Source organism: Ranitomeya variabilis, chromosome 5 (assembly GCF_051348905.1).
Source record: "Ranitomeya variabilis isolate aRanVar5 chromosome 5, aRanVar5.hap1, whole genome shotgun sequence".
In the NCBI taxonomy this organism is placed as follows: domain Eukaryota; kingdom Metazoa; phylum Chordata; class Amphibia; order Anura; family Dendrobatidae; genus Ranitomeya; species Ranitomeya variabilis.
The window spans coordinates 490,276,890-490,777,445 of NC_135236.1; the positions used below are offsets into that span (position 1 = coordinate 490,276,890).

The 500,556-nt window shown below is 45.2% G+C and overlaps 1 protein-coding gene across 2 annotated transcripts; it reads left to right on the forward strand.

Annotated features, from left to right (window-relative positions):
• The first annotated feature begins 33,681 nt into the window (after positions 1–33,681).
• ANO4 (anoctamin 4) lies at positions 33,682–428,210 on the forward strand. Of its 2 annotated transcripts, XM_077265595.1 has the most exons (29): positions 33,682–34,298; positions 104,633–104,713; positions 109,643–109,897; positions 230,428–230,628; positions 232,260–232,396; positions 259,437–259,601; positions 261,376–261,476; positions 273,357–273,401; positions 276,001–276,132; positions 326,014–326,120; positions 338,134–338,189; positions 338,355–338,476; positions 341,401–341,535; positions 359,219–359,315; positions 372,102–372,162; positions 372,285–372,367; positions 374,113–374,253; positions 375,226–375,390; positions 378,969–379,005; positions 382,291–382,402; positions 383,350–383,407; positions 389,274–389,371; positions 389,699–389,841; positions 396,603–396,755; positions 397,804–397,951; positions 398,549–398,668; positions 398,807–398,912; positions 403,233–403,435; positions 427,645–428,210. In XM_077265595.1, the coding sequence occupies exons 1-28, from the start codon at positions 34,070–34,072 to the stop codon at positions 403,422–403,424; spliced, it is 3,480 nt and encodes a 1,159-aa protein (XP_077121710.1). In that variant the 5' UTR covers positions 33,682–34,069; the 3' UTR covers positions 403,425–403,435; positions 427,645–428,210. The 2 variants fall into 2 exon arrangements, with proteins under 2 accessions (XP_077121710.1, XP_077121711.1); XM_077265596.1 differs by lacking the exons at positions 33,682–34,298; positions 104,633–104,713; positions 109,643–109,897 and adding an exon at positions 189,513–189,917.
• The last annotated feature ends 72,346 nt before the right edge of the window (positions 428,211–500,556 follow it).

Consider the following 500,556-nt stretch of genomic DNA (forward strand, 5'->3'; position numbering starts at 1 on the left):
TTTTCTACATTTACCCAAGGAGTTATGCGTCACACATCATTTTTTATGTTAAACTTTATAATGGAAAAACCTCCCACTTATTGTAGGGTATGAAGTGCGTTCATCCTCATCTCCTATATCTTGTAGAGACGGAGCAATGAGATGCTGCTCTTGTAGCGTATACTGTACACCTTTATTTCAAGCATGTACAAAATATTTGACAGAGTATCATGTTTGTGTATTAGAAATTTGTGAGATTTCAAATTAACCACACATGTATAATGTATAATATCTGCAACACAGGGATAGTTAGATAAATATGTTGAGGCGGTAGGCCAGTCTGAAGAAAAGCGTTTTTAGGGCACTCTTAAAACTATGGGTATTGGGGATTAATTGAATTGTACTGCGTAGTGCATTCATACTTACCTTCTAAATGGAAATAATCTTCCGTGGATGTTGACAGCGCACTCCTGTATTCCAGATAATTAGAGATGAGCAAAACTGAGCTGTAAAGTTCGGGGTTTGTACCTGACAGCTAATATCCAGTGCTGAAACTCCGAACACAGACTTCTCGTGGAGGTCCATTTTACAGTTCAGGACTTGGACCAAGGTTGGTTGAACTAGACAAAATCAAAATTCCATGGGTTGGCTTATCCCTACTGATATTACATCCCGACTTATCCAATGCCTAATTATATACCCAATCAAGATTGATCACAGTTTCTTGAGTTCATTCTCCATTTAAAGTCTTTCTCCTTTTCACCTTATCTAATCACTTACCCCTTCTTCAGCATTGTCACTTTATAATATACAGTATATCCAGCTCTGGCAAAAATTAAGAGTACAATGCAAATTTTTCATTTTGTCTGATTTTTCTCTTTATAGGTATATTTTTGAGTAAAATGTAAATTGTTCTTTTATTCTATAAACTACTGACAACATGTCTCTGAAGTTCCAAGCAATACATTTTGTATTTATTTTCTGAAAATGAGAAATGGTCAAAATAACAAAAAAATGCATTGCGTGCAGACCTCAAATAATGCAAAAAACAAACAAACAAGTTCATAATCATTTAGAAACAATAATACCAATGTTTTAAGTCAGGAAGAGTTCAGAAATCAATATTTTGTGGAATAACCATGATTTTTACAGCTTTCATGCGTCTTGGCATGCTTTCCACCAGTCTTTCACACTGATTTTGGGTGACCTTATGCCACTCCTGGTGCAAAAATTTAAGCAGTTCTTCTTTGCTTGATGGCTTGGGACTATCCATTTTCCTCTTGATTACATTCCGCAGGCTTTCAATGGGGTTCAGGTCCAGAGATTGGGCTGGCCATGGCATGGATTTGATGTGGTGGTCTTTCATCTACACCTTGATTGACCTAGCTGTGTGGCATGGTGCATTGTCCTGCTGGAAAAAAACAGTCCTCAGAGTTGGGGAACATTGCCTGAGCAGAAGGAATCAACTGTTTTTCCAGGATAACCTTGTATGCGGCTTGATTCATACGTCCTTTGCAAAGAACATCCTGCCCAATTCCAGCCTTGCTGAAGCATCCCCAGATCATCACCAATCCTCCACCAAATTTTACAGTGGGTGCAAGACACTGGTTTGTACACCTCTCCAGGTCTCCGTCTAACCATTAGATGACCAGATGCTTCATCAAGGCTGGAATTGGGCAGGACGAAGGACGTTTGAATCAAGCTGCATACAAGATTATCCTGGAAAAAGAGTTAAGAGCTTAATAAAGGCTAAGTTTTATATATCCTAACCCGCTGATACCCTAGCCTAGCCTATAGATCAGGCAAAGAAAATACAAATGTCCATAGCAGGGCTTTGCTTTGCCAGGCCTGTGAGCACACAAGCTGGGGTATTGTCCCAGCTCGGTCTGGAGCCAAACACACAGGATAACTTCTCCCTCCCAACACACTGACCATGTGCCAAATGACAGCCTTGATTATATAGGCTGTTAACCACACCCAGAGGTGAGGTATGTGGGTAGCCAGACCCGCCCATCTCTTACAGTTAACCACAACCCGGTGCCAGGTGCACCAAATAAACCTCCTAGTGCTTATGTGCACTAGAGAAAATACTCCAGGTTACATCACAGAGAGCAGCCATCTCTGTGACACATACTTCCCATCGACCATGCGGCCATTAGACTCCTTACAATATATATATATTTATTTATATATATATATATATATTATATATATATATATATATATATATATATATATATATATATATATATATATAAAGAGTGAAAACCAGCAATAGGCAAAAGCGTACCCGGGTGTCGTGCTTTCAAGGCAACCACAAAATCTCAATATAGAAGATGAAAAAGGCTCACATCCCTGAGACGAAACGTCGCCATTTTGGGCTATTAAATAGCACTTTTTTCACCTTTAACCGGTGTGCTGCCTCCATTTTTTATTATATATATATATATCTAAATATCAATTAAAGAAAATTTGGCAGCACTACCAAAAAAAAGAAAATTCTGATTTTTTTATGATTTATATATAGATATATATACAGTACAGACCAAAAGTTTGGACACACCTTCTCATTTAAAGATTTTTCTGTATTTTCATGATTATGAAAATTGTACATTCACACTGAAGGCATCAAAACCATGAATTAACACATGTGGAATTATATACTTAACAAAAAAGTGTGAAACAACTGAAAATATGTCTTATATTTTAGGTTCTTCAAAGTAGCCACCTTTTGATTTGATGATTGCTTTGCACACTCTTGGCATTCTCTTGATGAGCCTCAAGAGGTAGTCACCGGAAATGGCTTTCAATTCACAGGTGTGCCCAGTCAGGTTTAATAAGTGGGATTTCTTGCCTTATAAATGGGGTTGGGACCATCAGTTGTGTTGAGCAGAAGTCTGGTGGATACATAGCTGATAGTCCTACTGGATAGACTGTTAGAATTTTTATTATGGAAAGAAAAAAGCAGCTAAGTAAAGAAAAACGAGTGGCCATCATTACTTTAAGAAATAAAGGTCAGTCAGTCCAAAAAATTGGGAAAACTTTGAAAGTGTCCCCAAGTGCAGTTGCAAATACCATCAAGCGCTACAAAGAAACTGGCTCACATGAGGACCGCCCCAGGAAAGGAAGACCAAGAGTCACCTCTGCTTCTGAGGATAAGTTTATCCGAGTCACCAGCCTCAGAAATCGCAGGTTAACAACAGCTCAGATTAGAGACCAGGTCAATGCCAAAATGAGTTCTAGCAGCAGAAACATCTCTACAACAACTGTTAAGAGGAGACAAGGAATGGACATTAGGAATGAACATTAGACCAGTGGAAATCTGTGCTTTGGTCTGATGAGTCCAAATTTGAGATCTTCGGTTCCAACCACCATGTCTTTGTGCGACGCAGAAAAGATGAACGGATGGACTCTACATGCCTGCTTCCCAGTGTGAAGCATGGAGGAGGTGTGATGGTGTGGGGGTGCTTTGCTGGTGACCCTGTTGGGGATTTATTAAAAATTGAAGGCATACTGAACCAACATGGCTACCACAGCATCTTGCAGCTTCGTGCTTTTCCATCCGGTTTGCGTTTAGATGGACCATCATTTATTTTTCAACAGGACAATGACCCCAAACACACTTCCAGGCTGTGTAAGGGCTATTTGATCAAGAAGGAGAGTGATGGGGTGCTACCCTAGATGACCTGGCCTCCACAGTCACCAGACCTGAACCCAATCGAGATGGTTTGGGGTGAGCTGGACCGAGAGTGAAGGCAAAAGGGCCAACAAGTGCTAAGCATCTCTGGGAACTCCTTCAAGATTGTTGGAAGACCATTTCCAGTGACTACCTCTTGAAGCTCATCAAGAGAATGCCAAGAGTGTGCAAAGCAGTCATCATAGCAAAAGGTGGCTACATTGAAGAACCTAGAATATAAGACATATTTTCAGTTGTTTCACACTTTTTTGTTAACCCATTATCTACCAGTGTCCTTTTTTTGGGACGCTTAATCTTTACCTTCTAGCAACTAAGATTTTATAATTTTTATAATTAGGTCCAATTTTTTGTGTTGTGTTTGTAATATGAATGTTTTCAAAATAGGAAATCATGTCATTGTCATTTTTAATTGAATATTGAGACCCACTTTTCTGAAAAATCTGTACTTGAAAAAATTTAGCAAATTATGTTTCTGATTCATTAGGACCCAAATCATTAAAAATCTGTCATAAAAAAAAAAGAAAGAAAATTGCTAATTTGGCAAGTAATGGGTCAAGTATATAATTCCACATGTGTTAATTCATAGTTTTGATGCCGTCAGCGTGAATTTACAATTTTCAGTCATGAAAATACAGAAAAATCTTTAAAGGAGAAGGTCTGTCCAAACTTTTGGTCTGTACTGTGTATATATATATATATATATATATATATATATATATGTATATATATACATATATATATATATATATATATATATATATATATATATATATATACACTGCTCAAAAAAATAATGGGAACACTAAACTACCACATCCTAGAGATATCACTGAATGAAATATTTTGGTTGCGAATCCTTATTCATTACATAGTGGACAGTGTTGAGAACAATAAAACATAAAAATGATCAATGTAAATCAAAAGGAATATCCTATGGAGGTCTGGATTTGGAATGATACTCAAAATCAAAGTAGAAAATCAAATTACAGGCTGATCCAACTTCAGTGGAAATGTCTCAAGACAAGGAAATGATGTTCAGTTGTGTGTTTGTTGCCTCCATGTGCATGTATGACCTCCCTACAACACCTGGACATGCTCCTGATGAGGCGGTGGATGGTCTCCTGAGGGATCTCCTCCCAGATCTGGACTAAAGCATCCTCCAAGTCCTGGACAGTCTATGGTGCAATGTGACGTTGGTGGATGGTGCGAGACATGATATCCCAGATGTGTTCAATCGGATTCAAGTCTGGGAAACAGGTGGGCCAGTCCATAGCTTCAATGCCTTCATCTTGCAGGAACTGCTGACACACTCCAGCCACTGAGGTCTGGCATTGTCGTGCATTAGGAGGAACGCAGGGCAAACCGCACAAGCATATGGTCTCACAAGGGGTCCGAGGATCTCATCTCGGTACCTAATGGTAGTAAGGCCACCTCTGGCGAGCACATGGAGGGCTGTGCGGCCTCCAAAGAAATGCCACCCCACACCATTACTGACCCACTGCCAAGCCGGTCATGCTGAAGGATGTTGCAGGCAGCAAATCGCTCTCCACGGTGTCTCCAGACCCTGTCACGTCTGTCACATGTGCTCAGTGTGAACCTGCTTTCATCTGTGAAGACCACAGGGCGCCAGTGGCGAATTTGCCAATCCTGGTTTTCTGTGGCACATGCCAATCATTCTGCACGGTGTTGGGCTGTGAGCACAACTCCCATTTGTGGACGTTGGGCACTCAGACCATCCTCATGTAGCCAGTTTCTAACCGTTTGTGCAGACACATGCACATTTGTGCCCTGCTGGAGATCATTTTGCAGGGCTCTTGCAGTGCTCCTCCTGTTCCTCCTTGCACAAAGGCTGAGGTAGCGGTCCTACTGCTGGGTTGTTGCCCTCCTATGGGCCCCTCCACGTCTTCTGGTGTACTGGCCTGTCTCCTGGTAGCGCCTCTAGCCTCTGGACACTACGATGACAGACACAGCAAACCTTCTTGCCACAGCTCGCAATGATGTGCCATCCTGGATGAGCTGCACTACCTGAGCCACTTGTGTTGGTTGTAGAGTCCATATCATGCTACCACGAGTGTAAAAGCGCAACCAACATTCATAAGTGACCAAAACATCAGCCAGAAAGCATTGGTACTGAAATGTAGTCTGTGGTCCCCACCTGCAGAACCACTTCTTTATTGAGTGTGTCTTGATAATTGCCAATAATTTCCATCTGTTATCTATTCCACTTGCACAATAGCATGTGAAATTAATTGTCAAACAGTGTTGCTTCATAAGTGGACAGTTTGATTTCACAGAAGTTTGATTTACTTGGAGTTATATTCTGCTGTTTAAGTGTTCCCTTTATTTATTTGAGCAGTGTAAATATATATATATATACAGTATATATATATATATATATATATATATATATATATATACTGTACAGACCAAAGGTTTGGACACGCCTTCTGATTTAAAGATTTTTCTGTATTTTCATGACTATGAAAATTGTACATTCACACTGAAGGTATCAAAACTATGAATTAACACATGTGGAATTAAATACTTAACAAAAAAGTGTGAAACAACTGACATTATGTCTTATATTCTAGGTTCTTCAAAGCAGCCACATTTTGCTTTGATGACTGCTTTGCACACTCTTGACATTCTCTTGATGAGCTTTAGGTTGTCACCGGGAATGGTTTTCAATTCACAGGTGTGCCCAGTCAGGTTTAATAAGTGGGATTTCTTGCCTTATAAATGGGGTTGGGACCATCAGTTGTGTTGTGCAGAAGTCTGGTGGATACACAGCTGATAGTCCTACTGAAAAGACTGTTAGAATTTGTATTATGGCAAGAAAAAAGCAGCTAAGTAAAGAAAAATGAGTGGCCATCATTACTTTAAGAAATGAAGGTCAGTCAGTCCAAAAAATTGGGCAAACTTTGAAAGTGTCCCCAAGTGCAGTGGCAAAAACCATCAAGCGCTACAAAGAAACTGGCTCACATGAGGACCGCCCCAGGAAAGGAAGACCAAGAGTCACCTCTGCTTCTGAGGATAAGTTTATCCAAGTTACCAGCCTCAGAAATCGCAGGTTAACAGCAGCTCAGATTAGAGACCAGGTCAATGCCACACAGAATTCTAGCAGCAGACACATCTCTACAACAACTGTTAAGAGGAGACTTTGTGCAGCAGGCCTTCATGGTAAAATAGCTGCTAGGAAACCACTGCTAAGGACAGGCAACAAGCGAATAGATTTGTTTGGGCTAAAGAACACAAGGAATGGACATTAGACCAGTGGGAATCTGTGCTTTGGTCTGATGAGTCAAAATTTGAGATCTTTGGTTCCAACCACTGTGTCTTTGTACGATGCAGAAAAGGTGAACGGATAGACTCTAGATGCCTGGTTCCCACCGTGAAGCATGGAGGAGGAGGTGTGATGGTGTGGGGGTGCTTTGCTGGTGACACCGTTGGGGGTTTATTCAAAATTGAAGGCATCCTGAAGCAGCATGGCTACCACAGCATCTTGCAGCAGCATGCTATTCCATCCGGTTTGCGTTCAGTTGGACGTTAATTTATTTTTCAACAGGACAATGACCCCAAACACACCTCCAGGCTGTGTAAGGCCTATTTGACCAAGAGGGAGAGTGATGGGGTGCTACACCAGATGACCGGGCCTCCACAGTCACCAGACCTGAACCCAATCGAGATGGTTTGGGGTGAGCTGGATCGCAGAGTGAAGGCAAAAGGGCCAACAAGTGCTAAGCATCTCTGGGAACTCCTTCAAGATTGTTGGAAGACCATTCCCGGTGACTACCTCTTGAAGCTCATCAAGAGAATGCCAAGAGTGTGCAAAGCAGTCATCAAAGCAAAAGGTGGCTACTTTGAAGAACCTAGAATATAAGACATAATTTCAGTTGTTTCACACTTTTTTGTTAAGTATATAATTCCACATGTGTTAATTCATAGTTTTGATGCCTTCAGTGTGAATGTACAATTTTCATAGTCACATAGTCATGAAAATACAGAAAAATCTTTAAATGAGAAGGTGTGTCCAAACCTTTGGTCTGTACTGTGTATATATACACTCACCGGCCACTTTATTAGGTACACCTGTCCAACTTCTTGTTAACACTTAATTTCTAATCAGCCAATCACATGGCGGCAACTCAGTGCATTTAGGCATGTAGACATGGTCAAGACAATCTCCTGCAGTTCAAACCGAGCATCAGTATGGGGAAGAAAGGTGATTTGAGTGCCTTTGAACGTGGCATGGTTGTTGGTGCCAGAAGGGCTGGTCTGAGTATTTCAGAAACTGCTGATCTACTGGGATTTTCACGCACAACCATCTCTAGGGTTTACAGAGAATGGTCCGAAAAAGAAAAAAAATCCAGTGAGCGGCAGTTCTGTGGGCGGAAATGCCTTGTTGATGCCAGAGGTCAGAGGAGAATGGGCAGACTGGTTCGAGCTGATAGAAAGGCAACAGTGACTCAAATCGCCACCCGTTACAACCAAGGTAGGCCTAAGAGCATCTCTGAATGCACAGTGCGTCGAACTTTGAGGCAGATGGGCTACAGCAGCAGAAGACCACACCGGGTACCACTCCTTTCAGCTAAGAACAGGAAACTGAGGCTACAATTTGTACAAGCTCATCGAATTTGGACAGCAGAAGATTGGAAAAACGTTGCTTGGTCTGATGAGTCTCGATTTCTGCTGCGACATTCGGATGGTAGGGTCAGAATTTGGCGTAAACAACATGAAAGCATGGATCCATCCTGCCTTGTATGGAGCATCTTTGGGATGTGCAGCCGACAAATCTGCGGCAACTGTGTGATGCCATCATGTCAATATGGACCAAAATCTCTGAGGAATGCTTCCAGCACCTTGTTGAATCTATGCCACGAAGAATTGAGGCAGTTCTGAAGGCAAAAGGGGGTCCAACCCGTTACTAGCATGGTGTACCTAATAAAGTGGCCGGTGAGTGTATATATATATATATATATATATATATATATATATACCAATTGCCTAGCACTCTGAAGGTGAAAATAGTGGAGGTCCACAAAGCAGGACAAAGCTATAAGAATATAGCAAAGCATTTTCAAGTTGCCCTTTCCTCAGTTCGAAATGTAATTAAGAAATGGCAGTTAACAGGAACAATGGAGTCAAGATAAGGTCTGGAAGACCAAACAAAATTTCAGTGAGAAGTGAGAACTGCATGTAGGATTGCTAGAGAGGCAAGCTGAAGGTTTTACAATTCCCCTCATAGTCCCCTTAACATCATTGAAAATCTGTGGCTAGATCTCAAAATAGCAGTGCATGCAAGAGGATCCAGGAATTTCACAGAACTGGATGAATTTTCCAAGGAAGAATGGATGAAAATCTCTCAAACAAGAATTGAAAGACTCTTGGCTGGCTGCAAAAAGCTTTTACAAGCTATCATACTTTCAAATGGGGGTGTTACTAGGTATTAACCATGCAGGGTGCCCAAACCTTTCCATAGGCCCATTTTCCTTTTTGTCATTTTTTAAGTGTAAAATATGACTATATATATATATATATATATATATATATATATATATATATATATATAGCTATCTATCTATATTTTTTATTTTTTTATTTTCCCAAAATACAAAGGAAATGTGTCATATTCAGAGATCATTGAATCTTAACCTTGATTGACTGTTCACAATATCAGTAATTTTGACCAGGGGTGCCCAAACATTTACATGCCACTGCATATATTATGAAACATAAGTGAGGTACACTAATTTTTATACCTCAAGAAATTGGTATCACTTTACATTTGTTCAGACCATGCCTAATATTTCGTTGTGTGCTTATCTTACAGCATCATAATATACATTAGTTTGATACATGGTGTGTCAACATGTTATCCCACAATACTTAACTGTTATCAATATATACTCTTTAATATTAATTCAAATGTATTGGTATTTGCATACAAATCCCCTATTTATAAATACAACTGCATATGTACTATTAAAATAAGACATTGATAGGCTCCATTAGTTTCAAATACTCCAGTGGTATAACGAGTATGTGCATTGTGTGGTGCTCATGCAGTGCCCCAGAGTCCTGGTTGTTGCAGTACTGACGCTCCGCCGCTAAGGGGAGTGATAGTACATCTGATGGCACTTAAGGAGTTCACCTGACCAGGTATCACAGTCACACTTTACACTTCACATTCTGGCCACCAGGGGGAGCAAAGGGTTCTATGTATTAGGCCACTCCTCACAATCTGGTAAAACTGGTGGCTGGATAGGAAGTTAGTGAGAAGCTGACTGGGTTGGAACCAGGCAACATCCTGTGGCAAAGGGTGTTGCAGGGGAAGATTCAGGGGGTCTCTGTCAGGGGTGGGATCCTGACAGTGGCCTAGCGAACAGAACAGAAGGTTACGGAGCCGCGCCTGCACTTGAATGCGGTGCCATCCTAAGAAAGGAAAAGAAGCGAGGTTTACTGTGGAGAAGTGAGAAACGAGATCGCAGCAAAAAGGAGATAAAACCAGGAGGAGTCGTGCCGTAAGATCGAGGCAACATCCTACTGAGGCGCGTAGCCGGTAGCCGGAACGCCGAGGAAGTATTAGACTCCAAGCAATACTTCAAACAGCGGTAGGACAGTTAATTTTAGGTTGGCTGTCTCACCTAAATCACCTAAGCAGACATAGGGGGCAATTGTGGGAGTGGGGCGACGCTAGGGTCCCGGAAGAACTCCAGGCCTACCCGTCATACGGGTGCGTCCTATCCATATCATCTGGGGGACAGAGAAGAACATCAGAATAGATACGAGTTGTGAGAAAGAAGAACATCAGAAACAGACACAACAGTTGTGAGGACTATTGTTGTGAATTTACCTTTTGGCTCCCTCTAGTGGCTACTAGTGTTTTTACTCTGGGTATGTCTATCATCCCTTGTATGCTCACCTGGGTTGTTAGGTCAGGGGTGTTGCTATATTAGCTCCCTGGACCTTCAGTTCAATGCCTGGCAACGTTGATATCAGAGCTAATCTGTAGTGCTCTTGTCTACTGATCCTGGTTCCTGCTTGATTAAGCTAAGTCTGCTTTCTTGCTTTTTGCTATTGTTTTTGTTTGCATTTTTGTCCAGCTTGTACATATCTGTATCCTATCCTTGCTGGAAGCTCTAGGGAGGCTGGAGTTCTCCCCCCGGGCCGTTAGACGGTTCGGGGGTTCTTGAATCTCCAGTGTGGATTTTTGTAGGGTTTTTGTTGACCATATAAGTTATCTTACTACATTCTGCTATTAGTGAGTGGGCCTCTCTTTGCTAAACCTAGTTCATTTCTGTGTTTGTCATTTCCTCTTACCTCACCGTTATTATTTGTGGGGGGCTTGTATCCAACTTTTGGGGTCTATTCTCTGGAGGCAAGAGAGGTCTTTGTTTTCCTCTTCTAGGGGTAGTTAGTCCTCCGGCTGGCGCGAGACATCTAGCGACCAACGTAGGCATGTTCCCCGGCTACTTCTAGTGTTGGCGTTAGGAGTAGATATATGGTCAACCCAGTTACCACTGCCCTATGAGCTGGATTTTTGTACTTCGCAGACTTGCTGATATCTCTGAGACCCTCGCCATTGGGGTCATAACAGTTTGCCAGGACAGTATTAAATGTTAAATGCATTGCAGAAGCGGGATTATAAGAAAGAAAGTTCTGAGTTTTTTTTTCTCTCTCTCATTTTTTTTTTTCTTTTCCCCTTTACCTCTGAGTGGCTTGTGATTGCTGCAGACATGAATGTCCAGACCTTGATTACAAGTGTGGACCAGCTTGCTGCTCATGTGCAGGGCATACAAGATTATGTTACCAGAAATCCTATGTCAGAACCTAAGATACCGATTCCTGAACTGTTTTCCGGAGACCGATTTAAGTTTAGAAATTTCAGGAATAATTGTAAATTGTTTTTGTCCCTGAGACCCTGTTCCTCTGGAGACTCCGCTCAGCAAGTGAAGATTGTTATTTCTTTTTTACGGGGCGACCCTCAGGATTGGGCTTTCTCGCTGGCGCCAGGAGATCCGGCATTGGCTGATATTGATGCGTTTTTTCTGGCGCTCGGTTTGCTTTATGAGGAACCCAATCTTGAGATTCAGGCAGAAAAAGCCTTGCTGGCTATGTCTCAGGGCCAGGACGAGGCTGAAGTGTATTGCCAAAAATTTCGGAAATGGTCCGTGCTGACCCAGTGGAACGAGTGTGCATTGGCTGCAAATTTTAGAAATGGTCTTTCTGAAGCCATTAAGAATGTGATGGTGGGTTTTCCCATTCCCACAGGTCTGAATGATTCTATGGCCCTGGCTATTCAAATCGACCGGCGGTTGCGGGAGCGCAAAACCGCAAATTCCCTCATGGTATTGTCTGAACAGGCACCTGAATTAATGCAATGTGATAGAATCCTGACTAGAAATGAGCGGAAAATTCATAGACGCCAGAATGGCTTGTGTTACTACTGTGGTGATTCTACACGTTATCTCAGCATGCTCTAAACGTCTTACTAAGGTTGTTAGTCCGGTCGTCATTGGTAATTTGCAACCTAAATTTATTCTATCTGTAACTTTGATTTGCTCACTGTCATCGTATTCTGTCATGGCGTTTGTGGACTCAGGTGCGGCCCTGAGCCTTATGGATCTGTCATTTGCCAAGCGCTGCGGTTTTGTTCTTGAGCCATTGGAGAATCCTATCCCTCTTAGGGGTATTGATTCTACGCCATTGGCAAAAAATAAACTGCAGTTTTGGACACAGGTTACCATGTGCATGACTCCCGAACATCGGGAGGTAATACGTTTTCTTGTTCTGCATAAAATGCATGATTTGGTTGTTTTGGGTTTGCCATGGTTACAGACCCATAATCCAGTCTTGGACTGGAAGGCTATGTCAGTGTCAAGTTGGGGCTGCCATGGAATTCATGGAGATTCCCTGCCCTTGTCTATTGCTTCTTCTACGCCTTCGGAAGTTCCGGCGTATTTGTCTGATTATCAGGATGTCTTCAGCGAGTCTAAGTCCAGTGCACTGCCTCCTCATAGGGAATGTGACTGTGCAATAGATTTGATCCCTGGCAGTAAGTTTCCTAAGGGGAGACTGTTTAATCTGTCGGTACCTGAACATACCGCGATGCGTTCATATATCAAGGAGTCTCTTGAGAAGGGGCATATCCGTCCTTCTTCTTCACCTCTTGGTGCGGGATTCTTTTTTGTGGCCAAAAAGGACGGATCTTTGAGGCCTTGTATTGACTATCGGCTTTTAAATAAGATCACTGTCAAATTTCAGTATCCTTTGCCGTTGTTGTCAGATTTGTTTGCCCGGATTAAAGGTGCCAAGTGGTTCACCAAGATAGACCTTCGTGGTGCGTACAACCTTGTGCGCATTAGGCAGGGCGATGAATGGAAAACCGCATTCAATACGCCCGAAGGTCATTTTGAGTACTTGGTGATGCCATTTGGGCTCTCTAATGCACCTTCAGTTTTTCAGTCCTTCATGCATGACATTTTCCGTAAGTATCTGGATAAATTTTTGATTGTTTATCTGGATGATATTCTGTTTTTTTCTGATGATTGGGACTCGCATGTGGAGCAGGTCAGGATGGTTTTTGAGATTTTGCGTGAAAATTCTTTGTTTGTAAAGAGCTCAAAGTGTCTCTTTGGTGTACAGAAGGTTCCCTTTTTGGGGTTCATTTTTTCCCCTTCTGCTGTGGAGATGGATCCAGTCAAGGTCCGAGCTATTCATGATTGGACTCAACCCTCGTCAGTTAAGAGTCTTCAGAAGTTCTTGGGTTTTGCTAACTTCTACCGTCGTTTTATCGCAAATTTCTCTAGCGTTGTTAAACCGCTGACGGATATGACCAAGAAAGGCTCTGATGTAGCTAACTGGGCTCCTGCTGCCGTGGAGGCTTTCCAGGAGTTGAAACGCCGGTTTACTTCGGCGCCTGTTTTGTGCCAGCCTGATGTCTCACTTCCCTTTCAGGTTGAGGTGGATGCTTCGGAGATTGGGGCAGGGGCCGTTTTGTCGCAGAGAGGCCCTGGTTGCTCTACTATGAGACCTTGTGCCTTTTTCTCTAGGAAGTTTTCGCCGGCAGAGCGAAATTATGATGTGGGCAATCGGGAGTTATTGGCCATGAAGTGGGCATTTGAGGAGTGGCGTCATTGGCTCGAGGGTGCTAAGCATCGGGTGGTGGTCTTGACTGATCACAAAAATTTGATGTATCTCGAGTCTGCTAAACGCCTGAATCCTAGACAGGCCCGCTGGTCATTGTTTTTCTCCCGTTTTGACTTTGTGGTCTCGTATTTACCAGGTTCTAAGAATGTGAAGGCCGATGCTCTGTCTAGGAGCTTTGTGCCTGATGCTCCTGGAGTCGCTGAACCTGAGGGTATTCTTAAGGAAGGAGTTATCTTGTCAGCGATTTCTCCAGATCTGCGACGTGTGTTGCAGAGATTTCAGGCTGATAGGCCTGACTCTTGTCCACCTGACAGATTGTTTGTGCCCGCTAAATGGACCAGCAGAGTTATTTCCGAGGTTCATTCCTCAGTGTTGGCAGGGCACCCGGGAATTTTTGGCACCAGAGATCTGGTGGCCAGGTCCTTTTGGTGGCCTTCCTTGTCAAGGGATGTGCGGTCATTTGTGCAGTCCTGCGGTACTTGTGCTCGAGCTAAGCCTTGCTGTTCTCGTGCCAGCGGGTTGCTCTTGCCCTTGCCTGTCCCGAAGAGACCTTGGACACACATCTCTATGGATTTCATTTCGGATCTCCCGGTGTCTAGAGGCATGTCTGTCATTTGGGTGATATGTGATCGTTTCTCCAAGATGGTCCATCTGGTTCCTTTGCCTAAGCTACCTTCCTCTGCTGATCTGGTTCCTGTGTTCTTCCAGAACGTGGTTCGTTTGCACGGCATTCCTGAGAATATTGTGTCGGACAGAGGATCCCAGTTTGTTTCCAGGTTCTGGCGATCCTTTTGTGGTAGGATGGGCATTGATTTGTCGTTTTCGTCCGCTTTTCATCCACAGACTAACGGACAAACGGAACGAACTAATCAGACTCTGGAGGCGTATTTGAGGTGTTTTGTCTCTTCTGATCAGGATGATTGGGTGACCTTCTTGCCGTTGGCTGAATTTGCCCTTAATAATCGGGCTAGTTCTGCCACCTTGGTTTCGCCATTTTTCTGCAACTCCGGTTTCCATCCTCGTTTTTCCTCGGGACATGTGGAGCCTTCTGACTGTCCTGGAGTGGATTCTGTGGTGGATAGGTTGCAGCGGATCTGGAATCATGTGGTGGACAACTTGAAGTTGTCACAGGAGAAGGCTCAGCGTTTTGCCAATCGCCGCCGCGGTGTGGGTCCCTGACTTCGTGTTGGGGATTTGGTATGGCTGTCTTCTCGATTTGTTCCTATGAAGGTCTCCTCTCCCAAATTTAAGCCTCGATTCATTGGTCCTTACAAGATATTGGAGATCCTTAATCCTGTATCCTTTCGCCTGGATCTTCCGGTGTCGTTTGCCATTCACAACGTATTTCATAGGTCCTTGTTGCGGCGGTACGTTGTGCCTGTGGTTCCTTCTGCTGAGCCTCCTGCTCCGGTGTTGGTTGAGGGCGAGTTGGAGTACGTGGTGGAGAAGATCTTGGATTCTTGTCTCTCCAGGCGGAGGCTTCAGTACCTGGTCAAGTGGAAGGGCTATGGTCAGGAAGATAATTCCTGGGTGGTCGCCTCTGATGTGCATGCGGCCGATTTAGTTCGCGCCTTTCACGCCGCTCATCCTGATCGCCCTGGTGGTCTTGGTGAGGGTTCGGTGACCCCTCACTAAGGGGGGGGTACTGTTGTGAATTTACCTTTTGGCTCCCTCTAGTGGCTACTAGTGTTTTTACTCTGGGTATGTCTATCATCCCTTGTATGCTCACCTGGGTCGTTAGGTCAGGGGTGTTGCTATATTAGCTCCCTGGACCTTCAGTTCAATGCCTGGCAACGTTGATATCAGAGCTAATCTGTAGTGCTCTTGTCTACTGATCCTGGTTCCTGCTTGATTAAGCTAAGTCTGCTTTCTTGCTTTTTGCTATTGTTTTTGTTTGCATTTTTGTCCAGCTTGTACATATCTGTATCCTATCCTTGCTGGAAGCTCTAGGGAGGCTGGAGTTCTCCCCCCGGGCCGTTAGACGGTTCGGGGGTTCTTGAATCTCCAGTGTGGATTTTTGTAGGGTTTTTGTTGACCATATAAGTTATCTTACTACATTCTGCTATTTGTGAGTGGGCCTCTCTTTGCTAAACCTAGTTCATTTCTGTGTTTGTCATTTCCTCTTACCTCACCGTTATTATTTGTGGGGGGCTTGTATCCAACTTTTGGGGTCTATTCTCTGGAGGCAAGAGAGGTCTTTGTTTTCCTCTTCTAGGGGTAGTTAGTCCTCCGGCTGGCGCGAGACATCTAGCGACCAACGTAGGCATGTTCCCCGGCTACTTCTAGTGTTGGCGTTAGGAGTAGATATATGGTCAACCCAGTTACCACTGCCCTATGAGCTGGATTTTTGTACTTCGCAGACTTGCTGATATCTCTGAGACCCTCGCCATTGGGGTCATAACAGACTATCCCGTGATGCTCAGCAGGGAGGTACTACAACACACAGGCGCTAGAAGGTAGGCACTGATTTCCACCTGCAAAGGAAACTCTGGACGTGCCATCGGACCGGCCGGTCTCAGCCAGCCCTGTTAGCAGTACTCTGGATTTAGGATCCTGAAGCCTTCAGTAAAGAGGTAAAGAGACTGCAACCCTGTGTCCTCATTATTCATCGCGACCTGCACCACGCACCATCATCCCACCTTTCATTGGACGCCCCTTAGCAGGGTCACGGACCGGGTCTAGCCACCGTGACAACCCCAGAACTGAGACAGAGAGGCCCCGTGGCCCTGCGTCTGGGGGTGCTCCACTCACCTCACTTACTTAACTGCTTACCTCATTGACTTCTGAGTGCATGACAAATAATGACTGACGCCCTTTGGTTTCCAGTAGTGGCACTGATAGCTTGGGTTCCAGCACTGGAACTGGAAGTCACATGTTACGATATGAGGTGAAGCAAATACATCATGCACTGATTACATATAACGCAACCAGAGATCATCGGATTAAACATCCTCTGCATCACATAATCAGCTTTGACTTGTCTTGATTGGATGTCCCACAGTGTTAGAACACACCAGCATCTCCCTCCCTGACATGCCCCTTGAAGAACCAGATAAAATGAGCTTAGTGTTGGAGGGACTATGGGCCTGACATTCACGCATAACACTAGCATCTCTTTCACAACGAGTACAGAACTACTGGATCGAGTCTTGACAGTAGTAAGAGATGCAGTTGAATCGATTTGATACTTGCAATCAGTGTACTTCTAGCTCTATTAGCCAATTGGCTCTGTTACTCTCTTGCCCTGGATCCTGTGTTGAACCTTGCTCCCATCATCTGTGGCCGCCTCTATTTGTAGTAGTCAATTCTGCGATTCTCAGATAATTTGTCAAATTACTTTGACGTCATCACCTTAGACCTCTACTGCTCAGGTAGAGATCAGGGCTTTATGTAGTAATGTTTCATTTGCCTCAAGTTTGTCAGATTTTGTCTACTTTACTTGGTTGAACTACAGCCAGGTGTCTATTCATCCACTTCTGCTAGTCCGGACTTCCAAGCTTCAACCAGCATTATTTGTAAGCTCAGATCAAATTACTAGGTGGTGTCCAAAACCAAAAAATTAAGCCAGAGCATATGTTAGTATAATTGCAAAGCATAGGTGTGCATTTGTTAGGGGCACAGGGAGGTAGTCATGGGTGAGGGGCTGCTGTTTTCCCATACTCTGGCTCCCTACAAGCAAATAATTTCCCATCTGTAGTGTGGTTTGTGTAAAGTGGATAACACTCACATTTGGTCCTGAAGACAGATGCAGCTATACAGTCAGTTAATTACTCCTTATTCATTTTCAACAGTTCAACTTTAATCAGAAGTTCAGTCTTAGTTATGGATACAGCACAATATGTTAGATTGGTAACATTTCCTTCAGCCTGCGCTTTCCCTTTCACTGCTGGCATTCCTTGCCCCTGGGATGTTCCGCCCAGCACCGCAGCTTCCCAGATTCCTGACCCAATTTCTGTCTGTGAATCCCCGTCCATTTTCCTGTTTAGGGATGAAAGCAAGGCTGGCTCCTCCATACCTTTTTCAGGCCATTTTCCTCGGACTTTACAGGATGGACAACTGAAATTTTGCGGCCATTCTCATGCTGCATTTTCCCTTTCTTTCTTTAATATCCATGAGACCTTAAGCTTAACCGCTGCTTCAATAGCTCTTATCTGATAACATCACCCCTATCTCCAACTCAATTTATGGAGGTGGGGGAGAAGGCAATGATGGGAGTGGTGAAGAGGGCAATGATGGGGGTGGAGAAGACGGCAATGATGGAGGTCTGGGAGAAGGAAATGATGGGAGTGGTGTAGAGGGCAATGTTGGGGGTGGGGGAGAAGGCAATGATGGAGGTGTGGGAGAGGGCAATAATGGAGGTGGTGGGGAGGACAATGATGGAGGTGGGGAGAAGGCAATGATGGGGTGGGATAGCAGGAAATGATGGTTATGGAGGAGAAGGAAATGATGGCGGTGGGGGAAAGGGCAAAGATGGAGGTGGTGGGGGTGAACAATGATTGGGATGGCGGAGAGGGCAATTATGGAGGTGATGGAGAAGGCAATGATTGGGGTGACGGAGAAGGCAATGATGGTGGAGGTGGAGAGGGCAATGATGGAGGTGGGGGAGAAGGTAATGATGAAGGTTGGGGAGAAGGCAATGATGGGAGTGGTGGAGTGGGCAATGATGGGGGTGGGGGAGAAGGCAATGATGGAGGTGGGGAGAAGGCAATGATGAAGGTAGGGGAGAAAGCAGTGATGGACATGGTGGAGAACAATGATGGGATGTGTATATGTGAAAACATACCTCGCACATGAGGCTCTAGCACAGCTTTGGCACAAAGGCATGAGACCATCAACAGAACATTGCACCATGCACTTACCTGTGCTGGCTCCATACCTGCTAAAAAAACAGGGGGAGCTGGTAACGCCAAGAGCCCATCATGAAGAGAAGCGGCGTCCCATCAGGAATGCTGCATTGCTGTCAATGATTTTCTCTCCTGCCCCATGAGATCCAGGAAACCAGCCTGTTGCCTGTCTCGTTCCGCACTTTCTACCGTGGAACGCAAGGCGACCTTATGCCCCGGTGCCCTGCTCTGACGTCAGCTGAGGTGCGACAGCCTTCTCCACCATGCGTCCTCTTTGCCGCTTCTCCCCACACACCCTGAAGGCCCGCTGCCCCAGCAGTGGCGCCTCAGGATACCACGCCAGCCGAGGTAGGGAACCCCCACTGCCTGGATCAGTCTGGCCTGGAAACAGAAGTAGCGATGGCTTGCCAGCCGGTGCTGGAGCAGAGTGCCTCCGCTGCGGGAGGAAGCGGCTCCACCCAGGAGCCTCGCCTGCTCACTGGTCTCTGTGGCTGAGGGACCCCCGCAGGAGGGTATCAGCCCCGGGCTCAGCTCCGGCATTCTCTGGAGAAGATTCTGGGAGAGGCAACATGCGGCTTTTTTTTTATCACGCTGCACCCTTTTGCAGCTTGCAGGCTGACACTTCAGGAGGGGGAGCGCCACTGTCCCCGCATCCACAGAGGGACCCCCCTGGATGTTTATCGCTGCTGCAGCATCTTACCCAAGGAGGTTGCCGCAAACTCCATGCCACCTCCCCCACACACCCTAGAGGCCCACTAGCCCCAGCGCTGGCGCTTCGGGTCACCACAAGAGCCGAGGCAGGGGGACCCCTGCTGCCTGAGTCAGACTGATTGGCCCCGGAATCCAATGACGTCTTCCTGTCGGTAAGCTGTAGGTCTCCTATCAAGGACAGGAAACCAACTGATGCGGGAGAGAGGTACCGCCTTTTCATCTGTAGGTTTCCTGTCCTTGGTGGGCGGATCCCCTCTCTCCGTGGTGCCGTCATGGGGGACAGAGAAAACGGCTCTATTTAGATTAGACGTCAGCAGTAAGTGCCTGGATGTAAATATTATTCTGTATCTGCACTGTGTGACTTGGAGTGAAAATGTTATCTGTAAAATCAATTATTCTATATTCTCACATTTGTGTGAAATGTCTGTGTGCTTCCAGATTTTTTTATCAGATGGCACTCGGATTCGTAGAGTTTTATAGGTCCATTCACACATCCGTGAAAATCACCGATCTGAGAATGAGATCCGTGAGGGTCAGAGAATGTTCTGTTCTGATCCAATTTTGAGGATCAGAATAGGACATGCTCAATACATCTGTAAAAGCGGGCAGCACAAGGACACTGCACATGGATACAGGAATGTAGCCTTATTATGTATAGCACAGTCCCTTAGTATATGGTGGACTCACTTATTATGTATAGCACCTTCCTAAGTTGCATAGTTTCCTTTTATATTATGTATAACTCCCTTAGTATATAGTGTACTCACTCATTATGTATAGCATAGTCCCTTAGTATACAATGTACTCCATTATTATTGTTACCTCGGCTCCCGTTGCTCCGCCTTCTGCCGCCGGGTCGCTTGCTCTCCCCGCTGCGTCCTCTTCACTCCGGGGCTCGGTGCTGGCATCCCGGCGTGCGTCCTCTCTTCGCTTGGGTGCGCGCTCCTGTGGCTTGCGCAGGCGCACTAAGGTCTGACCGCTCGCGCTCTCTCTCTCTTCTCTTCCTGCGTGACCTGACCCGGCAGTACTCCTGGCCTATCGGTGTCCGGCGTCAGGTATTTCAGGCCCTCCTTCCTTAGTGGAGGCGCCTGATTATCGAGTTTCTTTATCATAGTTAAGTCGCATAGTTTCTCCTGTGCTTCTCCAGTCATTTTCTGTTTAACCCCTTGTTCTTCTTTTGTCTTCCCTCAGTTCCTGCTCCCGTGTTCCTTCGTTCCAGTGTCCTCCGTTCCTCAGTCCAGTTCTCATCTTCCCTTCTGTGTCTTCCCTCAGGTTTCTGACTCTACTGGTCCTCAGCTCCCATTCCTCTATCCCTGGTTTTCCCTCTTCTCCTTCCCTCTTGTTATTTCTCCTCGGTTCTCCCTTTTGCCTGTTCTTTGAGCCGATCCCTGGTCCTGGCCTCCGTGGTTCTTGAGGTCCCTGTGCTTGCCTCCTAACAGTCCCTGTATAGGGGTTGGTCCCATTCTGGAGTGCTCGCTCGGGGGAGGTTCGGTTCCACGGTCCAGTGGATCCACTCCTTGTACCCTTTGCCTTCGGCGTAACAATTATGTATAGCACAGTCCCTTAGTATATAGTGTACTCACTTATGTATAGCACAGTCTCGTAGTGTATAGTGTTCTCACTTATTATGTATGGCACAGTCCCTTAGTATATAGTGTACTCAAAGAGAGAAAGTATATTTCTAGATCATTAGGATTAGTATCTACAAAAGCTCACTAGAAAAACTAATACCATAAAAATTCAAGTTTATTATCCAAAATATTCAAAAAACCAAACATTGAAACTATAGACTTTAAAAACAACACCAAGCTACTCCAAAATGCAGACCTATTTTAATTAGCCAAACAATTATACAGGAAAGTGTGGGGATATATACAGATGTTTTCACCCTAATTACCCCTCCTTACACCCTACCTGTCAGCGGAGGTTGGCACCCTCTTGGACCCAATATGGAGCCCTCCTCGGCGGCTAACCCTGGTAGCCCTAATAGATCCCTTATTGATTCAATAACAAACGGGCATTACCAAAGACAATCGCTGAGGGACCGCAAGATACGGGTGATTTTTACAAACCCCAATTCCAGTCAGACCATATCATAAGAAAAAGTGCGGCGCAACACATTCAAAGATAATCAATTAAGGTTAAGCAATATGTTAATATGAACCTCAGTAAGGCACATCCAAGATATATAAGTATAGCGACATGTCCTCCTAGAACCATAGAAAATAAACACATTGCACCATGCCCAGAAAAAATATAGGTCCACATATATAGTGATAAAATCCAGTAAATACTGGCAAACTTATCTGCACTTATATCCTGATAGCATTAGCCTCCACGCATTTCTCTCCCATGATATAGTTCCTCAGGAGGCATATGGGAAATTCCGTCTGTATAAATCACATCAGAGATGAATGTAGCACCTGGTTGCAGGTGTATATAGTGTACTCACTCATTATGTATAGCACAGTTCCTTAGTATATAGTGTGCTCACTTATTATGTATAGCGCAGTCATTTAGTGTATAGTGTACTCACTTATTATGTATAGCACAGTGGTTTAGTATATAGTGTACTCACTTATTATGTATAGCACAGTCACTTATTATATATAGTGCCTTCCTTAGTTACATAGTTTCCTCCTTTATTATATATAACACCATCACCTATTACGTGCCATCCTCTCATGTATGGTGTCGTCCCTTATTATATAGCTTCTTCTGCTGTTATGTACAGCACTGTCTCTTACATAATGTTATTTTTGTTATTCACAGCGCCTCTTTTATAAGATAGTCCTCTCTTTTTAGATGTAAATGACTGCTGATGGAGCAGCATTTTAACAGAACACCAGAACATTAGCTCCTCCATCAGAAAAGAAGCTTACCCATGTTCCATCAGCAGTCATTGCATTACATATCTAAGAAGAGAGGACGGAATGTAATAAACAGGGCTCTATATAATCTGATATGTAAGGGACGGTTCTGTACATAACAAGAGAGGCAACTGTGTAATTAGGGACGGCAATATACATAATAAATAAATAATATATACAGTGGGTACGGAAGGCATTCAGACTCCTTTAACTTTTTCACTCTTTGTTTCATTGCAGCCATTTGGTAAATTCAAAAAAGTACATTTTTTCACATTAATGTACACTCTGCACCCCATCTTGATTGAACAAAAGCAGAAATGTAGTAATTTTTGCAAATTTAATAAAAAAGAAAAACAGAAATATCACATGGTCATAAGTATTCAGACCCTTTGCTCTGTATTGAGTAGAAGCACACTTTTGAGCTAGTACAGCCATGAGTCTTCTTGGGAATGATGCAACAAGTTTTTCACACTTGGATTTGGGGATCCTCTGCCATTCTTCCTTGCAGATCCTCTCTACAATCCAATCTACACCTTGAGGGCTTTTCATTTTTTAGTTTTGTCACTTTCTGATACACTTTGACTGTGTAGCGCCCCCACTGCCGCAGGGCCGAGGGGTACCCGGTACCGGGCCTCTGAGTCTCTGCTCTGGGGTTGTCACGGTGGCTAGACCCGGTTCCGTGACCCTGCTGAGGGGCGCACAGTGATAGATGTGGATGATGGTGGTAGTGGTGCGGTGTAGTGCCGGTCGCAGTCAATAACGAGGACACAAGGTTGCAGTCTCTTTACCTCTTTACTGAAGGTCTCCAAGTCCTCAATCCGGAATACGGTTAACCGGGCTGCGCAAGTCCGGCCGGTCCGATGGCACCTCCAGAGTTCCCTTTGCAGGTGGAAATCTGTGCCTTCCTGCTAGCGCTATGTGTTGTGGTCCTCCCCTGCTGAGCTTACGGGATAGTCCCCACAACTGTTGTGTCTGTTTCTCGTGTTCCCTCACAACTCGATTAGATGATCTTCTGCTAATCTTCCGTCCCTCCCAGGTTTTATGGTTGGGACGCACCCGTATGACGGGTAGGCTCGGAGCTCTTCCGGGACCCTAGAGTCGCCCCTCTCCAAAGGTTGCCCCCTATGTCTGCGTAGGTGATTTAGGTGAGACAGCCCGCCTGTGACTGACTGTCCTGCCATTGGTTTGAAGTATGGCTTAGAGCTCTGTACCTCCTCGGCATTCCGGCCGCCGGTTGTTTACGCCTCAGTAGGATGTTGCCTCGATCTTACAGCACGACTCCTACTGGTATTCTCCTTCTTGCTTTGATCTCGTTTCTCACTCAGCACAATAAATTTCGCTTCTTGTCCTTTCTTAGGGCACCGCCGCTATGAAGTGCAGGCGCGGTCCCGTAGCTTTCTCTCTGTTTGCCAGGCCTCTGTCAGGATCCCACCCCTGACAGGGACCCTACCGAATCTTCCCCTGCAACACCCTCTGCCACAAGGTGTTGCCTGGTTCCAACCCAGTCAGCGTTCTCCCTAACTTCCTGCCTAACCCCCAGTTTTACCAGACTGTGAGGAGTGGCCTAATGAATAGTACCCTTAGCTCCCCCTGGAGGCCAGACTGTGAAATGTATTGGTGTATGTGATACCTGGTCAGATGAACTCCTTCAGTGCCATCAGACGTACCATAGCCCCCCTTAGCGGCGGAGCCACAGTACTGCAACGACCAGGACTCTGGGGCGCTGCACTCCCCCCCGGTTAAATCCAGTACTCCTGGACTGGGAAGAAAACAACAATACATGTCAGCAAAAAGACATACAATTTTGAAAATGCAAGTACAAGTCAACTTTGTAACAGAGCTTCCCTTTATGGGAGGTGAGGACACTTGAACGTTACAAACATGGTTAAATACTTTTTTTTAAAATAACTTTTCTATAAATAACTTTTCTTACCCAACCGGGTATTCTACTAAGTGCAAAATTTTGAACAACAATCCAACTTTGCCTTTAAGGACGTACTCGCTAAATCCACTAAAGACCTTCTTATATCACATATAAGGCTAATTAACTTTTATGCATTCTCCTTCTTTAAATCTGCAGGACCGCCTGTCCTAACTGCTCCAGACCTACTGCCTCTCCTTTCTGTTACAGGACCGCCCCTTTCCGCCCGGGCCTACTGTCCTTCCACTACTATACACAGTATAGAACATATCATTTTTCTTTCAGTTTAAGATCACTGAGCCATCCCTATATGGCTCCTAAGAGGACTCACCACTAACCCCTACGGGTTCACTTCCTGTCCTCATTCTTCTATTAACATTATTGAACATTTCTTGCAATCAACTAGTTAGTTACATTTAACTTTCACATATCAACATCATCAATACTTTCTTTTCAAGACATTATCGCCATTCAACCATCTTAAGGCAACACTGTTCATAAGTGCAGGATGTGAACATCCCCTTTAAGAGGGGACCAAGTCTCTATGAGGTAGTGCAACTTCTCAAGCCGCAAGTCCGTATGCAGCAAGGACTCCAGTGCAGGTTCCAAGAACCGTATCTTCGCAAAGAGTCCGCCTTTTATGTAAAACCAGTAGAGAGCACCTTTAAGAAGGTGCAAACTATATACAAGGAGTTTGTATCATGCATTGTTCATGATTCAGCAGTTCTTTGATAACTTGTGCAAAACGTAGAAAACAAACAAAAAGCAATAGGGATCCCGGGTCAACAAAGGGATCCCTTTAAGAATAACCCTAGACGGGTTTTAGCAGCAAAACAGTGAAAACAATTAACTATGTACATATTCAGGTTTCCGAGGTTTAGTTGGACGGCTTCCAGGGCTGCACCTGGCACTTAACCCTTCTTGGCCTGGGGAAAGTGAGGTCCAGGGTTACACCCAGTGCTGGACAAACACCGTTAATCCATCTTTCATGTACGGTTAAATCATGCGCAGCGATGGAGGTCTGCGCAGCTTGAGTATGGGCATTTACTGCAGCAGAGGTAGCGGCTGCTGCAAGATCAGTCACTGGAATGGAGTCAGCAGTTGTGGCACTAGCAGTCACTGGAGTGGTGTCGGTCGTCAGGGCAGGGTCGTCCTTCATACCTGCTTCAGATGCGGTTCCTCCGGTGCCGATCTGCTAAGTCCCCACTGGGATCTGGAACGCTGGTTGCAGGGCCTTGCGCTGCGGCGTTATCATCTCTGCTCGCAGCATCTCGCTTTCCGGCAGGGCCTTGCTTTCTGGCTCTGGAGCGCTGTAACTTCCTTCTTGCTCCGGACCAGACGAGGCTGCCGACAGACGTCTGGCGAGGCTCCCGATGATGGTCTTCTTCCACCCGGCCTCAGTGCTCAGCTGCGTCTGCAGGAGTTGGTGGACCAGCTCATCCGCTTCGGTCTGCAGGAGGTCAGCGTCAACTGTGGAGGTCTGGCTGCGGTGCCTCTCCAGGTAGCTGGGGGAGTCCTCGGCTCTGACCCCACGCTCCGGCTCTGGGCGGCTGGCCATGGCGTCCTCCATGTCGCTGACTTCTTCTTCCTGGTCCTTTTCCCGCTCTCTCCTTCGTGGGCGGTTTCGCTTTCATTGTCTCCGCCCCCCATTGAGGATCAGTAGGCGGATCTCGGCTGCTGACGGACACGTCCTCAAGGGGCAGAAATATTTAGACTGGGCGGCCATTGTCTTTCGCGCTCCCCAGCTTGTCTACGCCCACTCCACGCCCTTCTTCTTCTCCTGCGCTCTCATTAGCGCTGTAATGGCGGCGGTTTTGGCGGGAACTTCTGGCGGCAAGTGGCAATACACAGTCTTTGCAATAAGTCACAGTCCAAGTACAATAAATCACAGTTCCAAGGCACACATGACCTGATTCTTCAGGCTTAAGTAGATCCTGTTCGTGACGCCAAGTTTGTAGCGCCCCCACTGCCGCAGGGCCGAGGGGTACCCGGTACCGGGCCTCTGAGTCTCTGCTCTGGGGTTGTCACGGTGGCTAGACCCGGTTCCGTGACCCTGCCGAGGGGCGCACAGTGATAGATGTGGATGATGGTGGTAGTGGTGCGGTGTAGTGCCGGTCGCAGTCAATAACGAGGACACAAGGTTGCAGTCTCTTTACCTCTTTACTGAAGTTCTCCAAGTCCTCAATCCGGAATACGGTTAACCGGGCTGCGCAAGTCCGGCCAGTCCGATGGCACCTCCAGAGTTCCCTTTGCAGGTGGAAATCTGTGCCTTCCTGCTAGCGCTGTGTTGTGGTCCTCCCCTGCTGAGCTTACGGGATAGTCCCCACAACTGTTGTGTCTGTTTCTCGTGTTCCCTCACAACTCGATTAGATGATCTTCTGCTAATCTTCCGTCCCTCCCAGGTGTTATGGTTGGGACGCACCCGTATGACGGGTAGGCTCGGAGCTCTTCCGGGACCCTAGAGTCGCCCCTCTCCAAAGGTTGCCCCCTATGTCTGCGTAGGTGATTTAGGTGAGACAGCCCGCCTGTGACTGACTGTCCTGCCGTTGGTTTGAAGTATGGCTTAGAGCTCTGTACCTCCTCAGCGTTCCGGCCGCTGGTTGTTTACGCCTCAGTAGGATGTTGCCTCGATCTTACAGCACGACTCCTACTGGTATTCTCCTTCTTGCTTTGATCTCGTTTCTCACTCAGCACAATAAATCTCGCTTCTTGTCCTTTCTTAGGGCACCGCCGCTATGAAGTGCAGGCACGGTCCCGTAGCTTTCTCTCTGTTTGCCAGGCCTCTGTCAGGATCCCACCCCTGACAGGGACCCTACCGAATCTTCCCCTGCAACACCCTCTGCCACAAGGTGTTGCCTGGTTCCAACCCAGTCAGCGTTCTCCCTAACTTCCTGCCTAACCCCCAGTTTTACCAGACTGTGAGGAGTGGCCTAATGAATAGTACCCTTAGCTCCCCCTGGAGGCCAGACTGTGAAATGTATTGGTGTATGTGATACCTGGTCAGATGAACTCCTTCAGTGCCATCAGACGTACCATAGCCCCCCTTAGCGGCGGAGCCACAGTACTGCAACGACCAGGACTCTGGGGCGCTGCAACTGGTCGTCTGACCAGATGGCTCAGTGGGAATCATCTTGTTTTCAAAACTGCTTCAAAAATCTGCCTCAACCACCTTCTCAGAAACCTTGCTTCGATTCCTGCTTTCTATCAGGACTCCATAGATGTCTTCTCCAAGCATGGGGTCAAAAAGAACAGCAGGAAAGACTTAACTAAACCTGAATGTATCTTTGCTTCTACCTCCTCATTTTGCAACTTTCCATCTGCAGGGAGTCCTCTGGCTCTCAACAGGTCCTCTTCTACAGTCAAACAGTTCCTCCTTCTGATCCAATCATGGAGTATAAAACTAATCAAGTTCTGGACTGTGAAATGACTCCTGGTCTTAAGGAAAGATTCTGGGTGCCTAAAAAGGACATAGCTGCTCCTATCCTGCTCAAAAGATATCACACTAAGTATCCTCTTTCTGCTGTCACTGACTCTTCTCAGAGGGGCCCTAAGAGTGGGGGTACGCTTACACACCTGTACACACCTTTATCCCAGGGTTCCGCTCATTTCTCCAGGATCCTCTGTTGCGCTCAAAGTTGGATTTTGCAGGTTGCCTGGTGTGAATCAATTACATCATCTCCCTAGACCTATTTAAGGCCCATTGACACACACACATCTGTGTCTTGGGATTGAGACTCCAGTGTTCATTCCTTTGACTTGCTCCATTATCTGTTCTCCTGTGTTTCAACTCGCATCCATTCCTAGTGGATTTCACACCTGTCGTCTGCTCCTGAGCTTCCAGTTCGTCCTAGCTCCTACTATTCCATGTGTCTTCTGGACGTTGCACGAATGTCTAGGGTCCATGTGCTCATCCGGACCAGAGGCTTAGCTGATCCACCTCACCTGGTGAGAGGTTAGAGATAGATTTGTTTGATCTAGTTGACTCAAATAATAACTTCAAAGCTTTTAAAATGGCTGCTATAACCTAGCTACTTCATAAACTGTGCTACAAAAGGAAGACAAAATTAAGAGCATTATTTACTGACACTGGAGAAACAAAGCACCCAGTGATAAAAAAGAAGGGTTTTCCGTGGTTTATTTTCCAGTAAATATATATCTTACAGAAGACCTCTATCAGGCTGCAATTTTTCCTTATAGATAACAGCCAGAAAATGGAGGAAAGCAGGAGATATATTCTACCCTATGTTTAAGATGGGTTTTGGGTTCAGTAATGTGACTGCGGCCATTTTAAAAACCCTAATAATTGCCCCATAAACAAGACAAGAGTAAATAGCTTATTAAAGGTATTTATCAATTTATCTACAATTATGTATTGTTCTATTTCATTTATTAGTTTTCTTTACTTCCCAGAGAACCTCTTTAACAGAGATATCTCAGATTTTTCCACTACCAATAAAATATTATTAAGTTATTGACTGCCTCTCTGTCAGAAAGCAATGCTGTAAATAAAAGTGTTTCACAATTTTTAGAGGCCAGTTTATAGTTATTGTAGTTATGGAACTTACAGCAAAGCTTTTTAAAGCATTGATTTTATTGATCTAGTTTCCTCAGATATGTGCAGAAGAAATGTTCCAGAAGCATAAAAAGAGGAGAGCGGGGTTCACACAAGTGTTTTTGTTCAGCTGACCAGAATTACTACAATATATTTCTTCTAGTTATTTAAATGTAGGAACCCACTGGTATTTTTTCATTTAAAGAAAACAAGAGGAAATAAAGTAATATTTAAATAATCACGTTTTTACTTTGAACATATTTTTAAAGGGGTGTCATGTCCCATGATTTGGAAATCATACAGACAGTAATGCATAATCTTTGCGTTGTTATATATTCCTGTTTTGTGGCTAAACAATAAGATGTTCTTTTTCTGAAACGCTGTGTTACTTCTACACCAGATGTAATGGTACATACACCTTACAAAAAGTTCAACTTTTGTCTCGTCAGTCCACAGAGTATTGTCCCAAAAGTCTTGGGGATCATGAAGATGTTTTCTGGCAAAACTGAGACGAGCCTTTATGTTGTTATTGCTCTGCAGTGGTCATCGTCTTGGAACTCTGCCATGCAGACCATTTTTGCCCAGTCTCTTTCTTATAGTGGAGTCATAGACATTGACCTTAACTGAGGCAAGTGAGGCCTGCAGTTCTTTGGATCTTGTTGTGGGGTCTTGTGTGACCTCTTTAATGAGTCATTGCTGCGCTCTTAGGGTAGCTTTGGTTGGCCGGCCACTCCTGGGAAGGTTCACCACTTTTCAATGTTTTCACCATTAGTGGATAATGGCTCACTGTGGTTCACTGGAGTCCCAAAGCTTTACAAATGGCTTTCTGACTTTTTCCAGACTGATAGATCTCAATTACCGTATTTTTCAGACTATAAGACGCACCGGACCATAAGACGCACCTAGGTTTTAGAGGAGGAAATTAGGAAAAAAAACTGAAGCAAAAAATGTGGTCAATTCTGTACTTAAAATCACCTATTCTGGTAAATATGGTCCCCTCATCCCTATCCTGGTATGCATGGCCCTCATCCCCATCCTTTTATGCATGGCCCCATCCTTATTCTGGTATGCATGGCCCCATCCTTATTCTGGTATGATTGGCACCATCCTAGTCCTGGTATGCATGGTCCCATTCTTATTCTGATATGATTGATTGGCCCCATCCAGTTCCTGGTATGATTGACTGGCCCCATCCAGTTCCTGGTATGATTGACTGGCCCCATCCTGTTCCTGGTATGATAGCTTTGCCCCATCTTGTTCCTGGTATGATTGATTGGCCCCATCCCATTCCTAGTCTGATTGATTGGCCCCATCCTGTTCCTGGTATGATTGATTGGCCCCATCCCATTCCTGGTATGATTGATTGGCCCCATCCAGTTCCTGGTATGATTGATTGGCCCCATCCAGTTCCTGGTATGATTGATTGTCCCCATCCAGTTCCTGGTATGATTGTCTGGCCCCATCCAGTTCCTGGTATGATTGACTGGCCCCATCTAGTTCCTGGTATGATTGGCCCCATTCCCTTGCTGGTATGATTGGCCCCATCCCAGTCCTGGTATCCATGGCCCTATCAGAAAAGATTAAAAAACAAACCTTTACTCTTACCTTCCTCCACTCCCTCGCAGTTGCAGTGTCCGGCTCCGGTGCCAGCAGCTGCTTAATGCTTGTAAGCAGCCCATGGCAGGGACATCAAGCGCTGCTCACAAGCAGAGCACACCTGCCAGAATACTCACCCGGACTGTTCATCAAAGATCACGGTGAGTATCCATTCCTCTTCAGTAGAGCACACTGTCAGCTGTATGCTTCCTGTTGCTGCAGCGGTCACTTGTGCCGATACTTAAGAGAAATTAATATTCAGATCGGCACACTGAATTTGCAGAATGGGCAAAACAAAAATTGGAACAGGACCCTCAGTTTACACAGAACATTATGTTCAGTGATAAGGCAAACTTTTTTGGGTGGGCCATTTATATGGATACACCTAAATCAAATGGGAATGGTGACAGTTTCCTTGCGTAGGGTGTCTTGCATTGAAATCTGCTGCAATGACCCGAGTGCTGCATTCACCAGACATCAACACAATTTCTATCTGCTTCTCACGTGTTAACCTCTACGACATGTGAATGGCTGTAAACAAAGACAAACTTGTAAATAACTCATGAAAGAATAAAGATACAATAAAACCAAGCACACCATTGTTTTTCTTGTGAAATTCTCAATAAGTTTGATGTGTCACATGACCCTCTTCCCATTGGAAAAAATAATATCCAAAATGGCCAACTTCAAAATGGCCGCCATGGTCACCACCAATCTTGAAAAGTTTTCCCCCTCCCATATACTAATGTGCCACAAACAGGAAGTTGATATCACCAACCATTCCCATTTTATTTAGGTGTATCCATATGCATGGCCCACCCTGTATTTATACTTTTTGGTGATTGCTTGTTTTTTTGCATACCCCTTTCTCTCTTATTTTTCATGATAACTTTTGTATGCATAAGGCTTATCCCTTTTTCTTGCAATTTTTTGGGTGGTGCACACTTTTTATCTTTTTCAACCATTGATCACATCTGGGACGTTATTGGTTGGCAATTGCAAAGGGAGCTGCTAGCAGCAGATATTATTTATTTGTGTTCCCAAGTGCAGTTAGTATGGCAGAACATTCCTCAGACAACCTCGTCTATAGCAGACAACATATGTAAGTGAATTTATGTCCGCGCGTGGCTCTCATACTCGATATTGAATAAATCGAGATGTTTTGAAAATGTTGTTTCCATGTTTTTCATCATTTGCATATCATTAACATGTCTATCAATCCAGTGATTTCCATAATTCCATGACTTTTACTTCTTGATGTTGAAATTTCAATGTTGAGGACAATATATATTAGAAAAAATACCGATATCCTGTAACTTTCACTGTGACCACTAAGGGTGCTTTCACATTGCACTTTTCTGCATGTTCGTGGGTCCCGTCTGGGTTTGCACTGAACCCTTCCACAAAACGGGATTTGGACGTATACGCTGATGGGGCCATAGACCATAATGGTGTCAGCAGAGCAAATATGCGCCACCTCTGTGCTTCTCTATTAAGATATACTGTACTTTTTGTACCCACCTAATCAGAGTGCCTGAGTCCTCTTCTCCCTTGTGCTCAGTTGCCCAGCACATGCGGTGCAATGCACTGATGCCATGGCGCCAGCATGCCAACTTCATATATGCCGTAGGCCTAAATGAGCCTACAAGATGAAGACAGCCTATGGCTCCAGAGTCCAACTATCAAGTTGACAACAATACAGTTCAAAGTGGTGCTTGCCCAAAGACCCAGTGTTACTCCCCTGCCTCTGCTCAGCAGGGCTTCGCTACCTTCCCCTATTGCCATTGTCCTCTGCTGTGCTCCACGACGGGTTTTACAAGTGTCCTAGCGTGTTTACAAGACATCATCTTCCTAGGCCTCCAATGTCCAGTATTTGGTGTGCTCCACTATTTGTGTTCCAACTCTGATACTGCATACATACAGCTCAGCAGGTAGCACTGCCACCTCTGCATTTATTCATCAGTTCCAGCAAACGTCTGCTGTTCATGTTGCATTCAGCCTTGCCTAGCTTCACTTCATCTGTTCTACTGGTCCTGAAGTTCCTGCTTGTGCCAAATCCTCACTTTCCACATGCCTGCCTGCCTGGTATGTAACAGTATGTCACACCCTGGCCCTCTGTCACATAAACACATTGTCCCTTCAGTGGTGCACTTGGTGGTCCACTTACTAGTACATCAACAACTTTACTCAGTTCGTCCAGTTCAGTCACAGAAACAGCATAAGGTTCCTTGCAGAACATCAGCATTCCATTCCCTGTACTGTCCCTCACTTCTCCAGGAATATCACAGGGTCGTACCATCAACTTCGTCACCGCAGCTTCCTTACTGGTCAGACTAACTTGCTTCAGGAGTTTCTCGTCCATTTCACACCTGACGTTTAGGGTAGTTCCCATGAAATTAGCTGATTCCATTTTGATGCTGCCCTGTATTCCTCCACCACTGTGTGACTGTCAGCTCATAAGTGCTGGACAACTGAGCTCTTCCACTTAAACGTTGCAGGACTCAACTGTCCTGTCTGGGCTTTCAGCCCCTACTGACTAACTCCAGGTAGCTCCCCAACTACAGTTGGCCCCTCCTACCTAGCTAAATCCTATTGGTCTAACTTATTCCTATCTTGCTCTATTGTGCCCCCCATAGTGGGCTAAATCCTACTCTTTCCCTCTATCCACTTGACACATTAACATCTGTACATTGCATTACACATTATGACAGCATTATAAAACATATCAAATCTACATGGCATACCACAGTATCACATATCAGATATATCCTCCTTGCAGGGACATGGGCAAGGAGTGTGGGGCATGAACTAGCCTCCATACCCTCTGATAGGTACACCAACAACACCGGTCAATGTGCTCACCCTGACCTGGGGCTTAGTGGATCCACCTCACTAGGTGAGCCTAACACTCAGCCAGAAGTTTGGGGCTTGAGCATTTCCACAGAACTTTGGCACAAGTGACACCACTGCTATTGTTTATTTCTTTTGAATTTTGCGCCCCTAACAATTTTGTACTGCCCGTGTGTCCACTGTGTTCAAGCTTTTAGGGGGTTTAGCCAACTTGACTATAGGGAAACTGTTTTACCAAGCCACTCATTCCACCGTGATAGCTAGATATCATTGCAGGGATACAGAGATCTACATGAATACTACTGCTACAGAGGCAATACCTATACATATCTACATACTTACATTACAAGAACTATTTATAGAATCAAATCATGTTAATCTACTTTTCTCATTTATGTCCATGAATGCTAAATCCTCCCCACACGGTCAGCACCAGCATAGAGCACCTCAGCCGTGTGAAATAAACACCACCCATTTCTGTTCTTCCCACCCTGGATCGTGTGCACCAGCTCGAGAGACAGAGAACTCACAACTTCTCAGCATCAGGATCTTGGATGAAATAAGGAATTTGATCTATTAACAACAATTTTTGCAGTTAAGGAATTATTCATTCTAGAGAAGGACATTTTTCAATGCCAAGGGAATTGTCATTGTGGAATTTGGATTGTAAATTTCATTTGGGAGAGTAAAACTGTACAAAGGCAGCGAGGAAACGAAATGTGATCCAGTGCAGAAGGCTTCTACCCTGGCAGCGTAACCTGGCACAAGACAATTTTATAGGGGAGGAAGAATAATCGTGTACTGTTCTGTGGACTGGGAAGCACTTATGATAACGAAGTCCCTGTCCGGAGGGAACTTGTCCTGGTAAAGTGTCACTAGGTCTGGCAGCATGTGGCAGTCATGCAGAGCTCGCACAAGAGAAAGCTAAGAGCTAAATGCAGCCCGCTGCATGAGTTCGGTGGAGGGGCTTTGGAGCTCAGACACTACAAGTCCATCGATACAAAGAATTCATTAGGTGATGCCGGGGATATTAATTCCAACTCCTGCCGTCCAGAAACAGCTGCATCTATGCCAGCCAGCCCAGCGAGGACCTACAGCAGAGGCAGGGGGTCTCCCCTCACTGGATATGGTAAATGTCATTTCATTCCACTGTATTATGATGGAAAGATGGTCTCGTTACCTATTCTGTAAATCCTGCATTTCTGCAGCAGGAGGTTTTTAGGTCATATTGAGCAGATTGTTATTAGCAGGGGAAATCTGCTAAGGATCTTAAAGTTACACTTGCCCATGGTTTGCATTGAACACTTATAAACCTTTCCATCCTGTGCGGGTCCTTCTACAGTATGCTACAATCCCAGAATGAGGCGGTTGGAATACAGCAATGTAATGACAATACTGTTGCAAATGTGGATTGTGAAAGTTCTAACCATCTTGTAGACATGACTATGGTAATCCATTTTCTGGAACGTGCTAATTAAGTAATAACTTTGGAATGAACAGCCATTTCAACGTTTTTGGCTGCTGAGTGGATTAAAAGCAGACTTAGCGCATAGTTTATCTATTTTCCATTAATTGAATATGATATATAGCCATTTGGGAAGGAGGCTGAATGTAGTGTTCTTCAATTGGGTTAGGGACAGGAAAAGTAACAACGTTCTTCTCTTTAGAGAGTCCTCAATGTGTTTATAATGTGTTTATTGATAAAATATACATTTTTATTGGCTTAAGTAATTCTTTGCTATGTATGGAGAAAATATTTTCAAATTTGCATGTTTTTACATTTCCTTTTGGATACTAGATCCATATATGTATATTATATCCTGAACAGACAGCGTACTTATTAGTGAACATATTCTTGTTTTCATGGTTATATTGGCTTAAAACTTAAGCATTTGTGTAATTATCTGTGTGTTTTATTGTTAATCAGAACATTTATCGGAATTGTTATATAGCATCTAATAAAGCTTAGATCCAAGATATGGAAAAAGCTAATCCTTAGGTTTTCACTTCAGCATATCGTATGTTCCATAAGGGGGTCAATCCATGTAATTTTACATAAAAAACAAATAATGGGCATCTACTAAACTGGTGCCACTTTGTATGATGTTGCCTTGTATTCTGTATTTGCTGGCATGAAGGAGTCTGTATGCTCTGATAGTTCTGGGTCTTCTATGAGTATGACTGTTCCTTTAGGTTTAATCAGTCAAATAATTTCATTTACACTGTATATATATATATATATATAGGACTGATCACCGTACTTCTAAATCCCAAATTAGCAAGAATAAAATGAAAGGTATACTAAATAATTTTGCACAAAACTATGAATGAATCTGCTTCACTCCTCCTGCCCCATAGCATTGCACTTACTATCGAATTTTACCCATTATGGGCTCCCCATAAGGGGGTTTTACACTATTTCAAAATTGTATCTCAAAATTGAAAAATAACATATTTAGCAATGCACATACCTTACCAATTCCAGTCCTGTCCCTCTTTGCTGATCTCATGCATCCTTTACTCCTTCTGATGTCCATCAGTCCACACTAGGTTAATGCCATCACTGACCCCACTGATGATATTCTGGCAATAGGGATGTCATCACTGTGGCCAATGATTGGTTCCCATTGCCACTTGACATGGTGTCACAATCAATATCCTGATGAGGTGTAAGTAGATGGACATACTCCCCACATTCCCCCTTGAAGACATGTGTATTAACTTAAAGTATCTTATTCTTGATGTGCAATGTGTATTATGACATGTGTTATTAGTAATAGGTTGTATTTTGCCTGATAGTAGGGATAGTCAGGGTGATGTTTGAGGCTAGCCCAGAGTGGAAGGGGCTAAGATGAAGGGAAAGAGACAGTTTTCTCAGAGGAAGTTATTTAGGGCCCAGCATATGCCAGAAGTACACCTATGGTCTGACTCGTCAGCAGGGCCACATGACGTGGGTGTCCCTGAGGTAAGTGGAGACCGAGACAAGGGTTAGAGAGATCCGGAGTAAAGAAAGGACAAGTGATTGAAGGTCAGAACTGTAGATGAGTTCTGGGACAGGGCGCCTAGCAGAACGGACTTGAGTTTATAACTCAAACAGGAAATGGGCCAGGACAGAACAGAGAACATGAGATGAAGAGAGTGCCCTGGGTGAGAGTTTCAGCAAGTTGAGAAGCTATGTACTGGCTATTTTGGCAAACTAGTTTCCCTAAAGGGATTTTCACACCAATAAAGTACATTTTAATGAATAAATCTTGGTATAAAAAAGACCACACTTGGATATGTTAAAAAAATGTTCCTGTGCTGAGATAATCTTATAAATGTGCCCCTGCTGTGTACTGTGTAATGGCTGTGTCTGACCGTGCAGGAACATGGTTTTCACATACCAAAACTCCCTGGAAGGGGTGGAAGCAACAGAGTATATAGACAGGACAGCATGGGATCACAGCTGATTCTTTATGGGAGGTAAAACATTTCACTGTCTGTTTTTAAGGAATGGTTTACCTCACAGAAAGAATCAGTTGTGATCCCATGCTGTCCTGACTGTATACTCTTTCGCTTTCTCCCCTGCCCAGCAGCTGTGGTATATGAAAACCATGTTCCAATATGGTAAGACATGGCCGTTACACAGTACAGACCAGGGGTGCATTAATAAGATTGTCTCAGCACAGGAACATTTTTTTAAACACATCCAATTGTGGAACATATGCTTATTCTAAGATCAACTTCAAAAACTGACTATTCTCTTGCCTAAAACATAATATACAGTACAGTGATGAGCGAGTGTGCTCGCTACTCGAGATTTCCGAGCATGCTTGGGTGTTCTCCGAGTATCTTGGGCGTGCTCGTAGATTATGTTTGTGTCTCCGCAGCTGTATGATTTGTGGCTGCTAGACAGCCTGAATACATGTGGGGATTCCCTAACAAACAGGCAATCCCTGTATGTGTCCAGGTTGTCTAACAGCCACAAATCATGCAGCTGTGGGAACACAAACATAATCTACGAGCACGCCCAAGATACTCGGAGAACACCCGAGCATGCTCGGAAATCTCGAGTAACGAGCACACTCGCTCATCACTAATAATATATAATAATGTATGGTAAACCTGATTCAAACACAGCATTATGCAATGTTTTTGTTGCCTATTAAAGGGGGTATCTGGAACTTTGTAAAAAACAAAAACGTACCTAAGCACCAACAGGCAGGTAATTGCAATTTACCTGCCTGTTTTGCACAGATTGCTCCTGCCAGGGATTCAGAAGCCTCTGCTGATGTCACGTCTACAGAGTGGAGGCTTCTTTTCCGCTACACTCTGGCGATGGGACGGAACTTCCAATGTCATTCTGATTGACAGCCGGATCCCCGCTGCCTAACTGGGAGAGCCGGCTCTAATTCAGAATGAAGCCGAAATTCCCGCCCCATCATGTCAGCAAAGGACTACATGACAGCAGGTTTGCTAGTACCTTAGTGATAATCCCTGCTAATAAAACTGTGATTTTATAAAAATTACACTAAGCAGTGAGTGATATATCACTGGAATCAGGTTCTTTGCCCCTTCTTAGCTTCTTAACACTGCAAAGGGAGTACATAAAATGGCTACTCTGACCAAGATGGCAGACCCTTTTATATTGCTGCCCTATAGCCCTACCTCTGACCCCTCCTCCCAAAGACCTGACCCCAGCTCCACCTCTGTACCAGTCTGTTAACCCCCAATCTTCCAAATGTCTCTCCAGCTCCCTTTATTCCCACATCAACCCTGTCATGTTGGCCTCCTTTCAAGGCCAGGGGCCCAGTATGGCCTCTCTTGACAATGGCACCTGTCAAAAGTTGTATATAACAGGCAGGAAGTGAATAGTTAGCCTTTGAAGTTGATGTATTGGAAGTAGGAAAAATGGGCAGGCATGAGTATCTGGGTGACTTTGACAAGGACCAAAATATTATGACTGGACACATCACCTTCAAAATGGCCGTGTTCCAAGGAAATGACTAAGTCATAGACGCTGAAATTCAGTGAAGACTCACTGATGTGTGTCTAATCCTTGAAGATGACAACTAGTAGCTTACAGATTCCTCCTCACATGGGCAAGACCTAAAAGCTTTACGTGGATGAGGCTGTGTATCTGCAGCCAGAAGTGAAGAGGAGCCGAGGACCAGGGCCGGACTGACCATCTGGCAATTGTGGCAAATGCCAGAAGGGCCTGTCTGGTCATGGGCCACCTTGTCTGCTATATTGTTAACAGAATCGGTGTTCTCAAGACACCCATACTGTTAAGAGTTGTGATGGAGATATCATTAAAAATATTCATCTTGTAGTAAATCTTGAATTCTTCCATGCAGGGTAATATTAGTAATATATCCCATCTGGTGCTTCCGGATGGGTATAGCATGGGCCTACGTGATTTCAAATGCCAGGTCTAAATTTTAGCCCCAGTCCGTACCTGACGTGATGTCACAAATCTCCCCCCATGGGAATATCCTATGCATGATGTCACAAATCCCCCCGTGAGAACATTCTATGCATGATGTCACAAATCCTCCCGTGGGAACATTCTATGCGTGATGTCACAAATCTCCCCCGTGGGAACATTCTATGCGTGATGTCACAAATCCCCTCGTGGGAACATTCTATGCATGATGTCAAAAGTCCCCCCCATAGAAACATTCAATGCGTGATGTCACAAATATCACCTGTGGAAACATTCTATGCGTGATGTCAAAAATCCCCCCCGTGGGAACATTCTATGCTTGATGTCACAAATCCCCCCCGTGGGAGCATTCTATACGTGATGTCACAAATCCCCCCGTGGGAACATTCTATGTGTGATGTCACAAATCCCCCCCGTGAGAACATTCTATGCGTGATGTCACAAATCCCCCCGTGGGAACATTCTTTGCGTAATGTCAAAAATCCCCCCGTGGGAACATTCTATGCGTGATGTCACAAATCCCCCCCGTGGGAACATTCTATGCATGATGTCACAAATATCGCCTGTGAGAACATTCTATGCGTGATGTCACAAATCCCCCCATGGGAACATTCTTTGCGTGATGTCAAAAATCCCCCCGTGGGAACATTCTATGCGTGATGTCACAAATCCCCCCCCGTGGCAACATTCTATGCATGATGTCACAAATCCCCCATGGGAACATTCTATTCGTGATGTCACAAATCCCCCCATGGGAACATTCTATTCGTGATGTCACAAATCCCCCCCCATGGGAACATCCTATGCGTGATGTCACAAATCCCCCTGTGAGAACATTCTATGCGTGATGTCAGAAATCCCCCCATGGGAACATTCTATTTGTGATGCCACAAATCCCCCCGTGAGAACATTCTATGTGTGATGTCACAAATCCCCCCGTGGGAACATTCTATGCGTGATGTCACAAATCCCCCCCGTGGGAACATTCTATGCATGATGTCACAAATATCACCTGTGGAAACATTCTATGCCTGATGTCAAAAATCCCCCCTGAGGGAACATTCTATGCGTGATGTCACAAACATACCCCCCGTGGGAACATTCTATACGTGATGTCACAAATCTCTCCCGTGAGAACATTCTATGCGTGATGTCACAAATCCCCCCATGGGAACATTCTTTGCGTGATGTCAAAAATCCCCCCGTGGGAACATTCTATGCGTGATGTCACAAATCCCCCCCGTGGCAACATTCTATGCATGATGTCACAAATCCCCCATGGGAACATTCTATTCGTGATGTCACAAATCCCCCCATGGGAACATTCTATTCGTGATGTCACAAATCCCCCCTTATGGGAACATCCTATGCGTGATGTCACAAATCCCCCTGTGAGAACATTCTATGCGTGATGTCAGAAATCCCCCCATGGGAACATTCTATTTGTGATGCCACAAATCCCCCCCGTGAGAACATTCTATGTGTGATGTCACAAATTCCCCTGTGGGAACATTCTATGCGTGATGTCACAACCCCCCGTGGGAACATTCTATGCGTGATGTCACAACCCCCCGTGGGAATATTCTATACGTGATGTCACAAATCCCTCCTGTGGGAACATTCTATGCGTGATGTCACAACCCCCCGTGGGAACATTCTATACGTGATGTCACAAATCCCTCCCGTGGGAACATTCTATGCGCAATGTCACAAATCCCCGCCGTGGGAACATTCTATGCATGATGTCACAAATCCCCCATGGGAACATTCTATTCGTGATGTCACAAATCCCCTCCATGGGAACATCCTATGCGTGATGTCACAAATCCCCCCGTGAGAACATTCTATGCGTGATGTCACAAATCCCCCGCGGGAACATTCTATGCATGATGTCACAAATCTCCCCCGTGGGAACATTCTATGTGTGATGTCACAAATCCCCTCGTGGGAACATTCTATGCATGATGTCAAAAATCCCCCCAGTAGGAACATTCTATGCTTGATGTCACAAATCCCCCCCATGGGAGCATTCTATACGTGATGTCACAAATCCCCCCGTGGGAACATTCTATGTGTGGTGTCACAAATCCCCCCGTGAGAACATTCTATGCGTGATGTCACAAATCCCCCATGGGAACATTCTATGCATGATGTCACAAATATCGCCTGTGGAAACATTCTATGCCTGATGTCAAAAATCCCCCCTGAGGGAACATTCTATGCGTGATGTCACAAACATACCCCCCATGGGAACATTCTATACGTGATGTCTCAAATCCCTCCCGTGGGAACATTCTATGCGTGATGTCACAAATCCCCCCGTGGGAACATTCTATGCATGATGTCACAAATCCCCCCCATGAGAACATTCTATGCGTGATATGACAAATCCCCCTGTGGGAACATTCTATGCGTGATGTCACAACCCCCCGTGGGAACATTCTATGCGTGATGTCACAAACATCCCCCCGTGGGAACATTCTATACGTGATGTCACAAATTCCCCCGTGAGAACATTCTATGCGCAATGTCACAAATCCCCGCCGTGGGAACATTCTATGCATGATGTCACAAATCCCCCATGGGAACATTCTATTCGTGATGTCACAAATCCCCTCCATGAGAACATCCTATGCGTGATGTCACAAATCCCCCCGTGAGAACATTCTATGCGTGATGTCACAAATCCCCCCGTGGGAACATTCTATGAGTGATGTCACAAATTTCCCCCGTGGGAACATTCTATGCGTGATGTCACAAATCCCCCCAGTAGGAACATTCAATGCTTGATGTCACAAATCCCCCCTGTGGGAGCATTCTATACGTGATGTCACAAATCCCCCCATGGGAACATGCTATGTGTGGTGTCACAAATCCCCCCCGTGAGAACATTCTATGCGTGATGTCACAAATCCCCCATGGGAACATTCTATGCATGATGTCACAAATATCGCCTGTGGAAAAATTCTATGCCTGATGTCAAAAATCCCCCCTGAGGGAACATTCTATGCGTGATGTCACAAACATACCCCCGTGGGAACATTCTATACGTGATGTCACAAATCCCTCCCGTGGGAACATTCTATGCGTGATGTCACAAATCCCCCCATGGGAACATTCTATGCATGATGTCACAAATCCCCCCATGAGAACATTCTATGCGTGATGTCACAAATCCCCCTGTGGGAACATTCTATGCGTGATGTCACAACCCTCCGTGGGAACATTCTATGCGTGATGTCACAAACATCCCCCCGTGGGAACATTCTATACATGATGTCACAAATCCCCCCGTGAGAACATTCTATGCGTGATGTCACAAATCCCCCGTGGGAACATTCTATGCGTGATGTCACAAATCTCCCCCGTGGGAACATTCTATGCGTGATGTCACAAATCCCCTCGTGGGAACATTCTATGCGTGATGTCAAAAATCCCCCCTGTAGAAACATTCCATGTGTGATGTCACAAATATCACCTGTGGAAACATTCTATGAAAGATGTCAAAAATCCCCCCGTGGGAACATTCTATGCTTGATGTCACAAATCCCCCCCGTGGGAGCATTCTATACGTGATGTCACAAATCCCCCCGTGGGAACATTCTATGTGTGATGTCACAAATCCCCCCCGTGAGAACATTCTATGCGTGATGTCACAAACCCCCCCTTGGGAACATTCTTTGCGTGATGTCAAAAATCCCCCCGTGGGAACATTCTATGCGTGATGTCACAAATCCCCCCAGTGGGAAAATTCTATGCGTGATGTCACAAAATCACCCCATGGGAACATTCTATGCGTGATGTCACAAATTCCTCCTGTGAGAACACTCTATGCGTGATGTCACAAATCCCCCCAGTGGGAAAATTCTATGCGTGATGTCACAAATTCACCCCATGGGAACATTCTATGCGTGGTCACAAATTCCTCCTGTGGGAACTCTCTATGCGTGATGTCACAAATCCCCCCAGTGGGAAAATTCTATGCGTGACGTCACAAATTCACCCCATGGGAACATTCTATGCATGATGTCACAAATTCCTCCTGTGGGAACACTCTATGCGTGATGACACCGCCTGTGTATCTCAATTTTTACTGCATCTAATCCAGTTAATAGTTTGGGGCCTAGGAGCAGTGTCTGCACGTCAGCAGAGTAGCCCGCCTGTGAAACTAACTATATCGCCTGTGTATCTCAATTTTTACTGCATCTAATCCAGTTAATAGTTTTGGGCCTAGGAGCAGTATCTGCACGTCAGCAGAGTAGCCTGCCAGTGAAACAAACTATACCGCCTGTGTATCTCAATTTTTACTGCATCTAATCCAGTTAATAGTTTTGGGCCTAGGAGGAGTGTCTGCACGTCAGCAGAGTAGCCCGCCTGTGAAATATACTATACCACCTGTGTATCTCAATTTTTACTGCATCTAATCCAGTTAATAGTTTTGGGCCTAGGAGCAGTGTCTGCACGTCAGCAGAGTAGCCCGCCTGTGAAACTAACTATACCGCCTGTGTATCTCAATTTTTACTGCATCTAATCCAGTTAATAGTTTTGGGCCTAGGAGCAGTGTCTGCACGTCAGCAGAGTAGCCCGCTTGTGAAACTAACTATACCGCCTGTGTATCTCTATTTTTACTGCATCCAATCCAGTTAATAGTTTTGGGCCTAGGAGCAGTGTCGGCACGTCAGCAGAGTAGCCCGCCTGTGAAACAAACTATACCGCCTGTGTATCTCAATTTTTACTGCATCTAATCCAGTTAATAGTTTTGGGCCTAGGAGCAGTGTCTGCACGTCAGCAGAGTAGCCTGCCTGTGAAACAAACTATACCGCCTGTGTTTCTCAATTTCTACTGCATCTAATCCAGTTAATAGTTTTGGGCTAGCAGCAGTGTCTGCACGTCAGCAGAGTAGCCCTTCTGTCAAACTAACTATACCACCTATGTATCTCAATTTTTACTGCATCTAATCCAGTTAATAGTTTTGGGCCTTGGAGCAGTGTTTGCACGTCAGCAGAGTAGCCCGCCTGTGAAACAAACTATACCGCCTGTGTATCTCAATTTTTACTGCATCTAATCCAGTTAATAGTTTTGGGCCTAGGAGCAGTGTCTGCACGTCAGCAGAGTAGCCTGCTAGTGAAACAAACTATACCGCCTGTGTATCTCAATTTTTACTGCATCTAATCCAGTTAATAGTTTTGGGCCTAGGAGCAGTGTCTGCACGTCAGCAGAGTAGCCCGCCTGTGAAACTAACTATACCGCCTGTGTATCTCAATTTTTACTGCATCTAATCCAGTTAATAGTTTTGGGCCTAGGAGCAGTGTCTGCACGTCAGCAGAGTAGCCCGCTTGTGAAACTAACTATACCGCCTGTGTATCTCTATTTTTACTGCATCCAATCCAGTTAATAGTTTTGGGCCTAGGAGCAGTGTCGGCACGTCAGCAGAGTAGCCCGCCTGTGAAACAAACTATACCGCCTGTGTATCTCAATTTTTACTGCATCTAATCCAGTTAATAGTTTTGGGCCTAGGAGCAGTGTCTGCACGTCAGCAGAGTAGCCTGCCTGTGAAACAAACTATACCGCCTGTGTTTCTCAATTTCTACTGCATCTAATCCAGTTAATAGTTTTGGGCTAGCAGCAGTGTCTGCACGTCAGCAGAGTAGCCCTTCTGTCAAACTAACTATACCACCTATGTATCTCAATTTTTACTGCATCTAATCCAGTTAATAGTTTTGGGCCTTGGAGCAGTGTTTGCACGTCAGCAGAGTAGCCCGCCTGTGAAACAAACTATACCGCCTGTGTATCTCAATTTTTACTGCATCTAATCCAGTTAATAGTTTTGGGCCTAGGAGCAGTGTCTGCACGTCAGCAGAGTAGCCTGCTAGTGAAACAAACTATACCGCCTGTGTATCTCAATTTTTACTGCATCTAATCCAGTTAATAGTTTTGGGCCTAGGAGGAGTGTCTGCACGTCAGCAGAGTAGCCCGCCTGTGAAATATACTATACCACCTGTGTATCTCAATTTTTACTGCATCTAATCCAGTTAATAGTTTTGGGCCTAGGAGCAGTGTCTGCACGTCAGCAGAGTAGCCCGCCTGTGAAACTAACTATACCGCCTGTGTATCTCAATTTTTACTGCATCTAATCCAGTTAATAGTTTTGGGCCTAGGAGCAGTGTCTGCACGTCAGCAGAGTAGCCCGCTTGTGAAACTAACTATACCGCCTGTGTATCTCTATTTTTACTGCATCCAATCCAGTTAATAGTTTTGGGCCTAGGAGCAGTGTCGGCACGTCAGCAGAGTAGCCCGCCTGTGAAACTAACTATACCGCCTGTGTATCTCAATTTTTACTGCATCTAATCCAGTTAATAGTTTAGGGCCTAGGAGCAGTGTCTGCATGTCAGCAGAGTAGCCCGCCTGTGAAACTAACTATACCGCCTGTGTATCTCTATTTTTACTGCATCTAATCCAGTTAATAGTTTTGGGCCTAGGAGCAGCGTCTGCACGTCAGCAGAGTAGCCCGCCTGTGAAACAAACTATACCGCCTGTGTATCTCAATTTTTACTGCATCTAATCCAGTTAATAGTTTTGGGCCTAGGAGCAGTGTCTGCACGTCAGCAGAGTAGCCTGCCTGTGAAACAAACTATACCGCCTGTGTTTCTCAATTTTTACTGCATCTAATCCAGTTAATAGTTTTGGGCTAGCAGCAGTGTCTGCACGTCAGCAGAGTAGCCCTTCTGTCAAACTAACTATACCACCTATGTATCTCAATTTTTACTGCATCTAATCCAGTTAATAGTTTTGGGCCTTGGAGCAGTGTTTGCACGTCAGCAGAGTAGCCCGCCTGTGAAACAAACTATACCGCCTGTGTATCTCAATTTTTACTGCATCTAATCCAGTTAATAGTTTTGGGCCTAGGAGCAGTGTCTGCACGTCAGCAGAGTAGCCTGCCTGTGAAACAAACTATACCGCCTGTGTTTCTCAATTTTTACTGCATCTAATCCAGTTAATAGTTTTGGGCCTAGCAGCAGTGTCTGCACGTCAGCAGAGTAGCCCTTCTGTCAAACTAACTATACCACCTATGTATCTCAATTTTTACTGCATCTAATCCAGTTAATAGTTTTGGGCCTTGGAGCAGTGTTTGCACGTCAGCAGAGTAGCCCGCCTGTGAATCAAACTATACCGCCTATGTATCTCAATTTTTACTGCATCTAATCCAGTTAATAGTTTTGGGCCTAGGAGCAGTGTCTGCACGTCAGCAGAGTAGCCCGCCTGTGAAACTAACTATACCGCCTGTGTATCTCTATTTTTACTGCATCTAATCCAGTTAATAGTTTTGGGCCTAGGAGCAGTGTCTGCACGTCAGCAGAGTAGCCCGCCTGTGAAACAAACTATACCGCCTGTGTATCTCAATTTTTACTGCATCTAATCCAGTTAATAGTTTTGGGCCTAGGAGCAGTGTCTGTACGTCAGCAGAGTAGCCCGCCTGTGAAACAAACTATACCGCCTGTGTATCTCAATTTTTACTGCATCTAATCCAGTTAATAGTTTTGGGCCTAGCAGCAGTGTCTGCACATCAGCAGAGTAGCCCTTCTGTCAAACTAACTATACCACCTATGTATCTCAATTTTTACTGCATCTAATCCAGTTAATAGTTTTGGGCCTAGGAACAGTGTTTGCACGTCAGCAGAGTAGCCCCCATGTGAAACAAACTAAACCGCCTGTGTATCTCAATTTTTACTGCATCTAATCCAGTTAATAGTTTTGGGCCTAGGAGCAGTGTCTGCACGTCAGCAGAGTAGCCCGCCTGTGAAACTAACTATATCGCCTGTGTATCTCTATTTTTACTGCATCTAATCCAGTTAATAGTTTTGGGCCTAGGAGCAGTGTCTGCACGTCAGCAGAGTAGCCTGCCTGTGAAACTAACTATACCGCCTGTGTATCTCTATTTTTATTGCATCTAATCCAGTTAATAGTTTTGGGCCTAGGAGCAGTCTGCACTGTCCGATGAGCCCCGGTGCAATACGTTATGACGTATAGCCTGGGCCAACGAGCTCAAGAGGTGGGGCAAATCACGCTGCAGGAGTGGTCTCAGATCAGGGACCTATGCACCCTTCTGCACAGTTTTGAAATAACAACGAAGATGTTTAGTGCTGATGATGCAATTATCAGCATGACCATTCCAGTGCTGGTGGAGCACACCTTACACAGTGTTCGGAGTCAGGTGGTGGAACAAGAGGAGGAGGAGGAACAGGAGGAGTTGTATGCGGAAGGGATCATACAGTATCTCCAAGGTCAAGAAGGTTGGCAGCACCAAGGCGGCAGGCATTGGAGGCTGGGGGAGAGGGATTACCGAGGGCGCATGGTAGCAGCCAAACTGTTGCGGAAGGTGCAGGAGGAGAGGAAGAAGTGGAGGATGAACTGGCGCTGGGCATGGAATACTCATCAGATGAGGGAGACCTTGATCAAATTTCTGTTGTGCGAGGTTGGGGGGAGAGAGCAGACGATGGAAGCATGATTCTCACCTCGCCACCACCAAGACAACAAGGACTTGGTCCTCCTGGATGCGCAAGGCACATGAGTACCTTCTTGCTGCACTACCTGCAACATGACCCTCGGATTGTCAGAATGCCGACTACTAGGTTGCCACACTCTTAGATCCCCGGTACAAAAGCAAATTTGGCGAAATAATTCCTGCCATAGAAAGGGATTCACGCATGCAGGAGTATCAGCAGAGATTGTTACAGAATCTAACATCTGCTTTTCCACAAAACACCAGTGGTGCGCGTAGTCAATCTCTGAGTTTTAACTTGCCAACCGTGGGACTATCGAGTCATCACTCTAACCGTAACAGTAACATCGTATCTGGTGGTAAAAGCAATTTTTTCCAATCATTTCAAGATTTTTTTAGACCATCCTTTGCAAGGCCACAGGAGACAAGAAGTCTGACGCACAGCCAACGCCTAGAGAGGATGGTACAAGAGTATCTCCAAGTTAACATCGATGCCATGACTGTGGAACTGGACCCTTGCTCATTTTGGGCTTCCAATCTTGAAAAATGGCCTGAGCTCGCCACTCATGCCTTGGAGATCTTGTCGTGCTCCGCAGCCAGCATTCTCTCTGAACATGTGTTCAGCGCTGCTGGTGGTGTGCTGACAGATAAGCGCACGCGGCTGTCCAGTGACAATGTAGACAGACCAACGTTCATCAAGATGAACAAATCCTGGATCCGCAAGGACTTTTCTACCCCTGTGTCATCTTGGGGAGACTAAAAGCTTGATGATTTTTGAAAATCACCTCACCAACCAGTTTGAAAAACTCTGGCGAAATTGATGCCACTTAAGTGGTGTCTGTGGCCGAATTTTTTAAAAAAATGGAGACTCTTTTATTTAGTCCCCTTGTTGAGTTTTACATGACGTTGCCATCGTCAATTCCAGGTGGGTGGGGTCGTCTGCAGAGTTGTTTACTCATACTATGGCCTGGGATTCAGAGGTCTGCTCCAAAGCTTCAGTGTCTGCTAGTCAGCAGAGTAGCCCAGCCACCCACCGTCTGTTTACCTAAGTACTATTTTTAACGGCATCTGGTCCAGGAAATCCTTTTTGGCCTAGTAGAATTTAGTGCTACTCAGCAGCGTACCCCACCCATGAAGCAAGCTACACCGCCTGTTTACCTAACAAATATTTTGTAACGGCATCTAGCCCAGGAAATCTTTTTGGGCCTAGTAGAATTTAGTGCTACTCAGCAGCGTACCCCACCCATGAAGCAAGCTACACCGCCTGTTTACCTAACTACTATTTTGTAACGGCATCTAGCCCAGGAAATCCTTTTGGGCCTAGTAGAATTTGGTGCTACTCAGCAGCGTACCCCACCCATGAAGTAAGCTACACCGCCTGTTTACCTAAGTACTATTTTGTTATGGCATCTAGCCCTGGAAATCCTTTTGGGCCTAGTAAAATTTAGTGCTACTCAGCAGCGTACCCCACCCATGAAGCAAGCTACACCGCCTGTTTATCTAACTACTATTTTGTAACGGCATCTAGCCCAGGAAATCTTTTTGGGCCTAGTAGAATTTAGTGCTACTCAGCAGCGTACCTGTTATGTTTGGCTGGTGGTTAGGAGCACTAGAAATGACCAGATGAGCAAACTAGCAATACAGGACGAGCTCTGGGAAGTGGGAGCTCTGCTGACCGCAACCCCTAATCCTATCACAACTAGAAATAGCTGTGGAGCGTTCCTGACTCTGCCTAGATGCCTCTTCACAGCCTAAGAGCTAACTACCCCTAAAGACAGAAAATACAGCCTACCTTGCCTCAGAGAAATTCCCCAAAGAAATAGGCAGCCCCCACATATATTGACTGTGAGTTAAGATGGAAGTCACAAACATAGGAATGAAATAGATTTCAGCATAGGAGGCCAGACTAACTAAACAGACAGAGGTAGAAAAGGTATCTTTGCGATCAGCATAAAAAAACTAACAAAAAACCACGCAGAGTGTGCAAAAGAAACCACCGCACCGACTCACGGCGCAGTGGTGCCACTCTGCATCCCAGAGCTTCCAGCTAACAAGATTAAATCATAATAGCAAGCTGGACAAAAACACAATGGTAACAAATAAGCTAGCAGGGACTTAGCTTTTGCTGAAATAGACAGGTCATCAGAAAGATCCAAGAGCACTGAACCAGTACTAGGACATTGACAGCTGGCATCAAGTAAAGATCTGAGTGGAGTTAAATAGAGCAGCCAGCCAAGGCCTGAACGAGATCAGCTGGAGAAGGAATCTCAGAACCAGCAGCTCCACTCACAGCCACCAGAGGGAGTCCATGAACAGAACTCACAGAAGTACCATTCATAACCACAGGAGGGAGCTCGAGAACCGAATTCACAACAGTACCCCCCCCTTGAGGAGGGGTCACCGAACCCTAACCAGAGCCTCCAGGCCGCTCCGGACGAGCCAAATGAAAGGCACGAACAAGATCGGCAGCATGAACATCAGAGGCATCTACCCAGGAATTATCCTCCTGACCATAACCTTTCCACTTGACTAGGTACTGAAGTTTCCGTCTCGAAATACGAGAATCCAAAATCTTCTCCACCACATACTCCAACTCCCCCTCAACCAACACCGGGGCAGGAGGATCAACGGAGGGAACCATAGGAGCCACATATCTCCGCAACAACGACCTATGGAACACATTATGGATGGCGAAAGAAGCTGGAAGGTCCAAACGAAATGACACAGGATTAATAATTTCAGAAATCTTATAAGGACCAATGAAACGGGGCTTAAACTTAGGAGACGAAACCTTCATAGGAACAAAACGAGACGACAACCAAACCAAATCCCCAACACGAAGTCGGGGACCAACACAGCGACGGCGGTTAGCGAAACGTTGAGCCTTCTCCTGGGACAATGTCAAATTGTCCACTACGTGAGTCCAAATTTGCTGCAACCTGTCCACCACGGAATCCACACCAGGACAGTCCGAAGGCTCAACCTGCCCTGAAGAAAAACGAGGGTGGAAACCAGAATTACAGAAAAAGGGCAAAACCAAAGTGGCCGAGCTGGCCCGATTATTAAGGGCGAACTCAGCCAAAGGCAAGAAGGACACCCAATCGTCCTGATCAGCAGAAACAAAGCATCTCAGATACGTTTCCAAAGTCTGATTGGTTCGTTCGGTTTGGCCATTTGTCTGAGGATGAAAAGCTGAAGAAAAAGACAAATCAATGCCCATCTTAGCACAAAAGGACCGCCAAAATCTTGAAACAAACTGGGAACCTCTGTCCGACACGATGTTCTCCGGAATGCCATGTAAACGAACCACATGCTGGAAAAACAATGGAACCAAATCAGAGGAGGAAGGCAATTTAGGCAAAGGTACCAAATGGACCATCTTAGAGAAGCGATCACAAACCACCCAGATAACTGACATCCTCTGAGAGACAGGGAGATCCGAAATAAAATCCATGGAAATATGCGTCCAGGGCCTTTTCGGGACCGGCAAGGGCAAAAGCAACCCACTGGCACGAGAACAACAGGGCTTAGCCCGAGCACAAGTCCCACAGGACTGCACAAAAGAACGCACATCTCGTGACAAGGAAGGCCACCAAAAGGATCTAGCCACCAAATCTCTGGTACCAAAGATTCCAGGATGACCAGCCAACACCGAACAATGAACCTCAGAGATAACTCTACTAGTCCATCTATCAGGGACAAACAGCTTCTCCGCTGGGCAACGGTCAGGTTTATCAGCCTGAAACTCCTGCAGCACCCGCCGCAAATCAGGGGAGATGGCAGACAAAATTACCCCCTCTTTGAGAATACCAGCCGGCTCAGGAACTCCCGGAGAATCAGGCACAAAACTCCTTGAAAGGGCATCAGCCTTCACATTCTTAGAACCCGGAAGGTACGAAACCACAAAATTGAAGCGGGAGAAAAACAGCGACCATCGAGCCTGTCTATTATTCAACTGCTTAGCAGACTCGAGATAAGTCAGATTCTTGTGATCCGTCAAGACCACCACGCGATGTTTGGCTCCTTCAAGCCAATGTTGCCACTCCTCAAACGCCCACTTCATAGCCAACAACTCTCGATTACCCACATCATAATTGCGCTCAGCAGGCGAAAACTTTCTGGAAAAGAAAGCACATGGTTTCATCACAGAGCCATCAGAACCTCTTTGAGACAAAACAGCCCCTGCTCCAATCTCAGAAGCATCCACCTCGACCTGAAACGGGAGCGAAACATCTGGCTGACACAACACAGGGGCAGAAGAAAAACGACGCTTCAGCTCCTGAAAAGCCTCAACGGCCGCAGAGGACCAATTGACCACATCAGCACCTTTCTTGGTCAAATCAGTCAATGGTTTAACAACATTAGAAAAATTAGCGATGAAGCGACGGTAAAAATTAGCAAAGCCCAGAAATTTCTGAAGGCTCTTCACAGAAGTAGGCTGAGTCCAATCATAAATGGCCTGAACTTTAACAGGGTCCATCTCGATAGTAGAAGGGGAAAAAATGAAGCCCAAAAATGAAACCTTCTGAACTCCAAAGAGACATTTAGACCCCTTCACAAACAAGGAATGAGCATGAAGGACCTGGAACACCATTCTGACCTGCTTCACATGAGACTCCCAATCGTCCGAAAAGACCAAAATATCATCCAAATATACAATCATGAATCTATCCAGATACTTTTGGAAGATGTCATGCATAAAGGACTGAAACACAGATGGAGCATTAGAAAGCCCGAATGGCATCACCAAGTACTCAAAATGGCCCTCGGGCGTATTAAATGCTGTTTTCCATTCATCGCCCTGTTTAATACGCACAAGGTTATACGCCCCTCGAAGATCTATCTTGGTGAACCAGCTAGCCCCCTTAATCCGAGCAAACAAATCAGACAGTAGCGGCAAAGGGTACTGAAATTTGACGGTGATTTTATTAAGAAGGCGGTAATCTATACAAGGTCTCAGAGAACCATCCTTCTTGGCCACAAAAAAGAACCCTGCTCCCAATGGTGACGACGACGGGCGAATATGCCCTTTCTCCAAGGACTCCTTTATATAACTCCGCAGCAGCGTGTTCTGGCACAGATAAATTGAACAGTCGGCCCTTCGGAAACTTACTACCAGGAATCAAATTAATAGCACAATCGCAATCCCTATGAGGAGGTAGGGCACTGGATTTGGGCTCATCAAATACATCCCGGTAATCTGACAAGAACTCAGGGACTTCAGAAGGATGGGAAGACGAAATAGACAACAATGGGACATCCCCATGTACCCCTTGACAACCCCAACTGGACACAGACATCGATTTCCAATCCAATACAGGATTATGGACCTGTAGCCATGGCAAACCCAAAACGACCACATCATGCAGATTATGCAACACCAAAAAGCGAATATCCTCCTGATGTGCAGGAGCCATGCACATGGTCAATTGAGTCCAGTACTGAGGCTTATTCTTGGCCAAAGGTGTAGCATCAATTCCTCTCAATGGAATAGGATACTGCAAGGGCTCCAAGAAAAAACCACAGCGCCTGGCAAACTCCAAGTCCATCAAATTCAGGGCAGCGCCTGAATCCACAAATGCCATAACAGAATAGGACGACAAAGAGCAAATCAGAGTAACGGACAAAATAAATTTTGGCTGTACAGTACCAATAGCGGCAGACCTAGCGAACCGTTTAGAGCGCTTAGGACAATCAGAGATAGTATGAGTGGAGTCACCACAGTAAAAACACAGCCCATTCTGACGTCTGTATTCTTGCCGTTCAGCTCTGGTCAAGGTCCTATCCCATTGCATAGGCTCAAGCTTCTGCTCAGAAAACACCACCAAATGGTGCACATTTTTGCGCTCACGTAAGCGTCGATCGATCTGAATGGCCAAGGACATAGACTCATTCAGACCAGCAGGCGTGGGGAATCCCACCATAACATCCTTAAGGGCTTCAGAAAGACCCTTTCTGAAAATTGCCGCCAGGGCACACTCATTCCACTGAGTAAGCACAGACAACTTTCTGAACTTCTGACAATATACCTCCGCTTCATCCTGACCCTGACACAAAGCCAGCAAAATGTTCTCTGCCTGATCCACTGAATCTGGTTCATCATAAAGCAATCCAAGCGCCAGAAAAAACGCATCTACATTACGCAATGCAGGATCTCCTGGCGCAAGGGAAAATGCCCAGTCTTGAGGGTCGCCACGTAGCAAAGAAATAATGATTTTTACTTGCTGAATGGGGTCACCAGAGGAGCGGGGTTTCAAAGCAAAAAACAGTCTACAATTATTTTTGAAATTCAGGAACTTAGATCTATGCCCAGAAAACAAATCAGGAATTGGAATTCTGGGTTATAAAATCGGGTTCTGAACTACATAATCTTGAATGCTTTGTACCCTTGCAGTGAGTTGATCCACACAAGAGGACAGACCTTGAATGTCCATATCTACACCTGTGTCCTGAACCACCCAGAGGTTAAGGGGAAAAGAAATACAAAACACACTGCAGAGAGAAAAAAAATGGTCTCAGAACTTCTCTTATCCCTCTATTGAGATGCATTAACACTTTGCAGGCCAGCTGTACTGTTATGTTTGGCTGGTGGTTAGGAGCACTAGAAATGACCAGATGAGCAAACTAGCAATACAGGACGAGCTCTGGGAAGTGGGAGCTCTGCTGACCGCAACCCCTAATCCTATCACAACAACTAGAAATAGCCGTGGAGCGTTCCTGACTCTGCCTAGACGCCTCTTCACAGCCTAAGAGCTAACTACCCCTAAAGACAGAAAATACAGCCTACCTTGCCTCAGAGAAATTCCCCAAAGAAATAGGCAGCCCCCACATATATTGACTGTGAGTTAAGATGGAAGTCACAAACACAGGAATGAAATAGATTTCAGCATAGGAGGCCAGACTAACTAAACAGACAGAGGTAAAAAAGGTATCTTTGCGGTCAGCATAAAAAAACTAACAAAAAACCACGCAGAGTGTGCAAAAGAAACCACCGCACCGACTCACGGCGCGGTGGTGCCACTCTGCATCCCAGAGCTTCCAGCTAACAAGATTAAATCATAATAGCAAGCTGGACAAAAACACAATGGTAACAAATAAGCTAGCAGGGACTTAGCTTTTGCTGAAATAGACAGGTCATCAGAAAGATCCAAGAGCACTGAACCAGTACTAGGACATTGACAGCTGGCATCAAGTAAAGATCTGAGTGGAGTTAAATAGAGCAGCCAGCCAAGGCCTGAACGAGATCAGCTGGAGATGGAATCTCAGAACCAGCAGCTCCACTCACAGCCACCAGAGGAAGTCCATGAACAGAACTCACAGAAGTACCATTCATAACCACAGGAGGGAGCTCGAGAACCGAATTCACAACACGTACCCCACCCATGAAGCAAGCTACACCGCCTGTTTACCTTAGTACTATTTTGTTACGGCATCTAGCCCTGGAAATCCTTTTGGGCCTAGTAGAATTTGGTGCTACTCAGCAGCGTACTTCACCCATGAAGCAAGCTACACCGCCTGTTTACCTAACTATTATTTTGTAACGGCATCTAGCCTGGGAAATCCTTCTGGGCCTAGTAGAATTTAGTGCTACTCAGCAGCGTACCACACCCATGAAGCAAGCTACACCGCCTGATTACCTAACTACTATTTTGTAACGGCATCTGGCCCATGAAATCCTTTTGGGCCTAGTAGCAATTTCTGCTACTCAGCAGAGTACCCCACACATAAAGCAAACTACACCGCCTTCTTTCTTTCTCAATCTAACCCCTCGGCTCTGGGGTGTCCACACTCCCTCCAGCTCTCTCCTTCTCACAGGTGGACTACCGCGTGTTTTCACACTGTGGCGAATCTTTTGGGCCCAGGCATAAGAAGTCGTCGTGGTAATGGATAATTTGTGCCGCCTTATAAACGTCCATGACGACCCATTCGAGGAAGCACCTAAACGCCTCAAATAGTGAGCAGGATATGGAGCACTCCATGGGCAAACAGCGATCTATGTAGTATGCTCCTTCACAGAAGCAGCCCAATGGGAGGGCACTATTCGGATGCACAGGTAGTAACCGGAACGCCCCCTCAATGTCTGTTTTGGCCATTAGGGCGCCCCTTACCAACCTCTTGACCCACCTGATTGCCTCGTCAAAGGAGGTACAGTGCAGAGTACTGTACTTGGTTCCGCGTCGATGTTGTCGTTTACTGACCTGCCCCTCCACAAAAGGTGGATTAGTCTGAATGTATTGGGTTCATTTTTTGGCACAACTCCCAACGGGGGTACCACTACGTCTTCTAAGGAAAGTGTTCTGAATGGACACGCCGCCATTCTACCTAAAGATATTTCTTTTTTTTGTCAAGACGTCTGGGTGTTGGTAGAGTGAGTTTAGATTTTTACTCCAGCCTTTCTTGATTTTAGAAGGGCATGACATGCCTATATCTGTGTCTCCTCCTCTTTTACTCCTCCACTTCTTTTCTTTTCGCATGACTATATGTAGTTGTGACTTTTCCATGTGTTTCTTGTGTCTTCTGAGCAGTTTGTCAGCTTTTGGACACCTCTTAAGGTGTTTTCTATGTGTTTTCCATGTGTTTGTATGTGTTTGTGTTTGCCTGCCATTGGTTTCAATGGGGTTCGATGGTGTTCGTCGAACCGAACCCGAACACTAGGGAGGTGGCTCATCTCTAGTTACAACCCCACCCCATGGGAACATTCTATGCGTGATGTCACAACCCCTCCGCGGGAACATTCTATGCGTGATGTCACAAATCCCCCCGTGGGAACATTCTATTTGTCATGTCACAAATCCCGCCCCCGTGTATACATTCTATGTGTGATGTCACAAATCCACCCTGTAGGAACATTCTATGCATGATGTCACACATCCCCCCTGGAAACATTCTATTTGTGATATCACAAATCCCCCTGTGGGAACATTCTATGTGTGATGTCACAAATATCGCCTGTGAGAACATTCTATGGGTGATGTCACAAATTCCCCCCGTGGGAACATTCTATGTGTGATGTCACAAATATCGCCTGTGAAAACATTCTATGGGTGATGTCACAAATTCCCCCCGTGGGAACATTCTATGCGTGATGTCACAACACCCCCATGGAAACATTCCATGTGTTATGTCACAACCCCACCCCGTGGGAACATTCTATGCGTGATGTCAAAACCACCCTCCATGGAAACATTCTATGCCTGATGTCACAACCCCCCATGGGAACATTCTATTTGTGATGTCACAAATCCCCTTAGGAACATTCTATGCGTGATGTCACAAATCCGCCCTGTGGGAACTTTCTAGGCGCGATGTCACAAATCCCCTCCTGGAAACATTCTATGCGTGATGTCACAAATCCCCCCATGGGGTATTCTATGCGTGGTGTCACAAATCCACCCCGTGGGAACATTCTGTGCGTCATGTGACAAATCCCCCCTGTGGGAATATTCTATGCGTGATGTCACAAATATCACCTGTGGGAACATTCTATGCGTGATGTCACATCCCCCTGTGGGAACATTCTATGCGTGAGGTCACAATTCCCCCCCCCCGCGGGAACATTCTATGTGTGACGTCATAAATTCCCCCGTGGGAACATTCTATGTGTGATGTCACAAATCCCCCCGTGAGAATATTCTATGCATGATGTCACAAATCCCCCATGGGAACATTCTTTGCGTGATGTCAAAAATCCCCCCCCGTGGGAACATTCTATACGTGATGTCACAAATATCGCCTGTGGAAACATTCTATGCGTGATGTCACAAACATACACCCCATGGGCACATTCTATACGTGATGTCACAAATCTCTCCCGTGGGAACATTCTATGCATGATGTCACAAATCCCCCCCGTGAGAACATTCTATGCATGATGTCACAAATCCCCCTGTGGAAACATTCTATGCGTGATGTCACAAATATCGCCTTTGGAAACATTCTATGCCTGAAGTAAAAAATTTCCCCCGTAGGAACATTCTATGCGTGATGTCACAAATCCCCCTTGGGAACATTCTATTCGTGATGTCACAAATCCCCCCCCCGTGGAAACATTCTATGCGTGATGTCACAAATCCCCCCTGGGAACATTCTATGTGTGATGTCACAAATCTCCCCAGTGGGAACATTCTATGCGTGATGTCACAAATCCACCCCGTGGGAACATTCTATGCGTGATGTCACAAATCCCCATGTGGGAATATTCTATGCGTGATGTCACAACCACCCCTGTGGGAACATTTTATGCATGATGTCACAACCACCCCTGTGGGAACATTTTATGCATGATTTCACAACCAAGCCCCGTGGGAGCATTCTATGCGTGATGTCACAATCACCCCCCCGTGGGAACATTCTATGCATGATGTCACAAATCCCCCCAGTGGGAACATTCTAAACATTCTATGCGTGATGTCACAAATCTCCCGTGGGAAAATTCTATGCGTGATGTCACAAATTCACCCCATGGGAACATTCTATGCGTGTTGTCACAAATTCCTCCTGTGGGAACACTCTATGCGTGATGTCACAAATCCCCCAGAGGGAACATTCTATGCTTGATGTCACAAATATCGAATGTGAGAACATTCTATGCGTGATGTCACAAATCCACCCCCTTGGGAACATTCTATGCGTGATGTCACAACCCCCCTCTGTGGCAACATTCTATGCGTGATGTCATAACCCCCCTCCATGGGAACATTCTAGGCGCGATGTCACAAATTTCCCCTGTAGGAACATTCTATGCATGATGTCACAACCCCCCTCTGTGGGAACATTCTAAGTGTGATGTCACAACCCCCCTCTGTGGGAACATTCTATGCATGATGTCACAACCCCCCGTGGGAACATTCTATGCGTTATGTTACAACCCCGCTCCATGGGAACATTCTATGCGTGATGTCACAACCCCCCCGCGGGAACATTCTATGCATGATGTCACAAATCCCCCCGTGGGAACATTCTATTTGTCATGTCACAAATCCCGCCCCGTGTATACATTCTATGTGTGATGTCACAAATCCTCCCTGTAGGAACATTTTATGCGTGATGTCACAAATCCCCCCTGGAAACATTCTATTTGTGATGTCACAAATCCCCCTAGTGGGAACATTCTATGTGTGATGTCACAACCCCCCTCCATGGGAACATTCTATGCATGATGTCACAACCCCCCGTGGGAACATTCTATTTGTGATGTCAAGAATCCCCCCGTGGGAACATTCTATGTTTGATGTCACAAATCCGCTCTGTGGGAACTTTCTATGCGCGATGTCACAAATCCCCTCCCGGAAACATTCTATGCGTGATGTCACAAATCCCCCCGGGAACATTCTATGTGTGATGTCACAAATCCCCCCATGGGAATATTCTATGCGTGATGTCACAAATCCCCCCTGTGGGAATATTCTATGCGTGATGTCACAAATATCGCCTGTAAGAGCATTCTATGCGTGATGTCACAAATCCAACAACATGGGAACATTCTACGCGTGAAGTCACAAATCCCCTCCGTGGGAACATTCTATGCGTCATGTCACAAATCCCCCCTGTGGGAACATTCTATGCGTGATGTCACAAATATCACCTGTGGGAACATTCTATGAGTGATGTCACATACCCCCGTGGGAACATTCTATGCGTGAGGTCACAATTCCCCCCCCCCCTGCGGGAACATTCTTTGCGTGATGTCACAAATCCACCCCTTGGGAACATTCTATGCGTGATGTCACAAATCCCTCCAGTGGGAACATTCTGAGCATGATGTCACAAATCCCTCCAGTTGGAACACTCTATGTGTGATGTCACAACCCCCTCATGGGAACATTCTATGCGTGATGTCACAACCCCCCATGGGAAAATGCTATGCGTGATGTCACAAATCCCCCCTGTGGGAACATTCTATGCGTGATGTCACAAATACCCCCCCGTGGGAACAATCTATGCATCATGTCACAAATCCCCCCAGTGGGAACATTCTATGCGTCATGTCACAAATTCCCCCTGTGGGAACATTCTATGCGTCATGTCACAAATTCCCCCTGTGGGAACATTCTATGCGTGATATCACAAATATCGCCTGTAAGAGCATTCTATGCGTGATGTCACAAATCCACCACCGTGAGAACATTCTATGCGTGATGCAGGGCCGGACTGGCCATCTGCCAATTCTGGCAAATGCCAGGAGGGCCTGTCTGGTCTTGGGTCACCTTATCTGCTACGTTGTTAACAGTATGGGTGTTCTCAAGACACCCATACTGTTAAGAGTTGTGACGGAGATATCATTAGAAATATTGATCTTGCAGTAAATCTTGAATTCTTCCATGCAGGGTAATATTAGTAATATGGGTTGGGGATGGGGATAGCATGGGCCTATGTGATTTCAAATGCCAGAGCTAAATTTTAGCCCCAGTCCGTGCCTGCCGAGGACCACAAGTGCATTGATACGCCTATAGTGCACCTGGGAGCCTAATTTGCATAGGATTAAGACATGAATTCTGGTGCAACAGCCCCAAATAAAAGCTGAATATGTATTGTTGGAAATGTCTTTCTTTGCCCAATTTTGCAGTTCTTCATTTTTCCTAGGCGTATTCTTACTGACTAATCTATTAGTGCCAGATACCACAGGACTCCTTCAAAGGTCTTATGGACCCTATACCTCTATGTGCCAGAAATGTTTGTTTTTTTAGCCGGAGGGGCATATACACAATATTAAGGAAGTTGCTTTAAAGTAATGGCTGATCGGGTATATTAGATAACTTCTCAGAATGTAATATAGAGTCTATAACATTTAGGCTTCAAGCATATATTTTTAATTACGTGTCTATTATTGGGTATAGACTTTTGGCCTGTGGAAAGAATAGTTCAGAGCTCAGACAATTTTATGTGAGTCAGACAGACAACAGAGAAATTCCACAATCGATTAAATGAACTTGATATCTATCTTTGTTACCGGGACACATTTCTGCTGCTGTTGCTGTAGTGCCAGTGACAATTGTGCCCTTGATGCTTAATATCCTTGCTGACAAGCACTTATTAAAGAACGGCACTGGACTGTACTTAATTCTTTGTATTTTACTTGTCAGATACTTATATTATATGCTTTCATGGACTGAAGAAAGTTAAGGTACCGTCACACTCAGCGACGCTGCAGCAATATACTATAACGAGCCGATCGCTGGAGCGTCGCTGTTTAGGTCGCTGTAGAGATGTCAAACACAGCAGCTCCAGAACGATGCATGAGCGATCCAGTGACGTAACGGCGACTCACTTATCGTTCTCACAGGTCGTTAGCTCCATGTAAAACATTGCTGGCATCGTTGATTTTGCTGTCAAACACGACGATTCACGCCGATCTAACGACCAAATAAAGTTCTGAACTTTCAGCTATGACCAACGATATCACAGCGGGATCCAGATCGCTGCTGCGTGTCAAACACAACGAGATCGCTATCCAGGACGCTGCAACGTCACAGATCGTTGTCGTTCTCGTTGTTAAGTCGCTCAGTGTGAAGGTACCTTAATGTCCCTAATTGTCCTGAAAGCTCAATCTCAGTGGATAAAGTTACAGATAAGCAAGTAATTGGATCATTTGGGGCACCTCTAAATGCCAACTCTTTATAGAAAGCTATTGAAGAGTTAGCTAGTGATATTCGGCAGTATAAATATTTCATTCGTACGGTATGTGTACTGCTGGCACATTTTTAGCTGAAGTTGTGTTTATGTATACTGCACATAGTATAGTGCGTGCGGCATTAATATTGCATGGATATACAGTAGTTGCAGTGAAACTCAACTGCAAAAAAACATCACTGTGAGTTCTGTGATAATTTCATATGTGTCCTATGTTTGTACAAACAGGCAGCAAAAGGAAATCTGAACTGCAATGCCTTTATCTGTATTTGGGGAGAGCTAGTATATTATTAGTTAGTATATTATTGTAGTATATTATTAATTAGTACCGTGTATTATTGTAGTATATTATTAGTATATTATTGTAGTATATTATTAGTATACTAGATGGTGGCCCGATTCTAACATATCGGGTATTCTAGAATATGTAGGTAGTATATAGCACAGGCTACGTACTATATTTCACAGTGACGTAGTATATAACACAATCGACGTAGTATATAACATAGCTACGTAGTATATAACAGAGCTTCGTAGTATATAACACAGCCACATAGCATATAACATAGCCCCACGTAGTGTATTGAACAGGTATGTAGTATATTGGTCAGCCACGTAGTATATAGCAGAGCCACGTAGTATATTGCACAGGCACGTAGTATATAACACAGTCACGTAGTGTATTGCACAGCTATGTAGTATATTGGTCAGCGACGTAGTATATAGCAGAGCCACGTAGTATATTGTAGAGGCACGTAGTATATTGCATAGCTACGTAGTATATTGCACAGTCGACATAGTATATAACAGAACCGACACAGCCACATAGTATATTGCACAGCTACGTAGTATATAACACAGAGTACGTAGTATATTGCACAGCCACGTAGTATATTGGACAGTCACATTGTATATTGCACAGTCACTTTGTACACTATGTTCCAAATTATTATGCAACTGATATTTTTATCGGATTTTCCTAAATGGTTGGTGCAAATGACAGTCAGTCTAATAAAAGTCATCACCCGTTAGATTATACATCGAATTTTATTGAAGAAACCTCCCAGTGATAACAGCATAATCTCCAAAATGAATAAAAACTCAAAATGCACTGTTCCAAATTATTAGGCACAGTAGAATTTCTAAACATTTGATATGTTTTAAAGAACTGAAAATGCTCATTTGTGGAATTTGCAGCATTAGGAGGTCACATTCACTGAACAAAAAAGCTATTTAACTCCAAAACATCCTAACAGGCCAAGTTACATGGTAACATAGGAACCCTTCTTTGATATCACCTTCACAATTCTTGCATCCATTGAACTTGTAAAGGTACCGTCTCACAGTGGCACTTTGATCGCTACGACGGCACGATCCGTGACGTTCCAGCGATATCCATACGATATCGCTGTGTCTGACATGCAGCAGCGATCAGGGACCCCGCTGAGAATCGTACGTCGTAGCAGATCGTTTGGAACTTTATTTCGTCGCTGGATCTCCCGCTGTCATCTCTGGATTGGTGTGTGTGACACCGATCCAGCGATGTGTTCGCTTGTAACCAGGGTAAACACACAGGGCCGCGCTTAGTAACCCGATGTTTACCCTGGTTACCATCGTAAATGTAAAAAAAACCCAGACAGTACATACTTACATTCCGGTGTCACGTCCCTCGCCGTCTGCATCCCGCACTGACTGTGAGCGCTGGCCGTAAAGTGAAAGCAGAGCACAGCAGTGATGTCACCGCAGTGCTGTGCCTTACGGCCAGCACTCACAGTCAGTGCGGGAAGCAGACGCCGGGGGACGTGACACCGGAATGTATGTACTGTTTGTTTTTTTTTACATTTACGATGGTAACCAGGGTAAACATCGGGTTACTAAGCGCGGCCCTGCGCTTAGTAACCCGATGTTTACCCTGGTTACCCGGGGACTTCGGCATCGTTGGTCGCTGGAGAGCTGTCTGTGTGACAGCTCCCCAGCGACCACACAACGACTTACCAACGATCACGGCCAGGTCGTATCGCTGGTCGTGATCGTTGGTAAATCGTTTAGTGTAACGGTAACCTAAGTTTTTGGAGAGTTTCTGCTTGTATTTCTTTGCATGAAGTCAGAATAGCCTCCCAGAGCTGCTGTTTTGATGTGAACGGCCTCCCACCCTCATAGATCTTTTGCTTGATGATACTCCAAAGGTTCTCTATAGGGTTGTGGTCAGGGGAAGATGGCGGCCACACCATGAGTTTATCTCCTTTTATGCCCATAGCAGCCAATGAGGTATTATTTGCAGCATGAGATGGTGCTTTGTCATGCATGAAGATGATTTTGCTCCCGAAGGCACGTTTCTGCTTTTTATACTTGGAGGAAAGTTGTCAGTCAGAAACTCTATACAGTATACTTTTCAGAGGTCATTTTCACACCTTCAGGAACCTTAAAGGGCCCTACCAGCTGTTTCTCCATGATTCCAGCCCAAAATATGACTCTTCCACCTCCTTGCTGATGTTGCAGCCTTGTTGGGACATGGTGGCCATCCACCAACCATCCACTACTCCATCCATCTGGACCATCCAGGGTTGCTCGACACTCAACAGTAAACAAGACTGTTTGGAAATTAGTCTTCATGTATGTGTGGGCCCAATGCAACCATTTCTGCTTGTGAACACTGTTTAGGGGTGGCCGAATAGTAGGTTTATGCACCACAGCAAGTCTTTGAAGGATCCTCCACCTTGAGGTTCGAGGGACTCCAGAGGCACCAGAAGCTTCAAATATCTTTTTGCTGCTTTGTAATGGTATTTTGGCAGCTGCTCTCTTAATCCAATGAACTTGCCTGGCAGAAATCTTCCTCATTATGCCTTTATCTGCATAAACACATCTGTGCTCATAAACAGCCACAAATCTCTTAACACTACGATGATCACGCCTAAGTTTTCGGGAAATTTCTAATTTTTTCATCCCTTCAACAAGACATTGCACTATTTGATGCTTTTTGGCAGCAGAGAGATCCTTTTTCTTTCACATGTTACTTGAAAATTTTGACCTGCTTAATAATGTGGAACATCATTTTTAAGTAGTTTTCCTTTAATTAGAATCACCTGGAAAACCAATTATCACATGTGTTTAAGATTGATTTCAGTGATACATTGAGCCCTGAGACACAATATCATCCACGAGTTTATTTGAAAAACAAAACAATTAAATCTTTATGACACTTAAATCCAATTTGCATAATAATTTGGAACACAGTGTATACTGCCCAGCTACATAGTATATAGCACAGAGATGTAGTGTATAGCAGAGCCCACGCAGTATGTAACACAGCCCACGTAGTATATAGCAATGTGGGCACTATATGCGTGGTTAAAAAAGACTTAAAATAAAAAACAAACATATACTCACCTTCCGAAAGCCCCTAGAAGTCCTGGCGCCTGTGTACAGTGCACGCAGCAGCTTCCGATCCCAGGGTTGGTATGAGCGCAGGACCTGTGATGACATCACTGTCACATGATGGTGATGTCATGACAGGTCCTTCTCGCATAGCATCCTTGGCACCGGAACCAGCCGCTTGCACTGTCGATGACTGCCGCAACGTCGGAAGGTGAGAATAACCTTTTTTATTATTATTATTATTTGCAACATTAGATCTTTTTACTATTGATGCTGCATATGCAGCATCAATTGTAAAAGTTGGGGACACACAGGGTTAATAGCAGCGTTAACGGAGTACGTTACCTGCGGCATAACACGGTCCGTTACCGCTGACATTAACCCTGTGTGAGCGGTGACTGGAGGGGAGTATGCGGGCGCCGGGCACTGACTGCAGGGGAGTAGGGAGGGGCTAATCGGACTGTGCCCGTCGCTGATTGGTCGCGGCAGCCATGACAGGCAGCTGGCGAGACCAATCAGCGACGCGGGATTTCTGTGACGGAAGTTACAGACAGAAAGTCAGAAGGACAGACAGAAAGACGGAAGTACCCCTTAGACAATTATACAGTATATATAGATTATTGTAGTATATTATTAGTGCATTATTGAAGTATATTATTAGTTAGTATATTATTGTTGTATATTATTAGTATATTATTGTAGTAAATTATTAGTTAGTATATTATTTTAGTATATTATTAGTTAATATGTTATTGTACTACAGTGGGGAAAAAAAGTATTTAGTCAGCCACCAATTGTGCAAGTTTTCCCACTTAAAAAGATGAGAGAGGCCTGTAATTGTCATCATAGGTAGACCACAACTATGAGAGTCAAAATGAGAAAACAAATCCAGAAGATTACCTTGTCTGATTTGGCAAGATTTATTTTGCAAATTATAGTGGAAAATAAGTAATTGGTCATTAACAAAAGTTCATCTCAATATTTTGTTATATATCCTTTGTTGGCAATGACAGGAGTCAAGCATTTCTGTAAGTCTTCACAAGGTTGGCACGCACTGTTGGTGGTATGTTGGCCCATTCCTCCATGCAGATCTCCTCTAGAGCAGTGATGTTTTGGGCCTCTCGCTGGGAACTCGGACTTTCAACTCCCTCCAAAGGTTTTCTATGGGGTTGTGATCTGGAGACAGGCTAGGCCACTCCAGGACCTTCATATGCTTCTTAGGCTTTTTTCACACTTGAGTAGGGCAGAGCTGCGGAGGGCTACGTAGCTCTTCCTTTAAGCTCTGCCCACTGCCGCACCTCTTGCATTCAGCTCCTCTTACGTCGGCATGTGGCCTGCGTACCTATCTTTAACATTGGGTACGCAGGCCGTGGAATTGTATGCGGATGCGAGCTGCGTCGAACGCAACATGTTCCATTTTGTTGCTGTCGGCGCAGCGTCAAAACGACGCATGCGGAGGCATCCGCATACAATAGCATGGCCTGCATACCCAATTTTAAAGATAGTTATGCAGGTAGCATGCCGACTTAGGCAGAGCTGAATGGGAGATGTGCAGCAGTGGGCGGGGCTTAACGGAGGAACTATGCAGCCCTCTGCAGCTCTGCCCTACGCAAGTTTGAAACCAGCCTTATGAAGCCACTCCTTCATTGCCCATCCAAGTTTCATCTTCAATGCCCTTGCTGATGGAAGGAGGTTTGCACTCAAAATCTCATGATATATGGCCCCATTCATTCTTTCATGTACACAGATCAGTTATCCTGGTCCCTTTGCAGAAAAACAGCCCCATAGCATGATGTTGCTATCCCCATGCATCACAGAAGGTATGGTGTTCTTTGGATGCAACTAAGCATTCTGTCTCCTCCATACACGACGAGTTTTGTTTCTACCAGACGGTTCTAGTTTGGTTTCATCAGACCATATGACATTCTCCCAATATGCTTCTGGATAATCCAAATGCTCTCTAGTAAACTTCAGACAGGCCTGGACATGTACTGGCTTAAGCAGGGGACACGTCTGGCACTGGAGGATCTGAGTCCCTGGCGGCATAGTGTGTTACTGATGGTAGGAAATAGAAAAAAATCCAGCTCAACGAGGTGGTGAAAAAGCAAAGTCTTGGTACTTTATTCACTTCATATAAAAAAATAGAGGATAAAACAACAGCACAATATAATTAAAAATACTATCTACGTGTTTCTGGTGACATAGCACCCTTAGTCATGACTAAGGGTGCTATGTCACCAGAAACGCGTAGATAGTGTTTTTAATTATATTGTGCTGTTGTTTTATCCTCTATTTTTTGATATGAAGTGAATAAAGTACCAAGACTTTGCTTTTTCACCACCTCGTTGAGCTGGATTTTTTTCTATTTCCTGCATTCCTCATGCCTTGACACAGTGTTTCCGTGCTTCGAGCCTCCAGGGACTACAACTATGGTGAGCTGGATTTTTTCTTTTGTCTTCACAGTTACTGATGGTAGCCTTTGTTACAGTGGTCCCAGTTCTATGCAGGTCATTCACTAAGTCCTCCTGTGTGGTTCTGGGATTTTTGCTCTCCGTTCTTGTGATCATTTTGACCCCAAGAGGTGAGATATTGCATGGAGCCCCAGATCGAGGGAGATTATCAGTGGTCTTGTATGTCTTCCATTTTCTTATTATTGCTTCCACAGTTGATTTCATCTCATCAAGCTGCTTGCCTATTGCAGGTTCAGTCTTCCCAGCCTGGTGCAGAGCTACAATTTTGTTTCTGGTGTCCTTCTACAGCTCTTTGGTCTTCACCATAGTGGAGTTTGGAGTGTGACTGTTTAAGGTTGTGGGCAGGTGTCTTTTATACTGATAACAAGTTCAAACAGGTGCCATTAATACAGGTAATGAGTGGAGGACAGAGGAGCCTCTTAAAGTAGAAGTTACAGGTCTGTGAGAGCCAGAAATCTTGCATGTTTTTAGGTGACCAAATACTTATTTTCCACCATAATTTGCTAAATAAATCTTGCCAAATCAGACAAAGTGATTTTCTGGATTTGCTTTCTCATTTGACTCTCATAGTTGTGGTCTACCTATGATGTCAATTTTCAGGCCTCTCTCATCTTTATAAGTGGGAGAACTTGCACAATTGGTGGCTGACTAAATACTTTTTTTCCACACTGTAAATTATTAGTTAGAATATTATTGTAGTAGTGTTCTGTAGTGTTAGTAGCAGGGGGCTTTAATTATACACAATGCACTGAAGACAGAAAGCCCGATGCATCATTTGTGGGGGGGTTTAAGTCACTATTCTATTTTTAACTTGTGGTATTCGATGAGTGTTTTGTGTGAAATCATTAAAATGCTGCTCATGGTTTATATATTTTGCACAAAGTCAAAACAGTTTCTTTTTCTGGTTTTATTTTTGCAATTTTCTTAGTGCAAAAAGTGGCACATTATACAAAAAGTTGTAAAAGTGGCTAGTGTAAAAGCAATCACTGGAAGAGGGGACTAGTGTACAGTTTTGAAATTTTTTTAGACTTTTTGAAAAGTCACAAATAATGATCAGGCAAAAACACCCGGAAACGCTAAATCGAGCTTACAATGGTGAACTAAAAAAGACACAGACAGATATAAAATAGACTTAAAAAAGGCACAAATGGAAGGATCAATGTGGTGCAAACAATAAAAAGGAAGAAAGCACAAAAAATTGTCAAAAAACAGATGCAAATGCAATTACGAATAGCCTTTTTTCAACTAAACACATAAAAAACTGTAAGATCAAAGTGAAAAAAATGCATTACTTATATTAAAATGCTTTCAGCTCTTCTTGTGCATTACAGACCTCAGACCACAGCTCTCCATTAATGTCTAGGATATATTGCCTCAGATAAATTGATGCATCTGTATAGACCAAGAACAACAACAGCAAGTGCACTTTAATTCAGCAGATGCTATCACAGTCTAGAATCATCTACACATTAACACACATTTAATATTTATTATATATCTGCTACAAATTGGAAATATACACTGCTCAAAAAAATAAAGAGAACACTTAAACAACAGAATATAAGTCCAAGTAAATCAAACTTCTATGAAATCAAACTGTCCACTTAGGAAGCAACACTGTTTGACAATCAATTTCACATGCTGTTGTGCAAATGGAATAGACAACAGATGGAAATTTTTGGCAATTATTAAGACACACTCAATAAAGGAGTGGTTCTGCAGGTGGGGACCACAGACCACATCTCAGTACCAATGGTTTCTGGCTGATGTTTTGGTCACTTTTGAATGTTGGTTGTGCTTTCACACTCGTGGTAGCATGAGACGGACTCTACAACCCACACAAGTGGCTCAGATAGTGCAGCTCATCCAGGATGGCACCTCAATGCGAGCTGTGGCAAGAAGGTTTGCTGTGTCTGTAAGCATAGTGTCCAGAGGCAGGAGGAGCTACCAGGAGGCAGGCCAGTACACCAGGAGATGTCGAGGGGGCTGTAGGAGCACAACAACCCAGTAGCAGGACCCCTACCTCAGCCTTTGTGCAAGGAGGAACAGGAGGAGCACTACCAGAGCCCTGCAAAATGACATCCAGCAGGCCACAAATGTGCACGTGTCTACACAAATGGTTAGAAACTGACTCCATGAGGATGGTCTGATTGCCCGACGTCCACAGTTGGGGGTTGTGCTCACAGCCCAACACCGTGCAGGATGTTTGGCATTTGCCACAGAACACCAGGATTGGCACTAGCACCTTGTGCTCTTCACAGATTAAAGCAGGTTCACACTGAGCACATGTGACAGATGAGACAGAGTCTGGAGACGCCGTGGAGAGCGATCTGCCTGCAACATCCTTCAGCATGACCGGTTTGGCAGTGGGTCAGTAATGGTGTGGGGTGGCATTTCTTTGGAGGGCTGCACAGCCCTTCATGTGCTTTCTAGAGGTAGCCTGACTGCCATTAGGTACCGAGATGAGATCCTCAGACCCCTTGTGAGACTATATGCTGGTGCGGTTGGCCCTGGGTTCCTCCTAATGCGGTACAATGCCAGACCTCATGTGGCTGGAGTGTGTCAGCAGTTCCTGCAAGATGAAGGCATTAAAGCTATGGACTGGCCCGCCCACTCCCCAGACCTGAATCCGATTGAACACATCTGGGACATCATGTCTTGAACCATCCATCAACGTCATGTTGCACCACAGACTGTCCAGGAGTTGGCGGATGTTTTCGTCCAGGTCTGAGAGGAGATCCCTCAGGAGACCATCCACCGCCTCATCAGGAGCATGCCCAAGCATTGTAGGGAGATCATACAGGCATGTGGAGGCCACACACACTACTGAGCATCATTTCCTTGTCTTGAAGCATTTCTACTGAAGTTGGATCAGCCTGTAACTTCATTTTCCACTTTGATTTTGAGCCTCATTCCAACTCCAGACATCTGTGGGATATTATTTGTGATTTACGTTGATCATTTTTTAGTTTTTTTGTTCTCAACACATTCCACTATGTAATGAATAAAGATTTAAAACTGGAATATTTCATTCAGTGAAATCTAGGATGTGGGATTTTAGTGTTCCCTTTATTTTTTTGAGCAGTGTAATTTAACAGTACCTTGTGCAGGGCACATTGTAAAGCAAACACTAAGATCAAAGATCTGTTTTAGTAAATACTCGTATCCCATAAGAAATCACAATGTTACAGTATTTTGTCTTAGAACACTGTTTTGTACCATTTCTGTATTTAATAAAATCCAGGGGTAGATTAAGGGTAGATTAAGGGTAGCTAGAGCACTGTCAATTTAGAGTGCATGGCACCCCCCATCACCTGATGTATCATGTTTTTCTAAGGTCATGTGATGATGGAAGGTCATATGATGAGCACACATGTGCTCTGGTTCACATTTGCAGATGCAAGGAGACAGAGAAAGTGACGCTTATAGCGTGTTGCATCAAATTTTATCCCTTATGTACAGTGCTATACAGAACAATAGAGGATGCTATGTAATAATGGACGGTGCTACACATAAAAAGAGGGGATGCTATAAGATAAGGGATAGCTCTACACCAGGAATGTCAAACTCAACTACACAGAGAACCAAAATTAAAAGGTTGGAGAAAGTCGAAGGCAAACCTTGATGTTTATAAAAAAAATGTCTACAATTGAGGAATATTAAGATTAACTTTTTCATATGGAACAAACTTAAAATTCTTGTTCCACAAAAAAAGTTTAATGGCGCACAGGCTAGAGTTTTACATATGTGCTCCACACATAACAAGAGTGAAAGCTATGTTATAAGAGATAGCTCTACACATATGCAGATGCAAGGAGACAGAATGCTGCACATATAGCATGTTTCTCCAAATTGTATCCCTTATGTAAAGTGCTATACGTAACAACAGAGGATGCTATGTAATAAAGGTTTTAGCTATACACAGCAAGAGGGGATACTATGTATTAATGGGCAGTACTATACATACCAAGAGAAGATGCTATATAAGGGACAATGCTATATATAACAATGGAGCATGCTTTGTCAAAAAGGGCTAGTGCTATACATAACATAAAGGAATGCTATGTAATAAGGGACAGCACTATAAATAACCAGAGAGGATGATGCATAATAAGCGACAGTGAGTGCTATGCTTAACAAGAGGTCATGCTATGTAATAAGGGGCAATGCTAAACATAACTAGAGGAAATGTGTCATGCACAGTGTGGAAGACTAAATGCAACATGAGGGGAAGAGGAGAAGGAAGCCCAAATGCTAGGGAAAGGGGGAGTCGAGACCTCTAGGCACATCTAATAGCTCCCAGCCTCCCCTACCATCCCTATATTGGTTCCACACCAATCGCCGAGCAGGAACCTAAGCCCTGCATATCCCTAGAGCTAGGCCCTAAATAGGGAAAGGGAGGGGGAGGAGCGCTGGTCAGTCCCTACTGTACTCTAAAGAGAAGAAGGGAGACAAACAAGGGGGAAGCAACTTAACGCGTCCTCCAACAGTACTAGAGAGGAAGTTAGCTGACTACTATTGCTCCAAGCATTCACAAGGGAAAATCTGAATATCACTGGCAACTCTCTGAAGCAGACTGGGAGTCCATAAACACCCAGGTACACGTGTGTTAATTAGAGTTGGAGGGAAGTTGCCACTGGGTCCAAAAGTCAGAAGGATTAAGAAGGCGTCTGCAATGCGACCTTCAGCAGCCAGATGCAGAGTGACTGCCTGTAGCATCTGACACACCCGTGACAGTACCCTCCTTTCTGCGAGTGGCCTCCAGACATTCAGGACCTGGTTTCTCAGGATAAGAGGTGTGGAATGAACTAACCAGCCTGGGGGCTTTCACCTCAGATGTTGAAGCCCACATCCCTTCCTCTGGGCCATAACCCTTCCCGTGCACCAGTTATTGTAGGGAATGACATTGCATGTTGCTACTACTAGTCTGCTGATCAGCTAAGTGGACTTTGTCCTTTTGTTTTGTATCTTTTGTCCAGTTTGCAGTTTTGTTATTCTCTGTAGCTGGAAGCTCTTGTGGGCTGAAATTGCCACTCCTGTGTCATGAGTTGACACAGGAGTCTTAAAGTAATTTCAGGATGGTTTTTTGATAGGGTTTTCAGTTGACCGTGAAGTCCTCTTTTGTATCCTTCTGCTATCTAGTAAGTGGACCTCTCTTTGCTAAATCTACCTTCATACTGTGTATGTCTTTTCCTCTAAACTCACCGTCATTACATGTGGGGGGCTGCTATCATCTTTTGGGGTATTTCCCTAGAGGTAAGCCAGGTCTGTTCCTTCCTCTACCAGGGGTAGTTAGTCCTCCGGCTGGCGTGTGGCATCTAGGGTTAATCAGGTATGCTCCCTGGCTACTATTAGTTGTGTGGTAGATTTAGCTCACGGTCAGCTCGAGATTCCATCACCCAGAGCTCGTCCGTTATTTTTGTGTTTTGATGTTTCCCTGCCATTGGGAATCATGACAGTATGACCGGCCCGTGTTAAAGTTACTGGCAGAAGAAAGGAGAGAAAAAGAAGTCTGTAGAGTTTTTTTTTTTTTTTCTTCCTATGTTTGCTCCATAGTTGGATCAGTTGTATTTCAGCTCTAATTACAGCCTTTGCCTTTCTCTCCTTCTAATCCTTGAATGGCTCTGATCTCACCTGTTTAAAGATGGATCCTCAGAGCTTGGCTGCAGGTTTAAATAATCTTGCTACTAAGGTTCAAAATTTACAAGAATTTGTTATACATACTCCGATGTCTGAACCTAAGATTCCTACACCAGAGGTGTTTTCCGGAGATAGATCTCGGTTTCTGAATTTCAAATATAATTGTAAATTATTCCTTTCTCTTAGACCTCACTCCTCTGGAGATCCTGTCCAGCAGGTTAAGATTGTGATTTCTTTGCTGCGAGGTGACCCTCAAAACTGGGCATTTTCATTGACACCAGGGGATCCTGCGTTGCTCAATGTGGATGCCTTTTTTCTGGCTTTAGGCTTGCTTTATGAGGAACCTAATTTGGAGATTCAAGCTGAAAAAGCTTTGATAGCCCTATCTCAAGGGCAAGATGAAGCTGAGATATACTGCCAAAAGTTTCGTAAATGGTCTGTGCTTACTCAGTGGAATGAGTGCGCCCTAGCGGCAAATTTCAGAGAGGGCCTCTCTGATGCCGTTAAGGATGTTATGGTCGGGTTCCCTGCGCCTACAGGTCTGAATGAGTCCATGACAATGGCTATTCAGATTGATCGGCGTTTGCGGGAGCGCAAGCCTGTGCACCATTTGGCGGTATCTTCTGAAAAGTCGCCAGAGAATATGCAATGTGACAGAACTCTGTCCAGAAGCGAGCGGCAGAATTACAGGCGTAAAAATGGGTTGTGTTTCTATTGTGGTGATTCTGCTCATGTTATATCAGCATGCTCTAAACGCACAAAGAAGGCTGACAAGTCTATTTGCACTTTACAGTCTAAATTTATTCTGTCTGTAACCTTGATTTGTTCATTATCAGTTATTACTGTGGATGCCTATGTGGACTCTGGCGCCGCCCTGAGTCTTATGGATTGGTCCTTTGCCAGGCGCTGTGGGTTTGATTTAGAGCCACTGGAAGTCCCTATACCTCTGAAGGGTATTGATTCTACCCCTTTGGCTAGTAATAAACCACAATTCTGGACGCAAGTGACTATGCGTATGACTCCAGACCATCAGGAGGTGATTCGCTTCCTTGTGTTGTACAATTTACATGATGTTTTAGTGCTTGGATTACCATGGTTACAATCTCATAACCCAGTCCTTGACTGGAAAACAATGTCTGTGATAAGCTGGGGATGTCGGGGGGCTCATGGGGATGTACCTTTGGTTTCCATTTCGTCATCTACTCCCTCTGAGATTCCAGCATTTTTGTCTGATTATCGTGATGTTTTTGAAGAGCCTAAGATTGGTTCTGTCTGCTGTCTCCCCAGACTTGCGACGTGCTTTGCAAGAATTTCAGGCAGATAGACCTGATCGTTGTCCACCTGGTAGACTGTTTGTTCCTGATGATTGGACCAGTAGAGTCATCTCGGAAGTTCATTCTTCTACTCTGGCAGGTCATCCTGGAATTTTTGGTACTAGAGATTTGGTGGCTAGGTCCTTCTGGTGGCCTTCCCTGTCTCGAGATGTGCGTGTTTTTGTGCAGTCTTGTGATGTTTGTGCTCGGGCCAAGCCTTGTTGTTCTAGGGCTAGTGGGTTATTGTTGCCCTTGCCTATTCCGAAGAGGCCTTGGACGCACATCTCTATGGACTTTATTTCTGATCTCCCTGTTTCTCAGAAGATGTCTGTCATCTGGGTGGTGTGTGACCGTTTTTCTAAAATGGTCCATTTGGTGCCATTGCCTAAGTTGCCTTCCTGAATTGGTCCCTCTGTTTTTTCAAAATGTGGTTCGCCTGCATGGGATTCCGGAAAACATCGTTTCTGACAGGGGAACCCAGTTCGTGTCTAGATTTTGGCGGACATTCTGTTCCAGGTTGGGAATTGATTTGTCTTTTTCGTCTGCATTCCATCCTCAGACTAATGGCCAGACGGAGCGAGCTAATCAAACTTTGGAGACTTATTTGAGGTGTTTTGTGTCTGCGGATCAGGATGACTGGGTTGCCTTTTTGCCGTTGGCAGAGTTTGCTCTTAATAATCGGGCTAGTTCTGCCACTTTGGTTTCCCCTTTCTTTTGCAATTCAGGGTTTCACCCTCGTTTTTCATCTGGTCAGGTGGAATCTTCGGATTGTCCGGGAGTTGATGCTGTGGTGGATCGGTTGCATCGGATTTGGGGACAAGTGGTGGACAATTTGAAGTTGTCCCAGGAGAGGACTCAGCAGTTTGCTAACCGCCGGCGTCGTGTTGGTCCTCGCCTTCGTGTTGGGGACTTGGTGTGGTTGTCTTCCCGTTTTGTCCCTATGAGGGTTTCTTCTCCTAAGTTTAAGCCCCGGTTCATCGGTCCTTATAGGATTTTGGAGATTCTTAACCCTGTATCCTTTCGTTTGGACCTCCCGGCATCTTTCGCTATCCATAATGTATTCCATCGGTCGTTGTTGCGGAGGTATGAGGTACCGGTGGTTCCTTCTACTGAACCTCCTGCTCCTGTGCTGGTAGGGGGTGAATTGGAGTACGTTGTGGAGAAGATCCTGGACTCCCGTATTTCCAGACGGAGACTTCAGTATCTGGTTAAATGGAAGGGCTATGGTCAAGAAGATAATTCTTGGGTAACTGCCTCTGATGTTCATGCCTCGGATTTGGTTTGTGCCTTTCATAGGGCTCATCCAGATCGTCCTGGTGGTTCTCGTGAGGGTTCGGTGCCCCCTCCTTAAGGGGGGGGTACTGTTGTGAATCCGCTTTTGGGCTCCCCTGGTGGTTGCTGGTGGTACTGGTGACTTGTGTGTCTTTGCTGTCTCAGTTCACCTGCTCCCATCAGTGTTTGGGAGTTTCCTATTTAGCCTTGCTCTCCAGTCATTTCCTTGCCGGTCATCATTGTAACCAGAGCCTTCGGTTGCATGTTCCTGCTACTAGTCTGCTGATCAGCTAAGTGGACTTTGTCCTTTTGTTTTGTATCTTTTGTCCAGTTTGCAGTTTTGTTATTCTCTGTAGCTGGAAGCTCTTGTGGGCTGAAATTGCCACTCCTGTGTCATGAGTTGACACAGGAGTCTTAAAGTAATTTCAGGATGGTTTTTTGATAGGGTTTTCAGTTGACCGTGAAGTCCTCTTTTGTATCCTTCTGCTATCTAGTAAGTGGACCTCTCTTTGCTAAATCTACCTTCATACTGTGTATGTCTTTTCCTCTAAACTCACCGTCATTACATGTGGGGGGCTGCTATCATCTTTTGGGGTATTTCCCTAGAGGTAAGCCAGGTCTGTTCCTTCCTCTACCAGGGGTAGTTAGTCCTCCGGCTGGCGCGTGGCATCTAGGGTTAATCAGGTATGCTCCCTGGCTACTATTAGTTGTGTGGTAGATTTAGCTCACGGTCAGCTCGAGATTCCATCACCCAGAGCTCGTCCGTTATTTTTGTGTTTTGATGTTTCCCTGCCATTGGGAATCATGACAGGTAAGTCTCCAAATTCTGATTAACACGCTCAGTCTGTCCATTCGACTGGGGGTGGAAGGCAGAGGAAAAGGACAGCTGCACCATCAGTCGGGAACAGAACACTCTCCAGAACTTGGAAACAAATTGGGTTTCCCGATCTGACAACACATCGGAGGTAACCCCGTGAAGCTTCACAATCTCATTTATAAACACCTGAGCAAGAATCTTGGCATTCGGAAGTGTCGGTAATGTGACAAAATGAACCATCTTACTGAACTTATCTACAGCCACCAAAACCACAGTCTTGCCTGCAGATACCAGTAGGTCAGTAATAAAATCCATGAACAAGTGCGTCCATGGCCTGCTAGGAATAGGTAGTGGAAGAAGAGTACCAAATGGACGGGTATGTGATACCTTAGAACGCGCGCAGATACTACAAGCAGATATGTGTTCAACCTCATCCAGATGCAATCACGGCCACCAAAATCAACAAGAAATGAGGTCCGCAGTTGCCTTATCACCTGGATGGCCAGCATGCACAGAGTTGGGAGGTTCCTTAATTACCTTGTGATGCAGATTAGATGGTACAAGTGCAGCGCCCCAGAGTCCTGGTCGTTGCAGTACTGTGGCTCCGCCACTAAGGGGAGCCATGGTGCGTTCGATGGCACTGAAGGAGTTCCTCCAATCAGGTATCACAGACACCAATATGTTTCACAGCTGGGCCTCCGGGGGGAGCTAAGGGTGCTATTCATTAGGCCACTCCCCACCATAGTGGGTAAACTGGGGGTCAGGCAGGAAGTTAGCAGAGAAAGCTGACTGGATCGAACGAAGCAACACCTAGTGAGAGAGGGTGTTGTGGAGGAAGAGACAGTAGGGTCTCTGCCAGGGGTGGGATCCTGGCAGAGGCTTGGCATTGAAAGAACGTAACGGGACCGTGCCTGCTCAGAATAGCGGCGGTGCCCTAAGAAAGGATTAGAAGCGAGATAGATTGTGCTGAGTGAGATACGAAATCAAGCAGAAGGAGAATACCAGCAGGGGTTTTGTTGAAAGAGGCAGCACCTTGCTGAGGCGCATTACCGGTGGCCGGAACGCCGAGGGAGTGGAATAATATACAGCTTTAAGCCATACTCCAAACAGCGGCAGGACAGTCAGTCTCAGGCGGGCTGTCTACCACATATCACCTATGAAGTCTTGGGGGGCAATTGCGGGAGAGGGGCGTCTCTAGGGTCCCGGAAGAACTCCAGGCCTACCTGACAAACGGGTGCCGTTCTTACTGTAACATCAGGAAGGGACGGAAGATTAGCAGAAGATCAGTTAATCAAGTTGTGAGGGAACTTAAGAAACAGACACAACAGTTGTGGGGTACTTTCCGTAAGCACAGCAGGGAAGGACTACAACACAAAGCGCTAAGAAGGAAGGCACTGATTTCCACCTGTGAGGAGAACTCTGGAAGTGCCATTGGACCGGCCGGACTTGCGCAGCCTGGTGGACCGGATTCTGGACTGAGGACCGAGAGATCTCCAGTAAAGAGGTAAAGAGACTGCAACCTGGTGTCCTCGTTATTTACCGCGACCTGCACCCCACAACTGCACCGCTATACCACCGTTAACAGCACCTATTTGCAACGGACGTCCCCCACTGACAGACAGGGCCACGGACCGGGTCTAGCCACCGTGACAACCCCAGGACTGAGATCCCAGAGGCCCGGCTCCGGGTACCCCTCGGCCCTGCGGCGGTGTGGGGGCGCTCCAAATCTTGGCGTCACGAACAGGATCTACTTAAGCCTGAAGAATCAGGTCATGTGTGCCTAGAGACTGTGATTTACTGTACTTGAACCGTACTTTATTGAAAAGACTGTGTGTTGTGCCACTTGCCGCCAAAATCCGCCGCCATTGCAGCGCTGAGGAGAGCGCAGGAAGAGAAGAGGGGCGTGGAGTGGGCGTAGACAAGTTGGAGAGCGCGAACAGCAATGGCCGCCCAGTCTAAATATTTCTGCACGGTGAGGACGTGTCCGTCAGCAGCAGAGATCCGCCTCCTAATTCTTAATGGGGGGCGGAGGCAGAGAAAACGAAACCGCTCCCGAAGGAGAGAGCGGGAAAAAGACCAGGAAGTGACCCGCGTGGAGGACGCTATGGCCAGCAGCTCCGAACCCGACAGTGGGGTTGAAGTGGAAGTCTCCCCCGACTACCCGGATGAGCCCAGTAGCCCGTCCTCCGTGGATAACACCAGATTCCTGAGAGCTGAGATGGAGGACTTATATAACCAGCTCCTCCAACTGAATGTGAGAGTCCAGGCTCCGCACCCGGTGGAGCCGGTAGAGGGTTCCCGGACATCGGAGTTCTCACCGGAAAAACCAGCGGGACCTGCTACGGAAAGTGAACTCGTACCAGTTGGTGAGTCCGCCGATCCTGCCCCGCCAGCCGAGGGTGTGTTAGTGGGTCCTGTAGCGGCACCACCTCTCCCGGGAACCCATAGACTCCAGCGCCTGCTACCATGGGAGGAAGCCACGGGCATGGAACACCGTATGCGAGCCCCTACTCCCTTGCTGTGTGAGGTCCACGCGGAGCGCACGGTGTGCCGCTGGGTGAACCCCGGATCCAATCTTATGGGGTTCCCCGGGGTGGAGACCCAGAAGGGGGAGATGGTACAGGCCCTAAGCTGGGCGGAATACCAAATCCAGCTAGAACATCGGTGGCGAGAGGAGGAGAAAGTACATCAGGCTGGGCGGGAGGCTCACCATCAAAAGGATTTGGCGGTCAAGGATCGGGCCCGCAAGGACCCCACCACTCACCAGGCCCCGCGCAGGCAGGGCATCGTCACCACCTTTAAGCTCCGAGGAGGCTGGGGCTTTATTAAGGAACCGGGGCTATATGCGGAGATCTTTGTCAACCGACGGGATGTTGAGTCACACCTTAGAGAGGGCCACCCCGATCGGGACCTCTACCCGGGGGACAGCGTTACTTACACCCGGCATTTTGGGGAAAAGGGGTGGTTTGCTCTGAACGTCTACAAGAAAGAGAAACCAGCCCCTGTAGCCAAGGTGCCACCGTGTGATCGATCCGTAACCACCCCGGTCGCCCCCACCTGTCTGATCACAGAACCTGCGATCTGCCGCATGACCCCCGCAACCACCGTAGTGGCCAAGGAAGTGCCTTTTCAAGTGACCGATGTTCCTGATGTACCAGCGCAGAAAGACGTGGGAACGCAGACCCTCATCACCGCACACGATCTGGTTGTGCAACAGACCCGCACCCATGGGGTGTACCTGGCCGCGGGAGTGAATCTGGAACCTGACCTGCCTGTATTGCAGGGGTTCCCCCGCCAGGTGGCGCCTCGTGGGGGATTCTGAATTGAATGCTCTTTTATTGCTTCTAAAATGTAAATAGTTACTGTTTGTTCTTTAAGTTGCTGCTAAACCCGTCCAGGGTAAACTTTAAAAAGGTGACCCCTTTGTTGACCCGGGGTCACTATTGTTGTTTTCTTGAAGTTTTGCACAAAGTTACACAAACTGCGAAATCATGGACTGTGCATGATTTGAACTTTCTTGTAAATAGTTTGCACCTTCTTAAAGGTGCTTCCTACTGGTTTTGTTTAAAGACATTTTGCGAAGATACCATTCCGGAGCCTTTGCATGGACTGGTAGGCTGAGAAGAAGAGCTACCCCAGAAAGACTTGATCTCCTCTTAAAGGGGAGGTTAGAATTGAACTTGAAAGTGATACTGTTTTAGAACAGTAATGTCAAGATAATGCTTTGAAGGAAATGTAACTGTTTTTCATGGAAAAGTTATGTGTGTTTAATTTGTTTAAAATGTGAGACCTAGATAATGTTCTTTGAAGAGAAAGATGCAGAAAGCCCGTAGGGGTAGATGTAGAGTTCCGTTTAACTGAAAGTAAAGAAGTAATAACGAAGGTGAGGATAGAAGGTAAACCCTGCGTCCCCATAGAAAGTTAGTTCGTTACTAAGGACAGAAAGTAGACCCGTAGGGGTTAGTGAGTGAGTCCTTATAGGAGCCAAGCAGAGTGTGCTCCATGCTCTCAAATTGAAAGGAATGTTATGTCTATACTATGTATAGTAGAGAAAGGCAGTAGGCCCTGGCTGAACGGGGCGGTCCTGTAAAAGAAAGGAGAGGCAGTAGGTCTGGTGCCATAGGGACAGGCGGTCCTGCAGGTTCAAAGTAGGAGAATGTGAAGTTACCTTGCCCTGTAATGTGATTATAGGAAGGCCTTTGATAAACTAAGAGTGTATGTTTCTTAAAGGCAATGTTAATTTATTGTTCCAGCATTTGTACTTAGTAGAATACCCGGTTGGGTAATGAGAGTTAATTGTAGCCTGTTGCTATGATATTTGATTATGTTTTGTAACGTTAAAGTGTCCTCACCTCCCATAAAGGGAAGCCTGTTCAAGTATGCTTATTGTTTTGCACTCAACAAATTTGTATGTCTTTTTGCTAACCTGTATTGTTGTTTTCTTCCCAGTCCCGGAGTACTGTGTTTAACCAGGGGGGAGTGCAGCGCCCCAGAGTCCTGGTCATTGCAGTACTGTGGCTCCGCCACTAAGGGGAGCCATGGTGCGTTCGTTGGCACTGAAGGAGTTCCTCCAATCAGGTATCACAGACACCAATATGTTTCACAGCTGGGCCTCCGGGGGGAGCTAAGGGTGCTATTCATTAGGCCACTCCCCACCATAGTGGGTAAACTGGGGGTCAGGCAGGAAGTTAGCAGAGAAAGCTGACTGGATCGAACGAAGCAACACCTAGTGAGAGAGGGTGTTGTGGAGGAAGAGACAGTAGGGTCTCTGCCAGGGGTGGGATCCTGGCAGAGGCTTGGCATTGAAAGAACGTAACGGGACCGTGCCTGCTCAGAATAGCGGCGGTGCCCTAAGAAAGGATTAGAAGCGAGATAGATTGTGCTGAGTGAGAAACGAAATCAAGCAGAAGGAGAATACCAGCAGGGGTTTTGTTGAAAGAGGCAGCACCTTGCTGAGGCGCATTACCGGTGGCCGGAACGCCGAGGGAGTGGAATAATATACAGCTTTAAGCCATACTCCAAACAGCGGCAGGACAGTCAGTCTCAGGCGGGCTGTCTACCACATATCACCTATGAAGTCTTGGGGGGCAATTGCGGGAGAGGGGCGTCTCTAGGGTCCCGGAAGAACTCCAGGCCTACCTGACAAACGGGTGCCGTTCTTACTGTAACATCAGGAAGGGACGGAAGATTAGCAGAAGATCAGTTAATCAAGTTGTGAGGGAACTTAAGAAACAGACACAACAGTTGTGGGGTACTTTCCGTAAGCACAGCAGGGAAGGACTACAACACAAAGCGCTAAGAAGGAAGGCACTGATTTCCACCTGTGAGGAGAACTCTGGAAGTGCCATTGGACCGGCCGGACTTGCGCAGCCTGGTGGACCGGATTCTGGACTGAGGACCGAGAGATCTCCAGTAAAGAGGTAAAGAGACTGCAACCTGGTGTCCTCGTTATTTACCGCGACCTGCACCCCACAACTGCACCGCTATACCACCGTTAACAGCACCTATTTGCAACGGACGTCCCCCACTGACAGACAGGGCCACGGACCGGGTCTAGCCACCGTGACAACCCCAGGACTGAGATCCCAGAGGCCCGGCTCTGGGTACCCCTCGGCCCTGCGGCGGTGTGGGGGCGCTCCACAAGTAACCTTCCTGAAGGGCAGGAGGTCGGGGCGTCTCCCTGGGCCTCCAACACCTCATTCACCAAATAACACTACATTATAAATACCACTTAATAAAACTTAACTTTTAATACTCTAATAAAATATGCATAATAACACCACAAAAATGTCACCCCAACACAAAGTCTGTATTAAATAATATGAGTGAAGGAAAGAGGAGAGAGCAAACCCTATTGTATAACTAATGTCTCCCTACCTACCAGCAGAGGTTAGCACCCTCAATCCTGCGCAATGGTGCCCCCGCTCATCGGTGGCTGTCCTTCCCTCTCCCTAAATGCCCCTATCAAGATAAATAGGATGCAAAGATTTTCAGTAAAGTACCATATGTAATCAGGTCAATGTGATACCTTACTCCTGAAATACCATATGGTACATGAAATATATCAGAGAGAGGTTAAGCCAGTAAAAAGAGACAGCTTAGGAAAGAGATTCAAGGGTATCCAAGGAATGGAACAAATAAAATGTCCCTTTTTTCCACAAAAAAAACACACTCCCTTCTTTTTGCGAATCTTTCGGGAAATGTACAATGCAGAGGCACTCCCTAATTGCATGGGTTCCTCCATCTTCCCCAAAACTGGTTCTCTGCTAGACCGCTCACTTGGCAAAGGGGCAATACCCCGAAAAAGAGGCTCAGGAGAAGGTGGTCTTACCCACCTATCCTTTTTTTTTTTTTTTTTTCCAGTTTAATATTTATTTTATTTTCAAAAAGTGACACATAACAACAAAAACATAAATTATTTCCATTACAAATTATAATTACATTAAAAAAAAATAATAATAATAAAAAAAATTTTTTAACAGCTATGTTAAGACAAATAATATTTACTCACAGTCCAGGTTTGCCAAATCTTTGCTACCTTTTTTCTCCTAGTGCGAGACTGAGACAACATTAATTCATATTTACAGTTCACATTCAGCTTTTCGGTCAGCTCTTTTAGGGTTGGAGGAAAGGTCTCCTTCCATTTTCTAGCCAACAGTATCCGAGCCGCTATCAATATATGTGATATCAACCCTCTAATTTGTTTAGGAAATATTTCCAAACCAATGTGTAAAATCGCCATTGAGGGAGTAATTTGTGCCATTACCCCCGTAATCTCCATAATCAGCTTCAACACACCGCCCCAGAAGGATAAAAGCTTCGGGCACAAGTACCAGATATGTCTCTGGTTGCCTACTAGTCCACATCCTCGCCAACATAAATGGGAGGATTGCGGATTAAATTTTGCAATTCTCTCTGGGGATAGATACCATCTCATTTGAGTTTTCTTTAATTGTTCCACGTGATTTATACACGATGACACTCTCTTAACCTCCTTTATGCTATTTCCCCATAGTTTTAATTCTAATACCTCCCCTAACTCTAGTTCCCATTTTTTCATATAGGGCAGTTTAATCTCTTCCACTGGATTAATTAACCCCTTCATGACCCAGCCTATTTTGGCCTTAATGACCTTGCCGTTTTTTGCAATTCTGACCAGTGTCCCTTTATGAGGTAATAACTCGGGAACGCTTCAACGGATCCTAGCGATTCTGAGATTGTTTTTTCGTGACATATTGGGCTTCATGTTAGTGGTAAATTTAGGTCGATAATTTCTGCGTTTATTTGTGAAAAAAATGGAAATTTGGTGAAAATTTTGAAAATTTTGCAATTTTCACATTTTGAATTTTTATTCTGTTAAACCAGAGAGTTATGTGACACAAAATAGTTAATAAATAACATTTCCCAGATGTCTACTTTACATCAGCACAATTTTGGAAACAACATTTTTTTTTGCTAGGAAGTTATAAGGGTTAAAATTTGACCAGTGATTTCTCATTTTTACAACAAAATTTACAAAACCATTTTTTTTAGGGACCACCTCACATTTGAAGTCAATTTGAGGGTTCTATATGGCTGAAAATACCCAAAAGTGACACCATTCTAAAAACTGCACCCCTCAAGGTGCTCAAAACCACATTCAAGAAGTTTATTAACCCTTCAGGTGTTTCACAGCAGCAGAAGCAACATGGAAGGAAAAAATGAACATTTAACTTTTTAGTCACAAAAATGATCTTTTAGCAACAATTTTTTTATTTTCCCAAGGGTAAAAGGAGAAACTGGACCACGAAAGTTGTTGTCCAATTTGTTCTGAGTACGCTGATACCTCATATGTGGGGGTAAACCACTGTTTGGGCGCACGGCAGAATTCGGAAGGGAAGGAGCGCCATTTGACTTTTTGAATGAAAAATTGGCTCCAATCTTTAGCGGACACCATGTCGCGTTTGGAGAGCCCCCGTGTGCCTAAACATTGGAGCTCCCCCACAAGTGACCCCATTTTGGAAACTAGACGCCCCAAGGAACTTATCTAGATGCATAGTGAGCACTTTAAACCCCCAGGTGCTTCACAAATTGATCCGTAAAAATGAAAAAGTACTTTTTTTTCACAAAAAAATTATTTTAGCCTCAATTTTTTAATTTTCCCATGGGCAACAGGATAAAATGGATCCTAAAATTTGTTGGGCAATTTCTCCTGAGTACACTGATACCTCACATGTGGGGGTAAACCACTGTTTGGGCACATGGTAAGTCTCGGAAGGGAAGGAGCGCCATTTGACTTTTTGAATGAAAAATTATCTCCATCGTTAGCGGACACCATGTCGCGTTTGGAGAGCCCCATGTGTGCCTAAACATTGGAGCTCCTCCACAAGTGACCCCATTTTGGAAAGGAGACCCCCCAAGGAACTTATCTAGATGCATAGTGAGCACTTTAAACCCTCAGGTGCTTCACAAATTGATCCGTAAAAATGAAAAAGTACTTTTTTTTCACAAAAAAATTCTTTTAGCCTCAATTTTTTAATTTTCACATGGTGCTTCACAGAAGTTTATAACGCAGAGCCGTGAAAATAAAAAATAATTTTTCTTTCCTCAAAAATGATTTTTAGCCCAGAATTTTTTATTTTCCCAAGGGTAACAGGAGAAATTGGACCCCAAATGTTGTTGTCCAGTTTGTCCTGAGTACGATGATACCCCATATGTGGGGGTAAACCACTGTTTGGGTGCACGGCAGGGCTTGGAAGGGAAGGCACGCCATTTGGCTTTTTGAATGGAAAATTAGCTCCATTTTGGAAACTAGACCTCCCAAGGAACTAATCTAGATGTGTGGTGAGCACTTTGAACCCCCAAGTGCTTCACAGAAGTTTATAACGCAGAGCCATGAAAATAAAAAATAATTTTTCTTTTATCAAAAAAATTTTTTTAGCCCTGAATTTTTTATTTTCCCAAGGGTAACAGGGGAAATTTGACCCCAATATGTGTTGTCCAGTTTCTCCTGAGTACGCTGATACCCCATATGTGGGGGTAAACCACTGTTTGGGCACACGTCGGGGTTCGGAAGGGAAGTAGTGACGTTTTGAAATGCAGACTTTGATGGAATGCTCTGCGGGCATCACGTTGCGTTTGCAGAGCCCCTGATGTGCCTAAACAGTAGAAACCCCCGACAAGTGACCCCATTTTGGAAACTAGACCCCCAAATGAACTTATCTAGATGTGTGATGAGCAGTTTGAACCCCTAAGTGCTTCACAGAAGTTTATAACGCAGAGCCGTGAAAATAATAAATACGTTTTCTTTCCTCAAAAAAAAATTTTTTAGCCCTGATTTTTTTATTTTCCCAAGGGTAACAGGAGAAATTTGACCCCAAGAGTTGTTGTCCAGTTTCTCCTGAGTATGCTGATACCCCATATGTGGGGGTAAACCACTGTTTGGGCACATGCCGGGGCTTGGAAGTGAAGTAGTGATGTTTTGAAATGCAGACTTTGATGGAATGCTCTGCGGGCGTCACGTTGCGTTTGCAGAGCCCCTGATGTGCCTAAACAGTAGAAACCCCCCACAAGTGACCCCATTTTGGAAACTAAACCCCCAAGGGAACTTATCTAGATGTGTGGTGAGCACTTTGAACCCCTAAGTGCTTCACAGAAGTTTATAACGCAGAGCCGTGAAAATAATAAATACATTTTCTTTCCTCAAAAAAAAATTTTTAGCCCTGATTTTTTTTATTTTCCCAAGGGTAACAGGAGAAATTTGACCCCAAGAGTTGTTGTCCAGTTTCTCCTGAGTACGGTGATACCCCATATGTGGGGGTAAACCACTGTTTGGGCACATGCCGGAGCTCGGAAGTGAAGTAGTGACGTTTTGAAATGCAGACTTTGATGGAATGCTCTGCGGGCATCATGTTGCGTTTGCAGAGCCCCTGATGTGCCTAAACAGTAGAAACTCCCCACAAGTGACCACATTTTGGAAACTAAACCCCCAAGGGAACTTATCTAGATGTGTGGTGAGCACTTTGAACCCCCAAGTGCTTCACAGAAGTTTATAACGCAGAGCCGTGAAAATAAAAAATCATTTTTCTTTCCTCAAAAATAATTTTTTAGCCCGCAATTTTTTATTTTCCCAAGGGTTACAGGAGAAATTGGACCCCAAAAGTTGTTGATCAGTTTCTCCTGAGTACGCTGGTACCCCATATGTGGGGGTAAAGCACTGTTTGGGCACACGTCGGGGCTCGGAAGGGAGAGAGCACCATTTTACTTTTTCAACGCAAGATTGGCTGGAATCAATGGTGGCGCCGTGTCGCGTTTGGAGACCCCCTGATGTGCCTAAAAAGTGGAAACCCCTCAATTCTAACTCCAACACTAACCCCAACACACCCCTAACTCTAATCCCAACCCTAACCACAACCCTAACCCCAACACACCCCTAACCCTAGTATTACCCCTAATTCCAACCCTAAGGCTATGTGCTCACGTTGCGGATTTGTGTGGATTTTTCCGCAGTTTTTGAAAAATCTGCACGTAAAACGCACTGCGCTTTACCTGCGGATTTTCCGCGGATTTCCAGTGTTTTTTGTGTGGATTTCACTTGCGGATTCCTATTATGGAGCAGGTGTAAAACGCTGCGGAATTGCACAAAGAATTGACATGCTGCGGAAAATACAACGCAGCGTTTCCGCGCTGTATTTTCCGCACCATGGGCACAGCGGATTTGGTTTTCCATAGGTTTACGTGGTACTGTAAACGTGATGGAAAACTGATACGAATCCGCAGCGACCAATCCGCTGCGGATCCGCAGCCAAATCCGCACCGTGTGCACATAGCCTAATTCTAACCCTAATTCCAACCCTAACCCTAATTCTAACCCTAATTCTAACCCTAATTCTAACCCTAGCCCTAAGTGCAACCCTAGCCCTAAGTGCAACCCTAGCCCTAAGTGCAACCCTAGCCCTAAGTGCAACCCTAAGTGCAACCCTAAGTGCAACCCTAGCCCTAAGTGCAACCCTAAGTGCAACCCTAAGTGCAACCCTAGCCCTAAGTGCAACCCTAAGTGCAACCCTAGCCCTAAGTGCAACCCTAAGTGCAACCCTAAGTGCAACCCTAAGTGCAACCCTAGCCCTAAGTGCAACCCTAAGTGCAACCCTAAGTGCAATCCTAAGTGCAACCCTAGCCCTAAGTGCAACCCTAAGTGCAACCCTAAGTGCAACCCTAGCCATAAGTGCAACCCTAAGTGCAACCCTAAGTGCAACCCTAGCCCTAAGTGCAACCCTAAGTGCAACCCTAAGTGCAACCCTAGCCCTAAGTGCAACCCTAAGTGCAACCCTAGCCCTAAGTGCAACCCTAAGTGCAACCCTAAGTGCAACCCTAGCCCTAAGTGCAATCCTAAGTGCAACCCTAAGTGCAACCCTAAGTGCAACCCTAGCCCTAAGTGCAACCCTAAGTGCAACCCTAAGTGCAACCCTAGCCCTAAGTGCAACCCTAAGTGCAACCCTAAGTGCAACCCTAAGTGCAACCCTAGCCCTAAGTGCAACCCTAAGTGCAACCCTAAGTGCAACCCTAGCCCTAAGTGCAACCCTAAGTGCAACCCTAAGTGCAACCCTAGCCCTAAGTGCAACCCTAAGTGCAACCCTACCCCTAACCCTACCCCTAACCCTACCCCTAATGGAAAAACAAAAATAATTATATTTTCTGTATTTTATTATTGTCCCTACCTATGGGGGTGATAAAGGGGTGATTTATTTACTATTTTTTTTATTTTGATCGCTGTGATAGAACTTATCACAGCGACCAAAATGTGCAGGAACGAATCTGCCGGCTGGCAGATTCGTCGGGCGCACTGCGCATGCGCCCGCCATTTTCCAAGATGGCGGCGCCCATGAAGCAGACGGCCGGACACCGGGAGGGACATCGGAGCTAGGTAAGTATGGGGGGGGGTGGGACCGGAACACGGGGGGGGGGATCGGAGGACCTGGGGAGCGGACAGGAGGACCGGGGGAGCCGACAGGAGGGAGGAGGGGAGCGGAACGGAGATCGGGGCAAAAAGGACGACTGGGGAGGCGATCGGTGGGGTGGGGTGGGGGCAGATCGGGGTCTCCAGCCATGGCAGATGCTATTGCAGCATCGGCCATGGCTGGATTGTAATATTTCACCATTTTCATAGGTGAAATATTACAAATCGCTCTGATTGGCAGTTTCACTTTCAACAGCCAATCAGAGCGATCGTAGCCACGGGGGGGTGAAGCCACCCCCCCTGGGCTAAAGTACCACTCCCCCTGTCTCTGCAGATCGGGTAAAATGGGAGTTAACCCCTTCACCCGATCTGCAGGGACGCGATCATTCTGTGACACAGCATATGCGTCACAGGTCGGATTGGCACCGACTTTCATGACGCATACGCTGTGTCACAGGTCGGGAAGGGGTTAAAGCTCTATAAAACACTGATATTCCTTTTATAATTGGACCGGATGTTACTATAAGTTTGTCCGGGCAGTTCTGGAAAAATTTGGGTTGGGAGGATCAATTCTCGCAGCTATTTTAGCTATATATGCGGCCCCTTCGGAACCTTTTTACATAACAAACGGGACGCGACAGGGCTGCCCCCTGTCCCCAATAATTTTGTCCTATGTATGGAACCACTGGCGGAAAGGATTAGGATTTCGCCTTTAATTTCAGGGGTAATGGTAGGAAAGGAAGCTCATAAAATAAGTCTTTATGCGGATGATATTATTATTTCTTGTGTGAACATCAAACAGTCCTTATCGACAGTCTTAGAGGAGCTGAAGGAATTCAGTGAGATATCGTTCTACAAATTAAACCTGAATAAATCATCAATTCTCCCGGTGGCAATATCAATAGAGTCCATACAAGATATGAAGAAATTATTTTCATTTCAGTGGTTAAAAGAAGGAATTCCGTACTTAGGGATAATGTTGACAACTACAGATCAGATAATAAAAGTAAATTTTACAAATCTACATACACAAATTAAAATTTTACTAGAAGATATGCATAAAATCACCACTTCTTGGATAGCCCGTATTAATGCTTTCAAAATGATAGCCTTACCAAAGATTTTGTATTATTTTAGGACCCTCCCCCTAAATATACCAAAAAAATATATTCATGATTTACAACTATTAGTTAGTAAATACATATGGGCATATAAGAAACCACGCGTAGCAAGGGCGTCACTATATCTACCTATGGAAGCAGGGGGGATGGGAGTTCCGGATCTAATGGCATATTATAGAGCCTCAATATTAGTGGGTTTAAAAGAATGGTGGCAGATGACTGGAAACCATAGATGGATGCAGATAGAAAAATTTTATTCTAGACGGGGTTCCACGCGTCTGGCGCTAGAGACAGAGTTAATTCAAACCGGACCCACCTCCCCCTTATTGCCAACAATGCAGGCGGCAATCCGGTTATGGAGACTGTTATTGCCCTCGCTGCTAGGGATACCATGTGAAACATTATCAATATATGCCATTGAGCCCCATATTCCTTATTTAAACCTCCAACAATGGCGAGGGGCAGGTATACAAACTTTAGCAGACATAATGGAAATCACTGGAGTTATCCCTTTTGATCAAGTGGCTAATAAATATATTGGAATACGAAAATATTTTTATCAGTATTTACAAATTAGGAATTTTCTAAATAAAATTGTAATAGCGAGACACTCTGGTACTACGGGAGAGGGAAAGATGGGAAAACTTACCCACCTATCCTGAAGGCATCTATCAACACGTATAGCCAACGTATACATATTAGTCCAAATCTATTCAACATAACATCACGTTCCACTATACACTGTACCGTGTATGACCAAACTATCCAAGATACTGGACACACAAGGAATGTATAAGGATTAAAACTTTATTTATAATACAAAATTCAACATTAATTCCAAAAATTGATGAAGATGCCTCTTGTCAAAGAAACAGGTCTAATTCAGAAACCACACATGGTACATATGAAAATGATCACTGCACAATCCTAAAGATAACTCCTCTAAGTTCTCTGGGCCAGATATATAATTGCCATTGCTGTATTATTCTAAAGTGCTGATATGCATCAAATAAATAAGCATGGATACTCAAATGACCCCAAAGAAGAAGGCTACAAAGTGCCTAAGTGCATGTAAACATGTAAACATTTGCCAGCCCATTATAATTCTAAAGTGCTGATGTGCATCCAGTAAATAGGCATAAACAATCAAATAATTCCAAAATAGAAGGCTACAAACTGCCTAAGTGCATGTGAACATGTAAACATTTACCAGCCTATAGAGGCAATAGGATCAGATAAAATGCCAAAATTTATTCTTACCAAGGTGGAGAACCAAATTGAAACCTGCTTTCTACCCCAAGAAAGTAGAAAGTAGGCACTTTGTAGCCTTCTATTTTGGGGTTATCAGATTGTTTATGCCTATTTACTGGATGCACATCAGCACTTTAGAACTATAATGGGCTGGCAAATGTTTACATGCACTTAGGCACTTTGTAGCCTTCTTCTTTGGGGTCATTTGAGTATCCATGCTTATTTATTTGATGCATATCAGCACTTTAGAAGTATAATATATAGTGTTGAGCATTCTGATACCGCAAGTATCGGGTATCGGCCGATATTCGCGGTATCGGAATTCCGATACCGAGTTCTGATACTATCAGTATATCGAATACCGGAATCGGAAGTTCCCATAATGCAAAGAGCAAGTTTCATTTAATTCAGCCAATGAGGAATCAGTAGAAGTGTGGGCACATCCTGTTCTGCATGTTAGGCATGTAACTACTGGCATGGCTGTGATTGGCTGCTGAAATGATGTCATGATGCACTATAAAAGTCGCTGCCGCCATTTTGGGTTCACTCTGCTGTGAATTCAGTTAGGGACAGGACACTGTGTTCTGACTGAGGGCCAGTTTTGAGATAGCGATTTGTTTTTGCCTTGTTTTTGCCTTGTAGTGCTGTTCACGGCTGTCTGCAAGGTCTGTGTGTGTGTGCAGCTCACTCTGTAGTCTGGTCTGCAGCCACCGCTGGTTGTAGTCAGCTCAGGGTGCATCACTGCCTCATACTGTTCCATTGTCCTTTTTTCAAATAGTGCAGCCTGCTGCACATTTTTTCAAATGTATCCTATTAGTGGCTTTCCATCCAAATCTTGCTAGATTGTGGAAAAACACTATATAGGATTACATAGAGGAGCTTTTTTGCTGCTGAGGATGATGAAGAAGAAAGTGTGAGAGAAGTTAAAAAGAAGGTGAAGAGCATGGAAGTAGTGAAACATAAATATCTTCCAGTGTTTCCAATGCTGTCTGTGTGACAGAACGAGAAACACTGTTTCTGATCGGCCGTAACTTTACATGTCCCAGCAACCAGCTCACACTGAGATGAGCATGCGACGAGCTTAATGATGACACCGTGAGTCATACGCAGGCTCGTTCTCAGTGTGAGCTTGTTGCCAGGGTGAGCAGCAACATTTTTATCACCGCTTTGCAATGCAACAAGATGTATCAGAGTTGAGGATCCTTGTGGGACATCAGCATTATGGATTATCACCGGACTGGTGAGTATAACTTAGATTTTTTATTTTTACATTAATAAATGGGTGAAAGAAAGTTATTGTGGGGGAGTGTTTTTTTTTTTCAATTAAAGGGCTTTTTTCTATGTGTATCTTTATTAATTTTCACTACAGTGTTAGTATTGGGGGTGTCAGATAGACACCTCTCCATTACTAACCCCTGGGATTGATGTCTGCTCAGAGGATATAAAAGAGCTGGCATCAACCCCTAAACCTTTATCCCAATTGCTAACACAACAGAGAAAGTGGAAAGAGCCGAGGCTAAGAGCCAGAATTGGCACATCTACAGCGGCTGAGGGCCGGTATTTTTTAGTCTGGAAGGGCCAATATCCATGGCTCCTTCCCAGCCTATTAATATTAGCCTGTAGATGTCTGTTTAGCCTTTGCTGGTTATTAAATATAGGGGGACCCCACATCATTTTTTGGTGGGTCCCACCATTTTAATAACCAGTAAAGGATATGCAGACAGCTGTGAGCTGTTATTAATAGGCTGGCAACCTTTATAGATATTTGCCCCTTCCCAGAATAATAACATTAGCTCACAGCTGTTTACTTTGCCATGGCTGCTTATTCAAAATAGGCAACATTGTTTTTTTATTTTTTTATTTAGTAATTATGAAATTTATTTTTTTAAAAGGCATGGGTTCCACCCTATTTTTAAAACTATCTAAGGGAAAGAAGATAGCTGAGGGCTGCAGCCTCCATCTACCTGCTTTTCCTTGGCTTGTTATAAAAAATACTGGGTAACCCACACTGTCTTTTGAATTAATAAAAAAAAACAGCATGGGGTCCACCATATTTTTAATAACCAGCTAAGGGAAAGCAGACAGTTAAGGGCTACTACAGCCCCCCTCAGTTGTCTGCTTTCTCTTGGCTGGTTATCAAAAATTGGGGAGAACCCAAGCCTTTCTTATTATCAAATTAAATAAATGTAAAAAAATAGTGTGGAGTCTCCTTAATTTTAATAACCAGCTAAGGGGAAGCAGTTTGCTTTCCCTTGGCTGGTTATCAAAAATGTAGAGGGACTGCACAATGTTTTTTATTTATTTATCTATTTTTTTTAAAATAAATTGGTGAACAAGATAGTGTGGGGAAGTCTTTATTTAAAAAAAAAGTATATTTTCCTGTGTTTTTTTTAAACTATTCGCTTTCTTTGTTAGTAATGGGGGTGTCCAATAGACGTCATCCCATTATTAACCTATGGGCTTTATGTTAGCTGTAAATTCACAGCTGACATCAACCCCAAAATGTTACAATGTTTGCCACGACACCAGGGCAAGCGTGAAAAACCGGGAAAAGAGCCAGATTTATGCTGGGGTGGCTCTGGGCTGCTATTTTTAGGTTGGGAAGGGCAAAATAAGCATGGGCCTTCCAGCCTGAGAATATCAGCCCCCAGTGTCTGCTTTACATTGGTTGTTTATGAAAATTGGGGGGGTGGGGAATCCCACTTGTTTTTTTATGCTTATTATTTTTTTATAAGTAATTAATAAAAAAAGGAGTGTTTCTGAATATCAGTGCTATAAAATAGTGGTCGTAAGGGTTAGAATACTGCAATAGGAAGGATAATGGAGGCAAGAGCAGGACAATTGCCCTGTAAACAAAAGGGGATAGAGAAATGACTTAAAATAACAGAGACTTAAAAAAATTTGAAAATATAGAACCATGAGGCAGTGGTCCAAGTGGAGGAGGGGTGGAGGTGGACGTGATGGTGTAGGTGGAAGAGAGGGAGGGAGGCCAACACTTTTCACTTTTTTTTGGCAAATGATTTAAAATAACACAGGCAAAAAAATAAATAAAACAAACTGAACCATGAGGCAGAGATCCAAGCAGAGGAGGGGGTGAGGGTGGATGTGGTGGTGTACGTGGACGATGGGGGAGAGGGCTAACACTGTTTTATTGTTTGTTATATTTAAATTTGAGAACGCACCAAAATGAAGCAAATGCAAAATAGAGTGTAACCATGTTTCCATGCAGCTGGTGTATTTGCCTAGTCAGTCAAAGGAAAGGATAAGTCTTGATTCATTTTTATAAATGCTAGCTTCCCCTCATTGTCTGTGGACAGGCAGATGCGCCTGTCTGTGATGACACCACCTGCGGTGCTAAAGACACACTCTGACATGACACTTGCTGCAGGGCAGGTCAGCACCTCCAAGGCATAAAGGGCACGCTCTGGCCATGTGTCCAATTTGGACACCCACTAGGTAAATGGGGCAGACCCATCAGTTGGAAGGAGATATGTGTAGACGCATACTCTTCCACTATGTTGTGGAAATGCTGTCTCCTGCTGATACAGGCAGCATCACATGATGGCCATGCTATACCCTGCTTTTCGAGGTAGTAGCGGTGACCCAGCTGAGTTGGTGACTTCCTCCACTGCCTCTGCCTTGTTCTTCGCTGAGCCACCGCTGGTAGGTGGGAAAGCCGTTAGTAGTTTCTCTACCAGCACGTGCTTGTATTGATGCATTTTTGAATCCCACTACAGTGACGGAAGCAATGTTGTCCTTGTAGCAGGGATCCAGCAGGGTGTCCATCCAGTAATCTGCACTGGTGACAATATGGGCAACTTGGCTGTCATTGTGCTGACACTGCAGCATCTATTGCCCAGAGGCAACGACAAGCTGTCCTCGGTGGAAGGTGTATCATTTGGGTCTTCTGTATCCTCCCTGCCATGCTCCAGTGATGCCCTTGAGCTGCTCTGAGAGTCATCCTGCTGTGAACATGGCTGTGCCTCCTCCTCCTCCAAAACTGTCCCCTGGCTGGACACTTGTGTACTTGGCCGCTGTTGGTAGAACAACCCACACTCCAAGCCTTGCCTGGATGACAGGCCTGAAAATGTTGAAAATGGTCCCTGTTCCTAATGCTCCTCTTCTTCCTGTGCCACTTCCTCATGCATCATTGCTTGAAGTGTTGATTCTAGCAGGCAAACAAGTTGCATCATAATGCGGATGATGGTGTCATCAGCGCTGGTCATGTTGCTGGAATATTCAAAGCCTGCTGCTGCTCACATAGCCTCTCCAGAATATACAGGGTGGAGTTCTACCTTGTTAGTATGTCGCATATGAGGCGATGAGCAGGAAGACACAAGTGACACTCCAATGCAGATGGTTTCAATGTGACCTAACACAGTCTTTGGATCCAGTCTAATTTCGAGTTTCGTGGTATTCATCACTGGCACTGTCACTCGGGTAAACCCACCAGTAGGAATCGTAAGCACAGTTTCACCTTGAAATAGGCCTTCTGGAAGTTCAGAGGAGTCTTTTGGCACAAACAGTGCCAAAACAATCAGTCTCTTCTGGACTTTTCTTCCTGGTTCCATCCGGACTCCACACCTTACTCCCACTATTTGGTTTGCAGGGATGATGGTTGGGTGCAGGCCTACCTTGACTTCTTTCAGGTCCATTGTATTCTGTGCTTTCTTTACTCTATGAATCACATTTTCTGCCACAGCGTTGGGTATGGCGAACGATGTGGCAATTGCATCCACCATCAGTGTCCCTGACTTGTGTTTCGTGATGACCTCATTGATTACATTATAATAGGATCCTCTGCCACATTCTGATCACTGGTCACAAGAAAAGGTACCAAAAGCTTGATGGTGTTGCTGTTCTTTGTGGCCCTGAGTTGTTAAGTCACTTCCACCCAGCCTATGAAAGGAAATTTGGTCTGGTTGACGGCTTTGCCGTGGAGTTCCACTGGTCCTAAGAGCTCCTTTAGCGACTGAAGGCATGTACTGTATGTGGCAGGTGCCTCCTTCTCCATTCTTCATTTAAAAAGCTTGTTTGGGCTCCTGTGTCCCACAGTGCCTTTACCAGGAGTCCATCTAGCTGGCACTTTATATAGCACCGTTCATCGATTAGGCTGATGAGGCTATGTTTACTGACTGAGGAATCCTCCTCCCAGGAGTATAACGTTAGACCTCTGCACTGGGCTTTAAGTAACTGATGCCCCTGTGACTCTTGCAGCTGTTGTAGACGGGAACACACTTGGGGATAGTGCTGACGCAACTGTTTTACCTCATGCACCATTCTGGGGGTTGGTGGGATTTGGATTTGCTTCTGGGGCTTCCTCTGTGTCACGGTTACCAGTCGCCCCGCACTGGCAACCTCCTGTCTTTTAAACCAAACGACCGGGACCATTGTTATTCCTTGGCATAATGTCCTTCCTTACCACATCTTACACAGTGGACACATACCGCACTCTGATTTGATGAATGGCACGCCTCACAAACCGGGTATCTTCTGTTTTGTAACACACTCCTGGGTCTGAGAGATACAGATTCTGGCCTGGAACGAATCAACTCTTTCACCTCCATCAGCTCAGCTCGCAGTTCTCCTATTACTTCTTCCCAGTCAGCTCTGACTGTCCTCCCTTTTGTTGGTGGTTTAAGGTTCACTCTCAGTGGTGGTACTGGAGGGACTTCATTATGATCTTTGGACTGGCAACCGGGGGTCTACAACTTCAGCTAACTCATTTTGGTGGTTTTAGGAGCCGAGCCCTTCTTTAACTTCTGTTCGCTCTCTGACTCTAAACTAGCTGCCTCATTCATTTTTTCAATGAGGACTTTGTCCAGAATGCCAGGATCTTCTAGATACTGTTTCAGCTGTAACATAATATCTTTGCAGATTAAGACTGTTCCCAATGATCTCAAGAAGTTTTTCTGGACTATACCAGCATCAAACATCTCATCCTCCCTTACATCTCTGCATGCCAAGAACAGTCTATCCTTAAGTTTAATCGCTCTGAACAAGAAACTTTGGGGTGATTCATTATTGTTCTGTGAGATGTTAATGAGTCGGTGGAACAATTATGAAGGACTCTTTTCTGTATAGTGTCCTTTTAAAATCATCTTCAACTGTGGTAGGGTCAATTGACTTTTCATCTCCAGCATACTGCAGAGGTTCAGTCCTGAGCTGATCGCTTTCACCACCCCCTCAATGATCTCATCTGGCTGGTAGCCTTTCAATAATCCTGCATCGATCTGGTGCAACAAGTTCATATAAGACAGTTTCTCTTTCTGCTCACACTCTCCAATCAGTCCCAGGATTTTGATCTCTTTCCTTATGGTGATTTGTGGTGTTGGAGAGTACTGTTTTCCTGATTTATCAAACCTAAGCAGGTTAACCCCTTCACCCCCAAGGGTGGTTTGCACGCTAATGACCGGGCCAATTTTTACAATTCTGACCACTGTCCCTTTATGAGGTTATAACTCTGGAACGCTTCAACGGATCTTGGCGATTCTGACATTGTTTTCTCGTGACATATTGTACTTCATGTTAGTGGTAAAATTTCTTCGATATAACTTGCGTTTATTTGTGAAAAAAACGAATATTTGGCGAAAATTTTGAAAATTTCGCAATTTTCCAACTTTGAATTTTTATGCCCTTAAATCACAGACATATGTCACACAAAATACTTAATAAATAACATTTCCCACATGTCTACTTTACATCAGCACAATTTTGGAACCAAAATTTTTTTTTGTGACGGAGTTATAAGGGTTAAAAGTTGACCAGCAATTTCTCATTTTTACAACACCATTTTTTTTTAGGGACCACATCTCATTTGAAGTCATTTTGACGGGTCTATATGATAGAAAATACCCAAGTGTGACACCATTCTAAAAACTGCACCCCTCAAGGTACTCAAAACCACTTTCAAGAAGTTTATTAACCCTTCAGGTGTTTCACAGGAATTTTTGGAATGTTTAAATAAAAATGAACATTTAACTTTTTTTCACACAAAATTTATTTCAGCTCCAATTTGTTTTATTTTACCAAGGGTAACAGGAGAAAATAGACCCCAAAAGTTGTTGTACAATTTGTCCTGAGTACGCTGATACCCCATATGTGGGGGTAAACCACAGTTTGGGCGCATGGCAGAGCTTGGAAGCAAAGGAGCGCCATTTGACTTTTCAATGCAAAATTGACTGGAATTGAGATGGGACGCCATGTTGCATTTGGAGAGCCCCTGATGTGCCTAAACATTGAAACCCCTAACAAGTGACACCATTTTGGAAAGTAGACCCCCTAAGGAACTTATCTAGATGTGTGGTGAGCACTTTGACCCAACAAGTGCTTTACAGAAGTTTATAATGCAGAGCCGTAAAAATAAAAAATCATATTTTTTCACAAAAATGATCTTTTCACCCCCAATTTTTTATTTTCCCAAGGGTGAGAGAAGAAATTGGACCCCAAAAATTGTTGTGCAATTTGTCCTGAGTACGCTGATACCCCATATGTGGGTGTAAACCATTGTTTGGGCGCAGGGCAGAGCTCGGAAGGGAAGGAGCGCCATTTGACTTTTCAATGCAAAATTGACTGGAATTGAGATGGGACGCCATGTTGCATTTAGAGAGCCCTTGATGTGCCTAAACATTGAAACCCCTAACAAGTGACACCATTTTGGAAAGTAGACCCCCTAAGGAACTTATCTAGATGTGTGGTGAGCACTTTGACCCAACAAGTGCTTTACAGAAGTTTATAATGCAGAGCCGTAAAAATAAAAAATCATATTTTTTCACAAAAATGATCTTTTCACCCCCAATTTTTTATTTTCCCAAGGGTAAGAGAAGAAATTGGACCCCAAAAATTGTTGTGCAATTTGTCCTGAGTACACTGATACCCCATATGTGGGTGTAAACCATTGTTTGGGCGCAGGGCAGAGCTCAGAAGGGAAGGAGCGCCATTTGACTTTTCAATGCAAAATTGACTGGAATTGAGATGGGACGCAATGTTGCGTTTGGAGAGCCCCTAATGTGCCTAAACATTGAAACCCCCCATGAGTGACACCATTTTGGAAAGTAGACCCCTTAAGGAACTTATCTAGATGTGTGTTGAGCACTTTGACCCAACAAGTGCTTCACAGAAGTTTATAATGCAGAGCCGTAAAAATAAAAAATCATATTTTTTCACAAAAATGATCTTTTCACCCCCATTTTTTTATTTCCCCAAGGGTAAGAGAAGAAATTAGACCACAAAAGTTGTTGTGCAATTTGTCCTGAGTACGACGATACCCCATATGTGGGTGTAAACCATTATTTGGGCGCATAGCAGAGCTCAGAAGGGAAGAAGCGCTATTTTACTTTTCAATGCAAAATTGACTGGAATTAAGATGGGATGCCATGTTGCGTTTGGAGAGCCCCTGATGTGCCTAAACATTAAACCCCCCCACAAGTGACACCATTTTGGAAAGTAGACCCCCTAAGGAACTTATCTAGATGTGTTTTGAGAGCTTTGAACCCCCAAGTGTTTCACTACAGTTTATAACGCAGAGCCGTGAAAATAAAAATTATTTTTTTTTTTCACAAAAATGATTTTTTAGCCCCCAGTTTTGTATTTTCACAAGGGTATCAGGATAAATTGGACCCCAAAAGTTGTTGTCCAATTTGTCTGGAGTACGCTGATACCCCATTTGTGGGGGGGGACCACTGTTTGGGCGCATGACAGAGCTCGGAAGGGAAGGAGCGCCATTTGGAATGCAGACTTAAATGGATTGGTCTGCAGGCGTCACGTTGCATTTGCAGAGCCCCTGATGTACCCAAACAGTACAAACCCCCCACAAGTGACCCCATATTGGAAACTAGACCCCCCAAGGAACTTATCTAGATGTGTTGTGAGAACTTTGAACCCCCAAGTGTTTCACTACAGTTTATAACGCAGAGCCGTGAAAATAATTTATTTATTTTTTTTCACAAAAATGAAATTTAGCCCCCAGTTTTGTATTTTCACAAGGGTATCAGGATAAATTGGACCCTAAAAGTTGTTGTCCAATTTGTCCTGAGTACGCTGATACCCCCTATGTGGGGGGGAACCACTGTTTGGGCGCATGACAGAGCTCGGAAGGGAAGGAGCGCCATTTGGAATGCAGACTTAAATGGATTGGTCTGCAGGCGTCACGTTGCATTTGCAGAGCCCCTGATGTACCCAAACAGTACAAACCCCCCACAAGTGACCCCATATTGGAAACTAGACCCCCCAAGGAACTTATCTAGATGTGTTGTGAGAACTTTGAACCCCCAAGTGTTTCACTACAGTTTACAACGCAGAGCCGTGAAAATAAAACATATTTTTTTTCCCACAAAAATGATTTTTAGCCCCCCAAATTTTTATTTTCCCAAGGATAACAAGAGAACTTGGACCCCAGAAGTTGTTGTTCAATTTGTCCCGAGTACGCTGATAACACATATGTTGGGGTAAACCCCTTTTTGGACGCACGGGAGAGCTCGGAAGGGAAGGAGCACTGTTTTACTTTTTCAACGCAGAATTGGCTGGAATTGAGATTGGACGCCATGTCGCGTTTGGAGAGCCCCTGATGTGCCTGAACAGTGGAAACTCCCCAGTTCTACCTGAAACCCTACCCCTAACCTCACCCCTAACCGTTTACTGAACATTTTCTGACAGTCATAAGTGCCACGTATATAAGTGCCACGTATATAAGTGCCACTTATTTAAGAGCCACGTATTTAAGAGCCACGTATTTAAGTGCCACGTATTTAAGTGCCACGTATTTAAGTGCCACGTATTTCAGTGCCACGATATTTCAGTGCCACGTATTTCAGTGCCACGTATTTCAGTGCCACGTATTTCAGGCACTGAAAAATACGTGGCACGTAAATACTTCAGTGCCACGATATTTCAGTGCCACGATATTTCAGTGCCACGTATTTCAGTGCCACGTATTTCAGTGCCACGTAAATACGTGGCACGTAAATACGTGGCACTGAAATACGTGGCACTGAAATACGTGGCACTTAAATACGTGGCACTTAAATACGTGGCACTTAAATACGTGGCAGTTAAATACGTGGCACTTAAATACGTGGCACTTATATACGTGGCCTCTGAAATATCGTGGCACTTATATACGTATATACGTATATAAACGTATATTTCAGTGCCACGTATTTCAGTGCCACGTATTTCAGGTTAGGGGTAGGGTTAGGGTTTTTTGTTTTTTTCTTGTTTTCTTGTGTTTTTCTATAAAAACGCATGCGTTTTACCGCGTTTACATGCATTTTTTCACACATGTGGTTTTTTTAAAAAACGCATGCAGATAAAAACGCAAGTGTGAAACCAGACTAAAAGATGCTTTTTATAGCAAAAAAGTTTTTGCGTCTCCACATTTTGAGACCTATAATTTTTCCACATTTTGGTCCACAGAGTCATGTGAGGTCTTGTTTTTTGCGGGACGAGTTGACGTTTTTATTGGTAACATTTTCGGACACGTGACCATTTTTTATCACTTTTTATTCCGATTTTTGTGAGGCAGAATAACCAAAAACCAGCTATTCATGAATTTCTTTTGGGAGAGGTGTTTATACCGTTCTGCGCTTGGTAAAATTGATAAAGCAGTTTTATTCGTCGGGTCAGTACGATTACAGCGATACCTCATTTATATCATTTTTTTATGTTTTGACGCTTTTATACGATAAAAACTATTTTATAGAAAAAATAATTATTTTGGCATCGCTTTATTCTGAGGACTATAACTTTTTTATTTTTTTGCTGATGATGCTGTATGGCGGCTCGTTTTTTGCGGGACAAGATGACGTTTTCAGCGGTAACATGGTTATTTATATCCGTCTTTTTGATCGCGTGTTATTCCACTTTTTGTTCGGCGGTATGGTAATAAAGCGTTGTTTTTTGCCTCGTTTTTTTTTTTTTTTCCTTACGGTGTTTACTGAAGGGGTTAACTAGTGGGCCAGTTTTATAGGTTGGGTCGTTACGGACGCGGCGATACTAAATATGTGTACTTTTATTGTTTTTGTTTGTTTTTTTTAGATAAAGAAATGTATTTATGGGAATAATATTTTTTTTTTTATTATTATTTATTTAGGAATTTTTTTTTTTTTTTTTACACATGTGGAATTTTTTTTTTTTACTTTTTTACTTTGTCCCAGGGGGGGACATCACAGATCGCAGATCTGATAGTGTGCACAGCACTCTATCAGATCTGCGATCATACTTTCATCGGAGCAGGCTGCAGCTTTCATCTGCAGCCTGCTCCGACCCGGAAGTGCTCCCTGCAGGACCCGGATACAGCCCCTCGGCCATTTTGGATCCGGGGCCTGCAGGGAGAAGACGTTCGGTACGAGGTGAGTACATCACCTTGTACCGATCGTCTCAGGGAAGCACGCAGGGAGCCCCCTCCCTGCGCGATGCTTCCCTGTACCACCGGTACACCGCGATCATGTTTGATCGCGGTGTGCCGGGGGTTAATGTGCCGGGGGCGGTCCGTGACCGCTCCTGGCACATAGTGCCGGATGTCAGCTGCGATATGCAGCCGACACCCGGCCGCGATCGGCCGCGCTCCCCCCGTGAGCACGGCCGATCGCGTATGACGTACTATCCCGTCGGCGGTCATGGGGGCCCACCCCACCTCGACGGGATAGTACGTCAAATGTCGGGAAGGGGTTAAAGGTTCTGTCAGAGTTTGTCACTCGTTCAAAGAGTTGGGTAGATTTCTGCAGGGCTGTTGTTAAGGCTTTGAATTGTTCTTTCAATTCCTGTAGTTCTTTCTGCGGAAGGAGATTGTCACTCTTGGTAATTGGTGCTGCCCCTCCATCTTCCAACTTCAACCCGGTTAGAAACTGTGTTAGTGTAGCGCCCCAGGGTCCTGGTCGTTGCAGTAATGTCATTCTTCCACCAGGGGGAGTGATGTTACGTCTGAAGGCAATAAAGGAGATCTCTTTACCAGGTATCACAAACCACACAACACACTTCACACTCCAGCCCACCAGGGGGAGCTACGTTCCTATTACTAGGGCACTCCTCACAATTAGGTAAAACTGGTGGTCTGGATAGGAAGTTAGGCAGAAGCTGACTGGGCTTCACCCAGGCAGCACCCTGTCAGGCCGACAGCGGGAAAGGAAGAACATCTAAGAGCTGCAGACAGAGTGGGTCCCTGACAGGGGTGGGATCCTGTCAGAGGCCTAGACAGAAGGCCATGGAGCTGCGCCTGCCCGACGTGCGGCAGCATCCTAGGAAAGAGACATTAGAAGAGAATTATATTGCGGAGGGTGAGAAACAAAGTCATAGCAAAAAGGAGAGGAAACCAGAAGGAGTTCTGCCCTGTAAAAGGCTGCCTCCTTCTGAGGCGCAGGATCTGGTAGCCGGAACACCGAGGGAGTAATCGTCTCCAAGCTTTGCTCCAGAGACCGGCAGGACAGCTAATTCCATATTGGTTGCCCGACCCATATCCAGGAGGCACGGTGGCAACTTGTGGGGGCCGGGGGGTGATAGAGTCCCTGTAAAAAGCCTCAGGCCACCAGTCATATGGGTTTGTCCTATCCATTCTATCAGGGGGACAGAGAGAAAGACATAACATCTAGAACATCTACATCAGTTGTGAGGACCTTACTGAGACGCTCAGCAGGGAGGTACTACAACACCCAGGTGCTAGAGGAAGGCTACTGATTTCCACCTGGATAAGGGGACTCTGGATTTGCCTTCAGACCAGCCGGACTCTGCCTACCCTTTGGTCTGTACCCTGGACTGTGGATGCTGAAGCCGTCAGTAAAGGTAAAGAGACTGCAACTTTGTGTCCTCCTTCTTCACTGCGCCTCACACCATCCACCATCTACACTCTGGGAAGCCCTGGGGATACACTTCACCTGTGGGAAGGTATACCATCTAGCTGCCATCACATCACCCCAGCGGACCCCTAAGCAGCGTCGGTCACCCTGACCGAATACCACAGGTGGCGTCACGAACATTATCCCTTTAAATACCTTTCCCCCATTTACAACGGACATCCCTAGGGCCACGGACCGGGTCAGCCACCGTGACATCCCCACTGAGAACTGAAGGACCCGTTGCCGAGTACCCCACAGCCCTACTGGGGGCGCTCCATTAGCTTCTGGAGGAACGTCCTCATGACATCTTCAGCTTCTTTGTCCCCTAGCTCATCCATCTGTGTATTAAAGGGGGCTACAAGTTGTCTGCGGGAGCGTGCTTTAGAGATCTGTTCTTCTGACATCTTTATATGTTCTGCTGCTGTTCTCAATTCTTCACATGTTAACTGAAGAAGCAGTTCACTGATCCTGCCCATTTGTATTTCCACATCCATTGCTGATATTGAGTTTTCTTTAGGGCTGGTCCCCTTTAACTGGTGTAGTTGAGTTGAGTTGCTGTGCTGCTTTAGGGCTGGTCTCCTTTAACTAGTGTAGCAGAGTTGAGTTGAGGTACTGTGCTGCTTTAGGAATGGTCCTCTTTAACTGATGCAGCAGAGTTGAGGTGCTGTGCTGATTTAGGGCTGGTCCCCTTTAACTAGTGTAGCAGAGTTGAGTTGAGGTACTGTGCTGCTTTATTTTCCAATCACTTTGCCCTCTTTTCCCTCTACATGCTAATTTCCACTCAGAATACCCCATACGGGCCACCAATGGTACATGCATGCCGCTAGGTTCAGATAGGGGTGGAACAGGTCTCATGAATTCTTTGGAACTCTGGGGGAACCGTTATTCAGGGCAACAATGTACTGCAGCTTCCTCAAGCACAAGATGGATCCACTTGCTCACACAGATACAATTGATAGAGTCCTCATGAACAGATGAACAGTGTAGTTTAATGTCACAGCACATTCAGTACAATTCAAGTCTCTTAGGTACAGGCTTCATAAACAGTACAGCTGCTTCTTAGAGGCACATTGACTAACAGTCTCTTTTGATAGCACAGTTCAGCACAGATCAATACTCTTTACAAAAGCACAGGAGTATACAGCATTCCTTCTACCACAGTGCAATGGAGGAGGGAGGGGGGATTTGCTGAGGGAGATGATCTCGGTGACACAATTTCTTCCAATAACTATCTTCCTGTTCCTGATAGACTTTCTCCACTAGCAGTACAGGGGGTTAGCCCAACTCCACTCTGTAATGGAATCATGTGTCCCTATGGTTCACTTGCCTGAACTATTGTGAGAGAGAGACCACACAACACTCATTCCTTTCGCTGCTGCCCGAACAGTAAACAAGTCTCCCACAATCCCCCTGGGGCGCTGCTAACCACTCCCTGACTCCTGTGACTGTGTTAACCTCTCTAGTTGCTGGATGCTTTTGAAGCAACAGCAGTTAGCACTATTTCTGCATGTCACATAAAACAGATCTTTCTATCTGATTCATGCTACTCGTAGTTGGGTTACCTTTAAAAGAAGTCAAATATACTGGAAATTTTACAAAATATATGACCATAAATAATCTGTGTAGCATAAAGGAACCCTATTAACATCCACGAAGATCCTCAGTTTATTTTATATAAAGCATTTCTGTTATTCCAGCAGAAAAGAAGCACTGACCTGCCTGTTGTGAGTCATTCTGGCTAGACATGTACTCCAGGTGAAATTTATGGCTGCACACACTTGTGATGGTTTATTGCTGAACAAATGACCCACTAGAGATGGCAAAATTGCAAAATCGTTTTACTTGTTTTATCTTTCAGTTTCTCATGATATGTTTCATATTTTACAGAGACAGATCCTAATAGTGGCAGCTACAATAATCTGTCCAGTGGGACGAGCTACTACAGCTGTGTCAGTCAGATCACTATAGGTAAGTAGCAATGTCATAAAAAGCAAAACAAGAGAAGAAAAGATCACTACGTTCTCACAAATATATTTTAAAACAACACATAAATAGACTAATAAATAAGGTTTTACAGTAATAAGTGTACTTATGTATTATGGTGGAAAATTTGTCTAACATAAAAGACAAGAATTAACATAGTGAAGAGCCATTAAAGAGGACCTTTCACCAGTTTTAGCATGTTAAACTGTCCCCATCATGAAATAGTGGCTGCAGAACTGAGTAACTTTTATTTTTTAACTTCTCATTAACATTGTAAAGATACTAGCTTGCAAATTTTAGGTTATAATTGATGATGTATTCAACTTGGCATCCCCAGAGATTTGTAAATTGAGTGTTACTAGTGATTTGTCTGTTGGGCATATACTTTTATCCTATGCGTGACTTTGACCGATTGTAAGCAGGGGAAAAAAGAACACGCCCTCAGAAGCTCAGAAAAACATACCTGTTTCCTGTGAGATGTAATTATAGACAGTTCTGCTATCAACCCTGATTTTTCCAACTATTGTATACTGTAGAGCAGAGCTGAGTGTGATTACAAACACTTCCAGCTTTAATCTCACAGCAGTCAGTGTGGGGAGAAGGGCAGAGCTAACAAGTGCTATGAGAGTGGCTCTGCAGCTTAAGAGGTGTTTATAATGAGACTCAACTCAGCTCAACTTTCCCTCCTCCCACAATGACTGCAGTGAGATAAAAGATGAAAGTGTTTATAATCACAATCAGCTCTACTGCATTTCCACCACCATCGTACCATAGTACCATGAAATGAAAGCTGCTTTAGGTGCTTGTAATTATACTCCGCTGTTTTATATTGCACATTGGGCTTATCATAAATTATAACCAAAACTTTACAAGCTAACATTTCCACAATGGAGAGGAGAAATGAAAAAATAAAACAGGTGTTTTATTGATCTGAGTGACTGCTATTCTATGATGTGTCCAGTTTAACATGCTCAAACAGGTGAAAGGTCCTCTTTAGATCCCATATTTTACAGTGGGGCAAAAAAGTATTTAGTCAGTCAGCAATAGTGCAAGTTCCACCACTTAAAAAGATGAGAGGTGTCTGTAATTTACATCATAGGTAGACCTCAACTATGGGAGACAAACTGAGAAAAAAAAATCCTGAAAATCACATTGTCTGTTTTTTTTATCATTTTACTTGCATATTATGGTGGAAAATAAGTATTTGGTCAGAAACAAAATTTCATCTCAATACTTTGTAATATATCCTTTGTTGGCAATGACAGAGGTCAAACGTTTTCTGTAAGTCTTCACAAGGTTGCCACACACTGTTGTTGGTATGTTGGCCCATTCCTCCATGCAGATCTCCTCTAGAGCAGTGATATTTTTGGCTTTTCGCTTGGCAACACTGACTTTCAACTCCCTCCAAAGGTTTTCTATAGGGTTGAGATCTGGAGACTGGCTAGGCCACTCCAGGACCTTGAAATGCTTCTTACGAAGCCACTCCTTCGTTGCCCTGGCGGTGTGCTTTGGATCAATGTCATGTTGAAAGACCCAGCCACATTTCATCTTCAATGCCCTTGCTGATGGAAGGAGGTTTGCACTCAAAATCTCACGATACATGGCCCCATTCATTCTTTCATGTACCCGGATCAGTCGTCCTGGCCCCTTTGCAGAGAAACAGCCCCAAAGCATGATGTTTCCACCACCATGCTTTACAGTAGGTATGGTGTTTGATGGATGCAACTCAGTATTCTTTTTCCTCCAAACACGACAAGTTGTGTTTCTACCAAACAGTTCCAGTTTGGTTTCATCAGACCATAGCACATTCTCCCAAAACTCCTCTGGATCATCCAAATGCTCTCTAGCAAACTTCAGACGGGCCCGGACATGTACTGGCTTAAGCAGTGGGACACGTCTGGCACTGCAGGATCTGAGTCCATGGTGGCGTAGTGTGTTACTTATGGTAGGCCTTGTTACATCGGTCCCAGCTCTCTGCAGTTCATTCACTAGGTCCCCCTGCGTGGTTCTGGGATTTTTGCTCACCGTTCTTGTGATCTTTCTGACCCCACGGGGTGGGATTTTGCGTGGAGCCCCACATCGAGGGAGATTATCAGTGGTCTTGAATGTCTTCCATTTTCTAATTATTGCTCCCACTATTGATTTCTTCACTCCAAGCTGGTTGGCTATTGCAGATTCAGTCTTCCCAGCCTGGTGCAGGGCTACAATTTTGTTTCTGGTGTCCTTTGACAGCTCTTTGGTCTTCACCATAGTGGAGTTTGGAGTCAGACTGTTTGAGGGTGTGCACAGGTGTCTTTTTATACTGATAACAAGTGTAAACCGGATGCCATTACTACAGGTAATGAGTGGAGGAAAGAGGAGACTCTTAAAGAAGAAGTTACAGGTCTGTGAGAGCCAGAAATCTTGATTGTTTGTTTCTGACCAAATACTTATTTTCCACCATAATATGCAAATAAAATGATAAAAAAACAGACAATGTGATTTTCAGGATTTTTTTTTCTCAGTTTGTCTCCCATAGTTGAGGTCTACCTATGATGTAAATTACAGACGCCTCTCATCTTTTTAAGTGGTGGAACTTGCACTATTGCTGACTGACTAAATACTTTTTTGCCCCACTGTATATATAGTCCATCCACCCACCTAGGTATTTCCGAGAGCATGATAAATAAAAAATATGATATGCAATTTTCTCTACTGTATACTGCTTAGCCTTTAGCCAGGGAATTGGGTTTTTCTTCTTTTCCCACTGCAGTTGCTACATGCTGAGATTTACTTTGGAAACAACTTGATAATCTTGTAAGTATAATTGACTGCTGTTATCCTGCTTCGATCCCATTACCATGACTACCGCATCCCATATTCACTAATACCATCGACGAGGAGTCACCTGAAACAAAATCTGGAAAAGTCTCTACACAATTTCCCAATCTCTGACATGTTCTAAAGATGTTAGGAATTAATAATGATAGGGGCCCTGGGAGCTTACAGCCCCAAATATTGCTAAAACAAGGGGATAGTGCTGCCCTTCTGCATAAAGTACCTGTTTGCAGGTGTTAATAGAATCTCCTAAGCTCGTATGCAAAATTTGTAACTAGCTCCCATTTACCATGTGCCATTTATAAAGGTGTATACTTATAGTAGATAGCTTTATTTTCCAGCTCCCGGTAACATTGCTTTGTGTGCACACCCTACTGTTTTTTGGGCAAAGCAAGCAGAGCATTAATACAGCTAAGTGTCCCATAAAAAGCAACAACATTGTGGTGAGGAGAAGGTCTGGAACTGACTATTCCATGTTCTTCACAATTTTAGATTGGAGCCAAAATTTGATAAAAATGAAATCTTCAGGTTTAATGTAACTGTAGTTTTTTGGTCCGTTATACATCTACAGTATGGTATACACTTCACAGTTCAAAAACACCACAACTATAGAGATAAAATGACTTTTTATTGCTTAGACAGAAGCTCCTGAGTTATTTTAACACAGCACCCTCAGGCTGCATTTACACGGACCAATGGCAGCCATTTAACAACCGTTGATTTGGTACATGTAAGCAGCTTGGTGGTCTTTTCATAGCACTTTCATATTTACACAGTCTGACGTACATACAATCTTTCTGTGCATGTAGAATATCAAGCTCAAAGAAGTTGTCCACTACTTGGACAACGTCTTCTCACACCCCTCGCTTGGCCTCGATAAATAAAACCTATACTCACCTCCCATGACGACGCCGTTCCCGCCGTTCTATACTCGCTCTCCCTGGGGCTCTTGTGTGGTGTTGTGACATGGGATGCCGGCGTCCATCAGTGCTGGTGTCACTGCCTCCGCCTTCGGACAAATCGAACATGAAGAAGAAGTCTGGTATCAGCTGCAGCCGGGACTTCATGATCGATTTGTTCGAAGGCAGAGACAGTGATCCAGCACTGATTGGGCACCAGCATCACGTGTCACAACACTGCACAACAGCCTTAGGGAGAGCGACCACTGGCACGGGAGGTGAGTATAAGTTTTTTTATGGAAGCAAAACATTTTGATCAAGAAGTGGTTGTCATAGTAGTGGGCAACCCCTTTAAAAATTATTTCACCTGAAGATCGGGTATCTTGCTTGTTCATTGGGTGATTGACAGATTGGTTACACCAGCCGATAATTAGGAAATAAGCATTCCTTTGAGCACACTTTCTTGATTATCGGCCACTAGAAATGCACACTTAAAGAGCAAAGACTGATAATTATTATTTAATTATTAATTTGTCTTTGTAAAGTTCTGAATCTTTGCAATGTGCTCCGATATTTTATCCTGCATTGTTTGCTCCCAAACTTCATGCTTAAAGTGCTGTTTCAGCTGCGTTGTTCATCCTCTTTAGAGTAGTTATTTTGAACTGCAGGTCTAGCAAATATCTGTACACCAATGTGAGCTACTTTGCTCTAGTCTTCCATGATCAGGCACTATTTACAAACTCTCATCCTTGCCTTGGCATGGAGGAAGGGATCAGAAAAGCTCACACTGGAGTACGAATATTTCCTAGACCTGCCGTTCAAAAAGTTACTCTAAAGAGCATGAACAAGGCAGCTGAAACACTCCCTTTAGCATGGTGCTTGGGAGAAAAGGATGCATGATTGATAAGGTAATTTAGTATGTTACAAAGATTCATTAATTTGCAAAGCCTGATCAACAACTAAAATAAAAATGTTGACATAGTGAATAGCTTGTTTGTGGATTGCGAACTTTAGAAAGTTGAAAAATTGCCCTATAGAGAAGATAAAATGGTAAAATAAAAATATCAAACTCATACTATCAAACTGTTTCCCAAGTGTTCATACAGTAGAATGTGAAACATGTGACATTAATGAATATATGAATGACATGGAACTATAGATGAACTGCATTTTTTTCATCAGCTTTCCTATATTCTAGGTTTTGAAGTTAATGGACCAGTTGCGATAGGAATATCACATTGGAAACCTCCCTGTGTTCACAATGATGCATACCATCCATACGAACAATCCCAGCATAATTGTGAAGTCCCAACAGCTCCAGTGTCTTGCTCCTTCCTTGCACAGATGGATGTATCAGCATCTTTATCTTGTCCAACATCTCTGTCCATTATTCCTGCGGTCTCTCACAGCAGCAGTCAAGAAACCCTAAATCAGGACTCAGAAGCCAATCAGGGTAAGGCATTATAGATGCAATATGGCATAAAAAGTGAAACTATTAGAGATGAGGTGAAGGTGTTGCCCACATTTAGGTGTTCCCAGAAACAAATATAATATACAGTGGCTTGCAAAAGTATTCACACCCCAGACCTCCACAACTCTTGCCTTGGCATTTTTTTAAGATTTGCTACCTCACAATCTGGAATTTCTGTTTTTTTTTAGGTTTATATTGGTTCACGTAAAGAACATGCCTACAACTGTGAACATTTGATTTTCTTTTTACTGTGAAATAAACAACAAATAAGACAAAATAAAGGAAAACTTTAGTGTGCATAACTATTCACCCCCCTAAAGTCAGTACTTTTTACGGCAATTATAGCTGCAGGTCGCTTTGGATAAGTCTCTATGAGCGTTCCACATCTTGCCATTGGGACTTTTGCCCATTTCTCAAGGCAAAACTGCTCTAGTTCTTTGAAGTTATGTAGTTTACTCTAGTGAACAGCAATCTTCAAGTCTAACCACAAATTCTCAATTGGATTAAGGTCTGGGCTGTGGCTAGGTCACGCCAAAACATTAACACGTTTCCCCTTAAACCACTCCAGTGTTACTTTAGCAGTATGCTTTGGGTCATTGTCTTGTTGGAAGGTGAAACTCCGCCCCAGTCTCAAATTACTGACAGACTGAAACATGTTTTGCTGACGAATATCCATGTATTTCGCACAATTAATCTTCCCCTCAACTCGGACCATTTTCACTGTCCCTGCTGCTGAAAAACATCTCTACAGCATGATGCTGCCACCACCATGTTTCACTATGGGGAAAATAGGCATAGCTTCCCTTCATGACACAGATGCTGCTGCCACTTTCTATAATGCCACAATAACAGCAACACTTGACTTGGCCACCCCCCTCACGCATAGCAAAACTCGTACAATCAACAGGCAGACCTGGCTGACCACCCTGACCAAAGAACTGAGACGGGCTTCCAGGGTCGCTGAGCGGAGATGGAAGCGATCCCGCTCTGCCGACCACTTCATTGCATACAAACAGTCCCTCGCCAGCTTCAAATCCACGCTCACTGCCGCAAAACAAACTTACTTCTCATCTCTCATATCCTCCCTGTCTCACAACCCTAAAGAGCTTTTCAACACTTTCAATACTTTACTCCGTCCCCCAGCACCTCCCCCCTCTCCTCTCATTTCTGCTGAAGACTTTGCCTCTTTCTTTAAGCAGAAGATTGATACGATCAGAGAAAGTTTTGGCCCGCAGCCCCCAAAGCTCCTCTTAGCTGCTCAACCCTGTTCCTCCAAAACCAGCTTCTCCACCATGACAGAAGATGATGAGCTCTCCACCCTCCTGTCAAGATCGCATCTCACCACTTGCACTCTTGACCCGCTCCCATCCCACATCATCCCTAACTTCGCCACAGTCTTCATCCCAACCCTAAGACACCTCTTCAACCTCTCACTTACAACTGGTGTCTTCCCCTCATCCTTCAAGCATGCCTCGATCACACCCATCCTCAAAAAGCCCTCCCTCGACCCATCCTCTGTGTCTAGGTATCGCCCAATGTCTCTTCTCCCTTATGCCTCAAAACTACTGGAACAGCATGTCCATCTTGAACTGTCCTCCTTTCTCTCCTCCTGCTCCCTCTTTGTCCGGTTACAATCTGGCTTTCAACTGCATCACTCAACTGAAACTGCCCTTACTAAAGACACCAACGACCTACTAACCGCCAAGAGCAAGTGACACCAATCTGTCCTCCTTCTCCTGGATCTGTCTTCTGCTTTTGACACTGTTGACCATTCCCTCCTGCTACAGATTCTCTCATCCCTTGGCATCACAGACTTGGCCCTATCCTGGATCTCGTCATATCTAACAGACCGAATATTCAGTGTCTCCCTCTCCCACACCACCTCCTCACCTCGCCTTCTGTCTGTTGGTGTTCCCCAAGGCTCAGTCCTAGGGCCCCTGCTCTTCTCCATCTACACCTTCAGCCTGGGACAGCTCATAGAATCGCACGGTTTGCAGTATCATCTCTACACCGATGACACGCAGATCTACTTATCTGGACCCGACCTCACGTCCTTACTGACCAAAATCCCACAATGTCTGTCTGCTATTTCAGCTTTCTTTTCTGCTCACACACAAATCGGATCACAAAAATATTTAATCCTTTAACGACCGCCAATATGCCTTTTAACGGCGTCAGTTAAGGGTACTTATTCCTCGGCACTGCTTTTTAACGGAACTGAGAAATATGGTTCTAGCACCCTCCAGCGTCACAAATTCTCCACGGTCTTGGCTACTGGGGATAGCTGAGATCCCAGAGAACATGATTCAGGTTGTTTTTTAATGTTCCCAGTGTTGCGATCACCGTTATTCATGGAATAATGGCGACTGCAAAAAAAAGTGCAATTTCCTATTTAATTCTGTCTCCTCTGATATGATCTAGCACATCAGAGGAGAGAAATTGGATCCCCCGAGCCCCCCCCAGTACCTCCAGCACTTCCTGCATCCCCCAGTGATGTTCCCCAACAATTGGTGTCTTCTTCTGGGAAAAAAATGGAGGGCACATGCGCAGTGATCTGCTGGCCGGCACCCGACAACAATAGGAGATTTCTCCTATTGGTTCATTTTTATCACTGTGATAGACCCTATCACAGTGATCAAAATAAATAAACAGTAAAACAAACCGCCCTTTATCACCCCCCTAGGTAAAAATAATAAAATTTTTGAAAAAATTATTTCGATTTTTCCATTAGGGTTAGGGTTGGAGTTAGAGCTAGGGTTAGGGTTATGGCAAGGGTTTGGGTTGGGGTTACAGCTAGAGTCTAGGGTTGGGCTCAGGTTAGGGTTGGAAGCTTGGGTTAGAGCTAGTGTTAGGGATGGGCTAGGGTTACGGTTGGGGATAGGGTTAGAGTTGGGCTAGGGTTAGGGTTGGGTCTAGGGTTAGGGCTGGGCTAGGGTTAATGTTGGGCTAGGGTTAGGGTTGGGGCTAGGGTTGGGGTTAGGCTTGTGTTGGGGTTAGGGTTATGGTTAGGGTTGGGATTAGGGGTATGTTGGGGTTAAGGTTTGGGTTTGGGCTGTGTTAGGGTTGGAGTTAGAATTGGGGAGGTTTCCGCTGTTCAGGTACGTCAAGGGGTCTCCAAATGCGACATGGCGCCCACCATTGATTCCAGCCAATTTTGCGTTCACAAATTTAAACGGTGCTCCCTCCCTTCTGAGCCCTGCCATGCAGCCAAACAGTGGATTTCCCCCACATATGGGATATCTGCGTACTCAGGAGAAATTGCACAACACATTTTGTGGTCTATTTTTTCCTGATACCCTTGTGAAAATAAAAAAGTTTGGTTCAAAAGTAATTTTTTTGTGGAAAAAGTAAAATGTTCATTTTTTTCTTCCACATTGCTTTAGTTCTCGTGAAGCACCTGAAGGGTTAATAAACTTCTTGAATGTGGTTTTATGCACCTTGATGGGTGCAGTTTTTAGAATGGTGTCACTTTTGGGTATTTTCTATTATATTGACCCCCCAAACTCACTTCAAATGTGAGGTAGTCCCTAAAAAAATCGTTTTGTAAATTTTGTTGGAAAAATGAGAAATCGCTGGTCAACTTTTAACCCTTATAACGACCTAACTAAAAGAAATTACAGTATATACTCGAGTATAAGCCGAGATTTTCAGCCCACTTTTTTGGGCTGAAAGTCCCTCTCTCGGCTTATACTCGAGTCATACCCAGGGGTCGGCAGGGGAGGGGGAGCGGGGGCTGTCTAATAATACTCACCTGCTCCTGGTGCAGTCCCTGCAGGTCCCTGCTTCCCGGCGCTGCAGTTTCTTCCTGTAGTGAGCGGTCACATGGTACCGCTCATTACAGTAATGAATATGCGGCTCCACCTCCCATAGGGGTGGAGCCGCATATTCATTACTATACTGAGCGGTAACGGTGACCGCTCACTACAGGAAGAAAATGCGGCTCCGGGGAACAGACGTGCAGCGACGGCGTCAGGAGCAGATGAGTGTGACGGGGGCAGTGCGCGATATTCACCTGCTCCTCGTTCCACCGTCGGCGCCGCTGTGTCTTCCGCAGTGACGCTCAGGTCAGAGGGCGCGGTGACGCGATTAGTGCACGCCGCCCTCTGCCTGATCGTTGGTGCAGAGGATGGGAAGACACAGCGGCGGTCGTAGGTGGAACGGGGAGCAGGTGACTATAGCAAGTGCCGGGGGCCGGAGAGGTGAGTAAGTAATTTTTTAATTTTTTTAAATCGCAGCAACAGCATATGGGGCAAATATCTGTATGGAGCATCTTATGTGGCCATGTGCAGCATGATATGGGGGCAAATATCTGTATGGGGCATCTTATGTGGCCATGTGTAGCATGATATGGGGCAAATATCTGTATGGGGCATCTGTATGTGGCCATGTGCAGCATTATATGGGGCAATTATCTGTATGGAGCATCCTATGTGGCCATGTGCAGCATGATATGGGGGCAAATATCTGTATGGGGCATCTTATGTGGCCATGTGCAGCATGATATGGGGGCAAATATCTGTATGGGGCATCTGTATGTGGCCATGTGCAGCATTATATGGGGCAAATATCTGTATGGAGCATCTTATGTGGCCATGTGCAGCATGATATGGGGGCAAATATCTGTATGGGGCATCTGTATGGGGCCATGTGCAGCATTATATGGGGCCATGTGCAGCATGATATGGGGGCAAATATCTGTATGGAGCATCTTATGGGGCCATAATCCACATTTGTGGAGCATTATACGGGGCAAATGTCTGTATGGAGCATTTTATGGGGTCATAATCAACATTTGTGCAGCATTATATGGGGCATATTTTAATATGAAGCATCTTATGGAGCCCATCATAAACTGTATGGAGCATTATATGGGGCTCCTGATTCAATATGGATATTCAAAAACACTTAAACTACTGATGTCTCAATTAATTTTACTTTTATTGGTATCTATTTTTACTTTTGAAATTTACCAGTGGCTGCTGCATTTTCCACCCTAGGCTTATACTCGAGTCATTAAATTTTCCCAGTTTTTTGTGGCAAAATTAGGGGGGTTGGGTTATACTCGGGTCAGCTTATACTCGAGTATATACGGTATGTTTCCAAGATTTTGCTGATGTAAAGTAGACATGTGGGAAATGTTACTTATTAACTATTTTGTGCTATATGACTCCCTGATTTAAGGGCATAAAAATTAAAAGTTTGAAAATTACTAAATTTTTTAAATTTTTGCCAATCTCCCTTTTTTCATAAATAAACACAACTCATATCGAAGAAATTTTACCACTACCGTGAAGTACAATATGTCATGAAAAAACAGTCTCAAAATCAGTGGGATCTGTTGAAGCGTTCCAGAGCTATAACCTTATAAAGTGACAGTGGTCAGAATTGTAAAAATTTGCTTGGGGATTAAGTACAAAATTGGCTTTGTCACTAAGGGGTTATACCAGTAGTATAGCTACCAGGGGGGCAGAGTGGACCATCGCCCTGGGCCATGCGCTCTGAGGGGGCCCACCCAGAGTTACGCTACTGTAACTGCATGGTCGCGCTGCGTGCGCCAATACAGTTACATTCTGCGGCAGAGCAGGGAGAATCAATCTCCCTGCATTGCTGCCAGGCTGCTATGCGGCCCATGAGCAGGTGGTGGGGGGCCCGATGCCAGCAGTGGGTCCCCCACTCGTCATCACAGGTTCAGCTGTATCGGCAACTAGCCGATACAGCTGACAGCATTGACGAGTGATGCTCCCTCTCCCATCATCCTCCTGTCAGCGTTTGACGTCACCGACACTGACAGGGGGTTGTGATGATGTCACTACTTGGCGCCCGCGGTCTGGAGACGTGCGGGCGCTCAGAGCAATGGAGGAACCAGGAGGAAGAGAGGTGAGTATTGGATTTTTTTTTAATGGGGATGCATCATGTTATAAGTCTGCCTATGGAGGTGCATTATACTATACAGGCTGCCTACTGGGGTGCAATATACTATACAGGCTGCCTATGGGGGTGCAATATACTATACAGGCTTCATATGGGAGTGCAATATACTATATGGGCTGCCTATTGGGGTGCAATATACTATACAGGCTGCCTATGGGGGTGCAATATACTATACAGTCTGCCTATTGGGGTGCAATATACTATACAGGCTGCCTATGGGGGTGCATTAGACTATACAGGCTATCTATGGGGGTGCAATATACTATACAGGCTTACAGGCTGCCTACAGGGGTGCATTATGCTATACAGGCTGCCTATGGGGGTGCAATATACTATACAGGCTGCCTATTTGGTGCATTACACTATCCAGGCTGCCTATGGGGGTGCATTATACTATACAGGCTGCTTATGGGGGTGCATTATACTATACAGGCTGCCTATGGGGGTGCATTATACTATACAGGCTGCCTATTGGATGCATTACACTATAGAGGCTGCCTATGGGGTGCTTTATATTAGGGGCTGCATTATACTATAGAGGCTTCTTATGGGAGTGCATTATATTAGGGGCTGCATTACACTATAGAGGCTTCCTATGGGGGTGCATTATATTAGGGGCTGCATTACAGTATAGAGGTTTCCAATGGGGGTGCATTATATTAGGGGCTGCATTACACTATAGAGGCTGCCTATTGGAAGTGCATTATACTATAGTGGCTGCCTATGGGGAGTGCATTATACTATACTGAGGATTGTCTGGTGTATTATACTGTACTAGATTGTGGCCCGATTCTAACGCATTGGGTATTCTAGAATATGCATGTCCCCGTAGTATATGGACAATGATGATTCCAGAATTCACGGCAGACTGTGCCCGTCGCTGATTGGTCGAGGCAACCTTTATGACATCATCGTCGCCATGGCAACCATTATGACATCTACGTCGATACTGTGCCCGTGGCTGATTGGTCGAGGCCCAGGCGGCCTCGACCAATCAGAGATGCGGGATTTCCAGGACAGACAGAAAAACCCTTAGACAATCTGGAGACTATCTAGGGGGTCATCATACAGTGTGGAGATTAGTGTTAGAGCTATCAAACCATTTGGGGGATACTAAGGGGTCAGTATATATATGCAGTGAGGGGGCATTAGTCTGTATAAGAGAGCATCATATTGTGTAAAGGGGAGCTTTAAAGGGGGGAGACTCAGGACATTATTAAATGTAAAGTGGGCACTTATTGTTATAAAGGAACCTTCAGGTTACTGTGACTGTCAAAGGAACACACAGAGGGCAATATTGCTTTTTAGGGGACAAAATGTGGTCACTGTTTTCTAGGGCACTTGCACCGGGCATTACTATATTATAGAGGGTTGCTTTAGAATTTAGAAGGCACAGAGAAGCACACAGCAGGTGCAGTAATAGGGACACATACGGCAGCAGCGGCTCAGTATTGGGGTATCAGCAAGATGAGCAGTTTGTGCAGGTTGGGAATAGTCCCATTGGTGACAGAGCTGAAAATGTGAGAAGTGAAATGTGCCTTTGTTGTAATCTCTGTAGCAGAGTCGTGACTGGAAGACGTTGTCATGTTGGTCTGGGCCAGATGGAAAAGACGGGAAAAGTGAATGATTCCATCAGATAGAACATTAGTAGTGATGAGCGAGTGTACTCGTTGCTCGAGTTTTCCTAAGCACGCTCGGGTGACCTCCGAGTATTTATGACCATAGCTCCCAACCGTCCCTCATTGTGCGGGACTGTCCCGGATTTGATGCTTTGCCCCGCAGTCCTGCACAGGACGCTCTGATCCCGCAGACAGCAGGAAACGTGAACCGACACGCCCCCTTGTGTTAAGCCACGCTCCTGTGTTAAACCAAGTCCTGGGTCACCTCCCGACTGACCAACCCCCCCCGCCCCCCTCCCCCCGGCCGAACCTGCCTGCCTCCCTCCCACCCGCCCTCCTTGAAGACAATACTCACCTTACTCCAGCGATGCCTGGTCTCGGCGTACACAGCTCGTCCTGAATGAGTGGTCACGTGGTACCGCTCATTAAGGTCATGAATATGCGCATATTCATGATCTTAATGAGCGGTATCACGTGACCGCTCACGCAGGATGAAGGTGCTGCGCCGGGAGTTGGGACAGAGCGAGAGGGATGTTGGCGCAGCTGTGCAGTGTGGCACAGGTGAGTATGGGATGGGGGGATGGGGGGATCTGGGGATGAAGGAGGATAAGCCGGCGCGCCATGCAAGATGGGAGCGGGGGCGGGGGCGGGGGAGGGGGGGTTGGGTGGAGAGATAAGCCATGCATTCAGGGGGAATATGAGCCATGCATCCAGGGGGGAATATGAGCCATGCATTCAGGGTGGGGGGGAATATGAGCCATGCATACAGGGGGGGAATATGAGCCATGCATACAGGGGGGGGGGAATATGAGCCATGCATACAGGAGGGGGGAATATGAGCCATGCATACGGGGGGGGGGGAATATGAGCCATGCATACGGGGGGGAATATGAGCCATGCATACAGGGGGGGGAATGTGAGCCATGCATTCAGGGGGGGGAATATGAGCCATGCATACAGGGGGGAATATGAGCCATGCATACAGGGGGGGAATATGAGCATTGCATACAGGGGGGGGAATATGAGCCATGCATACAGGGGGGGAATATGAGCCATGCATAAAGGAGGGGGAATATGAGCCATGCATACAGGAAGGGGGGATATGAGCCATGTATATAGGATGGGAGGGAGATGAGCCATGCATACAGGAGGGGGGGTCATTATACAGTATTGAGCATCATGTGGGATCATTATACAGTATGGAGAACTGTGTGTGGCCATTATACAGTATTGAGCATCATGTGTGGTCGTTATACAGTATGGAGCATCATGTGCGGTCATTATACAATATAGAGCATCATGTGCAGTCATTATACAGTATGGAGCATCATGTGCAGTCATTATACAGTATGGAGCATCATATGCGGTCATTATACAGTATGGAGCATCATGTGCGGTGATTATACAGTATGGAGTATCATGTGCGGTCATTATACAGTATGGAGTATCATGTGTGGCCATTATATAGTATGGAGTATCATGTGAGGCCATTATACAATATGGAGTATCATGTGTGGCCATTATACAGTATGGAGCATCATGTGGGGTCATTATACAGTATGGAGCATCATGTGCGGTCATTATACAGTATGGAGCATCATGTGCGGTGATTATACAGTATGGAGCATCATGTGCAGTCATTATACAGTATGGAGTATCATGTGTGGCGATTATACAGTATGGAGCATCATGTGCAGCCAATATACAGTATGGAGCATCATATGCGGTCATTATACAGTATGGAGCATCATGTGCGGTGATTATACAGTATGGAGCATCATGTGCGGTCATTATACAGTATGGAGTATCATGTGTGGCGATTATACAGTATGGAGCATCATGTGCAGCCAATATACAGTATGGAGCATCATGTGCAGTCATTATACAGTATGGAGCATCATGTGCGGTCATTATACAGTATGGAGTATCATGTGTGGCCATTATACAGTATGGAGTATCATGTGCAGCCAATATACAGTATGGAGCATCATGTGCAGTCATTATACAGTATGGAGCATCATGTGCGGTCATTATACAGTATGGAGCATCATGTGCAGTCATTATACAGTATGGAGCATCATGTGCGGTCATTATACAGTATGGAGTATCATGTGTGGCCATTATACAGTATGGAGTATCATGTGCAGCCAATATACAGTATGGAGCATCATGTGCAGTCATTATACAGTATGGAGCATCATGTGCGGTCATTATACAGTATGGAGCATCATGTGCGGTCATTATACAGTCTGGAGCATCATGTGTGGCCATTATACAGTATGGAGCATCATGTGCAGCCATTATACAGTATGGAGCACTGTGTGGCCATATTTTTTTGTTTAGAAATTATTGTATATGAAACAGTATGATCAGCAGTGCTAAATGGGTGTGGTTGGGACGTGGATATGGGTGTGACTAATTATGAATGGGTGTGGTCAGAGGCGTGGCCTAAAATTTGCGCTGCAAATAGTGAAAAGACTCATAGATCTGCAGCAAAACCCTTATGTAAAGGGACTATGTCACCAGGTTTTTGCTAGTCCATCTGAGAGCAGCATAATGTAGGGACAGAGACCATGATTCTAGTTTTGTATCACTTACTAGGCTTCTTCCTTTAGTTTGAATAAAATCACTTTTTTAGCTGCCTCAGTTCTCTAAATGCTGAGCCCTGTATAACCTATCCCCCACCACTGCTTGGTAGCTTTCCGTGTACACTCTGCATTGGCAGGAATGGTCATATGCTTGACAACATAACAGCAGATATACTAGTCCTCCAGTGAATATTTTCCTGCTCATAAATCATTGATTTTATCAAAACAACAGCACGCAGCCCAGTAAGTGACACATCGCTGGAATCAGGGTCTGTGTCCCTACATCATGCTGCTGTCAGATTAGGTAACAAAAAAACAGGTGACAGATTCCCTTTAACATATTGCAGACTTTGCCTGAGGTTCACTGCCAATTTGCTGCACCCCTGAACTCACACCATGGCTACATGCAGCACTTAATGGTGATGATGGGTTCTTTTCAGCATCAAACTAGAAGGGTTCGGGATGTAGTCACATCTACCATACATTATATTCAGCTGGTTGGCAAAAATTGGAGTACACCCCTCTGTGGGGCACTACGGTAATTACTTCCTGTCCTCTGCAGCCAGTATCATGCAATTACTACATAACATATTCTACCATGATCTATGAAACGTGTACGGTTGTTTTATGTGTTTATATATTTGATCGAACCTTTGTGAGCTTTCATGCCGCCATAATTGAGTTACTGCGATAAGAGAAAAACAGTGGCTCGTAACTCAATACCTGGCTCTACAGGTCACACGTGCATTGTTTCTAGCCCCAGTATCAGATGTACTTTTCCTTCCGCTGTTGTCTGTCTCTCTGCTCAGCAATTAACAGCCTATTTACAAGCTATACATAAACTAAAGCGGACATTTCAGTAAGTAGACATGACTTGTGACTCCGTTGACCTTCTCATTTTTCTTTTTCACAGGGTTCATTAACCAGTTTAGAGTGATTCGTGCTGGTTTCTAGTTAACAATGTACTTCATTAAAGGGTTATTCCCACCATTATTAATGAGTATTGTGTGATAATGTTTGTAAATATAGGCACTTTTTCAATTTACCATACGTTAAATTAGCACCCTGCACCTTCCTTCGCCATTCCATCCAGATTGCCACCTTTCCTTATTGATATACAATCATGGCCAAAAGTGTTAGCACCCTTGAAATTGTTCCAGAAAATGAAGTATTTCTCCTAGAAAATGATTGCAATTCTACATTTTGTTATACACATGTTTATTTCCTTTCTGTTTATTGGGACAGCACAAAAAAAGAGAACAAAAGGTAAATTGGACATTATTTCACACAAAACCCCCAAAATGGGCCGTACAAAACTGTTGGCACCCTCAGCTTAACCACTTCTGTATATGCGCCGTATATATAGCGCCGTATATATACGGCACCACGGAAGCTGCATTCCCGCAAACCGCCATATTTACACAGCGCCGTGATCACGCGGGTTCACGCTGAGCACTGCTGCGATCAAGTGAGGTTGTTAGCTCTATGTGAGAACTGTGTGCTGAAGGGGCACTGCGGACAAGGGGATGATGCTGGGGGGGGCTGTGCGGAGAATGGTGTAATTCTGCATGCTAGGGGGTTGTGTGGAGAATGGGGTAATGGGGGATGCTGTATGTGGGTGCTGTCTGGAAAATGGCGTGATGTTCCTTATATGGGGCTGTGTGCTGAGGGTCTGCACGGGGAAGATGATGGTGCATGCTGGGGTCTGTGTGGGGAAGGGGGTGATGTTTCTTGTATGGGTCTCTGTGCTGGGAAGCTGCATGGGAAGGGGAGGATGATGATGATGGATGCTTGGGGACTGTGAGAGGAAGCGGGTGATGCTGCATGATGGGATGCTGCATGGGGTTGCCTGCTCGGCGGCCGTGTCGGAAAGGGAGTGATGTCACTCTCGTTGTGCTGCATGCTGGTGGTCTGCTTGGTGGAGTGAGGTAATGTCACTGGCATGGAGTTGCATGCTGGGTGACAGTGGTGGGAAGGGGTGATGTGACTTGCAAGCTATTTGCTTTCATCGTTACTTATCTACAATGTGGCTTAAGGTACCTTCACACGAAGCGACGCTGCAGCGATAGTGACAACGATGCCGATCGCTGCAGCGTCGCTGTTTGATCGCTGGAGAGCTGTCACACAGACCGCTCTCCAGCGACCAACGATGCTGAGGTCCCCGGGTAACCAGGGTAAACATCGGGTTGCTAAGCGCAGGGCCGCGCTTAGTAACCCAATGTTTACCCTGGTTACCAGCGTAAAAGTAAAAAAAACAAACAGTACATGCTCACCTGCGCGTCCCCCAGCGTCTGCATCCTGACACTGACTGAGCTCCGGCCCTAACAGCACAGCGGTGACGTCACCGCTGTGCTTTCACTTTCACTTTAGGGCCGGAGCTCAGTCAGTGTCAGGAAGCAGACGCTGGGGGACCCACAGGTGAGCATGTACTGTTTGTTTTTTTTACTTTTACGCTGGTAACCAGGGTAAACATCGGGTTACTAAGCGCGGCCCTGCGCTTGGTAACCCGATGTTTACCCTGGTTACCAGTGTAAAACATCGCTGGTATCGTTGCTTTTGCTTTCAAACACAACGATACACAGCGATCGGACGACCAAATAAAGTTCTGGACTTTATTCAGCGACCAGCGACATCACAGCAGGATCCTGATCGCTGCTGCGTGTCAAACGAAACGATATCGCTAGCGAGGACGCTGCAACGTCACGGATCGCTAGCGATGTCGTTTCGTGTGAAGGTACCTTTAGTTCTACATAATGATTTATACAAGATTCTACATATAGGCAAGAAAAACAAAAATTACAAGAAGCAATGGAATTAAGCTGAAAAGGAGAAGATACAGAATTGATATTAGAAAAAACTTTTTCAAAGTCAGGGTGATCAATGAGTGGAATAGTCTGCCACGAGAGAAAATGATCTCTCCTTCAATGAAAGTCTTCAAACAGAGGCTGGACAGACATCTGTCTGAGATGGTTTAGTGAACCATGTCCTCCATTATGCAGGGGGTTGGACACGATGACACAGAGGTCCCTTCAAACTCTAACCTTCTATGCCTATGATTCATCACTACTCCACATTGCTGTCACAGCAGTTGATTAGAGCGCAGCAGAATAATCATCACGCTGCTGTGCTGACTACTGATAAAACTCTGCTATGTCACTGTAAGGCCATGTGCACACGTTCAGTATTTTTCGCGTTTTTTTCGCGTTTTTTCGCTATAAAAACGTGATAAAAACGCGAAAAAAACGCTTACATATGCCTCCCATTATTTTCAGTGTATTCCGCATTTTTTGTGCAAATGTAGCCTTTTTTTCCGCGAAAAAATCGCATCGCGGAAAAAAAAGCAACATGTTCATTAAAATGCGGAATTGCAGGGGATTCCGCACACCTAGGGGTCTATTGATCTGCTTACTTCCCGCACGGGGCTGTGCCCACGATGCGGGAAGTAAGCAGATTATGTGCGGTTGGTACCCAGGGTGGAGGAGAGGAGACTCTCCTCCACGCACTGGGCACCATATAATTGGTAAAAAAATAAGAATTAAAATAAAAAATAGTCCTATACTCACCCTCGATGTCCCGCGCAGTGTTCCCGCCTCTGTGCTGCACGCTGGCTGGTTCCTGTAGCTGGTGTGCGGTGAAGGACCTTGCCGAATGACGTCACTGTCCTGTGATTGGTCGAGACCGCTCACGTGACCGTGACGTCATGGAAGGCCCTGCGCGCACACACCATCTATACGGAACGGACGCCGGTGAGGAGATCTGATGTCTGCGGGTGAGTATAAGCATTTTTTTTATTTTTTTTATTATTTTTAAACGTTCTATCTTTTACTATAGATGCTGCAAAAGCAGCATCTATAGTAACAAGTTGGTCACACTTGTCAAACGCTATGTTTGACAAGTGTGACCAACTTGTCAGTCAGTTTTCCAAGCGATGCTACAGATCGCTTGGAGCATTCTGCAAGCTAATTACGCTTGCAGAATGCTAAAAAAACGCAAAAAAAACGGGAAAAAAACGCAAAAAAAAAAATGCGGATTTCTTGCAGAGAATTTCCGGTTTTCTTCAGGAAATTTCTGCAAGAAATCCGCAACGTGTGCACATACCCTAATACTCTGATGGAGGCATACACTAACATATCCAACCACATATCTAATGCCATCATCTGTGGTATGCCTCAGAGAGTGTATCTATACACTGTATATATCTCACACATATACAATATATACACGCATTCACATATTCATATGCTCATTCACTCAGCTTTCCTGCTTTGTCTGTCTATATGAAGTGCATATAATCCCCACCTGGTACGTCACCCAACTTTCCACACAGACTCTTACCTCTACTCCTAGTATTCACATGGTATGTCTTTCAACTAACCCCTGCATTACCCCAGTATTATTTATGACCTTGTTTACTTTGGCTTGATTATATGCATCTGGTCCACTCTTAATTTTCTGACCAAGATGAATAGAGACCACTCCTCTTTGCTTCACACCTGAATGCACTTTATAGCACATATATTGCATAGCTCAAGTCTGCCAAGACTTTAGTCTGCAGTGTGTATCCTATAAGGGTACCGTCACACAGTCACACTTTGATCGCTACGACGGTACGATTCGTGACGTTCTAGCGATATCGTTACGATATCGCAGTGTCTGACACGCAGCAGCGATCAGGGATCCTGCTGAGAATCGTACGTCGTAGCAGATCGTTTGGAACTTTCTTTCGTCGCTTGATCTCCCGCTGACATCGCTGGATCGTTGTGTGTGACACCGATCCAGCGATGTGTTCGCTTGTAACCAGGGTAAACATCGGGTAACTAAGCGCAGGGCCGCGCTTAGTAACCCGATGTTTACCGTGGTTACCAGCGTAAACGTAAAAAAAACAAACCGTACATACTCACATTCCGGTGTCTGTCCTCCGGCGTCTCAGCTTCTCTGCACTGTAAGCGCCTGCCGGCCGGAAAGCGAGCACAGCGGTGACGTCTGACGTCACCGCTCTGCTTTCCGGCTATGGCGCTTACACAGTGCAGAGAAGCAGAACGCCGGGGGACAGACACCGGAATGTAAGTATGTACTGTTTGTTTTTTTTATGTTTACGCTGGTAACCAGGGTAAACATCGGGTTACTAAGCGCGGCCCTGCGCTTAGTAACCCGATGTTTACCCTGGTTACCCGGGGACTTCGGCATCGCTCCAGCGCCGTGATTGCACAGTGTGACCGCAGTCTACGACGCTGGAGCGATAATCATACGACGCTGCGACGTCACAGATCGTGCCGTCGTAGCGATGAAAATGGTACTGTGTGACGGTACCCTAAGTGTATCATACAAGTGTGAAGATCAGAATTAAAACCAGAATTGAACCAGAAGACAACTGAAGGTAACTGGATACAGTCACTGTAAACAATGTTTCTGTTTGTTTTCACTCTCACCCCTATAATCCTTCACTTTCTACTAACCCCCTTAATCTCTACACCTAGTAAGGAACTGTTCATCTCTTCTTCAATCCTCCCCATCCATCTCACCTCCTCCTCAGAACTGTTCCTCAACATACAATCTTCTGTCTCCAAACACAGACAGCCACCTCATGCCCTCTCCTGCTCCCACCTGCTAACACTTTCTCTGCTCCTTCTCACTGTTGGTGATATCTCTCCAAATCCAGGTCCTCCTCACCACATCCCCACAGTCATTTCTACCTCCCATCCACGCTCTATCACAAATTTCCGTAACCTCTCTAACCTTATACCCTTCGCCCAGCCCCCGCTTCCCCAGTCCCACTAACAGGAACTCTGTAGAATGCTCGCTCTGTCTGCAACAAGCTTTCCTACATCCATGATCTTTTTATTACTACCAAACTTTCTTTCCTCGCCATCACTGAAACCTGGCTCACCCCTTCTGACACAGCCTCTCCTGCTGCACTTTCGTATGGTGGATTCCACCTTTCCCACACACCCTGCCCCAACAGCAAGCATGGTGGAGGAGTTGGTTTTCTCCTGTCAGATAACTGCTCCTTCACCCCAATCCAATTACCACCCTCTATTACCCTCCCTTCCTTTGAGGTGCACTCTGTGCGCATCTACTCCCCCTCCAACTTCCAACTGGCTGTCATTTACTGCCCCCCAGGGCCAGCCACCACCTTCTTTGACCACTTCTCCACCTGGCTACTTCATCTTGGGTGACTTCAACATCCCCATTGACACTTCCCTCTCAGCTGCCACTAAACTTCTATCTCTCACTTCCTCCTTCGGCCTCACTCAATGGTCTTCTACAGCCACCCACAAAGATGGCCATACACTGGACCTCATCTTCATCCGCCTCTGCTCCCTATCTAACCTCTCTAACTCACCTCTTCCTCTTTCTGACCTACTCACATTCTCTTCCCTCTCCACTCCTTGTCTACAATCCCCAACCTAGAAACTTGCACACCCTCGCAGAAATCTTAAACACCTTGATCTACATTCATTCTCTGAATCCCTTCTCCTTCTTACAGAAATAAGTTCCCTACATAATGCAAATGTCGCTGCCGCTCTATATAACACCACAATAGCTGTAGCTTTGGAATCTGTTTCCCCTCTCACACATACCAAAGCTCGCAAAATCAACAAATAGCCCTGACACATCAGCCTGACCAAAGAACTGAGGCGAGCTTCCAGGGCTGCTGAGCGGAGATGGAAAAGATCCCACTACAATGAGCACTTCATCGCATTCAAACTGTCCCTCACTACTTTCAAGGCCACTCGCCACAGCTAAACAAACCTATTTCTCATCTCTCATATCCTCCCTGTCTAACAACGTAAACAGTTATTCAACACCTTCAATTCTCTCCTCCATTCCCCAGCACCTCCTCTCTCCCCACTCATCTCAGCTGAAGACTTTGCCTCATTTTTCAAGCAGAAGATTGATAACATCAGAGACAGTTTTGGTCGACAACCCCCAGAGCCCTTCCTCCCATCTGCCCCGCCCTCCACCTCCAAAACCAGCTTCTCCACCATTAAAGATCGACTCTCCACTCTACTCTCAAGATCCCACTTCATCCCAAACCTCGCCACAGTCTTCATCTCAACACTAACCCATCTCTTAAACATATCACTAACAACTGGTGTTTTCCCCTCAAGCTTTAAACATGCCTCAATCACACCTATCCTCAAAAAGCCCTCTCTTGACCCATCCTCTGTATCTAGCTATCGCCCTATATCACTTCTCCCCTATGCCTCAAAACTACTGGAACAACATGTCCATCTTGAACTGTCTTCCCATATCTCTTCCTGCTCCCTCTTTGACCGCTTACAATCTGGCTTCCGTCACACCACTCCACTGAAACTGTCCTAACTAAGGTCACCAATGACCTATTAACCGCCAAGAGCAAGCGACACTACTCTATCCTCGTCCTCCTGGACCTGTCCTCTGCCTTTTACACAGTGGACCATTCCCTATTACTACAGACCCTCTCATCCCTTGGCATCACAGACTTAGCCCTATCCTGGATCTCGTCATACCTAACAAACCGGACATTCAGGGTCTCCCACTCACACACCACCTCCTCACCTTAACCATCTGTCGGAGTCCCGCAAGGTTCAGTCCTAGGGCTTCTGCTCTTCTCCATTTACACCTTTGGCCTGGGACAGCTCATAGAATCTCATGGCTTTCAGTATCAACTCTATGCTGATGACACACAGATCTACATCTCTGGACCAGATATCATCACTCTACTAACCAGAATCCCTCAATGTCTGTCTGCTATTTCATCCTTTTTCTCCACTAGATTTCTAAAACTTAATATGGACAAAACAGAATTCATCATCTTTCCCCCATCTCACGCGACCCCCCCAACGAACCTATCCATTACAGTAAACGGCTGCCAAACTCTCTCCAGTCCCATAAGCTCGCTACCTCAGAGTAATCTTTGACACTGATCTCTAGTGTTGAGCGATACCGTCCGATACTTGAAAGTATCGGTATCGGAAAGTATCGGCCGATACCGGCAAAGTATCAGATCTAATCCGATACCGATACCCGATACCAATACAAGTCAATGGGACACCAAGTATTGGACGGTATCCTGTATGGTTCCCAGGGTCTGAGGGAGAGGAAACTCTCCTTCAGGCCCTGGGATCCATATCAATGTGTAAAAGAAAGAATTAAAATAAAAAATAGGGATATACTCACCTTTCCGACGCAGCCTGGACTTTACCGCCGTAACCGGGAGCCGTTGTACCTAAGAATGCGCGCTTGAAGGGCCTTAGATGACGTCACGGCGCTCTGATTGGTCCGTAGCGGTCGCGTGACCGCTACGCGACCAATCACAAAGCAGTGATGTCACCTAAGGTCTTTCAAATTATTAAAATAAATAAAAAATAAACTGGGAGCTGAGTATAAAAAGGCAGGGATCTCAGGTAGCACAACAAGTATTCGAACCGGGGACCCTTGTATGGTAATTCAATTATTTAAGCTCCTCAAGTCATTGTGCCACCGGTTCCTGATAGGTTAGAGGATGTCTGCTATTACATTTAGCCCTTCAGGTTCAAGGGAATTCAAGGTGTATATCCAATAAATTTCTTTCCTATTAAGTGACTGTGTACGATTAGAAACATGTGCAGGAACGTGATCAAAGGGGTGAACTCGAAATAATAAAGGATTACAATTATGTGCGATATTGAAATGTCTAGAAAGACCATGTTTTAGATAACCTGTTTTAATATTGTGTCGGTGTGAGTTCATACGGAGGTGGAGTGGTTGTGTAGTCCTACCAACATATATCTTGTTGCAAGGACAAGTGATAATGTAAATAACAAAGGAAGTGGTGCAGGTGAAGACATGACTGATTGGAAAAGAATAAGGAAAGGAAGGATGTTTGAATCCTGTACTGGTATGGGCTATAATACCACAACATAGACATTTTTTGTGAAAACATTTAAAAATCCCTGGTTTTTGTGCAACAAATGATTTTTTTCTTTCATCAAGAAGTCTGCTGGGAGCCAATTTGTTTTTCAGGCTTGGTGCTCTCCTAAAAATAATTTTAGGATGTTGTGGCACCAGTTTACCAAGTATTTTATCCTCTCTTATTATATGCCATAATTGAACCAGATGTTTACACAGAGCACACTTCAGCTCCTGGAATGCCATCTTTGACTAAGCAGTCTATTTAACCATCGTCAATTTGGTGCCCTTAAAGAGATCCATCAATAATACGGCACTTATGGCAAAACATGGGATAAACCACCAGTAATATCCAGCAATTTCAAGAAACGCCCTTGCCTGCTTCATGGAAAGCGCTTGTGGCCACTTCTGAATCGCCTCCATCTTGTCTATCTGGGGCTTGATTTTGCCTCTCCTGACTATATAGCCTAATTGCTTGGCCTCTAATAGACACAGCTACTCCCAGGCAAGATCTCAGTTTTTAACTTGGTATATTTCTTGGCATCCTGCAGTGCTGTCATAATATGCTTTTTGGGGTTCGCCCGTCAAATATGGCACCAGCACTTCAGCCCACTGCTCTGGCGGAAGTTTCTCCCATTCAGCCACCCTCTTGAAAACAATCAGAAAAGTTTCCACATCATCCTCGGGGTCATCTTCTGCATGGCCCATCTTACCGCCTTCCAGACTTGGGAGTCATCAGCCGGACTTGGGGGTGAGGCGATTGACCTGCCCTGGATGTCGCTCGCCAGAAGCTGCATCTGGTGCCACTGTTCCTGCTGCTGCATCTGCTGTAGGAGTAGCTTGTTTGTCTCCTGTTGCTGTGCCTGGACCAGGTGTTTGTCCCCAGAAGCATTCTTGTGTCCACCATTGGAAGCAACCGAGTGAGTCAACCTACCGCAGTTGGTGGAGAATGCGGGCATCAATCCCGCTACCTCTTGCATGCTAAGCAAGTGCTCTATCACTTGAAGTAATCCCCCCAAAACATGCAAATGGGCCATGTCTAAAATCTCCGCTGGTAGGGTCCTGGAGCCCGGGTCCACCACTGGGCGTATGCTGGCAACAAACCCCCTCCCTCCCAGATGTTTGACTCATTACATCTAGTGCAAAAGTGGTTGCAGCCCGAGTCTTCCACTCCTGTCCAGATGGTTGAGCGTGTAGGATGAACAGATTCATCCCCTCCTTTCCCAGGCCAATACAGACTTGGGTTGTCCAGGGTGACTCTCGGAATGCGAACGACCTGGTAAGCCTAGTAGAGAGGTACCAGGTTGTTGAGAAATCCCTCAGGAAACCAGACATCAACACTTCCCTGTACTAGAATACCCAAAGGGGCTGGCTCACCACTGAGGGGTCCCCAAAGGCTGTTGTTAAGGACATGGTCTATTGGCGATGTCAAAATCCTGAACACATAGCCGCCTGGTGCCATATGCCCCCTGAACCAATGGACTATAGCCTAGGCTGACGGTGTTCTTATTATGCCTATCCAGCCTGTAGTGTGGACTGCCAACCCAAACGAGGTGACGTAGGCATGTACCGTGTCAGTCAATGGAGTACTGGTACTTGGTGTTTTGGACTCTGGAAGTTTAGTGACCCTGATCAGGACTACCCTGTGGCCAGAGTGACCATGGGAACAGGCTGTGGCACCAAGTTCCATGAGGTTGGGGTAGTAAAAGACTTGATACATCCCATCATACTGGGGTGAGATTTTTCCTTATTTTGGGACTTGTGGGGAAAAAGGGGATGTACAGAGTGTCTCTGACAAAAGTCAGATCCCTTGGGAAGAAATTTCTTCAAAATCAAAGATGAAGGAATTCCCCTGTGTGTCCTTACTGGGGAGAAGGACGAGACAGTGACAGAGGAGCCCATCTTCCCTGAATTAGAAGTGTCCGGAGAGAACTTTTGGTCTGTTCAAGTTAGGGACCTTACCTTAAAGGGGGCGTTTGACAATGTTACCGTCTGTAATGGGGTTGCTCAAGAGCCGGAGGCTGACACCAGGTTCCCACACTTTGCAGTCAATGCTGAGTTATTGTATCAGCTGTCTTAACTGAGGGAAGGTGAGACAGTGGAGCAGCTGTTGGTTCCAGGACCCTACCTATGTTGGGTTTTTGCACATGGCCCATTCACATTTTTTGGGTGGGATTAGCTGAAGTGATAGAGCTCTCGCTCCAAGAGATAGCTGAATCGATGTCCGCATTCTCCACCAACTGTGGTAGGTTGACTCACTGCTTCCAAAGGTAGACACATGAACGCTCCCGGGGTCAAACAGCTGCTGGTTTATTAACCCCTTTCTGACCTCGGACGGGATAGTACATCCGAGGTCAGAAGCCCCGCTTTGATGCGGGCTCCGGCGGTGAGCCCGCATCAAAGCCGGGACATGTCAGCTGTTTTGAACAGCTGACATGTGCCCGTAATAGGCGCGGGCAGAATCGCGATCTGCCCGCGCCTATTAACTAGTTAAATGCCGCTGTCAAACGCAGACAGTGGCATTTAGCTACCGCTTCCGGCCGGGCGGCCGGAAATGATCGCATCGCCGACCCCCGTCACATGATCAGAGGTCGGCAATGCTTCAGCATTGTAACCATAGAGGTCCTTGAGACCTCTATGGTTACTGATCCACGGTAGCTGTGAGCGCCACCCTGTGGTCGGCGCTCACAGCACACCTGCATTTCTGCTACATAGCAGCGAACATCAGATCGCTGCTATGTAGCAGAGCCGATCGAGTGGTGCCAGCTTCTAGCCTCCCATGGAGGCTATAGAAGCATGGCAAAAGTTTAAAAAAATGTGAAAAAAAATGTGAAAAAAATAAAAAAAATATAAAAGTTTAAATCACCCCCCTTTTGCCCCAATCAAAATAAATAAATAAAAAAAAATCAAACCTACACATATTTGGTATCGTCGCGTTCAGAATCGCCCGATCCATCAATGAAAAAATAGCATTAACCTGATCGCTAAACGGCGTAGCGAGAAAAAAGTTCAAAACGCCAGAATTACGTTTTTTTTGTCGCCACGACATTGCATTAAAATGCAATAACGGGCGATCAAAAGAACGTATCTGCACTGAAATGCTATCATTAAAAACGCCAGCTCGGTACGCAAAAAATAAGCCCTCATCCGACCCCAGATCATGAAAAATGGAGACGCTACGAGTATCGGAAAATGGCACAATTTTTATTTTATTTTTTTTATTTTTAAGCAAAGTCTGGAATTTTTTTTCACCACTTAGATAAAAAAATATCCTAATCATGTTAGGTGTCTATGAACTCGTACTGACCTGGAGAATCATAATGGCAGGTCAGTTTTAGCATTTAGTGAACCTAGCAAAAAAGCCAAACAAAAAACAAGTGTGGGATTGCACTTTTTATGCAATTTCACCGCACTTGGAATTTTTTTCCCGTTTTCTAGTACACGACATGGTAAAACCAATGATGTCTTTCAAAAGTACAACTCGTGCCACAAAAAATAAGCCCTCACATGGCCAAATTGACGGAAAAATAAAAAAGTTATGGCTCTGGGAAGGAGGGGAGTGAAAAACGAACACGGAAAAACGGAAAATCCCAAGGTCATGAAGGGGTTAAGCATGTCATAAATCTTGGCAAGATTTAACAAAATAAATATGGCCTTTCCAGCATAACGACAAAACAAAAGATAACGTATAGCAGAGTCCTTATATCTGCAAGATTCGCTCGCTCAGAGCCTCATAAATCTTCAGCTTCACCTGGAGACTTTCCTGACTCCATACACACAAGAGAGGAAAAAAACCGTAGCTGGACCTTTAACTTACCCATCTACACCCTTGAGGTGGAGATATGGTGAGTAGGCGTCCGGCCCATCTCTTAGACCTACTCACAAAAAACCAACCCTAGTAATTGTTAATTAACCCCTCAGCAGATAGCATGCTGGAGAGAAACTAATGGGTTTCACATCACACAAGCAACCTTTGGGACACATATCTCCCCTCACATACCCTGTCACAGTAGAATGACATATATATATACATGTACTGCTTATTTACATACAGTATATGCATAACTATACAAACATATATGTAAGTGTGAAATCTATATTATATATGTATACTGAAATAAATATACTATGAAATATATCTTAAAGAGGAAAAGATAAAAGCTTTATTCCTATGGTTGTGCAGTGCTTGATGCTGGTGATTGTTGTTCAAATGTTTTTATTACAATTTTTAAGAATTAACACTCAATGATAACAGTAGCAGTAATAATATGAATATTGTGAATGTTGGGAGAGACAGAAGGAAAAAGAACGAGTAGGGTAGTAGGGAAGATGAACACTGATGTGATTTCTCACTCTCACAATAAGATGTAGCAGATTGAATATAGAGGATAGAGGGCAGGGAGGGTTGGTTTGGGGTTTTGAGTTGGTGTGATAGGTGCTGGCTTACAGTTCACTGCAATGCATGATGGAACAATGTTCTGTTGCCCTTACAGGTACCACTTGACTTCGGAAACAATAGTATTATGTACTCTTCATAGTGATATGACTGTTTGTTTCAGCTCTGTTCCAGCAACATCTGCCACTCTCGCCAGGTGCCTGGTCATAGAGGAGATGTTAGGTCAATATTGTTGGACAGCACAGGCTATGTCCAGCCAGGTATACTTTTGTGGCTGGGACCTGTTGGTGCCGCCCAGTCAGGCAGTATAGGTGTGTGTTCTGTCCAACAACTGAACAAGTGTATTCAGCTCCTTTTTGTAGTCAATGGGTCAGTACCATATGCTACTTATTGTTTGGTTTCCCTACATTTCTGGTTTGATTTGTATGATCTGTTCCTGATTCTGACCCATCTAGTGTCCCTGACAATGTTTGCTTTATAATTTCTGATCCTGGCTTGTCTGATACCACTCTTAACTGACCTTTATGCATCTGACGACTGGCATTCCCTCTGACTTCAGTTTTATTTTCTATTTCTGACGCCTTCTGTTTTGTTTACTATTTTTGTGCCCGGTTTTGTCACTTTTGGCAATGTCCCAGCTTTTTTGACCATACTTGCTTCAGGCTCATTACTTCAGCTAGCAATTAATTCATGGATACAACCAAGAGGACTCTTTTGTAAGTCCAGATCCCTATATACTGGTTAAAGGGTGAAGACCAAAGATTCTCTGGGATTTGCTTGATGTAGTGATTTGAAACAAGTCTGTCTGAGGTAGCCTTTTTGAGTTTGTGGCTTCAGACAGACCTTATATTGTTGATGGTAGCATTTGGTGGCTTGTACAACTGGGGAGTCACTGGCCACCTCCAATAGCTGGGACAGGGGTCTGCTGCCATTCCCAGAGGTGGGACCTGTATTCATCAAACATTTATGGTATAGATATATCCCATCTATAATGGGGAAAACTTGCATATGTGTGATCAGTGATGTTACAAAACTCTCCAATGATCAGAAAGACCGGGGCAGGATAAAAGAGTCCCAGTGTTCAAGAAGATGTGAAACTACGGGAGAGGCTAGCATTGATATAATTTTAAATATAGAAACATAATTTTTTTGTGAAATAATTATATTGCTAATTTTCTATTTTTAAGTATTACTTCAGTATTATGTATATGACACATAGTTTATACTACTTTTTCTAAAGAACAAAAGTGTACTCATCTGTATGCAAAAAAATATATGCAAATATTATAATGTTGCATGCGTGTGCCATTTGTTAGTTCTAAGACAATATATTGAATAGAGGTGGCTACAGTCACAGCTCACAGCACAATGAGCAGTGACTATAAAAATGCCCTGGCACTTTGGCAGACAGCAAGCTCTGCAGTGCATCAGTACAGAATAGGTAAATCGTATGGGTGTGACAGTGGGCATGGCCTGAAATTTGGCACCTTACGTGCACCGCATATTTCTGTACTTCAAAGGTTGGGAGGTAATTTTTCAAGTTTTTTGCAGTTTCTTGAAGTAATTGATTTTTTTATAACTTGTGGGATGAAATAAACCAAGATGAAGAAGTATATTTAACAAAATGACATTGTTGGCAAGTTACCATTGAACGCCATATGTATACTATTGCATTGATTGCAGGAAATATTTTTCTGTGTACAATTTTGGGAATCATTATTGTTTCCAATTGTTACTGTGTCTCAGGCTTTTTATCATAGTCAGCAGATAGGGATGTGCTTTTCCTCTGTCAGCAGACGATGATATTGTTTGCACTTGTCATTAATTCCTGTCCTGAGTCAACAGCTAATGATGCCATTTTATTCCTGGTTCTAGTTACCCTGAGTCATCATTGATAGCCTGAATGCTGTGCTCATTCCAGCTTTATGGAGAGACTCCCCCAGACATTTAATGTAAGAAATGCTAAAATGAAAATTCATTATTCAATGCTTCCATGAAGTATGCATCATTAGTCCTTTTTTTTTTTAAGTGAAACTGTTATCAGGAATTGGACACCACAAACACCAGTAATCTGTTATACAAGACTGTCTTAAATTCACAGTTCTTTAAGGCCATGTGCACACGTTCAGGATTTTTCGCGTTTTTTTCGCGTTTTTTCGCTATAAAAACGTGATAAAACGCGAAAAAAACGCTAATCTATGCCTCCTATTATTTACAGTGTATTCCGCATTTTTTGTGCAAATGTTGCGATTTTTTCCACGAAAAAATCACATCGCGGAAAAAAAAGCAACATGTTCATGAAAAATGCGGAATTGCGGGGATTCCGCACACCTAGGAGTGCATTGATCTGCTTACTTCCCGCACGGGGCTGTGCACACCATGCGGGAAGTAAGCAGATTATGTGCGGTTGGTACCCAGGGTGGAGGAGAGGAGACTCTCCTCCACGGACTGGGCACCATATAATTGGTCAAAAAAAAAAGAATTAAAATAAAAAATAGTCATATACTCAACTTCGATGTCCCCGGAGTGTTCCCGCCTCTCACCGCTGCATGCTGCCGCTTCGGTTCCTATAGATGGTGTGGTTCAGGACCTGCGATGACGTCACTGTCTTGTGATTGGTCGCGTGACCGCTCATGTGACCGCTCGCGACCAATCACAAGCCGTGACGTCACCGAAGGTCCTGAACCACACCGGCATCTATAGGAATGGAGGCTGCAGAGGGTGAGTATAACCATTTTTTTATTTTTTTTATTATTTTTAAACATTCTATCTTTTACTATAGATGCTGCATAGGCAGGATCTATAGTAAAAAGTTGGTCACACTTGTCAAACAGTATGTTTGACAAGTGTGACCAACCTGTCAGTCAGTTTTCCAAGCGATGCTACAGATCGCTTGGAAAACTTTAGCATTCTGCAAGCTAATTACGCTTGCAAAATGCTAAAAAAAACGCGAAAAAAACGGAAAAAAAACGCAAAACAAAAATGCGGATTTCTTGCAGAAAATTTCCGGTTTTCTTCAGGAAATTTCTGCAAGAAATCCGGACGTGTGCACATACCCTTACTTTCTGACAGGTGTGGCATATACAGAAAAGACTTTGAAGGTTATATTCCCAAACCTGTATACGGCCACTTAGCTTGTGATTGAGGATCTATAAGCTAAGTGCGACATAACAAGTGGCATCTGGTTCATATGAAAGGAAGCAGGGTATAATGACTTCAACTTATATCTGTATTATGGCATGCGCTTGATTATACTGGAGCTTGTTCAGCCCCTTTCTGTAATAATGTAATAATTCCTAGTATAATGTCTCCTATCTTGGGCCCCTTCCTGTAATACTATATATATCACCCATCTTGAGCCCCTTCCTGGTATAATTTCCACCATCCTAGGTTATTTCCTGGTATGATGTCCTCCATATGGGGCCCCTTTTTGCTATAATATCCCCACCCCATCCTGGGCTGCTTCTATGTATAAGATTCCCTATTCTAGACCACATTTTGTCCTTGATCCTGGTCCTCTTCCTGGTATAATGTTCGCCATTCTGGGCCCTTCCTATAACAATATCTCAAGTTCTGCTGCTTTTTTCCAAGACTTTTTTTTAAATAAACAATTCTTCTCACCTTCATCCACATCCATGATGCGCGGTGTCTTTTTCTATAGCTGGGGCAGCGGTTGGAAGCTGACATCAGTGTGTCATACATGGTCGGCGCATAATGTCACTACCATGACGGGCATGCCAATGTCAATGGTCAGCCTTTGATTGGCCGGCCATGAGTATTGCAGTGTAAGGACCTGGCAGGTCTCTGCAATGCAATACATTTCAGCTGAATGTGCATCCTTGGTACTAGCATCAGCGGGCCATCTTCCTGCATGGGCCCTCTGTGACTGCGATTGTTATGCCCCAGAGAACGGATACACTCCTTTGACTGTATACAGCTTTGGAAATCCAACGTCAATGTTCTTTTTCTGCATGATATAGTTCCTGCCAGAAAGGCAAAAGATCATTGGGAACATGTGACGATCCTAAATAACAGATTAGTAGAAGTTTCAGGATTTAATTTCGATGACAGATTCACTTAAACCTCTTGGAGATGCCACTATTTTTTGTTTTCTTTTTTTCATCCTTGATATATTATTTTTCTGACGGAACCTAGGATAAAAATAAAATGAGAAAAACCCTGTAGTAAATGAATAAATATTAAACATGCTTGGACTGGCCCACAGCAGAACAGGAGAATCCTCTGGTGGGCCCCTGTGCAGGAGTTGGCCACCGCCCTCTTATATGAGCAGTCTGGGCACAATATACTTGGATCACTACGTACAGACAAAGCATCTTATTCATTTAACAATCTACCCCGTTCATAAATTTGTGATGGAGGATAATGTCACATTTGCATTTAGCTGGAAAATGGGGCCCAGGAGTTGGTTACTGGTGGGCTCTTAGCACCGCAATTAGACAGTGATAGTAATAATATATGTGCTTAATTAACAATGACCAAAATAGCGTATAAGCCATCCTTTCGCAACAAGGTGTAGCCCGTTAGGGACGGTACCTAACTTTTGTTGTTCACCTCAATATGTGTCAGCAGCAGACGACAAAATAAATTAGGGGCATAGCAGTATGAGCGCTGAGCGACGAGTTGTAATTTGTAATGACAACATAAAAAAAATAGATTACAGCTCACCAGATCCTGAAATCTTCACTTTTTGGGACAGGAGCAAAGGCAGTAAATTCACTTTGAAAAAGAGATTACCACTCCATCTTCCGTAGAAAAACAATCTGATTTATTTGATGAACGAATGATAAAATACCACATTTAGACACAAAAGTGCAGTCAGCTGACGCGTTTTGGACATTACATCTCATTCATAGCTTAAATAAGGAGATGCAATTGCTGAAGCACGCCAGATGTTTACATGTTTTTTTTTTATTATTCATTCATGAAATAAGTCAGATCATTTTTATAAGGAACATGGAGTGCCAGTCTCTTTTTCTCTGTACTTTTGAATGACACTATATATTTGATGACTCCAAATAGAAAACAAAAGACACCGCCATTATTATTTGACCTCTATACTAATTTTTCATTTTTATTTATTACTATTAACAACTAGCAGGCATTCTCTACCTGTTCTTGCCGGAAGAATCCACTAGAGGGAAATATTCCCTAAGTAAAAGTTCTATCCTATCCGCTACAGTGTGTCCTACAGTTATTTAGTGATATAACCTTGTGTTACTATTAAGAATCAATTATAATTCCTATTTAATTCAATATCAGTTATTCTGCAAATATATGTAACAATATATAATCACATCATTTTGTATTCTTATTTGTTTATTAACATGGATTATGGTATATTTATCAGAATTTATTGCATTTTTTAAATGTTCTCCACATTTGCATGTTTCAAACCTCTGGATTTTAAAGAATTAGCATCAATGATAAAGAGACAAAACCCATCCACAAGAGTACCAAAATAGCTGTTAATCTTTTTTTCAAATGATTATCTTGTGGAAATATATAATATATATTTTGTGCTCAATGGTTTATAGAGAAGTGTCAAGGAAATATTTTCTGAGCAATTATGACAAAGGAACTATTAGCAAATGGTGTGGAACTGTTTACTTTACCTGTAATCATTAAATTAATGAGGAGCGATTGTCTTTTGTAGTTTGAGTTAAATTAGTACACAATGGTGTGAGTGCTACAGAGGTAGCCCTGAGAGCTGCAATGGGGCTTCCACTGAGAGGGGGCTTGGTTCAAGTTGGCTGCTTTCCTCCTAACCTATGTAGGCAGGGAATCCCTTTCAATAGGCCCTACAATGTCAGCAAACAAATGTGTGGAGGTAGAGATGATATGGTATATTTGATGCAAATCGAATTTGTACCCAAAATGTCATGAAAGTCACGAGTAAATTAAACAGTTTTTGATTTGCGTTAATTGCCGAAAAAATTCTTGCTGTAATTTTACACATTACAAAAGGTTGTGTCAGGTTTACAGAACCTCAAGTGTTACTGCGCGGGTTTCCACATAATGCCTTGCAATTATCACATCACATGAGATCACGCAGCCAATCACGGACTATATAAAAGCATAGGCATGGAATGCAGCAGCCATTTTAGAGTGATTTAACTTAGTGAGAATGTATCAGAGCTAAGCAATGGAGGTCTTGACGAGAATAGAGAGAATCAAGTATGGCAGGCTGTATTGCGGGAAATGAGGAGCATCAGATAAGGTTTCTAGTGCCTGACACCTGTGATTTTCATTTGTTTTTTTGACCTTGAGAAAGGGGCCGGCCCAGGGCCAAAATACATTGTACTAATAAAAATCTTATCTGAAGCTCCAGGGCTCCTCATTTCCCGCAGTGCAGCCCGCCAATCATGATTCTTTCCATTCTGGTAAATAAACATCTAGAAGATATCTCCTCCAGCCATAGGGCAGCAGCAGCAGCAGATATTCATGCTTAACCAGGTGTGTGCCTTCATACAACACCATCATGTGTTTGCACCCACCCCCATAGTGGTGTTCTTCTTAAATGGTGCTGCCCTATTTTGTGCGCTTTGCCCTTGTCTAGAGTTCTTCAGCAATGAAGGTAGGAAGAGAAAGCCGTCAAGAATTTGATAAATGCTGAAGACAGTATATGTTGTACCACTGCAGCACTGAAGAAGAGGAGTGTAGCAGTCTGCAAAGATTGATAGCGTGTGGGGGGATGGGGAGAAAGAGAGATAGTAGTGGTGAAAGCAGGAATGTCAGACTGAGTGTGATTGATCAGTAATATGGTGTAGCTGCCATTAGTAACATAGTTAGCAAGGCCGAAAAACGACATTTGTCCATCCAGTTCAGCCTATATTCCATCAGAATAAATCCCCAGATCTACAACCTTCTAAAGACCCTAATAACTGTAAGATGCAATATTGTTACACTCCAGGAAGACATCCAGGCCTCTCTTGAACCCCTCAAGTGAGTTCGCTATCACCACCTCCTCAGGCAAGGAATTCCAGATTCTCACTGCCCTAACAGTAAAGAATCCTCTTCTATGTTGGTGGAAAAACCTTCTCTCCTCCAGACACAGAGAATGCCCCCTTGTAACTGTCACCTTCCTTGGTATAAACAGATCCTCGGAGAGATATTTGTATTGTCCCCTTATATACTTATACATGGTTATTAGATCGCCCATCAGTCGTCTTTTTTCTAGACTAAATAATCCTAATTTTGCTAATCTCTCTGGGTATTGTAGTTCCCCCATCCCCTTTATTAATTTTGTTTCCCTCCTTTGTACTTGCTCTAGTTTCATTATATCCTTTCTGAACACTGGTGCCCAATACTGTACACAGTACTCCATGTGCGGTCTAACCAGGGATTTGTACAGAGGCAGTATAATGCTCTCATCATGTGTGTCCAGACCTCTTTAATGCACCCCATGATCTTGTTTGCCTTGGCAGCCGCTGCATCTGAATTACAATTATACATTTTTACATATTTTCTCTTCATTCTTAATGTACTAGAAAACATAAATCATATAGGTAAAAGGTGGAAGATATCCATACACAATAAAAAGTTTCCTTTGAAAAATTCCTTTATTTAAATATATTTAAAATAAGTATGTATACTGTACATCAAGTTAGCCAAACATTGGTACCATATACCAGCGAGAAAACATAAAAAAACACTATTCGTAATATGTTTGGTACAAATTATACTACAAAAATCAACAAAAAGTAAATACCGTACGTAGTATATAAAATTACCAGATATCAATATAGTATGCAGTCCATTATATGGTCAGTGCAGCAACATAAAGAAGGCTTAAGCGCCAAAACGCACGTAAGGGTCCTGGCACCACATTTATAGTCCTTAACATGGAGTATGAATTACTTACATAGAATTGTACATATTAGTATTTTTATACTCATACAAATTGCTATATTATGATCTGCACGAGAATACAGTGGAAAGTTAGTACAATATATTCTAAAGAAAAAATATCTGAAATCAGTTAGAGACTGTGTGCTTGTTTTTTTTTACAAGCGACTGTACTGAGTTTTTAAATTTCTTACGCAATTCTTTTTCTGAAGGGAGAATAATTGTTTTTTAAAAATAGAAAAGAAATATATTCCCAAAATCCAAAGATTTAACTGAAACGGTCTACCTCACAAAGTATGCTAACTTTTTTCAGCTAGCATTTCTAATAATGACACTTTTGAGAAGGCAGTTACCGTATTTTCTGGCATATAAGACGACTGGGCGTATAAGACGACCCCCCAACTTTTCCAGTTAAAATATGAAATCTTCTTAAAAGTCGGGGGTCTTCTTATATGCCGTATGTCATCTTATAGGGCCGGTGACTAATGTGCCTTTTGGGGTGGGGAGTGGTCCCGATGACGAAGAGAGGAAAGTGTGAGTGGAGTAGCCCCCTATTACCTCATTGCGGCAGCGTGGGGGTCTCTGTGCTGGGGAGCGGCGGCTCTTCATTGCGGTAGCATAGTGTTTCTGTGCTGGGAGCGTGCCGTGGGTGCTGTGGGGCGGTGCATCTTCTTGCAGCGTCGGGGCTCCTCCGGCATCTCCTCAAAGCCCGGAGGCACTGTCAGCTCTATTGCTGCGATGCGGTGGCCTCCGGGAAAATGGCCGCTGGGGGCGGCGCATGCTCAGATTCAGATCTCGTCTCCCGAGATTCGCGCTTTAACTTCCTTACGTGAAGTCCCGGCTTGTGATTGGTCGCGCGCCGCCCATGTGACCGCGACGCGACCAATCACAAGCCAGAACGTAATTTTAAAATCCTGAAGGACCTAAAATTACGTCACGGCTTGCTGTGATTGGTCGCGTCGCGGCCACATGGGCGGCGCGCGACCAATCACAAGCCGGGACTTCACGTAAGGAAGTTAAAGCGCGAATTTTAAGCAAACAACGCTGCCGGTTCCCTCGGTGAGGTCCAGGCTGCGTCGGAGAGGTGAGTATAGCAATATTTTTTATTTTAATTCTTTATTTTACACATTAATGTTGTTTCGATACCGATACCCGATACCACAAAAGTATCGGATCTCGGTATCGGAGTTCCGATACAGCAAATATCGGCCGATACCCGATACTTGCGGTATCGGAATGCTCAACACTACTTTTGTGTCTTTCACCCTTTCATGGTCATTTAGTAATTAATACAGTATCTGTTAGCCAACATCATTCATTGGCAATCCCTATCTCCTTCTATTTTTGCCTATTATGTACAAATGGTGGCCCAAATGAGACACTAATCTAGGGTGCACTTAGGAAATTTAGGGACAGCCGCCGAGGAGCGGGGGCGCCAGTCTCTAACTATGTATTAGGGTGCCAACCTCCGCTGACAGGTAGTGCTTATTAGGCCATTGTGGTGGGGTTATATATAGTCAGCACGGTTGTTTGTTATGTTGACTGTGGTTGTCTCATGGTTTTAAAGGTATAAATAAAAGCATAATTTTATCTGTAATATCATTAGGATATAAGGTTATTTCTGTTGGTTTTCATATACAGGTCCTTCTCAAAAAATTAGCATATAGTGTTAAATTTCATTATTTACCATAATGTAATGATTACAATTAAACTTTCATATACTATAGATTCATTATCCACCAACTGAAATTTGTCAGGTCTTTTATTGTTTTAATACTGATGATTTTGGCATACAACTCCTGATAACCCAAAAAACCTGTCTCAATAAATTAGCATATTTCACCCGACCAATCAAATAAAAGTGTTTTTTAATACCAAACAAAAAAACCATCAAATAATAATGTTCAGTTATGCACTCAATACTTGGTCGGGAATCCTTTGGCAGAAATGACTGCTTCAATGCGGCGTGGCATGGAGGCAATCAGCCTGTGACACTGCTGAGATGTTATGGAGGCCCAGGATGCTTCAATAGCGGCCTTAAGCTCATCCAGAGTGTTGGGTCTTGCGTCTCTCAACTTTCTCTTCACAATATCCCACAGATTCTCTATGGGGTTCAGGTCAGGAGAGTTGGCAGGCCAATTGAGCACAGTAATACCATGGTCAGTAAACCATTTACCAGTGGTTTTGGCACTGTGAGCAGGTGCCAGGTCGTGCTGAAAAATGAAATCTTCATCTCCATAAAGCATTTCAGCCGATGGAAGCATGAAGTGCTCCAAAATCTCCTGATAGCTAGCTGCATTGACCCTGCCCTTGATGAAACACAGTGGACCAACACCAGCAGCTGACATGGCACCCCACACCATCACTGACTGTGGGTACTTGACACTGGACTTCAGGCATTTTGGCATTTCCTTCTCCCCAGTCTTCCTCCAGACTCTGGCACCTTGATTTCCGAATGACATGCAAAATTTGCTTTCATCAGAAAAAAGTACTTGGGACCACTTAGCAACAGTCCAGTGCTGCTTCTCTGTAGCCCAGGTCAGGCGCTTCTGCCGCTGTTTATGGTTCAAAAGTGGCTTTACCTGGGGAATGCGGCACCTGTAGCCCATTTCCTGCACACGCCTGTGCACGGTGGCTCTGGATGTTTCCACACCAGACTCAGTCCACTGCTTCCTCAGGTTCCGGTCACCTCTTCTCGTTGTACAGCGTTTTCTGCCACATTGTTTCCTTCCAACAGACTTACCATTGAGGTGCCTTGATACAGCACTCTGGGAACAGCCTATTTGTTGAGAAATTTCTTTCTGGGTCTTACCCTCTTGCTTGAGGGTGTCAATGATGGCCTTCTTGACATCTGTCAGGTCGCTAGTCTTACCCATGATGGGGGTTTTGAGTAATGAACCAGGCAGGGAGTTTTTAAAAGCCTCAGGTATCTTTTGCATGTGTTTAAAGTTAATTAGTTGATTCAGAAGATTAGGGTAATAGGTCATTTAGAGAACCTTTTCTTGATATGCTAATTTATTGAGACAGGTTTTTTGGGTTATCAGGAGTTGTATGCCAAAATCATCAGTATTAAAACAATAAATGACAAATTTCAGTTGGTGGATAATGAATCTATAGTATATGAAAGTTTAATTGTAATCATTACATTATGGTAAATAATGAAATTTAACACTATATGCTAATTTTTTGAGAAGGACCTGTATATATTTCTCTTTTATTACTTTATTTTTAATGGAGGAAAAGTGAGATGATTCTTTTTTTATATACGGTAAATATTTTTTAACATGTTTCCTTTATTTTTTTAGTCCTCTTAGTTAACTTTGAACCTGCAATAACTTGTTCTATATACTGCAATGCATATAGTATTGCAGTATATAGATAGCATAACATCTGTTCACTGCTTTTAGAAACAGATGCTGACTTTGTAATGCAGTTGGCATCTGCCAGGTATGGTACAGTTCCAAGTAATAGCAATGAAGATGACGTCACTCACTGGAAAAATCTTCTTCTTCTTGCCTGTACTCTCCCCACCTAATTTTTACACAAAATTGTTCCATGATAAGGTGAGTGATATTATCTTCATTTATAGTACTTGGGACCTTCGGTGACTTATTGTACAATGACAGAGCACCACTGACTATTACAGCCGCTAGCTATGTGCATTGATTTCATCTGTGTATATCAGAGTGCATTTATGGGAGGAAGACAGTAGGGTCAAGCGGTTTCCTTTTTGCCTGTACAGGTATGGTGCAGGCTCAGCTCCTGAGCCCGTTTCATACATGAGGAGCCGACATTGTAGCAGTACATACAATGTAAGGAAGGGGTTAAATTTGGTTGATTATTGCTGGTCAAACAAATAAAGTTGTTTTTAAAGAGAACCTGTCAGCACTCCAGACATTCCTATTTTAACCCCTTAGTGATTGAGCCAATTTTGACCTTAAAGACCAAGCAAATTTTTACAAATCTGACCACTGTCACTTTTTGAGGTTATAACTCTGGAATGCCAGACATATTGTACTTCATGGTAATGGTAAAATTTCTTTGAAATGAATTGCATTTATTTATGAAAAAAATGAAAATTTGGCAAAAATGTGGAACATTTTTCAATTTTCAAACTTGTAATTTTTGTGCCGTTCAATCAGAGAGTCATGTCACACAAAATATTTAATAAGTAACATTTCTAACATGTCTACCTTACATCAGCACAATTTTGGAAACATAATTTCTTTTTGTTAGGACGTTATTAGGGTTAAAAGTTGACCAGCGATTTCTCATTTTTCCAACAAAATTTACAAAACCATTTTGTTAGGGACCACCTCACATTTGAAGTAAGTTTGGGGGGTCAATATAACAGAAAATACCCAAAAGTGACACAATTCTGAAAACTGCACCCTCAATGTGCATAAAACCACATTAAATAAGTTTATTAACCCTTCAGTGGCTTCACGAGAACTGACGAAATGTTGAAGCAAAAAATTATCATTTAACTTTTTTCACAAAAGATTTACATTAGAGCCAAACATTTTTATTTTTACAAGAGTAACAGGATAAAATGGACTCAAAATCTTGTTGTGCAATTTCTCCAGAGTACATCGATACCCCATATGTGGGGGAAATCCACTGTTTGGGTGCATGGCAGGGCTTAGAAGGGAGAGAGCACAGTTTGACTTTTTGAGCACAAAATTGTCTGGAATCAAGGAAAGCACCATGTCGCGTTTGGAAACCTCCTGATGTGCCTAAACAGTGGAAACCCCCCACAAGTGACACCATTTTGTAAACCACATCCCTCAAGGATTTTATCCAGGGGTACAGTGAGCATTTTTGAACCCACAGGTGCGTCACATAATTTGATAACATTAGGCCGCCAAATTGACTATGTCGTCATTAGTGTTGAGCTCAAGTGCTCGCTACTTCAGTTTGCATCGGGTGCTTGAGTATGCCCTGAGTATGCACCCAAAAAACATGTGGGGATCCGCGATATCCCATGCATACCAGCGCACCTGATGCAATCTCAAGTAGTGAGCACTTGCACTCAACACTAGCCAACATATCGTAATTTTTTTTTTTACTTTTGAAAACCCCCAATTCTAACGTCAACCATAACACAACCCCTACCACAACCCTAACTCTAACCCTAACCCTAACACAATGCTAACCACAACATAAACCCAAACCCCAACCCTAACACAACCCTAACCCATATCAGAGGAGAGAGAAATGAATTGTAAATTGGACTTTCTTTTTGTGATCACTGTTACAGGGGACCATAAAAACTAGCCCTGATCATGTTCTCCATTGTCTCCCCCGGTAGCCAAGAACCTAGAGATTTTCCGACGCTGGGGGGCGCTATACCCTAATTTCTCAGCACTAATAAAAAGCGGCGCAGAGGAATAAGTACTCTTAACTGCCATCATTAGAAAGCGTATTGGCAGTCGTTAAGTGGTTAATAAACCTTTTCCTCATGAAATAAGCATTGGAGCATTTTAGAACTGTGTTGTGTTGACTCTCAGTTATTGGAGTGCCCACCAGGGCAGTGGAAATACTCGTTAATGGGCTGGTTCTTAAAGGGGACGTGTCATGGCAGCAGTGACCCAGGCATTAAATAAAAGGAGAATAAGGTTTATGGGATAAATGTTCGTGACGCCACCTGTAGTACTCGGCAAATGTGAGATGTTAGCCAACGCTGCTTGAAGAGACTGCTGGGGCTGATGGTGACGCAGCAGAGTTGTTACAGCTCTCCACAGGCAGAGGTTTAGTCCCAGGGCACTTAGATTGTAATATGGTGGTGTTTGCAGTTGTGGTAGTTGTAGTGCAGGGTGGATGGTGCAGTAAATAAGTGTGAGGACACAGCAAGGTGCAGTTCCCAAAGCTTTACTCACAGTTCTTAGTTGCCCCAGCCGGGGTGCTGTGTCCTCCGAGTAGGTGGTCCAGCCAGCTCTCAAACAATTTGGGTGCACTTTCCAGAACCCTCTTTCATATATCATTTCCTGGCCGTCTCTTTGCGCTGGCTTCACCTCTCCTGTCCTGCGCCTGCCACAGTGTCCCAAGCCAGCAGCCGCAGATTTTGTTGGGCGGTGTGCACTAAATCTCCCTGGATCCTATATGGCTGCCTTTTCAGTGAATGTGTGCAGATGTGGCTGTGCTTCTTGCAAAAGCCACAGCCTCCGGTTAACTAGCTGAGTCCTTAGTTTCTCCACTAGAATGGGGCCGGTCTCCTGTGACCTGGTCCTTCCACCTGACTATGGTCAGCGTGAATGTGAGCTCCACGGGTGGACATCTCACTACCCATGCCTCTAGGACCCCTTCCTTCTCTTCTTTCTTTAGCTTCACTTTCCTTCAGCTTCCTCTCTCTGGGAACTCCTTTCTGTCTGTTTCAGTCTTTCTGTCTGACAGGAGCTGCAGACCCTCACATCTAATCAACTCCTCTCACCAACTAACTAATTTCCTAAATCTTTCCTGACTCTTGCTCACTAAGCTCCTCCCCTACTCTACCTACCCCAGCCACTCCTCCAACACCCTTTCCTATCCAGCCTGGGATGAGGCCTTCCTCCCTTAGGGTACACCCAGGGGCCCTGACTGAATTGTCTAGTGTTGGATGCAGGTGTAGGGTTCTGTGCAGTGCCTCCTCCTTACCTGAGAGCGGAATACCACACCTCTGGGTGACGTGCAGTACTCTGTGGTGACTGGACCCTCAGAGGAGCCACATTATTCCTTCAGGAAAAATGTATAAGATAATAGTGGACAACTGAGTGTTATTATTTTTTCTATGTGTCTCTACATTGCCTGGCATTGTGGACATTTAAGTCTCCAAAATAAACAGTTGACATGGAAATGCCAAATTCAAAGAAGTTTTATTGGCACAACCAAATATATATTAGTCTTGCCAAAACAAGTGTGCAGTAAGTGATAGTGGCTGTGGGGGTGATGGGTAGGGCTATATACTATTACAGATCCTAAAGAGTGGCAATTGTATGGCAAATCCCAATTGCATGGTGTCTAGTGATAGTTTGTAAAACATACTAATCTCATTCTAGTCTATATAGCAATCCTGACAATTGAGCTATAGAAAACGACAAACAAGAGGTTAAATGGATTATTTAATATGTGTTTTATTATTATATATTCTCATAAGCTAAACCGAATTTAAATAATACAAGATTTTCTTTTTACGATACTCTATGCAATAGACTTTGTTCAGGAACAGAGGCATTCTTCTTTTATTTTTTTGAATAATATATGAGCTATGAAATGCCATTAAGAATAAGGCAATATGGACAGATTCAATGCATGCGTGCTTAAATACAGGGAAAATAATAAGGATTGTAAAGCCTCACTCTTTGAGAAAATTGAAGAAGCATATTTGACTGAGCAGTTCCATTGTACGCCTTCCATTTCCTGGTGAAATATCAATGCAGTATATGAAAATAGTCGAATGCGTCAGTAATGGAAGGTTATTGAAAGAAAGTTGCAAATGTCTTATACTACATTATTATATAGATATATGTTTAGCTAATGGTCATATTATACTAAAAATAGCTTTAAGTGGTCTGTCAAAAATATTTTCATTAAAATTTCTGCTGCTAGTTGTGTTTTTTTTAGATCATTTATATTTTCTATTGTTGAGTGTTAGTAAGTATTGAGATCAATTTTTGTAACATGATCTTGCATAATTCCTATTTAATCATTTTATACAGTGCTCGAGCTCAGATATTATACCCCCAAAATACTATCGCACAATACTCAAGTATTATTATTATTATTATTATTATTCATTTTTATAGCGCCATTTATTCCATGGCGCTTTACATGTGAAATACGGGGCAAATATAGACAAATACATTAAACATGAGCAAAAAACAAGGCACACGGGTACATAAGGAGGGAGGACCCTGCCCGCGAGGGCTCACAATCTGCAGGTATTACAGCCATAAAGGGCATAAATAAAACTGCAAAACAGTCACTAACGATGACTAAGAGCACGTAACAAGCGAGAAACGCGTCAGATTTTCATTCCTCTGTTCACTGTTTTAACGGATTTCATTAAAGAATTTTGACTTTTAATTACCACATTGTGGTGCCGCTCTGTTCTAACAAAGTGCTCAGATAACACCATCATGCAGCAATAAAAAATTATCTACATAAAAAGTCTAAAATGATGATATACTAATCCTACAAGAATAAAGACCAAAATTACCATAATCAATCCCTAAAAAGTATATCTTTATTATAAATATTGTTAAAGGCTATGTAAAAAGGTAGTCACACAGAATAAGGGTGACACCACAGGTTGAAAAAAAAAAATGTCCTTGGCAAAAGTGATGATAATAATAATAATTTTATTTCATATAGCGCCAACATATTCCGCAGCACTTTACCATTTAGAGGGAACTTGTACATACAATAGACATTACAGCATAACAATAAGCACATAGATCAAAACAGATACCAAGAGGAATGAGGGCCCTGCTCGGAAGCTTACAATCTATGAAAAAAAGGGGAGACACGAAAGATGGATGGTAACAATTGCTTTCGCTGTTCGGACCAGCCATAGTGTTAGGCTGTGTGAACACATTGCGTTTTTTATGCGTTTCTGCTGCATTTTTTTCTGCAGCGGAAACGCTTAAAAAACGCATTCCCATGCAATCCTATGGGATTCCGCAGTTGCTGTGCCCATGCTGCAGATTTTTCCGCTGCGGAATCACATAGCGGTAAAATTAAGCAATTCGGCAGCATTGAAACGCTCACTTTATGCATGTGGCTATGCCCATCATGCGTAAAGTGAGCGCTTCATGTGCGGATGGTACCCGGGTCTGGAGGAGAGGAGACTCGCCTCCAGGCCCTATGTACTATATCCCTGTAAAAAAAAGAATTAAAATAAAAAATAGGGATATACTTACCTTCTGATGGCCCCTGGAGTCCTCCCGCCTCTCAGCGGTGCACGCGGCGGCTTCCATTCCCAGGGATGCATTGCGCGAATCACCTGGGATGACGTCGCGGTCATGCGAACATACCATCACAAAGGTCCTTCGTGCAAATCATCCCTGGGAATGGAACATACCGGGAGCGCCGCTGAGATCCGGGGCCGTCAGAAGGTGAGAATAACCATATTTTGTATTTTTTTTATTATTTTTAACATTCTATCTTTTATTATTGATGCTGCATAGGCAGCATCGATAGTAAAAAGTTGGTCACACTTGTCAAGGACTATGCTTGATAAGTATGACCAACCTGTCAATCACTTTTCCAAGCGATGCTTCAAATCGCTTGGAAAACGCAAGCATTCTGCAAGCTAAAAACGCTTGCAAAACGCTTGTGTTTTGCAGGAAAACGCATGTGAATTCTGCATGCGCTTTACCCGCGGCAGGGAGTTGCGGAAATGCCGTGGACATTTCTGCAGCATTTCTGCAATGTGCGCACATAGCCTAAGAATTGGGTGTTCATGTAATGCTGCATGAACCGGTTATGACAACCACTTAATATCTCGTTGCTCAACCTTTTGAGGCAATCACTGCAAACTAACGATTTCTGCAACTCTCAGTAAGACTTCTGCCCCTGTCCGCAATTATTTTGCCCCACTCCACATGAGCAAACATCAAGCTGTTTGGAGATGGTCTTACAGCTTTTACTTTTAACATGTTTGCGTGATGCCTCAGGGTCCTGGTCGTCACAGTGGCATTGCTTTCTTCACGGGGAGAGTGAAGTCACGCTTGGAAGTGAAGGAAGATCTCTTTCACCAGGTAATAACCATACACACAACATGTTCACACTCCAGGCCAGAAGGGGGAGCTCTGAACCCAGATTAAGGGGAACTTCCCTATATTCTGGTCTGGAGGGAAAGAAAGTGAGGCAGTCTGTCAGAGGACAGAGAAGAGAGCAGTCAGACCTTGAGTGTCAGAAGGACTGAAGGGGCCGTGCAGCCAGAGTTGCTGCAGCTCCTGGAGAAATAGAGAGAATAAGAAAGGAAGAATATTGTTTAGTGAGCATGCAGGAGAAGGAAGCACAGGAGAGTGACACCAGGGGAGCATAGCAGCGTTTGGGCTACCTCCCTGGCTGAGCGCAGATTCCGGTAGCCGGAAGACCGACACTGAGTCGGACTCTAGGAGGCATAGCAGAAACCGGCAGGACAGCTGGATTATTACAAGTAACCTGTCCGCCCTAGTACCCAGGAGGCACAGTGTCATATAGAGCCCGGGACTACAACATCACCGCGCAAATGGGAAGGCTTCTAACTCCACCTGGTAAAGGGGACTCTGAATTTGCTTCCAAGCTGGCTAGACCCTCTCAGTACCTGTGATCTGGTGCCCTGGACTGCGGTTGCCCGAAGCTTCAGTAAACCAGGTAAATAGACTGCAAACCTGTGTCCTCCATTCTTACTGCACCATTCACCATCTCCATCTACACACCGGGAGCCCTGGGGACCTACTACACCTGTGGGAAGTTATACCATCTAGCTGCCATAACATCACCTCAGAGGACCCCTTTAAGCAGCGTCGGTCCCTACTGACCAAATACCACAGGTGGTGTCACGAACACAAACTTTATTCACTAATCCCCTTAAAGACCTTTCCCCTTTAATTGGGCGCCTAAGGCCACGGACCGGGTCGCAGCCACCGTGACATCCCCTTTAAGTAAGGGACCCGGTACCGAGTACCCCACGGCCATGGCGGGCGAATCATTTGTCTGTAATTTTCTTTTTAATCTCCTGAGATCCTGAGACAACCTCTCCTTAGGTTTCTGTGGTCCATGTTGTGTGGTACACGCTATGATACCAAACAGCACAGTGACTATTTACTCTACAAATAGACAGACTGATTATAAGTTTGTAGACACCTGTGATGTAAATTACAGGACACATTTTAGTGTAGGCATATAGGTTTGTCTTTCAATGAATCAATCATCATAGCATCATGGACAGGATCATAGTCTCACTGCTTTTACAGCTCTACAGAAATTTACAATGTAATTTCTCATGAGTGTGATCCTGATAACTAGTGTCTGTAGTGCTGTTTAGCTAACTGGATTATAGTTTAGGTTTTCCTACAACAAAGTACATTTTAATCAATAGATAGTGGAATAAAAATAAGTTCCATAAAAATGTTCCTGTGATGAGTTAATCTTATAAATGTGCTAGGTATGTAATGGCCATTTGTAACCGTGCAGGGACATGGTCTGATCATACCACATCTCTTGGGCAGGGGAGAAAGCAAAATAGAGTACACAGTCTTTACACCACAGGGTCACAGCTGGTTCTTTCTGTGAGGTAAAACATTTCCCTGCTTGTTAATAAATAACTGTTTTACTTCACAGAAGAATCAGGTGGTTAGACACAGCCATTACACAGTACATAGCAGAAACACATTTATCAGATTATCTCAGCACAGGAACATTTTTTATTAACACATCCAATTGTGGAAATTACTTTTATTCCAATATCTATTGATAAAAATTTACTTTGTCCATGGGACAACCTCTTTAAGTAAGTGGGTAGTGCACAGCGGGGGCAGGACAAGCAGTTTTAGCACCTAAAGCAACATCTTCATGGGCACCTCCCCCAAGTTTGTGGCAGTAGATGTCGTATGTACAATAGTTTGTGTTACATTGTAAGCACCAAATTTGTAAAACAAGCCAGAAGCAAATATTGTGACTCTCCCCACTGATATTCTACAAACATTTATACTCTCCCCATATGTTGCTGGGTCACTTCTCACAGCCAAGCTAAGCTGTGAGATGGAATAGTCAAGGATTCCGAGGTCAGAAGCCAGGAGGGTACGTCATAAACAGAAGGAAGAGAGGAGGGTGTAGTCAGGTAACATTCCTAGGTCAGAATATCAGGAGATAGCGGATCACAGCAGAAAGGGTCAAACAGACAGGAGGTCATAACGAGGTCCAGGGTCAATGAAAGATCAACAAATAGAACTCAAGGCACAAAGAGACAAACCACACAGTAGTTGAATGTACGTCTGGGAGAAAGAGCCCAGTTAAGTAGCCTGGCAATCACCTGGGACAATGAACACCTGGAGACAGCCAGTGCCTCCCAGTCTCAGGTTGGATGGCTGAGCTGTAAATCAACACACACAGTTCAGCATGTCCCTGCACTAGATGACTAAGCAGTCAATTAAAGTACTGACAGCTTCAGCACACCAGATTGGACAGCTGAGTTGTCAGTAACTGCATCCCAGACACACTGAGGGGTGGAACCGTGACACCCCACATATATATATCGTATTTTTCAGACTATAAGATGCACCGGACCATAAAACACACCTAGGTTTTAGAAAAGGAAATTAAAAAAAAAAAGAAATTGAAGTAAAAAATGTGGTCAATTCTTTATCTAATATCCCCCATCATGGTATGCATGGCTTCTATATCACTATGCTGGTATGCAGGGCCTCCATCTCTGTCCTGGTATGCATGGCCCCCTTATCCCCATCCAGGTATGCAGGACCCCATCTATGTCCTGGTATGCATGACCCCCACATCCCCATCCTGGTATGCAGGGCCTTCATCTCTGTCCTGGCATGCATGGCCGCCATCTCCGTCCTGGTATGCATGGCCTCAATCCCTTTCATGGAAAGCAGGGCCCCCATCGTCATGCTGGTATGCATGGCCCCAATCCCTATCCTGGTATGCAGGGATTCCATCTCCGTCTTGATATACATGGCATCATCCTTATCCTGGTATGATTGACCTCCATGCCTATCCTGGTATGGATAGCCCCATCCTTATCCTGGTATAATTGGCCCCCATCCCCATCCTGGTATGCCTGGCCCCATCCTTATCTTGGTATGATTTGCCCCAATCCCTACCCTGTAAGTGGAGCGCCCCCACTGCCGCAGGGCCGAGGGGCACCCAGTATTGGGCCGCTACGTCTCGTTTCTGGGGTTGTCACGGTGGCTGGGCCCGGTCCGTGACCCTGCTGAGGGGTGTCCAGTGAAAGTTGAGAGTGTGATAAGGTTGTGGTGCGGTGCAGGTCGCAGTAAATAACGAGGACACCAAGTTGCAGTCTCTTTACCTCTTTACCGAAGGCTTCAGGATCCACATTCCAGAATACGGTTAACCGGGCTGCGGGAGTCCGGCCGGTCCGATGGCACCTCCAGAGTTCCCTTTGCAGGTGGAAATCTGTGCCTACCTTCTAGCGCTTGTGTGTTGTGGTCCTCCCCTGCTGTGCTTACGGGATAGTCCCCACAACTGTTGTGTCTGTTTCTGAAGTTCCCTCACAACTCAATTTTGATGTTCTTCTTCGTCCCCCCAGATGATATGGCTAGGACGCACCCGTATGATGGGTAGGCTCGGAGCTCTTCCGGGACCCTAGTGTCGCCCCTCTCCAACTGTTGCCCCCTATGTCTTCTTAGGTGATTTGAGTGAGACAGCCCGCCTATAACTGACTGTCCTGCCGTAGGTTTGAAGTAAGGCCTGGAGCTCAATACTTCCTCGGCGTTTCCAGCCACCGGCTACGCGCCTCAGTAGGATGTTGCCTCGTCTTACAGCACGACTCCTACTGGTGTTTCTCCTTGTTGCGTTGATCTCGTTTCTCACTCAGCACAATAAACCTCGCTTCTTGTCCTTTCTTGGGGTACCGCCGCGATGAAGTGCAGGCGCGGTCCCGTAACGTTCTTTCCTGTTCGCTAGGCCTTTGTCAGGATCCCACCCCTGACAGGGACCCCCCTGAATCTTCCCCTGCAACACCCTCTGCCACAGGATGTTGCCTGGTTCCAACCCAGTCAGCTTCTCTCTAACTTCCTATCTAACCCCCAGTTTTACCAGATTGTGAGGAGTGGCCTAATACATAGCACCCTTAGCTCCCCCTGGAGGCCAGACTGTGAAGTGTATTGCTATCTGTAATACCTGGTCAGGTGAACTCCTTCAGTGCCATCAGACGTACCATAGCCCCCCTTAGCGGTGGAGCATCAGTACTGCAACGACCAGGACTCTGGGGCGCTGCACTCCCCCCCGGTTAAACTCAGTACTTCTGGACTGGGAAGAAAACAACAGTACATGTCAGCAAAAAGACATACAATTTTGAAATGCAATAACAAGTAAACTTTAACAAGGCTTCCCTTTATGGGAGGTGAGGACACTTGAACGTTACAAACATGGTTAAATATTTTAAATAACATACTATAAATAACTTCCCTTACCCAACCGGGTATTCTACTTAGTGCAATTTCTGAACAATAATTTAACATTGCCTTTAAGGACTGTAAGATTGCACTTACTTACGGGTTTGGGAACACTCGCTTGGCAGCAGGATAAACATAGACAGGCACGGTTTTTCTCATAAATAGTCCATGTGGTTTATTATCCACTCAGCATAAACCACGGTAGGCCATGTTCCACATCACAGACCTCACATGAGACTTAGCATTTCACAGTATATGGCTTTGAAGCACAGTCAGTAAACATGCAGGACCTTACTTTGTCCAGTTGTCCTGGATGACTGCATGCCGCACAGTTCAGTAACTGACCTTCAATAAAGCACATAGTCCTTTCCCCATGTCCGGGGTTACATTGTAGGAGCTCCTGCTCCACAGACTGACTCCTCATCAGTCCATGGTCCTCACCACAGGTGACCTGTCCTCAACTCGTGCTAGCACACCCAACACCGAGGTTTCTCTCAGGACCTTGCACCTGTCTCAGTCATGTGCTACCCACACACCTGCTTTACATAGCGTCCATTAATCACATGACCAGTCGCTGTTTCAACACAATTATGTCTCCAAGTGCATCCCGAAGTGCACATGCAGCGCCCCCTGGCTTCAACATAGGTCACTGCACCACATACCTCCCCCCTTTGTTCAACCCTATTGGGGTGGACACATGACATAAACCCGGTGTTCCGATACCGGGAACCCATGTCACCTTGTCCTACTAGTCGAGAGGGCCCTCTCAGTTGGGTTTGGGCATCATGGTCAATCTGGCGTCGCAATCCCCTTGCACCCATATGACCTGTCTGGACTGACTGTTTGTCAACACGTCCTCTACCGGGTCTCCCACCTAAGTCACTCAGCCCTGAGCCAACTGAGACGACACTTCTTTTATCTCTTTCATCAGGCCTCTTTTTGTAACCTCTCTGCTGGCCATTTCTTCCATGGTCTTTATGTCTTCTGTTAGTTTCATCTTGAGGACCCTCAGCCCTTAGCGAACCTCTTCGCCTCTCTAACTGGTGAGATGATGCTGGCGGCCATCTGTTTCCTATTTTCTGCAGCTCTTTATTGATCTGTTCCCTCTCACGTCTTAGCTGCTCGATTTCTTTTAGGTACCCCACGCGATACCCCAGCAGCATCCGGATATTCTCAAGACTCTCCATGGACCAGACAATAAGGACTGGAACCATCCCATCTTCACCCACGTCCTGGGCCTCGTCATCTGCCGGAATGCTTAGTCTCTTTACACCGGATTTATTCACTATCTCCTGCATCACTCTCCCAAGTCTTCCGACGACTTTCGCCACCAGAGCTTTGGGCACTTGGATGACTTCTTCCACAAGGCCTAGCCGATTTTGAGCTTCTCTCGCAAGCTCCAGACATCGAGCGGCTTCCTCATTTCTCAACAGGATCATCTGTTTTGTGTGGAGACATTGTAGGTGCATATCCCTTAGAATAGCCACCCGCTTCACTGTGACTTCGTTAGTCGACAGTATCACCAACTGTTCTGTCTCTGGTGCCCAGTGCACACTACACGCTTCTACTGCCTTTTTAAAGGCCTCATGCGCACCCTCACTGGTACATGCACTCCGCACGTCCTCGGGTATCTCCACCACGCACTTGAAGAACGAGGTCTCATTTTCTTCACAAACAGATGGCTCCTGTATTACCTCTAAAACTTTCATCAAGCCATCTGTCACGACCGGGTGACTGTCTTGTTCTGCCTTTAGCGTGAGCTCTTCCTCAGTTTTAAACTCCTCAACATCTTTTGCCAAGATGGGCATCGGCAGCTCTGCCTTGTTATCACTCGGGGATGGCTGCTGTACGTCTCTGACCCGTAACTTCTCCTCTGGCAGAAGATCTCTTACTGCTTCTCGTAGCACTACCACATTTTCGCCTAAGGCCATATTCTCACTGTGCCACGCTGTCAGGTGACTTCTGAGCTTAGAGACGTCCTTCTCCAGCTCACCCAACCTGTGCTCTGCCATTTGTCTCAGGGCCTTTTCTCGTTCAACATGCCCTTTTAGTGTTTTTATTTCGGCCTGTAGATCTGCCACCTTTTCCTTCTCATGAGATAATTCTTTAGCAAGTTCCTGGAACCCCTGTGCTTCCTTCGCTACAAGCCAGGCCTTGACTGCTGAGAGCTCGGACTCCAGGTAACGCACCTGATCCAGCTGTGCGGAGTTGGCGACTTCTATCTCAGGGACATTATCTTTGTTGGCATCTGTCCCTGTCTCCTCTTTAACACTCTTCTCCGAGGGTGCAATTTGTTCAGTCCCTTTTCCTCTTTTACGTCTCCGGCGATGGGAGGAAGTTTAGTTATTTATACCAGAGTCAGTCTTACTGCCCTCTTTTCCGCTTTCGTCACCGTCTGAATGGGAGTCACCACCACCCGATCGGTCATCCGGGAACCAGCCGTCCCCATCCAAACAGGTCACATTTTCTGGAATGGCTGCCACCGCTATCATGACTTCAGCCTGTGGAGCCCTGTCGTTTCTATGTGTCAGTACCTCTGATAGCACAGCGTCACACTCCGCTCTAGCGCCCGTTACTGGCCAAGACATGTCACAGTCACCCCCAGAGCCAGTCTCACACCCCACAACATGGTGAACCTTCCCGCTGCTCCCTAACCGGGTGTCAGCTTCAGGGGCTTTATTAACCACGTCACTTAAAGTCATCTTGGGGTACACACCAGGTGACATGTCTGTAAGTTGGGCAGATGCTCCCACCCCACTGGTCAACCCGACGTCTGACCCATCAGTCTTGGAAGGTGTTTCTGCCAACGTTGTGTCACTAAGTTGGGCCCATTCACCATTTTCCTTGGTCATGCCCACCTTAGGACTGTCAACTCTAGGGGGCACATTCTCAACATTACTACCTCCCATATACATAATTTCCACAAATACTTCACCCTTTTTCCACCAGTCCCACAGTGCTTCCAAATCTTGTCCTATTACGATAGGATATGGCAAGTTTGGGACTACAGCCACCTCCTGGTATGTGGAAACATCAGTTGCGACAATGTAGAGAGTGGCTACCTGGAGATGTTTAGTGTCCCCAGGTGACACAGAACTTCCTGGAAGGGTTCTCAGCAAAGACGCTTCTCTCCCCGGGTCTATCAACCCCCGTACACACTCTCCATCCAGCCAAAAAGAACACAGTCATGACTCCTCACTGATTGCCGCCCCTTTTTTGGCTCCGCCCCCTTTTGGGCAAGTGCTTTGCTTTTTGACACCACCCCTGTTCGGGAAACAGCCCCCTTTTGGGATTCAACCCCTTTTTGGGCTACTACCCCTGTTCGGGTTACCACCCCTTTTTGGGACTCCGCCCCCTTTTGGGCAACCATCCCCGTTTGGGTCACCAGTCACTATTAGGGATACTCCCTTCCTTGGGTTACACCCCGTGGACTTCCCCACGGCACTCAGGCCCCAGTTCGCCCAGGACACCCCTATGTCTCTGGGCTTGTACTGGCCCTTTAAGAGTCTGCAAACATAATTAAAAAAAATAAATACCGTATTTTCCGGCGTACAAGACGACTTTTTAACCCCTGAAAATCTTCTTAAAAGTCGGGGGTCGTCTTGTACGCCGGGAATCGCCTTGTACGCCGGGTGTATATGGTGGGTGGGGGGGGGAGTGATCCTGATGACGACGAGGGGGCGTCTCACAGGAAAGTGAGTATCCCCCATTACCTTATCATAGCGCTGCAGCGTGGGGTCTCTGTGCTGGGAGCGGCGGCTGCTGTGCTGTGGCGGCTCCTCTTCTGCAGTGTGGGGCCTCTGGTGCTGTGGGGCGGTGGCGGCGGTGGCGTATCTTCATGCAGTCGGGGCTCCTCCGGCATCTCAAAGCCTAGAAGCCCCGCCGGCAACTCCATCGGTGTAATGCGCTGGCCTCCGGGAAAATGGCCGCTGCTTAGATTCAGATCTCGTGTCCCGAGATTTCGGGACGAGATCTGAATCTGAGCATGCACAGCCCCCAGCGGCCGGGCCACCGCATCGCACCTATTGAGCTGCCTCCGGGAAAATGGCCGCTGCTCAGATTCAGATCTCGTCTCCCGAGATCTCGGGACGAGATCTGAATCTGAGCAGCGGCCATTTTCCCGGAGGCCACCTGACCGCATTGTACCGATGGAGTTGCCGGCGGGGCTTCCAGGCTGAGATGCCGGAGGAGCCCCGACTGCATGAAGATACGCCGCCGCCACTGCCCCACAGCACCAGAGGCCCCACACTGCAGAAGAGGAGCCGCCACAGCACAGCAGCCGCCGCTCCCAGCACAGAGACCCCACGCTGCAGCGCTATGATAAGGTAATGGGGGATACTCACTTTCCTGTGAGACGCCCCCTCGTCCTCATCAGGATCACTCCCCCCCCCCAAAAGGCACATATTCACCGGCCCTATAAGACGACATACGGTGTATAAGAAGACCCCCAACTTTTAAGAAGATTTTATTTTTTAACTGGTAAAGTTGGGGGGTCGTCTTATACGCCCAGTCGTCTTATACGCCGGAAAATACGGTAATATATATATTTTTTTTCTCTATATGTCCCTTCACCAGCTCCTGCTGGTACCACCACAGCTCCCGCTGCAGTCACACACAACTGGCACCTCCGGCTGCCGACCACAAGCCGCCACTGCTGCCACTGCAGCTCCAGCCGCTGCGGAACCTCCCGCTGCAACCGCGGCCACACTCCACAAGGCTCTACCACAGACTTCGTGGACCCGCCGATCCACAGCAAGCCGCTTGTCCCCTTCGTGGACCCGCCGATCCACAGCAAGCCGCTTGTCAACTTCGTAACCCCGCCGAGTTACAGCCAGACACAATCTTTGTGGCCCCGCCGAGCCACAGCAAACAACTCTGAACGTGCCTCCTGGACCGTTGCCCGCATTCGAGCACCAATTGTAAGATTGCACTTACTTACGGGTTTGGGAACACTCGCTTGGCAGCAGGATAAACATAGACAGGCACGGTTTTTCTCATAAATAGTCCATGTGGTTTATTATCCACTCAGCATAAACCACGGTAGGCCATGTTCCACATCACAGACCTCACATAAGACTTAGCATTTCACAGTATATGGCTTTGAAGCACAGTCAGTAAACATGCAGGACCTTACTTTGTCCAGTTGTCCTGGGTGACTGCATGCCGCACAGTTCAGTAACTGACCTTCAATAAAGCACATAGTCCTTTCCCCATGTCCGGGGTTACATCGTAGGAGCTCCTGCTCCACAGGCTGACTCCTCGTCAGTCCATGGTCCTCACCACAGGTGACCTGTCCTCACCTCGTGCTGTTCAGGGCTAGCACACCCAACACCGAGGTTTCTCTCAGGACCTTGCACCTGTCTCAGTCATGTGCTACCCACACACCTGCTTTACATAGCGTCCATTAATCACATGACCAGTCGCTGTTTCAACACAATTATGTCTCCAAGTGCATCCCGAAGTGCACATGCAGCGCCCCCTGGCTGCAACATAGGTCACTGCACCACAGGACGTACACTCTGAATCCACTAAAGACCTTCTTATAAAACACTATAAGGCTAATCAACTTTTCTTCATTTTCCACCTTTACATCTGCAGGACCGCCTGTCTATCTGCCCCAGGCCTACTGCCTCTCGTTCGGTTGCAGGACCGCCCCTTTCCACCCGGGCCTACTGCCTTTCTGCTACTATACACAGTATAGAACTTATCAACCTTCTCTCAGTTCAAGATCAGCTATCTCTGTATGGCTCCTAGGAGGACTCACCGACTAACCCCTAGACGGGTTGTAGCAGCAGAGCAAAAAGATAAACAATCAACTATATACATTTCCGTGGTATCGAGGTTTATCCCTCTAAGTCTGGGGGTGGCTTCCGTGTATACTGCCCACCGCCGGCTACCACATAGAGTGCATCCGCACCCTTAATGGGGGTCTGTGTACTCACGGTTCTCCTCGGGGTGATGGTCCGCAGGCATTTGGCACACAAGGAGATTGGAGCAATGACCGCCGGTCCCGGGGAATCATAGGAAGATGGCACAGTCACTTCTGGCTTGTACTTGCGCACGTGCAAAGCATACCACCCTTTGTCTCCCCAGTGGTGGGTGTACCGAACGCAGTCCCCCGGGTAAAGATCCCGGCGTGGGTGTCCCTCGATGAGATGCGCCTCCACGTCCCGCCGGTTCATGAATACCTCCAAGGCGAGACCGGGCTCTTTAATGTAGCCCCAACCTCCCTGCATCCGGAAAGTGCTGATGACTCCATAGCGCTGCGGGCCCCAGTCTTCCTCAGCCGCCCGCCTAACCTGGATTTTGGCCTGGAGGTCCTTTTCCCGCTCGGCCCATCGGCGGAGTTCCTTCTTACGGGCCCACTCTTCCTCCCGTCGGCGTAGCTGCTGGCGATATTCCCGTTGATGGATAACCTCGATGCTCTCCCCCTCGGGCTGAACCTCTCCAGGGAACCCGATCAAGTTGGTGGTAGCGCGGGTCCACTTGAAGGTCACCCACTCACCCTGGAGGTTCATGGGCTGTGCAGTGGGCCGTAAGGGGACATTGGCGGTCTTTAGCGCCTCCCACGGCTGCTCGCATTCAAGGCGGCTACACACCTGTCCGGGTGGTCTGAGTGGAGGGGAGTCTATGTCCACAAGCAGGGGCTCTTCGGCCGCCCGGGCCGGGTTAATGGCGCCATCCGCCTCCGCGGTATCCCCGGCATCAGCCCTCCTCTCCTCAGCTTGCGGTGCCAGCGCTTGGGGGTGGCGCGGCTCCTCACTGGTAGCGGCCTTTTGCCGACACAGACTCCGAAGCTGACGGCATAGCTCCTCCACTTCCGCCCCGAGAATTTCCCGGTCCTCGCAGCCTGGTGAAAGTTTGCTCAGCTCCCATTGGCTGGGACTGGTGCGGGCCTTCTTCCCCTCTTCTGGGCGACCTTCACTCGTCATCTTGCCAATCTGGCCCTGCCCCGTGCCGTCCAGGGTTTCCGGTCTTCCCCCATCCGGAGGGCGGTTCCTCTTCCCACCACCATCCCAGACTAGGAGGCAGACCTCCCTCGTTGAAGGGCATATCTCCCGAACATAGTAGTACTTGTGGGGGCTGGCTCAACTTTCGCGCCATTCTTCCAAGCTACTCCCACGACGACACGCCCCGTTCTTCCGGGACGCCACATGATGCCGCGATGGCGGCGGTTTTTGGCGGGAACTTTTGGCGGCAAATGGCAATGCACAGTCTCTGCAATAAGTCACAGTCCAAGTACAATAAATCACAGTTCCAAGGCACACATGACCTGATTCTTCAGGCTTAAGTAGATCCTGTTCGTGACGCAAAGTTGGAGCGCCCCCACTGCCGCAGGGCCGAGGGGCACCCAGTACCGGGCCGCTACGTCTCGTTTCTGGGGTTGTCACGGTGGCTGGGCCCGGTCCGTGACCCTGCTGAGGGGCGTCCAGTGAAAGTTGAGAGTGTGATAAGGTTGTGGTGCGGTGCAGGTCGCAGTAAATAACGAGGACACCAAGTTGCAGTCTCTTTACCTCTTTACCGAAGGCTTCAGGATCCTCAGTCCGGAATACGGTTAACCGGGCTGCGGGAGTCCGGCCGGTCCGATGGCACCTCCAGAGTTCCCTTTGCAGGTGGAAATCTGTGCCTACCTTCTAGCGCTTGTGTGTTGTGGTCCTCCCCTGCTGTGCTTACGGGATAGTCCCCACAACTGTTGTGTCTGTTTCTGAAGTTCCCTCACAACTCGATTTTGATGTTCTTCTTCGTCCCCCCAGATGATATGGCTAGGACGCACCCGTATGATGGGTAGGCTCGGAGCTCTTCCGGGACCATAGTGTCGCCCCTCTCCAACTGTTGCCCCCTATGTCTTCTTAGGTGATTTGAGTGAGACAGCCCGCCTATAACTGACTGTCCTGCCGTAGGTTTGAAGTAAGGCCTGGAGCTCAATACTTCCTCGGCGTTTCCAGCCACCGGCTACGCGCCTCAGTAGGATGTTGCCTCGTCTAACAGCTCGACTCCTACTGGTGTTTCTCCTTGTTGCGTTGATCTCGTTTCTCACTCAGCACAATAAACCTCGCTTCTTGTCCTTTCTTGGGGTACCGCCACGATGAAGTGCAGGCGCGGTCCCGTAACGTTCTTTCCTGTTCGCTAGGCCTCTGTCAGGATCCCACCACTGACAGGGACCCCCCTGAATCTTCCCCTGCAACACCCTCTGCCACAGGATGTTGCCTGGTTCCAACCCAGTCAGCTTCTCTCTAACTTCCTATCTAACCCCCAGTTTTACCAGATTGAGAGGAGTGGTCTAATACATAGCACCCTTAGCTCCCCCTGGAGGCCAGACTGTGAAGTGTATTGCTATCTGTGATACTTGGTCAGGTGAACTCCTTCAGTGCCATCAGACGTACCATAGCCCCCCTTAGCGGCGGAGCATCAGTACTGCAACGACCAGGACTCTGGGGCGCTGCATAAGCAGGGACCCCATCTTCATCCTGGCATGCATGGCCCTGGCCTTATCCTGTATGATTGGCCCCAATTCCTATCCTGGCATGCAGGGACCCCATTTCTATGCTGGTATGCATGGCCCTATCTTTATCCTGGTATGCATGGGTCCATCCTTATCCTGGTATGATTCGCTCTAATCCCTATCCTGGTATGCAAGCCCCATCTCCGTTCTGGTATGCACGGCCCCTTCCTTACCCAGGTATGATTGGCCCCCATCCTGGTATGCAGGGACCCATCCTTATGCAGGGACCTATCCTTATCCTGGCATGCATGGCCCCCATCTCCGTCCTGGTATGCATGGCCCCAATCCCTATCCTGGTATGCAGGGACCCCATCTCTGTCCTGGTATACATGGCCCCATCCCCATTCTGGTATGCATGGCCCCTTCCTCATCCTGGTATGATTGGCCACCTTCCCAATCATAGTATGCATGGCCCCCAGCAGAAAAAAAAAACATTCTTACCTTCCCTGCGTGCCCTCGCAGCATCCTGCTCTGGTGCCAGCAGCTGATTTATGCTTGTAAGCAGCGCATGGCAGTGACAAGGGAAGTGAAATGCAGTGAATATTCATTGCCTTAAGTAGCCTGCACACTCGAAAGCCCGGCAGCTGCAAGAAGTCGGCTGTTGCGGCTAACACTGTGCTCACTATTAAAGAGAATTGAATAGTCACTCCTTTCCATGCCCATGGGCGTGGAATGCAATGAATATTCATTTCTTTTTAGCAGTGGGCACAGGAGTTAGCCGCAGCAGCCGGCTCCTGCTTCCTGTGACCCGCTGCCCCCCCACCTCCCCACCACAGCCAGATTGGGGACATCCGGACTATCGCACCCCCCATTTTCCCCCACATATTTGGAGTTAAAAAAATTTGTATTATAGTACGAAAAATGCATTATTCTGTACATCTTTCTCTGTCTATCTACATCTCTTTCTCTCCAGTCACAGAGGCTTCACACAGTTACTACAGTCACACACAGTACATACTTAAGATACACACACTGTACACCTACATGCACTCGAGTCACACACAGTTCCTAAGTCCATGAAATGGATAGCGCCGACAACAGCTGGCATGGTATCTTTTCCCTGAAGGTCCTGTGGGCATCAATTGCCCGTCTTCTGGCGGCAGAGGTCGGTCTCTATTACCATCCGCTGAGCCCTAGTCCATATACTGATTTGTCATGGTTCCCAATGGCAAGGGAACGTAAGAAACATATAAGTAACGAACGAGCTCTCGGGTGATGGAAACTCGAGTTGACCGTGAGCTAAATCTACCACACAACTAACAGTAGCCAGGGAGCATACCTACGGCTTCCTATATGCCACGCGCCAGCCGGAGGACTAACTACGCCTGGTAGAGGAAGAAACAGACCTGGCTTACCTCTAGGGAAATACCCCAAAAGATGATAGCAGCCCCCCACATGTAATAACGGTGAATTAAGAGGAAAAGACATACACAGTATGAAAGTAGATTTAGCAAAGAGAGGTCCACTTACTAGATAGCAGAAGGATACAAAAGAGGACTTCACGGTCAACTGAAAACCTTTTCAAAAACCATCCTGAAATTACTTTAAGACTCCTGTGTCAACTCATGACACAGGAGTGGCAATTTCAGCCCGCAAGAGCTTCCAGCTACAGAGAATTACAAAAACTGCAAACTGGACAAAAGGTACAAAACAAAAGGACAAAGTCCACTTAGCTGATCAGCAGACTAGTAGCAGGAACATGCAACCGAAGGCTCTGGTTACAATGATGACCGGCAAGGAAATGACTGGAGAGCAAGGCTAAATAGGAAACTCCCAAACACTGATGGAAGCAGGTGAACAGAAGCAGCAAAGTGCAAACAAGTCACCAGTACCACCAGCAACCACCAGGGGAGCCCAAAAAGCGGATACACAACACTGATGTGGCCGGAACAGCGTGGGCTATGGCACTGTCTGATGTGGCCCCTTCACGACTCTCCTCACAGTCTTTGTCAGCGGTGGTGGTGTCAGTGCTTGAGCATGGGCCTACGCTGTATGGATGCTCTGGGACCAAAGTACTCACTGATCCCTGCTGTAGTGTCTGACAAGGGTACGGGCCACAGTCCTGTACGAGCCCAACGTGGCTCGGCAAATCTATAATGGCATAGTCAGGGTGCAAGGGTCTGTCCTGTCCCTGATCACTCTTATGTGTTGTACTCACTGGTAGAGACCGCTACACTGCACCTCTCTTTGTAGCCGCCAGGCACACACAGCACATCACTCTCCCTCTCTAATCCCCGCTGCTGACGGCGGAAGATGGCGGACCCTGGCCTGCATGATGCTGGCACTCCCTGGACAGAGCACTCCTATCTCTGGCTGCTGCTGCTGTTGATAGACACACAGCTCCCCTCAGTGCAGCATTCCCTGTCCTTCTGGTCTCCTCGGTGTGCATGGCTCTGCTCTGTGTGCATGGCTCTGCTCTGCTCTGCAGCGGTCCCTCTGCAGGCGTCGAGGGCTCTCCCTATGCCACCTGTCGCAGCGCCGGTTCTCTGTGTTGGGGGGAGAGGAAGCAGAGCGCGCTGCTCACCACTCTGTGCACTGCTCTGCGCTCGTGCCAAACTTACTTTGCTGTGCGCGCTTTTCATTTTTAGGCCCCTGTTACTAGGTATGCTTTTCTCCTCTCACTCCCCGGATATCCGCAGTGCTGTCGACCTCCTTACACACAGATCTGATACACCCGCTGTATACCTGCATACACTCTAGTCACACAATTTACACCTGCCCACACTCCAGTCACACGTGCACGCACTCCAGTCATACACATACACACACACTTCAGTCACACATATTGTACACCTGCACACACTCCAGTCACACATACTGTACACCTGCACACACTCCCATCACATATACACTCCTGTCACACATACTGTACACATGCACATACTCTAGTCATATACACACACTCCAGTCACACATATTGTACACCTGCACATACTCTAGTCATATACACACTCTCCAGTCACACATACTGTACACCTGCACACACTCCAGTCAAATGCACACACTCCAGTCACACATACTGTACAACTACACACACTCCAGTCAGACACACACTCCAGTCACACATAATGGCCAGGCCCTTCGCTGTTGGTTTCTTTCCAGACTCTCTGACCAAACTAAGGACATGTTGCTTCTGTCCCATTCTGCTGGCTCTCTTGATACTACCATGTTTTGGGCTATCCATCTTGATAGACGCTTGCGCGAATGCAGACAGTAATGCAAACCTGACTCTTTACCTTCTCTTAATACTTGTGCCCCTATTACCCTCACTGAGGAACCCATGAACTTCTATGGTTCAAGTAACATAAGCCGGTTTTTAGCAACTATTGTGGAGAATCGGGACGTCAAAAGTCTTTCTGCCCAAGACAACTGCCACCATAAAACGGTCAACGTTTGTGTGGAGCCAAGGATGCCCACCTAGGTGCACAGGTATGTCCTTATGATTTCGCAAAATTATTGTTATCTGTTTATCTTACCTAGAAAAATCTGTGTATTTATTGCGGTTCTGCAGCTAATTTTTGTTGATTCCAAGATGGCAAAGGATCTTGGTTTACCCTTGCTAAAGTTTTGTGTTCCAATGAAAATCACTGCTATTGATGATACACCTCTCACCCAGGGCGTTGTGGAGTATGTCACTAAGGAGGTGTCCCTGCTTGTTGGTACATTATATTTTGAATTTGTGTAATTTTTTTGTCTTTGAGAACTTGCCCATGGCTGTGGTCTTGGGCAAGCCTTGGTTACGTAAACGTAACCCGGTCATTGACTGGCACAGGGTGATATAGTGCGCTGGAGCCCTGAGTGTCAGGAGAAATGTATGTCATTTTCTGTGAATCTGTCTAGAGGCTTACCCAATGGTTTACCTCATGTATTCAAAAAATTGACTGATGTATTTTCTGTTTCTGAATCTGAAAAACCTCCCTAACACAGAGATTATCATTGTCCCATAAACCTGGAACCTAACTCACATCTCCCCAAAGGTAAAATATATAATATTTCTGGTTCAGAATGTCATGCCATGAAAGATATAAAGCAGGCAGTCTGCAAAAAGGGTTAATCAGACTTTAAACATCACCAGAAGTTGCCAGATTCTTTTTTGATGATAAAAAAGATTTTGGTCTCAGACCTTGTATTGACTATCACAAACTTAACTCAATTACTATAAAGAATCAGTATCCTCTGCCACTCATCGCTGATCTCTGCAACCAGCTTCTCGGAGCCCATTGATCTCAGGGGTGCGAATAACCTGATCCTTATCAGAGAAGCAGATGAGTGGAAGACGGCATTTAACACACAAGTAATGCTCCAGCTGTTTTTCAAAATGTTATTAATTACACATTCAGAGATACCAGTGGTCTATATGTGGTTATCTACTGGGTGACGTCTCGTTTTATTCACCTGATATTAATTCACATATCCGACATGTACGTAGTGTACTCCAAAGACTCAAACAATTTTTTATTTGCTAAACTTGAAAAATGTGTTGTTGTTTTTTTGCTGAAGAAGTAAATTTCCTGGGTTATATTTTGTCTTCTAAAGGCTTCCGCATGGACCCCTCTAAAGTACAACCCATTAAGGAGTGGGTGCAACTCAAGTCTCTCAAAACCTTGCAGTGTTTTCTTGGGTTTGCAAATTATTATTGTAAATTTATTAAAAAAAAATTCCAGTATTGCCAAATCACTCACTGACTTGACTAAGAAGGGGGCAGATGTGTTTAATTAGAAGTCTGAGGCAATCTGTGCCTTCTATGTGTTAAAGAAATATTTTTTGTCTGACCCTATATTGGTTCAGCCCGATCTTAAGTGTCCTTTAATTACAGAGGTTGATGAATCGGAGGCTGGAATTGGAGTGGTACTATCACAAAGTACCGCATCTCTCACTCAACTTCATTAGTGCGCCTTCTTTTCATGCAAATTTTCTTCTGCATAGAGGATTTATGACATCGGTAATAGTGAATTGTTGGCAATTAAGTGGGCCTTTGAGGAATGGCGCCACTTTCTCGGAGGTGCCAAACATAAAGTAACTGGACCACAAAAATCTGACGTACTTGGAATCAGCTAAGAGACTCAACCCTAGGCAAGCTAATCTTTTCTAGATTTGGTTTTGTTGCGTTCAGTCCTGGTACTAAGAACATAAAGGCCGATGCACTCTCCTCGAGTTTCTGTCCTTCTCAGTCTGAGGACTCTGAACCAGTTCCTACTCTAGCTGAGGGTATAATTATGTCACCTGTTTCTTTAGATCTTGCAGTAGAGATCCATAGATCCCAAGAGCAAGGCCCTCACACTACTGCTACTCAAAAACTATTTTTCTCCCCATTTTCATCTACGTATTGTTCAGGAGTCTCATGATTATGTGCTTGCAAGTCACCCTGGTATAAACAATACTATCCGACTGGTAACCAGGATTTTTTGGTGGCCAACCAAAGTTAAAGACTGTAGGAAATATGTGCTTGCTTATGAAGCTTGTGCCTGATCCAAGACACCCAAACCCACCCCCTGGTTTTCTCCAGCCCTTATCTACCCCTAGGAGTCCTTGGACCCACCTCTCCATGGACCTCTCACCCTCAGAAGGGAAGACTGTTATCTGTGTAGTTCAGTAAAAAGTGTCATTTTGTCCCTCTATATGGATTGCCTAACTCTGAAACCATAAGTAAGCTGTCCATTAATCACATTGTCCGATTGACAATGGGGGGACTCAGTTAAATTCCAAATTTTGGAGGGCATTCACTAAAAAGATCATTATTGTGTTGTTCTTTTCTTCTGCCTACACCCAAAGACCAATGGTCAGATAGAATGTACTAATCAAACACTTGATCAATATCTTCAGTGTTATGTGTCTTTTCATCAGTCTGAATGGATGGAATAACTGCCGTTATCTGAACTTGCTATTAATAATCAATATCAAGAATCCATTAAAACTACTGCATTTTTCTGTAATCTTGGATTACATCATCGCTTTGGTTCCTTTTTGACCATTCTGATGGATACTCCAGAGGTTGAAAAATCTATGGACAAATTAAAAGTTATCTGGTCTAAAGTTAGAAAGAACTTGAAGAGGGCACAGGGTGGTCAGACTTCAGTTGCTAATAAGAAATGTTCTGGATGCCCCAGCTTTGGAGTTGGGGACAAGGTATGATTGTCCAAAAAACATCAAGCTTAAGATTCCTTCCTTTAAGATTTATTGGTACTTATGAGATAATCAAAGTCATTAACCCTGCAGCTTTCCACCTGAAACTTCCTGCATCTTTTAAGATACCCAATGTATTTCATAAGTCCCTCCTCAAGCCATATTGTTCTCTGGTTCACCAAGTCAGAAATCCTCCTCCTCCTGTTCTAGTTGAAGGAAATTTAGAGTATGAGAGGCAGAGAATCCTGGATTCTCGTATAGTAAGAGGGTCTGGTGCATTGAATGGGTTATGAACCAGAAGATAGATCTTGGGTCCTGGCAAGAAATATAAATGCCAAGGATCAGGAGGTTTAATTTTCGGTTTCCAAACAAACCTTATTCTAGGGTCCAGTGACCCCTTAAAAAAGAGGGGTACGGTCAGTCTCCAGCATAACCTGCTCCTGCGACTATTTTTTCTGTCACCAGGTGCCGCTGTATTCACTCTGCGGGCGGTGCTGGTGACAGAAATGTCAGAACTAAAAGTTCTGAATGGCAGACCCTGAGCAACCAACTAAGGTTAGAGTGGCTGAGACATGTAGTGCCAACCAGTCTGGCAGTATGGCTGTCCAGCTGAAGTTATCAGCTCCATGCTCCAGCCAACTGGAGAGCACCACACCCTACTAAAGCTTCCACCTTGCTGCTGGAAGCTGCTAGATATAGCTTTGTGTTTCCCTAGCTAGGTGTGTTTCTTCTGCTCCTGTTTAGTTTATTGTAATCTCGTTTTGACCTCGCCTTGTTTCTGACTATTCTTACGGATCTTGACCTCTCAGCTCTGACCCTGCTTGTTGACCATTCCTACCTCTGGTCGGCAGCCATTCTATGGTAGCATTCTACTGGGCCCTATTGTAAGGGTACCGTCACACAGTGCAATTTTGATCGCTACGACGGTACGATTCGTGACGTTCTAGCGATATCGTTACGATATCGCAGTGTCTGACACGCAGCAGCGATCAGGGATCCTGCTGAGAATCGTACGTCGTAGCAGATCGTTTGGAACTTTCTTTCGTCGCTTGATCACCCGCTGACATCGCTGGATCGTTGTGTGTGACAGCGATCCAGCGATGCGTTCGCTGGTAACCAGGGTAAACATCGGGTAACTAAGCGCAGGGCCGCGCTTAGTAACCCGATGTTTACCGTGGTTACCAGCGTAAAAGTAAAAAAAAAAAAAACGTACATGCTCACCATCTGATGTCCGTCCGGTCCCTAGCCGTCCGCTTCCCGCTCTGACTGTCTGCCGGCCGGAAAGTGAGAGCAGATCACAGCGGTGACGTCACCGCTGCACTCTGCTCTCACTGTACGGCCGGATCTGTCAGAGCAGGAAGCGGACGGCAAGGGACCGGACGGACATCAGATGGTGAGCATGTACATTTTTTTTTTTTTACTTTTACGCTGGTAACCACGGTAAACATCGGGTTACTAAGCGCGGCCCTGCGCTTAGTAACCCGATGTTTACCCTGGTTACCCGGGGACTTCGGCATCGCTCCAGCGCCGTGATTGCAACGTGTGACCGCAGTCTACGACGCTGGAGCGATAATCATACGATCGCTGCGACGTCACGGATCGTGCCGTCGTAGCGATCAAAATTGCACTGTGTGACGGTACCCTAAAACAACATCCCTATACATGGGTTAAAGTGTATTAGGATTTTTCTGGAGTCTGCCAGACAGAGAGCCTGTGCCAAGTCTGTCCGAGGCAGCCTTTTGAGTCTGAGTCCTCAGGCAGATGTTACACAATGGTTTCGGAGATGTTAGGGGCTTGAGGTCAAGGACCAAATGTGCCATGGGAAGGCTGTGATAACAAACTACTGTAAACTTATCAATTAAAAATAGCATACTGCAGGAGCCTTACTGGACAAATATATTCTGCACCATTTCTTTAATATATGAGTGAGTTTGTCAACATGTGAAAGCTTCCTTAAAGTATTCACTCCTGAAGAATTATGCTGAGATATCCTGAGCTCTTGGTAGGCAGCACAGCTCATGCATTATGTATACTGACATGGTCTCCTAACATCCCCTTTATCATTCTTATACATTATGTATATTATAAAAGGTTTCATTTTGTACAATGAATGTATGATTGTTGCTAAGTTATATACAAAATATGGCCAAAACAATTTTATACCTAGTGTTTGTTTATCCCCTTAACCCCCAAGGGTGGTTTGCACGTTAATGACAGGGCCAATTTTTACAATTCTGACCACTGTCCCTTTATGAGGTTATAACTCTGGAGCGCTTTAACGGATCCTGATGATTCTGACATTGTTTTCTTGAGACATATTGTACTTCATGATAGTGGTAAAATTTCTTCGATATTACCTGCATTTATTTGTGAAAAAAATGGAAATTTGGCGAAAATTTTGCAATTTTCCAACTTTGAATTTTTATGCCCTTAAATCACAGAGATACAGTTGTGGCAAAAAGTATTGACACCCCTGCAATTCTGTCAGATAATACTCAGTTTCTTCCTGAAAATGATTGCAATCACAAATTCTTTGGCATTATTATCTTCATTTAATTTGTCTTAAATGAAAAGACACAAAATAGAATGAAGCAAAAAGCAAAACATTGATCATTTCACACAAAACTCCAAAAATGGGCCAGAGAAAAGTATTGGCACCCTCAGCCTAATACTTGGTTGCACAACCTTTAGCCAAAATAACTGCGACCAACCGCTTCCGGTAACCATCAATGAGTTTCTTACAATGCTCTGCTGGAATTTTAGACCATTCTTCTTTGGCAAACTGCTCCAGGTCCCTGATATTTGAAGGGTGCCTTCTCCAAACTGCCATTTTTAGATCTCTCCACAGGTGTTGTATGGGATTCAGGTCTGGACTCATTGCTGGCCACCTTAGAAGTCTCCAGTGCTTTCTCTCAAACCATTTTCTAGTGCTTTTGAAGTGTGTTTTGGGTCATTGTCCTGCTGGAAGACCCATGACCTCTGAGGGAGACCCAGCTTTCTCACACTGGGCCCTACATTATGCTGCAAAATTTGTTGGTAGTCTTCAGACTTCATAATGCCATGCACACGGTCAAGCAGTCCAGTGCCAGAGGCAGCAAAGCAACCCCAAAACATCAGGGAACCTCCACCATGTTTGATTGTAGGGACCGTGTTCTTTTCTTTGAATGCCTCTTTTTTTCTCCTGTAAACTCTATGTTGATGCCTTTGCCCAAAAAGCTCGACTTTTGTCTCATCTGACCAGAGAACATTCTTCCAAAACGTTTTTGGCTTTTTCAGGTAAGTTTTGGCAAACTCCTGCCTGGCTTTTTTATGTCTCGGGGTAAGAAGTGGGGTCTTCCTGGGTCTCCTACCATACAGTCCCTTTTCATTCAGACGCCAACAGATAGTACAGGTTGACACTGTTGTACCCTTGGACTGAAGGGCAGCTTGAACTTGTTTGGATGTTAGTCGAGGTTCTTTATCCAACATCCGCACAATCTTGCGTTGAAATCTCTTGTCAATTTTTCTTTTCCGTCCACATCTAGGGAGGTTAGCCACAGTGCCATGGGCTATAAACTTCTTGATTACACTGCGCACGGTAGACACAGGAACATTCAGGTCTTTGGAGATAGACTTGTAGCCTTGAGATTGCTCATGCTTCCTCACAATTTGGTTTCTCAAGTCCTCAGACAGTTCTTTGGTCTTCTTTCTTTTCTCCATGCTCAATGTGGTACACACAAAGACACAGGACAGAGGTTGAGTCAACTTTAATCCATGTCAACTGGCTGCAAGTGTGATTTAGTTATTGCCAACACCTGTTAGGTGCCACAGGTAAGTTACAGGTGCTGTTAATTACACAAATTAGAGAAGCATCACATGATTTTTCGAACAGTGCCAATACTTTTGTTCACCCCCTTTTTTATGTCTGGTGTGGAATTATATCCAATTTGGCTTTAGGACAATTCTTTTTGTGTTTTTTCATTTAAGACAAATTAAATGAAGATAATAATAACAAAGAATTTGTGTTTACAATCATTTTCAGGAAGAAACTGAGTATTATCTGACAGAATTGCAGGGGTGTCAATACTTTTGGCCACAACTGTATGTCACACAAAATACTTAATAAGTAACATTTCCCACATGTCTACTATACATCAGCACAATTTTGGAACCCAATTTTTTTTTGTTAGGGAGTTATAAGGGTTGAAAGTTGACCAGCAGTTTCTCATTTTTACAACACCATTTTTTTTAGGGACCACATCACATTTGAAGTCACTTTGAGGGGTCTATATGATACAAAAAAATACCCAAGTATGACACCATTCTAAAAACTGCACATCTCAAGGTGCTCAAACCACATTCAAGAAGTTTATTAACCCTTCAGGTTTTTCACAGGAATTTTTGAAATGTTTAAAACAAAATGAACATTTAACTTTTTTCCGCAAAAAATTTACTTCAGCTCCAATTTGTTTTATTTTACCAAGCGTGACAGGAGAAATTGGACCCCAAAAGTTGTTGTAAAATTTGTCCTGAGTACGCTGATACCCCATATGTGGGGGTAAACCACTGTTTGGGCGCATGGCAGAGCTCGGAATGGAAGGAGCGCCGTTTGACTTTTCAATGCAAAATTGACTGGAATTGAGATTGAATGCCATGTCACGTTTGGAGAGCCCCTGATGTGCCTAACATTGAAACCCCCCACAAGTGACACCGTTTTGGAAAGTAGACCCCCTAAGGAACTTATCTAGATGTGTGGTGAGCACTTTGACCCGCCAAGTGCTTCACAGAAGTTTATAATGTCGAGCCGTAAAAATAAAAAATCATATTTTTTCACAAAAATGATCTTTTCGCCCCAATTTTTTGTTTTCCCAAGGGTAACAGAAAAAATTGGGCCCCAAAAGTTGTTGCAGAATTTGTTCTGAGTACACTGATACCCCATATGTGGGGGGTAAACCACTGTTTGGACGCATGGCAGAGCTCGGAAGGGAAGGAGCGTCGTTTGACTTTTCAATGCAAAATTGACTGGAATTGAGATAGGACACCATGTTGCGTTTGGAGAGCTCCTGATGTGCCTAAACATTAAAACCCCCACAAGTGACACCATTTTGGAAAGAAGACCCCCTAAGGAACTTTTCTAGATGTGTTGTGAAAACTTTGAATCTCTAAGTGTTTCACTACAGTTTATAACGCAGAGCCGTGAAAATAAAAATTCCTTTTTTTTTCCACAAAAATTATTTGTTAGCCCCCAGTTTTGTATTTTCCCAAGGGTAACAGGAGAAATTGGACCACAAAAGTTGTTGTCCAATTTGTCCCGAGTACGCTGATTCCCCATATGTGAGAGAGAACCACCGTTTGTGCTTTATGGCAGAGCTCGGAAGGGAAGGAGCGCTGTTTGGAATGCAGACTTAGATGGATTGATCTGCAGGCGTCACATTGCATTTGCAGAGCCCCTGATTTACCTAAACAGTAGAAACCCTCCACAAGTGACCCTATATTGGAAACCAGACCCCCAAGGAACTTATCTAGATGTGTTGTGAACACAGAGTTGTGAAAATAAAAAAATCCTTTTTTTTTTCCACAAAAATTATTTTTTAGCCCCCAGTTTTGTATTTTCCCAAGGGTAACAGGAGAAATTGGACCCCAAAAGTTGTTGTCCAATTTGTCCTGAGCACGCTGATACCCCATGTCTTTGGGTAAAACCCTGTTTAGGCACACAGGAGAGCTGGGAAGGAGCACTGTTTTACTTTTTCAACGCAGTATTGGCTGTAATTGAGATCGGACGCCGTGTCACGTTTGGAGAGTAGAAAAAAGAAAATGATTCAGCTCACCCTTGTGATGGTATTCCCACAGCCCATGAGAAATTTGATCCGAGCACGGAAACGTCTCTGCTTGATGCCAGGTACTTGTGCATGAAAATGAAGTTATCCAGCTCAGGAAATAAAATCAAAAGTCTTTATTTGGACAAATTTAAAAAATAAGCTGCTTGACAAACCAGTGCATACTGGAGGAAGGAATGTCTTGAATAACTGGATGCGTTTCGAACACGTGTAATAGGATGCAGGTACTGAGTATTTCACCACGGAACAGACAGACCAACTGTTGAAGGGGATTTATTAACAGGGGTAGAATTCTCCTCGCAGGGAGTAAACGGGGTTAATAGAGTCAAGTAAAACAGTAAACAGTTAAGCGGAATCAAAAGGGTTAACGAGTGTTCTTGTAACTTATCAGCCCAGGGAGATCCTGACTGGAGGGTCCTTTTACCAACATGGATACAGTCACCAGCAGGGCTTGAGATTCTGGTCTTTTCTGTGCTCCGCAGTTGTAGCATCTAGGCAGTATTCTTCGCCGAGCGGCACTAGTCTCACTTTGGGGGGCGGTCTCTCTTTCTCGCACCGAAGGGCTGTACTCTGCAGCAGGGATCTTCTTATATTCAGCCACCTCCTCACGGACTCGCTTAACCTCCTTCTTCAAGTCTTCAACCCATTGAGGGGCTGTTACCTCACTGCTCCATACCTTTCCCACTGGCCCTACCACCCCTTGCTCTTGCTCGCGCGTGCGTGCCTCACTCCCGACCTCAGAGAAAGTCATATCTAGCTTTACGCGCATGCGCTCTCGCAGGGCCTGTTTCATCAACACGTCTCGCAAGCCTGTCACCAGTTGGTCTCGCAGCACAACGTCAACTGTCCCCACACCTACGCCGTCCTTCCGTATAATGGCAGTATGAAGCTCTTGCAGTGCGTTCATATATTGAGTCACGGTCTCCCCCTCTCTTTGTACCCGGCGGAACAGTCGCATGCGCAGCTCCCCTACGTCAGTGGGGTCCCCATGCGTCTCCTCAAGTATACGTAATACTTTGTCCAGGGTATCTCTCGCCTGGGGGGGTCTGAGCATAACAGAGTCCCGTGCATCCCCCTCTAGGGCCATCACAGCTATTTCCGCCTGCAGAGCCGGTGTCGTAGGATGCATCCGCATCATCCCTCGGATGCGCTCCGTCCAACCCCACAACATGACATTACTCCCTGAAAATTTTGGCAGGTTAGCTAACATGGCTCCCAGGGAGATGCTAGACCTGGGACCTCCCTCAACTGCTTGGTCTGCCCCTTCCGCGCTACCGTGTGACATCCTGCCGACTACGCCAAGTGTAATAGGATGCAGGTACTGAGTATGTCACCACGGAACAGACAGACCAACTGTTGAAGGGGATTTATTAACAGGGGTAGAATTCTCCTCGCAGGGAGTAAACGGGGTTAATAGAGTCAAGTAAAACAGTAAACAGTTAAGCGGAATCAAAAGGGTTAACGAGTGTTCTTGTAACTTATCAGCCCAGGGAGATCCTGACTGGAGGATCGTTTTACCAACATGGATACAGTCACCAGCAGGGCTTGAGATTCTGGTCTTTTCTGTGTCTCCTGGAAAGTCCGGGGTTAAGTCTCTGCAGCCTGCTCTTCTCAAAGTGAAACTGGAACCAGGAAATAACAGTCTCTCCATCACTGCTGCAGGAGTCTTCGTAAGCCTGGCAGCTTCTCTGTAATAACGATTGTCACACACACACGGGGCAGTTACTTATCACACTCAGGGATCTTTGCTTGTGACTGCGGTCACCAGGGCTGCACTGAGTCACTGTCTCTGCACTGTCAGGGGAAGAGTCTTCTCAGATTATGGAGGCTTCCAAGTCCCCACTCTCACTCCAGCCTTAGTGCCCTCACGGGGAGCACTCTGTCATGGGGAGCGCGGCGCTGCAGCCTGCTTTCTCTCTTGCACGCTGTCCCCTCTCTGGCGTGCTCTCTCTCCCGCACTTTTCTCACCACTCCCCTCTCTCTTCCCAGCAGTCCCCTGGTCCCCTCTGTCCAGGGCAGAACGTCTTCCCCCCAACAACCCAGCTGTCGGACTATGTGGTTCCAGGCAAGGAGCAGGGAAAGCAACCTCCTTACACACGTATAGTGCTCTTAGTCCTCAGTTTCAAGGGTAACAGGAGAAATTGGACCCCAAAAAGTTGTTGCACAATTTGTCCCGAGTACAGATACCCCATATGTGAGAGAGAACCACCGTTTGGGCTCATGGCAGAGCTCGGAAGGGAAGGAGCGCTGTTTGGAATGCAGACTTAGATGGATTGATCTGCAGGCGTCACATTGCATTTGCAGTCAAGCAAAAAAGGCAGCACACTGCAGCGCTAACACATCAAGTGTTTCAGTACAGTTTATAACACAGAGCTGTGAAAATAAAAAAATCCTTTTTTTTTTCCACAAAAATTATTTTTTAGCCCCCGGTTTTGTATTTTCCCAAGGGTAACAGGAGAAATTGGACCCCAAAAGTTGTTGTCCAATTTGTCCTGAGTACGCTGATACCACATATGTTGGGGTAAACCCCTTTTTAGGTACCCTGGAGAGCTCGGAAGGGAAGGAGCACTGTTTTACTTTTTCAGTGCAGAATTGGCTGGAATTGAGATCGGACGCCATGTCGCGTTTGGAGAGCCGTGAAGTGTCTAAACAGTGGAAACCCCCAATTCTAACTGAAACCCTACCCCATGTCTTTGGGTAAAACCCTGTTTGGGCGCACAGGAGAGCTGGGAAGGAGCACTGTTTTACTTTTTCAACGCAGTATTGGCTGTAATTGAGATCGGACGCTGTGTCACGTTTGGAGAGTAGAAAAAAGAAAATGATTCAGCTCACCCTTGTGATGGTATTCCCACAGCCCATGAGAAATTTGATCCGAGCACGGAAACGTCTCTGCTTGATGCCAGGTACTTGTGCATGAAAATGAAGTTATCCAGCTCAGGAAATAAAATCAAAAGTCTTTATTTGGACAAATTTAAAAAATAAGCTGCTTGACAAACCAGTGCATACTGGAGGAAGGAATGTCTTGAATAACTGGATGCGTTTCGAACACGTATAGTGCTCTTAGTCCTCAGTTTCAAGGATAACAGGAGAAATTGGACCCCAAAAGTTGTTGCACAATTTGTCCCGAGGACACTGATACCCCATATGTGAGAAAGAACCACCGTTTGAGCTCATGGCAGAGCTCGGAAGGGAAGGAGCGCTGTTTGGAATGCAGACTTAGGCTACGTTCACATTTGCGGTCGGCGCCGCAGCGTCGGGCGCCGCAGCGTCGCCGCATGCGTCATGCGCCCTTATATTTAACATGGGGGCGCATGGACATGCGTCGCACTTGCGTTTTGCGCCGCATGCACTGTTTTACTTTTTCAACGCAGAATTGGCTGTAATTGAGATCGGACACCATGTCACGTTTGGAGAGCCCCTGATGTGCCTAAACAGTGGAAACCCCCAATTCTAACTGAAACCCTAACCCGAACACACCCCTAACCCTAATCCCAATCATAACCCTAACCACACCCCTAACCCTAATCCCAACCCTAATCCCATCCGTAAATGTAATCCAAACCCTAACTTTAGCCCCAACCCTAACCCTAACTTTAGCCCCAACCCTAACCCTACCTTTAGCCCCAACCCTAACTTTAGCCCTACCCCAACCCTAACTTTAGCCCCCACCCTAACCCTAACTTTAGCTCCAACCCTAACTCCAACCCTAACTGTAGCCCTAACCCTAACTATAGCCCCAACCCTGATGAAGGGGGGTTTGATTTACTTTTATAGCAGGTTTTTTAGCAGATTTTTATAATTGGCAGCCGTCACACACTAAAAGACACTTTTTATTGCAAAAAATAGTTTTTGCGTCTCCACGCTATGAGAGCTATAATTTTCCCATATTTTGGTCTACAGAGTCATGTGAGGTCTTGTTTTTTGCGGGATGAGTTGACGTTTTTATTGGTACCATTTTCGGGCACGTGACATTTTTTGATCGCTTTTTATTCCGATTTTTGTGAGGTAGAATGAACAAAAACCAGCTATTCATGAATTTCTTTTGGAGGGGCGCTTATACCGTTCCACGTTTGGTAAAATTGATAAAGCAGTTTTATTCTTCAGGTCAGAACGATTACAGCGATACCTCATTTATATTTTTTTATGTTTTGGCGCTTTTATACGATAAAAACTATTTTACATAAAAAATAATTATTTTTGCATCGCTTTATTCTGAGGACTATAACTTTTTTATTTTTTCGTTGATGATGCTGTATGGTGGCTTGTTTTTTGCGGGACAAGATGACGTTTTCAGTGGTACCATGGTTATTTATATCTGTCTTTTTGATCGTGTGTTATTCCACTTTTTGTTTGGAGGTATGATAATAAAGCATCGTTTTTTGCCTTGTATTTTTTTTTTTACGGTGTTCACTGAAGGGGTTAACTAGTGGGACAGTTTTATAGGTCGGGTCGTTATGGACACGACGATACTAAATATGTGTACTTTTATTGTTGTTTATTATTATTTAGATAAATAAATTTATTTATTAGAACAATGTATATATTTTTTTTCTTTATTTAGGAATTTTTTTTTTTTCATTTACACATGTAAATATTTTTTTTTTTTACTTTTTTACATTGCCCCAGGGGGGCCATCACATTATAGTGACAGATCGCTGACCTGGCACTTTGCAGTGCACTGTGTCAGATCAGCGATCACACAGGCACTGCAGGGAAGCTTCCCGGCGCCTGCTCTGAGGCGCTTGAAAGCCACCTCCCTGCAGGACCCGGAAGGCCCCCCCGCGGCCATTTTGGATCCGGGCTTGCAGGGAGGAGGAGGTAGGAGACCCTCAGAGCAACGCAATCACATCGCGTTGCTCCGAGGGTCTCAGGGAAGCACGCAGGGAGTCCCCTCCGTGCGCGATGCTTCCCTATGCCGCCGGAACGCTGCAATCATCTTTGATCGCAGTGTGCCAGGGGTTAATGTGTTGGGAGCAGTCCGTGACTGCTCCTGGCACATAGTGCCGGATGTCAGCTGTAATAATCAGCTGACACCCGGCAGCGATCGGCTGCGCTCCCCTCTTGAGCGCGGCCGATCGCCTATGACATACTATCCTGTCACTGGTAATTAAGCCCCATAGTACGTCATATGGGCATACTTGTAATCACATGACCGTCCACTTTTGCCACCGACAAGGGAGAATCCTAAAAGTATGTAGCACATGCGCTGTGAGAATCTAGAAGCCTGCAGTCTCATAGAGGAACTGCAAACTTTCACCTCAAAACTGGACAAGCCCTTTAATTATATAATGAAGCATCCTAGCATGCCAATCCTAAATGTGTGTAATATACTCACTGTCAGGATTCAGCTCTGCTAGCTGGTTCCAGGAGTCATCACATGGCCACTTCACTCATATGCGAATTTCATACTTACAGTCACGTGACAACTAGCTTCTCTGCCTGCTTTTCTCAGTTTTTCACTGAACCTTGAGAGAAGTAGGAAGAGAAGCTAGTCGGCACGTGACTGTAAGTGTGGAATCTGGTCACATGACAACTACTCAAACCGCTTGGTGGGAGGGACTGAATTCTTGCCCCAGTGCCAGAAAACCTAGCTACACCATTGACAGAGTATTCAGTATGTCTGCAAAGGCATTCTGATGAAGCAGTCAGAGTTATGGCAACGTAGAGAAGACTCGTAGATGTAGTAAAGTTGAATATGTCATGTTGCTCACAGAAATGACGTAACAGAGCCCAGGCGTGTGTCAGAGTTGAGAATGTCAAGTCACTTACAGGAGTGATATAGAACAGCCCGAAGGTAGTAGAACCCAGCAGCATAGCAGAGTTGGACATGTCCAGTGACACATTGTTGCAATATAGCAGAGTCCAGTGACTTAGCAGAGCTGGATATGTAAGGAGGCACACTGTAGCTATGTAGCAGAGGCCAGCAATGTAGCACAGTTGGATATGCCAGGAGGCCCATACTGGCAATGTAGCAAAGCCAAGTGAAGTGGTAGAGTTGGTGACAGAGTGAGGCAGAGGTATGGAGTAGTGGCATGGACACCAACTAAGTACCTGAATATTCCAGCAGCATAGCACCACCTGAACCAGCCTATAAGATAATTGGGTGTGACCTCAGAGATGTGCACCTAGTTAACATAGTGTCCTGCTGTGCACAGGACCCGAGTGGTCTGACTGGAAACTATAGGGAGAAATGTGACTAGTTTGGCTTGTCCCAGCCCCACTCTAGGTGACTGACAAGTGTCTTCCATGTGAGTATGTAGGAAGAGAAAGAAACCTGTCAATCAACAAGCAAAAATGATCAATTCTGACTGAACTATCACTACACTGAATGCTTTTACTTACACATTTTCAAGGTGGGTGGCAGTGAACCCTACTTCTTAGTGTACAGATTACTCTGAGAAAATGCATACAAAGAATTATCATAAATGATATTCCTCAGAATGAAAGCCCCCGGGATAACTGTCAGGAACAGCAGCTTTATTCCTGCTTTCTGTTTTGATAAATGATGTTTCGTGTTATAAGGGCGTCATGTGGACAAAAGCGACACTGGACAACTCTTATCAATAAAGTGAGGGAACACATAGTTTATGTTAGGTTGGGTTCACATTGCTTTGATGCAGTACGTTCTACGCATGCGTTAAACAGACTGCACCAATGCTAGTGCCTTTTAAAGATGCTCCACCTGCGCTATCGGTGACGGACCCGAAAACGCTGCAGACCGCGTCCGAGGGTCCGTCACAGAATGACGGCACATCGCTAATGCATGCCTATTATGACATGCGTTAGCGATGCGCTACATAATGGCAGTCAATGGGTGCGCTGAAGCATCCGTTACATAGCGTTAGTGCCGTAAGCGTAAGTTTCACCATGCAGATACACGAAAGCCAAATGTGGGATGTTCCCCCTTTCCCAAGCAAAGGTAAAAGAAGGTGGCCACTGCATCCAATAATGATTGCTTTAATATGGCTTCACAAATACAGAAACAGCGCCAATGTTTCAACCCCTAGTCTGGTTCTTTATCAAGCTAACTTGACAAACTGCCTGATATTTCACCGAACATCTGCTATCCGGGGAGAGTTGAGAAGTGTCTTGACCAATTTTGGCGATATTCTGACCAATTCTTATCTCATGTGGTGTCAATGAGCATTAAAATATTACTTATATACTTCATGGTCTTCACCTGTACTGATATTAATAAGCTGAGCTAGAGGCTAGTGGGGTACCCAGCTCCAGCAGATTCTGTCCTGGAAGTAGCCAGATGGGTTCTCAGAGCAGAGCAGCAATATGTACCTGTTAATAGAGGTGTGTAGTATCTGAGCCCCTCTTGTTCTGTCATTTGTGACCTCTGCTGTCCACACAACACTAGTTGTTGTCTTCTGCTAATACAACCCCTGGCAAAAATTATGTAATCACTGGCCTTGGAGGATGTTCAATAAGTTGTTTATTTTTTTATTTAAAAAAAAGCAGATCACAGACATGGCACACAACTACAGTCATTTCAAATGACAAAATAAACAAAAATTGGCCTAGCCATTAAAGGGAACCTGTCACCTCAAATTGGCGGGATATTAAAATGAGTTGTTTCCGGTCAGATGGGCGGCGTATCCTCACCATTTCTTCACCCCGTCCCTGTTTTCCGCAATATTTTAGTGAATACGAGTATGCGTGCGCCATAGATGGAGCGTGCGCCATGCAGTCTTCAGTGGCGCACGCGCAGTATGCTTTGCCCTACTGCGGGCAAAGCCGAAAAGCATTACTGCGCATGTGCCCGCGTACTATGTCCTGGAACACAGCAAAATACTTCCGAGCAGGCGCTGGTAAGCTAGGAGCCCTGCATGTCAGATCGCTGATCTGACACAGTGCTCTGCAAAGTGTCAGATCAGTGATCTGACCTTATAACATGATGCCCCCCTGGGGCAATGATATAAAGTAAAAAAAAAATATTTAGTTGTGTAAAAAAAAAAAAAAAATCCTAAATAAAGAAAAAAATATATATATTATTCCCATAAATACATTTCGTTATCTAAATTAAAAAAAAACAATAAAAGTACACATATTTAGTATCGCCGCATCTGTAACGACCCGACCTATAAAACTGTCCAACTAGTTAACCCCTTCAGTGAACACCGTAAAAAAAAACGTGGCAAAAAACAACGCTTTATTATCATTCCGCTGAACAAAAAGTGGAATAGCACGCGATCAAAAAGACAGATATAAATAACCATGGTACCGCTGAAAACATCATCTTGTCCCACAAAAAAACGAGCTGCCATACAGCATCATCAGCAAAAAATAAAAAAGTTATAGTCCTCAGAATAAAGCGATGCAAAAATAATTATTTTTTCTATAAAATAGTTTTTATCGTATAAAAGCGCCAAAAGATAAAAAAAGATATAATTGAGGTATCGCTGTAATCGTACTGACCCGAAAAACAAAACTGCTTTATCCATTTTACCAAATGCTGAATGGTATAAACGCCCCCCCCCCCAAATAAATTCATGAATAGCTGTTTTTTGATCATACTGCCTCACAAAAATCGGAATAAAAAGCGATCAAAAAATGTCACATGCCCAAAAATGTTACCAATAAAAACATCAACTCGCCCTGCAAAAAACAAGACCTCACATGACTCTGTGGACCAAAATATGGAAAAATTATAGCTCTCAAAATGTGGTAACGCAAAAAAATATTTTTTGCAATAAAAAGCGTCTTTTAGTGTGTGACGGCTGCCAGTCATCCGCTAAAAATCCGCTAAAAAACCCGCTATAAAAGGAAATCAAACCCCCCTTCATCACCCCCTTAGTTAGGGAAAAATAAAAATATAAAAAAAATGTATTTATTTCCATTTTCCCATTAGGGTTATGGCAAGGGTTAGGGCTAGGATTAGGGCTAGGGTTAGGGCTAGGGTTAGGGTTAGGGATAGGTTTAGGGATAGGGTTAGGGTTAGGGATAGAGTTAGGGCTAGGGTTAGGGTTGGGGCTAGGGTTAGGGTTTGGATTACATTTACGGTTGGGATTAGGGTTAGGGGTGTGTCAGGGTTAGGGGTGTGGTTAGGGTTATGGTTGGGATTAGGGTTAGGGGTGTGTTGGAGTTGGGGTTAGGGGTGTGGTTGGGATTACGGTTAGGGGTATGTTTGGGTTAGGGTTTCAGTTAGAATTGGGGGTTTCCACTGTTTAGACACTTCACGGCTCTCCAAACGCGACATGGCGTCCGATCTCAATTCCAGCCAATTCTGCACTGAAAAAGTAAAACAGTGCTCCTTCCCTTCCGAGCTCTCCAGGGTACCTAAAAAGGGGTTTACCCCAACATATGTGGTATCAGCGTACTCAGGACAAACTGGACAACAACTTCTGGCATCCAATTTCTCTTGTTACCTTTGGGAAAATAAAAATTTGGGGGGCTAAAAAACCATTTTTGTAGGAAAAAAATTATTTTTTATTTTCACGGCCCTGCGTTATTAACTGTAGTGAAACACTTGGGGGTTCAAAGTTCTCACAACACATCTAAATAAGTTCCTTGGGGGGTCTAGTTTCTAATATGGGGTCACTTTTGGGGGGTTTCTACTGTTTAGGTACATTAGGGGCTCTGCAAACGCAATGTGACACTTGCAGACCATTCAATCTAAGTCTGCATTCCAAATGGTGCTCCTTCCCTTCCGAACTCTGCCATGCGCCCAAACGGTGGTTCCCCCTCACATATGGGGTATCAGCGTACTCAGGACAAATTGGACAACAACTCTTGGGGTCCAAATTCTGTTGTTACTCTTGGAAAAATAATAATTTGGGGGGCTAAAAAAACATTTTTGTAGGAAAAAAATGATTTTTTATTTTCACGGCTCTGCGTTATTAACTGTAGTGAAACACTTGGGGGTTCAAAGTTCTCACAACACATCTAGATAAGTTCCTTGGGGGGTCTAGTTTCCAATATGGGGTCACTTGTGGGGGGTTTCTACTGTTTAGGTACATTAGGGGCTCTGCAAATGCAACGTGACGCCTGCAGACCATTCCATCTAACTCTGCATTCCAAATGGCGCTCCTTCCCTTCCGAGCTCTGGCATGCGCACAAACAGTGGTTTCCCCCCACATATGGGGTATCAGCATACTCAGAACAAATTGGACAACAACTTCTGGGGTCCAATTTCTCTTGTTACCCTTGAGAAAATAAAAATTTGGGGGCTAAATAACATTTTTGTAGGAAAAAAATTATTTTTTATTTTCACGGCTCTGCGTTATTAACTGTAGTGAAACACCTGGGGGTTTAAAGTTCTCACAACACATCTAGATAAGTTCCTTGGGGGGTCTAGTTTCCAATATGGGGTCACTTGTGGGGGGTTTCTACTGTTTAGGTACATTAGGGGCTCTGCAAACGCAATGTGACGCCTGCAGACCATTCCATCTAAGTCTGCATTCCAAATGGCGCTCCTTCCCTTCCGAGATCTGCCATGCGCCCAAACGGTGGTTACCCCCAACATATGGGGTATCAGCGTATTCAGGACAAATTGCACAACAACGTTTGGGGTCCAATTTCTCCTGTTACCCTTGGAAAAATACAAAACTGGCGGCTAAAAATAATTTTTGAGGGAAAAAAAATAATTTTTATTTTCACGGCTCTGCGTTATAAACTGTAGTGAAACACTTGGAGGTTCAAAGCTCTCACAACACATCTAGATGCGTTATTTAGGGGGTCTACTTTCCAAAATAGTGTCACTTGTGGGGGGGGTTCAATGTTTAGGCACATCAGTGGCTCTCCAAACGCAACATGGCATCCCATCTCAATTCCAGTCAATTTTGCATTGAAAAGTCAAATGGTGCTCCTTCCATTCTGAGCTCTGCCATGAGCCCAAACAGTGGTTTACCCCCACATATGGGGTATCAGCATACTCAGGACAAATTGTACAACAAATTTTGCAGTCCAATTTCTTCTCTTACACTTGGGAAAATAAAAAATTGGGGGCGAAAAGATCATTTTTGTGAAAAAATATGATTTTTTATTTTTACGGCTCTGCATTATAAACTTCTGTGAAGCACTTGGTGGGTCAAGTGCTCACCACAAATCTAGATAAGTTCCTTAGGGGGTCTACTTTCCAAAATGGTGTCACTTGTGGGGAGTTTCAATGTTTAGGCACATCAGTGGCTCTCCAAACACAACATGGCGTCCCATCTCAATTCCTGTCAATTTTGCATTGAAAAGTCAAATGGCGCACCTTCGCTTTCGAGCTCTGCCATGTGCCCAAACAGTGGTTTACCCCCACATATGGGGTATTGGCGTACTCAGGACAAATTGTACAATAACTTTTGGGGTCTATTTCCTCCTTTTACCCTTGGTAAAATAAAACAAATTGGAGCTGAAGTAAATTTTTTGTGAAAAAAGTTAAATATTCATTTTTATTTAAACATTCCAAAAATTCCTGTGAAACACCTGAAGGGTTAATATACTTCTTGAATGTGGTTTTGAGCACCTTGAGAGGTGCAGTTTTTAGAATGGTGTCACATTTGGTTATTTTTTTTATCATATAGACCCCTCAAAATGACTTCAAATGAGATGTGGTCCCTAAAAAAATGGTGTTGTAAAAATGAGAAATTGTTGGTCAAATTTTAACCCTTATAACTCCCTAACAAAAAAAAATGTTGGCTCCAAAATAGTGCTGATGTAAAGTAGACATGTGGGTAATGTTACTTATTAAGTATTTTGTGTGACATATCTCTGTAATTTAAGGGCATAAACATTCAAAGTTGGAAAATTGCGAAATTTTCAAAAATTTCGCCAAATTTCCGTTTTTTTTCACAAATAAATGCAGGTAATATCAAAGAAATTTTACCACTATCATGAAGTACCATATGTCATGAGAAAACAATGTCAGAATCACCAGGATCCGTTGAAGCATTCCAAAGTTATAACCTTATAAAGGGACAGTGGTCAGAATTGTAAAAATTGGCCCGGGGCATTAACGTGCAAACCACCCTTGGGGCTTAAGGGGTTAATAAACACTAAAAGAAATCAAGAACAAAAAATGTTGTAGTCAGTATTTGTTACTCTTTTAGAACAAGCAGAGGGGAAAAATTATGGACTCATTCAATTACGTGGGAATAAATTATGGCATCATGAAAAACAAACAAAAAAATACCCCAAAACATCACTAGTATTTTGTTGCACCACCTCTGGAATTTATTGCAGCTTGCAGTCTCTGAGGCATGGACTTAATGAGTGTCAAACAGTACTCTTCATCAATCTGGCTCCAACTTTCTCTGATTGCTGTTGCCAGATCAGCTTTGCAGGTTGGAGCCTTGTCATGGACCATTTTCTTCAACTTCCACCAAAGATTTTCAATTGGATTGAGATCCGGACTATTTGCAGGCCATGACATTGACCTTATGTGTCTATTTTCAAGGAATCTTTTCACAGTTTTTCTCTATGGCAGGATGCATTATCATCTTGAAAAATTATTTAATCATCCCCAAACATCCTTTCAATTGATGAGATAAGAAAAGTGTCCAAAATATCAACATAAACTTGTGCATTTATTGAAGATGTAATGACAGCCATCTCCCCAGTGCCTTTACCTGACATGCAGCCCCATATCATCAATGACACTGGAAATTTGCATGTTCTCTTCAGGCAGTCATCTTTATAAATCTCATTGGAACGGCACCAAACAAAAGTTTCAGCATCATCACCTTGCCTAATGGAGATTCGCGACTCATCACTGAATATGACTTTCATCCAGTCATCCACTGTCCAGGATTGCTTTTCCTTAGCCCATTGTAACCTTGTTTTTTTCTGTTTATGTGTTAATAATGGCTTTTGTTTAGCTTTTCTGTATGAAAATACCATTTCCTTTAGGCGGTTTCTTACAGTTCGGTCACAGACGTTGACTCCAGTTTCCACCCATTTGTTCCTCATTTGTTTTGTTGTGCATTTCCTGTTTTGCAGACATATTGCTTTAAGTTTCCGGTCTTGATGTTTTGATGTCTTCCTTGGTCTACCAGTATGTTTGCCTTTAACAACCCTCCCATGTTGTTTGTATTTGGTCCAAATTTTAGACACAGCTGACTGTGAACAACCAACATGTTTTGCAACATTGCGTGATGATTTTTCCCTCTTTTAAGAGTTTGATAATCCTCTCCTTTGTTTCAATTGACATCTCTCATGTTGGAGCCATGATTCATGTCAGTCCACTTGGTGCAACAGCTCTCCAAGGCGTAATCACTCCTTTTTAGATGCAGAATAACGAGCAGATCTAATTTAATGCAGGTCTTAGTTTTGGGAATTGAAATTTAGAGGGTGATTCCATAAATTTTTCCCACATAATTGAGTGAGTCCATAATTTTTCCTCTCTGCTTGTACTAAAAAACGTAACAAATACTGACTACAACATTTTTCGTTCTTGATTTCTTTTAGTGTTTATTAAAGCCAGAAAGTTGTCATTTGAAATGACTGTAGTTTTTTTACCATGTCTGTGATCTGTTTTAATAAAAAAATAAACTACTCAATGAACATCCTCCAAGGCCGGTGATTACATAATTTTTGCCAGGGGTTGTATATAGGCTGAGGCACTGCAGTCTCTGCAGCCTCTAGTGCTGTCTACAAGGACTAAGGACCTCTGACCCATGCACTCAGCCAGCTCTCAGAAGCATGAGCTAGGTGTTGGGAGAGCTCCAGCCAGAGACTTGTGATTACAATGCAGGAGCTGATGACATTGATGTGGTGCCAGGAAGACTGTGTGCACAGGGAAGAAGCCTGCGTTCCCATTACAGGCAGTGTAAGGTAAAGCAGCTTTGATGCTCTGCAGTCACTGGGTTTTTTTTCTGGTCCAGCGTCATGCTGACACTGCTCACTTGTTCTTGATTGGATGTTTCTAGGGACTGACTAAGAATACTGATGGTATCTTACAGAGTAGCTTAGCCACATGGATGAGGATTCCTCAATATCATTCTTCCTTATTCCCTCTAATGATCCATTTTTGTAGCATAGCCTCCTCTATGCTGTAGCTGGAGGTTCTGGTATCAGCAAAGTAAACTATTGCAGGTGGGCACTTGGGTGAAGATTTGCAGCCTGTGTGTGCCAAGTCACCCTGGATGCTCCTGACATGACTGCAGATGCTATTTGTCCAGGAGAACTAGAGGAGAGATGTCCTATGTGCCTGAGTGTGGATTCTCAGCTCCTATGGTGAGTGCTGGGAAGGGTATGATTTCAGCTTAGCTTTGCTGCAGTACATGATTTCTCTCTCCTCTTTGTTTCTTTGACCTTCATTCATTAGCTCTGGATGGAGATGTATTGTGATGTAGGTTTGGGAGCTCGGTCACTAAAAGCTGTTTGTCAGATGTATAGAGAATCCCTGAGATGGTGCTCAGATATAGCATTAATAGAGAACATGAAGTGCTATGGGGCTGATTTATCATTGCTTTGTGTGTGCAAAATGTGTATCTATGTCAACCTCTGTGTGTATAAATGTGTGTGAGCGTAATATACATATAGATGTGATTCTAATAATGTTTCACTGAGTTTGTATTTAGTAAAGTAACACTGTGTAATAACATGAAATATTGACTCATTTTTCAGTTACTGAGTATCAAGTTATTCAGTGATGTCATGTAACAGAGCTGCAGCAAATCTGAGCATTATCTTCTAGTGTCATAGATTGGCTTGTCAGTGACCTGAATTCTGCAGCCAGGTGTCCTGTACACACAGGGGTCTGTTGGGCTTTTTCATGACCTTACTCAGTAGTCGGTTACACACATGGAATTGTTTTCATGTGACGCAGACCCAGCAGATTACATCATTGCAGTTTACTGGAGAGATGAGCGATCCAGACTAGAGCTGATGTTCTTCTTCTTCGCCACTCCACAACATCCGATGTGAATTCCGTCTGCTAGAGATAGATTAAATGGAACAAATCTAAGTAGAATAAACCTTTACATATTTTTTTCTTCTTTACGTTTTTTCCGTGAGCTAAACATTTCCAGCAATTATGAATGTCACTAAGCTAAACACAAAAGCCCGGAATGGAAATTTGCTTAGGTATGCATGATCGCTAGATAGATTTAACATTAAGGATTCTGGTAAAATTCAACAACCCTTATAGTCATTTTTGGAAAACAGAGAAAAATATATTTTTAAAAAAATCAGCGTCCATTTTATTTGGCTAATCTTGATAATTATATCACTTTTCACTGCATTGTTTAGGTAATTTTACAATTATAGCTGTCCATAAACTGCATTATAGATCTATCAGAAATAATGCGTGATAGCTTAATTACTCAATAGGCAAAGGTTCAAGTCTAGGGGACATATGGAAATAGCTAAGCGGGTTCACTCCATTCTTTACCTACATACTTTAATGTTTTGTGAGCAGGCACGTCTTCATTGGTAACAGTATCCCCATAGCTGGAGATTCCCCCAGTCAGACTTTTATGTCATGTCCAGAGTATAAGTATATCATGGGAAAACCTCTTTGACTATAAGTGTTGGGTTGTTTCCGGTCACCACCATCTCTAATTGAATGTATTGCCCACATCGCTACATATGGCCATCAAAAAACAAACTGAGATCCTATGTGAGATAATGATTCTGATCTGGTTTTCCAAATCTCAAACTGTCCAGAAATGAACATTTCTGAGATCTTTAATCAAGATTTGCTTGAATGATTTTTAGCAAATGGACATATTGCATCGGTCTAGTAGCACTTCAGTCACATTTAACACAATAATGGTTTCCACTAGGATGCGTTACTGAACAATCGGGAGTGTGAAAGAGTGCTGTAAAGAGCTCCATCTCCCTTACACTGTTATTACTTTACCAGCGTAGAAGTACATGTACGTATACACCAATAGCTTGTCACTGTAAACGAAAAGAAGGAAGTGGCTGCCAATCTCATAACAATGGGCAATGATTCCTCATGCATTTTTTGTAGAGGACCCCATATTTGAGGCCTCAAGATCATTGTTTGATCTACTAATGACCATCAAGCACAAAAGCTGCCTCCATAACACTGCAGTCCCACATAGAATGGAAACACATGGTTCATTTCTCATTCATATGCAAATGTGACTTGTGACCTACGCCAACCTGTGTACCCACTGTTCACATAACATGTCACTATTAAAGCAATCATTACAGTTGTCAAACTTTATTTGCACTTTAAACATTTGAAACATCACAAAACATATCAAGACCATATGGCTCCAGCTATCAAGGTGTGAGTTTTCTCTGTGCATTACAGAGAACCTGGTGGTTGATGGATATAGATTCCTGACAGAGTTGTTTTTATTTTAAAGGGGATCTGTCCCCAGGTTTTTGCCATCTTCACAGCATAGACAATTGCCCTCAGATGACCCCAAAAGTCTAAGGGGGTCAGATCGGGAGACCTCGGTGGCCATTCAACTGACCCACAACGACCAATCCACTTTCCAAGAAACTGTTAATTTAGTAATGCTTGGACCTGACACCCATAATGTGGTGGTGCACATGGTGATGGCGCTGTTGTCACTGCTGCAAAAGCTGCCCTCACCCTAAAACAAATTGTCAAAAGGGACGATCCTTTCAGGTGCTTGGTTATTTTTTTCCGCTACATTGAGCATGCTCCTGCCGTCAATACCGACGTATGCTCAGCATCCACAATCAATGATGGTTTGTGGAGCCATGTCTTCTGCTGGTGTAGGTCCAATGTGTTTTATCAAGACCAAAGTCAGCGCAGGCGTCTACTAGGAATGTTTAGAGCACTTCATGCTTTCCTCTGCTGACAAGCTTATTGGAGATGGAAATTTCATTCTCCAGCAGGACTTGGCACCTCTCCACACTGCAAAAAGAACCAATACCTGGTTTAAAAACAACAGTATCACTGTGCTTGATTGGCCAGCAAACTCGCCTGACCTTAACTCCATAGAGAATCTATGGGATATTGTCAAGAGGAAGATGAGAGAGACAAGACCCAACAATGCAGACGAGCTGAAGACGCTATCAAAGCAACCTGGGCTTCCATAACACCACAGCAGTGCCACAGACTGATCGCCTCCATGCCACGCCACATTGATGAACTAATTGATGCCAAAGGAGCCCTGACCAAGAATTGAGTGCATTTACTGAACATACATTTCAGTAGGCCAATATTTCGGATTTTAAAATCATTTTTCAAGCTGCTGTTATAAAGTATTCTAATTTACTGAGATAATGACTTTTGGGTTTTCATTGGCTGTAAACCATACTCATCAACATTAACAGAAATAAACACTTGAAACAGACTTGTAATGACTCTATATAATATGAGTTTCACTTTTTGCTTTGAAGAACTGAAACAAATTACTTTTTGATGATATTCTAATTTCGTGAGAAGCATCTGTATGTAAACAGGCTTACACACAGCCAGACCCTATTACTTGGTTGCTACATAGCAGTGACAAATATACCGTAATTAAATTTTGTCTTAAAGGGAACCTGTCACCCCCAAAATTAATGGTGAGGTAAGCTCACCATCATCAGGGGCTTATCTACAGCATTCTGTAATGCTGTAGATAAGCCCCCGATGTTACCTGAAAGAGGAGAAAAAGACGTTAGATTATACTCACCCAGGAGCAGTCCAGCTCCGATGGGCATCTCAGGTCCGGTACAGCGCCTCCAATCTTCATTCCATGACTTCCTCTTCTGGTCTTCACGCCGCAGGTGCCGGAAAGCTCAGAGAGGCCCGGCGCCTGCGCACTGCAGTACTTTGCTCTGCCCTCAACAAGACAAAGTACGCCTGCGCCGGAGCCGCAGCGTGTAGACCAGAAGAAGACATCATGGAATGAAGATAGGAGGCGCCGGAGCGGACCTGAGACACCCATTTGACCGGACCGCAGCGGGACCGCCCCTGGGTGAATATAATCCAACTTCTTTTTCTCCTCTTTCAGGTAACATTGGGGGCTTATCTACAGCATTACAGAATGCTGTAGATAAGCCCCTGATGACTGTGAGCTTACCTCATCATCGATTTTGGGGGTGACAGGTTCCCTTTAAAGAGTTTGTACCAAGTTAGGAAGTTATCTCTCATGATCAATTCCAAACTTTGTACAACTCCCTTTACATTTCCAATGTTGTAACTAGGGTTTATATAGCAGTTGTTATATTTTAATTGGTATTATGTTGTTTGTGTAAGAGAACATTGTACATTTTAGGTTTCTAGCTGATTAGGCTGTGATCCTTTATTTTCTACTGTGTAATACAACTTTGAGGCCTCCGAGGAGCACATTAGGCAATTGCTTAAAGTGTCTGCTCAGTGAATGTTGGGACAGGAAGCTCGGGGATTTTGGTTCGGTTCCCTGCCATAATATTGAATATTGTAGCATTCCCTGATCATTTTGATTTTGTTGCCTTTTATTGCCATTTTTCTTCTTTTGTTTCAAAATTGAAATACTGCACTATGAAAAATAAATACATGTAAAGCTGTGGTTATGACAAATGGTGTACTAGAGCCACAGTTTTCTATAGAAATAATTTTAAGCTGGAATCACACATGCAAGTTTTGTGTTAGTTTTTTATTTAAACACATAAGTGATTGCAAACTGGAAGAAATGTCTTCCCTTTATACTTGGAGGCCCCGATTCATCATTGCATTTGTGCCTGTTTCTTGTCTAGTCTTCAGTGTTTTGTGGTTTTGTGCCTTTGTTTGTACCCAATTCATTATTCTGTGGCTTTTTTAAGTCTATTTTATATGTGCTTCATAAATTTTTCACTTTGTGGGCAGAGTTTAGCGATTCCAGATGTTTTCGAGTGATTGATTATTGTGACTTTTCAAAAAGTTGCAACATTTGGTACAATTCCGCTACAGTCCACCCCCAGCGTATTTTTTAGTAAATCAATATTTTGGCACAATTTTGCACTACTTTGCACAACATGTCACTTTTGGTGACAAAAAGTTGCAAAACAGTTCAAGATAGAAAAAAATAGACCATTTTTGAGTTTACGACAAATTCATTAAATTGCGTGTGCCATTTTGAAGATTTTTTGTGGCAAGAACAGTAACTAACACCATAAGACAAGAAAGGTTAAAACCCCCACAAATGATGAATCGGGGCCATAGTCTATGGATTTATTCCTGAGTTTGACCAAATATATTGTACCAGAAACTGTCAGAAGAACTACATACAATGATTCCAGTTGGCCTAAAGAACCACCCATAAACGTGCCACCATCAGATTGGGAGAGGGAGTACCGCTTCTTACCTGACTGCTCTGCTTTTCATTTTCCGGCATGGCATGACATCACATGTTCATCATGCCACATTGATTATGCCAGTCCATGCTGTCTAATGAAAAGAAGAGCACTGTAGACTATGATAGGTATAAGTTTAATCTGTGAAAAACATGGATAGAACTCGTATGGACACCTGAATAAGCTCTAAAGGTGCTCAAAACTAATTATATATGCATGTAGCTCTTTCAAAGGCAAGTCCGGCAATACCTTGACATGGCCAGTCCGTTCCTCTATTTCTGATAGATCAGTGTTTGAATTGATATAGAAATGAGACTGTAGACCTGAAGCCTCTGTCACTGCAGCTCTATTCCTGACCCAGTGCCGCTTCCTACTGCTTGACTAATGGCTCTCTTTTCTGAAGTCCCACAGGATACAGACTCTCAGTCAAGCAGTACATTTCTCATTAATGTACACCCTGCACCCCATCTTGACTGAAAAAAAACAAAAATGTAATTTTTACTAATTAAAAAAAAAAAGAAAACTGAAATATCACATGGTCATAAGTATTCAGACCCTTTGCTCAGTATTGAGTAGAAGCACCCTTTTGAGCTAGTACAGCCATGAGTCTTATTGGGAATGTTGCAACAAGTTTTTCACACCTGGATTTGGGGATCCTCTGCCATTCTTCCTTGCAAATCCTCTCCAGTTCCGTCAGGTTGGATGGTGAATGTTGGTGGACAGCCATTTTCAGGTCTCTCCAGAGATGCTCAATTGGGTTTAGGTCAGGGCTCTGGCTGGGCCAGTCAAGAATGGTCACAGAGTTGTTCTGAAGCTACTCCTTTGTTATTTTAGCTGTGTGCTTAAGGTCATTGTCTTGTTGGAAGGTGAACCTTCAGGCACGTCTGAGGTCCAGAGCACTCTGGAAGAGGTTTCCATCCAGGATATCTCTGTACTTGGCCGCATTCATGTTTCCTTCAATGACAACCAGTCGACCTGTCCCTGCAGCTGAAAAACACCCCTATAACACGATGCTGCCACCACCATGTTTCACTGTTGGGATTTGTCCTGCTGCATTTAGCTGTCTTTGCCCGTCTGTTGATTGCTCTCTTCCCGCCCCGACTCTGTGTGTTCCTGTGTGTTTGGATTTCCCGGTACTCAACTCTGCTTTGGCTCTGAACTGATTCTGTCTCTTGCTTCTAGTACTTCTGCTATGGACAGGTACTGACCTTTTGGCACTCCTCTGACTCTGTGTTTGGAATTCCCCTTGGTACTACACTCTCTGGTATCGATCCGGCTTGTCTGACTATTCTGCTGCCACCTGGTAGTAGCCTCGCTGCAGTTCTGCTGGTCTGCTCTGAGCAGGATTTCAGCCCTCTTTCCACTCTGCTGCCATCTAGTGGAGTTTGCATTTACCTGCAGTGCTGCAATGTGACAAAAAGGTCTATCTTCGTCTCATCAGGCCAGAGAATTTTATTTCTCATAGTCTGGGAGTCCTTCATGTGTTTTTTTTTTTAGCAAACTCTATGTGGGCTTTCATATGTCTTGCACTGAGGGAGGCATCCGTCGGGCCACTCTGGCATAAAGGCCCGACTGGTGGAAGGCTGCAGTGATAGTTGACTTCGTGGAACTTTCTCCCATCTCCCTACTGCATCTCTGGAGCTCAGCCACAGTGATATTGGGGTTCTTCTTTACCTCTCTCACCAAGGCTCTTCTCCCATGATTGCTCAGTTTGGCTGGACGGCCAGGTCTAGGAACACTTCTGGTGGTTCCAAACTTCTTTTATTTAAGGATTATGGAGGCCACTGTGCTTTTAGGAACCGTGCATACTGCATAAATTCTGTTGTAACCTTGGCCAGATCTGTGTCTTACCACAATTCTGCCTCTGAGCTCCTTGGCCAGTTCCTTTGACCTCATGATTCTCATTTGGTCTGACAGCTCACGGTGAGCTGTGAGGTCTTATATAGACAGGTGTGCGCCTTTCCAAATCAAGTCCTATCAGTTTAAATAAACACAACTGGACCCCAATGAAGTAGTAGAACCATCTCAAGGAGGATCACAAGGAAATGGGCAGCATGTGACTTAAATATGAGTGTCTGAGCAAAGGGTATGAATAGTTAAGACCATGTGATATTTCTTTTTTTTTTTAATTAAATTTGCAAAAATTACTACATTAATGAGAAAAAAATGAACTTTTTTGAATTTACCAAATGGCTGCAATGAAACAAAGAGTGAAAATTTTAAAGGGGTATGAATACTTTCCGTACCCAATGTATATAAATAGCTTGGGGTGAAATTCTGCCAACAGATTTCCTTTAATGATTTCTCCTAAGGATAGGATAGAAAATGTAAAGAATAACTCCAGGAAAACCTTATACTGTATTATTCCGTATTCTGGGCCTGGGACTGTGGCGCATGTCTTTTCACTTTGGTGTTCTTTGGATCTAAAAAAAATATTTAGAATTGAGAGTCCTCAGTGGTTGATACCTTTTTCTCTTTGGATCTAAGTCATCCACTTGCACTAGGCGTAATATAGTATGGAAGTTTTATATATATATAGAATGTTATTTATTAGTTAAACCAAGAGCTAGAAATTATTTTTCAGCCACTCACTCAATTGGCTTTTCATCAGGAATGGACTAAAAATTGTGTAATATAACTAAGACTAACATTTTTACTTCCTGTTGCACCTTTTATTATTAGGAAAGAATAGACATTATAAAAATTGTACTCATAATTTCTAACATTTACGTCAGGCTTTTTTTCAGTAGGAAACTTGTATCAGTATCGCTTCAAACGTATTCTCAATAATCTTTTGTTTGATTAAGTGGCATAATTATAATTTGTGTGAGAATTTTACATTTTTACATACAGCATGTCATTATAGAGAAATCTTTCTTCCTACATGCTTTTTCCTTCTGAAACTTTGCCACAGCTGTCACTTTGTCATTTTCCATCATTATGATAGCTGTTACCTGGAACGTTAACTGACTTACCCATAGTCCTGCCTCCAGAGCTTAATTTTTAATGAAAAGGGGCCTTTCATTGTTCTTTGCATTGAAGCTTTAATAAAATTGTATTTGTCACACTACACACTGCTATTATTTGCTTAGCCTTCAGTCTTATTTTTTTGTGACATGTTTTTTTTTAAATGCAAGCATATAGCACCTAGAAATTATATGTGAGTTGTGCCTGTCGATTTGATATATTTAGCCAGCAGCAGAAAGGAACACAGCAACTGCGAAGTGAGAGCACGCTTAATTAGGCTGCAGTTGAGACCTTCTCTTTGGGAGTGTGCCTTTTCCTCCTCTTTGATGCAGCTGTTTGATGCAGATTGGCCTGTGTTATAGAGGTGAAAAAGGAAATTCTCACAGAACTCTGCTGTAAGCCCAGTTAGTAGAAGGGAATATTTGTATCTTTATTAACTGGGGGAATAACTTTGGTATGGTGGGGCACAAATTGAAGGTAGGTGCTTACCAGTGATCAGCGAACCTGTGGACGTTCGTCGGGTTCTGGCAGACTTTTTAAAAAGTCCGGTTCGGGACTTAAACTTGACCCGAACTTGATCCTGGATTTCGAACCCCTTTCAAGTCAATGGGGACCCAAATTTCAGTGCTGTAAAATGGTCGAAGTAAGGGCTAGGGGACTGTGAAAGGAAGCTAAATGGGGGTGAGAACCCTGAAAACTAATTTCGCTAAGGAAATGGCTTAAAATACCTGAGAATAAGAACAAAAGAAAACATTATTATCTTGACCCAGGAGGCAAAGGTCCAGGAGGAGTAGGAGGTATCCAACACTGTTTTTGAATTTTATTTTGTTTTTATATATTTTTTGCTGAAAACAAGCGGTGAAATCTGCTGACCACTATTATTATTATTATTTATTATTATAGCGCAATTTTGTCCATGGCGCTTTACATGTGAAAAGGGGTATAGAAAATAAAAAAACTAGTACAGTAATCTTAAACAATACAAGTCACGACTGGTAGAGGAGGAGAGAGGACCCTGCCCGCGAGGGCTCACAATCTTCAAGGGATGGGTGACAATACAATAGGCGAGGGCAGAGCTGGTCATTCAGTGGTTTAGTGGATCAGTGGTTACTGCAGGTTGTAGGCTTGTCGGAAGAGGTGAGTCTTCAGGTTCCTTTTGAAGGTTTCCATGGTATGTGAGAGTCTGATATGTTGGGGTAGAGAGTTCTAGAGAAGGGGGGATGAGCGGGAGAAAGCTTGTATGCGATTGTGGGAAGAGGAGATAAGAGGGGAGTAGAGAAGGAGATCTTGTGAGGATCGGAGGTTGTGTGTAGGTAAGTACCGGGAGACAAGCTCACAGATGTATGGAGGAGACAGGATGTGGATGGCTTTGTATGCCATGGTTAGGGTTTTGAACTGGAGTCTCTGGGTATTAGGGAGCCAGTGAAGGGATTGACAGAGAGGAGAGGCTAGGGAATAGCAGTGGGACAGGTGGATTAGTCAGGCAGCAGAGTTTAGGATAGATTGGAGGGGTATGAGACTGTTATAGGGGAGGCCAGAAAGTAGGAGATTGCAGTAGTCAAGGCGGGAGATGATGAGGGCATGCACTATAGTTTTTGCAGATTCTAGGTTGAGGAATGTAAGGATCCGGGAAATATTTTTGAGTTGAAGTCAGCAGGAGCTGGAAAGGGCTTGGATATGTGGTTTGAAGGAGAGATCAGAGTCAAGGATTACCCTGAGGCAGCGAGCTTGTGGGACTGGGGAGAGTGAGCATTAGTGTTGAGCATTCCGATACCGCAAGTATCGGGTATCGGCCGATACTTGCGGTATCGGAATTCCGATACCGAGATCCGATACTTTTGTGGTATCGGGAATCGGTATCGGATCCATATTACTGTGTAAAATAAAGAATTAAAATAAAAAATGTTGATATACTCACCTCTCCGGAGGCCCCTGGACATCACCGCTGGTAACCGGCAGCCTTCTTTGCTTAAAATGAGCGCATTTAGGGCCTTCCATGACGTCACGGCTTCTGATTGGTCGCGTGCCGCTCATGTGACCGCCACGCGACCAATCACAAGCCGTGACGTCATTTTCAGGCCCTAAACTCCTCATTCTAGGAATTTAGGACCTGAGAATGACGTCGCGGCTTGTGATTGGTCGCGTGGTGGTCACATGAGCGGCACGCGACCAATCAGAAGCCGTGACGTCATGGAAGGCCCTAAACGCGCTCATTTTAAGCAAAGGAGGCTGCCGGTTACCAGCGGTGATGTCCAGGGGCCTCCGGAGAGGTGAGTATATCAATATTTTTTATTTTAATTCTTTATTTTACACAGTAATATGGATCCCAGGGCCTGAAGGAGAGTTTCCTCTCCTTCAGACCCTGGGAACCATCAGGATACCTTCCGATACTTGGTTTCCCATTGACTTGTATTGGTATCGGGTATCGGTATCGGCGATATCCGATACTTTTCGGGTATCGGCCGATACTATCCGATACCGATACTTTCAAGTATCGGACGGTATCGCTCAACACTAGTGAGCATCCATTTACTTTAATAGATAGGTCTTTTGGGGGAGTCGAGTGAGATGGGGGAAAGATGATGAATTCTGTTTTGACCATATTACATTTTAGAAATGTATCCCTCTGTATACAGGCAGTGAAAATAATGTGGAGAACATCAAATAGTAAATGTGCCATGTTGCTGCTGGTGGTAATGTAGCTGCTGCAGGGAGAGAGAGGGTGGTGTCGATCTGTGTCTGCTACATGCTCAAATTAAACACCTTTCTCTGGTGGAAGCGTATCTTCATAAGCCCGAGTGCTGTTGGATGAATGGTGAGGCCATAACAAGTATAGGTGGTTTTAGATTGGTTGGATGAGAGTGCCTTCAGTCTCTTTGCCTTGTCTTCCACCCGATCACCTGCTGAAACACAGATTTTTGCACCTGTGGCCCATGGGCATCTGTCTTAAGTCTCACCCCCTTGCAAATCAGGCAAGCAGTCCGAACCCCAAGTCATGCAGCATTCACTTCTGCTTTTTGATGACTCTGCTAGCTGTGGTTCCATGGACCATTCGCCTGGCCCTGCCCCACAATTCAAAGAGATTGAGTACACTGATCCCCAATATCTTGTTCTGTTGGGGATGAGTATGTGCGAGGGGTAGTGCAAATTGTCAGTGGATCACTGCAGCACATCTTTGATGATGCAGATGAAGAAACACAGGTGCCAACTGCTGCTGCATTCTGCTGTGTGTACACCAGCAAAGGAGAGAAGGGGTGAAGACTGGGTAGAACATCATGCGGGGGATTATTATTATTTATTTTTAAGGCAACATTGATTCCATGGTGCTGTACATGAAGAGGGTGTCGCAGGTTTACCGCAACAAAGAGGATCCAGAATTCCGAAGCGTCTGATATCACATGCACTGTTCAGAAGTACTTCTTCTTCATATTAAATGGTGCTGCTTACCTGTTCAGCTTGGTGTCTATGAGGCTTTCCAGCTTGGATGATCTCAGCTGTTCAGTATTTACCTCTCCCCTCTCCTTTATATACTCACCTCTGGCAATCTGGATTGCCAGTGTTAAATCTTGTACTGCCTGGTGTCTAGTGGAGGAGTTGGTTTTTGCTAGAGGTGTTTGAAGTGTTTACCTTTGACTATTGCTAGGTGTTTTGGCTGTGTGCCTCATCCTCTACTATTTAGTTTCCCTTTCTTTTCTCCCTGGTCTTCCTTTCTGTCGTCTGTGAAATATTTATATTATTGGTATTTTTAGTTATCCCTGTACTTCCTTCCTTGTTTGTCTGGTTTGTTTATATATATACACTATTCCTCCCCACTTCCCTGGTTGTGGGAGGGGGACAAATATGGGGCGGACTCAGGAGTTCAGCAAGGTACGAGGCACCAGCATCTTCACCATCAAAAATAATCTGGTGAGCAGAGATAGCTAGAGCACCCCCAAGGTTAGGGACAGCGAAGGAGCCCCTGTCCCCAGGTAATCTGACTGTAGAATCATGACAGAGTGGTTACATACAAAACACAAATAGAAATTACAATAAATAAACTAATAGTGACAGACAGGTACACAGGGAAGAAGAATCTACCCTTGCGACCTTACATTCTGCTGGATAATGGGGAATGAAACAGGGGTTGCTGCAGCTCTTGGTTGGTGAGGTGGCAGAGTGGTCATTGCAGACTGTAAGCTGTTCTGAAGTCATGGGTTTTCAAGTTCCACTTGAAAGTTCTGAATGTCGGTGATACTTAGATGTGTTGGGCCACAGAATTCTACATGATGGGGAATACTCAGGAGAAATCTTGTAGGCATATGGATGAGGAACGTACGATTGTGGAGGAGAGAAGGAGGTCTTGGGAGGACCAGAGATTACGTGGTGGGAGATATTGGACGATTAGTTCCGAGATATATGGGGGAGACAGATTAAAGATGGCTTTGTAGATTGGTGTTAGTAGCTTGAAGTACATACGTTGTGGAATTGGGAGACAATGAAGGGATTTGAAGACGGGAGAAAAGGAGTGTCAAGGACAGAAGTGGATTAGTAGGACAGCAGAGTTCAGAACAGACTGGAGAAGTGTGATGATAGGGGTGGGGGAAGAAGAGGGTCTAGATCAAACATGGAGTCCAGGCCATCCAAGTGACATTTGCAGTTTGGAGGAAGAGGTGGTGGTCACACTGCCCCAACTGCACAGCAAGAGAGGGAGCAGGGTGTAAAAGTGAAGAGGTCAGCACCTAGCCAAGTTGGCTGCTACTGCGCAACGTGACCAGCCCCTAGCCTTTTCTCTGTCCATGTTGCCTCCTCCTCCACTTCCTCCACCGTCTCCTCTCCAGTCAGAAAGTGCAGGCCATCTGTGCGCGCTTTTGGCATTCTTACTCTGCTGTAGAGATGAGCGGTGTTCGAGTCGAACTGTTCGCCAATTTCAAATTCAAGCTGTTTTGGGCGGTGTTCGAGTCGTTCGACGAACCCGAACAATTTGCTTAAAATTCGGCTGTTCGAGTTTCTGTTCGATAACTGTTCGTTCACCAAAAGCCTAGCTTGATTTGCGCATTAAAACTGTTTATCATTGTTAATGGACTGTTTTAGTGTATAGCGGGTGGGGGGGGCGGGGGATAGATGTGTGCTGAAATAACGCCGATCTCCATTTTTTTTTTCTTTCCCGCATTTACAGAGGGGCGGTGCAGTCTCTCAGCCTATCAGCAGTGCGCACACACACAGCAATGTGCATGTGATGCAGACATGCAAGGGCATGTGTCATTGGCTGTGTATGTGACGTGTCACTCCTTGCCCAATGAGAACCAGCCATTTGCCCCGTCGTCACCATTTCCTCACTGCTGCAGCTTAGTGTTAGACGGCACCGCTGCTGCTGTGGGCGCTGTACAGTCAAAGAGTCTTTTTTTGCCAGCGAATTTTCTGAGAGATAGGTTTAGGGAGTCGGGAGTTGGGACTAGTTGTAATATCAGCCCTTTTCAGGGTAGGTTACAGCAGTTCATAGCACTGTTTGCCAGGCAGGTCTGAGCCAGTGCTGTGCAAGTGTTAGTCACAACATTTGGTGTAATCTAGCTCAGCCAATCCTTTTGGGCTAGTAGCATTGTCTGATAGTCATCTGTATAGCCCACCTGTGAAGCTAGCTACACCGCCTGTGTATCTCAATTTTTACGGCATCTAACCCAGTAAATCGTTTTGGGGTTTTGGGTCTAGTAGCAGTGTCTGCACGTCAGCAGAGTAGCCCGCCTGTGAAACAAACTATACCGCCTGTATATCTCTATTTTCACTGCATCTAATTCAGTTGATAGTTTTGGGCCTAGTAGCAGTCTGCACGTCAGCAGAGTAGCCCGCCTGTGAAGCTAGCTACACCGCCTGTGTATCTCAATGTTTACGGCATCTAACCCAGTAAATCGTTTTGGGGTTTTGGGCTTAGTAACAGTGTCTGCACGTCAGCAGAGTAGCCCGCCTGTGAAGCAAGCTACACCGCCTGTTTCCCTGACTACTATTTTTAACGGCATCTGGCCCAGGAAATCCTTTTGGGCCTAGTAGAATTTGGTGCTACTCAGCAGCATACCCCACCCATGAAGCAAGCTACACCGCCTGTTTACCTAAGTACTATTTTTAACGACATCTGGCCCAGGAAATCCTTTTGGGCCTAGTAGAATTTAGTGCTACTCAGCAGCGTACCCCACCCATGAAGCAAGCTACACCGCCTGTTGATCTAATTACTAATTTTTAACTGCATCTAGCCCAGGAAATCGTTTTGTACCTAATAGCATTTTGTGCTAATCAGCACAGTACCCCACCCATGAAGCAAGCTACAGCGCCTGTTTACCTAACTACTATTTTTTAACGGCATCTGGCCCAGGAAATCCTTTTGGGCCTAGTAGAATTTGGTGCTACTCAGCAGCGTACCCCTCCCATGAAGCAAGCTACACCGCCTGTTTACCTAAGTACTATTTTTTAATGGCATCTAGCCCAGGAAATCCTTTTGGGCCTAGTAGAATTTAGTGCTACTCAGCAGCGTACCCCACCCATGAAGCAAGCTACACCGCCTGTTTACCTAACTACTATTTTGCAACGGCATCTGGCCCAGGAAATCCTTTTGGGCCTAGTAGCAATTTCTGCTACTCAGCAGAGTACCCCACCCATGAAGCAAGCTACACCGCCTTGTTTCTTTCTCAATCTAACCCCTCGGCTCTGGGGTGTCCACTCTCCCTCCAGCTCTCTCCTTCTCACAGGTGGACTACCGCGTGTTTTCACACTGTGGCAAATCTTTTGGGCCCAGGCATAAGAAGTCGTCGAGGTAATGGATAATATGTGCCGCCTTACCAATGGCCATGACGACACATTCGAGGAAGCAACTAAACGCCTCAAATAGTGAGCAGGATATGGAGCACCCAATGGGCCAACAGCGATCTATGTAGTATGCGCCTTCACAGAAGCAGCCCTATGGGAGGACACTATTCAGAGGCACAGGTAATAACCGGAACGCCCCCTCAATGTCTGTTTTGGCCATTAGGGTGCCCCTTACCAACTTCTTGACCCGCATGATTGCCTCGACAAAGGAGGTACAGTACATAGTACTGTACTTGGTTCCGCGTCGATGTTGTCGTTTACTGATCTGCCCCTTGGATATGACAAATGGTGGATTAGTCTGAATGTATTGGGTTCATTTTTTGGCACAACTCCCAACGGGGGTACCACTACGTCTTCTAAGGAAAGTGTTCTGAATGGACCCGCTGCCATTCTACCTAAAGATATTTCTTTTTTTTTTTTGTCAAGACGTCTGGGTGTTGGTAGAGTGAGTTTAGATTTTTACTCCAGCCTTTCTTGATTTTAGAAGGGCATGACATGCCTATAGCTTTTGGACACCTTTTAAGGTGTTTTCTATGTGTTTTCCATGTGTTTGTATGTGTTTGTGTTTGCCTGCCATTGGTTTCAATGGGGTTCGACGGTGTTCGTCGAACAGTTCGTCGAACAGTTCGGCGAACATCTCCCTGTTCGACAAACCGAACCGAACCCGAACACTAGGGAGGTGGCTCATCTCTACTCTGCTGCTGCTCGCTTATTTGCAATGCAGCATCACTTCTGCTTTCCTGTTCCCCGCCTCATATGCGACGTACCCAAAAGGTGGAACTCCACCTTGAATATGCTGGAAAGACTGTGCGAACAGCCAGACACAATAGTGCAGCTTCAGCAGCATGCACAGATGAGTCAGTCTGTGGAACAATACCACTTCAAGACCAACGAGTGGGAGTCCATGCGGGACGCGTGTACCATGTTGCACTGCTTCGAGTACTCCACAAACATGGCCAGTGCTGATGACACCGGCAGCTTTACTATCCCACTTCTATGCTTCCTTGAATAAAAATTTCAGGCAATGAAGGATCAGGTGGTGGAACAGCAGGAAAAGGAGAAAGATTAGATTAGAGATATATGGGGGAGACAGATTATGGACGGCTTTGTAGGTCGGTATCATTAGCTCAAAGTGCATATGTTGTGTAATTGGGAAACAATGAAGGGATTTGCAGAGGAGAGAAGTGGAGGAGTAGCAAATGCAGAGGTGGATTAGTAGGGTAGCAGAGATAAGGACCGACTAGAGACGTGTGATGATGTGATGGGGTGATGATCAGGACCCCACATGCAGTCAAGGCCATCTGAGTGATGTGGGCGGTTCGTAAGACGAGGTGGTGGTCACGCTGCCCCAGCTGTACAGCAAAAGTAGTAGCAGGGTGCAAAAGCACCACAGGCAGCCCCTAGCCAGTAATTCAGCTGCTACTGGCCACCACGCCGACGAACTGAGAACAACAAAGCAGCTCAATGGAACTCTTTGACAAGACATGGGTGGTTTGCATGCTATGCCGTCAGAGACTGCAGTGAGGCATAAATATTCTTAATCTGAGCATCACCTGCATGATGAGGCATCTGAATGCAAAGTATGAGCTGCAGTGGAGTACACTTATGAAAAACCTGGAAAGATCTGAGCCTCCTCCTGCTCCTTCTTCTGCTGTGATCTTGGCCCTTTACTCCCCTTCCTAAGCATCAGGGCTACCTGGATCCCCTCAGAGAGAGGAAGTCACAGCACTACCACCAGCATTGTCACAGAGCATCTCCACACCATCCCATAGAATTGCCCAGCTGTACATACCACAAACACTGGATCCCATATTCTACATGTGGCCTCAAAAGTGATTTCTAAAGGGCTAACAATACGTTTGCACATGGTTCCCAGCCATCATTAGTTTTCCGGTGGGCCATCCCTGCCCTACACTAACATGTTGGGTACAAAATCAGGTGTGAACTGCGCAACATCATCAGTGTACACACAACCACTGATACATGGACCAGTAAGCACGGACAGGGTCACTATCCATCTCTAACTGCACATTGGGTAAATGTTGTGGTGGTTGAGCCTGAGGCAAAAAGTGTTTTTGTGCATGCCCTACCACCGCAGAGGATTGCTGGATGTTTTTGGGATGTTCCACTGTCCATGTTGTCTCCTCCCCCTACTCCGCTTCCTCCAATGCCTCCTCATCCAGTCACCATAACACCTGCACCACCAACTTCAGCACAGCCAGGAGTAAACTACGGCAGGGTGTTCTGAAACTCATCAGTGGGAAAATTCCCACACTGCACAGGAGTTGTTGATTGGGGTCAAAGAACAGACAGATGTGTGGTTGGTGCCTCTAAACCTAAAGCCCGGCTTGGTGGTGTGCGATAACAGGTGAAATCTAGTAGCAGCTCTGGGCCTAGCTGATTTGACACACATCCTTTGGCTGGCACATGTGCTGAATTTGGTGGTGCAGAGCTCCCTTAAAAATTACACATATGTCAGAGCTGCCTCTGAAACTGAAAGACATCTGTGTGCGCTTTCGGTGTTCTCACCCTGATGCTGCTTTCCTGTCTGCACTGCAGCTTCAGTTCTGCCTTCATACTCACTGCCTCATATGTGACTTACTCACAAATAGAGATGAGCGAGTAAGAGAGAACACGAGCAAATTCGCTCATCTCTACTCACAAGTTGGAACTCCAACTCCACTTTGCACATGCTGGAGAGACTATGTGAGCAGCAGCATGCTATATTGGAGTTTGAGCTGCAGCTCGCATGGGTGGCTTTGCAGAGCAATACCACTTCACGACCAATGAGTGGGCCTCCATGCGGGATGTGTGTGCTGTCTTGTGCTGCTTCGAGTACTCCACAAACATGGCCAGCGCTGATGATTCCATCATCAGTGTTAGGGTATGTGCACACGTTGCGGATTTCTTGCAGAAATTTCCTGAAGAAAACCGGAAATTTTCTGCAAGAAATCCGCATTTTTTTTTTTGCGTTTTTTTTCCGTTTTTTTCGCGTTTTTTTTAGCATTCTGCAAGCGTAATTAGCTTGCAGAATGCTAAAGTTTTCCAAGCGATCTGTAGCATCGCTTGGAAAACTGACAGGTTGGTCACACTTGTCAAACATAGCGTTTGACAAGTGTGACCAACTTTTTACTATAGATGCAGCCTGTGCAGCATCTATAGTAAAAGATAGAATGTTTAAAAATAATAAAAAAAATAAAAAAATGCTTATACTCACCCAGACATCCAGGCGTCCGTTCCTCTTCCTATAGCTGGTGTGGGCGCACAGGACCTTCCGTGACGTCACGGTCACGTGAGCGGTCACATGACCGCTCACGACCAATCACAGGACAGTGACGTCATCGGCAAGGTCCTTCACCGCACACCAGCTACAGGAACCGAACGGCAGCGTGCAGCGGTGAGGCGGGAACACTGCGGGGGACATCGAGGGTGAGTATAGGACTATTTTTTATTTTAATTCTTTTATTTTTGACCAATTATATGGTGCCCAGTGCGTGGAGGAGAGTCTCCTCTCCTCCACCCTGGGTACCAACCGCACATAATCTGCTTACTTCCCGCATGGTGGGCACAGCCCCGTGCGGGAAGTAAGCAGATCAATGGACTCCTAGGTGTGCGGAATCCCTGCAATTCCGCATTTTTAATGAACATGTTGCTTTTTTTTTCCGCGATGCGATTTTTTCGTGGAAAAAATCGCAACATTTGCACAAAAAATGCGGAATACACTGTAAATAATAGGAGGCATATGTTAGCGTTTTTTTCGCGTTTTTATCACGTTTTTATAGCGAAAAAACGCGAAAAAAACGCTAAAAATCCTGAACGTGTGCACATAGCCGTACTATCTCACTTCTATGTCTCCTAGATAAACAAACCTATAGGCTATGATGGATAAGGTGGTGGCACAGGGAGAAGTGGAGGAGGAATAAAGAACTATTCACACCATTATTAGGCCAGGCATGCACACATGTCTTGAAGGATGGAATCCTGTACCAACAGTGGCTAGGTGCACAAATGTCCAGCCAGGGGACAGTTTTGGAGGAAGAGGAGGAGGAGGTTGAGGAACAACTGTGTTCATGGCAAGGTGGCACTCAAAGCAGCTCACGAGCATTGCTGGAGTGCGGCTGGGGCAATACAGAGGATACAGAGTACCCAAATGATACACCTCACAATGAGGACAGCTTGTCATTGCCTCTGGGCTGCCTGGCACACATGAGGCAATACATTATGCTGTGCTTGTTCAATAACCACCGAGATGCCCGGATTGTTACAAGTGCTGATTACTGTGTAGCCTTACAGAGGATTATCGTCAATCCTGTAGCATTTCTCCTTGCTTTACCATTGACCTTTAGGATCCATAATGTTTTTCATTGTTCGCTTCTCAGGAAATATGTGGCATCTGCAGTGCCATCGCCTCTACCACCTTCTCCTGTCATTATCGATGGTAATCTAGAGTTCCAGATAGCAAAGGTCTTGGACTCTCGTCTTGTTCGTCGGTTGCTTCAGTATCTGGTACATTGGAGGGGGTACGGTCCTGAGGAGAGGATGTGGGTACCAGCATCTGACATTCATATGGCCAGACTGATTCGGGCTTTTCATGTGGCACACCCTATTTAACCTGGCCCTGAGGTTCTGGAGGTCCCTCGAAGAAGAGGGGGTACTATTGCAGGGTTACCGCGATGGAGCAGAGCCAGAAGACTGCAGCGTCTGGTTGCTCCTACTCCTGCACTGAGAAAAATCACTTCCCCGTCTTATTAAATGTGTTTATTTCTTCCGGCAGAACAGGGGTTAATCGGCCATGTTGGAAATCCCTGTTCTCAGCTGTGCTTGGTTAGCCACACCTTTTCCCTATATAATCTGGGCTCTATCACTAATCCTTGTCAGAGTTAGCTCTTGCTGCATGGCTAACAGAGGCAGAGAAGTTTGTATGAGAAGGAGAGCTGGAGGAGTTATAAGTGACTGTAGTTTGGTTTGTATGCTTGATAATTCCTTATCCTTCCCTAATTTAGTTTTTTTCCCTTCCTACACACCCTGGTGTGAAGATGAGAAAAATAAAGTAAAGATGTTACAGTGAGTAAAGTAAATAATAAAATACCAAAAAAGAATAAATAAATTACTGTTAACAAATATACAGAGTAATTAAAGAGAGGTGCAAAGCATATCAAAAAAACAACAAGGTGAAAATCCTTAGCTCAAAGCTCACAGACTGGCTCCAAACATTAATACATTGTCAGAACACCTAAATGACTGTATCATCAGCAGGAAATGCCCACTGGGGAACAGAATATAAAATTGCACCCAAAAGGTGATAGGTAGACAATAGTGATGAGTGAGTATACTCGTTGCTCGGGTTTTCCCGAGCATTCTCGGCTGGTCTTAGAGTATTTATGACTGCTCGGAGATTTAGTTTTCGTCCCCGCAGCTGAATGATTTATAGCTACTAGACAGCTTGATTACATGTGGGGATTCCCTAGCAACCAGGCAAACCCCCCCCCATGTACTTAGGCTGGCTAGTAGCTGTAAGTCATTCAGCTGCGGTGATGAAAACTAAATCTCCGAACACTAACAAATACTCGGAGACCACCCGAGCGTGCTCGGGAAAACCCGAGCAACGAGTATATTCGCTCATCACTAGTAGACAAATAAAAACACTTGTGTTAAGCTAAAAAAAAACTGCAAACAGAAAACAGAACTCAAACACCAGAGAAAAGGTGTATCTCCTGTGGCTCTGCAGAAAGCTGACCACAAAACATAAGCTCAAGGGATCAAATCCATGAGCAAGACTGTTTCAACAACATGACAAAAAAGTATGTATCCACACGTCTCCCCATATTGATTGATGGATCTGCCCCATTTAACTTCTAGGTCTCCAATTGGGCCCATTGTCTGAGCTTGCCCTTTTTGCCTTGTAGCTGCAGGTCTGTCCTGCGGAAAGTATACTGTCGGAACGTGTGTTTAAGATGGCAGGCGGTATGATCACAGACAGGCACATGCCAACAGGGGCAAGCTCACATTCATTAAAATGAAGCAGAAGTGTATCCCACAGAGGCTTTTTTCAGAGTACTACCACAAAGATGCGCGCAGAGTACACACACAGGATTTTCTAGCACAGTGTTTCCACAGACGCTTGCAGAGTAGGAACATTTGTTTTTACACACAGTACTCCCACAGACATTGGTGCTGAGTATAACTATTTTTTAGGCTCCCAACAAACACAGCTGTAGAGTCTAATTTTTTAGGTACACTACTCGTAAAGACACAGCTACAGAATACACAGAGAGGCTTTTTTGGCATAGTACACACAAAAGCTTTTTGGCACAATACTCCCAGAGGCTTTTTGGCACAGTACACACAAAAGCTTTTTGGCACAGTACTCCCAGTTATCAGGCCAAAATCACCAGGGTATGTGAACTTTTGATCAGGGTCATTTGGATGTTTTGGGTTGTCATTCACCCAACCACTAACCATGAGTAGAGAAAAAGTTTTGGTGTTATCATTCATATTCTCTGAAAAAGGCCAAGAAATAAAAAAATTCTGCTGGGGTATGTAAACGTTTGAGCACAACTGTATATATATATATATATATATATATATATATATATATATATATACACATATATATACCACATTCTAGAATGTATACGTGGGCATACAGGTGCTGGCCTTACTTTTTATGGGAAAACCCTGGTGATAGGTTCCCTTTAATTGCTTCCAGACCGCTCATAGACTTTAAATGTCTAGGCAGGCCCACTCTTACTCTTCTCGATTGCCTTATACACAGCACAAAAGAAGCACTGTGTCTGCAGTAATAGGAATTGCACTTATTCCTCAATACATATTGGTTATGTGATCTCTGTGTATTTCACTTGTGGGGAACGGCAGAACAGCTATTCCACAACTAATACAACAGCCCCAGTTACAACGGAAATAAGCTAAAAATAAAATACAGTATTAAATATTTCAATGCCCACCCCAAGATCGTTTATTACCTTATCGGGGGGCACTTTGTGTAAAATAGCTACAAAATAAATGAATAAAAGATAACAGTTAAAACTAAATAAATTGAAAAATACCCGGCCCTGTAAAAAAAAAAAAAAACGTGTCTGATAAATAAAAATATGTATTACAGAATGAGAAACAACGTTTTAAATGCATTTTAGTAATTTAATAATCTTTGTGGAAATAAATTAAAAAAATACACAGAATAAAAATCACTTCTGTCCTTTATTCTTCGACCAATATCACCTATATCAGTAAAACAATCCCAAAAAAACAGAGAGTATGACAATGATATGTAAATGAAATGCAATGTATCATGAATAAAAGATGCAAAAAGTACTTGAATATCTGAATGAGAAATTTTTTTTTCATCTCTTCTTCATATACGAAAAAAAAACCTAAAATGTGCCTGGTCAGGAATGAGGGTAAATAGCTCTGTCTTGAACTGGTTAAATAATGTTTTACAAATTGTAATACATATATTTTGTAAAAGATTAATGTCTAAGCACTGTCCTGAGAAGTCATCACCTATTAGTAGATGCCAGATTGCCAGTCATGTCAACATGGCCTACATGTCATATAATGAGTAGTGATGAGCGAGTGTACTCATTGCTCGGCTTTTCCCCAGCACGCTCGGGTGGTGTCCGAGTATCTGTGACTGCCCGAAGATTTAGTTTTTGTTGATACAGCTGCATGATTTACAGCTGCTAGCCAGGCTGAGTACATGTGGGAGTTGCCTGGTTGCTAGGGAATCCCCACATGTAATCAAGCTGTCTAACAGTCGCAAATCATCCAGCTGTGGCAAGGAAAACTAAATTATCCAACCAGTCACAAATACCCGGAGATCACCCGAGCGTGCTCGGGAAAACCCGAGCAACGAGTACACTCGCTCATCACTAATAATGAGGCATATCATGTCATGTTTGCAGTTTACATCAAATGTTTCTATTTTATTTTCTTACATACACTATATATAACAATGCTATGACATTATACTATCGCTATACTATACTTATTATGATTAGCAGTATTTCCCACTATTATAAAACAGAAGTATGTAATGTAGCGGAGTGTATTCTGTCTTTGTCAGTTCTACATGGTTGGCTGAAGGACACAATTTATTCTGAAAGCCAATACTCTGTAATATAGATGAGCCATAAAATGGTGCAGATGCATTTAACTCAAGGCGTCAGGAAAAAGCCTTTGAACATCAGAACAGTGATAAAGATGCTCAATCTAAAGTGCAAATTCTCAAGCTGAAAATTATACAGTTGAACATACACTATATAAAAAGACACCTATGCATGTTTTTCTCAATATCTGACATGAAATCAGAATAAACCTTTCCCGTTTTAGGCCAATTAGGATTTCCATAATTATTAATATTTGCTAAATGCCAGAATAATGAGAGAGAGAATGTTTTAAGGCATTTTTATTACGTACTGCAAATTCAAAAGTTTACATACATTTCATTAGTATTGGGTACTATTGCCCTTAAACTGAATGACTTGGGTCAAACATTTGGGATATCCTTCCACAAGCTTCTCACTATAGTTGGTTGGAATAGTTGCAATTACTCTTGACAAAACTGGTGTAACTGATCCAGGTTTGTAGGTCGCCTTGCTCGCACCTGCCTATTCAGCTTTGCCCATACATTTTCGATAGGATTGATATCAGAGCTTTGAGATGGCCACTCCAAAACATTGACTTTGTTATCCTTATGCCTCTTTGTCACCATTTTGTCAGTATGCTTCTGGTCATTGTCTATTTGGAAGATCCATTTCCACCCAAGCTTTCACTTCCTGGCTAATGTCTTGAGATGTCACTTCAGTATTGCCACATAATCTTCTGTTCTCATGATGCCATCTATTTTGTGAAGTGCGTCAAAACAATCCCACAACATGATGCTGCCAACCCCTGTGTTACACAGATGGGATGGTGTTCTTAAGCTTCGAAAGTTCTCCCTTTTTCCTCCAAACATAATGATAGTCATTATGCCCCAAAAGTTCAAGTTTCATTACACCATAGGACATGTTTCCAAAAATTAAGGTCTTTGTTCCTGTGTGCAATTGCAAACATAAATCTGGCTTTTTTATGTTTCTGTCATGATCCGATCCAGGGTTTTATCCTGTCTGCTCTTTTTCAGGGTGGATGTCTAGGGTTAACTTTGCTCTGCCTCATTCTGGGTTCAGGTTTGCTATTTAGCTCCTATGCATCCTGCTGATGGGGTCAGCTATAGTTCTGCCTTCAGTGTGTGAACCTGACTCTGGTAGCTCTTGATTTTGTCCTGCTGTGATCCCTGACTTGCCCCGTGTCTGTTGACTCCCTCTGTCTGTCCTTTTCCCAGCGTTTCCCTGTTTGTTGGTTTGATTCTCTGGTTTTTTACTTGGTTTGTATTCAGACTCGCTTCTGCCCTCTGTCTTTGTTTTATCCGCTTCTGACCGTTGCTGAACCTCCTGGCTTGTTCCTGACCACGTGTACTGCTGCTACCTTTGGTACTTCTGCCTCTGACTGATTTTTGACTCGGCTTGTCTGACCATTCTCTTGCCACTTGGTGGCGCCTGTGCTGCTGCTCTGTGGTGCTACTCTGTGTACGCAGTCTCGCTTCCTTCTCAAGCTCCCTCTGGTGAAAGTTGCGCTATACTGCTCTGCAGCAGCATGACATTTTCTTTTGGAGTGATGGCTTCTTCCTGGAAGAGTGGCCTTCCAGCACATGTTGATACAGTACTCATTTCACTCTGGATATTTACACAATCTTACCAGCTTCTGCCATCATCTTCACAAGGTCTTTTGCTTTTGTCCTTGGGTTGAAAAGCACATGTCAGACCAAAGCACGTTCATTTCTGGGACACAGAACCCATCTCCTTCCTGAGCGGTATGATGGCTGAACATTCCCATCTTGTTTGTAATTGCGTATAACTGTTTGTACAGATGAACGAGACACCTTCAGGTATCTTGAAATTGTACCCAAGGATGAGCCAGACTTGTGCAAGTCTACAATTCTCTTCCTCATTTCTTGGCTGATTACTTTAGACTTTCCCATGATTCTACACAAAGAAGCAGCGTGTTTCAGGTGTGCATTAAAATACATCCACAGGTGTGTCTCCAATTAACTCAGAAGCTTCCAAACACATAACGTCATCATATGTGCAGTCCAGAATTGTTTAAAGGCATAGGGATCTTAGTGTATGTAAACTTTTGACTTTGCAGTAAGTAATAAAAATGCCTTAAAACATCCTCTCTCTCTCTCATTATTCTGGAATTTGGTAAATATTAATAATTATGGTAATCCTAATTGACCTAAAACGGGAAAGGCTTAATCTGATTTCATGTCAGATATTGAGAAAAACATGCATATGTGTCTTTTTATATAGTGTATGGTAACTTCTGGTTTCAACTGTATTCACATGTATATGACTTGGGTTATACATTTAACATGAATTTTTTACCATTGCACTCAGCTTAGTTTTATACACCCAGCTGATTGTATACATCACCTTACTGTTCATTCATTATTTACTTTCTTACTATGTGCCACATGCATTAATTCGCTGCCAACTATACGGTCTGCAAATGTAAGCAGTTTGCTGCTTTTTCTATGTAGTGATCAATAGCACTGAGTCTCCATTTATTCATTCTGTGACTGCAGTGAATGGTAGCTTACATTGAAAGATCCGCAAAATGTAAAAGATTTAATAGAAATCCAAATTTGTATTACCACGTATCAGCCAACATGGTGGCCTTGGTGCAGGCCGAAATGGAGTGCATACATTTCCATAGAATCTTTTGTACGTCATAGATGATAGCGACCCTTTTTCTACTATGTGCTACTCATTGGTCCAGAAGGGGAGTCTGGTAATATGTGTAGCTAATCACCCAAACCTTTGTCCCTTTGTTTGCTGCTGCTGTCTAATATCTTTGTTTTATGTTACAATGTCTCCATTATACATAGAGTTAAGAGATGTGAATTCATGGGGCTCAATTATAAACATAGGTAAAACTTTTCTAAGCATATTTTGTGGTCAGGAGACATGGTGAAAACAAAAATATCCTTTTTTCTACTGGTAGAAAGGAACACTGGTAAAACTAATCTTCAAATGTTCATCTTGAGCAGAGTGTTTATGGTGCTTGGACAACTTTTGGTGGGTACTTCTACTCACCACTTTCAGATGTTAGCCCAAAGTCACACAGTTTCTTAAGCTTGCCCATATTTTTTTATCTATTGCTGTTTATCAACTACAGTACAGTGGCATGTAAAAATTTGGGCACCCCTGGTCAAAAACACTGTTGTTGTGAACAGTTAAGCAAATTGAAGATGAAAAGATCTGTAAAAGGCCTCAAGTTAACGATGACACATTTCCTTTGTATTTTAGGAGAAAAAATATATATAGTCAATATCCTCATACACTCTCACCACCAATGACACATTCTTACTCTGATCCCATAACACACCACTGTCCACTACGAGTCACCTAATGCAATTAGCTCGTTAGATGTAAATACACCTTATGCCATTATATTGATTACAATGATACCTTGGTTGATGAAATCCGTCTTGTGGTTGTTGTTTAGTTTTTATTTTCAGTTTTTAGTTAATGATATGCTCGTGCTCCGGGGCGGCCTGTGGTGGTTCTTCATGTTGTGGTCTCATTAGCTATTCATAATGCAGACTGCTGACAGGTCACTGATCTCTCACTGACCTGCCCCCTAGGTTGCATAATGAATACCTGTACATACTGAAGAAGAAAACCCCTTTGCAGGCAGTGCCAGCTGTAGCACCTGCGCTGCAGCATAATCGCATGTTTAGTGTCAGTTAATAAGTATTCTTGATGTTATTGAACAAATACAAAAAAAAAAATTAAAAATAAATTTGAAAATGATGCCCACCATGCCTGGGCAGTAGCAGCTATCGGTGTACATAGAGGTGATCTGATAGCTGCTATTGTGCAGACGCTGGAGGCACCATGTTACTGGAGAAGAGAAAAAAATTCCTGTTCCTAGATAGCAACTCTCGCACCTGCGCAGCAGCAGCTCTCGGAGATCGCCGAAAACTGCTACTGCGCAGGCGTAGACGGCGCCATCTTGGAGGAGGAAATTGTTTTCTTCTCCGGCAAGATGGTGCCGCTGGCGCATATGCATTAGCAGCTTTCAGATCGCCTATATACACCGATAGCTGCTACTGCCCAGGCGCTGCTGGTGCCATTTTCAAATAGATTTTTTACAAAAAATTTTTGTACTTTCTAAATAACAACAAGAACAGTTATTACTAGGACACTAAACATGCGATTATGCTGCAGCGCAGGTGCCACGGCCTGTGCCGCCTGCAGAAGGGTTTTTTTTTCTTCAATATATACAGGTAATCATTATGCAAACTGGGGGGCGGGACACTGAGGAATCAGCGACCTGTCAGCAGTCTGCATTATGAATATATAATCAAAGCACCACATATAGACCCCCACAGGCCACCCTGTGGCATGAGCATATCATTAAAAACTGAAAATAAAGATTAAACAACAACCACAAGATGGATTTCATCAACCAAGGTATCATTTTAATCAATATATTGGCGCCAACCTGACACTGTGTGTAGGTTACTGTGCACAATCCTGCTGACAGGTTCCCTTGAACTGTTCATAATAACAGTCATTTTAACCAGGAGTGCCCAAACTTTTATATGAAACTTGCCAGTTTACACTCACATGAATGCTGGTAATGGGTGAAAAAGATGCACCTTGTGTCAAAATCCAGCTATGTTACTGCTCACATATAGGTCAAGCTGACATTAAAAATAACAATAATTTCAGGGAATCTGTTGAGAAAGAAACCATGATTCCAGCAACACTTACTGGGCTTAATAAAATCATTGATTTATCAGCAGGAGATTATCACTAGAGGACTAGTAAACTTGCTGCCATATAGTCCATTAGCAGCTTTCTGCCTATACACAGTGTACACAGAAAGCTGCCAATCAGTGGTGTGGATGGGGTTATTCAGAGCTCAGCATTCAGAGAACTGCTGGATCTGCAGCAGATAAAATAAAACACTGATTGTATCAAAACCGTAGCAAATAGTAAGTGATACATGGAATCAAAGTCTCTAGCCCCACATCATGCTGCATTCAGATGGGGTAGCAAAAACGTGGGGACAGACTCCCTTTAAACAAGTGTGGGGTGGTCATATTTTAACGGATTGAAGCAATGCAGGTGTGGTTAGTTTCTATTAGATCAGTCTGGAGTGCATAAAACATGGATTTTCGGATAGAAAAGTCAGCTCGCCATTCCTTGTGGATATGTGTCAGCATTGTATAGACCAGACAGAGCCAATCTAGAAATCCAAATAAGGGAAAAATAAGAAGTTCAGCAAAATAACTTTTTAGATTAAAACTTAACTTTTAATTCCAATGTTTAAAAACCATGACAAAGGCTGAACGCCAAAATGCATAGATAAGCTCTTTTTGCTTTCTCGAATTGGCTGTGTATGCATACTGTGATGGAAACTTTTATACGCTGAATTTTAAAGTGAAGTTTTAGTTAGGAAAGTTCTTTTGATGGATTCTCTGATGTTTCGTGGAATCCCATTATCATGACTTTCCCCTAATGCCCGTAACACAATGTGTTCATTATTCCTGGGATGTTTCTTGAATTTCCTCCATCCTTACGTCATTTATCCTGAAGATTGATCGTAGCAGAAAGGGTCTTAACACATATTCAAGTCTTACTGTCAATCTACCTTCTTTTTACAGTGTGATGTAGTCTGCAATGTATTTTATATCATGTAGTCAAACATGTCAATAAATATTATACAACCACAATTCCAACATTTTTTGAGACGCTCGGTAATATGTAAAGAAAACACGAATTAGAAATCTCTTATAGCCATATTAAATTCACAATAGAACATAGATCACATATCAGAAGTTGAAAGTCCGACATTTTTCCATTTTATTTTAAAGAATTCTGGTAACTTGTTAAGAAATTGATGGCAGCAACACATCTCAAAAAAGTTGTGGCTGTAAAGGTAAGAGGTACTGATAAAAAAAGCAGGAGGATCAATTTTCAACTAAGTCACATGACTATGTAAAAACAACATGTTAGACAGGCAGAGTCTCTTAGAAGCAAGGATGGTCAGTGTTTCATCCACTGGTGGGCACAGACAGAAGAGGGCCCTGTGCAAGAGCCATACATGGGCCTTTTGCAGTCCAATAGCTCCTCATAATGTACAATTACACCTGCTGTGGAGGTAGAAATTGGTCCCCCTTACCTCTTGGGCCCCTATGCACCTGCACAGGTTGCATTAATGATTTGGGTTCACCAATTAGTGGCAAACTGTGTCCAAAAATTGTGGGACAATTTCAGAAAAATTATCCCATGTAAAATTGTTTTATGTAAAATTACCATGACTGTAAATATCCCTCCATCTGCAGTACAATAGATTCTGAGACTAGTAAAGTCCATGTCGACAAGGGACAAGCATGACTGTCAATATTGGATGCTCGTGATCTACAGGCTCTCAGGCAGCACCGCGTTAAAAACAGGCATGGCTCAGTCATGCAAATCACTGCATGGACTCAATTAAAAATGAAAAACTGTTCTGTGCTCAGATGAATCAAAATGTGAAATTCTTTATGGAATTCACAGATGTTGCATCCTGTGGACTCATGAGAGGAGAGACCTTCCGCCTACGTATCCTACGCACAGTTCAAAAGCCTTCATCTCTGCTGATGATGTATGGTTAAATACTGCACCTATCGCAACAGCATGGCATCTCAGCAGAAGAGTTCGGGTGATGAACTGTCCACCTGCAGTCCAGACCTTTCACCTATAGAAGATATCAGGGAAAGAAGGCTCAGGATTGCTGAGCAGCTAGAATCCTACATTGGATAACCATGGGACAACATTCTTCTCCCCAGACCCCAGAAATTGGTCTTCTCAGCTCCCAGACGTTTACAGATTGCTGTAAAAAAGAATGGATGCTACACAATGGTAGACCTTGCCATGTCCCAACTGTGTCTCACGCGTTGCTGCCGTCAAATGAGTTTTTTCGAATGAAATGGTGAAATGTCTGACTTACACCTTGTGATATTTGATCTACATTCTGCTGTTAGAGCATATAAAAGATTTATATCAAAGGGTGAAGTAACCATCTTGTGTACATACAGTATATCTCTTTAAAAGCATATATTTATTAATGCACCTAAAAACCGCTGTGCACAAGGAAAGACCGATTTTATCTAAAAAAGATCAGCATAATGATATCTGAAAAACATATAGTTTACGTCTGATATATCAACATATAAACATCTTGGGCAAAGCTTAATCTTCAGACATTTCATAGCAAATTCTGAACCCCACAGTTTTCAGATATATTCAATTTTCATATGCATGTACATACAAAACTAACAGATAGACCAAAAGATGATTATTAACTCTTAACATGCGTGTGAATTATTGATGTGTCATGTCGGATCAATACATATAATCCCAGGTAGTATCGCATATATTGGGACTATACAGCCCTAGGCTGTCCACTAGGCTATACCTGCCTAGCGGCGGAGGTTGGCACCCTATTGATACTCCGCTCCACGGTGGCTTGCCCTTGTCATAATTAACCCTAGATACTGAGATACAAACCATTCTAGTCTAAACGGAGTAATCTTATTCTAAAGATATTTCAAGCACACCCCATATAAATGATATAATGAAACGTATGGTTTCATCTACATCTCACACCTTGACGCATTTCTCCATATGCAGGATCATCAGGAGGCCCAATATACAGGTTATGAGACACAGCTTCAAAAAACGCAGGATAAGATTTGCCCATTGTGGTATATTCTGTTGTGAATAATATATGGCTATAAAAGATTTCCTAATCATTGCATTCTTGTTTTCTTTACATTTTACACAAAATCCCAACTTTCGTGAATTGCGGTTGTAAAATAACATTTACGATAATATTGAGGTGGTTGTATATAATCGGATGAAAACGGATACATTCTCTGATTGGGCTTGTCATATACTGTACATATTGTCTAGGGCTAGAACTCTAGCGTCACCTATAGGAAGTAGCAATCCTAAAAGTCAATACAATGATTGTCATTTCCTTATTGTTCATTATTTCACCCAAATTCTTGTTCAGGTAATAACAAGAGAACTTACATTGATTTCTTACTAATAAAATATATTCTATATGTTCAAATATTATTAGCTATAAGAGTTATTGTTGATATTGGGAACAATGGTATACTCAATTTTGCTTTGTAATGAACTTAAGGTATTTAAAAAGAAAGTACCAAAATAATCCATCTCTAGGGTACACTTAGGCGCAGAAATTGATGATTTTCCAAATTGCACAGGAAGACCAGCAGTTTTTTCATTATGCTTGGATGAGGATGTGAAAAAAAACAAGTTCATATGGTAATTTCCCAAGGGATCACAGTTTTCTTCTTTTCCAGTACTGGAGTTTCAAGGAACCTTTATGGATATTTGTTATTTTAGATAGATTTTTCTTGTTGCAATGACATGAGCCAATGGGCATGATATATTAGTCAGCAAGCGAATAGTCAGTTCTTGAAGATCAAGTGCTAAAAGCAGAAAAATGTAAAAACGAGAAGAAAGAAACCTTAGAAGCATTAACAACGTAGCTGAAATACGTGTTCTGATCGTCGTCAGATTGTGGAGAGGTATAAGGACATATTATACAGCAGCTTTTTTGGCTATTGCTATTTAAAGAGGTTGTCACAGCTTTGTAAATGGGTAAAATTACAAAGTGCTTGTAAAAACAAGCAATTTCCCTGATATAAAATATCCTCTCCCATCTCAAGAATAGAGGGATTTTTAATTTAACAGCTTACTGCTTGTTGGCTAGGTTACTGACCACCTCAGAATTCTAGCAGCATTGAGTGGACTTCTAGACACTTTTCAGCTTTTCACTATACAGCTTTCAGGAATGGCTGTTAGGCTATATGCACACGTCTGGAATTGCCGCAGAAATTTACTCGGCAATTCCGCAAATGTGCCGCGGGTAAAACGCATGCGGAATTGGCATGCGTATTCCCGCTAAACACTAGCCTTTTGTAAGCGTTTTTAGCTTGCAGAATGCTAGCATTTTCCAAGTGATCTGTAGCATCGCCTGGAAAATTGATTGACAGGTTGGTCACACTTGTCAAACAAGTGTGCTGCATAGGCAGCATCAATAGTAAAAAGATCTAATGTTAAAAATAATAATAAAAAAAAAATTGTGATATTCTCACCTTCCGGCGTCCCCGGCAGTCTTCCCGCTCCTCGAGATGCTCCCGGTCCCAATAATGCCTAGCGGCAATGACCTCAGGTGACGTAGCGGTCTCGTGAGACCCACATCATCACAGGTCATTGCCGCAAAGCATCACTGGGAACGGAAACATCGCGAGGAGCGGGAACGCTGCGAGGGACGCCGGAAGGTTAGAATATCACGATTTATTATTTTAATTCTTTTTTTTCAACAATTATATGGTTCCCAGGGCCTGGAGGAGAGTCTCCTCTCCTCCACCCTGGGTACCAACCGCACATGATTTGCTTACTTCCCACATGGTGGGCATAGCCACATGCGGAAAGTAAGCAGATCAATGCATTACTATGTGTGCGGAATCCCCGCTATTCCGCACAAGGAATGCACATGCTGCGTTTTTTTCCTCAACATGTGCACAAAAATTGCGGATTGCATTCTAATAATAGGATGCTTAATGTATGCGTTTTTTTTTCTTGCGGTTTTATCACGTTTTTATAGCGAAAAAAAAGCAAAAAATCCTGAAAGTGTGCACATAGCCTTAGGCTATAACCCCTTTTATTGCCTTTACATACCATAGAGAAGGGATGTCAAAGTTAGATACACAAAGGGCCAAAATTAGAAACTTGCCATGATATTTATTTAAAAAAAGTGTACAATTGAGGACATTTTTCTTATCGTCAAATATAACAATGAAGGTTTTAATAACTAGTATTTTTCCCATCCAAGAAAGACGAAAGTTTCCAAAACTTTTCAGATCTTTAGCAATAATTTTGGTAATAAGTTCCAGATTAGATGGTATGGTTAGATCAAAATTCTTAGAGATAATAATCCCAAGGTAAGTAACCTCTCTCTTCATCCATTCAAAATTAATTGCACTGGCGAGATAGTTGATGGCTTGGTTATCGATAAAGAAATATAGACCTTCGGATTTCTGGCAGTTAATTTTAAAATAAGAAATTGTCGAAAAGGATTCAAGAGTAGCTAATAAAGCGTCGGTTGATTTCATAGGGTCTGTCAGAGTTAGAAAAATATAATCTGCAAATAAGCTGATTCTGAATTGTCTCGAATGGGTAGTAAAGCCGGAGATAGAAGGGTTGTTTCTTATTTTGTCGGCTAGGGGTTCAAGCCAGAATAAATAAGAGTGGAGATAGAGGGAAACCCTATCTGGTTCCATTGGATATGAGAAAGGATTCGGATAAGTGATTGTTAATGTAAATTTTTGCACTCGGATTTGAGTATAGCCTGAAAATTGAGGATAGTAATTTATGGTTAAAGCCGAATTTGATCAGAGTGTCTTTCAAATAGTCCCAGTTGAGCCTATCAAATGCTTTCTCCGCGTCGAGTGTAAGGAAAATTGAGGGGGTGCCTGATGATTTAATCATGTTTAAAATATTAAGTACTCTCCTGGTACCGTCGGGGAACTGATGTCCTTCTACAAAACCTGGTCATTACAGATAAGATGGGGAAGAATGTTATTCAGTCTGTCTGCAATAATCTTAGATTAGATTTTAATATCGCAGTTGAACACTGATATGGGTCTGTAGTTTTGGACCTTATCCAAATCACCTTTTGGCTTGGGTATTAATATTATCGTTGCTTCTAACATTTCCTTAGGGAATGTTGCGAGTATTGCTGCTTGGTTAAAAACCCGAGCCAAACATGAGGATAATAGATTTGAAAAGGTTTTATAAAATTTGTTGGTGTAGCCGTCCGGCCACGGAGATTTTTGTGGTTTGAGTTTCTTGATTGTGTCCTCTATTTCTTTAGCTGAAAATGGCGCAGATCAAATTTCCATTTCTGCTGTGTCAATTTTGGGTAAGGTTCAGTCCTTAAAAAATGCTGCAGTATTCCCGGAATTATAGGGAGCGATTGACGGGTCATTAGCTAAATTGTAGAGTTTCTTATAAAATTCAGCGAAGGCGTTTGCAAAATCTTTTGGGAGGTATTTGTAGTCTTCTGATGGTGACTTAATTTTGTCAATCCGTTTCCTAATTCTATCCTGTTTTAATTTGTTCAACATAAATTTAGTAGGTTTGTTAATGGATGAGTATGTTCTGAATTTGGAATAATTAATCATAGAGTGATATTCTAAATAGATTTCTGACCTTAGCTCTTGCCTCAATGTCATCATTTCTGAGTGAATTTTAGAAGAGGTGGATGTAAGGTTGTTTTGTTGGTCCTCTTTATTTTTTATTTGTGATTGTAGTTCCTTAATTTTTTTCTATGTTCCTTTTTTTATTTCTAGCTGATAATTGGATTAGTTGGCCTCTAATTACTGCTGTGTATGCATTCCATAATATGAACGGGTTAATTTCGTCTGATGTATTCTCTCGGAAATAATTTAATGTTGCCATTTCTATTTCTTTTTGGTATTCTGGGAGTTTTAAAATTGTCGGGTTACGTCTCCAGAAAAAATTATTTTCCATATGTGGACCTGACAAAATTTCTCCAACAACCGGACAATTATCTGAAAATGTCTTGTCTACAATATTTATATTTTTAAATTTCTTTAGTGTGAAGACATCAGACAAAATTAAGTTGATACGGGAAGAGATTTTGTGAACTTCTGAGTACAATGTGTATTACCTGGAAGTGGTATTAAGACATCTGAAAATATCAAATAGTTTGTTTTAGTGTAGCCAATTGTTTAGAGAAGGTTAAGTATGATGGGTGGAAGAAGTCGAGTCTAGTTGACTATCGGGAACCATATTAAAGTCGCCCAGGAGAATTAAATCTCCCTTTTTATATGTCTGGATTTTCTTTTATTAATTTATTCAGAAAATGGAGGTGTCTTTTGTTGGGGGTATAGATGTTGACTAAGGTGCAAAGTTTGTTGTTAAGATAACATATTAAAATATGGTACCTGCCCTGAGGATCAGACAGCTCTTTAACAAATTGGAATGAGATGGTATTCTTAACCCCTTCATGACCTTGGGATTTTCCGTTTTTAAGTGTTTGTTTTTTGCTCCCCTTCTTCCTAGAGCTATAACTTTTTTATTTTTCTGTCAATATGGCCATGTGGGGGCTTATTTTTTGCGAAACAAGTTGTACTTTTGAACTACGTCATTGGTTTTAGCATGTCGTGTACTAGAAAATGGGAAAAAAATTCCAAGTGCGGCGAAATTGCAAAAAAAGTGCAATCCCACACTTGTTTTTTGATTGGCTTTTTTACTGGGTTCACTAAATGCTAAAACTGACCAGCCATTATGATTCTCCAGGTCATTACGAGTTCATAGACTCCAAATATGTCTAGGTTCTCTTTTATCTAAGTGGTGAAAAAAAATTCCAAACTTTGCTAAAAAAAAATTAAAAAAAAATTGTGTCATTTTCCGATATCCGTAGCATCTCCATTTTTCATGATCTGGGGTCAGGTAAGGGCTTATTCTTTGCGTGCCGAGCTGGCGTTTTTAATGCTAGCATTTTGGTGCAGATACGTTCTTTTGATCGCCCGTTATTGCATTTTAATGCAATGTTACGGCGACCAAAAAAACATAATTCTGGCGTTTCGAATTTTTTTCTCGCTACGCTGTTTAGCGATCAGGTAAATCCTTTTTTTTATTGATAGATCGGGCGTTTCTGAACACGGTGATACCAAATATGTGTAGGTTTGATTTTTTTTATTGATTTATTTTGAATGGGGTGATTTAAACTTTTATTTTTTTTTATTTTTGTCACATTTTTTTTACTTTTTTTTTTACTTTTGCCATGCTTCAATAGCCTCCATGGGAGGCTAGAAGCTGGCACAACTCGATCGCCTCTGCTACATAGCAGCGATCATAAGATCGCTGCTATGCAGCAGAAATGCAGGTGTGCTTTGAGCACCGACCACAGGGGGGCGCTCACAGCAGGCCGGCATCAGTAACTATAGAGGTCTCAAGAACAATACTTTAGAAAATGATATAACCAGTTATTAAACCAAACTTCAATTAATTGTTTTTAAATTGTGAGTTTTCCTGAAGGACCCCACTACTATATGAGATCTCTACTAGGTTGGGGTAAAAGTTCGTTGTGTGGATCCCACAGGTTTCCATATTCCGGAAGAGCTTTCCTGATGAAAAGCTTATACAAATTAACCTATTTATACGAGAATGTAAACAAAACACACATAAGATACCGTTTTAATTGTCAATGAATCTTCAAAACAATTAAATTGACACCATGCAATAACATGTTATTAATTGGAAAAAGACCAAGTGACTTATACTTTATGGATCTAGTCCCCTGAGATAGAGGAAATAAATTCCAGACCTTCCCTAGGATTGTTGAGGGGGATAGTTTTCCCTCTATAAAAGACCAAAAGTTTAGTAGGGAATCCACACCTATAATGGATATTTTTATCCCTGAGAATCTGGGTGACTTCTCTGAATTCCTTTGTAGCGTCAATTGTCGCCTTGGAGAAGTCCGCAAAGATTTTGATGTGGCTGAAAGGTTCTGGAAATAAACCATTTTTTTTGGATGTAGTTTTGAATTTTCTCTTTTGTATTGAAGAAATGAATTCGAAGAATAGTATCCTTGGGTTTGTCCGGTGAGAAGTTACTTGGGCGTGGTAACCAGTGAATCCTATCTATGTTTAGTTTGAGATTGGTTAGAGAAGGAATAGCTTTCCTAAACATATTTTTTGCATAGTCCATTCTGAGAGTGATGTTATCACTGACCGTTTGAAAGGATTTTTGCTGAATCTCATAAACCAATTTCAAGATTTTCCTGTATGGTCTTGGTGATTATTTGAATAAGATCCTCGTAAGATTTGATTCCTGTCAAAGGAACACTTTCTAGATTGATAGGAGGAATTTGTAGGTCTCCTAGTTGTGTTAGGGTACTGTCACACTAAACGATTTACCAACGATCACGACCAGCGATACGACCTGGCCGTGATCATTGGTAAGTGGTTGTGTGGTCGCTGGGGAGCTGTCACACAGTCAGCTCTCCAGCGACCAACGATGCCGAAGGCCCCGGGTAACCAGGGTAAACATCGGGTTACTAAGCGCAGGGCCGCGCTTAGTAACCCGATGTTTACCGTGGTTACCAGCGTAAAAGTAAAAAAAAACAAACAGTACATACTCACATTCCGGTGTCTGTCCCCCGGCGTTCTGCTTCTCTGCACTGTGTCTGCCAGCCGGAAAGCACAGCGGTGACGTCACCGCTGTGCTCGCTTTCCGGCCGGCCGGCGCTCACAGTGCAGAGAAGCAGAACGCCGGGGGACAGACACCGGAATGTAAGTATGTACTGTTTGGTTTTTTTTACTTTTACGCTGGTAACCACGGTAAACATCGGGTTACTAAGCGCGGCCCTGCGCTTAGTAACCCGATGTTTACCCTGGTTACAAGCGAACGCATCGCTGGATCGCTGTCACACACAACGATCCAACGATGACAGCGGGAGATCCAGCGACGAAAGAAAGTTCCAAACGATCTGCTACGACGTACGATTCTCAGCAGGGTCCCTGATCACTGCTGCGTGTCAGACACAGCGATATCGTATGGATATCGCTGGAACGTCACGGATCGTACCGTCGTAGCGATCAAAGTGCCAATGTGTGACAGTACCCTTACTTGAGAGCATTCTTTTTTTTAGCTCTAGATTTAATTGGACTATCATTAGGCGAAGTGTCGCTTGAGAAATGATCCAAATCATTTTGTGAGCCTATGTCATCCTTATCTCTGTCATAAATGGTTCTCTTTGCTAAGGTGGAGAGATCCACACCTTCCACGTTTGCGTTATTTGGATGAGGGGGTTAATTTTTCCCCTTATTTGATACTGTGAGAGAAGGTGACCTGGTACTGGAGTATAGAGAATGGGTGGTTTTAGTTATACTTTTTTTGGCTGTATTGCTGTATGATTTTGGCAATTGTTTAGGAATAGAGGTAGTCTTTTTGTCCCTTTTTAAAGGGGACCTTTATTTCTCAGGACTGATGAGACTAGGGAAGTCTTCAAAGGGTTTTGCCTGTGAAATGGGTGATGAGGGCCTGTTCCTTTGCGGCCTATGTTTACTATTGCTGAAGTCAGACACTTCGTTGAGATAATCAGTAAATATATGGATGGTCAAGTCTAACTGGAAATCTTACATCAGCACGACAAAACAGTTTACAAAGCTCAGTAAATCTGTATTAGAACCTTGTTTTTGACTCAGCTCATTGTGCTGCTGTGCACGCATTAATTGTAACAATGTCTCGGGAACAAATTTGCTGAAAAATGCAAAGAGCTCCAAGAAATAGCTACTAAAGAAAGCCATGGTATGATTTCAGCAAATCACAAAAATCATGTATTAGGTGAATTGGTTACCTCGCAATGCTATTATTTTGGTGCTGCCTCCAGTGGTGGAACAACACATTGGAGTATTTAATTATGGTATCCTGACATCGTTGACCTTCTCTGAATACCCTGATGAAACTCAAATTAACAAAATAACGAAATGCATCAAAGGAGTGTTCTGAAAATCAAAGATGATTTCCATATTAAACCTCTATTTAATAATCTAATTCCTTTTTTAATATATCACAATTAAAAACTCCCTACTGTTTCCTCTCTCCTCTAAATGCCTGTCCGTGGTTTTTTTTTTTGCCACATGTCAGTTTGTGAATTTTCAATCCTAAGTGCTGTTATAGAATAGCGAAAGTGTCTGTGAGTAATTGCAGCTCAGCCACAACACTGTAGGCTGCACAAACTTCCCAAACTGTGTTATCCAGTACTAAAGTATAAAGTATCATTCACCAGCACAAGATCTGTGGGTCATGAGCTTTAAAAAATGGGTTTCAATGTCAAACAGCTATGCACACCTAAAATCACCAAGAGGATAGCCAAATGTCTATGGAAGTGGTGAAAAGAACTCCACCACTTGACAGAGTGACAGTATGAGGCAGTCTAATGGACGAAGGAGGATTTGGTAGATTAATGGAATATACCATCTCTAGGAATATATAGTACCCCTGAACATTTTTGTGAAGCACACACAGATAATGTTATGTTACTTTTATTAAGGGTTTAGGGTCGGACCCTTATTTTCAGCTAATGTTAATGCTAACACAGATAAAGGGTTTTTAAACAATTAGCACTTCTACTCTGGTTGTAATAGTTTGGAGAAGAACCTTTTCTGTTTCAGCATGACTGTTCCTCAGTCTACAAAGTAAGGTCCATAAAGGCATGGTGGGGTGAGTTATGAGTGGATGAACTCGAGTGACTGCACATAGCCCAAACCTCATCTCCATTGAAAAACTTTGGAATGAATTGAAAAGCCAACTAGGAGTCAGATCTTCTTATCCACCATTGGTGCCTGACCCACACATGCTCCTGAATTGGCACACTTCAAAATCTTGTGGAAAGCCCTCCTTGATGTGTGGAGTCTGTTATACAGTGCCTTCAAAAAGTAATCATACCCTGTGAACTTTTCCACATTTTTTTACATTATACAAACAAATGTAAAGGTATTTTATTGGGATTTTATGCAATATACCAACACAAAGTAGCAAGTATTTAGGAAGTGTAAAGGAAATGATACATGTTTTCTAAATATTTAAAAAATATAAACCTGAAAATTGTGCTGTGCATTTGTATTGAATCTGGGATTCGTACTGATCAGCAGGACAGGGCACTTTTATCCCATTTAGAATGGAACGGCAGTGTACATACGCAACTGGTCTATTTATCCATTATGTGCTTGTTTTTTTTTTTCCAGCAGCCCCATTGACAATGAATGGAGCAGCAATAAGGCATGCCCTCTACCTCTCCATTCGAATGCGGAAAATGTACCTCGTTGGTGAAAAAAAAATTGTCAGTTCTGCCAATCAGTAAAGGCTGCAGTGGTCAGAGAGGAACTGATCAATACGTTATCATCTATGCTGTGGATAGTAAATAACCTGTTTTCTTCGGACAAGCCCATTCATTTTAAAATGGATGCTCAGCCAGTTCTATAGGTGTAATAGACAGGTGTTCACATTATTTTAGCTATGTGATACCGTAGTTTGGTATACAGAACATTTTCGTTAAGTGTAACTATTTTTTTAGTAGAAAACTTCAAGTATTTCCTGTTTCCTAATGTCATTTCATGTCACATAATTTTCTGACTGTAGTGAAAAAATAAAATATATGTGTAAAGCCAGGTTGACATCAACGTCAGAAGCTCAATCAACAATTATTGAAGCTTCTATCAACAATACTGGGGGAATTGACAATTGAAAACTGTTGCAGGTAGCCCTACTGTTGCATGATGAAAACCGTTATGGCTCATGATAGATCCTATTGACCGTGAACGATTGGCATCCATTGTGTTACTAAGCCCAACTGTATGTACATATGTGAACATAGCGTTACTCCCAAATAATGAGAATCAGCTGATTAAAATATATAGGAAAACATGAATCTAACAAACATGATCTAACAAAATGGAATAAGTACATTGCCATGTACAGGACTCCTGTATAATATATATTTTTCTTTTCAGGAATAAGTATATCCATTCATGGGTCTAAAAATCAACTGCAGATTCATCAAAGGAAAAGTGTGGCAAATAATTCTGTGCCGAACGATCACATAGTGGTTAGACATTCCTCTCTGCCTCCCGTCAGAAGGGCAATAAGGATGGAGGCTTCATCTTCTGGGAAGTGTGCAATCTCAAATGGAAACACAGAGATTCATTATCCAGGTAGACATTCTTCTCTTTCTAAACCCTGAAAATGACTGCGGATTGGTAAATTTGATGTAAAGATTCCTTTTTGTTTGAAAAGCCATTGGATAAACGTGGCATGGGACCTGTTTTTTACAGAAGTGTGCAAAGGACCTGAAGAAATTATTTCCTTGTAGAGAAGGTGGTTCCTCATGAGTTTAGGAAAGAGTTATATACAGCTAATATACTTAATCTTTGGGATGTGACTGAAGTGTCAAAAACAGTGGCAGAATTTTTTTTAAAGTCTACATTTTTATTTAACATACTGAATATTATGAGTAGGAGGAAACATCTCAAGGATATTAGCAAACTGACATTGGAGGATGAGGTGTGGCAGGGTTGGAGTAAATTGTTTTCCCTGATTGGGCTTGAAGCGATGGCCGGGGGACCACCACTGTGCAGGAAGACTACTGTACATAAGATGAGGTGCAAACAACAAAGGGTAGATTTATTGGGAGGCAAGGAATGAAGTTTGTGAGGAAGATGCAAACAGGGGTTAACAATAGCAAAAGACAATATACATGAGTAATCTTGTCCGTAAAATAGCATGGTGCTCCAACAATTACAGACTCAGAATTTGTCTCACAAGCAACTTTAAACAACAAAACCAATAACGAAGCTACTCTATGTATAACCTCCCTGGCCTTTACTAAGTAGGCCACACGGCTCCCGTGTACTGACTACTGAAGCCTGCACTAGGCCCTAACTGGTGCACCATACAGGAACAGACTCACGGTGCTCCTGGAAACTGCAAGTCCCTTTCTCAGTATCTTCGTGGCTTCACAAACTAGCACAAAACAGCCACCTTTGCTGCAACCCGGAAAAGTCTTGCAAATTTCAGAAGTAAACTCTGTCCCAGCCTGGGATCTTTCTTGTAGCAAACAGCACGCAGTTCTCTCTCACTAGAAGCTTCTGCTCACACACACAGTCCAGGCTCAACTCCTCCCCTCAAGCTAGGGCAGTTCATCTTCACAGCCTAAAGAAGGGGAAAAGCAGAGCATTCCATCTCACACCAGACAAGGGGGTGCAGTCTCTTAAAGTGACAGCGTGTTCCTTACTGTCCATAACAGCACCACCCTCTTACAGGCTCATGGGGGTGTAAGCCACCCTTCTCTGGATCAGTTAGGTCTAAAGAAAGTTCAGCTTGCGGTATAGTACATAAACTGAATCCCTATGGAAAGTGTAATTGAAAGGGCTATAAAGGCGAACAACATGTCAATTTTCCATGATTTACTCGAATAATTTTGATGATATGAGGCCTTGTAAATGGTGTTGTTCTTGTAACCAGTAGCTGTTAACCAGATCAATTAAACTATAAACCTGTAAAAGTAATGTAGAAGATTAATGAGATTGTGATCTTACTGAATTGATGATAAAGATTAAAACCTGGAACATAAACTCTACAAATAAATACAGTTCATTAGTGGAAGAGCAGTATTGATTTAGTAGACCCAGCTCGTAGTATATGAGAAGGTATCTACTAAAATGATTTAAAGACCTGCAGTCTGGTCAGAGAACAGGAATGAATATTCAGAGGTTGCATGGATCACAGTGTCCCTTACATTATGTGTATTTTCTGTATAAAACAATAGTTGTGCATTCCTTTCTAGGTGTTAAAGACATAAATATATTCTTTGATGACTTGGAAGCTGCAAACAGTCCCTCCAAAGACGATGACTCTCTGCTGCATGCTGGTAATTTGACAAATATGTCAGATGAAGTCAGCAGATTAGATGCAGAAGGAGAGGTAAGAAGTTTGCTTTACTTAGGGTATTTAAATGCTGATAATAACAAGGAACAGAGACAACGATACATATGAATGAAAACAATGAAATATCTAGACATTGTATATAGTATTCAGTGGATATAAAATGTCTACACTCCCTTGTAAAATGTCAGATTTTCGTCATGTAAAAAAATCATACCGAGAAGGATCATTTCAGAACTTTTCTACCTTTAAGGTCTCCCATGATCTGTACAAATCAATTAAGAAGCAAACTGAAATCATGTTGAGGAGAAAAACAAAACTAAAATAATGTGGTTGTGTAATTATAGTGCTTTGGAACAAAGCACTATACTGTTATTCCACCGTGGTAAACTTCTTCTTATTCTTATTATTCAGTCCGCACGTAATGCGGCCCGAACCGCTAAACTCACAGACTCCAGTGAGGTGTCATTTCGAAGCCAGCGTTCCTGAGAGGTGTGCTAAGTATTTTTCGTGTCGATCGGATTTGTAGTTTTTGCGCAATTTGTGTTTGAAAAAAGTCTTTCAATGCGTTTCAATGGAGAAATTTTCCTATACGTTTATAATGGGCTGGTTTCTGAGGCAATTTCTAAAAATAACTGCCACCTGGCTGATTAGCTCATTGATATGCGCAGTCAGACACAGTTACTATGCCAACTCCTATGAAATCTACATCAGCTCACCAGGTCACAAGTTTTGTCAGATAATATCAGCTCTTAAAGTGACAGTACAGCACAATTCCAAACCACTATCCGTAGTCTTATGATTATTAGACTGTGGCCCGATTCTAACTCATCGGGTATTCTAGAATATGCATGTCCACGTAGTATATTGCACAGCCACGCAGTATACAGTGCAGAGCCGTGCAGTACACAGCGCAGAGCCGCGCAGTACACAGCGCAGAGCCGCGCAGTACACATCGCAGAGCCGCGCAGTATAAAGCGCAGAGCCGCGCAGTACACAGCGCAGAGCCGCGCAGTACACAGCGCAGAGCCGTGCAGTACACAGCGCAGAGCCGCGCAGTATAAAGCGCAGAGCCGTGCAGTACACAGCGCAGAGCCGCGCAGTACACAGCGCAGAGCCGTGCAGTACACATCGCAGAGCCGCGCAGTATAAAGCGCAGAGCCGTGCAGTACACAGCGCAGAGCCGCGCAGTACACAGCGCAGAGCCGCGCAGTACACAGCGCAGAGCCGTGCAGTACACAGCGCAGAGCCGCGCAGTATAAAGCGCAGAGCCGTGCAGTACACAGCGCAGAGCCGCGCAGTACACAGCGCAGAGCCGTGCAGTACACATCGCAGAGCCGCGCAGTATAAAGCGCAGAGCCGTGCAGTACACAGCGCAGAGCCGCGCAGTACACAGCGCAGAGCCGCGCAGTACACAGCGCAGAGCCGCGCAGTATAAAGCGCAGAGCCGCGCAGTACACAGCGCAGAGCCGCGCAGTACACAGCGCAGAGCCGTGCAGTACACAGCGCAGAGCCGCGCAGTTTAAAGCGCAGAGCCGTGCAGTACACAGCGCAGAGCCGCGCAGTACACAGCGCAGAGCCGTGCAGTACACAGCGCAGAGCCGCGCAGTATAAAGCGCAGAGCCGTGCAGTACACAGCGCAGAGCCGCGCAGTACACAGCGCAGAGCCGCGCAGTACACAGCGCAGAGCCGCGCAGTATAAAGCGCAGAGCCGCGCAGTATAAAGCGCAGAGCCGCGCAGTACACAGCGCAGAGCCGCGCAGTACACAGCGCAGAGCCGTGCAGTACACAGCGCAGAGCCGCGCAGTATAAAGCGCAGAGCCGTGCAGTACACAGCGCAGAGCCGCGCAGTACACAGCGCAGAGCCGTGCAGTACACAGCGCAGAGCCGCACAGTATAAAGTGCAGAGCCGTGCAGTACACAGCGCAGAGCCGTGCAGTACACAGCGCAGAGCCGCGCAGTACACAGCGCAGAGCCGCGCAGTACACAGCGCAGAGCCATGCAGTACACAGCGCAAAGCCGCGCAGTATAAAGCGCAGAGCCGCGCAGTACACAGCGCAGAGCCATGCAGTACACAGCGCAAAGCCGCGCAGTATAAAGCGGAGAGCCGCGCAGTACACAGCGCAGAGCCGAGCAGTACACAGCGCAGAGCCGCGCAGTAGACAGCGCAGAGCCGTGCAGTACAGAGCGCAGAGCCGCACAGTATAAAGCGCAGAGCCGCGCAGTATACCGCGCAGAGCCGTGCAGTACACAGCGCAGAGCCGCGCAGTACACAGCACAGAGCCGCGCAGTACACAGCGCAGAGCCGCGCAGTACACAGCGCAGAGCCGAGCAGTACACAGCGCAGAGCCGCGCAGTACACAGCGCAGAGCCGCGCAGTACACAGCGCAGAGCCGCGCAGTATACAGCGCAGAGCTGCGCAGTACACAGCGCAGAGCCGCGCAGTACAGAGCGCAGAGCCGCACAGTATAAAGCGCAGAGCCGCGCAGTACACAGCGCAGAGCCGCGCAGTACACAGCGCAGAGCCGCGCAGTACACAGTGCAGAGCCGCACAGTACACAGCACAGAGCCGCGCAGTACACAGCGCAGAGCCACCCAGTATACAGCGCAGAGCCGCGCAGTACGCAGCGTAGAGCCACGCAGTATGCAGCGCAGAGCCGCGCAGTATACAGCGCTGAGCCGCGTAGTATACAGCGCAGAGCCCCGCAGTATACAGTGCAGAGCCCCGCAGTATACAGCGCAGACACGCGCAGTACACAGCACGGACACGCGCAGTACACAGCGCAGAGCCGCGCAGTACACAGCGCAGAGCCGCGCAGTACACAGCGCAGAGCCGTGCAGTACACAGCGCAGAGCCGCGCAGTATAAAGCGCAGAGCCGTGCAGTACACAGCGCAGAGCCGCGCAGTACACAGCGCAGAGCCGTGCAGTACACATCGCAGAGCCGCGCAGTATAAAGCGCAGAGCCGTGCAGTACACAGCGCAGAGCCGCGCAGTACACAGCGCAGAGCCGCGCAGTACACAGCGCAGAGCCGCGCAGTATAAAGCGCAGAGCCGCGCAGTACACAGCGCAGAGCCGCGCAGTACACAGCGCAGAGCCGTGCAGTACACAGCGCAGAGCCGCGCAGTTTAAAGCGCAGAGCCGTGCAGTACACAGCGCAGAGCCGCGCAGTACACAGCGCAGAGCCGTGCAGTACACAGCGCAGAGCCGCGCAGTATAAAGCGCAGAGCCGTGCAGTACACAGCGCAGAGCCGCGCAGTACACAGCGCAGAGCCGCGCAGTACACAGCGCAGAGCCGCGCAGTATAAAGCGCAGAGCCGCGCAGTATAAAGCGCAGAGCCGCGCAGTACACAGCGCAGAGCCGCGCAGTACACAGCGCAGAGCCGTGCAGTACACAGCGCAGAGCCGCGCAGTATAAAGCGCAGAGCCGTGCAGTACACAGCGCAGAGCCGCGCAGTACACAGCGCAGAGCCGTGCAGTACACAGCGCAGAGCCGCACAGTATAAAGTGCAGAGCCGTGCAGTACACAGCGCAGAGCCGTGCAGTACACAGCGCAGAGCCGCGCAGTACACAGCGCAGAGCCGCGCAGTACACAGCGCAGAGCCATGCAGTACACAGCGCAAAGCCGCGCAGTATAAAGCGCAGAGCCGCGCAGTACACAGCGCAGAGCCATGCAGTACACAGCGCAAAGCCGCGCAGTATAAAGCGGAGAGCCGCGCAGTACACAGCGCAGAGCCGAGCAGTACACAGCGCAGAGCCGCGCAGTAGACAGCGCAGAGCCGTGCAGTACAGAGCGCAGAGCCGCACAGTATAAAGCGCAGAGCCGCGCAGTATACCGCGCAGAGCCGTGCAGTACACAGCGCAGAGCCGCGCAGTACACAGCGCAGAGCCGCGCAGTACACAGCGCAGAGCCGCGCAGTACACAGCGCAGAGCCGAGCAGTACACAGCGCAGAGCCGCGCAGTACACAGCGCAGAGCCGCGCAGTACACAGCGCAGAGCCGCGCAGTATACAGCGCAGAGCTGCGCAGTACACAGCGCAGAGCCGCGCAGTACAGAGCGCAGAGCCGCACAGTATAAAGCGCAGAGCCGCGCAGTACACAGCGCAGAGCCGCGCAGTACACAGCGCAGAGCCGCGCAGTACACAGTGCAGAGCCGCACAGTACACAGCACAGAGCCGCGCAGTACACAGCGCAGAGCCACCCAGTATACAGCGCAGAGCCGCGCAGTACGCAGCGTAGAGCCACGCAGTATGCAGCGCAGAGCCGCGCAGTATACAGCGCTGAGCCGCGTAGTATACAGCGCAGAGCCCCGCAGTATACAGTGCAGAGCCCCGCAGTATACAGCGCAGACACGCGCAGTACACAGCACGGACACGCGCAGTACACAGCGCAGAGCCGCGCAGTACACAGCGCAGAGCCGCGCAGTACACAGCGCAGAGCCGTGCAGTACACAGCGCAGAGCCGCGCAGTATAAAGCGCAGAGCCGTGCAGTACACAGCGCAGAGCCGCGCAGTACACAGCGCAGAGCCGTGCAGTACACATCGCAGAGCCGCGCAGTATAAAGCGCAGAGCCGTGCAGTACACAGCGCAGAGCCGCGCAGTACACAGCGCAGAGCCGCGCAGTACACAGCGCAGAGCCGCGCAGTATAAAGCGCAGAGCCGCGCAGTACACAGCGCAGAGCCGCGCAGTACACAGCGCAGAGCCGTGCAGTACACAGCGCAGAGCCGCGCAGTTTAAAGCGCAGAGCCGTGCAGTACACAGCGCAGAGCCGCGCAGTACACAGCGCAGAGCCGTGCAGTACACAGCGCAGAGCCGCGCAGTATAAAGCGCAGAGCCGTGCAGTACACAGCGCAGAGCCGCGCAGTACACAGCGCAGAGCCGCGCAGTACACAGCGCAGAGCCGCGCAGTATAAAGCGCAGAGCCGCGCAGTATAAAGCGCAGAGCCGCGCAGTACACAGCGCAGAGCCGCGCAGTACACAGCGCAGAGCCGTGCAGTACACAGCGCAGAGCCACGCAGTATAAAGCGCAGAGCCGTGCAGTACACAGCGCAGAGCCGCGCAGTACACAGCGCAGAGCCGTGCAGTACACAGCGCAGAGCCGCACAGTATAAAGTGCAGAGCCGTGCAGTACACAGCGCAGAGCCGTGCAGTACACAGCGCAGAGCCGCGCAGTACACAGCGCAGAGCCGCGCAGTACACAGCGCAGAGCCATGCAGTACACAGCGCAAAGCCGCGCAGTATAAAGCGCAGAGCCGCGCAGTATAAAGCGGAGAGCCGCGCAGTACACAGCGCAGAGCCGAGCAGTACACAGCGCAGAGCCGCGCAGTAGACAGCGCAGAGCCGTGCAGTACAGAGCGCAGAGCCGCACAGTATAAAGCGCAGAGCCGCGCAGTATACCGCGCAGAGCCGTGCAGTACACAGCGCAGAGCCGCGCAGTACACAGCGCAGAGCCGCGCAGTACACAGCGCAGAGCCGCGCAGTACACAGCGCAGAGCCGAGCAGTACACAGCGCAGAGCCGCGCAGTACACAGCGCAGAGCCGCGCAGTACACAGCGCAGAGCCGCGCAGTATACAGCGCAGAGCTGCGCAGTACACAGCGCAGAGCCGCGCAGTACAGAGCGCAGAGCCGCACAGTATAAAGCGCAGAGCCGCGCAGTACACAGCGCAGAGCCGCGCAGTACACAGTGCAGAGCCGCGCAGTACACAGTGCAGAGCCGCACAGTACACAGCACAGAGCCGCGCAGTACACAGCGCAGAGCCACCCAGTATACAGCGCAGAGCCGCGCAGTACGCAGCGTAGAGCCCCGCAGTATACAGCGCAGACACGCGCAGTACACAGCACGGACACGCGCAGTACACAGCGCAGAGCCGCGCAGTACACAGCGCAGAGCCGCGTAGTATACAGCGAAGAGCCACGCAGTATATAGCGCAGAGCCGCGCAGTACAAAGCGCAGAGCTGCGCAGAGCTGCGCAGTATACAGCGCAGAGCCACGCAGTATACAGCGCAGAACGCGCAGTACACAGTGCAGAGCCGCGCAGTACACAGCGCAGAGCCGTGCAGTACACAGCGCAGAGCCACGCAGTATACAGCGCAGAGCCGCGTAGTATACAGCGCAGAGCCGCGTAGTATACAGCGCAGAGCCACGCAGTATACAGCACAGAGCCACGCAGTATACAGCGCAGAGCCACGTAGTTATACTGCCCAGTCACGTAGTATATTGTCCAGTCACATAGTATACTGCATATCCCTGTTAAAAAAAAAAAGAATTAAAATAAAAAAGTTACATACTCACCTCCTGGAGCGGCCGGTATCTGATGGTTGTTGCACCTCCTAGAGCGGCCGGTACACGATGCTTGTTGCACCTGGAGTGGCCGGTACCCGATGCTTGTTGCGCGCTCCGGTCCCAAGAGTGCATTGCGGTCTCACGAGATGATGACGTAGCGGTGTTGTGAGACAGAAAGACGGAAGTGCCCTTAGATAATTAGATAGTAGATTACCCCGCTCACCAATTCGGAACCCGAGAGGCCCGGCCCACCAAATCGGACCCCGATGGGCCCGGCCCACCAAATCGGACCCAGAGTGACCCCGCCCCCTAAATCAGACCCAGAGTGACCCCGCCCACCAAATCGGACCCAGAGTGGCTCCGCCCACCAAATCGGACCCAGAGTGACCCCTTCCACCAAATCAGACCCAGAGTGACCCCTTCCACCAAATCGGACCCAGAGTGACCCCTTCCACCAAATCGGGCCCAGAGTGACCCCGCCCACCAAATCGGACCCAGAGTGACCCCACCCACCAAATCGGACCCTGAGGTGCCCAGCCCACCAAATCAGACCCTGAGGTGCCCAGCCCACCAAATCGGACCGAGTGACCCCACCCACCAAATTGGTCCCTAAGGTGCCCCGCCCACCAAATCGGACCCAGAGTGGCTCCGCCCACCGAATCGGACCCAGAGTGGCCGCGCCCACAGAATCGGACCAAAAGTGACCCCGCCCACCGAATCGGACCTAGATTTACCCCGCCCACAAAATCAGACCCAGATTGACCCAACCCACCAAATCGGACCGCCTGAGGGGCACCCAAGTGTGAAAGTCTTGCAGGGGCAGCCCGGGCACCATTCCAAAGCACTATCTGTAGTTCCTTCAGGAAATACCCATCTAGTTTTATAATTGTTGATCTGGTTGTGTTTAAAATTAGCCAATCATATTTAAATTCATGTTAAATAGTAGTCAGTACACAGCGATCATCATTTAGTGATTCTGATTAACCACATATAGTTTAGTTTCTCTAGTAGGATGTTCTTGACATTTTCAGCAAAAGCCATGGTCCATAAACAGCTTCCAACACAACCAAAGGATCTCATTGCTGAAAGTAGTGTCATCAGTGAGGTACAAAAACATTCCAAGGCATTAGATCAACCATGGAACATCGAGAAGATGGTAATCAAGAAGTAGCTTAGTGACTTTGGGGGTCCTATATATTGGAAACCCCCAAAAGTGATACCATTTTAAAATACAGCACCCCCTGACATATTGAAAACTGCTGTCAGGTAGTTAATTAACCCATCAGGTGCTTTTCAGGAATTAATGCAAAGTGGCATAACAGAAACGGAAAAGTGTATTCTTACCACCTAAATGTCGGTAACTTCTGAATATGCCGCTATAGCCAGGAGACTCTAAGGTTGCTATTTAGCCGTGAATTGCCATGGCAAACATCAGGACCACACAATCATGCTGATGTGGATAAAGAGGAAGCCCCCGCATTCTTTTAACTATTTATGATATAGTAATTATTGGCAACAGCATCTGAGGGGTTAAACAGATATGGACGGTGCCAACACTGGCTGATGCAGCAAGTTGTCAGCTATAGTGTACAGCCGACAGCTGCTGGATTGTCACCTGTATGGGGATGCCATTCTCTTCTATCTCAGGTCAATTAAAAGATGTATTGGCAGTCATTAAGGGGTTAAAGGTGACACAAAGTGACATTACCTAGGGGTGGACATGTGTAAGATATCAAGCAAGAACGCAGGATGCAGTGACAGAGTAGGGACACAGGCAGAGCAAGGGTAAACAGGTTTATTTACAGCGGAGACACTCCACGCAGGGAGGTAAATAGTTAAAAGTTGTTAAGGCACAGAAAAATGCAAACAGTTAAGCAAGAATATATGGTAGTCCTCACACTGCAGCTCCAGCTGCACATTAAATAGCGCCTCCTCCTGGAGGGTCCTGTAGTCGCTGGTTCCGTCTTCTGGCGGCAGTGGTCAGTCTCCGGTACCTCCCACTGCCCCTTGTCCATGTACTAGTGTGGCTATTAAAGGCATGGGCCATAGTCCGGTGCGAGCCCAATGTGGCTCTTTAACTATATCAACTGGGGGTAATCAGGTACAGACGGTCAGAACAACTCTTGTGTGTCCACATCAGGTTGCAAGTGTCAGTCTTATGTGTGGACTCTAATGGGCAGCGCCTGTGCAGTACTCACGGTCACATCGCGTACAGCACCTGGTACTCTCTGGCTGTCGCTGGGCAAACACCGCACGTCCTGTTCTCCCGGGTCCCCGCTGTTGGCAGAGGGCGACGCTGGTCTGTTTGGCGCTGGTGCTCCTGCCCGGAGTACTCCTTTCTATGTCTGCTGTGGCACCCGGCTCAGCTCTGCTCTGTGTGCACGGCTCCGTACACCTCAGTTCTGCACCGCTCTGCTCCACTCTGCATGGCTCTGCAGCAGTCCCTCGTTCTGGAGTGCTGCTGGGCACACTCGGCTCTGCAGGCGACGGGGCCCTCTCTATGTGGCCTGCTACAGCGCCAGCACTCTCTGAGGGCCAGGGAGACCGAGCACGCCACTCACTGCTCTGCGCACTGCTCTGCTCTGGCCTGCAATTCTCCTCTTGCGTCCGCTTTCTCTTCTCTAGCTGCGTGCCCTTTTCTGGCTCTCTCCGCCCCCTCCTCTCAGCAGGAAGCACTGTCCCCCTCTTCCTTCCGTCCAGCAGCAGGGGAAGGTCCGCCTCTCATGCTTCCCCCAGGAGACAGAGAATGCAGCCCTTTCAGTTCCGGACCCAGCATGCAGGTATTCGCAGTCCGGTCCATCTCCCTACACTTGCATCAAAAATTGATGAAAAGACAACAAGGAAATGAATCTGAGAGGCTGCCAATAGTCCTACAGCAACAATAAAGGAGCTGCAGGAATTTCTGGCAAACACTGGTTGTGTACTGCATGTGACAACAATCTCTGTGGGGTAGAGTGGCAAGATGGAAGCCTTTTCTTACAAAGAAAAACATCCAAGCCCTGCTATGTTTTGCCAAAAGCTAAAACCAGCATGTCAAAAGCATGTGGGAAAACGTGCTACACTCTCATGAGACCAAGGTTGATCTTTTTGACCATGATTCCAAAAAGGTACGTTTGGCACAATTCCAACTCTGCACATCACCAAGAGAACACCATATCACAGTGCAGCATGGTTGAGCCAACATTATGCTCTGGGGCTGTTTTTTGCCAGCAGTAACTGGGGCTTTACTCAAGGTGCAGGAAATATTCCAAATTTCAGTCAATTTTGCATCAAAACCTTCATGTCTTTACTAAAAAGATGAAGAGGAATTTCACCTTTTCACCTTTCAGTACGACAACAGCTCTAAGCATACATTCAAATCACCTAAATAGTAGCATTGCCAGAAGGTGTAACTTTTAGAATGGCCCAACCAGAAACCTGACCTGAATACAATCGAAAATCTGTGGGTTGATGTGGGGGATGTACAGAGGAGATGCCTTTGCAATCTGACAGATTTGGAGGGCTACAGTAAGGAAGATACAGGAAAAAAAAATAAAAAAAAAAATAAATAAATAAATAAATATATATATATATATATCTAATATATAAAGCTGAATGTGTGTGTGTGTGTATGTATGTATGTATGTATGTATGTCCGGGATTGGCATCTGAACCGTAGCAGCTACAGCCACAAAATTTTGCACAGTCACACGTCTGGACCCCGAGAGCGTCATAGGCTATGTTGTGAGGTGAAATTTTAACCCCGCGCTTTCCAATTCACCAAACAATTTTGCCCCTATCTACATAATGGGGAAAAAGTGAAAGGAAAAGTGTTGGAGGCGTCGCAGCTACAGGCACAAAATTTTGCACAGTCACACGTCTGGACCCTGAGAGCGTCAAAGCTATATTGTGAGGTGAAATTTTAACCCCGCGCTTTCCAAGTCACCAAACAATTTTGCCCCTATCTACATAATGGGGAAAAAATGAAAGGAAAAGTGTTGGAGGCAAATTAACAGCTGCCAGATGTGAACAAGGGGGACTTAAAGAATGACAGCGATGGCACCAAAGAGTATATACTGTACAGTTGCTAAGGTGGGGCCCCAACATGGGATAATCACACCACCACGGGGATATGAACACACACACAAAATGCGCCACACACTACCACGTGCTCGAACACATATACCACCCTCAGTGCACATTTCACCACACATACACCAACCTCGCCACATAAAAGTAGAAACACAAAAGTCGCCGCTCAAAACTCGCCACGCGCAAAACTCTCCACATGCAAAACTCGCCACACGTGCAAAACTCGCCACACGCAAAACTTGCACACGCAGAAAAATTGCCACACGCAGAAAAATTGCCACATGCACAAAAGTTGCAACACATGCAAAAGTTGCCTCACACAAAACTTGCACATACTCAAAAGGCACCACACATAAAACTCGCCACGCGCAAAACTCGCCATGCGCAAAACTTGCTGCACACAACTTGCTACACTAACCTGTCACATGCAACTCGACACACAAAAAGTTGCTACACGCATGTCGCCACACAAAACTCATCTCACAAAAGTCCCTACATGCATGTCGCCACACGCAACTCAACACACACAACTTGACACACGAAACTCGCCCTAAAACACACACAAGTCTGGTATCCTTCAAAAATAAAAATCTGATTAATAAGCAGACAAACTACAAGAGCAACAAATGTACCATATAGGAATCCGGCAGCTGTCAGTCACATGACCAGTCTATTATGTGTATGTGTGAGCTAATATATACTGCCAGGGGGTGGGCTTACTGTTGGCTGGGGATTTATCAGGCTGCCATTTTAGCTTACAAATACTGAGGTAAAAATACTGACCAAATAACGTGTGAACGAGGGCTAATACAGGAGGAGATGGCATACAGCTATATACTATATACAGGAGATGACACACAGGTATATACTATTTACAGGGGAGATGACACACAGGTATATACTATATACAGGAGGAGATGACACACAGATATATACTATATACAGGAGAGATGACACACAGGTATATACTATATAGAGGAGGAGATGACATACAGGTACATACTACATACAGGAGGAGATGACATACAGGTATATACTATATACAGGAGGAGATGACACACAGGTATATACTATATACAGGAGCAGATTACCTACAGGTATATAGTATATACAGGAGGAGATGACACAGGTATATGCTATGTATAGGAGGAGATGACATACAGGTATATACTATATACAGGAGATGACACACAGATATATACTATATATAGGTGAGATGACACACAGGTATATACTATATACAGGAGATTACATACAGGTATATCTAATATATAAAGCTGAATGTGTGTATGTATGTATGTGTGTATGTCCGGGATTGGCATCTGTACCGTCGCAGCTACAGCCACAAAATTTTGCACAGTCACACGTCTGGACCCCGAGAGCGTCATAGGCTATGTTGTGAGGTGAAATTTTAACCCCGCGCGTTCCAATTCACCAAACAATTTTGCTCCTATCTACATAATGGGGAAAAAGTGAAGGGAAAAGTGTTGGAGGAAAATTGACAGCTGCCAGATGTGAACAATGAGGACTTAAAGAATGAGAGCGATGGCGACAAAGAGTATATACCGTACAGTTGCTAAGGTGGGGCCCCGACATGGGATACTCACCACACACGGGGATATGAACACAAACACAAAATGCGCCACACACTACCACGTGCTTGAACACATATACCACCCTCAGCACACATTTCACCACACACACACACCAACCTCGCCACATAAAAGTCGAAACACAAAAGTCACCACTCAAAACTCGCTACATGCAAAACTCGCCATATGCAAAACTAGGCTCACGCAAAACTCGCCACACGTGCAAAACTCACCTCATGGAAAACTCACCTCATGCAAAACTTGCACACACAGAAAAATTGCCACATGTACAAAAGTTGCACCACATGCAAAAGTTGCCTCACACAAAACTTGCACATACTCAAAATGCACCACACATAAAACTCGCCACGCGCAAAACTCGCCATGCACAAATCTTGCTGCACACAACTTGCTACACTAACCTGTCACATGCAACTCAACACACAAAATGTTGCTACACGCATGTCGCCACACAAAACTCATCTCACAAAAGTCGCTACATGCATGTCGCCACACGCAACTCAACACACACAACTTGACACATAAAACTCGCCCTAAAACACACACAAGTCTGGTATTGTCCTTCAAAAATAAAAATCTGATTAATAAGCAAACTACAAGAGCAACAAATGTACCATATAGGAAATACGGCAGCTGTCAGTCACATGACCTGTCTATTATGTGTATGTGTGAGCTAATATATACTGCCAGGGGGGAGGGCTTCCTGTTGGCTGGGGATTTATCAGGCTGCCAATAGCAACCAATCACAGCTCAGCTTCTATTTTGCTACAGTTAATTAACCTGAGCTCTGATTGGTTAATATAGGCAACAAAGACATTCTCAGTATAACAAAGCTAATATATGTTGTGAAATGCTTCTATTTGCTTAGTTTTTGCCTTTTAATAATTACATTTCTATCTATTTGTTTTGTGGTTTTTGTGTGCAGAATAAATTTTTGTTAACACATTCTATTTTGCTAACAGCAGTCATTAACCCGGGCGAAGCCGGGTAGTACAGCTAGTATATATATATATATATATATATATATATATATATATATATCTTGTACCATGTTAGCCAGTAGATGGAAAAATATTACAATTTGAGAGTCCTCAGTGGCTGATACCTTTTAGTGGCTAACAGAAAAGATAGTAACAGAATGCAAGCTTTCGAGACTATTCGGGTCCCTTAATCAGGCATAAAATAACACACAATCTGAAGAGTCACATATTTAAACACAACAGGATCATATCTATAGAGGTGGGACAGGGAGAAAACAGTTGTGGCTGTAAATATTGGAACAGTTCATAGATAAGGAGTGTTGTGATTGAAGTCTGGTCCATGATTGTGTTGTGATGCCCCCAAATGGTCTGAGGAACATATTCCTTAGTTGATATAGGAAGACATAAATCCAAGCAACACATTCATTCCTGCACTGAGTGTGTCAAAGGTTGTCATAAATTTATACATTGTATATATTCCAAATTTTTCTGTATCTCTGAGATTTGAAGTTAACTTTTAATACTAAAGGGAAGATAATATACAGTTATATGAAAAAGTTTGGGCACCCCTATTAATTTTAAGCTTAATGTTTTATAAAAATTGTTTTTTTTGCAACAGCTATTTCAGTTTCATATATCTAATAACTGTTGGACACAGTAATGTTTCTGCCTTGAAATGAGGTTTATTGTACTAACAGAAAATGTGCAATCTGCATTCAAACAAAATTTGACAGGTGCATAAGTATGGGCACCCTTATCATTTTCTTGTTTTAAATACTCCTACCTACTTTTTACTGACTTACTAAAGCACTTTTTTTGGTTTTGTATCCTCATTGAGCTTTGAACTTCATAGCCAGGTGTATGCAATCATGAGAAAATCTGCTTAAAGTGGCCACTTGTAAGTTGTTCTCCTGTTTGAATCTCCTCTGAAGAGTGGCATCATGGGCTCCTCAAAACAACTGTCAAATGATCTGAAAACAAAGATTATTCAACATAGTTGTTCAGGGGAAGGATACAAAAAGCTGTCGTAGAAATTTAACCTGTCAATTTCCACTGTGAGGAACATAGTAAGGAAATAGAAGAACACAGGTACAGTTCTTGTTAAGGCCAGAAATGGCAGGCCAAGAAAAACATCAGAAAGGCAGAGAAGAAGAATGGTGAGATCAGTCAAGGACAATCCTCAGACCACCTCCAGAGAGCTGCAGCATCAGCTTGCTGCAGATGGTGTCACTGTGCATCGGTCAACTTTGCACAAGGAGAAGCTGTATGGGAGAGTGATGCGAAAGAAGCCGTTTCTGCAAGCACGCCACAAACAGAGACGGCTGAGGTATGCAAAAGCACATTTGGAGAAGCCAATTTCTTTTTGGAAGAAGGTCCTGTGGACTGATGAAACCAAGATTGAGTTGTTTGGTCATACAAAAAGGCGTTATGCATGGTGGCAAAAAAACACAGTGCGTTGTATAGTTGACCGATGCACAGTGACACCATTTGCAGCAAGTTGATGCTGCAGCTCTCTGGAGATGGTCTGAGGATTGTCCTTGACTGATCTCACCATTCTTCTTCTCTGCCTTTCTGATGTTTTTATTGGCCTGCCACTTCTGGCCTTAACAAGAGCTGTACCTGTGTTCTTCCATTTCCTTACTATGTTCCTCACAGTGGAAATTGACAGGTTAAATCTCTGAGACAGCTTTTTGTATCCAACCCCTGAACAACTATGTTGAATAATCTTTGTTTTCAGATCATTTGACAGTTGTTTTGAGGAGCCCATGATGCCACTCTTCAGAGGAGATTCAAACAGGAGAACAACTTGCAAGTGGCCACTTTAAGTAGCTTTTCTCATGATTGCATACACCTGGCTATGAAGTTCAAAGCTCAATGAGGATACAAAACCAAAAAAAGTGCTTTAGTAAGTCAGTAAAAAGTAGGTAGGAGTATTTAAAACAAGAAAATGATAAGGGTGCCCATACTTATGCACCTGTCAAATTTTGTTTGAATGCAGATTTCACATTTTCTGTTAGTACAATAAACCTCATTTCAAGGCAGAAACATTACTGTGTCCAACAGTTATTAGATATATGAAACTGAAATAGCTGTTGCAAAAAAAACAATTTTTATAAAACATTAGGCTTAAGATTAATAGGGGTGCCCAAACTTTTTCATATAACTGTATCTTTGTATTGTGTTCGCCAGTAGATAGAAAAATATTTAGAATTGAGAGTCCTCGGTGGTTGATATCTTTTAATGGCTAACTGAAAAGATGGTTGTGCAGCGCCCCAGAGTCCTGGGCGTTGCAGTAATGTCGCTCTCCCACCAGGGGGAGTTATGGTACGTCTGATGGTACTAAAAGAGTTCACCTGACCAGGTATCACAGTCACACACTACACTTCACACTCCGGCCACCAGGGGGAGCAAAAGGTTCTATCTATTAGGCCACTCCTCACACTCGGGTAAAACTGGGTGTTGAATAGGAAGTTAGAGAGAAAGCTGCCTGGGTTAGACCCAGAGAAGACCTGTCAGGCAGACAGGGAGAGAAGGAGGAACATCTGAGCTGCAGACAGAGGTCCCTGTCAGGGGTGAGATCCTGACAGAGACTTAGCAAGAGATAGAACGTTACGGAGCTGCGCCTGCACCTCATTGCGGCAGCATCTTAAGGAAGGACAAGAAGCGAAGTATATTGTGGAGAAGTGAGAAACGAGATCACAGCACAAGGAGATAATACCAGGAGGAGTCCTGCCTTAAGATCGGCAACATCCTTCTGAGGTGCGTAGCCGGTGGCCGGAACACCGAGGGAGTAATAGGCTCTACGCATTACTTTAAACAACGGCAGGACAGTTAATTCCAAGTTGGCTGCCCAACCTTTAACCTAATGAAGACAACGGAGGCAAATTGTGGGAGAGGGGCGTCACTAGGGTCCCTATAAAATAGCTCCAGGCCTACCCCGTCATACGGGTCATCCTAGCCATACCATCTGGGGACGGAGAGAGAACATCAGAAACTTACACGACAGTTGTGAGGACTATCCCGTGGTGCTCAGCAGGGAGGTACTACACACAGGCGCAAGTAGGAAGGCTACTGATTTCCACCTGCAAAGGGAACTCTGGATGTGCCTTCGGACCGGCCGGACTCAGCCAGCCCTGTGAACAGTGCTCTGGACTGTGGACACTGAAGTCCTCAGTAAAAGGTAAAGAGACTGCAACCTTGTGTCTTCGTTATTTACTGCGACCTACACCATCACCATCTACTCTACTGGGAAGCCCTGGGGACATACTTCACCTGTGGGAAGGTACACCATCTAGCTGCTATAACATCACCCCAGCAGACCCCTCAGCAGCGTCGGTCACCCTGACCGAATACCACAGGTGGCGTCACGAACACTTGACAAACTACACCTTTAATTGGGCGCCCCTTAGCAGGGCCACGGACCGGGTTGGGCCACCGTGACATCCCCAGAACCAAGACAGAGGGACCCGGTACCGAGTACCCCACTGCCCTGCGCCTGGGGGCGATCCAGTAGCAAATTGCAAGCTTTTGAGACTACTCAGGTCTCTTCATCAGGCATAGAATAATGCAAAATCTGAAGAATCACATATTTATACACAGCACAGCACAGAAAGAAATAATGCCATAGATAAGACAAGTGACATGAGGCAGAACTATCATTATGGGAGAGTGATAAACAGTTGTGGCCATAAATATCGGAACAGTTCATAGATAAGGAGCGTGAATGTTTTATTGTCCTCTGATTGGGGTCTAGTTCTGTGTTGTGATGCCCCCACAAGGTCTGAGGAGCAAATTCCATAATTGATGTAAAAAGACATAAATACATGCAACACATTAATTCCTGCACTGAGAGTGTCAAAGGTTGTCATGAGTTTATACTCCCAGATTCTCCTGTCTCTCTGAGATTTGAAGTTACCTTTTAATACAAGTAATCTCATGTCCATGGTGCTGTGATCTGGGACACAAAAATGTTTGGCCACAGGTGTAGATCCATTCTTTTTTCTCTCATTGTGTGGTGATGAAAAATTCATCCTTGTTCTCAGTTTTTGACATCTCCCCCACATACAGACCCCCAGCTGGACATTTGATATATAAAATTAAGTACATTAGAGTCTCGCAAGTCTGCAATTTTTTACCATCTTCTCAATTAGCCATTAATAGGTATCAACCACTGAGGACTCTCAAATTTTAATATTCTACTGTAAGGAAGAGAAAGCAAAGATTGCCAATTCTAAGTGCGCCATGCTGATATAAATTTTAAGGGTGGTTGACCGAAGTATTAGTTTAAGGTCGTGCATATTTATGCAACCACATTATTTTAGTTCTTTCTTTTTCCACCAGAAAATATAGCAGCTTGTATTTCGAATTAATTGAACAGAGTAAAGGTGACATTAAAGGTGGAAAAAGTTCTGAAATGATTCTTCTTGGCACGATGTTTACATGACAAGAACCTGGCATTTTAACAGAAGTGTGTAGACTTTTTAAATCCACTGTATGTACTACATTCTAACCTTTGTGCTTCAAAAGAACTAGGCAGCATATCATAGTGGTGAGTTCCTGGTTAGGGACATTTGCCTATTGGTCAAAGTGGAGTGCAACTACAAAGAGTAATTCTTACTCTAGGGGACCTGGCATTTTCCATGCGAGGGTGTGCTCACATGGCCACAAGTCTGCAAATTGCTATATGCAGTCTCCTGACTGCCAACTCACATGGCAAATACAGAGGAATAGTACAGTGTCATGATTTGGTAGAGTGCAGTCACTCTCTGCGATTAGAATGGCTGCAGAATTTTCTTCCTAGCCCGGAAAACCACTGTACTATTAAGCTGATTGGACAATATCAAAGTCAGAAGGTCTATTTGACAATGGAGAGTAGAAACACCCAGTTGACACTTTATTCAAACATTTTAAGAGAAATAAGGAGAAATGCTCAGAAATTGTAATTTTATGGGCAATGCAAACATTTACTAAAGATTACATGTCAAGAGTGATGATAAGTCCTTTTTAAAGGGACGCTATGATCAGCAGATGACCTATTGTTTATATTATGTATTTGTGCTCAATGTTTTTGTTTTTTTTGCTTTTGGCATTAAAAAAAAAGTGAAATCTTGCAATTTCCACATTGGCCACTGGGGCTTTTTTAGACTTTACCCTCCTGTTGTTTCAGGAAACCCTATCTTTTGTATTGAAACATCTAATAAGCATGTACAAAAGTCATTGTGAAGTGAGGCTGGTCAGCTGTGACATCACCTGTTGTAAATGGTGGATCCTGAGTTGTCATCTGGTATAGAGGTGTTACCTGTCATTGTAATCCTGCCTCTGATGATAAAGAGCCTGCAGAAAACTTTTCCTGAAAATACAGGAAGTATGAGTCTAAAATAGCTCTAATGAGACTGAGAAAATTGCAAGAAGATTACTAATTTTTTTTATTAAAGATTGTGTTGTGAGAAAAAAAAACATTGTCAAAATGTTTGAAAAACTATGTCACACACAAACCCTATTTAAACTATAAGTCATTTTCCAATGATAGCTTCCCTTTAAAAAGTTCCTGATGTGCAATTAGTCAGCGATCATTTGCTCAAACAGCACATTGCTGAATGATGAGACCTTGCATTGCTCACGCCTTTCATGTCATGTCTATATCTTAATATGCAAATTGCCTTTTCAGAGAAAAGGAAGACTTGAACTCTATAGCGCCACCTGTTGGAAGTAGCGATCCTACAAGTCACTATCAATCCTTTAACGAGTCTTGCAATATGATTTAGGTTAAGAGCCAAATCAGTATCTCAATTCGCAATACTCTTTAGTATGAGCCTTCCAATGTTTTCTCAGCAGCTTACAAATTGCCCTAAGGCTGTACTAACTATACATTGTCACTAGTGAGAAACCCTCGAAGAAGGAATCCTCAGATTGGTTCCATTTTATCTCCTCATGCTTTACCATGTGTTAAGTGAACCTTCCACAAGGAGATCCTTCCTTTATCGTTCATTTGGCTTCGAGTCCACATAGAGAAAACTGAGGAGGACGACGATTTTTTTGCTGCCTATTTCCGACTCTGCTCATTATTTTCACATTACTTTGAACGGCTGTGTATTTTCATGTAAAAGTACAGAGTGCAGGCATTTTATCTGCCAGCTTAAACTTAAGGTACCTTCACACTAAACGATATCGCTACCGATCCGTGACGTTGCAGCGTCCTGGATAGCGATATCGTTGAGTGTGACACGCAGCAGCGATCTGGATCCTGCTGTGATATCGCTGGTCGTTGAACAAAGTTCAGAACTTTATTTGGTCGTCAGACCGGCATGTATCGTCGTGTTTGACACCAAAAGCAACGATACCAGCGATGTTTTACACTGGTAACCATCGGGTTACTAAGCGCAGGGCCGTGCTCAGTAACCCAATGTTTACCCTGGTTACCAGTGTAAAATGTAAAAAAAACAAACAGTACATACTTACATTCGCGTCCCCCGGCGTCCGCTTCCTGCACTGACTGAGCGCCGTAAAGTGAAAGTGAAAGTACAGCACAGCGGTGACGTCACCGCTCTGCTGTTAGGGCCGGCGCTCAGTCAGTGCAGGAAGCGGACGCCGGGGGACGCGAATGTAAGTATGTACTGTTTGTTTTTTTACATTTTACGCTGGTAACCAGGGTAAACATCGGGTTACTAAGCGCGGCCCTGCGCTTAGTAACCCGATGTTTACCCTGGTTACCCGGGGACCTCGGCATCGTTGGTCACTGGAGAGCGGTCTGTGTGACAGCTCTCCAGCGATCAAACAGCGACGCTGCAGCGATCGGCATCGTTGTCGCTATCGCTGCAGCGTCGCTTAATGTGAAGGTACCTTTATTGTTGAGCAGTGTAAAGGGGATCGAATAATGGAAATACAGAAATAATTGTAGAAAGGTGAACTTCAAAGCGCTTTGAGAATCCAGTATAGATAAGGTATGGCTCCACGAAGGGTCTAAGAGAATTTAGATTTTTTTTTTGTAATACATTAAGGGTGGTTTCACACTTGCGTCTATGCGTGCAGCTTTTCATCTGCATACATCCGCATGCATCATGCACACATATATTTAATATGGTGTATACATGGACATGCGTTTGCTTGAGTTCGCATGCTTTGGCGTCCGCATGCGTTTTATGCGGTGTGCGGCTGGGTCCTGCGAATGCAAGATGTTACGTTTTTGGAGGCGTCAAAAATCCATCGAATATGTGCAGACATGCGCATGCGGTTGAGTGCTTTAAAAAACGCATTACATTCTATGGGAACACATGCGTACGCATGTCCTTGCGTACGCATGTGTTCGATGCGCTTGCGTACTGTGGACTGCGCAAGTCCAGGAACTGTTTTAAGACACGCCTTCCTGGAAATATAGAACGTATGCGCATAAACAATGCAAACGCAGGCAACAATGCATACCAATGCATGCACACGCAGCGCTTTTTTGCCGTCAGCGTAAGCTGATGCAGATAAAAAACGTTGTGTAAACATGTGTTTGCGTATGCAGATGATACGCTGCGCACAGAAACGCTAATGTGAATTTAGCCTTATATACATGTCTACGGCTGTTGTTTCAGACAGATAATGAGGTAGAATTTTCTCTTGCAAATTCATGCACTAGGTTATCCACATATGCATGTTTGCCGTATTATAAAAACTATGTGTGCACAGTTTCTGTGAAATTTAGATCATGGCTGCCAGTCAATAAGGTTTATGTATTTTAATCCCTGTTTAAATGTTTATTTTCCATTAGTCTATCTTTGTTTTTCATGGATAGAACAAGTACGCATTATAATTTATGGTGCTGTTCACATGTCCATGCTTTTTGCGGACCATGTGTCCACAAAAAATAATCATTGAGGCATGTTCATAAAAAATAATCTTGAAGACATGTTTGTTTTTTATCTAAGCCTTGGAGCAAAATCATGCATACAAATCTATGGTTCCATGAAAGTCACAGACAGCACGCAGATGCCACCTGTGTGCTGTTAATGGGTAGGAGAAGTTTTGAACATTTTTTGTCATAAAAGAAAATCACTGATGGTAAAAGTGGACACACTAACAAAAAAACTAATGAAAATCAGATCCAGCACACTGTTGAAATATTTTAAGGAAAACTAAATAAAGTTTTACAAGGTAATGGTCGCTCGCCAGGTAAAGTCTAGTGTAAGGGTACTGTCACACAGTGCAATTTTGATCGCTACGACGGCACGATCCGTGACGTCGCAGCGTCGTATGATTATCGCTCCAGCGTCGTAGACTGCGGTCACACGTTGCAATCACGGCGCTGGAGCGATGCCGAAGTCCCCGGGTAACCAGGGTAAACATCGGGTTACTAAGCGCAGGGCCGCGCTTAGTAACCCGATGTTTTCCCTGGTTACCAGCGTAAACGTAAAAAAAACAAACAGTACATACTCACATTCCGGTGTCTGTCCCCCGGCGTTCTGCTTCTCTCCACTGTGTAAGCGCCATAGCCGGAAAGCAGAGCGGTGACGTCACCGCGTCACCGCTGTGCTCGCTTTCCGGCCGGCAGGCGCTCACAGTGCAGAGAAGCTGAGACGCCGGAGGACAGACACCGGAATGTGAGCATGTACTGTTTGGTTTTTTTACGTTTACGCTGGTAACCAGGGTAAACATCGGGTTACTAAGCGCGGCCCTGCGCTTAGTTACCCGATGTTTACCCTGGTTACAAGCAAACACATCGCTGGATCGCTGTCACACACAACGATCCAGCGATGTCAGCGGGTGATCAAGCGACGAAAGAAAGTTCCAAACGATCTGCTACGACGTACGATTCTCAGCAGGGTCCCTGATCGCTGCTGAGTGTCAGACACTGCGATATCGTAACGATATCGCTAGAACGTCACGAATCGTACCGTCGTAGCGATCAAAATTGCACTGTGTGACAGTACCCTAAGGCATGCTCCAGTATGCCATGTGTTTGTGCAGCCTAGTGCAGAATGGTTACTTAGTGGTAATCTCTGTTCCCTTAGGGTATGTGTCCATGTTCAGGATTGCATCAGGATTTGGTCAGGATTTTCCATCAGTATTTGTAAGCCAAAACCAGGAGTGGGTGATAAATGCAGAAGTGGTGCATATGTTTCTATTATACTTTTACTCTAATTGTTACACTCCTGGTTTTGGCTTACAAATACTGATGTAAAATCCTGACCAAATCCTGATGCAATCCTGAACGTGGACACATACCCTTAGGGCCCCTTTCCACTTGCGAGGAAAATGGACGAGTGCAATCCGATAAAAAATCGGATTGCACTCGGACCAATGTTATACAATAGGTGTCTTTTCATTTGCGATTTTTTTCTCAGCTGAAATCGGACTGAGAACAATCTGGATCGGCTGAGAAAAAAATCGCAGCATGCTGCGTATTGCTGCGATTCTCAGACGAGACTCGCCAATGCAAGTCAATGGGTGCGAGAAAAAAATCGCACAGCACTCGCACCATGCGAGTTCTGTCCGATATCTACGCACCGGTGTCCTTTGAAAAGCCGGCAATTCAGCGCGGTGTACAGTAAAATCACACTGACAGGTTAGAATAGAGTAGATATATACACATAGAATGTGTATATATACATATATATATATATATGTCAGTGAGACACCTATATATGTATATTTATATTTAATGCAGCGCTAGATAGCATAAAAGCCGCTAATTCAATTGCCGGCTTTTGCTCTCTCTTTCACAAACCCAACAGGATATGAGACATGGTTTACATACAGTAAACCATCTCATATCCCTTTTTTTTTGCATATTCCACACTTCTAATGTTAGTAGTGTGTATGTGCAAAATTTGGCCGCTGTAGCTGCTAAAATAAAGGGTTAAATGGCGGAAAAAATTGGCGTGGGCTCCCGCGCAATTTTCTCCGCCAGAGTGGTAAAGCCAGTGACTGAGGGCAGATATTAATAGCCAGGAGAGGGTCCATGGTTATTGGCCCCCCCGTGGCTAAAAACATCTGCCCCCAGCCACCCCAGAAAAGGCACATCTGGAAGATGCGCCTATTCTGGCACTTGGCCACTCTCTTCCCACTCCCGTGTAGCGGTGGGATATGGGGTAATGAAGGGTTAATGTCACCTTGCTATTGTAAGGTGACATTAAGCCAGATTAATAATGGAGAGGCGTCAATTATGACACCTATCCATTATTAATCCAATTGTATGAAAGGGTTAAAAAAACACACACACATTATTAAAAAGTATTTTATTGAAATAAACACACAGGATGTTGTAATATTTTATTGCTCTCTCAATCCACCTGAAGACCCTCGCTTGGAAAAATAATAAACCAACAATATACATACCTTCCGTAGATCTGTGATGTCCCACGATGTAAATCCATCTGAAGGGGTTAAAATATTTTACAGGCAGGAGCTCTGCTATAATGCAGCTGTGCTCGTGCCTGTAAACCCCGGGGAATGAAGGAAATGTAGGTCAATGACCTATAGTTACCTTCAGTCGTGGTGAGGCGCCCCCTGCTGGATGTCCTCATATGACGTCGAGCGTGGGAAAAAGTTCCCAGGCTGCAGTTCATAAGGACATCCAGCAGAGGGCGTATCACCACGACTGAAGGTAACTATAGGTCATTGACCTACATTACCTTCATTCCCTGGGTTTTACAGGCACGAGCACAGCCGCATTATAGCAGAGCTCCTGCCTGTAAAATATTTTAACCCCTTCAGATGGATTTACATCGTGGGACATCACAGATCTACGAAAGGTTTGTATATTGTTGGTTTATTATTTTTCCAAGCGAGGGTCTTCAGGTGGATTGAGAGAGCAATCAAATATTACAACAACATGTGTCTTTATTTCATTAAAATACTTGTAAATAATGTGTGTCTGTTTTATTAACCATTTAGTACTATTGGATTAATAATGGATAGGTGTCATAATTGACGCCTCTCCATTATTAATCTGGCTTAATGTCACCCTACAATAGCAAGGTGACATTAACCCTTCATTACCCCATATCCCACCGCTACACGGGAGTGGGAAGAGAGTGGCCAAGTGCCAGAATAGGCGCATCTTCCAGATGTGCCTTTTCTGGGGTGGCTGGGGGCAGATGTTTTTAGCCACGGGGGGGCCAATAACCATGGACCCTCTCTAGGCTATTAATATCTGCCCTCAGTCACTGGCTTTACCACTCTGGCGGAGAAAATTGCGCGGGAGCCCACGCCAATTTTTTCCGCCATTTAATCCTTTATTTTAGCAGCTACAGCGGCCAAATTTTGCACATACACACTACTAACATTAGAAGTGTGGAATATGCAAAAAAAAAAGGGATATGAGATGGTTTACTGTATGTAAACCATGTCTCATATCCTGTCGGGTTTGTGAAGGAGAGAGCAAAAGCCGGCAATTGAATTAGCGGCTTTTATGCTATCTAGCGCTGCATTAAATGTAAATATACATATATAGGTGTCTCACTGACATATATATATATATATGTATATATACACATTCTATGTGTATATATCTATTCTATTCTAACCTATCAGTGTGATTTTACTGTACACAGCACTGATTTGCCGGCTTTTCAAAGGACACCGGTGCGTAAAAATCGGACAGCAATACGGATGTCATACGGATGTTGCGATAAAAAAATTGCATGACACTCGCATGACACTCGCATGACACTCGCATGATTTTCCTCCGTTTTTTCGGTCCGTTAATCGGACCATTTTTTCTCTCGCAAGTGGAAAGGGGCCCTTAGAGTGTTTTCACACTGCATTTTGTCCCACATGCAGTGGTCCCATTGGGTCTTATGTAAGAACCGCCGCAAAATGGGATTCAAGCAACAGGGCCATTGACTATAATGGTGCCAGTGCTCTATCATGCACCATTTTTAGGCATATATTTCTTCTGGAAGCAGACACTCAGATTCAGTCTAATAGGTCTGAATGTTCACCTCCAGTAGGCGTATATGCCAGAAAAAAGTGCACGACAAAGCACATGTTGACTCTGTCAGCACCATTATAGTTAATGGCTCCATCTGCGCATATGCTTGAATCCCATTTTGTGGGGGGGTTAGGACATAAGCCCCAATGTTACCACTGAGCGTGGGGAAGAACGCAATGTAAAAGGGGTCTAGGAGTGCTAGGTCCTAGTTTCCGACCAATGATAGCATCTGGACTTGTTTTTATGCTCTTCACATCTTGTATGCTCTCCCCATCTTTGGGTAATATGTTGGAATTATATAAGCAAGCAAAATATATAAGTAAGAAAAGAAGTAGAGCAGTGGGGAAAGTGGTGCAGAGATCATAGAATCATAGAAAGTTAGAGTTGGAAGTGACCTCCAAGATTCACTAAATCATCCCAGATCTGGCAAAAACTAGCAGAACTAGTCAAATGGCACATTGTACCCCAGAGATATGGAGCCTGTACGTTGGATGCATCATGCCCAACCAGGTCTCTATAGTGGACCAGAGACAAAAAGACTGAAGTGATTGGTTAGTTAGTGTAAGAAATAGCAAGGCTACAAGTGTCAAGCAAACATCAAGAGGTACCTGGCGTACTGACTTAATGATTGACAAAGCTGGATCGTTCTTGTTAAGTACAGTGACTGTGTTGTTCAAGGAACTTTGGTAACTACTATAAAGCCCCTATCGTACACCTAAAACACTAGCCTGATTGATAGCTCCTCACTGTTCTTCCTGCCGCTGAGATCTCACACGGCACGGAACAAGCTGTGGCTGTCAGTCGGGGTGGGTGGCCAGACATGGAATACACTTGGATTTATGAGCTATTTTGTTGTTTGGACTGGGCTCATAAAATACTCAGCTCAATATCAGGATTATACAGCCATTCTGACATGGATTTTCAAACTAAATCCACCAGTCTCATGGGTTCTACGAAGTCTATTTAATAATGTGTACAGTATGTATAGTGACAGATCCACTTTAACCAGGAGTTGTGTTTTAGGCTTGAATTGTTCATTTAGACTACTCTGATGGTCAATTGTGACTTGTCAATTATATGGAGGCCTCAAGTAGGAGACTCAACCTAATCAACCATCAATGTTAACCTGTTTATTATGAGTTTTATTATTTGATACTCGTGACTGTCAGTCTGCTGCTTTGTAGTAGGGCCTGAGTAAGCAGAACAGGGTCAGTGCCAAGGCTCCATTCACACATGAGTGTTACCATCCGCTGTTTTTCTCAGCGTCATCCTAGTTGCATCAGTCTTTTTCCGCATAAGTTTTTTTTACTGAAGCAGGTAGACTGACTGAATTTTATATCCACAGTATATCAGATAAAAATGGATGAATCTCCAATGGAACGCTGAAGTACAAAGTCCTTCATCCACTTTACACAGATCCCCATAGACTTTATGGCCTGATCCCCAGAACAGATGAGACTAGGACCTCCTCTGAGTCTCAGCGACCGGAGACATGGATCTATTTTCAAAACTGATGTCTGTATAGATCTATGAAACTCTGTCAGTGTGCTCTACAAGAAAAAAACCACGTGAATGTATCCAAAGTGGTAGTCCCACATGGTTTTCCAGAGACTTATATTACCCACTTGTATAGCCCCTTTAATTCCACAACATTTTACAGACATCATTAGAGATATACTTTATAAGGCATTTTTGACCTCAGGATATGCTTCGGATTTCATTTACCATCCAATCCTCATTAATAAGTACACTGCATATATCAACCTTAAAGGAGTTGTCCACTACTAACCTCTTCTCAATCACTGTTTCCCTCCAGTAAAATAACAACAGCTATCCCCACTTCTGATGTCGGCCCTGGCTCTCCCAGGACTCCCGTAACATTACGTCACACCATCCCTGAGCCCAATCAGCTGCGGCTCCTCTCTCAGCTCCTCCAGATGTCAATTACATCCGAAGGAGGGGTCAGTAAAGCAGTCGTTGATTGGCTGCAAGGATCACATGACATAACGTCAGACAATCCCTGGGAGAGCAAGTTCCGTCACTGCTGAAACAGTGCTGGCACCGGGGGTGAGGATAGGTGTTATTATTTTACTTGGGGGCAAACATAGTGATTGAGAAGGGGTTGTCCGAGTAGTGGACAACCCCTTTAAATTTGCAATAGATGAGATAAATAAATCAGTGTCTTTTGATTAACCATTGTGACTCTTTTTCAGATTCCCAGCATGCCAGAAAAGAACAGAACAAATGGTCTATTTTTCAAAGATGGGAAGTGTCGTATTGACTACATATTGGTCTACAGAAAATCAAGCCCCCATTCTGAGAAAAGAGAGATTTACGAGAGGAATATTAGGGCAGAGGGATTACAGATGGAGAAAGAGGTACCTTTGGTTGATTATGTAGATTTATATTCTTCTGCAATGACAACACAATTTCAATTGACTTCTATTATACCCATTATGGTAGATGGCAAGGGCATGATGTAACTATACTGGGGGCAAAGATTGTGGTTACACACGGTCTCTATGCTAGGAGACCAATCCGTAAAATGAGGACCAGTTGCAGATTTTGTATTGGACACCAGACATTTCAAACTATGTCTCTGCCAAATAGTTTTGTTTTATAATAAAAAATATAATTGTTACATTGTAATAAAACATAGGAAATGTATTTATCATGCAGTGTTATAGTAATAAAAAAAACAAACTGACATTAATTACTTTTAAAGGGAATTTATCAGCAGGTTTTTGCTATGGAAATGAAAGTTGAATGATGTAGGGGCAGAGAGCCTGATTCCAGCGGTGTATCACTTATTGGACTGCTTGGTGCTGTTAATTGAATCCCTGTTTTCTTTGCTGTAGATGTAGCAGAGGCGAGCTGAATGCTGAGCTGTGTATAACCCTGTCCACATTGCTGATGTGCAATGTCTTGTGTACACTGTACAGCTGCCAGTCAGTGGTGGGGGTTTGGTTACACAGATTAGCCTGACTGTCGTGCACATGAGATCTAGTCCTACAGTGATAATCTCCAGCTGATAAAACATGGATTGTAATGAAACTACAGCAAGCTGCTGAGCGAGTGACACATCATTGAAATCAGGCTCTCTGCCCCTATATTATGCTGCTTTCAGATTAAATAGCAAAAGCCTGCTGACAGATTCACTTTAATAAACAGTGCCAGAATATGTCTTCAGCATCAATACTACATCTGCCTCTACTGTACCTTCATGTTTATTTAGGCTCTCTTTTGTGACGAGCTGTGTATCAGATTTATCAGTTATAAATGTGTGTCTTATGATTTTGGTATGCAGATATTATTTAAGAAGTTTTTAGCTGGAGTTGAGCTTTAACTACTTACAAGATAAAGCTTAAAAGCTTAAAAAAATGATAGTTTCATATCTTCACCTATACTGAAAATGTCATCTCTAGAATAGATGGGTTTAAAGTGGGATAATATAAAAACATTTTGTCATTTAGTATACACTGTATGGACAAAAGAATTTGGAGGTAGCTTTTAAAGAGAATCCGTCACCAAGTTTTTGCTACTCCATCTGAGAGCAGCATAATGTAGGGGTAGAGACCCTGATTCCAGCAATATATCACTGAGTGTTGCAATTTTAATAAAAAATGTTTCATCTACTTCAGATCTACCAGTATTCTGAAAGCTCAGCTTTGTATAACCCTGCCTACAATGCAAATTGGCAGCTTTTTGTGTACACTGTGCATAGGCAGAAAGCTGTCATTCAGAGGCGTGGAGGGTGGGGTTTCACAGAGTTCAAGAATCTGGACTTCTCCATATTTAAGGGGTTGTCTGGCTTTGGAGAGCGAGCGCTGGCACGTCTAGTCACCATGTGACCACATGTATACATATCGACTACGTACGGTTGCAGCTTAGAATCCTGATAGTGAGCCCACTGCACACTGTGAGGATTCACAGGTCTGGAGTTGCATAGAGTGTATTTAGAATATGATTTCATAGGTTTAATGGGTCGTGTCCAATACTATTGTCGATATAGTGTAGCACAAGGTTATAGTGTAGCTATATTGCTGTATTAGCATCAGCTGGGTGTTCAATGACTAATGTAGCAGATATAAGCATTACTCTGTACTCCGGGGACGCTGCACATTCATAGTTCCTGCTGTTGTCTCATTGCAGTCATCTATCACCAACAGTGACATCATGTTTGTAAAACTGCACGCGCCCTGGGAGGTTCTAGGAAGATATGCCGAGCTTATGAATGTTAGGATGCCTTTCAGGTAGGTTCACACAGTACATGATGGGATGTTTTGACTCTATGACCTTCTCAGTTGTTCGAAATTGTCAGACATGAAAGACTTACAAAGAGGCGGAAATTCACCAATTCAGCAGGTTTCGCTTTGGGTAAATACATCTAACTTGTGCATACAAGATGCAATCCTTCATTACACTTCCTGGATGCAATCCCAGAACAGCATTCTCTGTCTGCTTTTGGGAAGTTGCAGGTTTAGCAGAAAAAGCTCACCATGTAAATTTGCTACATCATTGTCCAGTCTGCTATTACTCATGTCCTGCTTTATTAATTATTGTTAATATTCAGAAAAATCTACTCCTTATGCTCACCATATGGTAAAAATTTTGTGCACATATTATATACTGTATTCATAAGTCACACACCTCTTTGCAGAGATTGTAGAATATATATATATATATATATATATATATGGTATATATAATATATATATTGTAGTGCAGCGGTGTCCACACTGTGCAGTGAAGAGGCAGTGACCCAGGAAAGTTCAAAACTCACAAATAAAACAAAGGGATCCTCCAGATCGCAGCCAGGAAACAAGACAGTCCGTAAATGTGTCCGGTTGCCGAGGGCGACTGCACTACCGTATCTCGCGGTAGGGGCAGGAACCATCTGGTGCCTCGAGCATTCCTCTCTTTTGCATTGCACATCCAGACGAGGGGAGAATGGTCCATTATCAATTGAAACTGATGCCCAAGCAAATAGTAGCGTAGGGAACTCCAAAGCCCACTTAATCACCAAGCACTCCTTCTCCACTATGCTATAATTTTTCTCTGCCGGGGTCAGTTTACTGCTCAAGTAGATGACTGGATGCTCATCCCCATTCACCTCTTGCGACAGCACCACTCCTAGGCCTACCTCTGAGGCATCTGTTTGCACGATGAAGGTTTCCTTGCAGTTGGGCTGATGAGGACCGGCTGTCCACACAACACCGACTTTCGGGACTAGAATGCTTCCTCAGCTTGAGGATTCCACCGGACCATCACCGACTTCCTACCTTTTAACAGGTCAGTTAGGGGTGCTGATTTCCCAGCAAAATTGGGTATAAACCGGCGATAGTACCCAATGATGCCAAGGAATGCCCTCACCTGTTTTTACTTAATGGCTTGGGCCAGTTTTGAATGGTCTCAATCTTGTTTACTTGGGGTTTGATAACGTAAGCTAAGTACCGGGCTTCCATGAGTCCTATCGCGCATTTCTTTGGGTTCGCTGTTAACCCCGTGATTCTGAGAGACTCCAGCCCTGCTTGTACCTGGGACAAGTGGGTGTTCCAATCTGCACCAAAGATCACTATGTCATCTAAACCCATAGGGGTGGAGCCGCATATTCATCACTGTAATGAGCGGCACCACGTGACCGCTCACACAGGACAAGCTGCCGGCGCTGAGAGGAAGCATCGCGGGAGCTGGGTGAGTATTTTAATGCAAGCGGGCGGGCGCACAGGGGGTGTGAGGCGGGAGGTGACCACAAACTTTATTTTAAACACACACAAAAAAAACCTTGATTTTTCATTCTTTCTCTCCAGCGAACACTGCTGGGGAGAAGGAATGAATGCCGGCTTCAGCACCCAAAGCAGGGGACAGCGCTTAACTCTAGCGCTGTCTCCTGCACAGTCCGTGTGGTCCTCAGTCAGCACACGGGCGGCACACAGCTGCCGCACGTTTGCCACACTGATGTGCCACGTGAGCACACGGACACACAGACACGGATAACTCCGGTACCGATTTTTCTGGTACCGGAATTATCTGGACGTGTGAGACTGGCCTAAAGAACAGAAAAGAACTGCTGCCTGGTGCTCAGGAGTTACTGGGTTCGAGTCCTGACAATACTTACATGATTTTATATAAACCGGAGGGGGGAGAAGCTCTGTCTGTATTGTTCTCCCCTCTAAATAGAACTATGAGCACCAACTGTCCTCTGCTGTGTCAGTAATGTGAAAATCTGTCTTTGGCTGCCGTCACACTATCAGTATTTGGTCAGTATTTTACATCAGTATTTGCAAGCCAAAACCAGGAGTGGGTGATAAATGCAGAAGTGGTGCATATGTTTCTATTATACTTTTCCTCTATTTGTTCCACTCCTGGTTTTGGCTTACAAATACTGATGTAAAATACTGACCAAATACTGCTAGTGTGACGGAAGCCTTTATTGAATACAGATTTTACATGGAATTGAGAATTTTTAAAAGGAACGATCAGTCCTGAGGGAAAAGAAACAAATTTCTCTACGATATATTACAGTGTTGGTTATTTTCATGTGTACTATTGATTTATGAAATAAAAATTAAAACAGAGGTTACTCCTTAAATAGCCCAGAGTTTTTGTAACCTGTTTAATCCAGTTTTTGCACAGCTTATTAACAGTGCATTGAATGTGGATTGAGATTGTGCATTTTTTTTCCACTTCAAACATGAAAAGTTATGATAAAAGCGATGGTAGTCTTGCAGGAGACCTAGTCTACACTCACCGGCCACTTTATTAGGTACACCTGTCCAACTTCTTGTTAACACTTAATTTCTAATCAGCCAATCACATGGCGGCAACTCAGTGCATTTAGGCATGTAGACATGGTCAAGACAATCTCCTGCAGTTTAAACCGAGCATCAGTATGGGGAAGAAAGGTGATTTGAGTGCCTTTGAACGTGGCATGGTTGTTGGTGCCAGAAGGGCTGGTCTGAGTATTTCAGAAACTGCTGATCTACTGGGATTTTCACGCACAACCATCTCTAGGGTTTACAGAGAATGGTCCGAAAAAGAAAAAAAATCCAGTGAGCGGCAGTTCTGTGGGCGGAAATGCCTTGTTGATGCCAGAGGTCAGAGGAGAATGGGCAGACTGGTTCGAGCTGATAGAAAGGCAACAGTGACTCAAATCGCCACCCGTTACAACCAAGGTAGGCCTAAGAGCATCTCTGAACGCACAGTGCGTCGAACTTTGAGGCAGATGGGCTACAGCAGCAGAAGACCACACCGGGTACCACTCCTTTCAGCTAAGAACAGGAAACTGAGGCTACAATTTGTACAAGCTCATCGAAATTGGACAGTAGAAGATTGGAAAAACGTTGCTTGGTCTGATGAGTCTCGATTTCTGCTGCGACATTCGGATGGTAGGGTCAGAATTTGGCGTAAACAACATGAAAGCATGGATCCATCCTGCCTTGTATGGAGCATCTTTGGGATGTGCAGCCGACAAATCTGCGGCAACTGTGTGATGCCATCATGTCAATATGGACCAAAATCTCTGAGGAATGCTTCCAGCACCTTGTTGAATCTATGCCACGAAGAATTGAGGCAGTTCTGAAGGCAAAAGGGGGTCCAACCCGTTACTAGCATGGTGTACCTAATAAAGTGGCCGGTGAGTGTATATTACATACTATATTCTACTTTACACTACATTTATCAAACAAATAACAGAAAAAAGTGCATTTAGGTGCAAATATATAGCTGTTTACATTAGGTATAACAATATTTTCAGGAGACAGATATTTCCAAATGCACCAAATTAATTATAAAGTGTTCAGTTCTTCAATAAATTAGCTGAAATTTTTACCATTTCCAGTATCTAAAATCACTAGTACAAAATACGCCATTATTAATAAAGGTTGATCGGTGGTTTTATATATACAACATTGCAGAACCTGATTATAGTAGTTTATTAATAATAAAAATTCCATTTTCCATCCTTGAAGTTTGCTATAATTAACGTAAATGCAATAAGAAATGATCTAGATAGTAGGCGTATGACACAGATAATGTTGCTATGCTGCAATAAACTGAAATGAGTCTATTTTGTGCTATTTAGAAGAACATGAAGCCAATAAGTAGTTTTCCACTTGCTAAGGTGAACCTAGGGTTAAGGAGAAGGACTGTTTTAGAGGTTTCGGCACTAGGGGTGTCAATTCCTTAATTGTTGCAGTTGTCGTCACTTTAAAGCCAGATAATGAACTAGCATATGCAGACAATCAGCGGCAGGCTCCGCGTCTCCGCCACATACACATAGTCATGCTTTTAGTGGAATTAATCTTTTAATGGCTCACTAGAGGTTATTGGGGACAAGTACACATAAATTATGTATACATAATTTATAATTGATGCTGTAGTTTATAGCAAAGCTACAGTACAGAAGCAGTTTCACTCGATTTACATGAGTGGTACAATGCAATTAATCAAAGCATTGCTGCCTTGAATAGATCTTATTTATTACACGGGGTATAATATTATATTATGGGATTGATGCAAAAGGTGAATTGAGACCGTGAGGATGTGAAAATACTAAGAAATGACCTGATCTAAAGACTTTAATTGATCTATGATGATAGAGATAGCATTCGGATGTGTTCAGTATACGAATAACACACAGGTGTGGACTCTGGCTCAGTCAGTGTCGTAGTATGGTTGCAAAATATGCTTGAAATAGTTGAAAAAAACAGAACCTGTATATTACCCATATAGAGGTTGATCATGGGATCTATGTACACAGACTTTTCAGTTTCCATTGGCTTCTATGAGGGGAAATTTGTATCTATACAGAATCTCGAGGAGCGTTCCATTTTTCCGTATGACAGCTCTTGGACTGTGTATAAAGAGGCCTCTGTGAAGGGCCAGCGTCATTACCCAGGGCACCCGAGCAATTGTCGGGCCCTGGGCAAACAGGGGAGCACACTCAGGGTCGGGGACACCGGCACGCTATGCGGGCCTGTGAGTCAGGGGAGCCCGGTGCCAGCGCTGACATTGTGAGCTGGCACCGGGCCCTCCCTCAAATATTCACTTCTCCTCGTTCCCCACAGCTCTATCTTCAGAGTCAGTCGTCTTCTGACTCTGTGACATCTGAGGGCAGAGGGAGCGATGATGTCACTACCCCACTCCCTCTGCCAAGCGGTGCAGAGAGTCAAAGGATGCTGAGGAGACTGGACCTGCAGACAGGTGAGTATTTGATTTTTTCCTTTGTATGAGCAATATATAGGGCCGATTATAATGTATGGAGCATTATATGTGCCCATTATACTGTATGGAGCATTATATTGGCCCATGATAGTGTATGGAGAATTATATGGACCCCATTATACTGTATGGAGCATTAAATGGAGCCCGTTATACTGTATGGAGCATTACAAGGGGCCATTATATACTGTATGGAGCATTATATGGTGCCCATTATACTGTATGGAGCAATATATGGGCCCATTATACTGTGGAGCAATATATAGGGCTATAATACTGTATGTGAAGAAACCAGATTGTATCTTAATTTCCCAGACAACCATGTTTTGCAAAAACAAAAGAACTGGCTTTGTATCTGTATATTGGCTTGTGAATTTAAGTGTTAAGGTACCGTTACACTAAACGACTTACCAACGATCACGACCAGCGATACGACCTAGCCGTGATCGTTGGTAAGTCGTTGTGTGGTCGCTGGAGAGCTGTCACACAGACCGCTCTCCAGCGACCAACGATGCCGAAGGCCCCGGGTAACCAGGGTAAACATCAGGTTACTAAGCGCATGGCCGCGCTTAGTAACCCGATGTTTACCCTGGTTACCATCGTAAAAGTAAAAAAAAAAAACAGTACATACTCACATTCCGGTGTCCGTCAGGTCCCTTGCAGTCTGCTTCCCGCTCTGACTGAGTGCCGCCGTAAAGTGAAAGCAAATCACAGCGGTGACGTCACCGCTGTGCTCTGCTCTTACTTTCCGGCCGGCAGTCAGTCAGAGCGGGAAGCAGACTGCAAGGGACTTGACGGACACCGGAATGTGAGTATGTACGTTTTTTTTTTTTTTACTTTTACGATGGTAACCAGGGTAAACATCGGGTTACTAAGCGCGGCCCTGCGCTTAGTAACCCGATGTTTACCCTGGTTACAAGCGAACGCATCGTTGGATCGGTGTCACACACACCGATCCAACGATGACAGCGGGAGATCCAGCGACGAAAGAAAGTTCCAAACGATCTGCTACGACGTACGATTCTCAGCAGGGTCCCTGATCGCTGCTGCATGTCAGACACAGCGATATCGTATGGATATCGCTGGAACGTCACGGATCGTACCGTCGTAGCGACAAAAGTGCCACTGTGTGACAGTACCCTAAAGGTACCTTCACACGAAGCGACGCTGCAGCGATAGCGACAACGATGTCGATCGCTACAGCGTCGCTGTTTGGTCGCTGGAGAGCTGTCACACAGACCGCTCTCCAGCGATCAACTATGCCGAGGTCCCCTGGTAACCAGGGTAAACATCGGGTAACTAAGCGCAGGGCCGCGCTTAGTAACCCGATGTTTACCCTGGTTACCAGCGTAAAATCTAAAAAAAACAAACAGCACATACTTACATTCACGTCCCCCTGCGTCCACTTCCTGACTGACTGAGCGCCGTACAGTGAGAGCAGAGCGGTGACGTCACCGCTGTGCTGCTTTCACTTTCACTTTGCGGCGCTGAGTCAGAGGAGGAAGCAGACTGCAGGGGACGCAATGTGAGTATGTGCTGTTTGTTTTTTTTACATTTTACGCTAGTAACCAGGGTAAACATCGGGTAACTAAGCGCGGCCCTGCGCTTAGTAACCCGATGTTTACCCTGGTTACCAGTGTAAAATATCGCTGGTATCGTTGCTTTTGCTTTCAAACACAACGATACACAGCGATCGGACGACCAAATAAAGTTCTGGACTTTATTCAGCGACCAGCGACATCACAGCAGGATCCTGATCGCTGCTGCGTGTCAAACGAAACGATATCGCTAGCGAGGACGCTGCAACGTCACGGATTGCTAGCGATATCGTTATAATGTCGTTTCGTGTGAAGGTACCTTAAGTCTGTAATAGTGACTGTACATTGAGTGGGTTAAGCTTTGTTTATTGATGTGTGCTTATATGCTCATAGTGCTACTTAATCCCATCACCATTGTTTACCTTATCTTGATCTTGGACTGAAAGACCCTGGGTAATTCTAAAAATAGCTTACATGCCTTGGGTATAAAATGACTCAGAGTTCACATCCTGAGAGTCTGAAGTAACACAGAGCTACCAGCCAGACATTCTGCAAACCACCCAACAGACAAGAGAAAGGACTGCAGCCAATTCATCATGGCACCATCACGAGGGACACTGATCTAGGATTCTATAGGATACAACCTAGGGGTTTTCGGCTCCGGTTGGAAGGACACAGATCTGATCCAGTGACCATCTCTGAACCATGGATATGTTTGGAGAAAGCCAGGGTTGGGACCCGCTGGTCGCCTGGTTCCATGGAAATGGTCAGATAAGCCAGGTGGTGACTCTCGTGTCAACTGGCTTTGGACCTTGTATGGACTCTATGGACAGTTCTTGGTCATCTCCCTATGCTTGTCGTTACCCCTTCTCTGTGCGTTCATCCACAGATGGAGTAGCGACCCTGGGAGCTCTGATATCATGTCAACTGGCTTTAGACCTTGTATGGACTCTATGGACAGTTCTTGGTCATCTCCCTATGCTTGTCGTTACCCCTTCTCTGTGCGTTCATCCACAGATGGAGTAGCGACCCTGGGAGCTCTGACATCATGTCAACTGGCTTTGGACCTTGTATGGACTCTATGGACAGTTCTTGGTCATCTCCCTATGCTTGTCGTTACCCCTTCTCTGTGCATTCATCCACAGATGGAGTAGCGACCCTGGGAGCTCTGACATCATGTCATACTGGAAATACATGGAGACGGTGATATTTTATATGCGCCCATGTGACCCTGGGAGCTCTGACATCATGTCATACTGGAAATATGTGGAGATGCAGTGATATTTTATATGCGCCCATGTAACCAAACAATTCCAGTCATGGTGGGATTGTTCTGTTTGCTATTGTGTGTTGTGGTTCAATAATGTATTGCCACACTGTTTTACCTTATCCCTGTGTTGTCTGTGTAGTGTATTGCCCACGGGGTGATAGAGCGGGCGTTCAGTGGTATGAGCCGTGGTCCATGCAGTCCTGCTAAAGACAGCCGGGCCAGCGGACGAGAGCACCCACTGACCCCGTTTCTCCACACTGTATGAAGCAATATATGGGCCCATTATACTGTGTGGAGCAATATATGGGGCTATAATGCTGTATGGAACAATATATGGGTCCATAACATACTGTGTGGAGCAATATTTGGGGGCATTATAATGTATGGAGCAATACATAGTGCCCATAATACTAAATGGAAGACTATGCGGTGCCCATAATTCTGTATGGATGACTATGTGGTGCCCATAATCCTGTTTGGAGTGCTATGTGGTGCCCATAATACTGTATGGAAGATGATGTGGTGCCCATAATTCTGTATGGAGGACTATATGCTGCCCATAATACTGTATGGAGGACTATGTGGTACCCATAATACTGTATGGAGGACTATGTGGTGCCCATAATACTGTATGGAGGACTATGAGTTGACCATAATACTGTATGGTCACTATGTGGTGCCCATAATACTGTATGGAGGACTATATGGTGCCCTTAATACTGTATGGAGGACTATGTGGTGCCCATAATACTGTATGGAGGACTATATGGTGCCCTTAATACTGTATGGAGGACTATGTGGTGCCCATAATACTGTATGGAGGACTATATGGTGCCCATAATACTGCATGAAGGACTTTATGGTGCCCATAATACTGCATGAAGGACTTTATGGTGCCCATAATACTGTATGGAGGACTGTGGGGTGCCCATAATACTGCATAAAGGACTTTGTGGTGCCTATAATACTGTATGGAGGACTATACTGTTTCTGAGCTATTATACAATTTACAATAGATATCACTCATGTAGTGTAAAAAGTACAGTAAGTGAAATATTTGGCATTGTACTATACCTATATTTCTAATCTGTGCCTCATGAATCGTAGTACATGTTAAAAGGGCCCACTGAGACTCCTTCGCCCAGGGCCCATGAAAACCTGAAGCCAGCCCTGTCTCTGTGTATATCGCTGTATTTGTCTTTGAGGAATTTGTAGTTTGTAATAAATAGGACTGTCCCACTTTTACAATTTGGGATAGATAAGTGTCTCATCATTGGGGTCCACTCACACTGATACTAAGAACAGGTCTCCTTTGTCTCCAATTTGAGTGGACAACAAACATTCATGTGCTACATTCAGTTCCTTAGGCAGACAGAGCTAACCAAGTACAGATTCACCACTCCGCTGGAACCCACGTCATGAGGAATCGCACACAAACACGGGGAGAACATACAAACTCTTTGTAGATGTTGTACTTGGTGGGATTTGAACCCAGGACGCCAGCGCTGCAAAGCTACAGTGCTAACCACTGGGCCACCGTGCTTGAGAGAGGCCCCAAGATGTCATTATTCCAATGCGGCACGGTGGCGCAGTGGGTAGCACTGCAGCCTTGCAGCGCTGGAGTCCTGGGTTCAAACCCCACCAAGGACAACATCTGCAAAGAGTTTGTATGTTCTCTCCGTGTTTGCGTGGGTTTCCTCAGGGTACTCCGGTTTCCTCCCACATTCCAAAGACACTCTGATAGGGTATTTAGATTGTGAGCCCCATCGGGGACAGTGATGATAATGTGTGCTACGGAATATGTTAGCGCTATATAAAAATAAAGATTATTATATTATTATTAATGTTAACAGCCCTGGTTTGCTAATCTGTGTGCTATAATCTACATTTGCCTTTGCATACTTTTCCCACCAGCCATGGAGCATGCACCAGAATGTATTGTTTTATGCCCATGTGCAGTCTTTCCAGGCCCGGATTTAGGGGGGGGGGGGGCCAAGGGGCCTGGGCCCTGGGCCACCCACCAAGCGGGGGCCTCCCACCAATATGGGGATAAATATCTCATGTAAAATACACATCTCTTTGCTGAGAACCGTTTCTAATGATAAGGAACATTTAACAAAAGAGAAACTATTGAAAGTGTAGGGACCTGGCTACGGTCCTACACCTCAGTGGCTGGCACAGAGCGGCAGAGTCATGGCACCTGACCTGCGTCAGCATCCACTGACCTGGCTAGCTGAGCCAGACTTCCTTAGTACCCTCCCTGTACCTAATGGTTAGATTATGGCATGAGGCCGCCTTCGCCGATCCCAACAGAAGCTTCTAGGCATTACCTATTCAGCTATATTACCCTTGGATTAGATCAGATGAGCGTTTGTTCAGCTACCTTCGAGGAAGGAGGCAAGGCCACGATGTCGGCGTGAGAAGAGGCACCTCCACTGCGGAGCGTGGCAGGACTTCACTCTGGATCTTCAGTCACTGAAGATCCAGAGGTGAAGTGGTTCAGTCTTCACAGTGTCGCGGTGGGTGAGTATGATCTCTGTCTGTCTGTCTGTGTATCTTTCTTGCAGCTCCTGTCCTACACAGTACCATACTGTATACACAGGTCCACTGCTGTGGCGTCACTGACCAGCTTAAAAAACTGTCGCATCAAAGCTTGACTCCGTCAAAATTTATGAGAACAAGGCGAAGAGCTGTCTGGTTCATCTGAGTATGTTCAGACGATAACTCGACACAGGTGCTGAAACGTGTCTCAATCCATTGGATTATGGCCACACGGAAGAAGTACAACTCAGCCCTTCTGAAAAATACAGAACAGAAACTTTCCAGAACAGAAACTTTCTTGCCTATCATTGGTCAGTTTATCGCTCCTCTTGACCAACGTCTTCAAGCATATAAAGATATATCAAGCAAATTTAGCTTTTTTAGCCATTTGAAAGAACTGTCTTCAGACGAGCTTAAGGCCACAGCAGAGCAACTCGTCAGGTCTTATTCAGATGACTTGGTCATTACATTTATCGATGAACTGTGTCAGCTTGTAACATTTGCCAATTTATTCACAGACAAGGAGCCAAAAGATGTCAGCACTGAACTTTTCATGTGCAAGCTTATCATGGAAAAGGGTGTGCAGGACACTTTCCCAAATATTGAGATAGCTCTACGGATATATCTAATTTTGATGGTAACAAACTGCAGTGGTGAGCGTTCCTTCTCAAAGCTCAAATTAGTTGAAAACCGGTTAAGGACATCCATGAAGCAGGAATGACTTGTAAATTTGGCTATCATGATCATCGAGTCAGATATACTGTGTGAATTGGACTTTAGTGACATCATTAGTGATTTTGCAGCACGAAAATCTAAAGGAAAGTGCCTGGATTGTAAAAAATGAATGATTTTACCTGAATTACTCTGCGTAAATTATTTTTGTAAATAAACTTGCGTTCGTTTCATTTTTGTGTTTTTGCATTACATATTGCAACACCTTGAAAAATGGGCCTCCCTCCAAAATGGGCCCCGGGCCACCCACCTCTTAAATCCGGCCCTGAGTCTTTCGTGTGTAGCCTGACTACTGCTTTATATAGGAGTAATCTATATTCTCAGTATGGCCATTTTATGAACTATCCTGCAATTTTGTTTGGAACTGATTGTGAACATCTATTTCACCAACCCCAAGTGCTCCAAAGCCGTTTCCAGGTTTGCTTCGGCCAGTGGATGGTTATAAAATCTGTTCTCTGCTTCCATTTTAATGACCCATAATAATGGCTGACACTTATATATTGAACTCTGCCCTATTGCAAGTGTAAATACAATACTATGCGATGACTGCAGTTCCTTTGAAGTATGAGTTTTTCTTCTATTTTTGTACGTCGTTAAAATAATTTTTTTGTATCTACATATTCGGTATCTGAAGTGTAGGTGCCCTTAAAGGGAGCGGGAATGATTGACGCAGCAGTCTTCTTTGACTGTTGTGTATGTTAATCTCTCTAGTCTCTTCCTCCACCTCTTACAGGCTTCTGTCTTCAATCTCCTTTGCTTTCTTGGTAGTTGATACTGTAACTGACGATGGGTTTTCTTCTCGACTGGCTTCATTTTTGCTGTTCTTCCAGGAGAAAAATCTATTACCTGCACCGACGATACAAGTTCATGAGCAGGTTAGAGAAATAACCATTCATTCTCTCTGATGTTTCTTGTATATGAATTTGCATGTGTAAACCAGGAGTATACTGTACATCCATAGCCATACAACATGGTTAAAGGAGTTTTCCACTATTGAACAACTCTTTACTAATGGGCACTGGGAGGGGGAAAAGAATGAAAAAATGGTATGCACTACCTAACATATATTTATATACATTGCCAAATAGCCGGGGTCTGCTGAGAGTACTAGCCATGTTAAGGTGTTCCCTATAAATAATGCCTCACAATGTAGTCATTATTCTCAGATCAGTAGTAGATAACCCCTTTAACCATGGAGGATGGCCTTTGCCAATTAACCTGGATTTGATGGAAATATTAACCCCTTTAAAGGGAACCTGTCAGCAGGATTGTGCTCAGTAACCTACAGACAGTGTCAGGTCAGCACTGGTGTCAGGTCAGCACTGTTACACTGATTACAATGATACTTTGGTGATGAAATCCGTCTTGTGGTTGTTGTTTAATCTTTATTTTCAGTTTTCAGTTAATGATATGCTCGTGCTCCAGGGCGGCCTGTGGGGGTCTTCATATGGTGCTCTGATGAGCTATTCATAATGCAGACTGCTGACAGGTCGCTGATCCCTCAGTGTCCCCCCCCCGTTAGTTTGCATAATGAATACCTGTACATACTGAAGAAAAAAAAACCTTCTGAAGGCAGGCGCTGGCCGTGGCCCCTGCGATGCAGCATAATCGCATGTTTAGTGTCCTAGTAATAACTGTGCTTGATGTTATTGAGCAAGTTCAACAAAAAAAAAATCAATTTGAAAATGGCGCCCGCAGCGCCTGCACAGTAGCAGCTATCGGTGTATATAGAGGTGATCCGATAGCTGCTATTGCGCAGGAGCTTGTGGCACCATCTTGTGGCACCAAGATGGCGCCTGTGCAATAGCAGCTATGGAATCACCTCTATATACACCAATAGCTGCTACCGTGCAGGCGCGGCGGGCGCCATTTTCAAATTGATTTTTTTGTTGAACTTGCTCGATAACATCATGCAATTATGCTGCAGGCAGGTGCCATGGCTGGCGCCTTCCTGCAGAAGTTTTTTTCCTTCAGTATGTACAGGTATTCATTATACAAACTAGCGGGCAGGTCAGTGAGGGATCAGCGACCTGTCAGCAGTCTGCATTAGGAATATATAATCAGAGCACCACATACATGAATCCCGCCTTAGGACACGAGCACATTAACACAAAACTGAAAATAAAGATTAAACAACAACCACAAGACGGATTTCATCACCCAGATATCATTGTAATCAGTATAACAGCGCTGACCTGACACTGTAGGTTACTGTGCACAATCCTGCTGACAGGTTCCCTTTAAGTGTTTTCCCTATATTTGGACTTTATATAATACAATACCTAACTATTTTAGGACATATTATTGCTTGTATTTGTATTTGTGGGTAATTAAATTATACTTTGAGATTAACATTAAATGTGAAGTTTTAAAAGGAATCTGTCAGCAGGCTTTTGCTGTGTAATATGTAGACAGCAGGAGGTAGGGATTGAAACACTTCATTCAGTGATGTGTCACTTATAAAGTTGTGTGCTGTTGTTTACTTAAAATGCAAGTTTTATTACCAGAACATTATCAGGAATGTTACTCAAATGAACCCTAGTCCGGCTCCGCCTCCTCCTCTCACAAGCAGCTCACTGTCAATAGACAATGTACACAGAAAGCTGTTGGGTGGGCAGGGTTAGATTTCTCAGCTCTGCTACAACCTACATCTAGAATGTCTCAAAAGAAAGTGGTAGGAATTTGGCATGTCCAAACGGACAAAATAGAAATGAATCAGTTTTTATTAGAAATCCATTAAAACATGAGCCAGTCCTGGTGAAACATAAAATCTGATGTGTTTCTGGTAACTGCCCTTAGTCATAGAAAGCTAAAAACTCTGATTGCATCATAAGGGCTGCACCCAGTAATCTAAGTGATACATCGTTGGATTCAGGGACTCTTTTCCTACATTATGCCTCTCTCAGATGAAGTAGCAAAAACCTGCTGACAGATTCTCCTAAAGGAGTTAAATATTTGTTTTGTAAGTGAGTACTAGATAGAAGCCAAGCCTGCAATATTCACTAACCAGAGCTTTAGCATCTGTATTCTAATTAGGGGTGGGGGTCCCGGAGCCTGGACCACCATCATATTAGAAGGTTGCTTAGATCTGGCTTCTGGATGATTACTACGATTGAGTCTATGGTCAAATAGCATTTTAGATCCCCTTCTGTGACTCTTGCTGTCCACCTCAGCTAAGCATATAGGGCTGAAAGTGATGGAGCACACTCCGTCTGCATCATTATAGTCAACGGCCCTATCAGCATATATGTTCTAACCCCCTTTTGTTGGACTTCGGACATAAGCCCCTGATGGAGCCACTGAGTATACGGCCAAGCTCTAAACATAGCCTTACTGATATGCTTAGAATATTTTACTCACATTATAAGAATGTATAAATATAATTTATTAAATGTAAGTATAAAAAGAGATAATAAATATTTTTTCCAGATAATAATGCAATTTTTCGGTCACTTTCATTGACTTTATTTACAGGATGGAGAAGCAGCTAAGCAGGTTTCGTGGATGGTTACCTAAAAAGCCTATGAGACTGGACAAGGAGACTATCCCAGACTTGGAGGAGAATGACTGTTACACCGCTCCCTTCAGCCAGCAAAGGATTCACCAGTAAGTAAGGTCAATGCGTGGATTGAATTTTAGAGCACACAACAATTGTGATTGTGATACTTTTTCCAATATGAGGAACTTCTTGCTCTGTTGTCTGAGGTTAAACCAGTTTTCTGCCAGACGCACCTTTATTACATGTCAGCTGTGAATTGAAATCCTAAGGGAAACACTTGCTGATGTTTCACTGGTTTATAGATATTTTTTATAAGGTAGTGGAGAACTGCATAATCAGACCCTACTGTTAGCAATAGAATAGCTGGAGCATCTCACAGTAGTCATTTCACAACTTGGAGTATGATATGCTACATGTGCTGCTCACTGTATAGAGCTCCTGTGTAAGATGTGTGTGTTGTGCCCCATTTCTTTCAATGGCAACCAAACTACCCAGTATATATTGCTCACACACTGGACACATACTGCACATGCTGTATTAATATTCTAAAAGTATTCTTGGTACATGCTACTCATGTGGTGAGTACAAGTCGCAAACTCGCACTGACTCCATGCTTCATTAATGTGCTAAAACTATGCTGGACACAATCTGCTCACACTGTACACATGCCACATACTCACACACTGGATACATGCCGCACACTCACACACTGGATACATGCCGCATACTCACACACTGGATACATGCCGCATACTCACACACTGGATACATGCCGCATACTCACACACTGGATACATGCCGCATACTCACACACTGGATACATGCCACATACTCACACACTGGATACATGCCACATACTCACACACTGGATACATGCCGCATACTCACACACTGGATACATGCCGCATACTCACACACTGGATACATGCCGCATACTCACACACTGGATACATGCCGCATACTCACACACTGGATACATGCCACATACTCACACACTGGATACATGCCACATACTCACACACTGGATACATGCCGCATACTCACACACTGGATACATGCCACATACTCACACACTGGATACATGTCGCATGCTCACACACTGGATACATGTTGCATGCTCACACACTGGATACATGCCGCATACTCACACACTGGATACATGCCACATACTCACACACTGGATACATGCCGCATACTCACACACTGGATACATGCCGCATGCTCACACACTGGATACATGCCACATACTCACACACTGGATACATGCCACATACTCACACACTGGATACATGCCGCATACTCACACACTGGATACATGCCGCATACACACACACTGGATACATGCCACATACTCACACACTGGATACATGCCACATACTCACACACTGGATACATGCCGCATGCTCACACACTGGATACATGCCGCATACTCACACACTGGATATATGCCACATACTCACACACTGGATACATGCCGCATACTCACACACTGGATACATGCCACATACTCACACACTGGATACATGCCACATACTCACACACTGGATACATGCCGCATACTCACACACTGGATACATGCCGCATACTCACACACTGGATACATGCCACATACTCACACACTGGATACATGCCACATACTCACACACTGGATACATGCCGCATGCTCACACACTGGATACATGCCGCATACTCACACACTGGATATATGCCACATACTCACACACTGGATACATGCCGCATACTCACACACTGGATACATGCCGCATACTCACACACTGGATACATGCCACATACTCACACACTGGATACATGCCACATACTCACACACTGGATACATGCCACATACTCACACACTGGATACATGTCGCATGCTCACACACTGGATACATGCCGCATACTCACACACTGGATACATGCCACATACTCACACACTGGATACATGCCGCATGCTCACACACTGGATACATGTCGCATACTCACACACTGGATACATGCCGCATACTCACACACTGGATACATGCCACATACTCACACACTGGATACATGCCGCATACTCACACACTGGATACATGCCGCATACTCACACACTGGATACATGCCACATACTCACACACTGGATACATGCCGCATACTCACACAGCAGATACATGCCACATACTCACACAGCAGATACATGCCACATACTCACACACTGGATATATGCCGCATACTCACACACTGGATACATGTCGCATGCTCACACACTGGATACATGCCGCATACTCACACACTGGATACATGCCACATACTCACACACTGGATACATGTCGCATGCTCACACACTGGATACATGCCGCATACTCACACACTGGATACATGCCGCATACTCACACACTGGATACATGTCGCATGCTCACACACTGGATACATGCCGCATACTCACACACTGGATACATGCCGCATACTCACACACTGGATACATGCCACATACTCACACACTGGATACATGTCGCATGCTCACACACTGGATACATGCCACATACTCACACACTGGATACATGCCACATACTCACACACTGGATACATGTCGCATACTCACACAGCGGATACATGCCACATACTCACACAACGGATACATGCCACATACTCATACACTGGATACATGCCGCATACTCACACACTGGATACATGCCGCATACTCACACACTGGATACATGCCACATACTCACACACTGGATACATGCTGCATGCTCACACTGTACACACGCCGCATGCTCATACACTGGATACATGCCGCATACTCACACACTGGATATATGCCACATACTCACACACTGGATACATGTCGCATACTCACACACTGGATACATGCTGCATACTCACACACTGGATACATGCCACATACTCACACACTGGATACATGCCACATACTCACACACTGGATACATGTCGCATACTCACACACTGGATACATGCCACATACTCACACACTGGATACATGCCACATACTCACACACTGGATACATGCCACATACTCACACACTGGATACATGTCGCATACTCACACACTGGATACATGCTGCATACTCACACACTGGATACATGCCACATACTCACACACTGGATATATGCCACATACTCACACACTGGATACATGCTGCATGCTCACACACTCGATACATGCCGCATACTCACACACTGGATATATGCCACATACTCACACACTGGATACATGCTGCATGCTCACACTGTACACATGCCGCATGCTCACACACTGGATACATGCCGCATACTCACACACTGGATACATGCTGCATGCTCACACTGTACACATGCCGCATGCTCATACACTGGATACATGCCGCATACTCACACACTGGATATATGCCACATACTCACACACTGGATACATGTCGCATACTCACACACTGGATACATGCTGCATACTCACACACTGGATACATGCCACATACTCACACACTGGATACATGTCGCATGCTCACACACTCGATACATGCCGCATACTCACACACTGGATATATGCCACATACTCACACACTGGATACATGCTGCATGCTCACACACTCGATACATGCCGCATACTCACACACTGGATATATGCCACATACTCACACACTGGATACATGCTGCATGCTCACACTGTACACATGCCGCATGCTCACACACTGGATACATGCCGCATACTCACACACTGGATACATGCTGCATGCTCACACTGTACACATGCCGCATGCTCATACACTGGATACATGCCGCATACTCACACACTGGATATATGCCACATACTCACACACTGGATACATGTCGCATACTCACACACTGGATACATGCCGCATACTCACACACTGGATACATGCCGCATACTCACACACTGGATACATGCCGCATACTCACACACTGGATACATGCCACATACTCACACACTGGATACATGTCGCATGCTCACACACTGGATACATGCCGCATACTCACACACTGGATACATGCCACATACTCACACACTGGATACATGCTGCATGCTCACACACTGGATACATGTCGCATACTCACACACTGGATACATGCCGCATACTCACACACTGGATACATGCCACATACTCACACACTGGATACATGCCGCATACTCACACAGCAGATACATGCCACATACTCACACACTGGATATATGCCGCATACTCACACACTGGATACATGCCGCATACTCACACACTGGATACATGCCGCATACTCACACACTGGATACATGCCGCATACTCACACACTGGATACATGCCGCATACTCACACACTGGATACATGCCACATACTCACACACTGGATACATGTCGCATGCTCACACACTGGATACATGCCGCATACTCACACACTGGATACATGCCGCATACTCACACACTGGATACATGCCACATACTCACACACTGGATACATGTCGCATGCTCACACACTGGATACATGCCGCATACTCACACACTGGATACATGCCACATACTCACACACTGGATACATGTCGCATACTCACACAGCGGATACATGCCACATACTCACACAACGGATACATGCCACATACTCATACACTGGATACATGCCGCATACTCACACACTGGATACATGCCGCATACTCACACACTGGATACATGCCGCATACTCACACACTGGATACATGTCGCATGCTCACACACTGGATACATGCCGCATACTCACACACTGGATACATGCCACATACTCACACACTGGATACATGCTGCATGCTCACACTGTACACATGCCGCATGCTCATACACTGGATACATGCCGCATACTCACACACTGGATATATGCCACATACTCACACACTGGATACATGTCGCATACTCACACACTGGATACATGCTGCATACTCACACACTGGATACATGCCACATACTCACACACTGGATACATGCCACATACTCACACACTGGATACATGTCGCATGCTCACACACTCGATACATGCCGCATACTCACACACTGGATATATGCCACATACTCACACACTGGATACATGCTGCATGCTCACACACTCGATACATGCCGCATACTCACACACTGGATATATGCCACATACTCACACACTGGATACATGCTGCATGCTCACACTGTACACATGCCGCATGCTCACACACTGGATACATGCCGCATACTCACACACTGGATACATGCTGCATGCTCACACTGTACACATGCCGCATGCTCATACACTGGATACATGCCGCATACTCACACACTGGATATATGCCACATACTCACACACTGGATACATGTCGCATACTCACACACTGGATACATGCTGCATACTCACACACTGGATACATGCCACATACTCACACACTGGATACATGTCGCATGCTCACACACTCGATACATGCCGCATACTCACACACTGGATATATGCCACATACTCACACACTGGATACATGCTGCATGCTCACACACTCGATACATGCCGCATACTCACACACTGGATATATGCCACATACTCACACACTGGATACATGCTGCATGCTCACACTGTACACATGCCGCATGCTCACACACTGGATACATGCCGCATACTCACACACTGGATATATGCCACATACTCACACACTGGATACATGTCGCATGCTCACACACTGGATATATGCCACATACTCACACACTGGATACATGCTGCATGCTCACACTGTACACATGCCGCATGCTCATACACTGGATACATGCCACATACTCACACACTGGATATATGCCACATACTCACACACTGGATACATGTCGCATACTCACACACTGGATACATGCTGCATACTCACACACTGGATACATGCCACATACTCACACACTGGATACATGCCACATACTCACACACTGGATACATGTCGCATGCTCACACACTCGATACATGCCGCATACTCATACACTGGATACATGCCACATACTCACACACTGGATACATGCTGCATGCTCACACTGTACACATACCGCATGCTCACACACTGGATACATGCCGCATACTCACACACTGGATATATGCCACATACTCACACACTGGATACATGTCGCATGCTCACACACTGGATATATGCCACATACTCACACACTGGATACATGTCGCATGCTCACACACTGGATATATGCCACATACTCACACACTGGATACATGCTGCATGCTCACACTGTACACATGCTGCATGCTCACACACTGGATACATGCCGCATACTCACACACTGGATAAATGCCGCATACTCACACACTGGATATATGCCACATACTCACACACTGGATATATGCCACATACTCACACACTGGATACATGCCGCATACTCACACACTGGATATATGCCACATACTCACACACTGGATACATGTCGCATGCTCAGACACAGGATACATGTCGCATGCTCACACTGTACATATGCCGCATACTCACACACTGGATACATGCCACATACTCACACACTGGATATATGCCACATACTCACACACTGGATACATGTCGCATGCTCACACACTGGATACATGTTGCATGCTCACACACTGGATACATGCCGCATACTCACACACTGGATACATGCCACATACTCACACACTGGATACATGTCGCATACTCACACAGCGGATACATGCCACATACTCACACAACGGATACATGCCACATACTCATACACTGGATACATGCCGCATACTCACACACTGGATACATGCCGCATACTCACACACTGGATACATGCCGCATACTCACACACTGGATACATGTCGCATGCTCACACACTGGATACATGCCGCATACTCACACACTGGATACATGCCACATACTCACACACTGGATACATGCTGCATGCTCACACTGTACACATGCCGCATGCTCATACACTGGATACATGCCGCATACTCACACACTGGATATATGCCACATACTCACACACTGGATACATGTCGCATACTCACACACTGGATACATGCTGCATACTCACACACTGGATACATGCCACATACTCACACACTGGATACATGCCACATACTCACACACTGGATACATGTCGCATGCTCACACACTCGATACATGCCGCATACTCACACACTGGATATATGCCACATACTCACACACTGGATACATGCTGCATGCTCACACACTCGATACATGCCGCATACTCACACACTGGATATATGCCACATACTCACACACTGGATACATGCTGCATGCTCACACTGTACACATGCCGCATGCTCACACACTGGATACATGCCGCATACTCACACACTGGATACATGCTGCATGCTCACACTGTACACATGCCGCATGCTCATACACTGGATACATGCCGCATACTCACACACTGGATATATGCCACATACTCACACACTGGATACATGTCGCATACTCACACACTGGATACATGCTGCATACTCACACACTGGATACATGCCACATACTCACACACTGGATACATGTCGCATGCTCACACACTCGATACATGCCGCATACTCACACACTGGATATATGCCACATACTCACACACTGGATACATGCTGCATGCTCACACACTCGATACATGCCGCATACTCACACACTGGATATATGCCACATACTCACACACTGGATACATGCTGCATGCTCACACTGTACACATGCCGCATGCTCACACACTGGATACATGCCGCATACTCACACACTGGATATATGCCACATACTCACACACTGGATACATGTCGCATGCTCACACACTGGATATATGCCACATACTCACACACTGGATACATGCTGCATGCTCACACTGTACACATGCCGCATGCTCATACACTGGATACATGCCACATACTCACACACTGGATATATGCCACATACTCACACACTGGATACATGTCGCATACTCACACACTGGATACATGCTGCATACTCACACACTGGATACATGCCACATACTCACACACTGGATACATGCCACATACTCACACACTGGATACATGTCGCATGCTCACACACTCGATACATGCCGCATACTCACACACTGGATACATGCCACATACTCACACACTGGATACATGCTGCATGCTCACACTGTACACATACCGAATGCTCACACACTGGATACATGCCGCATACTCACACACTGGATATATGCCACATACTCACACACTGGATACATGTCGCATGCTCACACACTGGATATATGCCACATACTCACACACTGGATACATGTCGCATGCTCACACACTGGATATATGCCACATACTCACACACTGGATACATGCTGCATGCTCACACTGTACACATGCCGCATGCTCACACACTGGATACATGCCGCATACTCACACACTGGATACATGCCGCATACTCACACACTGGATATATGCCACATACTCACACACTGGATATATGCCACATACTCACACACTGGATACATGCCGCATACTCACACACTGGATATATGCCACATACTCACACACTGGATACATGTCGCATGCTCAGACACAGGATACATGTCGCATGCTCACACTGTACATATGCCGCATACTCACACACTGGATACATGCCACATACTCACACACTGGATATATGCCACATACTCACACACTGGATACATGTCGCATGCTCACACACTGGATACATGTTGCATGCTCACACACTGGATACATGTCGCATGCTCACACACTGGATATATGCCGCATACTCACACACTGGATATATGCCGCATACTCACACACTGGATACATGCCGCATACTCACACACTGGATACATGCCGCATGCTCACACACTGGATACGTGCCGCATGCTCACACACTGGATACATGCCGCATACTCACACACTGCACATGAGTCGCCCGCCAGGGCCGTGGGGTACCCGGTACTGGGTCCGGTGTTCACAGGGGGATGTCATGGTGGTGACCCGGTCCGTGGCCCTGGGCGCCCATGTAAAAGGGGAAAGTCTTTAGAAGGGATTTGGTAAATAGAGTTTATGTTCGTGACGCCACCTGTGGTATTCGGTCAGTGTGGACCAACGCTGCTTTAAGGGGTCCTCTGGGGTGATGTTATGGCAGCTAGATGGTATAACCTCCCACAGGAGAGGTGTATCCCCAGGGCTCCCAGTGTGTAGATGGAAGATGGTGAATGGCACAGTAAAGAACAAGGACACAGGTTTGCAGTCTCTTTACCTGGTTTACTGAAGACTTCAGGCAGCCACAGTCCAGGGTATCAGATCACAGGGTAGGGAGGGTCCGGCCGGCTTGGAAGCGAATCCAGAGTCCCCTTTACCAGGTGGAGTTAAAAGCCTTCTTCTAGCACGGTGGTGTTGTAGTTCCTAACTGCCTATGGCTTCTGGTAAGGTCCTCACTGTTCTTCTCTCTGTCCCCCTTAAAAGATAGGACAATACCTGCATGACAGGTAACTCAAGCCTTTTTACAGGGACTCTGTCACGCCCAGGGCTCTATGTGTTACTGTGTCTCAGGTGTGTGTGGTGGACAGGTATCTTGCAGTTCAGCTGTCCTGCCGGTCTCTGCTGTAAGTCATAGAGTCCCTTACAACCTCGGTGGTCTGGCTACCGGTTATCTGCGCCTCAGAGGGAGGCAGCCTGCTCTTAGCTGGTCTCCCCTGATGTTACTCTCCTGTGCTTCGCTCTCCTTCACACTCACTGAACAATGTTCAGCTTTCTGTATGTCTCTTTCCAGGAGCTATAGTACTTCAGACTGCACGGCCCCTTCAGACCTTCTGACACTCTATGTCGCTCTGCTCTCTTCTGTCTCTCTGACAATCTGACTGAAACTGAACTCTCTTTCCCTCCAAACCACAATATATATGCATATGCAGGGTAGTCACCTAGGAATAGGATCAAAAGCTCCCCCTTGTGGCCTGGAATGCGAACATGTTGTGTGTATGGTGGTTAACTGATAAAAGATATCCTTCATCGCTTCCAAACGTAACATCACTCTCCCCATGAGGAAAGCAATGCTACTGTGATGACCGGGACCCTGGGGTGCCACACTCCCCTCCCCCCATTAAATCCAGTACTCCCGGACTGGGAAAAGAAGAACAACAATACAAATTAGCAAAAAGACATACACATTTTTAGAATGCTGTAAACAGGTGGAACAAGTTAATAGTGCGTGCAAACTGGAGCTTCCCTTTATGGGAGGAATTGGCGCCTGAACATTACAAGAACATATATACATAGTACGCGTACTTTCCAAAAATAGAAAACACTATAATTAGTAAATATGAAAGGCAATTACCCTCTACGGGTATACTATCTCTTAAGGCTTCAAAGTGCAAAACAAACGTTATTCCTATTTGCTTCAAAGTGCAGAACTTTCCCTACAAACGGAGACTACCCCTACGGGTATACTGCATCAGGTCCGTTTAATTCACAAGTGCAACATTAGACATCTTCAATTCTTTCTGCTCATAACACAATCTGGATTCAAGTTTCATTTTTATTCATTATATTAACTCACTAATATATTACCTATCTGGCATGAAAAGTACAGTTCTGACTAACTTCAAATATCACTTTAACAAAGTGCAACAAGTCAACATTCCCTTTCCCTTTCAAGTCTTTCAATACGAAGGTAGTACAATTAATTGTGCAATTAATACAGCAGGAACGATGTGAGGGACCCATCATAAACCCCCAACGTAGATCTCGGGCGAGCTACAAGGCGTGTATCCAGACCTGGAATTCTGCCGTGCCAAATGGGTTTTTCTTCAGGTCTCTGTAAAACAAGGCAACTTTCACAGTAATCTTAGAAACAGTTTCTTAAAAGTTTATTTGTAAAACCAGTAGGAAGCACCTAAGTAGGTGCCAACTAGTGATGAGCGAATATGCTCGTTACTCGAGATTTCCCGAGCACGCTCGGGTGTCCTCTGAGTATTTTTTAGTGCTCGGAAATTTAGTTTTTATTGCTGCAGCTGAATGATTTACATCTGTTAGCCAGCATAAGTACATGTGGGGTTTCCCTAGCAACCAGGCAACCCCCACATGTACTTATGCTGGCTAACAGATGTAAATCATTCAGCTGCGGCAATAAAAACTAAATTTCCGAGCACTAAATAATACTGGGAGGACACCCAAGCATGCTCTGGAAATCTCGAGTAACGAGTATATTCGCTCATCACTAGTGCCAACTATATACAATAAAGTTTGTAAATCATTCACTGTCCATGATTCTGCAGTTCTTTAAACAGCGAAACTCTTAGTGCAAAGAAACTCTATAGTGCAACAACCTTGGCCAGGTAAAACAACTTTTTGAATTCTTTAACTATTCACAGTCATATTGCTTTTCAGATTTTATGGTTCTTTTGGTAGCACCTGGATGCTACGCTCACTCATATTAGGTTCCAATCTGATACAAGGGATGATGTAAATTTTGTCAGTTTCCACTATGCGGGTCTGAGTGCAGCTGCACGTGGTGATTAGTTCAGTTTGCGTAGCCTGGGTACGCGTAATAGCTGGTGAAGCTGCCACTGCTGTCTCAGTGGTGGTGATAGTGCACACTGTCGTTTTGGTGGTGCAAGCTGGGGTCACAGTGTGAGTAGTAGTGGTGTCGGCTACTTTGGCGCTATGTGGCGCTACTGGTGCCTTTGGTTTAGCCAGCTTTGGGGCAGTGTCTCTATACTTTTTCACGTTCAGAGCATACCACCCTTTGTCACCTAGATGCCAGGTGTACACAATACGATCGCCGGGGTATAGGTCCCTGTCCAGGTGTCCTTCCCAGAGGTGGGACTCCACGTCCCTCCTGTTGACGAAATTTCTGCGTACAGGCCTGGCTCTTTAATGAAACCCCAACCTTTCTTTAGTCAGCGGGGCCTGGTTTGTCTGGCAGTCCTTGCGGGCCTGGGCCTTGGAACATAAGTCCCTCTCATCAAAGGCTCTGCGCTAGGCCTGGGACTCCTCCTCCTTAGCCTCCCATTTGCAGGTCAGTTGTCGCTGGTATTCTTCCCAGCTTAAAACTTCTAGGGTCTACCCTTCCTTCTTCTCCACCCCTTGGAACCCCATAAGGTCTGTCCCAGAGTTCACCCAGCGGTAGACAGTCCTTTCTGCATAGATCTCACTCAGCAGGCTGGTGGGCTGGATCGGGGCCTTCATAAAACGTTCCATCCCTGTGACCTGATCCCATTCCCCCCAGGATTTGAAGTTTCGCGGATCAATAGCGGGGCGGTGCAGCGACTGGGCCCACTAAAAGTTCCTCAGCTACCAGGGCAGGGTCGGCGTCCTTACCTGCTGCTGCGGTGTCTCCAGTGCCGGTCTCCTCCACCGGTGTCGGGGGCTGTTGGACCAGACGGGGTTCCTGCAGTTCTTCCACTGGTGCCGCCTTGCACGTGGTTCCGGCATCCAGCTGCTTCCACTCCGGTCTGCAGGAGTTCGGGGATGGCAAGTGCTGGCTCGCCGCAGCTTCCTTACAGGTGGCTGGAGGGAGTCCTCCACTTCCACCCCAGGCTCTGGTTCCAGGCTGCTAGCCATGATGTCCTCTGCGTTGCTCCTTACGTCCGGGTCTCTCTCCTTCGGGGGCGGAGCTTCTTCTTTCTCTTCCTTCCGCTATTCAGGATCAAGAGGCGGATCTCTGTTGCTAATGAACATATCTGCATGGTACAGTAATATTTGGAGTGGGCGGCCATTATTTTCATGCCACACAGTTAGTTCCCGCACTTGTCTTTTCCAGCGCTCCTCGTGGCGCGATAATGGCGGTAGTAATGGCGGCAATTTTGGCGGTGCTTCACAATGCACAGTCTCAATAAATCACAGTTAGGCACAACACAGTCTCCAAGGCGCACATGACCCAATTTGCTGGGTCAGTCTATCCTGTTCGTGACGCCAAGATGAGTCGCCCGCCAGGGCCGTGGGGTACCCGGTACCGGGTACGGTGTTCACAGGGGGATGTCACGGTGGCGACCCGGTCTGTGGCCCTGGGCGCCCATGTAAAAGGGGAAAGTCTTTAGAAGGGATTTGGTAAATAGAGTTTATGTTCATCTGTCATAAGCAATATGTTGATGAAGGAGTCAGTGACTCTGAAACGCGTAGGATTAGTTGGTCCTGTGTGCTATTCGTAGCTCCTTAGCTCCGCAGCTCTGTAGCTGGTCACGTGTACACATCACGTGACTGTGACGTCACACAAGGTCCTGCACCTTGTCGGCTTTAGCTATACACACGCGGCCGCCACTGCCTATTCACGGCAGTCACCAAGCTCTGGGGGAGTACGCTACTCACCGGCCGGGACAGCGTCTCCTATACCACCATTTACTCTGCAACATATTGGATATTTTTGGAACAGAGATTCAGAGAAGGCTTCAGATACCAACCTTTAAGTGCATGAGTGAAGGACCTTTCCGCATGCCAGCACTGGATACAGTTTTCCTTTTCCTTGATATTAAGGTAAACACATCTTGTTAATCCTAGTCTTTAACGAAGAACCTTGCTTATGACATGTCCTAGCATTTTAACTATTTATGGCTTCATATAGGTGTCCTTAGCGCAAATATTACATATAGCTTTCTTTGACTAACCACTTCTGGGATGATTGGGAGTGATCTCGTCCATATATTTGCTGCTTATTCACCTGGAGCAACTAAGCAGCGCCGTATGGTTCATTTTTAGACGAGTTTATGTTCATGACGCCACCTGTGGTATTCGGTCAGTGGGGACCGACGCTGCTTTAAGGGGTCCTCTGGGGTGATGTTATGGCAGCTAGATGGTATAACCTCCCACAGGAGAGGTGTATCCCCAGGGCTCCCAGTGTGTAGATGGAAGATGGTGAATGGCACAGTAAAGAACGAGGACACAGGTTTGCAGTCTCTTTACCTGGTTTACTGAAGACTTCAGGCAGCCACAGTCCAGGGTATCAGATCACAGGGTAGGCAGGGTCCGGCCGGCTTGGAAGCGAATCCAGAGTCCCCTTTACCAGGTGGAGTTAAAAGCCTTCCTCTAGCGCAGTGGTGTTGTAGTCCCTTACTGCCTATGGCTTCTGGTAAGGTCCTCACTGTTCTTCTCTCTCTGTCCCCCTTAAAGGATAGGACAATACCTGCATGACAGGTAACTCGAGCCTTTTTACAGGGACTCTATCATGCCCAGGGCTCTATGTGTTACTGTGTCTCAGGTGTGTGTGGTGGACAGGTATCTTGCAGTTCAGCTGTCCTGCCGGTCTCTGCTGTAAGTCATAGAGTCCCTTACAACCTCGGTGGTCCGGCTACCGGTTATCTGCGCCTCAGAGGGAGGCAGCCTGCTCTTAGCTGGTCTCCCCTGATGTTACTCTCCTGTGCTTCGCTCTCCTTCACACTCACTGAACAATGTTCGGCTTTCTGTATGTCTCTTTCCAGGAGCTGTAGTACTTCAGACTACACGGCCCCTTCAGACCTTCTGACACTCTATGTCGCTCTGCTCTCTTCTGTCTCTCTGACAATCTGACTGAAACTGAACTCTCTTTCCCTCCAAACCACAATATATATGCATATGCAGGGGAGTCACCTAGGAATAGGATCAAAAGCTCCCCCTTGTGGCCTGGAGTGTGAACATGTTGTGTGTATGGTGGTTACCTGATAAAAGATATCATTCATCGCTTCCAAACGTAGCATCACTCTCCCCGTGAGGAAAGCAATGCTACTGTGACGACCAGGACCCTGGGGCGCCACACATACATGCCGCATGCTCACACTCTGGATACATGCCGCATACTTATAAACATGATCCATACCACATACTCACACCCAGGATACATGCAGCATACTCACACACTTGATACATGCCGCATATTCACAGAGTGGATACATGCCGCATATTCACAGAGTGGATACATGCCGCATACTCACACTGGATACATGCCGCATACTCACACACTGGATACATGCCGCATACTTAGACACTGGATACATGCAGCATACTCACACACTGGATACATGCCGCATACTCACACACTGGATACATGCCGTATACTCACACACTGGATACATGCCGCATAATCACACACTGGATACATGCCGCATACTCACACTGGATACATGCCGCATACTCACACAATGGATATATGCCGCATACTCACACACTGGATACATGCCGCATACTCACACACTGGATACATGCAGCATACTCACACACTGGATACATGCCGCATACTCACACACTGGATACATGCCACATATTCACGAATATGATCCATACCACATACTCACACACTGGATACATGCCGCATGCTCACACACTGGATACATGCCGCATACTCACGAACATGATACATGCCGCATACTCACACACTGGATAAATGCCGCATACTCACACACTGTATACATGCCGCATACTCACACACTGGATACATGCTGCATACTCACACACTGGATACATGCCGCATACTTACACACTGGATACATGCCGCATACTCACACACTGAATACATGCCGCATACTCACACAGCGGATACATGCCACATACTCACACACTGGATACATGCCGCATACTCACACACTGGATACAAGCCGCATACTCACACACTGGATACATGCCGCATACTCACACACTGGATACATGCCGCATACTCACAAACATGATCCATGCCACATACTCACACACTGGATACATGCCACATACTCACACACTGGATACATGCTGCATACTCACACACTGGATACATGCAGCATACTCACACACTGGATACATGCCGCATACTCACACACTGGATACATGCCACATATTCACGAATATGATCCATACCACATACTCACACACTGGATACATGCCGCATGCTCACACACTGGATACATGCCACATACTCACGAACATGATACATGCCGCATACTCACACACTGGATACATGCCGCATACTCACACACTGTATACATGCCGCATACTCACACACTGGATACATGCTGCATACTCACACACTGGATACATGCCGCATACTCACACACTGGATACATGCCGCATACTCACACACTGGATACATGCCGCATACTCACACACTGGATACATGCCGCATACTCACACACTGGATACATGTCGCATACTCACAAACATGATCCATGCCACATACTCACACACTGGATACATGCCACATACTCACACACTGGATACATGTCGCATATTCACAAACATGATCCATGCCACATACTCACACACTGGATACATGCCACATACTCACACACTGGATACATGCCACATACTCACTCACTGGATACATGCCACATACTCACACACTGGATACATGCTGCATACTCACACACTGGATACACGCCGCATACTCACACACTGGATACATGCCGCATACTCACACACTGGATACACGCCGCATACTCACACACTGGATACATGCTGGATTCAGGACTGTACAGTGCTGCCAAAGGGTGATCTACAGTTATAAGGAGGTGGGAGTAATCAGAAATACAGAATGGCCTTCAACATTAAACGAGTCATTGGATAGGATTACGTGTCATGAGAAACCCTGAGCTTGATAAACACCAAAGGTACTGACCGGAAGAGGACTGAGATTGTGGGACTAGTGAGGGTCCCGAGAGGTTTATCCAGGATCTCCATAGCGATAGGATGTGGAGCCGCTGAACAGGTGCAGAGAAAGTCGCTGAACATACAAAGTCAGCTATACAAATTCACATGACCTGCATGAATGTGTCTCAGGTGTCTGCAGACACCTGAAATGCGTTGATGCGGGTCATGTGAATTTGTATAGCTGACTGTGTATGTCCTCCGAATTGCTTATGTGAATACTCACAGTTCATGGAGTTGGGAGTCTTCAGTTTGCATTTTCCACGCCTTTACAAGGCACTTCCGGGCACCGAACATCCTCAAGATGCAATCACGGTGAGCTGGATTTTATTTTATCTTATTTAAATTTTGTCCGCATCATTAACAGAAATGCACCCACCCCTCCTGGGAATGCCTCCACCTACCCCAAAATGCCCATTTTTGGACAAGGTTTACATAAATCACACCTTTTTTGACCAAGGAGTCCTGGAAAATCCATGACTGTTGACAAGTATCTAACACAAAGTAGCTAAATTATCAGCTAGAACATTTGTATTTCTCCATGAATGAACCAAATCCTTGGTCTGAATAATATTTTTTATTGCTTCTGGCTGGTTAACAGAACCTTTCATCAGTTTGTACATGGTAAACTGGTCACATCATGCAATAGCATCTGCAGAGCTGAGCAAAATGTAGTGTTTATTTTTTCATTTATCCTCTCTATTGTGGACATATTAGCTTGCACAGTTTAGGCCATAATATATGTTATAGTACAACTGGGCATTACCAGAGATTTGTTTCTGGGGGCGGGTAATTCTTCCTCTGCGTGAGGAATCAAAAGGAGGAGGTGTATTGCAGCGGAGAAAAGAACACTCCTTCCTCTCCTCAATGATTTCTGTAGCTTCTGTTTAGAGATACAGCAGAGCCGAGTTATGAATCATTACAAACCCTTCCAGTTCACATTTCATGGCAGTCAGTACAGGGAGAAGGCTTTACAGCTGACAGCACTGTCAGTTGAGATCTGGAAGTGTTTCTAATGATAAATAACTATACTACTATGATGTAGAGATTCAGCTGAGTGGCATTATGTCATTATCATTACAAACACTTCCAGATCTTATCTCACAGTGCTATCTACTTTAACATTCCTCCATAATGTCAGCTGTGAGATGAGATCTGAAAGTGTTTTCAGTTTTACATAACTCAATCTGTGTGGTATCTCAAGACAATAACTGCAGAGTTTTGTATCATTATAAACACTTTCAAATCTCATCTCACAGTGCTGTCAGCTCTCATACTCCACCTCCCCCTACACACACTGACTGCCATGAGATGATATATAGAAAGGTCTCTAAAGATACATAACTCAGCTCTGCTCTATCTCAAAACAGTAACTGCAAAAATCAGTGAAGAGAGGGAGACATGTTCTTTTTTTCCCCTGTGTGTTGCTGTGTGCTTATGATTGGTCATCCTCTAGCAGGGAAAGGAGTACACATCCCCAGAGACAAATCTCTGTTAACACCTAGTTAAAGGGGTATTCTCAGTTCCAAGATCCTATCTCACTATGCAATAGGTGTAATAATAATAATAATATTAGCAAATACCTCCAATTAGAAATGTATTATAGTTTTTCTTATTCACTATGTCTCTTTCCTCATATGCAGGCATTGCAGGACCTTGGGTATCCATGGTTACGACCACTAGCATCTAGCTAACTTTGACTATATCAGTGGTTGTAACCATGGATACCTTAAATCTTGCAATGCCTGCACATGATGAAAGAGACATAGCTTATCAGAAAAACTATACTACATTTCTAATTAGAAGTTATTATTATTACAACTCTGACATATTGGAATAAGATCTTGGAGATACTTCACACTAGACCTGGGAAATCAAGGTCCTAGAGTCTGGATGAAGAATGGAGGGACAAACAATCCAAGCTGCTTGAGGTCTAATGTGAAGTTTCCACAATCAGTGATGGTTTGGGGAGCCATGTCTTCTGCTGGTGTAGGCCCACTGTGTTTTAGCAAGACCAAAGTCAGTGCAGCCGTCTACCAGGAAATTTTAGAGCACTTCATGCTTCCCTCTGCCGACAAGATTTTTGGAGATGGAAATTTCATTTTCCAGCAGGACTTGGCACCTGTCCACACTGCCAAAAGTACCAATACCTGGTTTACAAACAACAGTATCACTGTGCTTGATTAGCCAGCAAACTCGCCTGACCTTAACCCTATAGAGAATCTATGGGGTATTGTAAAGAGGAAGATGAGAGATACTAGACAATGTGGATGAGCTGAAGGCTGCTAGCAAAGCAGCCTGGGCTTCCATAACACCTCAGCAGTGCCACAGGCTGATCGCCTCCATGCCATGCCGCATTGATGCAGTAATTGATGCCAAAGGAGCCCTGACCAAGTAATGAGTGCATGTAGGGAATATACCTTTCAGTAGCACTACATTTCGGATGTTAAAATAATTTTTTTCAAGCTGGTGTTATAAAGTATTCTAATTTACTGAGATAATGACATTTGGGTTTTCATTAACTGTAAGCCATAATCATCAACATTAACAGAAATAAACACTTGAAATAGATCAATCTGTAATGACTCTATATAATATATGGGTTTCACTTTTTGTATTGAAGAACTAAAATAAATAAACTTTTTGATATTCTAATTTTGTCAGATGTACCTGTATATGGCTGAAATCATACAGTCAGTGCACGTTCCCTTTAAGAAAATATGAAATAATAAAAGACAAAAGACATTTTGTAATATGCAGAACATGTCATGTCAGTAATGTATATGAGCTTTTCTGCTCTGCTCACATTTGAAATGCTGGAGAGCTAAAGCTTATTGTGAGTAGTGAAAATAGCTGCTTGTTTAAAAGGTTCTTTGTCATAATTCATTTATATAAGGCGATATAATGAGCTCTAATTGGTGTTTACTGGATTGAATATAATGAGTGATATAGCAAAAGACAATAATAACAATAAGAAATGATGAAAAATGACATGTCTTGCTTCAAAAGTGCTTGTTAGGGCTTGTCCTCATCTGCTTATAAATCGGACGAGTGCAATCCGATAAAAATTGGATTTTACTCTGACTAATGTTTTGCAATTTTTTTCTCGTTTGGAATCTGGATGAGAAAAATATCACAGCATGCTGCGAGTGGCCACATATTGATTTGAAACATATCGATTGAAACTCGCCAATGTGCAAGTTAATGCATGAGAAAAAAAATTGCACGGCATGTGCCATCAAATTTTTACACACACATCTTAAAGGAAACATCAGCCAAGTGTAGTAAATTCACAGCCAGAACCATCAGAATAAAATAGTTAGAATATATATAGATTGAATATAGATTGAATAGATACAGATATGGAAATATGTCACTGAGATATATAATCAGTGATTTGCATTTGCAGTTTACTGTACATGTATCTAGCTAATTAATAAAAAAAATGAAAAAAAGCAAGGGTCTCCCTATTTTCAATAACCTGCCAAGGGAAAACAGACATTTGGCAGCTGGTCTTAATGGTCTGGGAAGGGTCCAACAACCAAGGATCTTCCCAGCCTATTTACTTTTAGGTCCATATATATTTAAACAGAGACAACATTTTTCGAATTTTGGTTATAGACATTACCACAATAAATTTTAAACAAAACAATTTGTGATAATATGGGTGAATTTAATGAAAATGTAGAGTCCCTGTGGGTAGAGATAAGGGGAGGGGGAAAAAATAATAAATTACTGATAGGGGTTTGTTATAAATCTCCAAAAATAATGGAAGCAATGGAGGATATCCTCATAAAGCAAATAGATGAAGCTGCGACTCAAGGAGAAGTCATTATTATGGGGGACTTCAACTCCCCTGAAATAGATTGGGGAACAGAAACCTGCAGTTCCAGCAAAGGTAATCGGTTTTTGACAACTATGAGAGACAATTACCTTTCACAACTGGTTCAGGACCCAACAAGAAGGGGGCACTGCTAGACCTAATATTAACCAACAGGCCAGACCGCACAGCAAATATAAGGGTTGGGGGTCACTGGGGAATAGTGATCACAAAATAATAAGTTTTCATGTATCCTTTAATAAGATGTGTAGCAGAGGGGTGACAAGGACACTAAACTTCAGGAGGGCAAATTTCCAACGGATGAGAGAGGATCTTGGTGCAATTAACTGGTACGATATCCTGAGACATAAAAATACACAAAGAAAATGGGAGACGTTTATTAGCATCCTGGATAGGACCTGTGCACAGTATATACCGTATGGGAATAAACATACTAGAAATAGGAGGAAACCAATATGGCTAAATAGAGCTGTAAGGGGCGCAATAAGTGACAAGAAGAAAGCATTTAGAGAATTAAAGGGACACTGTCACCCCCTCCAGCCGTTATAAACTAAAAGAGCCACCTTGTGCAGCAGTAAAGCTGCATTCTACCAAGGTGGCTCTTTTAGTTTTTGTTGTTGTTATTCCCAAAATAAAGCGTTTTATAACTTCTCCAAAATACCTTTCTTTAGACCTAGAGGCAGGTCTGAACCCCCCCTCTTTGAAGCGCCAAACTGCCGTCAGTCATATCTTCTGGGGCGCTGGTCGCCGCCCCCTCAGCGCTGTTTTCCTCGGAAATCCGGCGCTTGCGCTGTGCTCTTCTGCCTTGGGCAGGCGCATTGAGCATTGGCCGTCTGACCTCACCTGCTGGGTTGCAGACTGCACCTGTGCGGGCAGTGCGGCCACCCAGCTACTGAATCCCCGCCCTGCAGTGTGTTATGCATTATGCACAGTGCGGGGCTGGAAGGCGGGGGACCTGGGGGAGCGTCTGACAAGTGCAGTGCGCATGCCCAGGAATCCCAGCCCCGCACTGTGCATAATGCATAACACACTGCGGGGCGGGGATTCAGTAGCTGGGTGGCCGCACTGCCCGCACAGGCGCAGTCTGCAACCCAGCAGGTGAGGTCAGACGGCCAATGCTCAATGCGCCTGCCCAAGGCAGAAGAGCACAGCGCAGGCGCCGGATTTCCAAGGAAAACAGCGCTGAGGGGGCGGCGACCAGCGCCCCAGAAGATATGACTGACGGCAGTTTGGCGCTTCAAAGAGGGGGGTTCAGACCTGCCTCCTGGTCTAAAGAAAGGTATTTTGGAGAAGTTATAAAACGCTTTATTTTGGGAATAACAGCAACAAAATCTAAAAGAGCCACCTTGGTAGAATGCAGCTTTACTGCTGCACAAGGTGGCTCTTTTAGTTTATAACGGCTGGAGGGGGTGACAGTGTCCCTTTAAAGGAAGTAGGTAGTGATGAGGCATTAAATAAATACAAAAAATTAAATAAATTCTGTAAAAATCAAATCAAGGCAGCAAAAATTGAGACAGAGAGACTCATTTCCAGAGAGAGTAAAAATAATCCCAAAATATTCTTTAACTACATAAATAGTAAGAAACTAAAAAATAATAGTGTTGGCCCCCTTAAAAATAGTCTGGGGGAAATGGTGGATGAGGATGAGGAAAAGGCCAATATGCTAAATAACTTTTTTTTCATCAGTATTTACACAAGAAAATCCCATGGCAAACAATATGATCAGTGATAACAAAAATTCCCCATTAAGTGTCACCTGCTTAACCCAGCAGGAAGTACGGCGGCGTCTAAAAATCACTAAAATTGACAAATCTCCGGGCCCGGATGGGATACACCCCCGAGTACTGCAGGAATTAAGTACAGTCATTGATAGACTATTATTTTTAATCTTTAAAGAGTCCATAATAACAGGGTCTGTACCACAGGACTGGCGTATAGCAAATGTGGTGCCAATATTCAAAAAGGGGACAAAAACTGAACTCGGTAATTATAGGCCAGTAAGCTTAACCTCTACTGTGGTTAAAATCCTGGAGGGCTTTCTAAGGGATGCTATACTGGAGTATCTGAAGAGGAATAACCTCATGACCCAGTATCAGCACGGGTTTACTAGGGACCGTTCCTGACAGACTAATCTGATCAATTTCTATCAAGAAGTAAGTTTCGGACTGGACCAAGGGAACCCAGTAGATGCAGTGAATATGGACTTTTCAAAAGCTTTTGATACGGTGCCACACAAAAGGTTGATACATAAAATGAGAATAAAGGGGATAGGGGAAAATATGTGTAAGTGGGTTGAGAGCTGGCTCAGGGATAGGAAACAAAGGGTGGTTATTAATGGAGCACACTCGGACTGGGTCGCAGTTAGCAGTGGGGTACCACAGGGGTCAGTATTGGGCCCTCTTCTTTTTAACATATTTATTAACCCCTTCCCGACCTGTGACACAGCGTATGCGTCATGAAAGTCGGTGCCTTCCCGACCTGTGACGCATATGCTGTGTCACAGAATGATCGCGTCCCTGCAGATCGGGTGAAGGGGTTAACTCCGATTTCACCCGATCTGCAGAGACAGGGGGAGTGGTGCTTCAGCCCAGGGGGGGTGGCTTCACCCCCCCGTGGCTACGATCGCTCTGATTGGCTGTTGAAAGTGAAACTGCCAATCAGAGCGATTTGTAATATTTCACCCAAAAAAACGGTGAAATATTACAATCCAGCCATGGCCGATGCTGCAATATCATCGGCCATGGCTGGAAAACCTAATCTGCCTCCACCCCACCCCACCGATCGCCCCCCCAGTGCTCCGGTGCGCGGTCCGCCCCCCTAATAAGTTCTGTCCGCTCCTCCGTCCTCCTGTACGCTCCCCCCGTGCTCCGGTGCCCCCTCCCTGTGCTCCGGTCCCCCCCCCTGTGCTCCGGTCCCCCCCCCCGTGATCCGATCACCCCCCCTTCATACTTACCGGGCCTCCCGATGTCCGTCCGGCTTCTCCATGGGCGCCGCCATCTTCCAATATGGCGGGCGCCTGCGCACTGCGCCCGCAGAGTCTGCCGGCTGGCAGATTCATTTCAGAAGTATTTTGATCACTGCGATATAGCCTATCGCAGTGATCAAAATGAAAAAAAAGTAAATGACCCCCCTTTATCACCCCCATAGGGACAATAATAAAAATAAATAAAATATATATATATTTTTTTCTGCTAGGGTTAGGGTTAGAACTAGGGTTAGAATTAGGGTTAGAATTAGGGGTAGGGTTAGGGTTAGGGGTAGGGTTAGGGCATGTGCACACAGTGCGGATTTGGCTGCGAATCCGCAGCGGATTGCCGCGGATCCGCAGCGGATCGGCCGCAGATCCGCAGCGGATCAGCCGCGGATCCGCAGCGGATCCGCCGCGGATCCGCAGCGGATCGGCCGCGGATCCGCAGCGGATTGGCCGCGGATCCGCAGCGGATTGGCCGCTGAGAATTCGTAGCAGTTTTCCATCAGGTTTACAGTACCATGTACACCTATGGAAAACCAAATCTGCTGTGCCCATGGTGCGGAAAATACCGTGCGGAAACGCTGTGTATTTTCCGCAGCATGTCAATTTTGTGTGGATTCCGTAGCGTTTTACACCTGTTCCTCAATAGGAATCCGCAGGTGAAATCCGCACAAAAAAACACTGGAAATCCGCTGTAAATCCGTAGGTAAAACGCAGTGCCTTTTACCTGCGGATTTTTCAAAAATGGTGCGGAAAAATCTCACACGAATCCGCAAAGTGGGCACATAGCCTTAGGGTTAGGGTTGGAATTAGAGTTAGGGTACCGTCTCACAGTGGCACTTTGATCGCTACGACGGTACGATCTGTGACGTTCCAGGGATATCCATACGATATCGCTGTGTCTGACACGCAGCAGCGATCAGGGACCCTGCTGAGAATCGTACGTCGTAGCAGATCGTTTGGAACTTTCTTTCGTCGCTGGATCTCCCGCTGTCATCGCTGGATCGTTGTGTGTGACAGCTATCCAGCGATGCGTTCACTTGTAACCAGGGTAAACATCGGGTTACTAAGCGCAGGGCCGCGCTTAGTAACTCGATGTTTACCGTGGTTACCAGCGTAAAAGTAAAAAAAAAAAAAAAACGTACATACTCACATTTCGGTGTCCTTCAGATCCCTTGCCGTCTGCTTCCCGCTCTGACTGTCTGCCGGCCGGAAAGTGAGAGCACAGCACAGCAGTGACGTCACCGCTGCGCTCTGCTCTCACTGTACGGCGGCACTCAGTCAGAGTGGGAAGCAGACGGCAAGGGACCTGAAGGACACCAAAATGTGAGTATGTACGTTTTTTTTTTTACTTTTACGCTGGTAACCACGGTAAACATCGGGTTACTAAGCGCGGCCCTGCGCTTAGTAACCCGATGTTTACCCTGGTTGCCCGGGACCTTGGCATCGTTGGTCGCTGGAGAGCGGTCTGTGTGACAGCTCCCCAGCGACCACACAATGACTTTCCAACGATCACGGCCAGGTCGTATCGCTGGTCGTGATCGTTGGTAAATCGTTATGTGAGACGGTACCCTTAGGGTTGGAATTAGGGCTAGGGTTGGAAATAGGGTTAAGATTAGGCTTGTGGTTAGGGTTAAGGATAGGGTTAGGGTTGTGTTGGGGTTACAGTTGTGGATAGGGTTGGGATTAGGGTTAGGATTAGGGTTGGATTTAGGGTTACGGGTGTGTTGGGGTTAGGGTTGTGGTTAGGGGTGTGTTGGGGTTAGGGTTGTGATTAAGGTTATGGCTACAGTTGGGATTAGGGTTAGGGGTGTGTTGGGGTTAGTGTTGAAGTTAGAATTGAGGGGTTTCCACTGTTTAGGCACATCAGGGGTCTCCAAACGCAACATGGCGCCACCAATGATTCCAGCCAATCTTGCGTTCAAAAAGTCAAATGGTGCGCCCTCCCTTCCAAGCCCCGACGTGCGCCCAAACAGTGGTTTACCCCCACATATGGGATACCAGCGTACTCAGGACAAACTGGGCAACAACTATTGGGGTCCAATTTCTCCTGTTACCCTTGCAAAAATAAAAAAATACTTGCTAAAACATAATTTTGAGGAAAGAACAATTCTTTTTTATTTTCACGGCTCTACGTTATAAACTTATGTGAAACACTTGGGGGTTGAAAGTGCTCACCACACATCTAGATAAGATCCTTTTGGGGTCTAGTTTCCAAAATGGGGTCACTTGTGGGGTGTTTCTACTGTTTAGGCACATCAGGGGCTCTGCAAATGCAACGTGACGCCCGCAGACCATTCCATCAAAGTCTGCATTTCAAATGTCACTACTTCCCTTCCGAGCCCTGACGTGCGCCCAAACAGTGGTTTACCCCCACATATGGGGTACCAGCGTACTCACAACAAACTGGGCAACAAATATTGGGGTCCAATTTCTCCTGTTACCCTTGTGAAAAAAAACAATTGCTTGCTAAAACATCTTTTTTGAGGAAAGAAAAATGATTTTTTATTTTCACGGCTCTGCGTTGTAAACTTCTGTGAAGCACTTGGGGGTTGAATGTGCTCACCACACATCTAGATAAGTTCCTTGGGGGGTCTAGTTTCCAAAATGGGGTCACTTGTGGGGGGTTTCTACTGTTTAGGCACATCAGGGGCTCTGCAAACATAACATGATTCCCGCAGACCATTCCATCAAAGTCTGCATTCCAAACCGTCACTACTTCCCTTCCGAGCCCCGCCATGTGCCCAAACAGTGGTTTACCCCCACATATGGGGTATCAGCGTACTCAGGAGAAACTGGACAACAACTTTTGGGGTCAAATTTTTCCTGTTACCCTTGGGAAAATTAAAAAATTCTGGGCTAAAAAAATATTTTTGAGGAAAGAAAACACATTTTTTATTTTCACGTCTCTGCGTTATAAACTTCTGTGAAGCACTTGGGGGTTCAAAGTGCTCACCACACATCTAGATAAGTTCCCTTGGGGGTCTAGTTTCCAAAGTGGGGTCAATTGTGGGGAGTTCCTACTGTTTAGGCACATCAGGGGCTCTGCAAACGCAACGTGACGCCCGCAGAGCATTCCATTAAAGTCTGCATTTCAAAATGTCACTACTTCCCTTCCGCTCCCCGATGTGTGCCAAAACAGTGGTTTACCCCCACATATGGGGTATCAGCGTACTCAGGAGAAACTGCACAACAACTTTTGGGGTCCAATTTCTCCTGTTACCCTTGGGAAAATAAAAAATTGTGGGTTAAAAAATCACTTTTGAGGAAAGAAAAATAATTTTATATTTTCATGGCTCTGCGTTATAAACTTCTGTGAAGCACTTGAGGGTTCAAAGTGCTCACCACACATCTAGATTAGTTCCTTGGGAGGTCTAGTTTCCAAAATGGGGTCACTTGTGTGGGAGCTCCAATGTTTAGGCACACAGGGGCTCTCCAAACGCGACATGGTGTCCGCTAATGATTGGAGCTAATTTTCCATTCAAAAAGCCAAATGGCGTGCCTTCCCTTCCGAGCCCTGCCGTGCGCCCAAACAGTGGTTTACCCCCACATATAGGGTATCATCGTACTCAGGACAAACTGGACAACAACATTTGCGGTCCAATTTCTCCTATTATCCTTGGGAAAATAAAAAACTCCGGGCTAAAAATCATTTTTGAGGAAAGAAAAATATTTTTTTATTTTCATGGCTCTGCGTTATAAACTTCTGTGAAGCACCTGGGGGTTTTAAGTGCTCACTATGCATCTAGATAAGTTCCTTGGGGGGTCTAGTTTCCAAAATGGGGTCACATGTGGGGGAGCTTCAATGTTTAGGCACACAGGGTCTCTCCAAACGCGACATGGTGTCCGCTAACGATGGAGATAATTTTTCATTCAAAAAGTCAAATGGCGCGCCTTCCCTTCCGAGCCTTGCCGTGCACCCAAACAGTGGTTTACCCCCACATGTGAGGTATCAGTGTACTCAGGAGAAATTGCCCAATACATTTTAGGATCCATTTTATCCTGCTGCCCATGTGGAAATGAACAAATTGAGGCTAAAAGAAATTTTTTGTGAAAAAAAAAGTACTTTTTTATTTTTACGGATCAATTTGTGAAGCACCTGGGGGATTAAAGTGCTCACTATGCATCTAGATAAGTTCCTTGGGGCGTCTAGTTTCCAAAATGGGGTCACTTGTGGGGGAGCTCCAATGTTTAGGCACACGGGGGCTCTCCAAACGCGACATGGTGTCCGCTAAAGATTGGAGCCAATTTTTCATTGAAAAAGTCAAATGGCGCTCCTTCGCTTCCGAGCCCTGCCGTGCCCACAAACAGTGGTTTACCCCCACATATGAGGTATCAACGTACTCAGGACAAATTGGACAACAACTTTTGTGGTCCAGTTTCTCCTTTTACCCTTGGGAAAATAAAAAAATTGTTGCTAAAAGATCATTTTTGTGACTAAAAAGTTAAATGTTCACTTTTTCCTTCCATGTTGCTTCTGCTGTTGTGAAACACCTGAAGGGTTAATAAACTTCTTAAATGTGGTTTTGAGCACCTTGAGGGGTGCAGTTTTTAGAATGGTGTCACTTTTGGGTATTTTCAGCCATATAGAACCCTCAAACTGACTTCAAATGTGAGGTGGTCCCTAAAAAAAATGGTTTTGTAAATTTTGTTGTAAAAATGAGAAATCACTGGTCAAATTTTAACCCTTATAACTTCCTAGCAAAAAAAAAATTTATTTCCAAAATTGTGCTGATGTAAAGTAGACATGTGGGAAATGTTATTTATTAACTATTTTGTGTCACATAACTCTCTGGTTTAACAGAATAAAAATTCAAAATGTGAAAATTGCGAAATTTTCAAAATTTTTGCCAAATTTCCGTTTTTTTCACAAATAAACTCAGAAATTATCGACCTAAATTTACCACTAACATGAAGCCCAATATGTCACGAAAAAACAATCTCAGAACCGCAAGGATCCGTTGAAGCGTTCCTGAGTTATTACCTCATAAAGGGACACTGGTCAGAATTGCAAAAAATGGCAAGGTCATTAAGGCCAAAATAGGCTGGGTCATGAAGGGGTTAATGACCTTGTAGGGGGCATTCAGAGTAGAATTTCAATATTTGCAGATGACACTAAACTCTGCAGGGTAATCAATACAGAGGAGGAAAATTTTATATTACAGGATGATTTATGTAAACTAGAAGCTTGGGCTGGTAAATGGCAAATGAGCTTTAATGGGGATAAATGTAAGGTCATGCACTTGGGTAGAAGTAATAAGATGTATAACTATGTGCTTACCGTAATTCTAAAACTCTGGGCAAAACCGTCAATGAAAAAGACCTGGGTGTATGGGTGGATGACAAACTCATATTCAGTGGCCAGTGTCAGGCAGCTGCTACAAAGGCAAATAAAATAATGGGATGTATTAAAAGAGGCATAGATGCTCATGAGGAGAACATAATTTTACCTCTATACAAGTCACTAGTTCGACCACACAGAATACAGTGCAGTGTGTATAAGAAAGACATAGCTGAACTAGAGCGGGTGCAGAGAAGAGCGACCAAAGTTATTAGAGGACTGGGGGGTCTGCAATGCCAGGATAGGTTATTACACTTGGGGCTATTTAGTTTGGAAAAACGAAGACTAAGGGGTGATCTTATTTTAATGTATAAATATATGAGGGGACAGTACAAAGACCTTTCAGATGATCTTTTTAATCATAGACCTGAGACAGGGACAAGGGGGCATCCTCTACGTCTGGAGGAAAGAAGGTTTAAGCATAATAACAGACGCGGATTCTTTACTGTAAGAGCAGTGAGACTATGGAACTCTCTGCCGTATGATGTTGTAATGAGTGATTCATTGCCTAAATTTAAGAGGGGACTGGATACCTTTCTGGAAAAGTATAATGTTACAGGGTATATATACTAGATTCTTTGATAGGGCGTTGATCCAGGGAACTAGTCTGACTGCCGTATGTGGAGTCGGGAAGGAATTTTTTTCCCCAATGTGCAGCTTACTCTTTGCCACATGTTTTTTTTTTTGCCTTCCTCTGGATCAACATGTTAGGGCATGTTAGGTTAGACTATGGGTTGAACTAGATGGACTTAAAGTCTTCCTTCAACCTTAATAACTATGTTACTATGTTACAGATGCAGTTGTTCAGACTTTCAGCTTTCATTTGAGGGTATCCACATTAAAATTGGATGAAGGGTTTAGGAGTTTCAGCTCCTTAACATGTGCCACCCTGTTTTTAAAGGGACCAAAAGTAATTGGACAGATTCAATAATTTTAAATAAAATGTTCATTTTTAGTACTTGGTTGAAAACCCTTTGTTGTCAATGACTGCCTGAAGTCTTGAACTCATGGACATCACCAGACGCTGTGTTTCCTCCTTTTTGATGCTCTGCCAGGCCTTCACTGCGGTGGTTTTCAGTTGCTGTTTGTTTGTGGGCCTTTCTGTCTGAAGTTTAGTCTTTAACAAGTGAAATGCATGCTCAATTGGGTTGAGATCAGGTGACTGACTTGGCCATTCCAAAATATTCCACTCCTTTGCTTTGATACAATCCTGGGTTGCTTTGGCTTTATGTTTTGGGTCATTGTCCATCTGTAGTATGAAATGACGACCAATCAGTTTGGCTGCATTTGGCTGGATCTGAGCATGCAGTATGTCTCTGAATACCTCAGAATTCATTCGGCTGCTTCTGTCCTGTGTCACATCATCAATAAACCCTAGTGACCCAGTGCCACTGGCAGCCATGCATGCCCAAGCCATCACACTGCCTCCGCCGTGTTTTACAGATGATGTGGTATGCTTTGGATCATGAGCTGTACCGCGCCTTCGCCATACTTTTCTCTTTCCATCATTCTGGTAGAGGTTGATCTTGGTTTCATCTGTCCAAAGAATGTTCTTCCAGAACTGTGCTGGCTTTTTTAGATGTTTTTTAGCAAAGTCCAGTCTAGCCTTTTTATTCTTGATGCTTATGAGTGACTTGCACCGTGCAGTGACCCCTCTGTATTTACTTTCATGCAGTCTTCTCTTTATGGTAGATTTAGATATTGAGGAGAGTGTTGTTCACTTGGTTGGCTGTTGTGAAGGGGTTTCTCTTCACCATGGAGATTATTCTGCGATCATCCACCACTGTTGTCTTCTGTGGGCGCCCAGTTCTTTTTGCATTGATGAGTTCACCAGTGCTTTCTTTCTCAGGATGTACCAAACTGTAGATTTTGCCACTCCGAATATTGTAGCAATTTCTCGGGTGGGTTTTTTCTGTTTTCGCAGCTTAAGGACGGCTTGTTTAACCTGCATGGAGAGCTCCTTTGCCGCATGCTTACTTCACAGCAAAACCTTCCAAATGCAAGCACCACACCTCAAATCAACTCCAGGCCTTTTATCTGCTTAGTTGAGAATGACATAATGAAGGGATTGCCCACACCTGTCCATGAAATAGCCTTGGAGTCAATTGTCCAATTACTTTTGGTCCCTTTAAAAACAGGGTGGCACATGTTAAGGAGCTTTAACTCCTAAACCCTTCATCCAATTTTAATGTGGATACCCTCAAATGAAAGCTAAAAGTCTGAACTTCAACTGCATCTGAATTGTTTTGTTTAAAATTCATTGTGGTAATGCCTATAACCAAAATTAGAAAACTGTTAGCTCTGTCCAAATATATATGGACCTAACTGTATAGCTGCTCACAGCTGTCTGCTTAGCCTTTACTGGTTATTAACCCCTTCATGACCCAGCCTATTTTGACCTTAATGACCTGGCCATTTTTTGCAATTCTGACCAGTGTCCCTTTATGAGGTAATAACTCAAGAATGCTTCAACGGATCCTAGTGATTCTGAGATTGGTTTTTCGTGACATATTGAGCTTCATGGTAGTAGTAAATTTAGGTTGATCAGTTTTGCGTTTACTTGTGAAAAAAACAAATTTTGCGAAAATGTTGAAAATTTCGCAATTTTCAAATTTAGAATTTTTTATTCTGTTAAACCAGAGAGTTATGTGACACAAAACAGTTAATAAATAACATTTCCCACATGTCTATTTTACATCAGCACAATTTTGGAAACAACATTTTTTTTTGCTAGAAAGTTATAAGGGTTAAAATTTGACCAACGATTTCTCAATTTTACAACAAAATTTACAAAACCATTTTTTTTAGGGACCACCTCAGTTTGAGGGGTCTATATGGCTGAAAATACCAAAAAGTGACACCATATTAAAAATTGCACCCCTCAAGGTGCTCAAAAACACATTCATGAAGTTTATTAACCCTTTAGGTGTTTAACAGCAGCAGAAGCAACATGGAAGGAATAAATGAACATTTAACTTTTTAGTCACAAAAATGATCTTTTAGCAACAATTTTTTTATTTTCCCAAGGGTAAAAGGAGAAACTGGACCCCGAACGTTGTTGTCCAATTTGTCCTGAGTACGCTGATACCCACATATGTGTGGGGGGGAAACCACTGTTTCGGCACACGGCAAGGCTCGGAATGGAAGGAGCGCCATTTGACTTTTTGAATGAAAAATTAGCTCCCATCGTTAGCGGACACCATGTTGCGTTTGGAGAGCCCCTGTGTGCCTAAACATTGGAGCTCCCCCACAAGTGACTCCATTTTGGAAACTAGACCCCCCAAGGGACTTATCTAGATGCATAGTGAGCACTTTGAACCCCCAGGTGCTTCACAAATTGATCCGTAAAAATGAAAAAGTACTTATTTTTCACAAAAAATTTATTTTAGCCTCAATTTTTGTCATTTTCACATGGGCTACAGGATAAAATGGATCATAAAATTTGTTGGGCAATTTCTCCTGAATACACCGATACCTCATATGTGGGGGTAAACCACTGTTTGGGCGCATGGCAGATCTCGGAAGGGAAAGAGAGCCATTTGACTTTTTGAATGAAAAATTAGCTCCCATCGTTAGCGGACACCATGTTGCGTTTGGAGAGCCCCTGTGTGCCTAAACATTGGAGCTCCCCCACAAGTGACTCCATTTTGGAAACTAGACCCCCCAAGGAACTTATCTAGATGCATAGTGAGCACTTTGAACCCCCAGGTGCTTCACAAATTGATCCGTAAAAATGAAAAAGTACTTTTTTTTCACAAAAAAATTCTTTTAGCCTCAATTTTTTTGTCATTTTCACATGGGCTACAGGATAAAATGGATCATAACATTTGTTGGGCAATTTCTCCTGAGTACACTGATACCTCATATGTGTGGGTACACCACTGTTTGGGCGCACGGCAGGGCTCGGAAAGGAAGGAGCGCCATTTGACTTTTTGAATTAATGATCAGCTCCAATCGTAAGCGGACACCATGTCGCGTTTGGAGAGCCCCTGTGTGCCTAAACATTGGAGCTCCCCCACAAGTGACCCCATTTTGGAAGCTAGACCTCCCAATTAAGTAAACTAGATGTGCGGTGAGCACTTTGAACCCCCAAGTGCTTCACAGAAGTTTATAACGCAGAGCCGTGAAAATAAAAAATCATTTTTCTTTCCTCAAAAATTATTTTTTAGCCCGCAATTTTTTTATTTTCACAAGGGTAATAGGAGAAATTGGACCCCAAAATTTGTTGTCCAGTTTGTCCTGAGTACGCTGATACCCCATATGTGGGGGTAAACCACTTTTTGGGCACATGTCGAGGCTCGGAAGGGAAGTAGTGACGTTTTGAAATGCAGACTTTGATGGAATGGTCTGCGGGCGTCACGTTGCGTTTGCAGAGCCCCTGATGTGCCTAAACAGTAGAAACCCACCACAAGTGACCACATTTTGGAAACTAGACCCCCAAGAAACTTATCTAGATGTGTGGTGAGCACTTTTAACCCCCAAGTGCTTCACAGAAGTTTATAACGTAGAGCCGTGAAAATAAAAAAATCCTTTTTTTTTCCTCAAAAATGATTTTTTAGTCCACTGTTTTTTATTTTCACAAGGGTAACAGGAGAAATTGGACCTCAAAAGTTGTCCAGTTTGTCCTGAGTACGCTGATACCCCATATGTGGGGGTAAACAACTGTTTGGGCACACGTCGGGGCTCGGAAGGGAAGTAGTGACATTTTGAAATGCAGACTTTGATGGAATGGTCTGCAGGCGTCACGTTGCGTTTGCAGAGCCCCTGATGTGCCAAAATAAAAGAAACCCCCACAAGTGACCCCATTTTGGAAACTAGACCCCCCCATGGACCTTATCTAGATGTGTGGTGAGCACTTTGAACTCCCAAGTGCTTCACAGAAGTTTATAACGCAGAGCCGTGAAAATAAAAAAATCATTTTTCTTTCCTCAAAAAAATGATTTTTAGCCCTCAATTTTTTATTTTCACAAGGGTAAAAGGACAAATTGGACCCCAATTGTTGTTGTCCAGTTTGTCCTGAGTACGCTGATACCCCATATGTGGGGGTAAACCACTGTATGGGCACACGTCGGGGCTCAGAAGGGAAGTAGTGATGTTTTGAATTGCAGACTTTGATGGAATGGTCTGCGGGCGTCATATTGCGTTTGCAGAGCTCCTGATGTGCCTAAACAGTAGAAACCCACCACAAGTGACCCCATTTTGGAAACTAGACCCCCAAGGGACTTATCTAGATGTGTGGTGAGCACTTTGAACCCCTAAGTGCTTCACAGAAGTTTATAACGTAGAGCCGTGAAAATAAAAAATCTTTTTTTTCCTCAAAAATTATTTTTTAGTCCACTATATGGGCAGCGGATGTGTTGAGAAACTGCATCACGTCGTGCACAAATTTCACAATGTGCGTCGGTACATCGCGCCGACGCTTAGCGACAGAGCCGTACCGACGCAAGTGTGAAAGAAGCCTAACCCTAGCCCTAACCCTAACCCTAGCCCTAACCCTAGTTCTAACCCTAACCCTAGTTCTAACCCTAACCATAGTGGAAAAATAAAAATAAATATAATTTCTTTATTTTATAATGTTCCCTACCTATGGGGGCGATGAAGGGGGGGCTATTTACAATTTTTTTTAATTTTGATCACTGTGATAGGATGTATCACAGTGATCAAAATGAATGAACGAATCTGCCGGCCGGCAGATTCGGCGGGCGCACTGTGCATGCGCCCGCCATTTTGCAAGATGGCGGCGTCCATCCTGGAAGCTGGACGGACACCGGGAGGGACCCCAGGACTCGGTAAGTATGGGGGGGTGGGATTGGACAGCGGGGGGGCACCGGACAGGATGGGGGGGGGCGTAGGGGAGAGGAGTGAAGCTAGGACAGAACGGAGGGGTAGGAAAGGCTGACAGTGGTGCCAGATCACCGCTGTCAGTCGGTGGGGGGGCAGATTGGGGTTGTCACGCTCACGCCCTGACTGGTGGGCGTGAGCTCGCGGGGGAGTGTGTGGCCCCACTGTGCCACAGACCAAACCTCCCTGGAAGGGGCGTAACTAAGTAGCTTCCTAGGTGTTCGCTGGAGCCTCTGATGGTGAGGTCAGACTTGTGCAATAGGAAGCTACCAGGTACCACTCCAGGGTGGAGTCTGGTTGTGGCTGCTGATCCCACTGGGGAACGGAACATAGACAAGCAAGCGGGCACAGCTGGCACATAGGCAGGCAGACGGGTACAACAGGAACAATGTCAGGCAGGCGGACACAGCTGGCTCTCTGGGAGGCAGGCGGGCACGGCTGGCTCTCTGGCAGGACTGGTGGACAAGACTGGTACACTGGAAGAACCGGTAGGGACCGGTCTGCAGGCAGGTATGTAGAACGGGTAAGAACCTGTTCAGACACGAGGACCTAGGAATAAGTAGATAAAGACCGCAAGAGCGGATGCAGAGCGAAAGCACAGAAGCTAGAGCCAAGAACAGAAATGCAGGAGGCGGAGCCAAGAGCAGGAGGCGGAGCCAAGTGCAAAACAGCAGGAGGCGGAGCCACTAGCTGGAGGCGGAGCCAAGTGCAGACAGGCAGGAGGCGGAGCCAAGAGCTGGAGGCGGAGCCAAGTGCAGACAGGCAGGAGGCGGAGCCAAGGGCTGGCGGCGGAGCCAAGTGCAGAGGAGGTAGAACCGCAAGGAGCGGAGCCAGGTAGAACCGCAAGGAGCGGAGCCAGGTAGAACCGCAAGGAGCGGAGCCAGGTAGAACCGCAAGGAGCGGAGCCAGGTAGAACCGCAAGGAGCGGAGCCAGGTAGAACCGCAAGGAGCGGAGCCAGGTAGAACCGCAAGGAGCGGAGAGGAGCTGCGGGAGAGGTCTCTGCAGCAAAGCTGAGCAGAGCCACAAGGAATGTGGAGAGAAGCTGCAGCAAGGGATAACTGCAACAGCAGAAGATAAGCAGAGTAGAAAGGAGCAGAAACGCAGAAGTGAGGAGCAGAGGTAAAGTCACAAAGGTTCAGAGCAGGCAGAGCTGCAAGAGAGCGGAGTGTAAGCAGACTGAGAATACAAGGAAAGACAACAGGGAAGGAAGCCAAAGACTAGGAGACCGAGGTAAGACTAAGTACAGACAAGGCAATGGAACAAGACACAAGGACAAAGACACTGGGACCAGGATATACTGCCTCCTGGTGGGCGGACAACAAGACCAAGGAAATAACACAGAGAATCCTCCAGAGAGGGAGTAACTCAGAGAAAGGCCAGGCAAACTCAGAAGCAAGACACTAACTGAGCTAACACATTGCACAGGCCCAGAACACTGGGTGGAGCTGCACTATATACTGGAGGCCTCTTGGTAATTGGTCAGGAACAGATTGGACAGATGCACCTGATTCCTATAAGAACCAGAGAGTTCAGGCGCCGGCCCCCTATACACACACAGCCATGAAACATGCAGGAGAGCAGAGACATAGAACATGGTGCTGGCAAGAAACAGAAACCACAACATGACCTGGAGCAGTGGGTAAGATAGTGTGAGAGATGCGAGGCCATGCCGTGATGCCAGCAGAGTTGTTACAGTACCCCCCCCTTTACGGCCCCTCTTCTTCAAGCCCGCCAGAATAACTTGTAGAAGAAGGATAGGAGCACACATAGTCCAGGCCAACATGACATCTTCAGGGTAGAAGGCGGCAGGAGGGTCACCAGGTATCTCAGAAAACAAAGTCTCTTGGTGCTCAACAGGGTTAGCTTCCACAATGAGCAGGACCACCTCCTCCAGGTACATAGGTAACAGGGACTTGAATGCTGCCGTCTTAATATCTTCACCAGCCAGACACATGGAAACTGGAAACCTCATAGGATTCAAGTTTTGCCCAACAGGTAGCAGAGAAGTTCCTGGATACTGAACACAGGAAAAGTCACTAGAGATGAGTGTGGAGAACAACAGCTCCACCGGGTCAGAGAAAAATTGAGGTGAACAAACTTCTGTTTTGAAGTCTTCACCAGCCGGCCACAAGGACGCAGAAGGTATAAACATAGGAACCATCTTCTGCCCGTTATCCAGAAGAAATCGTCCAAGCGGCGGGGATGTTCCTAGGAACGGATTACAGGTATAGTCGTTGGAGATGTGTGGAGAGATAGTCACCGCTTCCCCATCTTCGGTGACATTAGCACACCTTGACTCGACGACTAAGTGTTTACTGGTATAGTCGCTGGAGATGTGTGGAGACATCGTCACCGTTTCCCCATCTTCGGTGACGTCAGCACACCTTGACTCATCGACTAGCAGACCAGCTGAAGAAGAGGACACTGCTGAGTGTCTTTGACGCATGGGAACCAGACAGTTCTTAAGACTGGGTAAGTTCAAATGAAGCACTTTACTGGAACCCTTGACCAGAGCGGGTGGTAGAGTCCTTGGCTCAGAATGACCCATGGGCATAACAGACAGCATGTGGAAGACAAACTTCTTCGTGTATAAGGCTCCAACTTGGAGCTGTAGTTGTCCTTGCAGGACTAGACTGTTCTTTAGCAGGGTTCGGCCATTATCAGGCAACGCCCACACCGGGTTCTGGAGCTGAAGAACGGAGACCATACACCGACTCCGTATGATAGGCGGCTTAAACACACCAAAGCTCCCAGAAGGCAGAGAAACAGTCATTAACTTAGATGGAGAGGAGGTACTCTCGCCAGGGGCAGCCTCTCCAACTGGCCCGAGGTTTTGGAGCTTAAGATCCTCTGGACAGAGGCCATCCAGGTGTTCCTCACAACAGCAGCGACATTGTATGTGCGGCGCGCCCCCACTCCGCCGCAGGGCCGAGGGGTACCCGAAGCCGGGCCTCTAGGTCTCAGTCCTGGGGTTGTCACGGTGGCTAGACCCGGTCCGTGGCCCTGTCCGTCAGTGGGGGACGTCCGGTGAAATAAATGGTACTAATGGTGGTGTAGCGGTGCAGTTGTGGGGTGCAGGTCGCGGTAAATAACGAGGACACCAGGTTGCAGTCTCTTTACCTCTTTACTGGAGATCTCTGAGTCCTCAGTCCAGAATACGGTTCACCAGGCTGCGCAAGTCCGGCCGGTCCAATGGCACCTCCAGAGTCCTCCTCTCAGGTGGAAATCTGTGCCTTCCTTCTAGCGCTATGTGTTGTAGTCCTTCCCTGCTGTGCTCACGGAAAGTGACCCCACAACGGTTGTGTCTGTTTCTTAAGTTCCCTCACAACTCGATTTGATGTTCCTCTGTAATCCACCCCTCCCTGTATTCAGGTTGGAATGGCACCCGTTTGTCAGGTAGGCCTGGAGTTCTTCCGGGACCCTAGAAACGCCCCTCTCCCGCAATTGCCCCCCAAGACTTCATAGGTGATATGTGGTAGACAGCCGCCTGAGACCGACTGTCCTGCCGCTGTTTGGAGTATGGCTTGAAGCTGTATTCTAATCCACTCCCTCGGCGTTCCGGCCACCGGTATTGCGCCTCAGCAGGGTGCTGCCTCTTTCAACAAAACCCCTGCTGGTATTCTCCTTCTGCTTGATCTCGTTTCTCACTCAGCACAATCTGCCTCGCTTCTAGTCCTTTCTTGGGCACCGCCGCTAAGCTGAGCAGGCACGGTCCCGTTACGTTCTCTCAATGCCAAGCCTCTGCCAGGATCCCACCCCTGGCAGAGACCCTACAGTCTCTCCCTTCACAACACCCTCTGCCACAGGGTGTTGCTCCGTTCAATCCCGTCAGCGTTCTCTCCTAACTTCCTGCCTGACCCCCAGTTTACCCACTATGGTGGGGAGTGGCCTAATGAATAGCACCCTTAGCTCCCCCCGGAGGCCCTGCTGTGAAACATATTGGTGTCTGTGATACCTGATTGGAGGAACTCCTTCAGTGCCATCGAACGTACCATGGCTCCCCTTAGTGGCAGAGCCACAGTACTGCAACGACCAGGACTCTGGGGCGCTGCACTCCCCCCTGGTTAAACACAGTACTCCGGGACTGGGAAGAAAAACAACAATACAGATTAGTGAACAGACATACAATTTTGTTGAGTGCAAAACAATAAGTATACTTGAACAGGCTTCCCTTTATGGGAGGTGAGGACACTTTTAACGTTACAAACATAGTCAACATTATAAATTACAGGCTATACATAACTCCTGTTACCCAACCGGGTATCCTACTTAGTGCAAATTCTGGAACAATAAATTAACATTGCCTTTAAGAAACATACACTCTTAGTTTACCAAAGGCCTTCCTATAATCACATTACAGGGTAGGGTAACTTCACATTCTCCTACTTTGAACCTGCAGGACCGCCTGTCCCTATGGCACCAGACCTACTGCCTCTCCTTTCTTTTACAGGACCGCCCCGTTCAGCCAGGGCCTACTGCCTTTCGCTACTATACATAGTATAGACATAACATTCCTTTCTTTTTAGAGAACTCTGAGCCAGCTCTACTCGGCTCCTTTAAGGACTCACTCTCTAACCCCTACGGGTTCGCTTTCTGTCCTTAGTAACAAAGTAACTTTCTATGGGGACGCAGGGTTTACCTTCTATCCTCACCTTCATCATTACTTCTTTACTTTCAACTATGCAGATCTCTACTTCTACCCCTGCGGGCTCTCTGCATCTTTTCCTTTCACAAAACATTATTTTCAGATTTCACAATTCAAACAATTTAAACACATATAACTTTTCATGTAAAACAGTTACATTTTTTTTCTCAAAGCATCATCATATTACCGTTCTAAAACAGTATCGCTTTCAAGTTCAATTCCACGCATCCCCTTTAAGAGGGGACCAAGCCTTTCTGAGGTAGCTCGTCTTCTCAGCCTACCAGTCCACGCAAAGGCTCCGGAATGGCATCTTCGCAAAGTGTCTTTTAACTAAAACCAGTAGGAAAGGTATCTTCGCAAAGTGTCTTTTAACTAAAACCAGTAGGAGGCACCCTTAAGCAGGTGCAACTATTTACAAGGAAGTTCGAATCATGCACAGTCCATGATTACTGCAGTTTGTGTAAAACTTTTGGAAAACAACAATAGTGACCCCGGGTCAACAAAGGGGTCACCTTTTAAAGTTTACCCTGGACGGGTTTAGCAACAAACAGCAAGGAAATAAACAGTTAACTATTTACAGTCTCAGGTTTCCGAGGCTTAGTTGGACGGCTTCCAGGGCAGCACCTGGCACTTAACCCTTCCTGGCCTGGGAAAAGTGAGGTCCAGGGCTACACCCAGTGCTGGACACACGCCGTTAATCCGTCTTTCATGTATGGTTAAATCATGCGCAGCGATGGAGGTCTGCGCAGCTTGAGTATGGGCATTTGTGGCAGCAAAGGTAGCGGCTGCTGCAAGATCAGTCACTGGAACCGAGTCAGCAGCTGTGGCACTAGCAGTCACTGGAGTGGTGTCGGTCATCAGGGCAGGGTGGCTCTTCCTACCTGCTTCAGATGCGGTTCTCCCGGTGCCGGTCTGCTCCGTCTCCGCTGGGGTCTGGAACGCTGGCTGCGGGGCCTTGTGCTGCGACGCTGTCATTTCTGCTTGCAGCACCTCGCTTTCCGGCAGGGCCTTGCTTTCCAGCTTCGGAGCGCTGGGACTTCTTCCCTGCTCCGGACCAGATGAGGCTGCCGACAGATGTCTGGTGAGGCTCCTGATGATGGCCTTCTTCCACCCGGCCTCAGTGCTCAGCTGCGTCCGCCGGGGTCGGTCGCTGAGCTCGTCCACTCCGGCCTGCAGGAATTCAGCATCAGCGGTGGACGCCTGGTTGCGGTGCCCCTCCGGGTGGCTGGGGGAGTCCTCTGCTCCGACCCCACGCTCCGGCTCCGGGCGGCTCGCCATGGCGTCCTCCATGTCGCTCGCCCCTTCTTCCTGGTCCTTTTCCCGCTCTCTTCTTCGTGGGCGGTTTCGTTTTCGTTGTCTCTGCCCACCATTAAGGATCAGGAGGCGGATCTCGGCTGCTGACGGACACGTCCTCAAGGGGCCGAGATATTTAGACTGGGCGGCCATTGTCTTTCGCGCTCTTCAGCTTGTTCACGCCCACTTCCACGCCCTTCTTCTTCTCCTGCGCTCTCCTTAGCGCTGTAATGGCGGCGGTTTTGGCGGGAACTTCTGGCGGCAAGTGGCAACACACAATCCTTGTAATAAAGCACAGTCCAAGCACGATAAATCACAGTTCCAAGGCACACATGACCTGATTCTTCAGGCTTAAGTAGATCCTGTTCGTGACGCCAAGTCTGCGGCGCGCCCCCACACCGCCGCAGGGCCGAGGGGTACCCGAAGCCGGGCCTCTAGGTCTCAGTCCTGGGGTTGTCACGGTGGCTAGACCCGGTCCGTGGCCCTGTCCGTCAGTGGGGGACGTCCGGTGAAATAAATGGTACTAATGGTGGTGTAGCGGTGCAGTTGTGGGGTGCAGGTCGCGGTAAATAACGAGGACACCAGGTTGCAGTCTCTTTACCTCTTTACTGGAGATCTCTGAGTCCTCAGTCCAGAATACGGTTCACCAGGCTGCGCAAGTCCGGCCGGTCCAATGGCACCTCCAGAGTCCTCCTCTCAGGTGGAAATCTGTGCCTTCCTTCTAGCGCTATGTGTTGTAGTCCTTCCCTGCTGTGCTCACGGAAAGTGACCCCACAACGGTTGTGTCTGTTTCTTAAGTTCCCTCACAACTCGATTTGATGTTCCTCTGTAATCCACCCCTCCCTGTATTCAGGTTGGAATGGCACCCGTTTGTCAGGTAGGCCTGGAGTTCTTCCGGGACCCTAGAGACGCCCCTCTCCCGCAATTGCCCCCCAAGACTTCATAGGTGATATGTGGTAGACAGCCGCCTGAGACCGACTGTCCTGCCGCTGTTTGGAGTATGGCTTGAAGCTGTATTCTAATCCACTCCCTCGGCGTTCCGGCCACCGGTATTGCGCCTCAGCAGGGTGCTGCCTCTTTCAACAAAACCCCTGCTGGTATTCTCCTTCTGCTTGATCTCGTTTCTCACTCAGCACAATCTGCCTCGCTTCTAGTCCTTTCTTGGGCACCGCCGCTAAGCTGAGCAGGCACGGTCCCGTTACGTTCTCTCAATGCCAAGCCTCTGCCAGGATCCCACCCCTGGCAGAGACCCTACAGTCTCTCCCTTCACAACACCCTCTGCCACAGGGTGTTGCTCCGTTCAATCCCGTCAGCGTTCTCTCCTAACTTCCTGCCTGACCCCCAGTTTACCCACTATGGTGGGGAGTGGCCTAATGAATAGCACCCTTAGCTCCCCCCGGAGGCCCTGCTGTGAAACATATTGGTGTCTGTGATACCTGATTGGAGGAACTCCTTCAGTGCCATCGAACGTACCATGGCTCCCCTTAGTGGCAGATCCACAGTACTGCAACGACCAGGACTCTGGGGCGCTGCATATGCCCTTCTTATGGCTGATTTCAGGCTGCCGCTTTGCCAGCCCACTCTCATCAACCTTCTTAGGCTTCACACAGGTAGCTGCTTTAACAGGTAGAGGAACTGGAGGGTCACAGACGGTCATGGCTTGACGTGGGGGTTTCTTCACGGGTTTCGCCCGTCTGGAGCGCCTCTCGGATCTAGATGGGGAAGACTTAACAGGAGCAGCAGGACAAGGCTTGTCAAATACTTTACGGAAGGCCACCAGGAAGGCCCCTAGGTTCATGACGATAGGATCCCCTGCTTCCCAGAGGGGAGTTATCCATATTAGAGCATCTTCGGCCAGGTAGGACATGATGTAACCCACCTTGACCCAGTCAGAGGGGAAACAAGCTGCATTCTGCAGGATGTAGCGTAAGCACTGCTTCAGGAACCCCTGGCATTCTTCAGGATTCCCATAGAACCTAGGTGGGTCAGCTGGGTAGTGCTCCTCCTCATAGGCCTGAAGTTGCTTGAAGAGAGCATTAGAGACAATAATTGGGTCAGAGGTCTCTTCAAACTGAACCACCCTTGGTGGAACAAATTTTTCAGGTTGCTCATACGGGCAGGAAAAAAGTTCATCATGCTCTGCGAGCGGTAGGACATGGGATACAGCGGGGACCATGGCCTGTGCAAACTGTCACGCTCACGCCCTGACTGGTGGGCGTGAGCTCGCGGGGGAGTGTGTGGCCCCACTGTGCCACAGACCAAACCTCCCTGGAAGGGGCGTAACTAAGTAGCTTCCTAGGTGTTCGCTGGAGCCTCTGATGGTGAGGTCAGACTTGTGCAATAGGAAGCTACCAGGTACCACTCCAGGGTGGAGTCTGGTTGTGGCTGCTGATCCCACTGGGGAACGGAACATAGACAAGCAAGCGGGCACAGCTGGCACATAGGCAGGCAGACGGGTACAACAGGAACAATGTCAGGCAGGCGGACACAGCTGGCTCTCTGGGAGGCAGGCGGGCACGGCTGGCTCTCTGGCAGGACTGGTGGACAAGACTGGTACACTGGAAGAACCGGTAGGGACCGGTCTGCAGGCAGGTATGTAGAACGGATAAGAACCTGTTCAGACACGAGGACCTAGGAATAAGTAGATAAAGACCGCAAGAGCGGATGCAGAGCGAAAGCACAGAAGCTAGAGCCAAGAACAGAAATGCAGGAGGCGGAGCCAAGAGCAGGAGGCGGAGCCAAGTGCAAAACAGCAGGAGGCGGAGCCAATAGCTGGAGGCGGAGCCAAGTGCAGACAGGCAGGAGGCGGAGCCAAGAGCTGGAGGCGGAGCCAAGTGCAGACAGGCAGGAGGCGGAGCCAAGGGCTGGCGGCGGAGCCAAGTGCAGAGGAGGTAGAACCGCAAGGAGCGGAGCCAGGTAGAACCGCAAGGAGCGGAGCCAGGTAGAACCGCAAGGAGCAGAGCCAGGTAGAACCGCAAGGAGCGGAGCCAGGTAGAACCGCAAGGAGCGGAGCCAGGTAGAACCGCAAGGAGCGGAGCCAGGTAGAACCGCAAGGAGCGGAGAGGAGCTGCGGGAGAGGTCTCTGCAGCAAAGCTGAGCAGAGCCACAAGGAATGTGGAGAGAAGCTGCAGCAAGGGATAACTGCAACAGCAGAAGATAAGCAGAGTAGAAAGGAGCAGAAACGCAGAAGTGAGGAGCAGAGGTAAAGTCACAAAGGTTCAGAGCAGGCAGAGCTGCAAGAGAGCGGAGTGTAAGCAGACTGAGAATACAAGGAAAGACAACAGGGAAGGAAGCCAAAGACTAGGAGACCGAGGTAAGACTAAGTACAGACAAGGCAATGGAACAAGACACAAGGACAAAGACACTGGGACCAGGATATACTGCCTCCTGGTGGGCGGACAACAAGACCAAGGAAATAACACAGAGAATCCTCCAGAGAGGGAGTAACTCAGAGAAAGGCCAGGCAAACTCAGAAGCAAGACACTAACTGAGCTAACACATTGCACAGGCCCAGAACACTGGGTGGAGCTGCACTATATACTGGAGGCCTCTTGGTAATTGGTCAGGAACAGATTGGACAGATGCACCTGATTCCTATAAGAACCAGAGAGTTCAGGCGCCGGCCCCCTATACACACACAGCCATGAAACATGCAGGAGAGCAGAGACATAGAACATGGTGCTGGCAAGAAACAGAAACCACAACATGACCTGGAGCAGTGGGTAAGATAGTGTGAGAGATGCGAGGCCATGCCGTGATGCCAGCAGAGTTGTTACAGGGGTCTCCAGCCATGGCCGATGATATTGCAGCATCGGCCATGGCTGGATTGTAATATTTCATCAGTTTTCATTGCTGAAATATTACGATTGCTCTGATTGGCTGTTTCACTTTCAACAGCCAATCAGAGCGATCATAGCCACTCCCCCTGTTCCTGTAGGTCAGGTGAAATTGGAGTTAACCCTTTCACCCGGCCTGCAGGAACGCGATCATTCTGTGATACAGCATATGCGTCACAGGTCGGATTGGCACCGACTTTCATGACGCATACGCTGTGTCACAGGTCGGGAAGGGGTTAAAAAGGGGTACCCAAAAAAACAATGTGGGGTCCCCCCCCTATTTTTAATAAACAGCAAAGGATAAGCAGACAGCTGCAAGATGATAGAAGATCCATGGATATTGGCCCCTTCCCAGCTCTCAGCTGCCCCCGAAATGGCGCATCCATTAGATGTGCCAATTCTGGTGCTTAGCCTTGCCTCTTCTCGATTGACCTGGTGCGTTGGCAATTGGGGTATTGGTTTTGTTGTTGATGTCAGCTGTGTAATATCCGCTGACATCAATCCTAGGGGTTAGTAGTGGAGAGATGTTTGTGTGCATTTCTTTCTTTTGACTGAGGAGTCAGTAATGGGGATATCTGATAGACACCTCTCTATTACTTACCCCTTACCCCTGAGCTTGATGTTAGCAGATAGACTTTTAAGACTTGCTCACAGGTGTGTGCTTTTCCTTAGCTGGTTGTTAAAAATAGGGGGGACACAATGCCATTTTATATTTATACCAAAAAAGCTGCCGGATATGCTCCACAGAGCTTCTTAAATATCTGACAGCTATATATCTCCCTCTGTATCTATCTATCTATCTATCTATCTATCTATCTATCTATCTATCTATCTAGAAGATTGCTTTATTACTTAGAAAACTGACATTAAATTATATACATTACTGTTTGTTAAAGATGATGGTAAAAAACGCATTGCATATGGATTGCATACCCATGTCATACGGATGTCATACGGATGCTTGTTGAGAAAAATAGTATTGTACGTGCATGACACTTGGTCTTTTTATGCAGATGAGATTGAGTCCTTAGATGATTTCACAGCCCACTCTATACTTTTTTGTGAAAAGTTATCTATATATATATATATATAAGAGGCATCGTGATTACTCGCTAATCCTGCCCCCTGCACAGTAGCTCCGCCCCCCACCCCATTACCACACAAAATCCCGCCCCCCACCACATCACCACACACAAAGCCACACACAATCCCACCCCCCCACATTACCACACATAATCCCGCCCCCACCACATTACCACACACAATCCCACCCCCCACCACATTACCACACATAATCCCGCCCCCACCACATTACCACATAATCCCGCCCCCTACCACATTACCACACATAATCCCGCCCCCCACCACATTGCCACAGATAATCCCGCCCCCACCACATTACCACACACAATCCCACCCCCCACCACATTACCACACATAATCCCGCCCCCCACCACATTACCACACATAATTCCGCCCCCCCACCACATTACCACACATAATCCTGCTCCCCACCACATCACCACATATAATCCCGCCCCCCACCACATCACCACACATAATCCCACCCCCTACCACATTACCACACATAATCCCGCCCCCCACCACATTGCCACAGATAATCCCGCCCCCTCCACATTACCACACACAATCCCACCCCCCCACCACATTACCACACATAATCCCGCCCCCACCACATTACCACACATAATCCCGCCCCCCACCACATTACCACACATAATTCCGCCCCCCCACCACATTACCACACATAATCCCGCCCCCCACCACATTACCACACATAATTCCGCCCCCCCACCACATTACCACACATAATTCCGCCCCCCCACCACATTACCACACATAATTCCGCCCCCCCACCACATTACCACACATAATCCCGCCCCCCACCACATTACCACACATAATCCTGCTCCCCACCACATCACCACATATAATCCCGCCCCCTACCACATCACCAGACATAATCCCTCCCCCCACCACATTACCACACATAATTCCGCCCCCCACCACATTACCACACATAATCCTGCTCCCCACCACATCACCACATATAATCCCGCCCCCTACCACATCACCACACATAATCCCGCCCCCCACCACATTACCACACATAATTCCGCCCCCCCCACCACATTACCACACATAATTCCGCCCCCCCACCACATTACCACACATAATTCCGCCCCCCCACCACATTACCACACATAATCCTGCTCCCCACCACATCACCACATATAATCCCGCCCCCTACCACATCACCAGACATAATCCCGCCCCCCACCACATTACCGCACATAATTCCGCCCCCCCACCACATTACCACACATAATTCCGCCCCCTCACCACATTACCACACATAATTCCGCCCCCCCACCACATTACCACACATAATCCTGCTCCCCACCACATCACCACATATAATCCCGCCCCCTACCACATCACCAGACATAATCCCTCCCCCCACCACATTACCACACATAATTCCGCCCCCCCACCACATTACCACACATAATTCCGCCCCCCCAACCACATTACCACACATAATTCCGCCCCCCCACCACATTACCACACATAATTCCGCCCCCCCACCACATTACCACACATAATCCTGCTCCCCACCACATCACCACATATAATCCCGCCCCCCACCACATCACCACACATAATCCCGCCCCCTACCACATCACCAGACATAATCCCTCCCCCCACCCCATTACCACAATTATTGTTATTAACTTCATTTTAAGTTAATTTACCACCTGCGTAAGCGCTATTGAATGTTGTCATTATTTAGTTTAGTTTAATTACCAGCAGCGTTAATTAGATAGCAGTGAGCATGCCGAGCGTTAGCTGGCTGGAAACAGCTAGTTTATATATATACACGCAGGTGTTGATGAATAGATGCCAATTGAAAAGATTATGTTTCAGATAGAGAGAAAAGATTGTTGTGTTGGAGACAGCAGAAAAACAATCACAGATGTTTTGTAATAGTGTGAAGGTGATGTCAGGAGAAGATGTAAATAAATGGGTGTTGTCAGAGGAGTAGTACTGAAAGGTAATCTGCTGAGTTCATCCAATTGGGGCTGTATAGGGAGATAAAAGGAAAAAAACTTAGTTTTGAACCCCGACAGTAAGGGAACGAGGAGGTGAAGAAGAGCCAGCAAATTAGACCTTGACAGAGAGGTAGGAGGAGAACCAGGAGAGAGTGGAATCCTTAAAGCTAATAGAGTGCAGTATAGTACCAACATCAAACTCAATCCATGGTCAAGAGTGATGCTGTTTTTGAAAAAAGTAGGCATGCTTTTCTAATCCAGGGAAACCTATTTAAATGGAATCTTTCACCAGGTTTTTACTATCTATTCTGAGAAGAGCATAATGTAGGGGCATAGACACTGATTCCAGCAATGTATCACTTAATATACTGGGTGCAGTAGTTGTGACACAATGAGCTCTCATGTAGAATGCAGCAGAGCTCGGAAAGCTAACCCCGCCCACAACATCGCTTTCTGTGTAGATTGTCTATTGACCGTAAGCATTGATTGTATGGAATCAACAGCACACAGCCAAACAAGTGACTCTTCTCCGAAATGTGTCTAAGCCCCTACCTCATGCTGCCCTCAGATTACATAGCAAAAAAAACTACTGACATATTCCCTTTAAGTGTGTAGGTCTATGTAAATAAATTATTTAAGAATTCAGCAAAATACAAAAATACAGACAACAATTAAATTGTGCAAAGATAAACAAATTTCAACTTCAGAAATTACTATTTGGTATAAATATTTCAGACATATGGAGGATGCATAATTAAATATAAATTATCTAGAATATCTAAATAATCTAATGCAATCATACAGATACAATTATTCATACCACGCCCAATGCAAGTTATGTTTAATAGCAAAATGTACAAACTTTTTGTTGTTTGCAATAAACAGTTGAATCAAGAATAACTGAAGTATCTTAACACAGCTAATATAACAAGTGGTTTATCTTAATTCAACACAATATGCCTCTCTTAATGACTACTGCAGTCTCAGAGTTATTAAACCCATCTTCATTACAAGAGTCTTTAGTCCTTTGCAGAGACACACTCTGGTTGGTATTGACCTGCTGCAAACATGATGCATAGCCAAACACCAGCTTCTAGCATCGTTCCTGGAGAAACTTAGCCCAGTCCTCATGGGCAATGACCTCCAGTTCACTAATATTCTTAGGTTTGTGTGCTGCAGTCACCTTCTTCAAGTATGATCAAAGATTTTCTACCAATTTCAAGTCAGGCAACTGTGACAGCTACCCCAAAATCTTCCAGCACTTCTTCTGAAATGAAGTCTGGTGGACTTTGACGTATGCTTCAAGTCATAGTCCTGTAAGAAGGTCCAATAACACCCAAATTTCATAGAAGGTAGGATGTTTTCTCTTAGGATCTCCTGATACTTGATTGAATCTATCTTGTTTTTTTAAGTCCTGTAGGTTTTCAGTGTCAGAGAAATCAAATCAGCCTTAGAGCAGCACCACATCGCCACCATGCTTCACTGTAAGCAGGGTGCTCTTTTCAGTGAATGCTACATTCTTCCTCCTACCACTAATTCATTAGTCTGAAAAGTAACAGTTTCATTGCTTGATTGAACAGAATCTTAAAACTTCTGTGGCTTGTTTATATGGTTTTGAGCCTTTTACAGCCAACTTTTCATGAGTTTTGGGTCAGTAGAGTGTCTTGAAATTTGGGCAAGGAGACCATCAGAATGCAGTATGTACTTTACTGTGCAAGCTGAAACCTCAGTGTCTGCTGCCACCAAAGCTAAGTACTAAAGATGATTGTTATGAAGGTGGTGAATACTTCTTTGACTGTAGTAATGATTAAAAATAGCATTGTGTATTGAGTATGGAGAAACCGCTTGTTATATTAATTGTGTTGAGGTACAGTATTTCAATTGTTCTTATTTTGATTTGTTGCAAACAGAAAGTTTGGTAATTTTTGCCAATAAACCTAGCTGTGGGTTGTATAATTTTGATTGCTACCATACTTTTTTTTATTGCAACATATTATTAAATCCTAATCCAAATGATTTCAGGGATGCATGGTTGTTTAGATGCATTGGAATCAGATGCCAAAATACCTTTTATTTAATATGTAGACTTTTCATTTTACAGTACGTTTACAATATTTTAGTTTATTTCAGGACTCAATAATACATCTGTCTATTTTTGTAAATGTGTGCATGGAATAGGAGCAAGGGAGGGAGTACTCTACTGTATTGCACAGGCTACACTTTAAAGTACATGACACATTGAGGATGACTTAGAGAGTAGATTTGGTAACACATCAGCTTTCATTAAAATTATAATTAATGTTTTGTGCTAATACTTAAAAATCCCACGTTTCTAAGGTTCCAGTCACAAGACTTCAGGTAATTTGATCTTTGTATAGCGCTATCCAAGGTACTGGCCATGATTATTGACACTTTTTCATTTTAAATTGAAAATCCTTATGCGGAAAGTAAGTAAAAAGCTACAGCAAACAGTAGATTTTCAGACATCATCTCTCATACAGTGTTCTATTATTTAAAATATAATAAAAATGAATGTTTGCTGAGAAAGTTTATAGCCTTTCTTCAGGTTTCCTAAAAAATTGTCTTGTAAAATATAAGCAAAATATATAAATTGAGAGATATTATATGTTATAGGTTATAACTGAAATAACTTTTTTTTGCAATTTATTGTAGTTTTATAATAAACAACAAAGACACCTTTTTCAACAATGCCACAAGAAGTCGGATTGTGCATCATATTTTGCAAAGAGTTAAATATGAAGAGGGGAAAAATAAAATAGGTAAGCAATACCTAGCACCTTTTTCTTTTTTAAAGTGCTTGTAATATCAGGTTTTATGATGAGCGCTCTTTTACAATGTTACTGTGATGTGCCAGCCAGTTTTAGGCAAAGTGTGGCCTTGGGCAAAATTAAAATGCCGAATGATAATATATTGCATCTTCACGCAAAAACATTTAAGCTCTGATTCATCAAAACCAGCATTGTTCATGCCGGTCTTGTTGAAGGGATACGTTTGTATCAGAGGCGCCTGATTCATTAAGAAGCACACCACTTCCTGCATCATGGGAATGGTCATAGTGGTGTATGCCTGCATGCAACTCATCACAAATCTTATTCCTGTCAAGGACTGGAGTAAGATTTGTGGTACACCACAGGTTGTCATGAATTACATGAGTGGGTGTCGCCATGTCCCGTCATGCCCTAGCTCCACCATATTTGGATTAAACTGATGTGAACACGTCAAATGTCACACAATTTTTATGCAACTTGAAGGTATGCAAAAATCTTCCAACTTTTCAGTGTTTTACAGCAAATTTCTGGTGGAAAAAAAACTTTGATGAATCAGGGCCTTAGTGTGCATTTTCACAAGTCTATTTCAGACAAACCCCAATTCTCTATATTTAAGTCGTTAGGCACTTGTTTATTGGTTTACACAAGTAAATGAAAATTAATGGAGATAAGAAGTTTACTAATATGATTGTTCTTTCCCTACACAATATCATGTAATCAGCAGCACATCACCTTTCTACATGGGGTGATGTGCTGCCGAGAACAAAGATTTTAGTCCCAGCAATAAACCATCCTATCATCTGATGAATATGCTTTTTCTTATTCCTTGGGTAATTGTCTACACCTTTACACCGTACTAAGACTTGTGTGCTCTGCTGGTAGTTTTAAATGTACAGTGACATGTAAATGTTTGGGCACCCCTGGTCAAATTACAATTACAGTTATTGTGAATAGTTAAGCATGTTGAAGATGAAATGATCTCTAAATGGCCTAAAGTTTAAAATTACACATTTTCTTGGTATTTTAGGCTATATATTTATTTTTTTCCATATTTTACATTTTAAAAAATTACAAAAACGAAAATGGGCTGATACAAAAGTTTGGGCACCTTGCATATTTAGTTCCAAGTAGCACCTGTTTTGAAAGTATGACAGCTTGCAAATGCTTTTTGTAGCCAGACAAGAGTCTTTCAATTCTTGTTTGAAGGGTTTAAATCCATTCTTCCTTGAAAAATTCTCCCAGTTCCGTGAGATTTGTGGGTCGTCTTGCATGCACTGCTATTTTGAGGTCTAGACACAGATTTTCAATGATGATCAGATCAGGGGACTGTGAGGGCCATTGTAAAACCTTCAGCTTGCGTCTTTTGAGGTACTCTATTGTGGATTTTGACATGTGTTTAGGATCATTATCCATTTGTAGAAGCCATCCTCTTTTCAACTTCAGCTTTTTTACAGATGTTGTTATGTTTGCATCAAGGATTTGTTGAAATTTCATTGAATCCATTTTTCCCTCTACCCACGAAATGTCCCCTTGCCATTGGCTGCAACACAACCCCAAAGCATTATTGATCCACCCCCATGCTTAATGGTTGGCGAGATGTTTTTTTCTGAAATTCTGTGCCCTTTCGTCTACACACATACCTTTGATCATTGTGGCCAAAGAGAATGCATCATGTTTGTTTAGATGTTCTTTTGCATACTTCTGATACAGAATTTTATGATGAGGTCATAGGAGATCTTTTCTTCTGATGACTCTTCCATGAAGGCCATATTTGTGCAGGTGTCTCCGAACAACAGAACAATATACAGTACCACAACTCCACAGTCTTCTAAATCTTTCTGAAGGTCTTTTTCAGTCTAGCAGGGGTCTTCTACTTTAGCAATCCTACGAGCAGCTGTCACTGAAATTTTGTTTGGTCTTCCTGACCTTATCTTGACCCCCACTGTTGCTGTTAACTGACATTTCTTAATTATATTTCGAACTGAGGAAAGGGCAAGTTGAAAATGCTTTGCTATCTTCATATGGCTTTATCCTGCTTTATGGGCCTCCACCATTTTTTATTTTGAGAGTGGTAGGCAGCTGCTTAGAAGAACCCATGACTGCTGTTTTTTGGAACAAGGTTAGAGGAGGCTGGGTTTTTATAAAGCTCGGAAATTTCCATCACCTGGCCTTTGCTAACGATGATACTGCACAATTCATTACCCTAACAGGCTATTTAAGGTCTGAAACCTTGGTCAATGTTATCTTTGCTTTTTGTAATTTTAATAATGACAATATTTTTTTTGCCTAAAATACAATGTCATTTTTAGCTTTGTTATCAAATAACTTTATTGAAAATGTTCATGTCAACAAATAGGGAACAATGGCAAGGATGGGTACAGTAGCAATGAGTTGCAATACAAGCTTAAGGAAACAGTACAATGGGAAATGAGGGAAAGGAATGAAAATAAAGGGAAAACCACTCAACAGTAGTGTTTATAAACCTTATAGAATGGTTAGTAGTTACAGTAGTTTCTCAGAGACAATAAAAGCGTTTAACAAATAATTGCCGATCAGGAGAGGTATCTTTAACTCGTGTTCAGGGGGGCAAAGTCGTTCCAGAGTTCCCATCTCTCAAGATAGATTGCAAAGTAATTGTTGGCGTTTGCGTGCGCTTTTTCATAGGAGCTGTGGAGAGACATTTTATCCATAATATCTTGAATAACCGGGACTTTCTCTTCTTTCCATAAGGCCGCAATTGCATTTTTAGAGATTAGGAATAGATGAATCACAAGGGCTCTATGTCGTGGATGAATTTCCTCTAATGCCAGAGATAAAAGCGCCATTTGAGGTGTAAGGGTTATTGTTTGTTTAGTAAGAGAATTGATTAATGTAGAAAATTCTTACCACAGAGGAGCAATCTTAGGTCACCCCCAAAAGGTATGTACCAGATCTCCTTCAAGGCCACATCCTCTCCAACACTCATGTGAAGCATTTGGGAACATCCTAGCTAGCTTTGCAGGGGAGTAATACCAACGGGATATTATTTTGTAAAATGATTCACATAGGGAAGCACAAAGGTTGGACGAGTAAGTGTTTTTTAAGGCTGATTGCTATTGCTCACAGGTGACCGATATATTGAGGTCTTTCTCCCAATTCAGCATAGCTGTTGTTTTTTCAAAGACTAGGTCTAGATTAAAGGCTTTGTATATGGTTTTTGATCTCCAGTAAATTTTGTTATTTGGGTTGTATAATAATTGACTTGTAATTTCTGTTACTAGAGATTTTTCCCTCAAAAGGTGCAGAATATGTGGTTGTATTCGAATTAAATAATCGAAGTCCTGGCTATGAAAGTCATGTTGTTCATCATTTTTAGCTTTAACCCTTTTAGAGATAGTTCCATCTTCAACTTGCTTATCTGTTCACATTAACATTATATTTGACCTGGGGTGCCCAAACTTTCACATGCCACTGTATATGCTACACAAGCACACACACTCCATGTTACACATAAATTGCATGTTACATATACATACTATCTGCTTCACACACGCTCCATGTTACACACATGCACGGCATGATACACATACAGACACCTACACATTGCATTGTATTACACACACTTTATTGTTTTATGTTACACACTCACATACACTGTATGTCAACAAACAGACTCAATGCTAGAATGCTAAAAACACACACAAAATGCATGCTACACATATGCACGCAAGAAAACAAACAAACATATGCACACTCTGCATGTTATACAGTACATACTCTCACAAACACACACACTGCATATTATACACACACAGAGGTATTGTAGAGGACATAAGAGACTCTCTCCTCATCTGCAGTTTTTCCAGGCTCTCTTTTCCTCTTCACCTCCACCATACTCCCGCAAGGTGAAGGACCTTTGGTAACATGACCATGCTGTAATTAAATGTCCTTCTACAATTCTAGCCTTGGAAACTACGCTGACAATCCAGGACTGGCATTATTTGTGCAGCTTCTGCTCTGTAAAGAAGTCAGCCACAGACTGACTATTCCACCAAACCGGCTGTGCAGGGTTTCGTTAGGATCCTTTTTGGTGATGTTGCCCTGGTCAGTTGCCCAGTTTGTCCCCTCGATGTCATTGCTAGTGACGTAATGATCTAAGTCCAGTTCTGCAAAAGCACAATAGAAAACAGATTAATGTAATAGAAATTATCCAGGAATATAGACATAGGCATACACTAACAGTTTACCAGTTCATCCTCGAGACCAAAGTTTCAGTTGAGTAGAGTTTGCTTGGAAAGGTACGCAAAACTTTATATGCATATCTTACCTTTTGCACTCTTTGTCCCTGATCTGTGTTTCCTAAAATCAACATTAGAGGATCACAATTCGGAGACACAGACAATATATTGTAAACCCCAATACTTTATGATGCAGGAATCATATGAACCTAAAAGTAACTTTTAACCAAACAATTTGCTGGCACATAAGGCTTTGTGCACCTTTGAAACAGGAAAGCAATATTTTAATTACAGTGGGGGAAAAAAGTGTTTAGTCAGCCACCAATTGTGCAAGTTCTCCCACTTAAAAAGATGAGATAGGCTTGTAATTGACATCATAGTTTGACCACAACTATGAGAGTCAAAATGAGAAAACAAATTTAGAAAATCACCTTGTCTGATTTGGCAAGATTTAGTATTTAGTCATTATCACAAGTTCATCTCAATATTTTGTTATATATCCTTTGTTGGCAATGACAGAGGTCAAACATTTTCTGTAAGTCTTCACAAGGTTGGCACACACTGTTGGTGGTATGTTGGCCCATTCCTCCATGCAGATCTCCTCTAGAGCAGTGATGTTTTGGGCCTTTCACTGGGCAACACAGACTTTCAACTCCCTCCAAAGTTTTCTATGGGGTTGAGATCTGGAGACTGGCTAGGACACTCCAGGACCTTAATATGCTTCTTACGAAGCCACTCCTTCATTGCCCTGGCAGTGTGTTTGGGATCATTATCATGCTGAAAGACCCATCCACGTTTCATCTTCAATGCCCTTGCTGATGGAAGGTTTGCACTCAAAATCTCACCATACATGGCTCCATTCATTCTTTCATGTACACGGATCAGTTGTCCTGGTCCATTTGCAGAGAAACAGCCCCAAAGCATGATGTTGCCACCTCCATGCTTCAAGAAGGTATGATGTTCTTTGGATTTAACTCAGCATTCTGTCTCCTCCAAACACGACGAGTTTTGTTTCTACTAAGCAGTTCTACCTTGGTTTCATTAGACCATATGACATTCTCCCAATACTCTTCTGGATAATCCAAATGCTCTCTAGCAAACTTCAGATGGACCCGGACATGTACTGGCTTAAGCAGGGGGAAATGTCTGGCACTGCAGGATCTGAGTCCCTGGCGGTATAGTGTGTTACTGATGGTAGCCTTTGTTACGGTGGTCCCAGCTCTATGCTGGTCATCATTAGGTCCCCCCTTGTGGTTCTGGGATTTTTGCTCACCGTTCTTGTGATCATTTTGACACCACGGAGTGAGATATTGCGTGGAGCCCCAGATCGAGGGAGATTATCAGTGGCTTGTATGTCTTCCATTTTCTTATTATTGCTCCCACAGTTGATTTCATCACACCAAGCTGCTTGCCTATTGAAGATTCAGTCTTCCCAGCCTGGTGCAGGGCTACAATTTTGTTTCTGGTGTCCTTCGACAGCTCTTTGGTCTTCACCATAGTGGAGTTTGGGGTGTGTCTGTTTGAGGTTGTGGACAGGTGTCTTTTATACTGATAACAAGTTCAAACAGGTGCCATTACTACAGGTAATGAGTGGAGGACAGAGGAACCTCTTAAAGGAGAAGATACAGGTCTGTGAGAGCCAGAAATCTTGCATGTTTTTAGGTGACCAAATACTTATTTTCCACCATAATTTGCAAAATAAATCTTGCCAAATCAGACAAGGTGATTTTCTGGATTTGTTTTCTCATTTTCCCTCTCATAGTTGTGCCTACCTATGATGTCAATTACAGGCCTCTCTCATCTTTTTAAGTGGGAGAACTTGCACAATTGGTGGCTGACTAAATACTTTTTTCCCCACTGTATGTATTATAACTACGGTATGTTATTGGTTACACTGATTTAAAAAGTGTGTATTAAATTTCATGCTGAAATCTTTGTTCCTGCATAAATTTTAAGCCCCATTAATATAACTTTACAGCCTGCTCCTAGTTTTAAACGGTTTTCTTGTGGATGTTTCCCTCCCAGTCATACACACTGGATATAAGGATATAAGGTCTGTGTGTCCAGGATGCTGCTGAATTCACTAGCTCTTATGAACTAGCACCTTATCTCTTTGTAGTCCTTGTATAGCTCATTGGACCAGTTTTCCTAACAGATCTTACCTTTTATTCACTTGATACGGACCTGATTGGTAGTTGGTTACGTATAAATATAATTGAGAGTCAAATTCTTAACCAATTATTAGCTCTATTCTTAAATCCAATTATCCTGTGAGTGTAAAATGCAATAAAAATTGATTGAAAAACTGGATGAAGCAAAATATCACCTATGTTAACCCCTTTCTAAGGCCACATTCACAAATAAGGTATTTGGTCAGTATTTTACATCAATATTTGTAAGTCAAAACCAGGACTGGGTGATAATATAGAAGTGGTGATGTGTGTCTATTATACTTTTCCTCTGATTGTTCCACTCCTGGTTTTGACTTACAAATATTGAGGTAAAATACTGAGCAAATACTGAACGTGTGAACGTGGCCAATTGCATACTGGCTTTCAGTAAAATAGAATGCTAATCATCGTCTACTATTGAGATCTTTTAATTCCAACTACATTTGAATTTCTCTCCAAGCCAAACTCTAAAGGCAAAAAAGATGACTTCAATATTCAATAGTATCTCATGAATAAAATGTATTATGTGCACATTTTTGGTTACCATAGTATAATCCACAATATTCATCCATGTTAGATCCCCTAGTCATTTTCTTCTGTATGAATAAAAAAAATACTTTAATTTCCCCTGATTCAAGTTTGTATTGTCCATTTGTTCAATTTTATGTTTGACAAATTGTAGACGTTCCATACTTGTAAATTTTATTACGCAGCTCTATTTTATGATATTATTTTATAGCACGTGTAAGAAATATATAAATATGCATGACATAAATAATACAGAAGAGAAAATCTAATTTATATAAGTGTAACTGTGTGGGAACTGAATCTTTCCTGCAAAGAAATTACAGTTAAAGTGGTAATTGCAAGGATTATAGAAAGCAGAATTTGAGTGCATTAATATGCAGAGTCGAAAATTACATTACTGTCTCCCTGGTCCCGAGAGAGGAATACTCCTTGACAGTAAAGTAGACGTCAGCTTTCCTGAATAATTATCTTCACGTACTGAGGAAAGACTTTACTATTTGACTTGCATTTTCTTGTTCCTGTATCGCTGAACAGATATCTACCTCTTTGATTACCGTGTAAATATAGTTCTGATATTTACATACAATTAAGTGAATGTGTTTCACAGTCCAGTCAGAATATCCATGTCCATCACTGAAGGCGTCTACACTGGGCCATGAACATCAGAATTAGATCATTAACCAATAGAAAAAAGTGTCATGGTCTGATGAATCGTATTTTCTTTTACATCTTATAGCTGGCTGGATGTTAATACTTTGAATATAGTTACTGCATATTTCAGACTATAAGACGCACTTTTTTCCCCAAAAGTTTTTGGGGAAAATGGGGGTGCATCTTATAGTCGCAATATACTTACAAATGGTGTGGCGGTGGCAGTGGTTGCGGTCCGGATGCAGCCTTCCTTCCCAGGTTGGTGCAGCTGTGGTGGTGTGTCGAGGCTCTGTGGTGGGTAGTGGCGGGCTGTGCTTTGGGGCAGTGGCAGCGGCTCTCTGTGCTCCTTGGGGGGCTCCGCTGGCATTTCGTCAAAGCCCGGAGGCCCCCGCTCATCCGTTAATGCCATGTTGAGGTGGCATCCAGGAAAATGGCCTCCAGGAAGATGGCTGCCGGGCCAGTGCATGCTCAGATTTAAATCTCGGCAACGAGATCTCGACCCGAGACCTCATTTCCCGAGATCTCGGGGCGAGATCTCGTTGCCGAGATCTGAATCTGAGCATGCACCGCCCCCGGCCTGGAGGCCATCTTCCCGGTGGCCATGTTCCTGGAGGCCATGTTCCCAGAGGCCACTTCAACACATTAACAGATGAACTTTGACGAAATGCCGGCAGAGCCCCCCATGCAGCACAGAGAGCTGCTGCCACTGCCCCGGAGCACAGAGCCCCTGACCACAGAGCCCCTGCCCCGGAGCACAGAGCCCTTGACCACAGAGCCCCTGCCCCGAAGCACAGAGCCCCTGACCACAAAGCCCCTGACCCAGAGCACAGAGCCCCTGACCACAGAGCCCCTGCTCTGGAGCACAGAGCCCCTTCCCCAGAGCACAGAGCCCCTGCCCCAGCACAGAGCACCGCACCAGCCTGGGATGGGATTTCCATAAGGACAACACACCAGCCTGGACCACCGAACGGCCCCTGTGACCACTCCTCCACCTGTGCCAGTTGGAGAGCCCCCAGATGCAGGGCCACGGGGTACTCGGTACCGGGCCTCGCCGTCTCGGTCCTGGGGTTGTCACGGTGGCTAGACCCGGTCCGTGACCCTGCTAAGGGGCGTCCAATGAAAGGTGTGATGAGGGTGCGTGCTGCAGGTCGCGATGAATAATGAAGACACAGGGTTGCAGTCTCTTTACCTCATTACTGAAGGCTTCGGGATCCGCAATCCAGAGTACTGCTAACAGGGCTGGCTGAGACCGGCCGGTCCGAAGGCACATCCAGAGTTTCCTTTGCAGGTGGAAATCAGTGCCTACCTTCTAGCACCTGTGTGTTGTAGTACCTCCCTGCTGAGCACCACAGGATAGTCCTAACAACTGTTGTGTCTGTTTCTGATGTTCTTTCTCACAACTCGTATCTGTTCTGATGTTCTTTCTCCGTCCCCCAGATGATATGGCTAGGACGCACCCATATGACGGGTAGGCCTGGAGTTCTTCCGGGACCCTAGCGTCGCCCCTCTCCCACAATTGCCCCCTATGTCTGCTTAGGTGATTTAGGTGAGACAGCCAACCTATAATCAACTGTCTTGCCGCTGTTTGAAGTAATGCTTGGAGCCCAATACTTCCTCGGCGTTCCGGCCACCGGCTACGCGCCTCAGTAGGATGTTGCCACGATCTTAAGGCACGACTCCTACTGGCTTTATCTCCTTTTTGCTGCGATCTCGTTTCTCACGTCTCCACAATAAACCTCGATTCGTTTCCTTTCTTAGGATGCCACCGCAACGGGTGCAGGCGCGGCTCCATAACGTTCTGTTCTTTTCGCTAGGCCACTGTCAGGATCCCACCCCTGACAGAGACCCCCCTGAATCTTCCCCTGCAACACCCTCTGCCACAGGATGTTGCCTGGATCCAACCCAGTCAGCTTCTGGCTAACTTCCTATCCAGCCCCCAGTTTTACCAGATTGTGAGGAGTGGCCTAATACATAGAACCCTTTGCTCCCCCTGGTGGCCAGAGTGTGAAGTGTAATGTGTGACTGTGATACCTGGTCAGGTGAACTCCTTTAGTGCCATCGGACATACGATCACTCCCCTTAGTGGCGGAGCATCAGTACTGCAATGACCAGGACTCTGGGGCGCTGAACCGATTCCTTCACTTGTAAGCTGAATTCAGACTGTAAGATGGACCCCCATTTGACACATTTTGTTTTTCCCTATTTTTCCTTCTGGGGTGCATCTTATGGTCCGAAAAATATGGTATATGTTATCTGTGGATAGTTGATAAAAAATTTTCATCTGACAGCCCCTTTAAAGAGAACTTTATACAAGTCTAAGCATGCTAAACTGGCCACATGATAGAATAGTGGCTACAGAGCTGAGTAAAATGTAATTTTTATTTTCTATCCTGTCTGTTGCAAAAATATTGGCTTGTAAAGTTCAAGTTGTAATTTATGTTATAGTTCAATTGGTGTTACCAGATATTTGTCCTGGGCGTGTCTACTGCTTCCTCTGCAACAGGATGACCGATCATAAGCAGGCAGAATTATTCAGGCGAGAGAAGAACACCTCCTCCTCTCTTCAATGATCACTGCAGCTACTGTGCAGAGAAACAGCAGACCTGAGTTGTATATCATGACAAACACTTCTAGTTCTCCTCTCATTGTAAGCTCTCAACCTCCTCCATACTTACAACACTGTGAGATGAAGTCTGAAAGTGTTTGTAGTGATATAAAACTCATTTCTGCTGTATATCTACACAGTAGCTGTGTAATAAGAAGCAGTGAAATCTCTGAAGAGCCTTGCAGGATGTGCCAGTAATGAGGACAGACTGCCATCAGCTGGCCAAGTGAAATCAAGCAGAACCAAATTTTGCTGGAAGATTTGCAGGGGGAGTGACATTGTGTGCTGGACATGATCAGGTGACCCACAGGATTTACTTCCTTGATATAAAAGCCCTGCGCGCCAAACCGTGGGCAGATTTTGGCACCAGGGAAGAAAGTGGAGCAGATGTAAGCCAAGAAGATCAACAAGGAGACTGCGACAGGAGAGGCATGCCTATGATTGCGGAGGAACAACATGAGTCAGCAGAGCTGTCACTTCCAGCTATAACCTATGGTACTGGGGTCAGCTGGGAGTAGGACATCAGGTTCGGAGGGGGCCCATTGGCGTCAAAGAGAGACTTGTGGCCTAGCAGGAAAACCTGGGACCCCCCGCTATGGCCAGTGCTGCAGAAAACTTACCTGGGGACTCCCACAAATGGGCACACCACCTTTATGATAAGAACATTGCCATATAGTGAAAGACTTTCTTTGCTAGTCCAAACTTATTGTTATTCGTTCTAATGTTGATTTGCATAGTTACTAGCATTAATTGTTTACAGCTACTTTAAATAACTGTAAAGGTTCTGCTATATATAAATAGAACTATATCGATTCCTGACTATTCCCGCCTCATGTTCCCTGTGCATTGCATCCAGAAACCTGCATTACAGCTGCATAAATCAGTGAGGACAGAAGGGCATATTTTGTTCCCCTGCATGATGCTTCCTGCCTATGATTGGTCAATCTCACGCAGGAGAAGAAGTACACGCCCCCAGAAATAAATCTCTGGAAATGCCCATTTGAACTATAACATAAATTATAACTTAAACTTTACAAACTAATATCTCCACAAAGGAGAGGAGAAATTAAAAAACACAACATTTTAATCAGCTCTGCTGCCACTATTCCATGATGTGGCCAGTTAAAAATGCTCAAACTGGTGAAAGGGCCTCTATAAGAAGTGGCTACAACTAAAAGTGTATAACTTTTTGCTGGGTCTTTCACTTCTACCTAAGGGAGAGAGGTGACTTTTCCAGTTTTGTGATTTCATTTCAGCAAGTGTTTAATTTGTCCTTTTGCACCGCACTAATGATTATAATGGCCTTCTTCTTTCATGCATCTTGATTTTATAATGATAATTAAGGTGTTAAGATTGGTAAAATATTGTTGATGCAGCATGATTTGTGGTCAGGACATTCAATAAATATTTCTGTGTTTACTAAACAGATCTTGGCAACCAGGATTTAGGCTAAGAAATTATGAGCCATTCGATTTAGTCATTTAAAATCTATTGTGCTGAAATGAACTTTCAAATCACATAGCAAAAAACTAAATTATGGAAACTAAGCTCATAAACACACTTCATCGCGCCAACCAATGGCATCATATAGCCGACTGGCTCATCATGTCCAATGCAGTAATACGGCCTATAATAGACTCGGAATTGTGGAGAGCTGTAAAATGTCACACAATGTATAAAAGTCTATGGGGCCAAACTGTAGCTTCATATTGCTCCAATTTTATACTGAAGAATGCAAATTCCTTGTCATTTTACAAAAAAAGTAACAAAGTTTAGTTGTTCATTGACAATATTATATTTTCTGCTAAAAGGACATTTTCCTCTTTTCGCAGGACTGAACCGCTTACTATCTAACTGCACTTATGAAGCTGCATTCCCTTTACACGAGGTATGATTTTAGTGCATGTCCATATATGACTATGTACTGTAGCGCTTACCATAGAAAATGAGGATACAATATCTGAATTGACTAGCCTTCATTGTCTTATCCATTGCACACAGCACACAATATCAAATTGTGGCAACTTGTGTCTTTGTCTCATTTGTATTAAAGGGAGGTTACAGAAGCAAAAATTCAATAAAGACCCACGGAGCAGAAAATCACAGACATCTTCTTTTTGAATGCTGGGCTTCCTGGGGGGTATGGTACAAATACCAGCCTCTGGATCTCGTACGGTAAATCTAAGTGCCTAATTCTGTGGCAGCTGGTGTTTAGAACTGGTTTCCTTTACTGTTCGCTTTAATTGTGATATGACCTGACATGTGACAAGCTATTCTGTCACTTTGGTTTTAAGCTGCTATGTGTGGGGAATATACTCTATAAAGTGCTTAGTGACTACCTTCCAGATTGAAGAAATATTGAGACATATAAAAATAATCGAAGAGTAAAGTTATAAAATTTAGCTGGAGATTAAAGCGCAAACAACAGATACAAATATTAGCAGGTTATCTGTCATTGATTGGTAACTTTTATAGAAGAACTGGAAGCTTCTATCTGCTAGCCTGATTGACAAGCGACTGTCAAGGCTCGACTCCAGTGACCTCTGGCTGTGGGTCAATTTCCTTCTCTGTTGGACCACAGCCTGTGTTGTCTCTGTCCAACTGCTGATAATGCTCTTGTCTTTGCGTTTCTGTTTTGTGTTCTATGTGCTTCTATGCAGATGTTCTCACTTCCTTGGTTGATTTGTCCCATTACATCTTGAGAAGGGCTATTTATGCTCTCCTGGCACATGCAACTTTGCTGGCCATATTCCAAGTTAGATGGATATTTGGAGCCCCATCTCGCCAGTGAAGGATTATCTTGCTTAGGTTTTCTCTATTGCTCCTCCTGCGATTTGTTTGCGTGTTCCCCTTCTCAGCACTTTCCCCATTCTGTTACATTTAGGGTCTTGGAGTTTTCAGGTATACCAAAGGTCTTTTGGGGTTTCTTTCTTTTTCTTCCATCTTTCATGTTTGACTGGGTGAACATGTCTTTAGCCCTGTGTCTCAACCTCTGTCTATGTGCACTCCATTCTGTTTTTGTTGCTTTGGGTTACACTCTGTGTATAGTTGAGGGCATAGTTAAGGATACTCAGGGTCAGCGGACATTGAGTGGGGGCGCCATTGCGTAATTTTAGTGTGCCGACCTCCACGGTCAGGCATGAACAAATCACAGACAGGTTAGGGATTTGCTTATTATGTATATTAACCCGTGGTGTGCAGATTTAACATCTTCCCGGGTTTGTTAATCCCGTGTGTTAGGGCTCAGTCATAACAGTGTGCCTTGTCTTTGTTGCTGCTGAATCTCAGCCCTGCTTCGGCTCAGATCTCACACTGCAACTGTCAGTCAGGCTGGGTAGGCAGAGATTGAACACTTTTGGATTTATGAGCACTCTCTCTATGTAACTGGATTCATAAACTAAACATTTTACTATCAGGTGGGACAAGTTTAAAAAATATAATACAGCTCTTCAGATATGGATTTTCTAAGTAGATATATCATCCTCATCAAGTCTAAGAGATTAATTTAAATGTACCGTATGTCTTTTTCATTGAGATATCATTGATATCATTGAGATATCTGGGGACAGATCCTATTTTGCCATTAGATTTAAAGAGTTGATCATCTACTTAGTAAGTGTATTTGTATTGCCGTATTTTAGCTTAGTACAGCTGTGTTTCAATTACAATTAAAGGTATCTGTTCGGTAACTGTTGTTGCAAACAGAGCTTGTTTAGTCTGAACAGCGAAAACCTGAAAGATCTGACAGTCTGGCTGTCAATGTGGCCGTAGGAAGCCAACTAGGATTCCAGAACCTAGAAGTTCACACCTGATTTTTACTAGAGAGTAAGGCCCTTCAGATGCAGTTTTTTTATTTTTCTAACAACGGTTATTTAGAAAAGTCCTCAGTATGTGGCTTTGTATAATGAGTTCTGGCTTAAAAGCTTTTAAAAGTCACAAAAATGCAACTAGGAGTTTCTCAAAAATTTTGAAACTCTTGGCATTTTCACAACAGGTTTGCCAAGACCTACCAAAATGGGTGTTAGGGGCGCATCAAGTTCATGGTAAGCAGCAGCATTCACTGCTCTATAAATCTTACTCTAATCTCAGGAGTAAGATTTGTGTTGATGTGCATACGGAGGCATATGCCACTTCACACCTTGCCTCACTCACTAATAGATATCAAGAGCCCCACACTCCACCCCACCCTCCTCCCAACCGGTGTGAAAAATGCCAGTATTGATTAATCAGGGCCAATTAGTACTACTGGTGCTCAGTGCTGGATCTTGTTTGAGTAGTGATGAGCGGATGTTCTTGGATAAGGTGTTATCTGAGAATGCTTTTGTGCTAACTAGTGATGAGCGAATATACTCGTTACTAGAGATTTCCCGAGCACGCTCGGGTGTCCTCCGAGTATTTGTCAGTGCTCGGATTTAGTTTTCAGCACCGCAGCTGAATGATTTACATCTGTTAGCCAGCATAAGTACATGTGGGGATTGCCTGGTTGCTAGGGAATCCCCACATGTAATCAAGCTGGCTAAGAGATGTAAATCATTCAGCTGCGGTGAGGAAAACTAAATCTCCGAGCACTAAAAAATACTCGGAGGACACCCGAGCGTGCTCGGGAAATCTCGAGTAATGAGTATATTCGCTCATCACTAGTGCTAACCGATTATCTCGAAAAATATGTTCAAATGCCCGCAGCTGCATGTCTGATCGACAGCCACAACACATGCAGGTTTGTTAGGTAATCCCTGCATGTGTTGCGATTGTCGAACAGCCGCGAGACATACAGACGCGGGGACTCGAACATTATTCAAGCACGCCAAAGTCACTCGGTTAGCGCCCAAGCATGCTCGGATGACCCCTTATCCGAGTGTGTTGTCTCATCACTAATGCTGAGGTATAATTTATGTTGCATAATAGTAACCAGACCAGGGGACAGACCTACAGTACTCGAGCATATACTTCCAGATACTTTTATTTTAGTGTTATTTTTAGATTACCTGGAGACAGATTTACAGTGAGTCTTGTGTTTCTCTTTTAGATTGTATTTCTTTTGGGAAATTCTAATTTATTATAACAATTTGTACATTTTTCCTATGTTGGTTTTCTTACAGGAGGTATTTTGGAGAAAAGATTGGTTTATATTTTGCATGGCTGGGTTGGTATACTGGAATGTTATTCCCAGCTGCAATCATCGGACTATTTGTATTCTTATATGGAATGTTTACATTGGATAGCTGTCAAGTCAGGTAACCCTTCTGAGATAATATGTGCAAGATTCACTTTTAAGTATATTACATCTAGCGCATAGATTCATTTTACATTGAGTCTACTGTGGTGATATCTTTATATGGGTAATGTGACTTACTTATTTTGGCACTATAGCTTCTATGGTAGAGCTCTGCCTCATCTTAGGGGGCACTATGCCTATCGCTTTTATTGGAGCACTCTCTCTTTAATGTAAGTGATACAACTGCCTCTTCTCACCTTCAGCCTCACGCACACATGAGACCTGTTTGCACAACTCTGCTCACGGCCCACAAACTCTTCAAAAACAGTCAGTTTTGCCAAAAGAACAAATCCCACAAAAGGAGCTTTATAAACCTATACTTAGGAAAATAGATCTATATTTTTCAATGCATGTCTGCAGGCCTATTTACCTTTCATATGAACTCACAAATGTATTCCATCGCTTAATTGTAATTACAGTGTTTTCAGAATGGTAGTAGTTTAATAACTTATGTTAAAACTTAAAATGTTTGTTCTGTTATGGAGATATTAGCTATCAAAATATTTGGCAGCTAATATGTAAATTGTTGCTAAGTACATGCTGGTATTATCAGAGCATTTTCATTGGGGACATGTGCTTTTACCACCTGTATGACGTTGTCCAATCATAAGCACACAGGTGAAAAAGAACACTTAGAGCAGATTTCTCAGTGTGTGCCATGTAATGACAGACATCCCTGATCTCCTGGTTTAATCTTTTGCTTGACAAGAAAGTGTTTGCATGACAAGAAAGTTCTAGAAGTAGAGTTCAGATGACTTAAGGTACCTTCACACGAAACGACTTTACAACGAGAACGACAACGATCTGTGACGTTGCAGCGTCCTGGCTAGCGATATCGTTTAGTTTGACACGCAGCAGCGATCAGGATCCTGCTGTGATATCGCTGGTCGTTGAATAAAGTTCAGAACTTTATTTGGTCGTCAGACCGGCGTGTATCGTCAGGTTTGGCACCAAAAGCAACGATACCAGCGATGTTTTACGCTGGTAACCAGGGTAAATATCGGGTTACTAAGTGCAGGGCCGTGCTTAGTAACCCGATGTTTACCCTGGTTACCAGCGTAAAAGTAAAAAAAACAAACAGTACATACTCACCTGCGCGTCCCCTGCCGTCCGCTTCCTGCTCTGACTGAGCGCCGGCCGTAAAGTGAAAGTAAAAGCACAGCGGTGACGTCACCGCTCTGCTGTTAGGGCCGGCGCTCACACAGTACAGGAAGCGGACGCCGGGGGACGCGCATGTGAGCATGTACAGTTTGTTATTTTTACTTTTACGCTGGTAACCAGGGTAAACATCGGGTTACTAAGCGCGGCCCTGCGCTTAGCAACCCGATGTTTACCCTGGTTACCCGGGGACCTCGGCATCGTTGGTCGCTAGAGAGCGGTCTGTGTGACAGCTCTCCAGCGACCAAACAGCGACGCTGCAGCGATCGGCATCGTTGTCGCTATCGCTGCAGCGTCGCTTCGTGTGAAGGTACCTTAACACCTTTCACATAAGGTTATGTCAGTTATTGTGGAAGGAAGCAGAAGCATATCTAGGAGGGAACAGGCATGGCATCTGCCCTGGGTGCACCTGGCAGGGGGAGGCACTGTCGGGCCACCTGACACGGTGGTCCAAGGTGCCTTCCCGGTGGCTATATTTTGCAGCGCCCGCAGTTCCCAGAAGGTGCAGCGCACTGGCTACCAGTGTTCAATATTACTTGCATCTTTCAGATTAGAGTACAATGCGAGATTTGACCGCCGGGTCACTCGTCGGTTCAGCAGAGGTGTGAACGGTGGTAAATGCTCCAGTGGAGCTGAAGACACTAATGATTTGCTGCAGCGGGTGGTGAGTGCAGAAGAAATAGGATTTGAGGCCACAGTATGGGGGGTGGGGCAGAAGAGATGGGATTTACGGCCACAGTATGGGGAGTGTGAGGGCAGAATAAATAGGATTTGAGGCCCAGCACTAGGGTGGGGGGGAAGAGGAGGATTTGAGGCCCAGTGATGGGGGTTGGGGCAGAAGAAATAGGATTTGAGGCCACAGTAGGGGGGGGTGGGGACAGAACAAATAGGATTTGAGGCCACAGTATGGGGGTTGGGGGCAGAAGAAATAGGATTTGAAGCCACAGCATGGGAGGTGGGGTTAGAAGAAATTGAATTGTAGGCTGCAGTATGGGAGGTGGGGTGTGTTATGACCCCAATGGCGAGGGTCTCAGAGGAACGTGGAAGTCTGCAGAATACAAAAATCCAGCTCATAGGGCAGTGGTAACTGGGTTGACCATATATCTACTCCTAACGCCAACACTAGAAGTAGCCGGGGATCATTCCTACGTTGATTCTAGATGACACGCGCCAGCCGGAGAATCTAGCTACCCCTAGTAGAGGAAAACAAAGACCTTTCTTGCCTCCAGAGAAGGGGACCCCAAAGCTGGATAGAAGCCCCCCACAAATAATGACGGTGAGGTAAGAGGAAATGACAAACACAGAAATGAACCAGGTTTAGCACAGAGAGGCCCGCTTACTGATAGCAGAATAAAGAAAGGTAACTTATATGGTCAACAAAAACCCTATCAAAATCCACACTGGAAATTCAAGAACCCCCGAACCGTCTAACGGTCCGGGGGGAGAACACCAGCCCCCTAGAGCTTCCAGCAAAGGTCAGGATATAGATTTGGAACAAGCTGGACAAAAATACAAAACCAAAACAAATAGCAAAAAGCAAAAGGCAGACTTAGCTGATATAACTGGAACCAGGATCAGTAGACAAGAGCACAGCAGACTAGCTCTGATAACTACGTTGCCAGGCATTGAACTGAAGGTCCAGGGAGCTTATATAGCAACACCCCTAACTAACGACCCAGGTGCGGATAAAAGGAATGACAGAAAAACCAGAGTCAAAAAACTAGTAACCACTAGAGGGAGCAAAAAGCAAATTCACAACAGTACCCCCCCCTTAGTGAGGGGTCACCGAACCCTCACCACGACCACCAGGGCGATCAGGATGAGCGGCATGAAAGGCACGAACTAAATCGGCCGCATGAACATCAGAGGCGACCACCCAGGAATTATCCTCCTGACCATAGCCCTTCCACTTGACCAGGTACTGAAGCCTCCGCCTGGAGAGGCGAGAATCCAAGATCTTCTCCACCACGTACTCCAACTCGCCCTCAACCAACACCGGAGCAGGAGGCTCAGCAGAAGGAACTACAGGCACAATGTACCGCCGCAACAAGGACCTATGAAATACATTGTGAATAGCAAACGACACAGGAAGATCCAGACGAAAAGATACAGGATTAAGGATTTCCAATATCTTGTAAGGCCCAATAAAACGAGGTTTAAATTTGGGAGAGGAGACCTTCATAGGAACAAAGCGGGAAGAAAGCCACACCAAATCCCCAACGCGTAGTCGGGGACCCACACCGCGGCGGCGGTTGGCAAAGCGCTGAGTGTCATGATCTCTGCAGGCAGAGATCATAGCAAGCCTATAGAGGGACAAGCTCTCGGAAGATGGAACTATACTGACCATGAACTAAGCCTGCCGCGCAACTAGAAATAGCCAGGTAGCATTTCCTATTTATCGCTAGATGCCCAGCTCTGGCCTAAGACCTAAATAGCTAGCAGAGGGAAATATAAGACCTGGCTCACCTCTAGAGAAATATTCCAAAGAAGACAGTAGCCCCCCACATATAATGACGGTGAGTTCAGATGAAACAACAAACGCAGCAGGAAAATAGTCTTAGCAAATTTGAGGTCCGCTTACTAGATAGCAGAAGACAGATAGTATACTTTCATGGTCAGCAGAAAAATACTAACAAAACACCATCCAGAGATTACCTTAAACTCTGGCATTAACTCATAACGCCAGAGTAGCAATCCCTGATCGACGAGAGCTTTCCAGACACAGTAACAAAACTTCAGCTGCGAACTGGAACAAATAGGCAAAACAAAACATGGACAAAAGTCCAACTTATCAGTAGTTGTCTAGAAGCAGGAACAAGCACTGAGAGGCATCAGATAACATTGTTGACCGGCAAGAAACCACCAGAGAAATGAGCTTAAATAGCGACACCCACTACTGATGGAATCAGGTGAAACAGGAAAGAGGATGACAAGTCCAATTCCACAAGCGGCCACCGGGGGAGCCCAGAATCCAAATTCACAACAGTACCCCCCCCTCAAGGAGGGGGCACCGAACCCTCACCAGATCCACCAGGGCGACCAGGATGAGCCCTATGGAAGGCACGAACAAGATCAGAAGCGTGAACATCAGATGCATTGACCCAAGAATTATCCTCCTGGCCGTAACCCTTCCAGTTGACCAGATACTGGAGTTTCCGTCTGGAAACACGAGAGTCCAAAATTTTCTCCACAACGTACTCCAACTCACCCTCAACCAACACCGGAGCAGGAGGCTCAACAGAAGGTACAACAGGTACCTCATACCTGCGCAATAACGACCGATGAAAAACGTTATGAATGGAAAAGGACGCAGGGAGGTCCAAACGGAAAGAAACAGGATTAAGAATCTCCAATATTCTATAAGGGCCGATGAACCGAGGTTTAAACTTAGGAGAAGAGACCCTCATAGGGACAAAACGAGAAGACAACCACACTAAATCTCCAACACAAAGCCGAGAACCAACACGACGATGACGGTTGGCAAAACGCTGAGTCTTCTCCTGGGACAACTTCAAATTGTCCATAACCTGCCCCCAGATGTGATGCAATCTCTCCACCACCGCATCCACTCCAGGACAATCCGAGGATTCCACCTGACCGGAGGAAAATCGAGGGTGAAACCCCGAATTACAGAAAAACGGGGACACCAAGGTGGAAGAACTGGCCCGATTATTGAGGGCGAACTCTGCCAATGGCAAAAAAGCAACCCAATCATCCTGGTCAGCAGAGACAAAACACCTCAGATATGTCTCAAGGGTCTGATTAGTCCGCTCGGTCTGGCCATTAGTCTGAGGGTGAAAAGCAGATGAAAAAGACAAATCTATGCCCATCCTAGCACAGAATGCCCGCCAAAATCTAGACACAAATTGGGTACCTCTGTCAGAAACAATATTCTCAGGAATACCGTGCAATCGGACAACATTCTGAAAAAACAGAGGAACCAACTCAGAAGAAGAAGGCAACTTGGGCAGAGGAACCAAATGGACCATTTTAGAGAAACGGTCACAGACCACCCAGATGACAGACATCTTCTGGGAAACAGGCAGATCTGAAATAAAATCCATCGAGATGTGTGTCCAAGGCCTCTTAGGAATAGGCAAGGGCAACAGCAGTCCGCTAGCCCGAGAACTACAAGACTTAGCCCGAGCACAAACGTCACATGACTGCACAAAGACTCGCACATCTCGTGACAGAGAAGGCCACCAGAAGGATCTTGCCACCAAATCCCTGGTACCAAAAATTCCGGGATGACCTGCCAATGCAGAAGAATGTACCTCAGAGATGACTCTGCTGGTCCAATCATCCGGAACAAACAGTCTATCAGGCGGACAACGATCCGGTCTATCCGCCTGAAACTCTTGCAAGGACCGCCGCAGATCAGGAGAAACGGCCGACAAAATTACTCCCTCCCTAAGGATACCTGTGGGTTCAGAATTACCAGGAGAGTCCGGGTCAAAACTCCTAGAAAGGGCATCTGCCTTAACATTCTTAGAACCCGGTAGGTATGACACCACAAAATTAAAGCGAGAAAAAAATAAAGACCAGCGCGCCTGTCTAGGATTCAGGCGTCTGGCAGTCTCAAGATAAATCAAATTTTTGTGGTCAGTCAATACCACCACCTGATGCCTAACCCCCTCGAGCCAATGGCGCCACTCCTCAAACGCCCACTTCATGGCCAAAAGCTCCCGATTCCCAACATCATAATTCCGCTCTGCGGGCGAAAATTTGCGAGAAAAGAAGGCACAAGGCCTAATGACGGAGCAGTCGGAACCTTTCTGCGACAACACTGCCCCAGCTCCGATCTCCGAAGCGTCAACCTCAACCTGAAAAGGCAGATTCACATCAGGCTGACGCAACACAGGGGCAGAGGCAAAACGGCGCTTAAGCTCCTGAAAGGCCTCTACAGCATGAGGGGACCAATTAGCAACATCAGCGCCTTGTCTGGTCAAATCAGTCAGTGGTTTAACGACATCCGAAAAACCAGCAATAAATCGGCGGTAAAAGTTGGCAAAGCCCAAAAATCTCTGAAGACCCTTAAGAGAGGAGGGCTGAGTCCAGTCACAAATAGCTTGCACCTTGACGGGATCCATCTCAATGGAAGAGGGAGAAAAAATATACCCCAAAAAGGAAATTTTCTGGACCCCAAAAACGCACTTAGACCCCTTCACACATAAAGAATTAGACCGCAGAACCTGAAAAACTCTCCTGACCTGCTGGACATGAGAGTCCCAGTCATCAGAAAAAATCAGAATATCATCCAGATATATTATCATAAATTTATCCAGAAAATCGCGGAAAATATCATGCATAAAAGACTGGAAAACTGAAGGGGCATTAGAAAGACCAAAAGGCATGACCAAATACTCAAAGTGGCCCTCGGGCGTATTAAATGCGGTCTTCCACTCATCCCCCTGCCTGATCCGCACCAAATTATACGCCCCACGAAGATCAATTTTAGAGAACCACTTAGCACCCTCTATACGAGCAAACAAATCAGTAAGCAATGGCAATGGGTATTGATACTTAACAGTGATCTTATTCAGAAGCCGATAATCAATACATGGTCTCAAAGAGCCGTCTTTTTTTGAGACAAAGAAAAACCCAGCTCCCAAGGGAGAAGAAGATGGACGAATATGTCCCTTTTCCAAAGACTCCTTTATATATTCCCGCATAGCAGCATGTTCCGGCACAGACAAATTAAACAAACGACCCTTTGGATATTTACAACCCGGTATCAAATCTATGGCACAATCGCACTCACGGTGCGGAGGTAACGACCCAAGCTTGGGTTCGTCAAAGACGTCTTGATAATCAGAGAGGAACTCAGGGACTTCAGAGGGAATGGACGACGAAATAGAAACCAAAGGTACGTCCCCATGAATACCCTTACATCCCCAGCTCAACACAGACATAGCTCTCCAGTCCAAGACTGGGTTGTGAGACTGCAACCATGGCAATCCCAGTACCAAATCGTCATGTAAATTATACAGCACCAGGAAACGAATAATCTCCTGGTGATCCGGATTGATACGCATGGTTACTTGTGTCCAGTATTGTGGTTTATTATTAGCCAATGGGGTGGAGTCAATCCCCTTCAGAGGAATAAGAGTCTCCAAAGGCTCTAAATCAAAACCACAACGATTGGCAAAGGACCAATCCATAAGACTCAGAGCGGCGCCAGAGTCAACATAGGCGTCCGTGGCAATGGATGACAAAGAGCAAATCAGGGTTACAGACAAAATAAACTTAGACTGAATGGTGCCAATGGAAACAGACTTATCAAGCTTCTTTGTACGCCTAGAGCATGCCGATATAACATGAGTAGAATCCCCACAATAGAAACACAATCCATTCTTCCGTCTAAAATTCTGTCGCTCGCTCCTGGACAGAATTCTATCACACTGCATACTTTCTGGCGTCTTTTCCATAGACACCGCCAGATGGTGTATCGGTTTGCGCTCCCGCAGACGCCTATCAATCTGAATAGCCATTGTCATGGACTCATTCAGACCTGCAGGCAAAGGGAACCCCACCATAACATCCTTAACGGCATCAGAGAGACCTTCTCTGAAAGTTGCCGCCAAGGCGCACTCATTCCACTGAGTAAGCACAGACCATTTACGGAATTTTTGGCAGAAAACTTCAGCTTCGTCTTGCCCCTGAGATAGTGCCATCAAAGTTTTTTCTGCCTGAAGTTCCAAATGAGGTTCCTCATAAAGCAAGCCCAAGGCCAGAAAAAACGCATCCACATCGCGTAACGCAGGATCCCCTGCTGGCAATGAGAAGGCCCAATCTTGAGGGTCACCCCTGAGCAAGGAAATCACAATCCTAACCTGCTGAGCAGGGTCTCCAGCTGAACGAGACTTCAGGGACAAATAAAGCTTACAATTATTTCGAAAATTCTGGAAGCTAGCTCTATTCCCTGTGAAGAACTCCGGCAAAGGAATTCTCGGCTCAGATACCGGAGCATGTACCACAAAATCTTGTAAATTTTGTACTTTCGTGATGAGATTATTCAAACCCGCAGTTACACTCTGGAGATCCATTATTGTCAGGTGCACACAGAGCATACAGAGATTAGGAGGAGAGAGAGAAAAAAGACTGCAGCAAGGCAGACTGGAGGAAAAAAAAAAAAAAAAAATTCCAGCAGACTTCTTATAACTCTCCTTTCTCAACCTGGGTCTTTAACACTTTATGGGCCGGTCAAACTGTCATGATCTCTGCAGGCAGAGATCATAGCAAGCCTATAGAGGGACAAGCTCTCGGAAGATGGAACTATACTGACCATGAACTAAGCCTGCCGCGCAACTAGAAATAGCCAGGTAGCATTTCCTATTTATCGCTAGATGCCCAGCTCTGGCCTAAGACCTAAATAGCTAGCAGAGGGAAATATAAGACCTGGCTCACCTCTAGAGAAATATTCCAAAGAAGACAGTAGCCCCCCACATATAATGACGGTGAGTTCAGATGAAACAACAAACGCAGCAGGAAAATAGTCTTAGCAAATTTGAGGTCCGCTTACTAGATAGCAGAAGACAGATAGTATACTTTCATGGTCAGCAGAAAAATACTAACAAAACACCATCCAGAGATTACCTTAAACTCTGGCATTAACTCATAACGCCAGAGTAGCAATCCCTGATCGACGAGAGCTTTCCAGACACAGTAACAAAACTTCAGCTGCGAACTGGAACAAATAGGCAAAACAAAACATGGACAAAAGTCCAACTTATCAGTAGTTGTCTAGAAGCAGGAACAAGCACTGAGAGGCATCAGATAACATTGTTGACCGGCAAGAAACCACCAGAGAAATGAGCTTAAATAGCGACACCCACTACTGATGGAATCAGGTGAAACAGGAAAGAGGATGACAAGTCCAATTCCACAAGCGGCCACCGGGGGAGCCCAGAATCCAAATTCACAACAGCTGAGCCTTCTCCTGTGACAACTTCAAGTTGTCCACCACATGATTCCAGATCTGCTGCAACCTATCCACCACAGAATCCACCCCAGGACAGTCAGAAGGCTCCACATGACCCGAAGAAAAGCGAGGATGGAAACCAGAGTTGCAGAAAAAAGGCGAAACCAAGGTGGCGGAACTAGCCCGATTATTAAGGGCAAACTCAGCCAACGGCAAGAATGTCACCCAATCGTCCTGATCAGCAGAGACAAAACACCTCAAATAAGCCTCCAAAGTCTGATTGGTTCGCTCCGTCTGTCCATTAGTCTGAGGATGGAAAGCAGACGAAAACGACAAATCAATGCCCATCCTACTACAAAAGGATCGCCAGAACCTGGAAACGAACTGGGATCCTCTGTCTGACACAATATTCTCAGGGATGCCGTGCAAACGAACCACGTTCTGGAAAAACACAGGAACCAGATCGGAAGAGGAAGGCAGCTTAGGCAAAGGAACCAAATGGACCATCTTGGAGAAGCGATCACATATCACCCAGATAACGGACATGCCCTGAGATAGCGGAAGATCAGAAATGAAATCCATGGAGATATGTGTCCAAGGTCTCTTCGGGACAGGCAAGGGCAAGAGCAAACCGCTGGCACGAGAACAGCAAGGCTTAGCTCGAGCACAAGTCCCACAGGACTGCACAAATGACCGCACATCCCTTGACAAGGAAGGCCACCAAAAGGACCTGGCCACCAGATCTCTGGTGCCAAAAATTCCCGGGTGACCTGCCAACACCGAGGAATGAACCTCGGAAATGACTCTGCTGGTCCACTTATCCGGGACAAACAGTCTGTCAGGTGGACAAGACTCAGGCCTATCAGCCTGAAATCTCTGCAACACACGTCGCAGATCCGGAGAAATAGCTGACAAGATAACTCCATCTTTAAGAATACCAACAGGATCAGCGACTCCAGGAGCATCAGGCACAAAGCTCCTAGAAAGAGCATCGGCCTTCACATTCTTTGAACCTGGTAAATACGAGACAACAAAATCAAAGCGGGAGAAAAACAATGACCAGCGGGCCTGTCTCGGATTAAGGCGTTTAGCAGACTCGAGATACATCAGATTTTTGTGATCAGTCAAGACCACCACACGATGCTTAGCACCCTCGAGCCAATGACGCCACTCCTCAAATGCCCATTTCATGGCCAACAACTCCCGATTGCCCACATCATAATTTCGCTCGGCAGGCGAAAATTTCCTAGAGAAAAAGGCACAAGGCTTCATAACAGAGCAACCAGGGCCTCTCTGCGACAAAACGGCCCCTGCCCCAATCTCCGAAGCATCCACCTCAACCTGAAAGGGAAGTGAGACGTCAGGCTGGCACAAAACAGGCGCCGAAGTAAACCGGCGTTTCAACTCCTGGAAAGCCTCCACGGCAGCAGGAGCCCAGTTAGCTACATCGGAGCCCTTCTTGGTCATATCCGTCAAAGGTTTCACAATGCTAGAAAAATTAGCGATAAAACGACGGTAGAAGTTAGCGAAGCCCAAGAACTTCTGAAGACTCTTAACTGACGAGGGCTGAGTCCAATCAAGAATAGCTCGGACCTTGACTGGGTCCATCTCCACAGCAGAAGGGGAAAAAATGAACCCCAAAAAGGGAACCTTCTGTACACCAAAGAGACACTTTGAGCCCTTGACAAACAAAGAATTTTCACGCAAAATTTTAAAGACCAACCTGACCTGCTCCACATGCGAATCCCAATTATCAGAAAAAACCAAAATATCATCCAGATAAACAATCAAAAATTTATCCAGATACTTCCGGAAAATGTCATGCATAAAGGACTGAAAAACTGAAGGCGCATTGGAGAGCCCAAAAGGCATCACCAAGTACTCAAAATGACCTTCGGGCGTATTGAATGCGGTTTTCCATTCATCACCTTGCTTAATGCGCACAAGGTTGTACGCACCACGAAGGTCTATCTTGGTGAACCACTTGGCACCCTTAATCCGGGCAAACAAGTCAGACAACAGCGGTAAAGGATACTGAAATTTGACAGTGATCTTATTTAAAAGCCGATAATCAATACAAGGTCTCAAAGATCCGTCCTTTTTTGCCACAAAAAAGAATCCCGCACCAAGAGGGGAAGAAGACGGACGAATATGTCCTTTTTCCAGAGACTCCTTGATATATGAACGCATAGCGGTATGTTCAGGTACCGACAGATAAAACAGTCTTCCCTTAGGAAATTTACTGCCTGGGATCAAATCTATAGCACAGTCACAGTCCCTATGAGGAGGCAGTGCACTGGACTCAGACTCACTGAAGACATCCTGATAATCAGACAAATACTCCGGAACTTCCGAAGGCGTAGAAGAAGCAATAGACACAGGCAGGGAATCCTCATGAATACCACGACAGCCCCAACTTGAGACTGACATAGCCTTCCAGTCCAGGACTGGATTATGGGTCTGTAACCATGGCAGCCCTAAAACGACCAAATCATGCATTTTATGTAAAACCAGGAAACGTATCACCTCGCGGTGTTCAGGAGTCATGCACATGGTAACCTGAGTCCAATACTGCGGTTTATTTGCTGCCAATGGTGTAGCATCAATACCCCTAAGAGGAATAGGATTTTCTAATGGTTCAAGAGTAAATCCACAGCGCTTAGCAAATGAGAGATCCATGAGACTCAGGGCAGCACCTGAATCTACAAACGCCATGACAGGATAAGATGACAGTGAGCAAATCAAAGTTACAGACAGAATAAATTTAGGTTGCAAATTACCAACGGTGACAGGACTAACAACCTTAGCTATACGTTTAGAGCATGCTGAGATAACATGTGTAGAATCACCACAGTAGTAGCACAAGCCATTCCGGCGTCTATGAATTTTCCGCTCATTTCTAGTCAGGATTCTATCACATTGCATTAAATCAGGTGTCTGTTCAGACAACACCATGAGGGAATTTGCGGTTTTTCTATCACATTGCACCGAATTAGGTGTCTGTTCAGACAACACCATGAGGGAATTTGCGGTTTTGCGCTCCCGCAACCGCCGGTCAATTTGAATAGCCAGTGCCATAGTATCATTCAGACCTGTGGGAATGGGAAAACCCACCATAACATTCTTAATGGCTTCAGAAAGGCCATTTCTAAAATTAGCGGCCAGTGCACACTCGTTCCAATGTGTCAGCACGGACCATTTCCGAAATTTTTGGCAATACACTTCAGCCTCGTCCTGCCCCTGAGACATAGACAGCAAGGCCTTTTCTGCCTGAATCTCAAGATTGGGTTCCTCATAAAGTAAACCGAGCGCCAGAAAAAACGCATCAAGATCAGCCAATGCCGGATCTCCTGGCGCCAGCGAAAAAGCCCAATCCTGAGGGTCGCCCCGTAAGAACGAAATAACAATTTTTACTTGCTGAGCAGAATCTCCTGATGAACAGGGTCTCAGGGACAAAAACAATTTACAATTATTCACGAAATTCCTAAACTTAAACCTGTCTCCGGAAAACAGTTCAGGAATCGGTATTTTAGGTTCTGACCTAGGATTTCTGATAACATAGTCTTGTATGCCCTGCACACGAGTAGCCAGCTGGTCCACACTTGTAATCAAGGTCTGGACATTCATGTCTGCAGCAAGCATAGCCACTCTGAGGTAAAGGGGAAGGAGAAAAAAAAACTCAGAATCTTCTTTCTTATAATCCCTCTTCTGCAATGCATTAAACATTTAATACTGGCCTGGCAAACTGTTATGACCCCAATGGCGAGGGTCTCAGAGGAACGTGGAAGTCTGCAGAATACAAAAATCCAGCTCATAGGGCAGTGGTAACTGGGTTGACCATATATCTACTCCTAACGCCAACACTAGAAGTAGCCGGGGATCATTCCTACGTTGATTCTAGATGACACGCGCCAGCCGGAGAATCTAGCTACCCCTAGTAGAGGAAAACAAAGACCTTTCTTGCCTCCAGAGAAGGGGACCCCAAAGCTGGATAGAAGCCCCCCACAAATAATGACGGTGAGGTAAGAGGAAATGACAAACACAGAAATGAACCAGGTTTAGCACAGAGAGGCCCGCTTACTGATAGCAGAATAAAGAAAGGTAACTTATATGGTCAACAAAAACCCTATCAAAATCCACACTGGAAATTCAAGAACCCCCGAACCGTCTAACGGTCCGGGGGAGAACACCAGCCCCCTAGAGCTTCCAGCAAAGGTCAGGATATAGATTTGGAACAAGCTGGACAAAAATACAAAACCAAAACAAATAGCAAAAAGCAAAAGGCAGACTTAGCTGATATAACTGGAACCAGGATCAGTAGACAAGAGCACAGCAGACTAGCTCTGATAACTACGTTGCCAGGCATTGAACTGAAGGTCCAGGGAGCTTATATAGCAACACCCCTAACTAACGACCCAGGTGCGGATAAAAGGAATGACAGAAAAACCAGAGTCAAAAAACTAGTAACCACTAGAGGGAGCAAAAAGCAAATTCACAACAGGGGTGAGAGAAAATAGGATTTGAGGACAAAGTTTGGGGTGTGTGGAAGAAGAAATAGGATTTGAGGACATAGTTTTGGGGGGGCAGAAGAAATACGATTTGAGGACACATTTTGGGGATGAAGAAGGTATGGTGTGAACACAATATGGGGAGAGGGAAGCTGGAGAAATTTGTTGATACCGTATAAGGAGCAAGATGATAGATGGGGGCATGTATGAGCAAACAGTATGAGAAAGGCATGCATGCAGCCACATTATGGTGAGTGGGGGATGGGTGCAAACATGGTATGGTGAGTGGGGAATGGGTGCAGACATAGTATGAGGAGCAAGAAGAAGAATGTATAGAGAGGGAGGGTGATGGGAATGCGTGCAAGCGCAGTATGGTGAGTGGTGGATGGGTGTGGACACATTATAAGGAGCGAGGAGGTGAATGTATGGGGAGCGAGGGTGATGGTATGGGTGCAGACACAGTATGGGGAGTTGGGGCATGTATCATAGGAGGGACAGTGTGTGGCTCATATAGTGAGAAGCAATTGTTTCTTCAAGGGCTCAGTGTAGGGCAGATATGTTTATTAAGGAGCATTATAATGATACTGCTATTTTTAACCCCTTCCCGACATGTGACGGTATAGTACGTCACATGTCGGGACCCCCGCTTTGATGTGCGCTCCGGCGGTGAGCGCACATCAAAGTCGCGACATGTCAGCTGTTTTTTACAGCTGACATGTGCGCGCAATAGCGGCGGGTGAAATCGCGATCACCCGCTGCTATTAACTAGTTAAATGCCGCTGTCAAACTCAGACAGCGGCATTTAACTACCGCATCCGGCCGTGCGGCCGGATATGAGCGCATCGCCGACCCCCGTCACATGATCGGGGGTCGGCGATGTGTCAGGAAGGTAACCATAGAGGTCCTTGAGACCTCTATGGTTACTGATTGCCGGTGGCTGTGAGCGCCCCCCTGTGGTCGGCGCTCACAGCACACCTGCAAATCTGCTGTGTAGCAGCGATCTTATGATCACTGCTGCATAGCAGAGCCGATCGGGTTGTGCCTGCTTCTAGCCTCCCATGGAGGCTATAGAAGCATGGCAAAAGTAAAAAAAAAAAGTTTTTAAAAATGTGAAAAAAATAAAAAAAATATAAAAGTTTAAATCACCCCCCTTTCGCCCCAATCAAAATAAATCAATAAAAAAAAAACCCAACCTACACATATTTGGTATCGCTGCGTTCAGAATCGCCCGATCTATCAATAAAAAAAAAGCATTAACCTGATCGCTAAATGGCGTAATGAGAAAAAAAATCGAAACGCCAGATTTACGTTTTTTTGGTCGCCACGACATTGCATTAAAATGCAATAACGGGCGATCAAAAGAACGTATCTACACCAAAATGCTATCATTAAAAACGCCAGCTCGGCACGCAAAAAATAAGCCCTCACCTGACCCCAGATCACGAAAAATGGAGACGCTACGAGTATCGGAAAATGGCGCAATTTTGTTTTGTTTTGTTTTTTGCAAAGTTTGGAATTTTTTTTCACCACTTAGGTGAAAAATAACCTAGTCATGTTAGGTGTCTATAAACTCGTAGTGACCTGGAGAATCATAATGGCAGGTCAGTTTTAGCATTTAGTGAACCTAGCAAAATAGGCAAGCAAAAAACAAGTGTGGGATTGCACTTTTTTTGCAATTTCACTGCACTTGGAATTTTTTTCCCGTTTTCTAGTACACGACATGCTAAAACCAATGATGTCGTTCAAAAGTACAACTCGTCCCGCAAAAAATAAGCCCTCACATGGCCAAATTGACGGAAAAATAAAAAAGTTATGGCTCTGGGAAGGAGGGTAGCGAAAAACGAAAATGGAAAAACGGAAAAAGCTCCGGGGGTGAAGGGGTTAAAGTCATCGTGTGGGGATGTGCTGTAGGAGACCAGAGAAGTCTGCAGAGACGCGCTGTGGCTGTGAAAAGTCATCATGTAGTCTGGAAAAGATGAAGAAAGAATGACTAAAATCGAGTTTGTGATGAGTCTGCAGTCATTCTATGTTACTGCAAACTTCTGAATTCTCACAATGTGCACTGCACGCTTTCAGGATTCTCTGGTGTCAGCAATTTGCATATACACGGTCATGAGCCAACTAGACATATGTGGGCTCACTCAATGAAAATGAATTGAGCGAGGCTGGACACGTCTAGTTAGAATGTGAATGAAAGTATACTAATCGCATACTTGTTGTTATGGACTGACCTGGGTTGGAGTAGTGGTATTGCAACCATTAGGGGAATCAGTGGCAGGTACCATAGTCAGGGATAGCCAGGGGTCAGTACACTGAGCAGCAATGTAGTTAAATGATCAGCAGGTTGCGTAGTCAGGAATAGCCAGGGGTCAGTACACAGAGCAGCAATATAGTAGCCAGGAATAGCCAGGGGACGGTACATGATAGCAGCAGTATAATCTTGGAATGAAGCAGCAGGTGAAAGCAAAGCTTGACTAAAGGCTGGGAGTCCAATAATCTCGCAGGGCAGGAAGTGCAATGCCAAGTTTATATAGGGTGTTCAATCAGCTTGGAGCCAGTCAGTAACAACACAGGTATTGGTATCTGGGTTAGCAAGGAACTGTCAAGCGAGATGAATAGCTCTGAGGGAAGAGCTGCCGCCTGGTGCACAAGAGCTGCTGGGTTCGAGTTCTGACATGTGCTCACATGACCGTCCAATCTTGCCACCGGCAAGGGAGAATCCTAGAAATGTGCAGTGCATGTGCTGTGAGAATTCAAAAGTCTGCAGTCACCTAGAGTCACTGCAGACTTTCATCTCAAACCTGGACAAACCCTTTAAGTATAAAATGAAGCCTTGTATCATACCAATCCTAACAGCATGTAATATACTCACTGTTAGGATTCCACTCTGCTGGCTGGTTCCATCAGTCATCACATGGCCGCTTCACTTATATGACATCTTCATACTTACAGTCACATGACAACAAGCTTTTCTTCCTGCTTCTCTCAGTTTCAGGTATTAACTGAACACTGAGAGAATTAGGGAGAACAGCTTGTCGGCACATGACTGTAAGTGTGTAAATCGTGTATGTGCTTGGGATGGGAGGGCGCCAAACTGAATTCTTGCACCAGGTGCTGAAAAACCTAGATACACCTCCGGAAGGAAGGGCAGCAGAGCTGAGTTTAGTTGTTTAATGTTACAAAAGTTTCTATCAGCTATTCTCCACTCATAGCACTGTCACTTTTGCTGTGCTGCTTCCCTCCCACGCTGACTATCATGAGGGCCCAAAATTGTCAGTAATTACAAGTATGTCTGTTGTGGTCAGGGCAACTTGTAATCCCTCTGCAGTGAAATCAGGATGTCATTACATCTCATACAGGAGTAGTCTGTGATTAGCTATTGTGAGGGATGTTCTTTTTCCCCTGTATGTTGCCTCCTGTTTATGATTAGTCAATTTCATACAGGGGGAAGAAGTACAAATTCCCAATGGAAACTCTCCGATTACACACACTTGGAACTAAGGAAAAATAATTTATTAGGTACAAAATGCTTTGATTGCTAATATCTCTGAAACGGAGAGACAAAATAAAAAATAAGAAAAAGAAAACAACAAAAAAACCTTTTATTCTGCTCTGTAGCCTCTATTACGATGTATGACCGGTCTTCATGAAACATTTGGTGAAAGGTTCTCTTTAAAGTACAGTGCATGTTTAAAATTGGCAAAACAATTCTTTTATCTTAGGATTTACAAGTAGTCATTTTTTAATATGTTCAGTTTCTCATCTGGGTAGTCACATTTTGCATTCTTCTCTCTTTACCTTTTAGAAGTAGAAGAGTGTTCTGCAGAATCACAGTGTTCTTCCTTTTTACATGACTTCTCGTTGAATAAAGAGAAGTAGGACAATCATTATACACCAATTAGCTCATTTGACGTTATACTACAGGGATCACTTTGACAATGCTTTGCAGTGTGACCTCAAATACTTACATGCAGAGGATTTAAGGCCATAATTGCTTCAGTCCAATGGGAGAAATAAGTCTCGGCCAATCTGTGTCTCCTTCTTCTGTTTTATAGCAAAGAAATCTGCCAAGCCGCAAATGTAACCATGTGTCCACTGTGTGATAAATACTGCCCCTATATGAGGTTATCAGACAGCTGCGTCTATGCCAAGGTAATCCCATACCCTCTGGGAGAATTGCATTGCCGTTTGCCTGAAATCAAATCTGATCTCTAATCTTGTGAAGTAGACGTTAATCAATAATGTTATAGCAACAAGAAGCTAAAATAAATCTATAATATTATAAACAACTGTAATTTCAAGCAAATTAGGAAAATAGTCAGGAAAAACAGAATCTCTCCTGCAAAATATTATGAACAGCATATATACGGTAGCTTTTCTCTGTAAGCATTCCTTCCCTCACCAACGGGGTCCATTGGAGAAGCAGCACTGGAGCACTGGAGAATTTAAGCAGTAAGTAATCTTTATTGTTTTTATTTTACATTTTCAGTTCTTAGCCCAATTTTTAAAACACCCAGAAAACTCATTTAAGTGTTTGTTTTCTGATTTTTATTTTTTGCACTGATGTATCTGACTTAGGATGAAAACGACAAATCAGGCCTTTAACATCATTTTTTTATAATCTGGAGCTGGACTCATAAATACTCAGTTTAATAATGCTAAAGGCCAGGAGCCTACATAGAAATGATGGGGCTCCATAGCAGAGGCTCTAATTGCCCCCCCCCCAAGTAAAAAAAAAAAAAGAATATTCGGCGGGGTCACAGAAGAGCATATGTCACAACCTTGCAGCATTTATAAAGTAATTTCCCTCCTACTGAAGCCGTAGATTGCCCTTATTGCCCTTTCATTGTATCCATAAATTATGATGCCAACAAATGTTCCCCACGAACACAGTATGATATCCCCACAGTGAATTCCTCCACAGTGCCCTCAACATGCACACTATGATGACCCTACTGTACCCCACCTCAACTCCCCAGGCAAAGTATGGTGAACCTAACACAGTATGATCCCCCAGCTGTAACCCCCACACAGCCCTCCATGCAGTATAATGAGCCTACATACAGTATAATGGCCTCACAACTCATCACACTATGTAATGGCCCCAGCTAGCCCTCCAAACAGAATAATGGCCTCCACAAAGCCCTCCACACAGTATGATGGACCCCACACAACCCTTCACACTGTATAATTGCTTGCATACGATACAGTGCCCCACACATAGCCCTCCATAAAGTATAAAGGCTACCACATAGCCCTCCAAATGTTATCATGGCCCCCACATAAACCGCCATATATTATAATAGCTCTCTTATAGCTCTCCATGTAGTATAATGGGCCACATAGTCCTCCATATGCTGCACCCCATAATCCTCTATTTAGTATAATGCACTCTCCATAGTCCTCATATAGTATAATCCACTCCCCATCATCCTCCATATAGTGTAATGCACCCTCATAGTCCTCCATATAGTATAATACACTCCCCATAATACTCCATATAGTATAATGTCCTCGATACAGAATATTGCACCCTAGATAATCCTCCATATAGTATTATGCACTTGCCATAGTCCTCCATATAGTATACTGCACCCCATAGTCCTCCATATAGTATACTACACCCCATAGCCATCCATATAGTAGAATGTGCCCCATAGTCCTTCATATATTAGAATGCACTCCCCATAGTCCTTCACATAATATAATGAGCCCTATAGTCTTCTTCATAGTATAATACACTCCCATAGTCCTCCATATAGTATAATGCACCCCATATTTCTCCATACAGTATAATGCACTCCCCATAGTCCTCCATATAATATAATGGGCCCCATAGTTTTCCATATTTTAAACTTCACCTCATAATTCACCCCATAATCCTCCATATAGTATAATTCACCCAATCGTTCTCCATATATTATAATACACTCCCCATAGTCCTCCATACAGTAGAATGTACACCTCATAGTCCTTCATATAATATAATGCACCCTATAGTCTTCCTTATAGTATAATACACTCCCCATAGTCCTCCATATAATATAATGCACCCCATATTTCTACATACAGTAAAATGCACTCCCCATAGTCCTCAATATAATAAAATGGGCCCCATAATCTTCCATATTGAATACTTTACTCCATAATCCTCCATATAGTATACTTCAACCCATAATCATCCATATAGTATAATGCACCCCCATAGTCTTCCATATGGTATAATATACTCCCCATAGTCCTCTATATAGTAAGATGCACTCCCCATGGTACTCCATACAGTATAAAGCACTCTTCACAGTCCGAACAGTATAATGTACTCCCCATAGTCCTCTACGCAGTATTATGGCCACCACAATATACTCATTGATAAAAAAAATCGCAATACTCACCTCTCCTACTCATTCCCCAGCTGATCTAGTCTTTACAGTGAGCCTTCTGAAGTGCCCTCACATCTCACATTTTGTCAGAGTTTGTCTGCAGTCACTCTGTGTGACTACAGACTTCTGGATTGTGACTGTGTGCGTTGCACACATTGTAACGACTCCCTGTATTCCCTGTGCGAGTTGTAGGTCATATGTGACCATATGAATATGAATTGTCATGTGCCGGGTTCTCTCCATTGAAAAGAATTGAGAAACACGGGATGAGACTAGGCATCACATTGAGAGACTGCAGAATTTTAATTTGAGCCTACACAACCACTTTGATCCTTACGGACTCTGCACAAGGCCAAATTTAGTGCAACAAGGCATGAGCAGAGTTCTCATTAACGACTGTAAAGGAATCATTTACGCCTCTAAGGATTATTTTACGTCTTAAGTCTCATGCATATTACTATGTGCGTAAGACTTATGTGCTCAGAGGCAGGATGGGCTGGGGACAAGTTGTGCTCCCAGTCGGTAAAACAACAGCTCGAAATTTGGCAGTCGGAAATTTGAAACAAAAGGTCAAACTTTCCCCTGTTGTCTAATACAATGTGTCAAGCATACCCCGGCTTGCATTAGTGGCTATTCTATCCCTATCATTGTTTGTTGGCTGATATATATACAGTTCGTAAACAAGCAACTTGTATTTAGTAATTTGATTCTCATTAAGGTGCGTTAATGCCAGAAATCGTCTAAATGCACTATTACGTCCTTATCAAAGCATTAGTCAGAGCAATTACTGGCTGGGGCAACAGTGATGTCCTTTTAAAAACACATGGTGAAGTCAAAGCTGAGGCACACTTTATAAAGTGACACAGGTCCTATAATATTAATGTCCTTTACAAACCTCTGTCCTACAACATCATTCATGTCATTAATTAGGTGTGAATCCATGTCCAAACCACACATCACATACTCTTCCTTGGGTTAAAATAGTCCTCAAAAATGATAAGAGGAGCTGTTTTACCCTGTTGTAAAAAAATGAGTATGATCTCTGTGCATAAGTTGCTAAAGAGCAGAACCTTAGGATTGCTGTTGAGTATGCATACCGCCAGACAAAATGGAAGAATGGTCTTATCTTTAACTCATGAATCAACACCCAAGTGAATGTGAGAAAGATGGTTTATACTTTTAAATATTTTTTCTCCACAAACAAAATACATTTTAATTAACAGATCTTGGAATATACGGTAAATAAGTTCCACAACTGCATGTGTTTTAAAAAATGTTCCTGTGCTGAGATAATTATAAATGTGTCCCTGCTGTGTACTGTGTAATGGCCGTGTCTGACCGTACAGGGACATGGTCTGATCATACCACATCTGGGCAGGGGGAGAAGCAAAACAGAGTATACAGACATTACAGCATGGGATCAAAAATATTTCTTTTTGTGAGGTAAAACATTTTTCTGTCCATTTTCAAACAATGGTTTACCTCACAGAAGGAATCAGCTGTGATCTCATGCAGTAATGTCTGTATGATCTTTTGTTTACCCCCTGCCCAGAGATGTAAGATCAGACCATGTTCCTGCACGGTCAGACACAGCCATTACACAGTACACAGCAGGGGCACATTTATAAGATTATCTCAGCACAGGAACATTTTTTTAAACACATCCAATTGTGGAAATTATTATTATTCCACAGTCTAGTGATTAAAGTGTTGAATAAAATTAACTTTGGTCATAGAAAAATCCCCTTAAGGTTCAGTGCTTCAATCTGTACACATTGTCCTCTTTGTACAGTCATGGCCAAAAGTATTCACACCCCTGCAATTCTGTCAGATAATACTGAGTTTCTTCTTGAAAATGATTGCAAACACAAATTCTTTGGTATTATTATCTTCATTTAATTTGTCTTAAATGAAAAACCACAAAAGAGAATGAAGCAAAAAGCAAAACATCGATCATTTCACACAAAACTCCAAAAATGGGCCAGACAAAAGTATTGGCACCCTCAGCCTAATACTTGGTTGCGCAACCTTTAGCCTAAATAACTGCGACCAACCGCTTCCGGTAACCATCAATGAGTTTCTTACAATGCTCTGCTGGAATTTTAGACCATTCTTCTTTGGCAAACTGCTCCACGTCCCTGATATTTGAAGGGTGCCTTCTCCAAACTGCCATTTTTAGATCTCTCCACAGGTGTTCTATGGGATTCAGGTCTGTACTCATTGCTGGCCACCTTAGAAGTCTCCAGTGCTTTCTCTCAAACCATGTTCTAGTGCTTTTTGAACTGTGTTTTGGGTCATTATCCTGCTGGAAGACCCATGACCTCTGAGGGAGACCCAGCTTTCTCACACTGGGCCCTACATTATGCTGCAAAATTTGTTGGTAGTCTTCAGACTTCATAATGCCATGCACACGGTCAAGCAGTCCAGTGCCAGAGGCAGCAAAGCAACCCCAAAACATCAGGGAACCTCCGCCATGTTTGACTGTAGGGACCGTGTTCTTTTCTTTGAATGCCTCTTTTTTTCTCCTGTAAACTCTATGTTGATGTCTTTGCCCAAAAGATCTACTTTTGTCTTATCTGACCAGAGAACATTCTTCCAAAACGTTTTAGGCTTTTTCAGGTAAGTTTTGGCAAACTCCAGCCTGGCTTTTTTATGTCTCGGGGTAAGAAGTGGGGCCTTCCTGGGTTTCCTAACATACAGTCCCTTTTCATTCAGACGCCGACGGATAGTAAGGGTTGACACTGTTGTACCCTCGGACTGCAGGGCAGCTTGAACTTGATTGGATGTTAGTCGAGGTTCTTTATCCAACATCCGCACAATCTTGCGTTGAAATCTCTTGTCAATTTTTCTTTTCCATCCACATCTAGGGAGGTTAGCCACAGTGCCATGGGCTTTAAACTTCTTGATGACACTGCGCACGGTAGACACAGGACCATTCAGGTCTTTGGAGATGGACTTGGAGCCTTGAGAGTGCTCATGCTTCCTCACAATTTGGTTTCTCAAGTCCTCAGATAGTTCTTTGGTCTTCTTTCTTTTCTCCATGCTCAATGTGGTACACACAAGGACACAGGACAGAGGTTGAGTCAACTTTAATCCATGTCAACTGGCTGCAAGTGTGATTTAGTTATTGCCAACACCTGCTAGGTGCCACAGGTAAGTTACAGGTGCTGTTAATTACACACATTAGAGAAGCATCACATGATTTTTCGAACAGTGCCAATACTTTTGTCCACCCCCTTTTTTATGTTTGGTGTGGAATTATATCCAATTTGTCTTTAGAACAATTCTTTTTGTGTTTTTTTCATTTAAGACAAATTAAATGAAGATAATAATACCAAAGAATTTGTGTTTGCAATCATTTTCAGGAGGAAACTGAGTATTATCTGACAGAATTGCAGGGGTGTCAATACTTTTGGCCATGACTGTATGTAAGATTGACTCTGACCCCACTGTCTATTCCACCCTTTTGTAGTCTCAGTGATCGAACATGTCTGTATTCACTACAAGAGAAGACATCGCCACTTATTCTAGAAGCTTTGAGTAGAACTAATTTTAACCCCTTCCCGACCCATGACGCCACGTAGGCGTCATGAAAACCCGTGCCAATCCGACCCATGACGCCTATGTGGCGTCATGGAATGATCGCGTCGCTGCAGAGCGGGTGAAAGGGTTAACTCCGATTTCACCCGTTCTGCAGGGACAGGGGGAGTGGTACTTCAGCCCAGGGGGGGTGGCTTCACCCCCCCGTGGCTACGATCGCTCTGATTGGCTGTTGAAAGTGAAACTGCCAATCAGAGCGATTTGTAATATTTCACCTAAAAAACTGGTGAAATATTACAATCCAGCCATGGCCGATGCTGCAATATCATCGGCCATGGCTGGAAATACTGAAGTGACCCCCCCCACCCCACTGATTGCCCCCCCAAGCCACCGATCGCCCCCCCCAAGCCACCGATCTGTCCCGTAGTCCCCTCTGTCCTGTGCTCCACTCCCCCGTCCTCCTGTCTGCTCCCCCCGTGCTCCTATGTCACCCCCCCCGTGCTCCGACGCCCCCCCGTGCCTCGATCTCCCCCCCTTATACTTACCGAGGCTCCCGGTGCCCGTCCGCCTCCTCCATGGGCGCCGCCATCTTCCAAAATGGCGGGCGCATGCTCAGTGCACCCGCCGAATCTGCCGGCCGGCAGATTCATTACAAAGTACATTTTGATCGCTGTGGTAGGTTCTATCACAGCGATCAAAATAAAAAAAATAATAAATAACCCCCCCCCCCCGTTTATCACCCCCATAGGTAGGGACAATAATAAAATAAAGAAAATATTTTTTTTTCTTTTTCCACTAGGGTTAGGGTTAGAACTAGGGTTAGAACTAGGGGTAGGGTTAGGGTTAGGGGTAGGGTTAGGGTTACGGGTAGGGTTAGGGTTAGGGGTAGGGTTAGGGTTATGGCATGTGCACACAGTGCGGATTTGGCTGCGGATCCGCAGCGGATTGGCCACGGATCCGCAGCGGATTGGCCGCGGATCCGCAGCGGATTGGCCGCGGATCCGCAGTGGATTTGCCGCGGATCCGCAGCGGATTTGCCGCGGATCCGCAGCGGATTGGCCGCTGCGAATTCGTAGCAGTTTTCCATCAGGTTTACAGTACCATGTACACCTATGGAAAACCAAATCCGCTGTGCCCATGGTGCGGAAAATTCCATGCAGAAACGCTGCGTTGTATTTTCCGCAGCATGTCAATTCTTTGTGCGGATTCCGCAGCGTTTTACACCTGTTCCTCAATAGGAATCCGCAGGTGAAATCCGCACAAAAAAACACTGGAAATCTGCTGTAAATCCGCAGGTAAAACGCAGTGCCTTTTATATGCAGATTTTTCAAAAATCGTGCGGAAAAATCTCACACGAATCCGCAACGTGGGCACATAGCCTTAGGGTTAGGGTTGGAATTAGAGTTAGGGTTGGAATTAGGGCTAGGGTTGGAAATAGGGTTAAGATTAGGCTTGTGGTTAGGGTTACGGATAGGGTTAGGGGTGGGTTGGGGTTACAGTTGTGGTTAGGGTTGGGATTAGGGTTGGAATTAGGGTTACGGGTGTGTTGCGGTTAGGGTTGTGGTTAGGGGTGTGTTGGGGTTAGGGTTGTGATTAGGGTTATGGCTACAGTTGAGATTAGGATTAGGGGTGTGTTGGGGTTAGTGTTGAAGTTAGAATTGAGGGGTTTCCACTGTTTAGGCACATCAGGGGTCTCCAAACGCAACATGGCGCCACCATTGATTCCAGCCAATCTTGCGTTCAAAAAGTCAAATGGTGCTCCCTCCCTTCCAAGCCCCGACGTGCGCCCAAACAGTGGTTTACCCCCACATTTGGGGTACCATCGTACTCAGGACAAACTGGGCAACAACTGTTGGGGTCCAATTTCTCCTGTTACCCTTGCAAAAATAAAAAATTACTTGCTAAAACATAATTTTTGAGGAAAGAACAATTATTTTTTATTTTCACGGCTCTGCGTTATAAACTTCTGTGAAGCACTTGGGGGTTGAAAGTGCTCACCACACATCTAGATAAGTTCCTTCGGGGGTCTAGTTTCCAAAATGGGGTCACTTGTGGGGTGTTTCTACTGTTTAGGCACATCAGGGGCTCTGCAAATGCAACGTGATGCCCGCAGACCATTCCATCAAAGTCTGCATTTCAAATGTCACTACTTCCCTTCCGAGCCCTGACGTGTGCCCAAACAGTGGTTTACCCCCACATATGGGGTACCAGCACACTCACAACAAACTGGGCAACAAATATTGGGGCCCAATTTTTCCTGTTACCCTTGTGAAAATAAAAAATTGCTTGCTAAAACATCTTTTTTGAGGAAAGAAAAATGATTTTTTATTTTCACGGCTCTGCGTTGTAAACTTCTGTGAAGCACTTGGGGGTTGAACGTGCTCATCACACATCTAGATAAGTTGCTTGGGGGGGTCTAGTTTCCAAAATGGGGTCACTTGTGGGGTGTTTCTACTGTTTAGGCACATCAGGGGCTCTGCAAATGCAATGTGACGCCCGCAGACCATTCCATCAAAGTCTGCATTTCAAATGTCACTACTTCCCTTCCGAGCCCTGACGTGTGCCCAAACAGTGGTTTACCCCCACATATGGGGTACCAGCACACTCACAACAAACTGGGCAACAAATATTGGGGCCCAATTTCTCCTGTTACCGTTGTGAAAATAAAAAATTGCTTGCTAAAACATCTTTTTTGAGGAAAGAAAAATGATTTTTTATTTTCACGGCTCTGCGTTGTAAACTTCTGTGAAGCACTTGGGGGTTGAACGTGCTCACCACACATCTAGATAAGTTCCTTGGGGGGTCTAGTTTCCAAAATGGGGTCAATTGTGGGGGGTTTCTACTGTTTAGGCATATCAGGGGCTCTGCAAATGTAACATGAAGCCCGCAGACCATTCCATCAAAGTCTGCATTCCAAAACGTCACTACTTCCCTTCCGAGCCCCGGCATGTGCCCAAACAGTGGTTTACCCCCATATATGGGGTATCAGCGTACTCAGGAGAAACTGGACAACAACTTTTGGGTCCAATTTCTCCTGTTACTCTTGCAAAAATAAAAAATTCTGGGCTAAAAAAATATTTTTGAGGAAAGGAAACACATTTATTATTTTCACGGCTCTGCGTTATAAACTTCTGTGAAGCACTTGGGGGTTCAAAGTGCTCACCATACATCTAGATAAGTTCCTTTGGGGGTCTAGTTTCCAAAATGGAGTCACTTGTGGGGTGTTCCTACTGTTTAGGCACATCAGGGGCTCTGCAAAAGCAACCTGACGCCCGCAGAGCATTCCATCAAAGTCTGCATTTCAAAACGTCACTACTTCCCTTCCGAACCCCGACGTGTGCCAAAACAGTGGTTTACCCCCACATATGGGGTATCAGCGTACTCAGGAGAAACTGGACAACAGCTTTTGGGGTCCAATTTCTCCTGTTACCCTTGGGAAAATAAAAAATTGTGGGCTAAAAAAATCATTTTTGAGAAAAGAAAAATTATTTTTTATTTTCAGGGCTCTGCGTTATAAACTTCTGTGAAGCACTTGGGGGTTCAAAGTGCTCACCACACATCTAGGTTATTTCCTTGGGAGGTCTAGTTTTCAAAATGGGGTCACTTGTGTGGGAGCTCCAATGTTTAGGCACACAGGGGCTCTCCAAACGCGACATGGCGTCCGCTAATGATTGGAGCTAATTTTCCATTCAAAAAGTCAAATGGCGTGCCTTCCCTTCCGAGCCCTGCCGTGCGCCCAAACAGTGGTTTACCCCCACATATGGGGTATCATCGTACTCAGGACAAACTGGACAACAACATTTGGGGTTCAATTTCTCCTATTACCCTTGGGAAAATAAAAAATTCTGGGCTAAAAATCATTTTTGAGGAAAGAAAAATTATTTTTTATTTTCACGACTCTGCGTTATAAACTTCTGTGAAGCACCTGGGGGTTATAAGTGCTCACTATGCATCTAGATAAGTTCCTTGGGGGGTCTAGTTTCCAAAATGGGGTTACTTGTAGGGGATCTCCAATGTTTAGGCACACAGGGGCTCTCCAAACGCGACATGGTGTCCGCTAACGATTGGAGCTAATTTTCCATTCAAAAAGTCAAATGGTACGCCTCCCCTTCTGAGCCTTGCCGTGCACCCAAACAGTGGTTTACCCCCACATATGAGGTATCGGCGTACTCAGGAGAAATTGCCCAACAAATTTTAGGATCCATTTTATCCTGTTGCCCATGTGAAAATGAAAGAATTGAGGCTAAAAGAAATTTTGTGTGAAAAAAAAGTACTTTTTCATTTTTGCGGATCAATTTGTGAAGCACCTGGGGGTTTAAAGTGCTCACTATGCCTCTAGATAAGTTCCTTGGGGGGTCTAGTTTCGAAAATGGGGTCACTTGTGGAGGAGCTCCAATGTTTAGGCACACAGGGGCATTCCAAAAGCGACATGGTGTCCGCTAACGATGGAGATAATTTTTCATTCAAAAAGTCAAATGGCGCTCCTTCCCTTCCGAGCCTTACCATGTGCCCAAACAGTGGTTTACCCCCACATGTGAGGTATCGGTGTACTCAGGAGAAATTGCCCAACAAAATTTAGGATCCATTTTATCCTGTTGCACATGTGAAAATGAAAAAATTGAGGCTAAAATAATTTTTTTGGGGAAAAAAAGTACTTTTTCATTTTTACGGATCAATTTGTGAAGCACCTGGGGGTTTAAAGTGCTCACTATGCTTCTAGATAAGTTCCTTGGGGGGTCTAGTTTCCAAAATGGGGTCACTTGTGGGGGAGCTCCAATGTTTAGGCACACGGGGGCTCTCCAAACGCGACATGGTGTCCGCTAAAGATTGGAGCCAATTTTTCATTCAAAAAGTCAAATGGCGCTCCTTCCCTTCCAAGCCCTGCCGTGCGCCCAAACAGTGGTTTACCCCCACATATGAGGTATCAGCGTACTCAGGACAAATTGGACAACAACGTCCGTGGTCCAGTTTCTCCTTTTACCCTTGGGAAAATAAAAAAATTGTTGCTAAAAGATCATTTTTGTGACTAAAAAGTTAAATGTTCATTTTTTACTTCCATGTTGCTTCTGCTGCTGTGAAACACCTGAAGGGTTAATAAACTTCTTGAATGTGGTTTTGAGCACCTTGAGGGGTGCAGTTTTTAGAATGGTGTCACTTTTGGGTATTTTCAGCCATATAGAACCCTCAAAATGACTTCAAATGTGAGGTGGTCCCTAAAAAAAATGGTTTTGTAAATTTTGTTGCAAAAATGAGAAATCACTGATCAAATTTTAACCCTTATAACTTCCTAGCAAAAAAAAAATTTGTTTCCAAAATTGTGCTGATGTAAAGTAGACATGTGGGAAACGTTATTTATTAACTATTTTGTGTCACATAACTCTCTGGTTTAACAGAATAAAAATTCAAAATGTGAAAATTGCGAAATTTTCACAATTTTCGCCAAATTTCCATTTTTTTCACAAATAAACTCAGAAATTATCAACCTAAATTTAACAATAACATGAAGCCCAATATGTCACGAAAAAACAATCTCAGAATCGCTAGGATCCGTTGAAGCGTTCCTGAGTATTTACCTCATAAAGGGACACTGGTCAGAATTGCAAAAAACGGCAAGGTCATTAAGGCCAAAATAGGCTGGGTCATGAAGGGGTTAATTAGTGTCATATTCAGCAAATTTAGTAAGGCTAAGTTCTCACATGGAAATTACATTCGTATGTTTGGTGTTTAGAAACGTACAAATGGAATTCATGCCCAAAACAAACCGATTTGTGAACTGATGCAAACGGAAACGGAGGGGTCCATTGATTACTATGTGGTTCATCTGGCTTTGGTTTGGTTTCTGTTTCCTGTCAGTTTCTTTCTAAAAAACTGATACCAAACAGACCCACTAATCAATGGTGCTCCCCTGCCACTCTTTGCATGAGTTAACAAACAAATCCATTTTGGGCATTAATTTCATTTGTCTGCTTCTGAAACATAAAAGACAAACTGAAATCTCAAGTGGACATTTGAACATAAAGCAATAATTAGTTTTCTCATGGAGCTTTATTAGTTAACAACTCCGCCAAACTCTTAATATTAAAATAAACTTATCAGGTTGGCAGACTGTCCTCAAGTTCTACTATAGTGTTTTTGGTGCTGAATTCTTTAATCACATAAGGTGTTATGTGATTACTAACACTGCAGTGTGAAGAACAAGTATTTATTCTGCTGCGTCACATATGCTGTGGAGGAAAAACCAGTCCCATGGAGGACCATCTTCTCCCCTCCGTACTAGTCCTGCCTCCATGGGTATGATTGAAAGCCTGCATTATGGTCATATGATAACAAGGAGTGTTAATCACAGCTAGAGATTGGGACAAAAAACACCTCACTATTATCTTATAAAGAAAAGTTTATTATTCAAACACTGCTGTATTAGCAATTACATAGACAACCTTATCAGATTGAATGGAATCTGTCAGTCGATTAATGCTGCCCAAGCCATGGGTAGGATGAACCAAAACCTGACTGCACGTTTGCTTTTCTCTGAAACGCTCCATTATTTCAGGGAATACATAGTTTAAAAAGCCGGCTGGGGACCATAAGCAGAGAGGACACTAACTAGTCCAGTGCCGACCCCGAAGTGGCTTCTCAACGCATGGCTCTAGGAGATTGACAGATCTCTCCCTATGTACACACATTAGAGAGACCTGTCCGTCCTGTAGAGCAGTGTAGGCTCATCAAACCATGCTTTGTCTGAAACACTGGACTGTTTCAGAGAGAAATATTCCTGCCTGCAATAATGCAGTAAGACTCTGATCAATTCTGCCCGTGGTTTCAACAAGATGAATTCAATGACAGGTTCCCATTAAAGAAATCTGCATCTATACCGCTATAATAGCAGTTGGAAACAGTCAGGGAACCTGAGAGGTTCCCTTTAAATTGGAGTGTCGGAAGCATAAAAATACAACACAAAAAATTATAGGCTTATGATCATGTGTGGATAAAGATTGCTATCATTACTGTTCTATTTCAGGTTACCCATCTCTTTGACAATGGAGCAACTGTATTCTTTGCAGTTTTTATGGCAGTTTGGGGTAAGTACATTAGGAGAACACCAACTGAACTTTACAGTCCAAGGGAATTCATTATATTACAAAAAAGATCTTTGAAAATGTAATTGTAAAGTTCAATTTACAAATCTTTCCATTATTTTTAGCTACTGTTTTTCTGGAGTTTTGGAAACGAAGGCGAGCTGTGATTGCTTATGACTGGGATTTAATAGACTGGGAAGAAGAGGAGGTAAGAGTAAAACAGGGCACGTACCTATTTAATAAGTTTCAATAATCTATAACAGTGTTCCCCAACTCCGCTCCTCAAGAGTCACCAACAGGTCATGTTTTCAGGATTTCCTTAGTATTGCACAGGTGATAATTGCATCACCTGGACAGGCAATAATTCCATCACCTGAGCAAAACTAAGGAAATCCTGAAAACATGACCTGTTGGTGGCTCTTGAGGACAGGAGTTGGGGAACACTGATCTATAATATAGTATAGGATCTGGTGCTGCATCAGTAATATGTAACACATACAGTTCTGAGCAAAAGTTTTAGGCAAGTGTGGAAAAAATGTGGAATGCTTATAAGAATAGAAATCTTTAATAGTTTATATTTATCAATTAACAGAATGTAAAGTGAAAGAACAAAAGAGAAATCCACATCAAATTCATATATGGTGTCACACTGAACACTCTTTACCTGCAAAACAGCATCCATTCTTGTAGATGCACTGGCACACAGGTTTTGAAGAAGCTTAGCAGGGAGGGTGTTCTAAACATCTTGGAGAACTAACCGCAGATCTTCTGTGTATATAGGCTTGCATCATTCCTTCTGTCTCTTCATGTAATTAGAATCAGACTCCATGATGTTGAGATCAGAGCTCTGGTGGGGGCCATATCTTCCAGACTTCTTGTTCTACTTTACACACTGAAGATATTAGCTAAGATATACGGTCAGATTCTTATTAGCGATGAGCGAGTATACTCGTTGCTCGGGTGACCTCCGAGTATTTGTTAGTGCTCGGAGATTTAGTTTTCCTCGCCTCAGCTGCATGATTTGCGGTTGCTGGACAGCCTGAACACATGTGGGGATTCCCTAACAAACAGGCATTCCTCACATGTATTCAGGCTGTCTAGCAGCCGCAAATCATGCAGCTGAGGCGAGGAAAACTAAATCTCCGAGCACTAACAAATACTCGGAGACTACCAGAGCATACTCAGGAAAACCCGAGCAACGAGTATACTCACTCATCACTAATTCTTATCCTTCAGGCAATACCATAATGAAAGCATCTGATTGGATCCAAATTTATTTTGCAGCAGACCAAAAAACGAAATAAGCAGGCCAAAAAATTTTCAGTGTGAAGAAAAACAAGGAGCCTTGGAATTGATGATATGGCCCCCACAGTGACCTGATCTCAACATCATCATGACTATGTGGGCTAAAATGAAGAGAAAGAAGGATTTGTGCAAACCTACATCCACAGATCTGTAGTAAGTTCTCCAAGATGTTTGGAACAATCTCCTTGCTGATTTCTTTCAAAAACTGTGTGCAAGTGTACATAGAAGAATTGAAGCTTTGATGCTGTTTTGAAGGCAAATATTGAATTAGATACACCCAAAATGTTAAATCAGCACAAATGTCTAAAAGGGGGGTAAATCGTACCCCTGATGATGATGTCACATCCGTAGTGGCGATACGCATGGGGTCTCTCTCCGCTGTCTGTTTGGTTACCATCACCCAGCTTATCTCAACTTGCCTATGATTCTGTAGATACTTTATTTGCATCCTTGACAACTTTTTTTTTAATTTTAAACACCACTTCTTTAGGTAGGGAACCCTTTTATCCACACCAGAAGAGATTTTCATAACTACTTATTAGACTGACTGTTGTCTCAATATAACATCATTTTATTTAAAATTTGAAAAATAGTAATTTGAAATAAACTATATATGTATATAAATATTTACATCCTTTCTTTACACAGGAAGAAATCCGTCCTCAATTTGAGGCCAAATACTCAAAAAAAGAACGTATGAACCCAATTTCAGGAAAGCCAGAGCCTTACCAAGCCTTTACAGATAAATGCAGCAGACTTATAGTGTCTGCTTCTGGAATATTTTTTATGGTTTGTTATTTTTTTGATATTATGGAAGTAATGCCACAAGCTCTGTATTCTTTATACATAATAGCAATGTCCTTTAGTATTCTAGATTATATTTCTGTAAATCTCTAAAATTTTAAAAATCTATAGCAAGTACATGAAATGTCTTGGATCTAAGGACAAATTATTAGCCAGCAATATATGATATATGATCATTGGATTCGTAACAATGTAAATATTTTTTTATATTGAAAAAAGCATGATTTGTTCATCCTGAAGAAAAAACGATTTTCCAACTGTACCTTGGTCCTTGTATCTGGAGAAGTAGCTCGTCCAATTGGGGCTTCTTCTGTGCCCCTATGTTGTGAAGTTATGCCCTCCAGAAAAAAAAGGTGCAAATTTTTCCTACAACCAACTTGGCGTACACCACAGAATTTCTTCGTTGGCACAGCTGTGATATACGCCCAGTTGGCTGAACGGGAAATTTGCACCTTTGTTACAGGAAATTTTGAAAAAAAGGGCACAGAAGAAAAAGAAAAACTGTTTCAGAATCAGCGGCGCAGTACCAATTGGAGGAGGTACTCACTTTCAATTAAAAAGTACTGTGAAATTACCTCTTTAAAAACTGATGGCATCAATTTTTTTAGTATACCTATTGAATTCAGTGGCTAAGTTTCCTCCGAAAAAAAACACATGATGCTAGTGCATGCTTAATACTTAATTATAATAACTATAATACCTAAATGTATCACTTTAAGTCCTGTGCAGTCTTTTTTCACCTCCAAGCAATGTCATAGTGTAGCACTTTGGCAGATATACCACTATTTGATAGAATTCTGCATCACAGGCAGGGAGCTTTTGATGGCTCTTTGTGCCATACAAGACTACTGGGAAATGTTTCTCTGTCTAGCGAGAAGTACTCTACCCATATAATAGTGCCAGTATTGAAAGCATAATTCTCTTTCTGATGCCAGCTTACCTTCTTTTTCTTTTCAGATATGTGTGGTAATTGCTGCTGTTTTCGGCATTGTTATATATCGTGTTGTGACTGTCAGTACATTTGCTGCCTTTAAATGGGCCTTAATCAGGAATAATTCTCAGGTTGCTACCACAGGGACTGCAGTGTGCATCAACTTCTGTATCATAATGCTTCTGAATGTGGTAAGATGAGACTTTCACATACTCCTTATTTGCATTTTTCATATTTAATGTGTGTTATATGATCATGTCGCAAAACAATTTGATGACACTACAACAAGAGGGGATAATTAATTTTGCAGAGGAGTCACATGAGAGACCATGACTGTCGTGGAAGGCTGAACCAATAGACTGAAATTAGTTCTGCTCAATATTAATATTAACATATTATTATTTTAAATTAATATTAACTGTATCATTTAATATTGAGCAGAATTAAGTATTCTGACATCTCCTATACATTGTGTGAGCCCACACGCAGCTCCCCTATATACCATAAGAGCCCACACACAGCTCCTTATACACTGTAAAAGCCCACACACAGGCCCCTATATACAGTAAGAGCCCACGCATAGCCCCCTATATGCCGTAGGAGCCCACACACAGCTCCCTATATACTGTAAGATCCCATACATGGCATCCTGTATACAGCCCCTACATAGCCTCTCTAAATACAGTATGAGCTCCACATAAACCTATGTATACACTGTGAGCCTCCACATAACCTCTTATATATAATATGAACCCCCTCTTGACCCCCTATATCCAGTATGAGCCCCCACATAGCCTCCTATATACAGTGTGAGCCCCACATGGCCTCTTCATATACAGTATGAGCCCTCACAGAGCACCCAATATACAGTATTATCCCCCTCATAGCCTATAAAGAGTATGAGCCTCCATATAGCCTCCTGTAAACAGTATTAGCGAAGATTAGCGGATAACGAAGGGTAACTTCCAAAACGCGCATCGGGGTGCGCAAGTACGGGATGTGGCGACCCCATAAGGTAGATATTGAGCATTTGTTAACCCTCCTCTTGCACATAGCACTTTTGGCTCTATTGAAACACTTGGTTTTGTGATTAGATTTTGATATTTGAATTGCTGCTCTTGCACATTGCACTTTGTATATGATAATACTTTATACCTGGATTTGATACACTCTCTATATATTTTTTTGAAGTATTTGAGCACACAATTATATATTTGCACATTTTGGAGTTTTTTTTTTTTCACTGAGGGATTTATTTATTTATATATATCTTCAGGGTCGACCATTACTACCTTTTTTGTGAAGCAACTATATGTGTTGCTCCTTAGTCCTGTCATGCGCACAGATATCTGTTTTTTAATTTTGCCATCAATAATTAATAAAGGCATTTTATAATCTATTACTTGTGTGGTGCTTCTCTGGTAATCCATAGATTGGTTGCTTGGGCTGCTCTTCTTGGTTTGGTGGTTTCCACTCCTTTCACAGAGTATCGGACTATTGAATTTGTATCTTTGATATATATTTTATATTGTTTTTATATTTTTGGAGTAATTTTCAGTACATCTGTGTTTCTAACATGCATCAGTTGAGCAGCATTTGCAGTTTCACCACTCTGGTCTCTCAGCAGCAGGCACCAAATAAGGTTCAATTAATCTCAGCCCCTATACACTGTGTTCCAAATTATTATGCAAATAATATTTCCTCATATTTTCTCTAAATTACCTATCTGAATTGCAGTCATTGTTATTTTCCAGTCATCTACTATTCTAGTATACGGTAATTGCAATGTTTTGGAAAAAATTGCCTATGAAAACAGTATCTTTAAAAAAAAAATAAACACTTAAAATGCATGTTCCAAATTATTATGCACAGCAGAATTTTCAACCTTTTTTTTTTATTTTGAACAAAAAAATGGTCAATTGTGAAGTTATAAGCATTATCAGCTTATTACAAAATGAAATCAAACAGTTTTCAAGTGAAAACTTTATTCTAGGTGATGTTACATTTGCACATAGGACCCCTTGTTCGAAAGAAGCTTCTGAACTCTCTCGTCCATTGAATTTGTCAGTTTTTGGATGGTTTCTGCTTCAATTGTTTGCATGTGGACAGAATACCCACCCAGAGCTGTTGCTTAGATGTGAACTGCCTCCCGCCATCATAGACACTCCTTTTGATGATGCTCCAGAGGTTCTCAATGGGGTTGAGGTCAGGGGAAGATGGTGGCCACACCATAAGTTTGTCCTCTTTTATGCCCATAGCAGCCAGAGATGCAGATGTGTTTTTTGCAGCATGAGACGGTGCATTATCATGCATGAAAATGATCTTGCTGCGGAAAGCACGGTTCTTCCTCTTGAACCATGGCAGGAAGTGTTGTTTTAGAAACTCCACATAGATTATGGAGTTCATCTTTACCCTTCAGGGATCATAAAGGGGCTGACAATCTCTCTCCCCATGATTCCAGCCCAAAACATTACTCCACCTCCTCCTTGTTGGCGCCTTAGCCGTGTTTTCATGGGGTGTCCATCCTCCACTCCATCCATCTGGACCATCGAGCGTTGCACGGCACTCATCGGTGAACAAAACAGTTTGGAAGTCAGTCTTCATGTATCGTTTGGCCCACTGGAGCCGTTTCTGCTTGTTGCAGTGGATAGAGGTGCTCGACAGGATGGCTTACGCACAGCTGCAAACCTCTGAAGGACCCTGCATCTTGTTGTTCTGGGGACGTTGGAGGCACCAGCAGCTTCAAAAACTTGTCTGCTGCTATGACAAGGCATTTTTGCAGCTGCTCTTTTAACCTTACGCAATTGCCTGTTGGAAAGAGTCCTCAATTTTTCCTTATCAGCACGCACACGTGTGTGCTGGGAATCAGCTACATACTTGATTGTGCGGTGATCACGATGAAGTGTCTTGGCAATGTTGATTGTAGTCATGCCTTGACCTAAATACTTCTCAATTTGTTGCTTCTCAGCAGCCGACACATCCTTTTTCTTTCCCATTTTGGCAAAAAATGTAGGCTGCTTAATAATGTGGAACAGCCTTCTTAAGTAGTCTTGCCTTTATTTGGACACACCTGCCAAACTAATTTGCACAGGTATCTGCAATTGCTTTCGGTGATATAAAGAGCCCTGGCACACATCACCATCAATGAGTTTAAATGACAAACAAAAAAATTCTAACCTTATCACTCCCAAACTCTATGTGCATAATAATTTGGAACACAGTGTATACAGCCCCTTCCTGCAGTATATCTCTTCTTTCAGCCCGCTTTATACCACACTATCTTGCAGTATATCTCTCCTTTCAGCCACTCTATACACAGCCACTTCCTATAGTATATCCTACTTTGCAGCCCCTTTATACAGAACACCATCTTTTAGTGTATCCTTTTATACAGCTCCATCCTGAAAATACAAAAAGGAAAGAGTTCAGCTTACCCCACAGAGCGGTAGAATCATCTGGTCATAAATTATAAATTATAAGTTACCAAGGACTTGTGTTTGAAACACGTAGCAGTCCTACAGAAGTGTTTTTTTTCAACTTTCTGTACTGTTGAATGTTGTCTCCAATAAATTGTGGTTTGTAACTTATTCTTGAATATGTTCTGGACAGCTTTCTTTCTGTCTAATATATTAATACCTATCCTGCAGTATATCCCTCTTTTTAGTTAAGACCACATTATGATTTTGGGAATAACCCTTTGATACCTAGGTGCATGACAGCAGAAGATTGGTGACAAGTGACGTTAAACCTTATTTGTTCTGTTTTACAGTTGTATGAAAAAGTTGCACTTTTTCTCACTAACCTCGGTAAGAATAAATAAATATTTGTGATTTTTATTCATGCTTATAACTGCTATTCACTTGGAGACCCGAGAATATAATGAACAAGAAGCAATGTGAATTATTAAATATTATTACCTAACTGTGAGGCGACTATGGCCTATCTTGCAAAAGTGAGTCTGATATGTGCTTATGGGGTGTAGATCCTTTGTACAGTTAATAAGGAACTGTTGATCATGATGACACTCCAGTGCTATGTTATTTTAGTATGTCAAGAGCGAAGAAATACTGCAGAACCTGCATTTCTCAATAACAACTTACCAACTTCTCAATAATAGTTATTTTTATTGGTAATAATATTAAAGATGACATTTTTATTATTAATAATAATAATAATAATAATATGTGATGTTGATGACTGTTTAGTAGGGACCAGTGATAATCAGGTTTAAAAATTCTAGAATGGAATTGTATATGCAGTTGTATTTGTGCTTTAGCTAGGTTGCATGTTTTAGTCTTTATTGTAAATACTATTGTCATATAGATTACTGTATATTTTCCATCAAAGACCAAGAGAAAACTTATAGAAAAGATCGGGCAGAAGCATAAGCAGAGGCTGACTACTTATATGTTGTGGAACTTAAATCGATATTTAAAGGGGTTTTGTTTTTGTTTGTTTTTTTACATTTATAGCCTACACTTGGGGTATTCCACCAATATTCAGCTGTGGGGGTCCGATTTTCGGGATCCTTCTACATCAGCTGTTCATAGGGGCTGAACTTTGCCATCCGCACTGCTTCTTGTTTATGTTTTACACTGCTCAGTAAAGCAGAGCTGTATACTTTTACTAATATTTGAGGTTGGCATTGCAGTTCAGTCTCATTCATTTAAAGGTAGTTTGTGAGCATAAAATGACTATGAAAACCAAGCACAGGTTCCCAATGCACCCTTAGATTGGCTGAACGCTTCAGTGCACCTTCCCACCTACCAGCTTGGCTTCTATCTCTGCCCCCTTTATCTTTGATTGACAGCTCTGGCTTGATTGGATCCGGAGAAGTGTGGAAACTGATGAAAGACAAGTGCGTGCACTATACAATACTTATTTTCCCTCAGTCTCCTCTCCAACTTCTTTGATTGACATCTATGATGTTATAGAGCCAGAGAAGGGCAGAGATAAATGGAAAACAAGTTGGTGGCAAGCTGCACTTAAAAGTAATTTTCATTATAAATCTCTATTTCATGCCATAATCTAAAATATTTTCTCGTTTACTTCCATTAAAAATTCCCCACCCTTGCTAACTACACTACCTAACTGCTTGTCTATTTTATCCCCTATTTCCTCTTTGGTGACACTTCATTTGAGAATCGCAGTGCATGCTGGGACACTCAAATGAAGTGTCATCGGGGGCAGAGGCTGCGGTCACTGTGGCAGACCCTGCTTCCTATATGAAAGAATGTGTCATCACTCAGTGACACTCACACCAGGGGCTGGGCGCGCTCTGTTGCAGGCTCAGATCAGTAGTAACAGCAACAAAGCAGTATCAGAATACTTCACGTGCAGAAATCAGCTCTGCCACCAGTAATGACAACACTGGTCTCTGCACTTTGGGTTTTCTGGTGCCAGCTCTTTACTGTTGAACTGAGCTGACAACAGAGTGCACGCTGTCATTATGCACATCGCGCAGGGACTAGCCCAACCCCTGAAATGAGCGTCATTAATAACGCTTGGATTCAGTCAGGGGACAAGGGCTGCAGCAGTGACTGCAGCCTCTGCCCCCTGATGACGCTTCTTTTGACTATCCCAGCATGCACTGCGATTCTCAAATGAAGCCTGTAATGGGAATGGTGGAACTACTGTGCAGTGGTCCAAGGAGAGCCAAGAGGGGCATGACTAGGTGAGCACCTGACTTTTCAATAGAGCCCCTGATGGTGGGGTTAGGCTTGGCTGTTGATGAACACCAGGTGCTACTCCATGACAGATTACGGATGCACAGCAGCTGACCCCCACTGGCAGCTGGACCAGCCCGGAGGGTAAGAACAGTTGATGCAGGCAGGCACAGGCAGGTGCAGATTGGTAAAGCTGATATATAGACTGGCACTGCTAGTGCTGGTTAGTCCAACTGATGTACAGACTGGTACTGCTGGTGCAAGTGGGATCTGGATGTAATACAGATAGGCATGGCAGGTGCAGGCGGGTCCGGCTGTAATACAGATTGATACGGCAAGTGCAGACCGATCCGGCTGATATTTAGACTGGCACGGAAAGTACTGGCAAGTCCGGCTGATGTACAGAGTGGTACGGTAGATGCAGGAGGGTCCGGCTGTAATCGGGCTGGCACGGCAGGTGCAGACAGGTCCAGATTATTTACAGACTAGCATGGCAGGTGCAGTAGGATCCGACTGTAATACAGACTGACAAGGCAAGTACTACCAAGGTGGTTAGGAACATACAGATACTAGCGGAATTAGCGAAAAGGGACCTGATAACTAGCAAGTGTTTTTAGGAACAGACTAATAACATTGCACAGGCACTTCCATGCAGGTGGAGGTGCCTTAAATAATACGTGTCTCCCAGCCATTGGCTGGGGACACTTTAGGATAGCACACGCGGCTCATTTAAGGAGGGAGTGTGCACACGCCCTAAGCACAGTGCTCTGGGATCTGCACCCCCGGGCAGCAGCCAACGAGGAAGGAAGAGGAGGTATGGGATGGGAGTCTTGACGATGAGTGAGTTATGTCCCTGCCAGAGGAGAGTGGCAGCATGCAGGGACGTCGACGCTACAAAGCCTCATCAAAGAACGAATAGGTAAAAAGAGTAGCAGTTAGATAGTGTAGTTATTGAAGGATGGGACATTTTTAATGCAAGTATATTAGAAATTAGTTTAGATTGCGGCACTAAATAAATAGGGATATAGAGCTAAAATTACTTTGCCTTCAGACCACCCCTTTAAATGAGTGGCCACACCAAGGGTCCACCGTGCGTCTGAACGTGGTTTGACCAGTCATTATGTGCTGACAGAGTCCCCTTAAATAGGATGATGTTGTAATACCAGAAACAGGCAACATTAAAAGTATAGAGCTGTGCTAAGCAATAAAGAGGGCACGTTGCTCGCCCCCCAACTCTAGTATGATAGCCTATTTTAATGATAGGCTAACACTTAGACACAACTAAAAACTCCTGAGATCTTCCATACATTAATTACAGATATTTCACTAATATCCGAAACCTCCAATAAGATAGGACAGGGTAATGTTTGTCATATATTTACGGATCAGCAGATTATCTACAGTTGTGCATGTTTCTACCCACAGAACAGCCGCGCACTGAATCAGAGTGGGAGAACAGCTTCACTTTGAAAATGTTTCTTTTTCAGTTTGTCAATCTGAACAGTTCGACCTTTTACATAGCATTCTTTCTTGGGAGGTAAGCGCATTTTGCCTTTTTATTTGATCTTGAGGAAGTAGGAAATACTTTACACTTTGGAGATCACCCAATATTAAATGTATCTTAATACACATGATCCTATTAGATTTGAGTGATTATTGCCAAAATGATTCTAGTTAGTAGGTTCTTGAATATTTCATTGGGTATTCCTATATGAATCTGTATGGAGAACATGTGCCACATGGTCAGTGTTGGGCAGGACTGTATAATGAATTAACCAATATGGAAATGGTTTTTTATTAATGTTTAAAGTAATCAGCAGTCTATGAATGGAAGTATACTATGCCCATAATACGGTGCCTGTCACACTACAGTGTTCCGTCCACGAGCCAGCATTGAGAGATGTATTACAGGAATGCTAATAGAAAAACAGCAGAATACAACCTGGCTGAGAATGGTATATAGCATAGGATGTAATACATGGATGCTACAAGGGGAAATTAATCAAGGTGTCATGTTAACAACTTTCTTTTTAAATTTGCCTCTCCATCAAAAACTACGCACTCTATTTCAATTTCCACATTGTTGTAGTGGGGAATGGGGTTTTTTTTCGACTTTTTTCTTGTAACCTGTGCTTATCTTGTATTCTTCTGCCCGGGATGTGGCTATCCAAATAAGCTCAGATAAGAAATCTATTTCTATCCTTCTCATTTTATTTTTTAATGGGGCCTTTTATTAATTAAGTTGGCATTTGTTGTTTAGATGTGGCTTAGCTATGGCAGACATCCATATAAGCCATTAAAGGCTGCAAAACCATTCAGTGCTATGCAAATCCTGCACGTTGGCCAGGTTTAAGTCCAGAGTTCAACCATTCATCAATAAAAAAAGAGATGAGCACATTTTATAGATGTTTTATTATAGATTTATCTCGAAACTAATGACCCAGTACATTTCAGATAATCACATATACTTTTTAATCATTGAAGGTTTACCGGAAGACCGGGTGCTTATTTAAGGCTTATAAACAGATGGCGACTGGAAGAGGTTAGTGAATAGTGAATGTTTTAGTTTTTGATGAAATATTATTAGTGATGAGCGAATATACTCGTTACTCGAGATTTCTCGAGCACGCACGGGGGTCCTCCGAGTATTTTTTAGTGCTCAGAGTTTTAGTTTTTCTTGCCGCAGCTGAATGATTTACATCTGTTAGCCAGCATAAGTACAGTTATATGAAAAAGTTTGGGCACCCCTATTAATCTTAAGCTTAATGTTTTATACATTTTTTTTTTTTTTTTGCAACAGCTATTTCAGTTTCATATAGCTAATAACTGTTGGACACAGTAATGTTTCTGCCTTGAAATGAGGTTTATTGTACTAACAGAAAATGTGCAATCTGCATTCAAACAAAATGTGACAGGTGCATAAGTATGGGCACCCTTATTTTCTTGTTTTAAATACTCCTACCTACTTTTTACTGACTTACTAAAGCACTTTTTTTGGTTTTGCCGCAAATGTTATCTTTTACACCAAAAAATACTTGCAAAGGTAAAAACAAAAGTGGTGTTCATTAGGGGCGTGACTTACCAGGGGGGTGCAATTTCACAATTAGATATAGGAATTAGGGTTGAGCGACTTTTACTGTTTTAGGATTGAGTCGGGTTTCGCGAAACCCGACTTTGTCATAAGTCGAGTCGAGTGAAATCGGCCGATTATCGCGCAAAGTCGGGGATCGACCGAAACACGAAACCCAATGCAAGTCAATGGGGATCCTCCTCCTCCTCCTCTTCTTCCCTCTCCCCTCTCCCCCCTGTGACGCTGCAGAAAGCAAGCCGGAACCTATGTCATCACGCTGCCCACACTCCTTCATTGGCTGAAAAAATGGCGGCGAAAGCATCATATGAAACGTGACTTTGGCACGAAGATCACCGACCGCATGGCCGATCCCACAGTGGGATCGGGTCGGGTTTCATGAAACCCGACTTTGCTGAAAGTCGGCGATTTTTGAAAATTTCCGATTCCTTTCGCTCAACCCTAATAGGAATTACTCATTGCTTGCGGATAATTTACAAAATACTTGGGATAATAGCGATTGTCATCCCTGGCATCCTATATTTTAAATATTAAAGCCAAAGATGGTTATGGAAGCTTATGTAGCTTAACTATAATAGGTGATGTTTGGTTTTAGTTAAGGTGTTCAGAATTTGATAGATGACCTAATGGAAACCACACAGACCCCATTATACTTAAAGGGATATGTCTGATGGTGTTTGCGTGCATCATGGAATGAATACAGTTTCCGCCCTTATTATCTATAACCGTGACACTGTCCATCCTTATAAGCTATAACCACCACAAAATCTGCCGTTATCAGCTTTCCTACTGTATCCTCCTCACCTACTGTATCCTCACCCATCCCTTGTAGATTGTGAGCCCTCAGTGGCAGGGTCCTCTCTCCTCCTGTACCAGTCGTGAATTGTATTGTTTAAGATTATTGTACATGTTTTTTATTATGTATACCCCTCCTCACATGTAAAGCGCCATGGAATAAATGGCCCTATAATATAATAATAAAAATAACCACATTACTTGGCAGCTATAGCCGCCACACTATCCACCCTTATGAACCACGGCCTAAAGCATGACTGTCCCATCTTCACTGTTTCCCTTCATGCTTTATCTAACTCCACACTTCCCCTCACCATGCTAACCCCTCTTCACACTGTGCCCCCATTTCACGCTGCCCATTGTTCATATTCATAATGTGCCCCATTTTCACACTATACCCTCATACTGCCCATCACAATGCCTTTTCTTGTAACTGTAACCCCTCCTCACACACATTCCCCACACAGTACGATGGTCACCACAGCCCCCATACATAGCATAATGTCCTTCATATAGAGTATGATGTCCACCACAGCCCCCCATATACAGAATGATGTTCACTTCTGCCCCTTTATACTGTCAACCACAGCCTCCTATATACAGTACATTGTCCACCGCAGTTCTTATATACAGTAGGATGGCCTTGCAGCCCCCCATACACTATGGTTAGTAAGGTACCACAGCCCCCCCATGCAATATAGTGTTTCCCATAACTCCCTATACACAGTGTAATGGTTTTCACAGTTCCTAAAACTGTATGGTGGCACCCAGTGCCCCTATAAAGTATTATGGTCCTCATACCTCTCTTTACAGCATGATGGCAGGGCCGGCATCAGCACCCAGGTGAGTACCGGGTCCCTGAGCAGGTGGGGGACTCACTCATCATTGGGGACATCGGTGCGCTATGGTAGCCAGGTGCCAACACTTGCTAGTGGGCCTTGGTCAGGGCCCCGGTACTTGCAATACTTACTTCTCCCCATTCCTGCGCTCCAGCATCTTCCGCATCTTCTGACTCTGACATTTCAGGTCACGCTGAGGAGTCTGAAGCAGAGCAGCGGCCAGCATGGAGAAGTGAGTATTTCATTTTTTTTATGTTTTAAATATTACATGGGCCCATCATATACTGGAGCATCCTATGGGGCCCATCATATACTGGAGTATAATATGGGGCCCATTATATATGGAGCATCATATGGGGCCCATTATATATGGAGCATCAAATGGGGCCCATTATATATGGAGCATCATATTGGGCTCATCATATAGTGGAGCATTATATAGAGCTCATCATATCCTGGAGCATCATATGGAGCCATCATATTCTGGAGCATTATATGAGCCCATTAAATATGGAGCAATATATGGGGCCCATTCTGTATGGAGCATAATATGGGGCTCATCATATACTGGAGCATTATATTGGGCACATCATATACTGGAGCATTATATGGGCCCATAGTGTATAGAGAATCATATGGGGCCCATCATTTACTGGAGCATCATATGGGGCCCATCATATACTGGTGCATCATATGGGGCCCATTATATATGGAGCATCATATGGTGCCCATCATATATGGAGCATCATATGAGGCCCATCATATAGTGGAGAATTATATGGGGCCCATCATATACCGGAGCATCATATGGGGTCCATCATATACTGCAGCATTATATGGGCCCATTAAATATGGAGAAATATATGGGGCCCATTCTGTATGGAGCATCATATGGGACCCATCACATACTGGAGTATCATATGGGGCCCATCATATACTGGAGCATCATATGGGGCGCATTGTATATGGAGTATCATATGAGACCCATTATATACTGGAGCATCATATGGGGCCCATCATATACTGGAGCATCACATGGGGCCCATCTTATACTGGAGCATTTTATTGGGCCTATCATATACTAGAGCATTATATGGGGCCCATCATATACTGGAGCATGATATGGGGCCAAACATATGCTGGAGCATTATATGGGCCTATTATATATGAAGCAATATATGGTGCCCATTCTGTATGGAGCATTATATGGAGCCCATCATACTATATACTGGAGCATCATATGGGGCCCATCATATACTGGAGCATTATATGGGGCCCGTAAAATACCGGAGCATTATATGGGGCCCGTCATATACTGTATGGCTCATTATGTATAAAGCAATATATGGGGCTCATTTTCTATGGAGCAATATATGGGGCTTATGTATGGAGCAATATATGGAGCCCATCATATACTGCATGGAGCATTATATGGGGCCCATGATGTATGGAGCCTTATATGGGGCTCATTATCTATGGAGCAATATATGGGGTCCATTATTCTCTAAGGAGCATTACATGGGGTCCATTATTCTGTATGAAGCAATATATGGGGCTCATTATTCTGTATGAAGCACTATGTGGTGCAAATTATACTGTATGGGGGACTATACTGTCCAGTTTCCGAGCTATTGATATCACTCATGTAATGTAAGAAGTAAGTGAAATCTTTGGCATTGTACTATACCTATATTTCTCTGCCATATCTGTGCATCATGAATCGTGGTATGTGTTAAAGGGGCCCACTGAGACTCTTTCATCCAGGGCTCACGAAAGCCTGGAGCCCTGAATGATAGCACACACAGCCCCCCTTACAGTATAATGTCCCACACAGCCTCCCATATAGTATGATGTCCCATGCAGCCCCATACAGTAAGGTTACCACAGCCCTCCATTCAATAGATGGCTCCCACAGTTGCACATACATAATATGATGCACCCCACAGCTCCCATACAGCATGATATCCTCCACAGCCTCCATACAGTATGATGTCCTTCCCAGCTGTTCATACATTATGACATCCCCCACAGCTCCTCATTCAGGATGATGACCCCACCACCCCCATAATGTAAAATGCCCCATCATCCGACTCCGAGGCCAAACATGAAAAGCAGAAAATAAGTCTTCTACTCACTCAGTCTAGGCTCCTCATCCAACACATCCTCACCTCCTATTCTATCTTGAGCAACAGTGGGTGCAGGCAGCTTGATGCAGTGATGTTTATAGCACTGGCCAAAATCCCCTGCTTAGCTCCAGCCTCCAGCAAGCCGCAAGCAGCCTGCGGGACCTACCAGTGTACCTGGCAGAGCAAGGAGCTGATTACTCTTCCACTGTCCCGACGCTCACATCATCAATTGTATTTGTGTCTTAAAAGCACAAATACAATTGAATGCCAGAAGGGAACAATGGGGTGTAGGCAGAGAAAGCAATGAGTGGTATTAATGACTCACTGACACTGCTCACTTGTGTGTCTGTGCCCAAGCCATCACTGTGCCGAATGACAGAGGCCACAGGCACAGTTAGCAAATTTTTTTCTACCAATAGCGGCCCTTCCCTCCGTGAGGTTAGTAGTGCAGTAGATGGGTACACACCCATGCCTACCCATCATCCCAGCCCTGCCCCAGACTAACAGAGGACTGTACATTAAAAGGGTTGTGCAGTCTAAGAAGAAAAAAGTCTGACCATTAGTCAATCGTGAAAGTATGCTATGCGTACATTGTCACTATTCCCCTGTATCTCCCGTGTGGGTGGCCAGTCTCATGGCTGCATGTATTTAGTTTGCATACCTGGGGTCACAGGATGACTAGTCTTACTTGACTTTTCTCAATTCTCTTCTATTGAGAAATGCCGGATGAGACTAGTTTTCATGTGACCATGCGTTCGTACAGGAAGTACAATGTTTTTCTGACTGGGATCGCATCGTAGATTGTCAAAATACAGCCGTCTGCAATTACAAAGAGTAACCCGTCCACTACCCTAGACGACTAATTAACTGTGCAGGAAGACCTACACTACCCTAAGCAATAAATAAAACTTCAATTAACCTCTACCCTACCTGAGACCACCAGTGAACTGTGCTTTCATTTATCTACTACACTAGACCACCAGACAAGCAAGTAATAATCCCTTCTTTAGCTTAGGCCTGTGCAGAAGTTGGTATTCCCGTCACTACCTGCAATTAACATTAAAGTATTTACCTCACTATTGTTGGCTGTCATCAGATAATGTAGCATTAAATATCTGACAGAGCCACACCTTTTAGAAAAATACAGGCTGACATTGACAGGAATATTCTTTGTGTAGAAAACAATTAAGTATGAAAAAGTTTGTATATCGGAATTTCTATTTAATAGAATTGACCAAAATGATTCATATGACCATGGTCTAGTAGCCATGTTGGTACTCCTGTGAACTTCCTACTACCTGCCAGCATCCAGGATGCCTCTTCTGATTTGTAGGTCCTGCGACAGGTAGGTAGTAGGAAGTTTGCAGTTAACTGGCTAGGTTGCCACTGAATACCAATGTGACCACTGGACCGGCATCCAGCATTGATTGGCTGAACTGTACCATGTAATTAGTTCCATAACACATTTTTTAAACTGGCTTCAAGTCAGAACTTCAGTTTATAAAAAAAATAAGAATGCTTTTATCTCTTAAAGTGATTTTATTTATTTCTAATTTACAGTGTCACCCCAGTGGATGCCTTATTGACTTATGCATGCAGATGGGCATAATAATGGTATTGAAGCAAACATGGAATAACTTCATGGAGCTTGGTTACCCGTAAGCCACTGCCAACATATATTAACATTGTATACAAAAAAAGAAAATGTGTCTCTATATGTTTCAATTATTGAAACAACCAGAATTAAAATTTCAGCTATTAGCATCTTTATAAATCAGTGATTTTCACATTGTGCTGGTACAAATTGTGCATCATGACATCCAAAATAAGAGTAAAGATCATTCAGAACATGGAAGATTTTTGCTCTAACATATTTTTGTAGTTATAACATAAGAGTTTTGCATTATTGAACCCATGATTTCAACAGTGAAATTGTTAAAAATTATTTTTAAAAATCATTTTTTTTCCTCTTGATTGTTATTTAGGCTAATCCAGAATTGGTGGACACGTAGAAGACTAAGGCAAGAACATGGTGCACAAGGGACTGCTAGTTTTCCTCAGTGGGAGAAAGATTATAATTTGCAGCCCATCAATGCATATGGATTATTTGAAGAATACCTTGAAATGAGTAAGCTCTATTCTTGTCAATGGAATTTGGAATAAAAAAAATGTCACATGTTTAGAAGTGCAGTCATATAGGTCAGAAGCGTGGTTTATTCTAATGTTCCATTTTTACTTGCATTTTTTAATGCATTGATTTGATGGGTGAAAATGCTGCAGAAACACGGAAAGATTGACATGCTTACTATTATTGTTTAACATCCTTCAGCTACATCTCGAGCCATGGCGACTTGATGGATGAACGCTCTGTAGGAATATTGATCTTGTGCAAGCCTAGATAGGTACACCAGGATTTTCTCTGCCATTATCTTGGTAGTAGCAAGTCTTCAGGGTGCTGGTCTTCCTGTTCGTCTTGTTCCTTCTATTCTTCCAATCATGATGTCCTTCTTCAATGATTGCTCTCTTCGTATGATGTGTCCAAAGTAGAAACGTCATAGCTTGATGATCCTTGCTTCGAGTGACATATTTTGTTTGATTTGTTCCAAATTTAATTTGTTTGTTCTTCTCGCCATCCATTTTATTGATAAGATCCTTCTCCAGAAACACATTTCAAAGGCGTCGATCATTCTCCTGTATTGTTTGTTTATCATTCAGGCTTCACATCTGTATGTTATGAGAGAAAAGAACAAACTATGTATGAGTCGAGTTTTCATCGCCAGTGAAATGTTACTCAATTTGAAAAACTTGTCCAGTGACTTTATTGTTGATTTGCCCATAGCTATTCTATTGAATTCAGGTATTGTTGCTGCATCTTCAATTATCTGAGTAGGTTGAAGTCCTTTAAAACTTCCAGTTCATCGCCATCCATCTCAAATGTGTCTCTGTTGTATTTGGCAGTAGTCAATATCGTTGTCTTCTTTGTGTTGAGTAGCAGTCCCACGTTCGAACTTTTCATCTTGACACCCTGTAATAAATGCTTCATTCCATCTATGGTTTTTGCTATCAATGTTGTATCGTCTGCGTATTTAAGATTGTTTTTGTTTTGTCCAGCAATTTTGATACCTTCTTCTATTTCACCAAGTTCAGCCTTCCTGAAAATATCTTCTTGTCCTCTTGACTTGTCTCACGCCTTTCTTTACTTTGAACCATGCCGTATCGCCAAGTTCCATTTGGACTGTTGCTTCTTGGTCGATGTAAAGATACTTAATGAGACTGATCAGATAATTCGGCACACCCATATCTTTCATGGTATTCCAAAGTTTCTGATGCGCAACACAGTTAAAGTATTTGCTGTTGTTGATGAAGCCATAATAGATTTCCTTGTTGTGTTCTTTGGCCATTTCCAATATCCATCTAATGTTAGCAATCAGATCTCTTGTTTCTCTGCCTTTTCTGAATCCTGCTTGTTCCTCTTTGTCAAAGTAAGACTGTAACCATCTTTGCCGGATCTTCAGTATTATTTTGCTGGCATGAAGTATGAGCTCAATAGTCATATAGTTTCCACAATCGGTAGCATCTCCCTTTTTCGGAATAGGAATAAACATGGATCTTGTCCAGCCCTTGGACCATTTACCAGTTGTCCATATCTGTTGACACAGGCATGTGATGACATCAACTGCTGCTTCAGAAGACTTTATTAGCTCTATTGGAATATTGTCATATCCAAGCACTTTGTAAATATCTGTTGATAGAAAAGTTCTTTGCTTGCTCGAATGACTCTCTTTAGTCTTTTACTGATGTTGCCTACGTCATGCTTGTTACCTTGTGCTTTGTCCATTTGTTAGATGATCTTTAGAGTCTCTTCTGTTAACCTTGGCTGCGGGGGTCTCTTCTGCTTCTTGTTTATTGTCTTTCTGCATTCTTGAGTAATAATAGTCTTTGTATATGTCCATAATTTCTCAGGCTTTCTTGACTCGATGTTCAGTGAATCGGTTGTGCAGACCATTCCAAAAAACCTCAGGTATATTAGTAAAATTTAAGGTAGAATCTGCCTGTTGTCTAGTCCATTTGGGCAGCTTGACTCTAATCTTTGCTGTCAGAAGTTCAGGATCAGTTCCACAGTTAGCTCCTGCCATTATTTTGACAATAATGATCGATGACCTCCATCTTTGGGGAACATATATGTAGTCAATTTGATTCTTATAGGCCCCATTGGTGATGTCTTGTGTAAAGTCTCAGTTTGTGATTTTGGACGGTGTTCATGATGGAAAGTTAATGTGTCTTGTAAAAGTCAACGAATCTTCCTCCAGCCTCCTTTTCTTCACCAAGTCTGAAGTTTCCATCGATGTTTCCATATTTGCTGTGGCCCACTTTGGTATTCAAGTCTCCTTTGATAATGAGAAAGTCTTGTTCTGGCGTCTTGAAAATTTCCTCTTGAACGTGATCGTAGAGTAGTTCACCTCCTTCTCGGCATCAGTTGTTGGTGAGTAGACTTGTTTAACTGTGACATGGGTTTGCGCTCCTTGAAGACATATCACGATGACTCTATCTCTGACTGCATTGTACTTTGACTGTGAATAAAAGCAACATCATTTCTTCTTCATTTATTATTGCCAGAATAGTAGACCCAATGTTCATTTGACTGGAAATGTCCGGATTGAGTCAGTCTTAATTTGCTAATTTCAAGTAAGTCGAGTCCTATTCTGTCCATTTAGACTTTGACATTGTCAAGTTTGCCTTGGTTCATGATTTGTACATTCCAAGTTCTGAACTTTATAATATTTCTGCAGCTTTTAATCTTCCCTTTTGAGTAAGCAATATCAGCATCAAAACAGCTTTGCAGCTTTGATCCTGACACTTCATGAGTATTGATCATACTTAGGTTAACCATCGGCTCTTCCCTGTAGCTTGTTGAGTGCCTTCCAAGCTAGGGGTGCTGTTATGACCCCAATGGCAGAGGGTCTCAGAAATAATTGCTAAGTCTGCAAACACAAAAAAACAGCTCATAGGGCAGTGGTAACTGAGCTGACCATATATCTAATCCTAGCACCACAAATAGCAGCAGCCGGGGAACGTGCCTACGTTGGTTCTAGACGTCTCGCGCCAGCCGGAGAACTAACTAACCCTAGAAGGGAAAAGAAAGACCTTTCTTGCCTCCAGAGAAAAGACCCCAAAAGTTGGATACAAGCCCCCAACAAATAATAACGGTGAGGTAAGAGGAAAAGACAAACGTAAGAATGAGCTAGGTATTTAGCAAAGAGAGGCCCACTAGCTAATAGCAGAATATAGTAAGATGACTTATATGGTCAGCAAAAACCCTATCAAAATATCCACGCTGGATATTCAAGAACCCCCGAACCGTCTAACGGCCCGTGGGGAGAACACCAGCCCCCTAGAGCTTCCAGCAAGGTCAGGAATCACATTTAGTACAAGCTGGACAAAAATGAGAGCAAGCAAATAACCAAAAAACAAAGAAGCAGGACTTAGCTTAATTTTGCACGAACCCGGACCAGCAGACAGGAGCAAACAGAAAGGATCTGATTACAACGATGCCAGGCAATGGACTAAGGATCCAGGAAGCTTATATAGCAACTCCCCTGGACTAACGACCCAGGTGGGTGCCAAACTGAGGAAAGACAATCCCAGAGTCATATCACTAGTAACCACAAGAGGGAGCCAAAAAGTCTAATTCACAACAGGGTGCATCTTCAAGCACTACATCAAATTCCATTAGTTGTGCTCTCCATCAAGTTTTCTTGGCATAATACAGAACTAGATTGCCAGGCCTTTCTTCTACGTAGTAATGTGGCACCTGTGAAGGAGCCATACTGAATCTGCATTGTATGTTGTCAATACAATCCGAGTCATTGAGCAATGTCCTGTAGCAGATGCTGGCTCTGGGCAGTATGCTTAGTCTGACACCTTAATTTAAACCTGTTCACCTGTGGTGTTTCTCAAAAAAAACCAACACCAAATACACAACAAATACACAATAAAAATATCACATTCACAATAAATAGAACAAATGTACAATACAAAAATCAAATACACATAACAAATACACAATACAGACAACAATTTTACAATACAGACAACAAGCACAATACAGACAACAAAAACAAAATAGATTGCAACACCCGCATGGGCCGTGGGGTACTCAGCACCGGGTCGGACGGTTCTTAAAGGGGTGGTCACAGCAGCGGTGACCCGGTCCGTGGCCCTGGGTACGCAAATAAAGAGATGGATGATGGTGGAAATAGGAATAAAGTTTGTATAGGAAATTGTTCGTGACGCCACCTGTGGTATTCGGCCAGAAATAGCCGACGCTGCAGTTCAGGTCCTCTTGGGCAGATGGTGATGCAGCTGAGTTGTTATAGCTCTCCACAGGTAGAGCTTGTTACCCAGGGCAGTTAAAGAAGTGTATGGTAAAGTTATTGATGGAGGGTAGTGGTGGAGGGCGAGTAATGCAGGAAAGAATTGAGAGGACACAGCAGGGTGCAGTTTCCACACTTTTACTCACAGTTCGGATGTTATTCCCCAGCCAGGATGCTGTGTCCTCCAGGTCAGTGGTCCAGTAAACTCTCCAGTAGCTTGGGGCACTTGTCCAGAACCCCCTCTGTATGTACCTTTCCTGGTCGACTCACTGCGCTGGCTCTCGCCTCTCCTGCCCTGCGCTGCACACCCAGTGTCCCAAGCCGGTAGTAGCGGGTCCTGTCGGGCGACGTCTTCACTGTCCCTTGGATCTTCTGTGTCTACCTCTTCAGCGAAATATGTGTGCAGGTGGCTGTTTCATTTGCATACACGACAGCCTCTGAATTCCTAGCTGGGACTTGTAGTTCCCCTACTAGATCAGGGGCTGGTTCCCCTGCTGCGACCTGGTCCCTCCACCTGGCAATGGTCAGCGTGGATGCAGGCCCAACGGGTGGCTTCTGCACTTCCCTTGCCCTAGGACCCCTTTGTTCCCTCTGGGAGCATCTTTCCTTCCTCTCTTCAGACTGTCAGGAGCTTCAGACCCACACATCTGCTCTGCTCCATTTCTCCTCATCAACTCTTAACTTCCTTACTCTCTCCCTTTTTCTCCACTTTCTCCACCCACTCCCTCTACCTAATCCCTCCCTGGCCTGGAGGGGTCTAGTGATGCGTGCAAGTGTTAGGGTTCTGTACAGTGTCCCCTCCTTACCAGAGAGTTGGAGCACCACACCTCTGGCTGAGATGCAGTACCTCTGTGGCGACTGTACTCTCAGAGGCGCCACATACACACAAATATTTTTGTTCAGTCATCAGATACGTAGAATATGTGTGATGTAAAGCACTGAAAATGTCTACTTGTAAGAGATCATAATATTAAGCATAAATAATAGTCATAAAAGTGATGTGTTGGGGGGAATGATTTAGCTGGTCATGCATAAAATGTGTTTTTGGAACAATCACTCAGCTAAAAATTATCTTCTAAAAATCTCCAAAAACCTCTAGAACTTCAGATACTGAAGATCCTAATATTGACCTGCTTGAAGCTCTTGTGCCACCAGCAATTATCATCAGCCTATAGGTCTCATTCAGATGTCCATTATTGTCAAATGTGTTTTATCCATGCCTATGGTCATGTAAAAAAAAAGATATGTTGTTTTTTTAAGCTAATTGGCTGTAACCAAAATGGATAGCAGTTGGGTGCCAGCCTTGTCATTAAAATTATATTTGTTTTTCGGTGAGCAGTGTGAAAACTGTGACACATGGACAAAAAATGGTTCCAGCACACTGAAAAACAAAGAATAATCTTTAGCCCCTATCTCATGATGTAGCCAGTTCAAAATGTAAAAAGTCATGAAAGGTCCTCTTTAAAAGACTTGTCATTTCATACTAGTCTTTCTGCTTTTGGAGACTGGAATCCTTTTTTCCCTCAATGGAGTCAATGGTCAAACATCTTTGGTGTCGAATAATAGGACATCAGTGTTTGAGTCTCAGAGAATCCCTTTAATAATTAATACGATTTCCAAGTGACCACAAAATGGTATGTTCACACTTAACAGAAATGCTGAGAATTTTTCTTGTGGCATTGCAGGCATAAAATCCGCACCATTTTACAGTAGCAGCAAATCTCTTACAATATACCATATTTTTTGGATTATAAGACACTTTTTTTTCCCTGGGAGGCCAGCGGCGGCAGGAGTGAGGCGAAGCTGTGGGCCTCGGGGTGAGAGGATGGGGTGTCCCAGCACTGCAAGGCTGTGGGCTCATGGCTGTCAGAAAATGTCAGCTTTGAGCAGAGTCCCCGTACTTTCCCACTGATTTGCAATTGATTGAGATCTCGGGAGGCGAGATCTCGAACTGTTCATGTGCCTCACCCTTGCCACCGCCAGCTTCCTGCATCAGCGACCCTGCTCCACCGCAGCCACCATAAAATTACTATAAGATAGACCACCATTTTATTAAAACGAATGTTTTTCCTGTTTTCCTCTCCGAAATTCAGGGAGCGTCTTATGGTTCGGTGAGTCTTATAGTCCGCAAAGTACAGTAATTATTTTTCTTTATTATTGGCGGTAGTCCTGGAAAAGTCACATGCGGGGCTCAGACATAGTCAATATTGACTCTGTTCTACTTCTAGCACAAAAAAATGCTATAGATAGGAGATGCATCATTACATCATACATTGGAGAATGCCACAATTTCTTGTGAATGCTTCTGGAATCTATAAGGAAAAACTACTGTGTAAAGTCCAGTGCACACTATTACGAGCCCAAAGAATCACACCTTCATACTTTATGGGCCTGAAATAAGACCATGTGCATGAGGCCTATTAAGGATTTTTATAAGGAATGTGTTAATATACAGTATGTGACTGGCAGCAGATGGTAAATTTATATTAAAATTATTAATGTGCTTTTTACACAGTTCTTCAGTTTGGCTTCACAACTATCTTTGTGGCTGCGTTTCCCCTCGCACCACTCCTTGCTCTACTTAACAACATTATTGAAATTCGTCTTGATGCCTACAAATTCATCAGTCAGTGGAGGAGACCGTTAGCTTCACGAGCCAAGGACATAGGTGAGTGAGATTGACTGTTTCATCAATGTGTAATCTAGTATGATTATAGAAAACAGTAATGTGAAGTTATATTGTTCAATACTTATACAGAGGAGCTGCTGTGTCAGGTGTTTGGTTGTCTTAAATGGAAATTTCTCAGTCGTGTTTTGTATTGCCGTATTGAGATACGTTGCTTCTAGATGGAAGAATGTGGCCGTAATGGCTTTGCAATTTATGGCCATCTGTGCTTTGTTTCAGGGCTATAATTACCACAATTGCTTTACTATATACAGCCATTTTCCTTTTATAGTCATTTTTACAGCCTTCTATATTTGGGACTTTGTAGATACAGTATATGGTGGTTGATTCCTTTCTACATAGGTGTGAACAGTATACTCGTGTCTAGCTAGAGAAAAGACACAGCTCTGCTGGTGAATGGAGGCTTTGAGTGTGGCACAGAGATGTGTTAACTGGAACAGATATGCACTAGAATTTCCTCACATGCATGGGTCACGGACATGTGAACAGTACCCGTAATGGTCAATGGTGCTGGCGCTACACACAAACTCTGATCCTGACTACTGGAATGGATTTGGAATGATGGTAAAGCATAGATATGCTTTCTATAGAGACTGCCACAGTTGGTGTCTGCTTGATGCTTCATCTCAGCCCACAGCAGTCTGCTATGGGTGGGGAGCCTCCATTTCCCACCAATGATCTCCTAATTACCAAACCTTCCCTTTTCCTCAAGGTCCTTGTAGAAACCTGTTGCACCATTTCACTTATCGACCACTCTGATGTCTCAGCTGCATTAAAACAGTGCCACATCTTACATCATGACTTTACTGACCCACCTTATTAGCCAAACATGATGGCTAGGCTAAACTCTTTACACCTGCTTCTCCCGTCCAAGTGACCAAACCAAAGAGATATTCAGAATCAACATTACCTAAGTGTTATACCTACCCACTCCTGACAGGTGCCATAATAATATTGAGTGTAAAGTCTAGAATGTCTCTATTGAGAACCATTACATATCATATGTTATGATAATTTCTTATTCTTGTAGGTATCTGGTATGGGATTCTAGAAGGCATCGGGATTCTATCTGTTATCACCAATGCATTTGTCATAGCTATTACCTCAGACTTCATTCCTCGACTGGTATACGCCTATAAGTATGGACCTTGTGCTGGTCAAGGAGAAGCAGGACAAAAGTATAGTCAAGTTTTCTCAAATTTTCCATGACTATGTCTGAATGTTTTATTTTAATATTATGTGATATCATTCTTACAATACAGCACCCAGTTCAAGTTTAGGCTGTCAACTATATTGCCTTACTATTTCTGGAAGCAATGAGGAGCCATGCAGCCTTTCTCCAGTATAATGTATTTCCCACCGTACAAGGCAGACACGCTGAGATACATTGTACTAAGCAGCAGAAGGGACAACATACAATGCTGAGTTATGGAGCCATAATAATATATGTCATTAAAACATCTCTAATGTAGTTTAGTTTTATATATATTCAAATAATGTAGAAAAACACTCAGGCTGGATTCAGGTGTCCGACATTCATGGTCCAAGAGCAGACTGTGATGTCCAGACAGGCCATGGGTCTTTTCTTCTAAACTAAATAGCCTCATAGGCCATAATGTGTGCTGCCCCAGTAACAAGTACAACTTTAGGCAATTGTGGTCATATGATGAAAAATCCAGTTTTAATTGTATCTGCAGTGAAAACTTTAATATAGTATTCATGGTGTAGACAACCAACTTACAGTTGGGACTATAATTTTTTCTTCTTCTGCTTAGATGTATGGTTGGGTATGTAAATGCCAGCCTTTCCGTCTTCCAAGTCAGTGATTTTGAAAATCGATCAGATTCTGAATTTCATGCAAGAAGATTTAATGGATCTCCTGTAAAATATTGCCGGTAGGACCAATGAATTTATTGAAAAACTTTCTAGTGTGCATTTTGATATTTTTATTTCTAAGTCCTTAGTTGGTCAGTACATATTTTGTGCTTTTTTTACCTCCTCCTGTATAGTAAATATTGTTCTGTATTCTCAAGGTATCGGGACTACAGAGATCCTCCTCATGCTCCGGAGCCCTATGCTTACACCCTACAGTTCTGGCATGTCCTTGCTGCACGCTTAGCTTTTATCATTGTATTTGAGGTAAGACCTTATAACCTGTGATACTTAATATTTCATAATAAAGATAAACTTGCGCAATATGAGACTTAAAGGACAAAATATACATTTGCTGGAGGTAATAGGTAGAGCATGAACAAGCTAAGAATACAAATAAAAAAACATATATTGCACTTTTGCCCATAGATTAATGAGCTTCAATAGTGTAGTTGCACCCTGCTGGGCTGCAAGGAAAAATACAATATTGTACAGCCCTCTGTGGATAATTGCCACCTGGAAAATATATATCAATTCATATGGTGCAAGGTCATGATTAAACATCAACAAACTAGTAATAAGATGCTTAGATTGCACTTTGCCCGTGGACTAATTTTACTTAGCCCCAATTTTGTAATTGCAATTTGCCCAGCTGTATTAATTCACAGCCCACTTTAAATGATGGATGGCCACCTAGAAGCAATAGCAATGAAAGCGATATGGGGTGATTATGTACACCATACATGTAAAACGATAGCAAATAGATTCAGTCAATTGATAAGTCTTTAAAATAGTCCTCTGTGTGTTCTCAGTATGAGAATTCACAATCCTTAATGGGTGCAGGCCTCTCAGGGTCCTGTATAGAAATCCTGTGTGGTCGATTGGAAAGCATGCATGTGTTAGCTGAAGAAGAAAGAACTGATAGAAGCAGCCCCGGCCGGTGGCAAAACTTCTGTTGAAGAGGTGATGCAGTGTGCTTCAGACAGATTAGCCGGGTCAGAAATCTGCTGGGTGCGCACCGCTTTTACCTTACTTGGAGCTCCTGTCGCCATCAAGCTGCTGCTCCCTCCTTGGGTGGTGCGGGAGGTGGATTTGTCCGGCAGTCCGTGGTACGCGGTGAGTCCCAGCCTCTGGCGGTAGTCACTGCTTCCTCGCATTGCGCGATGATCAGAGCGGGACCTGGCGTGATGTAATGGATCACTTGGGACCGCAGGGTAGTCTGTGAGTGTCGACAGTACTGGTAGCGAGAAGGACCAATATCCTACGCGATTCGGAAAGAACGCTTTCCTTCATCAGGGATCCCACCGGCCGGGGCTGCTTCTATCAGTTCTTTCTTCTTCAGCTAACACATGCATGCTTTCCAATCGACCACACAGGATTTCTATACAGGACCCTGAGAGGCCTGCACCCATTAAGGATTGTGAATTCTCATACTGAGACTGTGAACACACAGAGGACTATTTTAAAGACTTATCAATTGACTAAATCCACTTGCTATCGTTTTACATGTATGGTGTACATAATCACCCCATATTGCTTTCATTGATATTGCTTCTAGGTGGCCAGCATTTAAAGTGGGCTGTGAATTAATACAGCTGGGCAAATTGCAATTACAAAATTGGGGCTAGGTAAAATTAGTCCACGGGCAAAGTGCAATCTAAAGTTCCTATTACTAGTTTGTGGATGTTTAATCATCACCTTGCACCATATGTATTGATATATATTTTCCAGGTGGCAATTATCCACAGAGGGCTGTACAATATTGTATTTTTCCTTGCAGTCCAGCAGGGTGCAACTGAATTATTGAAGCTCATTAATCTACGGGCAAAAGTGCAATATATGTTGTTTTTTTTTTATTTGTATTCTTAGCTTGTTCATGCTCTACCTATTACCTCCAGTAAACTTATGTTTTGTCCTTTAAGTATCATTTTGCGCAAGTTTATCTTTAATATTATGTTTACACACTGACAAAACTGTGGTTATTGTCTAAATTTGCAGCACTACGACACGATTTATACTAAGCGCCGTTGCAATACATACACTATTACTTAATATTTCATATTCACTACTATCATCATTGTTGGTATTTTCATGCTTTTTTTGCCAATATTTATGTATTTTACAGTTTTGTGTAGCATTTTAAGTAGGTAAACTAAAAGGTAACCACGGTATGTCTACCATTTCTACCATTAGTGTAAGCATGGCTGTAAAGTAATCTAATCCTTCACATATACAACTAAAAATAAATGCACATTTGTAATAATATGCATTGAAAGCCCAAAATATGTTACATGAGAAACTGTAAGCATCATTTATCAACACTGGAAGACCATCTTGGTTGTCCATAGCAACTAATCAGAGTTCAGCTCTCATTTATAAAACTGCTATGGAAAAATGAGACCAAAACTCTGATTGGTTGCTTGTTGGGCTTATTAGACTGCTTTGATAAAAGATAACCATAAAAGAGCAGCAGATAGGTCCAAAAGCCATATGGTGGCATTCCCATATTAGTTATTTATGGTATATCCACAGGTTCAATCTCACTTTTTACTCTTGAACTTCTACAGCTAATTTACCTCATTACAACTCAATAGGTGGTCAAGCTTCCATGCATATCTCATTAAAGTCTACGAGCATTAAAGAAAGCTTATTTTATTACATAATTACCATAGATTGCAATAAGAGAGCCATGTACAAGCACTAGCATCTCTCTATTGGTTTTGATGGGGAAAAGTGACTACTGGTGGTTTGTTTGAATTGCCGACGGACCCCTATTCTCCTGGTAGATAACAGTCCTAGTCGTGGTATTCTGGTACTGGCATCTATAAGTCATTTATGTCTTGTTTATGGATACGCCATAATGGATGGGAAGTATATTTGCATTCTAGAATCTGTTAACAATGAAATACCTTTCGCCATGATGTTCTGAATTTTCTTCTACCTCTTCTGGTGCTTCCTTCCAAACAGCTATTGATGATTCCATATTTAGTGACATCTATGACTGTCCCTAATAGAGCCAAGTAATAATATGGCTTGTAATACAGGTACAGTGGGGCATATTTATGAAAACTGTTCCATTTTTAGACAATGAAAACTTAAAACGTGCCCATGCCACAGGCTTAAAATGTGCCAAATTTATCAAAGGGGGTCATGCTATTTGATAAATCTGTCTAGTTTTAAGAGGGCATGGTCTAAATTTACACCACCTATTTGTTGGCTTACTTTGTGCCAGAAATGTACACCACAATTTTGGTGCATTGTTTGGTGCATGGAATTACACGTTAAAGGGAACCTGTCACCCCGTTTTTTGAAGATGAGCTAAAAAAAGCATTAAATAGGGGCAGAGCTGGGCGTTACATTAGTGTCTTTGTGTGCCTTTATTACCCACCTATGCTGCTGAAATACCTTTGTAAAGTCGCCGTTTTCTGCTGTCACTCACGCTGGTCTGGTCCTATGGGCGTGGTGACAGCGCTGTTTCTCCCCCAGATCAGGCTCATCATTCCGTTGGTGGCGTAGTGGTGTGCGCATGTCCAAAGCGAAGATCCACTGCCCAGGAGATGCAAAAGAGCGCGATCTGCGCTATTCAGCCGTTTACCGGTGGGCGCGGCCATCTTTCTGTGGCCGCGCGTGCGCAGATGGAGCGCTCTGCTGCCCGGGGCTTCAGGAAAATGGCCACCGCGATCTCCATCTGCGCACACGCGGAATCCCGCGGCCATTTTCCTGAAGCCCCGGGCAGCAGAGCGCTCCATCTGCGCACGCGCGGCCATAGGAAAGATGGCCGCGCCCACCGGTAAACGGCTGGATGGCGCAGATCGCGCTCTTTTGCATCTCCTGGGCAGTGGATATTCTCTGTTGGACATGCGCACACCACTACGCCACCAGCGGAATGATGAGCCTGATCTGGGGGAGAAACAGCGCTGTCACCACGCCCATAGGACCAGACCAGCGTGAGTGACAGCAGAAAACGGCGACTTTAGAAAGGTATTTCAGCAGCATAGGTGGGTAATAAAGGCACACAAAAGACACTAATGTAACGCCCAGCTCTGCCCCTATTTAACGCTTTTTTTAGCTCATCTTCAAAAAACGGGGTGACATGTTCCCTTTAAGCTGTGCCCTTTTCTAATAAGCCAGTCTTCCTTTCAGCAAGGTCACTTAGACAGATTTATTAAACAGCATGACTCATTTTCATAAATTTTTTTTTAAGGCTATCCAGTCTAAGTTTGCACTAAGAATTAGAGAAGTTTGATAAATATGCCCCAATGTGTTTATTATTAGAGTTGGTGCGAATCAGTTTACAGGATCTGGTCTATCGGCCATGTCAGTAATTTGTGAGTTCTGCAGGAGAGTCCTGGGAATCATCTCTTGCCAGATTAGACAGCCTGGCGCGATGTCATCATTGTGGCATGATGCGAAAGTGACATTTCACTAGGCTGTCTAATTAAAAGAAGTGCCTTAAGTACCTGCAAGTAAGAGGCAGTTCTCAGGGCTTCAGTTCAATGGCCAGATCTTGGAAATCGATTCCCACCAACTCTAGTTATCCTATGATTCTCACTTATAAAATCACATCACATATATTCTGTTTTTCAGCATCTTGTTTTTTGCATAAAAAATCTAATTTCCTACCTGATACCGGACCTTCCTAAAGACCTCCGGGACCGAATGCGGAGAGAAAAATATCTTATACAAGAAATGATGTACGAAGCCGAGCTTGAAAGAGTGCAAAAAGAGAAGAAGGAAAGGAAGAAAAATGGAAAATGTCAGCATAATGAGTGGCCCTGACTTTCATTAAAGTAAGAACATAATCAGCAATGGCAGGTTCTTGTTAATTGTTATGCCACGCAGTCTATTGTGATTTGCTAAATATTAAAGCAGATTTCTTGTGTTCTGATTTTAGCCTATGTTAACATAATAAACTAGATTAGAAAAACAATGTGTTTAAGGGTTCGCTCACACTGCCGTATAACACAGCCGAGTGCTATCCGATGTTTTAACACTCGGCCCAGTGTTATTCATACTATGGGCTAGTGCACATCAGCGATTATATTGTCATGCTGATCCGGCATGAGAAAACAATCACAGCATGCTGTGAGTGCCTCCGGATCACGCGCACCCATACAAGTCTATGGATGCAAGTAAAACATCGGACTGTACTTGAATATAATCCGAGTGCAGTCCGATACACGTTCACACAGACAATGGAGAAGATGGAGAAATTAAGTTCACCATCTTCTTTGCACTTGCCACACTGAGATAACACTCGGATCAACTTTGACAGAGTTTAAGACGAGTGTCATTAGCATAATCTGTCTGATTATCTCGCATGAAAGAATACATACCAGTGTGTGTGTACCCTAAAAGTTGATAGTAGTGCACCTTTCTTGTACACCACACTCACTCTTTAACTTTTGGCAAGCAAACATTTTGGACAGTTTGTGATCTTGGAAGCTTTGCACAATTTGCAACTATTGTGGCTCATTGTACAAAACAAATCGATGTAAAAAACAAAGATATTTTCTCTCATTGGCACTGTATGATTCATGTAGCAGTGCTATCTAGGACATATCCAGCCATATGTGCAACAGCGTGCTGCTCAGTGTGGCTTCTGGTGCTCAGGTGACGGTGCTCTACACAACTATAGAAGAAACCATTTTTAAATCAAGAATGATGCAGCAGAACTTCATCTCTTTATTTAGTAACGTATGATGAACTTGCATCGGGTAGACTGCACTCCTGTTGCGTGAAGACATGATTTCTCAACTGTTTGTAAACTGCTTGATTTATATGGGCTCTTGTTTCGTATCTTAACTTCTATGACTGATATGTGAAAAACTGGTTAGTTACTAACTGAATAAACTACCAGGATCTAATAACATTGTGTCAAGGGGGAGTGATGAATAACAGCAGTGTTAAGGTACCGTCACACTAAACGATATCGTTAGCGATCCGTGACGTTGCAGCGTCCTGGATAGCGATATCGTTGTGTTTGACACGCAGCAGCGATCAGGATCCTGCTGTGATATCGCTGGTCGTTGATTAAAGTTCAGAACTTTATTTGGTCGTCAGATCGCCGTGTATCGTTGTGTTTGACAGCAAAAGCAACGATACCAGCGATGTTTTACAATGGTAACCAGGGTAAATATCGGGTTACTAAGCGCAGGGCCGCGCTTAGTAACCCGATGTTTACCCTGGTAATCAGTGTAAAATGTAAAAAAAACAAACAGTACATACTCACCCTCTGATGTCCGTCACATCCCTCGCCTTCCGCTTCCTGCACTGACTGAGCGCTGGCCGTAAAGTGAAAGCACAGCACAGCGGTGACGTCACCGCTCTGCTGTTAGGGCCGGCACTCAGTCAGTGCAGGAAGCGGACGCCGGGGGACGCAAAGGTGAGTATGTAGTGTTTGTTTTTTTACATTTTACACTGGTAACCAGGGTAAACATCGGGTTACTAAGCGCGGCCCTGCGCTTAGCAACCCGATGTTTACCCTGGTTACCCAGGGACCTCGGCATCGTTGGTCGCTGGAGAGCGGTCTGTGTGACAGCTCTCCAGCGACCAAACAGCGACGCTGCAGCGATCGGCATCGTTGTCTGTATCGCTGCAGCGTCGCTTAGTGTGACGGTACCTTTAGTAATAAGCACTCTGGTCACCTCCTCATATACAGTAAGTCATCAAATTTAGTATGTTAAATTTTCAAACCGAATTACTGAAGTGCTGCACAGTCAAAGATTATCTGAGAGCATCTTAACAAGCTCTAATTAACCATTTACCATTGCCGTCATGAGGAACAGAGCTGCATTTACATAATTGGATTTTACTCTTCCAGCAACAACTTCAACATTTTACAGAGAGCATTAATAAATTTGCTTGGTGCTTTATGAATCACAATATTGATCAATTTTCCACAATTTATCATTTCTTAGTTAAAGATAATGTCCTTTCATTTTTCTTTCCTGACAGTAAAAAATGATTAAAATGACATACAGTGGAAGACATCTAATTATTGACCCACTGGGTCCAATTTTTTAAGACTGACGTTGAGCACACTCGCTCTACACCAGTTCTATTGGATCAGAAGAGGCGCGGAATTCATTAAGATTAGAGTTGAGCGAAACGGATCGTTCATTTTCATAAGTCGCCGACTTTTGGCAAAGTCGGCTGTTATGACCCCAATGGCGAGGGTCTCAGAGGAACAAGTAAGTCTGCGAAGTACAAAAATCCAGCTCATAGGGCAGTGGTAACTGGGTTGACCATATATCTACTCCTAACGCCAACACTAGAAGTAGCCGGGGAACATGCCTACGTTGGTCGCTAGATGTCTCGCGCCAGCCGGAGGACTAACTACCCCTAGAAGAGGAAAACAAAGACCTCTCTTGCCTCCAGAGAATAGACCCCAAAAGTTGGATACAAGCCCCCCACAAATAATAACGGTGAGGTAAGAGGAAATGACAAACACAGAGATGAACTAGGTTTAGCAAAGAGAGGCCCACTTACTAATAGCAGAATGTAGTAAGATAACTTATATGGTCAACAAAAACCCTATCAAAAATCCACACTGGAAATTCAAGAACCCCCGAACCGTCTAACGGCCCGGGAGGAGAACTCCAGCCTCCCTAGAGCTTCCAGCAAGGTTAGGATACAGATAATGTACAAGCTGGACAAAAATGCAAACAAAAACGAATAGCAAAAAGCAAGAAAGCAGACTTAGCTTAATCTAGCAGGAACCAGGATCAGTAGACAAGAGCACAACAGATTAGCTCTGATTACAACGTTGCCAGGCATTGAACTGAAGGTCCAGGGAGCTTATATAGCAACACCCCTGAACTAACGGCCCAGGTGAGCATACAAGGGATGACTGACATACCCAGAGTCAAATCACTAGTAACCACTAGAGGGAGCCAAAAAGCAAATTCACAACAGTACCCCCCCCTTAGTGAGGGGTCACCGAACCCTCACCAAGACCACCAGGGCGATCAGGATGAGCGGCGTGAAAGGCACAAACTAAATCGGCCGCATGCACATCAGAGGCGACCACCCAGGAATTATCCTCCTGACCATAGCCCTTCCACTTGACCAGGTACTGAAGCCTCCGCCTGGAGAGACGAGAATCTAAGATCTTCTCCACCACGTACTCCAACTCGCCCTCAACCAACACCGGAGCAGGAGGCTCCGCAGAAGGGACCACAGGCACAACGTACCGCCGCAACAAGGACCTATGAAATACGTTGTGAATGGCAAACGACACCGGAAGATCCAGGCGAAAGGATACAGGATTAAGGATTTCCAATATCTTGTAAGGACCAATGAAGCGAGGCTTAAATTTGGGAGAGGAGACCTTCATAGGAACAAATCGAGAAGACAGCCATACCAAATCCCCAACGCGAAGTCGGGGACCCACACCGCGGCGGCGGTTGGCAAAACGCTGAGCCTTCTCCTGTGACAACTTCAAGTTGTCCACCACATGACTCCAGATCCGCTGCAACCTATCCACCACAGAATCCACCCCAGGACAGTCAGAAGGCTCCACATGTCCCGAGGAAAAACGAGGATGGAAACCAGAGTTGCAGAAAAATGGCGAAACCAAGGTGGCGGAACTAGCCCGATTATTAAGGGCAAATTCAGCCAACGGCAAGAAGGTCACCCAAACATCCTGATCAGAAGAGACAAAACACCTCAAATAAGCCTCCAGAGTCTGATTAGTTCGCTCCGTTTGTCCGTTAGTCTGGGGATGAAAAGCGGACGAAAACGACAAATCAATGCCCATCCTACCACAAAAGGATCGCCAGAACCTGGAAACAAACTGGGATCCTTGTTGTGAAATTGGATTTTGGGCTCCCCCGGTGGCCACTGGTGGAATTGAACTTGTGTGCATCATCCCCTCTGTTCACCTGTTCCCATCAGGATGTGGGAGTCGCTATTTAACCTTGCTCCTCTGTCACTTCCATGCCGGTCAACATTGTAATCAGAAGCCTTTCTGTGCATGTTCCTGCTACCAGACAACTTCCAGCTAAGTCGGACTTTTGTCCTTGTTTGTTTTTTGCATTTTGTTCCAGTTCACAGCTGCAGTTTTGTTTCTGTGTCTGGAAAGCTCTTGTGATCTGAAATTGCCACTATGATGTTATGAGTTAATACTAGAGTCTTAAAGTAATTTCAGGATGGTGTATTGATAGGGTTTTCAGCTGACCATGAAAGTACCCTTTCTGTCTTCCTGCTATCTAGTAAGCGGACCTCGATTTTGCTAAACCTATTTTCATACTATGTTTGTCATTTTCATCTTAAATCACCGCCAATATATGTGGGGGCCTCTGTCTGCCTTTCGGGGAAATTTCTCTAGAGGTGAGCCAGGACTATATTTTCCTCTGCCAGGATTAGTTAGTCCTCCGGCCGGCGCTGGGCGTCTAGGGATAAAACGCAGGCTACGCTACCCGGCTACTGTTAGTTGTGCGGCAGGTTTAGTTCATGGTCAGTTTAAGTTTCCATCCTTCCAAGAGCTAGTTCCTATGTATGCTGGGCTATGTTCTCTTGCCATTGAGAACCATAACAGTTTGACCGGCCCACAAAGGGTTAAATTAATTGGCAGAGAAAGGAGAGAAAAAAGAAGTCTGCTGAAAAAAATTTTTTTTTTTTTTTTTTTCTCCTTCAGTTCTGAGTGTGCTTTCAATTGAATCACTTGCAAGTCTGCCTATATTGCAGCCTTCCTCTCTCTCTCTCCTTCTAATCCTGGAATGGCTCTGTGTTCACCTGTTTAAAATGGATATTCAGAGTTTAGCTGCAGGTTTGAATAATCTCACCACGAAAGTTCAAAATTTACAAGATTTTGTTGTTCATGTTCCTATATCTGAACCTAGAATTCCTTTGCCTGAATTTTTCTCGGGGAATAGATCTTGCTTTCAAAATTTCAAAAATAATTGCAAGTTGTTTTTGTCCCTGAAATCTCGCTCTGCTGGAGATCCTGCTCAGCAGGTCAGGATTGTGATTTCCTTGCTCCGGGGCGACCCTCAAGATTGGGCTTTTGCATTGGCTCCAGGGGATCCTGCGTTGCTCAATGTGGATGCGTTTTTTCTGGCCTTGGGGTTGCTTTATGAGGAACCTCATTTAGAGCTTCAGGCGGAAAAAGCCTTGATGTCCCTATCTCAGGGGCAAGATGAAGTTGAAATATACTGCCAAAAATTCCGTAAATGGTCTGTGCTTACTCAGTGGAATGAGTGCGCCCTGGCGGCGAATTTCAGAGAGGGTCTCTCTGATGCCGTTAAGGATGTTATGGTGGGGTTCCCTGTGCCTGCGGGTCTGAATGAGTCCATGACAATGGCTATCCAGATCGATAGACGTCTGCGGGAGCGCAAAACTGTGCACCATTTGGCGGTGTCTACTGAGAAGACGCCAGAGAATATGCAATGTGATAGAATTCTGTCCAGAAGCGAACGGCAGAATTTTAGACGAAAAAATGGGTTGTGCTTTTATTGTGGTGATTCAACTCATGTTATATCAGCATGCTCTAAGCGTACTAAGAAGCTTGATAAGTCAGTTTCAATTGGCACTTTTCAGTCTAAGTTTATTCTATCTGTGACCCTGATTTGTTCTTTATCATCTATTACCGCGGATGCCTATGTCGACTCTGGCGCCGCTTTGAGTCTTATGGATTGGTCCTTTGCCAAACGCTGTGGGTATGATTTAGAGCCTCTTGAAACTCCTATACCTCTGAAGGGGATTGACTCCACCCCATTGGCTAGTAATAAACCACAATACTGGACACAAGTAACTATGCGAATTAATCCGGATCATCAGGAGATTATTCGCTTTCTTGTGCTGTATAATCTACATGATGTGTTGGTGCTTGGATTGCCATGGCTGCAATCTCATAACCCAGTCCTCGACTGGAACGCTATGTCTGTGTTAAGCTGGGGATGTAAGGGGATGCATGGGGACGTACCTTTGGTTTCCATTTCGTCATCTATTCCCTCTGAGATTCCTGAATTCTTGTCTGACTATCGTGACGTTTTTGAAGAACCTAAGCTTGGTTCATTACCTCCGCACCGGGAGTGCGATTGTGCCATAGATTTGATTCCGGGTAGTAAATACCCTAAGGGTCGTTTATTTAATCTGTCTGTGCCTGAACATGCTGCTATGCGAGAATATATAAAGGAGTCCTTGGAAAAGGGACATATTCGTCCTTCGTCATCTCCCTTAGGAGCCGGTTTTTTCTTTGTGTCTAAGAAAGATGGCTCTTTGAGGCCGTGTATTGATTATCGGCTTTTGAATAAAATCATGGTTAAATATCAATATCCGTTGCCACTGCTGACTGATTTGTTTGCTCGCATAAAGGGGGCCAAGTGGTTCTCTAAGATAGATCTCCGTGGGGCGTATAATTTGGTGCGAATTAAGCAGGGGGATGAGTGGAAAACCGCATTTAATACGCCCGAGGGCCACTTTGAGTATTTGGTGATGCCTTTTGGCCTTTCAAATGCCCCTTCAGTCTTTCAGTCCTTTATGCATGACATTTTCCGTGATTATTTGGATAAATTTATGATCGTGTATCTGGATGATATTCTGATTTTTTCGGATGACTGGGACTCTCATGTCCAGCAGGTCAGGAGGGTTTTTCAGGTTTTGCGGTCTAATTCCTTGTGTGTGAAGGGTTCTAAGTGCGTTTTTGGGGTTCAAAAGATTTCCTTCTTGGGATACATTTTTTCCCCCTCTTCCATCGAGATGGATCCTGTCAAGGTTCGGGCTATTTGTGATTGGACGCAACCCTCTTCCCTTAAGAGTCTTCAGAAATTTTTGGGCTTTGCTAACTTTTATCGTCGATTTATTGCTGGTTTTTCTGATGTTGTTAAACCATTGACTGATTTGACTAAGAAGGGTGCTGATGTTGCTGATTGGTCCCCTGCTGCTGTGGAGGCCTTTCGGGAGCTTAAGCGCCGCTTTTCTTCCGCCCCTGTGTTGCGTCAGCCTGATGTTGCTCTTCCTTTTCAGGTTGAGGTCGACGCTTCTGAAATCGGAGCTGGGGCGGTTTTGTCGCAAAGAAGTTCCGATTGCTCCGTGATGAAACCTTGTGCTTTTTTTTCTCGTACATTTTCGCCCGCCGAGCGGAATTATGATATTGGGAATCGGGAGCTTTTGGCCATGAAGTGGGCTTTTGAGGAGTGGCGTCATTGGCTTGAGGGGGCTAGACATCAGGTGGTGGTATTGACCGACCACAAAAATTTAATTTATCTTGAGTCCGCCAGACGCCTGAATCCTAGACAGGCGCGCTGGTCGTTGTTTTTCTCTCGGTTTAATTTTGTGGTGTCCTACCTGCCGGGTTCTAAGAATGTTAAGGCGGATGCCCTTTCTAGGAGTTTTGAGCCTGACTCCCCTGGTAATTCTGAACCTACAGGTATCCTTAAGGATGGAGTGATATTGTCTGCCGTTTCTCCAGACCTGCGGCGGGCCTTGCAGGATTTTCAGGCGGATAGACCTGATCGTTGCCCACCTGGTAGACTGTTTGTTCCTGATGATTGGACCAGTAAAGTCATTTCTGAGGTTCATTCTTCTGCGTTGGCAGGTCATCCTGGAATCTTTGGTACCAGGGATTTGGTGGCAAGGTCCTTCTGGTGGCCTTCCCTGTCACGAGATGTACGAGGCTTTGTGCAGTCTTGTGACGTTTGTGCTCGGGCCAAGCCTTGTTGTTCTCGGGCTAGTGGATTGTTGTTGCCCTTGCCTATCCCGAAGAGGCCTTGGACGCACATCTCGATGGATTTTATTTCGGATCTTCCTGTTTCTCAGAAGATGTCTGTCATCTGGGTGGTGTGTGACCGTTTCTCTAAGATGGTCCATTTGGTTCCCCTGCCTAAGTTGCCTTCTTCTTCCGAGTTGGTTCCTCTGTTTTTTCAAAATGTGGTTCGTTTGCATGGTATTCCGGAGAATATCGTTTCTGACAGAGGAACCCAATTCGTGTCTAGATTTTGGCGGGCATTCTGTGCTAGGATGGGCATAGATTTGTCTTTCTCGTCTGCTTTCCATCCTCAGACTAATGGCCAGACCGAGCGGACGAATCAGACTTTGGAGACATATTTGAGGTGTTTTGTGTCTGCAGATCAGGATGATTGGGTTGCTTTTTTGCCTTTAGCGGAGTTTGCCCTCAATAATCGGGCCAGCTCTGCCACCTTGGTGTCTCCTTTTTTCTGTAATTCGGGGTTTCATCCTCGATTTTCCTCCGGTCAGGTGGAATCTTCGGATTGTCCTGGAGTGGATGCTGTGGTGGAGAGGTTGCATCAGATTTGGGGGCAGGTGGTGGACAATTTGAAGTTGTCCCAGGAGAAGACTCAGCTTTTTGCCAACCGCCGGCGTCGGGTTGGTCCTCGGCTTTGTGTCGGGGACTTGGTGTGGTTGTCTTCTCGTTTTGTCCCTATGAGGGTTTCTTCTCCTAAGTTTAAGCCTCGGTTCATCGGCCCGTACAAGATATTGGAGATTCTTAACCCTGTGTCCTTCCGTTTGGACCTCCCTGCATCTTTTTCTATTCATAATGTTTTTCATCGGTCATTGTTGCGCAGGTATGAGGTACCGGTTGTGCCTTCCGTTGAGCCTCCTGCTCCGGTGTTGGTTGAGGGCGAGTTGGAGTACGTTGTGGAAAAAATCTTGGACTCCCGTGTTTCCAGACGGAAACTCCAGTATCTGGTCAAATGGAAGGGATACGGTCAGGAGGATAATTCTTGGGTGACTGCCTCTGATGTTCATGCCTCCGATCTGGTCCGTGCCTTTCATAGGGCTCATCCTGATCGCCCTGGTGGTTCTGGTGAGGGTTCGGTGCCCCCTCCTTGAGGGGGGGGTACTGTTGTGAAATTGGATTTTGGGCTCCCCCGGTGGCCACTGGTGGAATTGAACTTGTGTGCATCATCCCCTCTGTTCACCTGTTCCCATCAGGATGTGGGAGTCGCTATTTAACCTTGCTCCTCTGTCACTTCCATGCCGGTCAACATTGTAATCAGAAGCCTTTCTGTGCATGTTCCTGCTACCAGACAACTTCCAGCTAAGTCGGACTTTTGTCCTTGTTTGTTTTTTGCATTTTGTTCCAGTTCACAGCTGCAGTTTTGTTTCTGTGTCTGGAAAGCTCTTGTGATCTGAAATTGCCACTCTGATGTTATGAGTTAATACTAGAGTCTTAAAGTAATTTCAGGATGGTGTATTGATAGGGTTTTCAGCTGACCATGAAAGTACCCTTTCTGTCTTCCTGCTATCTAGTAAGCGGACCTCGATTTTGCTAAACCTATTTTCATACTACGTTTGTCATTTTCATCTTAAATCACCGCCAATATATGTGGGGGCCTCTGTCTGCCTTTCGGGGAAATTTCTCTAGAGGTGAGCCAGGACTATATTTTCCTCTGCCAGGATTAGTTAGTCCTCCGGCCGGCGCTGGGCGTCTAGGGATAAAACGCAGGCTACGCTACCCGGCTACTGTTAGTTGTGCGGCAGGTTTAGTTCATGGTCAGTTTAAGTTTCCATCCTTCCAAGAGCTAGTTCCTATGTATGCTGGGCTATGTTCTCTTGCCATTGAGAACCATAACAGATCCTCTGTCCGACACAATATTCTCAGGAATGCCGTGCAAACGAACCACGTTCTGGAAGAACACAGGAACCAGATCAGAAGAGGAGGGCAGCTTAGGCAAAGGAACCAAATGGACCAGCTTGGAGAAACGATCACATATCACCCAGATGACAGACATGCCCTGAGACACCGGAAGATCAGAAATGAAATCCATAGAGATGTGTGTCCAAGGTCTCTTCGGGACAGGCAAGGGCAAGAGCAACCCGCTGGCACGAGAACAGCAAGGCTTAGCTCGAGCACAAGTTCCACAGGACTGCACAAATGACCGCACATCCCTTGACAAGGAAGGCCACCAAAAGGACCTGGCCACCAGATCTCTGGTGCCAAAAATTCCCGGGTGCCCTGCCAACACTGAGGAATGAACCTCGGAAATGACTCTGCTGGTCCATTTAGCAGGCACAAACAATCTGTCAGATGGACAAGAGTCAGGCCTACCAGCCTGAAATCTCTGCAACACACGCCGCAGATCAGGAGAAATAGCTGACAAGATAACTCCTTCCTTAAGAATACCCACAGGTTCAGCGACTCCAGGAGCATCAGGCACCCAGCTCCTAGACAGAGCATCGGCCTTCACATTCTTAGAACCTGGTAAATACGAGACCACAAAGTCAAAACGGGAGAAAAACAATGACCAGCGGGCCTGTCTAGGATTCAGGCGTTTAGCAGACTCGAGATACATCAGATTTTTGTGATCAGTCAAGACCACCACACGATGCTTAGCACCCTCGAGCCAATGACGCCACTCCTCAAATGCCCACTTCATGGCCAACAACTCCCGATTGCCCACATCATAATTTCGCTCTGCCGGCGAAAACTTCCTGGAGAAAAAGGCACAAGGTCTCATAGTAGAGCAACCAGGGCCTCTCTGCGACAAAACGGCCCCTGCCCCAATCTCCGAAGCATCCACCTCCACCTGAAAGGGAAGTGAGGTGTCAGGTTGGCACAAAACAGGCGCCGAAATAAACCGGCGTTTCAACTCCTGGAAAGCCTCCACGGCAGCAGGAGCCCAGTTAGCTACATCAGAGCCTTTCTTGGTCATATCCGTCAATGGTTTAACAACGCTAGAAAAATTTGCGATAAAACGACGGTAGAAGTTAGCAAAACCCAAGAACTTCTGAAGACTCTTAACTGACGAGGGTTGAGTCCAATCATGAATAGCTCGGACCTTGACTGGGTCCATCTCCACAGCAGAAGGGGAAAAAATGAACCCCAAAAAGGGAACCCTCTGTACACCAAAGAGACACTTTGAGCCTTTAACAAACAAAGAATTTTCACGCAAAATCTTAAAAACCATCCTGACCTGCTCCACATGCGAGTCCCAATCATCAGAAAAAACCAGAATATCATCCAGATAAACAATCAAAAATTTATCCAGATACTTCCGGAAAATGTCATGCATGAAGGACTGAAAAACTGAAGGTGCATTAGAGAGCCCAAATGGCATCACCAAGTACTCAAAATGACCTTCGGGCGTATTGAATGCGGTTTTCCATTCATCGCCTTGCTTAATGCGCACAAGGTTGTACGCACCACGAAGGTCTATCTTGGTGAACCACCTGGCACCTTTAATCCGGGCAAACAAGTCTGACAACAGCGGCAAAGGATACTGAAATTTGACAGTGATCTTGTTTAAAAGCCGATAGTCAATACAAGGCCTCAAAGATCCGTCCTTTTTGGCCACAAAAAAGAATCCCGCACCAAGAGGGGAAGAAGAAGGACGGATATGCCCCTTCTCAAGAGACTCTTTGATATATGAACGCATCGCGGTATGTTCAGGTACCGACAAATTAAACAGTCTCCCCTTAGGAAACTTACTGCCAGGAATCAAATCTATTGCACAGTCACATTCCCTATGAGGAGGCAGTGCACTGGACTTAGACTCGCTGAAGACATCCTGATAATCAGACAAATACGCCGGAACTTCCGAAGGCGTAGAAGAAGCAATAGACAAGGGCAGGGAATCTCCATGAATTCCATGGCAGCCCCAACTTGACACCGACATTGCCTTCCAGTCCAAGACTGGATTATGGGTCTGTAACCATGGCAAACCCAAAACAACCAAATCATGCATCTTATGCAGAACAAGAAAACGTATCACCTCCCGATGTTCGGGAGTCATGCACATGGTAACCTGTGTCCAATACTGCGGTTTATTTTTTGCCAAAGGCGTAGCATCAATACCCCTAAGAGGGATAGGATTTTCTAATGGCTCCAGAACAAAACCGCAGCGCTTGGCAAATGACAGATCCATCAGACTCAGGGCAGCACCTGAGTCTACAAACGCCATGACAGGATACGATGACAGTGAGCAAATCAAAGTTACAGATAGAATAAATTTAGGTTGCAAATTACCAATGGCGACAGGACTAACAACCCTAGTAAGACGTTTAGAGCATGCTGAGATAACATGTGTAGAATCACCACAGTAGTAACACAAGCCATTCTGGCGTCTATGAATTTTCCGCTCATTTCTAGTCAGGATTCTATCACATTGCATTAAATCAGGTGCCTGTTCAGACAACACCATGAGGGAATTTGCGGTTTTGCGCTCCCGCAACCGCCGGTCGATTTGAATTGCCAGGGCCATGGAATCATTCAGACCTGTGGGAATGGGAAAACCCACCATCACATTCTTAATGGCTTCAGAAAGGCCATTTCTGAAATTTGCAGCCAATGCACACTCGTTCCACTGGGTCAGCACGGACCATTTCCGAAATTTTTGGCAATACACTTCAGCCTCGTCCTGGCCCTGAGACATAGCCAGCAAGGCTTTTTCTGCCTGAATCTCAAGATTGGGTTCCTCATAAAGCAAACCGAGCGCCAGAAAAAACGCATCAATATCAGCCAATGCCGGATCTCCTGGCGCCAGCGAGAAGGCCCAATCCTGAGGGTCGCCCCATAAAAAAGAAATAACAATTTTCACTTGCTGAGCGGAGTCTCCAGATGAACAGGGTCTCAGGGACAAAAACAATTTACAATTATTCCTGAAATTTCTAAATTTAAATCGGTCTCCGGAAAACAGTTCAGGAATCGGTATCTTAGGTTCTGACATAGGATTTCTGAAAACATAATCTTGTATGCCCTGCACACGAGCAGTAAGCTGGTCCACACCTGTAATCAAGGTCTGGACATTCATGTCTGCAGCAAACACAAGCCACTCAAAGGTAAAGGGGAAAAGAAAAAAAAAATGAGAAAAAGGAAAAAAAACCTCAGAATTTTCTTTCTTATAATCCCGCTTCTGCAATGCATTTAACATTTAATACTGGCCTGGCAAACTGTTATGACCCCAATGGCGAGGGTCTCAGAGGAACAAGTAAGTCTGCGAAGTACAAAAATCCAGCTCATAGGGCAGTGGTAACTGGGTTGACCATATATCTACTCCTAACGCCAACACTAGAAGTAGCCGGGGAACATGCCTACGTTGGTCGCTAGATGTCTCGCGCCAGCCGGAGGACTAACTACCCCTAGAAGAGGAAAACAAAGACCTCTCTTGCCTCCAGAGAATAGACCCCAAAAGTTGGATACAAGCCCCCCACAAATAATAACGGTGAGGTAAGAGGAAATGACAAACACAGAGATGAACTAGGTTTAGCAAAGAGAGGCCCACTTACTAATAGCAGAATGTAGTAAGATAACTTATATGGTCAACAAAAACCCTATCAAAAATCCACACTGGAAATTCAAGAACCCCCGAACCGTCTAACGGCCCGGGAGGAGAACTCCAGCCTCCCTAGAGCTTCCAGCAAGGTTAGGATACAGATAATGTACAAGCTGGACAAAAATGCAAACAAAAACAAATAGCAAAAAGCAAGAAAGCAGACTTAGCTTAATCTAGCAGGAACCAGGATCAGTAGACAAGAGCACAACAGATTAGCTCTGATTACAACGTTGCCAGGCATTGAACTGAAGGTCCAGGGAGCTTATATAGCAACACCCCTGAACTAACGGCCCAGGTGAGCATACAAGGGATGACTGACATACCCAGAGTCAAATCACTAGTAACCACTAGAGGGAGCCAAAAAGCAAATTCACAACAGTCGGCGTCTCATGAAACCCGACCCGATCCCTGTGTGGGGTCGGCCATGCGGTACGCGATCTTGGCGCCAAAGTCGCGTTTCGTATGACGCGTTTAGCGCCATTTTTTCAGCCAATGAAGGAGTGTGGGCAGAGTGATGACATAGGGGTTAGGGGCGTGCACGGCTATCATCAATTTATCGCTTGTGCGCAGTAGGGATTTGCAATGTGTAACACAAGATTTTCTGTGCTGGGACGGAGGGGAATATGGGAGAGAGAGAGAGAGAGAGAGAGAGAAAAAGAGAGAGATCCCCATTGACGTGCATAGGGTTTCGTGTTCCGGCCGATCCTCGACTTTTTGGAGTAATCGGCCGATTTCGCCCGACTCGACTTTTCAAAAAGTCGGGTTTCGCAAAACATGACTCGACCCTAAAAAGGTCAAGGTCGCTCAACCCTAATTAAGATGTGCAAGGTCATTTAATGAATTTGGCACTTCTTTTGAGTGGAACTGGAGTAACATTTCTGTTGAAAAATTTACAGTACTTTCATGTATTGAAAGGTGAATGGAAGATGGAAGTCCCGATTCACATATAGGCAAGACAAGATTCTGAAACATCTACTGTTACGTTTGCTGACAAATTCAGACATACCCAATAAAAGTCTATGGATTCTGTTATAAGCAGAAGCCACTGCGCCTGTGCCTTAGAATAAGTGGCAGAACAAGGTGTGTATGGAATCCTAAGATTCCTGTACAATCTTAGATAGCACAGTTGTAATTCTTACTAAGTTTATTTCGGTATATTGCAAAAATACATGGAATAAAGGAATATAACCAGTGAAAAAGATAAATAGCTTTTTAATTTTCACATTCACAGAAATACAAAACAGCCATAGATCACTTGTCAAGTCAGAAATATATATATATATATATATATATATATATATATATATATATATATATATATATATATATATATATATATATATAACTTGAAAAAGAACTGTTGTATGAAATGAACCGTTACAGGTCGAAAAAATTCAGAAATAATTCCTTTGGTATGACTTTTAATCAACACAGCATTCTGATATTTCAACAGGGGTATATACATATATTGTGGCAGGTCGGCTCACTTAGCTGCTCCACGAGGTGGACACAGGCACGTGTGGGTTAAAAGTCTCTGGGTGGTTTACTGTATCATAAACCACAAAATGGTAACAGAAAAAAACAGCTTGTTAGGGTTTGCGGAACGCACCGAATATATTTATTGATGTGATTGGTGCGTTCGCAACCCGGGATCCACCGTGCAGGAAATATCCTGCCGCTAAGTGAATGGCAGCACAATATGGCGGTATTAACCAGCTCTGTTAGCTTCACAGAGTGGCAGAGAAAGCAAAGCTCTGTGCCCTGTTAACTCTCACACAGACACAGGCTAACTACCCAGAAGAGAGCAGTCAGTGGTCATGCATGCACACAACACTCCTCGCCGGAGGTGCCAGCATTCTAGGGGCTTATTTCAGCCGGGTCCCTGAATACTCTCATACACAATCTCCTCGCCGGAGGTGCCAGCATTCTAGGGGCTTATTTCAGCCGGGTCCCTGAACACATTCACGCATATGACCACAGTGGCGCAAAGCATGTAACTTTAGAAGATACTAGCGCATGGCCGTGCAGCCATGCGAGCCTTAAATAGCTGCAGCACGTACAGGACCTTCCAAAAGAGGACCAATGGGATACTGCTACAGAGCCTGCGTACCTACAGGACCTTCCTAGAAAGACCAATAGATTTGGCTGCAGTACCTGAACATGTGACCCTTGATCTCCACTGAGAGATCTTACCCTGGGCATGCTCAGTGTGTGTAAAGCAGGACTTAGTCCCAGAAAAGCCTGTTCACCGTAGATCAGTGCAGGGTACAATAGCAGAGCCTGGAGAGGCAGCAAAAACCCTTTGCACTGAACCAGACTCAGTGAGACGCTGGGACCGATGTCTCCGCTGAGCAGGCTCCACTGCGGCTGATGGAGAATGGGAGACCGCAGCAGACACGGATCGAGATTCCCCCTGTGCAGCAGAGGAAACTCGACTCCTAACATTACCCCCCCTCCTTGAGCCTCGCTACGCTCAAAAGCTGCAATGAGCAGCGGAGCCCGAATGTGCTCCACAGGTTCCCAGGTTCTATCCTCAGGACCGTGACCCTTCCAATCCACCAGATAAAATTTCTTGCCACGTACCACCTTGCACCCCACGACAGCATTCACCTCAAACTCATCCGTGGATGAACCGATGTCCCGGCAGATGACTCAGAAAACCGGGACAAATGAACGGGCTTTAAGAGGGAAACGTGAAAGGTATCGGTGATACCAAGGCGTGGAGGAATAGCCAAACGGTAGACCACAGGGTTCACCTGTTCCAGAACTTTGAACGGGCCAATGTAGCGAGGTGCAAACTTAGTGGACTCAACTCGCAGCCTGATGTTACGGGCGGAGAGCCACACTAAGTCGCCAGGAGCAAAGGTCGGAGCGGGGCGCCGGTGAGTATCAGCCGAGACCCTCATTCTCTCCTTGGAGGCCCGGATGGCATCCTGTGTGCGGTCCCAGATGTCACGTACCTCCACCGCCCAGTCTGCCACCCTAGAATCGGTGGATGACACGGGCATGGGCACAGGGACACCCGGATGCTGGCCGTAATTAAGGAGAAAATGAGTCTGACCAGTGGAATCGGCTACGGCGTTGTTCAAGGCAAATTCTGCCCAAGGTAGCAAAGATGCCCAGTCATCCTGCCTAGCAGAGACAAAATGTCGTAAGTATGTCACCAGAGTCTGATTGGTTCTCTCTACCAACCCATTCGTCTCGGGATGATATGCAAAGGAGAGATTCAGCTCTATGCTGAGTAAACGGCAGAGCTCTCTCCAAAACCGAGACGCAAACTGGGGACCCCGGTCGCTGACAACTTTATCAGGCATTCCATGTAAGTGGAAAATATGTTTAATGAACAACGCCGCCAAGGCCCGTGCAGAAGGTAACCGTGGTAGCGGCACCAAATGCACCATTTTCGAGAAATGATCGGTGATGACCCAAATGATGGTACAGCCGCGAGACTTGGGCAAACCCACCACAAAGTCCATCCCGACCATCTCCCAGGGCCTGTCTGCCACCGGCATGGGGTAAAGTAACCCAGCAGGCCGTTGTCGTGAAGACCGATTCTGGGCGCAGGAGACACACGCCCGAATATAGTCCTCGACGTCACGGGACATATGCGGCCACCAGTACGTCCTCGCCAAAAGCTCAGATGTCCTCTTGGTTCCAAAATGTCCACCTACTCTGGACGAGTGAGCCCAAGAGAGAACCTCCGGTCGCAAATTCGCTGGTACGAAAGTCTTGCCCGGGGGCACGGACTCTAGCGAAACCGGAGCCACAGTTCTCAGGCTCTCAGAGGGGACAATAAGCTGAGGCTCCTCATCCTCCTCCTCAGATGACACTACGGAGCGGGAGAGAGCGTCGGCACGAATGTTCTTCTCCCCAGAGAGAAAATGGAGAGTAAAATGGAACCGGGAGAAGAACAGGGACCACCTGGCCTGGCGAGAATTCAGCCGCTGGGCCGTCTGTATGTACACCAAGTTTTTGTGGTCGGTGAATACTTGGAAGGGAAAGCGAGCTCCCTCCAAGAGGTGTCTCCACTCAGAAAAAGCCAACTTCATTGCTAGCAACTCCCTGTCCCCGATGGAATAATTCCTCTCCGCTGGTGTGAAGGTCTTGGAGAAGAAGAAGCAAGGATGCTTCCGACCTTGAGCATCCTTTTGGAAAAGGACTGCTCCAGCACCAACGGATGAGGCATCCACCTCCATTATAAATGGCTTATCTACATCGGGGCGATGTAGAATAGGAGCGCTAGCGAAGTGTGACTTAATCGAAAGGAATGCCTTGGAGACATCCTCCGACCACAACTTGGGATTTGCTCCCTTCTTGGTGAGGGCAACCAAGGGAGCTACCAAAGTTGAAAAGTGTGGAATGAACTGGTGATAGTAATTGATGAACCCCATAAAGCGCTGCACCGCTTTAAGTGAATGGGGTTCCTGCCAGTCCATCACAGCCTGTAGTTTGCCAGGATCCATAGCCAAACCCTGGGCAGAGATGATATAACCAAGGAATGGCAAGGACTCCTGCTCAAATACACACTTCTCCAACTTGGCGTAGAGGGAGTTTGCCCGTAAGAGGTCGAAGACTTTGCGAACATCTCTCCGGTGGGAGTCAATATCTGGAGAGTAGATGAGAATATCATCCAGATAGACTATGACCGAGGTGGTGAGCATCTCCCGGAAGATGTCGTTCACAAAGTCTTGGAAAACGGCTGGGGCATTACAGAGCCCGAAGGGCATCACCAGATATTCATAGTGCCCATCCCTGGTGTTAAAAGCCGTCTTCCACTCGTCCCCCTGACGGATGCGAATCAGGTTATAAGCACCCCGCAGATCTAATTTAGTAAATACCCTTGCTCCCCGTAGCCTATCAAAGAGCTCAGATATCAGGGGTAGTGGGTACTTGTTTTTAACGGTGATGGCGTTAAGACCCCTGTAGTCAATGCATGGACGTAATTCTCCACTCTTCTTCTGCACAAAGAAGAACCCAGCCCCTGCAGGTGACACTGACTTCCTAATAAAACCTCTTGCCAGATTCTCTTGGATATACTGAGACATTGCCTCCGTCTCCGGGAGAGATAACAGATAGACGACCCCAGGGAGGCTCAGCACCAGGCAAGAGATCGATAGGACAGTCATAGGGGCGGTGAGGCGGAAGGGTCTCCGCAGCCCTTTTGGAGAACACGTCCGCATAAGGCCAATAGTGCTTGGGGAGAGAGGAAAGATCTGCGGGTACCTCAGTTGTAGCAACCTGAACGCACTCCTTCTGACATCTACCCTCACAGGATTCACTCCATCCCAAAATTTTCCCTGAGGACCACTCTATATGAGGAGAATGAAAACGAAGCCAGGGTATCCCCAACAGGACCTCATCAACTCCCTCAGGATGGACCAAAAGAGAAATCTCCTGATGTGATGGAGATACAGAAAGAGTGAAAGGGATGGTTTGGTGTGCAATCTGTGAAGGTAGTGTCGACCCGTTTACCACTCGAATGGTTATTGGCTTGGCGAGCATCACCAGGGGTATTGCGTGTTGCTGAGCGAAAGCGGATGACATAAAATTACCCTCCGCCCCAGAGTCCACGCAAAGCTCTACCATAAGAGTGGATGGGCCTATGGTAATTGTCCCCTTGAAGGACAATTTTGAGGTAAACGTCGCCGTGTCTAATGTACCTCCTCCAACTGCCACTAGACGCTGACGTTTCCTCGACCGCTGCGGACACTTGGAGGCAAGATGTCCGGACTGTCGGCAAACATGACAGACCTTAAGGGCACGAGCGGCCTGGGACTTAGACCCCGCTCGCGACCCCTCTATGGTCTCATGTGACTCGGGCGCCTGGACCGGAGATTCCAAAGGTCTGGCGAAGGTGGGAGCCAGCTGAAACCTCTGCTTACACTGGGCTCGCTCCAACCCTCGCTCGTGAAAACGAAGGTCTATGCGAGTTGATATAGATATGAGCTCCTCCAGTGTAGCGGGAATCTCCCTAGTGGCCAAAGCGTCTTTCACATGGTCAGCCAGCTCCCTCCAAAATACTGGGATGAGGGTTTTATCTGACCACTCCAACTCAGATGCTAAAGTCCGGAAGAGAATGGCAAATTGGCTGACCATGGTCGAACCCTGAGTCAATGCCAGCAGTTGGAGCGCCGTATCATGGGTGACTTGAGGTCCTACGAAGACCTGCTTCAGAGTGCCCAGAAACCGAGGAACACTCTGCACCACATGATCGTTGCGCTCCCACAGCGTAGCCCACTCCAAAGCTCTGTCCGATAGGAGAGAAATTACAAATCCCACCTTTGCCCGCTCTGTGGGAAAATGTGCAGCCAGGAGCTCGAGATGTATACCGCACTGGCTCACGAATCCCCTACAGGACTTACTGTCCCCAGAGAATTTTTCAGGTAACGGAAGGTGGGATAAGGTCGGAACAGAGGTGGCAGTGGGTAAAGCTGCTGCAGCCACGCTAGCAGCCTGAACAGCAATTGCGGTAACATCCACCGCCGAGGTTGCACGCTCGAGAGACGCCAACCGGCCCTCCAGCAGCTGGATGTACCCCTGCAATCGCTGTTCATCTGCCATTACTTAGCCAGATCCTGGTGCTAGTATACTGTTAGGGTTTGCGGAACGCACCGAATATATTTATTGATGTGATTGGTGCGTTCGCAACCCGGGGTCCACCGTGCAGGAAATATCCTGCCGCTAAGTGAATGGCAGCACAATATGGTGGTATTAACCAGCTCTGTTAGCTTCACAGAGCGGCCGAGAAAGCAAAGCTCTGTGCCCTGTTAACTCTCACAGAGACACAGGCTAACTACCCTGAAGAGAGCAGTCAGTGGTCATGCATGCACACAACACTCCTCGCCGGAGGTGCCAGCATTCTAGGGGCTAATTTCAGCCGGGTCCCTGAATACTCTCATACACAATCTTTTTGCCGGAGGTGCCAGCATTCTAGGGGCTTATTTCAGCCGGGTCCCTGAACACATTCACGCATATGACCACAGTGGCGCAAAGCATGTAACTTTAGAAGATACTAGCGCATGGCCGTGCGGCCATGCGAGCCTTAAATAGCTGCAGCACGTACAGGACCTTCCAAAAGAGGATCAATGGGAGACTGCTACAGAGCCTGCGTACCTACAGGACCTTCCTAGAAAGACCAATAGATTTGGCTGCAGTACCTGAACATGTGACCCTTGATCTCCACTGAGAGATCTTACCCTGGGCATGCTCAGTGTGTGCAAAGCAGGACTTAGTCCCAGAAAAGCCTGTTCACCGTAAATCAGTGCAGGGTACAATAGCAGAGCCTGGAGAGGCAGCAAAAAACCTTTGCACTGAACCAGACTCAGTGAGACGCTGGGACCGACGTCTCCGCTGAGCAGGCTCCACTGCGGCTGATGGAGAATGGGAGACCGCAGCAGACACGGATCGAGATTCCCCCTGTGCAGCAGAGGAAACTCGACTCCTAACACAGCTTTTCTGGCTCAAAAGGAAACAAAAAGTTCATAAGCAGTCCTGCCCAGCACTTCTGGGCCAACACTTATGGCAGCTCTCTCAGGTGCATCAGCCTAAGGCTTGCTTGCCTCTACACAACACAGAGCACAGAAAATGAAACTGGCTGGACATTTATTTCCCCTCCAGCCACACCATGGTGTGGAGATATGGTGGGTATGCGTCCCGCCCATCTCTGACCTACCCACCATGAAAGATTGATTTAGAAGAACATGGCACTCTTAGGCTGTGGTGCTGATGGTGCACAAGTCAGGTACCCAACCCGTCAATATATAATAACAAACTTGGCACTCGGTATATGAAAAATAGAAGTTCACAATTTTTGTCTGGATGCACAATAAAAGGAACTTCTATTTTTCATATACCGAGTGCCAAGTTTGTTACTATACACTACCCACCCTGAAAGCCAGGCCCATATAGCAACTGGATTGCTCTCAGCACATATCATGCTGGAGAAAACACTTATGGCTTTCACATTATATATATATATATATATATATATATATATATATATATATATATATATATATATATATATATATTTCTAAAGCCACTTTCTCACTTCCAAACTTTATTACTGGTATGGTATTTTTGGGTTGATATGTAGTGCCTTTTGGCTTCCAAACATGGTACTTATTATGGCATTTAAAGAGTTAAATTTTTGACTCATCTGTCCAAACTATATTTTTTCAGTATTTCACAGGTTTGCCTGAATGTTGTTGAGCAAACTTTAGACACACTTGAACATGTTTTTGTTCAGCAATTGAGTCTTGCGTGATGAGCTGCATACACGCCATGAAGGTTGAGTGCATTACTTATAGTTTTTTTTTAAACAACTGTACCTGCTTATTCCAGGTAGCGCTCCACAGGTGGTCCTTGGCTCTTGGATAACTCTTCTTATAATTATTTTCTTCCTATCTGAAATCTGGCAGGGAGCACCTAAATCGTGGCTAGTTTGTCGTGAAATGATGTTCTTTCCACTTCCAGATTATGGCCCCAACAGTGCTCACTGGACCCTTCAGTAGTTTAGAAATTCTTCTATAACCAATGTTATCAGTATGTTTTGCAACAATAAGGTTGCAAAGGTCTTGAGACAGCTCACTGGTTTTACCCATCATGAGATGTTTATTGTGTAGCAACTGGGTAATGAGACACCTTTTTTTATAGGCCATCAGTTGAATTAGCTGATATTGTTTTGCACTATGTGGCAGGATTGCTTTCTAATTACTGATAGATTTCAGCTAGTGTCATGACTTTCCATAGCTTTTTGCACCTTTCTTTCTTCAGGTGTTCAATACTTTTTTACTGTGTAATTTTTCATTATTACACATAACTTAATTTATTGACAGCTATGGTTTGTCTTTGCCTGTGTGGATTGTGTGGCTTGTTATCGACACCTGGTGAGAATTTCATGTTCTGGTGAGAATTTCATGTTAATAGCACCTTTAGAAATATATATATTATATATATTAAACTTTTTTTAAGTATATATATCATATATATATATATATATATATATATATATATATATATATATATATATATATATTATGGTAGAGCGGCTGTCTCAGTGGTACACAAAGGTAGAAATGGAACATTGTCTTCTTAAGAACATCCTTGGTTTATTAAGTGCAGCATAAACCTAGTTGGGGAAAAAGTAAACAGGGCCCTCTGGGCAAAATAGCAAAATAAAACACAGTCCTTCTCCTAGCAGGGATCAGCCCATTCAGGGTTAGCAATGTCCACGGTTCAGGTCCTTTAACCCAGGCACCAACACTTCTCTGGACTGTTCCTCTCCAGACGCTGAACACCACTGCCTTTGAAGTCCAGCTACTTAAGACCCAGACCACACCCTGGAGTGGAGATAAGTTGGACTTCATCCCACCCGCTCTATGGATGTCCACATAAAAGCCAGCCCATTATAACAAATTAGCTTAACCCCTCACCGCACTTAGTGTGCTGGTGGAAAAAATCATTATATATTTATGCAATGGATATAAAAAGATTAAAATGTCATGTTTTGTCATGTAATAAAATCATGCCAAGAAAAAACTTGCAGAACTTCAGTATCACCTTTAGTGTCACTGTAATGTTATCAGGTGGAAAAAGAAAAAAAACGATTTAAAGTAATGTGGTTGCATAAGTACACGCACCCATAAACTAATACTTTGTTGAGGACCATTTGAATGTTTGACAGCATTCAATCTTTTTCGGTAGTAGTCTATCAGCATGGCACATCTAAAATTTGCAATCCATGCACTCTCTACTATGCAGTAGTGCTCCGAATGTGTCAGATTGTGAGAGCATCTCTTGTGTAAAGCTTTCTTCTGGTCAACCCCACCATATTTAATTAAATTAAGGTCTGGGCTCTGGGTGGGCCTTTCCAAACCTTTGATTTTTTTGTTGTTGAAAGTACACTTAGGGTCATTGTCATGTTAAAAGGTGAAATTCCTCTTCATATTCAGCTTTTTAGCAGACGGCCTGAAAGTTTTGATGCAAAATTGACTGATATCTAGAACTGACTAATTTCCCACTTCGAGCTGCTGAAAAACAGCCATAAAGCATAATGCTTTTTCCACCATGCTCCACTGTGGGTATGGTATTCTTTTGGTGATGCATAGTGTTAGCATACTTTTTGGAATTATGGTAAAAAAAAGTTCAAACTTTGTCTCATCAGACCATAACACGTTTTCCGACAAAATTTTGGCAGACTTGATGTAGGTTTTGTCAAAACACAGCCGAGCTTGGATGTTTTTGTAAGAAACGGCTTCTGTCTTCAAACTCTACCCCACAGACCAGACATAAGAAGAATACTGGAGATTGTTGTTACATGTGGTGCCGGGCAAGCTAGTTCTTGCCAGAGATTCCTGCAGCTACTTTAATTTTGCTGTAGGCCTCTTGGCAGCCTCTCAGACCAAGTTTTCTTCTTTTTTGAAGGACATCGAGTTCTAGGTAATGTCATTGTTCTGCCAAATTTAAGCCACTTCTTGATGGCTGACGTCAGTGTTCCATGGTCTATATATAATGCCTTGGACATTTTTTGTACTCTTCCCCTGATGGATATCTTTTAACAAGATTAAATGCCTAGACATATGGGTCAATGATTACATCAGTGAGTTGTTGAAGCTTCCTCCTACTTAGGTTTCCGTACAAATCAGTACTGCTTAAACATTTGGGCATCAGGAGAGGCATTACATTTTTATTTCATTTTCATTTAGATCATTTGGATTCTATGCTTTTACCAAAATGAACCCTTTTCTTTTTACTTACAGAGAAAAAAAATATCACTATGTTACATCCTATTGCATGGAATCAAGATAGAAGGCTACACCTCAGCACAAGTACCAAGCAACTGATCTACTGTGAGACCAATGTGAAATTGCATCTGCTAATTACACAGCAAGCATGTGGTCACTGGAAGACATCTCGTGCTTTACAAAGTCTGGGCATAGAAATGGATAGAGTCAGACTTTTTTTTCCCACCTTTTTCTATGTTCATTTGCTTTTTTGCTTTATTTTTGTTTAACACATGTGAATAGAAATTTCATAGTTTAACATTAAGATATCTTTCATTGGATCAAAAAATTTGGAACTGCAAACCTGTTTACAGCGCAACAATTTTTTTGTACTTCAGATCCTTCTGAGGAAAGTTTCTATATTATTGTACATCCTATGTAAATGTAAATAAGTGTATATAGCGTTCAAAGAGCTACATTATTTGTACATAGCCAAAACTACAGAGAATGTTCAATTTTCAAACTTTAAATGAAGGTTTTTGGGGGGCAAAGCTACATTTTTGCTTGTATAATGTGATGCAATAAAACTGGAATATGCACCTAAATGGCTAATTATTTTCAACACTTTACATCTCGAACTGTACTTACCGTACTTAGTTTGCTTATCCACTTCTCATGAAAAATTCTAACCCGTGAAAAACAGAAATACCAATAGTTCACAATGCGTTGGTGTAATGTTACAGCTGTATGTATTTGTATTTGCATTTCTAACTTTTTTTTACTTAAGGTGTAATGTTTAGTTGTCTCTCGAGTAGCTAACAACTTTCCAATCCCTTTACTTCATGGTTTCTGGCAAAACGGGCTCTACTCCTTTAGTTACAGTTCTGGTGATAGGCAGAGCTGTAGTTTTAGTAGAACTGTACAGCTCAGCACAAGTTCTGCTGTAACACATTCAGCTATGAGTGGTTTGTTCTGAGTCTACACTGTTATCTCTGTATTTACATACAGTGGCTTGTGAAAGTATTCACCCCCTTGGCTTTTTACCTATTTTGTTACATGTTTAAAACCTGTGTTTAAATATTTTTTTAATCCGATTTGTGTGTGATGCATCAGTACTAAATATTCTAAGATGGTGAAGTGAAGGGAGAAAAATATAGGCATACATTAAATTTATGGGATCAAATAACTAGAACTTGACATGTGCATATCTATTCACCCCCATAAAAGTCAGCACTTTGTAGAGCCTCCTTTTGCGGCAATTACAGCTGCAAGTCGCTTTCGATAATTCTCTCTGAGCTTTCCACATTTCCTATTCCCATTTGGTTAGTACATCCCTACCCCTCCATATACTCCTCTCTACCTTTGGTGACTGATGTGTATGTTAGTTGCTTTTTGTTAACCCCTGTATGTCTAATGTTTTATACATTATATAGCATGTTATAGTATTTCTGTCCTAAGCTGTCCACTCCCCTTCCCTAGGGGAAGGGGAGTGGACAGCTTAGGGTATAACAGGAGAACAGTAAGGCAGGTAGCCCAAACCTACTCACCTTTAGAGGTACCATTGGGAGCAAGGATAATTAGGACCCCAGCTTCAGGGACGGTACAGGGCCCCTTTCCCTAATCTCATACAGTCACAATGTCACATTTTACTGGCCCCACATTTTTGGAACTTGACATGGATCCCGTCGCTAACCTTGCGAGACAGGTGCAGGGTTTGCTGAACCGGAACCTAAAGTGGTACAGGATAAATTTGTCTCATTCCTGGAAGCCTTTAAGCTCTATTTCAGACTTCGCACCCTGTGATCTGGGAGTGAGGTATGGGGATTGTTGTCTCTCTCATTCAAGGGTACCCTCAATCCTGGGCCTTCTCACTCCCATCCGACTCAATGTGACTTCATTTGGTGGATGGATTTTTCATGGCTCTTGGCCTCATTTATGATGACCCAGACCGGGTCTCCCTTGCGGAATCTGAACTATGTAAAATCCAGAAAGGAGACCGACCGGCATAGGAATTTTGTTCAGAATTACGTAGATGGGCTCCTGACAATCAGCGGAATGGCCCTGCCATTAGGAGTCAGTTTTGTCAGGGCCTGTCTGAATGGTTATAAGATATATTGGCACAGTACGAAACTGCAGCATCGTTGGACATGGCTTTTGCCCTACATATAGACAGACGCCTCAGGGATAGATCTGTAGTGAACCCACCCTCTGTGATACTTCCTAGAAATGAAGTTCTCCCCGTGTGCTCTGAAGAACCTAGTTAGGGGGGCGTCCCCCTGTTATGGGTCTCTTAGGGTTCACCGCAAAAGGGGGTATGCTTTTACAGTTGCTAAAAGGGTAATTTTATTGGGGTTTGTCTGTCTATACCTAAACACCAGAAACCGGTGGAAAACTTCTCACCCCAGGTTTTGTGGAGGATTACAACCTGGGCATATATATTTCCTCCACAAGTGTGTTTCTTTTTATCCTACCTGCAGAAGTGGTTATAAGTTAAGTTATAAGTTGAGACCTTATCTGTCCTACTGGATAGTGGGGCAGGATGCAATATGGTGGATGCTCAGTACCCTCAGATCCATGGTCTCACCTGTAGTAAGCTGACAAAGTCCATTCCCATATTTGTGATAGACTCTGCACCTCTTGGTCAAGGAAGCTTTACGCAAATGGCGCATAAGGTGAACCTTCATGTAGGGGCTCTTCACAGGGAGCTCCTTTCCTGTTACCTTCTGGAAGGCCTCCCTACTCCTATTATGTTGGGTCTTCCCTTATTCACTATGCATAATCCAGTCATACACTGGCAGGCCAGAGAGATAATTAAAGGGAACCTGTCAGCAGGACTGTGCTCAGTAACTTACAGACACTGTCAGGTCGGCGCCATTATACTGATTAAAATGATACCTTGGTTGATTAAATCCATCTTGTGGTGGTTATTTCAGTTTTCAGTTTATGAGATTCTCATGCTTCGGGGCGGGCCTGTGCAGGGGATCTTTATGTGGTGCTCTGCTTAGGTATTCATACTGATGGCTTATGACAGGTCACTGATCCCTCAGTAAAGGTACAGATGATTGACCTCGGGGAGACCAAAACATCCAACACCGCAGAGACACCATCAAGTGTTTCTCAATGCAGTGATCCAGAACACTGCCCCAATATGCAAATGCATGTAGGGTAGCTGCGGAGACACCATCAAGTGTTTCTCAACGCAAGCAATGAATAGCCAGGCCTTTCCCCGGGAAGGAACAACCACAGGAAGGGCAGCATCCGATAAAGGAAAACATCCAATAAAGGAAGACCACCTATGCAAAGCATGGTATCCATCCATAGACAGCTGTTTTGGGGTTTTTGACCCTCATCAGAGTGGAGTAGGAAACTGGCTATCAGGAGCAGTGCCTAGTAAAAAGGCTGTAAAGGTACAGATGATTGACCTCGGGGAGACCAAAACATCCAACACCGCGGAGACACCATCACGTGTTTCTCAACGCTGTGATCCAGAACACTGCCCCAGTGTTCTGGATCACTGCGTTGAGAAACACATGATGGTGTCTCCGCGGTGTTGGATGTTTTGGTCTCCCCGAGGTCAATCATCTGTACCTTTACAGCCTTTTTACTAGGCACTGCTCCTGATAGCCAGTTTCCTACTCCACACTGATGAGGGGCAAAAACCCCGAAACAGCTGTCTGTGGATGGATACCATGCTTGGCATAGGTGGTCTTCCTTTATTGGATGTTTTCCTTTATCGGATGCTGCCCTTTCCGTGGTTGTTCCTTCCCGGGGAAAGGCCTGGCTATTCATTGCGTGCGTTGAGAAACACGTGATGGTGTCTCCGCAGCTACTCTACACTGATCCCTCAGTGACCTGCCCCCTGTTTTATATACAGATTATATGTATTGAAGAAAAAAAATCACATACAGCCGGCAGGCGCCGCCAGCGCCTGCGCTGCAGCATGATCGCATGTATAATATGCATTACATTGTTTTATTTAGTCAAATACATTGAGTCTGAAAAAAAAATGCTTGCCAGCACCATTTTGCTAGGGGGAAATTGTCTCCACCAAGATGACGCAGCCAGCACCTGAACAGTAGCATAACCAAATCTTAATTTGTACATCTCAACAACTTCTCATACAAACAAAGGTGTGTATATACTGACTGGCCGTGTAACACTTAGATTGCACACAGGCGGACTCCCTTTCACTAAGCACGTCACTTATGAAGGTAATTGCTTGCACCATAAATTTTTAGGGGCTTCATTGCAAAAGGGGTGAATACATATACAAATGCCAATTTTTAGTTATTTGATCCCAGAAATTTAATATACACTGCTCCAAAAAATAAAGGAAACACTAAAATCCCACATCCTAGATATCACTGAATGAAATATTCCAGTTGTAAATCTTTATTCATTATATAGTGGAATGCGTTGAGAACAGTAAAACGTAAAAATGATCAACGTAAATCACAACTAATATCCCACGGATGTCTGGAGTTGGAATGATGCTCAAAATCAAAGTGGAAAATCAAATTGCAGGCTGATCCAACCTCAGCGGAAATGCCTCAAGGAAATGATGCTCAGCAGTGTGTGTGGCCTCCACATGCCTGTATGACCTCCCTACAATGCCTGGGTACGCTCCTGATGAGGCGGCGGATGGTCCCTTAAGGGATCTCCTCCCAGACCTGGACTAAAGCATCCGCCAACTCCTGGACAGTCTGTAGTGCAACGTGATGGATGGAGTGAGACCTGATGTCCCAGATGTGTTTAATTGGATTTAGGTCTGGGGAACGGGCGGGCCAATCCATAGCTTCAATGCCTTCATCTTGCAGGAACTGCTGACACATTCCAGCCACATGAGATCTGGCATTGTCTTGCATTAGGAGGAACCCAGGGCCAACCGCACCAGCATATGGTCTCACAAGGGGTCTGAGGATCTCATCTCCGTACCTAATGGCAGTCAGGCTACCTCTGGCGAGCACATGGAGGGCTGTGCGGCCCTCCAAAAAACTACTAACATTACTAACCCACTGCCAAATCGGTCATGCTGAAGAATGTTGCAGGAAGCATGTCTGTCACATGTGCTCAGTGTGAACCTGCGTTCATCTGTGAAGAGCACAGGGCAGCAGTGGTGAATTTGCCAATCCTGGTGTTCTGTAGCAAATGCCAAGCGTCCTGCATGGTGTTGGGCTGTGAGCACAACCCCCCATCTGTGGACGTCGTGCACTCAGACCATCCTCATGGAGTCGGTTTCTAGCTGTTTGTGCAGACACATGCACATTTGTGGCCTGCTGGAGGTAATTTTGCAGGGCTCTGGCAGTGCTCCTCCTGTTCCTCCTTGTATCAAAAAAGCAAGAGAAGGAACCATGCATATAAAGTGCACTCCCAGAATACAGTCAAATTACAAAAATGCAAAATTTATTATTTATAAGAAGTTACAGGACCAGTGGTGTTGTTGGTTGTATTTTAATATGTTTTTATTGTGTTTTCTATCTTTTTCAATAAATTTAGTATTTTTGTAATTTGACTGTATTCTGGGAGTGCACTTTATATGCATGGTTCCTTCTCTTGCTTTTTTGATACATTTTGTTGCTGTGCATCCAGTTGCACCCCTGATCATACTCACCTCATATGTTGTGATTGGTTTCTTGCCCATTGGTAGTGCTCCCTGGCTTCTTTTTCTTGTTACCTCATGTTCCTCCTTGCACAAAGGCTGAGGTAGCAGTTCTGCTGCTGGGTTGTGGCCCTCCTACGGTCCCCTCCATGTCTCCTGGTGTTCTGGCCTCCTGGTAGTGCCTCCAGCCTCTGGACACTACGCTGACAGACACAGCAAACCTTCTTGCCACAGCTCGCATTGATGTGCCATCCTGGATGAGCTGCACTACCTGAGCCACTTGTGTGGGTTAAAAAGTCCGTCTCATGCTACCACGAGTGTGAAAGCACCATCAACATTCAAAAGTGGCCAAAAAATCAGCCAGAAAGCATTGGTACTGAGATGTGGTCTGTGGTCCCCACCTGCAGAACCACTCCTTTATTGAGTGTGTGTCTTGATAATTGGCAATAATTTCCATATGTTGTCTATTCCATTTGCACAACAGCATGTGAAATTGATTGTCAATCAGTGTTGCTTCCTAAGTGGACAGTTTGATTTCAGAGAAGTTTGATTTACTTGGAGTTAAATTCTGTTATTTAAGTGTTTCCTTTATTATTTTGAGCGGTGTATAACCTATATGTTTCTCACTTCACTTGACCAACTTAGCATATTTAGTGTTGATGCATCACACACAAATTGGATCACAAAAATATTTAAACACAGGTTTTAAGTTAACAAAGAAGGTAAAAAGCGAAGGGGGTGAATACTCTTGCAAGTCACTTTAAAGATAGCAAGGCATTTGAACAAGCACATGGCTCCTGATAGAGAGAACTGTGGTTAATCCTTCAGGATTGATAAGAGCAATATCGGTATAGTACAATGCCAAAGATTTCACTTACTTCTTACATTACATGAGTGACATCTATAGCTCAAAAATCGGACAGTATAGTCCTAAATACAGTATTATGGGCACCACTTAGTGCTCCATACAGAATAATTAGCCCCATATATTGCTCCCTATGGTATATAATAGGCCCCATATATTGCTCCATAAAGTACTTGTATAATGAGTCCATATATTTCTCCATAAAGAATGAGCCCCATATAATGCTCCATACATAATGGGTCTCATATAATGTTCCATACAGTATACTATGGGCTCCATATAATACTCCATATAGAATGGGCCCCATATAATGCTCTATACAGTATAGGATGGGCCCCATAGATCATAATGAGCCCAATATATTGCTCTATACAGTATAATGAGTCCCATATAAGGCACCATACAGTATATGATGGGCCCCATATGTTGCTCCATATAGAATGGCCTCATATAATGCTCCATATATAATGGGCCCCATATGATGCTCCATATGTAATGGGCCCCATATAATGCTCTATATATAATGGGCCCCATATGATGCCCCAGTATATGATGAATCCCATATATGATGCTCCAGTGTATAATGGGCCCATATAATGCTCCATATATAATGGGACTCATATGATGCTCCAGTGTATGATGGGCCCAGATATGATGCTCCAGTGCATATTGGGCCCATATATGATGCTCCAGTGTATAGTGGGAGCTGTGAGTCCATCATACTGTGTATACAGCAGCTGTGGGTCCATCATACTGTGTATACAGGAGCTGCAGGCCAATCATACTATGTATACGGGAGCTGCGGGCCCATCATACTATGTATAATGAAGCTGTGAGTCCATCATACTGTTTATACGGGAGCTGCGGGCCCATCAGACAGTGTATAAGGGAGCTGCGGGCCCATCATACTGTGTATAAGGGAGCTGCGGGCCCATCATACTGTGTATAAGGGAGCTGCGGGCCCATCATACTGTGTATAAGGGAGCTGTGAGCCCATCATACTGTGTATAAGGGAGCTGCGGGCCCATCATACTGTGTATACAGGAGCTGTGGGTCCATCATACTGTGTATAAGGGAGCTGCGGGCCCATCATACTGTGTATAAGGGAGCTGCGGACCCATCATACTGTGTATAAGGGAGCTGTGGGACCATCATACTGTGTATACAGGAGCTGTGGGTCCATCATACTGTATATAAGAGAGCTGCGGGCCCATCATACTGTGTATAAGGAAGCTGTGGGCCCATCATACTGTGTATAAGGGAGCTGCGGGCCAATCATACTGTGTATAAGGGAGCTGCAGGCCATCATACTGTGTATAAGGGAGCTGTGGACCCATCATACTGTGTATAAGGGAGCTGCGAGTCCATCATACTGTGTATACGGGAGCTGCGGGCCCATCATACTGTGTATAAGGGAGCTGCAGGCCAATCGTACTGTGTATAAGGGAGCTGCGGGCCCATCATACTGTGTATAAGAGAGTGCGGGCCCATCATACTGTGTATAAGGGAGCTGCGGGCCAATCATACTGTGTATATGGGAGCTGTGGGCCAATCATACTGTGTATAAGGGAGCTGCGGGCCCATCATACTGTGTATAAGGGAGCTGCGGGCCCATCATACTGTGTATAAGGGAGCTGCGGGCCCATCATACTGTGTATAAGGAAGCTGCGAGCCCATCATACTGTGTATAAGGGAGCTGTGGGCCCATCATACTGTGTACAGGGAAACTGTGAGGGACATCATACTGTGTATAAGGGAGCTGCGGGCCCATCATACTGTGTATAAGGGAGCTGCGGGCCCATCATACTGTGTATAAGGGAGCTGCGAGCCCATCATACTGTGTATAAGGGAGCTGTGGGCCCATCATACTGTGTACAGGGAAACTGTGAGGGACATCATACTGTGTATAGGGAACTGTGAAGGCATATTGTACATATGGGAGCTGTTGGCCCATTACACTATGTATAGGGGAGCTCTGGGGGGCATTATACTTTCTATAGTGGAGTTCTATCAGCATTATACTGTGTATAGGGGAGCATTGGGCTCATACTATAGGGGAGCAGTGGTATACTGTGTAGAGGGGAGCAGTGAGAACGTCATACTGTGTATAGGGGAGTTATAGAATCATCATACTGTGTATAGGGGAGCTGTGGGGGCCTTAGACTGTGTATAGGGAAGCTTTAAGCTCACGATACTGTGTATAATGGAGCAGTACATGGGGGAACTTAGGGGACATTATTATTGTGCATATGGTCCAATATGGCGGTAAAGTCAATGTTCGTTTTTGTATATAGATTTATTTTCAATAACAGTAGGGTCATATTCTAAGGTTCCCCTATATTCACAATAAGAGTGCGCAACCGTAGCTGTAATCAGGGTTAGCTGGTTAGGGGCCCACTCAGATGTTTCGCCCCCCCCTAAGTTGAAACCCTAGCTACGCCTCTGCCTCCCGACAAATGTAACGTTTATGGTTATGGCCAAAAAGTTCAGTTTTAGTCTCATCACTGCAAATTACATTGTTCTAGAAGTATTGAGGCTTGTCTCTGCTGTTTTGCATATTTTAGCAAGACACTTTGTGGCATCTGCGCAGTAATGGCTTTCTTCTGGCGACTGTACCATGCAGCCCATTTTTCTTCAAGTGCCTCCTTATTGTTCATCTTGAAACAGCCACACCACTAGTTTTCAGAGAGTCCTGTATTTCAGCTGATGTTATTTGTGGGTTTTTCTTTCCATCCCGAACAATTTTCCTGGCAGTTGTGGATGACATTTTTGTTGGTCTACCTGACCGTGGTTTTGCTTTTACAGAGCCAATGATTTTCCATTTGTTAATCACAGTTTGAATGCTGCTGACTGGCATTATCAATTCCTTGGATATCTTTTTATATCAGTTTCCTGTTTTATACAGTTCAACTACCTTTTCCTGTAGATCCGTTGACAATTCTTTTGCTTTCCCCTCAATCCAGAAACGTCAGTGGCTGGATGACAGATGCAAGAGTCTGTCTGGATCCCAGAAACTTGCTCAGCTTTTATGCACACACACTGATTACAAACAAATAGGTCACAGGTGAGGATGTTACCTTTAGTAATCATTCAAACCCAGTGAAGAAAAAGTTTTGGTGTTATCATTCATATTCTCTGAAAAAAGGCCAAGAAAGCAAAAATTCTGCCAGTGTATGCAAACTTTTGAGCACAACTGTAATTCCCGAACAACACAATGAAGCCATTAGTACATTTTTAAGGGCCGCTTGGAGGGTTCTATGATTTTTTTTGGAATGTATTATAAAAGCAACACAAGCATGCAGGGGGATAAGGCACCATAACGAATCCCCTAGAGTGCCATCCTTCGGTGGGAGAAAGTACAAAGGGATACTGAGGCAAAGTGTATGTCTCCCTTAGAATTTTTTCTGAATACTGAAATAGTACAACAGTATTAATATTTGAATATCTGACTTGGCCTACCTAACTCGCCTTTTAAGATATGTGCTATTGGATGTTGCTTTTATGTTTACAATAAAAAATTATATTTTACTAGATGGCAGCCCGATTCTAAAGAATCGGGAGTCTAGAATCCATATATACTTTATTTATTCAAATGTAAGAATAATACAATTAATAAATAATAGTAAGAAAGAACAAAAAATGGCTGCACTCACCAGCTCTTGACAATTCTTGACAGTATGGCACATTTCTGATTGGTCGCTCGCGGCAGGCGGCAACCAATCAGAAAAGTGCCGCGCACCACGAAGGCATATATCTTTGTCCACCCTGAGCGGGTGTAGGACGCTGGTGACGTCACTGATCTCCGGACATTATCTCCGGACAAAGCCACGGAAGTTGGCACAAATTGCCGGAAGTAGTATTCTAGGCAATTATATATTAGATTTTAATGTTATCAGTGTTTACCTTTGAACGTTTATATTGTATTGTCCTGTCACCAGCCATGTGTACGATTATCGGCCGAAAGCCTCTCTGGAACCAATAATCACCCCATGTAAAGGTATCTTTATAAGTTAAAGATTCAGAATACTATGACTTTTATCATATCCTGAACAGTCAAGTTTTTTATGAACCGTTAAGGTTTTCTGGTTGAAGTAAAAAAAACTCTGAGTGTTTACAGTTTGAAACCATAAAATGTTGAAAAATTATGTCATTCTTGAGTATATCACTCAATGGTGCTCATAAACGTGTCAAATTTGATCTATAATATACTTTAATATACGTTACTTTAATCTTTAATATACTTAAGAACAGGGCCCCAGACATCACACAGGGGGTCTGAAACACCGCACAGTGGTCCAAAATATCGCTGTGCTCTGCCTGGGGCCCCATATGCTGCCTGGGGCCCCTGTGCTCTGCCTGGGGCCCCATATGCTGCCTGGGGCCCCTGTGCTCTGCCTGGGGCCCCATGTTCTGCCTGGGGCCCCTGTGCTCTGCCTGGGGCCACTGTGCTCTGCCTGGGGCCCCATATGCTGCCTGGGGCCCCTGTGCTCTGCCTGGGGCCCCATATGCTGCCTGGGGCCCCTGTGCTCTGCCTGGGGCCCCATAGGCTGCCTGGGGCCCCTGTGCTCTACCTGGGACCACTGTGCTCTGCCTGGGGCCCCATATGCTGCCTGGGGCCCCTGTGCTCTGCCTGGGGCCCCTGTGCTCTGCCTGGGGCCACATGTTCTGCCTGGGGCCACTGTGCTCTGCCTGGGGCCCCATAGGCTGCCTGGGGCCCCTGTGCTCTGCCTGGGACCACTGTGCTCTGCCTAGGGCCCCATATGCTGCCTGGGGCCCCTGTGCTCTGCCTGGGGCCCCATATGCTGCCTGGGGCCCCTGTGCTCTGCCTGGGGCCCCATATGCTGCCTGGGGCCCCTGTGCTCTGCCTGGGGCCCCTGTGCTCTGCCTGGGGCCCCATGTTCTGCCTGGGGCCCCTGTGCTCTGCCTGGGGCCACTGTGCTCTGCCTGGGGCCCCATGTTCTGCCTGGGGCCACTGTGCTCTGCCTGGGGCCCCATAAGCTGCCTGGGGCCCCTGTGCTCTGCCTGGGACCACTGTGCTCTGCCTGGGGCCCCATATGCTGCCTGGGGCCCCTGTGCTCTGCCTGGGGCCACTGTGCTCTGCCTGGGGCCCCATATGCTGCCTGGGGCCCCTGTGCTCTGCCTGGGGCCCCATATGCTGCCTGGGGCCCCTGTGCTCTGCCTGGGGCCCCTGTGCTCTGCCTGGGGCCCCATGTTCTGCCTGGGGCCCCTGTGCTCTGCCTGGGGCCACTGTGCTCTGCCTGGGGCCCCATATGCTGCCTGGGGCCCCTGTGCTCTGCCTGGGGCCCCTGTGCTTTGCCTGGGGCTCCATATGCTGCCTGGGGCCCCTGTGCTCTGCCTGGGGCCCCTGTGCTCTGCCTGGGGCCCCATGTTCTGCCTGGGGCCCCTGTGCTCTGCCTTGGGCCACTGTGCTCTGCCTGGGGCCCCATATGCTGCCTGGGGCCCCTGTGCTCTGCCTGGGGCCCCATATGCTGCCTGGGGCCCCTGTGCTCTGCCTGGGGCCACTGTGCTCTGCCTGGGGCCCCATAGGCTGCCTGGGGCCCCTGTGCTCTGCCTGGGACCACTGTGCTCTGCCTGGGGCCCCATATGCTGCCTGGGGCCCCTGTGCTCTGCCTGGGGCCACTGTGCTCTGCCTGGGCCCCATATGCTGCCTGGGGCCCCTGTGCTCTGCCTGGGTGTAGGACACTGGTGACGTCACTTATCTCCGGACATTAGCTCCGGACATTAGCTCCGGACATTATCTCCGGACATTAGCTCCGGACAAAGCCACGGAAGTTGGCACAAATTGCAGGAAGTAGTATTCTAGGCAATTATATATTAGATGGGCATTTCCTGAATGGAACAGCACATGGTGCCTGAACAGCGCTACCAGCTTTACAGCAGCACTTTTCACACACGGGACTGGGGGGCGCGCTTACTTTTGCACCCGGGGCCGGGGGCGCGCTTACTTTTGCACCCGGGGGCGCACTTACTTTGGCACCCGGAGGCGCACTTACTTTTGCACCCGGGGGCGCACTTACTTTTGCACCCGGGGGCGCACTTACTTTTGCACCCGGGGGCGCACTTACTTTTGCACCCAGGGGCGCACTTACTTTTGCACCCGGGGGCGCACTTACTTTTGCGCTCGGGGGCGCACTTACTTTTGCACCCAGGGGCGCACTTACTTTTGGGGCCGCACTTACTTTTGGTGGGTGGGGCTCCTCGGCCTCCGATTTGGTTGGTGGGGCCCCTCGTCCTCCGATTTGGTGGGTGGGGACCCTCGGCCTCCGATTTGGTGGGCGGGGACCGGCCTCCGATTTGGTGGGCGGGGACCCTCGGCCTCCGATTTGGTGGGCGGGGACCCTCGACCTCCGATTTGGTGGGCGGGGACCCTCGGCCTCCGCTTTGGTGGGCGGGGCCCCTCGGCCTCCGATTTGGTGGGCGGGGTCCCTCTGCCTCCGATTTGGTGGGCGGGGACCCTCGGCCTCCGCTTTGGTTGGCGGGGCCCCACGGCCTCCGATTTGGTGGGCGGGGTCCCTCTGCCTCTGCTTTGGTGGGCGGGGCCGCTCGGCCTTCGATTTGGTGGGCGGGGCTCCTCGGCCTCCGATTTGGTGGGCGGGGCCCCTTATCCTCCAATTTGGTGGGCGGGGACCCTCGGCCTCCGATTTGGTGGGCGGGGCCCCTCGGCCTCCGATTTGGTGGGCGGGGCCCCTCGGCCTCCAATTTGGTTGGCGGGGCCCCTCGGCCTCCGATTTGGTGGGCAGGGACCCTCGGCCTCCGATTTGGTGGGCAGGGACCCTCGGCCTCCGATTTGGTGGGCGGGGACCCTCGGCCTCCAATTTGGTGGGCGGGGACCCTCGGCCTCCGATTTGGTGGGCGGGGACCCTCGGCCTCCGATTTGGTGGGTGGGGACCCTCGGCCTCAGATTTGGTGGGCGGGGCCCCTCGGCCTCCGCTTTGGTGGGCGGGGCCGGGCCCCTCGGCCTCCGCTTTGGTGGGCGGGGCCGCTCGGCCTTCGATTTGGTGGGCGGGGCTCCTCGGCCTCCGATGTGGTTGGCGGGGCCACTTGGCCTCTGATTTGGTTGGTGGGGCCCCTCGGCCTCCGATTTGGTGGGCGGGGACTCTCGGCCTCCGATTTGGTGGGCGGGGACCCTCGGCCTCCGATTTGGTGGGCAGGGACCCTCGGCCTCCGATTTGGTGGTCGGGGACCCTCGGCCTCCGCTTTGGTGGGCGGGGCCCCTCGGCCTCCGATTTGGTGGGCGGGGTCCCTCTGCCTCCGATTTGGTGTGCGGGGACCCTCGGCCTCCGCTTTGGTGGGCGGGGCCCCTCGGCCTTCGATTTGGTGGGCGGGGCCCCTCGGCCTCCGATTTGGTTGGTGTGGACCCTCGGCCTCCGATTTGGTGGGCGGGGACCCTCGGCCTCCGATTTGGTGGGCGGGGACCCTCGGCCTCCGATTTGGTGGGTGGGAACCCTCGGCATCCGATTTGGTGGGCGGGGCCCATCGGCCTCCGATGTGGTGGGCGGGGCCCCTCGGCCTCCGATTTGGTAGGCGGGGCCCCTCGGCCTCCGATTTGGTGGGCGGGGCCCCTCGGCCTCCGATTTGGTGGGCGGAGCCCCTCGGCCTCCGCTTTGGTGGGCGGGGCCGCTCGGCCTTCGATTTGTTGGGCGGGGCTCCTCGGCCTTCGATTTGGTTGGCGGGGCCCCTCGGCCTCCGATTTGGTTGGCGGGGCCCCTTATCCTCCGATTTGGTAGGCGGGGACTCTCGGCCTCCGATTTGGTGGGCGGGGACCCTCGGCCTACGATTTGGTGGGCGGGGACCCTCGGCCTCCGATTTGGTTGGCGGGGCCCCTCGGCCTCCGATTTGGTGGGCGGGGACCCTCGGCCTCCGATTTGGTGGGCGGGGCCCCTCGGCCTCCGATTTGGTGGGCGGGGCCCCTCGGCCTCCGATTTGGTTGGCGGGGCCCCTCGGCCTCCGATTTGGTGGGCAGGGACCCATGGCCTCCGATTTGGTGGGCGGGGCCCCTCGGCCTCCAATTTGGTTGGTGGGGCCCCTCGGCCTCCGATTTGGTAGGCGGGGACCCTCGGCCTCCGATTTGGTGGGCGGGGACCCTCGGCCTCCAATTTGGTGGGCGGGGACCCTCGGCCTCCGATTTGGTGGGCGGGGACCCTCGGCCTCCGATTTGGTGGGCGGGGACCCTCGGCCTCCGATTTGGTGGGCGGGGCCCCTCGGCCTCCGATGTGGTGGGCGGGGCCCCTCAGCCTCCGCTTTGGTGGGCGGGGCCGGGCACCTCGGCCTCCGCTTTGGTGGGCGGGGCCGCTCGGCCTTCGATTTGGTGGGCGGGGCTCCTCGGCCTCCGATTTGGTTGGTGGGGCCCCTCGGCCTCCGATTTGGTTGGCGGGGCCCCTCGGCCTCCGATTTGGTTGGCGGGGCCCCTCGGCCTCCGATTTGGTTGGCGGGGCCCCTCGGCCTCCGATTTGGTGGGCGGGGACTCTCGGCCTCCGATTTGGTGGGCGGGGACCCTCGGCCTCCGATTTGGTGGGCGGGGACCCTCGGCCTCCGATTTGGTGGGCAGGGACCCTCGGCCTCCGATTTGGTGGTCGGGGACCCTCAGCCTCCGCTTTGGTGGGCGGGGCCCCTCGGCCTCCGATTTGGTGGGCGGGGTCCCTCTGCCTCCGATTTGGTGTGCGGAGACCCTCGGCCTCCGCTTTGGTGGGGGGGCCCCTCGGCCTTTGATTTGGTGGGCGGGGCCCCTCGGCCTCCGATTTGGTGGGCGGGGCCCCTCGGCCTCCGATTTGGTTGGCGGGGCCCCTCGGCCTCCGATTTGGTGGGCAGGGACCCTCGGCCTCCGATTTGGTGGGCGGGGCCCCTTGGCCTCCAATTTGGTTGGTGGGGCCCCTCGGCCTCCGATTTGGTGGGCGGGGACCCTCGGCCTCTGATTTGGTGGGCGGGGACCCTCAGCCTCCGATTTGGTGGGCGGGGACCTCGGCCTCCGATTTGGTGGGCGGGGCCCCTCGGCCTACGATTTGGTGGGCGGGGACCCCCGGCCTCCGATTTGTTGGGCGGGGACCTCGGCCTCCAATTTGGTGGGCGGGGACCCTCGGCCTCCGATTTGGTGGGTGGGGACCCTCGGCCTCCGATTTGGTGGGTGGGGACCCTCGGCCTCCGGTTTGGTGGGCGGGGCCCCTCGGCCTCCGATGCGGTGGGCGAGGCCCCTCGGCCTCCGCTTTGGTGGGCGGGGCCAGGCCCCTCGGCCTCCGCTTTGGTGGGCGGGGCCGCTCGGCCTTCAATTTGGTGGGCGGGGCTCCTCGGCCTCCGATTTGGTTGGCGGGGCCCCTCGGCCTCCGATTTGGTTGGCGGGGCCCCTCGGCCTCCGATTTGGTGGGCGGGGACTCTCGGCCTCCGATTTGGTGGGCGGGGACCCTCGGCCTCCGATTTGGTGGGCGGGGACCCTCGGCCTCCGATTTGGTGGGCAGGGACCCTCGGCCTCCGATTTGGTGGTCGGGGACCCTCAGCCTCCGCTTTGGTGGGCGGGGCCCCTCGGCCTCCGATTTGGTGGGCGGGGTCCCTCTGCCTCCGATTTGGTGTGCGGAGACCCTCGGCCTCCGCTTTGGTGGGGGGGCCCCTCGGCCTTTGATTTGGTGGGCGGGGCCCCTCGGCCTCCGATTTGGTGGGCGGGGCCCCTCGGCCTCCGATTTGGTTGGCGGGGCCCCTCGGCCTCCGATTTGGTGGGCAGGGACCCTCGGCCTCCGATTTGGTGGGCGGGGCCCCTAGGCCTCCAATTTGGTTGGTGGGGCCCCTCGGCCTCCGATTTGGTGGGCGGGGACCCTCGGCCTCTGATTTGGTGGGCGGGGACCCTCGGCCTCCGATTTGGTGGGCGGGGACCTCGGCCTCCGATTTGGTGGTCGGGGCCCCTCGGCCTCCGCTTTGGTGGGCGGGGCCCCTCGGCCTCCGATTTGGTTGGCGGGGCCCCTCGGCCTCCGATTTGGTGGGCAGGGACCCTCGGCCTCCGATTTGGTGGGCGGGGCCCCTGGGCCTCCAATTTGGTTGGTGGGGCCCCTCGGCCTCCGATTTGGTGGGCAGGGACCCTCGGCCTCTGATTTGGTGGGCGGGGACCCTCGGCCTCCGATTTGGTGGGCGGGGACCTCGGCCTCCGATTTGGTGGTCGGGGCCCCTCGGCCTCCGCTTTGGTGGGCGGGGCCGGGCCCCTCGGCCTCCGCTTTGGTGGGCGGGGCCTCTCGGCCTTCGATTTGTTGGGCGGGGCTCCTCGGCCTTCGATTTGGTTGGCGGGGCACCTCGGCCTCCGATTTGGTTGGCGGGGCCCCTTATCCTCCGATTTGGTGGGCGGGGACTCTCGGCCTCCGATTTGGTGGGCGGGGCCCCTCGGCCTCCAATTTGGTTGGTGGGGCCCCTCGGCCTCCGATTTGGTGGGCGGGGACCCTCGGCCTCCGCTTTGGTGGGCAGGGCCGGGCCCCTCGGCCTCCGCTTTGGTGGGCGGGGCCGCTCGGCCTTCGATTTGGTGGGCGGGGCTCCTCGGCCCCTGATTTGGTTGGCGGGGCCCCTCGGCCTCCGATTTGGTTGGCGGGGCCCCTCGGCCTCCGATTTGGTGGGCGGGGACTCTCAGCCTCCGATTTGGTGGGCGGGGACCCTCGGCCTCCGATTTGGTGGGCGGGGACCCTCGGCCTCTGATTTGGTGGGCGGGGCCGGGCCCCTCGGCCTCCGCTTTGGTGGGCGGGGCCTCTCGGCCTTCGATTTGTTGGGCGGGGCTCCTCGGCCTTCGATTTGGTTGGCGGGGCCCCTCGGCCTCTGATTTGGTTGGCGGGGCCCCTTATCCTCCGATTTGGTGGGCGGGGACTCTCGGCCTCCGATTTGGTGGGCGGGGACCCTCGGCCTCCGATTTGGTGGGCGGGGCCCCTCGGCCTCCGATTTGGTTGGCCGGGCCCCTCGGCCTCCGATTTGGTGGGCGGGGACCCTTGGCCTCCGATTTGGTGGGCGGGGCCCCTCGGCCTCCGATTTGGTGGGCGGGGCCCCTCGGCCTCCGATTTGGTTGGCGGGGCCCCTCGGCCTCCGATTTGGTGGGCAGGGACCCTCGGCCTCTGATTTGGTGGGCGGGGCCCCTCGGCCTCCAATTTGGTTGGTGGGGCCCCTCGGCCTCCGATTTGGTGGGTGGGGACCCTTGGCCTCCGATTTGGTGGGCGGGGACCCTCGGCCTCCAATTTGGTGGGCGGGGACCCTCGGCCTCCGATTTGGTGGGCGGGGACCCTCGGCCTCCGATTTGGTGGGTGGGGACCCTCGGCCTCCGATTTGGTGGGCGGGGACCCTCGGCCTCCGATGTGGTGGGCGGGGACCCTCGGCCTCCGATTTGGTGGGCGGGGACCCTCGGCCTCCGCTTTGGTGGGCAGGGCCGGGCCCCTTGGCCTCCGCTTTGGTGGGCGGGGCCGCTCGGCCTTCGATTTGGTGGGCGGGGCTCCTCGGCCTCCGATTTGGTTGGCGGGGCCCCTCGGCCTCCGATTTGGTGGGTGGGGACTCTCGGCCTCCGATTCGGTGGGCGGGGACCCTCGGCCTCCGATTAGGTGGGCGGGGACCCTCGGCCTCCGATTTGGTGGGCGGGGACCCTCAGCCTCCGATTTGGTGGTCGGGGACCCTCGGCCTCCGCTTTGGTGGGCGGGGCCCCTCGGCCTCCGATTTGGTGGGCGGGGTCCCTCTGCCTCCGATTTGGTGTGCGGGGACCCTCGGCCTCCGCTTTGGTGGGGGGGGCCCCTCGGCCTTCGATTTGGTGGGCGGGGCCCCTCGGCCTCCGATTTGGTTGGTGTGGACCCTCGGCCTCCGATTTGGTGGGCGGGGACCCTCGGCCTCCGATTTGGTGGGCGGGGACTCTCGGCCTCCGATTTGGTGGGCGGGGCCCATCGGCCTCCGATGTGGCGGGCGCGGCCCCTCGGCCTACGATTTGGTGGGCGGGGACCCCCGGCCTCCGATTTGGTGGGCGGGGCCCCTCGGCCTTCGATTTGTTGGGCGGGGCTCCTCTGCCTTCGATTTGGTTGGCGGGGCCCCTCGGCCTCCGATTTGGTTGGCGGGGCCCCTTATCCTCCGATTTGGTGGGCGGGGACTCTCGGCCTCCGATTTGGTGAGCGGGGACCCTCGGCCTCCGATTTGGTGGGCGGGGCCCCTCGGCCTCCGATTTGGTTGGCGGGGCCCCTCGGCCTCCGATTTGGTGGGCGGGGATCCTCGGCCTCCGATTTGGTGGGCGGGGCCCCTCGGCCTCCGATTTGGTGGGCGGGGCCCCTCAGCCTCCGATTTGGTTGGCGGGGCCCCTCGGCCTCCGATTTGGTGGGCAGGGACCCTCGGCCTCCGCTTTGGTTGGCGGGGCCCCTCGGCCTCCGATTTGGTGGGCGGGGCCCCTCGGCCTCCGATTTGGTGGGCGGGGACCCTCGGCCTCCGATTTGGTGGGTGGGGACCCTCGGCCTCCGATTTGGTGGGCGGGGACCCTCGGCCTCCGATGTGGTGGGCGGGGACCCTCGGCCTCCGATTTGGTGGGCGGGGACCCTCGGCCTCCGCTTTGGTGGGCAGGGCCGGGCCCCTTGGCCTCCGCTTTGGTGGGCGGGGCCGCTCGGCCTTCGATTTGGTGGGCGGGGCTCCTCGGCCTCCGATTTGGTTGGCGGGGCCCCTCGGCCTCCGATTTGGTGGGTGGGGACTCTCGGCCTCCGATTCGGTGGGCGGGGACCCTCGGCCTCCGATTAGGTGGGCGGGGACCCTCGGCCTCCGATTTGGTGGGCGGGGACCCTCAGCCTCCGATTTGGTGGTCGGGGACCCTCGGCCTCCGCTTTGGTGGGCGGGGCCCCTCGGCCTCCGATTTGGTGGGCGGGGTCCCTCTGCCTCCGATTTGGTGTGCGGGGACCCTCGGCCTCCGCTTTGGTGGGGGGGGCCCCTCGGCCTTCGATTTGGTGGGCGGGGCCCCTCGGCCTCCGATTTGGTTGGTGTGGACCCTCGGCCTCCGATTTGGTGGGCGGGGACCCTCGGCCTCCGATTTGGTGGGCGGGGACTCTCGGCCTCCGATTTGGTGGGCGGGGCCCATCGGCCTCCGATGTGGCGGGCGCGGCCCCTCGGCCTACGATTTGGTGGGCGGGGACCCCCGGCCTCCGATTTGGTGGGCGGGGCCCCTCGGCCTTCGATTTGTTGGGCGGGGCTCCTCTGCCTTCGATTTGGTTGGCGGGGCCCCTCGGCCTCCGATTTGGTTGGCGGGGCCCCTTATCCTCCGATTTGGTGGGCGGGGACTCTCGGCCTCCGATTTGGTGAGCGGGGACCCTCGGCCTCCGATTTGGTGGGCGGGGCCCCTCGGCCTCCGATTTGGTTGGCGGGGCCCCTCGGCCTCCGATTTGGTGGGCGGGGATCCTCGGCCTCCGATTTGGTGGGCGGGGCCCCTCGGCCTCCGATTTGGTGGGCGGGGCCCCTCAGCCTCCGATTTGGTTGGCGGGGCCCCTCGGCCTCCGATTTGGTGGGCAGGGACCCTCGGCCTCCGCTTTGGTTGGCGGGGCCCCTCGGCCTCCGATTTGGTGGGCGGGGCCCCTCGGCCTCCGATTTGGTGGGCGGGGCCCCTCAGCCTCCGATTTGGTTGGCGGGGCCCCTCGGCCTCCGATTTGGTGGTCGGGACCCTCGGCTTCCGCTTTGGTGGGCGGAGACTCTCGGCCTCCGATTTGGTGGGCGGGGTCCCTCTGCCTCCGATTTGGTGTGCGGGGACCCTCGGCCTCCGCTTTGGTGGGCGGGGCCCCTCGGCCTTCGATTTGGTGGGCGGGGCCCCTCGGCCTCCGATTTGGTTGGTGTGGACCCTCGGCCTCCGATTTGGTGGGCGGGGACCCTCGGCCTCCGATTTGGTGGGCGGGGACCCTCGGCCTCCGATTTGGTGGGCAGGGACCCTCGGCCTCCGATTTGGTGGGCGGGGACCCTCGGCCTCCGATTTGGTAGGCGGGGCCCCTCGGCCTCCGATTTGGTGGGCGAGGACCCTCGGCCTCCGATTTGGTGGGCGGGGACCCTCGGCCTCCGATTTGGTGGCCGGGGACCCTCGGCCTCCGATTTGGTGGGCGAGGCACCTCGGCCTCCGATTTGGTGGGCGGGGCCCCTCGGCCTCCGATGTGGTGGTCGGGGCCTCTCGGCCTCCGCTTTGGTGGGCGGGGCCGGGCCCCTCGGCCTCTGCTTTGGTGGGCGGGGCCGCTCGGCCTTCGATTTGTTGGGCGGGGCTCCTCGGCCTCCGATTTGGTTGGCGGGGCCCCTCGGCCTCCGATTTGGTTGGCTGGGCCCCTTATCCTCCGATTTGGTGGGCGGGGACTCTCGGCCTCCGATTTGGTGGGCGGGGACCCTCGGCCTCCGATTTGGTGGGCGGGGCCCCTCGGCCTCCGATTTGGTTGGCGGGGCCCCTCGGCCTCCGATTTGGTGGGCGGGGACCCTCGGCCTCCGATTTGGTGGGCGGGGACCCTCGGCCTCCAATTTGGTGGGCGGGGACCCTCGGCCTCCGATTTGGTGGGCGGGGCCTCTCGGCCTCCGATTTGGTGGGCGGGGACCCTCGGCCTCCGATTTGGTGGGTGGGGACCCTTGGCCTCCGATTTGGTGGGCGGGGCCCCTCGGCCTCTAATGTGGTGGGCGGGGCCCCTCGGCCTCTGCTTTGGTGGGCAGGGCCAGGCCCCTCGGCCTCCGCTTTGGTGGGCGGGGCCGCTCGGCCTCCGATTTGGTGGGCGGGGCCCCTCGGCCTCCGATTTGGTTGGTGGGGCCCCTCGGCCTCCGATTTGGTGGGCGGGGACTCTCGGCCTCCGATTTGGTGGGCGGGGACCCTCAGCCTCCGATTTGGTGGGCGGGGACCCTCGGCCTCCGATTTGGTGGGCAGGGACCCTCGGCCTCCGATTTGGTGGTCGGGGACCCTCGGCCTCCGCTTTGGTGGGCGGGGCCCCTTGGCCTCCGATTTGGTGGGCGGGGTCCCTCTGCCTCCGATTTGGTGTGCGAGGACCCTCGGCCTCCGCTTTCGTGGGCGGGGCCCCTCAACCTTCGATTTGTTGGGCAGGGCTCCTCGGCCTCCGATTTGGTTGGTGGGGCCCCTCGGCCTCCAATTTGGTGGGCGGGGACCCTCGGCCTCCGATTTGGTGGGCGGGGACCCTCGGCCTCCGATTTGGTGGGCGGGGACCCTCGGCCTCCGCTTTGGTGGGTGGGGCCCGTCGGCCTCCGATTTGGTGGACGGGGCCCCTCGGCCTCCGATTTGGATGGTGTGGACCCTCGGCCTCCGATTTGGTGGGCGGGGACCCTCGGCCTCCGATTTGGTGGGCGGGGACCCTCGGCCTCCGATTTGGAGGGCGGGGACCCCCGGCCTCCGATTTGGTGGGCGGGGACCCTTGGCCTCCGATTTGGATGGTGTGGACCCTCGGCCTCCGATTTGGTGGGCGGGGACCCTCGGCCTCCGATGTGGTGGGCGGGGCCCCTCGGCCTCCGATTTGGAGGGCGGGGACCCCCGGCCTCCGATTTGGTGGGCGGGGACCCTCGGCCTCCGATTTGGTGGGCGGCGACCCTCGGCCTCCTATTTGGTGGGCGGGGACCCTCGGCCTCCGATTTGGTGGGCGGGGCCCCTCGGCCTCCGATTTGGTGGGCGGGGACCCTCGGCCTCCGATTTGGTGGGCGGGGACCCTCGGCCTCCGATTTGGTGGGCGGGGCCCCTCGGCCTCCGATGTGGTGGTCGGGGCCCCTCGGCCTCCGCTTTGGTGGGCGGGGCCGGGCCCCTCGGCCTCCGCTTTGGTGGGCAGGGCCGCTCGGCCTTCGATTTGGTGGGCGGGGCTCCTCGGCCTCCGATTTGGTTGGCGGGGCCCCTCAGCCTCCGATTTGGTGTGTGCTCTGCCTGGGGCCACTGTGCTCTGCCTGGGGCCCTATATTCTGCCTGGGGCCCCTGTGCTCTGCCTGGGGCCCCATATGCTGCCTGGGGCCCCTGTGCTCTGCCTGGGGCCACTGTGCTCTGCCTCTTATCTCCGGACATTAGCTCCGGACATTAGCTACGGACATTATCTCCGGACATTAGCTCCGGACATTATCTCCGGACAATAGCTCCGGACAAAGCCACGGAAGTTGGCACAAATTGCAGGAAGTAGTATTCTAGGCAATTATATATTAGATGGGTTTTTGTTAGTATATCAGTATAACAGTATATCGGTATAACAGTATGCAGTATATATTGTTGGTATATCCTCAATCTAGGCCCTCTTAATCTTGTTGGTTTTTCTGTCTTAGGGTGATAAGACCATAATACTGTGATGTTGTTGCCATGGCAGAATTCAAACCCACAGTCATATAGCCCTTGAACTGCAATGCAGCAATATTAATCCCTAGACTATTGAGCCAGCAATCAACTCGAAGCAAGACTTCTGAGTTGCCATAATAAAAGATATTGGCAAATGCGACCAAACTGCATGATTTCCCACAGGACTGTGAGATCACTCGTTAAAGATTCCATTGTTGTCATGACCCCGAATAAGGCAAAAAGGGTTATGTCACAAAGTGGTTAATAATTTTAGGGAGCCTTAAACTAACCTTGAGTTTGTGTAACTGCAATGTGAAACTCTTGGAATTCTGATATTTCTTAAAAAATTGAATTGTCATGGGTTCAGACAACTTGATCTGATTTGATAAATAATGTTCTACAGGGAAAGTGGTAGGGAAGATAGGCACCTGCCTAGGTCCCAACCGCTTGCCTACCCGAGGGGGTCGCATTTAAAAAAAAAATTACTGAATGCCTGCTGTTGCCCAGCGCCACAGGCATTCAGCACAGTTACGGTTGGGCCCTCACTTCCTCCCTGTACTCAATTTTATTTGCATTAGTCAGACAGGAGCAGAGGAGTTGTAACCAACCCCCTGCTCTGTTTGGAGATCTAGCAAAATGCAGGCCACATCCGGCCTACACCTCATTGGGGAAATCACACGCAGGGGACGGCACTATTCAGTGATGTCTTGGCGTCATCCAGTGCCCACTGCTGCACAGAGTAGATGGTTGACGGGAACCTGGATTAGGTGAGTATAAGCTTACTTATTTTAATACTTATAGTACTGTGCAGGGGAGCATAAAATGAGGGGCTGTGCAGATGGGGGATAAAAAGAGGAACTGTGCGGATGGGGGGATAAAATGAGGGGCTGTGCAGAGAGGGGAAATAAAATGAGGGACTGCAAATGAGGGAATAAATTGAGGGGCTGTGCAGATGGCATAAAATGAGGGGCTGTGTAGAGGGGAGGAATAAAATGAAGGGCTGTACAGATGTGGGAGTAAAATGAGGGTCTGTGCAGAGGGAGGGGGAATCAAATGAGGGGCTGTGTAGATGAGGGCAAAAAATGATGGGTTGTGCAGAGGGGGAAATAAAGTGAGTGGCTTTGCTGATGGGGGAATAATTTAAGAGGCTGTGCAGATGGAGTAATACAACGAGAGACTGTTGATGGGGGAATAAAATGAGGAGCTGTGCAGATAGGGAGAAGTAAAATGATGGGCTGTGGAAAGGGGTAATAAAATGAGGGGATATGCAGAGGAGGGGGAATAAAATGAGGGGCTGTGCAGAGGGGGGAATAAAATAAGGGGCTGTGCAGGGGGACTTAAAATGAGGGGCTGTGCAGAAGGGCCATAAAATGAAGAGTTATGAAGAGGGTGCTTAAAATGAGGGGCTGTCCAGGGGGTCATAAATAAGAGGCTGTGCCGGGGTACATGAATTGAGGAGTCATTGATTTGGGTCATGAAATGAGAGGCTGTGCAGGGGGACAGTAATGTATATGAGTATATGTATTGACCATACTGTATATGGGGCTTTGAAGGACATTATCCTGGGGGCTGTGGTGACCATACTGGATAGGGGCTGTGGTGAATATCATACTGTTTGAGGTGCTAGTTGTGGGCCGTAATACTGTATGGGATGCTGTGAGGGTCATCATAGTATACATGGGGGGCTGTATTGGACAGCATACTATTTATGGGGGTATGTGGTGGACATCATACTATATATGAAGGGCTATGGGCATATATATGGGGGCTGTAGTGGTGACCATGCTATATATTGGGGGGTTGTTGAGTGTATCATACCATATGGGCAGCTGTGGTGATCATCATATTGTGAAGGGGACATTGTGAGGAGTGGTTATCGGTTGAAGAGAGAAGCGTGGTTGGCAATATGAGGACATAGTGTGAAGAAGGGGCATAGAATGGATATAGAGAGGAGACACCATCAGTAATGGTGCACAGTTACAGCTGCTGCTCACTATGTACTTAGCCGGCTGTCAGTCAGTGATGGTGCATGGTTACAATCGCCGCTCACTATGTACTGAGCCGCTGTCAGTCAGTGATGGTGCACGGTTACAGCTGCCACTCACTATGTACAGAGGCGGCTATCATGGCAGCACGGTGGCTCAATGATTAGCACTGCAGCCTTGCAGCGCTGGAGTCCTGGGTTCAAATCCCACCAAGGACAACAAGGAGTTTGTATGTTCTCCCCATGTTTGCGTGGGTTTCCTCCGGGTTCTCTGGTTTCCTCCCACATTCCAAAGACATACTGATAGGGAAACTATATTGTGAGCCCCATCGGGGCATGATAATGTGTGCAAACTGTAAAGCACTGCAGAATATGTTGGCGCTATATAAAAATAAAGATTATTATTATCATCAGTCAGTGCTAGTGTATGGTTACAGCTGCCGCTCACCATGTATAGAGCTGGCTGTCAGTCAGTGATGGTGCACGGTTACAGCTGCCGCTCACTATGCACTGAGCGGTGACTGAAGGTGCGCCTCTATAACTGAAAATGGGAGAAATAAAGTTAAATTTCCTCCAGTCGGCAGGACACCTTTACAATGCTATTAACCTGTAGATTACGCCCATATCTGCAGGTTAATAGCATTCTTGACAAATTCCCTTTATAGGTGTAACCCCTTCTGAATCCCTATGTTTTCCCCAATATAATAATAAATAATATCACAAATTGTCACCTCCAATATTGTCGGCACTGGATCTCCAGGGTATCCCGTGATCTTGTTACGAATATCACGTAATCCCTGCAAAGCCAGCGCTGATTGTCTGCAGGGATTACGTGACATAATAATGTCACATGATACCCAGGACATCCAGTGCCGACACTGGTGGAATGGCGCCAGCACTGGAGGTGACTATAGGTGATATTATTGTACTGGGGGAAACATAGGAATTCAGAAGGGGTTGTCCGAATAGTGAACAACCCGTTTAGACTATTGATGAGCGAATATGCTCGCTGCTCGTGTGTCCGCCGAGCATTTTGGCGTGCTCGGAGATTTAGTTTCTGTCGACGCAGCTGCATAATTTGCGGTTGCTGGACAGCCTGAATACATGTGGGGATTCACTAACAAACAGGCATTCCCCAACCCGAGCAACGAGTATACTTGCTCATCACTAATCAAAACCTGACACTGGTGCTATTCATTCAGGGCTTGATGAGATGTGCTTGAGTGAGAGGTGCTGGATTCATTATGCTTCTTATTGAATCCGGCTGAATATTAAAATTTTTCGACTTTCAAAGCGGTTTAAGAAGATATCTTGCTGAAAACACTTTGATGAATTGGGGCCTATGTGTCTCTATACCCGAACATCGCCATATACTAAAATTACAATTGACTATACTGCATATTATATACATATAGAAACTTACACACATTATATACAAGTACATAGCACACATGCTGGACAACACAGGCACATTACGTACACTTCATATAGTGACATAGGCACACACATCATACATGTACACATCACACATGCTGGACAACACAGGCTCATTGCATACACCTGACATAGTCACACAGACACACATTTTATACATGTACACAACACACATGCTGGACAACACAGGCTCATTAGATACACATCATATAGTCACACAGACACACACATCATACATGTACACAGCACACACGATGGACAACACAGGCTCATTAAGTACATCTCATAGTCACACAAGCACACACATCATACATGTACACAGCACACACAATGGACAACCAGGCTCATTACCTACACCTCATATACTCACACAGACACACACATCATACTGTGAAGGCGAAAATGTCTAATGAAATCAATTATTAAACCTTATATAAGTCAGTTCAGATATGTGTAGCAAGATGGCGATTGTGTCTTTGAAGCTGTCTTGGGGATCCTTGAAACTGACCTGGAAGGAATCTTTGGAATGCAGGAGTGAAGGCACTGGAATACACCGTATTTGGAAATGAATTTGGAATGAACCAATCAGAGTGACACTAACTATTCAGAAGTTGTGCGACCTCCCCTATTCCGTGTTTTTAGTATCTTCCTTTGTTCAGAATAAAGCAGTGTTGAGTGAGCCATCACTGAGAGAGGAGTGTGTGTATCGTCTCTGTGAATCTCATACATTCTGGGCCTCTAAGCTAGCACTCAGCTTATATTTGGTCAGGTACAAGCAATCATATTGATCTCCCTTTAAGAGATCACCCTCACAATACATGTACACAGCACACATGCTGGACAACACAGGCTCATTACATACACCTCATATAGTCACACAGGCACACACATCGTACATGTACACAGCACACATGTTGGACAACACAGGCTCATTACATACACCTCATATAGTCACACAGGCACACACATCATACTGTACATGTACACAGCACACATGTTGGACAACACAGCCTCATTACATACACATCTGTAGTCACACAGGCACACATTATATACAAGTACACAGCACACATGCTGGACAACACAGGCTCATTACATACACATATAGTCACACAGGCACACACATCATACATGTACATAGCACACATGATGGACAACACAGACTCATTACATACACATCATATAGTCACACAGACACACACATCATACATGTACACAACACACATGTTGGACAACACAGCCTCATTACATAAACATCCGTAGTCACACAGGCACACATTATATATAAGTACACAGCACACATGCTGGACAACACAGCCTCATTACATGCAACTTATATAGTCACACGGGCACACACATCATACATGTACACAGCACACATGCTGGACAACTCAGGTTCATTACATACACATCATATAGTCACACAGTCACACACATCATACATGTACACAGCACACATGCTGGACAACATATCCTCATTACATACACTTCATATAGTCACACAGACACACACATCATACATGTACACAGCAGACATGCTGGACAACACAGGCTCATTACATACACTTCATATAGTCATGCAGGCACACACATCATATTTGGCACCCCAGGGTCCTGGTCATCACAGTAGCATTGCTTCCCTCACGGGGGAGGTGATGTTACGTTTGGAGGCAAGAAGGGATAACTGTAACCAGGTAAACACAAGCATGCAGGCCACCAGGGGGAGCTTTTGATTCTATTTACTAGGTGACTCTCCATATATAAGGTATTTTAGGAGGGAAAGTCAGAGAAGAGTTCTTGCCAGGAAACAGACTGGATCAGTCTGAGGCAGAAGAGGGTTTACGGAGCTGTGTAGCCGTGCAGCAGTTCCTGGAAAGAGACATTCAGAAAGCCGAATATATTGCAGTGAACATGCAGGAGAGCAAAGCACAGGAGAGGATACCAGGATGAGACCAGACCCGAGCAGGCTGCCTCCTGAGGCACAGAGACCGGTAGCCAGAACACCGAGGTTGTAAGGCCCTCCATGACTTACAGCAGCGACCGGCAGGACAGCTGAACTTCACGTTACCTGTTGTCAGGAATCTGAGCATTTTTTACCTTTTGTGCATTACTGCCCTTTTCCAACATGGCGTCTTTGGTCTCATGTGCACTTGTCTTCCTGCTATAAAACTCCACCCCAGCCTTCAGTCTGTGCTAGATTATTCTGCTTTGCATCCAGCTCCTGATTACTCCCTGGCCTTGCACCTGCACCTGCTCCTGTGAACCTGTGTTGGAGATCCTGCCACTCTGCTCTGAGTTCCTGCTGCATACACCAGTGTTCAGTAATCCTCCTTCATCTGCTGCTCGTGTTACTTCCATCTGCATTTGCTGGACACGTAAGCTGTTCCTGCTCTGCAAAACCTGAGACTATTAACCAGGCCTCCCTGGTTGAGCTAAGATATGATTTGAACTGCCTAATAGCATATCTATCTGTGTCTGGGCTAGTCAAGGATCTATTTGTGTCAAGTTTCTTCAAGAATAACTGTGCTTCATATACTTTCTGTTTGTTTGCATCTATCTCTGAAGTTTCCTATTGACTGCTAAGCTGCGTTTATTATTTGCACCAAGTGTTGTGGACTTGAGTTTCTCTCTGCACCTGCTTGAATCACCGTGTGATAATATAAACTTTACCACTTATAAAACTGTGTCCTGTTGTCTTGTTCCACGCAAAGAGTCTCCTGAATTATCCCCTATAATTATTACAGGATAATCTAGCCATAAAAAAAAGGAGACTGCTGGAACAATGACTGCACAGAGCAGATTGGAGCAGGTGTTTTCCATAATTAGATCACTGCAGAAAGATGTGGAAGGTCTGCAAAAGAAGTTTGGAAGCTTTGAACACAATCAACAAGCGTTTGGGCAAACTTTGCAGGACTTAAGCAATCGCATGGCAGCCCAGGAAAACAAACTTGCTGTCATAGAGTCCCAGTATGGACGGGTTTTCAGGACATAAGCACGCAAATAGCTGCACAAGTGACTTTACCCTCTGGGCAACCGCCACCAGCTAGCCCACCTAGGTTGCCCCCATTCAGATTTAATGGTGATCGCGAAAAATTTCGTGGCTTTGTGAATCAATGTATGCTATATTTTGATGTGCATGCTGACTGTTTTCCTACTGATAGATCCAAAGTATTGTGTGTAATAATGCTACTGACCTCACGAGCGCTCGCCTGGGCGAATCCGATGATTGAGTCTCGTGACCCACGGTTAATTGACTTGGATGATTTCTTGGCCGCTATGGCATTAATGTTTGATGACCCTAATCGCCATGCAACCGCTGAATCTGCTTTGTTGTCTTTACGCCAGGCTAAACGTTCTGTTATTGAGTATGCCACTGAATTCAGGAGATTGGCGGTAGATACCAATTGGGACAGTTATGCACAATTGCCTATTTTTAAAAGGGGTCTGTCTAGTATTATAAAAGATGAACTAGCTCGCTCAGAGTCACCACAAGAACTAGAGACATTTATACAGCATTGTGTGCGCAGGCAGGAGAAATTTGCTGCATATAACCGTATTTCTAACTTTTCCCTTCCTTCCAAAGAGCCTGAAGGTAAAACATCTCGGGAAGTGGAGGAGGTGCCCATGCAAATTGATTCCATTCAGAGACGCGAGATCAATGAGCGCTGGGAGCATCGCCTTCGTGAAAGTCTATGTTTCTACTGTGGCCAGTCTGACCACTTCTTGATCAATTGTCCTAAGTGTCCTAGACGGCCTAACAAGGTGCTAGCAGCAATAGGGGAGTATGACAACTGTGATGATGAATCTGACATCTCTGAATGTAGCCTGCCTTTAAACGCTGTATTCCATTCACTTTCTATGACTTCACCCCCCAAGGAGCTGAAGGAAAAGAACTCTCACTGTTCTCTCCCTATTAAGATCCTGTGTTCAGGAAAGTGGATTTCCAGTTCAGCTATGATTGACTCTGGTGAAGGTGGCAATTTCATGGATATCGCATTTGCCAAGGAACATGGTATTAAAATTCAGCAAAGAGCCTCTCCAATTACCAGGGAAACAGTGGATGGGTCACCTTTAATCTCTGGGCCTGTGGATCAGGAGACCGTACCCCTTGAAATTTTGTTGGAGCCTAATCATCAGGAGCAACTTTCTTTCTTGCTAATTTCTTCTCATTTTCCTGTGATTTTAGGCATTCCTTGGTTGTGTTCTCAGAACCCAATTATCAACTGGGAGACAAAGGAGATTATCTTTCCAACAAGGAGCAACTCAGCGTTAACAGAAGCTGTCCCTGAGTCCACGGCTACGGAACCACATGTACAGGTATCTACTTTACCTCCAGCATAAAAAGAGTTCTCTGACCTCTGTGACAAGAAGAATGCAGATCAACTTCCTCCACACAGGCATTATGACTGTTCCATTGAGTTGCTTCCTGGGGCAGATATTCCGTTTGGTCATGCATACCCTTTGGCGGCACCTGAGCTTCAAGCCTTAAAGGAGTATATTGATGAAAATCTGGCCAAAGGCTTCATACGTCCTTCTTCCTCACCAGCAGGGGCACCCATTTGTTTTGTAAAGAAGAAGGATGGGACCCTGAGACCCTGTGTTGACTATTGGGAACTCAATAAGGTAACCGTACGAAACCATTACCCTTTGCCTCTGATTCCCGAATTACTGGAAAGAGTCCGCCATGCTAAGGTGTTCTCTAAGCTGGATCTTCGTGGGGCTTATAATTTGGTGCATATTCGTCCAGGGGATGAGCGGAAGACAGCATTCAGATGCCGGTATGGACACTTTGAATCTCTTGTGATGCCCTTCGGGCTTTGTAACGCCCCTGCAGCATTTCAACACCTTGTTAATGACATCTTCAGAGATTTGTTGGACCAGTTTGTGGTGATCTATTTGGACGATATACTAATCTTTTCTGACTCTCTACAGGAACATGAAGAACATGTCAAAACTGTTTTAAGACATCTGAAAGAGAAACAACTGTATATCAAGCCAGAGAAATGCGAGTTCCATCGTTCTGAGATACAGTTCTTGGGTTATATCATCTCTCCCCAGGGGCTGAACATGGAATCTGGTAAGATTCAGGCTATCCTTGACTGGCCGGCACCCAAGAACGTTAAGGAGGTCCAACGTTTTATTGGTTTTGCAAATTTCTACAGACGCTTCATTCGAAATTTTTCTGATATTGTCCGTCCCATTACTTCCTTGACAAAGAAGGAAAAGCCCTTTAAGTGGTCATCACAGGCTCAAGAAGCTTTTGATCGGCTGAAGATCTGTTTCACATCAGCACCGCTGTTGATACACCCAGATCCAACACATCCTTTCATTGTGGAGGTGGATGCTTCTGATAATGCTTTGAAGGCTATTCTCTCCCAAAGAACTAGAGAGAAGGGTCTGCTACATCCTTGGGCTTTCTTTTCCCGTAGACTAACCTCAGCAGAGAAGAATTACGACGTGGGAGACAAGGAATTGCTGGCTATTATTGCGGCTTTCAAAGAATGGAGGCATCATCTGCAAGGAGCTGCACAACAGATCATAGTGCTAACTGACCATCGCAATCTAGAGTTCCTTAGATCTGCTAGATGTCTTTCTCCTCGTCAGGCTCGTTGGAACTTGTTTTTAAATCAATTTAACTTTGTTATCTTGTACCGTCCAGGTTCTTGTAATGGGAAGGCTGATGCTTTATCCCGAATCCATGCTGCGGATTCCGTACCTGGAGCCCCGTCCAAGACCATTCTATCTGATGCCAATTTCATCGGAGTTATCCACAATCGGGACTTGTGGAAGGAGTGCAGGGAGGCCTATGAAAGTGATGTATTTCTGGCCAACCCACCTGTGGATATTAATCTTGTCTTTAAGGGTGGCATGTGGTTCAGAGATCGACGTATCTACGTCCCGGAGGTCGTCCGTCTGCAGATCCTCAAGTTGGTACATGACTCCAAGTTGGCTGGTCACAGGGGGATACAGAAGACACAAGAGTTCCTGAGCCGATTCTTCTGGTGGCCAACTTGCCTGAAGGATACCAAGGACTATGTTCTCTCTTGCGAGGTATGTGCCCGTTACAAGACTCCTCATGTGGCACCTACGGGTCTTCTACAACCATTACCTGTTCCATCCCGCCCTTGGGGGTCTATATCAATAGACTTTATTGTGGAGCTGCCTACATTGGGGGGCATGAATACAATCATGGTGGTAGTTGATCGCCTGACTAAAGCTGCTCATTTTTTTCCGTGCACCGGCCTCCCCTCTGCTAAAGATACAGTGAACTTGGTTATACCGAATATCTTTCAGTTGCATGGGGTGCCGGATGAGATCATCTCTGACCGTGGAGTACAGTTCACTTCAAGATTCTGGAAGGGGTTTTGCTCTGCACTCAATATTAATGTCTGTCTCTCTTCTGCTTACCATCCCCAGACAAATGGTCAGACTGAGCGTACCAACCAGACGCTGGAACAATATCTAAGATGCTATGTCAGCCATCTCCAGGATGATTGGTTGGAGTTGTTGCCATTAGCCGAATTTTCATATAATAATTCTCAGAGCGCCTCCACTACATTTACACCTTTCTTTGCCAATCTGGGTTATCATCCGTGTATTTTACCTAGGTCTCCAATTAATTCTCCGGTCCCAGCAGTGGAGGAAAGGCTGACTGCGATGAGACAAAATTTGGAGGTTCTGAAGGAATCCCTGACCACGGCTCAAGAACGTTATAAGAGATCGGCTGATAGATTCCGTAAACCTGCACCCATGTTCAAGGTAGGAGATTCCATGTGGTTAGCAACTAAGAATCTGAAGTTAAATGTTCCTTCACAAAAACTTGGACAGAAATTCATTGGCCCTTTCAAGATCAACGGTATTGTGAGCTCTGTGGCCTGCCGGCTGAAGCTACCTAGGACAATGAAGGTACACCCAGTTTTTAATGTATCTTTACTAAAGCCTGTATCTCCTAATACCTTCCAGGGACGTGTTGTGCCACCTCCGCAGCCTGTGGTGATTGATGGGCAAGAACAATTCGTGGTGGAGGACATTATTGATTCCAGGATTGGCAGGAATCGGCTCCAATATCTGATAAGATGGCAGGGATATCCCCCTGAGGAAGACTCTTGGGAACCTGTGGAAAACATCAATGCCCAACAGAAGATTTTTCGTTTTCGTCAGAGATTCCCTGAGAAACCAGGTCCAGGATCGTCCTGAGGCCGCTTCTAAGGATGTAGTATAGTCAGGACTCTGAACATTTTTTACCTTTTGTGCATTACTGCCCTTTTCCAACATGGCATCTTTGGTCTCATGTGCACTTGTCTTCCTGCTATAAAACTCCACCCCAGCCTTCAGTCTGTGCTAGATTATTCTGCTTTGCATCCAGCTCCTGATTACTCCCTGGCCTTGCACCTGCACCTGCTCCTGTGAACCTGTGTTGGAGATCCTGCCACTCTGCTCTGAGTTCCTGCTGCATACACCAGTGTTCAGTAATCCTCCTTCATCTGCTGCTCGTGTTACTTCCATCTGCATTTGCTGGACATGTAAGCTGTTTCTGCTCTGCAAAACCTGAGACTATTAACCAGGCCTCCCTGGTTGAGCTAAGATATGATTTGAACTGCCTAATAGCATATCTATCTGTGTCTGGACTAGTCAAGGATCTATTTGTGTCAAGTTTCCTCAAGAATAACTGTGCTTCATAGACTTTCTGTTTGTTTGCATCTACCTCTGAAGTTTCCTATTGACTGTTAAGCTGCGTTTATTATTTGCACCAAGTATTGTGGACTTGAGTTTCTCTCTGCACCTGCTTGAATCACCGTGTGATAATATAAACTTTACCACTTATAAAACTGTGTCCTGTTGTCTTGTTCCACGCAAAGAGTCTTCTGATTTATCCCCTATAATTATTACACCTGTCCACCTTAATACCCAGGAGACACGGTGACAACTTTAGAGCCCAGGGTGTGCTAGAGTCGCTATAAACAGACTCAAGTCACCAGTCATATGTCCTATCCTATATGGGGGAGAGAGAGAGAACATCTGTGAGGACCTTATCTGAAGCCATAGGCAGTAAGGGACTACAACACCACGGCGCTAGAGGAAGGCTTTGATTTCCACCTGGATAAAGGGGACTCCTAACTTGCCTCCAAGCCGGCTGAACCCTGCCTGCCCTGTGATCTGGTGCCCTGGACTGTGGCTGCCTGAAGTCGACAGTAAACAAGGTAAAGAGACTGCAAACCTGTGTCCTCATTCTTTACTGCGCCATTCACCATCTTCCATCTACACACCTGAAGCCCTGGGGATATACTTCACCTGTGGGAAGTTATACCATCTAGATGCCATAACATCACCCCAGAGGACCCCTTAAAGCAGCGTCGGTCCCCACTGACCGAATACCACAGGTGGCGTCACGAACATAAACTTTATTCCCTTTAATCTCTTAATGACCGCCGATACGTCTTTTAACTGACCTGAGCTATAAGAGAATAGCCTCCCCCATACAGGTGACAATCCAGCAGCTGTTGGCTGTACACGATAGCTGACAACTTGCTGCATCAGCCATGATCAGTGTTTGTACCGTCCAAATCTGTTTAACCCCTTAGATGCTGCTGTCAATAGTGACTACATCATTATAAATGATTAACAGAGTGTGGGGGCGTCCTATTTATCCCAATTGGTGCCCTCAGATCATGACTGTGTGGTCCTGATGTTTGCCATGGCAATTCACGACCAAATAGTGGCCTTAGAGTCTGACAGCTCTAGTAATCTGCTCAGAAGTTAGAGGCATTTAGGTGGTAAAAATGCACATTTTCATTTCTGTCATACCACTTTGCATTAATTCCTAAAAAGCACCTGAAGGGTTAATAAACTACCTGACTGCAGTTTTCAATATGTCAGGAGGTGCTGTTTTTAAAATGTTATAACTTTTGGGGGTTTCCCAATATATGGGACCCCTAAAGGCACTTCAAACATGGATAGGTCCCTAAAAAATTAATTTTGTAAATTTCCTTGAAAAAATGAAAAATTACTGCTACATTTTTAAACCTCCTAAAATGCTAACAAAATAAAAGAACATTTTATAAATGATGCTGATGTAAAGCAGACATGTATGAAATGTTATTTATTAATGTTTTGCTCTGGTTTGACTATCTGGATTAAAGGGATAATCATTCAAAGTTTGAAAATTGATAATTTTTAAACATTTTTGTAAAATTTCTGATATTTTTTAAAAATAAACACAAAACATATCGACCTAAATTTACCATTATCATAAAGTATAATGTGTCACGAAAAAACAGTCTCAAAATCACTGGGTTATGTTGAAGCATTCCAGAGTTATTACCACATAAAGTAACACTGGTCAAATTTAAAAAATTTGGCTCCGTCACTAAGGGGTGAAAGACCTTTCCCTTTTACATGGACGCCCAGGGCCACGGACCGGGTCGCCACCGTGACATCCCTCTGTGAATGCAGGACCCGGTACCGAGTACCCCACGGCCCCGACAGGGCGACTCACATACATGTACACAGCACACATGCAGGACAACACAGACTCATTACATACCCCTGATAGAGTGACACAGGCACACACATCATACATGTACACAGCACACATGCTGGACAACAAAGGCTCATTACATACACTTCATATAGTCAAACAGGCACACACATCATACATGTACACAGCAGACATGCTGGACAACACTGGCTCATTACATACACATCATATTGACACACAGACACACACATCATACATGTACTTAGTACACACATGCTGTATAACAAAATGCTCAGCACGTACACATCATAAAAACAGCACATGCATGCTGGACAAGTATCACACACTACAGATACCTCACACACAAGTATCACATACACTACAGACACTTCATACACAAGTATTACACACTCACACACTACGGATACCACACAGACAAGTATTACACACACACACACACTACGGATACCATACACACACAAGTATTACACACTCACACACTACTGATACTGCATACACAAGTATTACACACTCACACACTACGGATACCACACAGACAAGTATTACACACACGCACACACACTACGGATACCATACACACACAAGTATTACACACTCACACACTACTGATACTGCATACACAAGTATTACACACTTCCCCACTACAGAAACCACACACACAAGTATTAAACACTACAGATACCGCACACACACGTATTACACACTCACATACTACAGATACTGCACACACAAATATTACACACTCACACACTAGATACTTCACACACAAGTATTACACACCTACACTAAAGATACCATGCCTCACACACTATAGATACCGCACACACAAGTATCACACACTACAAATACCTCACACACAAGTATCACACGCATACACTACAGATACCATACCTCACACACTAGATACCACACACACACACAAGTATTACACTACAAATACCTCACACACAAGTATTACACACACACACTACAGATTCCTCACACACAGGTATTACACACTCACACACTACAAATGCCTGACATGCAAGTATTACACACACACACAAGATATCTCACACACACCTCACATACACACCTCACATGCACACACATAACATACCTCATACACATATCACACACTCTCCTCTGTCCTGCAGGGGAGCCTGATGTCCATGTGCAGCCCTTCAGCTTCTCCTGCTCACAGCAGCTCTTTCCTGGCACATCCCCAGGTCTCTCTTTCTCTGTCAGATCAGAGCAGGGGAAGCTGTCACCATGCTGACAGGAGCTACTTCTTATCTCTCCCTGGGAGCACATAGAGGCAGGTATGTAGCTGCTGACCTTTTATCTTGAGTGCTGCTGGCTCTCTCCATTGTTCTCTGACACTTGTACTTGCCAGCGTCAGACAGAGGCATCCTGTGCGTGCCACAGCGGCCTTTTCAAACTTCTGACTAGGTCCTGCGTGTGTGCGCTCTCTTGCTTGCGTGCAAATACGAACCGGGGCAGTGCTCACACACTGCCTTGGGCCGTTGTCAGCGCATGCAACGAGAGCGAGGGCGCACACAGGGCCTAGTCAGAAGTTTTAAAGGGCCGGCGGCCCATTTTGTAGTTCAGACCCGCCGGCCCACTGGGCATCTGCCCGCCTTGGCAGATTGCCAATCCGGGCCTGGCCCTAGCTCATCCTGTTCCCTAGATTACTTCTGAAGGTGAAGACGACAGAGCCATGTACGTTGCCTTAGCTCCTGAATTTGCCCTCGGTATGTACCCTTCCCCCACCCAGGGAAAAGGGGTTAAGTGGTGTAACATAATACACCAACCAGACTAACAATGTAATACAAACAGTGATAAAGTAAAATACCAATTATACAGATTTACTCATACAAACAACAGAGATAAACACCAGGGAGTGGAGGATGGGGTAAAACCACAATAGGAGAAGGAAGTGAAATAGCACACAACCTAAACCTAGCAACGGTCTCAGATAAATCCACCAAACGCCTTCTCAAACAACAACAAACCACCATCTCCTAACCATGCACCATGCACCACTACTCTGGCAGTGAGTGCTTGCCAGTTCCTAGAAAATATAGAAGAGGAGAGTAGCTCACAGGGAACAGCTGAGAGCCTTAATGCAGGTAATCTTCCAAGAGCTCTCAACGGAGCAGATTTACCTCTGCACTGAACCGTTTAACCCCTTTCCGATGTGGTTAGTAATAATACAGTGGGGCAAAAAAGTATTTAGTCAGTCAGCAATAGTGCAAGTTCCACCACTTAAAAAGATGAGAGGCGTCTGTAATTTACATCATAGGTAGACCTCAACTATGGGAGACAAACTGAGAAAAAAAAATCCAGAAAATCACATTGTCTGTTTTTTTATCATTTTATTTGCATATTATGGTGGAAAATAAGTATTTGGTCAGAAACAAAATTTCATCTCAGTACTTTGTAATATATCCTTTGTTGGCAATGGCAGAGGTCAAACGTTTTCTGTAAGTCTTCACAAGGTTGTCACACACTGTTGTTGGTATGTTGGCCCATTCCTCCATGCAGATCTCCTCTAGAGCAGTGATGTTTTTGGCTTTTCGCTTGGCAGCAAGGACTTTCAACTCCCTCCAAAGGTTTTCTATAGGGTTGAGATCTGGAGACTGGCTAGGCCACTCCAGGACCTTGAAATGCTTCTTACGAAGCCACTCCTTCGTTGCCCTGGTGGTGTGCTTTGGATCATTGTCATGTTGAAAGACCCAGCCACGTTTCATCTTCAATGCCCTTGCTGATGGAAGGAGGTTTGCACTCAAAATCTCACGATACATGGCCCCATTCATTCTTTCATGTACCCGGATCAGTCGTCCTGGCCCCTTTGCAGAGAAACAGCCCCAAAGCATGATGTTTCCACCACCATGCTTTACAGTAGGTATGGTGTTTGATGGATGCAACTCAGTATTCTTTTTCCTCCAAACACGACAAGTTGTGTTTCTACCAAACAGTTCCAGTTTGGTTTCATCAGACCATAGGACATTCTCCCAAAACTCCTCTGGATCATCCAAATGCTCTCTAGCAAACTTCAGACGGGCCCGGACATGTACTGGCTTAAGCAGTGGGACACATCTGGCACTGCAGGATCTGAGTCCATGGTGGCGTAGTGTGTTACTTATGGTAGGCCTTGTTACATTGGTCCCAGCTCTCTGCAGTTCATTCACTAGGTCCCCCCGCGTGGTTCTGGGATTTTTGCTCACCGTTCTTGTGATCATTCTGACACCACAGGGTGGGATTTTGCGTGGAGCCCCAGATCGAGGGAGATTATCAGTGGTCTTGAATGTCTTCCATTTTCTAATTACTGCTCCCACTGTTGATTTCTTCACTCCAAGCTGGTTGGCTATTGCAGATTCAGTCTTCCCAGCCTGGGGCAGGGCTACAATTTTGTTTCTGGTTTCCTTTGACAGCTCTTTGGTCTTCACCATAGTGGAGTTTGGAGTCAGACTGTTTGAGGGTGTGCACAGGTGTCTTTTTATACTGATAACAAGTTTAAACAGGTGCCATTACTACAGGTAATGAGTGGAGGAAAGAGGAGACTCTTAAAGAAGAAGTTACGGGTCTGTGAGGGCCAGAAATCTTGATTGTTTGTTTCTGACCAAATACTTATTTTCCACCATAATATGCAAATAAAATGATAAAAAAACAGACAATGTGATTTTCTGGATTTTTTTTTCTCAGTTTGTCTCCCATAGTTGAGGTCTACCTATGATGTAAATTACAGACGCCTCTCATCTTTTTAAGTGGTGGAACTTGCACTATTGCTGACTGACTAAATACTTTTTTGCCCCACTGTATGTCCCTGCGCCCTTGTACTTAATGACAAGGGACTGATTATTATACCCAGGCTATCGTGCGCGCACACAGGCTGTCCACGAGTTATCGCTGCTGGGTGTCAGCTGATTCTGACAGCTGACGCCAGGCACTAAGTGACAGGAGTGGTCCAGCACCACTCCCGGCACTTAAACCCCCTAAATGCTGAGATTGAACTTGATCACAGCATTCCGAGAGCAGTCAGAGGGAAGACCCCTCTGCCCTTATATTGAAGACCCTATGGCATCATCATGGGGTCCCGATCGTTGCCATGGTGACCCAATGTCATCATGATGACATTCGGGTCACCAGAGCTAGTAAAGTTGCTAGATCATGCTCAGAGCATGATCAGCAACTTACTCTGTCAGTGCAGTGCTGTCAGTTTGCATAGAATAGGGATGCTGCTTCATCCCCATGTTATACAAGCGATCAGCCTGCAAAAAAATGATAATTCCAAAGTGAGACAGAAAAAAGTTAAAAAAAAAGTTAAAACTTTAACTATAAAAATATTTTTTTAAAATTAAAAAATAATAATAAAAAATCAAAAGATATTGTACCCTTAAATAAACATTTGTATGAAAAAAAAAAAAATATATAAACAATAAAAGTACACATATTTGGTATTGCTACGTCCGGAACAACCCAACTTATAAAACTGTCCCACTAGTTAACCCCTTTAGTGAACACCATAAAACAAAAAGAAAAATAGGCTGCTGAACAAAACATCATGCCACTGAACAAAAAATGGAATAAAACGCAATAAAAAAGGATAAAAATAAACATGGTACCGCTGAAAACGTCATCTTGTCCCGCAAAAAAAAGCTGCAATACAGTTGCATCAGCAGAAAAATAAAAAAGAGTTCTCAAAATAAAGTGATGCAAAAATAATTATTTTTTCTATAAAATTGTTTTTATTGTGTAAAAGTGCCAAAACATTAAAAAAGATATAAATGAGGTGTCGCTGTAATACTACTGACCCGAAGAATAAAACTACCTTATCAATTTTACCACAGGTGGAATTACATAAACCCCCCTCAAAAAATTCCTGAATTGCTGGTTTTCGTTCATTCTGCCTCCCAAAAATCGGAATAGAAAGCGATCAAAACATGTAATGTCTGTGAAAATGTTAACAATAAAAATGTCAACTCTTCCATCAAAAAACAAGCCCTCATAAGACTCTGTGGGTCAAAATATGGAAAAATTATAGCTCTCAAAATATGGTGATGTAAAAAAATTGTTTTTGCAAAAAAAAGCGTCTTTTAGTATGTGACAGCAGCCAATCATAAAAACCCAATTTTAATGTGGTATTGCTGTAATCACACCGAACCAAAGAATAAAGTCGCCTAATCATTTATACCGCATGAGGAACGGCATAAAAAATAAATAAAACCAATTCTTCACATGCTGTTGATTTTTTTTTATTCTGCCTCCCAAAGATCGCAGTAAGGCTCGGTGCATATTTATTCTGCACTCTGTGCTAAGCCCTTACACCAGGGTTTCTGTGTAAATCTCTGAAATACATGATTCAGATGGAACCCTTGATGGAAGACTGCCTGTAATAAGTCAGATAGAGGCATTGTGGATGTCGTCTGACCTGTGATCCAGCGGTGTCCGTCTTTTTTGGATTGCATAAAAGTTTCGTCGGCCACAGTTTTTTGCACTTCTGAAAAGAAAGACACCGCTGAACAGAGGCCAGACTAAGTCCAGAGTTACTCTGTTGTCTCATTATAGAGGATCCCTTGGGGATTTCATCTGATCACATCACTCAGAGATTTAGATGAAAACTTGAAAGCATATCCTCAGTGAAGAGTGCCCGATAAATGTGATCCCAAACGTTATGTAAAATGTTCCCAATAAAAGCTTCAACTCATTCCACAAAAAAAAGCAAGTCCCTACTCAGGTCTGTCATCAGACATGTATGGGGTTTCCACGTTACTGGTAGTACAAAGGTGTAAGGGACAAGGGAGACTCCATTTTGGATTTATGAATTCAGGCCCCATAGATTACCCAGATCTCCCTCCACTCCTGAAATGCGGCCCCACCCTTGGGAAAAGTACACAGATTCCCAAAAGAGCCTAACTTCGCCATTTGCACCAGAGAATTAGAGGCCACGTGTTAATGAAGGCAAAGAGGAGCAGAGCTAGGACCCCCTGCTGTCTTTGTGCAAGGCAGCCAAAATTAAAGCAAACTCTAGACCAAACGTCACCGACACCTAGAGATGAATCATGAGAGTACCAAGAAAGCTAGACCAAGCATCACCAACATCTAGAGATGAATTCTGAAAGTAACGTACATCTCAGGGCTAAGTCCAATGTATCACCAGAACCCTGGTAGCCCTCTGCACGTACCCCTGCATCTCATATTGCCCTATCGGTTCCGGATTCCGAGCTATCAAGATGGGCTCTCCAGAACCACTTAGCCAACCCAGGTTTGGACTCTCTGCATCAGTCCAGCCCCAACTAACCCGTTGAGATGTCAGTCGTCTCGTTTGGACCTCCCCCTGAGAAGTCATGACCCATTCTAGATATTGGGAATTTTTTCGGCTAGGAGGTAAAGGGAGGAGAATTCAGCCTAACCCAGAGGGGTGGTGACAAATATGGAAGGGGGCGCGCTAAGTGTTAAAAGCTAGCTACACACTTTTAGCCCCGTCTTTTGTTCTGCCATGGAAGCCACATCGCTTCATGTGTGGAGAAGGACCAGAAACTAAGAAGGTGCCTGTGGACTCGAGCGCTTCCCTGGGGCCCACAAGTTATAAGAAACAGTAACTTGACACATACAGCTAACTGCTATCTCAACCCTTACCCTAATTTTTATCTGTACCTCTGACTGTAATATCTGTAATATCTGTATATATTTGTAGTTTCTAGTGCGCCTTTTGGCAATTAAAATATCAATAAATTTTGGGCTGCTCTTTCATCTTGAAACCCGATTTCCCACGTCCGTGAGTTCGGCTAGTACTTATACACTACCTGGGGTTGGTTTCTGACCCGATATAAGCTTGTTATCGGACCGGGCTTATATCTAACGAGGAGCTGGTGGCAGCATACCATTCTGGTGTTATTGAGGGATCCTGGCAGTGATGAATCAGAGGTTTATATATATTTTCCCAGCCTGGGACTGGTGATATATATACTGCCCTCACTGCAGAGTGCCCCGATAACCAACTACTTTCACACTAGCGTCGGGCTCGCCCCGTCGCAGTGCGTCGGGCCGAGGTTACCGATGCTAGCGTTCTCTACGCCGCACAACGGGGGCAGCGGATGCATTTTTCCAGCGCATCCGCTGCCCCATTGTGAGATGCGGGGAGGTGCGGGGAGGTGGGGGCGGAGTTCCGGCCGCGCATGCGCGGTCGGAAAAAGCGGACCGTCGGCCGCAAAAAAACGTTACATGTAACGTTTTTTGCTCCTGGCGGACCGCCACAACACGGCACAACCGTCTCACGACGGTTGCGACGTGTGTCAATACATCGCAAATGCGTCGCTAATGTTAGTCAATGGGAAAAAAACGCATCCTGCAAGCACTTTTGCAGGATGCGTTTTTTTGCCAAAACGACGCATTGTGACGTATTGAAAAAAACGCTAGTGTGAAAGTAGCCTTACGCATCGGGTATTCTAGAATATGTATGTAGTTTATGAAGTTTTAAGAATAATGCAATTTATACTCAGGATTCGAATCCGGCCGGGCGCGACCAATTAGCGAAACGTGGTTCAAATTCCGCGCCAATTCATGGCTGGACTGCGCCTGCCGCTGATTGTTCGTGGCTGGCCGGGTGTGACTAATCAGTGAAGCCAGGGCCGGCTCCAGGTTTCTGAGGGCCCCCGGCAAAAGAGTCTCAGTGGGCCCCCCTCTTTAACACATACCACAACTCATGATGCACAGATACAGCAGAGAAATATACCACAACCAAGTAGCATATAACAGCCCTCATAGCATATACTGTAGCACAGCCCACGTAGCATATAGCACAGCTACGTAGCATATAGCACAGCCACGTAGTATATAGCACAGCCACATAGTATATAGCACAGCCCACATAGTATATAGCACCGCCCACGCAGTATATAGCACAGCCCACGCAGTGTATAACACAGCCCACGTAGTATATAGCACAGCCCACGCAGTGTATAACACAGCCCACATAGTGTATAACAGCCCACGTAGTATATAGCCCCGCCCACACAGTGTATAACGCAGCCCACACAGTAAATAGCACAGCCTACGTAGTATATAACACAGCCCACGTAGTATATAACACAGGCCACGTAGTATATAACACAGCCCATATAGTAAAAGACACAGCCACGTAGTATATAGCACAGCCATGTAGTATATTGCCCAGCCATGTATATTGCACAGGTATGTAGTATATAGCACAGCCCACGTAGTATATAACACAGCCATGTAGTATATAGCACAGCTCACGCAGTATATAACACAGCCACGTAGTATATAACACAGCCACATAGTATATAGCACAGCCCATGCAGTGTATAACACAGCCAATGTAGTATATAGCACAGCCCACACAGTGTATAACACAGCCCACATAGTATATAGCACAGCCCACGCAGTGTACAACACAGCCCATGCAGTGTATAACACAGCCCACGCAGTGTATAACACAGCCCACGCAGTGTATAACAGCCCACGCAGTATATAGCACAACCCACGCAGTGGAGAACACAGCCCACGTAGTATATAGCACCTCCCACGTAGTATATAACACAGCAACGTAGTATATAGCACAGCCACATAGTATATTGCCCAGCCATGTGTATTGCACAGCTATGTAGTATATAGCACAGCCCACGTAGTATATAACACAGCAACGTAGTATATAGCACAGCTCACGCAGTATATAACACAGCCCATGTAGTATATAACACAGCCACGTAGTATATAACACAGCCATGTAGTATATAGCACAGCTCATGCAGTATATAACACAGCCACGTAGTATATTGCCCAGACACGTAATATATTGCACAGCTACGTAGTATATAGCACAGCCCGCATAATATATAGCACAGAGATGCATTATATAACACAGCCACATAGTATATAGCACAGCCACATAGTATATTGCCCAGCCATGCATTTTGCACAGCAATGTAGTATATATAGCATAGCCCACATAGTATATAACACAGCCACGTAGTATATTGCCCAGCCACGTAATATATTGCACAGCTACGTAGTATATAGCACAGATCATGTAGTATATAGCACAGCTCACGCAGTAAATAGCACAGAGACGTAGTATATAACACAGCCCATGCAGTATATAACACAGCCCACGCAGTATATAGCACAGCCCACATAGTACATAACACAGCCCATGTAGTATATAGCAATGTGGGCACCATATACCTGTTCAAAAAAAGAATTAAAATAAAAAATAGTTATATACTCACCTTCCGGCGGCCCCCGGATCCAGGCGAGGTATTTAGCGATGCTCCTCACGACGCTCCGGTCCCAAGAATGCATTGCGGTCTCGTGAGATGATGATGTAGCGGTCTTGCGAGACTGCTACGTCATCATCTCGCGAGACCGCAATGCATGGCCCGGAGCGTCGTGAGGAGCGGGAAAGGCGCAGAACGGTGAGTATATAATGATTTTTTATTATTATTTTTAACATTAGATCTTTTTACTATTGATGCTGCATCAATAGTAAAAAGTTGGTCACACAGGGTTATTAGCAGCGTTAACGGACTGCGTTACACTGCGGCATAACGCGGTGTAACGCAGCCATTAACCCTGTGTGAGCGCTGACTGGAGGGGGCACTGACAGAGAGTAGGAAGGGGCAAATTCGCGGCTGGACTGAGCCCGTTGCTGATCAGCGATGCGGAATTTCCGTGACAGACAGACAAACAGACAGACAGACATAAAGACAGACAAACAGACGGAAGTGCCCCTTAGACGATTTTATATATAGATAACAGTGATCACATGATCGGGGACTGGAAAAAATGGCCCTGATCATGTTCTTCAGGGTCTCAGCTACCCCCGGATGCTGAAGCCCTGGAGAGTTTCTGACTCTGGAGGGCACTATATCCTTATTTCCGATCGGCATTTTAAAACGGCAATGATTGAATAAGGCCCCTTAACGGCCGCCATTTTAATTTGTATCGGCGGTTGTTAAGGGGTTAAGGTCACTGTATGAGGATGTGCTGCAAAAGAGCTGAGAAGAGGGAGGTCTGCAGAGACTAGCTGTGGATATGAAAATTCATTATGGCATCTAGACTTGATATAGATGAAAAGAAGATGACTCCAGAAAAGATGTTATCTATAAGGTGCCTAGATGTAAATGTTTATTTGTGATACTGACTACTTCTCATCAGTACTGTGGTTCCTTTATGGTCAGCAGTCTGATGATGGCTGTTAATAACAACTCCCAGTATCTCCTTACCATTGTTAAGCACATAGTGATAGTTGTAGGGTTGTCTGTTCATCCAATACAATTTATGAGGGTTACTTAATATTACAATTGAACAATTTAACAAAGCTTAGATCTTGTATTCAAGTACTTTTGGTTTGGATAATGTATTCATGCACTTATGGTGGTTCTGGTGACGTATTCATGTACCGGTGAAGGTACTGGAGAAATATTAATTTACTGATGGTGGTTCTGGTGAAGTAGTTATGTACTGATGATGGATCCAGCGATGTATTTGTGTGCTTATGGTGATTCTGGTAACAAATTAATGTACTGATAGTAGTTCTGTTGAGGTATTCTTGTAGTGATGGTGATTCTGGTGACGTATTCATGTACTGATGGTGGTTCTGAGGATGTATTTAGTTACTGATGGCGTTTCTGGTGCTAAATTCATGTACTATTGATGGCTCTGTGTTGTGAAATTGGATTTTGGGCTCCCCCGGTGGCCACTGGTGGAATTGAACTGGTGTGCATCATCCCCTCTGTTCACCTGTTTCCATCAGGATGTGGGAGTCGCTATTTAGCCTTGCTCCTCTGTCACTTCCATGCCGGTCAACATTGTAATCAGAAGCCTTTCTGTGCATGTTCCTGCTGCTAGACAACTCCCAGCTAAGTTGGACTTCAGTCCTCGTTTGTTTTTGCATTTTGTTCCAGTTCACAGCTGTAGTTTCGTTTCTGTGTCTGGAAAGCTCTTGTGATCTGAAATTGCCACTCTGATGTTATGAGTTAATACTAGAGTCTTAAAGTAATTTCAGGATGGTGTTTTCATAGGGTTTTCAGCTGACCATGAAAGTGCCCTTTCTGTCTTCCTGCTATCTAGTAAGCGGACCTCAATTTTGCTAAACCTATTTTCATACTATGTTTGTCATTTTCATCTAAAATCACCGCCAATATATGTGGGGGCCTCTGTCTGCCTTTCGGGGAAATTTCTCTAGAGGTGAGCCAGGACTATATTTTCCTCTGCCAGGATTAGTTAGTCCTCCGGCCGGTGCTGGGCGTCTAGGGATAAAACGCAGGCTACGCTACCCGGCTACTGTTAGTTGTGCGGCAGGTTTAGTTCATGGTCAGTTTAGTTTCCATCCTTCCAAGAGCTAGTTCTTATGTTTGCTGGGCTATGTTCTCTTGCCATTGAGAACCATAATAGTTTGACCGGCCAGAAAAGGGTTAAATTAATTGACAGAGAAAGGAGAGAAAAGAGAAGTCTGCTGAAGATTTTTTTTTTTTTTTTTCTTTCAGTTCTGAGTGTGCTTGTAATTGAATCTCTTGCAAGTCTGCCTATATTGCAGCCTTTCTCTCTCTCTCTCCTTCTAATCCTGGAATGGCTCTGTGTTCACCTGTTTAAAATGGATATTCAGGGTTTAGCTGCAGGTTTGAATAATCTCACCACGAAAGTTCAAAATTTACAAGATTTTGTTGTTCATGTTCCTATATCTGAACCTCGAATTCCTTTGCCTGAATTTTTCTCGGGGAATAGATCTTGCTTTCAAAATTTCAAAAATAATTGCAAGTTGTTTTTGTCCCTGAAGTCTCGCTCTGCTGGAGATCCTGCTCAGCAGGTCAGGATTGTGATTTCCTTGCTCCGGGGCGACCCTCAGGATTGGGCTTTTGCATTGGCTCCAGGGGATCCTGCGTTGCTCAATGTGGATGCGTTTTTTCTGGCCTTGGGGTTGCTTTATGAGGAACCTCAGTTAGAGCTTCAGGCAGAAAAGGCCTTGATGTCCCTATCTCAGGGGCAAGACGAAGCTGAAATATACTGCCAGAAATTCCGTAAATGGGCTGTGCTTACTCAGTGGAATGAGTGCGCCCTGGCGGCGAATTTCAGAGAGGGTCTCTCTGATGCCATTAAGGATGTTATGGTGGGGTTCCCTGTGCCTGCGGGTCTGAATGAGTCCATGACAATGGCTATCCAGATCGATAGGCGTCTGCGGGAGCGTAAACCTGTGCACCATTTGGCGGTGTCTACTGAGAAGACGCCAGAGAATATGCAATGTGATAGAATTCTGTCCAGAAGTGAACGGCAGAATTTTAGACGAAAAAATGGGTTGTGCTTCTATTGTGGTGACTCAACTCATGTTATATCAGCATGCTCTAAGCGTACTAAGAAGCTTGATAAGTCTGTTTCAATTGGCACTTTACAGTCTAAGTTTATTCTATCTGTGACCCTGATTTGTTCTTTATCATCTATTACCGCGGATGCCTATGTCGACTCTGGCGCCGCTTTGAGTCTTATGGATTGGTCCTTTGCCAAACGCTGTGGGTATGATTTGGAGCCTCTTGAAACTCCTATACCCCTGAAGGGGATTGACTCCACCCCATTGGCTAGCAATAAACCACAATACTGGACACAAGTAACTATGCGGATTAATCCGGATCACCAGGAGATTATTCGCTTTCTTGTGCTGTATAACCTACATGATGTGTTGGTGCTTGGATTGCCATGGCTGCAATCTCATAACCCAGTCCTTGACTGGAAAGCTATGTCTGTGTTAAGCTGGGGATGTAAGGGGACGCATGGGGACGTACCTGTGGTTTCCATTTCATCATCTATTCCCTCTGAGATTCCTGAATTCTTGACTGAATATCGTGACGTTTTTGAAGAACCTAAGCTTGGTTCATTACCTCCGCACCGGGAGTGCGATTGTGCCATAGATTTGATTCCGGGTAGTAAATACCCTAAGGGTCGTTTATTTAATCTGTCTGTGCCTGAACATGCTGCTATGCGAGAATATATAAAGGAGTCCTTGGAAAAGGGACATATTCGTCCTTCGTCATCTCCCTTAGGAGCCGGTTTTTTCTTTGTGGCTAAGAAAGATGGCTCTTTGAGGCCATGTATTGATTATCGGCTTTTGAATAAAATCACGGTTAAGTATCAATATCCGTTGCCACTGCTTACTGATTTGTTTGCTCGCATAAAGGGGGCCAAGTGGTTCTCTAAGATAGATCTCCGTGGGGCGTATAATTTGGTGCGAATTAAGCAGGGGGATGAGTGGAAAACCGCATTTAATACGCCCGAGGGCCACTTTGAGTATTTGGTGATGCCTTTTGGTCTTTCAAATGCCCCTTCAGTCTTTCAGTCCTTTATGCATGACATTTTCCGTGATTATTTGGATAAATTTATGATTGTGTATCTGGATGATATTTTGATTTTTTCGGATGACTGGGACTCTCATGTCCAGCAGGTCAGGAGGGTTTTTCAGGTTTTGCAGTCTAATTCCTTGTGTGTGAAGGGTTCTAAGTGCGTTTTTGGGGTTCAAAAGATTTCCTTTTTGGGATATATTTTTTCCCCCTCTTCCATCGAGATGGATCCTGTCAAGGTTCAGGCTATTTGTGATTGGACGCAACCCTCTTCTCTTAAGAGTCTTCAGAAATTTTTGGGCTTTGCTAACTTTTATCGTCGATTTATTGCTGGTTTTTCTGATGTTGTTAAACCATTGACTGATTTGACTAAGAAGGGTGCTGATGTTGCTGATTGGTCCCCTGCTGCTGTGGAGGCCTTTCGGGAGCTTAAGCGCCGCTTTTCTTCCGCCCCTGTGTTGCGTCAGCCTGATGTTGCTCTTCCTTTTCAGGTTGAGGTCGACGCTTCTGAAATCGGAGCTGGGGCGGTTTTGTCGCAGAGAAGTTCCGACTGCTCTGTGATGAGACCTTGTGCTTTTTTCTCGCGTAAATTTTCGCCCGCCGAGCGGAATTATGATGTTGGGAATCGGGAGCTTTTGGCCATGAAGTGGGCTTTTGAGGAGTGGCGTCATTGGCTTGAGGGGGCTAGACATCGGGTGGTGGTATTGACTGACCACAAAAATCTAATTTATCTTGAGTCCGCCAGACGCCTGAATCCTAGACAGGCGCGCTGGTCGTTGTTTTTCTCTCGGTTTAATTTTGTGGTGTCCTACCTGCCGGGTTCTAAGAATGTTAAGGCGGATGCCCTTTCTAGGAGTTTTGAGCCTGACTCCCCTGGTAATTCTGAACCTACAGGTATCCTTAAGGATGGAGTGATATTGTCTGCCGTTTCTCCAGACCTGCGGCGGGCCTTGCAGGAGTTTCAGGCGGATAGACCTGATCGTTGCCCACCTGGTAGACTGTTTGTTCCTGATGATTGGACCAGTAAAGTCATTTCTGAGGTTCATTCTTCTGCGTTGGCAGGTCATCCTGGAATCTTTGGTACCAGGGATTTGGTGGCAAGGTCCTTCTGGTGGCCTTCCCTGTCTCGAGATGTGCGAGGCTTTGTGCAGTCTTGTGACGTTTGTGCCCGGGCCAAGCCTTGTTGTTCTCGGGCTAGTGGATTGTTGTTGCCCTTGCCTATCCCGAAGAGGCCCTGGACGCACATCTCGATGGATTTTATTTCGGATCTTCCTGTTTCTCAGAAGATGTCTGTCATCTGGGTGGTGTGTGACCGTTTCTCTAAGATGGTCCATTTGGTTCCCCTGCCTAAGTTGCCTTCGTCTTCCGAGTTGGTTCCTCTGTTTTTTCAAAATGTGGTCCGTTTGCATGGTATTCCGGAGAATATCGTTTCTGACAGAGGAACCCAATTCGTGTCTAGATTTTGGCGAGCATTCTGTGCTAGGATGGGCATAGATTTGTCTTTCTCGTCTGCTTTCCATCCTCAGACTAATGGCCAGACCGAGCGGACGAATCAGACCTTGGAGACATATTTGAGGTGTTTTGTGTCTGCAGATCAGGATGATTGGGTTGCGTTTTTGCCTTTAGCGGAGTTTGCCCTCAATAATCGGGCCAGCTCTGCCACCTTGGTGTCTCCTTTTTTCTGTAATTCGGGGTTTCATCCTCGATTTTCTTCTGGTCAGGTGGAATCTTCGGATTGTCCTGGAGTGGATGCTGTGGTGGAGAGGTTGCATCAGATTTGGGGGCAGGTAGTGGACAATTTGAAGTTGTCCCAGGAGAAGACTCAGCTTTTTGCCAACCGCCGGCGTCGGGTTGGTCCTCGGCTTTGTGTTGGGGACTTGGTGTGGTTGTCTTCTCGTTTTGTCCCTATGAGGGTTTCTTCTCCCAAGTTTAAGCCTCGGTTCATCGGCCCGTACAAGATATTGGAGATTCTTAACCCTGTGTCCTTCCGTTTGGACCTCCCTGCATCTTTTTCTATTCATAATGTTTTTCATCGGTCATTATTGCGCAGGTATGAGGTACCGGTTGTGCCTTCCGTTGAGCCTCCTGCTCCGGTGTTGGTTGAGGGCGAGTTGGAGTACGTTGTGGAAAAAATCTTGGACTCCCGTGTTTCCAGACGGAAACTCCATTATCTGGTCAAATGGAAGGGATACGGTCAGGAGGATAATTCTTGGGTGACTGCCTCTGATGTTCATGCCTCCGATCTTGTCCGTGCCTTTCATAGGGCTCATCCTGATCGCCCTGGTGGTTCTGGTGAGGGTTCGGTGCCCCCTCCTTGAGGGGGGGGTACTGTTGTGAAATTGGATTTTGGGCTCCCCCGGTGGCCACTGGTGGAATTGAACTGGTGTGCATCATCCCCTCTGTTCACCTGTTTCCATCAGGATGTGGGAGTCGCTATTTAGCCTTGCTCCTCTGTCACTTCCATGCCGGTCAACATTGTAATCAGAAGCCTTTCTGTGCATGTTCCTGCTGCTAGACAACTCCCAGCTAAGTTGGACTTCAGTCCTCGTTTGTTTTTGCATTTTGTTCCAGTTCACAGCTGTAGTTTCGTTTCTGTGTCTGGAAAGCTCTTGTGATCTGAAATTGCCACTCTGATGTTATGAGTTAATACTAGAGTCTTAAAGTAATTTCAGGATGGTGTTTTCATAGGGTTTTCAGCTGACCATGAAAGTGCCCTTTCTGTCTTCCTGCTATCTAGTAAGCGGACCTCAATTTTGCTAAACCTATTTTCATACTATGTTTGTCATTTTCATCTAAAATCACCGCCAATATATGTGGGGGCCTCTGTCTGCCTTTCGGGGAAATTTCTCTATAGGTGAGCCAGGACTATATTTTCCTCTGCCAGGATTAGTTAGTCCTCCGGCCGGCGCTGGGCGTCTAGGGATAAAACGCAGGCTACGCTACCTGGCTACTGTTAGTTGTGCGGCAGGTTTAGTTCATGGTCAGTTTAGTTTCCATCCTTCCAAGAGCTAGTTCTTATGTTTGCTGGGCTATGTTCTCTTGCCATTGAGAACCATAACAGCTCTGGTGCTCTAATTATGTACTGATGAGGATTTTGGCTTCATATTCATGTTCTGATGATGCTTCTGTTGATGAATATATCACCATAATCATCATCACTACTAGAACACAACACCAGGACAACCATCAGTACATGAATTTGTCACAAGAACCGGAATACATCAGCAGAACCACCATCTGTACATGAATACATCACCAGAATTACCATCAGTTTTGTGCACGCTGTATTTGCTGCATGACAGACACAAAAACCATCAGACGTATCCCATTATCTATAATGGGGATATATAAATTTTTCATTAGGGTATCTGTCGAATGTTGGACATCTTAATTGAAACCGGCTCCGATTATAGTTATGCTTTATTAGTTTCCATAATTATCCTTGGGTTCTACATTTAAAATATAGGACATCAGGGAGGAATATGGCTTTTTTCCCGTTTTGCATAAATGGTCCTCAAAAAATGATTTATTCTGCATTTAACTTTGAAATTGCACTCCCTGTTAAGTCACATCCCTAAAGTACATCACTTTTTTTCTTACTTTTGATGACTTTTTTGAGAAAAAAGTAACAATTCTAGTGGAAGTGGTCATCAGAGCCTGCTACCTAACCTATCAGAGGGGGAGGAGGGAGGTGTCCTCTACCCTTAGTCTCTGATTCATTCCTTTGGGGTAGGTGGGGCGCCATTGGCTTAATCTGGGTAGGTGGGGCGCCATTGCCTTAATCTGGGTAGGGCACTATAATACTTTGTCCAGGTCCAGATGTGCTAATATGCAATCTGAAAATCATTTTATCCAAAGTGAATCTGACAGTAAGATCAAACCACACTAGATAGCTTTCCTGCCCAGCACCAGCCTCTTTAGCTTGATTGATAAACTCACTGTCTGTTCACATGAACGTATTTTCGGTTCAAGTGCTGTACATGAAAAAAACCTACATAACACTGACTGGATTTAGACAAATGTTGTTCAATGGGGCAGGGTAAAAGAGGTAGTTTTTTTCACTGTCTGCTTGAACAAATTTCTTCTATGTGGATGAGACTCATCCACTCAAGTCTATAGGTGCACAAAAATAAATATTGGACCTCTGCAAGGTCCCTGTCTGGATCCTCGCTCTCTGTCTGACCCTCGGTGTCCTGCTGCTGCTTCTCTCTCCCCACTTCCTGGCACGCTGCCATCAGGCCTCCAGGGAGAGTGCTTAGGACACGCGCACACTTAGCCTCTTTCACACTTCCGTCTTTGAGCTCCCGTCTAAATACGTCTTTTTTGAGAAAACAGGATCCTGCAAAAAAATTTGCAGGATCCTGCATTTTCTCATAGACTTGTATTAGCGACGTATCGCGACGTATGGCCAGACGTTTAGTCCGTCGTGCACTGGACCCTGCGGAATTTGACGGCCCGTTGTTTGGAAAAAACGTTCAAAAAAAAGTTTGTCTGCAGTGGAAAAATGTGGCAGGACCCCTCCTGCGTCATACGTCGTTCCACAGAATGGGAGCCTGTGGACGCAGGATCCTGCGGTCACTGTGAAACGCAGGAATCCAGTGACGGATCCTGTTTTTACATTTGATCATGCTTGGAAGCATTTTCCAACCCAGGGAAAAATCAATCTCTCTCTCTCTCTCTTCCCCAGAATCTTCATTCTACACTATAAAAATTTAGGTGGCTCATCCGCCGAAATACTGGAGCATTGCGTACGTTTTATCACTATTTTCTCAACGTCCGTCGCTACGTCTCGGTGACTAATTACGACGGGACACTGCCAACGTAAGTGTGAAAGAGGCCTTACCTCCAGTCTCTTAAAGGGACAGCGTGCATTTTTTGAAAATTCCGATTAACCAATGGCAGCACACTGATTACTACCTCTGGCCCCTCTGTCACAGAGAGGGTGCTGGAGCAACGTGTATCTACTCTTGCAATTTCCGGTTCTGTTCCTGTTCTGACTGCACTGTTATAGCATTCCGTTTTGCACGCTACTTATACTGTTTGTTTCCGCAGAATATCAGTGACCAGTTGTTCGGCTATCCTAAGACGACATCTGCACATTTATACTCAAGTGCCATCCCGTTCCACCACTCGCCATCCGTACCCCTGGACAACGCTAAATAAAGGTTACGGAGCCAGATTCCTCCCATCTACCCGGAATCTGACATTCCTCACCAGAGCCAGCTTCATATCTCATACCCGGTGTCCGCCGGTCAGCTCCACTATCTCTGTTATATCTGTTTACCTGTTTGTCCCGCTGGGACAGCTGCCACGTGTCCGGAGTCTAACTGGAGGTAGCACCTGTGTCCCCCAGGTATTCCACTCTGGTCCTGTTCGAGGGATCTTGCTACGGATACCTGGGGCTCACTAGTTACGCCCCCTTTGGAGCCCCCCAACCGAGGTCCCGAGGTTCCACTTAAAAAAAACAAAAACGAATGTGAACTTCATCACCTGTGCGTCCGCTTCCATTCGTTACAATGTCTCATTTGCAATCATTAATTTTTAAGATTGTGGCAACAAAAAGATGTAAAAGTGTTGACGGATTGATATTTCAAAGAACTAAATACCCTAAAATACTTTTTATAATTATTTTTGTGTGGGGAAGGTGGGTTCTGCCAGAAAATTTTCCCCAAATTTCCAGCCACTAGATGTCTCCAGTCTGTCTAATTTGCTTGCTGCAATGACAGGAAACGAGGCTTCCAGTTCAGTGCAGGCAAGCAGTTGGATAATAGCAGACACAACGCATGCTGGAAACTGTGTTGAAGAAAGTTTCAACATCTATAGTGCTGACAGAATGTTGATAGGCAACTTCCGCTGGACAGTACCCGGATACATTAGATTACCAGAAGCAAATTTTATGTGAAGGGGCAAGTGCTGTATGACCAGGTGAATGATCATTCACTAGAATAGAAAGGATCCTGAAGATTGAAGCAAGTGTGAATTCACTGTAATTCACATACTAGAAATCATACAAGATTCCTTTCATGCTCTATTTTAGTAAAGAGGATCTGTTAACCCTCCTGACATTTCTGTACAAGTAAATGATTGCATTCTACAAAAAATAACAATTTGTTATCATCTTTTTATAGAATTCTGTGTAATCTGGTTCAGGGGCATGATGAGCTGTCTGTATTTTTGATTGACAGTTCAGTCGTCCAATTTAGGGCAGGGACATGCTAAGCTGTCAGTATTTTGAGTGACAGCTCAGCCAGCCAATCTGGGACTGGGAGGTGCTGAGCTTCCTTCAGGTGTTACCATTTTCAAGTGATTACCCAGCTACTTAACTAAGCCGTCTCTCCCAGACAGCTACCAGTTGTAGCTTTCAGCTCTGCATGGTTTGTCCTCTGTGCTTTGTGCTCTGAATTCAGACATTCTGATCTTCTGCTGCCAGACCTTGGATTTGCCTACTGACTATCCTTTTGTATTACCCCTTTTGCCTTGATGCACTCTGACCTTCGAATTCTGACTCTGGACGGAGACCTGACTATGACTTTTACCTTACACCTTTGTATATGATGAGCCCTTTTAGTATGTGACCCCCAACCTCTTAACTACTCAAGTTTCATGGCATGCCCTTGCGTCACAGAAACAACCAGCTGTCAATTTGTTCAAATATTTTGAGGAGGAATAACAGAGGCACAACACAAGAGTTATAAGTGAAGATGAACCAGAATTCTGATTTCACAGAGAATTCAATAATTTTTTAAAGGGAACCTGTCATTTAAAAAAAATGCTACTAACATGCGGGTATGGGGTTAATCTGCAGGTTAATAGAGTTCTAAAGATGGCCAGTGCCTGCACTAAGAACCTTGATGCCTGGAGGCAATGGACTTTATTCCTCTGACTTTCAGTTATAGGGTGTGCCGCTGCGGCTTCAGTCACCGCTCAGTACATAGTGAGCGGCAATAGTACCGCTCCCAGGAACTGACTGACAGCCCGCTCTAATGCTGAGCCGGCTGTCAGTCAGTACCAGGGCTGCTGTTTCAGCTGTTGTTCACTATGCACTGAGCAGTGACTGAGACTGCAGCAGCACACCCCTATGACTGAAAGCCAGAGGCTACCGGCAGAAATTACGTTCATTTCCTCCAGGAAGCGAAGCTCTCTAGCGGCTACGTGGCTTCATAACGCTATTATCCTGTAGATTAAACCAATATCTGCAGGACAACATTCCTTTGTACATGTCAAGTTCCCTTTAAAATAGACATGTATGGACAGCTGACTGGTCTTTCTTAATTTTTTGTTTGTTTACAGATAACATTTGGGAGAGAATTAGCAAGAAAAAAAGACATCTGTTAATAATTAATTGTTTTAATAAATGACATACATTATTATTCTTTGTTAAACACAAACAAGTGGCAACTATAAAATGTAATTACTTTGCATATATCGCATAATCTTAAAGAAGAAGTACACATAATCAGACAAATGTGGCAATTGTCAAAGATTTGAAAGCCTGGCTGGTTATCAAACTAAAGAGAACACCATACAAAATTTTATATAAATTCTGCCTCCATGATCCACTGGGAACAGGCAACCAAATTCTTACTCAAATGCACCATAAAAGTTAATAGCACAGTAGCGCTACAAGCACCTTGTTCCCTTCAGTTTAGGACCTCCACAGATGTTGTCTTCTGATGTTACTATGACATTTACATAATCTTTTACAGGAATGTTTGCAAGATCTTATCTTCAGACATTCCTCTGCCTCCCAGCTTCCAGAGTGTGCTGCACTCCTGAATATTGACAGTTCAGACCAGTGACATGGATGCACCGCTGGTCCAAATTAGAGATGAGCGAAATTGTTTGGAAAATGTTTGCCAATCTCAAATTCAGTGCAATTATAGCACATTCGGATTCATGTTTGCTTTCACAAGCAATATTAATCAAAGTCGGCAAAATTTGGTCACAGTTCGGTAAATCATCACGTTTCCACTAATACTTTTGTTAACACTTTGGCTATTATAATGGTGCTGTATGATGAGTGGGGGACATGTTTGCTGAGGGGAGAGGGTGTGGAGGGGTTAGAGGAGCTTGTGGAGAGGTTAGGTGGAGTGGCGTACTCTTTTTTTTTTTTCCTTAACTTTACGTGTGTTGACAGGCAATCAGGGCTCAGAAAACATCCACAATGTCATGACACACAAGGTCTTCTGTGATTTGTTGTTGAAGTCATGTGACCCTGGCCATATAAAAAGTGGACATCTTGTTTAGCTGGTACCATTGTCTCAGTGTTACAGCATCAAACTAGATTGTGCAAAAACTGTGTGGCAGTCTCTGGAGGCCCCATTTGCTACTCTAAATTGCTTGTGATAAAACTGTGTTTCAGTGGCAAATCAGAAGGCCAGATTTCCACTTAAAAATCATTAGGCCTAATATTGGAGTGCAGCCACGAGGCACAATTAGCTACTGCAAATCGCTTGTGATAAAACTGTGTTTCAGTGGCAAATCAGAAAGCCAGATTTCCACTTAAAAATCGTTAGGCCTAATATTGGGGTGCAGCCTGGAGGGCCAATTTGCTAATCCAAATTGTTTGTGATAAAACTGTGTTTCAGTGGCAAATCAGAAGGCAAGTGTCACGATACATATTGTGACCCAACTGGGTTCGGTAAGCGGACGGCACAACAAACTCTCAATGGGAGGGAAAAGGGGGGGAGGAAGGCCCTATCAATAGGGAAATGAAGGAATGGTCATCTCCTGCTGAGCCTGTCCCTGCCCTCCCCTAATGCCCTAAGTGGGTCCTTCCCCCCACCACCATCAGGAACCTCATCCCTAGTTGTCACCACACACTGCCCTGGCTAGTGCACTGGTTGGCAAGGACCGTAAGCCTCACCACTGCAGATAGTACCACACAGGGGATAGTAACAAACACAAAAGGGACGAGGAAAAAACATCACACTTAGCTTCCAGACTCAGCTGCCAAGCCCCACACTGCAGATGACACTGAAGCCCGGACTTAAAATTCCACTCAGCATAGGATGTGACACCAAGAACTCAAACAGCTGATAGACGCTGGCACCAGAGAGCTCCTCACACATCGGTCAGCAGATGCATCAGGTGACCATTTAAAAAGATGGTGGGAGTGATCACCACCCACATCAGCTGACCCAGCAGCACTGCAGTTACATCATATTGCCAGCGGGGGAAAAACTGACATTAACCCCCGATGGTCCTGAAAGGAAAAAAGCTACTTTTAAAACAGAGTGGAACCAGAGCTGCCACAAATCCAAAACTGGATTGTGACAGCCAGATTTCCACTTAAAAATCGTTAGGCCTAATATTGGAGTGCAGCCTGGAGGGCCAATTAGCTAGGGTGAGGGGGGTGACTCTCAGGGTGAAGAGTGTGAGAACAGAGAAGATGACGATGAGGTTGTAGATCCCACTTGGTGTGAACCCAGAGGTACACAGCTGAGTAGCTCTGCAGAGGACGTGGAGGAGGAGGAAGAGGAGGAGATTACTTTGCGGCTTCCCACAGATATGAAGTGATGTAACCACGACAATCACTGCATACTCAACCCCAACTCTAGTTGTGGAAAGCACTTGTCATGAGTGTTCAGTTGGCAGGGGTGGTAAGGCTTGCCCAGCCTGGGCCTTTTTTGAGACAACAAAGGAGGTCCCAACACACGTTATTTGTCAAATTTGCAAAAAACTCAGTAGAGGCAAAAATTGCAACAACTTGACAACTAGATGCATGAACCGATACAAGCGTGAACAACATGCCTTAGAGTGGGAATCTCACTGGGCTAAAATGTGGACTAGCGAACCTTGCCAACTACCGGCTGTCTTATCAATCGCATTTGCTGCTTCTTCCTCCTTCATCAAGCCAAGTCTTCTCACACAGGTCTCTGGCTGCAGAAACTACACTTGATTACCCCCTACAGTCAGGGTGAGTGAGAGCCCGTCAGCTGTTAAGGAAGTAGACATGACTGCTGCTTTTGTGTCACCTAGCACAACACATCTTTCTCAATCCACCATAACATCTCCACCTGCACCTCACTCACAGTCCAGCAGTTTGTACTGTTCTCCATACTCCACCCTCTCTCTGCAGAGCAGCCAGCCCTCGGTCCCGCAGTTTCCCCCTACACATGCCAAAGCTAACAGCTTGAATTCCACCATCTCCAATCTGTTGGCCACGGAAATGCTGCCTTTCTGCCTGGTGGATACAGACGGTTTCAGAAAGTTGGTGGTTGTCGAAGTCCCCCAGTACCAGTTGCCTTTACTTCTCTAAGAATGCTGTGCCTGTGCTAAGCCAGCATGTCGCTGTTTACATCACCTGTTCCCTGAAAAAATCAATGTCTGCCAGGTTGCATTTCACCACTAACACTTAGACGAGCAAACATGGGCAGGGGCATTACATCTCACTGACTGGGCACTGGGTGACTCTGGTGGCTGTGGGGGCATATGGTCAAGGGGCTGCTCCACGAGTCTTTGAATCTCCAAGGCTTGTGGGACAAACCTCTGTATCTAACATTTCCTTCACTGTTCTGGCTCCTCCTCCTCTAGGGCCTCCACCTGTGCCCTCAACCTCTCCCTTAATCCAACACGCATTCCAGTGGTGCAGATAGAATCCCCCCACCTCCTTACTAAGCAGCCATGGCTCACCGCAATCAGGCAGTGTTCAAATTAATATGCCGTGGGGATCCCAGACACACAGCTTAAGAGTTGTGGACAGCTATCCAGGCCGAGTTAGAGCAATGGCTGTCTTCACTAATCCTGGAGCCAGGGAGGGCCGTGTGCGATAATGGTGCAAACCTGGTGGTGGCCCTACACTGTGGCAACCTCACACATGTGCCTTGCATGGCTCACGTCCTCAACCTGGTGGTACAGCAATTTCTCAGCCTCTATCCTGGCCTGTGTGCACTGCTACAGAAATCACAGTCACTGTGTGCTCACTTCCGACGATCGCACCCTGCATGTGATCGACTTGCATCGCTACATAGGTCTTTCGACCTACTGGTTAACCATTTGATTTACAATGTTCTGACACGGTGGAATTCCACTCTGGACATGGTGCAGTGACTGTGGAAGCAGTGACGAGCCCTGGTGCGGTATGCCCTTTTGCATAGCCTGGGCCAACGCAGTTCGTGGTTTAAATCACGCTTGCGGAGTGGGCACAGATAAAGGACCTCTGTACAGTTTTGAAACGGCTACCAAGACAGTTAGAGCTGACAATGCCATCATCAGTATCACTATTCCGGTCATCTACATACTGGAGCACACTTTGAATAGTCTGTGTGAGGAGGTTCCAGAGGAAGAGGTGGAGGCAGAGGAGGATGCGGAATGGAGAACAGCATCTCAAATTTCCAGACTGTCGTCACACTGGCGGGTGCCATGGGAGGGTGGTTTACAGAAATCATGGCCCATGGTACCAGACAAACTATTAATGAAGGTGCAGGAGCCGAGGAACAAATGAAGGAGAATGAGGTGATGGACACGCAACAGTCAGGACATGAAGAGGATAATGATCCCCTCTCTTTTGTCCGTAGTTGACGGGAGGGGATGGAGGACTTGAACTTAATGGAAGCTCCTGACACATGAGCGCCATCTTGCTGCACTTCAACATAATACCCGTATTTTTAGGATTAGAAATAGTGCTGACTAGGGTTGAGCGACTTTCATTTTTTTAAGATCGAGTCGGGTTTTGTGAAACCCGACTTTGTCCAGAGTCGAGTCGAGTGCAGTCGGCCGATTATCGCTAAAAGTCGGGGATTGACCGAAACACGAAACTCAATGCAAGTCAATGGGGAAGCATAGTCGGCAGTGAGTGGAGGCCAGGAAAACACCTACAGTGCCCATTTTAATGCCAAAAACATCCATTCTTGTTTCTGAAGCTTGTCAATCTTAATTAACTTTATAATAACAGTTGTTCAATGGAACTTGGGGGTCATTTGGCAAATTTGTGGGGGGTAGGGCTGGTTCAAGGTTTTAGTGGGCCCAGGAATCGTGGACTACGTCACGGCGGTGGAGCAGGGAGAGGAAAGTATTTCAACGTTGCAAGTGCTGTGATCCTGAGCAAGCAGGGGGGCACACTTGTTCGCATTGGCACTGGCACAGGGCCCCTCAAAGTACAGCGGTGTGTTTGCACGGCGGGGGCGCCTCCCACCAGCAGTGACACTTTTGCGTACTCTGAGGGGCCCTGTGCCAGTGACGTCGCCAACGAGTATGCCCCCCCCACCTGATGAAGGAACCTGCACTTTCATCTGCACCTTCCTCTTTGTCCCTGTGTAAGGTGGTATAACATGCGGGAAGGGGAACCTTACTTTCAGCAGGGTCAGATTCTGGCTGTGTAGAGTGCAAGGGGAATGTAGTGGTCTAGGTCAATGTACCAGCAGACTCATCTAGCAGTGGCTAGAAAGGCCGTAGGCCGTAGGCCGAAAGCCAGAAGGTTGAAGCTCAGCTTTATTCAGTTGAGGAAAAACACCAGGGAGGGGCAGACACCGTTAGTAGGCCCTAACCACCAATTTTTAAAATAACAGCACTTAATGAGAGCCAGAAGGTTGAAGCTCAGCTTTATTCAGTTGAGGAAAAACACCAGGCAGGGGCAGACACCGTTAGTAGACCTTAACCAAAGTTGAAGGCCAAATGCAGTTTAATATCTGATGCTATAGGCCGAAAGCCAGAAGGTTGAAGCTCAGCTTTATTCAGTTGAGGAAAAACACCAGGGAGGGGCAGACACCGTTAGTAGGCCCTAACCACCAATTTTTAAAAACACAGCACTTAATGAGAGCCAGAAGGTTGAAGCTCAGCTTTATTCAGTTGAGGGCAAACACCAGGGAGGGGCAGACACCGTTAGTAGGCCCTAACCACCAATTTTTAAAATAACAGCACTTAATGAGAGCCAGAAGGTTGAAGCTCAGCCTTATTCAGTTGAGGGCAAACACCAGGGAGGGGCAGACACCGTTAGTAGGCCGTAACCAAAGTTGAAGGCCAAATGCAGTTTAATATCTGATACTATAGGCCGAAAGCCAGAAGGTTGAAGCTCAGCTTTATTCAGTTGAGGAAAAACACCAGGGAGGGGCAGACACCGTTAGTAGGCCCTAACCACCAATTTTTAAAATAACAGCACTTAATGAGAGCCAGAAGGTTGAAGCTCAGCTTTATTCAGTTGATGAAAAACACCAGGCAGGGGCAGACACCGTTAGTAGGCCGTAACCAAAGTTGAAGGCCAAATGCAGTTTAATATCTGATACTATAGGTCGAAAGCCAGAAGGTTGAAGCTCAGCTTTATTCAGTTGAGGAAAAACACCAGGGAGGGGCAGACACCGTTAGTAGGCCCTAACCACCAATTTTTAAAATAACAGCACTTAATGAGAGCCAGAAGGTTGAAGCTCAGCTTTATTCAGTTGAGGAAAAACACCAGGCAGGGGCAGACACCGTTAGTAGGCCGTAACCAAAGTTGAAGGCCAAATGCAGTTTAATATCTGATACTATAGGTCGAAAGCCAGAAGGTTGAAGCTCAGCTTTATTCAGTTGAGGAAAAACACCAGGGAGGGGCAGACACCATTAGTAGGCCCTAACCACCAATTTTTAAAATAACAGCACTTAATGAGAGCCAGAAGGTTGAAGCTCAGCTTTATTCAGTTGAGGAAAAACACCAGGCAGGGACAGACACCGTTAGTAGGCCGTAACCACCAATTTTTAAAATAACAGCACTTAATGAGAGCCAGAATGTTGAAGTTCAGCTTTATTCAGTTGAGGGCAAACACCAGGGAGGGGCAGACACCGTTAGTAGGCCGTAACCAAAGTTGAAGGCCAAATGCAGTTTAATATCTGATACTATAGGTCGAAAGCCAGAAGGTTGAAGCTCAGCTTTATTCAGTTGAGGAAAAACACCAGGGAGGGGCAGACACCATTAGTAGGCCCTAACCACCAATTTTTAAAATAACAGCACTTAATGAGAGCCAGAAGGTTGAAGCTCAGCTTTATTCAGTTGAGGGCAAACACCAGGGAGGGGCAGACACCATTAGTAGGCCGTAACCAAAGTTGAAGGCCAAATGCAGTTTAATATCTGATACTATAGGCCGAAAGCCAGAAGGTTGAAGCTCAGCTTTATTCAGTTGAGGAAAAACACCAGGGAGGGGCAGACACCGTTAGTAGGCCCTAACCACCAATTTTTAAAATATCAGCACTTAATGAGAGCCAGAAGGTTGAAGCTCAGCTTTATTCAGTTGAGGGCAAACACCAGGGAGGGGCAGACACCGTTAGTAGGCCGTAACCAAAGTTGAAGGCCAAATGCAGTTTAATATCTGATACTATAGGCCGAAAGCCAGAAGGTTGAAGCTCAGCTTTATTCAGTTGAGGAAAAACTCCAGGGAGGGGCAGACACCGTTAGTAGGCCCTAACCACCAATTTTTAAAATATCAGCACTTAATGAGAGCCAGAAGGTTGAAGCTCAGCTTTATTCAGTTGAGGGCAAACACCAGAGAGGGGCAGACACCGTTAGTAGGCCGTAACCAAAGTTGAAGGCCAAATGCAGTTTAATATCTGATACTATAGGCCGAAAGCCAGAAGGTTGAAGCTCAGCTTTATTCAGTTGAGGAAAAACACCAGGCAGGGGCAGACACCGTTAGTAGGCCGTAACCAAAGTTGAAGGCAAAATGCAGTTTAATATCTGATACTATAGGCCGAAAGCCAGAAGGTGGAAGCTCCGATTTAGACAGTGGAGGACAATTTGAATTAGGGACTGCAGACAGACTTAGTAGGCTGTCCCCTGTGGACCATGCATCCAACACATTAACCCATTGCGCCGCAATGGACACGTAATCTTCCGTGGCCATGCCTACAGGTCCATGCGTCTGTTGTCAGGTGCACCTTTGTACTCACAGATTGCCAGAGTGCATGGACAATGCGGTCTTCTACATGCTGGTTTAGGGTTGGGATGGCTTTTCTCGCAAAAGAAGTGTCGACTGGTTAGCTTGTAGCGTGGTACAGCATATTCCATCATGGCCTTATTAATAGTAAATAAAATATATAACTAGGCTCTATGAACTTTTAAATAGGTTCCAGGGGTACACGGGCAGCATTGGTGTGGTCAGTGGAGGAGTATTGCAAGTAGGGGCCGCAGACAGGCTCACAAAGGCCTAAAATAACAAACAATAGGCTCATGGCAGTTTTATATCGGTTACATGGATACACGGGCAGGCAGCATTGTGGTCAGTGGAGGAGTAATGCAAGTAGGGACGGCAGACAGGCTATCAAAGGCCTAAAATAACAAACAATAGGCTCATGGCAGTTTTATATCGGTTACATGGATACACGGGCAGGCAGCATTGTGGTCAATGGAGGAGTAATGCAAGTAGGGACGGCAGACAGGCTATCAAAGGCCTAAAATAACAAACAATAGGCTCATGGCAGTTTTATATCGGTTACATGGATACACGGGCAGGCAGCATTGTGGTCAGTGGAGGAGTAATGCAAGTAGGGACGGCAGACAGGCTATCAAAGGCCTAAAATAACAAACAATAGGCTCATGGCAGTTTTATATCGGTTACATGGATACATGGGCAGGCAGCATTGTGGTCAGTGGAGGAGTAATGCAAGTAGGGACGGCAGACAGGCTATCAAAGGCCTAAAATAACAAACAATAGGCTCATGGCAGTTTTATATCGGTTACATGGATACACGGGCAGGCAGCATTGTGGTCAGTGTTATGATCCCAATGGCAGAGGATCTCTGATATTCCGGCAAGATAGCAAAAATATAAATACTGCTCTAGGGAGGTGGAAACTGGGCTAACCGCATACCTGATCCTGACACAAACAACTAAAAGTAGCCGGTGAACGTGCCTACGTTGGTTCTAGAGGTCTCGAGCCAGCCAGAGAACTGACTACCCTAGAGGGAAAAAATAAGACCTCGCTTGCCTCCAGAGAAATTGAACCCCAAAGATATAGAAAGCCCCCAACAAATAATAACGGTGAGGCAAGAGGAAAACACAAACGTAGAGATGAACTAGATTCAGCAAAGTGAGGCCCAATAGTCTAGATAGCAGAAAATAGATAGTGGACTGTGCGGTTAGCAGAAAACCCTACAAAACATCCACGCTGAACATTCAAGAACCCCCACATCGACTGACGGTGTGGAGGGAGAATATCAGCCCCCTAGAGCTTCCAGCGAGTCAAAAATCAAATGTAAAGCAAGCTGGACAAAAACACTGAATAATGCAAACAATCCAAATTGTACAAAACAGACTTAGCTTTTCTTGCATGAGGCAGACTGAAAGGAATCCGGAGGAGACCAAATAGGTCTGGATACAACGATGCCAGGCAAGAGACTGAGTCCAGAGGAGACTCAAATAGGAAACACCCGCTGCTTAACGACACAGCTGGAGCTCAGGCCTGCAACAAGACATACCTAACACAATACCGTTAGTGACCACCAGAGGGAGCCCAGAAACACAGTTCACAACAGGTCAGTGGAGGAGTATTGCAAGTAGGGGCCGCAGACAGGCTATCAAAGGCCTAAAATAACAAACAATAGGCTCATGGCAGTTTTATATCGGTTACATGGATACACGGGCAGGCAGCATTGTGGTCAGTGGAGGAGTATTGCAAGTAGGGGCCGCAGACAGGCTCACAAAGGCCTAAAATAACAAACAGTAGGCAGTCATGGCAGTTTTATATCGGTTACATGGATACACAGGCAGGCAGCATTGTGGTCAGTGGAGGAGTAATGCAAGTAGGGACGGCAGACAGGCTATCAAAGGCCTAAAATAACAAATAGGCTCATGGCAGTTTTATATCGGTTACATGGATACACGGGCAGGCAGAATTGTGGTCAGTGGAGGAGTATTGCAAGTAGGGGCCGCAGACAGGCTCACAAACACCTAAAATAACAAACAGTAGGCAGTCATGGCAGTTTTACATCGGTTACATGGATACACAGGCAGGCACTCCAGGCAGCATTGTGGTCAGTGGAGGAGTATTGCAAGTAGGGGCCGCAGACAGGCTCACAAAGGCCTAAAATAACAAACAGTAGGCAGTCATGGCAGTTTTATATCGGTTACATGGATACACGGGCAGGCAGCATTGTGGTCAGTGGAGGAGTATTGCAAGGAGTGTCTGACACAGTTAGTACTCCAAAAAAACAAATAGATGTTAATGTCTCGCAAAACAACTATAAGTAAAAAAAGAGTGGCATGCTTAGGTACAGGGGTGGGCTCATCTGCAGAGTTTATGACAAAGTAATTTGGCAGTAAATTAGTATTTACTGGTGTCAATATAGGACACTGACCCAGACTACTTTAACTAGCATCATAGATGCAAACAAATTGGTATTGTTTGTCAGTGCCAGGCATTGAATGATGTCAGTGCATAGACTACACATTGGAGGAGCTGTGCGAGATAATTTTGCACGTGGTACAGCACAGTTTGAGCTGGGGGGGGGGGGAACTCTCTTGTGGCCGGCGGTACCGCCCCAGGGCCCCTCATGTTACAACGGCGTGTCTGACGTTGGGTGCGCACCACCACCGCCAGAGACACTACATTGTACTATGAGGGACCCAGTGGCAATGCCGTCGACCAAAAGCGGGCACACCCACCTCTTCAGACAATCAGCACTGTAACGGGTGCTTGCGCCAAGTGGCGAGACAACGGCCCCGTGGGGGGATTGTTCCCATTGGGGGAGGTGTAAACATGTCGTATGCTGGACAAACAGCTGCTGCAAATTAACAGATTGGAACACTCAGTAAGACCAGTCCACAAGCAAGACCTTTTTATAGGAAAGCTAGGTGTCAGCCGGGAAAGGTGGGGCAAAATAATTTGAAATCCAGGAGTGGTTCATTTTAATGATGGTGAGATCATCCACATTTTGGGTAGCCAGACGAGTCCTTTTTTCGGTTAATATTGAACCAGCAGCACTGAATACTCTTTCTGATAGCACACTAGCTGCTGGGCAAGCAAGCTCCTGCAACGCATATTCTGCCAATTCAGGCCAGGTGTCTAATTTTGATGCCCAGTAATCAAATGGGAATGACGGTTGAGGGAGAACATCGATAAGGGAAGAAAAATAGTTAGTAACCATACTGGACAAATGTTGTCTCCTGTCACTTTGAATAGATGCTGCAGTACCTGTCCTGTCTGCGGTCATTGCGAAATCACTCCACAACCTGGTCAGAAAACCCCTCTGTCCAACGCCACTTCTGATCTGTGCACCCCTAACACCTCTGCCATGTAGCCCCCTGCAGCTTGTGTGAGAACCATCACCGGCGCTGTGTGCTGGGAATGCCTGAATCAAACGGTCTACAAGAGTAGCTTGTTTGGTTGCTAAGATTTGTTCGAGGTTCTCATGTGGCATAATATTTTGCAATTTGCCTTTATAGCGAGGGCCAAGGATGCAGGCCAACCAGTAATCGTCATTGCTCATCATTTTAGTAATGCGTGGGTCCTTTTTGAGGATACGTAAGGCATAATCCGCCATGTGGGCCAAAGTTCCTGTTGGCAAATCTGCGGTTGTGCTGGTTTGAGGGGCAGTTACAGGCAAATCTACGTCACTTGTCTCCCTTAAAAAAACAGAACCCGGCCTTGCAACGCCACTAATTTCTGTTGGCCCAGGAGAAGCTTCCTCATTAAAAAAGTACTCATCCCCATCATCCTCCTCGTCCTCCTCTTCGCCCGCTACCGCGTCCTCTACACGGCCCTGACCAGACAATGGCTGACTGTCATCAAGGCTTTCCTCTTCCTCGGCTGCAGACGCCTGCTCCTTTATGTGCATCAAACTTTGCATCAGCAGACGCATTAGGGGGATGCTCATGCTTATTATGGCGTTGTCTGCACTAACCAGCCGTGTGCATTCCTCAAAACACTGAAGGACTTGACACAGGTCTTGTAGCTTCGACCACTGCACACCTGACAACTCCATGTCTGCCATCCAACTGCCTGCCCGTGTATGTGTGTCCTCCCACAAAAACATAACAGCACGCCTCTGTTCGCACAGTCTCTGAAGCATGTGCAGTGTGGAGTTCCACCTTGTTGAAATGTCGATGATTAGGCGATGCTGGGGAAGGTTCAAAGACCGCTGATAGTTCTGCATACGGCTGGAGTGTACGGGCGAACGGCGGATATGCGAGCAAAGTCTGCGCACTTTGAGGAGCAGGTAGGGTAACCCCGGATAACTTTTCAGGAAGCACTGCACCACCAGGTTTAAGGTGTGAGCCAGGCAAGGAATGTGTTTCAGTTGGGAAAGGGCTATGGCAGCCATGAAATTCCTTCCGTTATCACTCACAACCTTGCCTGCCTCAAGATGTACAGTGCCCAGCCATGACTGAGTTTCATTCTGCAAGAACTCGGACAGAACTTCCGCGGTGTGTCTGTTGTCGCCCAAACACTTCATTGCCAATACAGCCTGCTGACGCTTGCCACTAGCTGTCCCATAATGGCACACCTGGTGTGCAACAGTGGCAGCTGCGGATGGAGTGGATGTGCGACTGGGGTGTGTGGACGAGCTCTCGTTTCTGCATGAGGAGGAGGAAGAGGAGGAGGGGGGGCGAACGCCTACAGCCAACTCTTTCCTTGACCGTGGACTAGGCAAAACTGTCCCAATATTGCTGTCCCCTGTGGACCCTGCATCCACCACATTCACCCAGTGTGCCGTGATGGACACGTAACGTCCCTGGCCATGCCTACTGGTCCATGCATCTGTTGTCAGGTGCACCTTTGTAGTCACAGACTGCCTGAGTGCATGGACGATGCGGTCTTTAACATGCTGTTGGAGGGCTGGGATGGCTTTTCTAGAAAAGAAGTGCCGACTGGGTAGCTCGTAGCGTGGTACAGCGTAGTCCATCAGCGCTTTGAAAGCTTCGCTTTCAACTAACCGGTAGGGCATCATCTCTAATGAGATTAGTCTAGCAATGTGGGCGTTCAAACCCTGTGTACGCGGATGCGAGGATGAGTACTTCCTTTTCCTAACAAGAGTCTCATGTAGGGTGAGCTGGACTGGAGAGCTGGAGATCGTGGAACTAGCGGTGGTGCCGGTGGACATGGGTGACTGAGAGAGGGTTGGAGATGGTATTCTTGCCGGTGCCCTACATGCAGTGTTTCCTACTACTAACCTGGTGATTCCCTGACTGCTGTGGCCTGGCGACGAAAGCTGCACAGATACTGCAGGTGGTGTGGGAAATGGTCGGCTTACAGGGAGGGAAGGGATGTAGCGTTGCTGATTAGCTTCATTGGGCGAGGGTGCTGCAACCTTTAGGGACGTTTGGTAGTTAGTCCAGCCTTGCAAATGCATGGTGGATAAATGTCTATGCATGCAACTTGTATTTAGACTTTTAAGATTCTGACCTCTGCTTAAGGTTGTTGAACATTTTTGACAGATGACTTTGCGCTGATCATTTGGATGTTGTTTAAAAAAATGCCAGACTGCACTCTTTCTACTATCGGATACCTTTTCAGGCATTGCAGACTGAGCTTCTTTAACCCCTTTCTGACATCTGACGTACTATCCCGTCGAGGTGGGGTGGGCCCGTATGACCACCGACGGGATAGTACGTCATACGCGATCGGCCGCGCTCACGGGGGGAGCGCGGCCGATCGCGGCCGGGTATCAGCTGCATATCGCAGCTGACATCCGGCACTATGTGCCAGGAGTGGTCACGGACCGCCCCCGGCACATTAACCCCCGGCACACCGCGATCAAACATGATCGCGGTGTACCGGCGGTATAGGGAAGCATCGCGCAGGGAGGGGGCTCCCTGCGGGCTTCCCTGAGACCCCCGGAGCAACGCGATGTGATCGCGTTGCTCCGAGGGTCTCGTACCTCCCTCCTCGCCGCAGGTCCCGGATCCAAGATGGCCGCGGCATCCGGGTCCTGCAGGGAGGGAGGTGGCTTACAGAGTGCCTGCTCAGAGCAGACACTTGGTAAGCCTGCAGCCCTGCACAGCAGATCGTCGATCTGACAGAGTGCTGTGCACACTGTCATATCAATGATCTGTAATGTCCCCCCCTGGGAGAAAGTAAAAAAGTTAAAAAAAAATTCCCCACATGTGTGTAAAAAAAAAATAAAAAAAATATCCTAAATAAAGAAAAAAAAAAATATTATTCCCATAAATACATTTCTTTAGCTAAATAAAATAAAAAAACAATAAAAGTACACATATTTAGTATCGCCGCGTCCGTAACGACCCAACCTATAAAACTGCCCCACTAGTTAACCCCTTCAGTAAACACCGTAAGAAAAAAAAACAAAAAACGAGGCAAAAAACAACACTTTATTATCATACCGCCGAACAAAAAGTGGAATAACACGCGATCAAAAAGACTGATATAAATATCCATGGTACCGCTGAAAACGTAATCTTGTCCCGGAAAAAATGAGCTGCCATACAGTATCATCAGCAAAAAAATAAAAAAGTTATAGTCCTGAGAATAAAGCGATGCCAAAATAATTATTTTTTCTATAAAATAATTTTTATCGTATAAAAGCGCCAAAACATAAAAAAATGATATAAATGAGATATCGCTGTAATCATACTGACCCGACGAATAAAACTGCTTTATCAATTTTACCAAACGCGGAACGGTATAAACGCCTCCCCCAAAAGAAATTCATGAATAGCTGGTTTTTGATCACTCTGCCTCACAAAAATCGGAATAAAAAGCGATCAAAAAATGTCACATGTCCGAAAATGTTACCAATAAAAACGTCAACTCGTCCCGCAAAAAACAAGATCTCACATGACTCTGTGGACTCAAATATGGAAAAATTACAGCTCTCAAAATGTGGTAACGCAAAAAATATTTTTTGCAATGAAAAGCGTCTTTCAGTGTGTGACGGCTGCCAATCATAAAAATCCGCTAAAAAACCCGCTATAAAAGTAAATCAAACCCCCCTTCATCACCCCCTTAGTTAGGGAAAAATAAAAAAATAAAAAAATGTATTTTTTTCCATTTTCCCATTAGGGTTAGGGTTAGGGTTAGGGCTAGAGTTAGGACTAGAGTTAGGGCTAGGGTTAGGGCAAGGGTTAGGGCAAGGGTTAGGGCTAGGGTTAGGGCTAGGGTTAGGGCAAGGGTTAGGGCTAGGGTTAGGGCAAGGGTTAGGGCTAGGGTTAGGGTTAGGGCTAGGGTTAGGGCTAGGGTTGGGGCTAGGGTTGGGGCTAGGGTTAGGGCTAGGGTTAGGGCTAGGGTTGGGGCTAGGGTTAGGGCTAGGGTTAGGGCTACGGTTGGGGCTAGGGTTAGGGCTAGGGCTAGGGTTAGGGCTAGTGTTACGGCTAGTGTTAGGGCTAGTGATAGGGCTAGGGTTATTGCTAGGGTTAGGGCTAGGGTTAGGGCTAGGGTTGGGGCTAGGTTTGGGGCTACAGTTAGGGTTGGGGCTAAAGATAGGGTTAGGGTTTGGATTACATTTACGGTTGGGAATAGGGTTGGGTGTGTCTGGGTTAGAGGAGTGGTTAGGGTTACTGTTGGGATTAGGGTAAGGGGTGTGTTTGGATTAGGGTTTCAGTTATAATTGGGGGGTTTCCACTGTTTAGGCACATCAGGGGCTCTCCAAACGGGACATGGCATCCGATCTGAACTCCAGCCAATTCTGCGTTGAAAAAGGAAAAGAGTGCTCCTTCCCTTCAGAGCTCTCCCGTGTGCCCAAACAGGGGTTTACCCCAACATATGGGGTATCAGCGTACTCAGGACAAATTGGACATCATCTTTTGGGGTCCAATTTCTCCTGCTACCCTTGGGAAAATACAAAACTGGGGGCCAAAAAATAAGTTTTGTGGGAAAAAAAGAATTTTTTATTTTCACGGCTCTGCGTTGTAAACTGTAGTGAAACACTTGGGGGTTCAAAGTTCTCACAACACATCTAGATAAGTTCCTTGGGGGGTCTAGTTTCTGATATGGGGTCACTTGTGGGGGGTTTGTACTGTTTGGGTACATCAGGGGCTCTGCAAATGCAACGTGACGCCTGCAGACCAATCCATTTAAGTCTGCATTCCAAATGGCGCTCCTTCCCTTCCGAGCTCTGTCATGCGCCCAAACAGTGGTTCCCCCCTACATATGGGGTATCAGCGTACTCAGGACAAATTGGACAACAACTTTTGGGGTCCAATTTATCCTGATACCCTTGTGAAAATACAAAACTGGGGGCTAAAAAATCATTTTTGTGAAAAAAAAATAAGAATTTTTATTTTCACGGCTCTGCATTATAAACTGTAGTGAAACACTAGGGGGTTCAAAGTTCTCACAACACATCTAGATAAGTTCCTTGGGGGGTCTAGTTTCCAATATGGGGTCACTTGTGGGGGGTTTGTACTGTTTGGGTACATCAGGGGCTCTGCAAATGCAATGTGACGCCTGTAGACCAATCCATTTAAGTCTGCATTCCAAATGGCGCTCCTTCCCTTCCGAGCTCTGTCATGCGCCCAAACAGTGGTTCCCCCCCACATATGGGGTATTAGCGTACTCAGGACAAATTGGACAACAACGTTTGGGGTCCAATTTATCCTGATACCCTTGTGAAAATACAAAACGGGGGGCTAAAAATCATTTTTGTGAAAAAAAATATAATTTTTATTTTCACGTCTCTGCGTTATAAACTGTAGTGAAACACTTGGGGGTTCAAAGCTCTCAAAACACATCTAGATACGTTCCTTAGGGGGTCTACTTTCTAAAATGGTTTCACTTGTGGGGTTTTTTAATGTTTAGGCACATCAGGGGCTCTCCAAACGCAACATGGCATCCCATCTTAATTCCAGTCAATTTTGCATTGAAAAGTAAAATAGCGCTCCTTCCCTTCCGAGCTCTGCTATGCGCCCAAACAGTGGTTTACCCCCACATATAGGGTATCGTCGTACTCAGGACAAATTGCACAACAACTTTTGTGGTCTAATTTCTTCTCTTACCCTTGGGGAAATAAAAAATTGGGGGCGAAAAGATCATTTTTGTGAAAAAATATGATTTTTTATTTTTACGGCTCTGCATTATAAACTTCTGTGAAGCACTTGTTGGGTCAAAGTGCTCACC

Bases quoted from the DNA above. Each gene is read 5' to 3' on its own strand.
- ANO4 (XM_077265595.1), top strand. From the start codon at position 34,070: ATGCAGAGCTCGCACAAGAGAAAGCTAAGAGCTAAATGCAGCCCGCTG. The intron at 372,163-372,284 runs GTAAGTACATTA...CATTATTTTTAG, and splicing joins AGTTTTTATGGCAGTTTGGG to CTACTGTTTTTCTGGAGTTT. The intron at 397,952-398,548 runs GTATAGTCAAGT...TCTTCTGCTTAG, and splicing joins CAAGGAGAAGCAGGACAAAA to ATGTATGGTTGGGTATGTAA.